Source organism: Microcaecilia unicolor, chromosome 10 (assembly GCF_901765095.1).
Source record: "Microcaecilia unicolor chromosome 10, aMicUni1.1, whole genome shotgun sequence".
NCBI lineage: Eukaryota > Metazoa > Chordata > Amphibia > Gymnophiona > Siphonopidae > Microcaecilia > Microcaecilia unicolor.
Window position 1 is genome coordinate 82,308,470 of NC_044040.1, and position 576,716 is coordinate 82,885,185.

Consider the following 576,716-nt stretch of genomic DNA (forward strand, 5'->3'; position numbering starts at 1 on the left):
AAATGGGTTATTGTCTATATAAATGGTAAGGATGATATACAGCAGATGTAATCCCTGAACATTTCTTTAATTGTCCATTTCAGAGCTAAGAATTCCAGTTTCACATAATGAAGATGGCAGTTTTTCTCATCTAGCATAAATGTTCACAATCCATAACAAATAGCCCATAACTTTCTTTCTGGCTGCTGATGCAGCAGCAACGTTTGAATCCCTTTCTCAGAGAATCAACATAGAATATAAAAGGCATTATAAAATTAAGGTGTGCCATGATAGGAAGGATACATATGAGCATGCACAAGTTGATTTACAATTTTTTGGTGCTAGTCTGTGTAAACTATTGCTTGTTTGAAGAGGTGTCTCTTGTTAGACTGTATGATATAATATGCCTTTATTTCAAAGGGTTGAGTTCTCAAACAAAATATAAAACTACTTCTAAACAGCTAAACCATATTTACAAAGATCAGTATCCAAAATGTCCAACAGTCATCTTCAGAAGAATACCTTAAGAGAGTGATTTTCAAAACATCTGCATTTGAGCAAAGTGTGGGTGCTTCTTTCTACAAACATTACTCCAAATTGTCAAGCCAGAGTGCATACACACTTGCATATTGAATATTGTCATTATTGCATGCACACCTGCTTTTTGAAGGATGTGCATTCATTGGTGCATATGTGCAGCTTGAGTTACTGTGTGCTAGTGTGCTAATGCTGCTAAAGTGCATTATTATTATTATTATTATTACATTTGTATCCCGCGCTTTCCCACACATGGCAGACTCAATGCGGCTTATATAGTAACAATATAAAGAATTACAAATTTGTAAGAAGAATATACAGTTTGTAATGAACACAAAATTAATGGGGTTAATGGATAAGTAAATTAAATGAGGGATTGGGTGCAGAAGGAATTGAGCGTATAGGAGGTAGGTGTAGGAAGATAACAAGGAATGGATATGGGGTAGCAAAAAGGATAATGGGAACATGGTCCATGTAAAAACAAATGTCAATAAGAATCATGTGGGCAAGCTTTGGTTAGGTTGAATCGTTAGGGTAGGCTATCTTGAAGAAATGGGTCTTGATTGTTTCACTACAAGTCCCATATTATGCAAAGGGATCTAGTTATTAATGATGCACGTTAACAATGCTATTGTAGAGTTAGAGCTTTCTAAATTATCTCTATATAGATTCACAGTTTGCCCCCCCCCCCCCCTTTTGGTAAAATGGTAAGAAGAATATAGTATTAATAATGTCTTTCACAGAGAAGACTACTAACTGTTTTGGGAAGCAAGAAAAGTTGTCCTTCAGGGACATATTATTGAATGTATGGATTTTAATGCCTTTGGAAGGGAGATAAGTCACTTACAGAAAAGTGAAATACTAGCCTACATTCCATTGAACAGTGATTATGTATGGTTCTTAAACAGAAAACAGAGATTCTGATGGTTGTTGGTGGTCTTGTTTCACCTTTTCTGATGCTCAGTTTGTGCTGGAGGGCCATGTGTAGTTTCCTCAGAAATCAGACATGGGCAAGTGTCTTGTACTGTCAGTTAGGGTTTCTTTAGACTGAAAATATTACGTAGATTAAGGCTGTTTTTGCAGTGTATTTGTTTTAACTTGTAGTCTAGATGTCTGCTGTTCCAATTTTGTATTGCTGTAATGCTCTGTATCTTGGACTTTCTAGATGATTATTGTCCCATCTCCAGGTGGCCCAGAATGCAGCAGCAAGTCTGATTTTTAAGATTCTTTGATGATATTCTGCTTGCCCTTTAATGGAGAAGCTATCTCGTCTCCCAATGGCATCAAGGGTTCGATTTAAAGTTTTGTGTCTGATATGTCAGATCTCAGGGCCGATGCTAGGGTCTCTGGCGCACTCCTGCGAGCTATCAGTTGGTGCCCCCCCAGTCCAGAAATCTCTTTTCTCTCTTCTCCCTCCCCCCTTTCTCCTACCCTTTTCAGCCCCAACCTCTTTTTCACCACAGTGTCTTAAAAGGTGGAGGACAAAAAGGTTGGGGGTTTCTTTTGTTTGTTTTTTTACTTATTTGACAGCTTTTTAATTTATTTGAAAGCTTCCCACATGTAGATATAAATATCATAAAATAAAATTGAATATCACTAAAACAGCTTAAAACATTATTGTAGCTAGTAAAACCAGCACTAATAAAATCTGTATGTTGTGCTCATTTTTCTACATTGTTCTGTACAATACAGTAATACATGGCCAAGTTTCAGTGAGGATATCCTGTTTACTGATGGGTTCATCTTAAGTGTTGTTGTAATCTGCCTTGGGAAGGAATATACTGAAATTAAATTGAACTAAAATTAAACTCTCCTTTCATTGGGGCACATGGAATCACATCTTCACTCATCTCTTTATTATAAATAGATTATTCTGGTTTTGAGCATGTTTCAGGGGCAAGTGGTTTTCATAATTCAAAATAATAAAAATAAATATTTTATTTCATGCAGATCTCTTATTTGTTTAAATATAACTAAATGGGCTATAAGACCCTAATGCAGTCCATTGGTTTTCTTATATTTTGTCCTTGTGATGACTTATACTGTGCCAAATCTAGAAATACAGTGAGACAATAGAATGTACGGGGATGATGGCTCTGCAGGGGAGGGGAAACAGAGACCAAACTGGCTTAAACTTTTTGCTGTAATGCCGTCTCTTCCTATTCTCAATCTAACCTCCTTGGCCAAAAAAAACCCTGCCTTAACTTCTCCTCCGGTAAATGTCTCACACCCTGACCCCACCGACTCTCAACACAACTCCTTGCTTAACAACACCTCCTCCCTTCACCTTCCTGCAAACGCGTCCCCCTTCAGGGTCCTCGGTAGTATTTAATACAGTGCTTCCAGTCCCAAAGCCTTCTCTCTGCCGAGTTTGTCTCCCCTTCCTTTCTGCTGTCATAATTTCCTGCCATCTCAAGGGCTGAACTTGACAGAGGGAAGGCTTCGGGACTGGTGCCAGTAGCATTATATGAAATGTTACTGCTTGAGGGGAGACGCATTTGTAGGATTCCTGCGGCAGTGAAAAAGATGCTCCTACTCTGCTAAGTATTCCAAAGCACAGGGCAGCTGGAGAGGGCCTAAAGCCAGTGGAGCGCAACCGGTATGCATCAGCAGATCCTGGCACCCCCCTGCTGTGCATACCTTGCTTACCGTGTTCCACTGGCCCTGTCATATCTTATTATATGTCCATCAAGATGGTGTGTTGATGTCCTACTTGTCTCCTCCATTTGTTTTGGCTCTGCTGTGCCTTCCCCCTGCACTTTCGACTCACCGTTTTTGGGTGAGTGGGTCCTGCAATGCTCCTTGGGGTGGCACCTGTCTTCTTCCTGTTGCTGTGTGCTGGTCTCCTAGGGCGCATGTGTGTCAGGCCCAGTTTTAAAGGGCCTACAGCGAGGAGCCCGGGAAGCCTCCCAAAAACATCCTGTTTGGGTTTTTTTTAAGGATGTCTCTGTCTATCGACGCCTTTGCAAGAGGTCTTCTGGAGCTCCACCTTGTCTAGTGTGTCCTTGGCCTTGTCGTGTTCCTGTCCAGCCTTGTCTCCAGTTCCAGTCCTGCCGTGACTCTAGTTCTAGCCCTATCTCGTCTTCACTGTCTGTTCCAGCAGCATAGCTATGGGTGGGCCCAGGCCCACCCAATCTCAGCTTTGTCTGATCCACCAATTGGCGCCGATCTTCTAGGCGCCGGTTAAACTGCATAGCTTTTTAGTTCAGCTGCACAAGCCCCTAGAGCGTTAAGTCCTACCTGTCTAATTTGTTTTCTTGCAGTGCTCGGGTCCGGATCACTGAGGGAGTATTAAGTCGGTAGTGGAGTTAGTCTGCAGGAGCTGGGAGGACCTACTCTGACAGGGCAGTTTAGCAGCTCATCACTGACTGCATCGCGGCTACTAATGCCGCTGCTGCCATAGTGCTTTGTCATAAGTATATAAGTACATAAGCATCGCCATGCTGGGACAGACCAAGGGTCCATCGAGCCCAGCACCCTGGATCCTAGGAAGAGCTCAGTACTGGCAGTGGAACACAGGCACAGTTGGAAGAGACCGGGCCCGATGAGCTGCATTCATGCTGCGGGGGGAGGGGGCGCGTGGGGGACAGGGCAGCAGGCAACGGTGAGAGCAGCTGCAGAGTGCAGACAAAGCACTATGGCAGCAGCAGCATTAGCATCCACGATGCTGTGTCAGTTCAGCCTCAGACGGACCTCAGCAATCCCCCGCTTCCACAAACAGGGCCAGGTGCAGGATCCAGTGCAGTTTGCAGTGCTCTGCTCAACGTGCACACTGACTGCATAGTGTGCATAACTGCAGTCTTTTTTTTTATTCTTAGTATTTTTATTGTTTTAAAACAGTATTACAGTGAACAAGTCAATACAACAGTAAACAAATTTCAAAGAGCGTGACGGAGGGAAAGGGTAAAAAAAAAAAAGGGGGGGGGGGACAGAATGAAAAGCTTCTCAACATGCATCTCTAAAGTAGGTCAGTAACAAAGACCACTTCTCCTTATAATGGATATATTGACATGACTTTTTAGCTAGGAACATTTCATATTTATAAGTCTGAAATACTAAATTCCACCAGTCCTGATGTGTGGCTTGATTCAGAGACTTCCAGTGCCCAAAGACAACTTTCAAAGCTAAACCAAGCAAAGTATTCACAAGCAAGCAGTCATTGTAGCTTAACAGAGAATGAAAACTGGTCTTTTGAGAAACAACAACATTCAAGCCCAGGTAAAAACAAACGTTTTAATTTTTATTATGTGTAATGCTGGACTGCTGGTGGGTTTCAGGGTGGGGATAGGCTCAGTGCCCAGGTTAAAATCAAATTTTTAAAAAGGTTGTAGATTTCATGTTGGTGTGGATGGTCTCTTTTTTAATTTTAACCTGGGCACTGCAGAGCCTATTCCCACCTAGAAACCCACCAACATTAAATACAAAAACATTTTTAAAATTATTTAAACCTGGGCCTGGGTACTGCAGAGCTCAGGATTAAAAAAAAATGTTTTGTATTAATTTAGGTGGGTTTCTGGGTGGAGGTGGGCTCTGCCATGCGCAGGACATTAAAATACAAAATGTTTTATATTTAATTCTAGTGTGCTTTAAGGTGGGGTGGGGGTGAGATTAAGAAGGGCAGGGGAGATGCAAGACGGGGGATGGGTAGGGCTTAGGACAGGGCTGATGTTGGGCTACAGGGAGGGGTGGGGGTAGGGTAGTGTAGGGCTAATGCCTAGCTACAGGATGTATGGTGGAGATCTTGTCATATGTTGAGGTGTTTGCCATTATAGTAGACTGATGTCTGGTCAAGTTTAAGATACAGGATAATGTAACTATATAAAAATATTTTTTTTTCTATTTTGTATCTGGTTTATGTTGATGCAGGGCAGCTGTTGGGCAGACAACTTAGAAATTCATGATCAAATGCATTCTAAGGCATTATTTTGTATTATTCCAAGAAACACTACTCATACTTATACACATAGTGCCCACCCATATTAGCTCTGGGCCCACCCAAAATGTCAGGTCTGGTTACGCCACTGGTCTGTTCAGCCTTGTCTCCAGTTGCAGTCCTGCCTTGACTCCAGTTCAAGCCCAGATTTGTCTTCATCATCTATCCAGCCTTAAGTCCAGTTCCACAGCAGCCTTGTCTCCAACTCCTTGCCCTGCTTTGTCTCTGTGTCCCAGCTGTGTCTTGTCTTTTCTAAGCCTTGTCTTGTGTCCTAGTTCCTATCTGGCTGTGTCTTCTGTCCTTGCTCTGTTTGCCTAGTTGTGTTTGAATCCAGTTTTTGCCCTATTTCCCTTGTCTTGCCTTGTCTGGGTCTAGTTCTAACCCCTCTTGTCCTGCTTTGCCTTGTCTGGATTCAATTCTAGCCTTGTCCTATCTAGCCTTGCCTTTCTTTGTCTGCTTTGCCTTCAGTCAAGTCCTGCCTGCCTTGTCTTCTGCCAAACCTTACCTACTACTTTGCCTAGTGCGGTGCCTAGGCCAAGTGACTCACCTGCTGTATTCGGCTCCTGGCTATGGTCCAAGGGCTCACTTCCCCTGAACCATGACACATTCCAAACAAGGTTCACTGTTAGTAGTCCCATCTTTACAGCATATTAGAAGTACTTGTCTGAGAGATAGAGCCCTCTATGTAGCTGAACATAAGAGTCATCCTACTGAGTCATCCTATTGGGTCAGACCAAGGGTCCATCTAGCCCAGTATCCCTTTTCCAACAGTGGCCGGTCTAGGTTATAAGTGCCTGACAAAAAAGTGTCAAGATTCCATGCTACTTATGCCCAAGAATAAGCAGTGGCTTTCCCCAGGTCTATCTTGATAATGATTTATAGACTTCTCCTCCAGGAATGTCCAAATCTTTTCTAGACCCAGCTACATTAACTGCTTTTACCTCTTGCTGTGGCAAAGAGTTCCAGAGTTTAACTATAAGCTGAGTGAAAAAAATATTTTCTCCTATTTGTTTTAAATGTGTCACTATGTAACTTTATGGAGTGTCCCTTAGTTTTTGTACTTTTTGAAAGCTTAAACAATTGATTCAAGCTTATCTGTTCCACTTAATTCAGGATTTTATAGACCTCGATCATATCTCCCCTCAGCAATCTCTTCTTCAAACTGAGGAGCCCTAACTTTTTAGCCTTTCCTCATGAGAGTCCTTCCATCCCTTTAATCATAATGGTTTCCCTTTTCTGTACCTTTGCCGAGAGATTGCAGAAAAAGGAAGACAGGCAGCAATATCTGGAAAAGTTAAGAGAAGCTGGTTGTTAAGAAAGCAGAGACAAATGAAAGAAACAAATAGGCTGATGCTGTAAAACGAGGGGGGGGGGGGAAAGAGAGAGGGAGACATGACCTTTTTTTAAAGATATATTGGTAATAGGATGAAGTGCAAAAGTGGAATTGTGAGCCTCAAGGGACTGCTACTACTACTTAAAATTTCTAGAGCGTTACTAGGGTTACGCAGCGCTGTACAAATTAATAACTAAGGACGGTCCCTGCTCAGAAGAGCTTACAATCTAAAGGACGAAATGTCAAGTTGGGTAGTCTAGATTTCCTGAGTAGAGGTGTTGTGATTAGGTGCCGAAAGCGACATTGAAGAGGTGGGTTTTGAGCAATGATTTGAAGATGGGTAGGGAGGGGGCCTGGCGTATGGGCTCAGGGAGTTTGTTCCAAGCATGGGGTGAGGCGAGGCAGAAAGGGCGGAGCCTAGAGTTGGCGGTGGTGGAGAAGGGTACTGAAAGGAGGGATTTGTCTTGAGAGCGGAGGTTACGGGTAGGGACGTAAGGGGAGATGAGGGTAGAGAGGTAAGGAGGGGCTGCAGATCGAGTGCATTTGTAGGTTAGTAGGAGAAGCTTGAACTGTATGCGGTATCTAATCGGAAGCCAGTGAAGTGACTTGAGGAGAGGGGTGATATGAGTATATCAGTCAAGGTGGAAGATGAGACATGCGGCAGAGTTCTGGATGGACTGAAGGGGGGATAGGTGGCTAAGTGGGAGGCCGGTGAGGAGTAGGTTGCAGTAGTCAAGGCGAGAGGTAATGAGAGAGTGGATGAGAGTTCAGGTGGTGTGCTCAGAGAGGCAGGGGTGAATTTTGCTAATGTTGTAGAGGAAGAAGCGACAGGTCTTGGCTATCTGCTGGATATGCGCAGAGAAGGAGAGGGAGGAGTCGAAGATGATGCCGAGGTTGTGGGCAGGTGAGACGGGGATGATGAGGGTGTTATCAACTGAGATAGAGAGTGAAGGGAGAGGAGAAGTGGGTTTGGGTGGGAAAACAATAAGTTCAGTCTTGGCCATGTTCAGTTTCAGGTGGCGGTTGGACATCCAGGCAGCAATGTCAGATAAGCAGGCCGATACTTTGGCCTGGGTTTCCGCAGTGATGTCTGGTGTGGAGAGACACAGCTGGGTGTTGTCAGCATAAAGATGATAGTGGAAACCATGAGATGAGATCAGGGAGCCTAAGGAAGAGGTGTAGATTGAGAAAAGGAGGGGCCCAAGGACAGATCCCTGAGGAACTCCAACAGAGAGCGGGATAGGGGAGGAGGACGAACCATGAGAGCGTACTCTGAAGGTACGATGGGAGAGATAAGAGGAGAACCAGGAGAGGACAGAGCCCTGGAACCCAAAGGAGGACAGTGTGTCAAGAAGTAGGTTGTGATTGACAGTGTCAAAAGCGGCGGATAGGTCGAGGAGGATGAGCACTGAATATGTAGATGTTGATAAGGATAACGTGGAACTGCTTAACAAATATTTCTGTTCTGTGTTCACAGGGAAGGGCCATGAGTAAGACTACAGAAAACAAACATAAATAGAAATGGAAGTGTGAAAAATGTTTGCAAGGAGCTAGTTAAACTGAAGGTCCAAAAGGCAATGGGGCTGGATAGGAAACTAACGGAAGGCATGGTTACCAAGCAGCTCAACAACTACCTAAACAAATTCTCAATTCTTCACGACTCTCAATCAGGATTTCGAGCTAACCACAGCACTGAAACAGTACTAGTTACTCTCCTGACTAAATTTAAACAAACAATCGCAACTGGCAACAACATACTTCTCTTACAATTTGACATCTCTAGTGCCTTCGACATGGTCAACCATGAAATACTACTACACATCCTAGAATATTTTGGAGTTGGAGGTAATGTTCTTAATTGGTTTAGAGGCTTCCTGACCACAGGGTCATACCAAGTGATATCTAACGCGATCACATCAGCCCCATGGATACCTGAATGTGGAATCCCTCAAGGATCTCCCCTCTCGCCGACCCTCTTCAACCTAATGATGACACCCTTGGCCAAGATACTATCCAATCAGAACCTCAATCCATACATATATGCAGATGACGTCACGATCTACATCCCATTCAAACATGATCTAAAGGAAATCACCAGTGACATTAACAATAGCTTCCAAATCATGCATTCATGGGCGGATGCATTCCAATTGAAACTTAATGCAGAAAAAACACAATCAGGCATATTTTCAAAGCACTTAGCCTTCCAAAGTTCCATAGAAACCTATGGAACTTTGGAAGGCTAAGTGCTTTGAAAATATGCCTCAAAGTCTCATACTTACTTCACAACATAACACAAATAAATTCACCACTATAACCACACCAAACTTTTCCCTTCCTGTGTCAGACACTCTGAAAATTCTCGGAGTTACCATCGATCGAAATCTTACACTTGAAAGTCACGTGAAGACTACAACTAAGAAGATGTTCCACTCAATGTGGAAACTTAAAAGAGTAAAACCTTTCTTCCCGAGGGTCATCTTTCGGAACCTGGTACAATCAATGGTGCTAAGTCACCTTGACTACTGCAATGCACTCTATGCTGGCTGCAAAGAACAAATCATCAAAAAACTTCAAACAGCCCAGAACACTGCAGCCAGACTCATATTTGGAAAATCAAAATACGAAAGTGCAAAACCCCTAAGAGAAAAGCTACACTGGCTGCCACTTAAGGAACGTATCACTTTCAAGATCTGCACATTAGTTCATAAAATCATTCACGGAGATGCCCCGGCCTACATGCTAGACCTTGTTGACTTACCACCCAGGAATGCTAAACGGTCAGCCCGCACATTCCTTAATCTACACTTCCCAAGCTGTAAAAAACTGAAATACAGACTAACACACGCGTCCAGCTTTTCATGCACGAGCACACAAATGTGGAATGCACTACCACGTAATTTAAAAACAATCTATGAACTAACTAACTTTCATAAATCTCTGAAGACATATCTCTTCAACAAGGCATACCACAACGTTCAATAACAATGACTGCAACACATCACCACTCTACCTTTATTTTGACTGGTTTCTTTCCATGCCTGTCTGCTTATTTTTATCATGTCAACCTATACTCTATATAACACCAACTGTAACTTCTACTCTGAAATGGCGAATGCCATAATGGAACATTGTAAGCCACATTGAGCCTGCAAATAGGTGGGAAAATGTGGGATACAAATGCAACAAATAAATAAATACATCTAAGGGCACTGAAGAAACCTAGGGAAGCTCTGGTGGCTCTGCTGTCTGACCTTTTAAATGCCTCTTTAGAGTCGGGAATGGTCCTGGTGGACCGGAGAAAGGCGAATATGATCCCTTTCCACAAAAACAGAAGTGGGGTGAAGGTTGGGAGCTACAGGCCAGTTAGTCTGTGGTGAGAAAATTAATAAAAATGTTTCTAAAACAGAAGATAGTGAGTTTTTTGGAATCCAATAGTTTGCAGGACCCAAGGCACCATGGTCTTGTCACGCAAACCTGATTGTTTTCTTTGACTGGCTGACTAGACAATTAAATAGGGGGAAGACCCTGGATGTGGTGTACTTAAATTTTAGCAAAGCTTTTGACACAATTCCACATAGGCAACTTATAAATAAACATTGTGTCCTCAATATGGATCCTAAAGTGACTGACTGGGTTAGAAACTGATTGAGTGGAAGGCAACAAAGTGTAGTGGTAAATGGAAGTCACTTAGAGGAAAGGGATGTTACCAGTAGTGTACCACAGGGATCAGTTCTTGGTGTAGTTCTTTTTAACATTTTTATGAGTGATATTGCAGAAGGGCTGTCTGGAAAGGTTTGCCTCTTTACAGATGATATCAAAATCTACAGTAGGATAGACACCCCTGATGGTGTAGATAGTATGAAGAAGGATCTCGCAAAGCATGAAGAGTGGTCTAGGATTTAGCAGCTAAGATTTAATTAGAACTAGAATGGCAAAGAAACCCTTGTCACAATTTTTAAGAGATATAATGTGAATGTGCAAAACATTTTTAAATTTTTTTAAATATGCGAATAGTGCTCAGTGTATTACAATTGACCACAGTCAGTATCTTAGTAATGACACCGTTCAGACATCATGGCACAAGAGTCCCCCTGCCTGTCATTAATACTGCTTAGATTACTCCACATTCAATGCAATTATGTACAAAAAAGCACTTAACTTATTGGGCACCAGCAAGCAAGCAAGCTCCTGTGCTGTCCTCAATATTCGCTGTAGGTATCTGGGTCAATGTAATACCAACATCTTCTGTGAAAACCCCCTTCACCGTGTGTTAAAAACGAAGCTTAATTCAAAAAAGCTATCTTAACTAGTTTGTTCTTTGGGGACAAAGAAGTTAAGATAGCTTTTTTATACCTAATTGCATTGAATGTGGAATAATCTAAGCAGTATTAACGGCAGGCAGGGGGACTCCTGTGCGATGATATCTGAACGGTGTCATTACTAAGATACTGACTATGGTCAACTGTAATACACTGAGCACTACTCGCAGGATGGGAGGGGAGGGTCATTGCAGCAGGGGGGTAGAGGTGAGGGTCAGTGATGTGGGGGATGCAGAAGGGGAGTCTCATGGTCTGACAGGATTCATCCCGAGCAAGGCAGTCAGACTGGTCATCAGGCCTGGCTGGTTTGTCAGCAGCAGTCTCCAGAGCAACAGCAGCAACTCCGGTCTGTGGTTCTTGGCCTGGAGGGTGACCAGGCTTCAGCTCTTGGGCAGAATGGTCCTTCTGGTGAGTTGGCCTCGGGCATTAGGGACTTTTGGGAGCTGTGGGGCATCCAGATGCTGGGGAACAGAGGATAGTGTGGGGTGGGGGGGAGGATAAAGAAGGGGCACTCACTCAGATGGCATTTGAAGGAATGGTTCTGCGGAATCTTAGCGGAGATTGGGTGGCGACGCCGGTAATTGGGAAACAAAATGGGAGCTGGGCAGAATTCTACTGTCTATGCCCTGATTGTGACTGAATAGATAGGGATGGGCTGGAGTGTAAATTTTAAGGGGCTTCGACATTAGCTCCAGAACTTAGTACAAGAACAGTGCTGGGTAGACTTCTATGGTCTGTGCCCTGAGAAAGGCAAGGACAAATCAAACTCGGGTATACATATAAAGTATCACATACCACGTAAATGAGTTTATCTTGTTGGGCAGACTGGATAGACCGTACAGGTCTTTATCTGCCGTCATTTACTATGTTACTATGTTTGCAGGATAAGAAGTTCTTACATCATTTGCAACATATTATGAAGTGGTTGGAGGTGGAAAAGTACAATCAACGTGTAGCTGATGGGAATCCTTTACAGCTTTGGGAGTCCTCAGATTCTTGGAATTCTTCAGGCTTGATGTCCTCATCATCTTCTTCAGATGAGGATGCTGGAGGGGGAGGTGTCCTCTTTGCCTGCGGTAGTGGAGTCTCCGGGTAGTTCCCTTCAAGTCTCTAAAAAGGGGCACATGCTTTGCGAAATTGCCCCGTTGGACTGTCAAGTTGTCCAAGAAATTGTGCCAACAAATTTTGAGAAGGCTTTACGTTGATATTTTTTCTTTGTTGAGTGGGAGTTGAAGGGAGCTGAGCACAAGAGAGGTATGGACTCCAAGGAGGATGGGAAAAAGAAAAAGGGACGTGTATATTATACAATTTTTAATTGGACATTAACGTTTAATGTGTTTGCTAGTGTGTTAGGATCTGCTCAGCCAGCACTTTATCCTGGGCTATGGAGCTACATGGAATTAATTGTGTGGGGATATTGCACATACAGGATTGGGCCTGGCTCAATTATGATGAACAGGTTCGGTGCAGTCTGGCTAAGGATAAAGTTGAGATGTCAGGGTATAGAAATGTGAACTTGTGGTTAGCTAAAATGACAATGTTGTGGTTGTCGTCCTTTCCAGGGGACCCTCCTTGAGGGCGTCCGGGTCTTTGGGAGGGTCAGGCTTGCAGAGTTGGGGAAGACAGGGATTGCAGATCTCTGGAGGTGTGGGACCCAGTGGCATGGGATTTGTGCATGGATCACTTGCCTGTCTCCAATTTAATTCAGTCAGATGTGAGAGAGCCGGTTGTCGATTTCAACATTGTTGTAGCTGATGTGGAGGACCCCATCTGGTGCTGCATTATCTCCTTTGGGGGAGAGGGCGGGGGCTGGCTCTCAATCGGCTTGGACAGGAGAGCCAGGAGTGGTTGGGCATGGCTCCCTCACCCATTAGTGTGTCGGCTATGGTGCCCTGGTTACAGTCCTATCCCCGGTAATAGGCTGCACAATTACTGTGGGAGTGATTTGTGTATGGGTTTTGGATTCTTTCGTATTTGTAATAATGCAGTGTCAGTGACAGTGCGGACAAAATTGCTTAAACAGTTGCAGATGGAGAGCATTGTGGGTCCCTTCATGGCACCGCCTTTGCCAGATTTTGTTATTTCTCCTTAAGAAAGAACAAGGGAAATTTCGTTTGATTCATTACCTCTCCTTTCCAGAAAGTTATAATGTCAATTCATTTATTGATCTGGCATTGTGTTTGGTGCAATATGCTTCCTTTCACACTGCAATGGAGATGTTGAGACAATTAGGGCTGGCAAAAGTAGATGTTGAATCCAACTTTCACTTGCTGCTGGTGCACCCAAGCTCATTTCACCTTCTAGGATTTCAAATTGAGGGCCAGTTTTATTTTGATTGTTGTTTGTCGATGGGTTCTGAGATCTCCTGCTCTTACTTTTAAACTTTTTCTTCATTTGTCCATTGGGTTACCTGTTATTATGCATTACTTAGTTGATTTCCTTTTTGGGTGGGAGAGCGGGGTCAGGGGAGTGTGAACATTTAGTGGCCTCTTTCCTTGCAGAACAAAAGTCGGAGGGTTCATCTATTTTGTTCATTTTTCTGGATACTGAGCTTGACTGTGGCTATGGAGTCTCACCTGCCCGTGGAAATAGTGCATGTGCTCACAACGGCTATTGCTGCGGTGATGCAGCACAAGAACAGAAGAAGCTGACGTTGCAGGAGAAACGGAAATGGTCTAGTAGGTCACTTTAACTTTCCTGCCAGAGTAATTCCTATGGGGTGAATATTTATGTGACGCTTGCACTTGTTGACAAAAGGGGTTAGGAAACCATATTACAGAGTGCACATTCCTCGGGGAGTGCATGAGGACTTGTAGTTGTGGCAATCATTTTTGTGTGGTTTTAATGGGGTGAGAGTTTAACCGTTGCCTCCAGCATCTAGTTTAGATTTGCGACTTTTTAAAGATGCAGTGGGCAGTTTCAGTTTTGGCGTGTACTTCCAGGGGCAGTGGTGTGTGGCTCCTTGGCCTGATTGGTGGAGAAAGATGGGCTGGTGTCAGAATGTGGCCTTTCTGGAACTCTTCCCTGTTTGGGTGGCTCTGGTACTGTGGGGTGCGCACCTTGCTAATTGCAGAGTTGTTGTTTTCAGATAATTGGGTGGTGGTGCAAACAGTGACTAAGTCTACCCATTGCTCGCTTTTGGTAAAGTTGCTTCAGTTAGTAGTGCTCTGTTTGCAGTGAAATATATATTTGCGAGCTAAGCATGTTCCGGGACTGGATAATGGGATCACTGACTCTCTTTCTCAGTTTCAGTGAGCCTATTTCTGGCCATTGGCACCAGGTACAGAAGTGTTGCCAATGGACATGACTGAAGAGATGGGAAATGCATTTCACCAATATTCACAGAGCTATTGAGAAACGCCCTTGCGGTCAACACATGGAAAGCTTATGCTGTGGGATGGCGGCATTTCCAAGCTTTTTGTGGATGCCAGGGTTGGGCTGGTTTGTTTCTGATTCAGGAAGCTTGGGTGATACGGTTTGTGCTGGAGGCTAGAGGACAAGGCTATTCTTGGGGCACAGTGTCGCAAACCATGGCAGCTAACAACTTTTCTATAAAAGCTTGGTTTTTGGGATCCATCTGCGTCCTTCTTGCTGAAGAAGTTATTGGCTGGGTATGCTCGCAGTTGGGACTGCAGTGGTGAAGTCGGTGAATTTGATCATTTCACATGACTTGCTGGTGGAGCTGATAGATGCATTGAGCGGTGTCTGTCTTTTCCCTTTTGAACTAGTGCTCTTCTCAGTAACCTTTACAGTTTCTTTTTATGGAGCATTTCAGGTGGGAGAGCTGGTAGTGCCTTCTAGGACAGTGGGGTCATCGGGAGTATTCTTGCAGAATGTTTTGCTAGGCTCCCAGGTTTTGTTGATATTTTTACAGCACTTTAAATGTGACCAGTTGGGAAGGGGTATGTAGGTAAAGCTACAGCGTGTATGGTGCCTTTTGACTTGCCTGGTGTTTTGGACAACAGAATATATGGGGAGGCGGCCCTCCGGAGTATTATTTTGGCTGATTCATGAAGATGGGTCACTTTTGATAAGATATCAGTTTACAGAAGTGCTGAAAGCGGCTTTGGGGTTTTAGGCTATGACCAGAGACATTTTGGCACTCACTCATTCCACATTGGGACAGCCTTCTTGGTGGCTGCAAGTGGGGGTTTCGTGGGGTTGATTCAGCAGCAGGTGAGGCACTGGTCTTCAAAGTGCAACAAGAATTATGTTTGAGATATTGTGCATTAATTTCTTCTGTTTTTGTTGTATTGTCCTCCCTTTGTGCCCTTCCTGTGGACATCTACATATGGCTGTGTGCACATTCCTTCATTTTTTGGTCTGGAAAGCATGCCTCCGAGTCACGGTGGGGTCTGAATCTGAGCCTGGCTGAAGTAGGAGTGTCCATTCAGTGGTTGGGTTGATGGGAATGCTGTGGGATCAACTGCTATCAACTTTAATGGACACTCTGTGTTTTCCTTATCTGATCTCATAATTATTCATTTGGAAGGGAATGATTTGTGCCGGGAAAAAGGGGTGGATTTAATCCGACAAATTAAGTGAGACTTATTTCAGCTGGTTTGTAATTTTATGTATTAAGAACATAAGAGTAGCCATTCTAGGTCAGACCGATGGTCCATCTAGCCCCCAGTATTCTGTTCTCCAACAGTGGCCAAGCCAGATCACAAGTACCTGGCAGAAACCCAAATTGTGGCAACATTCCATGCTACCAATCCCAGGGCAAGCAGTTGCTTCCCCATGTCGGTCTCAATACTAGGGTTGTGTGGTCTCAAATGGTACTTAGGTGGGTTTGGTGGGATGCTACTAAGGTTTGAGCCATTGAGAGAGGTCATGGAAGTGGATTAATGCAGAGGTGTCCCACTTCCTGGCTACTACTGGGGGGACTAGTGCTCACGCATGAATTGTTAACTTCAGATTGCTCAGAATTGTATCGTCTGGATGGTGTGCATTTCTCAGACATTGGGTTGGACATCTTTTTGAGCACCATTCAAGATTTGTTGCAATCTGTTTGGTTGTTAGGTGGCTGTAACTTTTTTTTTTTTTTTTGGGGGGGGGGGGGCGGTGATAAGCAGAGCTATCACCACTCCCATGGGGTAATTGACTAGCTGGCCTAAAGGAAGGAGGGCTAGGAAAGGGAGAGTGAAATGCAAATGATATGTGAGAATGGGAGAGGAAAAGACTTGAGTGTGATACCACATCGAGCCGAGATGTGGACTTGGCAGCACTGCAAGTCTCGCTTCATTATTTCTGCTGAAGAAATGGGTATTATTAGGGGATGAGGCTAGGTCTTCACCAACTAGCTTTAACAAATATGGAGGGGGAGTGTTAGATAGACTGCTCTGGTGGGGAGGTGGGGTTAAGCAAAGGGATGATTAATGTTGTTAAATGGTTGGGTTTGTCATATTACAGTACAATTAAAGCTGTGGCCAATTTCTGCCAATTAACAATGAGGTGTTGTGTGGATTTATTTATTGCTTGATAATTGCAAAGGTGCTGGATGCGGTATGAGTGCCAAGGTTATACTGATTTTCTCTTCAAAGGACTGGGGATTTGCTTCAAAACCTTCCTTACAGACTATTTAGCTCTCTGTCACAAGTAAAACACAGCTTTACCTATATGGCCATGTCTTGTACATTGCTATCTGCAAGTCAAATCTCCACCAAAATACAAATGGAGAGTAACTTTATAACCATGCCTGCACTGATTGAATGTAAACATATACTTGTTACTCTGCAGCCTTTGCAGAATCTTCAGAGTAAAAGTAGGTGCATACTTTCACTTTGAAAGTTATCCCAAGAAAGTACCTGCCCACATTTTAATTTGTGCAGATACTTTTTTTTTCCTGAGAATTCACGAGTATGCATGTAACTCCAAACCCCTTCCCCAAGAATGCCTCTCCTCCCTACAACCAATAAAATGTGTCCCAAACAACACAACGCAAATATTTTTCCAGCATCCAGGACAGACAATTTTATAAAAGACCATTTCTGTGGGTGAAATAACTGCACGATTGAGGCAGGATTAGAAAGCCCATTTTGCCTATGTTGCCTTGATACATTTAAAATAAGCACCTTGACTTCTCACATAGGGGTACAGTTATAAAATATCACCCCTTCCCATGTCTTGAATTGCTGAAAAACTGAATTTGCTGCACAAATCAGGCTCATTCATTTGGTTAAATCACAGCTTACCAAAAAAGTTGGAATTTGAAAAGGTACAGATTCCAAAGAACTCAAACTTCTGGAGAACATCCAGATTATACACAAACATTCACCCATTCACATCACACCATCTGCAGTTATTTTTAGACAGCTCTTTAAAGTACTACACTTACTGGCTTTACATGACACTGAAAGGCAGGCAGACCACAGGCTTTGCTTTTTTGAAACATTATGACTTTATTAAACAAATATCACTGCCAATTTGATTGAAATACCAAAGCAAGTGCATTTAATTTTTTTTTCATTGGTATGCAGGTAATTATGTTCAGTTTCAAATTACAGTGGACTTATTTTCTTAAAGATTTTATTTTTGGCACATTCCACCGGCTGCCATAGAGGTACCATTATGCAAGAATTTGTGTGCTTGGAAGATGAAATTCTATAAACAACTTGACCATGTAGAACAGCATTTTATGTGCTCAAGTAGGAGCTTATAACATTGTCTGGGGTTATACATGCAAGAAAGCAGGCACTCAGAAAACATAACTCTCCCCCCCCCCCCCCCCTAAGTATTCAAAGCTATGCAACCAGTGTACACTACCAATTACCACTGGGTAAGCGCCACGTGGTAGAAAATTTCTACCGTGTGTTTTGGACACACATCAAAAATGGAATTACCGCTCGGGGCACATGGTAGCCGGGCGGTAGTTCTAATTTGATGCACATTGTACGTGCATAGGCACCCACACGCCTTAGTAAAAGGGCCCCTTAACTGGTTGTTAGCCCTGGACAACCCCCCCCCCCCCCCCCAGCTATTCAATGTCAATCACCAGAAACAGCCCGGCATTAAGTATCTAGGGTCAGCATTGATTGTGGCACTTCTGCAGGCTGCCTCCCACTGGCTGAATATCAGCCCCATAGTGCCTACTTGTTTGCAAAATATGCATAGCATTCCTGTGAGCAGACAATGAGTTGGGCAGGAGTGGGATTGGTACTTTATAAAATTCACACACATGCACACCTTCTTTTAGCATATACATATACAAAGTTGCTCCTACCCTGGAGGAGGTTTAACTGTGTGTGAGCTTTCCGATAGGCACAAATGCACATACATTGTCTTTATAAAATGGGTGCTTATCTCCCGCCTCTGCCTAGGCCCCTGTTATAAAAATTATCTTCTCTGCGTACTCAACTCATAGAAAACAGGCAGCTCACTATGATATTTGGAGGTATATTTTCAAAGCACTTAGACTTATAAAGTTATGTGGAGGCATATGTTCAAAGTAAACTATGGATCTTTGCAAGTCTAAGTGCTTTGAAAATTAGCCCCACAGTAACCCATAGAGCTTTGAAAGTCTAAGTGCTTTGAAAATGAGCCCCTTGGCATGCCAGCCAGATCATAGCAGCCTTTCTTTCAAGCTAAACTAGAAAGAATCCACTTATTCATCTAAACCTACTAACACATCACATACCTTCAAAACTAGAGGTAAAATTGACCCCTCAAAATTTTGGTCAAACGAACAACTTGGTAACTTACTTTCCTCTAATCCATCTACTAATTTCATACAACAATAGAATGACACTTGCAAAACTGTTCTAGACAAATTTGCACCAATTACAAACAAATCCTGACCAAAAAAAAAAGAAGTTATCTCCATGGTTTAACAAAGACCTCCTACTAATGAAAAGTAAATGTAGAAAACAAGAAAGAATTTGGATCAAAAACAAACCCAATGAACAATGGACTAATTGGAAAAAAATCCTAAAATCATACAAAGGCATGATTATCAAAACAAAAACCACTTACTATTCAAAACTTATAGGCGAAGACAGTTAATCCACAAATACTTAACACATTAGTAAATAAGCTATTGAATACTCAACCTGTACCTAGTACAAACGAACCCACTCCAACAGTTGATCAATTGGCATTATATTTTGAGCAGAAAATAACTAAAATCAGACAACAAAATAACTCCCCAACATCAATAGATCATTTTCTTAATATATATTATCCTTCACCACTATGCTCTCAAGCAGACATAATCTGGTTGGCCTTTCACCCACTTACAACTGATCAAGTCAAATGCACTCTTTACAAATATGTTAAATCATAATGTCTACTTGATAACAGCCCTAGTTACCTTCTCAAATCAGCACCTAATTTTCTCATAAGCTATTTGCACTCAAACATAGCTTTATTGCTGTCTTAGGGCCTATTCCCCCCTCAAAATGGCAACATTACTTTGACTCCCATACCGAAGAATATCCAAACCATCCTAAGTGTAGTCTCTAACCACAGACCAGTGGTTTCAGTCCTATTATTGATAAAGGTAATGGAGGGGTTAGTCTCGCACCAACTAATGGACTATTCTCCTACTTGACTCCATTTTACATAGCTCACAATCCGGTTTTGGACCTTCTCACAGTACAGAAACTGTTCTCACTACCCTCCTAGCTAAATTTAGATGAGAAATTAGCTTTAATTAAATATTAATACTCCAATTTGATATATCCAGTGCCTTTGACACTGTTGATCATAATATCCTTCTAAACATCCTTGACCATTACGGGATCTGAGAAGCTGTGTTAAAATGGTTCTCAGGCTTCCTAAGGTCTAGATCAGTGATGGCGAACCTTTTAGAGACCGAGTGTCCAAACAGCAACCCAAAATCGAATTATTTATCGCAAAGTGCCGGTACTCATTATGGGCGGGGTCACCACATATGACTCCACCCCTATGATAGCCACACCCCTTACACCAGCCATGGCGCATATAAACAGACATCATTGAAAAGATATTAGTATAGGAGAAAAAAATAACATGATTTTCTTCCATTATAAATCATTTCTGTAAGCTGTTACAGCTCCAGTATACCCAGTGCAAAATAAGACAGCAGATGTAAATTCTCCAATTCGACATATTCCAAACACTAAAATGAAAATTAAATGATTTTTCCTACCTTTGTTGTCTGGTGATTTTGTTTTTCTATCCATATTGGTTCTAGTCGCTGATTCTGCTGCTCTCTATCTGTTCTCTTAACTCCGTTTCCAGGGCTTCCTTTCCATTGATTTCTTTACATTTCTCCTTTCTTCTTCATTTCTTGCCCTCCATCCATGTCCAGCAACCCTCCTCTCCCCTCCAGCCACAAATGTCCAGCCACCCTCCTCTCCCCCCTGCCCTCCCTCCTAGCACCTGGCAGCACCCAGCACCAGGCCTCCCTCCCACCCAGCACCCACCATCAGGCTTCCCTCTCACCCAGCACCCACCATCAGGCCTCCCTCCCACCCAGCACCCACCATCAGGCTTCCCTCTCACCCAGCACCCACCATCAGGCCTCCCTCCCACCCAGCACCCACCATCAGGCTTCCCTCTCACCCAGCACCCACCATCAGGCCTCCCTCCCACCCAGCACCCACCATCAGGCTTCCCTCCCACCCAGCACTCACCATCAGGCCTCCCTTCCACCCAGCACCCACCATCAGGCAGGCCTCCCTCCCTCCCACCCAGCACCCACCATCAGGCTTCCCTCCCACCCAGCACTCACCATCAGGCCCACCCAGCACCCACCATCAGGCAGGCTTCCCTCCCACCCAGCACTCACCATCAGGCCTCCCTTCCACCCAGCACCCACCATCAGGCAGGGCTCCCTCCCTCCCACCCAGCACCCAACACCAGGCCTCCCTCCCACCCTCCCAGCACCAGGAACCCCCCTCCTCCTAAAATTTAAAAAGCGTACCTCCTCGGAATCGGGGTTAAGGCGGCGTGCGTCCGTAGTGGCAGCAAAGCACGTGTGCTTCACTCGACGCGCCTTCGGCCTTCCCTGTCTCTCAAGCTCTGGTCCCGCGGATCAGAGCTTGAGAGACAGGGAAGGCTGAAGGCGCATCGAGCGAAGCACACGCGCTTCACTGCCGCTATGGATGCACGCCGCCTAAACCCCGACTCCGAGCCGAGGAGGTACGCTTTTTAAATTTTAGGAGGAGGGGGTTCCTGGTGCTGGGAGGGAGGGAGGACGGGCGGGCGGCCTGTTGCTCGTTGGGTTGGAGGGAGGGCGGGAGGAAGGCCGAACTGGGAGGGAGAGTGGGCGGACCAGTGATGTTGAGTGCCATTTTTCCACATGTCTTCCTCTGTTTTGGGGCCTAAAGAAATCTCTGATCACGCCCTTATCTGGATTGAGATAAATGCAGAGCCATATTTTTGTCACAAGTCTGGGTGGCAGTTTCCTTCCTACCTCTTTCTATCGGCAGAGTTTTCTAAATATCTGATAAATCGATGGGAAGTCTTGTTATTTTATAACTAGCAGCATGAAGATGGATACCACCCTTTTTTGACCCACAGTTAAAGCTGTTTTACACAGTGACATTACTGCCTACATTAGTGCCCGCAATAAGCAACTATCCCAAAGCATAGTAGAACTGGAGTGTAATAGACTCTCAGACAGAGATACGCTGCTCAATCTTCTCCTTTGTTTGAGACTTTGACAGCTACCAGGGCAGCACTTAATGGGTTGCTCCATGAGCGAATCTCTAAAATGTTGCTTTATAAGAAACACAAACTCTTTATTCACGGGAATAAGGCGAGCAAACTTTTGGCAGGGCCACCGAGAGGGGGGGCAGGGGGGCAAAATTCCCTGGGCACGGCCTCCAAGGGAGGGCCTGGGCCGGCAAGCTTCTTCCTGCCTGCTTCTGGGACGTCCTTTCCTGCAATCATCCAGCTCCTGCGTGCCACCCAAGACCCGGTTGATTGCATTTAACGCAATTGCATTTAAAGCGATATCACTAATTTATTTGATCTAATACTCTCCACTGAATATCCTATACCATGTGCTTTTTTTTCCATCAAATGAGAAACTAGTGGTTCATTTAATACAATGCCCATGTAGGTTAGTCTATGTAGGACAGAATAGTAGAGCAATTTGTCTTAGACTGAATGAGCATAAATCAAGAATAACAACTGTCAGTATGTAAGCTCCATTAGTTTTTCATTGGGTGGAAAACAGCATACGGTATGGGATATTTGGTGGAGAGTATTAGATCAAATAAATGAAGGGTAGGAGGGTGGCCATTATGAAAGTATACTCAATCATAAAGAACAATATTGGATATTTTTGATACAAATAGTATCCCCTAAAGGACAATGCAGAATTGGAGTGTGCTTCTCTTTTATGACTGGGCCCTGTGATTGGTGGTTGCAATCAGCAGTTGAGTTTAAAAAGGAGCAGGAAATGCCGATGCTATCTTTGCTAAAGAATTGAGGTTGGCAATATGCGTTTGGTTATTGAACAAGTAAGGGCATCTTAGAAGCATATATGGGGGGCTCTTTTTGGCTTAGTAATGCTTTTGAAAGGATTTTAGTAAATAAATTAGTACTTTGGGTTTTTTTTTTGGGTATGTCCTTGAAAAAGCTATTTGCGAAATATGGACCATTTCGGACAACTAAACTTCTGAGCTGACAAAAATAAGTTTCTACTTTTCAATATTGAAATGTTAAAATTTAAAGTTTTGTGAAATTATTGTTAAAGATCAATAGAGAAAGTGGTGCTTAAGACTCAATGAAGGAAAGTATGTTCATTAAGTGGCATGGCTGAGGTCTTTAAAAATCTATAAAGTGGTGACTTTCGAATTCCAGCAATTGCATAGAATATTGTGTAATTTTAATTCTGACATTATAATCTGCTTAATCATTAACTTCAAAGCAGAGAACAATATCACATTATAAACAGGCCCTAGAGGGCCTACTATCTCGAGATTTTTTTGAACCTGAGGAAATGGAGGGTTAAATGACTTGCCCAGGGTCACAAGGAGCTGCAGTGGGAACTGAACCCAGGATTTGCTAGGATCAAAGCCCGCTGCACTAACCATTAAGTCACTCCTCCATTGTAAGTGCTATGCATGCCCCTGACCTACTCATGCCCCTTCTAAGGTCAACAGACCTCAAGCAGTGGCAAGCAATGGATTTTACAAGGGCAATTTACAGAATCCTAAATTACATGCTTCAATGAAAATTGGTGCCAATTATATCCAATAATTAGTCACTAACACCAATTAGCAGCTAATTATCATGTTAAGGTAATCTCATAGAACTGACGGTATTCTATAACTCATGAGCACAACTTTGCAGCCTAAGGCCCGAATTCTATATATAGCGACTAAAGTTGCACACGCAAATTTGGCAGTGCAGCCAAATTGCGCATGCAACGTAAAACCAATCGGCACCGATAATTTGCCAATAACTAGCAATTATTGGCACTAATTGGAATTTACAAGCACAACTTTCTAAGCGTATTCTGTAAAGTGGTGCGTGTAAATTCATAACAACATAAGAGTAGCCATACTGGGTCAGACCAGCGGTCCATCTAGCCCAGTATCCTGTTTCCAACAGTGACCAAGCCAGATCACAAGTACCTGGCAGAAACCCAAATCGTGGCAACATATCATACTACAAATCCCAGGGCAAGCAGTTGCTTCCTCATGTCTGTCTCAATAGCAAACTATGGACTTTTCCTCCAGGAACTTGTCCAAACCTTTTTTAAACCCAGATATGCTAACTGCTGTTACCACATCCTCTGGCAAAGAGTTACAGAGCTTAACTATTCGTTGAGTGAAAAAATATTTCCTCCTTTGTGTTTTAAAAGTATTTCCATGTAACTTCCTTTGTACTTTTGGAATGAGTAAAAAATGATTTACTTCTACTCGTTCTACACCACTCAGGATTTTGTAGACCTCAATCATATCTCCCCTCATTGGTCTCTTTTCCGAGCTGAAGAGCCCTAACCTCTTTTGCATTTCCTCATATGAGAGAAGTTCTATCCCCTTTATCATTTTGGTCGCTCTTCTCTGAACCTTTTCTAATTCCTCTACATTTTGAGATACAGTGAGCAGAACTGAAAGCAATACTCAAGGTGCGGTCACAACATAGAGTGATACAGAGACATTATTTTTTTTTTTTTGTTACATTTGTACCCCACGCTTTCCCACTTATGGCAGGCTCAATGCGGCTTACATATACAGGTACTTCTTTGTACCTGGGGCAATGGAGGGTTAAGTGACTTGCCCAGAGTCACAGGGAGCTGCCTGTGCCTGAAGTGGGAATCAAACTCAGTTCCCCAGGACCAGAGTCCACCACCCTAACCACTAGGCCACTCCTCCACTCCACATTATAGTATTTTTGGTCTTATTTACCATCCCTTTCCTAATAATTCCTAGCATCTTGTTTGCTTTTTTGGCCACCGCCGCACACTGAGCTGAAGATGTCAGTGTATTATCTACAACACCACCTAGATCTTTTTCTTGAGTGCTGACCCCGAAGATGGACTCTAGCATCAGGTAACTATGATTTGGATTATTCTGTCCAATGGACATCACCTTGCATTTATCCACATTAAATTTTATCTGCCATTTGGATGGCCAGTTTTCCAGTTTCCTAAGGTCTTCCTGCAATATTTCACAGGCTGCTCGTGTTTTAACAACCTTGGATAGTTTTGTGTCATATGCAAATAACCACCTCACTTGTTGTTCTGATTTCCAAAAGGGGCATGGCCACGGGAGGGGCATGTGCGGGTTGTTGGCATTCCGAAAAATTACGTGCACTGTGTATGCTCGATCCATGCCTAAGTTAGGCGCAGGTATTTACACCAAGTTTTAGTTGGTGTAAATGGTGGCACCTAAATTTTAGTCATGGGAAAGAACCAGGCACACCCATTAAAGGGGGGCCGACCACAACCGGGCTGAAGGCCAGCGAAGACAGAAGTGTGGGGGAGGGTACAGGGAGGGCCTAACTAGAGAGCAGAGGTAGTAGTGGGAGGGAAACAAGGGGTAGCAAGGGGAGGGGGCAGGAAAGAAGGGGAGGAGCAAGGGAGGAGGAGAGAGGAATTTGAACTGCACAGGAAGTCCTTTTGAATTTGGAAGCAGGAGAAGAGCAACCCTGGGCAGCAGCTCCTGAAATTTTTACAGGCACATGTTTTGTGTCTGCCCTGGGCAGAGCTTGTGCAGAGTACAGCTAAAGAAGCTCTTACAGCAGAGCACGATATTCCAGCAAATTGAGAACAAATTTTACGGTATGTAGACATTTAAAACTTTGTGCAGCTGCAAGGCATTTTAGCTTTCTCCTGCCGACCCCCATTTAGCTTTTCCAGGATGGCCGGCCATCTCGGGTTAGCTGCCTATCTCATGGCATTACGCGCACTAGGCTAGAGTCCCACATACGCTGCCCATGGCGCATGGCAGATGGGTTTGCCACAGCGCGGTTGCCGTTTTTGGCCGGCCATGCAGTGCTCGCAATCTGCAGTGCATAGCACGGCACTGAGGCACGACTCAGAAGACCTTGTGCACAGTACTGAACCGAGGCGCAAACGATCTCAGGGAGACGAAAACACCTTTAATGGTACGTCATTTTTGCTCTTCTCCTGCCTCAGCGGCACACCGCACGTGAAGATGCGGTGATGGCCGGCCACTAATACTTGGCCGACAGTTACGCACTATACGGCAACGGACCTTCGAGCCCCGTTGTGGCCGGCCACGCCGTGTTATCTAATTCGAAAAATTAATGCGTTATAAGCTGTCCATGCCAATACGGCGACGGACCTTAAAACCCGTTATGGCCGTTGATTGTTCTACAGGCACACGTGTCTAGGCCCATTTCGGTTGCTCCGGCAGACCTAGTGCATAGCACGGCACTGAGGCATGACTTGGAAGACCTTGTGCACAGCACTGAACCGAAACGCAAACGATCTCAGGGAGACGAAAACATCTTTAATGGTACGTCATTTTTGCTCTTCTCCTGCCTCAGCGGCACACCGCATGTTAAGATGCGGTGATGGCCGGCCAATAATACTTGGCCGACAGTTACGCGCTATACGGCAATGGACCTTTGAGCCCCGTTGTGGCTGGCCACGCCGTGTTATCTAATTCGGTAAAATTTAGTGCGGTATAAGTCGCCCATGTTGTATAAGTTGCCCATGTCACGCAGCACTACGGCCATGCCATGTTTTCTACTCGGTCGACTACGCTTCATCCTAAACATTACTTACCGGCGCCATGTCTGTATGATTGGCCTGCCATGCGATAACTGAGATGCGGGTTTTTGCAGAAACGTCCAAATTGCGATCCTCGCTAGTCAGGGTCTTCTCTTGCGGGCCACTTAGGGGGAGTCCCAAATTGGCGGGACATGCGCTTCGCTACGCGTTGTAATTGCCCGCCCATACAGTCGGCCATTAACCTACAGAGGCACGTACGGCAGCGGTGAATTTCGATAGGGTGGCCATTTGCATGAGTGCCGATTGTAAAAATGGTGGCCACTTTCAATACACCACCCATTCCGACTAGCAGTAAAATTTGGAAAAGGCAGCCAGTTTTATGGCGCAAAAATTCACTAGAATGGACATTCCAAATACAAATTTAACCGCAGCGGCCACCTTGGATACCGCACACATGTGTCTTTGACACACGGCATAGGCTGGAACAATTGATATCATACCGTTTGGTGCCAGCATAGCGGGACACATTACTTAGGGGCATCAGACAAACATATCGGTTACAGTATGCTACTCTCAGCTGCCGTTAGGACCAGGTCCACGGGGGGAAGGGTTGGTACAACAGTGTTAGTCCTAGAGGGCCATGTGCACTTAGCGGCCATTTTGACTAGAGCGGCCACGTGGACTAAAGCAGCTAATTTGAAAACGGTGGCCATTTTGATAGAAGGACCACCGGTCTTACTGATTTATCTGCCGGATTTACAGGGGCCCGGCCATTTTAATTTTAGCGGCCCATTTTGCATACGGCAGCCGTTTTGACTACCAGGCCAAATTTGAATGTAACAGCCATCGCCCGTGGGGCTTTAGGCCGGCCATTTAAGGAAGGGCGCACTGCGCAGACAGCACGCAGTCGGATATGTAGCTGTGAGCAAGGAGGGTACAGTTTACACAGGCACCATAGGATGCACGCAGCGATTGGGGAAGCCGGCGTCACCACAATCAGTTATTATGAGGTCATTTTGCTTTAAATTGTCTATTCTTTTAGTCTCTCCGTTGCAGTAATGTCATTGTAGTGTGCGAAGGAGACCTATGCACCAGCAAGGCCAGCCAAGCGGCCCACCAAAACTCCGCCAGCTAAGACGCGGAGTGCTGCAGCCCCAGACCTTAGAAGTCACAGTGGACCTACACCACAAGCACAGACGGTGCGGGGGCCTGCAAGGGAGGTAGCAGCACCGCAGACTCCACCTCCATAGTTGCGGGGCTACCGCCAGTACCGGCAAGGGGTAAGTCTAATGACAGCACCACACTCCTTCCAGCGCAGACGCATGACATAACTAGATATGCAGTACGGGACGATAAGAACGGGTAACGGAGCCCAATATGGCAGGACAGAATGCGGTTGTGGCACCGGTCGGTGCACAGGGGACCAGTCAGGATGTGGGAGTACTTAATCACAGGAGCGATGCATTAGGTACCGTTCTCACAATACAGGTGGATTGATATATTCTCCCTCCTTGTGTGGGAGTTGCATGAGGAGGGTACCGTAGGCAGGGATAGCGTAACAGATAAGACCCCAAGATATTCGGGTCCTTCATGGACTGGTCGTAGGCTGTTCACATACTTAGGACACTCAGCTGTTCACATACTCAGGACACTCACTATAGTGAAGGAAACGGAAAGGGGACCGGACTTGGTGTGGGATATGGAATACAATTTTAAAAGCGCATGAGATATTTAGGGGACAGGCATGGCTTAACTAAGATATTAAATTTACAAGAAAGCAGTGCAGACAATCCATTCATATCGGGTCAGCACCAGTGGTAGTCCTGTCAGGCAATGCCGTCAGGACAAAGGCAGGACGGAGGCAGCGGACATTGCACCTAGCACCCGACACGCCCGCGCGGGCAGGCATGCTGCAGGGCAAGGCAGGCTCCCCAGAGACAGGGAACAGCAATCTAGTAACACGGGACAGGGTACTGAGGGAGCTAGCGCTCCCCCCATCAAGCTTATGAGACAGGAGAAAGCAACCTATTAACTCAGGACAGGGTCCGGAAGCCATCAAGCTTCAAGGTTAGCCCGTTACCCTGACAGAACGGGTGCATCACCACAGGTTTCCAATCAGGTTGCATGATTCCATATTAGAGGACAACACCACAGTGACAACACTCCCCCCAACAATGCATCCTCGATTCACATGCATCGACAGATAGCTGCAGGCAAGATTACCAAAGAACTATTGCTAGGCTGCATAGCGGGGCTGTTTGAGGACCCACCCTTCAAGGCAACAACAGTGTCCCCGCTAGGCATAATACCAAGGAAGGAGCTGGGGAAAGGTAGGCCCAGTCGTAATTTGTCCCGCCACATAGGAACATCAGTAAATGACTACATTGACCATAGCAGCTGTACAGTACAATATGCATCTGTAGACAATACCATTCAAATAATTCGGCGGCAAGGCAACTAGGCACATTGGGCTAAGGTGGACGGAGATTCGGCTTTTCGCACCTTACCTTTACACCCACAGCCCTTTCCCTTGTTAGGTGTCAGGTTCCAGGAGAGGTTTTATTGCGATAAATGTGTCCCCATGTGTGGCCACATCTAGTGCGCATACTTCAAAGAGCTTAGCATGATTGTGCATGGGGTAGTGGAGCAACTAGCCCCCGCTAGGTCTCTGGTCCTCATCTGAAGGACTTCCTGTTCAAAGACCGGGAATCACAAGAGTGGACGGATGTGTTACAGGTCTTTATCCACTTGGCACAGAAATTGGGCATCCCATTAGCCGTTGAAAAAACAGTAGGCCCACGGCGAATCCTTACGTTACAGGTATTGAATTGGAACTAGATGTTTCAGACTGCCGGCTGACAAAATTGATAAGCTTGCCAGAGCGGCGAATACGAGGTGGCACTGTAAAAAAGCAAGGCTGAAGCAGGTACAGGAACGCCTGGGTCCAGTAGGCTTCGCAATAAGGGTGATTCCCAATAGCTTTAGTAACATCGGGAACAAACAAAGCGCATTTTCATCTCAGACGTACACAGGACATCAAGCGAGATTTAGCAGGTTCTTGGCCCATGGGATTTCATTTTGGCACAATTCACCCACTCTCACGGAAGCCCTGCAATTTCTTTACAGATGCGGCAGATTTACTTCCAGGGAGCGTGGTGCGCAGCAAGCTCGGGTTTCAGCAGGGACCACGTAGGATATCATGTTTCCTGGGGGGACCTGGCATATCTCACAAGTCAATTGTAATTCCCTCAGACAATATGGCAGTAGTTGTCCGCCATGCACTTCCCACAAGTTATGTGCGCAGACAGATAGTTCCGCAGTGATTACAGCTAAACATATACCAGGCAGGGAGAATGATTATAGTGGATGCTCTTTCTCGTTTTTAGAGCGCAGACCCGGAAATGGGACCCGATGCTGCGATAGTTAACAGATACCTCGCGGACAAGATACACAACCGCACATATAGTCAACACTTAGAAGAGAAGGGTGGTACTGATATATTCCCGGCCCCCAGCATGTATGAAGGGAATTAGCAGAAACCAGGTCTCAATCATGTTCGCAGCCATCAGTTTTCTCGCCAAAGCGGTGGCTGTTCAAAATCCATCTAGGTCATTTGTTGTCACGAGACTGATGAAAGGATGGGGCAGGCCGGGAGTACCCTACCCAGGTAAAAGAAAACCCAGTACCGGCAGGGAAATGGGCTGTGTCTTTGCATCATTAGAGGAGATAAGTGACACTGAGTTTGAGGGCCGTCAAGTCAAATGTGCATTCTCATTAGCTTTGCATGGTGCTCTGCGAGTCAGTGAGTTGGTGGCTACGTACAAGCATGCCCACCATGGCATGTCCCTCTTAATATGTGACGCGGCCATTACAGCCGCGGCAACTGACCTACTTATTCGCAAATCAAAATGGATCGGAACGAACATGCCCTGTCCTGAACCTTCAAGCCGACTTAAAACAAAGACCAAAGACCAGCCTGCTGATTCATACACTATGTACAGTACCCATTCATTTAGGATTAGGGCAGCTACGGCAGTGGCAGCGCTAGGAGTGTCCATAGAGGCCATCAAAAGACTGGGCCGATGGCGACCTAATATATACAAGCGCTACATCAGACCCATCTAGTGTATACAAGCGGTACATTGGACCCATTAAGGCATCCACAGCAAAGTGATAATGGTTGCTTGCACTGTGCTAACATGTCGCTTCCCATTATATTCTATTACAGGTATCCATATCCAGAATGAGCTGCAGCGGATTTGGATATGCGGTCACTCATCACTTGTATGTACATTAGGCACAGGGAAAGGCGGTGGGCGCATAGAAGGGCAGCAGTGAGACCGAACAGTGAGAGCCTGGGTTGTCAGGGCGATAGAGGAGCCAGGGCGATAGAGTAGCCAAAACAGGGTATAGGTAAGGGAGGGATGCTTCAGGCATTCATGTGTGCATTAAAAGTCATACGATCCCACATGACTTGCGAATAGATACAAGCCATAGCGTTAGGGCATGACCGCAGCTAGGAGGGGTGGGGGACCACGGCAAACGAGGTGTCGTTGCCGTGGCCTGTGGCGTTAGACTACAATGTTTACGCACAGCCAGCAATGGGTACACAGCAGCTTGACACATAACAGTTACAAGTTTGGGGTAACTACTGCTGCAGAAAGAGTTGTGTGGAAAATTATCAAGTTGATGCAAATGGTAGGCTTGCATGTGAGCAGCCTTGTTATAAGGAAACAACGTGTATACAGCTTGTCTCCTGGCTTGGGCGGCCGGGAGGCCTAGAACGTCATTTTGTAAATGTGGTAGGTGCCTCCTTCAACAGGAAACAACGTGTATACAGCTTGTCTCCTGGCTTGGGCGGACGGGAGGCCTAGAACGTCATTTTGTAAATGTGGTAGGTGCCTCCTTCAACGGGAGACACCAAGTGACGTCGGGTGCTTGGAAAACAGCACAGGGGGCCACAGGGGCTTGGTACGGCTTGGCCTGTGGCCCAGAATATGAAACTACGTGTAGAAGCTGTGTACCCGGGTAGAAATGCATGCTGGCATAATGATTAGTAGAAGATGTAATGTAATTTGTTTAAGTTGTAACAATTTTGATGTTCCTGGCTGCGGCCAAAATAAATCCAATTCTATCGAAGATACAGCTTGTAGTGTGGTATTGAAGGGGGCGGGGGTTGATACGTCTGAGTGTGTGCCGAATGCCCGAGTTGTGGTCGGCCCCCCTTTAATGGGTGTGCCTGGTTCTTTCCCATGACTAAAATTTATAATGTTTTATAAACTGTGCCTAACTTTAGGTGAGGTTTATAGAATAGCACTGTGTGGGGGGTTTTTTTGGTGCAATAAATAGAGTCTAGTCCTAAGTGTACAATTGTATGCACAAGTTTATAGAATTGGGGGTAAGTGCTTAATGCACTTTAGTAAAAGGGCCCCTTAAAGTTTCAACAATATTTTCTTGTATTTTCATCTCTGGTTGTGAGTGTAACAATCTATTCTAATCCATTCTACTTTATGTTTATCTACCAACTTCTTGCCTGGCATGCAAGTGCAGAAAGTCTTCTGAATGAGAATTTAGAGCAGAAAACATTTTCACCTGTGCATGGTTTTTTCCTTCTGAAAAATTCAGACTGCAAATGATTAGTAGTAGTTGTAATGCTTCAGTCTCAGAAACCTGTACAAGAAAGGAATTATTTCCCTGCTTCACATGCTGTAAATCATCTTGATGGTTTTTCTTATTATTTGGATTTTGCTCACATTTTTCTAGCTGTAGCTCAAGGTGTGTTACATTCAGGTACACTAGGTATTTTCTTATATTTAAAATGTGCCCTTTTACTGAACCACAGTAAGCACTTAACACCCAGTTTATGTCACAGTAACTACTAGTGCAGAGCCACATTAAGAGACCTTGTGATATTTTCACAGTTAGCACACAGCAAACCAGGCATTAAATGTTGTGGCGAGGCATGAGTAGAGAGTGGCCATGAGAGGCATTTGGCAGTTAACACACTGCACTTACCATGTGCTAACACAGAGCTAAGACAGAGCCAACTACCATCCCTTAAAGAGGGAGCGCTGTTTCTGCATTAACTGGGAGCATGTTAATTTGAATGTTTACGCACAATCTGCAATAAAAAATACCTGCTGAAAGTTAACATGTGAGTAGTAATGACCTCCCGCATTAATCCTGTTTTAGCTAGTTAGTACTTACTACATATAACACTCTAGCTGAATAATGCTTCCATTTCCAATCCCCGCCCATATCACGTCACCTCACAGAAAAATTATTTTAAAAAAACAACATGCAATGTAGCACGAGTAAACAAGAAAATCTGTTTTTACATGTAAAATGCCTAATGCACTTCTACAGAAGGGTCCCTAAATTTGTACCTGAGACAATGGAGGGTTGAGTGATGTGCCCAAGGTCACAAATGCTGCCAAAAGAATTTGAATCCTGACTTTTCTTGTTCTTAGCCCATACTCTAACTCCTCCACTCTAATGTTGTAATCTGCTAAAATCAACAATGTACTGGATAATGCAGAATATAAGCACAGATAAATAAAATTAGAAATAAATGTTGATTTAATTCACCAATTTGTATCATCAGTACTTACTAGTATTTGCACTTACTAGTACAAAAATACCATGAGTGAAACTTTGAAACAGACAGGGGCGGACATACCATTCTGGGAACCGAGCATGCCCAACAATTTCCCCTTTCTCCTACACACAACAGTGCAGCACATCTCCTTTTCTCCCTCCCCTCCACTCCCATGCCCAACAATTTTCCCTCTCTCCAACCCCCCCCCCCCCCATACAGTATCAGGACCATTGCAGCACCTTTCAAAGGGTTGCTGGCAGCATGTAAGAATCGCTGCCGCTGCTGCCATCTGATCCAGATGCCTTCCCTCCCAGGAAATGACATCATAGTTGAGGAGAAGGATGCAGGTGTTAATTAAGGTGTAAGGAAGTAGAATATTTGCAAAGGTTACTAAGGGCAACCTGAATACTGGATTTCCAACACTGGCCAATCCAGGTTACAAGTACCTGGCAAGATCCCAAAACAGTACAATACATTTTATGCTGCTTATCGTAGGAATACACAAATCTAAATAGGAAGAGCAAGTTGCCACAACAGTAATATATTGTTAATAAGGGGATGTCTCATACAGTCATGCAGGCACTGTAGGTGTCTAGCTTATATTAAGCCACTGCACTTGTGACACAGTATAATCATTGACTGCCCCCAACCTCCAGTAGTGCACAGAATTTGCTTATTGTGAATTTACTAATACTAAATTTTAAATGTGCATGTCTTTATATAGCATTGTGTCCACATCACTTTTTTTGTAATAGTTTTTTCTGTGCACCCGTAAAGTTCTAGATCTTCAAAGAACTATATCGCTGTTGTAGTAAACTGTATCAAAAATGCAAAAGCATATACAAAACTTATCTTAATCTTCTTAGAAGCTACGAGGCACTTTATAATGCTTTAAATCCATCGATTGGTGTGTCTCTCGTGCTTCATAGACTTCGCTTGTCAAATCTTGATTATGTCCCGGTATCAATGCCAACCCGACAGGAGCCTGTTTCGCAGTCATCTGCTATGTCAAGGGAAATTGGCATACATCTGTTGAAACATGGAGAACATGTACTAAATTCTCAAATCTGCATTGTTTTTGCATACCTTATTCATATATGGCGTCTGGTCTCACTTTAACAGCAACTGATGTAGACAAGGTGCAATGGAAAATGGTGCTGGCGTTCGTCTTTTCAAACTTACAAACTCCACCTCCTGACCATGACGTTTGCATCAGCTGATCGTAATTGCAATTATAGGAAACAATTCCAGTGTAAATATGTGATGAGACTGTGGGGTTCTAATGTATTAAGGTGATAAATCCAACGGGTTTATAACACTCGTGACAATTTGTCGAAAAATGAACGTCAAGCTCTTAGACAATTGAAAAATGACTCTTCTTAAGTCCTCTAGTCACTCTTATTCAATCATTCTCAATCAAATTCTACATACATGCAGATGATATCTTGCTAGTCTCGAGGCATTGCTCCAGATTTAACAGCACTCCAGAACTGTCTAGAAGCAATAGATGAATGACTCTCCACTAACAGGCTTATCCCTTAATCCTTCAAAGACAAATGAGTCACTGGTCAAAGGTCACATCCCAACATTTTTCCCACTCCAAAAAACTCCTCAATTCCTCTGGTCAATTCTATGTGCTACCTTGGGGTCATCCTTGATTCTCAGCTAAATTTCAACTCCCATATTTCCTTGGTGATTCCGTCCTGCTTTTTCTTACTGCGTCTCATATGTTCTCTCTGTAACTATCTCGATGACTCAGCTTGTGCTTCTCTTCTCTACTCTCTAGTTGCAACCTGCATCGATTACTGTAACATTATTTATTATGGCTACCTCTTTGAAATGTCTTCAAACTGTACAAAACATGGCTATAGGGCATCTCACATGTGTGCATCATCAAGATCATGTCACTCCTCTTCTTATGCAGCACCATTGGTTACCAGTTTCATAGTAACATAGTAAATGTCGCCACCCAATCTCTGCTAATATTCCACGGAACCATTCCTTCTAAACTGGATTCCTTTGTATTTATTTATTTATGGTTCATTTTTATATCCCACATTTTCCCACTCATGCAGGCACAATGTGGCTTACAAAAATTAGGCAAATATACAATAAAGCAGAAATACATTGCAGAGGAGACAGAGGATAGACGGTGGGAGAAGTAACTAGCAACGGAAAGCAGAGCAGGGTGGGGAGCGTGAGGGGGATATCAGTCAGTGGAGTAACTAGGGGAGTAGGTTTTGGTAAAGAAGTAGGTGTCACGTCTGTGGCCGTGACCACCCTCATACTTACCCTGTTTCTGGGAGTCAGTGGCTGTGCTGGCTTCTGCTTGTCTCTGTGTCTGTCTCTGTCTTAGTTTCTCTCTGGCTCTGTGTGCTGATTGCCCTACTGAATCTCACCTGTGTGGGCTTTGCCTCTTCCAAGATGGCTGCCGCTTCCTGCTCCTTGCCAGTATCCAAGATGGCTCCCACTGTTCCTTCCTATGGGATGACTGCTTTGTGTGTCAAGCCTCTGTTTGGTTGCAAGGTGATTGCTGCAGCTGTGGCTCTGGTGTTGATGAGCTTTATTAGTGACTTGGAGACTACAGTCCTGGCCTTTGCATTGCCATTTCCTCCGCAGTGCCTTAGGTCCCGAGGTTAGTGTGCTGTTAGCACTGTTTGCTTTCCTTGTCTTGTGCTCTGTGGGTTTTCAGCCCTTCTGTGTTTATTGTTCTGTGGGCTTCCTACCCTTCTGTGTTTATTGCTCTGTGGGTTTCCAGCCCTTCTGTGTTTATTGCTCTGTGGGTTTCCAGCCCTTCTGTGTTTATTGCTCTGTGGGTTTCCAACCCTTCTGTGTTTATTGCTCTGTGGGTTTCCAACCCTTCTGTGTTTATTGCTCTGTGGGTTTCCAGCCCTTCTGTGTTTATTGCTCTGTGGGTTTTCTGCCCTTCTGTGTTTATCGCTTTGTGGGTTTCCAGCCCTTCTGTGTTTATTGCTCTGTGGGTTTCCAGCCCTTCTGTGTTTATTGCTCTGTGGGTTTTCTGCCCATCTGTGTTTATTGCTCTGTGGGTTTTCTGCCCATCTGTGTTTATTGCTCTGTGGGTTTTCTGCCCTTCGGTGTTTATTGCTCTGTGGGTTTTCTGCCCTTCGGTGTTTATTGCTCTGTGGGTTTTCTGCCCTTCTGTGTTTATTGCTTTGTGGGTTTCCAGCCCTTCTGTGTTATTGCTCTGTGGGTTTCCAGCCCTTCTGTGACCATTGCTTTGAACCTGCCTACTGCCAGAACCCGGACATTCCCTGCCTGTCTGCCTTGCCATCGCCTAGGGGCCAGGGGGCACTCCTGGACCTTCATTCCTGCGGTTCCTGTAAGTCCTACCGGCTGCCAGAACCTGAGGGCTCAACCCGAGGGGGAAGGCAGTCAAGTGTAGGTGAAGCCTAGGTCCAGGGTGTTCCAGTTCCGCGGGTTCCGCTCCAGTGTGTTCCAGTCCAGCGGGTTTCACTCCTGTATGTTCCTGTCCAGTGGGGCCACTCCAGGGTGTCCAGTCCAGCGGGCCCCACTCCAGTGCGCACCCGTCCGGTGCGTTCCAGTTCCGAGTGTTCCGGTGTAGAACTCCAGTCCGGAGTTCCGGTCCAGTCTTGTCTCATCTCTACCTTGTAGGTGATCTTGCCTGCCACTGCCGCTCCACGGTAGTGGCCCAAGGACTCACGAAACCAGTGCTCCCGGAGAAGAAGCCTGACAGTGTGCCAAGGTCCTCGCGCACGCGACAGAATGCAAAGGCCATGAGTCCGGCAAGATCATCACTCCCAGTGGGCTGCCTGCCCATGAGTTCGTTCCCTGTGGACAATCCGGGTGCAGTTTCTGATTTTGACTCTGATCCTTATGTCAGCCCAGTTTCTTTTTTGGGTCCTTTTATGACGCTTCGGGAGTACCGAGATAAACTTTTGTCTGATCCAGCCCTGAAGGCTACTCCTGAAGCAGCAGCTGAAAGAGAGCGTCTCTGGTGGCGTCTGGTCCGCCATAGCCCAGTTTCTGACATGAATCCTGCTATCTCGCTCTGTGAGTACCGCCTCAGACTTCTGGAGGAGCCAGCTCTGCGGGATACTCCTGAAGCTGAGGCCGAAAGAAGACGCCGGGGAATTCCTCCGCTCAGATCTCCTCAGCAGAGCAGCCTGCGGTACCATAGCGGGTTAGTTCCTATTCGGGATTCCAGTCCACCGGCGCTGAGTCCAGTCCAAGGAGAGTTTCAAGTGGAGTCTTCAAATCCTGTTCGAGTGAAGCCGCCAGTTAAGCCTCTGAGTTCGTTCCGAGGGACGGTCCTGACCAGGTCTCTGAGGTCAGGCCGAGTGAGGCGTCGGACCAAGCCCCTGACCCCAGTTCAAGTAGCGCGGCCGCTTAAGAGCCTGAGTCCAGTCCAGGGGATGCTTCATACTGAACCTCCAATTCAAGTCCAAGTAACGATGCCACTTAAGGCTCCGAGTCCAGTCCGAGGGAGGCTTTCGATGGAGCCTCGGATTCCTGTTCGAGTGGTGCTCCAGGTCGAGCCTCCAGTCCTCGTTCAGCTGGCACGCCCTCTGAAACCTCTGAGTCCAGTCCGTGGGGTGCTTCTGACGGAGCCTCAGATTCCTATGCAAGTGGCGCTCCAGGTCGAGCCTCCAGTCCTCGTTCAAGTGGCACGCCCTTTGAAGTCTCCGAGTCCAGTCCGAGGGAAGCCTTCGATGGAGCCTCAGATTCCTGTGCAAGTGGCGCTTCGGGTCAAGTCTCCGGTTCTTGTTCAAGTGACCCGTCCAGTCAAGCCACTGAGTCCAGTTCGAGGGGGGCTTCTAACCAAGCCTCCGATGCCAGTCCACAGGGTGGTTCAGGTGGCACCTCCGCTTCCAGTCCAGAGGGCACCTCCTATCAAGCTCCTAAGGCCAGTTCGAGTGGTGCTTCAGACCGAGCCTCAGTTAAAGTCCAGTTCGCGGGGCGCTCCCAGCCAAGCTCCTGAGTCCAGTTTGAGGGGCCCTGCCAGTCAAGCGTCTGATTCCAGTCCGGGTTCCAGTCCCGGTTCAACTCCTGTTCAGAATTCCTGTTCCAGTCAAGACTCTGATTCCAGTCCGGGTCCCAGTCCCGGTTCAACTTCTGTTCCAAGTTCCAGTTCCAGCCAAGATGCTGACCCTGCTCCGAGCTCCAGTTCCAGCCAAGATGCTGAGTCCGTTCCTAGTTCCACTTCCAGCCAAGATGCTGAGCCTGCTCTGAGTTCCAGTTCCAGTCAAGCTCCTGACGCACGCCTGGGTTCCAGTCCCGGTTTGCTTCTTGACTCTAGTCCGGGTCCCAGTCCCGGTTTGCTTCCTGAGTTCAGTCTGGGTTCCCTCAGAGAAGGGTTCCTTTTGAACATGGTTCCTCTTGATGCATCCAAGTTCCTGAGTTGGCCCAGCGGTGATTGGAAGGAGCCTCCTGTTGACAAGTTCCGCTCCTGTCTGCCAGTTTTGAACTTCTTTGTGACTTCCAGTCCAGTGATCCATGTCTGGGGGTTGACACCGATCAGAAGGTTTCACCACAGTTACCCCTGGACACCTGACCTCCTCAGGGAGACCGAGAGGGGGGTCTTGAGGAGGGGGTACTGTCACGTCTGTGGCCGTGACCACCCTCATACTTACCCTGTTTCTGGGAGTCAGTGGCTGTGCTGGCTTCTGCTTGTCTCTGTGTCTGTCTCTGTCTTAGTTTCTCTCTGGCTCTGTGTGCTGATTGCCCTACTGAATCTCACCTGTGTGGGCTTTGCCTCTTCCAAGATGGCTGCCGCTTCCTCCTCCTTGCCAGTATCCAAGATGGCTCCCGCTGTTCCTTCCTATGGGAACACTGCTTTGTGTGTCAAGCCTCTGTTTGGTTGCAAGGTGATTGCTGCAGCTGTGGCTCTGGTGTTGATGAGCTTTATTAGTGACTTGGAGACTACAGTCCTGGCCTTTGCATTGCCATTTCCTCCGCAGTGCCTTAGGTCCCGAGGTTAGTGTGCTGTTAGCACTGTTTGCTTTCCTTGTCTTGTGCTCTGTGGGTTTTCAGCCCTTCTGTGTTTATTGTTCTGTGGGCTTCCTACCCTTCTGTGTTTATTGCTCTGTGGTTTTCCAGCCCTTCTGTGTTTATTGCTCTGTGGGTTTTCTGCCCTTCTGTGTTTATCGCTTTGTGGGTTTCCAGCCCTTCTGTGTTTATTGCTCTGTGGGTTTCCAGCCCTTCTGTGTTTATTGCTCTGTGGGTTTTCTGCCCTTCTGTGTTTATCGCTTTGTGGGTTTCCAGCCCTTCTGTGTTTATTGCTCTGTGGGTTTCCAGCCCTTCTGTGTTTATTGCTCTGTGGGTTTTCTGCCCATCTGTGTTTATTGCTCTGTGGGTTTTCTGCCCTTCTGTGTTTATTGCTCTGTGGGTTTTCTGCCCATCTGTGTTTATTGCTCTGTGGGTTTTCTGCCCTTCTGTGTTTATTGCTCTGTGGGTTTCCAGCCCTTCTGTGACCATTGCTTTGAACCTGCCTACTGCCAGAACCCGGACATTCCCTGCCTGTCTGCCTTGCCATCGCCTAGGGGCCAGGGGGCACTCCTGGACCTTCATTCCTGCGGTTCCTGTAAGTCCTACCGGCTGCCAGAACCTGAGGGCTCAACCCGAGGGGGAAGGCAGTCAAGTGTAGGTGAAGCCTAGGTCCAGGGTGTTCCAGTTCCGCGGGTTCCGCTCCAGTGTGTTCCAGTCCAGCGGGTTTCACTCCTGTATGTTCCTGTCCAGTGGGGCCACTCCAGGGTGTCCAGTCCAGCGGGCCCCACTCCAGTGCGCACCCGTCCGGTGCGTTCCAGTTCCGAGTGTTCCGGTGTAGAACTCCAGTCCGGAGTTCCGGTCCAGTCTTGTCTCATCTCTACCTTGTAGGTGATCTTGCCTGCCACTGCCGCTCCACGGTAGTGGCCCAAGGACTCACGAAACCAGTGCTCCCGGGGAAGAAGCCTGACAGTGTGCCAAGGTCCTCGCGCACGCGACAGAAGGTTTTCAGCAGCTTCTTGAAAAGGCTGTGGTCCATTTGTGCTTAAGGTGCTGCGGGAGAGCGTTCCAAGATTTAGGGCACCAGTAGCGGAAGGAAGAGGTGAAAATCCTTTTGTACTTGACACCCTTACAATTTGGGAAGTGTAGATGGAGATACGTCCGTGCAGCAGGCGTGGCATTCCTGGGTGGAAGGTCGATCAATGGGAGCATGTACTCCGGAGCAAGCCCATAGATGATTTTGTGGGTTAAGGAGCAGAGCTTAAAAGTGATGCGCTCCTTTACAGGTAGCCCACGCATGTTTGAATTCTATTACCGTTTTCATCTCCACCACCTCCCGCATTCCACATATCCACTACCCTCTCCGTGAAAAAATACTTCCTGACATTAGTCCTGAGTCTGCCCCCTTCAACCTCAATTCATGTCCTCTAGTTCTACTGCATTCCCGTATCCAGAAAAGGTTTGTTTGCGGATTAATACCTTTCAAATATTTGACCGTCTCTATCATATCACCCCTGTTTTTCCTTTCCTCCAAGGTATACATGTTCAGGTCAGCCAGTCTCTCCTCGTACAATTTGCAACGCAAATCCCATAGCATTTTCGTAGCTTTTCTTTGCACCGCTTCCAGTCTTTTTACATCTTTAGCAAGATACGACCTCCAAAACTGAACACAATACTCCAAGTGGGGCCTCACCAACGACTTGTAGAGGGGCATCCACACCTCCTTTCTTCTGCTGGTTATGCCCCTCTCTACACAGCCTAGCATCCTTCTGGTCAAGACTGTCGCCTTGTCGCATTGTTTCTTCACCTTCAGATCCTCAGACACCAACACCCCAAGGTCTCTCTCCTGAGTCAAGCTTACTTATCTCTCCCCTCCTATCCGGTATCTCTCTTTTGGGTTTCCGCACCCCAAGTGCATCACTCTACACTTCTTGGCATTAAATTTTAACTGCTAGACCCTCGATCATTCTTCTAACTTTCGGAGATCCCTTCTCATTGTTTCTACTCCCTCCAGGGTATCCACTTTATTGGCTATCTTCGTCTCAACCGCAAAAAGGCAAACCTTTCCTTCCAACCCTTCAGCAATATCTCTTACAAATATAGTAAACAAATTGGGCCCCAGCACCGACCCCTGAGGAACCCCACTGCTCATCATCCTTTCCTCAGAGCGGATTCCATTTACTACCAACCTCTGCCATCTGTTGGTCAACCAGTTTTCTATCCAGTTAACTATCCTTTCTTTCAGCAGCGACATCATTATTTTTCCTACCACCAACATGAGACTCCAAGCTGGAAAGTGAGAGGCCTAGCAGAAGGGCCTAAGAGGGTTTCAGGAACAGAGACTTGTGAGCGGTCAAATGGCAGGAAGCATCCCTCAGAGGTGAACGAATTGGATTGGCTGTTGGACGTGTGAGGACTTCACTTCTCTCTTCAATAGCCATGTCTCATGTTGGTAATGGGGCATGTCTTGTATGGATAAGGGGGGGGTGGGGGTAGGAGTAGGGGGAATTATCAAAGTATCTGGTGGTGGTTGACTAGGTTAAAGTCTCAAGACTGGAAGTTCAAGGAATGTTTAATTGTGTAACATTGAATGTTAAGGGTCTCAATTCGCCAATGAAACGTAAGCGTATGTTTAAAGATATGTTGCGGTTAAAGGCAGATGTCTCCAGTGGTGAATCTTCTTTTAGTCTCTACTTTTGCCTTCTGTGATTCGTCATCGTAGAACACTACTCCTGTTATATATTTTGGCTTATGCTGCAAGAAACTCACCTGAAAAAAAAAAGAAAAGATCAAACAAAGGAGCTGCCAGAACTTTTCTAAGTTCCTCCAGTATCCTTGGATGTATCCCAATCTGCCCCATCGCTTTGTCTACCTTTAGTTTACTGAAGAACAAATAAAACTAAAATAACAAAACAAGCAAAAAGGGATTTAAAAAAGCAAAGAACCACAAAGACATTTTGGCAGGTGTGTTTGCCAAGATCAAAAAGAACCATTACAGAAGAATGAGATTTTCCCTTTTTTTTTTTTAGATCAAATTGCAAGGACAAATGCTTAATGGGTGGATATTTAGCTGGTCTGGCCAGTATATAAAATTAGGCACCGACTCTGGTGCTTCTTGTGCTAACACCTGATGAATCAAGGAAGAATTCACTATGAAGAATGAAAAGGTCCAAAGACGTAGAAAAGGGACGTAGCGTAGGACAACCAAACTATGCAGAATTTCAGTTGTTTGAACGCATTCGATACGCTGACATGATTGCTTGCACAACTTTCAGTCTTATTTTCGAAAGAGAAGGACGCCCATCTTATGACACAAATCACAAGATGGGCGTCCTTCTCACAGGGTCGCCCAAATCGGCATAATCAAAAGCCGATTTTGGGCGTCCTCAACAGCTTTCTGTCACGGGGATGACCAAAGTTCACGAGGGCGTGTCAGAAGCATAGCGAAGGTGGGACTGGGGCATGCCTAACACATGGGCATCCTCAACAGATAATGGAAAAAAGGAGGGCATCCTTGATGAACACTTGGATGACTTTACCTGGTCCTTTTTTTTCTTACAACCAAGCCACAAAAATGTGCCCTAAATGGCCAGATGACCACCGGAGGGAATCGGGGATGACCTCCCCTTACTCCCCCAGTGGTCACTAACCCCCTCCCACCCTCAAAAAATGTTAAAAATATTTTTCCAGTCTCTATGCCAGCTTCAAATATCATACCCAGCTCCTTGACAGCAGTATGCAGAACCTTGGAGCAGTTTTAGTGGGTGCAGTGCACTTCAGGCAGGCAGACCCAGGCCCATCCCCCCCCCTACCTGTTACACTTATGGTGGTAAATGTGAGCCCTTCAAAACCCACCAGAAACCCACTGTACCCACATGTAGGTGCCTCCCTTCACTCCTTAGGGCCATGGTAGTGGTGTACAGTTGTGGGGAGTGGGTTTTGGGTGGGGGGGCTCAGCACACAAGGTAAGGGAGCTATGCACCTAGGAGCAATTTCTGAAGTCCACTGCAGTGCCCTCTAGGGTGCCCGGTTGGTGTCTTGGCATGTCAGGGGGGACCAGTGCACTACGACCATCTCTAAGTTTGACCTAAATTTTGCGATTTGGGTGTCTATGACCATATTATCGAAACAAAAGATGGACTCCCATCTTGTTTCGATAATACAGGTTTCTCCGCCCCTTCGCCGGGACATCCTGCGAGGATGTCCTCAGGAAAACTTGGGCGCCCCTTTCGATTATGCCCCTCTTTGTGTGTTGTCTGGCTTGATTTAAAAACCCATCTCCCTGAAGCGTCGTTCATTACAATTATAAGCATGAGGTTTGGCCGGCCGACCGGCCAGCCAGCCCACACTCCCTCGCAGGACCCTGACTTGCCACAAAGAGAATTTGGGGAGGGGGGGCAGTGATGGAGGCAGGCGTGAGCCCCACATGCTCCTGTCCCAGTGGTTGCCTCTTTCAAAATCAGATTGCTTGATCCCTAGTGGTAGTATCATCCGATTCCCTCTAGAGGTCAAGTGGTGCCATTCTTGTAGAGGTAACCACTGGGACAAGAATGAATAGTGATTACTCCAACCCGCCCCCCCCCCTAATTGCTCCAAACCTCTTGGGGTGAGTCAGGGTCCCTGGGGATGTGGGGGAACTGGGAAGACAGGCAGGTCAACTGACCTTTATGCTTACCAATGTCAGGGGTAAGGTTTAGAGGAGGGGGTATTTAAAACATTTCAGCCCCAGGTTGGGCCTGAATAGGGAGTGTTGGGCCTTTTAGTCATTTGGTTATATCCCTGCGATAGGTGGTCTGCCTTATTATATACAGGTGCTTTCTTAAATGTGAGTGGTACTTCCTCTTTTTCAGGTTAGAATTGCTTGTGCTTTTTTTGTAACTGTAATTTTTCATGGTGCCATTCTTTCCTGCCTTCTGTCCAGTTTTTCTCTTTTGACTTGCAACATTCCCCTTTATTGTTTGAGAGACTCATCTAAACTAAAAATAAAACAAAAAGAAAGAAAAGAAAACCAAAAGGAGAAGCAATCAACAAAAGTCCAAAAGAGAAAATAAAATGAATTGTCTTTCTTCAGTACTGTAATTTTCTATTGACTATAAAACTGTAACCCATATAGATAATTGTTTTTGACTTTATTTTTAATTTGAGTATTTATATTTAAGCAATTATTTGCTGGCTGTATTTCCCTGTTTAAGGCATAGTGCTGAAACATGGGCATGTCAGGTTTCTAATAGTTGTTTTAGAAATTTACTTAAAATATTAGAAAAATTGTCTATGACAGCACTACATAAGTGATAGTGTACTAAAAAGACAAAATCTTACCTGCACAAGCATAAAGTAGAAAGGCGAGAGTACCATAGACATAAATGTTTGGTGCTCATTTTCAAAGCACATATACTTAAAAAGTTCCATAGTAACATATGTAACTTTGTAAGTCTATGTGCTTGGAAAATGAGCCTCACTTTGACTCATAGGGGCCCTTTTACGAAGCCTTGTAGGTGCCTACACGCGCCCAATGGCTGTCAATTTTGAGTTACTGCCTGGCTACCATGTACCCTCATAGGCAATTTCATTTTTGACACGCGTCCGCTACGCGGGCCAGAAAATATTTTTATTTTCTGGCGTGCGGGCGGTAATCGGCATTTTATGCATGTAGACCATTACTGCCCGGTTACCACATGAGACCTTAGCACTAGGTCAATGGCTGGCAGTAAGGTCTCAGACCCAAAATAGATGTGTGGCAAATTTCATTTTGCCACACATCCATTTTTGGCAAAAATTTTAAAAAGGCATTTTTACTGGTGCGCTGAAAAATGATTCTGCGTGCGCCTAAAGCACGTGTCTACACTACCATAGGCCATTTTTCAGCGCACCTTTGTACAAGGGCCCCTTACACACTTAGAAGAGATAAATAGCTTTTTGTTTAATTCAGTTTAACACACATTTACTACATAATGCTTATACTTATCCATTCCTAATAAAGATTCTCGAATAGCAGCCTCTCACTGTGAACCAGGCGATATCTTCTCTGCTCTGCCTCTTCCCTCTATGGCACATCCTTCTGAAACCTCTGCCAGAGGCTGGAGATCTCCTTCTTCAATTGGCTTGTGTCCATAGGCAGTAATGTTTTTTTTTATCTGTCATTGGCTCTAGATAGGTGAAATTAGGTGCAGTGCACCTTGCTGGCACTTTTATGATTGGGTCGGACCTTAGAGAATACCCTGATCTTATCATGGTCTCAGTACCTGCTGCTGTTGTGCATGACATGTACATGGATGTGAAAAGTGCAGCTTTATAGGTTGGGCTGTCATTTGAAAAACATGCTGTCCACAAATGAGCATGCACTATGCGCGCACATAGGGGAGGGATTCTATATATAGCATCTAAACAAATCAGCGTGGAAACCAGTGCTGACTAAGCATATTCTATAAGCGGCACCTAAATTTAGGCGTAGCAGATAAAATACACTTAGTTGATATCTCAGTGCCTAAACTACATGCCTCCATTTACACCAATTATTAAAATGTAGCATAAATCCCAGCACAGATTGAGGCGCACTGGGCCATATTCTATATCTATGTGCGTAAATTTCAGAACACCCATGGAACGCCAATTTCCCCACCCATAACCATACCCATTTTACCTGTGCACATTAGAAGATTGTCGCACTGCATTACAGAATAAGCTTAGTTGAGTTGTGCGCATAAATTCTAATTGCCAATTAGTGCTCATTATTGCTTGTTGAGCTGTTATAGTAACACAGTAACATAGTAAGCGACGGCAGAAAAAGACCTGTACGGTCCATCCAGTCTGCCCAACAAAATAAACTCATATGTGCTACTTTATATGGATACCTGACCCTCCTCTCAGTACCCTTCTCCACCACCACCAACTCCAGGCTCCGCTCATTCTGCCTCACCTCACCCTATGCTTGGAACAACCTTCCTGAACCCTTACGCCAAACCCCCTCCCTGCCCATCTTCAAGTCTTTGCTTAAAGCCCACCTCTTCAATGCTGCGTTCGGCACCTAACCCTTACCATTCGGTGAATCCAGACTGCCCCAATTTGACTGCCCCTATCGGACCGACCGTTCACTTGTCTATTAGATTGTAAGCTCTTTGAGCAGGGACTATCTCTCTTTGTTAAATTGTACAGTGCTGCGTAACCCTAGTAGCGCTCTAGAAATGTTAAGTAGTAGTAGTAGTAGTAGTAGTAAGGCACAGACCGTAGAAGTCTGCCCAGCACTAGCCCCGCCTCCCAACCACTAGCCCCACCTTCTAACCACCGGTGCTGCCACCCAACCTCTGCTAAGCTTCTGAGGATCAATTTCTTCTGAACAGGATTCCTTTATGTTTATCCCACGCTTTTTTGAATTCCATTACCTTTTTCATCTCCACCATCTCCCGCGGGAGGGCATTCCAAGGCAGTTGCTGTTGAGACTTGGAAGGAGGAGGAAGTGCTGCCAGAGGCTCTGCAAGCTTCCAGGGGGAAGGGAGTGAGGCCTAGCTCCTTCCCCAGAAATGAGGAAGGTCCAATGCTAATTAGCTTAAGCCAATTATGTTAAGCCCGCTCTTATAGAATCTGCTTGGATTTTGGCACAGATCTCTAGGCTTGCTATATAGAATCCGGGGGGGGGGGGGGGGGGGGGGGGGGGGGGGGGGGGGGGGGGGGTAGTGCATGCGGTTTTCCACTAAAATACCCTTGGAGGCACATGTGATATTTCACACATCTATCAGAAAAGGATGTGCACTATGTGCAAGTACAGTGCATTCTGTAAGGAGAGCACATGTGCACTTAGGGGTCCTTATACTAAGCTGTGGTGAAAAGTAGCCTTAGTACATGCTTATGCAGGTTTTTCCCATGTGCTAAGGCCATTTTTTACTGCAGTCGTATAAATGGCCTTTTTGTATTAATGGCCATGTGCTAATGTTACAAAAATTTGAAGGAAGTGAGGTATTATATAACCACAAAAACATTTAACTTATACCCTCACAAATATTTACTGACATCAGAACACCTATTGAAATTCACATGGAGGAAAAAGCCTCAGCAAACCTAGACCAAATTTGACAAGGTCTTCATTGGGTTTAGTTGCAATCACAGGCATTAAAAACCTCCAGTGGCCTTTCAATAGAACAACGATAGATCTTTAAATTAGATACTATTGAACCAGTTGGTTTGAATGGTAAAACTGAATGGCATCATTGTTTTTTGACTTGTTATGGTAACCCTGCCTTTTCTTGTGATTGGTTGTTACTCAGTTGGCATCCGTTTGAAATTTTAGGATGCCATCTTTGAGAACTCAGCCCTTGTGAAGCAGTGACATAAAGTAGAGTGGGCAAAGAATGTATGAACAGACATCAGCTTGAGTTCTTTACTCCAGAAGATATGATTTTAATTTTTGTTCTTTTGAAGGTGCTCCATAAAGATTCTCTTAATCCCTGGCGCAGTTTTTTTTGAAACACTGGCTGTCATCACAGGCACTTCTGTAAAAGCTAAGTGTTTAATTTCATTATAAAAAAAGAACATTTTTTAAAATTAGTATTTGGAGATGAAATGTATTGCTGTTGAAAGACCACTGGAGGTTTTTTAAAAATTTATTTAAGATAATTTATGCCCCAATATTACCACATAAAGCAGCCCCTAAGCGGCTTACAATGAACTAATGAAGCAGTTACAATGACAGTTGAGAGGGAGCGGAGGAAGAAGGGAAGGAAATATTTAATACAATATTTAATCAAATAAGTAGGCAAGGAATAGAAAACAAAAAGAAGAGAAAGTAGGAGTCCAAAATCAGATCTTGACTCGCTATGCCTATGATTGCAACTAAACCCAATAAAGACCGTGTCAAATTTGGTCTGGGTTTGCTGAGGCTTTTTCCTCCATGTTCTGATGTCAGTAAAAATTTGTGAGGATATCAGTTAAATGTTCATTTGCTAATGTTGCCAATAATGAGGTGATAAGGGTGCATGTGGCATTCGTATGATAATGTAGCTGTGCTAACTGATATGCAGAGGAATGTCCACACTCCATCACCCAAACACACCCCTTATATATATTTTAGGTCATGCAGATTTGGCAGTCACTGAATGACGTCTGAGCACATCCCATTTTAAGCTGCATTGGACACACTGTAGCGCCTAACACAGATTAGTAAAACGGCCCCATAGTGCACACTCTTAACGTTTCCACACAGTACAAAACCTTTCTGGGTGCCTACCCTTAGCAACTTATCATTTGCCTCATTCTGGCACAAGACTTTAGTTGTAAGTTCACTTAGAGGCCCTTTTACCATGCTAGCGGCAGCGTGTGTTTTTGCTGAATGCCAAGGCCCCTTTTACCAGAGGGTAAAAAGGCTGAAAAAAGAAATGGCCATGTGATAAGTTCGCAGTTGCCGTGTGGCCATTTTGGGGGCAGCACTTACTGCCACCATTGAGGAGGTGGCAAAGCCTGCCGCGCTAACCCAATGGTAAAAATACAGAAATAAATTTCTATAGTGCCAGAAATGGTGTGCGCTGGAGGTGGAATTAATGTGTCCGTAGTTCTGGATTGACACACGGCAAGCCTATTGCCATGTGCCAACCCTTTAGTAAAAGGGTCCCTTAGTATTTCTTCTCAACTCAAAGTCCCTCATACTAACTTTTTGTCCACCCAAGCTGTCATAGTAAAATCTATCAAAAATTTTAAAATAATATTTTAGTTATATGTTATTCATTTTTAGTGGGTTTGTTTTCTGTATTATTGCTAGTATGCCTACCTTTTTTTTGGCCCCCCTGCTCTTTTTTTGTGTGCTACATTATAATTGCTTTGCATCCACATTTTGGACTACAGTAGTTGTTTATAAAATTGCCCACACAATATGTACATAAACTTATATGTATGCAGTCTAAATTTATCCAGAATGAGCATAGGCACTCCTGGAGGGCAGGGTTGGAGAAGGGTTATCATTTATATACATCTTTTATAAAATGCATACATATACACATACAATAATCCTGACAATTTGAGAATACCAAAGAGCAGGTGTAAAAAATCTGCACAAAATTTCCCATGGGTAATTTCAAAGTGTAAGTATATGCATACTTTGTTTTGAAAATTGCTGGTATCACATAGGAAAAAATATGGGATCTACCGGGGTGAGCAAGATGGCGGCACATACCTGAAGTTGAGTAGCAATAGCATTTTCTTGCTTAACAAAAATGCCTTGCAAAAGTAAGGGTTTCCTTCGGGGTCCAGCTGCAGTTTTCTCTCCCATTTTGGGGCCATCTAAGATTGTTCCCTTTCTTCAGCCAAGGCCTTAAGAAGACTTTCAGAGGGCATGTCTTTGACCCCTCTGGAGCAGCGCTGTGACAGGGGGGCCTTTAGGATCTTATGGAATGATGCAAACAGCTGCGTATCTGAGATGGATGCTGAAGCTGGAATGCTCAGAGGATTAGTTCTCGAGTCTGTTGGCATCCGACAGGAGAAAACCTTTAGGGGTTAAATCTTTTACCAAGTGTTAATGTAAGCAATGTAAGGGGAAACTCAGGAGGTTCAGTGACTTTTGGCTTACCAACAGAATATGTGCTTATGCCTGCAGCTCCCCTTCCCCCATGTCGAAGCTCCCTGAAGTAACACTGGAGATTATTTGGTCAGTAGTGGTTAAAATTTATGATTTGATAAATGTTACTAAGGATGCTTCTGCTGTGAAATCAATCTACAGCTGAGAAGTTGGACCACAATCAGAATATCAATTTGGCTGGGATAGAAATTAAGGTACAATCTTTGGAACAATGTTTGAATGAGCAAGTTCAAATTCAGCTTATGAGAGATAAAACTCTGATTCGTCATATGGAACAGCTGGAAATGGACTTTCCCAAGCCCATGGCCCTATCTGTCTAGAAGACTTAAATATTTACTGGAAGTTTTAAAATTGCCAGAAGCTGGGATTCCACCCTATAGTAACATTTACTACTTACCCAGCAGGAGGAGGACTGCTCCTGAGAAAAATAGAACTGAGATGTTACTATGTCCTGACAGTTTGGATGTTTCCTTATTGTTGAAGCATTCACTGAGAACCATAATAGAGCAACTCTTTCCCTCAAGATGTTAATATTTTCATGAAGTTGTGTATTTTTGTTTCTCACAAGTTTTGTTTATGGGTCAGAAAATATGGGTATTCCCTGCTATTACTAGAGACTCAATCGTGTAGGAAATTATTTCATTTTTTTGCGCCAAGAGACTTGTGCTCTTGGTGTTTACTTTGTACCTTATTACCCTTGTTCATGTGTTATTACTTATGGTAATACTAGATATGTTTCTTTGACCCCAAACATTTGAAGACTTTTCTACAAGCTAAAAGACTGGCTAGCAGAATGCAGGTGTGTAGACAGACCTCAGGTTTGGGGGGGGGGGGGGGGGGTGAGCCCGAAGTGAGGGGGCACAAAATTTTGCCCTGCCTCCCTGCTGCTCTCCCACATACCTGGGCTGTTAAGGGTCCGCAAGCCCTGCCAGTGGAAGCCCTCCTTCAGCCGATGTTTGTTTTCCTGAGCCACTGCGCTGCCTGCACTTCTTATCCACCCTCTCCGTGCACACTTTGTTTTAGTGAAATCGAGCATGCGTGAGGGTCTGGCCCCTGCACATGCTCAGTTTTTCTGCATGCATTGGGGGTGGGGTTAGCCTCCCTCACGCATTCTCAATTTCACTAAAACCAAATGTGTGCAGGGGGGCAGGGCAGGCAGCACGACGACTCAGGAAATCACGCATCGGCTGAAGGAGGGTTTCTGTTGGCAGGGCTTGGGGACACCCACCAGCCAAATCAGCACACAGTGCATACATTTTAGGGGGCCTAAACCTAAATTGGGGTGCCTAGGCCCTCAAAGCACCCCCTGGCTATGACCCCTATTATCGATTTTGAACATTAAATTATGAAAGACAAATTGTGTTAATGCATTTTCTTAACATTTTTTTTCTTGTAAAGAAATCTCTCTTTTGTGATCTTATTTCCTATTGTGCCCTCTCCTTTACTGAGGTATAAGAAGGTATGATTAACTTCAATTATTAATTTTGCTGAGATTATTTATCTGTGGATACTTTGGATATTTCTATACTGTATTTCTTGTAAGATAGATCCTTATTTTAAACTAGTAAAAGAGGCCCGTTTCAGAGCAAATGAAACGGGCGCTAGCAAGGTGTTCATCGCCAACACCCCTCCCTCCCTGGCCAACCCCTTTGTTATTCTTCCATTGCTCCGCCCCCAACATCATGACGTTTGATGTGAGGGCGGGGCCCGGAGCGATTCCGCCCCCCCCAGCCTCCCTGCCTCCCTCCCTGCCAACCCCTTCGTTGTTCTGCCATTGCTCCGCCCTCGAGGGCGGGGCCCGGAGCGATTTCCCACCCCCCACGCCTCCCTGCCTCCCTGCCAACCCCTTTGTTGTTCTGCCATTGCTCCGCCCTCAAGGGCGGGGCCCGGAGCAATTTTAGTGGCTTCACCACCACGAACCTTCGAACCTTTTTGAAGGAAGTCAGGGCTTGGCTTCACTGACGTCAGTGTCCTCAGAACGTTGAGGGTGAGTTTTATTATAGTAGATAAGTTAAAAAAGTATGGATCCATGAATTAAGCATGTGCACAGTTTATTTATTTGTTGCATTTGTATCCCACATTTTCCCACCTATTTGCAGGCTCAATGAGGCTTACATTATATCGTAATGGCGATCGCGATTTCCGGAATGAGAAATACAAAGTGGTATTGCATTAAAGTTCATTAAGTGACAGAGTAAATTAAGCAGTCAAGTATACAGAATTCATTTCCGGACTGAGAACTAAAGTGGTATGGTGTTAAAGTTCATTAGTGACAAAGTAAATTAAGCAGTCAAGTATAGAGATTTCAATTATGTCTAGTTCTGGTATAAGTTTCATTCTCTGGTATTTAGGATGGATCATTATGGTATGCCTTCTTGAACAGGTTGGTTTTTAGTGATTTTGGAAGTTTGTTAGGTCGTGCATTGTTTTTATGGCGTTTGGTAGTGCATTCCATAGTTGCGTGCCTATGTAGGAGAAGCTGGATGCATATGTTGATTTATACTTTAGTCCTTTGCAGCTGGGGTAGTGGAGATTCAAGAACGTGCGTGCTGACCTTTTTGTGTTCCTGGTTGGTAAGTCTATGAGGTCTGACATGTAGACCGGGGCTTCACCTTGAATGATTTTATGAATCAGGGTGCAGATTTTGAACGCAATATGTTAAGTGGGAGCCAGTGTAGTTTTTCTCTTAGGGGTTTGGCACTTTTGTATTTCGTTTTTCCAAATATGAGTCTGGCTGCTGTGTTTTGGGCAGTTTGGAGTTTCTTAATGATTTGTAATTTGCATCTAGCATAGATTGCATTGCAGTAATCTAGGTGGCTTAGCGCCATTGATTGTACCAGGCTGCGGAATAGTAACATGGTAACATAGCAGATGATGGCAGAAAAAGACCTGCACGGTCCATCTAGTCTGCCCAACAAGATAAACTCATATGTGCTACTTCTTGTGTATACCTTACCTTGATTTCTATCTGCCATTTTCAAGCCACAGACCGTAGAAGTCTTGCCCAGCACTAGCCCCGCCTCCCAAACACCAGCCCCTCCTCCCAATCTCTGCTAAGCTTCTGAGGATTCTTCCCTTGGGAAGAAAGGTTTTACTCTTTTGAGTTTCCACATTGAATAGAACATTTTCTTTGTTGTATTTTTCGCATGGCTTTCTAGTGTAAGATTTTGGTCAATTGTAACTCCGAGAATTTTCAGGCTATCTGAGACAGGAAGGGTGTAGTCTGGGGTGTTTAAAGTGGTGGGTTTGTTCATGTTATATTGTGATGAGAGGATGAGACATTGAGGGGCATAATCGAACGCGAACACCCATCTCCATGGGCGTCTATGTCTGAAAACGGGTATGTGAAGAGGTGGGACAGACCGTATTATCGAAAAAGATGGGCGTCCATCTTTCGTTTTGAAAATACGGTTTGGATGGACCAAATGCCATGGATTTGGTCCCTTCTGAGATGGGCGGTTTTTTTTTAGCGATAATGGAAACTAAAAATGCCCAGCTCAGAAATGTCCCAATCCAAGCCATTTGGTCGTGGGAGGGACAAATGTACAAGACTACCATAGCTCTTAGGGGTAAAGGGGGCAACTACATGTGGGTACAGTGGGTTTTAGAGGCCTCCCATTTACCACCACAAGTGTTATAGGTGGGTGGGGGGGGGGGGAGGGTGTATAGGCCTGGGTCTGCCTGCCTGCCTGCACTGCAGTTCACACCTGAAGACTAATCTCGCTGAAAACGTCCTTTATTTGAATAAGCACCTTTACTCACAGTTAACTGCAGATCAGAGGTTGTGCCCCACTGGCAACGAGTCTCGCTGGTACTGAGATGAGCAGTAGGTCCGAGCTGGCAGAATGGTGTACAATGGTCTCTTTCAGCAACATTCAAGGTAAGAACTAAGTGCTGTAACATGGCTAACACATGAAAGGGATCTAAAAGAGTCTTACAAAAATGGCTACTACCTCATGGACTACCGGAAACAAAACAGAGCACACTCTGACCCAGTAAGCAGAGGGAAAAGCACCATGGGAGTAGAGCCTACCAACTACCAACATCGTGAGCATTTAACACAAGCTAGTGGAATCACGGAGCCCAATACCCTACACCCACCACAATGCATTGCTGATGTGACTCTGCAGTGCCCTTAACAGAAAAGGTGTCACACTCACCCGAGACCCACATCATGGGTCATGGAGGTGGGTACGGCATTTGAGGCTGGCATACAGGCTGGCAAAAAAGTTTGTAAAGTGGAGTTTTTTTGGTGGAAGGAGGTTAGTGACCACTGGGGGAGTCAGGGGAGGTGATCCCCGATTCCCTACGGTGGTCATCTGGTCAGTTGGGGCACTGTTTTGGGACTTGGACCTGAAAAAAAAGGGTCCAAATAAAGCGGACCAAATTCTCGTCCAAAACGCCCTTCTTGTTTCGATTATCAGCTAAAGACGCCCATCTCTCCTCAGCCGATAACCACGCCCCAGTCCCGCCTTCACCACACCTCTGACACGCCCCCGTGATCTTTCCTAGTTTCTGTGACGGACTGCAGTTGAGGACGCCAAAAATCGGGTTTCGATTATACCGATTTGGGCGCCCACGGGAAACAGATAACCAACTCCCGATTTGGGTCGAAATATGGGCGTCCTTCTCTTTCAAAAATAAGCTGGATAGTGTTTTTTCTGTGTTGAGTTTTAATTGAAATGCATCCGCCCATGAATTCATGATATGGAGGCTTTGTTTGATTTCATTTGTGATTTCTGTTAACTCATGTTTGAACGGAATGTAGATCGTGACATCGTCTACATATAAAACTATCTCCATAGAGTGCTCAAACACTGGCAATATTGGACAACTTATTGCTCCAGATAAGGATGATCCTACAAGTTAAGTATTTTCCACTGTTTGAGTAGGACTTGTATTGTGTGATACGGACTATTTTTACAGAAGGCTGACCATTAGTTTTTGTAATTTATAAATCTATTTAAAATAGCTTTGAAGGAGTCCAATTATAATACATGCACACATCATCAGTTACACGCGTTAACTCCGGGATTCTATATATTGTACCTTAATTTCCATGTTGAAATCAAAGTAATAAAAGAGATGGCTGAGGGGAGATATGATAGAGGCCTATAAAATAATGTGTGGAGTGGAACAGGTAGACGTGAATCACTTGTTTACTCTTTCCAAAAATATTAGGACTAGGGGGCATGCAATGAAGCTAGAAAGTAGTAAATTTAAAGCGAATCGGAAAAAATATTTCTTCACTCAACATGTAATTAAACTCTGGAATTCGTTGCCAGAGAATGTAGTAAAAGGTTTGGATAGCTTCCTAAAAGAAAAGTGCATAGACCATTATTAAAATGGACTTGGGGAAAATCCACTGCTTATTTCTAGAAATTTTCGCCATAATGGCCACACGTATCAGCTTAAGCATCAGACAACCTGCCGCATAACACATATCATATATTACTAGTAAAAAAGGCCCGTTTCAGAGACAAATGAAACGGGCGCTAGCAAGGTTTTCCTCGGAGTGTGTATGTTTGGGAGAGTGTATGTGAGAGTGACTGTTTGAGAGTCAGAGTGAAAGTGTGAGTGTGTGAGAGAGAGTGAGTCTGGGTGTGAGTGTGAGAATGAGAGTGTGTGCAAGTGTGTATGTGAGACACAGTGTGATAGAGAGTGTGTGTGTGTGGCCATCCATGCTCCTCTGTCCCCTGCCCCCTCCATTCATCCCTTTCCAGCATTTCCCCTCTTTGCCTGAGGCCTGCCCTGCAATCCATATCCATCCATGCCCATCTGTCCCCTCCATTCATCCCTATCCAGCAATTCCCCTTTCCCTGAGCCCTGCCGTCCCAATCCATGGCCATCCATGTTACTCTGTCACCTGCCCCCTCCATTCATCCCTATCCAGCATTTGCCCTCTCTGCCTGAGGCCTGCCCTGCAATCCATGCTCCTCTGTCCCCTGCATTCATCCCTTTCCAGCATTTCCCCTCTCTGCCTGAGGCCTGTCCTGCAATCCATATCCATCCATGGCCATCTGTCCCCTTCATTCATCCCTATCCAGCAATTCCCCTTTCCCTGAGCCCTGCCCTCCCAATCCATGGCCATCCATGTTACTCTGTCCCCTGCCCCCTCCATTCATCCCTTTCCAGCATTTCCCCTCTGTGCCTGAGGCCTGCCCTGCAATCCATATCCATCCATGCCCATCTGTCCCCTCCATTCATCCCTATCCAGCAATTCCCCTTTCCCTGAGCCCTGCCGTCCCAATCCATGGCCATCCATGTTACTCTGTCACCTGCCCCCTCCATTCATCCCTATCCAGCATTTCCCCTCTCTGCCTGAGGCCTGCCCTGCAATCCATGCTCCTCTGTCCCCTGCCCCCTCCATTCATCCCTTTCCAGCATTTCCCCTCTCTGCCTGAGGCCTGTCCTGCAATCCATATCCATCCATGCCCATCTGTCCCCTTCATTCATCCCTATCCAGCAATTCCCCTTTCCCTGAGCCCTGCCGTCCCAATCCATGGCCATCCATGTTACTCTGTCACCTGCCCCCTCCATTCATCCCTATCCAGCATTTCCCCTCTCTGCCTGAGGCCTGCCCTGCAATCCATGCTCCTCTGTCCCCTGCCGCCTCCATTCATCCTTTTCCAGCAAGTCCCCTCTCTCCCTTCCATGACCCCCCCCTCGCATCCATGCTCCTCTCTCTCCCATGTCCCAGCCTGGCCCGCCCTCTTCTTCTCCCCTCCTTCGCATCCACGCATCGGTTTTTTTTTTTTCTTCTTTTAAAATGTACCTCCGTGGCGGTTCCGGCAGCGAAGCGTCAGGGAAGGAGGCGGCGCTCCCGACGTCTAGGTTTCCCTTCGCTGTGTTCCCTTCTTTTGACGTCATCCTTGACGTCAGAAGAAGGCGGAACACAGCGAAGGGAAGGCTAGACGTCGAGAGCGCCGCCTCCTTCCCTGACGCTTCGCTGCCGAGCGATGCGATTGGTTGAGTGTCATTGCTCCGCCCTCGACGTCATCACGTTTGACGCGTGGGCGGGGCAGACACAATGCGATCTCACCCCCTTCACTTTTGGCTAAAAGAGGCTTCATAGAACGTTGGAGGTGCGTTTTATATAGAGAGATATTTTATGTCCCTGCAGCAAGGTGTACATTGGCAAATCCAGCAGATCTTTAAACGCCAGAATGGTCAAGCACAGATCTCGAATAGCTGCAAATAGTAGTGGAGCTCCGCTTGTATAACATTGCATTAAAAAACAACATTCAAGCGAGTCCTTAAGATGCATGGTTATCGACTGCACTATTCGAAACGCTCGTGGTGGCAATATTGACAGGTTGTTATTACAAAAAGAAACCCAGTGGATTTATCGCCTTAATACGTTAGAGCCTAATGGTCTTAATACGTATCTCCAATGGAATTGTTTTCTATAATCAGAACAGCTGACTATGATGTAATGTGTAAGAGGCGGGGTTTTTAGGTCTTAAAATAAGAACGCCAATGCCATTTTTTTCGGCTCCTTGCCGGTACCGGTTGCTGTTAAAGTGAGACCAGACGCCATTTATGAATAAGGTATGCAAAAATAAAGAGTATGTAAGAGTTAAGTTTATGTTCTCCGTGTTTTAACAGATACATGCCCTTGATAAAGTAGTAGACCGTGAAACAGGCTCCTGTCAGGCTGGCAAAGATACTGGAGACTTAATCAAAGTTTGACAAGTGGAATCCTGGAAGCGCGAAAGGCTCAAAATTATCAAAATATGGCTTGCAGCTTCCAGTAATATTAAGATAAGTTGATTTTTTGCACCATAATCAAGTTTAGTGCAACAGTGCCACAGCGGCATAACTTTTCTATGTCTTAAAATTTCAGCAGTAGTGCACGAAAAAATTTTTTTTAAAAAATGAACTGATGTGAGCACACTGGTATTTAAATATAGGAATAGATGATTCACCATAAGCAAATAGTGTGCACTACTGGAGGCTGGAGGCAGTCTATGATTATACAGAGTCACAATTGTACAAGCTTGAAATAAGCATGACACAGAGTGCCTATGTGACGGTATGAGACGCCCCCAACAAACAATCTATTACTGTTGAAGTAAATTGCTTTGCTTTTCAATAGTTGTGTATTTCTACAAGATTTATAAGGTAGAGCGTTGCCATTTTTTCTTATTTTTTGAATATTTATAGAATAAGCAGCACAAAATATATTATACTGTTTTGGGATCTTGCCAGGTACTTGTGACCTGGATTGGCCACTGTTGGAAACAGGATGCTGGGCTTGATGGACCTTCGGTTTGTCCCAGTATGGCCATACTTATGTAGTGCACATAACTTAATTGGTTAACTAGCTAATCAGCGCTGTTAATTGGATGTTAATAAGCATCAGCACTAATTGGCATTAATTACGATTTATGCACAGTACTCGCTAAGCAAATTCTTAACATTTTGTGCATAAATTCCAAGCTCTGGCCCCTTTAAGAAGGCTCCTTGAGAGCATGGGCCATGTGTTAACAGCTCCATGAATTTGGGAAGCTGAATAACACAGCTTGCAAGGTTGCTCACAAACTGCATTATTCATTTACCACAGGTTCTGAATTACCACAGGTTAGTGACTCCTACCGTAAACTAAGCTATTATAAAATGTCATTTTACTGCAGCTTAGTAGTCCCCCCTCCCCATTGTGCTTCCATTTTGAGGTGTTTATAAATTCCAATATGGACCTTCATTTTTCAGTGAATTAGGTGTTAAGGGTATTACAGGGTATTCCACCTTATCTGGCGGAATCAAAATACATGTAGGGCCAGATTCTATAAATGGTGCTTAGAATTAAGAACCAGAAAAAACTGGCGCTAACTCCCAGATTCTATATATGGCACGCTGAGTAGGATGCATAAATTTATGCATGCAGCCAATTTATGCACGCTACTAAATTAAGTAATGAGCTAATTAATCTTGAAAATTGGTTGATAATGACCATCAACACTAATTGGGCATAACTGGAATTTACATGCACTTCTTTTTAGGCATAAGTACATACATAAACACTGCCACGCTGGGAAAAGACCAAAGGTCCATCAAGCCCAGCACTCTGTCTCCGACAGCGGCAAATCCAGGCCCCAAGAACCTGGCAAAAACCCAAAATGTAATAATGATCAATGGACTTTTCCTTCAGGAATTTGTCCAGACCCCCTTTAAACTCAGCAAGGCCAGCTGCCGTCACTACATTCTCCTGCAATGAGTTCCAGAGTCTAACTACGCGCTGAGTAAAGAAAATCTCTCTCAGATTTGTTTTAAACCTACCACATTCTAATTTCATCTTGTGTCCCCTGGTTCTATTATTGTTAGAAAGTGTAAACAAACGCTTCACATCTGTCCGCTCTACCCCACTCATTATTTTGTAGACCTCTATCATATCGCCCCTCAGCCGCCTTTTCTCCAGGCTAAAGTCCTAGCTGTCTTAACCTCTCTTCATAGGGTAGTTGTCCCATCCCTTTTATCATTTTTGTCGCCCTTCTCTGCACCTTCACCAATTCCTTTATATCTTTTTTGAGATGAGGCGACCAGAACTGAACACAATACTCCAGGTTCGGTCGCACCATGGAGCGATATAACGGCATTATAACATCCTCATGCTTGTTTTCCATCCCTTATCTAATACTACTCAACATTCTGTTCGCCTTCTTAGCCGCCGCAGCACATTGAGCTGAAGATTTCAATGTCCTATCCACGATGACTCCCAGATCCCTTTCTTGGTCCGTAACTCCTAAAGTGGAACCTTGCATGACATAGCTGTAATTAGGGTTCCTCCTTCCCACATGCATCACTTTGCACTTGTCAACGTTAAACTTCATCTGCCATTTGGACGCCCAATCCCCTAGTCTCATGAGGTCTTCTTGCAATCTTTCACACTCCTCCTGCGACGAGACGACCCTGGATAACTTTGTGTCATCTGCAAATTTAATTACCGCACTAGTTACTCCCATCTCAAGGTCATTTATAAATATGTTAAAAGGCAGCGGTCCCAGCACAGACCCCTGAGGGACCCCATCGAGAATAATTTTCCACATGTGCAGCCAAAAAGGGGGCGCAGTCATGGGAGGAGTGTGGGTGTGTCAGGGCCATCAATCACATTTACGTGTGTGGTTATAGAATTCAGAAGTGTGTCTAGATTTAGGTGCAGGCATTTACACCAGCTTCTCACTGGCATAAATAGCAGTGCCTATATCTAAGCGTGTCCACTTAGCCTATGTGCTATTCTGTAAACCGTGCCTGAATGTAAACACGGTTTATAGAATACTGTTAGGCGAGTGAATCAGACACGTCTAGATTTTAGTCACTATATATAGAATCCAGCCCTAAGTGCTATTTGTAAAGAGAGCGCACCCTTTAAAGAATAGCATTTACGTGCGGATCTCGCACTTAACTTAGGTGCCCTTTTACTAAAGGGTTGGTGTGCAGCAATATGCCAATCCTGAAAACCTGACCTGTTAGAAGTTCCTGAGGACTGTCAGTGAATACCTCCGTGTTATATTCATGTCTTATCGCTATATGGTTATAAACACTAAATATTATGAAACGGGTTATGAGCATTATGAATTAAACTAAACAGGTAAATTAGGAGTTCATTCAAAACAGAGTTAAGAATAGAACAATGAGGCTCACATTCATGGATCAAATTATAATGCTGTGCACTATAGCATATGGGATCATGCAAAGAGTCTTCCATCTGTTTGGGACAATGCAACTCTACACATCCTGGGGAGATGGATGATGAATGCCATTGCTGTAGCATCCCCTATTACACAAGACAGCCTGTGTACTAAAATGCAAACCCTATATACTGACAGTTGGGTTTTCCCAGCATATCTCCATACAGTTACTTTATCGAGTGGCAAAGGTAGTGGATAATAACACCGATGAACTCACCTCTTCTAATTGCACATACTTGCAATGAGCACTCTATGCCTCATAACACTCTATGCAGTTAGCATATATTAACTGTAAAACTAGTGTTATAGTGGCTACTGCACCCATGCACTAAGAAGTGCAAATTCATGTGCTAATGCTTAGAGCCCTTTGGTAAACAAGCCCCAAAAGAGTGGTACCGAAGGTGTACCTACAAGAAGGTGATCCTGCAGACCTTAGAACCGGCAAGGGTCACTGCCGTTGTCTGGGAATGCCATATTGGGGGCATGAGGGTCAGAAGGCTGGAGAAAAGATGGCTAAGGGGAGATATGATAGAGGTCTATAAAATAATGAGTGGAGTGGGACGTGTAGAAGTGAATCGCTTGTTTACTCTTTCCAAAAATACAAGGCTAGGGGGCATGCAATGAAGCTACAAAGTAATAAATTGGAATCAGAGAAAATATTTCTTCACTCAACGTATAATTAAACTCTGGAATTTGTTACCAGAGAATGTGGTAAAAGCAGTTAGCTTAGTGGGGTTTATAAAAGGTTAGTATCAATCTGTTCCTATATGGCTTATTATGGGAACATTGGACACTAAAGGGTTAAGATAGCTTCCTAAAAGAAAAGTCCATAAGCCATTATTAAAATGGACTTGGGGAAAATCCACTGCTTATTTCTAGGATAAGCAGCAAAAAATGTATTGTACTGTTTTGGGATCTTGCGAGGTACTTGTAATTTGGATTGGCTATTGTTGAGGAAACAGGATGCTGGGCTTGATGGACCATCAGTCTGTCCCAGTACGGAAATACTTGTCACGTTCTTAAGGTTGAGGACTGAAGCTGAAAAATGGGAAAAGGAAACAAACGAACGAACAGCACTTAGGATCACAGAGGCTATTATGTTTATTGTGGTGAACAGAATGTGATAATCCATTAAAGGAACATTTTCAACAAGCAAGCAATTCAAAGTACAATCATAGACAGCGACTCTAAATGAAGCACAAGGTAATACAGTTAGAAGACACTCAAAGAACAGGAACAAACTGTAGTTAGGCATCTTGATACTTTTCTCCTGCAGATATTTATATGCTGCAGAAATGGAAGAAAAGTAAAATAATGTCCAGTCGTAGACAGCTGTGACCACTGACAGCAAAGAACAGTCTTATAAAATTTATCTCCCACAAAAATAAACTATATATATATAAAATTTTATGATGTTCTGTCTGTTTTAGTGGCCACCAGCCGTTTTTCAGTCTGAAAAATGAGGTATAGTAGGCCCTAAGAGGTAGCAATGTGTTTTTGATTGTACTACAATACAGAGAAAATACAAGATTAACTTCATCAGAGTTGTAAGTCCCTCAGAGCTTGAAGTCTGACCAACATATAGCAATTACTTCTGTTCCATCATCAATAGTAAGGTTAAAATTTTAAGAAAAAAAAAAAAAGCCAAACTCCTAATGACTTTTGCTGAACTTGACAATGAAACAGAACAAACCAATATGTCTGTCCAACATTTAATGCTAATCCATCCAGTTTTAAAACCCAGATCAACTCTTTCAGTGGTGCACAACCGTGATCACCTTGCAGGCTTCTTAGGAGGTATATTGCTTCTTTTAAAAAAGCATCTCATTAAAGATGACCATAAAAAGTTCTCTTTAGTAGCATTTGACTCAATAGTAAAGCCAAGAGGACACAAGACTTCCTGAGGAACTATCCCTGGCCCAGTTAATAATACAATATTAATAAGTAGACATACTGACTAGGAGCAAGAAGAATAAAAACTCTACACAAGAAGCATTTAAAATAAATCTGGTTGAAACATATTACAAAAAAAAATCACATTTGTGTAAAATACATGAACATACTTATCAAGTATTTTTTTTACAATTTACTAATTTAAAAATATATTTATGATTGCATTATGCAAAAGCTGAGCTTGCTGCTTCCCACCTACAAAACTTCAAGTTTCTTTGAAGGTTTCTTATTAAGAAAAATGAACTCATTTCAAAAGTTCTTTTACAAAAATACTTTGATTAGGGATTAGTTGCAGTCCTAACTATTTCAAACATCTCAAAGCTAATGCTGAGAGTAACAAGTTCATGTCATTGAAAGTCTGGAGGTAGGTCTTTGTCAATTGATTAGTCCATTGTTTTAAACAATTTGCTTGAGGTACAAATTTGGACATTAATATTTAAATGTTACAGTTAAAAAGTTTTCTATGTCATGTAGTGTCATAGAAGATAATTTTCCTTACAAACCTATGAGCGATTCAGTACAAAAATATATTCAAGTTAAAAAGTACATTAAACAGACATCTAGCAAAAAAATGAGATTAAGCACATTTTAAAATGAAAAAAAATTACAGTTAGGTTGACATACTAAGATATTGCTTTAACTGTAATTAAGTGTTGAAATAGATATAAGGGAAAGATATAGATAATCAGTGATCAACCGCCCAATACCAGTTTCCTGCATTGTTTATGAATAGCAGCATGTATTTTTCAGGTTGCAGAGCTAATTGGAAAATCAGAGGTAGTCATGAATAGTGGGGTTATATATATTGCATTTTTTTCATAAAAGTGCTGCTTTGAGTGAAAAGATGAAGGATTGCTGCTTGAGCAGAACCACCCCAAAAGCCATCCCTTGCTCTAAGTACAGTTACTGCTTGATGTAAGATATAAGCTCACTTGGGACTGAGGTACGTTATAGCTTCTTACATCCAAAGTTGCTAAATAATGAAGAAGTTCGTTCCCTTTGGAATTTGCAAAGGCAAAATTATCTGCAGGCACAGAAAATACTTTAATCTTTTCAGGGATTAGAAATGTTCCTAATTTAGTATTAATCAGAGGTACCTTTAAAAAACAAAACAAAAATTAAAATAACTGCCTCCCCTCCCTCTCACAAGAAAACCCACTTTTCCTAGAAAAGGTCTTTTAAGCTTTGATGGTTTTCTTTAGTATTGCTAAACAATGGCCTGGCTCTGCAGAAAGCTAATTCTACCCACATTGCTATCCTTAAGGTGTGTTCCATGAGTTCTGTGCATTATGTCAAATATATTTTAAAAACTATAAACATAGATCTTGTCTTTCTTCCATTTTGCAAAATGAAAAGATTTTTCTGTCATGTTATTCATTATTAGTTGAATTAAATGATAAATCAACCCTATATTCTTCCTGAAATACCAGTCAGTGAAAATTATCAAGTGTAAAAAAAAAAAAAAAAAGTTAAAAGAGAAAGTAGTGTCTATCCCTTATCTTTGGTGTTCTAAATGGAGAGTTTACTAAGTAAGGGAGTGGGTTAGTATCATTGAAGGCCTGGTGTCACACATAAAGGCGCTCCTGGTTGAATGCCCATTATAAATAACCCAATGTATTACAATTTTTCTTGATTTTACTAAATCTGTTTTCAAACTTTTCTGACCCATTCACCCTTCCTTAGCAGCTCAACAGACTATTTAGTGGGTAAAGAAGAAGAAAATATTACAAATTGCATCGTCAATCTGTGCCCCTCTGTGTTACAGCAGTTTTCATGAAACCTGGGACTGTGAAGGGATATCAAGGAAGGTGAATAATAAAAGTCCTTTTTAAGATTATATGATTTCCCCATGCAAGAGTGGAAAGACCATGGTAATAGAAAACAAGTGGTAAAGGCAGTGTCTTCTCCCTTCAAAAGACCCAACTGCTGGATGAGGTAGAAATTTAATGTTGTGGTCTTTTAATCTTCCTCCGCAGATTCTTGTGATGATGTCTTTTCAGTTTTTTCCTGAAAACACAAAGATTTTTATTTTTTTATGCTTATGCTACTTCCCAAAACAAGCCCAAAGTAGTGTATAACATCACAATAAAAAACAACACAACTTATACCAATAAATCAAATATAAATGGGCTGCTTTGGCCTCCAGGTAGCCAATGTACAGTTTCTCAATCTCTAAAATCTCAAACATTATATGGATAGCATCAGGCCATTTAAGGGAGTGATGTGATATATTTCTTGTATACCACTAACTCCCTCTAAATAGAGGTTCAAAGCGGTTTAACAAAAAAAAGAAAAAAAGGAAAATAAAATTAAAAACAAAGATTTATGACAAATATCATTTAAATAAATGTCTGTTTCCTAAAGGTAATTTATAATGGCTTTTATTTATTTATTATCTCATTTATACCCCACATTTTCCCAACTGTGTCAGGCCCAATGTGGCTTACATCACAATGCAAAGGCGGACGCCAATGCAGTGAATTAAGCGAATATATCATGAAACCTACATAAGAAATAAAGGAGAGGATGGGGAAGAAACAAAAGGAACAGGGAAATCAGGGAAGAGAAGGGAAGGGTGGATGTGCCCAAAATTGTCATTATATTGTTATGAATCAAGTAGTGGAGACACATGTTGAGTCCTTGGGGTAAGCTTTTCCAAACAACAAAGTCTTTAGAGATATATATGCCAGTATAAACACAAAGTGCCACTTAAAAATTTATGCCCCCAGCATACAAGTACATGTGGTGACAAGACCTTGTATGAGACTTGGATGGAGGTATATTCAGGGACGGACTTTGGGTGAAGCATGGAGAGAGTTGCGGATTCACATGCATTCTTTGTTTCCACATACTGTTTGCACGTACATTTACACTACCTCTCAAGCTGGTGAAAATGTATACAGCTACATTATAGCCATGTCATCTGCATCTTTGCGAGGCAATTTTAGAGACACACATAGGGGCCCTTTTGATAAGAGCCAGATCTGTGGGTGCAGAGCACTCCCAATATTGAGCAAGCTCCTTTAGTGTGTCCAGGGAGGGGTAATTTCTATTGTGTTTGGCACCCATGGCACTTTTAAAGTGTGGTAACTTTTTGCACGTAGCACACCTTAAAGCGTGGTTAGTACAAAGCTTATATGGCATTGGCGTACCAAGGGGGGGGGCGGTCCGCCCCGGATGCATGCCGCTTGGGGGGGGGGGTGCCGCGCGTCTGTCGGCAACGCTCGTTCCCTGCTTCCTCTGCCCCGGAACGGGTTACTTCCTGTTCCGGGGCAGAGGGAGCAGGGAATGAGCAAAGCCGACAGGCGCGCGGCACCCCCCCCAGCAGGTAACGATGCACCCGGGGGGGGGGGGTGTCGTTTCACTGTGGGGAGGTCGTGTCTCTCGTTTCGCCGCTGGGGGGGGGTGCTGCGCGTCTGTCGGCAATGCTCGTTCCCTGCTCCCTCTGCCCCGGAACAGGAAGTAACCCATTCCGGGGCAGAGGGAGCAGGGAACGAGCGTTGCCGACAGACGCGCGGCACCCCCCCAGCAGGTAAAGATGCACCCGGGGGGGGGTGTCCGTCATTTCACCAGGGGGGGGGGGGGGTCGCGCTGCACCCGGGGGGGCCGTCGTTTCGCCAGGGGAGGGTGCATCGGCGATCCGCCCCGGGTGTCAGCCACCGTAGAAACGCTACTGTTATATGGTGAATGTAGGGGAAGTGCACAGTATCTGCCCTGCATTTAATGCACAGGGTGGACACACAGGGGATAATTCTATAACAGGGTCTGTGATCAGGGGAAGTGAAGGTTGGGGGATGCGCTCCCACAGCTTTCATTCTTTTCAAATGGGGCAATGGCTGCACTACGCAGCTGCTTTTAGGGGTCCTTTTACTAAGCAGCGGTAAGCCCACTGTGCGCCAATCCAGAACTACCACAGAAGTTCAGTGGTACAAAAATATGATCTATTTTTGTAGCCCCGGAACTTAACTGGCAGTTATCGTCTCCGCCCTGAAACAGCTGCACGGTAAGTGTTTCACTTATCGCATGACCATTTCTTCCCCCCCCCCCCCCCAAGAAAAAGACAGCCTTTTACCGGCTGCGGCAAAAAGGGGGTCTCAGCACATTAAATGCAGGAGTGCTACTGGCAGTAGTGACAGCTAAAGCACTACACTGACCTGCCCGCTGTCTCCTCCCCTGTCATGCTGACAGCCTGCCTGTCTGTGTTAACCCCCTAATTCTACAGAAGTTGCTAAAAACAGCACATACAAATTTGGGCACATGCCCAATTTACTTGAACGAGCTAATCAGCGCCAATAATTGTTTTTTTTTTTTTAACAAGCAGTTATAAGCACTAACTAGATTTAATTGGGATATACGCTTGTAAATTTAGGTGTGGGATCCACACTTAATTTTCACACACAAGCTGAAAAAGGGGGAGCAGAAATGGGAAGGTCATGGGCACCCCAGGATACACCCTCCCTGTCTCAGACAGCCTGAAAATTCTCAGAGTGCAATCGACCGTAACCTATCACTAGAGACCCAAGCAAAATCCACCATAAAGAAAATGTTTTTCTCAATGTGGAAACTCAAATGCGTAAAACCATTCTTCCCGAGGGAAATATTTCATAACCTGGTACAGTCCATGGTATTAAGCCACGCAGATTACTGTAATGGAATCTATGCGGGATGCAAGGATCAAATCATAAAGAAACTGCAGACCGCCCAAATACAGCAGCCAGGCTTATATTTGGAAAAACACGTTTTGACAGCGCCAAACCACTCAGAAAAAAATTGTACTGGCTACCAATCAAAGAACGCATCACTTTCAAAATCTGCATGACTGTTCACAAAATTATTTACGGCGAGGCACCGGGATACATGACAGACCTCATCAACCTGCCAACCAGAAACACCACAAAATCTGCATGATCATATCTAAACCTCCACTACCCAAGCGGCAAAGGACTCAAATACAAATCCACCTATACAACCAGCTTTTCCTACCTAAGCGTACAACTATGGAACACATTGCCAAAAGCAGTAAAAACTACGCTCGACCACCTAAATTTTCAGAAAGCACTAAAGACAGAGCTGTTCAGAAGAGCATACCCCACTGACCCACTTGCGACACAACATAACCAAAGACTGCAACGGATATTACCTGACTCTTCTTCCCCCTTTCCCTCTCTAAGTTCCCCCCAACTGTTTTCTACCACACATATACCTCATTATACCACAATATCACTTTGTATTCATTCATACTACGTGTTTGTTCAAACCGTAATCGGCTAACAGCGTTAACGGTTATATGTAAGCCACATTGAGCCTGCAAAAGGTGGGAAAATGTGGGATACAAATGTAACAAATAATAATAATAATAATAATAATAATAATAATTTATGCACATTGTTATAGAATGAGGGGGGATACATGCCTAATGTAGGTGCATACATTTCCAGCACGTTTCAGTCGGTGCGATGGCCGTGCCTAAATGTAGGCACGATTCCTGGGTGTGGCTTACAGAATAGTGCTTTTTTTGTGCCATATATAGAAGTCACCCATAAGCACCTACTGCTGGATTTTTACCATGCTGGATGATTTAATGCATGGTAGCTGGGTCCACACCAACATCTATTGTGCAGTAAATTCTGCGCTAGCTGCTTAACATGGCTTGTTTTGTTTTTGTTACATTTGTACCCCGCACTTTCCAACTCATGGCAGGCTCTATGCGGCGGGCAATGGAGGGTTAAGTGACTTGCCCAGAGTCACAAGGAGCTGCCTGTGCCGGGAATCGAACTCAGTTCCCCAAGACCAAAGTCCACCACCCTAACCACTTGGCCACTCCTCCACTATATACAGCTATGAATCTTTGTATAATAGGCAAACTAACATAACAAGAAAGAACAGAGAGGCAAAGATCTGCAAACAGTTGCAACAGAAAACAGCACAGAGCAGACCAGTGGATGTAGAAAAAGTGCAATTTTATTCAAAACAGAGCACTTGACATGGCCATGTTTCACCTCGACAGGCTGCATCAGGGTAGGGCTAAAAGGGACTTTTGCACAGCTTTCCCCAACAGCCAAAATCAAGCTCAACAAGCTCAGCACTTTCCAGATAGGGAAGCAGCACTTCTCCTTATCAGCAGTAAAGCAGAAGCTTCTTCCCTTTATATGGTATTAATGTAACAGGTAAAATACATGCCTATAATTTAGATGTGTGCACTTATGCCTGCTTGCATTAAATGCCAAAGGTATCTCCATAATTCTATAAAAGTCACTAAAAATTGGGTGCTCCCAATCTGCGCAGGCAATTTAACTGAACAAGCTATCAGTGCGGATAATTGGCTTTTTAATAATTATTGGCACTAATTAGATTTAATTGTTACATCTACTCCATAACTTTAATTAGTAATAATCCTGAAACTCTCCTTTCTAGCCACTTAATCTCTGAATTTCTTCCCTCTTAATTGTGGACTAAAGATGAGAATATAATATAATATGCTTTTTCTTTTTGTGATTTGGAAATTAGAATTGGAAATATTCAGTTTTTCTGTATCAATTTATTCTTGGAATTTAATTTGTAAACTGCCTAAAATAAATAATAATAATAAAAAAAAATTACTGCAAGGCTCTTCAGTGCATCCTGCGGTAAATGTTTTTTGGCATGCTAAATCCACATTAGGGCTTAGCACACCTTAGCAAACTCTTAACTTGATGACTATTGCCAGCCAATAATCTAGTTCACAGATATCTTAATATCCACTAGAATTAAATAGAGTCAAACCCATTTAAATATCACAACGGTTAATATTATGCCCCACATAATATCAAGTGACGATCCATGCTGCAAAACAGCCAATCACAGTGCTCTTCTTTATCACGTGACAGATACTAGTTCAGCTGCAGCTTCATGCAGACTCCGATTAGCAGTGACTTTTCAGTCTACACATGCACATTAAAATGGCGGCTAGTGGAGATTTTCTTGGCGTACCATCTCACACAACAAAAATCCTCCACGATATCTGGCAAAGAAATTGGAGAGGACTCAAGTATGTCTGTGTTCCTACCCTGAATTTCCCTTTATGTTTTCCCATGGAAGTGGAGCACATACGGAGCAGCGGGGGGCATATCCTCCCTGATCAGTAGCCACCTTGTTCTCCGCCCACTCATGTTTAAGACACCAGATTTAAATTCTGGAAATCCAAACAGATGCATAGCTTTTCTTTAAACTTTCTTCCTTATGGATTGAGCTCTACTATGGAAAAATATATTTATTTTCTGTACCCTTTAACAGAGAGCTCAACTTATAAAATTTTAATTCAAAAACCTAACTTAATGCAGTACCAGCTTGAGTTTTCAGAATATCAGTATTTCCACTTCTTGGTTCTTTATATCTTTTCTATAGTATTATTTCTATTTTATTTTCATGCCTTACTACATTTTGGGGCCTATTTACTATGCTGTGTTAGTTGTTTATTACGGCTTTTAACTTAAGCTAACACTGCAGTGCTGCAATAACAGTTAAAAAAGCATAAGTACATAAGTGTTGCCATTCTGGAACAGACAGACCGAAGGTCCATCAAGCCTAGTATCCTGTTTCCAACAGTGACCAATCCAGGTCACAAGTACCTGGCAAGATCCCAAAACAGTTCACTACATTTTATGCTGCTTATCCTAGAAATATGCAGTGGATTCTCCCAAGTCCATTTTAATAATGGCTTATGGATTTTTCTTTTAGGAAGCTACCCAAACATTTTTTAAACCCCGCTAGGGGTAATTAGACTCTGGAATTCGTTGCCGGAGAACGTGGTACGTGCGGTTAGCTTGACGGAGTTCAAAAAGGGGTTAGATAGATTCCTAAAGGACAAGTCCATAGACCGCTATTAAATGGACTTGGAAAAATTCCGCATTTTTAGGTATAACTTGTCTGGAATGTTTTTACGTTTGGGAAGCGTGCCAGGTGCCCTTGACCTGGATTGGCCACTGTCGGTGACAGGATGCTGGGCTAGATGGACCTTTGGTCTTTCCCAGTATGGCACTACTTATGTACTTATGTACTTATGTACTAGGCTAACTGCTTTTACTACACTCTCTGGCAACAAATTCCAGAATTTAATTATATGTTTCGTGAAGAAATATTTTCTCCAATTCATTTTAAATTTACTACTTTGCAACTTCATTGCATGCCCCCTAGTCCTAGTATTTTTGGAAACAGTAAACATGCGATTCATGTCTACCTGTTTCACTCCACTCAGTATTTTATATCTCTATCTCCCCTCAGCCATCTTTTCTCCAAGCTGAAGCGTCCAAGCCGTTTCAGCCTTTCCTCATAGGGAAGTTGTACTATCCCCTTTATCATTTTCGTCGCCCTTCTCTGTACCTTTTCTAATTCCACTATATCTTTTTTGAGATGCGGCGACCAGAACTGCAAACAGTATTCAAGATGTGGTCGCACCATGGAGCGAGACAAAGGCATTATAACATTCTCGTTTTTATTTTCCATTCCTTTCCTAATAATAGCTAACATTCTATTTGCTTTCTTTGCCGCCGAAGCACACTGAGCAGATGGTTTCAAAGTATTGTCAATGATGACTCCTAGATCCTTTTCCTGGTCAGTGACTCCTAACGCAGTACCTTGCATCATGTAACTATAGTTTGGGTTTCTCTTTCCCACATGCATCACTTTGCACTCGCTCACATTAAACATCATCTGTCATTTGGATGCCCAGTCTCCCAGTCTCGTAAGGTCCTCTTGCAATTTAGCAACTTTAAATAACTTTGGGTCGTCAGCAAATTTAATTACCTCACTAGTTATTCCCATATCTAGATCATTTATAAATATGTTTATTTATTTATTTATTTATTGCATTTGTATCCCACATTTTCCCACTCTTTGGTAGGTTCAATGTGGCTTACAAGTAGGGGCGTAGCTACGTGGGGCCATGGGGGCATGGGCCCCCATAGATTATGCCCTGGCCCGCTCTACATTTGACCCCCCCCGCCGTCGTTGTCGTGCATGTAGCCCCTTGCAGGACGTAAGGCGTCAGAAACAGATGATCCCACAACGAAGGCACCGGAGTCGACCGGCGCTGAAGAAGACTCTTTGGCTGGCGGGGATTGGGGCGGCGGGCAGCTAAACAATGCCCCCCCACCTCGGGCTCTGGCCCCCCCTCCTGTTGAGGTCTGGCTACGCCCCTGCTTACAAGAGGGACGATTACAGAATTTCGGTTTGTTGATGTGTATCACTTAATACAAATGATCAGTAGTAGCGTAGACTGTGTTTACATATCATACAGGGGGAAGAGGTGGTATTTGTGGGATTGAGGTATTGTGATAAGTAAGAGGCTGTCCTATCCTGGGCAGGCCCCTAGATGGCGCTGTTCCCCTAAAAATGTCCAGGATGTCCGGGTGAGCCACTAGAGGGAGCCAGTAGGGGCCGGGATAGGTGGAGGTTGCTAGGACCGGGGAGAGTCCTGGGATGGCTACAGGTGCAGACGGTTATGGGCTGGGTCCTGTTTAGCTATTAACCACTTTATACCCCACCTGAGTTGGGAAAGGAAGAAAAGAGAGCTGATAGCTGAAGAAAGAGAATCCCCCTGGAAAGAACTGGCTGAACCCTATGGACTTGTGGTGGACTGTGTGCTCAAGGATGAAAAACAGGCTGGGGTAAGAAGTCCCTAAAGCATTAGTGTTGGACTGGGTACCCTCAGTACTTAGAGGAACTGTGTGTTCAAAGAAAGGACTACGTGTCCATAGAAGGAAGGACTGGGTATCCAGGACTGTGTGTCCAAAGCAGGAAGGACTGTGTGTCCAGGACTGTGGGTCCAAAGAAGGAAGGACTGTGTGTTCAAAGAAGGGGGGAGGGGCTGTGTGTCCCAGTACTGAGAATCAGGCTGCAAAGCCTGGGGTTAGAAGTCCCCAAAGTATTGAAGTTAATACTGAGCCCAGGTATCTGTGTGGGGAGGTTCAGTGTGAAGATATGTGAATGTATAAAGTATTTAAGCTAGAAGAAGTGTGCCCAGGGGCTGGAATAAAGAATTGGCTGAGGAATATGCTGTTGGTGAGACCTGTTTAATTTTTGCCTCTGGAGAACCAGGTCACCCTGAGCCAGAAAGGGTAACATGCTAATCTGCATACAATTTGCATACTGAGAACCAGCTCACCCTGAGTGGAAAAAGGGCGCAGGATCTTGAGGTTGGATTGCTCAGGATGCTGGGAAGAGACCGGTTGGAGTCCTGTTCAGAGGCCACAGGCCAGTGAGGCCTGCTGGAGAGTGGGAGCAGAAGCATCATCTTCACAAGTGGTGGCAGTGGTGGGATCTGCACTGAACTTCCATGTGGGAGCAGTCGGGTTCCAGATCAGACCAGATGAGGGGCCGACGTGAGATGGAGGGTCCTTGGAGGTTCCAGAGCCTGTGTTCCAGAAGCCCGTCGAGGGGGCCAACGCTAGCAAAAGCACTTTGCTCACCTACCCCATGTAAAGGGTACCTAGGGGGGGAGGTGAGGGTGGATTCGTAAGATCTGGAGGCTTGGGAGTGACTGTAGGGGACCACAGGTGCAGCGCAAGTGTGGGGGCCATGAAAGTTTACAGGCCACACTTGGATTTGTTTTTGTGTGATTGCAGGCTGCACCCCATCCAACGGCCAGGAAGGATGGAGGCCTGAGAACCCGGAGAAGCCGGAGAGGAGAAGGCCAGAGCACTTGCCTGAGTCAAGGACCGATGGAGAAGATCTAACAAAGATGGACATTGAGAACCAGGTTTTGGGACTTGCAGGGGATGAGGGTCAGAAGGGACCTACTGCAGGAAGCCAGCCTGGGGGAGCATGGTATCAGCGGGCGCCCTAGTGAGAGGGAAGGGCCCGGGCCATGTGAAGTGCTAAGAGAAGAATCGTCAGGTGACCCCTTTCTCGGAGGAATCGTGGTAAGGTCGGATGCCCCAGGAGGTAGGAGGTGGCTGCAGTTGGAGGGTCAGAGAGGACCTGCTGCGGTTAGGCACCTCAGGTCCCCAGGAGTGGGGGGAAGGGCCAAGCCATGTGAGGTGCTAAGAGAAAGATAAGGGACCTGGGCGCAGGATCTTGAGGTTGGATTGCTCAGGATGCTGGGAAGAGACCGGTTGGAGTCCTGTTCAGAGGCCACAGGCCAGTGAGGCCTGCTAGAGAGTGGGAGCAGAAGCGTCATCTTCACAGTATGCATTGTAGTTTTCCATTTATGAGGTTGCTTTGCATATTTTTAGTGGTTAAGAGGTTATGAAGATGTAGATGGGAGGAACTTTATGAAAAGGTGTGTTTTTAGGTTTTTCCGGAAGTTGTTCGTGAGTTTCAGGTCTTTTGGCAATGAGTTCCAGAGTTGGGTGACTATGAAGGAGAAGCTGGAGGCATATGACGATTTGTATTTCAGGCGTTTGCATCTGGGGTAGTGGAGGGTTAGGTATGATCTTATAGTTTCTATCAAGTTTCTTATTGGTAGATCAATTAGTGCGGTCAAGTAGTCCGGTGCAAGGCCGTAGATAATTCTGTGTATGATTGAGCATAACTTGAAGGTTATTCTTTGCATTAATTGGTAGCCAGTATAGACTTTGTAGTAGGGGTTTGCGCTTTCAAAGCGTGATTTTCCATAGATACATCTGTAAAAAACAGTTGTCCCAACACAGATCCCTGCGGAACCCCACTATCTACCCTTTTCCATTGAGAATACTGACCATTTAACCCTACTCTCTGTTTTCTATCTTTTAACCAGTTCTTAATCCACAATAGAACACTGACTCCTATCCCATGACTCTCCAATTTCCTCTGGAATCTTTCATGAGGTACTTTGTCAAATGCCTTTTAAAAATCCAGATACACAATATTGACCGGCTCACCTTTACCCACATGTTTGTTCACCCCTTCAAAGAAATGCAGTAGATTGGTGAGGCAAGATTTCCTTTCACTAAATCCATTTTGGCTTGTCTCATTAATCTATGCTTTTCAATATGCTTTGCAAATGTTTTTTTTTATAATTGGCTCACCAGTCTGCAATTTCCTGGATCATTTGTGGAACCCTTTTAAAATAAAATCTGTGTTACATTGGCCATCCTCCTATCTTCCAGTTCCATGCCTGATTTTAAAGATAAATTACATATTAGTAACAATAGTTTTGCAAGTTCATTTTTTAGATCTATGAATACTCTGGGATGTATACCATCTGTTCCTGGTGATTTGCTACTCTTCAATTTGTCAGATTGCTCCATTACCTCTTCCAGGTTTCCAGAGATTTGATTCAGCTTCTCTGACTCAGCATTGAAAACCATTTCTGACACCTGTATCTCTCCCACATTTTCCTCAGTGAAGACCGAAGCAAAGAATTCATTTAATCTCTCCACTATGGCCTTGTCTTTCCTGAGTGCCCGTTTTACCCCTTGGTCATCTAGCGGTCCAACTGATTCTTTTGCCGGCTTCTTGCTTTTAATATACTTTTGAAAAGATGATTGTATTGGAGGCAAAATGCATAGTAAAAACTTTCTAAGTCTCTCTTTGCCTTCCTTACCAGTGCTTGGCCTTTGATTTGCCATTCTTTATGTAGTTTCCTATTATTTTCAGTAGGATTCTTCTTCCATGTTCTGAAGGATTTTCTTTTAGCTCAATTTTTAACTGTGCCAGCTATCATTTGGTCTTCCTTCCTCCTTTTTTAATAGGTGGAATATATTTGGCCTGGGCTTCCAGGATGGTATTTTTGAACAGCATCCGTGCCTGATGTAAATTTTTTAACTTCCCAGCTGTCTCCTCTAAGTTTTTTTTTTCACCGTTCTTCTCATTTTATCATATTCTCCTTTTTGAAAGTTAACTGCTAATGTGTTGGATTTCCTGTGTGTACTTACTCCAGAGCTTATATCAAATCTGATCATGTTATCACTGTTATCAAGAGGCCCCAGCACCATTGCCTCCTGCACTAGATAATTTGCTCCACTAAGGACTAGGTCTGGAATTGTTCCTCCTCTTGTTGTCTCCTGAACCAGCTGCTCCATAAAGCAGTACTCGATTCCATCAAGGAATTTCACCTCTCTAGCATGCACTGTTACGTTTATCCAGTCAATATCGGGGTAATTGAAATCAGTCATTATTATCGTGTTCCTCAGTTTGTTAGCCTCCCTAATTTCTGATAAGATTTCTACATCTGTCTCTTTATCCTAACCAGGTGGATGGTAGTACACCCCTATCACCATCCTTTTACACATGGAATTTCAATCCATAGGGATTCCAAGATGTGTTTTGTGTCCTTTAGAATTTTCAGTCTATTCGATTCAAGGTCCTTCTTAACATATAATGCTACCCCCTCCACCAACTCATTCAACCCTATCACTGCGATATAATTTGTATCCTGGTATTACATTGTCCCACTGGTTATGCTCCTTCCACCAGGTCTCAGAAATGCCTATTAGAATATATTGTACTAAATTTAAAAAATAGATATAACACTTCCATTTTATTTCTTAGGCTTCTGGCATTCGCATATAGACTTTTCAGACTATGTTTATTGTTCCTATTTATACCTTGCTCAGCAGTTGACAGTGATAATGTGCAATCTTGAAAAATCTGTCTGCTTTTTATTTAAAGACTCCTGGTCTACTATGCTCTCTATTGCAACCTCGCTATCGGGATGCTCTATCTTCCCTGTTTTGATGATATCTTTGAAAGATAACTTATTCCGAACCGTGCGCTTTTGAGCGACTGTCGGCCTTCCCTCAGTTTCTAGCTTATAAGCTGCTCTATCTCCTTTTTAAATGCCGATGCTATCAGCCTGGTCCCAGATTGTTAACATGCACTAATTGCCACGGTCAAAACCTAAATGCAGAAATTGGAATTTTGTTACTACACATTTACTGCTGGTGTGACAGATAATCAGGTGCAGGTTGCTGCTGCTCCATCTCCAGAGGTGGAACTAAATACATTCTGTTATCAACCACAGTTAATGTGCATTATCAATTATTTCTCACATCAACAGCATGGTTGCCTTTCCAAAAGTGCTGGAAATATCCCCAACAATTAACACAAATGTGTTGCACCTAACATGTCTTTTAACATGTCGTAATTTGGGGTCTTAAACCACATTAGGAGGGCAATTCTATAAAGGGACACCTAGGTTTATGTGTCTAGAGGGGACCAATTGGTGCCTACTTTTCTTTATAAAATACTAGCATAACCAGGTATATACACACATATGTGTTTTGGTGAGGGCAGTTATGCCAGCCTTACAGCTGGTGTAAATGCTTGCACCTAGATGCTGGAGATAAAATACTGTAAGTTACGCATGTAAGTTATGCCTTTGTGAATCGTGCCCACACTCTGCCCATGTGTATACCCACCTGTAAAATACATTCTATGAAACAAGGTAGTTTAATTGATGAGACAGCGTCACATGACGAGGCTGAAGCCATAGCCGCCACCTTGATACACTCAAAGCAAAGCAAACTATTGGTCCACAGCAAGCCACACATAGGCAGTTCTTATTTCTAATAAATGTTTGCTGTTTTGGGTGACTCAATATTGTGGCAAGCTCTACCTACTGGCTTTAAGTCAGATAATTGGTAAAGCACACTCCCGCTGTCTCCTGTCAATTAAACCTCTTTGCAATGAAAGATATGTGTGTATTTATAGAATAGTGCACAATCAGAGTTTTAGAATCTACATGCATATTTACTTATTCATTCATTCATACTTGTATCCCACAATTATCCAAAATCGAGTTCTGGTTCAATGTGACTTACACAGAGGTTTATTTATTTATTGCATTTGTATCCCACATTTTCCCACCTCTTTGCAGGCTCAATGTGGTTTATAATACATCATGAATAATGGAATTATATGAGAAAATAGACATTTAGTATTATAGAAGGATCTTGGTTAATATTATAATGATAAACATGATAGTAGTATAACAAGCAGATATTATAAGACAGTTCTGGATGTATGTGGAGGAGTTCACATTTGTTGATCTTTGTGGTATACCTTGTTAAAGAGATGGGTCTTCAGTAGTTTGCAGAAGTTAGTTAATTCATGTGTTGTGTATTGTTCCAGAATAATTTGTGCATATCTCACTCATAGAATTTCTTTTCTGAACTGGAGGTAGGTAATGATGCTTCTTATGACTATGGGAATTGAGTTCTGTCATTTTGAGCCCAGATACCCTTTGCGAGCCTTAGGAAAGATGTCTCTTTATGTTTTATTCTTAAGGGTGCTCATTTTGAGGTTGATCATCCCCTTGTTTTTCAAACTCTCCTCTCGAAAGTCTACTCTTTAGTGGTAGATGAGGATCAGTATACCAGCAAGTTTAATTAAATTCCTAATGGTAATAATTTACTAACACAAGAATGAAATACAAATGGAAAGAATAATCTGAATGATTCTATTTATTTAAGATGCCAGTAGAATTAAATAACTCTGTCATAACCACTCGTTTTTAAATGTGTGCTAGTGTAGACAATCATGCAAGCAGCTCAGTGTTTGCATGGTGGGATATCCAAGGAATATACTGCTTACATTGCCTTTGGGACTGAAGAGGTCTTAAGTAGGCCTGGATACACTATGCAAGCCTCTTCACATTGCTTACTTAATGAATTCACAGCACCTTTCAGGGCCTGGGTGGCAAACTGGAGACAATAAACATTACTGATGAAAGGACTGTTAGTAAAAAGTTGATTTTTTATAAATCAAACACTGCTCATCATCTCTTAACACAGCATGTGAAAAAATTCTAGGAAGAACAGGTAAACATTTACCTCTGCAGCAAACTGGAACCCTTTAAGAATGACCAGCTTAAGCTCATAACAGTCTTCCTACTTTAATAGATTTGATTTTCCACATGGCTTCATTTTGTCTGGGTGGCTAACTGACACAATTTATAACTCTCTTCCTTTCCCAGGCCACTACAGTACACCATTCAGTAAAGCATGCTTTAAAGCCTGTCTGCATTATATGACCAAAATTCCATTCATTAGTGTTTGAAACACTTCAGCTGTGAAGGGGCTCCTAAATGCTACCATGTGTGACACTACTGCACAAGAGCAGCATGGAGAAAAAAAGCCCCACTAGACTTTAATCATAGACCACTGCTTACTTCAATCCCTTTTCAAAAGGTTTCAAATATTCGAGAAAAGGCTGAAAAAAAAGCTGTAAATCCACGGAATAAACACAAGTACAAATGAATGGATGACAGCTTAAAAAATATAACCATAGCAGCATCAAGCCATGAGATTTCACACTGGTTTTGTTTAGTCTGCTTTGGGTTATGTGGGAAATGTGGAAAGCTGCTAAATCATGGGCCTCAAATATCTAAGCCAGTAGGTTTATACCTCTTGACTAGGCAACAGGCCATGACCCTGGGATACTCTCCAGAGTACTAGCCACAAAGAAAGATGCAGCATGATCAAAGCCATGGACAGATGAGAGAGGGTAAATTCACGTGTCAGCTGCCCTGCAATCCTGTTCTTTCAATTAATGTTTACATCCTGGAACAGAAAGTTATCTTACAAACACACAATATTATCAAAAATAAATTTGCTTCTAATTATGATATTGGGCTTTGATTTGAAACTATATTAGATATTTGATTTAGATATGATTTTTTTTTTATTTTCCTCAGGTAATTTTGTACATTATACTCAGAAAAGTGGCCTCCCTTTTTCTGCATTAGTAATTGTGAATGTAGTCAAGAAAACGATAGCTTGGAGTGACCCAAATGTATGCTCCGACAAGTGGAATTACTGATTCAAATCTCAATCATGCTCCAAGGGAAGACAGACATTTCCTGGCTACTTCCCAATTATAACTACTGTGTGTGAATAAGAAATAAGAAACAGCATAAGGAATGGAAAGTAAAATGCAAAGCGCTGATAAGGAAGTAAAAGGGACTTTGGAAAAAAAGATTGCCTTGGAGACAAAAACACATAGTAAATTTTTTTTAAGGTATATTAAAATCAAGCAGCCAGCAAAAGAATCAGTTGCACTGCTAGATGACTGAGGGGTAAACGGGGCACTCAGGGAAGACAAAGCTATAGCGGAGAGATTAAATGAATTCTTCGGTCTTCACTGAGGCAGATTTGGGAGAGATACTGGTGCCAGAAATGATATTCAAAGCTGATGAGTCAGAGAAACTGAATGAAATCTCTATAAACCTGGAGGATGTAATGACGCAACTTGACAAACTGAAGAGTAGCAAATTGCCTGGACTAGATGGTATTCATTCCAGAACTATTGTTAGTAATATGTAATTTATCTTTAAAATCAAGCATGGTACCGGAAGATCGGAAGGTGGCTAATGTAATGCCGATTTCTAAAAAAGGTTCCAGAGGTGATCCACGAAATTATAGACCGGTGAGCCTGACGTTGGTGCCAGGCAAAATGGTAGAGATTATGAAGAACAAAATTAGAGCATATTTAAATGCATGGATTAATGAGACAAAGTCAACATGGATTTAGTGAAGGGAAATCTTGCCTCACCAATTACATTTCTTTGAAGGGGTGAACAAACATGTGGATAAAATTGAGCCAGTCAATATTGTATACCTGGATTTTCAAAAGGCATTTGTCAAAGTACCTCATGAAAGACTCCAGAGGAAATTGGAGAGTCATGGGATAGGAGGTAGTGTTCTATTGTGGATTAAAAACTGGTTAAAGGATAAAAAACAGCAAGTAGGGTTTAAAGTTCAGTATTCTCAGATAGTGTGGTTCCCCAGGGGTCTGTGCTGGGACCGTTGCTTTTTAACATATTTATAAATGATCTAGAGAAGGAAGAACTAGTGAGGTAATTAAATTTGCTGACCACACAAAGTTATTCAAAGTTCTTAAATTGCAATAGGATTGTGAAAAATTACAAGAGGACCTTACAATATTGGGAGACTGAGCATCCAAATGGCAGATGACATTTAATGTGAGCAAGTGCAAAGTGATACATGTGGGAAAGAGGAACCTGAACTATAGCTACAAAATGCAAGGTTCCACTTTCTACCGCGGGGGCATTCCTGGTGGAAATCTGCAGTTGGCACATGCTGGATGGTTACCGTGCGGGTAACGCGTGAGCCCTTATGGCTGTCAGTGGGTGGCATTAAGGGCTCAAGCCGTAAATAGATGCGCACTGGTTTTAATTTTGCCGCATGTTCATTTCCCAGCCCCTGAAAAAAACCCTTTTTTCCAGACGCAGTGGAGAAATGGCCCAGCGCACGTCCAACACATACAGCTACACTACCACAGGCCACTTTTTGGCGCGCCTTTGTAAAAGGGCCCCCTAAAATTTTGAAACCTGACAGGTTCTCTTGGATCCCTTCATGACTCTCATGCTGAGAACAATAAGATTTCTTTACCTAACACCTCTATATGATATGTATCACAGAGATAACTTTTATAATGCCTCTTTCTGCTAAATTTAAAGTTGTTTCAGTTTTGGTTTCAAATTAGTTAAAAGTACATCAACTCTGAGCCAACAGCGTACTGCCCAAGAAAAACCTGTGGGTTGGTACTACCAAGGTAGGTGCAACTGGCATAAAGTCCTCTAGATGTTCCAATAAACCCCAAAAACGATGCTACAGATGGGAAGTACTAGTATAGCAGGTATGGAGACCTTACCTCAGTGGATGACAGGGTGGAGCACTACACGAAACTGAAGTGGGGGTTAGGGACCAAAGAGGAAGGCAGCAGTAAAGGGGAGAGAGAAGAAAGAATTGGGAGAGCTTGGAGATAGAACACCCACTCTCCGCTGCCCACAACCACCCCCACATAGCCCTTCAGCCCTATCACCCATGCAACTTTGGGTGGGGATGCATTATTGGCTGGGGGCTCCACTATAGCATGCCCTCATTAGTGGGGGGAGGGGGGATGTGAACAAACACTTTTATTTCTCTCTCACCATTTAAAGTTTCCCATTATTCGGTGACTGCCTTTTCTAGTAGGGTTATTATATATGAAATAGTACAAGAGCATTTTGCCAAGTAATATAGCTTGTTTAGACACAAAGTAAGAACAATTAAGTAGTGAGAGAGATATCGAAAAACCAAGAGCTGGGCAAATTTAATTTAGGTCAAGCTATGTGGGAAGGCTAAGCCGAAGCTTCCGGGTCAAGCGTGCTTAGCCAGTGAAAATCAACTTCAGGGAGGCAAGATAAAAGGACCTTTCAAAGTGGAAGTGCACAGTGACATTTTTATTAGCATCAGTCAAGAAGGCTACTAAACACTGAACAGCTCACATCTCCACAGCTCATTCACAAAGGGAAAATTGCTGAATTACACGGGGCAAAACAAGGAGACCCTTGGCTGGTGGGTGGGGTGAACTGAAAGTAAGATTTTTAAAAATATTTAATCACAGTTATACTTTATCTTTTACTAAAATAAAGTGAAAAGTAAAATGTCCACTGTTTCCAAACATTCTCCATTAAAAAAAGGACTCCAACATGCACAAAACCCCAAAAATGTTGTAACTTCATGGCCTGGTTCAGCAAAGTTTGGGTAAGACCTTGCAGCATACCTCAATTACTTTGCTTGCAAAGAAAACAATCACAACATAATCTTCTTAATCCCTATCAGTAGACTATAAGGAACTGCACCCATACCCAATCGCTAAGTCAGGTCATTCCTAACATCACTGAACCATAATACAGGGTTCACACATATTAAACATTAGCATATGTTGCTTAGATTAGTACCTCTTAACTTGCTCATTTGTTTCAATGTATATCACACATACAATTGCTTATTGTTGCTTCCTGCTGTTCAATGTTGTACTGATGGTTACTGTTTATTGTTAACTATAAGCCTATTGTTACAATGTAAGATACATACGTTGATATTGTTATGATGTAAGCCACATTGAATCAAACATGTTTTGGGAAATGTGGGATACAAGAATGAATAAATGAAATGAGAATAGAAGACTTGTGCCTTTTCAAAATGCTGTAGAGTTTAATCATGGATCTGACTACAAAAGACGCCAATGAGGTTGTGGGCGGTAGTAATACAGAGCGCATGCTTGGATTTGAGGCTTAAATTTTATTTTTGAACTAATGACTTTACATTAAGGGGCAGGGCAATATTTTTTACATAATGGTGGAAGCTTTCCCTTCAAATTTTATTGCCCATAACCTACAACAAACTACTTTCTGCAGTCAAAGCAGTAGAAAGTTTTATGTTTTCTTGCCTTCAATAAGTGTTTATTCCTTCTGCAAACCCTTCTAGTTCACTGTACAACACTACAAGCAATATATATTTTAAATTTATGTCATCTTACCAATACATCTACATATACAAAAAAGATTCAAAGAGCAGTTATTGTTTAATGGTATCACCTTCATGTCCTCTAACGTGTTCACTCCTAATGGATGTCGGGTGACGTATTTGAGAATGTTTAATTTTTGACTCTCTCATTGCAGTGTACTGAAAATGGTAATAAAAATGCTGCCCATTTCACTGCAGAAAGTCAACCAATCTTTCTAGTTCCATCTGTCAAGCGATTCATACTACCCCCAAGCTGAACTTTTCAATTTGTTTGGGACAGTTTAATTTAGAATGGATTGAAGTTGTTTAACTTAATGCATTGTGATTATTTCCCTTTACTAGATAGTTTACAGTGCTGTTTTAATGGGACATACATAACCCATATGATCTGACCCAGACAGATGTTTAAACTTTAGAGCAAAATTTTCATTCTGCAGACTAATTTCATCCTTCTCCTACAGTAATTACAATCTTTTTTTTTTGTTTCTCTTTTCCTTCCTATACTCCTTCCTTTAGTCTAGACAAACCATATTAAAAGGAAGTCCACTTCCCAAACACACAAATATAACATTTTAGTCCAGGTATTTCTTTACAATGGTGGTCTGGCAGGGCAGCCTACCAGTACAGTGTACAACAATTACTCATCAGACCCATTTTCCTATCTGAAGGGATACCTTCGAAAGATAATCAAAAGATGTATTAAGTTAGTCCAATAAAAAGGCATCATTTTATTTTATTTTCTCTGTTTTGATTAATTTCTATTTATTACCTTTAAAAGTGGACTAACATGGCTACCGCACCACTTTACTCATCAGACCCAGAAAGTTTGAATTTTACTACTTTCAACTCACTGCGTAACTATTAAAAAAAATCACATCTTCCCTTTAAGCTCTGTCTTTAGCCTCTTCTAGCTTTTATCCACTGCTTAAGCAGGATGCAGCATGCTGGGTCATATATAATTGCTATTTTATTTTTTTATTTTTGTTACATTTGTACCCCGTGCTTTCCCACTCATGGCAGGCTCAATGCGGCTTACATGGGGCAATGGAGGGTTAAGTGACTTGCCCAGAGTCACAAGGAGCTGCCTGTGCCTGAAGTGGGAATCAAACTCAGTTCCTCAGTTCCCCAGGACCAAAGTCCACCACCCTAACCACTAGGCTACTCCTCCAATCCATTTCATTTCTTCTCCAGCAATATCTATCTTCCTGTGGGGAGTAATTTCCTAACAGTGTGTATCTGTGAAATGTAGAAAGACTTGCCTATTTTTATGAATGATAATTCACTGAGTAGTCATGAGCGACATAGAGACTGACATGCTTAAAGAAGTACTTCACCCTGATGCACAGCTTTGCTCAAAACATTATTGTGCTGGTGATTTAATTCAAGGGGACTATTTCATTTACAAGCTAAGTATTGCTCCCTCAAAAAAATATTGCTTCTTTAGAAAATAAATTATTTTTTTTTCTAAAACAATTGTTTATATTTGGAGTGTGATATATTTGAGCACTGAAGTTTTGAACTGTGGAAGGGAAGATAAGATTTGGAAAAGTACTATAATGAACCTATGATTACAACTTGTGTTTGGAGGATTGAGTTTATATCTCCAATAAGATCACTGTATATGACAGTCCTGTAAAGATACATTTGAATTGTTGATCTTTTGATGTTACTGAAATGTTCTGTTGAAGTTTATTGTTATATTAATCTCGATGGGACATTTTTATTATTATTTTTATAAATACAACATAGGCACTTATGTGTGTTTGTGGTGGTAAATGTGAGCAATGGTGGACTACAGTATACAATGTGTTGATATATAATTCTATCTGTATTTCCAAATTTACTTTTTTTTTTTTTCTTCTCATGTTGTTTCACTTTTCTGTACGGGCAGTTTCCTGCTTGGATTTGATTAATTCTAAGAATAAAGATAATAACAATAATTTAAAAATAAAAATATGCTCAAGTGCAAGTACTCTATGTGCCTAAATTTAAGCCTGCTCTCAGGCAGGCGTAATGTCCATGCTTTCAATTAGCACAATTTCTGTACTATTTGCGTTATTTTATAAAGACTTATAGGTGACTGAGGTGTATTTGCCAAAGCAATTAGACTTACAAAGTTACCTGGAGGGGCATAATCGAAAGGGGCGCCTAAGTTTTCCCGAGGACGTCCCGGCGAAGGGGCAGGGAAACCCATATTATCGAAACAAGATGGGCGTCCATCTTTCGTTTCGATAATACGGTCGGGGATGCCCAAATCGTGAAATTTAGGTCGACCTTAGAGATGGTCGTCCCTGATTTTCGGCCGAAATGGAAACCGAGGACGCCCATCTCAGAAACAACCAAATCCAAGCAATTTGGTCGTGGGAGGAGCCAGCCTTCATAGTGCACTGGTACCCTAGGGGGCAGTGCAGTGGACTTCAGAAATTGCTCCCAGGTGCATAGCTCCCTTACCTTGGGTGCTGAGCCCCCCAACCCCCCCAAAATACCCACTCCCCACAACTGTACACCACTACCATAGCCCTAAGGGGTCAAGGTGGGGGGCACCTACATGTGGGTACAGTGGGTTTCTGGTGGGTTTTGAAGGGCTCACATTTACCACCACAAGTGTAACAGGTAGGGAGGGGGATGGGCCTGGGTCTGCCTGCCTGACGTGCACTGCACCCACTAAAACTGCTCCAGGGACCTGCATACTGCTGTGATGGAGCTGGGTATGACATTGAGGCTGGCATAGAGGCTGGAAAAATATATTTAAAGTTTTTTTTTTTTAGGGTGGGAGGTGAATGGTGACCACTGGGGGAGTAAGGGGAGGTCATCCCCGATTCCCTCCGGTGGTTATCTGGTCAGTTCAGGCACATTTTTGAGGCTTGGTCGTAAAACAAAATGGACCAAGTAAAGACGCCCTTCTTTTTTTCCATTATCGGTCGAGGATGTCCATGTGTTAGGCATGCCCCGTCCCACCTTCGCTACGCTTCCGACACGCCCCTGTGAACTTTGGTCGTCCCCGCAACGGAAAGCAGTTGAAGATGCTCAAAATCGGCTTTCGATTATGACGATTTTGGCAACCCTGGGAGAAGGACGCCCATCTCCTGATTTGAGTTGAAAGATGGGCGCCCTTCTCTTTCGAAAATAAGCCTGATAGTAACTATGGAATTTTATAAGTCTAAGTGCTTTGAAAATGAGTCCTATGGTAGTTATTCTATAATGACCCACCTCTATGATAACCTAAGATGTTAGAGCCAGGTCTATTAGAGCAGCATGCAGGTCCCTGGAGTAGTCTAGTGTTGGGTGCAATGCACTGCAGACAGGTGGACCCAGGTTCCTATCTCCCCATACCTGTTACCACTTGTGGAGGAAACTGTGAGCTCTCCAAAACTCACCAGAAACCCACTGTACTCACATATAAGTGCCCCCTTCACCCATAAGGGCTATTGTGTACAGCTGGTGGCAGTGGGTTTTTGGGGGCAAGAATGTGCATAGAAGACGAAATTCAGTAATTTAAGTCCCCTTATAAAATACTGACTAGTTGAAAAGTATGCACCAAGACATGATCTTCTGTACTTGCTGGTGGACATGCACATGTGTGGAGCATGGGTGGACACATGCATAGATTACAAAATACTTTAAACTACATGCATATGAGATAAAATACTTTAATTTACATGCGTATATAATAAATATTGGCATGGACATTTACATCTGCCCTAGAGCTGGTGGAAATATCCGTGCCTGCCACTAATGCTAGCATTTTATAAACAAAGTAAGCACCTTCATACCCTCTTGCCATCTAGTTTTAGGCGGTTTGAAGACCCATAAATGGCAGCATTCTAGACATCTATGCAAATAATTGGTCAGACCTTTTATAGAAAACCAAATAGTAAAAAGAATGTACTATGATTTGATGACATGTACTTTGCTGGTGGATGTATGCATTGGTGGAGTTTGGGCAGCACATGGATGAAGCACATGTGTGCACAAAATTTACAGAATTGTATTATTTACATGAGCATGTAGGGGTACAAGCCCCTGCAACCATATCATAGACTTAGCACACCTGTGGGATACTGAAGGAAGCAGGGGTGTAGCCAAGGGCAGGCCTGGATGGGCCCGGGCCCAGGCCCAGCCACTTTCCCTCCAGGCCCGCCCATCCAACATCCCTCGCTCGCGTCGCTGCTTTTCTCCCGCGGCTCCAGGTACAGCCATCCGGGAGGCAGTGTTCAGCGCTGCCTGTGTGCCTGCCTGCCCTGAATTCTTCTTCACCCCCTAAACTGAATTGTTCCCTCAGGTTTTTGCAGCCCAAATGCATGACCCTGCGGTGTTTAGCATTAAATCTAAGCTGCAAATTCCAGACCATTCCTCTAGCTTCACTAAGTACTTCCTCATGTTATCACCAACAGGGGTGTCTATCCTATTGCAGATTTTGGTATCATCCGTAAGAGGCAATCTTACCAGACAGCCCTTTAGCAACATCGCTTGTGGCACACCACTGGTAACATCCCTGTCCTCAGAATGAGCTCCGCTTATTTACCACTACCCTTTGTCGCCTTCCACTCAACCAGTTCCTAACCCAGTCAGTCACTTTAGGGTCTATATTAGTTGTCAATGTGGAACCATGTCACCACATACACCACATCTAGAACTCTCCCTCTATCCAACTCTCTGGTCACCCAAAGAAATTAATCAGATTTGTCTAACAAGACCTGTCTCTAGTGAAACCATGTTGCCTCGGGTCCTGTAATCCATTGGATTCCAAACACTTTTCTATTCTCTTTTTAAAAAATGTTTCTATTAATTTATTTACCACAGAATTCAGACTTACTGGTCTGTAGTTCCCAACCTCTTCTTTACTTCCACTTTTGTGGAGAGGGACATATCTGCTCTTCTCCAGTCCTCCGGGACCACTTCCGACTCTAGAGCAGATGCATGCCATCCGGCCACATTGCTTTGTCTACCGTTAGTTTAGCCAGCTCCTCATGACCACAGTCCTCTGAAAATCATTCAGGGACTACTACTCCTCCATTCCTATTTATGTTTGTCTTTTGCAGTCCTGCTCCTGGCCCTTCAGCTATAAACACGGATCAGAAATACTTGTTAAGCAATTCCACCTTATCTTTATCAGCTTCTACATATTCCTTCACCTTTGAGTCTCAGAATGCCATATTTGCACTTCCTCCTATCACTAATATATCTAAAAAAATGTCTTTCCCCCCCATTTTACCGTAATGGCTATTTTTTCTTCCATTTGCATCTTTGCTTTCCTACTTTACAGCTTCTCTTAGCTTTTCCAGATATTGTGCTGTCTTCCTCTTTCTGCTCTTTCTCTTGTAGTTTATAACCTCTTTTTTCCTTACCTTTGAGAACCAAAGCAGCCTCTTTTCCCTCTTACTTTTATTTACTTTCCTTACAAAAAGGTTTGTTTCCCTTACAGCTCCTTTCAGCTTTGCCCACTGCTTTCCAACTTCTTCCAGATGTTCCCATCCAGACAGCAATTCCTTGAGGTAAACCCCATCTGAATAAAGGTGGGGGGGGGGGGGGGGTTAAGTCTAGAACCTTCACTTTGAATGAACCCTCTCCACAACTATCTTTATATTAAACCACACCATCTGGTGATCACTGGATACCAGATGATCACCTACTATAAGATCAGAAACACTCTTTCATTAGTACGCGCTAAGTCCAGTATGACCCCCATTCTGTGCAGGTTCCATTATCAACTGCTGGATAGATCCCCTTAAAGAGAATCCAGGATCTCCCCGCTTCTAAAAGATCCCACAATAGGGATACCACAATCAACATCTGTCATTTTAAAATCACCTACATAAGTATTGCCATACTGGGAAAGACCAAAGGTCCATCGAGCCCAGCATCCTGTTTCCAACAGTGGCCAATCCAGGTCACAAATATCCGGCAAGATCCCAAAATGTATTAGTAATACTTCCACTTTCACAGCTATATTTTGAATGTCTTCAATTAAATCTCTGACCATTTCTTTTGTCTGTGAAGGAAGTCTGTATATCACACCAATGTAAATACATTTGCCATTCCCTCTTTCCAGATTGACCAAAGTGCCTCTTCCTTACTCTGTAGGTCCTGCAATTCTGTGGCTTTAATATCATTTTTAACATATAATGGCATTTCCCCTCACTTTTTTCCTACCCTGTCTTTCATGAACACATTATAGCCCAGCGTAACTATATCCCAGTCATGGTTCTCTGTGAACCATGTCTCTGATCGCTACAAATCCAAATCAGCCTCTTCCATCACACCTCAAGACTTAAAACTTATTTCCTATACTTCGGGCATTAGTATATACTGCTTTCTAGACATTGCCCCCTTTTTTCCATTTGTGTAGAGGTAATTAATGCTTCACTTACTTGAGGGCTTGTACTTACCTGGGACGCTTTGATCACCCTTCCCCAATGATTCTAGTTTAAAGCCTCTTCAGTAGGTAGCCAGTCTGCTGCTGAAAACACTTCTTCCCTTTTTTGATAGATGGATACCATCTCTGTTCAGCAGCCCTTGGAAAAGCATCCCATGGCCCAGGAAGCCAAAATGCTCTTGACGACACCATCTTCAGGATACGAGCTTCTCTGCCCCTGGCCTTTACTCTCAACAGGGAGGATTGAAGAGACCACCACCTGTGCTACCTGTCTGCTTCACCCTCTTTCCCTGAGCCATGAAGACATTATTTATTTACAACAGTAAATAGACCACTCTATCCTATATTCTAGGTGGTTTACAAACATGACATCCATAATAAAATTAAATACAAATAGTATTTTTCATACAAAGACCAGTACTAAAACAAAAAAAATACAACAAAATGAACAGCTCTCCAATCAATACTACTCATCAGCAATTAGCCTGAGAGAAAAAATAAGCCTTAAGCTATTTTCTAAATCGCAGATAGTTCTCAACCTTTCTTAATTCAATGGGGTAACTCATTCCACAATGAGATCCTTCAATATAAAAGGTTTTATATCTAATATCCTCTTTTGATATGTTCAGAGAGATACTAGGAGTATTGTTTCTGTCAACATAGATGAGCAGCGCTGGATAATAGTCAACAGGCTTGATGAGTCTCGGCAAGCTCTCTGTAACATCTTGAATTTTGGCACCTGGCAGACAGCACACTTCCTGGGATAACATGTCTGGTCTGCAGATGGACTCCTCTGTACCCCTCAGAAGAGAATTACCGACCATCACCTTTTGCCTCTTAGTGGTCACTGATCCAACAACTGACTATCACCTTTTGCCTCTTAGTGGTCACTGATCCAACAACTGACTTACACATATTTGTCAGCCATTTTGCAAACCTACATGTGTGCCTGCTGCTAATTGCCTAGAGAGTCTGCATTTTTTTTTTTTTAACTATTTGGAGAGGGAAATTAACAATGGGAAATTAAGGAGAATAGCTCCATTAATCCTTCCTGAAAGGAGCACTTTTTAAAAACCTATATGTGATTTTGAGTAGATATAAAACCATCATGCACAACATGCGTACTCACATTCTGAAATACACATTTAACTTTCTTGCAGCAGATTTTGACAGTCCTGAATCTGTTTCTTTTTTGTCAGTTTGTCAGTTGTATTTCATTCGTAATTTTTTGGACACAGAAGCTCTACAGACACTCTACCTCTGGACTACTGTAAGGCTACCTATTCTAGTATCTCCCAAACTAATTTGAAACTAGGGCTGCTCACTGATTCAAAGCTTTAACCACACGATTACTAGCGATTAACATTTTTCAATCTTGCAATTAATCACATTAAAGTGTCCCCCCTCAACATTTTCACCTCTATAGTGTAAATATAGACTGCAGATGTAAATTCTCAAAACTGACATACTGTACTTCAGTTACTAAACTGAAAATAAAATCATTTCTCTTACCTTTGTTGGTCTGGTGATTTTATTTTTCTATTTATCTTATTCCTGTCTCTGGTTCTGTTCCTCTGTCTGTGCTCTGAACTCTATTTTCACGGTAGAAGAGAGCAGCATGACGCGATTAATCACATTAAATTATCAGCGCTAGTTAAAAATTTTAATGCGTTAATTGCATTAAAATGCGTTAACAGACCTATTTGAAACCATTACAGTCCTTACAAAATATGGCTGCATGATTTCTCTGTAAGGCGAAAGGTAGAAATCACATGTTATCCCCCTGCCCCTTATTCTTAAGACTTCATTGGTTTTTGAAACAATTTAGCATCAAATTTAAAAATTCTTACTTTGACCTTCAAGGCGCTACATGATGGTACTCCAGCTTTAATGGTTCCTTATGTTCCATCACGTTTATTGCGCTCTGTCAATGATCACAAGCTGCTTGGGCTTGTTGGGAATCGACAAGGCATAGCGCATTCTTCTTCTTAGCCCCTAGTCTTTGGAACAACTTACTCTCTAATGTAAGGTCCAAGTCATCTTAGAGCCAAATTGAAGACTCGTTTATTTCAGGTGGCATTTGGAGCACTGAGCAAGAGACCATGACAGCATTGATATTTTGTATCCCTCCAATTGTATGAACGTGTTCTGTTTCTGGATTGATTGAATCTTTCCTTTTATTAATGAAATTCAAGTTCTGTTTCCTCTCATGATTTTTAATAATGTACATCACCCTGATTTGGTTGTGGCCCAAGACTGGTGAGCAAGGTTTTAAATAAACAAACAAACATGAAACAGGGAATACACGTGTAAATTTTGGTCTTGCATAAATTATGCCCAAACTACACCCTCTTGAAATATCTATGTACTATGGATTTGCACATGTAAATATGAGCTTGTCTGGACATGGGGTTTTACACATGTATGTGATACACATGAGTAAATGCCTGTTTTCTATGTGGAAATCATAAATAAGCCTTTTTTTATTTATAATTTTTGTGAATTTTCAAAAAACTTAAACAGGTTACATCTGTTAAGTGAAACACAGCCATAAGAAACAGAAAAAAATAAACACTTCTTTCAATACAGGTACAAATTATAAGTAATAACTACAGCTTTCTTAGATCCCACAATAGAGAAGAACAGGGGGGGGGGGGGGGGCAGGAATTAGTGAAGATCTTAAAGCATACATAACAAACACTGATCCACAGTACTTCTCATCATTACTTCTATCTCTCTAACGTTGTTTCGAGTCGAGAAAAGATTTAAGCTGTTCAGGCATATAGAAAACATATTTTGTCTGATTTAACCTTATATACATTTACAAGGATAAGATAAGAGAAAAGACCCTCCTAGCTCTAATGTCCTTGACCTCATAGAAAGAAACGTTTTTCGCCTTAACTGAGTTGTCTTTGTCACATCAGGATAGAGCCAGATTTTTTTCCCCACCAAAATTATAATTAACGGATTTAAAGTCTCATAATTGAGTTCAAATCCTGCTCAAAAACAAAAGAAACAATCATTGTAGCTCATCAGTGACATTGTCAAGTGACTGTTCTAAAATTGCAGTAATATTAGCCAAATCAATGTCCTTATTCACGTTATCTTTTTCTTTCTCCGTCTGCTTTTTTAATTTTGTTCAGAATATAGTATATTTATTTAGGGGTGGTATGGCTTCTTGTGGATACTTTAGATTTTCTTTTAAGAATCTGGTAAATAATTCTAATGAAGCCACCCCCAAAAGTCTAGGAAAATTTAGGAGATGGAGATTTAATCTCCTATTGTAGTTCTCTATTTGTTCTACTTTTCTTCGAATACCATAGTATCCTTCACCACAGTTGCTTTAAACTCGCGTGTTGTTTCCACTTCATTTTATAAATCCGTAATCTTTAAAGAAAAATCTTGTTTAACCGATTCAACTGAATCTTTCAATTCTTGAAATTTTGAGTTCAAAGCCTTTACCTCTCCTGAAGATTGTTGCAAGTTCTTATCCATTTGAGTAATTTCAGCCAGATCATTTTCACGACTAACCTCCGGTTCTCTTCCCACCGACACTGGTGCCATTTGGTCTTTGGGCCTCAGCGACGCCTGTATCAAGCCAGGCTCCCCGCTAGGTCTGCCAACAGACACACTTCCGGAGTCTGTTGGGTTAACCTCTCAGCTCGCTATCATCGCTGGAAACGGAGGGATCAAGGAGATTGGCAGGGGGGAAAGAGATGTTTCACCTTCCAGTGGAGGAGCCTCTTCACCGGGTCCAACCGCAATGGACTCCTCCCCGCTCGTCATTTGAGAAAGGACGGGACAGAAGCGCTCCAGACCTGGTTGGGTCGGCGTGGAAGTCACGGTAGGCGGGGGTACTACTCGTAGTGTGTCCTTTTCGCTTGGAATGAGGCATTGTTTAGTTGAGGAAATCACACTTCCGAACACGACTTGCTGGAGCAAACTTACAATGCGACTGTTCTCGGCGCCATTTTGACACGCCCCCCCCATGAATAAGCCTTTTTAAACAGCCACCACAGTTTAGTCATGGTATAGAAAAAATGTCTCTGACAGTATGGAAACAATATTCTCAGGCACAGAATTCCAAACATAGATTGCCTAAATAGCATAACTATGCTAGTGGCCAAGGAGAAGCCAAATTGCATAAATATGCTGAACTCTGTATGATCAGTTCATTTTCTCAACTACTCCTACATGGAAGGTGCTTGTGGGGTCAGACAGAAACACGGGAGACCTACTATAATGATGGATGTCAAAAGAGGAGGAAAACTGACATAAGTGCGTTTAGAAAGAATTTTCAAAGAAGCAATGTGAGATGACATGATTGGGGACAAACAGTAGCAGGCAAGGGGAGACCCCAGGGAGAATCTGGCTATCTTGACTTAGAAGGCCGCCAGCATCTGACAATTTCTCAATCTCTAACTACCTTATAATGTTGCCACTTCCACCAAATTCAGTGAGTTAGTTGTTTGGAAATCTACAACTTTCACTTTTGAATAAATGTGTCTCTCAATACTGAAATACACCATCAGTGATCACTAGATGCCACTATATCATCAATACTCTCCCCATTTGTACGCACCAGGTCCAGTATGGCCCATTCTGCATCAGCTCCATTACCAACTGCTAGAACAGTTGTCCCTTTAGAGAATCCAAGATCTTCATCCTTCTAGATGACCCCACAATAGGCATATCCCAATCAAAATCCAGCATGCTAAAATCACCTTAGTACTGTATATGAAAAGGTTTTCCCCCTCCTGATTTCCCCTATTATTGCATATGTTATACTGAATGTTTTCTGATCTTTAAACAAAATGTAAATATTAAACAAAGGGAACCTGAGTAAACACACACAGTTTTCAATTATTACTTCATTTATTTAAGGAACACAAGTTATCCAGCACCCATCGGAAAACGTAACTGCTCCATAAACTTAATAACTGGTTGTACCACCTTAAGCAGCAATAATTGCAACCAATACTTGCAGTAATTTGATATCAGTCTTTCACATCACTCTTGAGGTATTTTAGCCTGCTCTTCTTTGCAGAACTGCTTTAATTCAGACACATTTGTTAGTTTTCATAGATGAACTGTTCATTTCAGTCCCTGACACAGCATCTCTGTTAGGTTCAAAGTCAGGACTTTGATTAGGCCAGTCCAAAACATTAATTTTGCTTTTCCTCAGGCATTCAGATGTAGATTTGTTTGTTGCATAACCCAATTATGCTTCAGCTCATGGAAGGGAAGGGAAATGGAACTTGATATACCGCCTTTCTGAGTTTTTTTTGCAACTACATTCAAAATGGTTTACATATATTCAGGTACTTATTTTGTACCAGGGGCAATGGAGGGTTAAGTGACTTGCCCAGAGTCACAAGGAGCTGCAGTGGGAATCGAACTCAGTTCCCCAGGATCAAAGTCCACTGCACTAACCACTAGGCTACTCCTCCACAACAGATGGACAGATGGTATAGTGCAAAATTCACAGTTCCTACATTAATGGCAAGTTTCCATGGTCTGAGGTAGCAAGCTTCCCAACACCATCACAATACCACTATCCATGTCTGACTATTGATATGATGTTCTTACTGTGGAATGCAGCATCTGCTTTACAACAGACATGATAGGATCTGTGTTGTCCAAAGAGTTCCACTTTTGACTCAGCTGTCCATAGAACATTATCCCAGAATCCTGGGATAATGTCCTATGGACATTATCAGGTGTGTTTTTGCAAATGTGAGACAAGCATTAAAGTTACTTTTCGATGGCAGTGGTTTACATCTTTGCTATTCTTCCATCAATCCCATTTTTTGCCCATTCAGTCTCTTATGGTGGAATTATGACTACTAAGCTTAGCTGATCCTAGAGAGACCATGACCTGAGTTATTTGGATGTTCTTCTGGGATGCTTAGTGACTTTGCACATGAGTGGTTGCTGTACCCTTAGAACAATTTTTGCAGGACGGCCACTCCTGGGAAGATTCACCACTGTACCATGTCTTCTGTATTTGGGGATAATGGATCCAACTGTGGTTTGTTGGGGTCCCAGAGCTTTAGAATGTCTTTGCAACTCTTTCCAGACCAATATATATCAACAACATTTTTCCTGATCTCTTCTGGAATTTCCTTGATCGTGGCATAGCATTCTTATAGAAACGCTGTAATGTTACTCTCATTGTAAGGTTCAATATATAGTGAGGTTTAGATTCAACAGCCTGGCTGAAATCAAACCTGTGTTCAATCAGTTGAATCTAATTATCAGTTACATGTTATCAACTGGTTGATTAAACTAAGAGGCAGTTACTTTTTCACATGGGTGATATGGGCGTTGTATAATTTTGTTCCTTAAATAAATGAAGTAATGTTTTTACTCAGGTTCCTTTTGTCTATATATTACATTTTGGTTTAAAGACCAGATACCATTTGGTGTGACATATACAATAATAGGGGAAATTGGGGGGGGGGGGGGGGAGACTTTTATACATAGTTCCCCTTTCATAGCTATTTTGTGAATGTCTTTAATTAAATCTGCCTCTGAAGGAAGCCTGCCCTGTATATCAAAGCAATGTAAAAAGAGAGAATGGACAATGATATGCAGCGTTCCTTCAGAGGCAGAAGAAAGTGGACAGATTTAATTGAAGACATTCACAAAATAGCTACGAAAGGGGAAGTACTACTAATAGGTGATTTCAATATACCAGATGTTGATTGGGGTATTTCTATTGCGAGGTTATCTAGAGGAAGGGAGATCCTGGATTCTCTCCAGGAAAACTGTTCCAGCGGTTGGCAATAGAACTCCTGCGGGATGGGGCCATACTGGATCTGGTGCTTATGAAGGGGGAGTGTGTCTGGTGTTAAAATGGTGATCATCTAGCATCTAGAACACATGTAGAGAGAGAGTTTATTGAAAAGTTAAGGCTCTAGACGTCAAAAGAACCAACTTTGTCAAGATGGAGGAATATCTCAAGGAGTTGTTAAGGAACACCTGGGGGAAGCAGAAAAGCAGTGGTCAAAACTGAAGAACTATTTTAAGAGCAACAAACTTTTTTTTAATTATTATTAGGAAAGTAAATAAACACAAGAGGAAAAGAAGGCCAATCTGGTTCTCAAGAGTGGCAGCTGAAAAGGTACAGAAAAGACATCAGCCTTCATAGACTACAATAGAGGACAAAAAAAAGAAGACAGGCAATAATATCTGAATAAGAGAAGCTGATAAGGATAAAGCAGAATTACTGAACAAATTTCTGTTCTGGTCCTGGCAGTGGGGCTGCTAAAGACAAATGCAAATAGGAATGGAAGCTGAGGCATATTTTCAAAGCACTTAGCCTTCCAAAGTTCCATAGGTTTCTATGGAACTTTGGAAGACTAAGTGCTTTGAAAATATGCCTCTGACTGATTGTCAGAAGACTGTTGGTGAGAAGCTTTCTAATCAAAAGACAGATGGTGGAATACATTCAAGGTTACTCAAGGAACTCTGGTGGCTCCACTGTCTGACCTTTCCAATGCTTCTTTGGAGTCTGGAGTGGACCCGAAGGCCTGGAGAAGGGTGGATGTGGTTCCTCTCTACAAAAGTAGAAGAGGTGGTTGGGAACCATAGGCCAGTTAGTCTGACTTCTGTGGTGAGTAAATTAATGATTTAATGGAAAAACTTCTAAAACAGAACATAGTAAGGATTCTAGAATCCAGTGGGATGGCATACTCAAGGCAACATGGTTTACTAGAAGTAGGTTTGTCAGACAAATCTGGTAACTGGGTGACCAAACACTTGGATCTATGGAGAGCACTAGATGTGGTGTACTTAGATTTTAGCAAAGACTTTGACATGGTTCTGTATAGGCAGCAAATAAGTAAACTGAGTTCCCTTCGAATAGGCCCTGAAGTGACTGAGTTAGATCTGGTTAAATGGAAGGTGAAAGACGGTCATAGTAAATGGAGTTTGCTCTGAGGAAAAGGATTGTGCCAATAGTGTGCTGTAGGAATGATATGGCCTTTGGATATTTTTAACATTTTTGTGAGTGACATTGCAGAAGAGCTGTCTGGTAAGGTTGCCTCTTTGTAAATTATACTAAATTCTGTAATAGGACAGTTATCCCTGACAGTATGGATAATAGAGGAGGGATCTATTAAGCTAGAATAGTCTAGAATTTGGCAGCTAAAATGTATTCAACAACAAAAGAAAGCAGGGACTTGCATTTGGATGCAAAAACCCAAGGGTGCAGTACAGTATAGGGGGTAAAGTACTTGTATGCATGAAAGAAGAACCGGACTTGGGGGTGATCGTATCTAATAAACTTCCAAGTGGCCAAACGGGTAGAAAAGGTGATGGCAAAGGCCAGAAAGAAGTTTGGATAAACAGGGAAGAGGAAATGGAGGTGGCAGGGTGTATTTTTATACATTAAAATTACTGAAACATTTAAGAAATTCCTTCAAAAAGGCGGTAAATAAATCCTAATAAATAAATAAGAAATAATTTCTCTTTGATCACTTGAAATTTCTTACTCAAGCTCTGATCCTATCACTCTTCAGATACTACAACCTTCTATACTTAGGAGGTACAGAGACCTCCCTAACCTGCTTTGCATGTTCTGCAGAACAATGTAGGTAAATTACTTACCATGCACATGTATGGAACAAGCTTCCCCATTTCTAATTAGACCTCCTTTGGCTCCAGTTCATGCTCAATGCTTTTTCATACTTTGCCCCATTGTTTCAGAATTTTATATTTTTATATGCCCAGGCTAGTTCTTTCTTCAAACATTCTTAGAACTGTATGCAGTAATAACTTTCTTCTATTACACTTTCCTGCCATTAAGAACATTCAATACACTAGAGTTTTTTGTTTCTTTCTTTTCATATCAGGCTGTCAAATGTTAGAATGCCTTATCACCTGAGATTAGACAGAAGCCTTCTTAAATTTAGAAAGATTCTGAAAGCTTTTTATTTAAGCAATTTTTATTGTGATAAAAATGATATGAAATGTTTTTTTTAGCTGTATTTGGTTATTTGATATTATATTTTTCCCTTGTTTATATTTTTTGTAATTCACTGCAAATCTATTGGTAAGCAGTGAACAATAAGTACCTGTATTATTATTAGTCTGTGTACATCTCTGATGAGGCCCCATTTATAGTACTAGGTACAATTCTGGAGATTACACATTAAAGACATATACAGGATGGAATTGGTCCAGAGGGCAGCTACAAAAATGGTCAGTGATCTTCATTATAAAGCATCTAGGGATAGACTTAAAGATACTTTATGTATACTTTAGAAATGAAAGCATAGTAGAGGAGATGAAATAGACAGGTCTTTTAACTGAAAGGAAACTCAGAAATGAGGGGGCATAGGATGAAGGTGAAAGTGGATAGACTCAAGATTAATCTAAGGAAATAATTCTTTACCGAAAGGGTAGTGGATGCATCGAATGACCTCCTGGAGGAGGTGGTGGAGACAAAAACTATCTGAATTCAATAAACTGTCGAGCAAGCACATAGAATCTCTAGGAAGAAGAAGAGACACAGTAATAATAGTAAGGATGGATAGACTGGATAGGTCAATTTGACCTTTATCTGCACTCATTTTCTAGGTATCTGTGATACTATGTTTCTAGACAGCAGTCCAGCATCAAGAGGGGTTGCTATCCAGTCTTTTGCATTGAGTATCACATGTATGATAATCCCCAGTTGGTGAGATTTTACATGTGTGTGCTTGATGCAAAGAGCTCCTAGCTCTCAGAGAACAAGTCCATTCTCTTGAGGCTAGAGTAGCAGACTTGGAGGGAGCTGAGGGAGACAGAGAGGTACATAGAGGAGGCTTACATGGACATTGTAGAGAATACCCACTTCCAGTCTGGCAGCCCGTGTGCTGCCCTGGAGGAGGGAGTTTTTTCTAAAATGACAGCATCACCCTGGTGAAGCTGGAAGTAATCCTGTAGCCAGGACAACCCACCAGGGTATGTAATATCCTCTCGCACCAAGGATGTGTCTCCAGAAGCTTCTGCCCAGGAGGGAAGGGTTAGGATGGCTGTTGTAGTTGGTAATTCGATTATTATGCATGTAGATAGCTGGGTAGCTGGCGGATGTGAGGATCGCCTGGTCATTTGCCTGCCTGATGTGAAGGTGGCAGACCTCACATGTCACCTAGATAGGATTTTAGATAGTGCTGGGGAGGAGCCGGCTGTCCTGGTATATGTGGGTACCAATGACATAGGAAAATGTGGGGAGGGAGGTTCTGGAAGCCAAATTTAGGCTCGTAGGTAGAAAGCTCAAATCCAGAACCTCTAGGGTAGCAGAAGTTTTCAGAAGTTCTCCCTGTTCCACGCGCAGGGCCCAAGAGACAGGCAGAGCTCCGGTGTCTCAATGTGTGGATGAGGCAATGGTGCAGGTTTTAGATTTGCAAGGAAATAGGCAACATTCTGGGGAAAGGGGTGCCTATTCTAGAATGATGGGTTCCACATTAACCAGGGTGGGACCAGGCTGCTGGAATCAGCATTTAAAAAGCAGTTCGAGCATCTTTTAAACTAGAAACTGGGGGAAGGCTGACAGTTGTTCAAAAGCACATGGTTCGGAACAAGGTATTTTTCAAAGATATCACCAAAACAGGGAAGATAGGGTATCCCGATACCGAGGCTACAATAGAGACTATAGTAGACCAGGTGTCTTTAAATAAAAAGCAGACAAAAGATCACAAATTATGACTGTCAACTGCTGAGCAAGATGTAAATAGTAACAAATATAGTTTGAAATGTCTGTATGTGAACGCCAGAAGCCTAAGAAATAAGATGGGAGAGTAAGATTATATTGCACTAAATGAAAAATTAGATGTAATAGGCAGCTCTCAGACCTGGTGGAAGGAGTTTAACCAGTGGGACACTGTCATACCAGGGCACAAATTATATTGTACTGATCGGGTGGATCAAATTGGTGGAGGGGTAGCATTGTATGATAAGGAGGGCTTTGAATCAAATAGATTGAAAATTCTGCAGGACACAAAACACATCTTGGAATCCCTATGGAAGGAAATTCCATGTGTAAAGGGGAAAAGGATAGTGATAGGCATGTACTACCATCCACCTGGCCAGGATGAACAGACAGATGTAGAAATGTTATCAGAAATTAGGGAGGCTAAGAAACTGGGGGAACACAATAACAATGGGTGATTTCAATTATCCCAATATTGACTGGGTAAATGTAACATCAGGGCATACTGGGGACAGTGCCGGTCTTAGCAAGTGCGGGGCCCTATGCAGACCAATTTGATGGGGCCCCACCCTAGCCCTGCCCCCACCCTAACTCCACCCCCACCCTAGCTCCAGGGCCCGCCACCCCTCCCTCCGAGCTCCAAGGCCCCCAGCTCCAGGGCTTGTCGATCCTGCATAGTCAATGCCAACTGAAAGCCATGTCTTTTTCACAAACACAGATACACCCTAATCCACTATAGAATAAGTAATCATAAACTTTCTATTTAGACAAAAATAAACTGAACCCCAAGATGCCAGACTCTGCATACAATGCAACACCACAGAAACAGAAAATGTTCCCTAGTACTGTGCAAAATATAGACAGCAGATGTAAATTTGAAAAAAACTAACAAATACCAATCACCACTTTACAAATTAACAAATAGAAATAAAACAAATATAGAAAATAAAATACCATTTTATTGAACTAATACATTTAGCTTTCAGAGGCCAAAACATCCTTCCTCAGGTCAATACAGTATAGTACTGTTACAGTATCCTATCCTGACCTGAGGAAGGGGGTTTTGTTCTCCGAAAGTTAGCCAAAATGTATTAAAATTAGTCCAATAAAAAGATTACCTTGTTTATATGTTCTATTATAAACATTTATTAACACATCTACAATACTACTTTATCCTAAAGCAAAAAAATTAAAATATATATTTTATTTACAGTTTGTTGTCTCTGGTTTCTGCTTTCCTCATCTTCTTTTCACTGTCTTCGGTCTCTCTCTGCCATCCAGTGTCTGCCCTCTCTGCTGTCCCCTCCATCCAATGTCTGCCCTGTCTCCCTGCTCCTTCCATCCACATCTGCCCTCTATCTCTGCCCCTTCTATCCACCATCTGCCCCTGTCTGTCCTCTCTCTCTCCCCCATCCATTCACTGTCTGCCCTTTCTATCCCTTCCATCCACTGTCTGCCCTTTCTCTCTGCCCCTTCTATCCACCATTTGCCCTCCCTCTCCCATCCATCCAGAGTTTGCCCTCCCTCTTGCTCCCCCATCCAGGATCTGCCCCTCTCTCTGCCCCTTTTTTTCAGCCCCCAGTTCCAGCCCCACTATCCCACCAGTCCACCATTTCAGCCCCAGCCCTTTTCTTTCACCAGTCCTGAGCTTCAGCCCCATAGCCACTTCTCCCTGTCCCCTTTTCAGCCCCCAGTCCCAGCCCCTGCCACTTTTCAGCCTCCAGTCCCAGTACTAGCCCCCTTATCCCACCTACCCTCCTTTTCAGCCCCCAGTTCCAGCCCCCTTCATCCACATGCCTTGTATTAGGGGCCCCCTTTTCAGAACCATTCTCCCGCCTGACCCACGCAAGTCCCATTTTCCCACCAGCCCCAGGCATGGCCCCCATTTTCCCATATTGCCCCTTCTCAGACCCAGTCCCCTTCACCCATCCGAGAACCCCCTCCCCAGTCCCCTTTTCCCATCCAAGAACCCCAGTCCCCTCCCCACCTGTCCCCTTCTCCCATCCGAGAACCCCCTCCCCAGTCTCTCCCATCCAAGAACCCCAGTCCCCTCCCCACCCGTCCCCTTCAACTATCCAAGAACCCCCTCCCCACCCCCTTCTCCCATCCTTGAACCCCCTCCCCACCTCAGTCCCCTTCTCCCATTCAAGAACCCCAGTCGCCTCCCCACACATCCCCTTCTCCCATCTGAGAACCCCCTCCCCAGTCTCTCCCATCCAAGAACCCCAGTCCCCTCCCCACCCATCCCCTTCAACTATCCAAGAACCCCCTCCCCATCCCCTTCTGCTTCTCCCATCCGTGAACCCCCTCCCCACCTCAGTCTCCTTCCCATTTGAGAACCCCCTCCCCACCCCACCCTTCCCCCACCTGAGAACCCCACACCCTTCTCCCATCTGAGTCCCTTCCCACCTACCAGCTCCATTCTCCTGCCGCCCACCACCCTCACTGCCTTTTAAAAAAAAACAATTTCGAAGCGCTGGAGTGACAAGCAGCAGCGCCTCGCATCTGCCCTGCTACTAAAAATCTCTTTGACGATGTCGTTGGGCCTTCCCACATTGAGTCCCGCCCGCCCTCGCGGTAATTGGAAGTTACTTCAGAGGAGGGCGGGACTCAATGTGGGAAGGCCCAACGACGTCGTCGAAGAGATTTTTAGTAGCAGGGCAGACGCGAGGCGCTGCTGCCTGTTACTCCAGCGCTTCAAATTGTTTTTTTAAAGGCAGGACAGGGCGAGCAGCGGGAGTGGACTCGGAGCACCCCCCCACCACCCGCTGACATCTGGGGTGGACCGCCCCCACCACGTCGCCATCGCGCGTTGTTGAACTTGGGACGGAGGGAGAGTGGAGCTCGGGCGGGGCGAGTGCAAAGTGATGCATGTGAGAAAGAGGAACCCAAACTATAGTTACGTGATGCAAGTTTCCAATTAGGAGTCACAGACCAGGAAAGGGATCTAGTTGTCATCGTTGATGATACATTGAAACCCTATGCTCAATATGCAGCAGCTAAGAAAGCAAATAGATCGTTAGGTTTTATTAGGAAAGGAATGGATAAAAGAAGGGGATGTTATAATGCCTTTGTATCTTTCTATGATGCGATCGCACCTCAAATACTTTGTGCAATTCTGTCACCCCATCTCAAAAGATACAGTGGAATTAGAAAAGGTACAGAGATGGGCAATGACAATGATAAAGGGAATGAGACGACTTTTCTATGAGGAATAGCTAAAGCGGCTAGGGCTCTTCAGGTTGGAGAAAAGACGGCTGAGGGGAGATATGATAGAGGTCTATAAAATAACGAGTGGAGTGGAACGGTAGATGTGGATCGCTTGTTTACTCTTTCCAAAAATATTAGGACTAGGGGGCATACAATGAAACTACAAAGTAGTGAATTTTAAACAAATTGGAGAAAATATTCCTTTCCTCAACATATAATTAAACTCTGGAATTTGTTGCCAGAGAATGTGGTAAAAGCATTTAGCTTAATAGGGTTTTAAAAAAAGGTGTGGATAGTTTCCTATAAGAAAAGTCCATAAGCCATTATTAAGATGGACTTGGGGAAAATCAACTGCTTATTTCTAGGATAAGCAGCATAAAAGATAATGTACTTGTTTTGGGATTGTGCCAGGTACTTGTAACCTGGATTGGCCAGTGTTAGAAACAGGATGCCCAGTATGGCAATACTTATGTAATTGAGCTCTGAATTCAGTTGGTCAGCTGAAGTTCAGAGAAGCATCTGAGACTCCTACTGCGACAGCTGGTTCTGAAATCCTGCACTGGTTTTACTACAACGACTATGACAAAGCAAAGTATCTTGTTCTTTGATAACCTTCTGTTTGAAAATACATTTGCCTGGTGTAAAAAATGTGGGGCCCCGATATTTAGCCAGCAGCAATCAGCATTTTGCTAATCCTTGCCTGTGTTATCTCTGGCAATTCAATGCGGAGCCATTTCCAGTCTCCGGCATTGAATTTCTGAGTATATGGGAACGGTGAAAACATAGCCAGTTAAGTGCGACATTCAGCACTTAACCGGATATGGTGAACAGCATAAAGACAGGACTGATTTTTATGCTGTCCTATTATGCGGTTACCTTGGCTGGTAAAATGCTGAATATTGGCACTTAACTAACCAAGTGCTGACTCAGTCCCTGAAAAGTCCCCAAAATAGCTGGTTTCAGGTTGGGTGATAACTGGCCATTTACAGAGGCACTATCTGAAGTGCCACTGAATATGCTCGGTTATCCCTGGACCAAGGCCGCCGAGAGGAGGGGGCAGGGGGGACAAAATTCCCCGGGCCTCCAAGGGGGGCACGGTGCCGCCGTCCCCTCCACCCACCCCCCTCCGTCCACCACCGGGCCGGGCTCCCCTGAGTTCAAATCATAGCACCTGACCTCGACCTCGCTCCGTGTGAAAGAAACGCCGCAGCGGCAGTCTGCAGATCGCCTCCCTTTGGGCCTTCCCTCCCTGTGTCCCGCCCTCGCGCAAGTTACGTCAGACGAGGGCGAGACACAGGAAGGGAAGGCCCAAAGGGAGGCAATCTGCAGACTGTCGCTGCTGTGCTCCTTTCACACGGAGCGAGGTCGAGGTGAGGTGCTATGATTAGAATTCATGGGGGCCCGGCCCGGTGGTGAACGGAGGGGGGCAGGTGGGGGGGGGGGCAGGGGCCCCTGGCCCAGTTTCTCGGCTAGGACAGCCTGTCCTAGTGATTTCATTTTAAATATTGGGTCCATGGATTTTATTTTTGAAGTGCTGATGATCTCTCCTCTCATCCTTTCTCTCTTTCAATCTGCTCCTCTTCTCCATGTCTCCCCTTTGAAAATTTTTCACATAAAAGAGGGAATGGGTATTCACTCAAATCTCCACTCATTCAATATTCTTACGGTCAGTCCTTGGCTTCTCAGCCACTTCTTTCCTGATTGCAATTATCTTTATGTCCTTTGGCAGCCTCTGTGAGTTTCAGTTAGTTAGGCCAATGCCACTTTGTCTTGTCAATTATCACATCCTAGGCCGTCTTCTGTCTCCAAGATATTTGAAGAACACGCGAAACCCGCCAAACTCCAGCCCTTTGCAGCTTCCAACTGAGTGGGCACGCGATTGAAAACAAATTTCTTGTTCGCTATTTTCTGACAGTCTTAACAATCTCCACAGTAGCGCACCTGTCCTCTTACTCATTGCTTAGCCGAGATTGGGTGGTTGGGAGGCGGGGATAGTGCTGGGCAGACTTATATGGTCTGTGCCGGGGCTGGTGGTTGGGAGACGGGGATAATGCTGGGCAGACTTATACGGTCTGTGCCAGAGCCGGTGGTGGGAGGCGGGGCTGGTGATTGGGAGGCGGGGATAGTGCTGGGCAGACTTATAAGGTCTGTGCCCTGAAGAGGACAGGTACAAATCAAGGTAGGGTATACACAAAAAGTAGCACATGTGAGTTTATCTTGTTGGGCAGACTGGATGGACCGTAAAGGTCTTTTTCTGCTGTCATCTACTATGTATGTTAAATGGGACTTGATATACCACCTTTCTGTGGTATTTTGCAACTACATTCAAAGTGGTTTACATATATACAGGTACTTATTTTGTACCTGGGGCAATGGAGGGTTAAGTGACTTGCCCACAGTCACAAGGAGCTGCAGTGAGAATCAAACCCAGTTCCCCAGAATCAAAGTCCGCTGCAGTAACCACTAGGCTACTCCTCCACTCGGAGTAGGGATCCTCTGGTTGGTCACTAGTTTCTGGAGGAAACTCCCTGTATTTTGACTAGCTGGGGGGAGGTGTGTTTGGTGTTGCATTCCTCACAAAACAGGCTATTCATGAACCAGTATTTAAATGCCAGCAGTACTCACTGGCTAGTATAACCACAGCAAGGATGGCAATAATCCTGAGAATCATTCCAATGCCTTAAAAGTATTTCAGTTTCCTTACCAGTATGAAACTGAGGTGTGAAGCGATGCTTATAGAGGCTATGTGACATGCAAATGTTTGAGATAACATATTTTCAGCTTGGCTATGGAGATGTATATAAGAATTCTGTCACCATGTATTGGCTGTAGTTTTCTGGGGAAAAGAGAAGTCTGTTCAAATGCATTTATATGGATATAGTTATCCTATGTCAACTCTTCATCCTTCAGGGCCTCTACTTCCAGTTAGAGGAGCCCAGAGTATGATCAAGTTTAGCATGATTATGCTATTTTGCTTCCTCTGGCTGACAGGCCAGTGAATTAGTAGAAGTCTACGGGCCTCTTTTACTAAACCACGCTAGTGATTCTCAAGCGGCAAATGTAACGTAGCCCATTCAAATTGAATGGGCTGCGGCACATTTGCCGTGCCGGGAATCGCTAGCACAGTTTAGTAAAAGAGGCCCTAAGACAGGTATTAAGTAGTGTTCAGTTACTGAGTGCTTTAGCATTTTATTTATTTTTTATTTGATGCATTTGTATCCCACATTTTCCCACCTCTTTGCAGGCTCAATGTGGCTTACAATACATCATGAACAGTGAGAGTACATAAGAAAGTATACATTTAGTTAGAATACCATCCAGCCTATTTTTGAAAGAGAAAGACGCCCATATTTCGACCCAAATTGGGAGATGAGAGTCTTTCTCCCGTGGGCGCCCAAATCAGTATAATCGAAAGCCGATTTTGGGCGTCTTCAACTGCAATCTGTTGCGGAAACGGGCAAAGTTGACGGGGGCGTGTCGGAGGCATGAAGGCGGGACTGGGGCGTGTTTATCGGCAGAGGAGAGATGGGTGCCCTCGGCCGATCATGGAAAAAAGAAAGGCGTTTTTAGCACGAATTTAGGTCACTTTTTTGGACCCTTTTTTTTCACGAACAAGTCCCAAAAAGTGCCCTAAATGACCAGATGACCACTGGAGGGAATCGGGGATGACCACCCCTGACTCCCCCAGTGGTCACTAACCGTTACCCTCCGACCAAAAAAACCAACAACTTTAACAACTTTTTTTCTAGCCTGTATGCCAGCCTCAAATGCCATACCCAGCTTCATCACAGCAGTATGCTGGTCCCTGGAGCAGTTGTTAGTGGGTGCAGTGGACTTCAACCAGGTGGACCCAGGCCCATCCCCCCCCCCCCCCCCACCTGTTACACTTGTGCTGGTAAATGGAAGCGCTCCAAACCACCCACAAAACCCACATCTAGGTGCCCCCCTTCAGCCGTAAGTGCTATGGTAATGGTGTAAAGTTGTGGGCAGTGGGTTTTGGGGGGGATTGGGGGGGCTCAGCACCCAAGGGAAGGGAGCTAAGGACTTGGGAGGTATTTAAAAAAATTTTTTTTAATTGTTACAAGTGCCCCCTAGGGTGCTCGGTTGGTGTCCTGGCATATGAGGGGGACCAGTGCACTATGAATCCTGGCCCCTCCCACGACCAAATGCCTTAGATTTGTTCATTTTTGAGCTGGGCGCCTTCGGTTTCCATTATCACTGAAAAACGATACCGCCCAGCTCAAATCGCATAAATCCGATGCATTTGCCCGGCACAAACCGTATTATCGAAAAAAAAGATGGACACCCATCTTTTTCATAAATACGGTCTGTCCCGCCCCTTCACGTACCCGTTCTCGGAGATAAGACACCCATGGAGATGGGCGTTCGCATTTGATTATGCCCCTCCACGTGATTTATCAAACACAATCTAAACACTACATATGATGTTTTCATTTATATGAGCGGACACACAAATTTTAATGCGCTCTCGCTAACGTTTTCTGGATTCCTTTCATGTGCATTAGTAGAATTTTTATGCACTGCATGTCATTTTTTTGTGGATATGATGGCCCTTATTATGCTTGCTAAAGTTTACTTTATAGGCCCTACTTCCCTAATTACTGCATGGGACAAGGTATTATTGTGTAAAATAGGTGCACTGCAGACTGTTTCTTCTCTTTATATATCCTGCTGCTAAAAGTCTGCAGCAAATTGCTCAAACAACAGCAACACAATGCTGGCTGCAATTCATCAACTTTCTGTTACTCCAAAAACTAAATCTCCCATTTTGCTCCAAACAATGTTTAGGTTGTCTGAAATATAAACATCCTCAAGACTGCCCTTGAAGTCTTTCTAAAAACATTCAACATTTGTTTTAAAGTAGGTGGGGGGGGGGGGGGGGGAGCAAGATATCAAGCTTCTGTGATTCCTTCGAAATTGCCCATAATGCATTCCCCTAGACAATAAAGCTTTCTTCCACTTAACAATCAAAACCTTTCCATCGATAAATAAAGATTAAGCAGACACATCTATAAACGAGGTGAACAACCATACCATCAGAAAATTACAATAAAACAATATGGCTCTTTTAGGTATGCACATATAAATTATATATTTGGAAGGCAACAATTGAGGCATTTCCATGGGTAAAACAGTTAAAATAATCTGCAAAGGTTTGCAGTACCACTGCAAGATGTTTTATTTCCTCGTTGTTTTAAAATATTTTAATAAAATAAATTTTGTAGCCAGGTGTGCAACTAGAAAAATATCCTGGGTACTCTCATGCCAAAGCTTGAGGATCTTGTCTGTGATAACGCTACATTTTTTTCAAGTTCCAAAAAGGGACACTTCCAAAAATAAGCTCACACAATTTGAATACATATATAGTTATGTCTCATACCCAATTTGTATGATAAACAATTAAGGTACATGGGGTGAGCTAGGGGAGAAATTGGGGGTGGGGGGTACCACTAGACAATAGAGATTTAATTTTTTTTTTGGAGGAAAGGGATTGGGTCCGCAGGGAAATCTTTTAATTGTGAGTACGTGATCTGATCAGGGAGGGTGAGAGGCTTCTACAGGTTCAGGAGAGAGATGCCGATACGTTTTGATTTTGTTTAAATGCCACCCTTTCTGTCAGTGCCTGAGCAAATCACTGCTCAGGCACCGACAGGAAAGGTGACTTTAATCAATGCATTCTCATTGATTATAACATGCCACTGTATTTTTTGTGCAGTATTTTGCAGTAGTGCTGCGGCTTTACCGAGAGGCTTACTGCATCTTCCCCCATGTAATTTCAATATGTATAATGTTGGGCTCAAACTCCCTCTACTTGGCCTAACACTGTCTATATAGTGAAGGGGAGAAAGGAGGGCGGAGTGATAACTGAGTGACAAAAGGATCTAGACAGTGGCAATTATCAGTTGCTAATACAGATAAGCTTTATGTTTACGTATTATCCCCTTCTTCCTTTTCATCCATACCAGACCAGTCTGGGTTGTATATCCATCAACCAGCAGAAGGGGGCAAAAAAAAAAAAAAGCTGTTCTAAGTAGATCTGCATTTTAATCGCAGTTAAAGCTGCAATTATACCCAGATGCTCAAAACTCCGGCGCTGTTCCTAACAGCACCAGAGAAATATCGCCCAATCAGTGTGCCTGAATAGCTACCTCATGCTCAATGCTAATGACATGCAAATTTGAGTGCAGTCATAATGTTGAGCATGATGGAGCTTTTGAAGCATTAAAGGAAGAAAATTGCCAGGCACATGTGCTCAAACGTTGTGCATTAAGCACAACTTTTCAGTGCATGTCCAGGACACTGGCTGTCACCGTCAGCCCTGGTGGTCCGGTGGACCGAGGATCCCCCACCCTTCCAAACAGGTAAGGACCTAGTGGCCACTAGGACCCCAACTCCCCCCACAAATGCTAGAAACCCTGGTGGTCCAGTAGGATCCCTCTCAAGGCCCCCCCCTCCCGAAGACATCCTGGTGGCCTAGCAGTGACCCCACAAACCCCTCATACCTGAAAGGGAGGAGGGACACAGTCCTAGTCCCTCCTTCCACTGGGCACATCTCAAAATGGTGGGGCCCTGCCCAGTGCAACCTGGGATGCATTGGGTGGAGCCTGCCATATAATTGAGTAATTAGGCCCCACCCAATGCATCCCAGGATGCATCAGGCAGGGCTCCACCATTTTGAGATGCACCCAGCGGGAAGAGGGACTGGACTGCATACCTCCTCTCTTTCAGGTACGAGGGATCCCACTAAACCACCAGGGTATATATAGCATTTTTGTGTGTGTGGGGGGGGGGGGGGGGGGGGGGAGACGGGGTCCACCAGACCAACAGGGCTATTTGGTTAACCTATTCCACCCCTGCTCAGCAGAATCTCAACATCAGCTCCAAGTTGGCATAGGGTTTACCAAGGAAGGAGCACCCATGTTTGGAGAGCTGTCTGCTCAGCATTGGGAAAGAATGTGGGAGGCCCTCATTAGCATGCATTTGCATGGTCATTTTGCGCCTAGTGTTGGCGAGCTCATTATTTCATGCGCTCGCTGTCTGAGAATACTGTGATAGCAAATGTGGGTGCTAGTACAGTGCTAATGGCCTCTAGTGCCTGCATTTGCTTCTGAGCATCGGGGCATTAATTCATTAAATCATTAATTGTGACCAAAAATAAAAAAACTAATCACACCGCACTGTCTCCTGTTTCCTCTGCTGTCTTTCACTCCCAACCCTGTCCTCACTTTGTGTCACTCCTCATGGGTGTAGAGGAGAGAGAGGGAGAGGTGCTGGACAATGGGAGGGAGGAAGGAGGGAGAGAGATAGATGGATAATGGTCCACAGGAAAGAAAGAAATAATGGACCTGGGGGAAAAGGAGAGGTAGTCAAGGCTGAGAAAGGGAGAGATGTTGGATCTTGGGGTCCTTTAGGGAAGGGAGATAGGATTTGATATACCATCTTTCTGTGGTTACAATCAAAGCGGTTAACATATTACATACAGGCACTTATTTTGTATCCGGGACAATGGAGGGTTATGTGACTTGCCCAGAGTCGCAAGGAGCTGTGGTGGGAACTTCCAGAGAAGATGAGGAAGGGCACAACAACACTTCGGCTGACGGGGGTTTGGGTCCCCCGTCAGCACAGGTAGTACACAACGGCAGCGGGGGGCGGTTTTTGGCGGTCCGGGGGGGGGGGGGGCGACAGGCTTGCCGATGGGGGGGGGGGGGCGAGGGGGCCGTAGTGCAGGGAGGGGGGGGGGGGGAGGAATTGCCTGCCTAGGGCCCGTTTCCTTGCCTTCAGAAACGGGCCTTTTTTACTAGTAACAAATATAATCCTACCACTTTAAATACCCCCAACCTTTCATTGCTAATCTCGGACAGTTTGAAACTTTTAGGGATCACAATTGATAGACATTTAACACTGGAGACTCAAGTAACCAACACCACAAAGAAAATGTTTTATTCAATGTGGAGACTCAAACGAAAAAAACCATTTTTCCCTGTGAAGTCTTCTGTAATTTGATACAATCCATGGTCCTAAACCAGATGGATTACTGCAACGCTATATATGCAGGATGCAAACATCTACTCAAGAAATTACAAACGGCTCAAAATACTGCAGTAAGACTGATATTTGGAAAATCTAAATTTGAATCTGCAAAGCCACTCAGAGAAATTCTGCATTGGCTCCCTATAAAAGAGCGAGTAGCCTTCAAAATATGTACTTTAATTCACAGGATAATCTACGGTGAGGTACCTGAATATATGCTTGAATTGGTTGACTTACCACCCAGAAACAGATCCAGTACATCATGATCTTATTTGAACTTACACTACCCAGACTGTAATGACTTAAAATATAAATCAATTTACACCTCAAATTTCACTTACATTGGCACTCAACTGTGGAATGCCCTACCCAAACTAGTAAAATCTACCCAGAACTACCTAAACTTTAGGAAATTATTGTATTGTTTAAAAAAGTTTATTCCCCAGGTTCAACATAATCAGAATTATACCTTACCATCATATGATCCAATGAACACTAATTACACATTATTATCTTCTTCATTTTATTATTGATAAATTGTTAATTCTATCTTACTTAATAACTATTGCTATTCAATTGTTATTCCTATCCTGCTCTTAATTTGCAAAACTGTACTTATTTGCACTGCAACTTTACTACAGTATTATTGTAAGCCACTTTGAGCCTGCAATCAGTGGGGAAATGTGAGATACAAATGTTGATATATATATATATATATACACTAATGCAACCAAGCCCTATACAGCATTTTGATTAAAATTTTTAATCATGATTAATCGAACAATTAAAGGTATTCATTCTATATATTGTGATAGTCACATCCAGGATAGTTGGGTTAAGGCAGTTTCAGTTTGAAATAGAAGTCCCAGAAGGCATTGCAGGCAAGGAGCCAGGGGGGTGAGATGAAGAACCCGGACTGGACTCCTAGCTGCAATCGGGGAAGACATGGGTGTAAGCTGGCAGGATGTGTAGAGTGGTTGCCACTAGGGGGAAAGAGAGATAGGAAACCCTGTGTGCAGGAGCTCCTCATTAGTCTAATGCTTAACTCAGCTGGTATGGGGGTATGGTGTGAGAGAAGCTAGTGGAAGGAGAAGGATTGGTTGTGAGAGCAGAAGCCAGGGATTGATTAGGCAGGTGGGAAGGAGTCCCAGTGGGAGTTCAGTTCAGGAGAGAAGAAGTGAGAGAGAAGCAGTTGCAGGGAAAATCCCTTGGGTGTGAGAAGTCCCTAAATTATTGAAACCTCCTGAAGGTAAAGGCTAATTTGTGATTTAACTGGGATGATGAACTGAATGAACCGTTTGTCTTGGGAATTGAACTACTGTTTACTGTGCACTGGATAAAGAGCCCAGACTGAAGCTGACTGTGAGTCTGTATTGAATCCTGGTAGGGGCTGGCAGCCTACTGCTTAAAGGGGACTATTCGCCACACACTTTCAGGTGGCTTACATGTGTTTAAGATTGAAGGTGAATGCTGCTGTTGGAACCGTGTATCAGGTCTACTAGAAACCTGCACGGAATAAAAGCCTTAAGATTGAAGTTGCTGGTGGACATTTGTTTCTTGATTGTACCGGGAGGCTCGCCCTGGTGACTATATATATATATATATATATATATATATATATATATATATATATATATGAAACCAAGCCCATTTCATCAAAAATGAAACGGGCCCAAGAAGGCTCTCGTCTAAGCGATTTCTCCTCTCTCCCCTGCCCTCCACTCCATGTCCCGCGATTCTTCCCTCCCATCCCCTCCGTGTCCCGTGATTCTAACCTCCTCTCCATGTGCAGCGATTCTCCTCTGCCCTGCTGTCTCCTCCGTGTGCCGCGATTCTCCCCTCACCTCCCATCCCCTCCATGTCCAGCCATTCTCCTCTGCCCTGCCCTCCCCTCCGTATCCCAGGATTCTGGCCTCCCCTCCATGTCCATCGGTTATCCTCTGCCCTGGCCTCCCTTCCATGTCCCGCGATTCTCTCCTCTCCTCCCATCCATATCCATCGATTCTCCTTTGCCCTGCCCTCCCCTCGATTCTGGCCTCCCCTCCATGTCCAGCGATTATCCTCTGCCCTGGCCTCCCTTCCATGTCCCGCGATTCTCTCCTCTCATCCATGTCCATCGATTCTCCTTTGCCCTGCCCTCCCCTCGATTCTGTCCTCCCCTTCATGTCCAGCGATTATCCTCTGCCCTGGCCTCCCTTCCGTGTCCCGCGATTCTCCCCTCGCCTCCCATCCCTCCATGTCCAGCCCTCCCATCCGTGTCCCGCAATTCTCTCCTCTCATCCATGTCCATCGATTCTCCTTTGCCCTGCCCTCCCCTCGATTCTGTCCTCCCCTTCATGTCCAGCGATTATCCTCTGCCCTGGCCTCCCTTCCGTGTCCCACGATTCTCCCCTCGCCTCCCATCCCTCCATGTCCAGCCCTCCCATCCGTATCCCGCAATTCTCTCCTCTCATCCATGTCCATCGATTCTCCTTTGCCCTGCCCTCCCCTCGATTCTGTCCTCCCCTCCATGTCCAACGATTGTCCTATGCCCTGCCATCCGTTTGTAACATCCTGCTGTCAGCTCGCCTCCAGCGTTCCCTTCCCTCTCACTGTTCCGCCCTCCTCTGACGTCATTTCGTCTTTATGCAAGGGCGGGACAGTGAGAGGGAAGGGAACGCTGGAGGCTTGCTGATGTCAGGATGTTACGAACCCAGCCAGCCGTAGAACGTTGATGGTACAAATTATTATATTAGATATATATGGTACGTCTCCATCATATATGCAACACCTAATCGAATCTCCATCATGCAATGCTTTAGCAACTGTGAGAGATTACCTGACGCTCCATTATCCTTGCTGCAAGAAACTAATCTACAAATCCATTTGCTGCAAGAAACTAATCTACAAATCCATCCATACCATGGGTTTAACCTACCAAAGCACAAAAAATTGGAGCTCCTTACCAAAGCAATTATAACATGTAAGCGACTACATGACTTTTTGTAAATTGTTGAAAACCTTCTTAGTAAGCACATTCCTTCCTAAGAAAGGTAAATGATTTACACAACATAGTGACTTACCACTAATGTTCAATAATTATGCTTAATGCTCTTTCGTAAGTTATATTTTATACTTATTATGAATAATTTCTCATACTGTAGCTTATTTACTGCTCTGAATGTAAGCCACATTGAACTTGAGCGCATTTGGGATAATGTGGGATATAAATGTCATAAATAAAATAAATAAATGGACACGTAACTGAGCACTATTTATAGAATAGCGCTTTTTCAGCACTGATTCTTTGGGCACCATTTATAGAATTTAGTCCTAGGAGGACATAATCAAAAGATCTAGATGCCTATACTAACTTGGGTTTAACTTGATGAATAACGCAGTTTAGGGCCCTTAATTTAGCAGCCTTAAAATTGAGTGTGTCTAGAGGGGAAGTAGTTAGGTGCCTATCATGATTTCCACCTTATTGTGGCCAGCTAAATCTGGAGAAGTCAGAAAAGTATGTTGGTGGACTACAGCCTTTCCTGTAGCACCTTCAATGCTATGGAATTGCACTCAAACTTTGAAAAGAATCATTGACCTTCCAGACATAATTGTAATCTAGCTAGGAGTAAAAGGTGAAGAAGTCAGAGGTCAGTAGTTGCACTTAAATGGTTGCATGTTGAGTGGTGCTTTAGATGGCGACTCTGGCTGTGAAGAACTAAGGCCCCCTTTTATCAAGCTGCCGACAAAGCCCACTAACTCGGCTTGATAAAAGGACGTCCATCTTTTTCGATAATACGGGTTTCCCCACCCCTCCATCAGGACGATTTGCGAGGACGTCCTCAACAAAACTTAGGTGTCCCTTTCGATTATGCCCCTCCACACCATGCACTTAAGTTTGATCACCTGTTCTCTGCATTACAGAAATTTCACTGGCTCCCTATTCAGAAATGAAATTATATTTAAGTTACTCACACTTGCACTTAAAGCCCACAGATTAGGTGCTCCAGATTACTTTGCATCATTAACCATTCATTATTCCCCTGTTCGCCTCCTTTAGTCAATTAACAGTCACTGCCTGGTCCTTCCAAGCCTGAAATCTGCCCAACTAGAATTTACTAGGCACCATGCTTTTTTCTTTGGCACATATAGCAAAAAGAGTTCCGATGGAAAGGAGTGGCAGTCTTTCAAAAATTTGTGAAATCAAGCCTTTAACGCTCCCTGATCCACTATAGGAACATTTGACTCGGACTCACGGCTCTCCCTCCCCCCTCTTTTCCCTATTTTTTTTCTTCTGACCCTCTTAATTCGTTGCTTTTTTTGTTTGTTTGAGCTTGCCTACTGTGTTTGTATAGTAAAATCCTTTCCTATCTTATATTGTAGTTATTTTCTACCTATATATGCGCTTTTAGTTTTGTATACCACCTAGATATGCAAGTTAGTTTAGGCGGTATAGTAAATTATAATAAACTGCAACCCTTTTTTGTGACTCAATGAAATTGATACCCTTAGGCTTTGCACCAATGATCAAAGCAAAATGACATGAGTAGTTTTGCTTTGGTTATTGCGCTGGAAAAAGTAACATAGTAGATGACGGCAGAAAAAGACCTGTACGGTCCATCCAGTCTGCCTAACAAGATAAACTCATATGTGCCACTTTTTGTGCATACCTTACCTTGATTTGTACCTGTCTTTTTCAGGGCACAGACCTTATAAAGTCTGCTTAGCACTATCCCTGCCCCCCAACCACCAGCCCCGCCTCCCACCACCGGTTCTGGCACAGACCGTATAAGTCTGCCCAGCACTATCCTCACCTCCCACCACCGGCTCTGGCACAGACCGTATAAGTCTGCCCAGCACTATCCCCACCTCCCACTACCAGCTCTGCCATCCAATCTCGGCTAAGCTCCTGAGGATCCATTCCTTCTGAACAGGATTCCTTTATGTTTATCCCACGCATGTTTGAATTCCGTTACCGTTTTCATCTCCACCACCTCCCGCGTGTGTGCCTGCCTTTTTATGGGTCCTTTTTCCACATAAAACAATATATATAGTTTTTAAAATCCACACATATACGCACTGTTGTCTTCTCTGACTCAATTATAACCGTGGGAATATCAGAATGCCTCCAAAGTACACATGCAAATAGGTGGGAAAATGTGGGATACAAATGCAATAAATAAATGTAGAAATACACATGTTGTGCAATGCTGGGCAATTTTCTTAAAGCTCATTTTTCTGTGTAAAATGTTTTTATCTACAAATATGGCTTTGTAAATTGTCTTCCTAAAATTGTAAGACAAAAATGTTTTTAAAAAAATACTATTCCTTTCTTCATTGAGTCTAAGCCTGTAATATGTGTGAATTTAGGTCTCTTTCCAATAGCATATGGTAGCAATAAAGGCAATTTTATATGGTGGTGCCTACTTCAAGCTTGAAAGCAGACATTTACTTAGTTGTTATTTTATACAGAAAAGTAGGCAAAAATTGAAATGTTGTAGTTTTTGGTTCGCTGGCCATATAAACTGTGAGAACTTTATGTGATATAACCTTAAAAGTATAGATTTATCTCATTGACCCCTGATACAAGGTGCTTGACGCCGAAACACGGCCTGTGTTGGGTCTACTAACAAAGGATTTGACCATCCCATACTTGACAGCTCTTGGTGCTTTTTTGTATTCCTATAATGGAGGCATGAACATTTATATCAGCCCCAGAGCTAGTATAAATGCCTATGCCCAGATTACAAAAGAACACATGCAAATTATAGGCATTCAAAATCTATGCACATAATTGCTCAAACTCTCTCCATGTTTATGCCTACCTACACTACACGCCATCAATTCTACATACATACATATAAAATTGCATCCTGGGAAGAGCCCATTCACACACGAATTTATTTGCACATTTATATTCTGCCTAAACACTAGGAGGCATATTTTCTACTACTACTACTATTTAGCATTTCTATAGCGCTACAAGGCATACGCAGCGCTGCACAAACATTGAAGAAAGATAGTCCCTGCTCAAAGAACTTACAATCTAATAGACAAAAAATAAAGTAAGCAAATCAAATCAATTAATGTGTACAGGAAGGAGGAGAGGAGGGTAGGTGGAGGTGAGTGGTTACAAGAGGTTACGAGTCAAAAGCAATGTTAAAGAGGTGGGCTTTCAGTCTAGATTTAAAGGTGGCCAAGGATGAGGCAAGACATAGGGGGCTCAGGAAGGTTATTCCAGGCGTAGGGTGCAGTGAGACAGAAGGCACAAAGTCTGGAGTTGGCAGTAGTGGAGAAAGGAACAGATAAGAAGGATTTATCCATGGAGCGGAGTGCACGGGAAGGGGTGTAGGGAAGGACGAGTGTGGAGAGATACTGGGGAGCAGCAGAGTGAGTACATTTATAGGTTAGTAGAAGAAGTTTGAACAGGATGCGAAAACGGATAGGGAGCCAATGAAGCGACTTGAGGAGAGGGGTAGTATGAGTAAAGCGACCCTGGCGGAAGACGAGACGGGCAGCAGAGTTTTGAACCGATTGGAGAGGGGAGAGGTGACTAAGTGGGAGGCCAGCAAGAAGCAGATTGCAGTAGTCTAAACGAGAGGTGACAAGGGTGTGGATGAGGGTTTTGGTAGAGTGCTCGGAAAGAAAGGGGCGGATTTTACGGATGTTGTAAAGAAAGAAACGACAGGTCTTGGTGATCTGCTGGATATGAGCAGAGAAGGAGAGAGAAGAGTCAAAGATGACCCCAAGGTTTTGAGTTGAGGAGACAAGGAGAATGAGAGAGCCATCAACAGAAATAGAAAACGGGGGGAGTGGGGAGGTGGGTTTGGGGGGAAAAATGAGAAGCTTGGTTTTGGTCATGTTTAATTTCAGGTGGCGTTGAGACATCCAGACAACAATGTCAGACAAGCACGCTGAAACTTTGGTTTGGATGCAAGGTAAGATATCAGGGGTAGAAAGGTAGATTTGGGAGTCATCAGCATAGAGATAGTAGGAAAAGCCATGGGATGAGATTAATGAACCAAGAGAAGAAGTGTAGATAGAAAAGAGGAGGGGACCAAGAACAGAACCCTGAGGTACGCCGACAGGCAAAGGGATAGAAGTAGAAGCCGATCCACCAGAGTGAACACTAAAGGTGCGGAGGGAGAGGTAGGAAGAGAACCAGGAAAGGACAGAGCCCTGGAATCCAAGTGAGGACAGGGTATCGAGAAGTATGCTGTGATCGACAGTGTCAAAAGCAGCGGAAAGATCAAGAAGAATGAGGATGGAATACTGACCTCTGGATTTAGCCAGTAATAGGTCATTGGAGACTTTAGTAAGCGCAGTTTCGGTTGAGTGGAGAGGGCGAAAACCAGATTGTAGTGGGTCAAGAATAGCATGTGAGGAGAGAAAATCAAGGCAGCGGTGGTGAACAGCATGCTCAAGTAATTTGGAGAGAAAAGGAAGGAGGGAGATGGGTCGGTAATTAGAGGGACAAGTAGGGTTGAGTGAAGGCTTCTTAAGGAGAGGTGTGACCACAGCATGTTTAAAGGCAGTAGGGACAGTTGCAGTGGAAAGTGAGAGGTTGAGAATGTGACAGATAAAAGGAATAACAGTAGGTGAGATGGCATTAAGAAGGTGGGTGGGAATGGGATCAGAGGAACAGGTGGTACATTTTGAGGAAGAAAGGAGAAGTGTAGTTTCCTCTATAGTAATTTCAGGAAAGGAGGAAAGGGAATGAGGGGAAGGAGAGAGAGGGGAATGGACTAGTGGAGGGAGAGGTGGCGAGGTAGAGAATTCAAGGTTTATCTTTTGAACCTTGTCGTGAAAGAATTCAGCAAGGGTCTGAGGAGATAATGAAGGGGGAGATGGGGGAGGGGGCACCTTGAGGAGAGAGTTCAATGTGGTGAAGAGAAGTCGAGGGTTAGAGCCAAGAGAGTTGGTCAGTTGGATATAATAATCCTGTTTGGCGCGTAAAAGAGTAGATTGGAAGGAGGTCAGCATGAACTTAAAGTGTAAGAAATCAGCAAGGGCCCGAGATTTCCGCCAGAGGCGTTCGGCGGAGCGGGTACAGGAACGTAGGTAGCGGATATTAGAAGTCAGCTAAGGTTGGGGTTTTGTACGCCTTATAGGGCGGGTCATCAAAGGTGCAAGTGTGTCTAAGGCTCAGGATAGAGTATTGTTGTAAGAAGAAACAGCCTCGTTGACAGACGTGGATGGTGCCACAGTAGAGAGGAGGTTTGAAACATGGGAGGATAGAGATGAAGGGTCAATATCGTGAAGATTCTTAGATAAATTAGATAAGATAGGACGGGACTAGGAGGGAGGAGATTTAAGTGTGAAAGTTATAAGATGGTGATCAGAGAGGGGAAGATCAGAGGCAAGGAAACTAGAGGGTGAACAGTTGGAGGAGAAGATGAGATCAAGACAGTGACCATTTTGATGAGTGGGGGAGGTGGAGCATAGTTGGAGATTAAAGGAGGATGTTAAAGTGAGTAACTTGGAAATATAAGAGTTGGAAGGATCATTAGCAGGAATATTAAAGTCAAAGCACTTAGCCTTCCAAAGTTCCATAGGTTTCTATGGAACTTTGGAAGGCTAAGTGCTTTGAAAATATGCCTCTAGGTGGATTACAATTTAACACATATAATCATAAAACATTACTATATAAATTAAAATTCAAAATCAATTATACATAAAGGAAGCAGACAAAACAAACAAATCAAAAAATGTTAAAAAGAGAAGAAAACTCTGTGTACTGATGGAAAATTAAGTATGAGAAGGGTCAAGACTCTGCATAACCAAAACATACTCTGATCCTACCTAAGCCAATTGTCTCACATAACAGACAGGTAATGACAAAACATTTGAAGTCACCCTGACGATCCCCCCCCCCCCCAGGTTCAGGGAGGGCTGGAGATCCGGTGGGTCTTCAGCCCCCCATAAATCCCCCAGCAAAAGGTCCCTGGTGGCCTAGTGGGCGACCAACCAGCCCCCCCTCCCCCCACCAGCGACAGGTCTGACGATCCCCCCCCCCCCAGGTTCAGGGAGGGCTGGAGATCCGGTGGGTCTCCAGCCCTCCCTAGTCCCCCAGCAAGCGGTCCCTGGTGGTCCAGTCCCCCCTACCCCCATACCTTGTGTGATGGAGGAGGAAGGGTAGCCTGGCTTCCTCCTCTACCTGAGATGCCGCAAAATGGCGGCGCCCAGCCCTGCCCAGTGTAGGTGAGGTAAGGTACCTGTAGTACTGGGTTCTCTTGATGTTAGTATTTACATGGATTGTAATATTTCACATTTTATCAAACCACAAAAAGATTTGTACATAGAGGCGCAATTTCAAAATAACCAAGATCCTTAGGCTGTCTTAAGCTTGTGAAATACCAAAGTATTTTCCTTCAAGGATAAAGCGAAGATCCATACCTGTAGCAGGTATTCTCCGAGGACAGCAGGCTGATTGTTCTCACATGTGGGTCGACGTCCGCGTTGGCCCGGGAATCGGACGGCTGTTTTGCAAGCAAAATATTAAAAAACCTTTCCAGAGTCTCCTGGTGCGCGAACAGCGCACACCGCGCATGCGCGTCCGTCTTCCCGCCCGTTGCGTGAGCGTTCCCGCTCAGTTTAATCAAAAAGCAAACAAACAACAACTCCAAAGGGGAGGTGGGCAGGTTTGTGAGAACATCAGCCTACTGTCCTCGGAGAATATCTGCTACAGGTATGTATCTTCGCTTTCTCTGAAGACAAACAGGCTGCTTGTTCTCACATGTGGGGCAACCAGGCTCACTCAAAACAATGAACATTGGTCAACTGGGACTCGCAACGGCGAGGACATAACAGAGACTTACCTGAAACCGTAAACAACTAACAGAGTGCAGCCTGGAACAGAACAAAAATGGGCCTAGGGGGGTGGAGTTGGATTCTAAAACCCGAACAGATTCTGCAGCACCGACTGCCCAAACTGACTGTCGCGTCGGGTATCCTGCTGAAGGCAGTAGCGAGATGTGAATGTGTGGACTGATGACCACGTTGCAGCCTTGCAAATCTCCTCAATGGAGGCTGACTTTAAGTGAGCCACTGACGCAGCCATGGCTCTAACATTATGAGCCATGACATGGCCCTCCAGAGTCAGCCCAGCTTGGGCAGAAGTGAAGGATATGCAATCTGACAGCCAATTGGAAATTGTGCGTTTTCCGATGGCGACTCCCCTCCTGTTGGGATCAAAAGAAACAAACAACTGGGAGGACTGTCTAAAGGGCTTCGTCCGCACCACGTAAAAGGCCAATGCTCTCTTGCAGTCCAAAGTGTGCAAACTGCTTTCGCCAGGGTGGGTATGAGGACAGGGAAAGAATGTTGGCAAGACAATTGACTGGTTCAGATGGAACTCAGACACCACTTTTGGCAGAAAGTTAGGGTGCGTGCGGAGGACTACTCTATTGTGATGAAACTTAATATAAGGTGCATGCATTACCAAGGCCTGAAGCTCACTGACTCTACGAGCTGAAGTAACTGCCACCAAGAAAACGACCTTCCAGGTCAAGTACTTCAGATGGCAGGAATTCAGCGGCTCAAAAGGAGCTTTCATCAGCTGGGTGAGAACGACGTTGAGATCCCAAGACACTGGTGGAGGTTTGACAGGGGGCTTTGACAAAAGCAAACCTCTCATGAAGTGAATAACAAAAGGCTGTCCAGAGATAGGCTTACGTTCTACATGCTGATGATAAGCACTAATCGCACTAAGGTGAACTCTTACGGAGTTGGTCTTGACACCAGACTGACAAGTGTAGAAGGCATTCAAGCAGGGTCTGTGTAGGACAAGAACGAGGATATAGGGCCTTGCTGTCACACCAGACGGCAAACCTCCTCCATTTAAGAGTAACACCTTTTTGTGGAATCTTTCCTGGAAGCAAGCAAGACTCGGGAGACACCCTAAGAAAGACACAAGGAGGCAAATTCCAAGCTCTCAACATCCAGGCCATGAGAGCCAGAGACTGGGGTTTGGGATGTAGAAGCGACCCCTTGTTCTGAGTGATGAGGGTTGGAAAACAGTCCAATCTCCACGGTTCTTCAGAGGACAACTCCAGAAGAAGAGGAAACCAAATCTGATGCGGCCAGAAAGGTACTATTAGGATCATGGTTTCGCAGTCTTGCTTGAGTTTCAGCAAAGTCTTCCCTACTAGAGGTATGGGAGGATACGCATACAGAAGGCATGATCCCCCAATGCAGGAGAAAGGCATCTGACGCTAGTCTGTCGTGGCCCTGAAGTCTGGAACAGAACTGAGGGACCTTGTGATTGATCTGAGTGGCAAAAAGATCCACCGAGGGGGTGGCCCACGCTCGGAAGATCTTGCGGACTATGCTCATGTTTAGAGACCACTCGTGAGGTTGCATTATCCTGCTCAGTCTGGCGGCCAGCCTGTTTACACCTGCCAGATAAGTGGCTTGGAGAAACATGCCGTGGTGGTGTGCCCAAAGCCACATCTGAATGGCTTCCTGTCAGAGGGCGAGATCCGGTGTCCCCCTGCTTGTTGGTGTAGTACAAGGCAACCTGATTGTCTGTCAGAATTAAGATAACTTGGTTGGACAGCCGATCTCTGAAAGCCTTTAGAGCATTCCAGATCGCTCTTAATTCCAGGAGGTTGATTTGCAGACCTTTTCCTTAAAGGACCAAGCTCCCTGATTGTGAAGCCCATCTATATGAGCTCCCCACCCCAGGAGAGATGCATCCGTCGTCAGCACTTTCTGTGGCTGAGGAACTTGGAATGGTCGCCCCATGGTCAAAAAAGGATCGAATAGTCCACCAGTGAAGAGAATTTCGAAAACTGGTGGACAGCTGGACTACATCTTCTAGATCCCCCGAAGCTTGAAACCACTGGGAAGCTAGGGTCCATTGAGCTGATCTCATATGTAGCCGTGCCATGGGAGTTACATGAACTGTAGAGGCCATCTGCCCCAGAAGTCTCAACATCTGCCGAGCCGTGACCTGCTGGGACGCTCGAACCACGGACAACAGGGACAGAAGGTTGTCCGCCCTTGCCTCGGGAAGGTAAGCACAATGTCTTTCAACAGGGCTCCAATGAATTCCAATTTTTGGACTGGGGTGAGATGGGATAATTTATGATGAAGCCCAGCAGCTCTAGCACCCGAATAGTCATTCGCATGGACAACAGAGCACCCTCCTCCGAGGTGCTCTTCACCAGCCAATCGTCAAGATAAGGAAACACATGCACTCCCAGTCTGCGTAGTGACGCTGCGACTACAGCTAGGCACTTGGTAAACACTCTGGGCGCAGACGCCAGGCCAAAAGGCACTACACGGTACTGAAAGTGCTGTGTTCCTAGCTGAAATCGAAGATACTTCCTGTGAGCTGGGAGTATCAAGATGTGGGAGTAAGCATCCTTTAAGTCCAGAGAACATAGCCAATCATTTTCCTGAATCATGGGAAGAAGGGTGCCCAAGAAAACCATCCTGAACTTTTCTTGGACTAGAAATTTGTTCAGGGCCCTTAGGTCTAGGATGGGACGCATCCCCCCGTTTTCTTTTGCACAAGGAAGTACCTGGAATAGAATCCCAGCCCTTCTTCCCCTGGTGGAATGGGTTCGACCGCTTGGGCCTGTGGTCGGGCCCAAGGCACTGGATACACCAAGCGTGGGTATCGGTACCTGAGATAGTCCGGTTGCACCGAGTACAACGTTTGAAGTCGCTGGGTGTCTTCGATGACATGGAAGAAAAAATGGCTTTGGCGAAATCAAAAGACGCGATCGTGCCTGTTAAAATAAAAAAGGGCACGAAAAGAAAGGAGCAACCTAAGCCGGCCGCGTCAAAAAATAAAGGAAACATAAAAAGGGGCAAAAAAAAGTAAAGAAAAACTATGGGAGTTTTTTTTTTAAAAACTGTAAATTCTAATAACACGAAAGAAAAAAAGGGGAAAAGACCACCAGAAAACTCTTTCCTGGGCATCAGAGGAGTGGTGAAAACTGAACCGCACCTCACACAGAGAAAAAAACAACTGAGCGGGAATGCTCACGGACGGGTGGGAAGATGGCCGTGCATGCGCGGTGTTCATGCACCAGAAGAATCTGGAAAGGTTTTTTGATATTTTGCTTGCAAAATAGCCGTCCGATTCCCGGACCAACGCGGACGTCGACCCACATGTGAGAACAAGAAGCCTACTTGTCCTAGGAGAACATGTTTTTACTTTTCAAAAAAAAAAATACCTAAAACAAAACAAATTGAACAACTGTTAAAACAGGTGGCTGGATCTTAGAAGTAAAAAAGTAGCAACGGTTATGTTGTAAACTAATACTAGTCTAGAAATTCAAAACTCAGTGTTCAGTGAAAAGTCTGACTGAAGATTAGGGCTCTCCCTTTAAACTGAGCTGTGATAAAAAGTTCACAGCAGCATAGCAGTTGTTGTACGTAACCTCTTAAAGCTCTGTTGATGAAGAAAGGATACGTTTCTAACTTAATCCAGACTGCCACATGGAAAAGCCATCTGTGAGGATATTTTGAAGGAAACAGATGGAAAAGGAAGTGATTCCTCTGAATGTAGTGTAAGATTTACATTATCCTCCATGAACTTCCATGTAGTCTCCATGTTTATACAATTTATCATTATTTCCTTAGACAGCTCAGATTAGGAAGCCCGCATGAGCTCATGTTCTGGTTGTTGACTTCATTCTGAAAGTCTTTCCTTTAAAAGGGAAATCTAGCAATATTAAGGAAAGAAAAGCTAATGAAAGACAGATCACAGTGGAGACTGACCTTCATATAGACAACAATATACACCTCTAACTTCTTTGAAGTCTGGTAGATCAGATAAAGATATTTTTCTTTTTCACTTGCATAACATTGAAATTTGAAATTCACTGGCATGAGTCACATAAAAACATTTAGTTTAACTTATTCTCTGCAAAAGCGTATCCTAAGAGCTTTGGTGAGGCTAGAAGCCTAAATTAATTGGTTTGATGATAGACTGAGTTAAATCAGTTTTGTAACAATATTTCCATGACATACAAATCATTCAGGAAATACTCCATGGGGAAATCTACACAACTGCAGAATTCCCTACCTGAGCAGAATGCTGTACAAGCAGCAGCCGCAGTAGCAACAGCAGCAATAGCTCTGTGGTGATGCCTTGACTGGCCCGGCCTCTCTCCCTTCTACAACCGAGTAAGAAGTTGCAGCACAAGTCAGAACACTGGGCCACTTCCTCCTCTGCTGTTCTGCCTGCACTTATTCCTTAGACCTGCTCGGGCCTCCTTATAGCCACACAGTCTAACAGAACAGTCAGACCCAGGATGATATACATCTCTAACCAAAGCGCTGTCCTTTACCTCCTTCTCTTGCTTGACATGCACCAGAAGAATCTGGAAAAGGCTTGTCCTGTCTGTCATCAGCTTGCTAGTTTAAAACAGGAGCTCAGTAAGGTAAAACAGGAATTAGATGCACTTAAAGCAGCTTCTAAGACTACACAAAACCATGCAGCACAGAATCAAGCCAATTTCACACCACTGCCTCCAAGGATAAAACCACCTAGGAATAGATGGTTCACAGTAGGCTCAGGAAGACTTCGCTATGTGCACCAGAGGCATCCGCCCTCACAAGTGTTGCCCCTACAGAATTCTTTTGCTCCATTACAGCATGGTGATGATCCTGAAAATAGAACTGAGGCAGAAGAGAAAGAAACGAAGTTGGAAGAAAAGGATATGAAGGTACCCAAAGAGAAAAGACAACCCCAAATCACAAATGTTGAAGCACATACCAGGAAATGTACATGGAAAGCGATGGCCACAAATGCTCGCAGTTTAAGCAATAACGTTCATGACCTTCAAGCCCTGATGTTGGAGGCAGACTTAGACATTGTTGCAATCACGGAGACGTGGCTAAATGGTTCGCATGAATGGGATGCAAACATACCAGGCTATAATCTGTTTAGGAAGGATAGAGAGAGTCGTAAAGGTGGAGGAGTAGCTCTATATGTGAGAAATGATATCATGGCGACCGAAATGACAGGGACCTGGGGAAAGGAAGAAGCGATATGGATCACCTTAAAAAGAGAGGATAGAACCTCTATACACGTGGGTGTTGTCTACAGACCTCCGAAACAATTGGAGGAACTAGATAAAGACCTGATCGCAGATATTCAAAAGTTGGGAAACAAGAGAAAGGTGCTGTTGCTGGGAGATTTCAATCTACCGGATGTAGATTGGAAGGTTCCGTCTGCGGAATCGGAAAGAAGTAGAGAGATCGTGGATGCTTTACAAAGCGGTTTGCTCAGACAAATGGTGACGGAACCCACGAGGGAGGGAGCGACGCTGGATCTGGTGCTCACAAATGGGGATAGCGTGTCAAATATCCGAGTGGGTGCCCACCTGGGCAGCAGTGACCATCAAACGGTTTGGTTTGATATTACAGCTAAAGTGGAGAGCGGCCACTCAAAACTCAAAGTTCTGGATTTCAAGCGTGCTGACTTTAGTAAAATGGGGGAATACCTGAGGAAGGAGATGATGGGCTGGGAGGAAATACGAGAAGTGGAAGGACAGTGGTCCAGGCTGAAAGAAGCTATAAATAAGGCCATGAACCTTTATGTAAGGAAAGTAAATAAAAGCAAGAGAAAAAGGAAACCGATATGGTTCTCCAAGCAAGAGGCTGAGAAAATAAAGGCTAAAGAGTTGGCGTTCCAGAAATACACAAAAACTAAAGAAAAGGAACACGAGGAGGAATACAGGATGAAACTGAAAGAAGCCAAGAGAGAGATACGTCTGGCGAAAGCGCAAGCGGAAGAACAAATGGCTAGAAATGTAAGGAGGGGTGACAAAAATTTCTTCAGGTATATAAGTGAAAGGAGAATGACTAAAAAGGGAATTGTGAGACTAAAAGATACTGCGAACCGCTATGTGGATAATGATGAAGAAAAAGCAAATTTGCTAAATAGATACTTTTGTTCTGTTTTCACAGAAGAAAATCCTGGAGAAGGACTGCGATGGACTGCAAAAAGTATAAATGAGATTGAAGTGGATAGAGCACCGTTCACGGAAGAGAGTGTGTATGAACAGCTTGAAAAGCTAAAGGTGGATAAAGCCATGGGACCGGATGGGATCCACCCCAGGATATTGAGGGAGCTCAGAGAGGTTCTGGCGGGTCCTCTTAAAGATTTGTTTAATAAATCCTTGGAGACGGGAGAGGTTCCGAGGGATTGGAGAATGGCAGAGGTGGTCCCTCTTCACAAAAGTGGTGATAGGGAAGTAGCTGGAAACTACAGGCCGGTAAGCCTCACTTCGATTATTGGAAAAATAATGGAAGCAATGCTGAAGGAAAGGATAGTGAATTTCCTGGAAGCCAATAAGTTGCAAGATCCGAGACAACATGGTTTTACCAAAGGGAAATTGTGCCAAACGAATCTCATTGAGTTCTTTGATTGGGTGACAGGAGAATTGAATCAAGGACGAGCTATGGACGTAATCTACTTAGATTTCAGCAAAGCTTTTGACACGGTTCCCCACAGGAGGCTCTTAAATAAACTGGAAGGGCTGAAGATAGGACCCAAAGTGGTGAACTGGATTAGGAACTGGTTGACGGACAGAAGCCAGAGGATGGTGGTGAATGGAATTCGCTCGGAGGAGGGAAAGGTGAGTAGTGGTGTGCCTCAGGGATCGGTGCTGGGACCGATTCTGTTCAATATATTTGTGAGTGACATTGCCGAAGGGTTAGAAGGTAAAGTTTGCCTATTTGCGGATGATACTAAGATCTGCAACAGAGTGGACACCCGGGAGGGAGTGGAAAACATGAAAAAGGATCTGAGGAAGCTAGAAGAATGGTCTAAGGTTTGGCAATTAAAATTCAATGCGAAGAAATGCAAAGTGATGCACTTAGGGAATAGAAACCCTCGGGAGATGTATGTGTTAGGCGGGGAGAATCTGATAGGTACGGACGGGGAGAGGGATCTTGGGGTGATAGTATCTGAGGATCTGAAGGCGACGAAACAGTGTGACAAGGCGGTGGCCGTAGCTAGAAGGTTGTTAGGCTGTATAGAGAGAGGTGTGACCAGCAGAAGAAAGGAGGTGTTGATGCCCCTGTATAAGTCGTTGGTGAGGCCCCACCTAGAATATTGTGTTCAGTTTTGGAGGCCGTACTTTGCGAAGGATGTAAAAAGAATTGAAGCGGTGCAAAGAAAAGCTACGAGAATGGTAAGGGATTTGCATTACAAGACGTATGAGGAGAGACTTGATGACCTGAACATGTATACTCTGGAAGAAAGGAGAAACAGGGGTGATATGATACAGACGTTCAAATATTTGAAAAGTATTAATCCGCAAATGAACCTTTTCCGGAGGTGCGAAGGCAGTAGAACGAGAGGACATGAAATGAGATTGAAGGGGGGCAGACTCAAGAAAAATGTCAGGAAGTATTTTTTCATGGAGAGAGTAGTAGATGCTTGGAATGCCCTCCCGCGGGAGGTGGTGGAAATGAAAACGGTAACAGAATTCAAACACGCGTGGGATAAACATAAAGGAATCCTATTCAGAAGGAATGGATCCTAAAAAGCTTAGCCGAGATTGGGTGGCAGAGCCAGCCGGTGGTGGGAGGCGAGGATAGTGCTGGGCAGACATATGGTCTGTGCCAGAGCCAGTGGTGGGAGGTGGGGCTGGTGGTTGGGAGGTGGGGATAGTGCTGGACAGACTTATACGGTCTGTGCCCTGAAGAGAACAGGTACAAATCAAAGTAGGGTATACACAAAAAGTAGCACATATGAGTTTGTCTTGTTGGGCAGACTGGATGAACCATGCAGGTCTTTTTCTGCCGTCATTTACTATGTTTTACTATGTTACTATGACAACGGAAGAGGAATACTGTGGGAGAAGGGGGCTTTTCCATTGTAGGGGACAAGGATAGAGAAAGTTGGATGGAGTGCAGTCCATGGAGGGGGTGGGTGGAGAGAGGGTGTGTCATTGGGGAGGGTGTGTGTACCATGGTGAAGTGGGTGGAAAAAGCCGGATGGGGTGTGTACCATAGGGAAGTTGTAGCAAACTGAAGAGGGTATGTACCATGAGGAAGAGGAGTGGGAGAAAAAGTAGTGTGGGGCATGTTATTGGGGAGGAGGGAAAATAAGGATAAGTGGGGGAATGTGCCTGGTGGTGGTGGTGGGGGCTTGGGGACCAACAGAACTAGAGGTCTTGCTTGGAATCAGGGGGAGAGAACAGTAGGGGGGAGGGGGAGGAGGGAGAAGGGCAATGATGGCTGACAGATCTGTTAAATTTGTTGAAGGTACAGAATTCAAATGAGTAAATAGAGATTCCTTATATAAAGCAATGAAAATACTAAAAATGGTGAAAAGGGAAGAAAAAGCCTCAAGGAGCTCCCAGCTGAAAACGCAGGACTTCATTTTTAGTATTTTCATTGCTTATTTGCCATTATGGGAGTGGAGGAGTGGCCTATTGGTTAGAGCACCGGTCTTGAAATCCAGAGGTGGTCGGTTCAAATCCCACTGCTGCTCCTTGTGATCTTGGGCAACTCTCTTAACCCTCCATTGCCTCAGGTACAAATTTAGATTGTGAGCCCTCCTGGGACAGAGAAATATCCAGTGTACCTGAATGTAACTCACCTTGAGCTACTACTGAAAAAGGTGTGAGCAAAATCTAAATAAATAAATAAATTATATAAGGAATCTCTATTTGCTCATTTGTGTTGATAGACATTGAAGGTTCTCTTCCCAAATATAGGGCACTTTTTACAAAGCAGCAGTAAGCCCAATGCCAGCTTACTGCTCGCTAAACAGGAAGTACCACCAGGCTACCGCAGCATCCCGACAGTATTTCCCACTCCCAGCGTGCTGTTATATTTGGGGCTACAAAAATATATTTATTTTTCAAGCACCAGGGCATACCCGGTGGTAATCGGTTACTACTGGGTTAGCGCGAGAGCCCTTACCGCCACCTCAATGGGTTGCAGTAAGGGCTCTCCTTCAAAATGGCCACGTGGCAAGTGCTTTACTTGACGCATGGCCATATCCTGCAAAAAAGAAAGACTACCCTTTTACCAGCTGAAACCAGTGCAGGGCCCTTTTGCTGCAGCTTGGTAAAAAAGGCCCATAGTTTTTTTTTTTGTTTTTTTTTTTAAATAGAAGCTAGAGAGCTGCCAGAGGTACAAAACAGGTGAACAGAGAGGGTGTGAGGCAGGAGAGAAAACTAAGAGGTATCAACTCTGAATAAAGGGCAAAGAAAGTTGATGGGGCTAAACCTACCATGGAAGAGTAAGTTGTTCAAGCTAAGGGAGAGAGAGATGGGGTAATTCTCCACAAAAAATTCAGAATTTTAAAATATTGTGCAAAGAGTTAAAAAAAATTTTTTACATAGGATTTTATTTATTTAGCAGAATTCCCCCAGGAGTATTGGGAGTTACAATCATTCAAAAGCTAGATAATCATTGTTGTCTTGCTAATTTACAATTCAAATATTTTTCTTTCTTGTATGCTTTCTCTGTATAAAGTGATTATGATTCTCCATAGAAGTGGCTGCAGAAATCAAGGCAAAAGAAGACAGAATTCACAAAATACAGATCACAGTTAGAAAAAAAAAAAATACCACAAAGCTCAAAAATAAATAAATCAGAATGGTAAAACCATAGGTAAAGATGTAAAAGCAAGGTGACAAAACTGTTTTCCAGTGTACTGGGGAGAAGAGGAAGGCCAGAGGTGGACTAACAAGACTCAGAGGAGCCGAGGAGTGATGTTCGGAAAGTGACCATGGAAAAGTGGAAGTGTACAACAAATACTTCTGTTTGATGTTCACAAAAGAAAAACCTGAAGGTCTGCAAATAGGGTCGGCCCGACCATTAGTTAAACTATGGGGCTACCTAGGGCAGCAGCTTCTGGGGGACAGCAAAGATCAACTGCTGTCAAAAGCAAAACCACAGATCATGACAGTCACACAAACTCATCCTGCATAGACATCACATGAAGAATGCCGGTGCCAGTCAGGTTCCCACCCCTGTGGGCCAACACTTTACAAGACCGGAACACTGTACTAGTGATTTCATAGTTAAGAATCCTGAAAGGTAACTTTAAAACAATACAGGAACGTAAGACCTTTGAAGTCAGAATGATTGAATATTTTGACACCCAACAGACAAGACTTAACAAGGATCTGGGTTTTCTAGCCCATTATAAACCATAAAGTTGTATTTCTCTGTTTATCACCCTCCTCTCACCTACCCACACCCATCCTGTTAGACTATCAATGAAATGCTTTGATGTCCCCATGCATACCTCCTACCCACCCCCACCCTCCCACCCTGTCAGACTTTCAAAGTAATGCTTGGATGTTTCACTTATATATACTACTAGGAAAAAATGCCCGTTTCTGAGTGCAATGAAACGGGCGCTAGCAAGGGGCCCCCTCCCTCCGTCCCTCGGAGCTACTTGCGTTACTTGTTCGGGGTTTGCGTTCGCCTCGCGTTTTGGCCCTCGAGTGTTATAGCTCCGCCCTCGACGTCATGACGTTTTGACGCGAGGGCGGTGCAGACACTCCAGGGCACACCGGATATCTCGGGCGCCTCAACTTCCGTGGAGGCTTCAGAACGTTGGGGTTGCCTTTTATATAGAGAGATCTGCTACCACATTTGCTTATTTCCGATCTGACGAAGAAGGGCAACCTTCGAAATCTAATCAAGAAATGTATTATGTCCAATAAAAAAAGGTATCATCTTATTTTCTTTCCATGGCTAGCACACCTCTCCATCCTGCAGGACGAAAGAGCATCTTTCAAATATTTTAGCCAGTGGAGTTTTTTCCTTTGACCGATTATTCTGCGCTTGCATTACTGACAGCTGTGGCCTGCATATATTAAGCTCTTTTTGACCGAGGTCTTTTTTTCTCCACTTGCTTAGTGTTTCAGTCTGCATTTCAGTCATTGTTGCACATTGGAAGAGACTGGAAGTGTGAATTTTGATTTTTGATCCACTTCTATCCCTTTGTGGGTTTTCTTGGAATCAATTTTCAAATAGCCCATTTGCCCTTGTAAATGGCTCCTGGACATTGCCGTCATTATGTATATTTATTAGGATTTATTTACCACCTTTTTGAACAAATTCACTCACAGCGATGTACAGCAAGAATAAGTCAAACATAAGCAATAGACAATTACAGCAGTAAAAATATTCAAATAATAGTACAACCTGCTAGGGAGGTAAAATTCCTTGACAAAATCAAGGACTGCTTTATGGAGCAGCTGGTACAGGAGAGTCAACAAGAGCAGGAAAAATTCTAGACCTAGGGCCAGATCCACTAAACCTGATGAGCCAGCAACGTGGTTTTTAAACTAGTTCTAGCCGGTTTAGCGCGCAAGTAGTAAATCGGGATATGCAAAAAAGGGTTCTCCAAGCCATTTTCCTATCACGGTAGAAGCTAACAAAAATGGAATGCAAAGCTATTATAATGAGCATGCAAGGTGATGCACAATCGTTTCCGACCCCCTGCACAAAAGCAGTCCCTACCTTTACCGTGGAAATATTAACGGGAGGTCTGGACCTGTAGTTTCTTCATTATCGCAAGTAGAAGGGGAGAAATAAGGCAGGGAAGATGGAGCACACACACAAAAAAAGTACATCAGCTTACAAACAGCTTCTTTGCGTGTACGAAAGCTGTGCAATGATTCTTTTCTCAAATGACATTTTACTGGCAAGAAATGGGGGGGGGGGGGGGGGCAGTAAATGTAAAGCATAAAAGTAATTGTGACTTACCAAAAATACAAGGAAGACATGGGTCAAATAGCCTCTGCTGGGAAACAGCATCCCCCATGCTAGAAGCACAACAGAGAGGAAATAAACCAATTGGACAGTGTCAGCCTGGGATGTCCTGACCATTCACTACTAGAGAGGGACATCTGGAAGTTCGGATCCAATCAGCTCACAGCTCTAGAGTGATGCCATCAGGGAAGCCCTGCAGGGAGGAATTGGGACAGCAGCCAGCCAATGAGAGTCCATCTTCAGGGAGATGGGCATTCCAGGATGTCAGCCAGCCAATAGAAGGAAGCAGCAGGAACAGCTGGGGGTGGAACCAAGCCTTGATGCTGATTCCTTAGAGCCCACAACCTGAGCAGCAGTGAGCATATTCTAGGCCTTTTCCACTTTTTCCCCAGCAGAGGGGAGGCAGGGAGCTCCAACACAGGTCTGTCCATAAAAAAAAAAAAAACGTGATATTTTTGCTTGCAAAAAAAAAAAAAAAAAAAAAGGGCTACATCTACTGCTTTCATACACGCAGTTTGTCTGCGTGTAGGCTCACCGACTGGCATCCCCCACATCGCATGCAAATGAGCTGGGTCACAAAAGCAACGAGCAGGTCATTTGCATGCAATTCTCTTTGTGAATCCCTCTGTGTTTCTAAATTGGTAAATTTTTTATTGATTTGGAAATGCAGACAGATTCTTAACGGGACCTTTGTGCATCTGGCCCCTAGTCCTTAGTGGAGCATATGATCTGGTGCAGGAGGTAATTGTGCTGGGGCTGCTTGATAACAGTGATCATAACATGATCAGATTTCATGTAGGCTTTGGAGTAAGTACACACAGGAAATCCAAAAAGGAGACTAAGATAAAATGAGAAGAAAAGCTTAAAGGAGCAGCTAGAAAGGTCAAAAATTTACATCAGGTGTGGATGCTGTTCAAAAATGCCATCCTGCAAGCCCAGGCCAAATATATTTCATGTATTAAAAAAGGAGGAAGGAAGACCAAACAACAGCCGGCATGGTTAAAAGGTGAGGTGAAGGAAGCTATTAGCGCTAAAAGAAAATCCTTCAGAAAATGGAAGAAGGATCAGACCAGGGGCGTAGCTACAGGTGGGCCTGGGTGGGCCCAGACCCACCCAATCTTGGCTCAGGCCCACCCAGTCTTTTGTGACCCTGGGTCCTCGCTAATAAACAACCAGGCGCAGGACCGCGGCTCTCTGCCTGCTGCTACTGCTTCCTGTGCCGGCCGGCCGGAAGTTTATCTCAGAAGAGGCAGGACTGCTGGGCTGAACTTTCTACAAAGGTGCACAGCAGCATTACCCTCGGCCTCTGGTAAGAACTGCTGCCCTTCTCACGTTGCTCCAGCCGTTGAACTTTTTGTCCGCTTTTCTTCCCTCTCGCATCCGCTCCTCCCTCCCTCAACCTCGTCCCCCCCCCCCCCCCCCCCCCCCCCCCCCGCAGTCCTCCGGACCGAACCAAACCGTTACCGTCGTACCTGCAGGCAGTGGTTTGGACAGGATGCCGGCGTCGGAGTCCTTCTGCTGCCACATCCTGCCTACTCTGATTCAACTTGTTTCCGCGTAGGCAGGCAGGCAGGATGTGGCAGTCAAAGGACACCGTTGGGACCAAGGAAGTGATCTAGTCCACAGTAAGCAAGGAAACCAATTTGGTTAATCTCTGTTTTCAGTTGGAGAGGCAGAATGCAAGACATGGAATCTAGAAGGTATTAGAATAATCAAAGTCCTGAAAAAAGTAGCACCTGAAGAAAAGTTACAATTGAATAAAATGCATAGAAATTATGAATGCCATAAATGCTGTGAAGCTTGAAGTGTGTGATTCTGACACGGTGAAAGATGGAAAAAGAGCAAACTTGCATGCAGAAATGAAAACAGTAATACAGAAATGTATAGCATTGATAAATTTTTGGATGGTACAATATAGATTGAAGTTAAACAGTGATAAAACTAAGTTTCTATTTGATAATAATAATCTGGATCCATTATTGGATCATATGATCGTTGGTCAGACCTGGTAGTATTCACTCTTCTTTGGTTAAGATTCTACGCTTTGGTTAAAAGTTCTTTTTTTATTTTAAGAAATCTGAGATGTGCTGGGTAATTCTTCAAATTTGAGCAATTTTGGTTGCTGGATTACACTTTCAGGGGGTAGCAACCACTGGGGGACTAAAGAGGTGTCATGCTTTAATCTCTCCAGTGGACAGCTGCTCAATCAGAACACCCTTCTGTAACTTGGACGTTCCTGAAACAGGTCTAAATAAGGCTGTCATTTTTTTTTAGACATGGATGTTTCTTCCCCTTCGGTAATCGCTATTGGACATCCAGATTTCAGGTCCTACCCAGTCCCACCCAAAACTTACCCCATTGCTATTTGGACATAATACCATGTTGGTCGTACCTATTCTGCCTTTACAAAAATCAAGATTTGGACATTTCAAGCATACGTGTGATGAGCTACACTTATATTTGCATGGAGAGCTCTCTCCCTAAAAATTTAAATCTGAGCTGAAGGCATTTTTTTTTCAACAGGTGGGATCATGAGATATGGTGTTACTTCCTGGTGTTGCTATTCTTGTTGTAATTTTTATCCTATATTTTTTATTGAATGATTGGCGTTCTTTTCTTATTTTAGATTTACTCTGTAAACCGCTTTAACTTGCCTGTGAGAAAGAGAAGTATTTATTTATTTGTTACATTTGTATCCCACATTTTCCCACCTATTTGTAGGCGCAATGTGGCTTACATAGTACCGGAGAGGCCTTTGTAGGCTCCGGTGTGAACAAATACAGGGTGATGTTGTGGTAAGATCAATGTGGCACAGCCACATTAGGGAATCGGAGAACGGAAGAGTTATGTTATGTACATTACGTGCTTTAGTTTGGTTGTGTTGCAGAAATTAGGCATTTAAGTTGGATCGGTAGGGTATGCCTTTTTAAACAGGTTGGTTTTTAGTGATTTCCGGAAGTTTAGGTATAGTAAAAATAGTAAAATCTCAAAATAAACAAACATATTCGCCTTAAATTAGATTGTGTACATCGCTCACTGACAACTGAGCCAGGGTCTAACAATCAATTGTGGGCCATCATACTGTACCTATATAATTTTGGAGATATCCCTGGATGCTGCCCCTGCTAAAAGGAAATTTTCTGAGAACCATAAAGTTTATATCTTTCAAGACTTTTCACCAACACTTCAGAAGCAGCACCAGCGTTTTGGTGGTGCTAAATGAATGTTCTGAGAGCGTGGACTGAAATACATAATATTGTATCTTGCTCATCTTTAATTAACGGAGTGAAACCTTAAACTAATTAATGGAGTGAAATCAGCCACTTTCACATTGCCAGAAGAGACCAAGCAATACTTGTTTTCTGTGGCACCACAGTGTGATGGTGAGTGAGGGACCAGTCTTGTAGCTGGACTACATGGTAGAGTCACAGATTTATTTATTATTTAGATTTTGCTCACACCTTTTTCAGTAGCAGCTCAAGGTGAGTTACATTCAGGTACACTGGATATGTCTCTGTCCCAGGAGGGCTCATAATCTAAATTTGTACCTGAGGCAATGGAGGGTTAAGTGAGTTGCCCAAGATCACAAGGAGCAGCAGTGGGATTTGAACCAGCCATGTCTGGACTGCAAGACCAGTGCTGTAACCACTAGGCCACTCCTCCACTCCAGTCTGGGACTGCCCCAGTCTGTGAACTGCTGGTACCAATGGTACACACTGAGCCCGCAAATAGGTGGGAAAATGTGGGGTACAAATACAATAAATAAATACATGATGGAAATCTCTTTTTATCAACCTGAGGGGTTTTTTTTTTTTGTAGTGTTCTTGGTTTTTCTGTTTGATTTGATGGAGGGTTTTTGTTTCACCAGGGGGAGATACTAGCACTCATGAAAGACCACCTCAAACACGACACTCTTTGAGGACAACTTACGGAATTGTATCATTTGGACCACAGAATCCTCTTCTTTCTTTTCTTTTTGTTTAAAATAAAAACCCCATATATTTTTCTCTTGTTTTTACTTTGGTTCTATTTTCTTTAAAATGACTATTATAATGATTGATGTTGGTTCTCTTTTTGTACCCTGCATGTCTTCTTGATCTCTTGGGTGGGAAGGCAGATATTGGATATACAGCATTTGCAGCTCTTGCTGGTTGTACTGGTTGTCTTTGGTTGAGGGGGAAGGGGAGTGAGAGATGGGGAATTAACTTGTAAATGCTGGGTCAGTGATCTGGCTGCCTCGCCATGCAACTGGAATAGGGAATTGTTAGAGGAGCTGGTTAAAAGGTGACAGACAAGCAGAATTCCTCTCTAAAGACTATCAATTCAGTGGACAGTCACCCCAACATAATTTTCCATTGAAAGACCAACAGTCAATTGACACAACTTGAAAACTATCCTTTTACTCAAACTATTTATCTGATGTTCCATAGTTAATTGTGTATCAAGTATAATACCCAATACCCTCGAAGATGTTTCAAAATTAAACATCTCTCCTGAATTTAAAGAAATTGTTTTGGGCATACCCAACAATGTGCCACAAAAATACCCCCCCTACTAAGCCGTGCTAGCGGCTACCATGTGCTAATGCCGACACAGCCCATTCACTTCAAATGGGCTATATCAGTATTGCTGCGCAGCTTAGTAAAACAGGGGGTAAGTAATTTAGTTTAGTTGTATCAAGCTTTAAGCAATTATTAGATGCTCAATTATGTGTCTAATATTAACTTATAACCTTCATAATAGCCAGAAATAATAGGACCTAATAGTGGCCTAGTGGTTAGAGTGGTGGACTTTGGTCCTGGGGAACTGAGGAACTGAGTTCAATTCTCACATCAGGCACAGGCAGCTCCTTGTGACTCTGGGCAAGTCACTTAACCCTCCATTGCCCCATGTAAGCCGCATTGAGCCTGCCATGAGTGGGAAAGCGTGGGGTACAAATGTAACCAAAAAAAAAAAAAAAATATATATATATATATATATATATATATATATATATAAATGCCATCTGCATAGGAAGAGAGTTAACATGAGGAACAACCAATACAACCCCGGTGAACTCAAAAATATTAAATAAAACTGGAGACAAAGGTGATCCCTGTGGAGCTCCAAAATTAGGTGACCAACTGCTTGAAAAAAAACATTGCTGTTTTTAACACTATACCTTCTAGTTTTCAAAACACCTCAAAACCAATCAAAAACCACCCTAGAAGTTCCAAGGTCACAACGTTTTCAACAAAATAGCATGGTCCACAGTATCAAAAGCTCCAGACACATGAATTGAAGAACAACAGATGGTATTGTTTGATTTAATAGCAATTTCACCCTACATACTAAGGTCAACAATTAAGCTTCCATGCTATGCATTGGTCTGAAGCTGTATTGTGTTATCATACAAACTTTGGAATTTATCTAGGTAAACTATGGTTTGAGTGGCAACCAGAGATTCAACAAGCTTAGTCATCTACAGGACGAAAGTTGGAAGGAACTGCTACTCCTTCCAACTTAGGGATAGGTGTTAAGATTATTTCTCCCAACTCAGAGGGGAACCTTCCTTCCCTAAGCAGTAAATTAACAAATATAGACAACCAACCCACAACATCATTAGGAATACTTTTTAACAAAGAAGGGCATTGATCAAGTAAACAGCAAGGAAATTTTGTTTAGCTAACACCTCCCTCTCCTGAATAATTTGAAATGAGAACCAAATTCGATCTACCGGAATACCCCTAAGAGGAACTTTTTCAATTCTATCCATGGTATCAAACACGATATCTAATCCTGACAAGGAAGATCTAATGTCCACAAAACACTTTGCCAAAACCTCAGCTGACAGATGCTATATTTCAGGAATGGCAGTAATCGCTGTTGTATTAATTAGACCATTAAACATCCTAAAAAGCATCTTCAGGTCCAAGTTATTTTCTCCTATTAGCTTTCTATAATATAACCTCTTGGCCTCTATTATCGCTGACTGCTAAGTTTTAATAGAAGACCGCCATAATCTTGTCTTCTGTGAATCACGTGACTTTTTCCAAGCTTTCTCCAATTTCCTACAAATTCTTTTCAACTGTATTAAATGATCTGAATGCCAAGCTGGTTTAATTTTCCTTAAATTTGATTTCCCCCTCTCTTCTGGAAATTGATGCAAAGCATCAGTGTTTTCCTATTCCACTGCTGAAGCATTGCCCCTGATGACACGACTCCATGATCTAAATTGTCTTTAACGTACCTCCAAAATTTACCCTCCTCAATCTTCCTTTGAGGACAAATTCTGAACTGTCTGAGGTCTTACCACTCAAAGAAAAGAAAAATAAAGTGTAAATTTAGAAATATAATGCTCTGACCAAGGAACCTGAGACCAAACAATGTCTCACACAAATCTCCGTATGTTTTGATAATGTGGCAATGACGACCAAAGTATGAACTTTTTCATGTGTTGGAATATTGACCTCAAACATATTAAAAAGACTCTAAAATACTAAAAAACAAGATGTATCAATCCAATATTCATATCATCCAATAATGGTATATATGAGAATTGTGTAGAATAATGTGTAATTAAACCAGAAAACTGATCTTTAACTAAAGATCAGCTACGTGGGGGGGGGGGGGGGGGGGGGGGGGGTCTATATATTAAAATTATCCCCAATGAACCACCTATAAAATCTTTCCCTTCAAAGTGACCCAACATCACTATTCTGCTTGGCTAGAGACCAGTAACCATTTGAACACCCACTGGCAATTCCACTGTTCTCATGGGCTGTATTCACTGAACACAAAATTTTAAGATAAGATGATCCACTGTTTGCATGACGAGGTTTACAATAGCAAAATCCTGTTCCAGGTTTTGCTGTTTCATTTGGTTTACCAAGGAATTGTCATCTATGTCTTGCTTTTCCTTTCACTTTTAAACAGCAAGCACCAGATGTAACCGAGTAACAGTAGTAAAAATTGAAGAAATTATGTAAAAGTAACAAATGTTTCTTGTACTTCTTTACAAGTAAAAGTGACAAGACAAACTTTTACTATAAGTACTGTACCTGGTTACATTTGCTTAGTTACTATACAACACTGCAAATATATAACCCCATTCAACATAACCAAGGCTTTTCCAATGTACATAGAGGCTGCTACCACAGGATAGGGGGTATTCTTCACAATTTGGATGAGTTGACAAAATAACCCAGTATGATCTAATGAAAATTGGCATTTAATCAAACCTAATTGAGGAGGAACCAAATAGTGATCACCCTGTTCAATCACTGAATCACCCTGTCCAATCATTGAGCTAGTATCTTACCACAAATTTTAGGATCACAGTTAATCAATGGTATTGGGGATCCCCTCCCAGGTTTCATCATGATCAAGTCCTCTGAAAAAGTCCTAGCTGCTGTACCCTACTCAAGGAAGTGCTGGTATACTTTACATAATACAGGCTCCACAATTTCGTGAAACTGTAAAACTCAGATCTTTCTGAGGATTTAAATCTGGAATGACCTATCTGATTCCACTTTCTCTGATGCATTAAACTGTTCATCCATCTGAAGAGGTTTAAGTTTCCTCAGATGTGGCCATAGACTAGATTGGTATATGTTGAAGTAATATTTATGAACTGGGGTACAATCTCTTTCTCATCCTATCTTCAGTACATAGGAAGTTTTGTTTGTGGGGGGGGGGGGGGGGGGGGGGGGGTTTATGCTATCTCTATATAGTGAGAATCTTACCTGCTTTATTATTTTTGGAATAATATTTTGCATTAATTATTGTTAAGGCTTCTTGTTTTCTTACTCATGAGTTTATTATATTAGATTTTTGCCTAAATGATCTTGGGAAATTCTCACATGACCCTCTTCATGCCACAATTCTGTGTGCCCCCTAACTTCAAACGAGCAAGGTGATAACAGCTTGGGCCAAAATCCTCATTGAAGGCTCTAGGATCTAAAACCTCCATGCCTCTGCTAGGTCAAAGGTATGGAGGTTATTGCAATGTTTATAATTATTAGCCTCTTGTAGATGCTTCAGCCTCTGATTGTTTTAAAGTGCCAAACTTGGGCCATTACTTCCAGCTCTTTCTGAATCTTTCTTCTGACAGTCATTCCGAGTTGAAAACCCACCAAGTTTTCTTTGATCGTCAAACCCTTGAGTTGAGCTGCTCCTAAAGCTGATTGAGCAGGCCTACAATGACCTTCAAGGCCTCTAGAATTGTGCCACTGAAAGCATCATAGTTTTTTTTTTTCAGTAGGCCTTTTTTTCTGGTGATGGTGAATCTTACTTGTTATAAGGCCATAACAAGAATTAGGTTTCATAGCTTTTGCAGCCTTGTCTACTTCCTCACATCATCTTCTCTACCCTTCTAGAATTAAGTAATCTAGTGGTGTGGATTTGATAATTATATAAGGCTCTCTGGCGGAGCATGTGGGGGGAAGAGGGGTTGGTGGTTGGGAGGCTAGGATAGGGGAGGGCAGACTTATACGGTCTGTACCAGAGCCAATGATGGGAGGCGGGACTGGTGGTTGGGAGGCGGGAAATACTGCTGGGCAGACTTATACGGTCTGTGCCCTGAAAAGGACAGGTACAAATTCAAGGTAAGGTATACACATATGAATTTGTCTTGGGCAGACTGGATGGACCATGCAGGTCTTTTTCTGCCGTCATCTACTATGTTACTATGTTACTATGTAAGTATGGCATAGTTACTACTTACAATGTCAACACAATGTGTAATACAACATTTTAATTGACAGTGTAGGGTATAAGCAAAACGGAACATGTAGATAGGTAAGAGAAGTTAGAAAACGGTAGCGGAATTCAAGCATGCGTGGGGATAAACATAGAGGAATCCTGTGCAGAAGGAATGGATCCTCAGAAACTCAGCCGAGATTGGGAGGCGGGGCTGGTGTTTGGGTGGTGGGGCTAGTTCTGGCAAGACTTCTACGGTCTGTGTCCTGAAAATGGCAGATACAAATCAAGGTAAGGTATACACAAGAAGTAGCACATATGAGTTTATCTTGTTGGGCAGACTAGATGGACCATGCAGGTCTTTTTCTGCCGTCATCTACTATGTTATTATGTATATCTATTCTTCCTCCCCTCCCCACATTTGATGTTTTTAGAACTTGTTTATTTATTTTCTGCATTTGCATCCCACATTTACCTACCTGTTGGTAGGTTCAATGTGGCTTACAAGAGCTCAGAATAAATTATTTACAGGTTAACAGAACAGTGATATCATTTATATAAAATAGTAAGGTTTACAGTTTTCTTATATTTGTCAAGTTGAGAAGGTTTTATATTTGCTATAGCTAAAAACTTGTCGAGTGTTTGGTGTTTGGAGTGATGGAAGCCTAGATTAGTTCTATCCATTGTCCTGTTCATGTTGTTTTTATAGGAGCCCTGTGTGGGTAAGTTGGTTCGTCAGGAAGGAATTTTCTGAATAGATGGGCTTTCAGATGTTTTTGAAAGATTAGGTAGTTGTCCATGAATATCAGGTCTTTTGGTAGCATATTCCAGAGTTTGGTGCAAACAGTCTGTGGTTATCTTGTATGAAGCTGTTTGCCATGTGTACTAGGGGTTAATGCAGTAAATGATGGCAGATAAAGACCTGCATGGTCCATCCAATGTGCCCAACATGGTGGACAGAGCCACACCCACCACTCTGTGTGGGCTCCAGTCACCCATGCTCAAACACCGGTTGTCAAGTCTCCACCATTCCAACCATATAGGCAGCCAAACATGATGAAGTCTTGGCATAGGTGGTCGGTGGCCCAACTGTTTGGGGAGGCTAAAGGGGGCGGGGTTAGGGTGGAGGCCAGGGGTGGAGCTTAAATCCATAACTGTCTGATAACACACAGAAAAAAAATAAATAAAAATGTCACAATTAATACCTTTTATTAAATTTAGATATTATCTATGTATCATATGTCAAAGAATAAAGTGGTTGCTCAAAGCATATACTAACCACAATCACTCAACTGCAAAACACTATGCACAACTTTGCGCAAAAACACGCTCAGAACCTTACTGTACCATAAATATTACACTGGGCAGAACCTAATACACCAATATACCACCCATACGGAAAACACAGACCGTCAACAATATGAAACAAGGGATCATAATATCACAATTCCTCATGTACAGCCACAAAACAACTTGTTAGGGTGGATAGTGTTCACAATGAGCTCCTTTTATTAATGACCAGATAGAGATAAGAGTTTTCAAGTTTGGAACAGTATAAGTCATCACAAGAACAAAATATAAGAAAACCAACGGACTGCATTAGGGGCTTATAGACCATTTAGTTTTGTTTAAACAAAAGAGATCTGCATGAAACAAAATATTTGTTTTTATTTTGACTTATAAAGCTTCTTTCTCTCTGTCTGCCCCATTCCAACATTGCCCCATTATCTTGCCACCAACCACCATCCAACATTGCCCCTATGTCTCCCCATCTCTCTCCTCCCTTCATCATCCAGCATCATCACACCGTCCCCCTCACCAGTCTCCTGTTCAACAAAGCAATTTAGCAATAAAAGACTCAAACCAATGGACTGCATTAGGGGCTTATAGCCCATTTAGTTATTTTTAAACAAAAGAGATCTGCATGAAACAAAATGTTTATTTTTATTTATAAAACCTTTAACCTGCAGCACTGTTCAATATTTGCAGCTGAGCTGAGAACACTTAACCGCTTGCTTGCTGCTCGATCCACTCAGCTCAGTCAGCTGCCTCCTTCCCTGGCTCGGTGACTCATAAGAGCCGCTTAGACCAGCCGCGTGCTGCAGCCTGCAACATTCATGCCACCCACCCCTCAAACACAGCCAAGCAGCTCTCAAGTTTCCTCTGATGTCCGATCCTTCCCTCCCTCAGCTGAGCTTCCGATCGACAGCCCTGAGCCCTCCTCTCTCTCCGTTCACCCCCCACCGGCGCGTGTTTAACTGTTTTAGTTTAGTGGCAGTGAGTGGCGACAGCAGTGATGAAAAAGAAAGCACTGCCGGCTCGCCTCCAGTCCAGCTTCTCCCTTCCCTTCTCTCACACAGTCCCGCCCTCGCGTAAACAGGAAATACGTAATCGCAGCCCTGCGTTTGGGGGGTGGGCAGCAGCAGGTCACGGTTGGGCTGGGGAGGCTTAGGCTCCCCAAGCCTCTTATACGGGGCGCCTATGACTTGGTTATAACCATATATCATCCCCAAATATTGCTGACAGTATTCAACTTACCTCTTCCCCACCCCCCTAAGCTGCACAGCACCCTCAGATTACTTTGTCGCAGTACATGACAAAGTGATCTACAACACTGCCAAACTTCACCTGTCTTTTGAAATTCGTGGGACACAGACTATAGAAGTCTGCCTGGCATTGGCCTTAGTTCTCCCAAACTGGATTGGCTCAAGAATTTGACGCTGCCACTGGTAGGAAGAACTGAATATCAATAGAAAAATGTGGTAATGAACTTCCAATTCTACCAATAACACAAAGGAGTCAAATACAAATGTAATAGCATTACTAATAGGAGTTTGGGCCAGAACATTGAAATGCACAAAGTCCATGTCATATATCCAGATGGCTCTACTGAGAGCTACAAGGACTTTGAAATACTGCCTGGAGGAATCTCCATAATTATAGCCTACTATGAGTGGTATAGCTTCATAGGAGAATGCAAACAATGAGACTGGGCATGTCTCTCAATGTTGTCCACTGTTTCTATGCAATTTTAATAGAAAACCCACAGGAAATGAAACCGGTACTGAGGACTTACTCATGGACTCACGAGTATAAAATAATAGTTATAAAAGTAGCAAACTAATATTTCCAGTATAAATTACTGCTAATAATGTTACTATTTAATTACGGGGAAAATCATGAGAAAGGTTTGCAATATTATCCTTAGAAGTCAGAGTGTTTGTCAGTAAAATTTCTGTTGCTTTTGTGCTGATGTAAAAAAATCAAGGGACCACTAGATGGCAGAATTCTCTTTGTTGGGGGGTTTGAATGTCACTTATGTTGCAATTATTTCTAGCTTTCTGCCATTGGATGGCACAGTGTACAAGTATCTCAGTTTTAATGTATCTAATAAGCATGCTGGATGAAGTTTGAATGTTTATTCTGTGACTTTCTATTCAGATTTCCATCTCATCCTTTATATCTGAGTCCAATATTCAATTATTTTGAATTATTTCCTGAAAAAAATTGAAAATTCTTATTAGGTGGCTTTGTACCATTTTCAATTTTTCCCAGTGGGTGAAAGTGCAACACCTGTCACCAAGAAATTATGGAATGGGCTGTTCCGAGTAATTATAGAGACAGATGACCTAGCAGGGCTATGCCTTGCCTCTGTCAATGGGGCTGGCTAGTGGTCAAAAAGGGGAATAGATTTTATAGCTTGCGTTCTTCATAGGGATGTCGCCAAGGAGAGAGTGATGAGGTCACTGAAGATATATATGTTTTGTATATAAATGATTCTGGAGGGCAGAAGTCTTTTGCTAATGTTCTGCCTCCGAAAAACAGACTAGTTGCTCAAGGCCTTAGGTAATGAGGAGGGTGAACTGTTAAATAAGAGAACAGAGATTAGGGGAAAGGAAGAAAAGAATATTTGAATTTTTTTTTTCTGGCCTGGGAAAGAAAATGGCACCTTATCTTTAGACAACTTCTTACTAGGAGTGAAAGCCACGGGCAAAGAATGTGTCTACTGGAGTGTAGAATTAGATATAGTAACATAGTAAATGACGGCAGATAAAGACCTGAACAGTCCATCCAGTCTTCCCAACAAGATAAACTCATTTTACATGGTATTTGATATATGTATACCAGAGTTTGATATGTCCTTGCCATTCTCAGGGCACAGACCGTAAAAGTCTGCACAGCACTGTTATTGTACTAAAAATTCTTAAGCTAACGTCAAAGCCCCTTAAATTTAAACTCCAGCCCATCCATATCTATTCAGTTATAATCGGGGCATAGACTGTAGAAGTCTGCCCAGCACTGGTTTTGTTTCCCAATTACTGGCGTTGCCACCCAATGTCCGCTAAGATTCCATAGATCCATTCCTTCTAAACAGGATTCCTTTGTGTTTATCCCATGCATGTTTCAATTCCATTACTGTTTTCATCTCCACCACCTCCCACGGGAGGGCATTCCACGTATCTGCCACCCTTTCCGTGAAAAAATAGTTCCTGACATTACTCCTCAGTCTGCCTCCCTTCAACCTCAATTCATGTCCTATAGTTCTACCACCTTCTCATCTCCGGAAAAGGTTTGTTTGCGGATTAATGCTGCCACCACAGGTTATTTATCTTTTGAAAGGAAAAAAACAAAAACAAATCTTGCAGTGTGAGAGCTTATAGGAGTTCCGGGGAGCGTCTTTTCGCGCCCTTGCCATCCGAGGCCATAGCCACGTGGAGACCGTTCGGGGAAACCCCTGCCCGCTAGTAAAAGGTAAGAATTACCTGCTTCTTGCTCCGAGCAGCGACGACTTGTTCCAGTGAGCAGCTGCAAATGGACGTCCTTTTTGAACGTTTAAAAAAAATTTATTTTTTTTTGTTTAACGGAGCCAGCGGGAGGGGGGAGAAAAGGAGGGACCTGGCACCACCAGGTTTGCACTTGCTCACGAAGAGCCCTCAACCCCAGGTACTCAACAAAACCTAAACAATTAGGCTTGGAGACCTAGCCAGAGCTGCTGCTGTGTGACCACACACCTGCTGAGATAGAGAACATACTGGGGAATTTCCGGCAGCACATGACCACATATAGGGAGGCAAAAGATTGCTCTCTATCTCCACCTGCTGGTAGATGGACACAACCCACCAGTCTATGGATTGATCGGCTTGATGATAGGGAAAGGTTTGTTTGCGGATTAATTCTGCCACCACAGGTTATTTATCTTTTGAAAGGGAAAAAAACAAAAACAAATCTTGCAGTGTGAGAGCTTATAGGAGAATTTGTTTAGATAAGTTGGAAGTTCGGGAAGACTGCCATACCAGAATCCCCACATCTTCAGGGAGCCCAAAGAGTGAGAGGGAGCAAGAAGTGCATGGAAATACTTTTTTCTGGGTCACAAAAAGTAGTTTTTCCAGTAACTACCTGTTCAAATATTAACTGGAATAAAAGTACAAGCTATAACAGTGTGTACTTTGCCAGTTGGTGTGCATAGGAGCAGAGTTTTGGCAGAGTTTGGGTGGGGTTAGTATCTACTTGTCTTCATAAAATAACATCTACATATGTACCTTGTTAGAAATTTATCCATGGTGCCCTCTTATAAAATTATCCTCCTTATGTAAAAAATATATTAAAGCAACACAATTGCAGGGCTTACAAGGTATGAAGGAGACATTGAGGCTCATTTTCAATAGAGAAAAACACCCAAAAAATGGTATAATAGGCAGATATATGTTTTTCTCGCAGAAAAGCATCTAAAGCATATAATCAAACCAACCAAAACCCGCCAAAGTCCACTAGCTGCCGAAAAGAAGACATTGCTAGAAGGGACATTTTGTGGGCATGACATGGGTGGTGCTATGTGATGAACATTTATTGCCCATAATGGATAGCAAAACGACTTCCTAGGGGTGGCAAGAAAAACGTCCGGAATTAGACCTGCTTTTAAAAGTGACTAGAGTAAGGCCAAACCTGTCTTTAGGCCCATTTGTGGTTTTGCTGCACTAGAGAGTGGAGAGGTGGAAGTAGTTTGTGAGAAATAGTGGAGAGTTACTGAGTGCTTTGCTACCTTTGTCTGTTTGCCCCAATCTTAACCTTTTGACCTTAACATTTCCTGATTTGCCTTCTCTGTGTCTCACCTCCTCAAGTCCTTGCCCACACTGTCCCCAACCCCCCACACCTTCCATTCTACATCCCTACCTGCTTGTCTTCTGTCTCTCATCGTTCCTCTGTTTTTCCACTCCCAGTTTGTCACTAAGCTGTGTGCTGCTGCTGTTTGTGTGAGGGCTGTATGCTATTCCTGGGAGAGTGGGTGCTATGTGCTGCAGCTGTATGTGTCTGGATTGTTTGTTGGTGGTAGGAGAATGAGTATTTGGGCAAGTGGGGTGTGTCTCATGATTGTGTGCTGGTGCTGGGTTTCATGAGGTGCAGTTGGTGGAGGTGTGCACAATGGTGTTTGTGGGGTCAGCGGGTTGCACCTTTGGTGGTGGGACACCTGCACGCAAATCATGGATGCGCTGAATGCTTTGGTGGCTTATGCCTTGCTGGAGGTGGAGGAGAGTTTGGAGGAAAGGCCCCGGGAGGAGATATCCCTATCAGAGTCTTCAGGCCTTGCACCCACTTCACAGACCTCACTGACCAGAAATGCCTAACTAGGTTCCACTTTGACAGGGCTGCCATATAGCACACCTCTGTGATCAGTTACAACCCCTCCTCCAGCCCAGGGCACACAATCCTGTGCCAGTCCACCAGAAGGTCACTGCCTCCCTTGCCTTTCTTGTCAGTGGCACCTTCCAGTCAGTGCTAGCAGTCAATGCAGTCCTCACCCAACCTGCCATATACAACTACCTTGCCCAGTTCCTCAAAGCCTTCCTCACCCACACCTCTGACTACATTACTTTCCCCACTACCACCCAGGCATCCCAGAACATGGCTCAGCTCTATGACACAGACCACTTCCCCTCTGTCACAGGTGTCATCAACTGTACACACGTTGCACTCAGACCCTTCCAGGCACACAAAGAGACCTATAGAAGTAGAAAATCATTTCACTCTATGAACATGCAGGTCATGTGTGATGCCCATGGGGAGACTGTGGCTGTGTTTTTCCGCAATTCAGGTTCCACCTATGATGCCTATATCCTTCAGCATTCAGTAATCCACCCCTGGTTTGACAGAGGGGAAATCATCGGCAGCTGGCTCCTCGGTAATTCCCAAACTCCATACCCTCTCCCCCCTCCAAACCTTCAACACACTGCTTCCCTCTAGTTGCCTCCACAGCTTCCAAACATTACCCCACCTTCATAAGGTCAACATACCAGCCAATACATACCCTAGTCTGTGATTCTGCTTACCCCCACAGGTGACAGAGGCTACTCTCAGTGAACCTGCCTCATGATCCCATAGTCCACCCCCAAAATGAGGCAGAGAAGGAGTACAACAAGAGGCATAAGAGCACCCACTCCATCATAGAAGGCACCTTGCTCTCCAAAGAAGACAGGCCCTGCCAGAGGAGGGACAGCAACCACAGTAGCAACCGCCAGACCCAGAGGATGGGGAGCCCCTTCCCAATCTGCACAGAGAGAAGGAACATACCAGTTGGAGGTCTGTGCCAGAAAAAGACTCATTCAGATAAATTTTCAGCAAACCAAAGATAAGTGTACAATTTATTTGTGCACAACACCTCTAACATTCCCCACCACTATCATTACCTCCCTCTCCCAAGCTTACACCCCTACTTCCTTCTCCCCGCCCCCCACCCCCAGAATCCACCCTATGCTGTCTTTGAGCTGCTGGTGATGGCCCAAAAGTGTGTCAGAGGCCTCCCCTGTGAGGATCCCACTCACCTCACAGTTATCACTCCATCCTGCTGCATCTGCAGCACAGTGGCGTAGCCAGAAAACCAATTTTGGGTGGGCCTGAGCCCAAAGTGGGTGGCACAAAAGTTTCTCTGCCTCGCCCTACCTTCACCTCAAAATATAAATACTTTAGCTAATGAGGATCCTCAAACTCTGTCAGCTGAAGACTTCCAAGTGGCCAGAACTTCCTTTTATCAAGCTTGGCAGGCAGTAGCAACATCCCTAAGTGACCAAAGCTGGCACCCCTTCCATTCTTAGTTGTCAGTAACTCAAAGATGCTGTTGCCAACTGCAGAGCTTGGTAGAAGGGAGTTCTGACTGCCTTTGGAGGAGGTCCTCAGCTGGGATGCTTGGGGAGCCCCACCAGCTATAAAGCAAGGGTAAGGGCCAGTGTTAGACATGCTCTGGCCCAGGTCAGAAAATAAAGGAGGACACTCTCTCCAATCCCCTCTCTTCCCTGCCTCCCTTCCGATTTCTGTACCTGCCATTACTATCACACTGACAGACCCTCACCAAAAACAGAACAATGGATCACAAGTTAGAAATAAAAATATTTACACAAAAATTGAATTGAGAACCCCAAGAAGTTAAACTTAACATGTACTGCAACCCTGGAGAAATAAAAACAAAAATGCATTTCCTTTCTACTGAACACAATGCAAAGACATTTGCTATGCACTTTTCACAAAGCTAACATATTCCATTTAAACATTCAAAATAAAATGCTTTTTTCTACCTTTGATGTCTGGACATTTTATTTTTCCATTATGTTGCCTCTACTTTCCTGTCTGTCGTCTACTAATTCTCCTTCAAGTGTCTGCTGTCCATTTGTCTTTTCTCCTCTCTACTGTCTACATCTACCTCTGACATACTGATCATTCCATTTTAGCTCTTCCCTCTTTTTTTTTATTTTCTGCCTCTCTGTCAACTCAAATTTTACTCTCTTTCTCGCCTTTCTCCTTCTTTTTTACTTTACAGCTGCCTATCAGATCGTCATCTTCTTCTCTCACCCACTAGCTCTCCCAATACCCAACTCACTCCTTCTCCAGCCATTCCCTTTCATCTTTAATCTACTCCCCATTACTATATTACTATCCTCTGTAATCACTATCCTCTCATCCATTTCCTTGCCACCCTCTTCCCCCCCCCCCCCCCCCCCCCCCCACCCAGCATCTCCCACATGGTTCCACCATTCCCAGCATCTTCCTCCATCCACCCTTCTAGCTCAGTATCTATTCCCTCTTTCTTCCCTCCCTGCTCTCGTAGCCCAACATCTCCCTGTCCCTTCTCTTCTCTCCTCCCCTGTCCCCCATGGTCTAGCATTTCTCCCTTTCTCTTCCCTCACTCCCATTGTCTGGCATCTCTCCATCATTCTCATTTGCTCCTGGATCCAACATCTCCCTCTCTCCCCTCTCCTATGAATCTCCCCTGCCTCTCATCCTACATCTACCCTTCTCTCCCATTGTCCACATCCTTCTTTCCCCCTCCCTTGTACCCCAGATCCAATATCTGTCTTCCCCCTCCCTCTCATGCAGCATTCCCTTCCTTCCTCCACCATGTCCAACATTTCTGCCTCTCTCCCACTGTCCACCATCTCTGTCTCCCCCTCCCTTGTGCCCCAGGTCCAATATCTCTTTCTCCTCCTCCCATACAGCATCTCTCCCTTCCTCCCATCCATTGTCATGCCCAGCATTTCTCCCTCTGTTCTCCGTGCACCATCTCTCCCTCCCCTCCAACCCCATATACAAGATTTCTCCCTTTCTTGCCCCCTCTACCCCTTTGTCTCTCTCTCCCTTCCTCCCCTCCACCCTCATGCACCATCTCTCCGTCCCCTTCACCTCTGTGTCCAACATTTTTCCCTGTGTTCTCCCTCCCCCTCCATGCAACATTTCTTCTTCTCCATCCACTCCACATCTCTTGCCCTATCCCCCTCTCCCTCCAGGCAGCATTTCTCCCTCTCCTCTCACTATATACAAGATTTCTCCCTCTGCTCCGCTGCCTGCCAGGTACCTTGGCTGAGCCCAAAATGTAGCTATGCGCAGCGCACGTCTCCCCAGGCTCCGCTTCGCTGCATGATCGTCACTCCCTGCATTCTTCTTCTCGCCTGTCACACAGCGCTGCCATTCACACAGGCAGCTGCGCTCCCTTTTGCCGTGTCCATCCGGTCCTCTGATGCACTTCCTGTTAGGACCGGATAGACGTGGTAGGGGGGAGCGCAGCTGCCTGTGTGAATGACAGCGCTGCGTGACAGGCGAGAAGAAGAACGCAGAGCGATGCAGCGAAGTGGAGCCTGGGGAGAAGAATTAAGGGCAGGCAGGCAGGCTGCGCTGAACGCTGCCTCCCGGATGGCCATACTCAGCGGAGCCGCGGGAGAAAAGGCAGCGGCAGCGAGGAAGAATGTGGATGGGCAGGCCTGGAGGGAAAGTGGGTTGGCCTGGGCCCATCCAGGCCCACCCATGGCTACGCCCCTGGCATAGGGGGATCCTTCGCATGCTCATCTTCAAATGCGGTATGTATCATTCAACGCAAAAGTGTGAAGAAGGGTGCTATACTGGAGAAACAAGCCAGATGGGAAAATTAGGTTCTTACTTTGGTAATTTTCTTTCCTTTAGTCATAGCAGATGAATCCATTATGAGTGGGTTGTGTCCATCAACCAGCAGGGGGAGATAGAGAGCACTGAAAAACCATAGTGCCTCATGGCCAGCTAGCTCCATCTGCCTCTTCAGTATTTGAAGGTTCCAAAGCAGTGTGACACCGCCACATATAATAACATGAACTTTCCTCACAGCAGATGAACGCCCCAGAACAGGAGCAACAATTCAAAGGAGGGACGAACTCAACCTCCTGTAACAGAACAGAAATCCTGAAGACTGTTTTCCAACTTCTCCCAATGAGGTAACATATCTACAGGAAAAACTGAACATAAAACCAAAATCAATCACATAATGAACCACTGAAGGAGGGCTCATGGATTCATCTGCTATGACTAAAGGAAAGAAAATTACCAAGGTTAGAACCTAATTTTCCCTTCCTTGTCATCAAGCAGATGAATCCATTACGAGTGGGATGTAACAAAGCAATCCCTAGATAGGGTGGGAACAAGCCACACCACGCGCCAGCACTTGTGCTCCAAAATGTGCGTCTCTCCTGGCAGCCACATCCAGCCTGTAATGGAGAGTTTAGAAGCCCAAGTAGCTGCACTACATATCTCTTGAAGAGAGAGTGGTCCAGTTTCAGCCCAGGAAGAGGAAATCGCTCTTGTGGAATGTGCCTTAAAGGCTTCAGGCGGAGGCCAGCCAGACAGCAGATATGCTGAAAAAATAGCTTCCTTCAGCCAACGGGCTATAGTGGCTTTAGACGCTGGAGACCCTCTGCGCGGACCTGATAACAGAACAAAAAAGTGATCAGAGGTCCGAAAGGCATTTGACATGTGCAGATACTGCAACAGAGCCCTTCGCACATCTAGGAGGTGCAATTGCCCAAAGGATTCTGGAAACTCCTCTTTAGAAAAGGAGGGCAGGAAAATAGGCTGGTTTAGGTGAAACGCTGAAACCACCTTAGGCATGAAGGACGGCACAGTACGTACCATAACTCCGGACTCTGAGAATTGCAGAAATGGGTCTCGACAGGACAGCACCTGGAGCTCAGACACCTGTCTCGCTGATGCAATGGCCACCAAAAAGACCGTCTTTAGGGTCACATCCTTCTCCGAAGCTCACCTAAGTGGCTCGAAGGGCGAACACTGAAGGGCCTTTAAAACTAACCCCAGGTTCCAGGCAGGGCACAGAGCCGAAGCACCCCTGTGAGAAACCGTGCCACATCCGGATAAGCAGCCAGAGAGAGGCCAGCGACCTTCCCTCGAAAACATGCTAAGGCTGCCACTTGAACACGCAGGGAATTATAGGCAAGGCCTTTTTGTAAACCATACTGCAAAAAGTCAAGTATCGGTGAGACAGAAGCCAACATGGGTGTGATCGCTTTAGAAGCACACCAAGCCTCAAATGCTGGCATAAGCCACGGAAGTGGTACGCTTGTGGGCCTATTGGAGACTGGAAATGACTTTACTGGAATAACCCTCGTCTCTCAATTGGGCCCTCTCAATAGCCATGCCGTAAGACCAAAGCGGCAGGCGTCCTCCATGGTTACCGGTCCCTGTGACAACAGATTCAGTACCAGAGGTAACAGCAGGGGAGCCTCCACCAGCATCCGCCGGAGGTCCGCATACCACGGCCGCCTGGGCCAATCCGGGGCGATGAGAACCACCTCTCCTTGGTGTATCTGAATCCGCAGGAGTACTCGCCCTATCAAGGGCCACGGAGGGAACACATACAGGAGGCCCTGAGGCCAGGGTTGAGCCAAGGCATCCAACCCTGCTGAGCGAGGATCTCTCCGTCTGCTGTAAAAGCACGGGACTTTGGCATTTGCGCTTGAGGCCATAAGATCCATTATGGGCGTCCCCCATTTGGCACAGATCTGCAGGAATACTTCGTTTGCAAGTTCCCACTCCGCTGGGTCGATTTGATTCCTGCTTAGATAATCGGCTTGCACGTTGCTCTGACCTGCAATGTGAGCTTCTGACAGAAACTGCAGATGTAGCTTGGCCCAGTGGCATATCTGAGCGGCCTCTGCGGCCAGTGCTTGACACTGAGTGCCGCCTTGTCGATTTATGTAGGCCACTGCTGTCGTGTTGTCCAACAGAACTCTGACAGCCAATCCTTCCAGGATCAATTGAAAGGCCAGAAGCACCTGGAAAATCGCTTTCAACTCCAAGCAATTGATGGACCACTTCGACTCCTCGGGTGTCCAGAGAACCTGGGCATGCCTTCCCTGGCAATGTGCACCCCAGCCCTTCAGGCTGGCATCTGTTACCACCAGGCACCAATCGTGGAGCGCTAGCGGCATTCCTCGCAGCAGCATGCTGTCTGAGAGCCACCACTCCATACTGAGTCGGGCCGCAGGGAGCCACGTGCATCTGCATTGATAATCCTGAGATATGGGAGACCATCGTTGAAGCAGGGAACACTGCAGAGGTCTCAGGTGCGTTCTCGCCCATGGCACCACTTCGAAGGTGGCCGTCATCGACCCCAACAGCTGGACTATGTCCCAAGCTTGCGGGCGAGGCATCCTCAGGAGTAGACCGACCTGGTTCTGAAGCTTGCACCGCCTTTGCTCGGGTAGGAACACATACCCGGAGGCTGTGTCGAACCGGACCCCCAAATATTCTAAAGATTGAGAGGGGGTCAGGTGACTTTTGGCCAAATTGACGACCCAGCCCAGAGATTGAAGTATTGAGACCACTCTGGCTGTTATCTGATGACTCTCCACTGCCGAGTCCGCTCTGATGAGCCAGTCGTCTAGGTACGGGTGAACCCGGATACCCTCTTGCCTGAGAAAAGCAGCTACTACCACCATTACCTTGGAAAAGGTTCGGGGAGCTGTGGCTAGGCCAAAAGGCAAGGCCCGAAACTGGAAATGTTTTCCCATCACCGCAAACCGCAGAAACCTCTGGTGCGGGGGCCAAATAGGAATGTGCAAGTAAGCTTCTTTCAGGTCCAGAGACTTGAGAAACTCTCCTGGTTGTACCGCCGCAATGACGGAGCGCAGGGTTTCCATGTGAAAATGCTGCAATCTGGGACTTGTTGACTTCTTTTAAGGCTAGGATGGGCCGAAGAGAGCCTCCTTTTCGCGGCACCACAAAGTAAATGGAGTAATGGCCAGAGCCATGTTCGATGGGAGGCACCGGGGACACCGCCCCTATGTGAATCAAGCCTTGCAAGGACTCCTCTACCGCTGCTCTTTTGGCAGCCGAACCGCATCGGGACTCCACAAACTCGTCTCTCACCGGGGCATTGAATTCTATTCTGTAGCCATCTCTGATCAGGTCCAAAACCCATTGATCTGAGGAAATCTTGGCCCACTCCTCGTGAAAGAGGGAAGTCGTCCTCCAATAAACAGGGAGCGAGGAGAGGGCCGGCGCACCATCATTGAGAGGGCCGCCCATGAACTCTAGGCCTTGAGCCAGCTGCTGCGGAACGTTTGTCCGAGCGCAAGGAGTTCCTCTGCTGAAAACGGGCATGTGAAGTAAACCCAGCAGAACGCCCTGGGCGGTACCATCGAGCTTCATGGAAGCGAGGTCTGTAAGAGGAGGGAACCGCCTGACCCTTGGAGGAAGGCCACGGCTTATCCTCGGGTAAGCGCTGGGGTTTAGCATCCCCCAGGCCTTTAACAATGTTCTACAGCTCCTCACCAAATAGGAGAAGGCCTTGAAAGGGCAACTTCACCAACCTTTGCTTAGATGCCATGTCAGCCACCCAATGCCGTAGCCATAGAAGTCGGCGAGCAGCCACTGCTACAGCCATCTGTTTAGCCGAAGCTCTGACCAGATCATAGAGAGCGTCAGACAAAAATGACAAGGCCGACTCCATCCACGGTGCCACCTCCGTAAGGGGCTCCGCTCCATCTCCAGGTTGTTCCACTGCCTGTTGTAACCAAGCGAGGTAGGCTCGGGCAGCGTAACAGCTGCATGCAGACGCCCGTAAGGATAGGCCTGAAATCTCAAAGGACCACTTTATAGCTGATTCAAGGCGTCGGTCCTACACATCCTTCAGGACAACTCCTCCCTCAACTGGGAGGGTAGTTCTCCTTGTCACAGCCGTGACTTGGGCATCCACTTTAGGCACAGCTAGGCGCACCAAATGCTCCTCACTTAGATGGTATAATTGCCCCATAGCCCTGGCAACTTTCAAAGGCCCCTCGGGATCAGCCCATTGAGCCGAAATAAGCTCTTGGATGGAGTCATTCAAAGGAAAGGCTCGAGCAGGCTTCTTAGTACTTGTCATCCTCGGATTAGCAGAGGAGACTTCAGCACTCGCAGGATCTTCAATAGAGAGGGCCTGCAATGCATTAGAAATAAGCGCTGGCAGCTCATTGCGGTGGAAAATCCTCAACGCGGAAGGATCATCTGGATCCAGTGGCATTCCTGCACCTTCCTCTGGCTCTCCAGACCACAAGGGCCTGCCAGACCCCTCAGACTCCTCACATCCTGACCACAGGGGGTGCGCCACTCTCTAAAGGGGAATCCACCCTTCTGCGCTTGTCCTGCGGCCATCTGTCAGGGGAAAATGGACCAGAAATTCAAGGCCGAGCTCCACTGGAGGGGACACAGACAGCCGGGCCGATTGAGGCCCCTGCGGGAGAGCTCTTTTTAACATAAATGCTTTATGCAGCAGCAAAACAAACTCAGGGGAGAATGCCTCACCCTGGCCTCCCGGTTCCAGTCCGGGGAGTAATGGCTCTCATATTAGCCTCCAAACGAGGCTCCCCTCCAGGCTCCAACCTCTCCGCCTCAGCGAGGGTCGCGCCATGCTGTTCCAAAATGGCGCCTGCTGCCAGCTCCACGGAGCGGGAAGAACCCTCGCTCGCCATGCTTGGGCCGGCTCTGATGTCAGAAGAGCACGATTTACAGAACCCTGCTGCTGATCTGCGCTTGCCACAACAGAAACAGCGCTTAACAACCTCCGCAGCCATCGCCGAAAACGGCGGTAAATTCAAAATGGCGGATTCGCGCCAAAATCGTCCCGAATGCGGGCCCTCCCCGGAGGAGCTACAAAATGCTCTTACCTCCCTGGATCGACTCCACAGAGCTCCGATCCACTGCACAATCAGAAGAAAGCCTCTTTTCTGGGATCGCAGTGGTACAGCGCGAAGCGACTTTTTTTTAACGCTGTGAGGAAAGTTAGAGGCAACAGCGCAAGAGGCAAATTTTTCCACTCCAGAGGATCAGTAGCGTGGGAAAGGCAGTGAAAGGGCGAACCTATGTGCCTGCATCCACAGCGTGGGCAAAGACAGGGACAGGGCTAGCCTATGTGTCTACATCCACATCGGGGGCCGGGTAAGGCAGGGAAAGGGCGTACCTATGTGCCTTTAAAGTGGGCACCACCAGCCATAACACCCCTGCTACAACTGGCAACAGCACAGGAGCCACCCCAGGCAGATTTTCTGAAGGAGCTGAATAAGCTGCGTCCGCCCTGCTGGGGAGATAGAGAATACTTTAGAGGCAGATGGAGCTAGCTGGCCATGAGGCACTATGGTTTTTCACAGTGCTCTCTATCTCTCCCTGCTGGTTGATGGACACAACCCACTCATAATGGATTCATCTGTTTGATGACAAGGAAGCTAAAGATCTTAATTTATATAAACATAATATTAAACATTCCAATGCCAAGGATGTAACCTCTGTGGAACAGCACTTTATAAGAACAGCACTTTATAAAACCAGGACTGCATCAATGATCTTATGATGAGAATATTAAAAGTTCTACCTTACTAAGAAGTTTGAAAATAAACAATTAGTTTGCGGGTGTCCTTCTGTAGCTTGTCAGCTGATAATTTCAACCCTGACAAGCTTCAGAAGGACTTACGGTCCCCTTTATTACAGCAGCAGTTTCCAGCGGGACGGCCTCTGAACTTTCTATTTCCTTTTTTTGCAGCTAAGTACTGTTCAGTTGTTTAGTTATTTAGCTGGTTCCGGGGTTTCTATTTTGGGGCTGCTTTTTGTGTACTAGGGGTTATTCGTATAGTCTGTCATATTTAGACAGGCTGGGTTTAGTCTGTGTTAATTTGGTGGTAGGTGTCTCTGACCAGGTGATTACTAAGGAGGAAAGGAGTTTTTCAATTCAAGCGTTTTTCTCATTTATAATGAGTTTTTTTACGTCTGATGTTTTTTTCTCTTTTCCTCCTTATGGGAACCAGTGATAGTAATGGACTCCTGAAATCACAGGGATTGTTTTAATACATTGTATTTTCCCTGTTAGCAGCTTTGAGGTTCCATTTGGATTAATTATTAAAGATTCTCGTGTTGGAGTCTTTTTTTTCACTTCTGGGAGACACCCGCAAACTAATTGTTTATTTTCAAACTTCTTAGTAAGGTAGAATTTTGATTTATCTAGTTTGATTTTCCCTGTTTTTTGGATAGAGAGAATATTAAAAGGAAATTTTAAGACAATCCAGGAACGTAAGATCTTTGAAGTCAAAATGAAGTCTTATTTTTAAATCTGTCTATTGACGTATCATGTGACATATACATTCATAATATTTCAACAAATAACAATACTAATACAACAGACAACTATCGATCCTTCTTCAAACGTCAAATCATTTTCGTCTTTTATCCCCAAACAACCCACCTCCCCTACCCTCTCTTCAATATTCAAAATGAAGTCTTAAAGATCTGAGTTTTCTATCAAACATATAAACGGCAAGTGACCGACTCACCTGCAAATGTGGAGTAGAGTCGGAACGCCGAGAGTGTAGAAGTCCAAGCCCCGCCTCCACCAGCAATACAGCCCAATAGGGAGGAGGGCTTGGACATGGAAATCGGAGGAGGAGGGAGCAGGGAGGGGAGGAGGGGGCAGAACTGAGGGAAACAGACCCTGGGGGGAGGGCAGGGGAGAGAGTAGGGTTGGTGGGGGGGGGGGGCATAGGAAAACAAAAACTAGCCCATTGTTACGGGCTTAACGGCTAGTCCCACTATAAACCATACAATTATACTGCTTTGTCACCCTCTTATTAGCCATCCATCCCTCCCTCTCATCCACCCAGCTCTCCCCGTTTCTTACCTAACTCACCCCACCCTCTTCCTGTGAGACTGTCATTGGAATGCTTTTATGTTTCACTTACATATTTTGATATTTGTCAACATTAGCTTATTTCTGATCTGAAGAAGGGGGGTTACATTTGAAAGCTAATCAAAAAATGTATTGTTAGTCCAATAAAAAAGGTATCACCTTATTTTCTTTTCTATGTTTTGATTTATTTTTATTTCCTAAAATGCAAATTAGGGATCTCTTCCTTCAAATGTGCAGGAAGCTGGTTCCATATTCTCAGACCTATACAATTTCCTCAAATTATTTAAGGATGGGTTGTTCTGGAGTAGTATTTAAAGCAACAGTACTAACACGATTTTCCATTAGTCTAGATAGTGCATAAAACAAAAAAATCCTTTAATTCTTTATTCAGCTCATAAGGAGAAAATTAAAGCTTAAAGTTATTGAAACATCCTAATTAACTACTTGCACCAATACAATAATGATATTTGTGACCTTATTTTTATCTTTTTCTGTTCAAAATTCTGCTGCACGACTAATATTTCGCCAAAGTCGTTATGCCCATATCAGCCCTCTCCTAAAGTCACTTCACTGGCTCCCTATCTGTTTCCGTACAAAATTCAAGCTCCTCTTATTGACTTATAAGTGCATTCACTCTGCAGCCCCTCACTACCTCTCCACCCTCATCTCTCCCTACACTCCTTCCCAAGAACTCCGTTCACTAGGCAAATCTCTCCTAATTGCACCCTTCTCCTCCATCGCTAACTCCAGACTCCGATCCTTTTATCTCGCTGCACCTTATGCCTGGAATAGGCTTCCTGAGCTGTTATGTCTAGCTCCATCCCTGGCCGCCTTCAAATCCGGGCTAAAGGCCTACCTGTTTGATGCTGTTTTTGACTCCTAACTTGTCACTTGCTCGTAACCTTTATCTTGTCTTCCTCTCTTCAATAGTCCCTTTCCCTATGTGTCCTTCTGTCTGTCCTACCCTTATCCTTATTGGTCCTGTCTGTCTGTCCTGATTTAGATTGTAAGCTCTTTTGAGCAGGGACTGTCTTTTCTTCATGTTCAATTGTGAAGCGCTGCGTACGACTGGTAGCGCTATAGAAATGATTTATGGTAGTAGTAGTATCTTATCCCATTCAGAGTATCTGACAGATGCATGAGTGTAATATGAACTGAAGCATGAACTCAGAGGAGGACATTTTAAAGAGGAAAAGCCATAATAAAAGGTGTCCAACGGCATATTCTTTATTTCAAAAAGTATATAAATATTTTTTAAAAATATGTAATTGCACAAAACAAGGTTTAAGAAAAGCTAAAAGAAGCAATATAGTGAAAAACAATCAGGCCAACATTTTGACATTTTTGAGCAATGCAGTTAGTTTTCCTGCCTTACAGTACTGAAAATTAAATTTGGAGACTGGGGAAAGTGAGCCTGAAATTCAGTGTGCCATCCTTCCTCCCCGAAACAGCTGCAGCTATAATGCACGCCTTGGCAACACAGTGAGGGGATATAGCACTTCCTCTCCACATCAACAGTGCACATTTCCATTGTAACCTTGAACTCCACACAGCTGGTGGGAGGTAAAGAAACCAGTCCACAGCCACAAACACAGTGGTGAATTCCCTCAATGCATCTGAGTGGCACCCACTGAAACTGCTGCCATTCTTGGGGTTGAAGAAAAGTGTGTGTGTGTGTGTGTTGGGGGGGGGGGGGGCAGTAAAAGAGGAATGTGCTAGTTTAAAAGTCAGAGGGAACTTGCAAGAGGGATAAGGAGACCAAGAAAGAAATATGAAGACTGGGAGTGGGGATGGAATAGGAAATCAGTAAGAGGAGATGGAGCCTATGGTAAGGGATGGAAACCAAGAGGAGATGGAGCTGGGTTGAGAAGAAGTAAGGCATAGTGGGGACGATGGAGGGCTGGGAGGCAAATAGAAAAGGTGAGGAATAATGAAATAGGCCAGGAGGGTGGTGAATGATGAAAAGGTGGGAAAGCGGGATGAAAAAGGATACAATAGAGAGGTGAGACAGAAGGTTGAAAGATGAAGGACGGGGGGAGGGTGGAGATGAAGCGAGAGGTGGTGATAGAAGAAAAAGAAAGAACAAGGCAGAGAAAAAGTAAAAAAGTAGAGAAAAGTAATGAAAAAGAGGTAGGAGGCAAAAGAGATGAATAAAAACAGTAAAAGCAGAAAAGAATGTAGTGTATATATAGACTATATAATTCAATCGTTATTGAATGCATAATAAATAAGTGGTAAGTGCCACTGTTCTTTAGTAAACAACAGCTCCAGGTTTCAAGGGCAAAGAGTGTGGGCAGTAGTAGGGCACTGGTCCCTTATTCTCTTATCAGAACCTCCCTACAGTTAATAATTCAGACTTGAACTTTCTGTCAAAGTACATAAAGTTGCAGTCGAGTTTTTGACATATTTCTCCTATATTATGGGGCCTTTTCTGAAATTATGATGCAGTAATTGCAATGCCTTTGCATCAACTGCTGGGGGATTTCCAACATGTGCCCAATATAGTTAGGGCAGGGGTTCTTACCCAGCCAGTCAAGTTTTCAGAACACCCAAAATGAATATGCATGAGATAATTACCATACAATGGGGGCTGTGCAAGCAAATTTATCTCATGCATGTTCATTGAGGAAGCTGTGTGGACTCTAGGCAAAAGCAAAATGCAAGTGGATTGACTAAGAGGTTTGCATCTGATGAACAAAGAGTATGAGAAGGAGTATTGGGGGGGGGGGGGGGGGGGGGAATCAGGAGGCAGTGTTTCTTTGGTGTATATGAGTTAGCCCTTTCCTGTAAATTGGAGTTCCTTTTTAATTTTAGTTTTGTTTTAATTGAATATTTGAATTTGGCTTGTAAAACCGCTCAGATAGTTTATAGCTTACAGTATTTAAAATTTGCTATACCACTAATGCTAATTAGGTTTCAGCAGTTTATAATAATTAAAATCAATATTAAAAAGGCAAAGTACTATAATTTTGATAGGCTAGTTACACATCCAACAGACAAGCAACCTAAAAATAAAGAAAACGAAGGACCCTGTTTACTAAGGAATGCTAGTGTTTTTAGCGCATGACAACGCTAAAGTCACCCATATATTCCTACGGGTGTCTCTAGCATTAGCGCACACTAAGAATGCTAGCAACCTAGAGTGCAGCTTAGTAAACAGGGCCCTATGGATGGGAAGAAATGGATAAGAGGAGGGTAAGGGACTTTTAATTAGGACCTAAAAGCAACAGAGCGAAGTCCCACGTAAACAATCTAGGTTATAGCAGTGCAGCTTTGAATGCCTTAAAAGAAGGCTCTGCATGAAAATGCCGAGGGAGTGAATTCCAAAAAGAAGGGGCAGCAAAATAGAAAGCATGATTTCTAGTAGATTCCAACTGAGCGAGTTTTGGACCTGGTAGAACAAGGTGGTGATCATTTAGAGAATGTAGTTAAATGGACAGGAGAACAGGGAATAGTAAGTGAATTCAAATAAAGAGGAAGACCCATCCTATATGCTTTGAAAGTAAGAATAAGAAGTTTGAAAATTATCCGTTGTTGAATAGGTGGGCGGTACATCACATTTTAAATAAACATAAAGATCAAGTATAGATACTGAAGTAAGCCCAAGTAGAATGTTTTCTGAATTAATATTAGCATCTTGTAAGACACAAGGAGACGTATTCTGAATATTCTGAAGCCTATGAATAGTATATCAGATCCCTTGAGACCTGCTTACGGGAGTAACCAAGAATATTTAAGTTGAATGGATTACCTTCATGTGAATATTGTACTGTCCTATCTTAAAATGGCACTCTTTTTCCTTTTTTCTCACATTTTATAATTTTATTTGGTACATTGCACACCGCTTAGATCCATTTGTTTTGGTATACGTAGTCTAAAAAGTCTTAATAAACATACATTACAGTGGTCAATACAGGAAATCACTAAAGAATGAATTAGCGTATGCGGCACTGCTGGGGTAAAGACATGCCTAACTGGGCGAAGATGCAAGAAAACATTTGGCATTAGCTGAAATCTGGCTCTGCAAACTGAATTGAGAGTCTGTGACAATCCAGAGTTTTAACTCAGTCAGCACCATGCGGAGTCTACTATTAGATTGTAAGCTCTTTGAGCAGGGACTGTCTTTCTCCTATGTTTGTGCAGCGCTGCGTATGCCTTGTAGCGCTATAGAAATGCTAAATAGTAGTAGTAGTAGTAGTACAAGTAAGGGAGCAACCTTGTTCAGTAGAAGTGTCCTACTACAGGAGGCCAAAAGACAAAATCAACTTCTGTTCTTTTCAATCAAGAATTTCAAGACAGTGACAACTGTGATGACTGTCAGTGATTGGTTCACCTGTCATTTGGAAACTTGATTTAAAAAATCATTTTGCACAGACCACCAAAATGATTTCTTAAGGTCTTGACGCTCAATCATTGCCAACCTAAGCAGACCATAAAGTCCAGCATACATGAGTTGATCTACTAAGCCATTCATTCTTCAACTGCAAGAAGTAAAGGCAGCTGTTCAACATAAATTAACAACCCCTCCCTCCCCGAAACTAATAGTCTAGTATGTGGCAGAGTAACAAGAGCCTTCCTTTCCTCATCCGTTCTCTGCCCCATCTGTAGAAGAGATCAATGTGCTATGAACTGCTTTTAGCTTACCTTTTGATGACTCAGAAAACACAAGTAAATGAAAACCAAAAGTGGAATTTTTTTGGTCGATCAGAAATGGTCTAACCTCTCAAAGAAATAAAACATTAAGCTGAACTTCATATTTTAGTTATAATCAAAGGCAATGTTTATAGCATTTACGTAAATTGAATGATCTCATTGAAAACTGCCCTCTTCAAATGCAGCTAAATGCATGTACAGGTTCAGGTTCCACAGAACGCTAAGTCATGTGGAAAAAAAAAAAAGGAAAGAGGCCTATGGCCATGTTTAAGGAAGAAAACAGCATGTGTACATTTGATTTGCAAATACACTGCACTATTTTGATCTTCTGCTATAGACAGAAATAACAGGTAAGAAGTTTGGATAGATGTACTGTTCTCCTTATTTTCAAAGAGAAATAACCCAGGTAGTCTCCCTTTGAAATTTTTCATAAAGAACCATCCCCATAGTTTGCAAATATGGGGCTCCTTTTAAAATGTATTTTGCAAGTAAAACAGGAGTTTTATGTGTATGAACAGCCTTTTTTTTTTAATTGCCTGACCATATGCACTTAAAACTTATGCTAACACAAAGGGGTTCATTTTCAAAGCACTTAGACTTACAAAGTTCTATAGGTTACTATAGGGCTCATTTTCAAAAGAGAAATATGTCTAAAAAGTGGCATAAAGCAGCATTTGGATATTTTTCTCACTAAACTGTCCAAATTGGCATTTTCAAAACTCATTTCCAGACTTTTTTCTATGCAGTTCGTTTGCAATGCATCTAAATCTCAAGGGAGCGTGTTAAGGGCAGGATTTGTGTGTTCCTAAGAGTTGGAATATTTTTCAGCCATAATGGAACAAAACAAAAACTTTCAGTTCAAAAACTAAGATGTTTTGAGTTACACCTGTTTTAATAACGACTAAGCCACAAAAAGTGCCCTAAATGACCACATGACTACCAGAAGGAATAAAGGAATGACCCCCTTAATCTCCCAGTGGTCACTGACCCCCTCCCATCCCCCAAGATGTAAAAGAAACAGTACATACCAGCCTCTATTGACAGCCTAAATACTATAGACAGTCCTAATAGAACAGCAAGAAGGTCCCTGGAGTAGCCTAGTAGTCGGTGCAGTACACTATGCAGAAGGGGACCAGGCCCATAATCCACTCTGTTATACTTGTGGTGATAAGCGTGTGACCTCCAAAATCCACCAGAAACATACTGTACCAACATATAGGTGACACCTGCAGCTATAAGGGCTATTGTAGTGGTCCACAGTTAAATATAGTAGGTTTTTGGAGGGCTCACTATACAATATAAGAGATCAACAGTGAGAATGTGTCCCTAGGAGCTTTTAGGTGAAGTTCACTGCAGTGCTCCCTAGGGTGCGCCACTGCTCTGAGGGAATGCCTATGTGGCCAGTCTACTAAGAAAGCTGATTCCTCCTACATCCCAATGGCTTGATTTTGTGCATTTTTCACTTGGACTTTTTTTTTTTTTCAAAAATAGATCAAAAAGATAAATGCACAGAGCACAACAACATCTAGCAAGTGGCCATTTAAAAAAAAAAAAAAAAAAAGAGATAGCTGTTTTGCTGATTCAAAAATGGCTATATTTGCCATTTGGATTCTGGATGTGAGCAAAACATCCAAACTTGGACTTAGACGTCATATCGAAAATGCCCCTCTATGTAACTTTGTAAATCTAGGGCCCCTTTTACCAAGCTATGGAAAGGGGGGCCTTCGCTGGCGTCAGCGTATATTTTTTGTTGCGTGCTGAGGTCCCCTTTTACTACACCTGGTAAAAGGGTAGTCTTTCTTTTCTGCAGGACATGGTCGTGCAGCAAGAAAAGCGCCTGCCGCCCGGCCATTTCAGTGGGGGAACCCTTACTGTCACTCACTGAAATGGTGGTAGGGCTCCCGTGCTAACCAGGCAGAACGTGGCACTGCCTGATTACCACCAGGTACACCCCAGCGCTATAAAAATAGCGCCAGATATGACAGTGCGCTGGAGGTGGGAAGTACTGCAGGCTACTGTGGTAGTCCAGTGGTACTTCCTGTTTAGCGAGTGGTAAGCCAATTGTCCAGCTTAATTTGCATTCATACCTTAGTATTTTATAAAATATGCATGTACGTTTAAGCTCCTCCCCAGCTTCTCACAGCTTCTCCTCAATGAATACCTCCATCCACTTGGGTTAGACTTGTTACATACAAAGTGTATTTTCAAAGCACAGGGGCCCCAAGTGCTTTGAAAATACACTTTGTATGTAACAAGTCTAACCCAAGTGGATGGAGGTATTCATTGAGGAGAAGCTGTGAGAAGCTGGGGAGGAGCTTAAACGTACTTGCATATTTTATAAAATACTAAGGTATGAATGCAAATTAAGCTGGACAATTGGCATGTGCCAAAGAGAAGTTGCAAATGGGTACATTCTAGTTCCCATGGGGTAATTTTCAAAGAAAAAATACTTTTTTTTTTTTAATTATTGTTTTAACTTATGCACATAAACCACCCCACAAGTTAAGGGACCTCTGCTCTCTCAACTGTGACTCCATGGAAGTTTATGCATTTTACTATATATCAGTTACACCCAAACCAATATATACATAGCTTTTCAGATTTCTGTATTAAGTATTGGGATGCAGCAATATATCATAGTAAAAGTCCCTGTTACCGGCGGTCAGTAAAAGACCCCTAGCTCAGGACTGCACTATAGAATAGAGTCTATTCTATAAAGGATCGTAGGCACACACGTTCCTTTATAGAATACTAGTGTAACAGCAAAAATACATGGCTATAATTTAGGGATATGAATATTTACGCCAACCATAGAGCTAACATAGTATTCTATAAAGGGGGGGGGGGTGTCTTTTACAAAGGCGCACTAGTGTTTTTAGCGTGTGTTAAATGCTAGAGATGCTCATAGGAATATATAGGCGTCTCTAGCATTAGTGACTGCATATTTAATGCACACACTAAACACACTAGTGGGCCTTTGTAAAAGGACTCCTAAGTTAGGGTCGTAAATATGAGTCCTACCCATGCTCTGCCCAGACTCCGTTCATGTGCATGCCTACTTGTTAAATATACACTAAATATATGCACATATTTACAGAACATTCCAATGATTTATGTGCATAATTGGTGTGTAAATGCTAGCATGTACTTTATAGAATTACCCCAATTTGTGGTGATTTTTCACCATATTAGGCCAAGCTGCAAACCTGACTTGCAACCTTATCGATCTTGTTTCCTTTTCCCCATTATAGCTGGAAGGGACTTTGGTGTTAGATTAAATGTTGGCCTCCCAGTGAAGAGAGTAGAGGCCAGTATTTTCAAAGATCTTTGACATACTTGGGATTGATAGGGAGAGTGACAGAATGAAAGGGATTCAAGGCTCAAGTGGAAGATATGAAAAAAAAAGGGACTGGTTACATGATTATTTAAGTTAAGTAAAGGAATCTCAGCTGGTCAGACTCTTTGGCCCAATCTGGTCTTTTTCTGTCTTCATTTACAATGGGGTAAACTCTCAGCTGGCAGTGGTAAGCATTTTGATGACCGCTGATGGCGTTATACCGGCCATTTTGGGGCTTTGGCACTGAATATCTGGTTTATGTGGCTGGTTATGTTAATATCAGAATTTAACCGGCCATGGGCTGTCACATAAAGATAGAACTGTGTTTTATGCAGTCCCATTTATGCACTTAAACAGCCAAGTGCTGACTTCACCTCTGGAATGCCCCCAAATAGCCGGTTTTCAGTTAGGCGCTAACTACTAATTTTCAGCGGTGATAACTAGCTAAGTGTAGCTGAAAATTAACGGATAGCCCGACAAACGATTTAACTGGTCAGCATCTATTTCTGGCCGGTTGAATAGTTTTGAATATCAACCAGCATATTATTATGTAGAAGTCATAGTGGTTTTACTAATAAAGAGATATCCCACAAGTTGCTATCGTTATTTCTCTTCTTGATATCTTTTGACTTTGGAATGGCTTGTCTCCATTCACACAACCTGATATGTTTACCAGGAGAGTCTTCTGGATGAGAATAAAAAGCTGTTCAATATGGGGGAGTTAATGCACTACTGCAACCCCCATTGGGAGTAGATGATGTAATGGCTATTGCTAAACTACTCCTTAAAAAAAAAGCTGTCTTTCATGTGTTTATGCTATTTTTAACCTTGCATTTTTACATTAATATGCATAACTACATGGAGATGTTCTATTCTATTGGAGTCTTATATACTACTATTTATCATTTCTATAGCACTACAAGGCATACGCAGCGAGTATATGATTCCAGCTGTGATTGAACGTGGGAGCAGTCTCCACCCACGACTTGTTGACGAAAGTCATGGCGGGAATATCTGAACTGGGAGCTCTGTGTCCCCGCTAGAAAAGTGTGTCCTGATGTCTGATCGGCTGATAGATCGGTCCATTTCTCTGTTCCAGTTAAGTAGTGGGGAGGCGTGGGAGTAGGCTCCGTTCAATCCTTTACTAGCTGTATTTGAACGAAGGAGTAGGCTACGCCCACTACTTGCTGACGAAAATCATGACGGGTATTTCCCACAGGCAACTAGCGGTGAGCAGCCGAAGGCATGCATCTCAGTGTAGCGGCTTTGGGCAGCTCTTTATTGGTGGGCCTTGGAGTAAAAACTGCAAGTACATATGTCCACTCTTGTTTTTACTATGACACTTCCTGGGTGCAGATATTTTTAGTCAAAATGTGTTCTATATGCTTTTGTTTTTATGTCTAGGACTGAATGGTTTGGAGGGGTCAGTGAACGAAAGTCTAATTACGATCATACAGTCTCAATCCCTATAATTACCAACTGGACATGACAACCTAAACCAACTGAGAAATTTTGGAAATTTAATTGATAGTCTGCATTCATGTTCCAGAACTATTCTGATATGTACCGGAAAAAGAAGAAAGAAATCTAGGCAAGTTTGTGATCAACCTAAATGTAAAACTCTTATCAAGATCCCTTCTAAGAATTCTGAAGATGCCCTTAGAGATTATGATGTGACAGAATGGAGTGGAATGGAGGAGTAGCCTAATGGTTAGTGCAGTGGACTTTGATACTGGGGAACTGAGTTTGAGTCTCACTGCAGCTCCTTGTGACTCTGGGCAAGTCACTTAACCCTCCATTGCCCCTGGTACAAAACAAGTACCTGAATATATGTAAACCGCTTTGAATGTAGTTGCAAAAACCTCAGAAAGGCAGTATATCAAGTCCCATTTTCCCCTTTCCCTTTATTTCAATGCAAGATCTGTCTGCGGAAAGGCTCATATAGTTAAAGATTTTATTGAGGATCAAACACTAGGAGTGTTTTTTTCATTAGAGATATGGATCCCATATCTCAACTCACCTTACATTCTATCCATTTGCCTGGCTGGCTATAAAGCTATAAACTGTCAAAGGCAAACAGTAAAAGAGGGGAAGTTGACATTAGTTTATAGGGATTTTTTAGATATAAAACTTGTTGAAAAATATTGCAACGACTATTTGGAAATTATGATCTGTCAATTCTTGAATGTATGTAATAAGGGCACATTAGGATTAATGTTGATTTAAAGGCCGCCAAAGAATCGGCAGTGTTCCCAACACAAGTCATTTGAAAGAATTGCATACTTTTCCACAAAATTTACTGAACTGATGTTGTCGTTTCCAGTCAAGAAACATCGACTTTTTTTTTTAACACAATTCCTGGACGCTTTACAATTAGTCCTAGATCCTCCTTTGCCTACACACCAAAAGGGCCACAAACTGGATTTTGTAGCCCACTCTAAGCTCACAGGTATTAGGCCACTTAATTTAGGATCCATTGATATGGTCTAATCATTTTTATCTTTCATTATATTTGAAGATTTTTAAATCACCTTCATACTCTGCCAGAGAAGCTACAAGTAAATATAGGTGTAAAATAAATCCATAAATGTTTTGGGGAGAAGTTTTACCTGAGCTGTCTGAAAATTCTCAAAGTTATGAGATAGGTTTATGGGAGAATGTGATTAGTCAAACACTGGACACTCTAGCACCTTTAAGAGAGAAGAAAGTTAGAAAAGAGAAAAAGATGTGGTTTAATGAGGAACTTGCAACTATGAAGCAATCAGGTAGACGTTTGGAGCGGGCTTGCGAGGAAAGATAGAGATGATAAATATTTCAAAGGTTGGCAAAAAAAAAGTTTTTTAGTCACGACATAAGGAAATCTGATAACTACAAAAGCTTTGATTAAAATATTTGAAGGTTTGACACCCGCAATTCCTGAAGTATTACAGCCAAATGCAGAGGCTCTAGCACAGTATTTTCAGTCTAAGGTGGAAAATATTAAGAAATCCTTTAATGAGATTAATCTAGATAATGTAGCAAAGACTGCTCCACATTATTACAAAAATGAAATTCCAGTGGATAAATCTGGGACAGTTTTGAGGAAATGTCTACCAACACTGTCCTAAAGACTAACTAGACTTTCGAAAAAATCATGTCCTCTAGATGTATGTCTATCATATCTCTGAAGCTAAGTTCCTTTACAAATTCTACAATGGTTGACTATATTTGTTAATATGAGTTTGAAATCTGGCTACTTCCCAGAATCTCTGTCTGAAATATTAACTTCATTGCCAAAGACCACAATTGCCGATCTAACCAAAAGTAGAAAATTATCACCCAGTCGCTAGTATACCTTGGATAGGTAAGCTCTTGGAATTTCCTGTAAATGGCAGCTTAAGAATTTTTAAAAATCTTTTGACATACTGCACGACACATGGCTTTAGGCCTCGTCATAGTACAGAGACATTGCTTTTAGTTCTTACCACTACAATAAGACAATTTCTGAGTAAAGGTCAACAAGATATATTATTGTAGTTTGATATTTCAGTTGCAATTGACGCCATAAACCATCCAATTCTACTCTTGCAGCTAAAAAGGTATAACGGGAAAAGTACTGAGCTGGTTTGAACTATTTAGAACTTATCGTATCAAAGAGAAGACTGGTAAATTATCTGGTTGGAACCCTGGGTGCAGGGTGCCTCAGGGCTCACTGCTCTCATCTTCATTATTTAATTTATATTTGAATTCTCTAGGCAATCTTTTTCAGTTAATGACAACTGTGCTATCGTATGCAGATGACTTTTTTTGTTTGTTTTTTTAATTATGCCCAGTGCTGGGTAGTTTTGTTGATACTTTGAGATCTATTAAATACTATATTTCTGCAATAGACAACTGGGCTACTAGGTATTGCTTGAAGTTGTGGAGGAGTGGCCTAGTGGTTAGGGTGGTGGACTTTGGTCCTGGGGAACTGAGGAACTGAGTTTGATTCCCACTTCAGTCACAGGCAGCTCCTTGTGACTCTGGGGAAGTCACTTAACCCTCCATTGCCCCATGTAAGCCGCACTGAGCCTGCCATGAGTGGGAAAGCGCGGGGTACAAATGTAACAAAACAAAAAAAAAGTTAGGCAGAAAACAAAGATACTTTGGTTTGGAGATGTTGATATGCTCTTTATGAAATCATTGACATTGGATACAGGCAAAACTTTGGTAATAGAAGACAATTCCAGAGTACTGGGCATAATCAGAACTGTGGTTTGATTTACAAATAAATGGGCTTAACAGCCGATTATTTTACAAGCTTAGACAATTAAGAGCAATAAATGAAATTTGAATTATGAAGATTGTAGAGCTCTATCACAGGTAGTTCTGTTACCACAGCTGGATTACTGCAATTCATTATATCTGCAGATTACAAATAATTTGCAAAATCATTTACAGTTGATTCAAAATACTGCTGTTAATCTGCAGATTGACCCGTTACGATAGTGTGTCTTCCTTTATGCTCAATCTTTATTGGTTGCTAACACGACAACGTACAAATTTTAAGATAATTTAATTTTTAAGTCTATTTCTGATTTAAATTCAGATGGAGTAAGAGAGCTGTTAGATCTGCTGGCAGGAATATGGGGTTTATAAGTTTGAAATTGGGTTTCCCATCATTGACAAATATTCAATACAAAACAATAACTGAGAAAGTCTTTCTCTTTTGCTGGGACAAGATTGTGGAACCATCAGAAATTGAGACATCTACATTTTTCTCTCTCTTTTAGGAAAAGCCTAAAAACCTATCTGTTTGATTATTAAGGTCTTGATACTGGCTTGAACTGAATAATTTCTTGAAGATGTACTTCGCTTTTAATTGTTAGAATGTTTCTTGATATGTACAATCCCAGGAAAGTATATAAGACTCCAATAGAACAAAACTGAATTAGAACATTTCCATGTTATTATGCATATTAATGCAAAATTGCAAAGGTTTAAAAATAAAATGTTTTACTATAATTATCTCAATGCTTTTTAAGTAGCATTTTAATGATCACATTAGATTTTTACCAACTTGCACAGCCAAATTGTTTAGCACATGTTTTACTGTATATGTCCCTAATATACAAAAATATTGTGTGTGAGCTTTTAAGATCATACAGGTCCTTTCTTCAGAGCTATTTCAAGCAGGGGCAGTGGAACATTTTTTTGGTTGAAGGAGCCTAACTAATCTCCAGCCCTGCCTCTAAGCTCTCTAAATTGTTGATGCTGAATTGGGCAAAATATTGGCGGGGCCCTGGCACTTGTGGCCCACCCCCCATTCTGCTTCCTATGATTCCAAGATCTGTGTAGTCTCCATAAATCATGTGAAATAGTATCTTTGCATAACCCTTTTGGACAACAAGATATCATAATCTGAAAAGAATCCAGTACTGTCCAGGAACAGTACCCCTAATTGAACTCTGCAATTTACTATTTCAAACTATAGTGAGATGCGGGCAGACACACATGTCAAATAAATGAATTGAATATCTTTCTTACCTGAGCTGGCTTCTTCTGAACTACTTGCTGTGGCTGTAGACACACAAAAACAAAACAAAAAAAGTACATTTTATATCTCATGGAAGAAAGGAGCCAAGATTTAAGATAATTTATTCTAATAATAAAATTGCAATCTTATCTACTCAAAAAATTCAGAGCAACCAAAGCAAAAATGTCAACACCCTTACAGTACTACCTGGTCTTATAAAACCAGATATTGCATAGAACGGAATGTCAGCTCTAAATGCCCATTTCAAAACTGAGCAGTGCAGGGGCGATCTGGGTGCAGAGTTGTGGAAAAGCCAACATTTATGTGAGCATGGCCCAATTTCAGACCAATGCATGCAAAGTTCGTGATCCCACAGAACAGCCTTTTGTGTGGTCCTATCTCTGGCTGCGTAGCTAAGCGGGTGCCAGCACTGAAAACTGGTCAACTCCAGATTAACTTCTAGGTGTGGCTGCTGGGTCACCAATCCAAAACTCCCCTTGATCTCTCCGATCCTACCTCCATATCTCCTCCCTCTGTTCTCCCTGGTTCCAATCTGCCCCTATACCCCCCATTCCAATTCCTTTCATCTCCCTGGGCACCACGCCACCACTGCAACTTACACAAGGTGATCCCTGGTAGTCTAGTGGGGTGGAACAGGAGAAGTTCCCTCTTCTGCTCCTGCCCCATCTGGCTCCAAGTTCAAAATATGGCTGTACTGACCCCTAGCAGTAGACTTGCTTCCATATAGTGTAAGTGCAATTTGCATGGAATATCTAGGTCTGGTGTACCCAGTTGCAGTCAGTGCTTAAAAAAAAACTGATGCCAGATGAATTTGATCAGTATATATTCAACAAAGTCTCTATAGTGTATTAAAATAAATTTTCACATAGTTCTATTTTACTATTAAATTCAAAAAGTACATGCTAGAAGCATGATACAAACATGCATTTCTCTCCTTCAGAACAAATGAAAGGTGCATGGGAGGACAGAGTAAAGCTTGTTAAAAAGGCCAGCATAACTATTAGGCTGACTAGGTGATCACTAGTGCAGCTACTGTCAAACGACACAATGAGTCCTGACAGCCTCATAGACTCAAAGGACCACCAGCACAATACATTTTATGCTGCTTATCCTAGTGGATTTTCCCCAAGTCCATCTCAATAATGGTTTATGGACTTTTCTTTTAGGAGCTATCCAAACCTTTTTAAAACCACGCTAACTGCTTTTACCACATTCTCTGGCAATGAATTCCAAAATTTAATTACACATTAAGTGAAGAAATATTTTCTCCAATTTGTTTTAAATTTACTACTTTGTACATGTTGGGTTGTCTTTAGAATTTAGCCAAGCTTCTGTAATCAATGCAAGGCCTAATTATTCATCTTCTATTTGTTCATCTTCATCACAGACAATATTTATATTATTTACGACAGATCTAGAGTTCACGTAACCTATAGGAATAGGTACGTACAATTGATAATGGATTGTGTGAGGTTTTATTTGAATTACTTGAAAGTTGATTTCATGTTTAGTGTATTTGACATTGTTAAGCTGATTTTTGGTGAAATATTGTAATTGGTTATTTCCACATACAGTTCTGGAATGAGAGGTAAAAACATTTTCTCTGGGAGGATGCCATCTTAGCCTTGCCTATTTGATTGAATTGTTGTAGAATTTTGAGGTAGCTTTGTTTAATGGACGTGTAATCCAGTAACATAGCATTAAACAAGTACACAAGTATTGCCATACTGGGACAAACCAAAAGTCCATCAAGCCCAGAATCCTGTTTCCAACAGTGCCCAATCCAGGTCACGAATACCTGGCAAGATCCCAAAAAAGTACAAACATTTTATACTGCTTATCCCAGAAATTGTGGATTTTCCCCAAGTCCAATTTTATAATAGTCTATGGACTTTTCCTTTAGGAAGCCATCCAAACCTTTTTTTAAACTCTGCTAAGCTAACCACCTTTACCACATTCTCTGGCAATGAATTCCAGAGTTTAATTACACATTGAGTGAAGAAATATTTTCTCCGATTTGATTTAAGTTTACTACTTTGTAGCTTCATCGCATGCCCCCTAGTGATCCAGCTCTTAAATGATGCCATTATCTATGTTAAACTTTGGAATCTGAATGAAAGAATTTTGAGAGAAATATAGAGACATTAATTTTCTAAATAATTAATCTAAAGTACATTTGTACTAAGCGATAGGGTAGGCTGTGTGGCTGACTTAAATATACAGTGTACGATTAAGAATTTTTACCTTTTCACTAGTTTGTGTTTTAAGTTGGGTGGCTGTCAGAATGACAGCACCGGTGGGGCTGGGAATCTCTCAGTAGTTCATCCTCCTGGAATAGTGGCTGTAGATCTTTTATGATTCTTCTCAATTTTTCTAGCTCTGGATTGTATGTCACTACTAGGCCAATGATCAGATGCAAACGCAGGTGCTAGAGGCTGTTAGTGCCATACTAGCGCCTGCGTTTGCTACCGCCCCATCATCAGAGCCTCCGAGCGCATGAAACAACATGCTCGTGGGCTCTGAACACAACTAGCATGCAAATGCATGCAAAACATGGCTCTTTGCGCAAGTAGCATGCAAATGAATGCTAAACCTATTCCTCCCCAATGATCAGCAACCAGCGTGCCAAACACTGGCCCGCTGGCTGCGGCAAACCCTACAACAGCTCAGAGCTGATGTTAGTGTTTGCAGACCATTGGGGAGGAATGGTGAGCCCTGTCCAGCATGCATTTGCATGCTAGAAGACCCCCCCCCATTCCCCCAATTCAGCAGCCCGCACCCCTCCACAGGAGCAGGAACTCCAGCTCAACACCCCACCCTCAGCAACACGGGGGCTGGAGGTCCAGCAGAACTCCAGTACCCCCGATTCCCCCAACACAAGTTCGGGGGGGATGGATCCGGTGGGTCTCCAGCCCCCCAAGGCATCCCCTCCCATGAATGGAGCCCTGGTGGCCCAGCAGGCCACGAGTTGATCTCCTCCCAACCCCACCCCTTGTGGTCTTAGCGACCCTTCCCCACCCCCCTACCTTCAGTGGAGGAAGGAGGTGGCCTCCCTCCTCTCCCATCGGCACCTCCTCAAAAATATGGTGTGAAGCCCCTCCCAGCGCATCCCAGGATGCAATGGGCAGGGCGCCGCCATTTTCGAGGCGGTGCCGATGGAAGAGGAAGGAGGTCACCTCCCTCCTCCACTGAAGGTAGGGGGGGTGGGGAAGGGCCGCTAAAACCACCAGAGGTGGGGTGGGGATCGACTCGCGGCCCACTGAGCCACCAGGGCTCCATTTATGTGAGGGGATGCTGGGGGGGGGGAGGGGTTAGGGGGGCTAGAGACCCACTGGATCTCCAGCCCCCCTCCGAACTTGTGTCGGGGGGGTTGAGGGGACTGGAGGTCTGCTGGACCTCCAGCCTTCCATGTCACTTGACTTGGGGGTGGGGGTACTTGGGGGTCTGTTGGTCCCATGGACCGCCAGCCCCTGTGTTTGACAGGTCTGGGCTTTTGACAGCCTAGACCTGTCAATCAAGTGGGGGAGGATTCCTCATGCACTTTTACCCTATGATCAGAGTGAATAACATGTTTAAATTTGCATGCTATTATCTCTGATCATAGGGGCGGTAAAGGCCCGTGCTGTTCCAGCACTATTTTTAGAGCGCTGTTTGGAACAGCGCGGGGCTTTCGATCATCTGTCCATACAAGAGGGATTCTCTCTGTCCCTGGGTATTTTAAGGTAAGAGGCAACATTTCTGGAGATTATTTTGGGGTTGTAGCCTTTTTGTTTGAAGTATTCAGTCAGGAGAGGGGAGAGGGAGGGGGATCAGTGAGCAGAACAAGAGCTGCTCCACTATCAACAACCCCCTTCCTCAACCAGCTGCTGTTGTAAATACTGTAATTTGTGGAGTAGCCAAGTGGTTAGTGCACCGCTTTGATCCTGGTGAAGTGGGTTCAATTCCTACTGCAGCTCCTTGTGTTTCTGGGCAAGTCACTTAACTCTCCATTGTTTCGGGTACATAAGTAGTGCCTGTATAATATGTAAACTGCTTTGATTGTAACCACAAAAAGGCAGTTAGTATATCAAGTCCCATCCCTTTTCCCCTTAATTATGTGCAATAGAGTGTGCAACCTATGGTTCTGCTACTCTGCTTCACTTGAATCAGATTAACTGTATGCTCTGGTCTGGTGCAGGACAGAATTACTATAAATTAAATTAAAGACACTACACTACTTTAACAGGTTTAATCAATAACTGAAAATAATTTGCCAGATTGGATTTTGCAGGTTTTTTAGCTGAGTGAAACCTGCCAAATGGTGAATACGCATGTTAAAGCAGCAGATACTTTTTCTTTTTATATAAGGACCTCTTTAGCCTTTCCTCATATGAGAGAAGTTCCATTCTCCCTATCATTTTGGTTGCTCTTTGAGCCTTTTCTAATTCTGTTATATCTTTTTTGAGACAGACCAGAATTGAATGCAACACTCAAGGTGAGGTCACACCATGCAGTTATACAGAGGCGTTATAATATTCATGGTCTCATTAACCATTCCTTTCCTAATAATTCCTAGCATCCTTTTTGTTGATCTCTTTCAGTTAGATCACTAGTAAAAGGACTGGTACAGTCAGGAATCAAAAGAAGAACAAGATAAAACCTACTACACACCAACTTTTACCCCACAGGAAACCCCTGCAGCCAACAATACTGAGACAAATATATACAAAACCCAGAGAGAAAGCAAGCAAAGGCCCATAGATATCCCTGAAGATACAATCTTCCAGGGTAGGCCCTGGACTGGTCTAGTAAGACTCAAGGAAAGGAAATTAACAGGTATGAATAATCTTCACCTTCCTTTTCACCCTGATACACCAGTTCTGACCGACTAGATCTACAAAAGCAAGACCTTACTTGGAGGGTGAAGTCAAGGCTTCCTGAAGCATTGTTCTTCCAAATTCCACATCACCCCCAGGCTAGAGCATCCATCTTGTGATGCTTCACAAAAGAAATGCAGTGATAACTATATTGCCACCTTGCAAATGTCCTCTGGTGTGACTGCCTGGGCCTCTGCCCAGAAAGTCACTTCAGCTTGAGTGGAACAACTTTCTGATGATGTAGGCCACCTCAATCGCTGTGCAGTGAAAGATTCAGAATATATACATTATTAGACCCAGCTGTTGAATCATTCAGTCTTCTATTTATCACAAACGATAGTACAAGTTCTAAGATGTCCTGCTCATGCTGTTGCAATGTACATCCTGCAACAGTAACTACTATGGATTGTTGGGGGGAGGGGGTCCCCTCCTCATCTGTTTGAACATTGGGACTTGTAATCTGTTGCCCCGGTTGTGCCCTTGCATGCGTCGATTGGACTGAAAACTCCTCTCAGATCTACTCCTTGTTTGCATTCTGTTGTCCTCTCCAGAATCTGAATCCCCCGAGGACTGATCAAAGACTCTTTCTTTCGCCATGTTCACTTGTTGTTCTTTAGTCATCCAGGAGTAAACAGTGTTAGTATGATAATCCTGCTCATCGCATTTGTACTTTTTGATTTTAATCCCCCTCAATTCTTCCTTAAAGGATTTTATCTTTTGCAACAAGTTCTATTATTAGCAACATCAAATCTTTGCTGCATTTATTCAACATAGCATTCCACTTACCAAAAAAAGCTGAATCACTTGTAAACAGTTTTGGTATCATGTGAGTTTTAACATACTGTACCATAGTATCTCAATGCAATTCTGCTCTCACTAATCTCTCCATCTGATGTCCCCAATTAGTCCAAGATTGTGGCACAGTCAAACCCTCATCCTCTCCCCACAATGCAGAGCGCTTCAATAACAACGCCTCCTGATCAGCTGAGTAGCTGAATTCATTGGTGTCATTCTGAGCCGTGGATGGGGCATAATCGAATGGGGACGACCATCTCTAAGGGCGCCCATCTCTAAGGACGTCCCGGCGAAGAGGCGGGGAAATCCGTATTATCGAAACAAGATGGGCGTCCATCTTTCATTTCGATAATACGGTTGTGGATGCCCAAATCTCAACATTTAGGTCGACCTTAGAGAGGGTCGTTCCCGGTTTTCGGCGATAATGGAAACCGAGGACGCCCATCTCAAAAACGACCAAATCCAAGGCATTTGGTCATGGGAGGAGCCAGCATTCATAGTGCATTGGTCCCCCTCACATGCCAGGACACCAACCGGGCACCCTAGGAGGCACTGAGGTGGACTTCAGAAATTGCTCCAGGTGCATAGCTTCCTTACCTTGTGTGTTGACCCCCCCAAACCCCACTCCCCACAACTGCACACCACTACCATAGCCCTAAGGGGTGAAGAGGGGCACCTAGATGTGGGTTTCGGGTGGGTTTTGAAGGGCTCACATTTACCACCACAAGTGTAACAGGTGGGGGGGAGGGGATGGGCCTGGGTCCGCCCGCCTGAAGTGCACTACACCCACTAAAACTGCTCCAGGGACCTGCATACTGCTGTCATGGAACTGGGTATAACATTTGAGGCTGGCAAAAAAAAAAAAATAAGTTTTTTTTTTTAGGGTGGGAGGGGGTTGGTGACCACTGGGAGAGTAAGGGGAGGTCATCCTCGATCCCTTCAGTGGTCATCTGGTCAGTTTGGGCACCTTTTTGAGGCATGGTCGTGAAAAAAGTGGACCAAGTAAAGTCGAGCAAACGCTTGTCAGGGACGCTCTTCTTTTTTCCATTATCGGCCGAGGACGCCCTTCTTTTTTCCAATATCGGTCAAGGACGCCCATCTCTTAAGCACGCCCCAGTCCCGCCTTCGTTACGCCTCCGACATGCCCCCGTGAACTTTGATCGTCCCTGTGACGGACTGCAGTTGAGGATGCCCAAAATCAGCTTTCGATTATGCCGATTTGGGCGACCCTGAGAGGACGCCCATCTCCCAATTTGTGTCGGAAGATGGGCGCCCATCTCTTTCGAAAATGCCCCTGATAGTGTTAGTGCTATTGTAGAAACCAGGACTCAGGCTACTAAAAAAACCTATAGTACAAATACTTTATTGTGTTCACGTTTGCAAGTACACATTTTTTTAAATGTTTTTTTTTTTTGAGTACCCTCAGATATATAACCCACTGTAAGTGCAGACAATGAAGCCGCCAATCAGTGGTATAGCACTTCTTTCATCGGGTCTCGCAGTGCTTCTAAGGACTTCCGTGAAGAAAGAGATTATGGCCTTAACCCTAGTCCCTGAGGAAATTGTTTGAAACCCGTGGAGTCAGGCAGTTTCAGGGGAAGGCGTCCTTTGGAGGAAGAAGAAACTTTTAGTCTGGCTTTACTTCCAGCGAGACATTTTTGAAGCTAAGTACATTGTGTTTCACGTTTTATTGTTTGTATGAAAGGTTTATGTACACTTATAGCACTTGGGTGATGGGATATGAATTGCATATAGAAAAATACCCTTCCAAAAAAAGTTATATGAGTGACCCGATGAAAGAAGTGCTATACCACTGATTGGCGGCTTCATTGTCTGCACTTACAGTGGGTTATATATCTGAGGGTACTCAAAAAAAAAACATTTAAAAAAATGTGTACTTGCAAACGTGAACACAATAAAGTATTTGTACTATAGGTTTTTTTAGTAGCCTGAGTCCTGATTTCTACAATAGCAGTATTGGATATTACCAGTGATAACGATATATATATTTTGATTACGTATTCTCCTGATAGTGTTAGACCAGTACTCAATTAATCTCCTTAATTGGTCTAGAAATCAGCAAAGGTGACTCTGTATATACACAATATTAGACCCAGCTATTGAATCATTCAGTCTATTTATCACAAGCTCCATTTAATATTCCAACCAGACGACACTTTATTCATTTCTTCAATCACATTCTTTAATTTGTAACTCCATGCTTTAAATCATCTTCTTATATCAATTGATACATGAAATACAATAAATGGACACCTGCACCACCTACATGCGGCATGTTTCGCCAGTTGCTGCTTCAGGGTGTGGTCCGAATTCTAACTAAAGAATAAAACATATCGTCATCTACTAGTACATTATTGCTGGTCAGAAAATGTATTAAGTAATCTTTCACCAAACAATTCACATACCTCTATACGTAGAAGTCTCCACTTTACATCGGTGTCTGCCATCTTTACGCTTATACCACCCATGCGTAAATGCTATGTATTTATAACGTTTTCAAGCTCAGAATGGCAACCGACCACAATGGCTTGACTCCACCCAAAAATGGCACTACGTCTTACATTGCAGCTGTCCAATCAATTTCTAAATTTAGGCCCCCGGGGGTCATGGTGCCTAATGTGTAAATCCACCATTGCTCTTTGTAACTAAGCAGGCTATCAACATCACCTCCCTCTTGCCCCAATTGGATGTAATCAATAACATGCCATTTTATATCTAGCCAATCATGTTGCTTGGTCAACCAATGGCTTACAATAGGGGCAGTCACCGTGGCTGTATGTATTCTTGATTTATGTTCATTTAATCTGTTTTTTACCGGTCTCGTAGACTTCCCCACATACATTAGTTTACACAAACAGCATATCATATAAATCACATTCTTACTATTACAATTGGTGTTATGTCATGCAGTGAATCTCCACCTACTCCCAGGTACCTGACAATCAGTGCCTTGAATAGTTAATGTGCACCATTGGCAGTTGCCACATTGAATGTGACCTATGAGTTCCTCCTGATTGTGTAGATATTCTATTATTTTATAGGACAACAATTCTCCTATGGTTTTGCCCCTACGATAGGCAATTAATGGTCTCTCTCATAGTGAAGGATGTACCTGCAAGACAGTCCAGTATTTATGGATCAAAGATGTAACTCTAGAACTTCCTGCCATATAAGGGAGCACAACCTGCCCCTTTGTACAATCCCTGAAACAAGACAAAAAGCCTGTCAGATATTTGAAAGTAGTTGGTATCCATCAAATAACAGAACAGCACCTTGCGGACATTCAACTTATGGAGTTTCCATGTAGATTCTACAAAGGCCGGGAGAACCAACACCTGATTCATATCAAAGGGAGAGACCACTTTTGGCAAAAAGAGGAGACAACATCAGCAAAAAAGGACAAGTAAGAGTCTCTACAAAGCAGAGCCTGCAATTTGGATACTCAACTGGCTGAACAAATAGCTACCAGAAACATAAGATCCTTCAGGGAAGCTTTCTTCAAATGCTCAAACAATGGAGCTTTAAAGACACTGAAGACAAGGCTAAGGTCCCATGGCAGGATTACAGCCCAGAGTAGAGGTCAAATGTGCTTTATACTATTCAAATGCTTGATATCTGCCTGCTTGGTCAGGGACTTTGCCCCAGGGACATGAACAGCCACTATTTGGAATTGAAAGGAGTTTAGAGCCATGCCCTGTTCTACACCCCTTTGGAAGAACCCCACAATATTAGGTAGGCACCTCTGCTTGCTAGGGAGAAACCTCATGTTCAGCCAACCAGTGCTCAAAGACCTGTCAAAGCTTGACACATGCCAAGGATGTAGATAAATTCCGAGACTTGATCAAAGTGGAAATGACCAAAACTGCCTGTTCCTCAGGCAATGCCTCTCAAGGACCAGGCTGTAAGCCTGAAGGAATCTGGATCCTCCATTACAACTGGGCCCTGCCTTAGAGATCCCAGTTCCCAAGAAATGGTAATGGGGACCCACCAGCAGGTGCATGAGATCTGCGTACCAGGCTGTTGGAATTAGTCTGGAGCCACCAGGATCACAAGAAATAGATGCTTCACAGCTCTCTGGAGAATCTTGCTTAATAAGCACCAGGGTAGAAACATACAGAGGCTCCTGATGTGGCCAGAGCTGCACTAAACATTGATTCCTGCCCAGATGAACGCCTTCTTGCAGCTAAAGGATAGAGTACACTTTGCATTCTATCATGATGCCATCAGGTTGAAGCACAGGGGGCCTCAGCGATCCACTAGGAGCTGGAAGGCAGAGTTGCTCAGCTACCATTCCCCTTGGGTCCAGAGCACTCTGGCTGAGAAAATCCATCTGCATATTCTTTGTACCCCACAATGTGCACCACAGAGATTGCTGAAAGATGAAGCTCTGCCAGTCTTTAAAACCAGCCAGCTTCCAGCACCATCACCATACTCCAGAGCATGTAAGGGGGAGCCACAGAAAGTGCCACCAACTGCTGTGTGTTGGGTGTTTCTAGCCACTAGATCCTTGCCAGATTAGGTATTTAAAGATTGCATTGGGGGTTGCCTGGGGTGGGGGTGGAGGGGCACAGAGTAGGGTAGATACGCGCAGTGGGGGAAAATGTTGTGCTCACCCACTTTGGTCTTAGACCCCCCACTAAAACTGAAGGTCTGACTATGCACACTTGTAAAATAAAATTGTAATGCCAAAGACACCTGAACTGCATATATACAATATTCCTGATTGATTTGGGCCTTGAGAAATAAACTGCTACAGAAAGATTATTCCTTTCAAAATAATTATTCAAAAAGAATAAAATAAATTAAGCTTCTAAACAACCCTACTCAATTACATTTCCTTCTGTTGATTACACCTGTACACATTTACTCTCAAACCACATCAAACCCACACACATTCTTGCAGTCTGACCAATTCCTACTGTTCAGAAACCCCCACTTTTTTTGGCTGCTGACCCTGCATTCATGCAAAACCTGCAAACTGCAATTCAATGAAAACCTCTGAAGGAGTTTCCGCCTTACCAAATTTTCCATGAATTAGGTCCTGACACTTCAATGAAGGAAAAACAACGTCTGAAACAAGGCCAGTTCTGGCCCCATGCCTAGTATGCATCCTAGTGATTCTACCAGCTGCCTTTCTAAATACAACTCTCTACTTTTCAGACCACCAAACAGGCCCTGGAATACTCTGTGTAGCTGGGAGGAGGGAGGAAGTTACAGCTGTTGGTATGTTTTTCCAGTCACAGGCCCCCAGTGGCTCCAGACTTCATTCTGAATTTTGTTTTTATGAATGGCTTCAGCAAATCATTCCAAGAGAACCACACTGCAACATTCATTCATAAAAACGCACACACATTTGTTTCTTAGAAAGGCAAACATTATACGAATTTTATTGTCAGGAAACATTTCTTTTTAGCAAATATCACTGATAATAGATTTCAACAGTAACCGGAATCCTAGAGCTCTCTCTTCTAAAAGCATTGATGCAGGACCACAAATACACTACCTCACTTTACACTTACTGGGGGTACTTTATAACAGGGTGCCTATGTAGAAAGTCCAAGAAGGTGCCTATTTTATCAAGTTAACATAAGCGTCTATATGACTTTTTTTTTTTTTTTTTTTTTTATAAACAGGCATTCCTGAGGATGGTGTAAATGTGTGCTTGTATGCTACACACATGCATTTAAAAAATACTTCTGGATATCATAACTCAGCCCCCCACACTGTCTACACTATACCCCTAGAAGGGCATATGCACAGCCCAGGAAAAGTAAGTGTAATCTACTGGAACATATATTTATCCCATGTAGATGCAGTTGTGCCGGATTTATAGATCTGGTTTTATGAAATTACCTCCTTAATGTATTTGATAGAAATAATGGGTAGACGATGCAAGCCTATAGTGAGCATATATTTGACTTTTTGGAAACTTGACATGCCCTAGGTACAGCTCCTCCAGCTAACTGAACATCTTTGCATATTCTAAAACAAAGATTCTCAACCCAGTCCTAGGGAAATACCTAGCCAGTCAGTTTTTCCAGGATACCTACAATGAATATGCATGAAAGAGATTGCATAGAATGGAGGCAGTGCATGCAAATTTATCTCATGTATATTCATTGTGGATATCCTCAAAACCTGACTAGCTAGGTGTGTCCCGAGGACTGGGTTGAGAACCCCTGTTCTGAAAGATGTGAAACCAAACACTTTGACATGCAATAGGTTTAATTCCTAGCTTGCTCAAATGAGAGATATGAAAATCCATGGCTTATTATTATTATTTATTGCATTTGTATCCCACCTTTTCCCACCTATTTGCAGGCTCAAAGTGGCTTACATAGCTTATTTTCAGTGGAAACATTTTTGAAATGTTGATGGTGTTTTATTGATGACATATTTGTGGTTTGGAGTGGCACAGAACAACAACCGTTCAATTTTTTTTATGTGTAAATATTTTTATGGAACCTTTTCCAAAATATAAAAATTCCAGTGCAACTGGAAATGCAAAACAAGATTACAACATGTCTGTAAACAAAACTCAGAACTGTTACCAAGACTGAAATCCAAAACTGTTAGCCCCCTCCCTTTCCCCCCAACCCCTAAGAAGTACAGGACTAACTGAAACAGAGAGAACACATCAATATTTACGAACATTAAGCAACCAAAGTGTTCAATATGGTAGAACGCACTCGAGAGGTAAGAGTGTTCATAAAAGCTGCCCAAGTCTTAAGGAATCTTCTACGACACAATCGACTGCAATGATCAACAGATAAGACACTCCATCCTCAACAAATCATACATAAAATTGTGCCATTGTGTCAAAGCTGGAGCTTGAGTGTATCCATTGGGCCATTACACAACGTTTGGCTATCAGTGAAGCTTTACATAAGAAGAGATTGGCAACATGTGCACCCCCCTGGAATCGTGGAAATGTTGCCCAACAGGCACACTTGAGGGGTCGCTTGCCAATTACATCATAGGAATGGTCAGGTGTTGCACTGTTAGATAATCTATTTCATTGTCCGTTAGGAACCCTGTTGACTCAGATATGGAAATCAGCAATTACATTTTGTCTTTTATTTCATTTGTAGGATTAGAAGGTAGCTTTTAGTAGAAGGCTCTATCACTCAACTATCTATTGATTTCATTCATACAGTCTTTCTTATTCATTATCACCACTGCTCCTCTTTTGTCCACAGGTTTCATTACTATGGTGTCATCCTTCTGAAGCGATTGTAAAGCTAATCTCTCCTTTTTGGTGACATAGAAAACTCTATTCTTTTTCTCTAATTCTGAAATTTCATTCAAAACTACCATCTCATATATATGGATCATGGATTCACTGTTCCTGATGGGTTTCACTTGCTATATTGTTCCCTACAATTGAAAGATCTGAACTACACACGTTTTTTGTAGAGAAGACATCTATTATTTTCAATCTCCTTGTAAATTTAAAAACCTCTACCCTACTCTTAATTGTAATTCGGAGTGGGAATGAAAGAACCTTCTCAAGTACTCTCTGTATCAACCAGAACATGATCAGATATGCATTAAAGTTTTCTTTACATTCTAAAATCTCTGCTGTTGATTGTAAAATGTTTTTGAGTGGTAATCTTTCCAAGCCTGAAATCCCTTTCCTCTCCCTCTGAAATTCATGGCATGCTCTCTCTGAACTGGACTCCTATCGTGAAGTTCTTCCTCCACAGTTTCCCAACTGAAAAACCTATGGAATTTGTGTGTCATTCTGAACTCTTGGTGGTGTTGTATATAGTGAAGTAGAGGGGTCAAATTTGTCATCAGGGTAGCTACATATCTCTTTTATTTCTCTCATTCACTGGGCTAGTAGTATTCCTCTTTTCTCTCACTTTTTTTAGCAGAAGCATTGTACAAACATTTCTTTTATCATAGTAATTGTATCTCCTACTTTTATTATCTTTCTGATGCCAGGGGTATATGCAACCTTGTTTATAATCATTCTCATCTCTCCTAAACTTATCATATTTAACACCATAAAATCCTTACAAAATTGCTCTACATTCTTTTTTATAATCATCAAATAAAACATCAAAACACTTGTCATTTTGCTTTAAAAACTGTAGCTCACTGTCAAGCTCCTCTCTTGCCTTTTCTTCCTTCTTCTTTGCAGTCTTAATCAGAAGAATCATCAGGTCCAGACAATATTTATTCAAAATACTCTCCCACTGCTTCATAAAAGTCCTCATTGAACAATTTTGGTGCCTTATTAATCCCGAGTCCAAAAGGTATCCTTTTATAATGTCAACAGCCCAGCAGTGATGAACTGTGTATTCATTCCTTATCATCCTCTTACTGCATTTAATTGCTTTTTCTCATCAATTCAGGTAATCAGTCCAGTACTTAATTTTCTTTAAAGAAGCGTTCTGAGGGAAGTCAGTCATTTAGTTGGGCTTATGAGAAACTTGCAGGTTACAACTTTGCAGACAGCTAGTGCTATAAAGCATAGTTTGCTTATTCATAAGCGTTTAGATAATATTGTCAATAGAAATCAAACAAAATAAAACATGGAAAAGAAAATAAGATGATACCTTTTTTATTGGACATAACTTAATACATTTCTTGATTAGCTTTCGAAGGTTGCCCTTCTTCCTCAGATCGGAAAGATCTGAGGAAGAAGGGCAACCTTCGAAAGCTAATCAAGAAATGTATTAAGTTATGTCCAATAAAAAAGGTATCATCTTATTTTCTTTTCCATGTTTTATTTTGTTTGATTTCTATTGATAACCTTAAGAGTGGACTAACACGGCTACCACACTCCTCTACTTTAGATAATATTGAAAATTTTCTTAGGAAAGAAACTAACGTTTCTTGATTTTCCCTATCACAGGCTACTAGCTCCTAAAAAAACTTCTGAGGAAGTTCCTCAAGGAAGTTAGTTAATTGAAGAGGTTGATTGAAATTATGGGGTCCTTTTACCAAGTGGCAGTAAAAAGTGGTCCGCAGTGGCATTGGTGCACGGGATTTCCATGTGCCGAAGACACCTTTTACCGTAGTGGGTTAAAGGTGATTTTTTGTTTTGTTTTTAGAGGAGGCAGTAAATGGTCATGTGGTACTTAAAAAATTGCTATGTGGCCATTTACTGCTGGAGCTCTTACTGACTCCTATTTAAGAGGCAGTAAGGGCTCCAGCAGTAATCTGGCAATAACTGGGCAGAACGTGGTGCTGCCCGATTACTGCTGCCTACTCCCCACCCACTGGCACTAGAAAATAAAAAATATTTTCTAGCATCCTACCTCCTCTTCATAAAAGGACTCCTATGGTGTTTAATTGTTACTATGTTTATTTCCAGCAATTTCAGGGAGACTGACAAGGAGATCAGATGCTCAGAATTTGAGAATTCACTCAGAGCAGGAGAAAATCAGGATATTAAAATGTGATTTCAAGAAGCATGTTCCTTTTTGTGGTCAAAATGTCCTGATATTCCCAGTTATGACTAGGGACACAACTGATGAGGAAACAATTTCTTGGTTATAAATGTCATGTTTTGGTCCTGGAAGCCTATTCCTTCCTCCCCCCCCCCCCCCCCCCCCCCCCCAATTTCCCTGTCATTTGGTTTCCTTTAAGGACCTCCTCAATTGGCAACCTTTCTATTAGATAATGAAAAAGTAAGGTGGATGTTGGATGTTTAGCCCTGAAGTTTAAGGTCACTTCTGTGGATTGTTTGATCCTGATTTTTTAAAAATTTGGTTATTTAAAAATCTTTGTATTTCTAGTAACGTGGAACACTGATTTCCTTAATATTGCATTTTGTTGCAAATGAAATAAAAATTATTTGGGAAAAAAAAAGAAACCTCAGCATGCTGTAGCATTGATTAATAAACCATGCCTCTTCTAAAAGCATTACTTCTAGGTGTGTGTAAATTTACACATCTAAATACACTTTTTACATGTGCAAATGATGAATAACTTTTAAAATTGTTTCCTTAATCTTCTTTCATGGTTAATCTTGCCTCCACAGCATGAAGCTTGCAGTAAACATTTCCTGGTTTGGGGGTTGCTTCCAGTTTTTTTTGTTCTTGCTCTCTCCATTTTTGGCTTAGGCAGTCCCAAGAATGCAACCTGGCTGGCATTCTCATTCTTTTGGCTTATGCAGTCACAGATTGTACCCTGTCTTAATCAGCTGCATTTGGTTTCAGCTAGTTCAGTAGTTAGTAGAAGCTCTGTAGTGCTGAGTTTTCCACAGCCATTTTTAAAACACCTGAATAGATTTACAGAAAAGATACTGAACCAGCGTAACAGACTTGTTCCCTCTTACCTACCCTAAGGGCCTAACAACCAGACCTTCTATTCAGAGGTATACAATCCTTCAAAAACAAGTTCTAGCAAATTTCAACAAAACAAAATGTCCATTTGCTATACACTTACTGCCACAGTAAAACTTTATGGGGATATGTTTATATCCTTTAAAGTTATTAAACTATAGCCAGTAAAAGCTAGAAGGCATCATAACATTTAGGAGTGTACTAAATCAAAACAAGGTGCTTTCTATTTAACTTCATTGTCCTTGTTAGAAAGGCCTAGATGCCACACATTTGATAAAATCTGTTTTAAGTCCCATATTTTAGTATTCTTTCTTAAATTAGAAACAGAAATTAAGATGAAGTTTCAACATGACACATAATGCTGGGGACAGAACGGATCTCAGTCAATGTTCACAGACCACAAAACTTTATTAGATTTCTCTTTTCAAATTCTATAGGTCTCCTAAGGTATATGCCTGTATTATTCTTATGCCATGAATATATATTCCCAAAACTATAGTCTAAATCATCTCTTTTAAATTTATCATATTTCACCTGCCTCAATGTTTTTTGAAAACTTTCTATCCGTACTTTACAATCCTCATGAATGGGAAACAATACTTAATGTTCGTTGTATTTAATGATTCTGATTATACAAATGTCTAATAGAAAATTATAAATTACTAAAGAAAAACTTGATAAGGAATTAGCCTTTTTTGAAAGAACATGATGCATGTTTTGATTTATTGTATGGGGATTGTATGTTTACTCAAGGATTTTATTGCAAATCCGAACAATGGCAGCCTCTTGGAATACATTGTACCAGTACTGTCCTGGGCTAAGAAACGGGGTCTTAGCTTCCAAAAGCTAGTCAAAAAATAATCTTTAATTTTACTCCAATAAGAAGTATCACTTTATATTCTTGTTTTGTTTTTATTAACCTTACTCATAGGGCAAGATATGTGGATAGGCAGTCCCTTTTGAAAGAAACCAAGGTCTCTTATAGAAATGAAAAATTAGTATGTGGAATTTGTTTCTTGCATTTGGCCCATCATATTAAGAGGATCATTTGTAAGCATTGGCATAGTGCTGAAAATATAAAGTGCTTCAATCATAAACGTTTATGGTGAGATTCTATATATGGCACAAAAAACAGCACTGAAAAAAAGCACTATTCTATAAGATGCACTTAAAGTTAGCTGCAGTTTATAGAATAGTGCTTAAACCCGGGAATCAAGCCTAACTTTAGGCATAGCCATTTGCACCAACTTAAACAAGGTACAAATGTATGCGCCTATGCATAATCCCCATTATGCTATAACAATGCACGTTAATTTTAGGAAAGCCTAGTTATGCCCATGACCCTCCCATTTCCTCTCCCCCTTTTTCAAATTGCTCATAAAGTAGTCCGCACAGTATATGTAATCAAAAACAGCCCAAATGTCTAATCTTTATTTCCAATAAGTACATAAATAATTGAAGGGTTTATTTGCAAAACCCGATAAGTCCATGTTAGTTGCATTGGACTTAGATGGTTTGGGAAATAAGCTCTTCAATTAAAATCAAATACAGCAGACCAATGTCCAGTCTTCTCATACACCGGTATTCACTCAGCCTGACATGATTCAGTGTCTTACCTGCATCAGGGGCTAACTTTAAAAGAGGTAAGGTAGGTTTATTTATAAAGACAAAGAATTTTAAAAAGCAAACTTTAACTAGTCTCCCTACTTTTTCCCCCATAGTTTCTAAAACTTAGACGACAGAATACAGCATTAATAGATAGCCTCTAGAAGGCACAGCAGGGCATAGTTCAGACTTTATTCTCACCTACCATTCCCAACTCCTGTCCACCCCTAGCAAATCTCTTCCTTTATAGTCTTAACTAATAGTCAATTATTCTAATAAGGATAACAAAAGGGGAATTTTCATTACCATTTTAATTATATTTAATTACTTTCTGAGAAGCAAACACTAAATCAATCACACAATAATATACCTTATAATCTAATAGCCCTAGTACCTTAAGAAGTTTAACCACCAAAATAATACTAAGATGCAGACAGCAGCATAGCAGTAAGAGGGGTGCTATCCAGTCTTTTGCACCGAGTGTCACGTGTATGATTATCTCCCAGTTGGTGAGAGGTTATTTGTATGTGCTTGATGCAAAGACCTCCTAGCTCTCAGAGAACAAGTCCATTCTCTTGAGGCTAGAGTAGCAGACTTGGAGGAGCTGAGGGAGACAGAGAGGTACATAGAGGAGGCCTACAGGGACATGGAAAAGAAGTCCCACTTCCAGTCTGGCAGCCTCTGTGCTGCCTTGGAGGAGAGAAGTCTCCTAGAAGAGCATCACTATGATGAAGTAGGAACTAATCCTGTAGCCAGGCCCTGCCCACAAGGAGATGCAATATCCTCTCACACAAAGGATATGTCTCCAGGAGATTCTGCACAGGTGGAAAGGGTTAGGACAGCTGTTGTAATTGGTGATTTGATCATTAGGCATGTAGATAGCTAGGTGGCTGGTGGGCATGAGGATTACCTGATCACTTGCCTGCCTGGTGCAAAAGTGGCGGACCTCATGCGTCACCTAGGTAAGATTTTAGATAGTGCTGAGGAGGAGGAGCCTGTCATCTTGGTACATGTGGGTACCAATGGTATAAGAAAACGTGGGAGGGAGGTTCTGGAAGTCAAATTTAAGCTCTTAGGTAGAAGACTGAAATCCAGATCCTCCAGGGTAGTATTTTCAGAAATGCTCCCTGTTCCAAGCACAGGACCCATGAGGCAGGCAGAGACGATGGTGCAAAGATGAGGGATTCAGATTTGTTAGGAACTAGACAACATTCTGGGGAAGGGGGAGCCTGTTCCAAAAGGATGGAACCAGGCTGCTGGCACTAACTTTTAAAAAGGAGACAGAGCAGCTTTTAAAGTAAAATGGGGGGGGGGGGGGGAGCTGACAGTCACCCAGGAGCGCATGGTTCAGTGTGGAGTATCCACAAAGGATACTACTGAAGCAGGAACATTAGAGAATCCCAATATAGAGGTTTCAATAACGGCGAAAAAAAGCCAGGAGTGTTTAATGGGAGAACAGAGTAAAGGATGCAAATTATCCCTGTTGACTTCAAGGCAGCTTATAGATGCTACGAAAAGGTAAAATTATGTATAATCATACCTGATAATTTTCTTTCCATTAATCATAGCTGATCAATCCATAGACTGGTGGGTTGTGTCCATCTACCAGCAGGTGGAGATAGAGAGCAAACTTTTGCCTCCCTATATGTGGTCATGTGCTGCCGGAAACTCCTCAGTATGTCGATATCAAAGCTCCATCCGCAGGACTCAGCACTTAGAGAATTACACCCACGAAGGGACACTCTGCCCAGCTCACCACCGCCGAAACGGGGGAGGGGAATTAACCCAGCTCATCCCCACACAAGTGGGGGAGGGGAATCCGTCCAGCTCATCCCCGCAGAGCGGGGGAGGGACACCACACCCGCCGATGCGGGGGGATCTGGCTTATCCTGCAACCGCAACCGCGGGAGGAGCTGACTGACCCTAACACCGCCGAAGCGGGAGGGGTACAAAGCTGCCCTACAGCCGCACGAAGCGGGAGGGAGTGCCGGCAGAATTTATGTCTCAATCCAGCCCCGTAAAACGGAGGGGAGAGGAATGCAGCAGCTCACTGTAACACAAACTCGTCTCAACTCTTGAAGAATCCAAGTGAAAGAACTTGAACACGAAGTCTTTCTGAAATAACTGAAGACTAAACTTGACCCTGAAATGCAACCAGAATAAAAACAGAACAGATATCTGGGAGGGGCTATGGATTGATCAGCTATGATTAATGGAAAGAAAATTATCAGGTATGATTATACATAATTTTACCTTCCATATCATCAAGCTGATCAATCCATAGACTGGTGGGATGTACCGAAGCAGTACTCACCCAGGGCGGGACATTGAAATCCCTGACTTCAACACTGAAGCTCCAAACCGGGCCTCCGCCCGTGCAGCCACAGTCAAACGGTAATGCTTGGAGAATGTATGAGCCGAAGCCCAAGTTGCCGCCTTGCATATCTCTTCCAAGGAGACGGATCCGGCCTCTGCCATCGAGGCCGCCTGAGCTCTTGTGGAGTGAGCCTTCAGCTGGATAGGCGGCACCTTCCCCGCGGCCACATAAGCCGCTGCAATGGCTTCCTTGACCCATCTTGCCACTGTAGGCTTAGCAGCCTGCAGACCCTTACGAGGACCTGCAAACAGGACAAACAGATGATCCGATTTCCGGAAATCATTGGTCACTTCCAAGTATCTGAAGATGACTCGTCTCACATCCAGATATTTAAGAGCAGAGTACTCCTCTGGGTAGTCCTCCCTACGAAAGGAAGGGAGACAGAGCTGCTGATTCACATGGAAGCGAGAAACAATCTTGGGCAGGAAGGAAGGCACTGTGCGAATAGTCACTCCTGCCTCAGTGAACTGCAGAAAAGGCTCTCGACATGAGAGCGCCTGGAGCTCGGAAACTCTTCTGGCTGAAGTGATAGCCACCAAAAAGACTGCTTTCAACGTCAGGTCTTTCAGAGATGCCCTCGACAAGGGTTCAAAAGGCGGCTTCTGCAATGCTCTTAGCACCAGGTTGAGATTCCACGCAGGCACCACTGAGTGCAGAGGAGGGCGCAGGTGATTAACTCCCTTGAGAAAGCGCACCACATCTGGCTGCGAAGCCAGGGAAGCACCCTTCAGGCGGCCCCTGAAGCAAGCCAGAGCCGCTACCTGGACTTTAAGGGAACTGAGCGACAGGCCTTTCTCCAGACCTTCTTGCAGGAACGCCAACACTGAAGAAATTGGAGCAGTGAAGGGAGAAAGTGAGCCTGCTTCACACCATGCTGCAAAGATACGCCAAACCCTGGCGTAAGCAGTAGAAGTAGAGCGTTTCCTCGCTCTCAGCATAGTGGCGATGACCTTGTCTGAGAAGCCCTTCTTCCTCAGACGCTGCCGCTCAATAGCCAGGCCGTAAGACCAAAGGGAGAGGGATCCTCCATCACCACGGGACCCTGATGTAACCGGCCCTGCTCCACTGACAGCCGCAGAGGATCGTCGACTGAGAGCCTGATCAAGTCCGCATACCAGGGACGTCTGGGCCAATCCGGACCCACCAGGATTACCCTGCCGGGATGCTTTGCCACCCGGTCTAGCACCTTGCCCAACATGGGCCAGGGCGGGAACACATAGAGGAACTCTTGTGTCGGCCACTGTTGGAGAAGAGCATCTACTCCCAGGGATCGAGGGTCCCGTCCTCTGCTGAAAAAGCGCGGCACTTGGCAATTGGCCGATGACGCCATCAGATCTAGGCTCGGCTGGCCCCAGCGCTTCGTGATGTCCAAGAACGCCTGAACAGATAGTTGCCACTCTCCAGGCTCCAAGGTATGGCGACTGAGAAAGTCCGCCTTGACATTCATGACTCCGGCAATGTGGGCCGCTGAAAGCTGCTCCAGGTTCGCTTCCGCCCACTGGCAAAGACTCATAGCCTCCTTGGCTAGAGGGGCGCTCTTGGTACCTCCCTGGCGGTTGATATAGGCCACAGCCGTGGCATTGTCCGACAGGACCCGTACAGGCTACAACACCAGTACCGGGATGAACTCCAATAACACCAACCGAATGGCTCTGAGTTCCAGGAGGTTGATAGACCACTTGCCTCTGCAGGAGACTAGAGCCCCTGCGCTGTCCTTCCCAAGCAGTGGGCTCCCCAGCCCATCAAAGAGGCGTCTGTCGTGACGACAATCCACTCCGGGGTCACCAGAGGCAATCCTGCAGACAACTTGTCTGTCTGCGTCCACCAGCTCAGCGCCTTGCGCACTGCTGGGTCCACGGGAAGGCGCACAGCATAATCCTCCGACATCGGAGTCCAGCGCAGCAGCAGAGATAGCTGTAGTGGTCTCATATGAGCCCTGGCCCAGGGCACTACTTCCATCGTGGCCGTCATAGAGCCCAACAGCTGCACGTAGTCCCAAGCCCGAATAGGAGAGGCTACTAGGAACTAGTCCACCTGAGCCTGAAGCTTGACAATCCGATTGTCTGGCAGGAACACTCTGCCCACTTGGGTGTCGAATCGAACTCCCAGATACTCCAGGGACTGAGTCGGGCGCAGCTGGCTCTTCTTCCAGTTGATGATCCATCCCAGGGAGCTCACAAGAGCAACTACCCGGTCCATAGCTTTGCCGCACTCTGCATAAGAGGGGGCTCGGATCAACCAGTCGTCCAGATAAGGATGGACTTGTACTCCTTCCTTTAGCAGGAAGGCCGCTATGACCCCCATTACTTTGGAAAAGGTCCGCGGAGCAGTAGCCAACCCGAAAGGGAGGGCTCTGAACTGGAAGTGTCGTCTCAGGACTGTAAAACGCAGAAAGCGTTGGAGAGGAGGCCAGATGGGAATATGCAGGTACGCTTCCTTGATGTCCAAGGAAGCCAAGAACTCTCCTGCCTTCACTGCCGCTATAACAGAGCGGAGAGTCTCCATGCGAAAGTGCCTCACTTTCCAGGCCCGATTGACCCCTTTGAGGTCGAGGATAGGCCGGACAGAACCTCCTTTCTTTGGAACCACAAAGTAAATGGAGTAACGTCCCTTGCCAATCTGATTTTTTGGCACCGGAACGACCGCACCCAGGCGGATCAGGTTGTCCAAGGTCTGCTGCACTGCCACAGCTTGACCGGAGACTTGCAGGGAGAGAGTACAAACCCGTCTCTTAAGGGTTGGCAGAACTCTAGCTTGTAGCCGTCTCCGATGACTTCCAGCACCCACGCGTCTGAAGTTATAGTGGTCCACTCGCCCAGAAACGAGGACAGCCGTCCTCCAATCTGCACTGGGGCGTGGACCAAGGCCCCGTCATTGGGTACGAGACCCTGGGGGAGGACCGGAGGGAGCACCTCCGGGACGGCGGTCTCTGCGAAAGGAATGCTGCTTGGGGGAGAAATTCCTCTTGAAGGAAGAGGGGGCAGAGGAACCCGACTTGCCCGGGCGGTACCGACGGGCTTCCAGCAACCGTCCTCTGGAGGTACCGGGACGAGTACTAGCCCGAGCCCTGACCTCTGGTAATTTCTTGCCCTTAGACGTGCCGAGATCGGTCACGATTTTGTCCAGCTCGACCCCAAAGAGCAGCTTGCCTTTAAAAGGCAATCTAGCCAGGCGGGATTTAGAGGCGTGGTCAGCAGACCAATGTTTCAGCCAAAGCCACCGCCGCGCAGAGACTGTCTGAGCCATGCCTTTAGCTGAGGCTCTCAAGACATCATACAGCAAGTCTGCCAAATAGGCTAAGCCCGATTCCAGGGCCGGCCAATCAGCCCTCAAGGAAAGATCCGAGGGGAAAGCCCGCTGCACCATAGTCAGGCACGCCCTGGCCACATAGGAGCCGCAAACTGAGGCCTGCAAACTTAAAGCAGCTGCCTCAAAGGACGACCTTAAGGCCGCCTCCAATCTTCTGTCTTGGGCGTCCTTTAGGGCCGTGCCACCTTCCACCGGCAACGCCGTTTTCTTAGTCACCGCAGTGATTAAAGAATCCACGGTAGGCCACAGATAGGCCTCACGTTCACTCACAGCCAAAGGATAGAGGCGGGACATAGCCCTAGCCACTTTAGGGCTCGTTTCCGGGACATCCCATTGAGCCGCAATTAAGGTGTGCATGGCATCATGCACGTGGAAGGATCTAGGCGGGCGCTTCGTCCCCAGCATAATGGCAGAGCCAACAGGGGCTGAGGGAGAGACGTCCTCCGGAGAGGAAATCTTCAAAGTGTCCATGGCCTGTAAAAACAGGTTGGGCAAATCCTCTGGGCTAAAAAGCCGCGCTGCAGAGGGGTCATCCGCTCCATCCGAGCGGGGATCTATCTCCTCCAAGGAATCCGCAAAGGACCGTTGGGAGACCTCAGACACGCTGCCCTCATCTACATCGGAGGAGGCAAAGTCCTCCAAGGCCTGGAAATCAACCCGAGGGCGTTTACCTCTGGGAACCTCAACCTCTTTATCAGAAGAGGGAGCAGGGGCAGCGTTTGCATGAGGAAAGCCTGATGCAGCAGCAAAACAACTCGGGGGAGAAACCCCCCAGACTGTGCACTTCCGCAGCCTGGGCAACAGCCCTAGACGCACTCTCAACCGGCGCTCGCAATAGCGGGGGAGAGACATGCTGCGCATCCAAAATGGCGTCCGGCGCGAAACTCCGCGAAGGAGCTGCGCGGGAAGAACGGCGCTTAACTTTAGCCGCTTGTGCCGTCGCCCAAATTAAGGGCGTTCATGGCATTAATGTCTCCAACCTCAAGGGCGGCCCACGAAGAAGCCGTCCGAGCCGCGTGGCCGGCCAAGATGGCGGAGGCGAGGAGCGGGGGATGGGCGTTTATGGCGGGAAAAAACCGCCACGCCGGAGGAACGACCGGGACATTCATCGGTCACTAAACTGTCACCCATCAAGGGCGAATCAGGTTGTAAAATCCCCCGCATCCCCTCTAGAAGCGCTCCAGCGATCCGGGGAGCGACCCTTTGCGCCCTCGCCCTCCGACGCCATATGCCACGAGGAGAAGAATCGGGGAACCCCCTGCCCGCTATAAAAAGGTAAAATTACCTGCTTGCCGCTCCGAGCTGTAACGAACTGGTGTCCCAGTGAGTAGCTGCAATGAACGTTTAAAGAAACGTCGAATTAAACGCCTTTAAAGACGTTTAAAATTTTTTTTTTTTTTTTTTTTTTTAAACGGAGCCAGCGGGAGGGGGGAGAAAAGGAGGGACCTGGCACCACCAGGTTTGCACTTGCTCAAAAGAGCCCTCAACCCCAGGCCTCAACAAAACCTAAGGATTAGGCTTGGAGGCCTAGCCAGAGCTGCTGCTGTGTGTGACCACCACCTGCTGAGATAGAGAACATACTGAGGAGTTTCCGGCAGCACATGACCACATATAGGGAGGCAAAAGTTTGCTCTCTATCTCCACCTGCTGGTAGATGGACACAACCCACCAGTCTATGGATTGATCAGCTTGATGATATGGAAAAACACAATTTGAAGTGTCTATATAGAAATGCTAGAAGCCTAAAAAATAAAATGGGAAACTTGGAGTATATACCACCAAATGAAGATGTAGGTATAATAGGCATCTCAGAGAACTGGTGGAAGGAGGACAATCAATGGGACACTGTTATCAGGGTACAAATTATATCACAATGATAGAGTGGATAAAATTGGAGGGGGGGGGGGGGTTGCGCTACATGATAAAGAGGAAACTGAGTCAAAATAAATATTCTACATGAAATTTAGGGTTTAAATGAAACTGTGCTGCGGTAAGCTCCTGATTTTGCTCCATATGCTGGGATTCAGCATTTTAAAGTAAGGCTATGGGTTTTCTTAAAACATTTTGGGTGTTTAATAAGAATGGTAAGGTGACTGTGAAAAAGGAATAGGGGTTTGAAAGCGCACTGTATCGCAAACCCACAGACAAAAGCAAACTGGTGCAATTACCAGAGTCATTATCTAAGAAGTTTAAAGGATAATCTGCCTAATAGTCAGTTTCTATGTTTAAAAAGATCATGTACCACACAAGATGGATTTTGCATTTAAAGCAATAAATATGTGTAGAAGGTTCAAGGAGAAGGGTTATCCTTGTAAGAATGTTATGAAGGCTTACTCATAGGGGCAAGATATGTGGAAAGTCAGTCCCTTTTGAAAGAAACCAAGATGTCTTATAGAGATGAAAAATTAGTATGTGGAATTTGTTTATTGCATTTGGCCGATCAGATTAAGAGGATCATTTGTAGGCATTGGCATAGTACTGAAAATATAGGGTGCTTTAATCATAAATGTTTGTTTGCTCATACTAGAGGGCGTAATTTATAAGACACCTTGATTTCCTCTACACTTCCATAAGTGGAGCAGCAACCTTCACTTGTGGGTCATTTCAGATGTGGTGGCTATAATTTTTGCAAACTGCAAATCGAGACACATCTTTTCTCAGTTCCGAGGACTCAGGATAGGTTTTAAGAGGTTTATCAAACTGCAGTTCTGTAAATATGATCTATGCCATTGTTTGTCCCTGCTTGAAGTTGTATGTTAGTAAATGAAAACAAAAACTCAAGTGTTTGCTGGTTAAACACTAAAGTTGTATGAAAAGGAAAGTCACGGTGCAACTTTGGTGAAGCACTGTGTTACCCATGATCACGTGTTTGAAGAATTGAAGGTGAGTATATTAAAATTAGTTTTTTTTTTTAATTCTTTATTATTTTTAACATAGTTTAACAAGAGTAAACTTGTATTCAGAAACACAGCCAAATAGTTATACATCATTATTCTCAATATACACAGTCAAGTAAGATTATTATATATATATAAAAAAAGAGAGAATTCAAACAATTCAATTAGGAAATATGTTATACTTTCTTAGACCTCAAATTAATGAGGGGGAGTTATGAATTAGAGAAGTTATCAATTAAGCAGAAAAAAAAACCAAAAGCAAAAGGCTGACAAAACTCCAAGTATATTATCACATTACTTCAATTGTTTTAACTCTAGAAACGATTTCAGGTGTTCCTGTGAGAAAAAGGTATATTTTGTTTGACCCATTTTGACTATGCATTTACAAGGGTATGCTAAGAAGAAAGAACCACCAATTTCTAATGTCTTCTGTTTCAAAGCAAGGAAAGATTTCCTTTTCAATTGGGTCTGTTTGGTCACATCAGGATATATCCAAATTTTTGACCCACAAAATTGAGTTTTAGAGTTTCTGAAGTAGAGTCTTAAAACTGTATTATAGTCCTGCTCAAAAACAAATGAAACAATCAGTGTAGATCTCTCTATTATTATTTCTGAGGATTGCTCCAATATGGCAGATATATTTTGAAGATCAAGAATCTCATTTTCCACACCTCCCTTTTCTCCTCTGAGTTTAGGAATGTAATATATCTTATTTACTGGGGGAATAGCATCCTGAGGGATTTTTAATACTTCATTCAGGTATCTTCGAAATGTTTCTATTGGGGTCACGCCCGATAGCTTAGGAAAATTCAAGAGTCGAAGGTTTAGGCGTCTATTAAAATTTTCCATCTGCTCAATTTTTCTTCGTATGTCACTATTATCTTTAATAACCGTATTTTTAAATTCTTTAAATGAGTCAACCTCTTTTTGCATGGTTATAACTCACATTGTTAAATCTTGTTTAACGGAGTCTACAGTCAATTTTAGTTCTTCAAACTTATTAAGAATTTCAACATCACCTGACGATTTTTGCATACGTTTTAACATCACCCAAATCGCTTCCAGGGTTACCTCCGAGGTCTTCACCGAAGCAGAGAAAACTCCTTCAGCTTTCGGTGTCTGTTGATGTGGCCCTAGGTCCTCATTGGTTGCCATTTCCAACACACTTCCGGGATTGGTCAGGTTTCCCTCTAGGACTGCCTTCGACGCCGGAAAGGGAGGAACCATTGAAACTGATGGTGGAGAGAGGGAAGTTTCATCTCCCGGCAGGGAATCTGCTTCTCCAGAAATCCCCGCTATGGGATCTTTCCCCTGCTATGACTTGGAGGTCCCGGGGAAGTAATGCTCCAGACTCGACTGGGCAGGAGAGGAAGTTGAGGTAGGCTGAGGAACTAATCTCAACGTTCCCTTTCGTTTGGAATGTGGCATATTGAAGAAACAGATTTTTTTTCCTTTCCCAGGTAGTTGGAGCGTTTCACAAGCCTACCGGTCATGCAGCCGTCTTGACACGCCCCCGTGAGTATATTAAAATTCTTAAAGCAAACATGGCAGGGTGATGACATTAATTTAAAAAATCTGTTAGAAGAACAACAAAGGATGATTTTTGAAATTACCACATTGCAACCCCATGGTCTTAATTAGGGGGCCTTTTTACTAAGCTGTGTTAAGCACTACCATGTGCTTACCACAGCAAAAAATGGCATACCACGGAGTGGTAATTTTGCCATGTAAATGTGAATTGACCACCCAACCTAGGGATTGCAAGAAGCTTACTATTAGGTCCGTGATTTAAACACTCTCCTGATATGACTTTGCTCTGATCAGCCAATCTTACAGGTAAGGATGAACTAGGATTCCCTCTGTTCTGAGAGCAACCGCCACTACCACCATAACTTTGGTAAATGTACAAGGGGCGGTTACCAGTCTGAAGAGTAATGCCCGAAACTGATAATACTTGCCCAACACTGCAAAGCACAGAAAATGTAGGAATGTGCAGATAGGACTCCGTCAGATCTAGTGTAGTCAAAAACTCTCCAGCCCAAACCACCATAATGACCGACCAAAGAGTGTCCATACAAATAGAGGGCACTCAGGGTACAATTGACCGCTTGGAGATCTAACATCGGCCTGAAAGAACCCTCTTTTTTTGGGACAAGGAAATAAATGGAATATTGACCCTGCCTGAGCTCTGAAGAGGAAACTGGAACAGCTGCCTGAAGGTCAAGAAGCCTTTGCAGAGTTTCTCTGACCACCATTGCCTTGAGGTGAGAACGTCAGGGAGACTCCAAGAAGGTTATTCAAAGTTGTTAAATCACGACAGGATTGTGAAAAATTACAAGAGGACCTTACGAGACTGGGAGACTGGGCGGCTAAATGGCAGATGACGTTTAATGTGAGCAAGTGCAAGGTGATGCATGTGGGAAAAAAGAACCCGAATTATAGCTACGTCATGCAAGGTTCCACGTTAGGAGTTACGGACCAAGAAAGGGATCTGGGTGTCGTCGTCAATAATACACTGAAACCTTCTGCTCAGTGTGCTGCTGCGGCTAGGAAAGCGAATAGAATGTTGGGTATTATTAGGAAAGGTATGGAAAACAGGTGTGAGGATGTTATAATGCCGTTGTATCGCTCCATGGTGCGACCGCACCTTGAGTATTGTGTTCAATTCTGGTCGCCGCATCTCAAGAAAGATATAGTAGAATTGGAAAAGGTGCAGAGAAGGGCAACTAAAATGATAGCGGGGATGGGACGACTTCCCTATGAAGAAAGATTAAGGAGGCTAGGGCTATTCAGCTTGGAGAAGAGACGGCTGAGGGGAGACATGATAGAGGTATATAAAATAATGAGTGGAGTGGAACAGGTGGATGTGAAGCGTCTGTTCACGTTTTCCAAAAATACTAGGACTAGGGGGCATGCGATGAAACTGCAGTGTAGTAAATTTAAAACAAATTGGAGAAAATTTTTCTTCACCCAACGTATAATTAAACTCTGGAATTCGTTGCCGGAGAAAGTGGTGAAGGTGGTTAGCTTAGCAGAGTTTAAAAAGGGGTTGGACGGTTTCCTAAAGGATAAGTCCATAAACCGCTACTAAATGGACTTGGGAAAAATCCACAATTCCAGGAATAACATGTATAGAATGTTTGTACATTTGGGAAGCTTGCCAGGTGCCCTTGGCCTGGATTGGCCGCTGTCGTGGACAGGATGCTGGGCTCGATGGACCCTTGGTCTTTTCCCAGTATGGCATTACTTATGTACTTAAGGTGTCTTGTAGAAGACATGCAAATTCTAAGGCGTACCCTTCTCGAATAACCTCTAAAACCCACTGGTCGGAAGTAATCTGGGCCGACCTCCAATAAAAGTGTGCTAAGCGAGCTCCCACAGGAATCAGAGGCTGGGCCCGAAAACCCTCATTGTGTAGGAGTGGAAGATGGTAAGGACATACCTGCTTCTCTACCCCCTCTTCGATTACCTCGAAACGACCGATTTGTCTGGAAAAAAAACCTGGACCGCTAGACCGGAGCCACTCTACCTGGTCCTATAGCAACGAAAATCATGGCTCCTACCATGGCCCAAGAATAAACTATGTCCAGAACCTCTAGGCCGATCATCAGGCAGTCTCAGGACCTTAGTATCTTCCAAATTGTGTACCAACTTGTCCAGCTCATCACCAAACAAAACAAAGAAATCTACTTAGACTTAGAAGCCAAATCCAATGACCAATCTCATAGCCCAAGAGATCTACGTGCTTCCACTGACCAATCTCGTAGCCCAAGAGACCTACGTACTTCCATGCTTAAAGCCATAGACTTAGCGGAGGCTCTCCGCAAATCACACAAAGTGTCCGCCAAAAAGGCCGAACCCATCTCTATCTTAGCCACTTTGGTATCTATAGCCAACAGATCATCCAAAGACCTATCCAGCACCTTCTCAGACCAACAAAAGCAAGCTCTAGCTACCAAGGAACCAGAAATAGCCACCTGTACTGCCAAAGCAGACATCAAAGTTACTCTTTAACAAGGACTCTATACGGCAATCCTGAACATCCTTAAGGGCCGTTCCGCCACCTATGGGAACCGTATTCCTTTTAGTAACAGCAGAAACTACAGCATCCACCATCGGTGGCTTCAGGAGAGATTTGTCCATGTCCAAAACTGGATAAAGACTTAGCGGGACAAAAAGAAGAATCTGGCACATCCCATTGCGCCTGAATAATGTCCCTAATATCCTGGTGCATCAGAAAGGTCCTGTCTGGCCTTCAAATGCTCTTCATGAGGAGGTCCACCTTCCATCTCTCTACAGCAGGGGACTCCTGTTCCTCAAAACGCAAAGTGGTGGAAACCAATGAAATTAGCTCCTGTAAATCCTCCTTGTGAAATATTCTCACCACTGAAGGCCCTCCTCTGGGGAAAGAGCCTCAGCTCCTGAATCAACCTGATCAAAATCTTCAACAAGCTGCCCCTCACTGAAAAATTCTGGCTCCTCAAGAGATGGCATCTCCTGGTCTGGATCAGATACCAAGTCCTCCTCCAGATCCCTGGACTATCTAGGTCTTTTAGCAGAAATCAACTGACCCCCCCCACAGGCCTTTTGGAAGTAGTCTCAGGAGGATTAGATTTTTGAAGAAGAAAAGCCTGATAGATTTGCAGGACGAATTCAGGAGGAAACCCCCCCTTCAGATCCTGCCAGCATAACAGAAAGATTCCCTGCAGTCTGCAATGCTGGAGGAATCGGCAAAGAAACAGGATAGGCTGCCAACATAGATGGAGGGGACAAGATGGCTGCATTTTCCGCCGAAACCAGAGCCAACTGTATGTCTCTCTAGACATACCCGAATGGGAACCCCTCGATGCCAGCACCGATGACTCTGAAGTAACCGCAACTGCCTCTGGCGAGATTTCTACCACAGTGTAATACTTACAGCAACTGCTCGCTCCCAGACCCCACCGCTAACACACAGCACAGTAGCGGAGTTTCTCTGCCATGACGCTGGGAACTGGCGCTGCTTCTTCTTCTTCTTTTTTTTTTAACTGCTGCTGCACTGAAATCAGCAAAAAGAAAAAAGAAGGCAAGCTGCAATCAAGTGAGAAAGGGAGCTGCTTTGCTTGCCTGCACCAAAGGAACAGCTGATCTTTTTTTTTTTTTTGCTTTGTTTTCTTTTTCTTTTAATTTAGCAACTGCCTCTCCCTGCCTACACAGCTCTTACCCAGAAGAGATTTAGACAAATCCAGTCAAGAACGATGCATCACTCCGATGCTAAGGAGGACATGGGGGAGGGACCCAGCCACCCGAGTGTGACACCCCCGAGGCTGCTAGAGACCCCCCATGGGCCTCAGTCTCCAACAACAGGCAAATACCCCGGATGCACAGAAGAAAGGAAGAATTACACTAAACAGCCAACCCTTGCTAATCATAAAGCCTTAGCTAAACAGAAAGAATAAAAAGGAAATAGAGAAAACTAGCAAGGAATGAGACTGAAGAGTTCACCACCTTCCACCTGCTGGAGACTGAGAACACTGGATATGTCTCTAGCTGGCAGGGGCTCTTATTGGCTCTCCCTAGGATCAGAGCTCTTAAGTCTCCACCTACTGGAAGGCTTGCACAACCCATCAGTCACATTCTGGGCTGGTCTGGAGGGATGCTAAGGAATAACATATTAGTTGAAAAATATTGTTATGTATGCAGTCCCTTCTAGGATAGGTGGACTGAACACATTCTTAAGACCTAAACTGCTCTAAGCCTTAAAGAGAGAAAAGAACAATGTTAAATAATTATAGTTGGTGTAGATGATGGGAGAAAAAATGACTTAACTAAAGGGGTCTTTTACTAAGGTGCGCTAGCATTTTTAGCTCACGATGCTCATTATAATCCTATGGGAATTTCAGTGTTTAGCACCAGCTGATTTTTAGCGTATCTTAGTAAAAGACCCCATAAAGTTGCACAAAGTCAGTGGTAAAGAAAATTGGAAGTAGCAATCAAAGGGGAGAGATCTAAGATGGCGACCTGAAGGGAGTAAGACGAAGCAGCTCCTATCCCTGCATTCTCTTTTTTTTCCTAATTTAAAAGAAATGCCTAAACGGAGAGGAAGGCAAAGGCCAGGCCCTGCGGCGTCTCCCTCACCTTTAATCGGGGCTATGGACCACTTCGTTGTACCAGGAATCCAGGGAAGCAGTGATTCTTTGCTGATTGTGGAAGCGGAGAAAGGAGAAACGCTTCCACAACAAGAAGTGGATATCTCATTCAGATCCGAACTAAGGCATCTGCCACCAATGCCTGCGATCGAGCAGGGAGCGTCTGTGCAGGTTCCTATACCTCGCGAAGTGGTGGAAGTAGCTCCTGCAGCTGGGTCAGACCCCTGTAGTCAATTGTAGATCGCCCCAATGGAGAGGGGCAGGGATCAGCATGGCGACGGCATTCCTGAAAAAAAATCTAGTGAGCTGGAGAGGAAAGCTTTCTAAGATTCTGAGAATGTTTCAGCAACGCTAAGTAAGTCTTCTCTTTTGCCTAAACCTTGAACCATTACTCTCGAAACAATATGGGAAGCACTTTTGACTTTGGAATCGTCTTTTCTCAGAAACTGATTTTTTTATCTCAGAAAATACAATCCCAAATGAAGCCATTCTAAAAATTGAGAAACAAATGAAAGTTATAGAGGATAAAACTGAAGAAAATGCTAAGGACATTAAAAAATTCCAGCAGATACAAGTAGAAATTATAAAAGAAAATAAATGGCTACAGACGAAAGTGGAAAATTTAGAAAACCAACAAAGATCAAAGACATTACAAATAATACATTTTCCTAGGCAAGAAATGGTGGCACCTCTACTGACTTTTTAAAAGTATATATTTGATATTCTAAAGATACCAGAAGAAGCTTGTCCACCAATCTACTATAATAAAACTCACCCTCAACGTTCTGAAGACAACGTTCTGAAGTCACTCAGTCACTCCCTGAAGGGTTCATGGATTCATGGTGGTGAAGCCACAACACTGACCATGGGGCTCATTTTCAAAGCAGTTAGCCTTCCAAGGTTCCATAGGTTTCTATGGAACTTTGGAAGGCTAAGTGCTTTGAAAATATGCCTACATGTCTCTCTGCCCCGCCCTCGCATGACGGACCAATCAGAAAAAACACCCTCAACATTCTGAAACACAAAGGACCATCACAACACCATTCCCAGGCAACACTAGGCAACGTAAGACGGACCAATCAGCGGAAACTACGTGACAATAAGGGAGGAGCATTCCCCAGCAGAATGGCTCATTATCTGTGCAGCACGGAGAGCACAGAACCACCGCTGGAAAAAACAAAACAAAACAAAAAAAAGACACACATCAACAACCTGCACACACACCGCACCCTCACACACACACAAAATAACTCTGTGACACATACACACACACACACAAAAAAAAAGCCACATGCTAGCGACCGTTTCATTGGTTTCGGAAACGGGCCTTTTTTTACTAGTATCAAATATTTACTATCTTCAACCATATAAAAGGTCAACTATAGCTGGACAACCTGAATCTGAGGGAATTGAACCAGTATTTGAGACTTTGAATCTTTCACAAATAATAGAGACTGACAATACCGGTTTGGAACTACGAACTCTTATTGTCACATCTGTTTTACAACCAGACAGGGATTGGGTATTAAAACAATTCTTTAGACATAGAAAAGAAATCTTTTTGAATTTCCAAATAAGAATATATCCAGACATTTCCAAAGTAACGCAAAAGAGGTGTCAAAATTTTCTTAAATTACTTTCCACAGTGTTTCAGATGGGAGGATTATTTTGGTTGAATTTCCCCTGTAAATGTGTAGTGAAACTGAATTCAGTCAAATATATTTTCTTTGACCCCCCTACATTTGAATTCTTTCTTAGAATCCAAGAAAGTAATTACCCCACTCCCAAAGTCAGAAATGGTGCCGACATCGACTCCTTAGTTAAAAGTTTAGTAATCCTGTGTATCTCCCTTACAGGTCCTCTAGATAAGAATTTAAATACTGTTACTACTATATATTGTGCCTTGTCTCTCTCCTCTATTTGTGGACTAACATAAGAGGATTGTAAACTGTTATCAGTAATATATTATTGTTTTCTTTATTAACATTGTGAATATAATCTTCTTTTTTCTGTACAAGATATGTTCTTGGATTTGATATATGAAATATAAATAAAGAATTAAAAAATAAAAAAAGAAGTAGCAATCAAAGATGATTTACACTTAAAATGTTCTCACCAATAAACAGACTACACCTCATCCGCTCCCCTGGAAGTAATGATGAATTGAAAAAATAGCTAACTCACACTTTCAAAAAAACAAAACAAAACACAAAATACACCTAAGGGCTCCGTTACAAAGCCGCAGTTATAATTACTGTGCGCCGAATGCGACAAAGCTCATAGGAATTGAATGGGCTTCGTTCCATTTGGAACACTGCTAATCACTAGAATGGCTTTGTAAAAGGAGCCCTTAATAAATAAATGAGAATTCTTTGGAGGAAAAATGAATAAACCTATGATTCACATTAACTTTACTCAATCCTACTTGAGAGTACTTGCAAGAAATAACATTTCTGGGCTACAATGATGACTGGAAGTCATGCACGTTCAAGTTTACCTATAATTACATGAATTCTGTCTGCAGTACAAATGTGACAAGTGAAGGTAGAACTATCTACATGCAGCTAGCAAGAGTAGGCTCAGAAACAAGCAGCAACAAGACGTGAAAATGCTACCTTCCATTTAAAGAAATAAACATTACTTATTGCTTTCTCTGCTATTCACGTCATAGATGGATTTTCTTCCTCAAGCATGTATCTTCCTCAAGCTGATATTGCAGCAGAGATAGAATTCGTTAATCCTGAAAGTGCTCCCAGAACTCGAGGTATATATTCCAGATTTTACCTCCAAACAATATACCAAATCACCAGCAAGAAACAGCATCAAACATAAAAGGGGATTTTGGATTTAGTTCACACCTTTTCAATAGTAGCTCAAGGCAAGTTATATTCACATACATAACATAGTAAATGAAGGCAGATGAAGACCAGCTTGGTCCATCCAGTCTGCCCAACAATTTGGCAGCAGCATAACTTAATAGCACAATACCGTAGGACGTTAACATATAAAACAATGTGCAATTATTTCCACTCCCACACTCTGCCTAATTATCAGAGTTACAGTTGCAATACCTGAAAACTGCTAACATTTGGATTCTTTTCCAGAATTGTCACTGCATGGAATAAGATTTTTACATCAGTGATTTTTTTTTTTTTAAATCTTTGGTACCAATATCTAAGGGTCCGTTTACCAAGCTGCGGCAAAAGGGGGCCGATCCTGGAAACCTACAGACAGATGCAGTTACCTTCACAACTACAGCTCCACCCTTCACGTACAAAAAAAATCCATTATACACAGCCAAGCCACAAGATACCATCTTATCTGCTCTGACCCAAGAGTCAGAGATAAACACCTCAAAATGCTGACTGAATCCTTCAAACAAAAAGGCTACAACCCCAAAATAGATAATCTCCTCCCTTAAAATACCCAGAAATACCCAGGAAAAACCTATTACAATACAAGGAAAGGAAATTAAAGTCACAAAGAGAATCCCACTTGTAGTGACATGCAACTCACAGCTAGAAAAACTGAGTAGAATCATAAAAAATTTACAGCCACTCCACCAGGAGGATGGGCTACTGAAAGAGATATTCCCATCACCACCAGTGCTGGCCTTCTGACAGCCACCCAACTTAAAACACAAACTAGTGAAAAGCAAGTTCCTGACAGAACTAAAAAAAAAAAAAAAAAAGAGCGCGGCACACATCCAGCTGCAAACTGTGCCAACACATCTCACAGGATCCACAGTCATTCACAAAGGAAAAATATCCAACATAAAGGAATCCTTCACATATTCATCATGCTCAAGTGGCAACCAATCTCTGTTCCCCGACCAAAAGTGCTGCCTTACACCACATATAGTCACCTCCCCAGGCCTACCTTACAAGCTTGTCTAGTGGCCTAGTCAGGAGGGTAGGAGCAATCCCCAGTTGCTCATGCCCATGCTGGTTCAGCATTCAAAATGAATCAGGTGAGCAGTACCTTCCACAGTCTCCTCCTCTCCTAGCTTTCTTCAGAAACCAGAACCACATAGGGCCCTGTAGTCTTGCAAGACCCACCAGCTTCATATAATTTCACCTTCAGAAACTAAGCCAACAGAGGAAGAGGCAGCAGAGGGTAATGAGAGCTGCTCACTGGTTCCCGCACTAGAATGCCATGATCTGGGGTCCAGTAGGAGAGACAGGGAGAGATTTGTCTCTGATTTCGGTACTGGGGGTTTGCTTCTTTGCAGATTATACAAAGATAGCCAATAGAGTGAATACCCCAGAAGGAGTAGAAACTATGATACGAGATCTCCAAAAATTAGAAGAATGGCCAAAGGTCTGGCAGTTAAAACTTAATGTGAAGACGTACTTGGGGTGCAGAAATACAAAAGAGATGTACGAAATAGGAGGAGAGAGATTGATAAGGAGAGGGACCTTGGGGTGATGGTATCTGAGGAGCTCAAGGTAATGAAACAATACAACAAGGCGATGATCACAGCCAGAAGGATACTAGCCTGCACAGAGAGGGTATAACCAGCAAAGAAGTGTTGATGCCCCTGTACAAGTCGTTGGTGTGGTCCCACTTGGAGTACTGTGCTCAATTTTGAAGGCCGTATCTTACTAAGGACGTAAAAAGACTTGAAGCAGTTCAGACAAAAGTGACAATTTGTGCCACAAGATGTTTGAGGAGAGACTTGATGACCTGAAGAAGTATAGCCTGGAGGAAAGGAGAGACAAGGGTGATATGATAGAGACATTCAAACACTTGAAAGGTATTAATATACAAACAAACCTTTTCCAGAGATGGGAAGGTGGTAGAACTAAAGGACATGAATTCTGATTGCAGGAGGGCCAACTCAGGAATAATGGCAGGAAGTACTTTTTGTTAGATTCAAACCTAAAGATGTGTATAGAGGTTATCTCCTTGTAAATCAAACTCAAATATAGAAAATAAGGGGATATCAAATAAAGAGCATCTATGCATCCGACTGTAGGAAAAGACTTCAGTATTGTTATTGAGGAAAAGGCCTCGAGAAGCCCCCGTCCTAAATATTAGCTTCGGGGACTGGACTTCCTCATCATCGGCCACAAATCTCTTTTCTTTGTAACTTGTCTTTTATAACTTGGGCGCCCCATTCTATTATGCCCCTCCACGGGGCTCATTTTAAAAGCACTTAAGATTTACAAAATAACATAGGTTCTAACTTTGTAAGTTTTAGTGCTTTGAAAAATACACCTCTATGCAATATGCCTCTATGCTTAACAACAGTTCTTGGTCATTCCATTTATTCCTACATAACATCCTCTGGCCTTAATAAATTCCTGTAAGGAATCAGAGGGTGAAATTTTACTTTATCTTTTTTTTTCTATGAAATTTTAGTGCCCATGAAGAATACTAAATTGACAGCCTCTTCAATAGGCTATTCAGTTTATCCACTTAAAGTGCCAGTTTTCCCATATTAGACTGCCGATATGTTTGAACTCAATTCAGGAAGAATGCTGTGGAAATTAACTGGAATAATTAATGGAATATGGTTTGTGTGAACTATAGGTATAAGTTAGCAATAGTGGAAAAATGTTATATAGACATGAAAGCTAAGATACATTATGTCAAATATTTCATTATTCTAAATACTTTTTATTCTGCATATTCTTAGGACATTTTAGAAGACTTACGTGGTACTTGTAAACAGTGGCTTTATGTGTGTAAATGTTGCAATGAATCTAACTAGGATTTTTAGAAAAGCCACTATTGATGCGGGTATGTCCACAGCATGTGCAGTTTTCAAAGAGGTATGTTTTGAACATAGTTTGAGTGGGCCTGAAAAGTACACAGGTACTTACTTCCTGGTTACAAAAGGGGGAACACATCTACTTCATAAAATCTAGATGTCAGTGTTTACACTTGATTTATTTATTTTATTGATTCTTACTATACTGCCTGCACTAATTGGCAGACCGAGGTGGTGGACAGTTCAAAAAATTACAAATAAGAAACAAGAAAGGAACTCCATTTTTCAATAGGAAAGAGAATTCACACACCAAGAGATTTAAACAATAGAGGGACTAAAGTAGTAGAGATATCTGTGGAGGGGGGGGGGTGAATACCATAGGGAGAGAAGGATACTACCCAGCAGGAATAGGCACTGCACCCCTACCCTGGATTAAAGGCATCTGTAAAGAGCCAGGTCTTTAAAGGTTACTCTAAACTGCTCAAGCGATTACTGCAAGCAGAGGTTAGCAGCAATGAATTCCAAAGATGCGGAGCGGCAAAGAAAAAGGCTTGATGCCTGGTTGATTCTAGAATTGCCTGTTTTGGGTCAGGGAGCATCAGGCGATGATCGTTTAGCGATTGGAGAAAGCGGGCTGAGGAGTAAGGGATTAAAAGGGAGGATAAGTATTCTGGGAGGCCCACCCAGAGAGCTTTAAAGGTGAGAAGCAGTGTTTTAAAGGTAATCCGCTGCTCAACTGGGAGCCAATGATGACTCTGGAGCAGGGGGAAAACGTGTTCAAAGCGATGGGGTATGGCATAAGAGTCTTATGGCTGTATTCTGGAGTGTCTGGAGTTTCTTTAGGCGAAATTGCAATATTGCAGTAAAGAAGTCTGGAAACAAGCAAGGAGAGGATGAGTGAATGGAGTATATAGCGGTCAAAGTAGTGTCTAAGAGTAACTGCCTAAGAATACAAAAACCAAATCTACAAACTGAAAAGATTGGAAGCAGGAAAGTAAGTTGAGAACCAAGTGTTAAGTAGTGGAACGTGTCAGGCTGAATACTAGTATCAAAGAGACTAAGAGCTAGGCTGGGGGCCAACAGATCCCCTGTAAACCAGCAGGCTACTGTTCTTCAGAACAAGTTGATGCATGGCTAGTCAGTGAGATACTGCGGTAAGACAAGTTTGGAGAGAGCAGATGTTGGGTAAGGGTTTGTAGGGAATATTAATAATATATTATCTGTATAAAAATGACAAGAAATGCCAGAGGACTGAAGGAGTGCAGCAAGGGGACTTAGGAATAGATTGAAAAGGAGAGGGGAGAGAATGGACCCCAGGGGACCACACAGGCAAGGGCATGAGAGCAAGAGACTGTAGAGAAGTTTGAACCTTATAAGAGTGACCCATGAGAAAGGAGGAAAACCAAGCCAAAACTGCACCAGAAATCCCTAAGAACAAGAGTTATGAGATCAGAAGCAAGTGATCCATCACATCAAAGGCAGCTGAAAGATCCAGTGCGAGTTAGTATTGTCCAGGTAGGAATAAATTTCACTTAATAGAGCTGTCAAGACTGTTTCTGTGCTAACATGGGGTCCAAACCCTGATTCCCTTGATGAACGGCCAAGGCTTTTTCCACAAAATCAGATACTGGTTGAACATTTTATCCATAATTTTTGATAAGAAACAGATTCGATACAAGGTGATAATGACCTGGTATTGAAGGGTGTAGGGAAGGGTTTCTTAGAATGGGGCATACAATAGCTGACTTCCAGAGGTCAGGCATTTGACCAGAAGTTAAACTTGTGTTAACAAAGGCAAGAATAACTGGCAAGAGACCGAATTCCAGGATCTTTAACCAGAGAGTAGGAAAAGGGTTTAAAAGACAGTAGGTTACCCTTATGATTGCAATTGTTTTTTTGAAGTGAAGTTACAGTCTGACGCTGAAAGGAAGACCACAGGAAGAGCCAGAAATGACAGAAGGGTAGTATGAAGAAGAACTGGGGGATCCATGGGATTGGAGAGAAGCCAGGGAAAGTGGGGCAGAGCCTAGGGAAACATGCATGTCAGTCAAATACTCATTTGGACCTGGGGTTTGGAGGAATGATTGGGGGGGGGGGGGCAATTTTGCTCATCTCTCTGGTATTAAAAACCACCTCAAAACAGCAAAACTGAAGCGAAACTGTTTTTAGGTTGTAGGAGGTCTAACCATGTGACTCTGTATCTAATTCGATTGCACTGGCTAAATCTTAAATTCAGTTCTAGCTTTCAGTGGTAATTTTTGTTTTTAAAATTCTGTATGGTCTCAGTCCTAATTATTTAAAATATTGTGTAATACTTTACACTCCTTCAATTCTCCATTCAGTAAAAGAAATTAAATTGGCAAAATACTCTAAGACCAGCTCTAGATTGCCAACTAAAGATCGTTGCTCCGTAGTTTGCAAAGGAGTGGAATTGTGGAATCTCCTCCCAATTTCAATCAGGAATACTAAGAACTATATGTCATTCCACTGTAATCTAAAAACCGGACTTTTTAGAAAATATCTGACTGGAAATGCTTGACTGTTTAGAATTTTGTTTTTTTTCTGTTATATGATTCAATATGGTATGTTCAAATTTTTATTTTATTTTTGTAATCTGCTCTGAACTGTCTGGCTGTGCAGAACATAAATGTGCTGAATTAAATCAAAACAGAGTTTGCTCCCCTTGGATGGCCAGTTTTATTAAATCCAACATGGTTAGGGTGGTGGACTTTGGTCCTGGGGAACTGAGGAACTGAGTTCAATTCCCACTTCAGGCACAGGCAGCTAGCTCCTTGTGACTCTGGGCAAGTCACTTAACCCTCCATTGCCCCATGTAAGCCGCATTGAGCCTGCCATGAGTGGGAAAGTGCGGGGTACAAATATAACAAAAATAAATAAATAAGCGACAGCAATCACACACATACGCAGCAAAGACACAGTTTATATGTTTCAAGCCCCAAGTGATGCAGCTGTTCCCACTGAGCTTGTGCAAAATACAAATGCTTTTTCTGTAGCTAGAGGTATTTTACAAAAGGTTCTGTAGCCTACCTGGACAACCTATGCAAAATTGGTCTTCACATGTTTGCTTGCACATTTGCTGCTTTTTTTTTTTTTTTAATATACTATATCCCAGCCATTTTATTTCATTATGTTTACCAGTTTGAATCATTCAATATTGTAATCAGAATAATAAACATTGTCTTAACCTCTACCAAACCACTGAGCCACAGAATATAAAATAAGTGAAAAACAAATGATATACTTTTAAAGATGATAAACCATTGCCATTAGAAAACTAGAAGAATGATTCCTTAATTTTGTACACTACCTTTCAATGCAACAAATCTATGGCATGTAATAGATTTAAGTGTTTAAATTGGTATGCAGATATAAGTAGTGCTTTTAGAAAAAGGCTACTTATTCATGTATGCCGTGGCACGCTGAAATTTCACGGCGGTGAGTTCTGACTCTACTGAATAAAGTAGAGCGCTGCCACTGCCACTTTATTTTAGGTTTCATTAATTTAATGTTAGTGGCCTAATGGTTACAGAGGCAGTCTAATAAGCCTGGGAAGCCTAGTTGAAATCCCTCTGCAGCTCCTTGTGATCTTGGGCAAGTCACTTAACCCTTCATTGCCTCAGATACACTCATATTCTAAGGCCAACCCCCTCCTGCCCCAAGACAGGAAAATACATATTCTACCTGAATGTAACTCACCTTGAGCTATATGGTTCGGCACCAATATACAAGAACAACCTCATTGAATTACCCTCACGTAATGCTTCTAAATCATCTAAAGAATATCTTACCCTAAATTTCCCGAATTGTAAGAAAGTAACATACAAAACAATCCATACTGCTAACTTTCCATATCAAGGCACTAACATTTGGAACTCCTTACCTAAAACCATCAAATGCACCAATGATTCTTTGTTATTCCTAAGTCTGTTGAAAACTCACTTCTTCAGTCCAACCTTTAAGGAAATAAGCACTCTTCTCAAATAAACTCATTGCATTAATTTCTACCTCATCCTACCTCCCACTACTCCTGTCTATCCCAACTAATCCTAGCCCTTTACCTTTTGCCTCCAAATTTCAATTATCTAGCTGTTTACTAAGCTGCGCTGTAGGCATGCTAATGTTCTTAGTGCGCACTAACACTAGAGTCACCCATAGGAATATATGGGTGTCTCTAGCGTTAGTGCACACTAATTTTTAGCATGTGCTAGAAACGCTAGCGCACCTTAGTAAACAGGGAGTATTTAATTATATCTGTTCCTAATTCAAGTTTTACTGGTCTAACATTATATAATGTATTTTACTTTCTGTTAATATATTTTGAACATGTTCATGCTTTTCTAATTGTTACATAAGCCATACTGAACCTGAGTTCTAACTCTGGCTAATGCAGGATATAAATGTCATAAATAAATAAATAAAATAAAATAAAATAAATAAATAGCTCTAAAAGACATGAATGAAATACAAAATCTATACCACCCTTCACTACTACATACATTCTATCACAAACAGAAAACTAAGCTGAAGCATTCAAAGAGGAAACAAAGTTAAGACACTAGAAAATGACTCCAGTCATAGCTTCTAAAACACTAAAGTTACTTGGCAAATTCAGAGCACTGGAACAATTTGAACACAGCATCATGTCTTTCTCCTAATAGCTACCCCCCTAACACCCCCAATCTGATTCCCAGTCCTCTATTCCTCTCACTCCCCAACTTGAACTCTAGGAGAGGTTCAGCTCTACAAGAAGTTAAGCTGAATGGAAACAATTTTGGAGGACTTCAAAATGAGTACAGTGGTAGTCTTAAAGGGAGTGCAAGATGCCTACTATGTTAATGATCTCTCCCCCCTCCCCCTTACCGATATAGCCCCTTTTATCTTACTAGGGAAATCTGGTGTGCTTATATGAGGCTATACTGGATTAAATAAACAATTTAAATACCAGGGGCTATTGTTAGGTTCACGAGTGGGTGAAAAGGCTTCCTCTTGGCAAATAAAAAATCTGCATATTTATCATTCATTTCATAAAGTTTGTATGTCTAATACCTGAGCCCACTTCAGCATAAACCTACTCAATGGGGGGGGGGGGGGGGGGGAGGAAAAGAAACAAATTCTGAGCAAACTTGTCAGACACCACATCCTCTTACATACAATCAGCAAGAACAAAGACCTCCCCATAGGCTGTACAGTCATTGTACAGCAGTTAATAGAAACTTCTAAGACCTAACAAAGGCTTTGAATTGACCCAGTGACCTACTGGGGTGAAGAAAGGTCACATCATCTGCTACTTTAAGTGACAATGTGGAACAAAAAGTATATCCACAAAAAGAAAGAATGAGCAAAAGCAAGAAGAGTGAAATGTGGAACAGGAAAGAAGGCAAAGAAAAAGCACTGGCCATTCCTACAGCAGTATTTTGTGATCTCTCTAGTAACATTACTCAGTTTTGTTATCATGAAAAGATCCCATTAATGCCCTTGCCTCATCAAATAGCAGACCAAGTCCATGAATGGCACCTATCAGAGCCTAGGGTAAATCCAGTGATTAAAGGGAATTTTGCCAAAGGGTCTTTGTAACTAAGAAAATGCCTACTCCAGAGAGGAATGCAGCAAATTCCTGGGAGCACAGGACCCTCTTTGTTGGCAGTCTGGTGGGATTTTAGAGCAAATAAAGAGACAAAAAAAATGGGATCTTTGAACAACATTTTCTTCCAATATTTATTGCATCTAAGACTTTCTTAAAACATTCCTTACTTTTAGGAGTACCACCCTGTTTACGATGAACTTCAAGGCTAGAATTTAACCACCAGTTTATAATGTTATATAATCTGAATGATTCCCTAAAGCAGTGACCTAAATATTTCAATATCTTTTCTGTTGCAAGATTCTGTTTATGCAACAATTTGCAGGGCAACTTTATGTTGATATTTGCTTGCCAGGATTCTTTCATTTAAACTGTTTTTATGTGAAATAGCTCTAGGCTAGACTGATTTCCAGAGGAAGTTTTCTACTTGCTCTACGTCTTTCATCTCATTTTTGTAGGCTGAATGATTTAATCTGTTGCTGCCTGTCTGGTATGAAGAACCAGACATTACTTTTATGGTATAAGAGAAGAACCTGGCCATCAAAATCCCAACTTAAAACTTTCTTGGTTGATTAAAGATTGTAAGACATTCGAACTGTTTAAAAAAAAAAAAAAAACTCTTTAGATCTTCAAGGTGTAGACTGTGACCTAGTCTTCAATCGAACAGGGTGGGGAAGGAGTGGCATAATGATGCACTTAGTATTTTTTAAAATCCATATTTAAGAATACATTGCTTTCATTTGCAGTGTCAATATTAAACTATCGCTACAATAGCAAAATAAAAGATCTCTATGCAACCAATGTAGCTGCTTTTAGTATCAGAGCTGAACACTGTTATTGGCACTGTGCATCTGAATCTGGGCTAGAGATAGCAGTATTTAAAATTTTGAAAAGCTAGGATGGCCCAGCAACTTAGAGGAAGCACTTTGCAATGCTAAATGGATAACCCAACTTGACCTCCCAGCAGCTGAGAAGAGCAGGAGTGACATTTACTGTTTGGACTTAGGGGCCCTGTTACTAAAGTGCAGTTAAAATACGATAAGTGCAAAACTTAAGTGTGAAAAGGTCCAGTAAATGCGGGGGGGGGGGGGGGGGGGGGGGTGCCTAGCAGCTGCCCTGCATTTAGCACCCAGGACAAACACGGTAAATTCACCAGCACATAAGCAGGACAGCATCTTTGCTACCTGCTGGTGCATGTAATGCGATTTCCACAGCACCGCCCCAAATGTCGAAAAAACATGAAGCGCTGGCAACATTCCATCTCCTTCTGATCCCCCCCACACATACATAAATAACCCCCCCCCCATACTGATCCTCCCAAACAGACCTTTCCCCTGATCAGAATCCCCCGCTCACCCTCCCACCAGACTCACCCAGAGGTTCCTTGGCAGTCTAATGGGAAGAGATGAAAGTGGTCTCCCGCCACCTCCACTCCTGCTTTATCTGGATGTCAAAATGGTCCCAATGACTCCTAGTCTTGTGCTACTACTACTAGGGGTTCAGCCTTCCATTTAAGGGCAATCATTCCTTATATGGAAAGCTGCCCCCTAGAGGTAGAACTGTGAGACTACCATTTGAGGTAATCAGTGTCATTTTGACACCCAGACAAAGTGGGAGCAGAGGGAAACCACTCCCATCAAACATGTCTATCAGCAAACTTCTGGAAAAGTCCCAAGTGGGTGAAGGAGTAAGGTCTGTAGGGTGTTGAAAAATGGGGGCACTTGTGTTCAGGGGGGATCAGAACAGGGGTTTACCACTACTACAACTTCTTCTTTTTTTTTGAGCTGGGGCAGTGGCCACACTACCAGATTGCTGATGGTACAGCTGCACCTAATCCACCTCTTGAGGTAGCATTAAGTGCAGCTGCTCTATTCACCAGTCATCACAACCAGCACATGGCATTGACAACATAGTGAATACCATGCTAGTTGCTTAATATGTACACATGTACGGGGATTCAGAGGGAGCAAAGGTCTCTGGCCCCCAGCCAAAGACTATCAATGGAAGGGTTGCAGATGATCTAGATATGGTTATAAAATAGAAAAAAAATACCCATCAGATTTATTCATTTAGCACTTTTCTAACTAGAGCACATTATAGGAGATTAATTTTTACATTAGGGGACAATTCTAAAAGTCATTCATATGCATAAAAAGGGGTTTATATGCAGAAAAGGCTTCTTTTAAACTGTTCAATCTATATGTGAGTAACAAAGTTTGGGCACACCACCTTCATGCACACAAATTTAAGTGGACTGAGCAGAGGAGTTCCTAGAGGCAAAACATAGGGGTGCATGTACATAAAGTAAGCTAGGGAATGTGTGAGTGTTAAATAGATGTGACTCTAGGGGTAATTTTCCAGGGAAAGTATGTTCATGTTGAAAATTGGTTTAATTTATATGTATACTTGGTGATAAAGCTAAGCATCCCTTATAAAATTACCTTCCCTGTTTGTCAAATAAACAGGGCCGCTGAGAGACTAAGCCAGGCCCGGGGCAAGGCCGCCCCCGCGCGGCCTGACCCCGGCGCCAAGCCCTGGGAATTTTGTCCCCCCTGCCCCCTCCTCTCAGCCACCCTGCAAATAAATGAAGACATAGTAAGGTGAGCATAAAGACATCACAGAGACACATCACAGGTGCATCGGCAAAGAATTGTAGTTGCATTATTAGTCCAATTAGGTATATGAAAATGAGAGTGAATCAATAAGTTGCAGGCAACAATTATTTTTACTGAACAATATATCTCTGACTAGCTTTCGAAAATAATCCTCTCTTCATCACAGCAGAGAAGAAACTGCAGAGTTGTACTGATTTTTAATAGTACAGAAGAATCTAGGTCTTAGGCTGCCCACCAGGGCCATTGAGAGGGGAGGGGCAGGGGGGACAAAATTCCCCGGGCCTGGTGCTGGGGTCAGGCCGCCGGCGCTGCAGTTCCCGGACTCACCTGCCTGCCCTCTGCTCCGTCCGCCACCAGGCCCCCTGCATTAAAATCGGCAGCGCCTCACCTGAGCTCTGTTTGGAAAGGCAGATCACCTCCCTTCCCTTCGGGCCCTTCCTGTGTCCCGCCCTCGCGGAAACCGGAAGCTACATCAGACGAGGGCGGGGCACAGTGAGGGAAAGCCCGAAGGGAGGCGATCTGCCTTTCCAAATGGAGCTCAGCTGAGGCATTGCCGATTTTAATGTAGGGGGCCCGGTGGTGGACGGAGCCAAGGGCAGGCAGGTGAGACTGGGGACTACAGCAGCGGCGGGGGGTGGCCTTGCCCCGGGCCCGGCTTAGTCTCTCTGCGGCCCTGCTGCCCACATATGCCATTAGAACTCAGTGGAAAGTGCTGGTGAGTGAAGAGAGATGGTAAGACAATAACTGAAAACAACTGTAAAGTGTTAGTGTCTCATCACCTTGGTCTACCCCTCCCCCCCCCCCCCCCCCCCCCCCCATCTGATTAATGACTACTAGATGGTTCTGGGTGTTAGATGGAAATATATGGGCCATACATTAATTTAACACCAATGGTGGCATTTAAACTAATATGTATATTCAGGAAAACAAAGGCTTTACTTATGAACCGTTCAGGGAATCCTTATCCAGAACCACCCATTATTCTGGTTGATGCTCCTGTCATTTTTCAGCCCTCTCTCAAAGTTGTAGGTGTCACATATGATTCAGCCCTCACTTACCACACTCAAATTGCAACTGTAGTACAGGCTGCTATTAGAGTGGAGTGGAGGACTGGCCTAATGGTTAGTGCTGCGGATTGTAGACCTGGGGAACCGGATTCAATTTCCACTGCTGCCTGACGGTCAGCAGTGCGTTGAGATCCTGGGAAACCAGGTTCAGTTCCCTCTGCAGCTCCATGTGACCCTAGGCAAGTCACATAGCCCTCCATTGCCCCAGGTAAAAGGAAAGGGGATGGGACTTGATATACCACCTTTCTGGCTTAAGCAATGTGAATATGATATGCCGCTATCTATTTCAAAGTTAAGAAGAATTTTCCCTGATATAGTTATTGCAAAACATAGCGCTATGTCGAGAACTACCTGCACAACACTATGTTAATGGAGCAATTTGTAGAGCTGTGTGTTGAATGACATCTGATATTTGAAGATAAGTAAAATTTTAAGTTTTGATAGATAAAAAAGACTTTGCTACAAAAGAACTTTTGATTTGAGGAAATATAAATGAGGATTCATGGACATAATATAAAACCAATTTATGTCTTAATTCTCGTTTCTGTTTACGTTCTTTTTTGCTTTTGTCTTCAGTTTGTTAAACCGCTTTGAACCTCTGTCCAGAGGGAATTAGCTGTATACAAGGAACATATCACATCACATCAAATTATCCTCAAGAAGGTGCCCACTTTGGTGCTATCTTATAAATAGACATAGGCACCCATGTGTTTTTATTAAATGCTAGCACAAATTCTGAAGAAACTGTGCTTTAAGATGCAAACACACCTTGGTAGAAAGGGGTTATAAATGCCATTTTTAATTAAAATTAAAATTTGTGAGGTGCAGTTCCTTCATGTAGATACTCATAGTTGACCTTATGACCATAAATGTGGGGAATAGAAAGGAATATATGGGATGTATTAGCAACTGAGTGTATATAGGACTTTTAAGGCCAGAACCAATTTTGAACTGGGCTCTGTAGTATTATTAGGAGCCAGGGAAGATATTGTAAAATAGGAGTGATCCTCTCAAATTTATTTGCATTCTGCATTAGTTGATCTGAAGCATCAAAGCAGAGACATTGCTGAAAAAAATGTGGATTTGGATACTGCCACTTGGATAGTGACTTGGAGTACACCACAAATCCATGTCCAAACTTGATAGCTGAAAGGAAAAGTAGTCCCTATGAGGAATGTCTCATTCCTCAGTGATGTGAATGAATTGGGTGTTTGAGAATCAGTTTGTATGGGGTGTTTTGTTTAGAGTTCATTTGTGTACTGAGTTTTTCATAGTACCTTTGCCCCTAGATAACTTTTAAGTCTCAGTGGTTCAGGGGTAGTTGGGGCATATGTGGCCTGGACTGCAATTATTGAAATAGGACAGGAAGTATGTGGGGGGGCAGGGAGGTTCAGTATAGCCTTGTAGGGACACTCAATGTAATTACATGGAAATACTTTTAAAACAAATAGGAGAAAATATTTTTTCATTCAAAGAACAGTTAAGCTCTGGAACTCATTGCCGGAAGATGTGGTAACAGACGTTAGTATCTGGGTTTAAAAAAAGGTTTGGATAAGTTCCTGGAGGAAAAATCCATAGTATGCTATTGAGATGGACATGGGGGGAGCCACTGCTTGCCCTGGGATTGGTAGCATAGAATGTTGCAACTAATTGGGTTTCTGCCAGGTACTTGTGACCTGGATTGGCCACTGTTGGAAGCAGGATACTGGGCTAGATGGACCATTGGTCTGATCCAGTATGGCTAATTCTTATGTTCTTAAGTTACTGAGTGTGCTGTTCGTGGTATTTCACCATTTCTCCATGTGACCTTTATTTCATCCAGTACTTCACATAGGGGGTAATTCTATAAAGGGGTTCCTATCTGGTGCCTACCTTCCTTTATAGAATATACTAGTAAAAAAAGGCCCGTTAAAAAGGCCCGTTTCTGCCTCTGATGAAACGGGCGCTAGCGAGCACGGGACTCCCTTCCCCTCCCCTTACGCTAGTCTCCCTGGTGGTCTAAAGGTACCTGTTCGGTCGTGGCAGGAAAGAAAGAGCCCTCTCTTTCCTGCCCGTAGTGGTGCTGCTAGCTGCCCTGCTGCATCGTGTGGGAGTCCGGCTCTCGGCGTTTCAAAATGGCAGTCGAGAGTTGAAGTCTCGCGAAGCAGCTTGAACTCTCGGTGGCCATTTTGAAACTCCGAGAGCCGGACTCCCACACAATGCAGCCGGGCAGCTAGCAGCAGCGCTCCGGGCAGGAAAGCGGGGCCTCTTTCGTTCCTGCCCGAGCGAACAGGTACCGCTAGACCACCAGGGATAGTGGCGTAAGGGGAGGGGAGGTGACAGGGGGGAGGGAAGGTGATGAGGGGAAAAGGGGGCGATGGGGGCGGGGCGGTACCTTTAAAGGGGTGGGGTGATGGGGCAAAAGGGGCGGCGTGATGGGCACATCCTCGGCGGCTGCGATTTGTTGGAAGGGGAGGAGTAGAGAAACACGCTCCGCATGTTTCCCTACTGCTCCCCATGCGTTCATTTGCCTTGTTGTGTACGTGTTCCGCCCTCGACGTCATCACGTGTGACGCGAGGGCGGGGCATGAAGACATGATGAGTGTTGTGGCTTCACCACCATGAACTTACAAACCGGTGTGTGAGTGCCTGCAGTGACGTCAGTGTCCTCAGAACATTGAGGGTGCGTTTTATTATAGTAGACTAGTGTAACAGCTAAAATACATGTGTATAAAACAGCCATGAGCACTTCAGCCATAAAGCTGATGTAAATGCTCGTGCCTTGATTGTTTAAAAATAACTGCACTAGCAGGAATTGGAGTACTCAGTCTTTGTCTGGTGTGCTTGCTACTCACTGTTACCTGCTGTGTTTTTCAGGCTTTGGCCCCTGATGAGCACATTTTCCCGGATGTACTGCCTGTGTGCCACCCCTGGCTCTTCCAGTCACGTGACCAAGCTTTGCCAGAGGGGGAAATCTTTTTGCAGAGTTGGATTCTCTTCCCCTTTCCTTTTAGGGGGTTACTTTTCATAGTTACCTCATCTGAAACTCAGCACATTCCTGTGCTTACTTCCTATCACGCTATTGACCATCCTGCACTCCCACGAACATACCAACTTCAGCACTGTTTACTAGACAGCCTCAAAGAAGCCCTTGCTCAGCCATTACTCTGTATCATTTCATTTGGTCTTTTAAACTGTTGTGCTGCGATATCTAAAACTGGGTTGATTCGCAACCTTATGAAGAGCTCTGCTGTGCAAATCTTAGCTCTTACGGAAATATGGCTAAAATCAGGTGAGTATTGTCTCCTCTTCCAGGCTACCCCTAGTGATTTTCAGTTCTTTGATAAGGCCCGCTCCTCCAAAAAGGTGGGCAGCCTTGCCCTTATTTTGCCCGCTTCTTTTACAGCCATCAAAATAGATTCCCTTTTGTTTACCCAGAATTGTTGCTGGTATATGGTTCATCCCTGGTTTCTCTTTATCTTTTACTTATCTATCATCCCCCTCTTCGGACTCTGCCCTTTGGGATCTCTTATTTCAGACTACTGCTGAGGTGTCTCTACGTTTTTCGGATCTTATCTTAGGCAACTTGTATGTAGATAACACATCCCATCCATTATCTAAGGCTTTATTGACTTTTCTTTCAGACCTTAATGCTCACCAGCACATCTCTTTCCCAACACACCAAGGTGGTCATACTCTAGACTTAATTATTTCATCCATCAACACTAACTTTGTTTTGATTTCTTTAGCATGGTCTGATCACCACTACATTTCATTCTACATACAATTCCCCATCATTTACTCCAACCTTGTTTCATAGGAACTAAGACTTTTAATACCCAACTTAAGTTAGCTAAGAAACAGTTTTTCGCCAAGCCATATCTTCTCCGCTTAACCCTGCAAAAACATTATTTCAATTCATTAAGAGCAACACTGCTCAGCTGACCTCTACAACCATACCCAGTGCTCCCAAGTCAGGCACTCTCTTTCTTATCAAAGATCGACTCCCACATTATGACACTCCCGTCTACGCCCCCTATTTCTCAGGGTATGCTTTCCATCTCCCAAGATAAAATCAGACATCAAGCCCCCTCCCCCCATCCTCAGATCCTCTTGGTCCACTCTCTCATTGCTCACAATTACTACACTTGCTACTACTCTTTCCTCAATGCACCTTACAACCTATCCTTTCAATCCTGCCCCCTCAGAATGGCTCAAATCATCACGGCAAGGACTTCTAGTCCTAGCACTAGCCATCATCTCTCATAGTCTCTCTGTAGGCACTGTGCCCATTTGCTGGAAAACTGTCTGGATCATTCCCATCCTAAAAAAAACAATCTCTGGACCCTGCAAAACCACTCATTTACTGCCCCATTTCTAATCTATACTTATCCAAACTAATTGAGAAGGTTGTTTACCATCAGCTCCTAGATTATGTTGAGAAAACTTTAATCTTCCACCCACGTCAGGCTGGTTTTCATTCCAAATATAGTACAGAAACTATTACCACACTCCTTAGCGATCTTCACACTACTCTAGGCAGAGGTCACATTGACAAGATCAAAAGCCGCTGAAAGATCAAACAACCAAAGCAATAACCACTTATTACTATCACGACTCTCTGATATTGGTCTTGTAAGTTCCATTCATGAATGGTTTTCCTCCTCTCTCAACAATTACCTCTTTATTCCCCATATTAACTCAGCCTCATACCCTCTCACTTGCAGTGTCCCACAAGATTCTGTTCTGTCCCCACTGTATCAGTCCCTTGCCACACTAATACAGTCCTTAAATATTAAATGTTTTATTTATGCAGATGATATTCTACTAATGTATCCAGTTTCTCCACTTAACATCAATCTTCATCTTCTCCAAGACTATCTTGCTGCCCTGGCACTTTAACAATAAACTAAAATTGAATCCAGAGAAAACCACAGACTGCTGGATTTCGATTTCAGGACTCTTACCCCTACCTGATACATCCCTCACACTTTTTGATTTACCAATCCACAACCTGTACATTGTTTCTAATATGTTAGGGTATGGTTTGATTCACATCTAACTTTCTCAAAGCAGATTTCTGGAATATCTAGGTGTGAATTCTCTACACTTCGCATACTACGCACGGTTCATTCATTCTTAGATTTCAAGTGCCTTCCATACTGCTCTGAATGCTTTTCTTACCTCCCGTCTTGACTACTGTAATGTTATCTATGCAGGCCTCCCTCTAACCCTAATAAAACAACTTCAAACACTGCAGAATTGAGCAGCCACTGTCTCTGCCATGCAAAACGTTATCTTCACCATTGTTGCTCCATATGCATTGGCTCCCTATGAAATTTCAGGTTTCTTTTAAGATTCTTGCTCTCTCCAGATCACAAGTTAGATGCAGGCCAATTGCTATTTTGAAGGCCAGAGATAGTCTTGCTTCTTTAACTCAAGAAACTAGGAAGAGAAAAATCATTTAATCATCTGTGGGACAGCTAGAGAGAGAGTTAATCTGTAGGTCAGACACAATAACAATGTAACCATCCCTTTTGGATTTTCACAATGTTGGTCTGAATATATCTAAACTAAATAGGGATGGGTATCTCAAAAAATGTCTAGGTACTGTGTCACAGTGCCATACATGCACTTAGAAGCCCATAAAATGGCTTTTAGAGAGGTCCATTGATTTGCTTCAAAAAGTATCTAGTCCACTCCAAAGAAGATGTTGAATAAAGTGAAAAAAAAAATCCTTTGAAATTACAAAACTGCTGAATTATCGCAACCAAAATTTCTGTTTTGTGTGGCAATATATTATGCTGTTCCTAAATTGTCTTAAATTGTATTTCTCATGGAAAATGGCATACTGTTTTCATATAGCTGGGCTGGCAAGACTGAAAACCTGAAAATGAACACAGTCTCGCTATACTGTTTGAAGGTTCTTCTGTACTAACAGCAATTAGAAAGTTCAGCTGTAATTTCACCCCTCATTCATACAAGACCTTGTCTCACCTTAAACAGGAAATAGGGGCTGAGTTAGTGGAGCCTGAATATAATAGAGGCCTGTGGCTGCACAGCAGTGTAGTCATCAATATAAATCTGTCATAGATGCACTGGGCAAGGAAGAGGAACTTCCATACTACCATAACCTCTATATTTTGAATGTAGATACAGATATATGACACTTAAGAAGCAATAAAGCATTCCAGCCAAGAAAGAACTTGCAAAAAAAAAAAAAATTTTGGAAAACTCATTGGTAGATAAATCTACATTTAACTGTACTTGTCAAAAGCTTAAGAAACTACTTTGTCTAGTTAGGGCAAAATTGAAGTTTTTTCTAAAAGTTTCCCAGGTCTAGTCTTAGGTTCCAGCACAGTAAGTTAAACAGGGAACAATTACAATTTTTCTCAATGGCAAACCAAAAGCCCTGTTTATAACATGTGCTAGCGTTTTTAGTGCGCGCTTAAAATTAGCGTTGGCTAAACGCTAGAGACACCCATATATTCCTAAGGGTGTCTTTAGCGTTTAGAACGTGCTAAAAATGCTAGCGCACCCTTAGCACCGTTAAACAGGGCCCCCAAGTACATCAGAATAGAGCTGGAAGAGTTCCAGTGCAATTATATTAGATTTTCATATACAAGGTTTAGTAAGATGAGCATTTCCCCTCCTATAATGTTAAAATATGTACTATTGAATATTGTACAAATTATTGTTTTTATAACAACTATTCTGGATGACCTTCAAGCTAGTACAAAAACAAATTACTGTAAAGTACAAAACACAGCAGCTGAAAACCATTTAACGAGTCACTATTAGTAAAGTAAAATTACTCTTTCAAAGCAAATTAAATAGAAGGCTTCCTGCAAGCAACCAATTACTGATTAAGCGGGTGACTCACAGCAAGATCACAGGCAAGCCTACTTTCTTCAGGCTGCAAAGCCAAGTTCAATATTTTGGATGAGGCATGCCTACGCTATAAAAAGAATGTAATGTTCAAGTGTGAGTATCTCGGCTCCCTTCTGAAGCGGCAAGCCTTCCCTAGTCCTCTTGCCACATTTCAAGAGTACAGTATGAATCACAGTCATGCGGCTCACCTCCCTGCCAAATTCTTTTCTACTGCTACCGCTAGGAGTTCCTCTCTGATCCCTGCCAACAGCATCTGACCTCCAGCCAAGACTATTAGGGGGAGTGACAGTGGGGGATGAACAGATCACTCTTACTCTGTAACAAGGAAACAAGCAGACAGACAGTTTGTTATAGAGCTGTAATGGGTACACTTAGTAGGCAGGAGGGGAAATGTGTAGGCTTTGAGATGGAAAAGGTAAGAAAGACTGGGAAAAATATTAAATGAACACATGTGTGAGTATAGCACAGCTATGCAAACTTAAGATGCAAAGTGAATCTCCTTCCCCGCTACTCCCACCTCAAAGTTATAATCACATTCTCAACACAAGTTAGTTGTGTGCTTCATACATTACTAGACTATGCTGTTTTTAACTACACAAGAGCTTAGTGAGAATGTGTAAAACCTTCTGCAAAACCCCATTCTTTTCTAGTCCAAATTTATAGTGAAAGAGAAAATGGGACAGAGAACATACTTAGCATGGCCTTGGGATAAGGGATCTGTAAACTTGGAGCTAGGTTATTACACTGAAGAGGTAGAAAAGCAACAGTACAAGAAGAGTTGCACCTCCATTCCCTCAGACTAGGGCTAAAAAAAAAAAAAAAGTCACAAAATCATTTGTATGTACTTAAACGAAGCAGCCATAGTTATAAGTAGTCCAATTTACAAATGGGTCAGTTCATTCATTGCATTTTTTTCCCCTTTCAAATTACAAAGCAGTAATTTTATAAGGCATGTTTGCATCAAAACCAGCATTTTATGGGCAGAATTGACCTCTATAAAATACTCCAAGTAATACCCCCATAAATTCTATAAAAATCAGCAAAAATTGTGGACTTCTTTTACAAAGCCACGCTAATGATTCCCATGCAGCAAATGAGAGGAAGCCCATAGGAATTGAATGGGCTTCCTCTCATTTGACACGTGGAAATCGCTAGCTCTGCTTTGTAAAAGAGGCCCTGTGTGCCCAATTTGTACACGCAATTTAATTGAATGAGACAATTACCAACAATTGGCTTTTTAACAAGCAATTACTGATGCCAATTGAAATCAGTTAACATGTATATCTGTAAATTTAGGTACATAATCCGCGCCTGAATCTTACGTGCGTCCCGGAAGACAGGGTGCGAAAATGGGAGGTCATAGGCATTTCGGGTTGGGTGTGAATTACAGTTTCATGCACAATTATATAATAACAGGAATCCATGCATAAATTTAGGCGGGGCATTTGCACCAAAATGAACGTGGCTAAATTTACGTGCGATCACTGCGCTTAAGCACTATTATATAAAAAGCATCTAACTTTAGGCACAACTTATAGAATAGTGTTTAAGAGGGTTTTCTTGGTACTGATTTTTTAGGCATGATTTATAGAACTCATCCCTATGCACCTTATTCTATAAAGGTTATGCTCCTAAATTTATGCTCCTAAAATTGTGAGCATAATTTATGCTCCTAAATTAGGAGCATACTGTATGCTCCAAAATAGATTATGCTCCCAAATTAGGAGCATAACCTTTATAGAACAAGGCCCTATATGTGTAAGATTACATGCTTTCACACTGCTCAGAAGTGTTCACAGGGACGGGGCTGCAACAGAGTTCAGACTTATTTGCACATTTTACAAAATAAATACCTATGCATGTAAAATAAAGAGAAATATTTGTGCACGTCTCAGTAGCTGTAAATGTGTATAAATGCTTCCTATACGTCTTTAGGATTATGCTAGTATATGTATAAATCACAAATTGTGCCCAGCTCTGTCCCATGGAATGCACACTTTATGCATATATAAATAAATACCTAGTGTATCTGAATGTAATTCACATAGAGCTACCACTGAAAAGGTGTGAGCGAAATATAAGTAAGTAATATAAAAGAATATGTTGAATTGTTCATGCTTTCATATATGTATATGATGCAAACTTTGTATAGCCAGCTTTTTGGAGGCAACTCAATATCCTAGCTAATATTTACACATGCATCATGTGCGTAAGTATCTACAATACTAGAATATACGAGCATGTGTGTTATACAGAAAATGTCCAGAAAATGACTGTATGGAAATAAAGTCGGCAACAAGATGGCCTTTGTGCTGAAGGGAGAGAGCATTAAGTAGTCCAATTTTAAGTGCTGGAGGAAGAGTAGGTGAGAATATCTGGGCAGGAGGGAGAGGTAAGGATAGGGACAAGATAATGGTGAGAGGGTCGAGGGTGAAAGGCAGAGACAATGCATGAGTAAGATAGAACCGGAATAGAGGTAGATGGTAGAGGCAAGCCAGAGGGCACCATGTGAGTATGAAGGGGTGAAGGCAGGAAGTTTAAAAAAAAGGAGGCCAGAAAGTAGCCCGGGATGAGCCCCAAGGAGCACACATGGAGTACAACCTGTGCCCTGTTGTGCTCCTTTGGTACGTGTCCATGGCACAAACACTGACAGTGGATGAAAGACGTAGAGATCCGATAGTGAAGTCACCTTAATTGGGCAGAGGTGGTGGAATAGGACTGGAACGTAATGGAGCGGCAAAACCAGCTGTGGGAACCCTGTATGATAGTGGACTTTAAAAAATTCTCTCTCAAACCTCATAATTGACCATGCAAAAAAGATACAGATTTTTAAAAAATCACTACTTGAAAAATTCAACAGTTGCCTAAATTTATAAACCAGATAGGAAACAGTCCCCTAAAATGTATATAAGTGGTCTACTGTTAAATATAAATTCTCAGATTACTCATAGTAAAAATAATCTTCCTGCATATTATGGAAATGTTATAGGTTTACTACCATGATGAACACTTTATGAGTAATCTCTTCTTGAGCTTGTTTTTCAAGAGCAAAGTGTTCAGGCTGTCAAGGCAGAACAGCTCCAGGGTTCAAACAGATCAGTTTTCTGAACTTGAGGGAAATATGTAGTCATAAGTCTTCTCTGCTCCTTTCTGAGATTCTTATCCTTTCCATGTGGATTCCTCCCACAGATCTCATCTAAGCAGTATGTTCTTTGAGTAAATGGATGAATATTCTCTTTTAGTTCACTTTACCTTTGACTATGATGGCTCACTGTAAATTCGAGCCAGTAAAATCCAGTTTCCATAAAAGTCACTTTGGATAGCCTGATGTTCCTGCAATTAGCAATCAGCACTAGCTAAGACCTCATATCCCTGCTGGTCAGATTTGCAGAAAGAATTAAAACAGCATAGCAAAGTCATGACAGGAGGGGGTGAGTCAACACTGTGCTTAGGATGAATCTAGTAAGCAAGGGTTGCACAGGCATGAGCTGCATCCTAATCTTTTAACTACAGACTTTGTAGTCTTGGTCTAATATGTAGAAAAAGATGACAAACAACCCCCCCCCCCCCCCCAAAAAAAAAAAAAAAAAAAGTATAGCAGTGGTTGTGGGGGATTAACCCAATATGTGGAGGAGTGGCCTAGTGGTTAAGGTGGTAGACTTTGGTCCTGGGGAACTGAGGAACTGAGTTCGATTTCCACTTCAGGCACAGGCAGCTCCTTGTGACTCTGAGCAAGTCACTTAACCCTCCATTGCCCCATGTAAGCCGCATTGAGCCTGCCATGAGTGGGAAAGTGCAGGGTACAAATGTAACAAAAAAAAAAAAGAAAGAAAGAAATAAAAATATCAGAGCCACAAAGGAAAAATATCAAGGACAAAAGATTTATGGTACGGGAATTTTATGTTAAAAAGCACAGGCATTTTTCTTAATCTGGTATAAAATTTACTTAGCATACATGACCATTATCTGACTGAAAATATCAGAACATGCAAGAGAGGACTGTAGTTTGCTAGACAACCCATGATCATGTTTACACTGGTTAAACGTTAGAGGTAGTTATTGAATATGGCCCAGTGCGCCTAAATCTACATTCTGGGATTTACACCACATTTTTGTTAGCGTAAATGGAGGGATGTAGTTTTAGGCGCTGCGATATGAACTAAGCGTATTCTATATACCGTGCCTAAATCTAGGCACTGCTTATAGGCGCCATACATAGAATCTCCCCCTTAATGCTTATAATGTTTAGAGACAAGCAAGCTGGGAGCAGCAACTGAGAAAGTTCCTTTGCTTGATTGTAACTAACTGTATTTTGCATTGTGATTAGAGACAAGCCAGGAGCAGTAACTGAACTGTATTTAGGAAAGCTACAGGCTGCATTTGGACCAATGAAGGTTTCTGTTCAATATTATGGTTTAAGAAAAGCACCATGGATAAAAGTTGTGACAGTGGCTAGAAAATGTAGATATGTTAAACATGGAAAATTGTCAAGAAGGCTGTGGAGAAGCTTACCATCTTCTTTATGAATAAGGTATGCTTATAGTGCACCACTGACCTGCTGTTTCATAGTAGAAGCTGTAGTGCTGAGTTCCTGACAAAGGGGTTCTTTTACCAAGTTGCAGGCCATGTGGGGGAGGGGGAGCATTTACCGCTACCCATTGAGGTGGCGGCGGTAAGAGTTCCTGAGCTAACCCGGCAGTAAGTGCCAGACATGCTGCACACTGAACTACTGCCGGAGCCTGCTTTGGGCCGACGGTAGTTCAGATTGGCACGGGGTGGGCTTACCGCTGCTTTGTAAATGAGCCCCAAAGTGAGCTAACCCAGCAGGAACCCTTTTATCACTGAATACTATGGACTATATTCTATACAAGCAAAAAAAGGCCCGTTTCGTAAAAAAAGGAAACGGGCGCTTGCAAGGCTATCATGTAATGGCGATTATGTTTGTAAGTGAACCGCGATTCTCCCGCCTCCCATCCCATCCATATCCACCGATTCTCCTCTGCGCTGCCCTCCCATCCCATCCGTGTCCCGCAATTCTCCCCTCGCCTCCCATCCCATCGATATCCAGCGACTCACTTCTGCCCTGCCATCCCATCCCATCCATGTGCAGCGATTCTCCTGTGCCCTGCCCTCCCATCCCATCCATGTCCAGCGATTGATATAAAGTACATTGGAGTGTCCCGCTGCTTCTCCTCTCTCCCCTGCCCTCCCCTCCATGTCCAGCGATTCTTCCCACCCTTCCCATCCCATCTATGTCCAGCGATTCTCCTCTACTCTGCCCTCCCCTCCCATCCGTGACCCGCGATTCTCCCCTCGCCTCCCATCGATATCCAGCGATTCGCTTCTGCCCTGCCCTCCCATCCATGTGCAGCGATTTTCCTGTGCTCTGCCCTCCCATCCCATCCATGTACAGAGATTGATGTACAGTACGTTGGAGTGTCCCTCGCCTTCTCCTCTCTCCCCTGCCCTCCCCTCCATGTCCAGCAATTCTTCTCTCCCATCTATGACCAGCGATTCTCTTCTGCCCTGCCCTCGCCTCCATGTCCAGCAATTCTTCTCTGTCCTGCCCTCCTCTGCCATCAGTGTCCCACGATTCTCCCCTCGCCTCCCATCGATATTCAGTGATTCGCTTCTGCCCTCCGATCCCATCCATGTCCAGCGATTGATATACAGTACATTGGAGTGTCCCTCTATTTCTCCTCTCTCCCCTGCCCTCCTCTCCATGTCCAGCGATTCTTCCCTCCCCTCCCATTCTATCTATATCCAGCGATTCTCCTCTGCCCTGCCCTGCCCTCCCCTCCGTGTCCCACGTTTTTGGCCTCCCCTCCATGTTCAGCGATTCTCCTCTGCCCTGCCCTCCCTTCCCATCCGTGTCCCACGATTCTCCCCTCGCCTCCCATCGATATCCAGCAATTCGCTTCTGCCCTGCCCTCTCATCCCATCCATGTGCAGCAATTGTCCTGTGCCCTGCCCTCCCATCCATGTCCAGCGATTCTCCCCTCCCCTCCATGGCCAGTGGCTCTGCCCTTCCTGCCTGTAAGTCGTCCATCTTACCTCAGGTCGCAGCAGCGGCAGACAGGCTGGGCTCGCGTCGCCTCCAGCGTTCCCTTGCCTTCCCTCTCAGTGTCCCGCCCTCCTCTGACATCATTTTGTCTTTACGCAAGGGCAGGACACTGAGAGGGAAGGGAATGCTGGAGACGAGCTGACATCAGGATGTTACGAACCCAGACAGCCAGCCATCCAGGGAAGCACAGGTACAAATTATTATATAGATATGGCACTGAAAAAAAAAAGTTGGTGTGGAAAAACATGTGCATAGCGCTATTCTATAATGTTAGGCATGGCTTATAGAATACATATATCACCCAGATCTGTGATTAAATTTAAGCGTGACAATTTCTAGCAATGCCCATTACCCATCCATGTCCATCCCATGGCCATGCCCCCTTTTGAGATCTGTGCATTAGAAGTTACGAACAGCACTTAAGTGCACTAAAGTGCTTAGAAAGTTGCACGCGTAAATTCTAATTAGTGCCAATTAGTACTGATAACTACTTGTTAGTGGCTTATTAGCACTGATTGGCTTGTTAACCAATTAATTTGTGCGCGCAACTTTGGTTGCCATATATAGGATCTGAGGGTAATTAGGTGGAACATTGTACTATAAATGTATAATACTTTTTTTTAAAGATGAAATAAAACTTCTATTCAAATCTTTGGTATTAAACATTATGTTGGCAACTCCTTATAGACGCCCTGATGTTGAATGGGAAACGCCTACATTATAAGGAAGGAGACCGCTGATGTTTGAAGAGCTAAAATGATTTGCCAGAAAGATTGCCGCATTCATATATTATAGCTCGGACTATGGGCGATGGTTTTCATAACTGAATGTCATCTTTCCTTTTCACAACTAGTTTAAATCCCTTGTTTATACATTTGGGAATTGTTTTGCAATTACATATTTCTAAACTTGAAAGTCACACTTAAAGTTAGGTGCGATTTATAGAATAGCACATAGGCCCGGGAATCGCCAACTGAAACGTGGTGCAAATGTATGCGCCTAAATTAGGCGTGTATCCTCCCTTATTCTATAACAACGTGCATAAATGCTAGGAATGCCCACGTTCCGCCCATGTTCCTCCCATTTCCGCACCCCCTTTTACACTGTATGTAAAATTCAATTACATTGAACTAGTGCCAATAATTGCTTGTTAAAAACCAATTACTGGTGCTAATTGGCTTGTTGCTTAATTATATTGGGCACGTGCCCAAATTTGCGTGCACAATTTTTGGCGACTTTTACAGAATTAGGGAGTTATTATAGCTTGGTAAACAAGACTCTAAACTCCAAAAAGGAATGGGATAAGCACAAGAAATTCTTAGTTGCGAACAACTGATGGGAAAGTCAGCTTTCAGCTGTAGTTTATGGAACTGCAGCAGGAAGCACAATCTTATGATCCTTAGTGGCTGTCACTCTCCATTCCAACAAATACCAGGTATTGAACTTTGCTAAATGAATTCAATATTTGTTGCCTAGAGATAGCAGAATGATTAATAAAATGAGAAATAATTCCACAGCCAGTTAAGTTTTCCCCCTTCACTTCCTGAATTTACAGTATTTCAGGGCGCTCTTTCATTCAATTGGCATCGGAACTTCAAAAACCATACCCTTTGTACTCAAGGCCCATAAACAATACGACATAAAAAAATAATGAGAATGATTCATGAACTGAAGCCGATAACACAGACTCTCTTATCAGCAGGTGTCACTTACTGATTAATGTGTGTGGAAGGGCGGCATCACAGCCTGATTTTGATTTTATAAACTGGGCTAAAGTTCACAGGAAAAAAAAAAGGTGGGGGGGGGGGGGCTGAACATCTCAATCTGATTAGATCAAGCTTGTTTGTCTAGTATGGTGATCCCTCTTCATAATAAATACACTGAGAGTGTCAACAAATGTGTATGGTTTGCAACAACAGATTTCAACTGTTACAGCACAGTAGTGTTATTTGTTAATAACGTTTCCATTTGCCATAATTAAGGCTAGTTACATGGGTTTACCATAAAAGGAAGCACCAAGCATATAGATACGAAGGGCCTGATTCTATAATGAGCCTACGTTTTACTGGCAAGAATGTGCATAGATGCTGGGTTTACATACATACAGCATACCAGCATTCATATGCTCTAATGTTATGCAGTTCCTTAAAGAATTAACCTTCTAAATGCCTACCATGATAGCTAATGTGTTATGAGACAAAGAACAGCACATATATATGATTTTGTTATTCAGCAGATTCAATTTACTTTTTAATTTATTCATTTTCGATATAACCAAGGAAACATTGCAGTCATATTAGAAGACTTGCGTTAACATTTACGCATGCAAATTCCCTCCATGCATAAACTGCACCTTTAGAAAGCCACGTGCAGGTCTTTTTCTGCTGTCATCTACTATGTTATGTCACTCTATCTTCAGATCTGTGGCATGCGTAGTTTGGAAGGGGGGGGGGGGTGTTGTGGCCATGGTCTGAGCAGGCTGGCAAAATATGCGCATTTTTCCAATTGCACCACAGCCATAAACATATACTTTAAAAATCTGGGGGTTGGCATTTACCCCCGTTCCCAGGCAGCAGTAAGTTCATAGTTCTTTATTTAATATACCACCTATAAAATTGGTTTATCTCAGGGGCGTAGCCAGACAACAAATTTTGGGTGGGCACCAAGTGTGCTCCCCCCCTCCCAACCACCACCAAAAAAAATATTTCAGCTGGCGGGAAAATGCTTCTTTCCACCTTAGCAGTATGCAGCAGGCATGCCCTGAAAATAGAGTGTGTGCAGGTGCCAGTATCGTGGAGAGTAGCGTTTTTGTTACCATCAGGGGGAAGTCTTCAGCTGGCTGAGCTTCAGATCCTCATCAGCTACCGCTAAATGTGTGCTACTGTTGGGTGGGCCTGAGTACTAAATGGGTGGGCCCCGGCCCACCCAGGCCCACCTGTGGCTACGCCACTGGTTTATCTAGGTGGTTTACAATAAAACTCAATATACTTCTGAAAGAGAAAACCCCCCAAGTTCATGAAAATGAGGCAAAGAAATCCATAAAGTACAAAATATTCCTAGCTCCCCTCCCCAGTATTAAAACCTCACAGTGTCTTTCTACCCCTTTGGGTTAACTAACAGTAAGGAAGGAGGAGATCCTCACATGGTAATAAATAAATTCTACTAAATTCTGAACAGTTCCCTCCCTCCCTTCCCCCCCCCCCCCCCCCATTCCCCACAGCTTCACAAAAGGTAGCAAGAACATGGCAACTGTAAGTGATAAAGAGACCATAGAGACAGCCAACAACACAGCCCATCTGCAATGATCTCGTGCTGTAAGCACAAGTGGGGTGACAAGTCATTTGGACCTGGGTTTGCACCAGCGACTGAGGAAACAATTATGCTTACTTACCTTTTTGGCATTGAAAGTCACTTTGAAATTTCATAAAGGAATGCTTTTATATGATTCCTTAACTGGCTCTTCCTGCACGGCCAGCTTTATAAAATCTGCCAGCACTTGCACGTGCAGAATACAGAGTAATGATGCTCTTCTTTTGACTGTTTCTTTGTGAAATAGCTGCTCCTGCTCTACATGCTGCTAAATTCACGTGTATTTCTTGCACCCTTATAAGTATGTTACAAGAGACCAGTGGCGTAGCCACAGATGGGCCTGGGCCCACCCAAAATTATGAAACACTCTTGCTGTGGCTGGTGGGGATCCACAAACCTTGCCAGCTGAAGATTTTCTCTCCTTGGGCACCAACGCTCTTCCAAATGTCAGCCAGCGGCACTTGCCTGGAGACCGGCCCTTCTGCACATGCTCAGTTTTCACACATGCATAAGCACTGAGCATGCACGACAAGCCGGTAGCAGCATCAGTTTGAGGCAAGTGCTGCCAGCCGCCGTTTGGAAGAGTGCTGGCTGCTCGAGGAGGAGGAGAAAATCTTCAGGAAGCAGGGTTTGGGGATCCCCTCCTGCTCAAGTATTTAATATTTGGTGTCTGTGGGCAGGGAAGGATGGAGAGAGGAGCAAACCAGAGGGGGATTGGAGGGGAGGGGGTGAATTCCATGCCCACTCACCTTGGGCTCAGGTCCACCCAAATTTGACCATCTGGCTACGCCCCTGCAAGAGACTCTGTGTTCAGTGTGCCTTTTTTAAAATACTTTGCTAATTGTAAATGCCCCAACTTAGATGTGCCTTTTTCTACCTAAAACATCCTATACAAAAATCAGGCTGAACATTTGGCACACAATTGTGTTAAAGAAAAAACATGGGATAGCACTTTTTAAAAAAAATGAAAAGATTTAGGGGTATGTTTGCTAAGGTGCATTAGCATTTCTAACGCAACTTTAAATTTAAGGCAAGTTAAAACACTAATGCACCTATACATTTCTATGGGCTTGTTAGCGTTTTAACATGAGTAAACCATTTATGCGCGTTAAAAATGATAACGCACCCATAGGGTACCTTAGTAAACATAGGTGTTAATGATCAACACTACTAATCTATCAGTAAATAGGAAGAAGAGTATATTAATTCCGGGGCGGGGGGGGGGGGGGGGGGGACCCAGATAAAAAGACAAAGAAAAAGACATTTAAAAAGGAAGAGGATCCAGGTGAAAATCTCTCTATATAAAAGGCAACACCAACGTTCTATGAAGCCTCCAGACGGATGTGTGAAGGGGGAGAGATATCCGGTTTCCCCATGAGTGTCTGCCCCGCCCTCTCTGTAACACAAACAGTCAGTGAAGGAAAACAGCAGAGCACGAAATCAAATCGCTGGCTCTGTAACAATGAAGGACTCAGAGGAGGGGAGGGGAGAGAGGGCAGGGACACACACACTCCCACATGTACACAGAAGAAAACCTTGCTAGCCCCCCGTTTCATTTGCATCAGAAACGGGGCTTTTTTACTAGTACTTTTATATAGGTGCTTCAACCAGAAGCAGTGGAGGGTTTAGTAATAGTTATTGGTTCCTGCAGCACTTTATTACTCAAGAAAACCACAAGCAGGGTTGGTTCATAGAATATATATTTTGCAGACAGGTATTTGATAAACAAGCAGATACATTTATTAACTAACAGTTCATTCAGCATTGGTAGGGGAGGGGGGTCTACTACAGACATGAGCAACTGGCAGCTTGGCCAAAAGCAGACAGAAGGCGCTTCCTCTTTCTCCGCAGTGCTCCTGGAGCTTGAATAGAAAAGGTGGAGGGCAGCCAACTGGCAGAAGAAGTGATGCACAGTTCAGATATACGCAGCAAAATGATCAGACACATAGTAACAAGCTTGCTCTCGCTCGCTCTCTCTCTCATTGACTAGTTGCTTTTGGCACACAGTCACACAAAGCTTTTCCATGTTTATCTCCCCCAGTCAGGGCAGAGAACTTTAAATTATATAGCAAGACAAGATAATACGTTGCAATCTTCTGTACCAGTATTATACTAGGGATGGGAAGTTAAAATAGATACTCCCTACCATGACTTCCTAATGAATTTCTGAATATTGTGGAAGGGTGAAAAGGAAACATTTGCCTTTTTCTGCAGACGACTCAAAAAAATGCAATAAAGTGGAAACCCCTGAGGAAGCAGACAAAGAGAAATGGCCTAAGAAAGCTTGAGAAGTGGTTGAATGTTTAGCAGTTAAGTTTCAAAGCAAAATTATAGCCATGCATTTGGGGTGCTGAAATAGTGGGTGGAAATAGAGTGAAAAGCTTATGAACACCGAGAAGAAGAGAGACCTTGGAGTGACAATGTCTGATGATCTTTAAGATAGTGAAACAGTGTGTCAACGCGTTAAAGCAGTGATGGATGTGAGGTGCACATGGTTATCAGCAGAAAGAAATGAGGTAATAATGCCTCTGTACGGGCTGTTCATCGAACCTCACTTAGACTAGACTAGACTAGTGTCCAGTTCTGGAAGCCGCATTTTAAAGAGGACAAAGATAGCCTGGAAGTGGCCAGCAAAAGGCAACTGAATGGTGCAAGGTCTGCATAAAAGCCATATGAGAAATTTTGTACCTAAATATGCATAGCATATAGAAGAAGAAAAAATAGGGGAGTGGGGAGATATTGAAGGGCATTTTTGATAGGTTGTCTAAAAATCTAGTAGCAAACATGGCCATTTTAAAACCGAATAAAGGTCCAATTTTTTGGTTTTGAATAAGGCCGTTTGCTAGACTTTTTTATGCTCAGGGTGTATCTTTTAGGACCATTTAAAAAAAAGCCCAAGGGAAACCCATTGGGATGTATGGGGGGGGGGGGGGGGGGGAAGCCCACACACATCCCAGCAGAGCAGTGGGGTACCCTAGGGAGCACTGCAGTGGACGTCACATATAAGGTCCCTGGTACATTTTCACCGTTACTCCCTTATATTATATGGTGAGCCCTCAAAAACCCACCAACACCTACTGTACTCAACTGTATATACCACTACAACAACCCTTATGCCTGAAGGTGTCACCTATATGTAGGTACAGTTGTTGGTAGGTTTTGGAGGGCTCACACTTTCCACCACAAGTGTAACAAGAGTGGAATATGGGCCTGAGTCCCCTTCTCTACAGTGCACTGCACCGACCACTAGGCTACTCCAGGGACCTGCTTGCTGCTCTTATAGCACTGGCTATAACATATGAGGCTGTCATAGAGGCTGGTATGTACTGTTTCTTCAACATCTTTGGAGGGTGGGAAGGGGGGGGGGTCATGCCTTAATTCTTCCAGTGGTCATCTCATTATTTAGGGCAACCTAACATTTTTGCTTTGTTTCATTATGGCAGAAAAATGTCCAAGTTTTGGGACCACCCAAATCCTGTGCCAAAAACACCCCGTTGTGATTTGGACACACTACAAAGAAAAACGTCTCAAATCTGAGTTTCAAAAATCACGATTTGGATGTTTTTCGGAGAAAAACATCCAAAAGCCACATGCCATTTCTAAGACGTTTTTCTCTTTTTGAAAAGCTCCACAGAGTCATTCAAATAGCTGAAAGGTATTAATAATGTATAAAATTAATACCCTTTTCTGTGGAAAGAAGCTATAAATTAGGGCTCATGATATGAATCTCCAACAGGACAGACCCAGGATCATCATCAGGAAAATTTTTTTATGGAAAGGGTCATATATAGAGAATGTTCTTAAGTTAAATAACAGATTTCAAGAAGGTATTAAATAAACACAGAGGATCTTTAGTTATAAAAAAAGTGAAGAGACCGTGGATACCAACGGCCATTGAGATAGCCAGTCGGTAAGCAAGCTACTACTTCCCAGAGGTTGATCAGGTTGGTGCAACGGACAGATGGTGACAGAGGTACTGTCAAAGTAGAAAGATAAGGTGCAGCAGGACTTGAAAGCCCTGCAGAATATTAGGTGGCCACCCCTATGATTCTGCCTAGCAGCAAGTTACATATGAGATGATAAATGCATTCAGAATTAGATCCAAAAGAGGTACACATGCATTAAGTAGGAGCATACAGAAAAGACAGAATTATCATATAAGCAGAGAAACATACCCCCCTTCATCCTGACTCACATAGGAGGCAAAGCCTTGTGTCCTACAAAAGAGTTAAGTTCATAGTAAGAATTAGGAAAGACTTGGGATAAAAACTTTGTTTCCCCAAGATAGGATTACCTGGTTGGTTATCATCCCAAGGAGAATAAAAAGAAAACTTAGAGGACAATTCTCCAAGCCATTTCTGTGCGTAAAACAGTGTATTATGTATTGAATTGGGCATATATAATAATGGGAGTGTGATGTGCACATAAAGGTGTGCACATAAAAGTATGCACACACAGCTTGCATATGCAACTTTTTACTCAAACTAAGCAGAGGCATTCCCACAATTGGGGATGAGGAACAGTTTGTATTTTTTGCGTACTTTATAAAATAATTGCAAATGCAAATAAATTAACCCTAGAAATTTGCACATGGTTAATATCAGTTAAATACTATAAAGTCAAACCGGACGTATATACACAGGACCAGATTAAGGCAAAGTAGGGTCCAAGTCTTTAAGGGGGGACCTGTCAGATATGCTCAGGACTAGAGTTCCCAACTGTCTGGCTTTTTTTTTTTCAGGACTGTGCACATTTTTGCATTGATGTTTTAAGCCAGAAGGATGGCTAAAGTGTCTAGATATTTTTCAGAGTTTAAACTTACAATCTGAATCTGCAGCTCTCCACTTCTCCCCCTTGCTTGAATGAACCTGCCCTGCCTGGTTTTAGTGTCATTAACAGCAGAGACTATTGGTAGGATCTAACCAATGGAAAGGCACTGAGAGTGTGAGAACTGCAAAACAACCCTAGTCACAAGAAGAGAGGGAGAAAGCAAGAGGAAAGTTTCTGTGCTATGGAAATGAGACCTTTGCATAAGGAGAGAGCCAGTGAGTGTCCTGCAGAGGAGTGTTAAGAAGGGGTAGGAATTGGAAAAGGATGGGGAGAATGTGGGAGTGGGGGACTGCTGCAGGCTAAGGAAAGAACTAGCAGCAATGTCAAGAGCTTTAAGTGATGAATGGAAGAGATGATGATGAGGGGTGGGGCATTCACTGATGGGTCACAAACACCAGAAGTATGTGTCTGAAGAGTAAGAATGTGAATTTGTGGGTTTTCCATGTCTTTCGCTGATGGAGCCAGTTTTATATCAATGGAGTTTCACTCTGAAAACTTGGGTTGGAGAAGTCTACTGATACAAATGTACTCTTGCACATACTTTAGTGGAAGGAAGTTTCCAGCTCAGGTAAAATCAACCCAGGTAAATTATGTAGTTACCTGAACAAACTCCTTTGAAACTTGTCCTAATACTGCCTCCATTCTGTTTACATCCTTTGAGAGGCACCAAAGAATGTGACCTATTTTCTACTGCTTCTTCCATTTATGGAGCCGTTTCTGACATTTAAAAATCCTTCTCCATTTATAAACCTCACTCTTGGAAGTGGTCTAGATTTGGCACCTCTGGTTTGTACCTGAAACAATAGAGGGTGAAAATGACTTATCCAGCTTCCATGCTTCTCAGCAAACTGCTGTAACTACTAGGCCATTCTACTTGAAGCACATGCCTGCACTGTTCCCCTGCCCATTCACAACTTATTACTGTTGCCACACCCAGAGATAAGTCCAGCAGTTTTCCCCATAACATTTCTGGACAGATGAAGTGGGTTTTTTTGTTTGTTTGTTTGTTTTTTTGGGGGGGGGCAGGGGGGAATGAAACAAGATCCCAGGAAGGAATGTTGCTGTGTTACTGGGAAGTGGGGGGGGGGGGGGGGGGGGGGGAGGAAGAGTAAACAAAGGTCCAGGGTAGAAAACCAAAAATGTATGCTTGCTTAGAGCTTTTTGCAGTGTTAAACCATCCCTGTATGTTCATGTCTTCATTTTGAAAATTCTACAGTACCTAGCCCGAGAAAAATAAGCACATACTATATACACTTGCATTTGGTTAATTGAATGTGCATACTGCATAACTAGTTTGCTTCCTCCATTTTTGTGTATTTTTGGTGATATAAAAAAAATTGGCAGTAATGGAGTCAATAGAGTGGATACCCTGGAGGGAGTAAAAACAATGAGAAGGGATCTCCAAACGTTAGAAGAATGGTTGAGGGTCTGGCAGTTAAAATGTAATAATAAATAAATAAATAATAATCAAGTAGGGTAATATTCTATAGTAAGAGTACTAACTCAATAATTGCATTCATTCAATGTACTCCAGACTAGTATTTAAATCTAGTTGCTATTTATTAAACAACATATGTCCACAATCCTTCATACTAACTTCGATATTCACATCCACTCACCAACCATCATTCAAACCATGTATACCTTATGTATGAATACATTTAAATTTGCACATCGTATATAGTACAGATCAAAAAACAAACTTTTTGCTCACGCATAGTCCGTAATAGAAGTTTTATATGTCAAGGTATCGTTAAGCAAAAACTGCTCTTCAAAAAACTTCTGCACAATCCATAATCCGATTTCAGCACCCTCTTGAATATATTAGACCCATCACTCTTTCATGAATAATGTGGGTATACTTCTAAGTGAGAACAATGTTCTGCCTGTGGAAGGCTGTCAAACAGATACTTATGCAATAATTCACTTCAGCTGACTGCCTTTACTCGTTCTGGTCCTCAATGCGAGACCACAGTTCGTACTTCCTTCTTCAGGAGGAGCCGTATGTCAGAATCTAACACATCACAAAACCAGTGAAACAAAAGTGAACACATCGCTCATCCATTGTATTCCATTATCATTTTAACATATAACCACATGTTTTAGCTGCTTACCATTGGGACTCTATTCCAAGCGTGGGCTGCTAAGCACCACCCCCAGACTTCATAATCCACCCCAAAGAGCAGCAGGGTTATATATCGTACTAACCCTGGCCACTGGCCGTGATGTGAACCGCGTCACAGCCACTCAACCTCAAGATTGAGACCCCTAGGAGAGACCGTATTTCACTGATAAATGTAACGTTGTTCAATGTTAAATAGTCGTGTGCTGTCGTTACCACCTCTGGCCAAACTCTCCATCTGAACTAGCACAACACATCTTACATCATCCATATTGTGTCCCTTGGCAATCCAATGGTTAACCAATGGTGTATCTTGTTTACTATTCCTAATGTTGCTGATGTGTTCTGCTAGTCTATTTTTAAGCTTTCTTTTAGTATGTCCAATATAGTAGAGTGAACAGGGGCAGATGATACAGTACACCACCCTTTCACTATTACAGTTGGTATTCATTTTTAGATAGAAAGGTCTACCAGAACTGGGAACGGCAATCCATGTAGTAGCCATAGAATACTTACAATACACACATCTACCGCAGGGGGAGTGACGGCCTTGCAGTCCATGATGCAATGGCCGCTTCAACAAGTCTCCCAAATTTGATTTACACCGGTATGCTATCTTGGGGCGCACACTGAACACTGGGTGTACCAACAACACGTGCCAATATTTATGTATTATTTGTCCAATTTGAGGAGCAGTATGAGAGTATGGTAACACACATGCTAACGGTCTGACCATGGATGTTTGAACAGGAGAAAATAACCAAGGTCTGTGTACGTAACGCGCAAGCGTATACGCCCTTCTTATAATACGCATGGGATACCTCCGTTTTCTGAATCTTTCCATCATATCAAGCGCCTGATACCAACTGTAATAGTGAAAGGGTGGTGTACTGTATCATCTGCCCCTGTTCACTCTACTATATTGGACATATAAAAGCAAGCTTAAAAACAGACTAGCAGAACACATCAGCAACATTAGGAATAGTAAACAAGATACACCATTGGTTACCCATTGGATTGCCAAGGGACACAATATGGATGATGTAAGATGTGTTGTGCTAATTCAGTTGGAGAGTTCGGCCAGAGGTGGTAAAGACAGCACACAACTATTTAACATTGAACCAGGTTACATTTCTCAGTGGACAGTATTTCTAGGATAAACAGCATAAAATGTATTGTACTGTTTTGGGATCTTGCCATGTACTTGTAACCTGAATTGACCACTGTTCCTTTGGTCTGTTCCAGTATGGCAACACTTACATACTTTTGTACAGTAATGACTAGAAGTCATAGGAGAAGCACAGGTGCTCATGTAGCCAGGTCTAACAGAAGATCGATAGTCAGGGAAAAGCTTTGAAAAGGAAGGAGTATTGTGTATGAACTAAATAATCCATTTATGCTCATCTATCAGGGCTGTGGAGGGCTAAGGAGGTAGTCAGAAATGACTGGACAGGAAGTGATAATCTATACCTGGCAACAGATAATTAGATCCTTAACAGAACAAAAAAAAAAGCTGACTGGATTATTATTGGATTTGTATTACTGATTGTTTTTATTTATTATTTTTGTAAAGTTGTACAGTGGTTCCCAAACCTGGCCCTGGAGGCTCCTCCACCCCCAGCCCATAGTCAGCAATGTGAAAAGAGTTAACTTGACCAGAGATAATGTTCCCACTGTCAGTTCCACCTCCTCTGATGCAATTTCCTGTGGGCAAGATGTTGACTGAAGGAACACCCAGGGGCTAGCTGAAGGCTGCTTCTTTTCACATTGCTGGAAGGTTTGCAGGACCACAGACAGGCTGGCAATGGTGGGGGGGGGGGGGGGGGGGAGAGGTGAGAGGGAGTGATAAGAGTGTGGGGGGGATAGATAGAGAGACTGGTGATGCCAAACCCACTGGGAGGGGAGGACCATAAACGCTTAACCATTGCAAGGTGAGGCGCTGGCAGTAACATCAGTGGCTTGGCATTTTGTTGCCCTTTATGGTCAGCGCTCTGAGTTAGTGCCTGGTCCAATGGTTAAGCCAGCCCTGCAGTTTGAGTTAACACTTTAGTAGCAGAATATAAATTCAACTAACTAAATATTTGATCTCTCACCTTTTCATTCATATGGTGAGCAACAATATATAAACAAAATGTTATAACCAACCCTCATTCTATAGTATAGCCATCATCTATTATTTTAATACATTGCCATGGGTCTAACTTTAGGACTTTTCCGAAACAATCCTCAGACCAATTCACATGTAGTGCATGAATGCAAAAAAGGGGGCATGCAGCTATAGAGATGTTATGTGGACAGAAAACTGGCTCAGTAGTTCTTGCACATTTATCAAAAAGTGTGTCATTGCGATTAACATACCTGCATTAACTGGTTTGAATGTGAAATGTGTGTGTGTGTTTTCATGTCAGACTTTGCTTTATCTTGCAGTCACTGACAGCATGTTTATGTGCAAGTATATGAGTCATTGTGATAATGAATATCTTTGTGCCTGTCTGAGTCTTTGTCAAGGTATACAATCGTACATACGTCTGTATACATACTTAGCATACCTGTGTGGGTGTCTCTGCATGTGTCTTACAAAATTTGTCTTTACAGGTCTGTGCATGTCAGAAACTGTGCGTCTGAATGTATCTGTGGCTGTGTGTGTGGCTTGTTTAGTGTTTCCTGCACATACACAGTTCAACTGCTGCCTATGCTATTTCTGCACGATACTGCTAGTACAGGTAAAAACAAATCCCACCATAACAGAATCTTTCCACTACCCAGTAGCAAGCAAAGCCTTTCTGGGGTGGAGAGGTTCTGTTTTATTACTATTAAGTGAAAGATTATTTCATAATCCTTTAAACATTCCTAGTCAGCTAGCCTTTTATGTTCCAACCAGCCAAAGCAGGATTAAACCATGAATTTCCCAGAGGGCAGGTAGCAAAAAGCTCCTTCAAATTGATGAATCCTGTCTTCTGAGTCAAGTAAGTAAGTTATGCGTGGGTGCAGGGTGGGAGGGGGGAGATCTGCATTTAGTAGGTAGCTTCTGATGACTTTGGTTTCTGGCCACTGAGAGCAGGCCCAATTGCCTAGGGCACCAAATGTTGAAAATGCCAAGTACCTAAGCCAGAAAGAATCCTTTTCCAACTTACTTTAGGACTATCCACTGATGCCACTTTTAAGATACCATGTCACTCCCACACCCCTATTTTCCAGTGAGCCCTCTCGGCTCTCTGAGCTCCAGTAGAGGATCCTTGCTCTCACCTTCTAGTCCTGCCTACAGGTGCCAAAATCTTAAATAAAGCACTGGTCATTCAAAAAACATAAACCAACTTGTGTTTCTAAGAAGCTGAAATAGGCCTCACTGAAAAGTGAGAAGTTGATGCCCTGCAGAAATGTTTATAGCTTCTCTAACGAAAATCTTCAAGGGTGGGGGGTCCCCCAAACCAATAGTATTCGCTTTGTCCTTAAAGTCTGCAAACAGGTCAGGTTTACAGGATTTTGCAAATCTCATGCATATTGATTTGAATACAGTAAAGGTGATAACCATGCAAATCTTACTCTTGGGTGAAGTCTGTACAGAAACACTGAAAATTATGCACAGAAATGTTGAAAATTCTGTACTGTATATTTATCCATTTTTTTGTGTAGACTTCCCTCATCATAAACACTTAGAGGCATATTTTCAAAGCACTTAGACTTACAAAGTTCCATAGGTTACTATGGAACTTTGAAAGTCTAAGTGCTTTCAAAATGAGCCCCTTAATTACATAAGTATTGCCACATTGGGACAGACCAAAGGTCCATCAAGCCCAGCATCCTGTTTCCAACAGTGGCCAATCCAGGTCACAAATACCTGGAAAGATCCCGAAAAGTTCAATACATTTTATGCTGCTTATCCCAGAAATAGCAGTGGATTTTCCCCAAGTCAATTTAATAATGGTCTATGGACTTTTCCTTTAGGAAGCAGTCCAGACCTTTTTTAAACCCCGCTACGCTAACCGCCTTTACTACATTCTCTGGCAACGAATTCCAGAGTTTAATTACACGTTGAGTAAAGAAAAATCTTCTCCAATTCGTATTAAATTTACTACTTTGTAGCTTCATTGCATGCTCCCTAGTCCTAGTAATTTTTGGAAAGTGTAAACAAATGATTCATGTCTACCCATTCCACTCCACTCATTATTTTATACACCTCTATCATATCTCCCCTCAGCCGTCTCTTCTCCAAGCTAAAGAGCCCTAGACGCTTCAGCCTTTCCTCATAGGGAAGTCATCCTATCCCCTTTATCAATTTTGTCGCCCTTCTTTGTACCTTTTCTAATTCCACTATATCTTTTTTGAGATGTGGCGACCAGAATTGAACACAATATTTGAGGTGTGGTTGTACCATGGACCAATACAAAGGCATTATAATGTCCTCATTTTTTTTTCCATTCCTTTCCTAATAATACTTAAACACTCTATTTGCTTTCTTAGCTGATGCAGCACTCTGAGCAGAGGGTTTCAATGTATCATCAACAACAACGCCGAGATCCCTTTCTTGGTCGGTGACTCCTAGCATGGAACCTTGCATTACGTACCTATAGTTTGGCAGGTTCCTCTTTCCCACATGCATCACTTTGCACTTGTTCACATTAAACATCATCTGCCATTTAGACGCCCAGTCTCCCAGTCTTGTAAGGTCCTCTTGTAAATTTTCACAATCCTCTCGCAATTTAACAACTTTGAATAACTTTGTGTCATCAGCAAATTTAATTACCTCACTAGTTACTCCCATCTGTAGTTCCAGGTCTAACCCCCCCCCCCCCCCATCTTTCTTCTTGCTCAAGCTAGAACCCTCCCCCCAGCAGTCTTACTCCTGAACTTAGCCAGAAATCCATCCTTGATTTCTCTCCCCCTACAGCAGCGTTTTTCAATCAATGTGCTATGGCTACTCCCCAAATGTGCCACGGGGAGTTTGGAAATCCCCTTCAGATATCCATACAAATCACGCAACGTCTATGATCTCTTCCTCCCCTTTGTGTCTATCTTTGTGCTGTGAGCTTCAAACTTTTTGGTTGTTGTCAGGTATTAGAACAGGCCTTCCTCTGGCCAGCCCCAGGGCCTTACCTTCTGACAAGACTTCCTTTTGCCGCACGGAAGGGGGAAAGCTGCTGGCAACATGAAGTTGAAACTAATCAGAGAAGGAGCAGAGAGGAGATTAGACCCAAGGGAGAGGGGAGACAGGCTGCACACCTGTGTGGGAGGGAAGGGAAGTGGGGAGACAGGCTATACACGTGTGTGAGAAGGGAGGAAAGAGGGGAGACAGGCTGCACATGTGTGGGAAGGAAGGAAAAAGGGAGACAGGCTGCACATATGTAGAAGGGAAGAGAAAAGGTGAGACAGGATGCACATGAAAGGAAGAGAGAAGGAAAACATGACAGATCTGAGAATGAGGCAGAGAAATTGAGGAAAGCTGAATGTGAAAGATCAGAACCAAAACAGACATAGGGCAGGAGATGAGAAAAGAAATTGCAAATGGAAAGGAGGCCTTGGAAACAGAGTTAAGAGCACAGACAGAGGAAAGCAGAGCCAAAGATTGGGAACAAGATAATTGGAATAATAAAGTCACCAGACTACAAAGGTAGGAAAAAATATTTAATTTTCAATGTAGTGATTGAATTATATTGATGTTGAGAATTTACATCTGTCGGCTTTATTTGCACTGTACAGGAGGACATATTCTATTTCTCTAGTGCTGCACGATATGAAGAGTGTGGTATATCTGCTTTCAGTTTTTATCTGCATATTTTTTTGTGGTTCCTTATTTTGTATCAAGGTAAAAGTCTTGCTTTGCATTTGCAACTGGTATCTGGTGTCTTGTATCCATCTTGTCCTAGTTTCCCAGTAGTAGGTATACTGGTGTTCTAATGTATTTCAGTTGTATAATTATTTATTTTAAATGAATTAACTACTTCTGAAGGTTACAGGTATGGGTGAGGATGGAGATTACTTGTGGGGATGGAATGAATCTTAGTGGGGACAGGCGAGTATGGGTTATCCAGTGGTGTACCTTGACAATTTTTGCACCTTGTAAGTGTGCCATGAGGTGAAAAAGGTTGAAAATCACTGCCCCACAGGATCAACCCCAGTTTTCTCTGACCCCTCTAAAGGGTTGAAACACCTCAGTTTTCTTTCTCCTTCTCCCCGTTACCCAGCAAGACTCTCATACTTATCTCTCCATACCTCTATTTCTCTGAACCCCCTTGGCATACACATCCCCAAAGTTCTCAACCCTCTTCTATATACTCGGTCATAGCGCTTCACACCCCTTCAGCATAGACCTGCATAGTGCTCTAAAACTTCCCTCCCACCTCCATCACTGCCCCTAGAGCTCTCTCAACCCCCCCCCCCCCCCCACACACACACACGTAGTGCACTGTTAGCCCAGAAGAACACATCCACGGTTTTCATAACCTTTGAGCCACTCAGTGCACCAGAACTCTCTCTCAAACCCTCACCCGAATAATTTATTCTCCTAAATCTTGCTCTCCCAGCTCTCTCTTTCTCACTGTATATACTCAGAGATTGGGTACCCCCCCCCCCCCCCCACCAGGTCTACACCCATCTACCTCTTGTCCTCCCCAAGCATAGTCCAACCTACCTCTCCCCTCCCTGGAACACAACAACTGAATTCCAAGTTTTCCTTTAACTGAAGAGTAGCAAATCTCCTGGACCAGATGGTATTCATCCTAGAGTACTGATAGAACTGAAAAATGAGCTTGCGGAGCTACTGTTAGTGATATGCAATTTATCCTTAAAATCAAGCGTGGTACCGGAAGATTGGAGGGTGGCCAACGTAACGCCGATTTTTTAAAAAGGTTCCATGGGAGATCCGGGAAATTATAAACCGGTGAGTCTGACGTCGGTGCCAGGGAAAATGGTAAAGGCTACTATCAAAAACAAAATTACAGAGCACATCCAAGGACATGGATTACTGAGACCAAGTCAGCACAGCTTTTGTGTGGGGAAATCTTGCCTGACCAATTTGCTTCAATTCTTTGAAGGAGTAAACAAACATGTGGACAAAGGGGAGCTGGTTGATATTGCATATTTTCAAAGAAACCTATGGAACTTTGGAAGACAATATGCCTCACTGTGTATCTGGATTTTCAAAAGGCGTTTGACAAGGTACCTCATGAAAGGCTACAGAGGAAATTGGAGCATCATGGGATAGGAGGAAACGTCCTATTCTGGATTAAAAACTGGTTGAAGGATAGGAAACAGAGAGTGGGGTTAAATGGGCAGTATTCACAATGGAGAAGGGTAGTTAGTGGGGTTCCTCAGAGGTCTGTGCTAGGACCGCTGCTTTTTAATATATTTATAAAATGATTTAGAGATGGGAGTAACTAGCGAGGTAATTAAATTTGCTGATGACACAAAGTTATTCAAAGTCGTTAACTTGCAACAGGATTGTGAAAAATTACAGAAGGACCTTACGAGACTGGGAGACTGGGCGGCTAAATGGCAGATGACATTTAATGTGAGCAAGGGCAAGGTGATGCATGTGGGAAAAAAGAACCCAAATTATAGCTACGTCATGCAAGGTTCCACATTAGGAGTTACAGACCAAGAAAGGGATCTGGGTGTTGTCGTCGATAATACACTAAAACCTTCTGCTCAGTGTGCTGCTGCGACTAGGAAAGCGAATAGAATGTTGGGTATTATTAGAAAAGGTATGGAAAACAGGTGTGAGGATGTTATAATGCCGTTGTATCGCTCCATGGTGCGACCACACCTTGAGTATCGTGTTCAATTCTGGTCGCCGCATCTCAAGAAAGATATAGTAGAATTGGAAAAGGTGCAGCGAAGGGCGAGTAAAATGATAGCGGGGATGGGACGACTTCCCTATGAAGAAAGACTAAGGAGGCTAGGGCTTTTCAGCTTGGAGAAGAAACGGCTGAGGGGAGACATGATAGAGGTATATAAAATAATGAGTGGAGTGGAACAGGTGGATGTGAAGCGTCTGTTCACGCTTTCCAAAAATACTAGGACTAGGGGGCATGCGATGAAACTACAGTATAGTAAATTTAAAACAAATCGGAGAAAAGTTTTCTTCACCCAACGCATAATTAAACTCTGGAATTCATTGCCGGAGAACGTGGTGAAGGCGGTTAGCTTGGCAGAGTTTTAAAAGGGGTTAAACAGTTTCCTAAAGGACAAGTCCATAAACCACTACTAAATGGACTTGGGAAAAATCCACAATTCCAGGAATAACATATATAGAATGTTTGTACGTTTGGGAAGCTCGCCAGGTGCCCTTGGCCTGGATTGGCCGCTGTCGAGGACAGGATGCTGGGCTCGATGGACCCTTGGTCTTTTCCCAGTGTGGCATTACTTACGTACTTATAACTGATCATTGGAAAACATTCTTCAAATTAAGATACAGAGAATGTTTTGACTTAAGATGTAAAAGCAACTGAATCAGTGCAGGTAGTTTTCCTGTGTAAAAGAAATGTTGGCACAAAGCTGAATGAAAAGAGACTGACCGAGTTTAAAATTATAGATCAGATTCTAAATTAAGCACAAATGTTCAACTACAACTGAATTGATCTCGATGCAGCAGAAATAAAAGCACAAAATTCCTAAAACAAGCACATTCTCTCTTGTAATAGCAATAGGATGAGTGTAGAGAGAGGAGACATGTGGGAGGCAGCTTTCTGAATAGCACATCTACTATCAGTTAACATGCCACCATACCTAAGTGCTTGTCAGTTTCCAGGCAGTATACACTAACACGAAATGCTGTGTCCAGAAGGGATTATTTTTTTTAAATACTACACAGGCATCAATATTATTGGTGGCACTTTATGCAAGTATAACCCTACATTTCTGGCAGTGTTTACAGGATGCTGGATACCACCTCTGGCAGCTGGAATGCATTTCCCCTTATCCTCAGAAATGTCTGGCTGCCAGAGCTTGAACTAGACCTCTGCTAAATAAATCATAATAAAAGGGTACTCTCGAGTTCGCAACTTTGTAGGTAAGACTGGTATTGCTCTACAACGAACAAAATGGGTCCTTTTATTAAGTTGTGGTAAAAAGCAGCCTGAGAGCACCCTTACTCAGGTTTCTCCCATATGCAAAGGCCATTTTTACCACAGCTGTAAAATGGCCAATTTTCTATTTTTTTTTTGTTTTGTTTTAATAGCACTAATGTTGCCATTACCATTTAATAGCACTAATGTTGTCATTTTTGGTTTTAATAGCACTAATGTTGCTATTACCACACGGACATTAAAAAAACAAAAAAATTACCACATGAGTATGTACCGCCATCCATTTTGTAGGCGTTAAGAGCTCACACAGCATTCCTGCGCTAACAAGTTAGCACATGCTAATGTAAATGGCCTAACTGTTCAGCACCCACTCTCTGCCCCCTCCCCCGACATGCCCCCTCCAAAAAATAATGTTTTTAGCATAGTTAGAGCACTACATATTTGGCAGTTACTGCGGGACACTTGAGCGCATGTCCCATTGTATGCCATTTTAAGCTGCATTAGGCGCGCATTAGTATCTAATGCAGCTTAGTAAAACACTCCAAAGACTTGAAAACTGCCATCTCCAGTCCTCATAGGCTTCCAAGCCAGAGCCATTTTTCAAAGTACGCAGAAAATGAAAATGAATCTGTTTCTTGGACCAAATTCATATAAACATTCGCAAAGGATGCATCTTCTCTTCCCCTTCTTTAATCTGTTCCTTTCCAAACTGATCTTGACTTCTACAGCTTCTTTGTTTACTTGGAGGGGCATAATCGAACGAAAACATCTATCTCCATGGGAGTTTATCTCCGAGTTCGGGTCCATGAAGGGGCGGACCGAACCGTATTTTCGCAAAAAAATAGACGTCCATGTTTTATTCGACAATGTGTGAGCTGGGCGTTTTTGTTTTTCAGCGATAATGGAAAATGAAAGCGCCCAGCTCAAAAATGAATAAATCCAAGGCATTTGTTCGTGGGAGGGGCCAGGATTCGTAGTGCACTGGTCCCCCTCACATGCCAGGACACCAACCGGGCACCCTAGGGGGCACTTTTACAAAAACAAAAAAAAAGGTAAAAGAGCTCCCAGGTGCATAGTACCCTTCCCTTGTGTGTTGAGCCCCCCAAATCCCCCTCAAAACCCACTGGCCACAAGTCTACACCATTACTATAGCCCTAAGGCGTGAAGGGGGGCACCTACATGTGGGTACAGTGGGTTTGGGGGGGTTGGACGACTAAGCATTAAGCAGCACAATTGTAACAGGTAGGGGGGGATGGGCCTGGGTCCACCTGCCTGACGTCCACTGCACCCCCTAACAACTGCTCCAGGGACCTGCATACTGCTGCCTGGGAGGAGGGTATGACATTTGAGGGTGAAAATAAAAAGTTGTGAAACATAATTTTTTTGTGGTGGGAGGGGGTTAGTGACCACTGGGGGAGTCAGGGGAGGTCATCCCCGACTCCCTCTGGTGGTAATCTGGTCATTTAGGGCACTTTTTGGGGCCTTATTCGTGAAAAAACAGGGTCCAGGAAAAGTGCCCTAAATTCTACCTACAAACGCATACTTATTTTCCATTATCGGCGAAAGGCGCCCATCTCTGTTCGGGTGATAACCACGCCCCAGTTCCGCCTTCACCACGCCTCCGACACGCCCCCGTCAACTTTGTCCGCATCCGCGACGGAGTGCAGTTGAAAACGTCCAAGTTCGGCTTTCGATTATACCGCTTTATTCGTTTTTGTGAGATAAACGTCCATCTCCCGATTTAGGTCGGAACTTGGGCGTTTTTCTCGTTCGATTATAAGCAGGTTGGTGTCACAAAACCATTCCCCCCTGCTGAGCTGTATGGTGTGTGGTACTCATAGTAGGCTTGTATTTTTACTTGTACATAGCTCAACTTTAGCAAGCAGAGGGGCACTCATTTCATGAAGTCCCATGGCAGCTGGCATGAAGGAAGTGGGAGCAAAGAAGGTAAAAAAAGGAATTCTTGGATAGCAGAAAATACAGAGCCAGCAACTAAGGGATCAGGGCCATTTCCTACAATTACAATGCAAAAAGCACATTCAGTGGCATTTGCCATGGCATCTCAGGTGACTGGAAATCTTGCCTTATCCCATCCTATCATTCCTTCCATTATTCCCTCTTCTCCACTTATGTTCACCAACTCCCACTTTTGTCCTTATCTTCTCTCTATGCCCTTTTTATAGTCATACCCCTTGCTTTCCTTCCCCAGGTGCTGCCTCTTATACCTCCCCCCTCTACTCTCCAAGCCTACAGCTATGGCTAAACTAAACCACATGATGCCATATGAATTTTGTTTGCAGCAAGAAAAGTTACTGTTGAGATTGCTCTGTGAACAGCAATGGTGCTGTAATGGGGAAAAGAGATGAGATGTGCAGGAAACTGGAGAAGAGAGAAGGCAGAGAGAAAGAGGTGCATTTCTCTACTTAGAGGATCATGCTTTTTCAATGCCTGCGTTAAAAAAATCATTAACCACTAAAACCTATTCAAATCTTCCCACGAGGGTGTCAGAGTTGCCAAGTTTCCCAGTTCCAGGAGGGAGACTTTTTGGCCAATCCTGGTTTTAAACTTACAACCCAAAGCAGTGTGGGATTTGGTTAGGGTGGTGGAACTGTGGAACTGAGTTTGATTCCCACTTCAGGCACAGGCAGCTCCTTGTGACTCTGGGCAAGTCACTTAACCCTCCATTGCCCCATGTAAGCCGCATTGAGCCTGCCATGAGTGGGAAAGCGCGGGGTACAAATGTAACAAAAATAAAATAAATTTGTACTCCTAGGAGTCACCAACCAGGAACGGGATCTAGGCGTTATCATTGATGATACGTCAAAACCCTTTGCTCAGGGTGCGGCAACGGCTAAGAAAGCAATGTTAGAGATATTAAGAAAAGAATAGACAACAAAATTGAGTACGTTATGCTCCATAGTGTGATCACACCTCAAATACTGTATGCAATTCTGGTCACTTCATCTCAAAAAAGATAAAGTGGAATTAGAAAAGGTACAGAGAAGGGCGACGAAAATGATAAAGGGGATGGGATGACCTTTCTATGAGGAAAGGCTAAAGTGGCTAGGGCTCTTCAGCTTGGAGAAAAGACGGCTGAGGGAAGATATGAGAGGTCTATAAAATAATGAGTGTAGTGGAACGGGTAGACATGACTCGCTTGTTTACTCTTTCCAAAAATACTAGGCATAGGGGGCACGCAATGAAGCCACAAAGTAGTAAATTTAATACGAATCAGAGAAAATATTCCGTCACTCAACATGTAATTAAACTCTGGAATTTGTTGCCAGCGAATGTGGAAAAGGCGGTTAGCTTAGCGGGGTTTAAAAAAGGTCTGGACTACTTCCTAAAGGAAAAGTCCACAGACCATTATTAAATTGACTTGGGGAAAATCCACTGCTATTTTTGGGATAAGCAGCATAAAATGTATTGAACTTTTCAGGATCTTGCCAGGTATTGGCCACTGTTAGAAACAGGATGCTGGGCATAATGGACCTCGGTCTGTCCCAGTATGGCAATACTTATGTACCCATTGAAATCAGTGCTGCAGGTACTATAATGCAAGTAATTGGAAATTCAGAACTGGCCTAAGATGTCCCTCCTTGAACTGGGTAACTTTGAAACTCTGTTGTGTAAATTCCAGGCTTATTCCATGGGCCTACTGTAAGAAAGGATCCTGAAAGCAGGTTGTGTGCTACCAGAGTACTTAGTCAAAGCTATGTTTTGCATTAACAGCCTGCTGTGTTTCTTCTTTTATCAATTTGATTGTTTTAACATTTGCAGATATATATTAAAAAAGAGTTTTGTAAGAGTGATTGGAACAGCAGCTGTCTGAGGAGAGGAAGGTGAGAAGCACAGCAATGGGAAGTGAAGAGAAGAAATGGAAGATGGGAGGTGTGGCAACTCAGCGAGATGGGAAGCAGAGTTCTGCAGTGGCCTGCAAAGAGCACTTTAGCTGTGCAGGGAAGGCCAAATTGATAGAGTATGCTGGTTTCCTATAATTATATGGATATACCAAGTCCAGTAGGAAGAGCCAGATTTCCAACAATTTCCGCAAACACATGGAAAACCATGATCCCTGTTCAAAGGAATAGAACACACAAAACTCTAATGCCTTCAATTTGTACACTGGCAAGGGGGAAGACAAAAAGGAAGGACCAGTAAAACTACTGGGAGGTCTGCCTATCTCCTCCTTCACCCCAAGTAAAGCCTCCTATTATCAGCTACTGATGTGAAGATAAGCACTGAAGGGTTATGAAGAGATCTGAGAATGTGAAAGTGACACCTCCCATCATTAGCTGTCTTCAATTTTTTTTTTTTTATAACCACTTGCATACTTTTGGTCAACCACTGAAAAATAAACAGTCCTTTCCAAGTGGTTTTCTTTTTCTCTGACAGTGTAGCAATCATTCATTTAGAATGCTGCAGTATATAATAGCACTTTAATGCTGTCTTCATATGGCTGCTGTTAAGCTGTTTCAAGACAAATGACACCAGACCAGAAGCAACATAAAACATCTAAAAACAACATGGAGGGTCATTTTATAACAGGGTGCATAGGCTGTGAAGACACACCAGCACAGATGCTAAATTTATTTTTTTTAAAGGCAACATCTATTCCTAAGTCAGTGTATAAAATATGTGACCATCTTTGGAAAATGGTGACTAAAGTAGCATGTTGAGAAAGGCCAATTTTTTCGTGTCATGGATCCATAAGCTGTCTGAAAAAGTTGCATGTTTGAGCTTCTGTAACTTTCTTTTGTCCCACATAAAAAGATGGGATTTGGGCTGTTGAATTACAAATGGTTTGCTAACATAATTTATTAAAACCTAATTTTTTTTCTGTTGACTTTAGTCACATATCTTTCCTGAAGAACAAGCGCAGATATTTATACCTGCTCTGAGACAGATGCAAATAGACTTCCCCAGTATGTATGGGAATGTGTGATTTTACCACATATGCACATATGTGCATCTCTCTCAACTTATGCCTAATCTCTGCCTACGGAAATGCCTATATGCATTAAAAACACAAGTTGCATCAGTAATGCATACTTTTTGATGTGTGTTAATCTCAGAGCAATATTACAGGCACCTACTTCTGCACCTACTTCTTCATATAACACTGTTTCCATTAAGAAAAAGTATACAGATAGTGCCATTTACTGAATCTGGCATTTACTGTTCTGGGCCGATGAAGGTTTCATCTTCGTCAAAAATAAGCCTCAATCAATATTTCTCTCTAGACACGAGAGGGCCAAATCAACATTCTACAAAGTCTGAGTCTGTTAGACTATGAGAACTATGGGAGCTTTTACATAGCGGCGCTTAGCATGCACTGAATGGGAAGCAGCCCATGGGAATTGAAGGGACTTCTTCACATTCAGCACGCTGCTAATCGGTAGTGCCGCTTTGTAAAAAAGAGTCATATATTTGTTAAGGGTTTTGGAAGTTTGAATTTCATTGTGCAGAAATTTTCTGAGAATTAATCATCTTTGAATGTGTCAGTGATAAAGTATTTAAAGCTGAGGAGGCCTTACTGAGGATATTTTCTTAACCATGAAGAGGTCAATTCAGCTCAGGTCTCCGGGAGATGAATGGCAGCCGAATATCAGGTTTTAAACACACACATCTACTGTCATAAAAGAAGATTATTGTGTACTATTTGGTGTGTTTTCAAAGTCTCAAGGCCCTGCACTACCACTTACAAATGGCTATTCACCCACTTGAGGCTAACATGTCAAATATATTAACTCAAGGAGCAGTAAAGTCTGGGTGGCCTCCATTTTGCCAACATAGCTCTCATAACTTCCTATGGGAAGAAATATGCATTTTTTAAATTTTCCTTCCATGGAAAATCTGGGAAGTCAATCCATGCCAGACTATTTTCTTCAACTCTATCCAACTCTACTGCAATGTATTCATGAACAAAAGTTTTAAGTTCTAAAACAAGACACATTTGAAGTTATTTCTGACTGCTTTTAAAACGATGACTGAAGACACTGCAGTATTGACAGGCCTTATAAATAAATAAATTATCCATACATGGCCCTCCCACTATTCATACCCTTTTCTACTAATCATCCTCAGAACATATTTACCTTATATACTCATGTATACATTGTGAAACGTATGCCTATAAATTCAGCGTAAAAAATTATCATCATTACCTCCCCTGTGTCCAGCATCTTCCCTTCTCTTCCCTTCCTCCCTCCTGTGACAAATTGAAGAATAGCAAATCAACTGGACTGGATGGTATTCATCCCAGAGGACTGATAGAATTGAAAAATAAATTTACTATTGTTAGTAATATGTAATTTATCTTTAAAATAAAGCATAGTACCGGAAGACTGGAGGGTGGCCAATGTAACGCCGATTTTTTTTTAAAGGTTCCAGAGGTGATCCGGGAAATTATAGACAGGTGAGCCTAAAATCGGTGCCAGGCAAAATGGTAGAGTTCATTATAAAGACCAAAATTACAGATCATATTCAAAAACATGGATTAATGAGACAAAGCCAACACCGATTTAGTGAAGGGAAATCTTGCCTCACCAATCTAATACATTTCTTTGAAGGGGTGAACAAACATGTGGATAAAGGTGAGCTGATTGATACTGTGTATCTGGATTTTCAAAGGCATTTGACAAAGTACATCATGAAAGACTCCAGAGGAAATTGGAGAGTCATGGGGTAGGAGGTAGTGTTCTATTGTGGATTAAAAACTGGTTAAAAGATAGAAAACAGAGAGTATGGTTAAATGGTCAATATTCTCAATTGGAGAAGGGTAGATAGTGGGGTTCTGCAAAGGTCTGTGCTGAGACCGCTGCTTTTTAACATATTTATAGATGATCTAGAGATGGGAGTAACTAGTGAGGAAATTAAGTCTGCCAATGACACAAAGTTGTTAAATCGCAAGAGGATTGTGAAAAATTACAAGAGGTTCTTACGAGACTGGGCATTCAAATGGCAGATGAATTTTAATGTGAGCAAGTGCAAAATGATGCATGTGGGAAAAAGGAACCCAAACTATATATAATGCAAGGTTTCCACATTAGGAGTCACCAGCCAGTTCCAAGAGGGAGACTTTTTGGCCAATCTTGGTTTTAAAATTACATCCCAAAGCAGTGTGGGATTTGTACTCCTAAGAGTCACTAACCAGGAAAAGGATCTAGGTGTCATCGTTGATGATATGTTGAAACTTTCTGCTCAGTGTGCAGCGGCGGCTAAGAAAGCAAATAGAATGTTAGATATTATTAGGAAAGGAATGGAAAACAAAAATGAGGATGTTATAATGCCTTTATATTGCTCCATGGTGCGACTGCACCTTGCATACAGTATTCTATGCAATTCCGGTCACCGCATCTCAAAAAAGATATAGTGGAATTAGAAAAGGTACAGAGAAGGGCGATGAAAATGATAAAGGGGATGGGATGACTTCTCTATGAGGAAAGGCTAAAGTGGCTAGGGCTCATCAGCTTGGAGAAAAGACGGCTGAGGGGAGATATGATAGAGGTCTGTAAAATAATGTGGAGTGGAATGGGTAGATGTGAATTGCTTGTTTACTCTTTTCAAAAATACTAGGACTAGGGGACACGCAATGAAGCTACAAAGTAGTCAATTTAAAACAAATCGGATAATGTGGAATACAAATGCAATAAATAAATTTACTGTTTGGGGATCTTGCCAGGTACATGGAACCTGGCCTGGCCACTGTTGGAAATAGGATGCTGGGCTTGATGGACCTTCAGTCTGTCCCAGTATGGCAACGCTTATGTTTTTTTTTGTTCCTCTTCCCTTTTCCCTTGCTCCTCCCCCTTATTCTGGCATTACGTGCGCAACTCAAATCCAAGCCCCGCCTCAAAACCCTAAATTTACACATGTACATATTAAGTGATTTCAATTAGCACCAATAATTGCTTGTTAAAAGGCCAATTATTGGCTTATTCAATTAAATTGTGTGCACCCAGATTTGCACATGCAATTTTTGGCGACTTTTAGTACATAACCACAAGAAGGTTGTATACATGGGTGGCCCATGGGCATGTAGCCAAATGATGAGGGCAACTTATAAAATACTATCAATTGTACATGTTGCATAGCACACTTAGACCTGAAATTTACACCAGCCATTGACCTATCGTAAGAGGACACGCTTATATTTTAGCACACCAACATGGCTTTGTGCTAGTATTCTACAACAGTTTTGTTGTTTGACTGATGTATTCTGGTTTTATATTACTCTTAACTCTGTGAATACAGTAGCACAGTAAATGACAGCAGATGGTCCATCCAGTTTGACCAACAAGGCAGCCAGAGCAACACCCACCACCACTCTGTGTAGACTATAGTCATTCATTATCACACACTGGTTGGCAATTTACCAGCGTAACAACCACATATAGGCAGTTAATATGACACAGTCTTGGTACAATATATGTTTAAAGCAAAAGAATTGCTAAGTGTTTAACTTGCTAATTTCAACACTATGACACCCAAAGCAAGTGATATACAATACGCAGGCTAGATCTTCATATCTTTTGCCACTTGCAGGACACAGACCATAGAAGTAAATCCAGCACTGGCCTTAGTTCCCAACTATTCTTGCACAACATAATACCTCAACAGCCATGTTTTAATTCCATCCTTCTAGTTAGGCATCTCTTATTTATTCCATACATTTTTGCATTCCCTCACCATTTTAGTCTCTACTGGGAGGAAATTCCAGGCATTCACTACCCTCTCTGTGTAAAATTATTTCCTGGTATTACTCCTAAGTCTACTACCCTGCAAGCTCAATTCATTATCATCTAGTTCTACCACTTCCCCATGTCTAGAAGAGATTTGTTTGTATATATATTTATTTATTAGGATTTATTTACCGCCTTTTTGATATTAATACCGTTCAAGTATTTAAAGGTCTGTATCATATCTCCTTTATCTCTCCTTTCCTCCAGGTCTTCCAGTCTCATACATCTTTTGGCACAAACCCTGTACCATTTTTGTCACATTCCTCTGAACTACTTCAAGTCTTTATGTCCTCAGAGAGATATGGCCTCCAGAACCGAACACAATACTCCAAGTGGGGCCTCACCAATGAACACAATACTCCAAGTGGGGTCTCACTGATGATTTGTGCAGGGCATCAACACCTTCTTTCTTCTGCTAGTTATGCCTCTCTCTAAATATACAACCCAGCATCATCCTCAGACACTACCACCCCAAGGTCCCTCTCCCAATCTGTGCACATCAGTCTCTCACCCCCTAGCACAGTGATGGCAAACCTTTCAGAGACCGAGTGCCCAAACAGCAACCCAAAATCGAATTATTTATCGCAAAGTGCCGGTACTCATTATGGGCGGGGTCACCACATATGAATCCACCCCTATGATAGCCACACCCCTTACACCAGCCATTGCGCATATAAACAGACATCATTGAAAATATTATACTAGTATAGGAGAAAAAAATAACATGATTTTCTTTCATTATAAATCATTTCTGTAAGCTGTTACAGCTCCAGTATACCCAGTGCAAAATAAGACAGCAGATGTATATTCCATACACTAAAATGAAAATAAAATGATTTTTTCTACCTTTGTTGTCTGGTGACTTTGTTTTTCTGATCATGCTGGCCCAGTATCCGATTCTGCTGCTATCTGTCCTCTTAACTCCATTTCCAGGGCTTCCTTTCCATTTATTTCTTTACTTTCCTCCTTTCTTCTTCATTTCTTGCCCTCCATCCATGTCCAGCAACCCTCTGCTCCCCTCCAGCCACAAATGTCCAGCCACCCTCCTCTCCCCTCCAGCCACCCATGTCCAGCCACCCATGTCCAGCCACCCTCCTCTACCCCTGCCCTCCCTCCCAGCACCAGGCATCAGTCCTTCCCAGCACCCAACATCAGGGCTCCCTCCCTCCCACTAAGCACCCAACATCAGGGCTTCCTCCCTCCCAGCACCCAGCATCAGGCCTTCCCAGCACCCAACATCAGGCCTCCCTCCCTCCCACCCAGCACCCAACATCAGAGCTCCCTCCCACCCAGCACCACACAGCACCAGGCCTGCCTGCCTCCCTCCCTCCCTCCCAGCACCAGGCCTCCCTCCCGCCCTCCCTCCAACCAAAGAAGCATTAGGCCGCCCACCGGTCCTCCCTCTCAGCACCAGAAACCCCCCTCCTCCTTTAAAATTTAAAAAGCGTACTGTCCTACTCCTCGGGGTTAAGGCAGCATGCGTCGACAGCGAAGCACATGTTCTTTGCTCGGTGCGCCTTCGGTATTCCCTTCTGTCTCTCAAGCTCTGGTCGACCAGAGCTTGAGAGACAGAAAGGAAGGCCGAAGGCGCGCCGCACGAAGAACACGCGTTTTGCTGCCACTGCCGACAAATGCCGCCTTAACCCCGAGGAGTAGGACAGTACGCTTTTTAAATTTCAAAGGAGGAGGGGGGTTCCTGGTGCTGGGAGGGCGGGCGAGCGGCCTGATGCTTCTTTTGTTGGAGGGAGGGCGGGAGGGATGCCGAACTGGTGCTGGGAGGGAGGGAGAGTGGGCGGACCAGCAATGGCGCGCGTGCCATAGGTTCGCCATCATCGCCCTAGCACATACTACTCTTGTGGATTTCTACATCCCAAATGCATCACAAACATTATAGCAGTCATTCCCAAATCTGGTCCTGGAGGCACCCCAGTAAGTCAGGTTTTCAGGATACCTACAATGAATATTCATGAGAGCTGCATACCAATGAGGCACTGCATGCAAATCTCTCTCACGAATATTCATTGTGGGTATCCTGAAAAACTGACTGGCTGGGGTGCCTCCAGGACCAGATTTGGGAACCACTGCATTAGATCATTCTTCTCATTTTTGCAGATCCTTCCATATCTTGTTTATTGCAAATCTTGGTGTCAGCTGCAAAAAGGCACACATTTCATTCTAACCCTTTGGCAATGTCACTCACAAATATATCTAATAGAATCGGCCCCAGTACCAATTCCTGATGCATGCCACTACTTCCTTTCTATCCTCTGAGTAAATTTAATTTACCACCACCCTCTGTCATCTATCAACCAGCTCCAAATCCAATCCACCACTCTGAGTCCTAACTTTAACCCACTGAGTTTATTCAGGAGCCTCCTATGAGAGATCATGTCAAAGGCTTTGCTGAAATCCAAGTAGACTTTATCTAGTGAGTGGTTACAGTAAAAAAAAAAAAAAATTCATTCATTTGGCACAATCTTCCTTTGGTAAAACTATGTTGTCTCAGATCTTGTAACCTATTGGATTCCAGGAAATTCATTCTCTTTTATTTAAAAGATATAGAGGGGCATTTTCGATATGACGTCTAAGTCCGACTTTGGACGTTTTGCAAAAAAAACGTCCAAAATCTAAGTAGGAAAGAAGGTAAATTTAAAAAAAGAAAAACGTCTTTATCTTTTTTTTCCAAAAATACTGTTTTGAACAAGGGTTTTGTGATTTGGACGTTTTGTTTTTTAGTCCATTTTCAACTACAACAAAAAAAAGTCCAAGTGCAAAACACACAAAATCAAGCCATTGGCATATAGAAGCCAGCATTTTTAGTAAACTGGTCCACCTGACATCCCAGGACAGCAATAGGACACCCTACTTCATAAAATGCTCCCAGGTACACATCTCACCATTGCTCCCTTATCTGCTTAGCCCCCCAAAACCCACCCAAAATCTACTACTCCCAACTGTAAACCACTACCATAGCCCTTACGGGTGAAGGGGGCAACTGTATGTAGGTACAGTGGGTTTCTGGTGAGTTTTGGAGAGCTCACAGTTTCCTCCACAAGTTTAACAGGTAGAGGGGAAGGTATGGGCCTGGGTCCACCTATCTGCAGTGAACTGAAACCACCACTACACTACTCCAGTGACCTGCATGCTGCTCTAATCGACCCGAGTATTACATCTGAGGCTGGCCAGTAATGTTTTTCATCACATTTTTGGGGGTGGGAGGGGGTTAGTGACCGCTGGGGGAATAAGGGGAGATCATCCCTGATTTCCTCCGTTGGTCATCTGGTTATTTAGGGCAACTTTTTGTGCCTTATTCATTATAACAACAGGTCTAGCGCAACACGTCTTAGTTTTAGTCCTGGACGGTTTTGTTTTGTTCCATTATGGCTGAAAAACGTCTGTAAGTCTTAGGAATGCCCAAGCCTGAAAATGCCCCTGACACACCCCCTTGAGATTTGGACGCATTTCTGACTGACGTCATAGAAAAACGTGTAAAAATAGGTTTTGAAAATACTGGTTTGGACGTTTTTGTGAGAAAAGCGTCCAAATGCTGCTTTATGCCACTTTTTAGACGTTTTTCTGTTTTGAAAATGAACCCAATAGCGAACATATTGGCTACAGAATTTATATCCTTTGTGACCATTCAGCATTACAGTGGTTTTGATTGATTTTTTTTTTGACACATGAGGATCGATTTCCAGAAGGAAGTGCTGCTCAGTTATGCCTTCTAAATAAGGTGTCAATGATTCCTCTACTTTGTCCAGTATGGTGCTCACTTTCAAAAGAGAAAAACATCTCAAAAGTAGCAAATGAGTGTTTTTCTAAAAAAAAAACCATCTAAGTTATGATTTTCAAAACTCAGAAACACTGCGCGGAAAATAAAAAAAACGTCGGCTGAACTAGGGAGGGATCCTGGATTCATCTGCTGCGTTAAAGGAAAGAAAATTATCAGGTAAGATATAATTTTACCTTCCTTGTCACTTGCAGCAGATGAATCCATGAACTAGTGGGATGTACTAAAGCATTCCTTAAGTAGGGTGGGAAGCCGACGCTCCCCGCACCAACACTCCCGCCCCAAAACTCGCATCCTCCCAAGCAGACACGTCTAGCCTGTAATGCTTTGCAAAAGTATGACAGGATGCCCAAGTAGCCGCCCGACAAATCTCTTCCAGAGATAATGCCGACACTGCCGCCCAAGAAGCCACTTGTGCCCGAGTAGAATGCGCCTTCAGGGCCACAGGAGACGCCCACCCTTGTAGCAGAAACGCTGCTCCAATGGCTTCCCTAATCCAGCGAGCAATGGAAGCCTTAGAAGCTGCCTCACCTCTTTTCGATCCCGACAACAGCACAAAGAGATGATCTGAGTGTCGAAACTCGTTAGAGATCTGCAAGTACCGAAACAAGGCTCTCCGCATGTCCAGGAAACGTAGCGAGGCAAACTCCCCCGGATAAACCTCTCTTTGGAAAGACGGAACATAAACCGCCTGATTGACATGGAAAGCTGAAACCACTTTAAGTAGAAATGATGGCACCATCCGGATCGACACCCCTGCTTCAGAAAACTGCAAAAAAGGATCTCTGGAAGGCAAAGCCTGAATTTCAGAAATCCTCCTAGCCGAAGCAATGGCCACCAAAAACACTGTCTTAAGTGTTAGATCCTTCTCAGAAACTTTATTCAACGGCTCAAACGGTGGGGCCTGGAGGGCTCGCAGTACCACATGCAAATGCCACGCTAGGCACGGCTGCCGCAGAGGAGGCCAAAGCCAAAAAGCCCCGCGTAGGGAACGGACCACAGCAGAGTGAGCTGCTAAAGAGGAACCATCCAGTTTGCCCCTAAAACAAGCTAGCGCAGCCACCTGCACTCGGAAGGAATTATATGCCAATCCCTTTTGAAGACCATCCTGAAGGAAATCCAGAATAACCGGAATGTCCGCCCAAAAAGGCAATTCAGCACGCAAAGCACACCACGCTGAGAAAGCTTTCCACACTCGCGTGTACGCTGCTGAAGTAGACTGCTTCTGTGCCCCCAAAAGAGTGGCAATGATTGGTCCTGAAAATCCCTTCTTCCTCAGCTGCCGCCTCTCAATAGTCAATAGATGGCAGAGCCGGTGGTTGGGAGGCGGGGATAGTGCTGGGCAGACTTATATGGTCTGTGCCAGAGCCGGTGGTGGGAGGTGGGGCTGGTGGTTGGGAGGAGAGGATAGTAAGACCACAGCGGAAGGGATTTTCCATCTGAACTGGCCCTTGATGCAGCAGATTGGGAGTCACCGGAAGTTGCAACGGTGGCTCTGAGAGTGCTCGAACGAGATCCGCATACCACGGCTGTCGGGGCCAGTCTGGGGCCACTAGAACGACCGGCCCCTGATGTCGCCCTATGCGGCAAGGAACTCTCCCTATCAGAGGCCACGGAGGAGAAACAAATAGTAGCTGTTGTTCTGGCCATGGCTGGAGAAAAGAGTCCAATCCTGTGGTTCATGGCTGCCGTTTGCGGCTGAAGGACTGGGGAACTTTGGCATTGCAAGCCATGGCCATGAGATGCATTACTGGTCTTCCCCAATGTTGACAGATCAGTCAAAAAGCCGAGTCCAACAGCGTCCATTCCACTGCGTCCAAAAGAGTCCTGCTGAGAAAATCCGCTTGAACATTGCCTTGACCTGCAATGTGCGCTGCCGACAGACTCTGAACATGCGCTTCCGCCCATATTAGAAGACGAGACGCTTCCACTGCCAAGGGAAGACTGCGAGTGCCCCCCTGCCGATTGATGTAGGCCACCGTCGTGGCGTTGTCCGAGAATACATGAACCACCTGCCCCTGTAGAAGGTCCTAAAAACTCCGCAGCGCATTCACAACTGCTCGCAACTCCAGACGATTTATTGGCCAAGTCGCTTCGAGAGGGGTCCACAATCCCTGGGCTACTCTATGAAGACAATGGGCTCCCCAGCCCGCAAGGCTGGCATCCGTCATGACTACCACCCAATTAGGAGATGCCACAGACACACCCTTCTGCAAACTGGATGACCGGAGCCACCACGCGAGACTGTCCCTGGCCTGGCTCAACCAAGGAAGGCGTCATTGATAATCCAGCGACGTCAGCGACCATCCGCTCAAAAGGAAATTCTGAAGAGGCCGCATGTGAGCCGTTGCCCATTGAATACATAGTAACACAGTAGATGACGGCAGAAAAAGACCTTCACGGTCCATCCAGTCTGCCCAACAAGATAAACTCATATGTGCTACTTTTTGTGTATACCTTACCTTGATTAGTATCTGTCCTTTTCAGGGCACAGACCTTATAAGTCAGCCCAGCACTATCCCCGCCTCCCAACCACCAGCCCCACCTCCCACCACCGGCTCTGGCACAGACCGTATAAAGTCTGCCCAGCACTATCCCCGCCTCCCACCACCGGCTCTGGCGCAGACCGTATAAGTCTGCCCAGCACTATCCCCGCCTCCCACCACCGGCTCTGCCATCTAATCTCAGCTAGGCTCCTGAGGATCCCTTCCTTCTGAACAGGATTCCTTTATGTTTATCCCACGCATGTTTGAATTCAGTTACCGTTTTCATTTCCACCACCTCGAATGACCTCCAAGGTCGCCGTCATGAAACCAAGGAGCTGAACATAGTCCCACACTTAGGGAGCGCGACAACTCAATAAGGTCTGTACCTGAGAAAGCAATTTGGTCCTTCGCCCCTCGGGGAGAAACACCTTCCCCCGCTTCGTACTGAATTGCACTCCAAGATACTCCAGACTCTGAGTTGCAACCAGATGACTCTTGTCCATATTGACCACCCAACCAAAGGATTGCAACACTGCAATCACTCGGTCGGTGACCACTCGACTCTCCTCTGCTGTCGTGGCCAGAATCAGCCAGTCGTCGAGATATGGATGCATTCGAATCCCCTCCTTCCGCAGGAACGCCGCCACCACCACCATGAGCTTGGAAAAAGTGCGTGGGGCAGTGGCCATTCCGAAAGGAAGGGCCCGAAACTGGAAGTGCTGACCCAGCATTGCAAATCTGAGAAATCTCTGATGGGGCTGGCAAATGGGAATGTGCAGGTAAGCATCCCTCAAATCGAGAGCCATCAAAAACTCGCCTGGTTGAACAGTAGCAATAACTGCCCTTAATGTCTCCATGCGGAAGTGACGAACCCGCAAAAACTGGTTTACTTTTCTGAGATCGAGAATAGGCCGAAAAGCCCCTCCCTTCTTTGGAACCACAAAGAAGATGGAATACCGACCTGTGCGCCTTTCGAGAGGAGGAACAGGCACAATAGCCCCTATCCTTAGCTGGTCTCGCAAACACTGCAGAACCGCTGTCCTCTTGGCCCGAGATACACAGCGGGACTCCAGAAAAAAGTCTGTGACGGGAGAGCAGAATTCTAGCTTGTAACCTTCTCACACCACATCGAGGATCCACTGGTCCGAAGTAATTCTGGCCCACTCCGGAAGAAACAGAGAAAGCTGACCACCGACATGCTCTCCTCCTGAATGGACCTGCGCCCCATCATTGGGAGGCCCGAGAAGGAGTCCCCTGATGAGAGGGGGGGTCCAGTCGGACGCTTCTTGTTGCGAAAGGAAGAACGCTGCCCAAAACGAGGACGCTGAAAGGCTGCATTGGACCGCCCCGGGCGATACCGTTGCATCTCTCTGAAACGTGAACTCGAGGCTCCCTGCCTGGAAGTAGACGGGCCTATCCTCCGGAAGACGTTGAGATTTGGAATCCCCCAAATCTTTAACAATCTTTTCTAGGTCTTCCCCAAAAAGCAATTTCCCTCGGAAAGGCAATTTAATGAGCCATTGCTTAGAGGCCATATCTACGGCCCAGTGACGGAGCCACAGAAGACGCTGAGAGGAAACGGTCAAGGCCATGAGTTTGGCCGAAGCACGGACCAAATCATACAAGGCATCCGCCAAGTACGCCAGCCCAATATCCATCAGCGACATCTGAGGAGTTCCCGGCATATCAGACTCCGAAATCGAATCCATGACAGAATGTAGCCAACTGAGACAAGCTCTAGCCGCATAAGAACTACAAACAGAAGCTTCAAGTGTCAAAGCAGCCACCTCAAAAGCACGTTTTAAAGAGGCCTCTAACCATCTGTCTTGCATAGCCTTAAGTGCCACACCACCTTCCACTAGAAGAGTAGTCTTCTTAGTGACTGCCGTCACCAGGGCATCCACCCTAAGTAGAGTAAACTGCTCTAAACGGTCCGCTGAAACTGGATACTGCCTGGGCATAGCCCTGGCTACTTTCAGCCCCCCAACCGGATCCACCCACTGGGCCAAAATCAACTCTTCAATAGCTTCATGTACCGGAAAGGCCTTAAAAGGTCGTCTGGTACTAGCCATCTTGGGGTTGACCGCCTGAGAAGCCGCAACCTCAGGGTCCTCTATATTCAGGGCTTCCAGCGCCAGGGTCGCTTTACTCATACTACCCCTCTCCTCAAGACCCTTCACCGGCTCCCTATCCGTTTTCGCATCCTGTTCAAACTTCTTCTACTAACCTATAAATGTACTCACTCTGCTGCTCCCCAGTATCTCTCCACACTTGTCCATCCCTACACCCCTTCCCGTGCACTCTGCTCCATGGATAAATCCTTCTTATCTGTTCCCTTCTCCACTACTGCCAACTCCAGACTTCGCGCCTTCTGTCTCGCTGCACCCTACGCTTGGAATAAATTTCCTGAGCCCCTACGTCTTGCCCCATCCTTGGCCACCTTTAAATCTAGACTGAAAGCCCACCTCTTTAACATTGCTTTTGACTCGTAACCACTCGCCTCCACCTACCCTCCTCTCTTCCTTCCCGTTCACATTAATTGATTTGATTTGCTTACTTTATTTATTTTTTGTCTATTAGATTGTAAGCTCTTTGAACAGGGACTGTCTTTCTTCTATGTTTGTGCAGCGCTGCGTATGCCTTGTAGCGCTATAGAAATGCTAAATAGTAGTAGTAGTAGTAGTAGTAGTAGTAGTAGAGATAAAGGACAACTCCTCCTTATGGAAAATCCTCACGGCAGAAGAGTCCTCCGGTTGATCAGTGAGGACACTGTCCTCCACGTCCTCTACCCCCGTCTGCTCCGAGAGAGCCACCATGGAGGGAGCTGCAGGCGACTGTATGCAGGACCCCTCCTCAGACCTCAAAGAAGGCCTAGGCTTTTTAAGGGAGGAGAAATCCTCTGGGGGAAACCCTAAAATTTCTTGGTTACCCCCAGACCCCCTGAGAGGATCAAAGGCCGAAGCTGTCGCAGCCGCGTTAGGATGGTGGGAAGGCCCTGTTCAACAAAAACGCCTGATGGAGTAGCAAAATAAACTCTGGCGAAAATCCCTCCCCCGCAATGGAGGAGGTCGCAGCCATGGCACCTGCACCACTGCCCACAGTGCCTGACGCCCCCCCCAACTCCCCTACTAGAGGAGAAGCTTTGCCTAAAACTGCTACCGGAGCCAGCTCCGCGACCGATCGCAAAGTGGCGCGAGAATCGCCAGGCTTCGAGCGGGAAAGCATGCTGTTAAGGGGGAGGCCACAGCTCTGTCGAGTCCCGCCAAATCAGCGCACCCCGTGCTGCAAAGGCCCACCGCCGAACACCGTTTCCCACATCGGGCACAGCGTTTTACCGCCTCCGCTGCCATCGCCCGCCCCCAAAAAGGAACCCAGCAAGACTTACCCCGGACCGGGAGAGCACAGGAACTGACAGCTGAGCCGAAGAAAAAAACCTCTCCGACTCCACTTCGAGGCAGGCTCAGACAAGTAGGCAACAGAAAACAGGACTCGGACAGCAGTAACACAAACCTGTTCTCAGCAAAAACAAACTTCCCTGTGCTTGTCTGTTTCTCTTTTAAATAAATTCTATGGTTTTTGGTTTTGTTTTGTTTTTTGTGAGGAGGCAGAAACAAACAGGGAAAGAAAGGAACAGCAAAAGCCTGTTCAGAAGGAATTTGAGATGCAGCGGGGACCCAGCAACTGCGTATGCTGCCAAAAGGGACACCACCAGTCTGCCACCCCCGGCTCAAACTAGCCACCGGCCCAGGAACACCCTCAGAGGCCTTGGGCCCAGGAACTGGAGAAAAAGCTGTCCACCATCTGCTGAGATAGAGACATACTAACTGAGGAAGGAGCTGGCCATCTGGCATCACTGCCTTTAGTTTATCTCTATCTCCACCTGCTGGTAGGCAGACTTAACCCACTAGTTTCTGGATTCATCTGCTGAAAGTGACAAGGAAGTAGTATATTTTTATCTAGGTCTGTTTCAGTCATGACTAAGTCAGAAACAGGTGCCCTAACTGACCAGATGACCATTAGAGGGACTAAGACATGACCCCCTCCCAGACCCAAAAGACATGACAGTAGATACCAGGCTCCAGATATTTTGGCCATTCCTAAGAAAGCAGCAAGCAGGTGGTCAGTGCAGTGCACAGTGACCCAGGTTCAATTCCCACATTAACTATCATGTCAGTACAAATATGTGAGCCCTCCTGAACATAGAAATACTTCCTGTACCTAAAAATGTGTAACTTGCAAGCCTGGGAACTATTATAGAAGTAGACCTTTAGATACAGTAAGTTTCTCTGTTCCTGGGGAGCTCATCATGCATATGTCTTTTAATACATATGCATTTTAAGTTTGTCACACAATTATACACATATGCAGTATGTCTTAATTTATATGATTGTCTTATTTGTTTTTTTCATTTACATAATATACTTGTTCTATATTTTATGGTTCTTAAGGGGTCCTTTTACTAAGATGTGGTAAAAAGCAGCCTGCGGTACTAACTAACTAACTAACATTTCTAAAGCGCTACTAGGGTTACGCAACGCTGTTCAATATAAACATAGAAGGACAGTCCCTGCTCAAAGAGCTTACAATCTAAAAGACAAGAAAACATCTTTTACTAAGATGTAGTAAAAAGCAGCCTGCGGTAGTGTGAGCGCATGAAATTGCCAAGGCCACTTTTTACTGCAGCCGGAATTTCATTTTAAATAGAAGTCGGAAATACTGCCCGAGCATTTACTGCCACCTATTTAGTAAGTGATAAGGACTAACACGCTAACCCAGTAGTAATCAGATAGCATGCGGTAATGGCCAATTTCGCCTACAGCATGCAGTGATGGCCGGGCAGGCAGGCAGGCCTACACCACACCCCCATGCTAGAAAATAGAAAAATATTTTCTGGCGCAGGAAATGTTATATGGCAGACGCAAAACTACCGCACGCCACCTAGGCACCCTGTGGTAGTGCTGTTTTGCCACACGATAGCCCTACTGCAGCTTAGTAAAAGGGCCCCAAAATGATTTATTTAAGTAATTTATATTTTATGTTTCTTGGCCATTGACTATCTGTTTCTATAGTTCTGACCCGACGCAGCATTCTGGCAAAACGTGGCCACATCGACCATCTATAATTTTATCTCCAGAATTTGCAAAAATAGAACTGCTTGAAGAACTTTGTGTATTCTTTGGATATGATCAGCTGACTCCTATTCCATCGGGAGTGCTGCATATCCTTGCCTCTCTTTTCTGTTTCATGATCTGCTGAGGCCATCATGGAATTATAAATGTTGTGAGAAATTGCTCCAAATGGGATTTTTGGCAACTTTTTCCTGATGGTTTTGTTTTTCAAAACCCACCCTAATGGAATTGGATAGAGTAAAAGACAAAAATAAATAATTTTCCTATCCATATGAAGCAGACGGAGCTATGTGTGCAAATAGAAGCCGGCTTTGAACAGGATTACTTTAAATCAAAAGGACTCCACCACTCAATCAAAGAAATTTTGTTCAATATCTAGCTAGTGGATGTTACTCTGTGATACTCATTCATTAATGATTAATGGAGGAAAGCCTCTGCTTGTCTCCGGTCACTGAATAAATGACATGTGACTCACGAGGCCTGGGTTCTTCATTGGCTCAAAACCTCTATTGTGTTAATTAAATGTTTTGTTTTTTGTATTTTTTAAAGGATTTTTTAATGTTTCCACAAGTTATTCAGCATATAACACTTATCTTTATCTTCCGACTGGGTCCCGTTTCGCTATATCATGTAAAGATCAGCAGCAGAGGTGGTGATAGAGGGAAACATCTTTTACCATTAGAACAACGCTGGATTTACAGGTTGCAGACCATAGAGTGGAGATAGAGGTTTTTGAGCCAGTGATGATCAGGCAGTGCTCCCTAATGTTGTATAACGGGAGGAGCACATGCCAGGATTGAGGCTTTTCCTCTATATTCAACAGAATGTTCTACATCTAGGCGCTACATTCAGGTGTCTTTCCTATTTATGAGCAACTTTTTATGCATTATTAGATTACCTGTAGCTCTAACTTTATTACTATTTTTAGTATTCCTGAATTAATAAGCGTCCGCATAAAAAGGGCGCCATCTTTAAATGTGTTTTCATAACAGCGGAGAGAAGACACGCTGCTTCAGAACGAATAAGTCCCCGCATATGGGGACTGTAAAATTATTTAAGTGGCTTGAACAGTATGTGGTAGTTTTGAATAACTTGAGGTTCTGTGTAGTGAAAATGTACCGCACAGCTTTACAATATACTGAATGAGTAGAAGCTAGCCAGACTGATGTGACCTCATTTATCTTACAGATATAAGTCAAACAATTTAAGAGGGCCTAAGCACGAGGTTCTCCTTGACAAAGCTGATACAGCGAAACGGGACCCCATCGGAAGATAAAGATAAGTGCTATATGCTGAATAATTTGTGGCACCATTAAAAAATCCTTTAAAAATACAAAAAAACAAAATGTTTAACAGAGGTTTTGAGCCAATGAAGAACCCAGTCCTCGTGAGCCACATGACATTTATTCAGTGACCGGGGACAAGCAGAGGCTTTCCTCCATTAATCATTAATGAATGAGTATCACAGAGTAACATCCACTAGCTAGAATTTGAACAGGATTAAACATTCTCAGGATAGAGACCTCAAGGTGGTGAATAAAATAAGTACCTAAAGAGTCATTCATGAGCAGAAGCTGAGCCTGACAATGGGAAAGGATAGGCAAGCACTATCACTCCCAAATATCTTTTTTCCAGGCCCTTCTGTGTAATATTTTCACAGTTTATAAATTTACCAATGAGATTGTCTGAGACAAGTACAGTGGGGGAAATAAGTATTTGATCCCTTGCTGATTTTGTAAGTTTGCCCACTGACAAAGACATGAGCAGCCCATAATTGAAGGGTAGGTTATTGGTAACAGTGAGAGATAGCACATCACAAATTAAATCCGGAAAATCACATTGTGGAAAGTATATGAATTTATTTGCATTCTGCAGAGGGAAATAAGTATTTGATCCCCCACCAACCAGTAAGAGATCTGGCCCCTACAGACCAGGTAGATGCTCCAAATCAACTCGTTACCTGCATGACAGACAGCTGTCGGCAATGGTCACCTGTATGAAAGACACCTGTCCACAGACTCAGTGAATCAGTCAGACTCTAACCTCTACAAAATGGCCAAGAGCAAGGAGCTGTCTAAGGATGTCAGGGACAAGATCATACACCTGCACAAGGCTGGAATGGGCTACAAAACCATCAGTAAGACGCTGGGCGAGAAGGAGACAACTGTTGGTGCCATAGTAAGAAAATGGAAGAAGTACAAAATGACTGTCAATCGACAAAGATCTGGGGCTCCACGCAAAATCTCACCTCGTGGGGTATCCTTGATCATGAGGAAGGTTAGAAATCAGCCTACAACTACAAGGGGGGAACTTGTCAATGATCTCAAGGCAGCTGGGACCACTGTCACCACGAAAACCATTGGTAACACATTACGACATAACGGATTGCAATCTTGCAGTGCCCGCAAGGTCCCCCTGCTCCGGAAGGCACATGTGACGGCCCGTCTGAAGTTTGCCAGTGAACACCTGGATGATGCCGAGAGTGATTGGGAGAAGGTGCTGTGGTCAGATGAGACAAAAATTGAGCTCTTTGGCATGAACTCAACTCGCCGTGTTTGGAGGAAGAGAAATGCTGCCTATGACCCAAAGAACACCGTCCCCACTGTCAAGCATGGAGGTGGAAATGTTATGTTTTGGGGGTGTTTCTCTGCTAAGGGCACAGGACTACTTCACCGCATCAATGGGAGAATGGATGGGGCCATGTACCGTACAATTCTGAGTGACAACCTCCTTCCCTCCGCCAGGGCCTTAAAAATGGGTCGTGGCTGGGTCTTCCAGCACGACAATGACCCAAAACATACAGCCAAGGCAACAAAGGAGTGGCTCAGGAAGAAGCACATTAGGGTCATGGAGTGGCCTAGCCAGTCACCAGACCTTAATCCCATTGAAAACTTATGGAGGGAGCTGAAGCTGCGAGTTGCCAAGCGACAGCCCAGAACTCTTAATGATTTAGAGATGATCTGCAAAGAGGAGTGGACCAAAATTCCTCCTGACATGTGTGCAAACCTCATCATCAACTACAGAAGACGTCTGACCGCTGTGCTTGCCAACAAGGGTTTTGCCACCAAGTATTAGGTCTTGTTTGCCAGAGGGATTAAATACTTATTTCCCTCTGCAGAATGCAAATAAATTCATATACTTTCCACAATGTGATTTTCCGGATTTAATTTGTGATGTGCTATCTCTCACTGTTACCAATAACCTACCCTTCAATTATGGGCTGCTCATGTCTTTGTCAGTGGGCAAACTTACAAAATCAGCAAGGGATCAAATACTTATTTCCCCCACTGTATGTTCTGCGCCAAGCACATCTCACTCACACTGTTCACAGCCAAGCTGAGACTCATCACTGGTGATTTTAGGTCATGTTACTAAAATCCAGGTCATGATGCAGAGTAGAGTTTAAATCTATCATACATTTTGTAAACAATGTATAAATTTGAGCAAACTATGAAGTTATTACACATGTTTATATGAATCACCTGTTGGGAAGTTCAGACTTGTTTAATTATGATATAGTTTAAATGGTCCTGAACCATTTTAAACCTTTGAACTTCCATTACAGGCACTCCTGGGAACACTATAAAATAAATTGCCTTCATAAAGTTTAATGTACTCAAAGACAAATAAAACAGGATTTGGATCCATTTGACCTTAAAAAATGCGATTAGATACTCGACCCATATATTACCATGCCTCTTAGAAGCTAGTTGATGCCCTCAATATCAATTACATGTGCAATCTGTAGAAAGCCTGTGTTGAAGTGCCAGTCTGAACCCACAAGTTTATGTTGTCTGTAGAGCCATAAGGGAAACTTTCAAAAAGTATATGCAAGAAAAAGGTCTTAGGATAAAGCTTTCTCAGGGCAAAAATGCTGCTCTACAAACTCAAGGGAATAGACCCAAATTATCAGTCACTTCAGGCCATTTATTCAAATTAACACATCCAACCCCTGATTAGGAGTTCATTGGGGAACAAATCATATTGTTTTTTCTCAAAAAGTGTCACGATTGTGGCCTTGACCCCTCTTTTGATTCACCTTATTTCTGCTGGTCAGCTCATTAGCTGGCTTCTATCTGCACTGTTGTGTTTGTCCTGTGTGTTCCAAGTCTCACTTTGGTGGTCAGTGTGTAGGGTTTCCACTTCCTATGTGTTTCAAGCCTCACTTTGGTGTTCAGAGTGTAGGGTTCTACTTCCTATGTGTTTCAACCTTCACTTTGGTTTCAGTGTATTTCCTGTCTCTGTCCTGTTTATAAGGAAGTGGTGCACTTTCATTCAGGGCCTTTGCAATGCCAAAGGTCCTCAGGTTAGTCCATGTGCAGTGTGCACTTCTGCCTTGTTCTAGTCTGTGTGCTCGTGGGCACTTCTGTTTAGATTTCTTGCTTTGTTCTTGTCTGAGTGCCTGTGGGCACTTCTGTGTCTTGTTTTCTTATTTTGGTGCCTGCGTGCACTTCTGCCTTTAGCCTTAGTTCTGTTGTTTGTCTGTGTGGGTCAGCTTTGTATCCTGCTTGTCTCTGCCCTGTTTGTCTTCAGCTCCAGTTAGCTTCTGTTCCCCTCATGTTTATATCTGCCCTGTCTGTCTTTTGCTCCAGTCCCCTTCCTGCTTGTCTCTGCCTTGCGAGCCTTCAGCTTTGGTTCTGTCCCTGCTTGTCTGTCTTTACCCTGGTAGTCTTTAGCTCCGGTCCCCTTCCTGTTTGTCTCTGCCCTGTTTGTTGCCAAGCTTGTTTGTAAATCCTGAATCTTGTTTGAGTTCCTGAATACAGTTCCAGTCCAGTCAAGCCCAGCTTGTTCCTGAATCCAGTTCCAGTCTAGTCAAGCCCAGCTTGTTCCTGAATCCAGTTCCAGTCCAGTAAGCCCTGCTTGTTCCAGAATCCGGTTCCAGTCCAGCCAAGCCAAGTCCATTCCAGTTTCCTGTTGTTCCAGTCTGTCTGTTCCAGCCCTGCCTGTCTACAGCTCCAGTCCTGTTAGTCCAGTCTTGGTTGGGGGATTTTGCCTTCTGCTGCCGCTTGTTGACAGTAGGCCAAGGGCTCACGTTGTTCCAGAGTCCGTGACTGTTTGTTCAAAGCCTGGGTTCGTAACAAAAAGGACTACTCAAAACATACAGAGTGGACTATAGTGCAAACAAACCAGGGGCAAAGTTAAGGCAACAATAAAAGTGTACTTCTGCCTTTCTGCAGGGCAAAAGGAATGCATCCAATATAAGTTAGAATATGCCTACTGATACACAAACAATTTAACATTCTAAGGCCCCGATGCTCAAAACTCTGGTGCTGTTCTCAATAACACTGTAAAAATATCATCGGAGCAGCACAGAACAATGCCCTAATGCTCAACGCTAATGAGATGCAAATATAGGTGCGTTCATTGCATTGAGCATTAGGGAGTGTGGCAGGATTGTGCTTGGCGCATGTGCAGAAGAATTCCAAGGTAAGAGTGGCTCCTGTGGGCATGCACCTGGTAAAACCTGAACAAAACACAAATTGGCACCCGTTTTCTACAGCCTAGAGCATTTTTAAATGTTATTGTATTTTATTTATTTTAGCATAGATGCTTTAAATTTAGATGCAGGAAACAGATGCCAATGTTTTCGCTTGGGTCTGCTGTTTCTCACAACCAACAAGGGCTTGCACAGGCTTCCTCTGCTTCCAAAAGCAATCAAAACCGGCAGATTTTGCAGAAAGAATAACGAGAGAAGCATGAGAGTCATGAGAAATCCTCTCTTCCAACACCCTGCTCCGACCTGGTGTTATTTTTTCAGCGCTAAGGCAGTTTTGTTTCAAGCGCTCTTTTCTGAGCATTGGAAAGGAATACAAAATTATCTCATTAACATGAGCTTTACTGTAGTAGCATGCTACGTGCATTATTCGTCTGTGTGCTTGTTTGTTCCTGCACCCCAGACTTCTGAACATTCTGCGCAGTTAAATGCAGGTGCTAGTACAGCGCTAACAGCCTCCAGTGCCCATGTTTAATTTTGAGCATTGGGGCCCCAGGACTCTATTTACTAATGATAAAGCGCTTGAACATATTGATGCAATATAAAAATGCAATTTAACACTTTAATAAATAGGTTCCATTGAAAACAAGGGGGTATGAATTATTTAACTGTATATGAATATGCATTTATGTGTATTAGCACATTACAGCCTGGTAAATAAGAGTCTTAAATAATCAAATACATTATCAAAAAATAATCAGGATGTAAGATGTAGCAGAATACACATTTTTAAAATATATTTTCAAAGCACAGATTTACAAAGTTACATGGAGGCACATTTTCAAAGCATTTAGTAACCTATGGAACTTTGTAAGTCTAAGTGCTTTTGAGCCCTATAGTAACCTACGTGCTTTGAAAACAAGTCTGTGTTTTAATAGTATATTTTCAGGTCATGTGACAGAGGCAGTCAGCCTTAACATTCAGGGGAGAAAAAGGAAATTCTTGCCCTTCCACTTTTGCACACTGGAAACCTATTGGACGTCTTTCTGCTTTAAAATGTTTTCTTTGCAGTTTTGGGATCTGTTTACAGCAAGTGAGAATTTCTTTCAAGCAAATCTCTGTCACATTCCAAAACGGTCCACCCCTTCTGTCTCTGGACAGCAAATAAAGCTGCAACCAGTACACCTAAACTCTGTCCTCCTTTGCTGTTGAAGAATGCAGGCTGAAAAGCTTGGGAAAGTGCAGCCTGCTGTTCCATGTCAACATTCCACCCCCTTTGCCTTTCCCAAGGTCTCAGGCAGAAAATCCTTTTTGTTCTTATCAGTTCAAACAAGAACAATGAATTCCTCAAGCCCACAAGAATGTGACAAGGTGCCAACAAAGCCAACCAGGAAGGTGATGTATGGCCTATAGGCTATAGCTCAAATAAATCACTTCACAATCCAGTGCTGCAAGGAAAGAATTCAAGCAGCTCATAGTCTCTATTTTCAGCTCACTGCTGAAGATTTTCACCTTTGAGTCTGCCAAATAAAATCTGTGGCCCACGTAACTATGTGGCCGATGAAGAAACCTTGAACGGATGGAAGTGTGCGGTTAGTATGATGTCTGTGCACAAGTTTCTGTATGCTCGATATAGACGTGGGTTTTGTGCAGAACCTAACCCTGTGCAAAACTTCGAGTTAGAAAACAGTGCACAGCATATTAAAATGAATGGTAATGAGGCTATTAGCTATTCTACCCCAATGCAGAGAAACATGTAGAACAATTTAAGGCAAACACAACCCAAGATCTTGACCATCAGGTCTGAGGAGGCGTAGGTGGTTAGCTCATTCTTCTACAGTAGCGTCAGTAAAATTTAATGCCAGTTTCTTCTTTTTGCTACGAGTATAATGGTGCTCACTAATTTTTACGGCATATGAGAGATGAATGTTCTGCGCATTGGTCTGAGCAGAAATAAAATTGCATTTGCACACGCAGCGGAATGTTCTGTACATAATCAGCATCACTAAAATTTTAAGCACAAAAAATGTTTGTGATACTCATATTTTATCTGCAGAATAACACTCCAGCATATGTGCCAACACTTTCCTTTTGCTTAGTACTAGCTGCCCTCAGCACAGAAGCTTGTGTACGTGCATTTGGTGTGCTTGCCCTGATTAGCATGTAAGTTCTGCACGCTTTAGATTTGCATATGACTAACTTTACTGCATTGGCAAGGAGTTGGCATTATTTACACATTAGAGCCGTGCATGGCTCTAACACATGGCACTCTGCATTGGCCCCTATGTTCAGTGTGAATGGCACTCAAGTAGAAAGTCAAATGCAGCACAGCTTATTATTTCACCCTCATGTAAAAGCAATATTCAAGATAGGAGGCTAGCCACACAGATGATCGTTAAAGCCTTGCTACCTCACCTAAACTAACTCAGATGATGCTTCGGTTCTAGCCTCACCCCCTTGTATGCATGAAATTGTAGCTTTGATTTCCTTAAGAAAACTAGGGCTCCATCTCCTTACATATAATCAGGCAAACCAGGTAAACCAAAGCCTGGTACAAGCTTTACCAAAGTAGTAACCCCATAGTTAACCTTGTGACTTTTTAATTATTTTTTTCTTTTAATTTTCTTAATTTAAAAAATTTATTTTACGTATTAACCTTGTGACTTACACAGAGCATTACAAGTAACTGCTAACAAGTATTTCTTGACCTATTCCCCAGCATGATTTAACACCTGATATCACACAACATGATACTAACTAAAAAAAAAAAAAAAGTCTTACAGAAAAGCAGCATAGGAATGCTTAGGATAAATGATGTCCACTTATTATGAACATGCCAAAACAAGGACTTGAACTTTGCAATTCTAAGCATAAAACACAACAAAACTCCAAAATATCCTGAGGTCACATCAGTGGCGTCAGATAACAGTTTCCATGGGGATATGTTAAACAATCCATAACTAAATCATGACCTGAAATTCTGTTTTATCTTAAATTTATTTGCATTCAGGCAGTTTGGTATCTTCCGAGGTAGAAATATTAAGCAGCAACTAGCTAAACATTCGGATTCACATGACCATTAAAAGTAAACTAGCCCAAAAGGAAGTAATTGTGGCCTTAGGGGAGGGCAAATTGGGTGACAGCCCTGAGTCTCATAGAGCCCCAAAATTCTGTAGCTGTGGGGAGGGGGGAGGGGAGGGAGTGAAATTTTCCAAGGAAGGCACTTTGGAACTTTTTTTTACTAAGCTGTGATAAAAGGGGCCCTGCACTAGCGGCAGCGGCCATTTTCACCAGGGCCCTTTTTACCGTAGCGAGTAAAAAGGTCAAAAAAAGAAAAGACCGTGCAGTAAGTTTGCACCTACCACGTGGCCATTTCAGGGGCAGTACTTACTGTCACCCACTGAGGTTGTGGTAGGGGCTCCCATGCTAACCTGACAGTAACTGGGCAGCAGGTAAGTAGTAGTAGTAGTAGATTACCGCTGGGTAACCCCCTGTGGAAATATTTAAAAAATTTCTGCTAGCACCAGAAACAGCATGCCCTGGGGATGGAACTACCGCCGGCCATAGTTCCATAAAAGGGACATTTTTATTTGCATTTGTTTCCACCAAAGAATATTTAAAAGAACATACAACCGGTGAGTTGATATTTACCAGCATACATAAACTTTATTTCTCTTTCTGTGGACTTAACAATTGAAGATGCGCAGGCTTTATTAATATTAATATTAATATTAATATTCTTCAGTAAAGTCTCATCATGAAAATACTACCATATAAAGTTAACACACTTTCATTTCTGTTTATATTTATGTCAAAGATAAAGGAAGAAAAAAAAAAAAAAAGATTATCTCCACTTAATTTAAAATGTACAAGAGACAGATACACATATAAATAAAATTATAAGGGTATACAAGGGTATCTAAAGGGAACAGGTATTAGACAAATTTTTAAAACACTGGGGCTCCACTGTGTGCAAATTTAACTCATGCATATTTATTGTGGATATTCTCAAAATCGGTTTATGGGGTCACAAGGGCAAGTTTGGGAAGCTGTATTCTAAGGCCACCACTGGGAGAAGGCTTAATTCTGCGACAAAACAATCCAAGATAAAAGCATTATTCCTGCTGTGAAATTTAAGATGTTTGCTCTGCATGTTTTCCTTGTATTGTTGTATCTCAGAATCAAACCTATCCTAACAGGAGTTCTTTTCTGGCCTCATTACATTCGTGTGCCATTTTCTCAACCCCTCTCATGAATATAAAAGACTCTCATTTTTCCTCAGTCTGGCATTTTATATAGATAGGAAAAGGGATGTCCAGGTCTAGACAATCACAAGTTCCAGAGTATATTACAAAAGGCTCATTTAAAAATGGAGCCTTTTCTAAAATCCTCTCAGGGCACTGGAAAAACATGTATAGCTTGCTGCACATACAGGAGATAAAGGTACACACTAGGATGATCTGCGCTACGATAGTATTTGGTAAACGGTGCTCTGCATGGAACAACCTTTACAGAATATTCATTCATTTCAGAATTTATATAGTGCTTAGACCTAAGCGGTTTACAGTTTCATTTTACAGATACTGGGTCTGTCCCTAGTGGGCTTACAATTTAAGTAGTACATTGTACTACTATTGTACCTGGGGCAATGGAGTGTTAAGTGACTTGCCCAGGATCACACAGAGTTGCAGAGGGAATTGAATTTGATTCCCCAGGCTCTCAACTAGAGAGCTGCACGGCTTCCGTCCCCGCGGGAATCCCGCGGAACCCGCGGGATTCCCGCAGGGACGGAGGCAGTTCCTGCGGGGTTCCCGCGGGGATGGAAGCAGTTCTGCGGGGTTCCCGTGGGGACGGAGGCAGTTCCTGCGGGGTTCCCGCGGGGATGGAACCAGTTCTGTGGGCTTCCCGTGGAAGTGTAAGCTGCACCTGCACCAGCCTCTCATCTACCGAATACCAATTTATTTGAGTGCTGTCTCTTCCTCCTCTTCTTCCTTGCTTTAACAGCATAAATGTGGAAAGTCTTCCATTAAGGAGGTGGTAGAGTCACAAATGATGACGGAATTCAAAAAGGCATGGGATGAACACAGAGGATCTCTAATTAGAAAATGGAAGTTATATAAAAGCTAACCTTAAATGGCTGCATGTGTGTGGATATGTCAAGTGACACTTAGATGGCGACTCTGGCTGTGATGAACTAGAGCTGATACCTGGCAGACTTGTATGGTCTGTGTCTCATACATGGCAATCTGGTGTAGGATGGGCTGGAAAGGGCTTAGACAGCAACTTCAGTGGCTGGAATATAAGGACAGTGCTGGACAGACTTTTACGGTCTGTGTCCCACAAATGAGAACATGAATAGGCTGGAGTGGGCTTCGATGGCAACTCCAGCAGTTGGAACATAAGGATGGGGCCAGATAGACTCCTGTGGTCTTTGTTCCAGAAACACGAAAGAAAGACCATAATCAAGTATATAATATCACACTCGTTGATTTAATGATGAATTGATCATGAGTGTGACTATTGGGCAGAGTGGATGGACCGTTCAGGTCTATTTGCTGTCACTTACTATGTTACTGTTAATCCTCTTTGCTCCCAGGCTGGTGCACAGACCTCAGCTCTGACACAGGCACGAGAATCAGATGTCACCTGACCTACTGGCGCGTGCATGTGGCGGCCTCTCAGCACACACTGCCAGTGAATCAGAGACAAATCTTACATGTGCGCACCAGAGTGTTCCAAGTTCCAACTTCCATTCCTTCCTTGCCTACAGTGCTGTGGCTCAAATCCAGAAAGGGAGCTGACTGGAACTTTCTTTTATGTACTATTAAATTCTTACGGGGATGGGTGGGGATGGGTTAAATTCTTGCGGGGACGGGTGGGGACGGGTTGGGATGGTTTTAATTTTTGCGGGGATGGGTGGGGACGGGTAAAATTCCAGCGGGGATGGGTGGGGATGGGTAAGATTCCAGCAGGGACGGGCGGGGATGGGTAGGATTTCTGTCCCCGTGCAACTCTCTACTCTCAACCCACTGCAGACCATCAGGCAGCAGTGGGAATCAAACCCAGTTCCCCAGGTCTGCAACCTGCTACACTAACCATTAGGCCACTCCTCTTGCAACCTGCTACACTAACCATTAGGCCACTCCTCTACTCCAGAATACTAACAGTGCACATTTCATGCCTCACTTTGGGCGTGAGCATTTATGCCTGCCAAAGGCTGGTATAAATGCTCATGCCCAACTGATAGCAGTTAGGTGTGCAAATGCAGGTGTAGTAAAGGAGTAGCCTAGTGGTTAGTGCAGTGGCTGGAGAACCTGGAGAACTGGGTTCGATTCCCACTGCGGCTCCTTGTCACTCTGGGCAAGTCACTCAACCTTCCATTATCCCAGGTACAAATTAAGTACCTGTATATAACATGCATTGTAAGCACAGAAAGGCCTAATTTCTGGGAACACCCCTGAGTTGCCCACGCTCCTCCCTATGAAGCTGCGTGCTATGAAATATAAGCAGACGTTATAGAATAGGGTGTAAGGTAGATCCGTGTGTAAATTACTGCTACTTAAATGCTTAACTCCAATAATTGATTACGGCCTAATTAGCTAATTAGTTTATGCATAATTGTGATCCACACCCAAAATTGCACACCCAATTTTAGGTGATCTACACAGAATCCGGCAGGCAGTGTAAAAAAATCCATTCTACTGATCTACTGAGGAACATGTTAAAAAAAAAAAATTGGATTGTTAGAAAAATCGGTCATGTGACCAGACAGGTTAAGAATGATACAACACCATGGCCATTTTGACTAAGGGGAGCAGGATGCAAATGCACCTCAGCACAATTTAAGGCAATGGGGACCATCTTAAACCAGCAGAGGCAAAACACATATTGGCACATATCCCCTTTGGAAGAAAATTTGAAGATAAGTACTTTACGTCTGGCGCACAGTTGAAGATTGAAAGAGGATGTTAAAGCAAGAAACTGAGAAGCGTAAGAGTCAGAAGGATCATTAGCATGAATGTTAAAATCCCCAAGAATGAGGGAAGATGAAGGTTCAAGAAAGAAGGAAAGCCAGGCATCAAAGTCAGTGAGAAAGGAAGAAAGGGATTTATCAGGAGGTCGATAAATGGCTGCTACTCGGAGAGGCAGAGGAGTAAATAGACGGATGGAGTGGACTTCGAAGGAAGAAAAACAGCGAGACTGAGGTGGAAGAAGAGGTTGAAATCTACAAGAGGGTGAAAGTAGTAACCCGACACTACCTCCGCGACCAACCGGGCGAGGAGTATAGGAGAAAAGATAACCTCCATGGCATAGGGCCACGACTGAAGCAGAGTCTTCAGGGTAAGCAGAGTCTTCAGGGTAAAGCCAAGTTTCAGTTAGGGCAAGCAGATGGAGAGTACAAGAGATAAAGAGGTCATGGATGTAGGGAAGTTTGTTACAGACAGAGCGGCCATTCCACAGAGCGCAAGAGAAAGGCAGGGATGAAGGGGGAGGAGAGGAATAGAAATTAGATTGGAGATACCATGGTGTGACCTGCACAAATAGGATGAGAGCTGATATAGAGGACAAGGATTGGGATTAATGTCCCCAGCGGAGAGCAGGAGGAGCAAGAGAGTATGGAGAAGAGTAGGAGAGGTATGACGACAGCGACGAAGGCGAGATGTACTCAGATAGAAAGGAGAGCGACGAAGGCGAGATGTACTCAGATAGAAAGGAGATGGATGAATGGAAGGAAATGTTGAAGGTTGAGAGCTGAGAAAAAGGAAGAGGAAAAAAGAGATGATGAGATGATGATTACAGAGGGTGGAAATGTGTTCCTGCAGTGTACAGTGGTTTCAGATGGAGAAACAGATTAGGAAGGGACAGTACCAAGAAGATAAAGTGTACTGGAGCCATAAGTAGTAACTGGGAGAAAAATAAATGTAAAGAGAAAATGCCCCGGCGAGCGGCACCTAGAGCGGAGGCCCTGAGTGGATCAGAGTGGACCTGGGAGTCACCCCGGAGAAGGCTGTAAAGGATATGCAGAGGAGCTGCAAGTCCTCCACAGCACCTGAAAGGCAGCCGGTGGTAGAGCTGGGCACCTCTCAACCAAGGAAAGGCTTACCAGGGGTTAGGCCGAAGTCAGCATTCCTCCCCCTGAGGGTCACCTACACACATAAGTTATAGAATACTATCACTTATATACATAGCTGCCAACGGTTAACTGCGAGTATTTATACCAGCCTTTGATATGGCATACATGCTCACTAAAAACTTAGCTGCGTGAATGCCAACTTAAGCTAGTATTCTAGAACAACAAGTGCATGCATAATTACTGTTACAAAATTGGAGCTCAACACTCAAATATTTGGCACCTAACAGTCAACCTCTCTCGAATTTACCCTATTGTATATACTTCTAAGAAAGTCTTCCAATGGGTGGTATAATCAAATAATAAACTTGAACCTTGAACTAGAAAGAGAAGATATGCAAGGGATCTGCATGAATGGGTTCAAGAGAAGCAAATGAGGGGGGGGAAAAAAAGCATGAAATGGGATGTGTTTAGTGCCCCCTTTATTCAAGCCAGAGGGAATGCTAACTGTACAATTTTAAAAAGTCTTCCACTGCTATCAAGTCGTTTTCGATTCAGACTCTAAAACTGCCTTCATTCACGGATGAGATAAATACATCTACATTCATGCCCTGATGTTATTCAACCTTCAAGCATGAAGATGTGCTTACTTCCTTTTGTGAGCATGCAGACAAGAAAAACCTTGTGTTCTGACCAGAATTTGGAACAGATTGAAATCACTCTTTGTGGTAGTATTGAAAACTATCAATGACTTCTCATATCTGGCTCAAAAGGGCAGTCAGCAGTATATTCTACATTTTCAGCAAACAGTACACATTAGAAACTTGTAAAAACACTTTATAAAAAGATAAACTGCTCATAAATGAGACGCATACATATTGCAATGCTTTGCCACTACTAAATATATTCTACCAAGATTTGCTGTTTTATTAGAGTGAATCATCACCGAAGGTCACAGAACCCAATTTTACATAGAACGTGGAGATCAGAATTGAGAAGTCCAGGCCAGGACAAACTCAGTTCTGGTAATATAGTAAAAGTCCGAAAAGACAGACTGCTCGAGTATCATTAAGTCCAGATTTTTGGATTTTTTTTTTTTTTTTGTTACATTTGTACCCTGTGCTTTCCCCACTCATGGCAGGCTCAATGCGGCTTACATGGGGCAATGGAGGGTTAAGTGACTTGCCCAGAGTCACAAGGAGCTGCCTGTGCCTGAAGTGGGAATCAAACTCAGCTCCTCAGTTCCCCAGGACCAAAGTCCACCACCCTAACCACTAAGCCACTCCTCCACACCATTCTCAAGCACCCCACGCAGTACAGCTTCTCTCCCTCTGTTCCCAGTCCTTCACTCACTCCCCCAGGCTATCCCTCTCCCCCTACCTTCCCCACATGGTTCGGCATCTCTCCCCCCACTCCTGGCCATGCTCTGTCGTCTTTTCTGAAGGGTCCGGATTGTCAGGCGGCCCATTCTGGCATCTGGATTTCTACTGTATTTTACAAAAGACTCTGCATCACATCTGCAGAAATGCAAACATATTTGCTAGAATGTGCAGTGGGAGCAGCTATCTTAAAAACATACATATGGATAAAATGAAGGGTACAATCGCAGCAGCAGCTTCCAAGTGTAAGTGGTGCCACTTTTACATGTATCAGTCCTATTTTTAAAACCCTAAATGCGTGTTACCAATTAACTAATGAGGCCACAATTTTACTTTTGTTTCATTTTGGAGGCATAAACACGGAGACGCCAAGGGTGGCCCATCCCAGTGCTAGAGATTTACCACCACAATGCTGAAAATTGAAGGCCAAATGAGTGAGATTATTTCTCGCGGGCCCCAGCCCTGTCTAAAACTAGTTCTGGCAGATCATGCACATTCCAAAAACTGACATATTCCAATCAATAAACAGAAAATAACTAATTTTTTTTTAATCTTTGTTGTCTGATCATTTAATTTTCCTGATCAAAGTTTCTGTTTCTTTGTCTCTGGTTTCTGCTTTCCTCTATCTTCTCTTAACTCTCTTGTCAGGGCCTCTTGGTCCATTTGGCATTTCTTCTCTCTACATGCCCACTATCCATCTTCCCTCTGTGTCACTATCACTGTTTAGTATTTCCTGAGTCCCTGCTCCTACCCTCCCACCATGTTAAGTATTCCTCTTCCTTTTTTTTCTGTATTCTTGTCCTATCCAGTATCATCCTTCTGTGTCCCCATCCCCCCTCATATATACCTGTGTCCTGCCTAGCCCCCTTAAAATATCTATATGGTGAGAATTTCTGCATGTAAAACAGCAGCTTTCTGAAATCACTATTTATACGTGTGCAATCTATAGGAATAAATGCTGCTATTGCATATGCATGGCCCTTATTGTAGATGGTTCTACAATAAGGGCCATGACAGTGACATAACAATGCTGATAAACAGATATTGAATGATGGTAAACTGAACTAAGGATAAAATGATTGAGCTCTGTGACAGGATAGCATTCATATCCTGTCAGGTTACCAGAAACAGGCACTTAGTGCAATATAATGCTTTTTTTTTGCTTTCATAACATACATTTAGGAAGTGCTAAAAGCAATTTTAAAAAAGAAAAAAAAAGTGTCTTGGCTCGGGATGTTGGATGTAGACAGGTATCTGCTGGCACTTACATGTATAACTAACAGATTTGAGTAAAATTACATGTACAAGAGGAGCTAAATAAGGAGCCAAGTACCACACAGAATTTTTGACCATTTCCAAAGGTTTTTAAGGCCAAAGAGATGAACGTATTGAATGAGCCTGGAACAGGGAACCGGGGTAACTGGGACAGAGCCCACAGGGATGAGGTTGGGACAGAGCCCGCAGGGATGAGGTTGGGACAGAGCCTATGGGGAATGGGACAAACTCTGTCCCCATGTCATTCTCTAGATGAACATTCTCCCCCCTCCCCCTCATTCACAGATCCAAACAAACCCCTAGCTCACACTTATGCATGATTTGGAAGAAGTGTAAATGCTAATTGTGAAATCTTTTTAAAATATATATTTATTAGGATTGATTTACCGCCTTTCCCCTTGTAAAATGGAACGTACTGCGGATATTATACAATGTAAGTAGAGGCTTTTCTAAAATCAATTCTCACATGTGCTATATATGGCATCCACATTTGCATGCACAAATTTATGCAGTGCAAATTAATTGAGTAATGAGCAGTTATCTATTGGGTGCTAACAACCAATTATAGAAGCTAATTGGCACTCATTAAAATTTGCACACATCTGGCTTCTCACTATTCTATAATGCATGGCACCTAACTCTACTAGCGTGTAACTCAGCTTGGAGAAGAGACAGCTGAGGGGAGATATGATAGAGGTCTATAAAATACTGAGTAGAGTGGAATGAGTATATGTGAATCGCTTGTTTACTCTTTCCAAAAATACTATGACTAAGGGGCATGCAATGAAGCTAAGTAGAAAATTTAACACAAACCAGAGAAAATATTTCTTTATTCAATGTGTAATTAAACTCTGGAATTCACTGCCAGAGAATATGGTAAAAGCAGTTAGCATAGCAGGGTTTAAAAAAGGTTTGGATGATTCCTAGGTAGCATCCTGGCCTTTGGATGTCTGTCTTTTGTAGTCTCTCCAGGAGACTAGATTAGTCTCACCTGGCCCATTAAGCTCTATCCCTTTAAGACTACATTAACTAGCAGCCTATTCCATAAAACAGCACTACTTTTTTTCCTTCCTAGAATCATAACTTCATAAAACAGATTCCCAAGTACATCAATGCAGTACACTTTTCTCCCTTGTTTCCCTGTCTCTCCCGCCAGTAGGCTTACTATTACGTATCGCTTCTGATTGTGCAAACAAGTTCATACTGGGGTTTCCTGGATATGAGATTAGCTATCACAGGGATTTCCAAACTTTTCCTGCTGACTCTAGAGTCATTTAGATTTGCAAATATCCACAAAGAATATGCATGAGATAAATTTGGATATACAAGGTCCCCGCTGTAATCTTATGCATATCAATTGTGAATATCTCAAAAAACCTAACTAACAATGGGGTCCTGAGGATAGGTTTAGGATGCTTCCTCTACCCTCACATTTGTGAGTCTTCACCCTTCTGAATAATCCAAAGAATTCTGCATAATACCCACTTCTTATCATTAAGGCCTCTAGTTTCCTGTGGCAGCTAGGGGATAGATTCTGCTGCAAGCATTAGAATTTTCTGTGGCAAAATATTTGAAGTTCTAAGCAATTCTGTGCCACAAAACATGAAAATATTTTCCTGTAAAAAATAAAATGATTTCAAACCTATATGATAGCTTAAGAGTTTTTATGTTTTCACCTAATTAAAAAATATATATGCATTTTACCATTTCGTTCAAGAGCAATTAAATTCAGAAATTAAAGAATATACAAAGTGAAAAGAGAATGTATGTATGCAGAGGGTGCCAATCTGAAAAGGCAATGGAAAAAATTTTCAAATGCCTCTAAGGAACCACAGAGTCTGTGGGTACTTTTCTCTGCAAACTTTGTACCAATTCTCAAAAGGAAAGCACATATGTATTTTCCCTTTGAAAGCTGCCTAAGTAAAGGTACCTACAGAGATTCACTGCACTTTTTCTGCAGGTACCTTTCTCCTTTCTGAACAACCCAGGTAGTATTGAAAATGCTAAACTAACCATGTTATCTCTGTTGACCTAACCCCCATTCCCAAGGAAAAAGTATGAGTGCTGTTGATTCCTGTGTATACTTTTACCACTGGAATGGTTGGGCAAGGCAACCAATTTACTTAGGTAAACAGCCACATACCTGGGTAAGTGACTTTTGCAATTACCCTTCCCACTTTCTATTTACCCCTTAATTAAGGAGGAATCATTTTAAAAAGAAACAAAGCTTAGTGAAAAATCTAATTATTTGCATCTAAATGCACAGACCTTTCATTCCCTGAGTGTAGTGGTAGATATGCTCATTTACTCTTTCCAAAAATACAAGGACTAGGGAGTACACAATAAAGCTACTAAGTAGTAAATTTAAAACAAATCAGAGAAAATATTTCTTCATTCAACATGTAATTAAATTCTGGAATTTGTTGACAGAGAATGTGGTAAAAGCAGTTAGCTTAGCAGGGTTTTAAAAAGGCTTGGCTAATTTCCTAAAAGAAACATTCTTAAGCCATTATTAATATGGACTTGGGGAAAATCCACTGCTTATTTCTAGGATACAATACAACACTTAGTAGAATTTTTCAACAGGAGTGCTTGATATCTTGCAAATAGATATATGTGACACGCTGGTGTAAAAGGGAAAGTCTCATATGGTCACCAGGGTGAGTTTGTAACACCTATAAAGGTGTGCCCCTATTTTATGACAATTGTAATCATTGACTAACCCCCTCCTACCACTATTTTGGGCTTTTCTTTTCTTCAACTTTTTTTGTACAATATAGATATTTTTAAAATGTTTTCTAGGGTTATTATTCATAAATCTTCCTAATTTCTGTGTGGGGGGGAATACACATGGGCTGGCCTCACAGTTATACACATAACTTACAGAATACTGTAAGTTACACAGATCTCTGCTGCAGATAGGCACTTGATGTCACATCTATGGCTGGTGTAACTATGGGTCCCCCTATAGTTGCCACCATACTATTTTTCTTAAGAAGTTTGAATATTTTTTTAATTAAAATTTGTGAATGGTGTTTTAATATGAGCGATTGAAATGATCATATGACCTGTATATATGAATTTTAAAAGAAGTTTAGATTACAGATTTCTTCAAATAAAATGGAGTGACTTCTAGCCAATTATTTCCAGTGTGCACTCAGATTATGAGACCAATTTTGAGCAACCTTAAATTAAAAACTCATTTGGGTCTTTTCCTTTGGAGTTTGATATATTTTGTATTTGACATATATTGTGCACATTGCATGTATTAAATGTGTTATATAATACAACTAGCCGTTAAGCCCGTAAAAACGGGCGGGTATTGGAATGTTTTTTTCCCCAAGGCCCCCCTCCCGTTGCAGCTGCAAAGCCCCTGCCATCCTCCTTCCCTGCCAGCTCCAAGGCCCCCTCTGTCCCTCCCTCCCAGCTCCAAGGCTGCAGTCCTCCCCCCTTCCCAGCTGCAAGGCCCCCTGCCCTCCCTCCCTCCCAGTTCCAAGGCCTCCCCCCCAGCTCCCAAGGCCCCCCTTCCCTCCCTCCCAGTTCCAAGGCCCCCTGCTCTCCCTCACAACTGTAAGGGGCCCCCCTGCCCTCCCTCCCAGCTCCAAGGCTCCAGTCCTCCCCCCTTCCCAGCTGCAAGGCCCCCTGCCTGCCCGCCCTCCCTCCCTCCAGTTCCAAGGCCCCAGGCCCTCCCCCCAGCTCCCAAGGCCCCCGGCCCTCCCTCCCTCCCAGGTTCCAAGGCCCCAGGCCCTCCCCCCCAGCTCCCAAGGCCCCCTTCCCTCTCGCCCTCCCAGTTCCAAGGCCCCCTGCTCTCCTCACAACTGTAAGCCCCCTGCCCTCCAGCTCCAAGGCTCCAGTCCTCCCCCCTTCCCAGCTGCAAGGCCCCCCGCCCTCCCCTCCCTCCCAGTCCAAGGCCCCAGGCCCCCCCAGCTCCCAAGGCCCCCCCAGCTCCCTCCCTCCCAGTTCCAAGGCCCCCTGCTCTCCCTCACAACTGTAAGGGCCCCCCTGCCCTCCCTCCCAGCTCCAAGGCTCCAGTCCTCCCCCCTTCCCAGCTGCAAGTCCCCCCGCCCTCCCTCCCTCCCACCCAGTTCCAAGGCCCCAGGCCCCCCCAGCTCCCAAGGCCCCCTTCCCTCCCTCCCTCCCAGTTCCAAGGCCCCAGGCCCCCCCCAGCTCCCCAGGCCCCCTTCCTTCCCTCCCTCCCTCCCAGCTCCAAGGCCCCCCTCCTTCTGAGACGTCCCATGTCCCCTCCCCCCCCAAGGTAGCCGCTACCCGCCCCCCCCCACGCCGGAGTCGCCACCACCCCCCCCTTCACCCGGCCCTCTCTTCGTTATTCAACTTACAGCAGCGCCGAAACAGCAGCAAGCAGCAGCTCCCGTTTGCCTTCCTTCACTGCCTGTGCCTCGCCCTCGTGTGACGTCACGTCGGCGAGGGCGGGGCACAGGCAGGGAAGGAAGGTCGACGGGAGCTGAAGCTGAGCTGCTTGCTGCTGTTTCGGCGCTGCTGTAAGTTCAATAACGAAGTGAGGGCCCGGGCCGGGTGAAGGGGGGGTGGTGGCGACTCCGGGGGTGGGGGGGGGCGGTAGCGGCTACCTTGGGGGGGGGGGGGGGCGGGGTAGCGACGTCAGCGGTTCCCTCCCTCCCCTTCAGCGCAGTTTCCCTCTCTGTCCCGCCCCCCTTCCCCCCGTCATCACGTCTTGACGCGGGGGCGGGACAGAGAGGGAAGTCTTTACTGCGCATTTGCAGGTGAGTCGGTCACTTGCCATTTATAGGTTTGATACACACAATCTTCATATTGTGATTAGCTGCTTTTTATATTTTTTTTTCAGACCTCAATTTACAGTGGTCAGCTTAATAAATATTTCCCTGGGGCATCCTTTTTCTGTCCCAGCAAAATACTGGTTCCTTGTACTATATAAAAACAACATCTCTCATATTTTATTTATTTATTAGTTATGTTATTTCATCAGGAATGAAACTGGACAGATAGGATATGGTTCATCTGCCATCTTATTTTAAATGTTTCTGAGGCCCAGATGGACTAAACATTAACAACCCTTTAACGAAGAAATTTTCAACCGTAGCATGCATTAAAGGCCATTTTCCGACAACGCTAGCAGCTAACGAAAACGGAATGCAAACGAGTAACTACCATTGAAATGTGGACAATTCGGGATGCACTAACCATACCGACGATTGCAACAAATCATTTACCGTGATAAATTTAACGTGAGGTCAGACCTGTCATCTCCCCTTTTCCCTCTGCAGCATAAAAATCCAAGCTGGCATGTTTAAAAACAAAAGTGAGATAAACAACACAAACACGCTTTCCCCTGCATAAAATTGAAAATCAAAACAAACATCAAAAAAGGATCGGGAGGGGGCAAAGGCGCTCATCAGGAGCGTCCTGTATGGACGGCCTTGCCCCCCGCCCCGCCCGAGGTCGCCGCTGCTCCCTGCTTCTCCCTGTATTAAATAAAATCAAACTTGTGCAGCGCCGGGCCCCCCTCCCTTCCTGTCTCTCTCTTTCTCCTTCTCCCACCACTGCTCCGCCTCCGCCATCCTCCGCCCCCCTGAGGTCATCGCTGCTCCCCCCCTCCGCCTACCGGGCCCGCCGCAGCGCCTCTCACCTCTGTGTGAAGGCGCTGCACGGGCTAAGAACAACAGCTGATCGACACAAGTCTTCAGGATGTCTCTCCTTCCCTGACCTGGGCATGCCCCCGTCTGACGTTAAGCAACCTACCTAGTTACTACGTCAGACGGGGGGCGTGCCCAGGTCAGGAAAGGAGAGACGTCCTGAGACTCGTGTCAACCAGCTGTTGTTCTTCTTGCCCGTGCAGCGCCTTCACACAGATTGTGAGAGGCCGCTGCGCGGGCCCAGTAAGGTGGAGGGGGGGCCCGGTGGAGGGGGGAGCGGCGGCGACGACCTCAGGGGGGCGGGGCAGTGGTGGGAGAAGGAGAAAGAGAGAGACAGGAAGGGAGGGGGGCCCGGCGCTGCAAAAGTTTTGATTTTTACTTTGAGTTTTTATTTAATACAGGGAGAAGCGGGGAGAAGCGGGGAGCAGCGGCGACCTCGGGGGGGGGGGGCAAGGCCGTCCATACAGGACGCTCCTGATGAGCGCCTTTGCCCCCTTCTGATCCTTTTTTGATGTTTGTTTAGATTTTATATTTTATGCAGGGGAAAGCGGGGAGCCACGTGTTTGTGTTGGTTTTTTTTTTGTTTGTTTGTTTTGAAGTTTGTGGCATGCGCAGAGCAGCCAGCATAACGCTTGGCTGCTCTGCGCATGCTTTAGGGGCCGATTACCGACGGGGATTACACCAATTTAACAAATCTTTAATGCATTGTACTTTACAATACCGTACTGAACATTAAAGACTTGTTTTTTTGGTGCATTCTTCGTTTTTTAAAATTCGTTAAGGACTTTTACGTTTTACATTTTTTTACGTTTGGTTGATGCATCTGGGCCTGAGAGTCTTATGGTGAAAATATGTAGTTTGTAAGAAAGGGGCTAATATGAAGAACAGCGTTTTACAAATTACCTCAAAGAGGACACCAAAAGATTATCCCCTATTAAAGCTAATGTTGTAGACTACATCTGTGACCTTCAGAAAATGCAGTCTCTCTTTGATTTGGTGGAGATGGATGGAGAGAAGAAAATTCAGCAAACATCTAGTACAATGGTCATTCTTTATAATAATGAACAGGGGAGCCATGAAAACTACTATGAAGAGAAATCATCATTGTAGCACATGGGCTGACAACTCTGGTTCTAGTCTGCCACAACTAGTTGTGTTTTCAGGATATCCACAATGAAAACGCAAGAGGTACTTTTGCATGCAACAGAGGCAGTGCAAGTAAATGTCTCTCACATTCAGTATGAATGTTTTGAAAACCCAAGTGGTTTGTGGTACTTGAGGACCAGAGTTGCCTACCCAGTTGTAGCATATGGCTATTGTAACCAGAACCATGCTCCTAAACTAAAAAGGTACTCATATAGGTATATTGAGCCACCTGAAAACTGCCCGTCCTATCCAACTAGCAGTATGACAGTGTCATTCATAGCATGATTATGTTGGTTGGGTTAAAAAGAGTCATTCCCAAGAGTGTGATGAGGTAAGACAAGTAAAATGGTGTATGTATACAGAGAATGTTTAAGTATGCATGTTATTTACTTTCCTTTCTTCATCCCCTCTTGCTGTCAGCTGCTCTGTTTCATTTCATTTTAGTATCCACAGTCAGGAAATGGCATGCATGATTGCGTTTCCTTAATACTATTTCACGTATCATGCACTTTTCAGTGCATGCTAAATAAAACAAAGCAAAATGCACATCCCTATTGAATATGGGGTTTGATACCTGCCACCTAATTCCATTGGACACAGAATAATTATACTTCATGTTTTTCCTGTCATAGCTCAGGGCGAGTTACATTCAAGTATGCTAAATATTTCCATGTACCCTGAAGACTTACAAATCAAACTTTGCTCCCAAGACAAAGGAAAATTAAGTGGTTTCCCAATGTAATGACCATTTTCAAAAGTAGGAATAAAACTCCTACTTAAAAGCAAAAGCTGTGTTTGCTATGATACATCCATTCAATAACTAAGAATAACTAAGCTCTGACAAGACAGCAGTCTGGAAGACAAGGGCTTCTTTGATGTCCGAGGCACTCCTGGACTATTTCTTCTTCCTACCTCTGCAGACTCAGCCAGAGTTGGAATACCATCTCAGCTTCCCCCTCTTCCCCCCATTTTCTACATTGGCTACAACCATGACAAAGGTTGACCCTGGCTCCTGCGCTTCAGTGTGCTTATAGAGGGGAGATGCCTTTGTATCGCTTCATGGTGCGTCCGCACCTTGAGTATTGTATTGTGTTCAGTTCTGGTCGCTGTATCTCAAAAAAGATATAGCGGAATTAAAAAAAAGGTTCAAAGAAGAGTGACCAAAATGATAAATGGGATGGAACTCCTCTTGTATGAGGAAAGGCTAAAGAGGTTAGGGCTCTTCAGCTTGGAAAAGAGATGAATGAGGGGAACAGTGGCATAGCTGGGGGGGGGGGGGCCAGGGGGAGCGGTTGCTCCCCTAAACAATCTTTTGAAAAAAAAATGGCGCCTACGCACCAAAGGCTCCTGCCGCCTCGTGCTGTATTAACTTTTCCTCCCAGCTGAGCTGGTGCCTTTTGAGTCTGTGGCAGCCTAGAGGAACCACAAGCATCCCTTCCTTGCCCCCTCACTGACTGGGTCACTCAATCCGCTGCCTCCCCAACTGACTTGTAAATTGGCTGCAACAAAATGAAGCTGTTCGCTGATAGCCCTATGCGCGCTACTTTGCCGCCTCTCTGCTAATTTCCCTCCTCGCTCCCCCCCCCCCCAAGATGTAACTTCCTGTTTGGGAGGAGGGAGCGGAGGAAGGAAACCGGCAGAGGCAAGGCACCAGTGGTACGCATAGGACTATGGCCCCGCACGCGGCTTCATTTTTGTTGCAGCCAAGTTGGGGAGGCACGGCAACGACGCGAACAAGGAGGTCAAACTGAAAACATTGAAAGGCAAGCCACTGCTGTATCCATCTTTTACCTTTTGCTTCTATAGTCTCTCTCCCCATTTCCTCCGCTCCGCGCAGCCGTTACACTCGAAGCAAGCAAATCTAGGAGGAGCTGCTCTATTCACGTTGTTGATTTTAATAGTTGGCAGCATTTTTATTTGATCTTCTTTTCTTATTTATATTTTTAAGCATGCTGGCTTGTTCAGCATAGGGATGTGTATGCAGAGGAAGTATTGGTTTCATGGGTTAGAATGCTTCTTCTTTTTTTCTAAATCATGTCATTTGGAGGGGCTGGTTATAGGGACTCCCTGTATTCATGTAACAGAGGCATATTTTCAAAGCACTTAGCCTTCCAAAGTTCCATAGAAACCTATGGAACTTTGGAAGGCTAAGTGCTTTGAAAATATATAGTAACATAGTAGATGACGGCAGAGAAAGACCTGTACGGTTCATCCAGTCTACCCAACAAGATAAACTCATATGTGCTACTTTATGTGTATACCTGACTTTGATTTCTATCTGCCATTTTCAGGGCACAGACCCTAGAAGTCTACCCAGCACTAGCCCCACCTCCCACCACCGGATCTGCCACCCAATCTCCGCTAAGCTTCTGAGGATCCATTCCTTCTGAACAGGATTCCTTTATGTTTATCCCATGCATTTTTGAATTCCGTTACCGTTTTCATCTCCACCACCTCCCGCGGGCGGGCATTCCAAGTATCCAACACTCTCTCCGTGAAAAAACACTTCCTGACGTTTTTCTTGAGTCTGCCCCCCTTCAATCTCATTTCATGTCCTCTAGTTCTACTGCCTTCCCATCTCCAGAAAAGGTTCGTTTGCAGATTAATACCTTTCAAATATTTGAACGTCTGTATCATATCACCCCTGTTTCTCCTTTCATCCAGGGTATACATGTTCAGGTCATGTTTTCAGGTACTTAACAACGAGACTTACTATTTAAAAGTATAATTTTTTTAAACATTAATTCAGTTGAAACCTGGGAGAATTTAATCTCTTTTTTTTCCTGTGCCTACATCAAAAGATTATGGCATGTGGGAACTTTCTCCTTTTGTTTTGTGGATTGCAGTGGTATATTATAAAAATGCATTTGCCTTTTTTATTACTACTATTTCACAGAGAGGTATTGAATAATGAGGGGGAGTCGTCCTTCATGCAGAAGTTCTGTCCAATCAGTCTAAATGTGCTAACATTGTCCAGATCAGCACACTATTAGGCGTCAAGTTCATACGAAGTTAATTATGTTCAGTGGAACATAATTCTGTTGGCTCAGGCTGGCTGCTTACTACTGAATATTCCATCATTGTTTCATTATTGCTACTAAATATTACATATTAAGGGCATTTGCTTTAAACTTTTGTTTAAATTCATTTGTTTAGTCTTCATATGCACATGGTTTTGCTTTTTAAATCCAAAGGTGAATGAATCCTAAGGGTGGTTGAACAATTAGGTATAACCTGTTGTTTCTGACTTTATTTGTTTTGGACTGCTTTGGGTCCTGCTGATGTGTACATCTGCTGTCTAGAATTTTGGAAGATGGAAATAAGAAAATAAAAAGTTTCGGATGTACTCTGTAGAAGTTGTTTTGCAGTGTATGTATGGATGCCTGTTCTGGTGTGTGGATGTGATATTTGAATAACTGTCTATACTTATGGCTATGATTTCTGAACAAGCGGCATCACTAAAGGACAGACTTTTAAATCACAGTTGGTATATATGCTAATCTCAACTTTGTCAAATGTTTCAGACATGTCTATGTACTTGCTCCCATGATATAACTGAATTCTGTGGTAATGGCACAAGGAAAGTAAGTTTGGTTCAGTGAAGGCTAACCTGTTCCTTAGTTGGGCTCTAGTATTACCATAGTGAAAATGCGACCATACCATGCCTCTGTGGTTATGTCCCACTAATAGGTTAAAAGATTAACTGACTTTCTTGAAAAGACTATATAAACTTTGGATACATGACTAGGGATACAGACATATACTTATTTATTCAATATCACAATTCCTCACGTACAGCAACAAAACAACCTTTTAAGGTTGGTAGTGTTAGCAATGAGCTCCTTTTATTACTGACCAGAGAGAAGAGTTTTCATTTTTGGCACAGTATATGTCATCACAGGAACAAAATATAAGAAAACCAATGGACTGCATTAGTGGCTTATACCCTGTTTAGTTATGTTTAATCAGAAGAAATCTGCATGAAACAAAATATGTATTTTTATTTTGACTTATAAAACCAGTTGTCCCTGAAACATGCCTCAAAACAGAATAATACATTTGTGCATCTACAATGTAAACTTCTACAAAACAGATGAAGTGACGATGTGATTCCATATGCCCCAATGGAGAGTTTAATTTAATTTTACTTCCATTTAAATTCAGTATATCCATCTTTATAACACCAGCTCTGGAACTCTTTGCCGGAGGATGTGGTAACAGCAGTTAGCATATCTAGGTTTAAAAAATGTTTTGGAAAAGTTCCTGCAGGAAAAGTCCATAGTCTGCTATTGAGACAGACATGGGAAGCAACTGCTTGCCCTGGGATTTATAGCATGGAATGTTGCCATGATTTGGGTTTCTGCCAGGTACTTGTGACCTGTCTTGGACACTGTCGGAAACAGGATACTGGGCTAGATAGAGCATTGGTCTGACCCAGTACGACTACTCCTATGTTCTAAGTCAGCTGTTCAGGAAGAAAAATACAGAGGTACACAGCTATTTGATAGTGGGGACATAAAATGAAAGATCAATGCCAGACAGATGTAGAGAAAGAAAGGAAGAAGACAAGAGGAGAGAGAAGTGGAAAGGCCAACATGGAAAAGAATTTAGAAGAGTGACTCATGGAACATGAAAAAAAAAAAAGACTGGGACTAGTCCAATTAGAAAATTAAATTCCCATACAACAAAGGTAGAAAAGGAAAAAATATATTTTTATGTAATACTTTGTAAGGACTGAGATGTACCTGCTTTGTAAAATGTACATTTTTTTCTTTTTTTTTTCTTTTTTTATTTTGCAAAGTACAGGAAAAAATTCATTTTTTCTCTTTTACCAGTATTGCACAGAGTCTGGCTTTCTTGGAGGAGGTCTCTATTTCAACTTTTGTATGTTTTGTTTTTTTGTGGCTCCTTATTCTGTATTAGATGAGATGAGGGTCTGTCCATGTTCTGCATGTGTGACTGAGATGAAAGATTCTGTTAGTATGTAGTATCTATGTAGGAATGTGTAACAGTGCAGCTTGTCAGTACCGGTAGGTATATTAGTGCTCTAGAGTCCAGTGTAATATATACAGCACTGTCTTTACATTGGTGGGTTAGAGCTGTTATGGTGTGGTAAGTTTGGTGTTCTAGGGCAGTGTTTCGTAAGTTGAACCTGGAGTACCCCCTTGCCAGTCAGGTTTTCAGGGTATCCACAATAAATATGCATGAAATTGATTTGCATATACTGCCTCCATTACATGCAGGTTCATTGTGGATAGCCTGAGAACCTGAATGGCAAGGGGGTAATCCAGGACCACCTAGGGAAACACTGCTCTAGGGCCCAGTGTAATATTTGTCGCACCATGTTTTCATAGGTGATTTAGGGCTATTATGGTGTTGTAAGTTTTCAGTACAGGTTTGGGGTGTCATTTTGCCGAGTTTTGTGTTATTTCACAAAGTGTCTGGCCCTATTTGAAAGTACACTGTGGGGCAAGGGCACCTTTGGTGGCCCTTGTCGCACAAAACAAAAATGCTCAAAGGCTAGTGGTCTCCACATCCTGTAGAGCCCATCTGATTTAAACAAAGTGTCCAGCACTGGAAGGAGTGTATGTGCTGTTCCTGAGGTGATGGCGACAATTTTAATATTTTTACTTGTAGTTAAGAAGACAGGCTACCTGCTCTGGTCAGTCTACTACTACTACTACTATTTAGCATTTCTATAGCGCTACAAGGCATACGCAGCGCTGCACAAACATAGAAGAAAGACAGTCCCTGCTCAAAGAGCTTACAATCTAATAGACAAAAAATAAATAAAGTAAGCAAATCAAATCAATTAATGTGAACGGGAAGGAAGAGAGGAGGGTAGGTGGAGGCGAGTGATTACAAGTGGTTACGAGTCAAAAGCAATGTTAAAGAGGTGGGCTTTCAGTCTAGATTTAAAGGTGGCCAAGGATGGGGCAAGACGTAGGGGCTCAGAAAGTTTATTCCAGGCGTAGGGTGCAGCGAGACAGAAGGCGCGAAGTCTGGAGTTGGCAGTAGTGGAGAAGGGAACAGATAAGAAGGATTTATCCATGGAGCGGAGTGCACGGGAAGGGGTGTAGGGATGGACAAGTGTGGAGAGATACTGGGGAGCAGCAGAGTGGTAAAATTATGTATCATACCTGATAATTTTCTTTCCATTAATCATAGCTGATCAATCCATAGACTGGTGGGTTGTGTCCATCTACCAGCAGGTGGAGATAGAGAGCAAACTTTTGCCTCCCTATATGTGGTCATGTGCTGCCGGAAACTCCTCAGTATGTCGATATGAAAGCTCCATCCGCAGGACTCAGCACTTAGAGAATTACACCCACGAAGGGACACTCTGCCCAGCTCACCACCGCCGAAACGGGGGAGGGAATTAACCCAGCTCATCCCACACAATGGAGGAGGGGAATCCGTCCAGCTCATCCCCGCGGAGCGGGGGAGGGACACCACACCCGCCGATGCGGGGGGATCTGGCTTATCCTGCAACCGCAACCGCGGAGGAGCTGACTGACCCTAACACCGCCGAAGCGGGAGGGGTACAAAGCTGCCCTACAGCCGCACGAAGCGGGAGGGAGTGCCGGCAGAATTTAAATCTCAATCCAGCCCCGTAAAACGGAGGGGAGAGGAATGCAGCAGCTCACTGTAACACAAACTCGTCTCAACTCTTAAAGAATCCAAGTGAAAGAAGAACTTGAACACGAAGTCCTCCTGAAGTAACTGAAGGCTAAACTTGAACCTAAAATTCAACCAGAATATAAACAGTACAGATATCTGGGAGGGGCTATGGATTGATCAGCTATGATTAATGGAAAGAAAATTATCAGGTATGATACATAATTTTACCTTCCATATCATCAAGCTGATCAATCCATAGACTGGTGGGATGTACCGAAGCAGTACTCACCCAGGGCGGGACATAGAAATCCCTGACCGCAACACTGAAGCTCCAAACGGGCCTCCGCCCGAGCAGCCACAGTCAAGCGGTAATGCCTGGCAAAGGTATGGGCCTTCCCCGCGGCCACCTAAGCCGCTGCAATGGCTTCCTTGCCCATCTTGCCACTGTAGGCTTAGAAGCCTGCAGACCCTTACGAGGACCTGTAAACAAAACAAACAGATGATCCGATTTCCGGAAATCATTGGTCACTTCCAAGTATCTGATGATGACTCGTCTCACATCCAGAAATTGAGATCAGAGTATTCCTCTGGGTAGACCTCCCTACGAAAGGAAGGGAGACAGAGCTGCTGAATCACATGAAAGCGAAAAACAATCTTGGGCAGGAAGGAAGGCACTGTGCGAATAGTCACTCCTGCCTCAGTGAACTGCAGAAAAAGCTCTCGACATGAGAGTGCCTGGAGCTCGGAAACTCTTCTGGCTGAAGTGATAGCCACCAAAAAGACTGCTTTCAACGTCAGGTCTTTCAGAGATGCCCTCGACAAGGGTTCAAAAGGCGGCTTCTGCAATGCTCTTAGCACCAGGTTAAGATTCCACGCAGGCACCACTGAGTGCAGAGGAGGGCGCAGGTGATTAACTCCCTTGAGAAAGCGCACCACCTCTGGCTGCGAAGCCAGGGAAGCACCCTTCAGGCGGCCCCTGAAGCAAGCCAGAGCCGCTACCTGAACTTTCAGGGAAACTGAGCGACAGGCCTTTGTCCAGACCTTCTTGCAGGAACGCCAACACTGAAGAAATTGGAGCAGTGAAGGGAGAAAGTGAGCCTGCTTCACACCACGCTGCAAAGATACGCCAAACCCTGGCGTAAGCAGTAGAAGTAGAGCGCTTCCTCGCTCTCAACATAGTGGCGATGACCTTGTCTGAGAAGCCCTTCTTTCTCAGACGCTGCCGCTCAATAGCCAGGCCATAAGACCAAAGGGGGAGGGATCCTCCATCACCATGGGACACTGATGTAACAGGCCCTGCTCCACTGGGCAGCCGCAGAGGATCGCCGACTGAGAGCCTGATCAAGTCCGCATACCAGGGACATCTGGGCCAATCCGGACCCACCAGGATTACCCTGCCGGGATGCTTTGCCACCCAGTCTAGCACCCTGCCCAACATGGGCCAGGGCGGGAACACATAGAGAAGCTCTTGTGTCGGCTACTGTTGGAGAAGAGCATCTACTCCCAGGGATCGAGGGTCCCGTCCTCTGCTGAAAAAGCGCGGCACTTGGCAATTGGCCGATGACGCCATCAGATCTAGGCTCGGCTGGCCCCAGCGCTTCGTGATGCCCAAGAACGCCTGAGCAGATAGCTGCCACTCTCCGGGCTCCAAGGTATGGCGACTGAGAAAGTCCGCCTTGACATTCATGACTCCGGCAATGTGGGCCGCTGACAGCTGTTCAGGTTCGCTCCGCCCACTGGCATAGATTCATGGCCTTCTTGGCTAGAGGGGCGCTCTTGGTACCTCCCTGGCGGTGACATAGGCCACAAGCCGGTGGCATTGTCCGACAGGACCCGTACAGGGCTTCAACACCAGTACCGGGCTGAACTCCAACAACACCAACCGAATGGCTCTGAGTTCCAGGAGGTTGATAGACCACTTGCCTCTGCAGGAGACCAGAGCCCCCTGCGCTGTCCTTCCCAAGCAGTGGGCTCCCAGCCCATCAAGAGGCGTCTGTCGTGACGACCAATCCACTCCGGGGTCACCAGAGGCATTCCTGCAGACAACTTGTCTGTCTGCGTCCACCAGCTCAGCGCCTTGCGCACTGCTGGGTCCAAGGGAAGGCGCACAGCATAATCCTCCGACATCGGAGTCCAGCGCAGCAGCAGAGATTGTTGTAGTGGTCTCATATGAGCCCTGGCCCAGGGCACTACTTCCATCGTGGCCGTCATAGAGCCCAACAGCTGCACGTAGTCCCACCCCGAATAGGAGAGAGGTCACTAGGAACTAGTCCACCTGAGCCTGAAACTTGACAATCCGATTGTCTGTCAGGAACACTCTGCCCACTTGGGTGTCGAATCGAACTCCCAGATTACTCCAGGGACTGAGTCGGGCGCAGCTGGCTTTACTCCCAGTTGATGATTCCACCCCAGGGAGCTCAAAAGAGCAACCACCCGGTTCACAGCTTTGCCGCGCTCTGCATAAGAGGGGGCTTGGATCAAACAGTCGTCCAGATAAGGATGGACTTGAACTCCGTCCTTCCTCAGGAAGGCCGCGATGACCACATTACTTTGGAGAAGGTCCGCGGAGCAGTAGCCAACCCGAACGGGAGGGCTCTGAACTGGAAGTGTCGGCCCAGTTACTGCAAAACGCAGAAAGCGTTGATGAGGAGGCCAGATGGGAATATGCAAGTAAGCTTCCTTGATGTCCAAGGATGCCAGGAACTCTCCTGCCTTCACTGCCGCTATAACAGAGCGGAGGGTCTCCATGCGAAAGTGCCGAACTTTTCAAGGCCCAATTGACCCCTTTGAGGTCGAGGATAGGCCCGTACAGAACCTCCTTTCTTTGGTATCACAAAGAAAAAGGAGTAACATCCCTTGCCAAGCTGATTTTTCTGGCCACCGGAACGACGCCCCCCAGGCGGATCAGATTGTTCAAGGTCTGCTTGCAACTACCACAGCTTTGACCGGAGACTTGCAGGGAGAGAGTACAAACCCGTCTTTTAAGGGTCGGCAGAACTCTAGCTTGTAGCCGTCTCTGATGACTTCCAGCACCCAAGCGTCTGAAGTTATTGTGGTCACTCGCCCATAACGAGGACAGCCGTCCTCCAATCTGCACTGGGGCGTGGACCAAGGCCCGTCATTGGGTACGAGACCCTGGGGGAGGACAGAGGGAGCACTCCGGGACGGCAGGTCTCTGTGAAAGGAATGCTGCTTGGGGAGAAGTTCCTCTTGAAGGAAGAGGGGGCAGAGGAGCCCGACCTGCCTGGGCGGTACCGACGGGCTTCCTGAACCCGTCCTCTGGAGGTACCAGGGCGAGTACTAGCCCGAACCCTGACCTCTGGTACACTTCTTGCCCTTAGACGTGCCGAGATCGGTCACGATTTTGTCCAGCTCGACCCCAAAGAGCAGCTTGCCTTTAAAAGGCAATCTAGCCAGGCGGGATTTAGAGGCGTGGTCAGCAGACCAATGTTTCAGCCAAGCCACCGCCGCGCAGAGATTGTCTGAGCCATGCCTTTCGCTGAGGCCCTCAAGACATCATACAGCAAGTCTGCCAAATAGCTAAGCCCGATTCCAGGCCGGCCAATCAGCCTCAAGGAAAGATCCGAGGGGAAAGCCCGCTGCACCATAGTCAGGCATGCCTGGCCACAAGGAGCCGCAAATTGAGGCCTGCAAACTTACAGCACCTGCCTCAAAGGACGACCTTAAGGCGCCTCCAATCTTCTGTCTTGGGAGTCCTTTAGGGCCGTGCCACCTTCCACCGGCAACGCCGTTTTGTCTTAGTCCCCGCAGTGATTAAAGAATCCACGGTAGGGCCCACAGATAGGCCTCACGTTCCCTTTCAGTCAAAGGATAGAGGCGGGACATAGCCCTAGCCACTTTAAGGCTCGCTTCCGGGACATCCCATTGAGCCGCAATTAAGGTGTGCATGGCATCATGCACGTGGAAGGTTCTAGGCGGGCGCTTCGTCCCCAGCATAATGGCAGAGCCAACAGGGGCTGAGGGAGAGACGTCCTCCGGAGAGGAAATCTTCAAAGTGTCCATGGCCTGTACCAACAGGTTGGACAAATCCTCTGAGCTAAAAAGCCGCGCTGCAGAGGGGTCATCCGCTCCATCCGAGCGGGGATCCGTCTCCTCCAAGGAATCCGCAAAGGACCGTTGGGAGACCTCAGATACGCTGCCCTCATCTACATCGGAGGAGACAAAGTCCTCCAAGGCCTGGGAATCAACCCGAGGGCGTTTACCTCTGGGAACCTCAACCTCTTTACCAGACGAGGGAGCAGGGGCAGCGTTTTGCATAAGGAAGGCCTGATGCAGCAGCAAAACAAACTCGGGGGAGAAACCCCCCAGACTGTGCACTTCCGCAGCCTGGGCTACAGCCCTAGACGCACCCTCAACCGGCGCTCGCAAGAGCGGGGGAGAGACATGCTGCGCATCCAAGATGGCGTCCGGCGCGACACTCCACGAAGGAGCCGCGCGGGAAGAACGGCGCTTAACTTTAGCCGCTTTTGTGCCGTCGCCCAAATTAAGGGCGTTCATGGCATTAATGTCTCCAACCTCAAGGGCGGCCCAAGAAGAAGCCGTTCGAGCCGCGTGGCCGGCCAAGATGGCGGAGGCGAGGAGCGGGGGATGGGCGTTTATGGCGGGAAAAATCGCCACGCCGGAGGAAGGACCGGGACATTCATCAGCCACGAAACTGTCACCCAACAAGGGCGAATCAGGCTTTAAGACCCCCGCATCCCCTCTAGAAGCGCCCAAGCGATCCGGGGAGCGACTCTTTACGCCCTCGCCCTCCGACGCCATATGCCACGTGGAGATAAATCGGGGAACCCCCTGCCCGCTATAAAAAGGTAAAAATTACCTGCTGTCCGCTCCGAGCTGTAACGACCTGGTGTCCCAGTGAGTAGCTGCAATAAACGTTTAAATAAACGTCGAAATAAACGCCTTTAAGGACGTTCAAAATTTTTTTTTTTTTTTTTTTTTTTTTTTTTTTAACGGAGCCAGCGGGAGGGGGGAGAAAAGGAGGGACCTGGCACCACCAGGTTTGCACTTGCTCAAAAGAGCCCTCAACCCCAGGCACTCAACAAAACCTAAAAATTAGGCTTGGAGGCCTAGCCAGAGCTGCTGCTGTGTGTGACCACCACCTGCTGAGATAGAGAACATACTGAGGAGTTTCCGGCAGCACATGACCACATATAGGGAGGCAAAAGTTTGCTCTCTATCTCCACCTGCTGGTAGATGGACACAACCCACCAGTCTATGGATTGATCAGCTTGATGATATGGAAGAGTACATTTATAGGTTAGTAGAAGAAGTTTGAACAGGATGCGAAAACGGATAGGGAGCCAGTGAAAGGTCTTGAGGAGAGGGGTAGTATGAGTAAAGCGACCCTGGCGGAAGATGAGACGGGCAGCAGAGTTTTGAACCGACTGGAGAGGGGAGAGGTGACTAAGTGGGAGGCCAGGGATCTCTTCTGCATCCTATCTCCTGATGTAACTTCCTGTTTCCTTGTAGGCAGGACGCAACAGAGACAGCCTGTATTAATCACTACCCGCCACAGCCCCTACACCTGAGAACAACACAGGTACTGCTGTCTAGCTGACACCAACCGGCGCCTATTTTATAAAAGTCTGCTCCCTCTGATGTCAAAATCTGGCTACACCTCTGGAGGGGAAATAAGATTGAGGTCTACAAAATCCTGAGTGGTGTAGAACGAGTAGAAGTCAATCAATTTTTTACTCGTTTCAAAAGTACAAAGACTAGGGGGCACTTGAGGAAGTTACATGGAAATTATTTTAAAACAAATAGGAGGAAATATTTTTTTCACTCAATGAATAGTTAAGCTCTGGAACTAGGATGTGATAACAGCAGTTAGCATATCTGGGTTTAAAAAAAGGTTTAGACAATTTCTGGAGAAAAAGTCCATAGTGTGCTATTGAGGCTGGGATTTGTAGTATGGCCACAATTTGGGTTTCTGCCAGGTACTTGTGACCTGGCTTGGCCACTGTTTGGAAAACAGGATGCTGGGCTAGATGGACCACTGGTCTGACCCAGTATGGCTACTCTTATGTTATGTTCCCTGACATTTGAATAGATTTATTTTCATTTATTCATTCTTATAGCCCACATTATCTAAAAGCTATTACAATGTGGCTTGCAATTACAGTTTGAATTATAATTTACAATAATTGTGGACCATAGTTAGCTGAAAAATTTCCTAAAAAGATATGTTTTAAAACCTTTATGGAACTGCAGCAAATAACTAAAACCTCTTATTTTCTTAGGAATAGAATTCCACCATTTCAACCCGATAGCTAAAATCTGCCACATCATGCACCATGTTTCTTTACACGCTCTTCTGGTTGGATATTGTGTGTCAGGATGTGTGTCCAGCATCCTGTATGAGCGCGCCACAATGCCATTGCTTCCCTGCTCCGATTCACAGTTAACGCAGTAGATAAGTGTTTCCCAAGTCAGTCCTGGAGTACCCCCTTAACAGTCAGGTTTTCAAGATATCCACAATGAATATGCATGAAAGAGATCTTGTATAATAGAGACAGTATATGCAAAACAATTTCATGCATATTCATTGTAGATATCCTGAAAACCTGACTGACAAGGGGGTATTCCAGGATCGACTTGGGAAACACTGCCCAATTATTCCCGTCAATACACCACCACTCACATCCAGCATCTCACCTGTTCATACGCCACCATTCACACACCCAGCATCTCTTCCTCCCATACCTAACTACTGGCATCCTGGTGGTTGCCCAAAATCTGACCTCCTACTTTCCCAAGGCCAAGTGAGTTCTTGTGTTTTCACTGGGACTTTTGTTTTATTGTACTTGCAGCTTGCAAGACAGACCCAGTTACTCTGCTATTGCAACTAAAGATTTCCTATGCTTACTCCATGCCCTCTTGTAGTCTGTTATGGACATCACAAGGACATGGAATAGTTACAGATAGCAGAATTAGCAGCTGTGTCTGATGGGTTGCATTTTTCTCTTCTTTCTCCTCTGTGCCTTTTACCTTTTGGTAGACATCCAAGGGATGTGCTTTTGGTATGGTTTTTCATCTCCTAAATGTAGCTTTTCTTCATTCACTTCCTCTTCTGGTGTCCAGATGCTCTCTTACTTTTGACCTTAGCATAGATGAGCAGCTCCATGTGCCAGGCTTACCTACATACAGTTTTGCAGCAAGGGGGTAGAGAGTTTAGATGAGGAGAACTGAGGATGTTCAGTTTGACTGCCACCACTTAGCTACCTTGAACATGCTATATTTTTCTGTGTTGGTGTGCACACCAAGTGTTACTGAGTAAATGTATTTAAAAACATTTACATCCTGCTCATCACCAACAGTTTTACTATCTACATGCAAAAATGTATTGTATCACCCCTGTGATGCCGTGGATGGTAAATTGAAGAGCACTCCCTCATTGATATTGCAATTAAGCCACCTTATAGCAGGGGGCATTAGCTCACTAATGCTAAGAGTAAGCTACCTTAGGGTAGGTGGAACAACCCTATTGAGTCAAGAGGGCAGGGCTCAGACAGGGAGGCTGAATACATCAAGGAAGCAGGGTGCCTAGGAAGAGCCTGGGGAAGAAGATTGGCTTTAGTAGAGAGAGTGCTACCTTATAAGCGACTGAAGCAGATTTGAAGTAGAATAAGTTTATCTTACAACCTGGTTTGACAGTGTGACTTGGGAAGTCAAGGTAAAGCGGTGCCCAGTGTGGAATATTGAAACTGGAACAGTGGGGATCCCAAAAAGAGACAAGGTGGTTAGGTTGTCTGGTGGAGGGACAACCAAATATGTGCTGTGGGCCTACAGGAGCAGACCACGGGAGAGATTATGAGTATAAGAAGTGACTGTGCGTGTCTAGTATCCCTGACCTGTGCAGAGAACAGTTTACACATTTTTTTCATATAATTTTTTTTCACCTCTAACCCCTGTGTGGCTATGTTTACTAAGAGCCCAGGTAGTGAATGATACATACCTGTAGCAGGTGTTCTCCGAGGACAGCAGGCTGATTGTTCTCACGACTGGGTGACGTCCGCGGCAGCCCCCACCAACCGGAAAAAAGCTTCGCGGGACGGTCGGCACGCAGGGCACGCGCATGCGCGGCCGTCTTCCCGCCCGTGCGCGACCGCTCCCGCCAGTTGAATGACTAGCAAAAGATGAAACACACAACTCCAAAGGGGAGGAGGGAGGGTAGGTGAGAACAATCAGCCTGCTGTCCTCGGAGAACACCTGCTACAGGTATGTATCATTCACTTTCTCCGAGGACAAGCAGGCTGCTTGTTCTCACGACTGGGGTATCCCTAGCTTTCAGGCTCACTCAAAACAAGAACCCAGGTCAATTGAACCTCGCAACGGCGAGGGTACAACAGAAATTGACCTACGAAGAACAACTAACTGAGAGTGCAGCCTGACCAGAATAAATTCGGGTCCTGGAGGGTGGAGTTGGATTTACACCCCAAACAGATTCTGCAGCACCGACTGCCCGAACCGACTGTCGCGTCGGGTATCCTGCTGGAGGCAGTAATGTGATGTGAATGTGTGGACAGATGACCACATCGCAGCCTTGCAAATCTCTTCAATAGTGGCTGACTTCAAGTGGGCCACTGACGCTGCCATGGCTCTAACACTATGAGCCGTGACATGACCCTCAAGAGTCAGCCCAGCCTGGGCGTAAGTGAAGGAAATGCAATCTGCTAGCCAATTGGAGATGGTGCATTTCCCGACAGCGACCCCTAGCCTGTTAGGGTCGAAAGAAACAAACAATTGGGCGGACTGTCTGTGGGGCTGTGTCCGCTCCAAGTAGAAGGCCAATGCTCTCTTGCAGTCCAATGTGTGCAACTGACGTTCAGCAGGGCGGGTATGCGGCCTGGGGAAGAATGTTGGCAAGACAATTGACTGGTTAAGATGGAACTCCGACACCACCTTCGGCAGGAACTTTGGGTGGGTGTGGAGCACTACTCTGTTGTGATGAAATTTGGTATATGGAGCATGAGCTACTAGGGCTTGAAGCTCACTGACCCTACGAGCTGAAGTAACTGCCACCAAGAAAATGACCTTCCAGGTCAAGTACTTCAGATGGCAGGTATTCAGTGGCTCAAAAGGAGGTTTCATCAGCTGGGTGAGGACGACGTTGAGATCCCATGACACTGTAGGAGGCTTGATAGGGGGCTTTGACAAAAGCAAGCCTCTCATGAATCGAACGACTAAAGGCTCTCCAGAGATGGCTTTACCTTCCACACGATAATGGTAAGCACTAATCGCACTAAGGTGATTCCTTACTGAGTTGGTCTTGAGGCCAGACTCTGATAAGTGTAGAAGGTATTCAAGCAGGTTCTGTGCAGGGCAAGAACGAGGTTCTAGGGCCTTGCTCTCACACCAAACGACAAACCTCCTCCACTTGAAAAAGTAACTCTTTTTAGTGGAATCCTTCCTGGAGGCAAGCAGGACCCGGGAGACACCCTCCGACAGACCCAACGCAGCGAAGTCTACGCCCTCAACATCCAGGCCGTGAGAGCCAGAGACTGAAGGTTGGGGTGCAGTAACGCTCCGTCGTTCTGCGAAATGAGAGTCGGAAAACACTCCAATCTCCACGGTTCTTCTGAGGACAACTCCAGAAGAAGAGGGAACCAGATCTGACGGGGCCAAAAGGGCGCTATCAGAATCATGGTGCCGCGGTCGTGCTTGAGCTTCAGTAAGGTCTTCCCCACCAAAGGTATGGGAGGATAAGCATACAGGAGGCCGGTCCCCCAATGGAGGAGAAAGGCGTCCGACGCTAGCCTGCCGTGTGCCTGAAGTCTGGAACAGAACAGAGGCAGCTTGTGGTTGGTCTGAGAGGCGAAAAGGTCCACCGAGGGGGTGCCCCACTCTCGGAAGATCTTGCGTACCACTCTGGAATGGAGCGACCACTCGTGCGGTTGCATGACTCTGCTCAGTCTGTCGGCCAGACTGTTGTTTACGCCTGCCAGGTATGTGGCTTGGAGGAGCATGCCAAACTGGCACGCCCAGCACCACAGCCCGACGGCTTCCTGACACAGGGGGCGAGATCCGGTGCCCCCCTGCTTGTTGACGTAATACATTGCAACCTGATTGTCTGTCCGAATTTGGATAATTTGGCAGGACAGCCGATCTCTGAAAGCCTTCAGCGCGTTCCAGATCGCTCGGAGCTCCAGGAGGTTGATCTGCAGATCCTTTTCCTGGAGGGACCACAGACCCTGGGTGTGAAGCCCATCGACATGAGCTCCCCAACCCAGGCGAGATGCATCCGTCGTCAGCACCTTCGTGGGCTGCGGAATTTGGAATGGACGTCCCAGGGTCAAATTGGTCCGGATGGTCCACCAGAGCAGTGAAGTGCGGCAACTGGTGGAGAGGCGGATGACATCTTCTAGATTTCCGCCAGTTGTTGCACATTAGTCCGCATGTGGATGCTCATATAGAGCAGGTATGACTGGATGCGGGTCACGAGCATGGAGGATTGGTAGGCCTTCCTCCCAAACGAGTCCAGAGTGCGAGACTCCCACCCCGGGGGCGCCGAGGCGGTATCCCTCGAACTCCGTGCCCTCTTGAGAGCAGAATCCACGACCGCCGAGTCATGGGGCAGTTGGGGCCGCATTAACTCTGGGTCAGAGTGGATCCTGTACTGGGACTCTGCTTTCTTGGGAATGGTGGGGTTAGTTAACGGTCGCACCCAGTTCCGAAGCAGTGTCTCCTTGAGGACATTGTGCAGCGGCACCGTGGAGGACTCTCTAGGTGGCGATGGATAGTCGAGGACCTCGAGCATCTCGGCCCTCGGCTCTTCCACAGAGACCACGGGGAAGGGAATGCTGATAGACATATCCCGCACAAAGGAGGCAAAGGAGAGGCTCTCGGGGGGTGAGAACTTCCTCTCCGGTGAAGGCGTGGGGTCCGAGGGAAGGCCCGTAGACTCCTCTGAGGAGAAATATCTAGGGTCCTCCTCTTCCCCCCACGAGTCCTCATCCTCGGTATCGGACATAAGCTCATGTAGCTGAGTCCTGAACCGGGCCCGGCTCGACGTCGAGGCACCGAGGTCTCGGTGTCGTCGAGCGGTGGACTCCCGCGCCGGCGGGGACGGAGCTCCCTCCATCGACGTCAACGGGGACTCCACCTGCGTGGCGGTCGAGACCGGCGCCGCAAGCGGCGGCGGTGTCGATGGCCCCGGCGCCGGGCTAGAGCTCACCGGCGCCACAGACATCGGTGCCGAGGGCGCAAGCACCCCTGGCGCCGGCACAGCCTGGCGCATCAGCCCTTCCAGGATCTCCGGAAGGATGGCTCTGAGGCACTCGTCCAGGCCCGCTGCCGGGAAAGGCGGTGGGGCCGGTAGGGGTGTCGGTGCCAGAAGCTGATGGGGGCCAGGAGACGGCACCGAGGTGCCGGAACCCTGACGCGTCGGTACCTCCACGACCGACGGGGACCTCTCCTCTCGACGATGACGCTTCGGCGCCGCCTCCTCTCCGATGTCCGGATGCACCGAGGGCGACCGGTGACGACGCTTCTTGTCTTTCTTCCGATGCGCGTCACCGGTGCCGGGAGGTATGGAGGAGGAGGAGGACGATCCCCCTCGGTCCCGGGGAGCCGGGTCAGACAGGGTTCGGTCCCGAGGGCCACGGGCTGAGGGAGTGACCGGGGCCGACTGCCCACGCGGCCGCTCACCTCTACCCTCGCCAGCGGACCGGCGGGCCGACGGGACCTGTTCTCCTGGGGTCGATTCCATCGGTGCCGATGTCTCGGGCATCGATACCGGTACCGAAGGACCGGGCGTCGATACCGATGCCGTCGAGGTCGACGTCGAGGGGCCGGCGCAAGTTCCAAAAAGACGGTCCCGCAGAACTTGCCTCGCAACCTGAGTCCGTTTCCGGAGACCGAGACACAGGGAACACGACTTGATATTGTGCTCCGGCCCGAGGCACTGGAGGCACCAAGCGTGGGTGTCGGTCTGCGAGATCGGCCAGCCGCAGCGACCACACTTTTTAAATCCACTCGGGACCCTTGAGGACATCGACGGAAAAATCGCGTCGGCGAAGTCAAAGTCGTCAATGGTGGCTGAAATCACACCACGAAAAGGAAAACGACCGTGCGGCCACTAGGCCGCAACGCGGCGTCCCCGCTGGAAGCGAGGGAAAAAGGGAGCGCGTGCTCCACACGCGCAGGGTTTCTTTTTTTTTTTTTTTTTTTAAAAGAAACCGGACGGTAACTAAACAAAGTTAAACAAAGAAAAAGCACGATCCGCGTAAACGCGATCGAAATCCGGCAGCTGAATCAGAGAGAGCGGCGAGGCACGACTCTCTCCAGACGCGGAAAAAAAGGAACTGGCGGGAGCGGTCGCGCACGGGCGGGAAGACAGCTGCGCATGCGCGGTGGGCGTGCCCTGCGTGCCGACCGTCCCGCGAAGCTTTTTTCCGGTTGGTGGGGGCTGCCGCGGACGTCACCCAGTCGTGAGAACAAGCAGCCTGCTTGTCCTCGGAGAACTATCCGCTAGTTACCACACACCTGCTACATTGCATGTTAATGCACAGGTTAAATATTTATATACTTTAATATATTTTAATGCTAATCCTGTTTGTCCTAATTAGATTGTAAGCTCTGTCGAGCAGGGACTATCTCTTAATGTTCAAGTGTACAGCGCTGCGGACGTTTAGTAGCGCTATAGAAATGATATGTAGTAGTAGTAATAGTAAATGGTTTTAGCATTAGCTTTATTATTTACAAGTGAGCAAGAAAAATTGTTAAACTATAAGAGCATGCATGCTTACATTCAGTGCATATACTGCTATATAGAGAGAACAGAAAAGGACGAAATGTTAAAAATAAATAAATAAATAAATAAATAAATAAATAAATAAAGGGTTAAAACTTGAAGAGGGTCTTCTTTTATTAAAGCCAGTTTATTAAGTCTGGGTGTAAGTCTGAAAGCTGTGTCTAACTTAGGACCCCACATTTTTTTTTATTTGTTACGTTTGTATCCCACATTTTCCCACCTACTTGCAGGCTCAATGTGGCTTACATAGTACCATAGAGGCGTTCGCCATCTCCGGTACATAGAGAGTTACAGGAGTTGTTGTGGTCGATTAAGGTCCATGTGTTATAGACACATTAGGAATCGTAGAGAGGATGAGTTATGCAGAGTCTGTAACAAGCTTTGGTTTCGTTATGTTGCAGGGTTTAGGTATTTAGGTTGGGTCGATAGGGTATGCCTTTTTGAACAGGTTGGTTTTTAGTGATTTCCGGAAGTTTAGGTGGTGGTACATTGTTTTCACGGCTTTTGGTAATGCGTTCCACAGTTGTGTGCTTATGTAGGACAAGCTGGATGCATAAGTTGATTTGTATTTGAGTCCTTTGCAGCTAGGGTAGTGGAGATTTAGGTATGTTCATGTTCCAGTTGTGTTTCTTGTTGGTAGGTCTAGGAGGTCTGTCATGTAGCCCGGGGGCTTCCCCGTAGATAATTTTATGGACCAGGGTGCAGATTTTAAAAGTAATACGTTCTTTGATTGGTAGGCAGTGTAGTTTTTCTCGGAGGGGTTTAGCGATTTCGAATCACGTTTTTCCAAATATAAGCCTGGCTGCTGTGTTTTGAGCGGTCTGAAGTTTCTTTATGAGTTGTTCTTTGCATCCCGCTTAAATTCCATTGCAGTAGTCTGATGGCTTATTGATTGTATCAGGCTGCGAAATGTTTCCCTCAGGAAGAATGGTTTCACGCGTTTGAGTTTCCACATTGAGTGGAATATTTTCTTAGTTGTGCAGTTAACTTGGCTTTCAAGTGTAAGGTTACGGTCGATAATAACGCCGAGGATTTTCAGGCTGTCTGAGATGGGGAGGGTATGGTCTGGGGTTTGTACGTATTGTGTCTGGATGAGATGAAGAGACAGTGTGTTTTATCTGTGTTGAGTTTTAATTGACATGCATTTGCCCATGAGTTCATGGTGTTTAGGCTGAGCTTGATTTCTTTGGTGATTTCTGTCAGATCGTGTTTGTAAGGAATGTATATTGTGATATCGTCTGCATAGATGAAAGGGTTAAGGCCTTGGTTGGATAAGGACTTGGCTAGTGGGGTCATCATTAGGTTGAAAAGGATTGGTGATATGGTGATCCTCGAGGTACTCCGCAGTCGGCTTTCCACTGTGATGATATTTCTGAATTAGATTTCACTTGGTATGTTCTAGTGATTAGGAAACCCTTGATCCAACTAAGTATGTTGCCACCAATGCCGAAGTAATCTAGGAGTCTTAGTGAATCTTTAGGAGTCTTTCAGAAGTGGTAAGGAAAGTTTGGTTTCTACTTAGCTTAGCCTAAATGCTAAAGCCATTTTTAAACACCTCTCAATTAAAAACAGTAGCCTTATCCATTATCTATTGTCACAGCTTTTTTTCTTATTTTTTTTCGGTCTCCCTCTGAAGAGTTTGCATAGACTACAACTTACTTAGGAGGCTGCTAAAGACCTACTCTTAAATTAGCCATTGATTTAGGCATACTGTTTAAGAAAGCAGTGTATATCCAGATGCAACCTAATACAATCAGAACAGCACGTGGAGGTAGTTTTAGTGTGTGGTTTTCCCGCATGCTTTGAAATGCTTATCAACAATAGAACAGAGATTCCGAAATGCTCATCAACAATAGAACAGAGATATTACTAGTCCACTTCCGCAAGTTGTATGTTGGCAAAGGGTAGTTCATTGTCAGATGAATCTAAATCCTTTATAAATCAGGCAAATATGCCTATATAGCCCCTGGAGGCAGTAACGGCCTTAAATTCACCCCTGCAGGTCAAGGAGATGCAAGCAGCGATTAAATCCCTCCATACTTACACAGCACCTGGAGCTGATGAGTATACGAGTGATTTCTATAAAATCCCGCAGCTCAGATTGATAGGGCCTCTCAAGAGGTAGTGCAAGAGGGTTCTTTTTCATTATACGATAATGTAGCCTTAATTACACTAATTCCAAAAATAAACTGCATGAAGTGGCGGAATCATAGACCCACCTCTCTCAAATATTGACGTCAAACTTCTGGCTAAGATGTTGGCTAATTGCTTAGCAGAATATTTACCTACACTAGTACTGGAGGAACAGGTGGGCTTTGTAAGTGTTCGCCAGTCAGTACATAATGTTCAGAAAGTATTGATAGCCATGTCCTTTTGCCGTTCTCAAGGACTGCTGGCTATGGCCATCAACCTTGATGCAGCAAAAGCTTTTGATATGGTTGATTAGGTTCACGTTCGATATCCTTGCAAGAGTTGGCATACATGGGTGATATTCGGAAGCAGTCAAAGCACTCTATACTTCGCCTCAGACGTAGATTGTAGTCAATGGAATTCAAACTCAGCCCTTTCGGCTCTATCGAGGGACACGTCAGGGCTGCCCCCTTTCCCCTTTACTATTTGTTTTAAGTTTGGAACCTCTGTTTCATATGATAAAGAGTGATCCAACTATCTCAGGGGTGAAAGTTAATGGTGTAGCAATAAAGGACCTGGTCTTTGCAGATTTGCTGATTCTCTTAATACACCTCCAAAAAAGTTTGCTTAAGTTAGCATTACTGGATGATTTGGGGACTTTCTCAAGATTTACTCTAAATCTGAATAAACCTAAAGCCATGCCTCTATTGCCGACTAAAGAATTTGTGGGTTGGCCCCTTTCCACTGATTTGGGAGGAGGATGCCCTGCGATATTTGGGCATTAGTCTCCCCGCAAACCTGTTGCACCTTTGTAGGTATAATATACAGCTCTTACTTGCTGACACAGAGCTGAGATTAAGAGTCTAGACATCCTATCCACTGTCCCTTTGGGGGGGCGTATTTAATATGATGCAGACCCCAAGATGGCTGTATGTCTTTCAACTTCTACCTCTGTATCTGTGCCATAGGGATGAAAAGGTCTTGCAGGGTCAATTACGGTATTATCTTTGGAAGGGGAAAAGGCCTCGTCTTTCGTTGGAACTAATGCAGACCCTGCGAGAGCACGGGAATGTGGGGTTACTTAATATGCATTGTATGACTGTGACATGCGGGATGTGACATATTAATGAATGGAAATACTGCCCATTTTTCAATCACTGATCTAGAAACTACTTTGATACCAGGAATACATTTCAGTCACATTCTGCATGCCGCAGTTGGTCTACCCTCGAGGATTTTTCAACATTAAGCGAATGCTACATACCTGTAGAAGGTATTCTCCGAGGACAGCAGACTGATTGTTCTCACTGATGGGTGACGTCCACGGCAGCCCCTCCAATCGGAATCTTCACTAGCAAAGTCCTTTGCTAGTCCTCGCGCGCATGCGCGGCCGTCTTCCCGCCCGAAACCGGCTCGAGCCGGCCAGTCTCATATGTAGCAAAAGAGATACAAGGGAAGACACAACTCCAAAGGGGAGGCTGGGCGGGTTTGTGAGAACAATCAGCCTGCTGTCCTCGGAGAATACTTCTACAGGTATGTAGCATTCGCTTTCTCCGAGGACAAAGCAGGCGCTTTGTCTCACTGATGGGGTATCCCTAGCCCCCAGGCTCACTCAAAACAACAACCATGGTCAATTGGGCCTCGCATACGGCGAGGACATAACTGAGATTGACCTAAAAAATTACCAACTAACTGAGGTGCAGCCTGGAACAGAACAAACAGGGCACTCGGGGGGTGGAGTTGGATCCTAAGCCCAAACAGGTTCTGAAGAATCTGACTGGCCCGAACCGACTGTGCGCTCGGTATCCTGCTGCAGGCAGTAATGAGATGTGATGTGTGGACAATGACCACGTCGCAGCTTTGCAAATCTCTTCAATGGTGGCTGACTTCAAGTGGGCTACCGACGCAGCCATGGCTCTAACATTATGAGCCGTGACATGACTCAAGAGCCAGCCCAGCCTGGGCGTAAGTGAAGGAAATGCAATCTGCTAGCCAATTGGATATGGTGCGTTTCCCCACAGCCACTCCCCTCCTATTGGGATCAAAAGAAACAAACAATTGGGCGGGCTGTCTGTTGGGCTGTGTCCGCTCCAGATAGAAGGCCAATGCTCTCTTGCAGTCCAATGTGTGCAGCTGACGTTCAGCAGGGCAGGAATGAGGACGGGGAAAGAATGTTGGCAAGACAATTGACTTGTTCAGATGGAACTCCGACACAACCTTTGGCAAGAACTTAGGGTGAGTGCGGAGGACTACTCTGTTATGATGAAATTTAGTGTAAGGGGCCTGGGCTACCAGGGCCTGAAGCTCACTGACTCTACGAGCTGAAGTAACTGCCACCAAGAAAATGACCTTCCAGGTCAAGTACTTCAGATGGCAGGAATTCAGTGGCTCAAAAGGAAGTTTCATCAGCTGGGTGAGAACGACATTGAGATCCCATGACACTGTAGGAGGCTTGACAGGGGGCTTTGACAAAAGCAAACCTCTCATGAAGCGAACAACTAAAGGCTGTCCTGAGATCGGCTTACCTTCCACACGGTAATGGTATGCACTGATTGCACTAAGGTGAACCCTTACAGAGTTGGTCTTGAGACCAGACTCAGACAAGTGCAGAAGGTATTCAAGCAGGGTCTGTGTAGGACAAGAGCGAGGATCTAGGGCCTTGCTGTCACACCAGACGGCAAACCTCCTCCACAGAAATAAGTAACTCCTCTTAGTGGAATCTTTCCTGGAAGCAAGCAAGATGCGGGAGACACCCTCTGACAGACCCAAAGAGGCAAAGTCTACGCTCTCAACATCCAGGCCGTGAGAGCCAGGGACCGGAGGCTGGGATGCAGAAGAGCCCCTTCGTCCTGCGTGATGAGGGTCGGAAAACACTCCAATCTCCACGGTTCTTCGGAGGATAACTCCAGAAGAAGAGGGAACCAGATCCGACGCGGCCAAAAAGGAGCAATCAGAATCATGGTGCCTCGGTCTTGCTTGAGTTTCAACAAAGTCTTCCCCACCAGAGGAATGGGAGGATAAGCATACAGCAGACCCTCCCCCCAATCCAGGAGGAAGGCATCCGATGCCAGTCTGCCGTGGGCCTGAAGCCTGGAACAGAACTGAGGGACTTTGTGGTTGGCTCGAGATGCGAAGAGATCCACCAAGGGGGTGCCCCACGCTTGGAAGATCTGGCGCACCACTCGGGAGTTGAGCGACCACTCGTGAGGTTGCATAATCCTGCTCAACCTGTCGGCCAGACTGTTGTTTACGCCTGCCAGATATGTGGCTTGGAGCACCATGCCGTGCCGGCGAGCCCAGAGCCACATGCTGACGGCTTCCTGACACAGGGGGCGAGATCCGGTGCCCCCCTGCTTGTTGACGTAGTACATGGCAACCTGGTTGTCTGTCTGAATTTGGATAATTTGGTGGGACAGCCGATCTCTGAAAGCCTTCAGAGCGTTCCAGATCGCTCGCAACTCCAGAAGATTGATCTGTAGATCGTTCCTGGAGGGACCAGCTTCCTTGGGTGTGAAGCCCATCGACATGAGCTCCCCATCCCAGGAGAGACGCATCCGTGGTCAGCACTTTTTGTGGCTGAGGAATTTGGAAAGGACGTCCCAGAGTCAAATTGGACCAAATCGTCCACCAGTACAGGGATTCGAGAAAACTCGTGGACAGGTGGATCATGTCTTCTAGATCCCCAGCAGCCTGAAACCACTGGGAAGCTAGGGTCCATTGAGCAGATCTCATGTGAAGGCGGGCCATGGGAGTCACATGAACTGTGGAGGCCATGTGGCCGAGCAATCTCAACATCTGCCGAGCTGTGATCTGCTGGGACGCTCGCACCCGCGAGACGAGGGACAACAAGTTGTTGGCTCTCGCCTCCGGGAGATAGGCGCGAGCCGTCCGAGAATCCAGCAGAGCTCCTATGAATTCGAGTCTCTGCACCGGGAGAAGATGGGACTTTGGGTAATTTATCACAAACCCCAGTAGCTCCAGGAGGCGAATAGTCATCTGCATGGACTGCAGGGCTCCTGCCTCGGACGTGTTCTTCACCAGCCAATCGTCGAGATATGGGAACACGTGCACCCCCAGCCTGCGAAGTGCTGCTGCTACTACAGCCAAGCACTTTGTGAACACCCTGGGCGCAGAGGCGAGCCCAAAGGGTAGCACACAGTACTGGAAGTGACGTGTGCCCAGCTGAAATCGCAGATACTGTCTGTGAGCTGGCAGTATCGGGATGTGTGTGTAGGCGTCCTTCAAGTCCAGAGAGCATAGCCAATCTTTTTCCTGAATCATGGGAAGAAGGGTGCCCAGGGAAAGCATCCTGAACTTTTCTTTTACGAGATATTTGTTCAGGGCCCTTAGGTCTAGGATGGGACGCATCCCCCCTGTTTTCTTTTCCACAAGGAAGTACCTGGAATAGAATCCCAGCCCTTCTTGCCCGGATGGCACGAGCTCGACCGCATTGGCGCTGAGAAGGGCGGAGAGTTCCTCTGCAAGTACCTGCTTGTGCTGGAAGCTGTAAGACTGAGCTCCCGGTGGACAATTTGGAGGTTTTGAGGCCAAATTGAGGGTGTATCCTTGCCGGACTATTTGAAGAACCCACTGATCGGAGGTTATGAGAGGCCACCTTTGGTGAAAAGCTTTCAACCTCCCTCCGACTGGCAGGTCGCCCGGCACTGACACTTGGATGTCGGCTATGCTCTGCTGGAGCCAGTCAAAAGCTCGCCCCTTGCTTTTGCTGGGGAGCCGAGGGGCCTTGCTGAGGCGCACGCTGCTGACGAGAGCGAGCGCGCTAGGGCTTAGCCTGGGCCGCAGGCTGTCGAGAAGGAGGATTGTACCTTCGCTTGCCAGAAGAGTAGGGAACAGTCTTCCTTCCCCCGAAAAATCTTCTACCTGTAGAGGTAGATGCTGAAGGCTGCCGGCGGGAGAACTTGTCGAATGCGGTGTCCCGCTGGTGGAGATGCTCTACCACCTGTTCGACTTTCTCTCCAAAAATGTTGTCCGCACGGCAAGGCGAGTCCGCAATCCGCTGCTGGAGTCTATTCTCCAGGTCGGTGGCACGCAGCCATGAGAGCCTGCGCATCACCACACCTTGAGCAGCGGCCCTGGACGCAACATCAAAGGTGTCATACACCCCTCTGGCCAGGAATTTCCTGCACGCCTTCAGCTGCCTGACCACCTCCTGAAAAGGCTTGGCTTGCTCAGGGGGGAGAGCATCAACCAAGCCCGCCAACTGCCGCACATTGTTCCGCATGTGTATGCTCGTGTAGAGCTGGTAAGACTGGATTTTGGCCACGAGCATAGAAGAATGGTAGGCCTTCCTCCCAAAGGAGTCTAAGGTCCTAGGGTCTTTGCCCGGGGGCGCCGAAGCATGCTCCCTAGAACTCTTAGCCTTCTTTAGGGCCAAATCCACAACTCCAGAGTCGTGAGGCAACTGAGTGCGCATCAGCTCTGGGTCCCCATGGATTCGGTACTGGGACTCAATTTTCTTGGGTATGTGGGGATTAGTTAAATGTTTTGTCCAGTTCGCCAGCAATGTCTTTTTGAGGACATGGTGCATGGGTACTGTGGACGCTTCCTTAGGTGGAGAAGGATAGTCCAGGAGCTCAAACATTTCAGCCCAGGGCTCGTCCTCCACAACCACCGGGAAGGGGATGGCCGTAGACATCTCCCGGACAAAGGAAGCGAAAGACAGACTCTCAGGAGGAGAAAGCTGTCTTTCAGGGGAGGGAGTGGGATCAGAAGGAAGACCCTCAGACTCCTCGTCAGAGAAATATCTGGGGTCTTCCTCTTCCTCCCACGAGGCCTCACCCTCGGTGTCAGACACAAGTTCACGAACCTGTGTCTGCAACCTCGCCCGGCTCGACTCCATGGAGCCACGTCCACGATGGGGGCGTCGAGAGGTAGACTCCCTCGCCCGCATCGGCGAAGCTCCCTCCGCCGACGTAGTCGGGGAGCCCTCCTGGGAGGTGGCCGCAGTCGGCACCGCACGCAGTACCGACGTCGGGGACCTCACCCCGGGCGATGGGCCAGCCGGCGCCAAGCTCGACGGTACCGGAGGCGCAAACACCGCCGGTACCGGAGGGGTAGGGCGCAACAGCTCTCCCAGAATCTCTGGGAGAACGGCCCGGAGGCTCTCGTTCAGAGCGGCTGCGGAGAAAGGCAGAGAGGTCGATGCAGGCGTCGACGTCAGAACCTGTTCCGGGCGTGGAGGCTGTTCCGGGCTGTCCAGAGTGGAGCGCATCGACACCTCCTGAACAGAGGGTGAGCGGTCCTCTCGGTGCCGATGCCTGCTGGGTGCCGACTCCCTCGGCGACCCAGAGCTCTCGGTGCCGACCCGGGGAGGAGACCGGTGTCGATGCTTCTTCGACTTCTTCCGAAGCATGTCACCGGAGCTCCCCGGCACCGACGAGGAGGACGTAGAATCCAGCCGTCTCTTCCTCGGGGCCGAGGCCGAAGGAGGTCGGTCTCGGGGGGGCTGTACCGCAGGAGCCCTCAGGGTAGGGGGAGACCCACCCGAAGGCTCACCGCCACCAGCAGGGGAATGGACAGCCCTCACCTGCACTCCCGACGATGCACCACCGTCCGACGACATCAGCAGACGAGGTCCCGGTACCACCGACGTCGATGCAGCTATCCGATGTCTCGGCGCCGATGCAGAGGGCCGATGCCTCGATGCACTGGCGGCCGAGGATGAAGCTCTGGACGCTGAAGACGTCGATGCACTCGATACCCCCGGTGCCGATGCCGACGAAGAGCCCGAGAACAAAACGTTCCACTGGGCCAATCTCGCTACCTGAGTCCGCTTTTGCAAAAGGGAACACAGACTACAGGCCTGAGGGCGGTGCTCGGCCCCCAGACACTGAAGACACGACGCGTGCCTGTCAGTGAGCGAGATAACCCGGGCGCACTGGGTGCACTTCTTGAAGCCGCTGGAAGGCTTCGATGTCATGGGCGGAAAAATCACGCCGGCGAAATCAAAATCCGAAATGACGAAAATGAGCACCAAAACTTTGAGGGAGAAAAATCTCGACCGAGGCCGAAAAGAGGCCTACCCCGACGACGAAAGAAAACTTACCGGGGCAAAGTCTGAAAATACGGGAAGGGGCAAAACGAAACCCGAGGGGGCTTCCGGAGCACTTCCCAACAATTTTGAAAGATTTTCCGAAGAAAAAACAACACATCGAAGACAAAGGACGCGTGAGGTCGACTTTCCGGGGCTCGACACGGCGAAAACACGACCGTACCGAGTGCGGACAAAAGAAGACTGGCCGGCTCGAGCCGGTTTCGGGCGGGAAGACGGCTGCGCATGCGCGATGCGCGCGGGCGCGCGAGGACTAGCAAAGGACTTTGCTAGTGAAGATTCCGATTGGAGGGGCTGCCGTGGACGTCACCCATCAGTGAGAACAAGCAGCCTACTTGTCCTCGGAGAATCCCATATTACATACTAGTCAGAAAGTGTGGTGCTGGTTGTGTAAAAGGCACAATTTTAATCCTGCAGTGACACCATTCTTGTCCAAATGTGCCAACCCTGCATTTCCTCCTAGGAGGGAGAAAGGAATATTTACTAAGTGGAGAAAACAGGGAATCAAATATCTCTTCCAGGTGCTGTCGGAAGAGGGAAGAATGAAAGCTCTGGCAGACTTGAGTCGGGAGTTTGGTTTACCTTCTGGCTCCAGTTTTGCCTATGTTCAATTACATCATTATGTATCCTCATTATCAAGGGCTGACTTGAGTGTCCCAGAAACTACTGGAGAGGCATATACTTTGGGTTCACAACAAAGTACCACTGACCTTTTATCATAGATATCTAAAAGATTCTACACCTGACATTGACTATACTCGCTTGGCATCATTGCTGGTCTGCTGACTTAGCAACTCATCTCACACTCTGTATTGCAAGTCTGTATTACAAATTTACCCAAGCAGTTTAGTAACATAACACACCAGGAAAATTTTTATACATTTATTCTGCGTTTCTACATTCCTCCATATCGAGCACACAGAGCTGGGATTTGGACAGGGGATCACTGCCCTAAGTGTGGTATTCTCTGGGCTACATTGGGCCATATGTTTTGGTACTGTTCAAGAGTTCAGAAATTCTAGCAGTATCTATGCACAACAATTACAACTCTATGGTCCTATAGCATGCGATTGGATTCACAAATGTTTTTTGGTGTCTATGTACTACGTGAGCCAGTGCCTACTGGTTTTAAGACTTTCTTGCATTATGCAACTTTATTTGGGCTGAAAGTAATTTTGTATGCTTGGATTCATACAACTCCCCTCTATATACAATGTTGGAGAATATACATGATTGAACAGACCGTCTGCAGATATTGGACATCGCACAGCCTGGAGGTCGTAGGTTCCAGGAAATCTGGGAACCATTTTGGCTAACATTACCTCATCAGGCACACAGTCAATTGCTAAACGTTTAGTGGGCTACAGTGGTATGAATGGTAGTGCCTTGTTATTGTTACTCTGGAGTTGGGTGGGGGTGGGAAGTTTATTTCTATACTGTTATTTGTAAAACGTCAACTGTGGTTGTCATGTCTCCTACTTTTTGATTCAATAAAGAAGACTAAAACGTAAATTCCCCTCCCAATGTTCTATCTAAACTTGGGCTCTTAAAATCATGTTATTAAGTAACTCTGTCATTACTTTGGCCCTCCCCTCCCCTCCCCTCCCAATTTGCTTCCAGATACAACTTCTTCTATTCATCTACAAATGCATTTACTCTGCAGATCCTTACTACTACAGGGCCGACGTTAAATATACTGGGACCCTGGGCAGAAACTTGGGAGGAAGCCCCCAAAGCCCTCCAGGGGGCTTGATTCTCCTTCAGCAGGCTTAAAGGGGCTCCTGTACTATGGGGGCCCGGGGCGATTACTCTGTTTGCACTCCCCCATCCCTCTGGACACAGTTCTGATTACTTATCTTCTTTTTTTTGTCTTCCAACATCCTTTTCTATGAACTCCATTCATCCAGCATGTTTTGTGCCCCTATACTCCACTCTTTCCACCTTGCTGTGCCATATACCTGAACAGACTTCTGACTTACCATATTCAAAATCTACTCTAAAATCTCATCTTTATAAGGCTACTTTAAAATCTTAACTACCTCTCTTTAATATAAGCTTCTTAAGACTCCATTGTCATATGTTTGTCTTGATTAGAATGTAAGCTGCATGGAGCAAGGATTGTCCCTTATGTGTTATCTATAATGTGCTGTGTATATCATGTAATGCTTTAAAAGTAATAAATTACAGTAATAGTAGTGGGCGAATAGCAAAGCAACCTGGTTTCTTGAATAGTTAACAACTGGGTAAGAATAGCAAAGGCTCTTCATCTGGCATGTTCTCATCCCCATCTCTGCAGAGCAGACATAGCCAGTCAGACAGACAAACAGATTTCAGGGACTGTCTTTCTTCTATGTTTGTGCAGCGCTGCGTATGCCTTGTAGCGCTATAGAAATGCTAAATAGTAGTAGTAGCAGTGCCATTCAAGAAGCCCTGATTTGACCCCAAAATATACCCCTGTTCTTTCAGGGTCCTGGGGTTGGTGATGTAGGGAAGGACTACAAGAAGGGGACTCTCAGACACAGTGAAATGTGTTAGCTGCAAAGAACAGACTAAACAGAAAAAGAAGGTAACATTTATGAGAGGAAAAATATTCACTTAGCTGTGAATGAAAGCTCCTACTAGGAAAGTAGTTAATAGCCTCAAATAGTCACAAGGTGGACATTTGAACTGAATTTGCTGACTTAAACGTTCTATAGTTCATTCTACTGGAAAAGAAAAGGAGGTATTTCTTGTAAGAAAGATACTTATTTGAAGAGGTGGATGTGAAGTAGAGTAGCCCCAAGGGCAATTCTACATTTTTTCAGGATGAAATAAGCTAGGAAGGGTTAGCCCTAGATAGGTTTTATGAGTTGTTTCCAGGGATGAGCAGTCTGCAAGCAGGGTTAGAGGCAGAAGTCATTATGAACTGGCTTTTACTTTGGATCTGTTAGCATGTGGCACATGGAATCAATGTGCATGCTACATTTTATTACACAAGCCCCACAGATTTGGATTTTAAATTAAAATTACTTGCTTTTTGCCTAATCCAAGGTACTTGTCGGGTACACAAAATTTTTCCTGCATAAGCAACTTCTGCAGAAATGTGTGCTAGGCTTTCCACACTGGTTTGCTCACCTTTCACACACAATTTTGTGGGCGCCCTATGCAAAAACTGGTCTTGTGAATGAATGAACCATATACAAAGCCTACTGCACCCACCAGCACACAGCACATTTAAATCCACAGATTCAGCACAGATGCAGAGAAGACCAGAGAAGATCAAAAGGCTGAGCACAGCAGCTCAAAACTTCTGGGTTGCATTAGTGAGGATTCCATACCTGTTTCTTCCCTTTCCTGCAAACATCATCCCCCCCTTTTTTTCCCGAGTAGGTTGGTAGAAAAAGTAAATGCTGGACCATGGGGAGACACTGGTCTGCACACAAAACAAAACATTGTATTGCAACAGAACTGCATCAGTATACATCTGCACATGTGCTGAGATGCTGATCTGCATAAAATATTAGTATCGCAAAACTTTTATGCACAGATTGCATTCTAGCACATGCGCAGATGTGTGCACATGCAACTCCAGCCCAGAGTACTTGAACAGGAGCTCCCCTCTACACTCATCCAAGGTCATTAAGGTCCCCCCCAAAAAGTATCCCTAACCACACCCTCTCCAAAGGGAATCACATGATGATACACACATGACAGCCTTCTCCAGAGTAGCCCCTACACTCTGGAAGGCACTCCCTGAAAAACTTCTCTTAACACAAGATTATCTCTACTTCAGGAATTAGGTGAAAGCTTGGCTCTTCAACCAGGCCTTTAATGGAAGAAGTAACTAACTTGCTAGTCTCATGCAAACACACAAGGAATGACACCAGCTACTGATACTACAGCAGGACATGTTTATCCATTCCTACCCTAGCTAAGGTAATATTCAAACACCTTTCTTTAATTTAGTACAGTGATGTAGTCAGTCAGTCAATTTTGGGTGGGTCTGAGCCCAAAGTGGATGGGCACAAATTTTTTTCTCTACTCCCTCCCCTAGCACTTCCCAAGCCGTGTCAGCTGAAGAATTCCACCAAAGATGGCCAGAACCTCCTTTTCACCAAGTTTGGCAAGCAGCAGCAACTCCTTGAGCCATGGATCTTGGCACACCATCCAGCTTATAATCGAACGAGAAAAACGCCCAAGTTCCGACCTAAATCGGGAGATGGGCGTTTATCTCACAAAAACGAATAACGCGGTATAATCAAAAGCCGAATTTGGGACGCTTTCAACTGCACTCCGTCGCGGATGCGGACAAAGTTGACGGGGGCGTGTCGAAGGCGTGTCGAAGGCGGAACTGGGGCGTGGTTATCGGGCGAACAGAGATGGGCGCCCTTTCGCCGATAATGGAAGAAAAATATGCGATTTTAGCGAGAATTTAGGGCACTTTTCCTGGACCCTGTTTTTCCACGAATAAGGCCCCAAAAAGTGCCCTAAATGACCAGATGACCACTGGAGGGAATCGGGGATGACCTCCCCTGACTTCCCCAGTGGTCACAAACCCCCTCCCAGCACAAAATATGCCGTTTCACAACTTTTTATTTTCACCCTCAAATGTCATACCCACCTCCCTGGCAGCAGTATGCAGGTTACTGGAGCACTTATTAGGGGGTGCAGTGGACTTCAGGCAGGTGGACCCAGGCCCATCCCCCCCCTACCTGTTACAATTGTGCTGCTTAATGCGTTAGTCGTCCAACCCCCCCAAACCCACTGTACCCACATGTAGGTGCCCCCCCTTCACCCCTTAGGGCTATAGTAATGGTGTAGACTTGTGGGCAGTGGGTTTTGAGGGGGATTTGGGAGGCTCAACACACAAGGGAAGGGTGCTATGCACCTGGGAGCTCTTTTACCTTTTTGTTTTGTTTTGTAAAAGTGCCCCCTAGGGTGCCCGGTTGGTGTTCTGGCATGTGAGGGGGACTAGTGCACTACGAATCATGGCCCCTCCCACGAACAAATGCCTTGGATGTATTCGTTTTTGAGCTGGGCGCTTTCATTTTCCATTATCACTGAATAACAAAAACGCCCAGCTCACAAAGTAGCGAATAACATATGGGCGTCTATTTTTTTCGAAAATACGGTTGGCTCCGCCCCTTCACGGACCCGTTCTCGGAGATAAACGCCCATGGAGATAGGCGTTTTCGTTCGATTATGCCCCTCCACGTATGTTAGTTGTCAGTGGCTCAAGGATGCTGCTCCCATCTGCCGATCTCAGTAGAATGGAATCCTGGCCACCTTCAGAGGAGGTCCTCAGCTAGCGGGGCTTGGGAATCCCCACCAGCTACAGAAAGAGTCAGGGCTGCTGTTAGCCATGCTGGGGCTCAGGGCAGAAAAATAAAGAAGCAACCCCTCTCCTTTCTCCCCCCCCCCCCAATTCCCTCTCCTCTCTGCCTACCATCCAATCTCCACATCTGCCATTACAGTTACACTGACAGACCCTCACCAAATACAGAACAAAGATCACAAATTAGAAATAAAAATATGTAGACAAAAATTGAACTGGGAACCTCAGCATGTACTGCAACACTGGAGAAATAACAACAAAAACGTATTTCCTTTTCTACTGAACACAATAAAAAGACATCTGCTATGCACATTTCCCAAAGATAACATTCATTTAAAACATTAAAAATAAAATGCCTTTTCCTACCTTTATTTTCTAGACATTTTATTTTTCTATCATGTTGGTTCCAGTTTCTCTTTCCCATTTTTCTGTGCTAATTCTTCAAGGGGCTGCTGTCCATTTGTCTTTTCTCTCCTCTTATTCCAATACCTCACTACACCTGCCTCTGAAATACTGATCTTTTCATTTTAGCTCTTTCCTTTCTTTTTTTTTTCCTTTTCTGCCTATGCCCACTCAAATTTCATCCTGTTTCCAAACCTTTTCCTTTCTTTTTACTTTTCAGATATCTATCAAATTTCCATCTTCTTTCACCCACTAGCTCGACCATTCCCTTCCATCTTCAATCTACGCACCATTACCATATTTCTACCCCTTGTAATCACTATCCTCTCATTCATTTCCTTGCCATCTCCCCTCCCTGGGCCTCTCCCACATGGTTTCCACCATTCCCAGTGTCTCCCTCCTTCCATCCTTCTAGACCAGCATCTGCTCCCTTTCTCCCCTTCCACTCTCATAGCCTCTCTCTCTGTCCCTTCCATCAACATCTTTCTGTCCCTTCTCTCTCCCCTCCTACCACCTCCCCCATATTCCAGCATTTCTCCCTCCCTCTCTCTCTTCCTTCTCACCCATTGTCCAGCATGTCTCCCTCACTTCCTTCTGTTCCTGGATCCAACATCTCCCTCTTTCTCCCCTCCCCCCTCTTGTGCAGCACATCTCCTTACCTCTCCTCAACCTCCTTGTCCAACATCTCTCCCATTATCCACCCTCTCTCTCTTGAGCCCCTGGTTTAACATCTCTTTCTCTCCACTACCCCTCATGCAGCATCACTCCATCCTTCATTCCCTCCCCTTCATGTTCAACATTTTCCCGCTCATCTCTCTCCCCGTTCCCTCCACTGCCATGTCCAACACTTTTTTCCTCTGTCATCCTTTACCACTCCTGTGCAGCCTCTCCTTCCCTCTCCTCATCCCACCCAGATCCAACAATTCTCCTTCTCTTCCCCCCTGCAGCATCTCTCCCTCCCTCCCACGTCAAACAATTGTTCCTCCACCCCCACCTTGCAATAACCCTGTCTCATTCTCTCACACCAACAGTATTCCTGTCTCTCTCCCCACCCCCACGTCACTCACTGGCATGCTGCAGGTTTTGTTGGCTCCCTGCCTCACTTACCATTGTTGCCAGACCGCGGTATTAATTCTACAGCAAAGCTGCATGGTACCGGGGTTGTCTGCACACTGTTGCAACTATTTCCTTTGGGCCAGTCACAGCTTCTCAGAAATAACCTCCTCTTTTGGAGGTCGTCTGACATGGAGGAAGCAGTCGAAATGTGCAGACAGCCCTGATCCCGCATGGCTTTGTGTAGAAATAGTACTGCTGCCCGATAAAGATGGTAAGGGAAGGAGAGAACAAAACCTGCAGCATGCCAGCAGGTGGCTGGGGAGGGAAGGGGGAGGAAGGAAACAAAACCTGCAGCATGCTGGTGGGTGGCTAGGGGGAAAGTAGCAATACTAGTCAGCAGCAGGCAGTGGGAAGTTGCAGTTTGGACTGCAGTTTATATAGGCTGTCTATGGGGTGCACTGTTGCTGGGTGGACCTAAACCCAAAGTGTGTGGCTACGCCCTGGCTTTAGTACCTTATTTTCTTACTCCTGTTACTCTGTCTATATGTTCCTATGCTGTCTATTAAAATGTTTTATTTAATAGTGTGTTGACATTGTAATGTGGCATACTATGCCATACTTTGTATTCTTATTTGAAAATTTTTTTACTGCTGTAATTGTCTATTGCTTATGTTTGACTTATTTTTGTTGTACACCGCCTTGAGTGAATTCCTTCAAAAAGGCAATAAATAAATCCTAATAAATAAAATTTGGAAAGTCTAATACTATCTAATGCCTTCAGGTTCAGAAGTCACCAGAGCTTTAGCTTCCTTTGCTACAGGAAGATTTCAGACCACTACTGATGACACCAAAAGGGTTAGCCAGGCAGTTATTTCTCAATGTATTTAATATATTAATAATGCTATTCTTGGGAAAAAATAATCCTTCAAGAAACATGGAACCAATAGCAAGCCATGAGTGACTTATGACATTATAAATTTTCTTTTTTCTTGGGCGCAATTGATTGCACTGACATTCCAGTCACACCACTGGCTGCTATCGAGATGATTCATAGAAACAAGAACGCTTTGTATTCCAACATAGAGGCGATAGACACTGCCAAAGATCATTACTGATGTGGTAGTAATGTTTTCAGGCTCATGCTAAGTTTCTTTCATGTTCACAAAGTCCAGACTGAATCCACAGGAAAACAGGAAGAAACCTCTATAGAGAAACAAGACACAACAAGAAGTAGAGGGTGACTGATGACTCTCAAGATGGGAGTAACAGATGAAAAAGTCTTTATTAAGGCATCAAATGTCTTACTTTGGTGCCTCAATAAAAGACATTTTCACCTGCTACTCCTGTCTTGAGAGTCGCAAATCACCCTCTACTCCTTATTGCACAGACTACATCAACTGTTTGAGAGTAGTCAAATTAGAAACGGATGGCTTCTAGGTAAGTAAGTGCTTTTAAATGTATTTATTTGGACTCCTCAGTGCTTTTAACCCATTTATAAGCAAAATCTGCTCATTAACCAGTCACCCATTAAGTGTTTTAGCACAACCAGTTCTTGAGGGGATGAAGTGCTGAAGAAGGAGAGCCACAAGATCACACAAGCAGGGCAGTTGACGCCAATGCCTCATCTTCAAATCCATGGAGAAGTACATTATAATGAAGCTCATAAGTGCATCAGATCTATCAATAAAATGGCTTTTAGTACTTAGAAAAGTCTATAGTTGTAGGTTTTTCTACACTTTCTATGAAACGTTATGGGGCCCATTTACTAACTTATAGTAAAGTTCTGCAGTTACTGTATGTGCAGTAATCACTGTGCAGAACTGCAAAACCTCTTCAGCTGTTAGGAGCATTCCCAGCGTTTTCTCTCAGAGCTGCCGAGAGACTAAGCCAGGCCCAGGGCGAGGCCGCACACCCTTTGACGCCCTCACCACCCGGCCCCTCCTTTGCTGACACTGCAGCCCCCGGTCTCACCTGCCTGCCCTCGGCTCGCGTCTGCCACCGGGCCCTCTGCATTAAAATCGGCAGTGCCTCAGCTCTGTTTGGAAAGGCAGATCGCCTCCCTTCGGGCCTTCCCTGTGTCCCGCCCTCTCGGAAACCGGAAATTACATCAGACGAGGGCGGGACACAGGGAGGGAAGCCCGAAGGGAGGCGATCTGCCTTTCCAAACGGAGCTGTTGCCCCCATTTCATGCTCATTTTATTACATTAAATGCATTCTTTTATTCCACAAATACCGATCAGGTTTAGGCAGATTCCATATCAAGTGATTCATCAATATCTAGAAAATAACAGACGAGAACATTATAAAATGGTGCTAATCAATAAAAATCATAAACCATCAGATAAAAATCGCTTAAAAAGACAAGATTTCAAGGCTTTCCTAAAATGACCGAATTTCTAGCAGAAGTTCATTCCAAATAAGAGGAGCTTGATACATAAAAGAAGCATTATGACTGCTACTACATTTCAATTTATAGGGGCAACACCCAAACAAAAATTTCCAACTACTAGGGAGTCAACACATCAACAGATCAAAATACAAAGTTCCAAGCGCATTGAAAAATGGCTAGCAAAAGTCAATTAACTCTGCAATGAGCATTGTAATGTCATCATCAGTCCAAATAAGAAATGTGTAAACTCAGAACTCTTAAGTGCACACCAAAATTAGAACATTTCATCCTAACCAATTGCCATGAGGATGTCTCTGAGCATAGACAGCAGAATGAGATGAGTCACCAGGGTCAAGGCCCAACTCCATATGAGACAGCAATGAAGTAACTTGGAGTGGCATGAGCAGAAGTTGCTTTGTTTGGCCCCTCCTCTCAATAAGTGTTCCTGTGTCCCTGTGAAGCCCGTGCTCAATCCGCACATCTTGTCTGCATAAACACTTAAGTATATACATGTATATAATTTTATAAGAGCCATTTTCTGCATTACATACAGAAAAGAATTTATGGGGTCAAAATTTAGTCAGCAGTGGTGAGCGTTTCGTTGACCACCACCAGTGTTATTCACGGATATTCAATGCCGGGGCCCTAGCTCTTCATTTTCAAAAAAGGACTTCTTGGTTATTTACTATTGGCACGCACTGCATCATTACCGCTAGTTTTTTTTCGCCAGCTGTTTTTACACATACACCCCTTTTATATGAAAGCTAGAGGTGCTTTCATTCAGATAAGACTTATTTATTTTATCTTAAGTATTTCACTGGTGTTGTGTCTCTCACCACTTTGATTTAGATATATCATGATTGTCTCCACTATATTGTTTTGTGTGTTCTTTTCATACATTACACATGTGCTCAATAAAGGCATTCTCTCATTTCACTTGTGTCATGCCAAGATTTGATCAGATTCAGCTATGTACTCTTTATTTTTAATGGATAAGTATTACACATTGTACAATGGATCTTTTTACCAAATACTTGATTGTTTTTCATGTTAGTCTCACCTGAGGTTTAATAACTTCCATTTTTTCTGTTATGCAGTACATTTTTGTACACTACACATTTTATGTACATTTGTTTAGTATACATTTTGAAGATTATATACATCATATATATTTGTACAGTATACATATATTTGTTCTTCCATAGACCAACCATTTACAATTTACTTGTATGATCAGTTACTGACCATTGGATTATTTCAAACATTTCACATAAAAGTCAGTTTTTGTGTTTATTTATATTTCATATATTAATCACTGTTTTATTGGTTAGGTCTAGGACTTTAGTTTTTACATTTAGGTTTTACTTATTTTTTATATATTTATATTATTTACATTTTAGATACTCATGTTTTTTTCGGTATTTTATTTATATTTCATGTTTATTTAGACTCCTGAAGCAGGCCTGTGACCGAAGCACAGTACATCAATAAACTGATTCAAGTCTCCTCGTTTGTCTCTGGTTTGATTGGTCTGTTTCCCACTATTTGCTTGGTACTATTGATTCCTCCGCCTTGGAGGACCTTCACTGGATATTCCTCAGTGTAGCCATTTCCCATTAGGTGCTAACCAGTCATTTTCAGCGACAATAACTGGTTAAGTGCTGCTGAAAATATTCAGATATCCACAAACAAGTAATTTAACCAGTAAGCAGCCATTCTGGCCGGTTAAATCATTTTTAGTGACATAGTAAATGATGGCAGATAAAGGCCTGAACAGTCCATCTAGTCTGCCTAACAGTCACATTCATCATCAACATATTTACATTGACCAGTATATTTACATCTGAATGAATGAGCACAATCAGATTATTCTGAATCTGAGAAAGATTTGGAGAAGATGGACAACATATACAAAATGCTATCTTAGAAACAGATTGATCCTACAATATTTATAAACACAATACTTACAATATATAACAAAGTAACTCAAGATTTGTCTGCCGATATACCATCACCGAAAGTGCTCCTTTTCCCCTACCCTAGCACTTCTTTACAGCAAAGCCTGCTCTGAAGTGACTCTGCCTTCTGAAAGCTAAACAAAATTGACAGAGGCAGGGGACACCTTATAGACTAACCAATTTATTGAGACATGAGTATCTAAGTGGACTCCGGTTGTTGTCGAAAGTTCATGCCTCAATAAATTAGTCTACATACAGGGTGCCACCTGCTTCTGTCAATTTTATTACACCACACTAGCACGGCTACCCTTTTTAAGGGATAAACAGCATCACAACTACATTCTTGGGATACGGCAGTCCAACCTCACAGCTGTTTCAGTGGCTGGCAGAGGGAGCATGCATTCAGGTTGGTCAGAGATGATCAATGAGGGTTTTAAGAGCATCAGTAATGCATGTTAGCTCCAGACTTATTCCTGTCTGAATTCATTCATGATGTCCAGGCAGAACAGTACATAACTATTCTACCTAATCATCTTTTCCTCCTCTGCAGTCCATATCCTTGGCACTTGGAATCCCTACAAAAGACTCCTCATCTCTGCCTCTCAGCCAGCACCTCCCCCTGCACATCTTTAAACTGCATTACAGGTGAGAATGGCAGCTCGGAGAAGCACTCTAGGATTCTAGGGTGTTCTGGATCACTGCTCTCTCCTGGGGGAAAATATAGCAAGGGGAGTCATCTGATATCTCTACATCACTGTTCTCTTCTGCAGGCAACTTGCTCAAGTTCAATTTTATTTGATATACCGCTATGCGTACATAAGACAGCTAAGCAGTTTACAATTCAAATCAATGATAGTACGGATGAAGGTATATAACAATCAAAGTACTAAACAAGGCAAAAATTAAACTAACGTCGTCACTAGCTCATTTCTCTCTCTCTCTCCAATGTGAAGGCCTTGGATTGGAATCTGTGTAATTTTCCTCTCCTAAAGGCAGGAAAAGGACCATGATATAGTTTTACTTCCCCAATTACCACATTTGTATAGAAAATGCTGTTTGTCATATGTTAGTATCTAAATTTTAAGTGCCCTGGAGGCCAGGGACAGCATAAATATCATCCAATAAGTAGGCTTTTAGTGCAAGTGGAAAAAAGTTGGAGAATAACTGGGCCACATAAGAAGTGCCAAAGAGTTGGTCTCAGAAGTTGCTAGAGAAAAGATTTGTTGTGTTATGTATTTGTGGGGGGGTGGGGGGGAAGAGGGTGATAATGATAAAGGTAAAGGCAATAACAACGTTTATAGAGTGTACAGTATGCCCAGTGGAGACCTATTCAAGCTGTACTGAAGACAATGCTAAAGATCCACTGGGCTCTACAGTGAAGCCTAAGAGATATTAAGGTAAGTTACATAGTGCATGGAACCCCAGTCTATATTGTAATAGACTAGGGCTCCATGCACTATGTTTTGAAAGCTATTACTGGGGGTAATTTTATTATTTTTTTTTATTATTTCCCCATACATAAAACAGCATTTTATACCTAGAGATAGGCACTTCTAAAATGGCCCACTGTTACAGTACTTTTATGAAAGTGCAGACACAGAGCATGTACTTCGATGTGGCATACACATATTCCTGGGCATGAAGGCTGGGCAAAGCAGAGGCAGAGCTGTTAAGATAAGCTTATATTTTTCAACACATCTGTGTATCTGCACAACCTTAGGAGGGCCATCTGCATCTGCCTCAGAGCAGGTGTAAATGTCCACATCTACTTTCTGGTGCAGTAATTTTATGAAGGCACACAGGCTCATAAGTTGCTTTTATAAAACGGGTGCAACTTGTGCACCTATGTGCTTTCACATATAAAAAGTCAATTAGGCAGGTACTTAATTGGCCACTAGACACCTACTTTATGTATGCTACAGCTGAAAATTAAACACAAAAGTGACCATGTTATGACAAAGTAACCACTTAACAATAATCTGTTTAGCTGTGCTAGCAGTGACCTATAGACTCAAGACCTGCTTCTGCAGGTTTCCTCTGATTTCTGGTGGAAGTGCTTTGGTGCCATTACCTAGATTTAGTTTGTACTCTGGTTGTATCCTCTATTGAAGTAACTTTGAGATGGCTTGGATCTTGTGACCACATACCTGTAATATTTCAATTCACAGTTGTTACCAATTCCCAAACATAATTAAGTGTATCCCCTTGCAGTGTAGGCCACCTTGACTTTATATTTCTCCATTTGGGGGAATTTCTTATTATCTATGTACAGTAGATCTAGAATCCCAGAAATGAAACAAGATATTGGTTTTAGCAATATTTTTCTGACACATCTTGCATCTCTAATCTTTTTGTCTCATGAGGTGGAGCTACCAAGGAAGTCTTTTCCAGATAGACGAATTGATCTGTCCTGATTATGCAACCCTGTATCCCACTGTCTTATAGTAACAGGAGTTCCTGCTTCAACTACAGAAGATGCACACTTCAGATACCTGATCACCAAGCAGTGGTCATTCCTCTGGGACTGATTGAAAAGAATCTCTTAGGGCATGAAGGTATAAAAACAGAGTCATGGCAGATAAAGATCATATGACCTATCTAATCTGCCTATCCATATCAACTACTAATATCAACTATGTATTCCTTTCCCTTAGAGATCCTCTATGCTTGTCCCGTGCTTCTGAATTCAGATGCAGTCCTCATCTCCACCACCTCCACTGGAAGGCCATTCCACGCATCACCACCCTTTCCCTTTAGATTAATCCCGAGTCTCTATTCTCTCACCTTCATTTCTTACCATTATTCTACAACCACTCGTTCCAGTGCTCCGTTCTATATCTTTTCATTTCCGAACTTCTTTTCAACTGAAAGAGGTTCCCGTCTCCTGTGCATTTATGTTATGGAGGTATTTAAATCTCTATCATATTTCCCTTCTTCCACCTTTCTTCCAAAATACGTATTTGAAATCTGTCCCATATGCTTTATGACAAAGACCAGTGACCATTTCAATAGTCATCTACTTGAGGTAGGGTGGTCAGCACTTCCATGTTGTCTTCATGAAGTTCTGTGCCTTGCAAAAAGCCAACTCCATTCTGTTTATATCACTTTTTTCTGCTGGTCATTCTTCTCCCTGTGTACTCAAGCTTCCTTCTGGCTTTTTCCACTGCCTTGTCTACCTACTGGACCATCTTAAAATGCAATCATCCCAAGTCCTGCTCTTCTTTTGTGCACAGTAGTACTTCACTCCCTAAACTGTACCAGTCCCTTGGGATTTTGCAACCCAAATAAATAACCCTGCATTTTTTTTTACATTAAATCTTAGTTACCAAATTCTAGACCATTCTTCAAGCTTCTGGAGCATCTAACCTATTACAGATTTTGTTATCATCCTCAGAGAGGCAGCAGACAGCTTTCTGCAATATCGCTTACAAAAATGTTAAAAAGAACTAGACCAAGAACTGATCCCTCCAGCATACCACCAGTAATTGCCCCTTTGCTCACAGTAAACTCCATTTACAACTACCCTTTGCTGCCTTCCACTCTATTAGTTTAGGGTCCATACCAAGGCTGCTCGTCGATTTATAAAGTCATGTATGCAGAACTGTGGCATTGTATGCATAGTAAAGGAGCCACTGCAAATATGGGCACACTTTGGTTGCTATACAAATGACTTGGTCTATAGAAAGTGTCTGTACTTTCAAACATCTGGTATACTAACAGTATTATTGATTTTGACTTATCTAAGCAACAGTTTTTTGTTTGTTTTTTTAGAGGGACAACTTTTATGTACACTTCTGACAAGTTGTTTGGGCTCATGCAGTCTTTGGAGTACTGCACCCTTCTCCCTTCTTCTTTCTGTCCACCTTATTCTTCTCTTCCAATTTTTTTTCACCCAGAAGCATCCAGCGTTCTAGTGTTTCCACTGTGGTTCCAGCCTGTAGCTGCAGTGACAGAGGCACTGCAGTAGCTAGGGACCGCCAAAGTGAAACAAGACATCCCCCCCCCCCCCCCCCCATCACTGTATGACCTGTACTAGTTCTAAAATAACCCAGGCCTAACTTCACTTTTTCTCAAATTATATAGGGAAACATCTTAGTACATCTGGTCCATTATGCCGGAATTAAAAAAAAAAATCACAATGTCACTGCCTGGAGAACTCAATCGTGATATCCTCTGACTCAAGGATACCCAGGTCCTCCGGGTATCCACGAGCTATATTTGTAGACTTTCTGGGGTCAAATCTTACAACTGTACCTGAGGATGGCAACCTAACACTTGTTTCATATCCATCATTTCTGTGTTTGTAAAACTATAATATATCATACCTTGAAATTAGTCTCTCATGCATCTGGGGGAGAAGAGAAAGGGGGGAGGGAGGGGTGTCAGTTTTGATACTGCCTGTTGTGATACATGCCAGCTTTTAGTCTCAATTTCTACCTACTGCCTGTCATGATGCATGCCAGCCCAGTCACAATTTGTACCTAAGGGCCTCCAAGGCAGTTTCCCTTTGAAAATGTGGGTGGTACACATACCACAGATACTTCTGTACCTGCATATTTTGTTCCTGGACTTCATGCAGGTGCAAAATATTAGATTTGAAAAAGCACTCATGCATAGTCTTTGCTGAGGATGAAGGCCTGTTGCTGAAGGTCCTCACTCATGTTTTTATGCAGGCAAAAGTACACATTTTGTAAAACAATGCACATAATTTTACCAGAAGGGGGAGAAGGTAATTTTCAGAATACATTTTATGTGGATAAGTTTACTTGCATAAAAACTTATGAAAACTTGCACATATGTGGATTACCCTTGTTTGTCAATAAATACCATACACAAGAAGTAGCAAAATGAGAAAATTTTATTTTTACAAAACTATTTACAATAATAAAAATTAGGAACATAAAAGGCAATAAAAGGGGAGGCCACAGGAAGACCTATAAAACAAGTCATGACAACCACAGTGTGTTTTGATTGTGCAATTGCCATGCCGGGCTTCCAACTTAATGAGAGAATACAACTTACAGGCAGAATCCTATTAATCATATACATTCACCAAGAGACCACTGTGCCAGCTCACAGATGGTCTTGTCCTTAAGGAGCTGATGTTGCAGATCCTGAGAACCATGCAATCTGTTCCTGAGCAGAGGCTATCCGTTCCAGAATGATATTGCGAGTCCGCATCTGCACACATGCTGAAGGATCTGCTCCAGAACAGACCCACCACATGTATCAGAGCTGGGTTCTCTTAGAGGAATTTCCTCATCACTCACCTGTGGCCAAAAAGAGAGTGACCCTACAGGGGTATGTAAAGAAGAAGGTGGCCGGCGAGAAGTCCTGGGCAGCACATTCTGAGGAGGAGAAGGATTCTGTGTAAGTCGAAGGCAAGGAATCCTCTGCGGTCGATGTCTCCGAGCTAGATGAGTCTGTTAGAAAAGAAAGATCGTCCGTTAAGAACCAAGTTAAAACAACTCTTAGCCAGCACTCTCTAGCTTCTAAAAAGTAGTATAAAAAGCCTTTGTAAACCTTTGTAGGCAACGCCTCTCTATTGTGAAAATCTCTCTAAGGTGTGAATATACACACGGAGAGCAACTCTAGTTTGATTTCACAGTAAGGATAACTAATATTTACAGCACATTTTGTTACTTCCAAAAGTTCTAATACTTAACGTCCTGGAAAAAAAAACCCATCAAAACCCCCTTCTTGCGGTTTATTACCTGTAATTGTGAGATCTGGTCACAGCAGGGTTTGAACCGGGGCAGCTCAATTCAGCAGATGGATACCCTGGCCGTTGGACTAACCTGAGAAGACAGGAACAGACCAAAGCCCCAGGAGAAAGACCGCATCGACAGCATCTACTGATTGGTTGGAGGATCCAGGAATAGGAGTTGTGAGAACATGTTATTGTTCCCAGCAACAAGGTGCTGAATTATACTGCTATGGAACTGCATTGGACTCTGTATGAAATCTTTCTACCTGTGATCTGTATCTACCCTGAACCTGAACCTGATCTGCCTACCTGTGGACTCTCTCAAGATGTCGTTCAGAACTAGAACTACTGATTCCATGTTGCCATAACCAAAGCTCATCTGTATGTACTTGTTACTCAAACTAACCTGAAATTAAACGTCTATCCCTATACCTGACCCTTTTGACTTTTCTTCAGGGACCTGACCATTTTGCTGGAAACCTAATTCCATCCCCAGTGGCTTTTTGCAAGGCGCAGAACTTCATGAAGAAAACATGGAAGTGCTGACCACTCTACCTCAAGTCCATGGGAAGGCAAGTTACTGTGCTGGCTGTGACTCAGTTACAGGTGGAAACTGACACACTCTCTTCGGCCATAATCCTTCTTCCAGAGCATTTCAATAGTAGACTTCGTCATTTCTGGGTTTCAATACCCAGTGCCAATTCTGGTTTCCTTGTAAGAACTTCCTGGTGAAGGAGTGACAGTGAGTCTTGTACTGGGGCTTCTCACCGTTTGGAACTGTACAACCCCTTATTGTCTAACTGAACTCTTTCTAATTGTCAGATATTTAATGATCCTCACTGGGCTTGCACTACAGAGCTGGTGCAACAGAGACTATAGCAAGGAATGGAGTCAGTTATTACATACAGAGCCAAGTTCACTAGCTGATCACAGAACCTGCCTGGAACAAGCCTGCACAGTGGCATCAATTCTACAAAAGAATGGTGGACAAAACCAAATATGAATTGGGTTGAGTAGACCTCTACCATTTCAAAGACAGATGAGTTTATCAATCTATACACTAAAACACACAACAGACACACACCTGAGCAAGCAACACAGAGAGAGAAGACTGAGTCACTTTTGACACCATCTTGTGTTAGTAACCGCACCACAATGGAAGAGACTATCTTCTGCCCTTAACTGAAAGGAGGCAGTGGAGACCTTCATATTTATGTATTGTGGAGAAAGGTCATTATACCCAAAACTGCCCTCATAAATAGCCAGTGGGGAACTTGATGTTTCAGACCTTGGTGGGGTTGACTCCCATACAAGAAAATACTGAATTCTACCCTTGATCTCATATACCAAATCTTTACTGTTGTGCTCTTGATCAGGCTCCACTAATAGATCTGGCTGGCCTTCAACTTCCAACTATTCAGAAAACTACCTGACCCATTACGGACTTTTCAAGAGACCAGCACACTTCAGCTTCCCTGTAGCACTAAGTGGGTTCTCAAAATGGTAGAAACTTAGAATTGGAACTTATAATCCAGGAAAAGTCCCCCGAGTTCTTTCCCAAGATAGGGACACCTGGGAAAGAACAACATTCAGATTTATTCAAGCCTAGATCCAGGATTTTTTTCAAGATTTATCTCCATAGTCCCCCAGGACAGTCTGAAAATGTCCTGACTAAGAAGAGAGAAATAAAGAGTGGCCTTCTTGGGACTCAAATTGATATGGAAAAAAGAGAAACTACTGAATTCTAAGAAAATTGTGGCTTTTGGCGAAAGATTAACCCCTGATGATTGAGAGGCTTGTGGCACAACATGATCCTGATACTCAATGACTGGAATATACTTGTAGTAAGCTTCAGACTCAATGAATATTTTCTTCAAAATGGGATGGGGTTATTCTCATAAGGAAGATTCTTCCACTGAGATGACCACAATTGGAACTGAAGCTAGCTGCTTTTTCACAATGACAAAATTTCAAACTTTCCAGCCCAGAGATGAAAGCACAGAAAGTACAGAGCTTTATGCACATATAAAATAAGAGGAGGATATCTGTGCAGGTTCTGTGCTGAACGAATCCCTGCGCTGAATGCTCTATGGTACAGCTGTATGTGCTACCAATTAATGAGAAAGGGAAAATTAGGATCTTACCTTGATAATTTTCTTTCCTTTAGTCACAGCAGATGAATCCATTAACTGATGGTGCGGGATAAGTTTTGGCATGAAGGCGCCATTTTGTTTTCTGTATTTGATGGCCTAGACCAAGGGGGAGAACAGAGTGAAGAGTCTCCCTCAGACGGGGTATTCACTCGTCTACGCTTAGTGTCAGCCAAAAGCTTGGGGGAAGAAAAAAAGTCTCCAGCAGACGCTGGGCTATCAAGAACTGGAGGCAACCCAGTCCGAAAGGAATTGTCAGGAGCCTCAGGCAGTGCTCTTTTTAACATAAAAGCCTTATGCATCAGCAGCACAAATTCAGGGGTGAAACACTCACCCTGTACATCTGCCCCCACATTGGGGGAAGCAGAGGCAATAGCTCCACTAGAAACCTTGAAACAAGGCATCCCCCTGCACTCAGCCCACTCCGCAACCGCGAGGGTCGAGTCACGCGGCACCTCCAAGATGGCGCCCGCTGTGAGGAAAGTTAGAGGCAGGCAGCCACAGAGGAAATCTGGGAGGAAGGGGAATGGGGTAAGGCAGGGACAGGGAAAACCAAGTATGTCTTTAAAGTGGGCACCACCAGCCACAACACCCCCCGCTCTACTGGCAAAGCACAGGAACCACCCCAGGCAGAAATCCAGGTCATCACATACAGAAAACAAAATGGCACCTTCGCACCAAAACTTACCCCAAACAATCAGTTAATGGAGTCATTTGCTTTTGATAACAAGGAAGATGTAAGTTGGCACACGAGCTTTGTCTGTGCTAAAATCCAAGTAGCTCCTTTTGTGCAGATGATGCATCGAAGTAGTTTCTTGACATCTGCTGCTTTAGGATGGCGCCATGACTAATCTTCTGTACTGAAATAATGAACACTACAAAACTGCTTTTGAATCACATAGTTTGGAAGGTTAGTTCTACTAAGACTTGTGCAATGGTACCAAGCAAATATTCTGAGCAGGATCTGATACCCTAGGCAACTCTTCAGCCGTGCACCCACCCCCATTAGATTTCATAAATTTTTGAAAAATCGATATGAACAAGTCTACAGTCATAAATTTATTATTCATGAAAATAAGACTATGAGTCACACTAACTGCTACCACACCTATAGGAATAACATGGGCATGATAGCATTTCGTGCATGCTAATGTTTTTAGTGCACACTAACATTTCATATGCACAGCTCTATTAATTGATTCTTTTTAGTACATTCTCAGATAGTGTTGTGCCTATTGAAAATGACAAATCATGTATTTTCCAAATTATACTCCAATGAGCTAATACTCTATATTAGTGCAATTCAGTGAGAGAAGGAACCCATGGTTTGATTTACGATTGCTGGAATAATGTTCTATGTTGGCACACAACAATGGGGTTTATGAACTGCAGGTCATGGCCGACTTTGGCCTAGCCCAAGCCTAGTCCCTGATCATGCTCTACCTGTTAAAACTTGAATGAAGCTCCGAAGCAAGCAGCTATGTGGAGTCACTGTCAGGACTCACCTTATAGTGCAGAGGACATTTCTTTGCCCTTCCCTACTGCTGATGTTGCTGCCAAATGTGCAATGCCCCAGAGCTGCTGCTCAGCCAGCCAACAATTCATTCACTATACAGTGTCCTAACCACGTTTTTCATGTGTAATTGTCTGTAGAGGAAGCGTCAAGGAGGAAGGAGGGGTCAAGGATGGAGTTAGAGAGAGACATTTGGCACTGCTAAGGAGGAACGTATGGCTGTGCCACAGGTTGGAGGTCAATCTGGCTACCACAGTCACATGCAGGAGCAGTAAGCAATGCTCAAATCACAATGGAAGGAACAACAGCCAGGAAAGGACTGTTGAGGGAGGCACCACCACCATGGCACTGAATGTAGTAGTTTTCTCTTCTGTTCTGGAACCCCAGTCCTCCTTCACTGATACATGCTGTGAGCTGGTGTCTGTTGTGTGCCAACCTAGGTAATAGCCTATTTTGCCTTGTGCAAGGGACAGTCCTAGCACAAATATTAAAGACTAGTAAAACAGGCCCGTTTCTGACACAAATGAAATGGGCGCTAGCAAGGTTTTCCTCAGAGTGTGTATGTTTGAGAGAGAGAGAGAGAGAGAGAGAGAGTGTGTGAGAGATGGAGTGTGTGTGTGAGTGACAGAATGAGTGAGAGAGACAGTGTGTGTGTGTTTGTGTCAGAGAGTTCTCCTCCCCTCCGAGTTCCAGGCCTCCCTTCCGTCCGAGGTGCAGGTCGCCCTCCCTCCCTCCCTCTCCTCCCCTCCGAGTTCTTGGCCCCCCCTTCCCTCCGAGTTCAATGCCCCCCCCTTTCCTTGGAGTGTGTATGTTTGAGAGATAGTGTGTGGGTGAGAGATGGCGTGTGTATGCGAGAGAGAGACAGATAGAGTGTGTGTATGTGTGTTTGTGTCAGACACAGAGTGTGTGAGAGAGAGTGTATATGAGAGACAGAGAGTGAGTGTGTGTGTGAGAGCGAGTGTGAGAGACAGAGAGTGAGTGAGTGTGAGTGAGTGTGAGTGTGTGTGTGTGAGTGAGAAAGTGAAGCCTTCAAGCCTTGAAGCATTTGTGTGCTCTGTAAGGCTCCATCTCCTCAACTGACGACAGGTAGTTCCGGAACGTTGCAGGAATGCTTCAAGGCTTCACTTTCTCAGCTTCAGAATGTTGGAGGTGTGTTTTATTATATAGGATATCTGTCCTTTTGGTCAAGAAACTGCAGCTGAGACTAGCTCCCTTTACAAAAAGATATGGTGCCTTCCATTCACAAATGGGACTTTCGAAACTACTGAAAGCAACATCAATGGAGGACATACTGGACTGTGCAGTTAGTCAATCTATAACGCTGAAGATTTTTTCTTCATGTTTAGAAGCCTCTCCCGTTTCATGGTGGTCATGGAGCTGGTTGAGATGATTCTTTGAGGACTTCAGGGACATCTGTTCATACTTAGTAACTCTGGTCTCTTGCACAAGTCCTGGGCACTAAGCTCTTGGGTCAGGTACCTGAATCACAGCCACAAACAAAAGTTCTGATATTATGAGCTGGGCGCAGGCCGGCACAAGGCTTGATCCAGTAAGCTGTAGGGTATTAAGCCACGCTCATTATTATTTGTCTGTGAGCAGACTGACTAATACAAATCCTGGTGTGGAGAGTTTCTTTGGAGTGTAAGTAAACACAGTAACTTTACTGGTACACTGCAACAGGCAGATATCCAAACGTTATACTTTCCTCTTAATAAACAGTTCACATTATTGGTAGAGGGTATGGGTTTGTTTGTTTTTTGTAACAGTCCAAAGACTAATCAGTAAAGGTTCTAATAACTGAATTGATAACCTCTTCAAAAATCCTAGGGTATTTAGAAATTTAGAGAGCCATCCAGATCTGATCAGGGTATTCCCTCTTCTCAAGGGTTCTGGCAGGGGTGAAGGCAACCAAAGACCATGTGCTCTCTAATACTACAACTTTTACATAACATTTAACTCCACCCCTAATGACATCCCTCGTCACTTATCTCCCACCTCCCTCTGGGCTGGGTTCTTCACCCTGTCACTATCCTCTCCCCAATAAATCTGGAGAGTTCTACAAACCAATTCTAGTAATCCCCTGGGGAAAATCCACATACCCTCTTTCACGCCCAATTTACTAAGGGATTAGTTATAAACAGACCTTCTGGTGATGCACTGAGCCCAAGCAAATGGCACAAAGCCAGCAGCGACACCTCCATAGCCTATCCTTTCTTCCACAGGTGTGGCAGGGCCTGAAGCCTCATTTTGCCTGCACCATTGTCATGTGGCATCAAAAATCTGAAAGAATAGTGTTCAGAGAAGCAAGTTAAAAACAAAGGAAGAGAGGGTTCAAATCCCTCATATGCTATTTATGACCTTAGGAAAGTCATTTAACTTTTGGCTCAGGTACAAAGCTAGACTGTAGGCCCTCCAAGGACAGGGAACTACCTAGAAACCCTGAATGTAACTCACTGCGATACAACTGAAAAGCATAAACTAAATTCAAACATTTTTCCCCTTTTTGAAGCTTTGGTTTTTATTTCTTTTTAGGCCTGAAAAAATAATTATTGTAATAAAAAGTAAATAATTAAATCAGATTCAGAAAAACAAAACTTCAATGAAAATGTTGCAAAGGTTTTGTTTCATCATCCGTTTAGCTGAGCAGCAGAAACAAAACTGAGGAGACTGATGTACATGGGAAGGGGTGCACATGCTCAAAACTTTATTCTACTTTTGAGCTCTGGGAGAGCAATGCCATCTGAGCACCTCAAGTTGTGTCACCCATTTGTGTGCCTGATCCAATCCTTTCTGTTGACCAAGAACATCTGCTAAAATCAGGGAATATATATAAAACACACACACAAATATACAGAGTTTGAGGCTAATATTCAGAAGGTGTGTGAATAATTCTGGGAATTGCCTGAACTTTTTTTTTTTTATTAATAGCATCTTAACATCAAGTATGTAACCCTGAAAAGAACAAGAAAAAAAAATGAGTCTAAATTAATTAAAAAAAAAAAAAGAATAAATTAATAAATCCCAGGTCCACTAGCATCAGAGGGGTCAAGATTATAAGTACATAAAGTATTGCCATACTGGGAAAGACCAAAGGTCCATCGAGCCCAGCATCCTGTTCCAACAGTGACCAATCCAGGTCACAAATACCTGACAAGATCCCAAAAATGTACAAAACATTTTATACCTCTTATCCCAGAAATAGTGGATTTTCCTCAAGTCCATTTAATAACGGTCTATGGACTTTTCCTTTAGGAAGCCATCCAAACCTTTTTTAAACTCCGCTAAGCTAACCGCCTTTACCACATTCTCTGGCAACGAATTCCAGAGTTTAATTACACGTTGAGTGAAGAAAAATTTTCTCCAATTTGTTTTAAATTTACTACATTGTAGCTTCATCACATGCCCCCTAGTCCTATTATTTTTGGAAAACATGAACAGACGCTTCACATCTACCATTCGACTCCACTCATTATTTTATAGACCTCTATCATATCACCCCTCAGCCGCCTTTTCTCCAAGCTGAAGAGCCCTAACCGCTTTAGCCTTTCCTCATACGGAAGTCGTCCCATCCCCTTTATCATTTTCGTCGCCCTTCTCTGCACCTTTTCTAATTCCACTATATATTTTTTGAGATGCGGTGACCAGAATTGAACACAATATTCGAGGTGCGGTCGCACCATGGAGTGATACAAAGGCATTATAACATCCTCATTTTTGTTTTCCATTCCTTTCCTAATAATACCTAACATTCTATTTGCTTTCTTAGCCGCAGCAGCACACTGAGCAGAAGGTTTCAATGTATCATCAATGACGACACCTAGATCCCTTGCTTGGTCTGTGACTCCTAACGTGGAACCTTGCACGACGTAGCTATAATTCGGGTTCCTCTTTCTCACATGCATCACTTTGCACTTGTTCACATTAAACGTCATCTGCCATTTAGACGCCCAGTCTCCCAGACTCGTAAGGTCCTCTTGTAATTTTTCACAATCCTCCCGCGATTTAATGACTTTGAATAACTTTGTGTCATCAGCAAATTTAATTACCTCACTAGTTACTCCCATCTCTAGGTCATTTATAAATATGTTAAAAAGCAGCGGTCCCAGCACAGAGCCCTGGTGAACCCCACTAACTACCTTTCTCCTTTAGGGGTACATATAAAAAAAGGAAATACAATACTCAAGGCATAGAGTGAGGACAGTGCTACAGTAACCTAATTAAACAAAGTTAGGATCACATAGTATTCCCAAGCCCTATGGCAACTATGAGTATCTAGAAAAGTAACAAGTTGAAAAGAATTTTAAAAAAAAAAATTTTTAAATCATACTGCTTATTCGGATATCTAAACAAACATTTATAGGGAAACTGCAAAAGAAAATAAGCGTCAAAACCTCTGGTTACATTAGTAATTAACTTTCTTCTACTCCTGTGAAACTTTATAGAAGTCAGGAAAAAATCCAAGGGGTATATTTACTAAGGTGCGTTAGCGTTTAAACGCACCTGTAAATTTAAGGAGCGTTAAACGCTAACGTGCCTATACATTTCTATGCTTATTAACAACCCCTGGGAAAAGTCACAATAATTAGAAGTGTTGGAGTCTGGGGAGCTCCGCAAGGTATACCAAACAGAGTTTAGAGTTTGGACATGGTAAGAGAAAGGTTGTTTTTATATTAGTTATGATGGAGGTGGAGATAAAATTGTATTGTTGTGCATTATGTATTATAAAAGGTCTCCTGATAAAGTAATTAAAAGAAACACAGCCTGTGTTGGGACCGAGAAAGTATGGGACAGGAAGATATGTGAGATGCGATGGATAATCAAGTGCCAATCAGTCCAGTGTCTCTCTTCGTTTCACTTTGGACCAATGAGTTCTTTTCAGAAACCAATAAGGATTTGTTAGCGGGGATGGGACGACTTCCCTATGAAGAAAGACTAAGGAGGCTAGGGCTATTCAGCTTGGAGAAGAGACGGCTGAGGGGAGACATGATAGAGGTATATAAAATAATGAGTGGAGTGGAACAGGTGGATGTGAAGCGTCTGTTCACGCTTTCCAAAAATACTAGGACTAGGGGGCATGCGATTAAACTACAGTGTAGTAAATTTAAAACAAATCGGAGAAAGTTTTCTTCACCCAACATGTAATTAAACTCTGGAATTCATTGCCAGAAAATGTGGTGAAGGCGGTTAGCTTAGCAGAGTTTAAAAAGGGGTTGGACGGTTTCCTAAAGGACAAGTCCATAAACCGCTACTAAACGGACTAAAATTCCAGGAATAACATGTATAGAATGTTTGTACGTTTGGGAAGCTTGCCAGGTGCCCTTGGCCTGGATTGGCCGCTGTCGTGGACAAGATGCTGGGCTCGATGGACCCTTGATCTTTTCCCAGTATGGCATTACTTATGTACTTAAAAGCAAGCCGAAGGAAGTATTTATCAAGGTGTGACATTTCCGATTGTGGAGACTGGAACGGAAAATATATTGAGGGTTATTAAAAGAAACATGACCGGTGTTGAAACGGGTCATAGCCTTGGATATCTGGAATACGATGAACTACAGCTGATTTTGTTGAATGGTACTGGGGATGAACGATTTGGGAAATGTATAATAAGGAGAGATCACTGTGAGAGTGTGGGGCAGAGAGTGTTTTATTAGATAAGTGGTGTTTTCATAATAAAATTGAAAAAAATTTATTGCACACATTGATGTGGTTGTAGTATATTTAAATATTTAAAGATAGTGTACTAGTCAAGTAATAGAGACTATACATTTCTATGAGCGCATTAGCGTTTAACGCATGTAAACCATTTACGCACGTTAAAAACGCTAATGCACCCATAGCACCACTTAGTAAACATAGGCGCAAGTTTTCTGAACAAGATATAGTGCATGTCAACAAAAAAACAAAAACAGTCTCAATACAGTACAGGTCTTTACTTGCCGTCATTTACTACGTTACTATATGATCTCTATCCAAAGGGAATACAAAAGTCACAAAAAGAGTATTGCTCTTCTTAACTCTTTGTCCCCTGAGTTTTCTAATAATCCAGAAACATTGAAACTAACTGTGAGGACATCAACTGGAGCAGGAAAATATTCTCAAGTATTTTTCTCCGCCAACAGGCACATAAAACACACTGCTTATAGGTAGGAGTAAATCTTGTCTAATTTCCAAAAATTCCTGAAGATACTTCTTAAAGAAATCAATTGGTTGCTCTAACGGTCTCATGGAAATAGTTTCCAGTGTCTCAAATGTCCTATGAACTGCATACTTATCTTGAACAAGATCTGTTTATACAGTTCATCTCAATTTTTTGCACTCTCAAGATTGTAAGCCAGTATATGTTCCACAGTAAGCTTTCATTAAGGATAAAACAGAGTCTCCAACAATGCCAATACAGTCCAAAGTGAGACCAGCGTTGTTACGAGCCTGATTTACAATAGTGGGATGCCCGCAAACTTTAGCTTGTTCACTAGTTGCCAATGACACTTCTGCAGGACTTGCTCCCACTAAAGGCTCACTTGTGCCCCTAGTTTGTAATTCCAGTGCTGAAGGAGCATATCTTCCCTCCAAAACTTCTGGATCCATCCATGATGATGTCACTACAGATATTGTGGGGTCAACCCAGCTCACCTCCTCCCTTCACTCCCCATATACACTTTCCTCAGAGTGATTCGGTTCAGGAGGAATCTCAAATATTAAGCAATTGTGGTCTGATGAGAGGTGCTCGCAAAAAGGCAAGAAAGAGCCCCTCTAGACTTCCACTTCCTTTTCAGCATCTTTAAACTGGTCGAAGGTATGATTTTACTGAGGTTCAGCAAAATGTGGCACACTTCACACCTCTCATTAGGGCACCATCTTGCCCCTCCCCTTAAAGACATTTTTATGAAAATCTCCCTAATTTCTACCCCACTGATTAGGTAAATTGTGACCAAAAAGTGTATACACTGCCTTCTCAGTCCCATTTGAACAATAAAAATGGAATATAAGCTTATAACACATTACCATTTGGTTAAGGAAAGGTGGGGCATGGGGATTCCAGGGACACTGATTTTGGATTAGCCAGCCACCACTGATATTCAGTGCTGTCCAGTTAAATGTAAGGGGTTTAAATTGAACGCACAAATAGCAGACCTAAAGTTTTCCAGATAGATGGTAAATTACTTGGGTAAACTTATCTTTAGCAGAGGAACTTAAAATTACCAGTTGGATGTGTTTGAAAGGCCTCAAACAAAACCCGGAGAAAACAAATGTTCTTTGGATCGGGGATAAAAGTCCTGCACCTCCCTAACTATACCTGGTGTAGAAATATCTCTGTGTTGGGAGATTAAGTTGTTAGGTATCCTATTTGGATTCTCATTTAATGATGCTCCAGTGAATTTTCTGATAAAAGTATATGGCCAATTACAACAATTAAGGCATATTAGGTCTTATATAGATGCATGACATTTGCAAATATTGGTCCAAGTGGTGATTTTGCCCACACCTGATTTTTCAACAAGCCTGTAGCATGGGTTAGGGTAGCTGCCCCGATTGCTGATCACTTGTCAGTATGGGGGACCTTTTACAAAGCCAAACTAGCATTTTTAGCTCGGGGTAAAAATCAGTTGGCAGTCAATGCCGAGACGCCCATTATGAGCTAAAAATGCTACCCCCTTTTTCTTCTTTTCGTTTTGTATTTTCACAAATATTAAAAAAAAAAATTATTTTCCCCATATTTCTTAGACAAAAACCAGGGTTATCCTTGTCCCCCTCTCTACTTCTCCCTCCTTTAACCCCTGGGTAGCGGTAAACACTAGACGAAGTCTCCTGGGTCAAAAACGAGCACAGCGGGATAGCGTGTCACTCAAGATGCGGATAAAAAAAAGAAGTGAGGAGGGCACGCTCACGTCACGGGCGGGAAGCCATTCACGCATGCGCGGTGTGTTCTACCCATGCGACGGAGCGTTCTGAAGAGTTCTTTGCTTTTGCTATGCAAATTTTGCCGGTCCCCTGGGCCGTCGCGGACGGTGACCCAATCGTGTGAACAAGCAGCCTGCTTATCCTCGGAGAAAATTAAATTACATGCTTATAAAATAACTACATTTTTCAACAGTTTTATGATCTTGAAATAATCCTGTTCAAGTAGTAAGTTCAGGAGAAAAGGAATTTCACACAGGGCCGTGCCTAGGGTCTCTGGCGCCCCCCTGCAGACTATCAGTTGGCGCCCCCCCCCCCCCCCCCCCCCCCCGTGAAAATGATCGCTCACCACTTGCCACACTGACAGGAATTGTCAGCAATATTCTTAGAAACAAATTGCTATACATTGCAAAATAAGATAGCAGATGTAAATTCTCAAAGTGGACATATTCCAAACACAAAAATGAAAATAAAATGATTTTTTTCTACCTTTGTTGTCTGGTGACTTTCTTTTTCTGATCATGCTGGCCCAGTATCTGATTCTGCGGCTATCTGTCCTCTTAACTCCGTTTCCAGGGCTTCTTTTCCATTTATTTCTTTCCTTTCCTCCTTTCTTCTTCATTTCTGGTCCTCAGCTTCTGCCTATTTTCTTCATCCGTGTGCAGTTTTTCTCCTCTCTTCCTTTTCCCTCATTTCATCTCCTTCATCTCTCTTCCCTCCCCTCTATGTCCAGCAATTTCTCCTCTCTCCCTGAGCCCTGCCCTGCAATCCATATCCATCCATGCCCATCTGTTCCCTGCCCCCTCCATTCATCCCTATCCAGCAATTCCCCTCTCTACCTGAGCCCTACCCTCCCAATCCATGCCCATCTGTCCCTTGCCCCCTCCATTCATCCCTGACCCTATCCAGCAATTCCCCTCTCTCCCTGAGCCCTGTCCTGCAATCCATATCCATCCGTGCCCATCTGTCCCCTGCCCCCTCCATTCATCCCTATCCAGCAATTCCCCTCTCTCCCTGACCCTATCCAGTAATGCCCCTCTCTCCCTTCCATGAACCCTACCCTCGCATGCTCCTCTCTCCCCTGCCCTCCCGCTCCTATGTCCCAACTGCCCGCCCTCTTCTCCCCCCCCCCTTCCAACATCCCTTTCCTTTTTTTTTTCTTTTAAATTTACCTCAATCCGGCAGCGCAGGTGCAGCGTCAGTGAAGGAGGCGGCGCTCCCTACGTGTCTAGCCTTCCCTTCGCTCATGTTCCGCCTTCTTCTGACGGCAAGGAAATGACGTCAGAAGAAGGCGGAACATGAGCGAAGGGGAAGGCTAGACAGTAGCCACGTCGGGAGCGCCGCCTCCTTCGCTGCGCTGCCGGACGGAGGTAAAATTAAAAGAAAAAGGAAAGGGATCTTCTTGCTGTGGGAGCGGGAAGGCGAGGTAAGCATGGTGCAGCAGCGCCCCTCAAAGGACGGCGCCCCCCTGCCATGCTTACCCCACTTACCGTATTGGCACGGCCCTGATTTCACAAACCAGGTACCACAACATTAAATAATTTTTTACAGGATAACAGGCAAAGAGAGGAAGCCACTGGGATGTTAAATTTATTACACTAATCTATTATTAAACTTAGATCTCACTTGTAATATAGAAAATAAGTTGACTCATCCCATATATTTTAAATGAAAAACAGAATTTTAAACTCAATACGGGCAGTGATAGGCAACCAGTGCAAAGAAATCAACATAACATTGGGGTATCCCTTTCAAATTTAGATTTACACAGTATAATGGCTGCTGTGTTCTGTATTAACTGGAGGTGAGTTATCAGCCTCGTCGTGATGCCCAAAAATAATGCATCTTCAGCATTTGACACGTCAATATGACTTTGCTCTTGGATAAGTTGTCCTGTCTGGGCATAAAAGGAACTGTGTCTGAATGGTTTAAGTCTTATTTGAGCTATGGGAGTTCGACAGGGTTCTACCCCTATCGGCCTTATTCTTCAATATCTATATGCCATCTTTAGGACAAGTATTTTGTAAGCTGAAAGTTATACAATGTATGCAGACAACATCCAATTTTTTTCCCTGATAAGCCAGAAGATAATGTATCTGGGATAATGAGATGTATGGATTAATTTAGGGGCCCTTTTACAGAGTGGAAGTAAGCCCAATGCGGGCTTACCACTCACTCTTTGGGGACTGCCACCCTCCCCAACCACCGGCAGTAGTCCTACCCTGAGCGTGCACCATTTCCAGGGGGAAAAGTAAACCCCCAGAAATGGCTTATGTGGCGGTAACCTGGCAGTAATCAGGCATCACCATAAGCTGCCCGGTTAACTGCCAGGTTAGAAAGGGAGCCCTTATTGCCACCTCAATGGGTGGCAGTGAGGGCTCTCCATCACATGGCCATGCGGTAAGAGTTCCCTTACCGCATGGCCATGTGTGCTGGGGGCTTTTTTTAACCACTGTGGTAAAAAGGGCCTCGACGCGCAGGAAAAATGGCTCCCGCCACCAGCACAGGGCCCTTTTTCCCACAGCTTGGTAAAAGGGAATAAATTACCACTGAATCTAATGAAAACTGAAATTGTGACGATAGGGAGACAGACAACTGTATGTTGGATGGGAGCTCTGTTTCTGTGGGGATGCAAAAGAAAAGTCTTGGATTCCCAATTATCCTTTAAGAAGCAAGTTGGGCAAGTACAGTAGTCAGATCAGCATTTCATAATCTTTGTATGCTACTGAAGCTGAAGCCCATGTTGGGTGCATACAATTTTCAAACCGTGGTGCAGTCTCCGATTACTGCAGTGCCTTATATTTGGGCATGGCAAAAACACACTATAATCTGCTGTTGAGGTAGCTCCTGTAGTCACCTGTGTAGTACCAGATACAATATAAAGTCTTGACATTGAATTACCAGAGTTTGTACCAGGTTGCCCCATGGTATTTGAGACAAGTGATATAGTTGTATACACTGCTGCACTGATTTAAGATCCTATACCAGCCTTGAATTCAATTCATCATGCAGATACATCTGTATGTGCCTTTTCTGAAGCAGGCCCAATATTATGGAATAAACTGCCATGCCATATTCGATTTTGCTCTACACTGCAACAATGGCATGTTTCCCAACAAATATTGTGGAGCCAATTCAACCCCATATTACACAAATACCCTTTGTTATACTGATCTGCCAAAAGTTATTTAAATCAAAGGGTTGCAAAGCCCCAATTCCTAATGCTTTCACAGGTTATGATGGCTCATTGTGCCAAATGCAGATGAAAAGTTTAAAAGGGACCAAGAATCTCGAGTCTCCATGTCTAAACAAATCCATACATTATCCAGTAAAGCAACCAGCAAGGTCTACGTTCTACAACCAATGCAAAACCTGGACTGTAAAGCACATCGATCCACCTACTGAAGAAAAAAAAAATCTTGCAACTGAGATGCCACAATTCAATTAGCTTAGTCATCATGAGCAGGTTTGAAATTGGGTGCTAACTCTGACACAAGGATATACACAAAATTTAACTGGTTAATATCTAAACAGGGCAAAGACAAACAAAAACCCAGCTGCCACAGCATGCAAAGAATCTTTCAAGTGCCAGTTAATGTCTCCCAATATTAATAAATTGGGGGTCATTACCACCAAGGTAGAAATCACGTCCAACAGTTCTTCTAGACTAGAACTCTGCAATGTCAGTGGTTGAAAAAGATGTTTTTGAAATTATGTAAAAATACTTCATACACAGAATTTAAATACAACGTATTAAAATACAATAAAAATGTCAATATTAAAGAACTGTGCTTTAATATATGTGGCGGGAGTTCCATAAATGGCACTCAAATATGGGCACCACTCTATAAAGAATAATGCTTAGCGGGTGCCAGACTAATGCCTGCTGAAACCTGGTGTAAATACTGGTGCGTCATGCCACTGTTCTCTAACACTGCATGCAACTTTTTGGAATGCCCCTCCCATGACGACGCTCCCTTTTGGATTGCACCCTATGAGATTTAGGCACCCCAACAATATATAATACCGCACAGCCAGATGTGAGTGCAAATCTTAATCAGTGCCAATTAACATCAATTAGAATCCAATTATTGATGGTTATTAGGCAATTACATCTCAGGAGCACACCTAAATCTGGGCACCATGCCCCCAATTCTATATATTGAGCACTTAAATTTAGGCGACAAAATAGGTGAGTATTCTATAACACCACGCGTAACTTAATTGGCTTAACAAGCTCATGAGCATTGATAACAGCACTTAAGCACTAATTGGCAATTATCAGAATTTATATGCAGAAAATCGCTAAGTGTATGCTATAAAGAACTGCGCCTAAATTGAAACGCACAGTTCAAATTAAATGTGCATTGTGAGCGTAGTATAAAAGGAGCGTGTATGAGCGTATTTATGGACATTTCATGAGCGTGCCAAAAGTTGCTCACGTAACTGCAGAATGCAGATCAGTGTGCCTAAATATACGCACATGGATTTACACCGTTTTTATTGGTGTAAATTGGCGCACGTACATTTAGGCGCTACAGTATCAACTAAAAATATTCTATAAAACACGCCTAAACCTTATAGAATACACTTAAATCAGTGCAGATTTTTTAGGCGCCATATATAGAATCTAGCCCCATAAGTAGAACCCTGGGGATGTTGTAGGCCATCCTGGGCAGTCTTCCAGGCCTGACCGGGTAGAATGTTAAGTTTAAATTTAAGTAAATAGCCAGGTGATAAGCCACCAAGTTGCTTTCTTACCGTTAAATTATTTCTTCATTGATGTAAGCATACCAAGGAAAAAAATAACTAACTACAAAGATGCAGCTATTTAAAAACATATCAATCCCCCTGAAAACTAGTCAAATGCAAAGGGAGCTAGGGTCCTATTGGCTAATTATGAGAATGATTATTCACTAAAACGCATGAACATTAAAGCTGGATAAACCAAATGATTAGCAATTATAAGGCCAACTCTAGATGACAGATCCTCACTATTATAAACAAGGAAATTATATTTCATGAATGGCTTCTAACCCAGGCATGTCTGATAAGTAAGTGTTCTGTGAAATCTGAATTGCTTTGAATGGTGAATGACGAAAGACAGCAAAGTAAACACTGGGTTCTCACTAAGAGCTATCTTTAATATCATAAATATATGCTCTGAACATATGGCTTATTCTCTCAGCCTTCCACCTCTCTGGAGTTTTGCTGCTTCCTAATATAACGTGCTCCTTCAAGAATTGGATTATTTGTTCTGCAGGAAACAAAACACATCTTGGAATCACTATGGATTGAAATTCCATGTGTAAAGGGGAAAAGGATAGTGATAGAGGAATTAGAAAAGGTGCACAGATGGGTGACTAAAATTATAAAGGGGATGGGACGACTTCCCTATGAAAGACTAAAGCAGCTAGGGCTCTTCAGCTTGGAGAAAAGACGGCTGAGGGGAGATATGATAGAGGTCTATAAAATAATGAGTGGAGTTGAACGGGTAGACGTAAAGCGTCTGGTTACACTTTCCAAAAATACTAGGACTAGGGGGCATACGATGAAGCTACAAAGTAGTAAATTTAAAACGAATCAGAGAAAGTTTTTCTTCACTCAACGTGTAATTCAACTCTGGAATTCGTTGCTGGAGAATGTGATAAAGGCAGTTAGCTTAGCAAAGCTTAAATTTGGACGGCTTCCTAAAGGAAAAGTCCATAGACCATATTAAAATGATGAAAATCCACTATTTCTGAGATAAGCAGTATAAAATGTTTTGTACTTTTTTGGGATATTTGGCCACTGTTGGAAACAGGATGCTGGGCTTGATGGACCTTTGGTCTGTCTCAACCTCCATCAGCAGAAGAGAGAGACCTACCAAGTGAGGGGAAGAGAAGGAAAGAAAAGGGGGGGGAGAGGATCAGATGAGACAGGTAATGTGTTTTGAGAGGAAGGAGTGGGTAAAAGGTAGGCATAAATAAAAAGAAGGGGAAACGAAGGGGGTAGAGAAAATACGACAAAAGACAACACACATACATAAACTGTCCTGCTCTATTACTTGCTGAGATATTATCATGTTTTATTATTATCACCTTACCCTTAGATCCTTTTGCTATACTAAATGTATTTTTTCAGACAGATTTCCACAACTCATGATGTATTGTAAGCCACATTGAGCCTGCAAAAAGGTGGGAAAATGTGGGATACAAATGCAATAAATACATAAATAAATTCCCCTCTAAAAACATGTCTTCCCATCATCACCATCCCTTCCCCCAATGTACATCACACAAAAGCATGAATTCAGTAAATGGCGTCCAAATGTGTGTGCCGGAAAAAACTGGCGCAAAGCGCTATACAATAAAGAGCAATCTGATTCGAGATTTGGGCACCACTGATATTTACACTAGCTGAAACCTAGTATAAATTCTGGTGTCCAAATCTTGGCACTTGGGTGTGGGAATGATGGTATTCTATAACTGTGTGCAAATTTTTGGAACACCCCTACCATGCCCCCTTCCAAGTTGCATGCTAGGGAATTTAAATGCGTGGGGGTTATATAACAGTGCGCAGAAAGATGCACTCACAAAATCTAATTGATATCGATTATTGCAGCTAATTGGCAACATCAATGTATTGCTAGTTAATGGCTTGTTAGCTAATCTGCATGAACATCTTCAATCTGTAAAAGTTTCAGCACCCAAATTTGGGCGCCATATATAGAATTTGGGATTAAGTGTGCTTTTTCAGTCTGTTTTGATATGCAAATAATATGGGTGGTTAAAATTTATTTTAAAATTTTATTTTAAGTAAGCACATTTAAAGCTGCTGGAAAATTGACTCAGCAATGAGGGAAAACCAAATTTGACCATGTCTTAATTTCAGAAGTATGCTTTTATGTGAACTTTTCTTGAGTGAAGTTTGTTCCACATAGAGAAAGGATTGTGGATTTAGCATACACTTTTTTCCAGCAGTCAATTAGGGCGAGTTACATTCATGTACAGTAGGTATTTCTGTCCCCAAGGGGCTTACAATCTAAGTTTGCACCTGAAACAGTGGAAGATTAAGTTAGTTATTTACCCAAGATCAGAAGGATGGGTAGCAGGATCTGGAGTCCTGGTTTCCCTGACTCTCAGCCCAGTGCTCTATTAGGCTATTTCTCAAATCCCAATCTAGCCTTAGCCTCACAAAAACGTCCTCCAAACAAAACAAACAAAAAAAAGTCAACATAAAAGGCAGGAAAGGGCCTGAGCAAAAGGGAAGAATGAACCTGGTAGGGGTAATTTTATAACCACCCTATGATAGCCATGGTGGGCGCTGGGTGTGTACTGTCCACAGACACAGCTGAACAGCAGTGTCCAGATAAAATACAACTCTATTAAGTTGCTTATCAAACATACACCCAGCCTTTTCCTGGTAAACTTAGGAGTGAACAAAATCCTCTTGGACCCCAGTTCAAATCCAAAGGGTGTGACTCCAGTCAAGCTACTTGTAGTCATGTGTGCATAGAATATTTTATTTTATTTATTTTTGTTACATTTGTACCCCGCGCTTTTCCACTCATGGCAGGCTCAATGCGGCTTACATATTGTATACAGGTACTTATTTGTACCTGGGGCAATGGAGAGTTAAGTGACTTGCCCAGAGTCACAAGGAGCTGCCTGTGCCTGAAGTGGGAATCGAACTCAGTTCCTCAGTTCCCCAGGACCAAAGTCCACCACCCTAACCACTAGGCCACTCCTCCACTCCTATCATCTTAAAGGTCAGTGTTCGTCAGACAAGAAAGGGTCTGGCTTCTATCAATCCATGAGGTTACAGTTCATAATATTCTCCTATCTTGGCCACTCTTCTGGTTACTTGTCCGTAACTCATGGAGACCTACTCTGGGCCTCTGTTCTATGCATGCTCAGGGTTTTTACTTCCCCATCCTGGCTAGGCAGTCTAAAGCTAGAACTTTCTTAAGGTGGTCCTGTGAAGGAATGTACTTAAAGGGAACAGGGTTTATTTTGCATACTGTCACATGCCTATATTAGTGAAACTACAGCCAGGTAAAAAGGGGACTAAGGATGGTTGGTGAACCAGTCATCCAAGTACATAAGTGTTGCCATACTGGAACAGACTGAAGGTCCATCAAGCCCAGCACCCTGTTTCTAACAGTGATCAATCCAGGTTACAAGTACATGGCAAGATCCCAAAACAGTACAATACATTTTATGCTGCTTATCCTAGAAATAAGCAATGGATTTTACCCAAGTCCATCTTAATAATGGATTATGGACTTTTAGGAAGTTATCCAAACCATTTTTAAATCCCGCTAAGCTAACTGCTTTTACCACACTCTCTGGCAACAAATTCCAGAGTTTAATTACAAGTTAAGTGAAGAAATATTTTCTCCGATTTGTTTTAAATGTATTACTTTGTAGCTTCATGCATGCCTCCTAGTCCTACTATTTTTGGAAAAAGCAAGCAAGCGATTCACATCTACCCATTCCACTCCACTCATTTTATAGACCTCTATCATATCTCCCCTCAGCCGTCTCTTCTCCAAGCTGAACAGCCCTAGCCGCTTTAGCCTTTCCTCATAAGGAAGTCATCCCATCTCCTTTATTATTTTTATCGCCCTTCTCTGTACCTTTTGTAATTCCACTATATCTTTTTTAAGATATGGTGACCAGAATTGCACACAGTATTTGAGGTCCAGTTGCACCATGGAGCAATACAAAGGCATTATAAACGTCCTCATTTTTGTTTTTCATTCCTTTCCTAATAATACTTAATATTCTATTTGCTTTCATAACCACCGCCGCACACTGAGCAGAGGGTTTCAACATATCATCAACAACGATACCTAGATCCTTTTCCTGGTCAGTGACTCCTAATGTGGAACCTTGCATCACTTAACTATAGTACGGGTTCCTCTTTCCATAATGCATCACTTTGCTTCCAAAATAAGGCCTATTAGCTCTAAAAAATCAGAACTGCCTAAGTTTCATCCACCCGCATAACCCTACACACTAAAATTCCCCAAATATGAATAATTAATTAGATTTAGCCACCCAGAACTGTAAATTTTCTAAGCCAATATAAAGCTTATGCAGTATTAATATATTTGTTTCTATGTTTTAAACACTTAGGAGTCAATTAATATTATGAGATCAGTTTTTCAAAGAAAGTGAGAGAACTGAGAAAGTATATATGATACATACAACTGGAGGAATTCTGCATGACCACACAAGCCATAATTTGCACATAAATGTTTACACGGAATGAGCTACAGAATAAGAGAACCAGAAAGGTCAGCTCTGTGTCCAAGAGAGGAAGGTTCACATGTTTAAAAGGGAGGGCAAGGTTAGCCCTAAAGATAAAACTCTTGACACCCCCCTCCCCCCCCCCTCACAGCCAAAAGATGAAGGAGGTGCAAGGTTGGCTTTGTACAGGGAAGGAGGAAGAAGTGGTGGGAACCGAGCCTCAGCAGACAAAAGAGATAGCTTGGGAGGTGAACCTTTGTTTTAGGAAGAAAGTGGTGTACGATATATAAATACAGATACATAGAGACAGATGAAAGAAAGGTTTAAGCTTGATGATGGGGTAGAGTCAAGCCCGGTGAGAAAAGGCAAGAGTGAACATAAGATAACAAGTACCTCATAGACCTACCAGCAAGAAACGCAATTGGATCAACATGAACTTACCTAAATCTCCACTATCCAAGCTGCAAAGGTCTCAAATACAAATCAACTTATGGATCCAATTTCTCCTACATAAGCACACAACTGTGGAACGCACTACCAAAAGCCGTGAAAACGTACAACCACCTAAACTTCCGGAAATCACTAAAAATCAACCTGTTCAAAAAGGCATACCCCATCGACCCAACTTCAGTGCCTAAACTCCGCAATACAACGAAACCAAAGCTTGTAAAAGACTCTACATAACTCTTCCTCTCTATAATTCCCCAATGTGTCTATAACACATGAACCTTATGCAACCACATCAACTCCTTGTATTTGTTTCTCTACCGGAGATGGCGAACGCCTCTACGGTACAATGTAAGCCACATTGAGCCTGCAAACAGGTGGGAAAATGTGGGATACAAATGTAACAAATAAAATAAATAAAGAGTGAGCTGCAAACATGTCAAACATGGGATGCGAGAGCCACTTGGGAGACAGCACAAGGAATGGAATGAATTATGGGATCAAACTGAGGGGACAGTGACAGCAAGTACAAGGTGGCAAGGTCAAGCCTAGTGAGAAGGTCTAGGCCTTATCTTTAATTTATTCAAAGATTTTCTTGACCACTTTGCAAACATACAAAGCACATTACAGTAATAAAAATACATATTAAAAAAAAAAAACGCACACACACAACAACAAAGCAGCACAATGGTAGATGAGAGGGAGCAAGCAACTAGTGGGACAGGGATCAGACTTCAGGGGGGAAAAAAAACAGTGCAGTTTCAACAGCCAAGGCACCTAACAGGGCAGTCAACAGAACACCCTATGAAATGCCTGTGAGAAAAAAAAAGGGGGGATTGAGACTTAAAAAATGTTTAAGTCTGAACAGGGAAGGTTTCAGCCTAAGCCCAGAAGGGATGAATTTCCATTTGTCAAGGAAAATACATTCGTATTTCATAACATTGCTCCATCAACTTCCACCCTTCCCAATGATGCTCAAATGTAAGCTAATTGCTCGTTTGGCCCTGGAAACTGACATGTAGATATTGGCTCCTCTTATATTCCTAGAGTCCCATTTTACGCAGAGCCTAAAAAACCAAAAAAACAACCCTGCAGAAGTGCACATATGTTTGCCAGACCTTGCAGTAGAAGCAGTCATTTCACACACATAAATGTTGATAAAAAAAAAATGGCTTAAACACTGCAATTTCCACAAGTATCTGCCCCATTTTACAAACTTATATGTGCAAGTGGTGCCAATTAAACTACTAAGGCTGCAAATTTAACTTTCATTCTTGAGGTGGAAATAAACTACATGGGATCAAGGAAAATGACTCCCTTAATCCCTATGTAAAGCCTTAGCTGAAATAAGCACTTTAAAACCTATGTATGATTTTGAGCTGGTATAAAACCCAACATGGATATTTCTTCCCCATACGTATGTATTCGCTTTGTAAAATGAGGTTCACATATGCAGATTTTCACCCTCCCCTAACTACACCCCCTTGAAATCTCTGTGTTGAGATCTCCATATGTAAATAGCAGCTTCTGAAAACACTATTTGCATCTGTATATACACATAAGAACATAAGAATTGCCATTCTAGGTCAGACCAAAGGTCCATCTAGTCCAGTATCCTGCTTCCAATAGTGGCCAATCCAGGTCATAAGTACCTGACAGAATCCCACATAGCAGCAACATTCTATGTACAGATCCCAGGGCAAGAAGTCTTTCCCCGGGTCTACTTTAATAAGTTTATGGACTTGACCTCCAGGAACTTGTCCAAACCTTTTTTAAAACCCAGCTACCCTGTTTTAACTACATCTTCTAACAAGGAGTCCCTCAGGTTAGTTACGTATTGAGTGAAGAAATATTTTCTCCTAGTCCTTCTAAATGTATTACTATGTAATTCATGGCATGTCCACTAGTCTGACTCTTTGAAAGAATAAGCAAATCGATTTGCATTTTGCCATTCAACTCCACTAAGCATTTTGTTGATTTCTATCATATTCTCACCCTCTCCCCCCCCCCCCCCCCAGCCATCTGTTTATATTGTAAATGCTGCTAATTATACATTGATATACTTCTAAACCAATGGCCATAGTTTTATAAAATGTATTTGGCAGAATTATATATGTAAGCTTCAAAATTGATGCTTATTTTTACAACACTGTAGGGGTTCTGTTTACTAAAGTTCACTAAGCTGTCAAATGGTATTTAGCTTAAGCTGTCTGTAGTCATTAACAGGGACCTGCACTATGTGCTAAAAACATCCAGATTTGGGTGCTTGACCCCTAGCAGTAGGGCCATGGGACTGCCACTAGAGATCAGAGCTACCACTTTAAACCTGGGTGGCAACAAGCTGGAACATATGCCCCACTACTATACCACCAGGGATATCCCTGTAAGTGCAAGAGTCAGAGGTTAAGGAACTGCTGATCAGGGGATGGAAGATGGGTAGGGATGCTGTGCTGGAGCTTTTTCTTTTTTTTTCCTTTGGGGCACAGAACTGCAGTAAATGTATTAGCAGGTAGTGTGGATGCAAAGTGCTATCTCCCAATGCATTTACCTTGTGTTAAGTATCAGCTTGTCCTTATCTGTATTTTAAGAAAGTCAAGTTCAGTTAGCCTTTTGTAAAATACCTGGGAAATTTTGAAAGTTATTTTTCTGACCTAGACATCCTGCATCTTTATTTGTGTTCATTTTCCTATAATGTATTCTCATCAAACGAAGATCAATGCAGTTTACAACCAATTAAAATACATTTAAAACATAGGAAAAAAATAAAACTGTCCCGACAGCCATACACTCCCTCTTGCACCTGAAACAGATGGCTAACTCTCCAAACTTCTCTACCCCAAAACAGGAAACTACCTAATCAACTAAGTAAACCCCAAGGGTCACAAGGAATCAAACCCAGTTCCCCTGGCCCTCAGCCCACTGTGCTAACCTTTAGACTATTTCTCCACTCCTTTAACATTTACTTTACATGCTGCACAGTACGCACAACTATCTGCTTGAAGAAGCAGGTACAAAAGGGTGATGGTACCCCCTCCCTCTGAACCAGGACACTACATCTCTGAGCCCCCACCCCCTATAGAAGGTTGCTGCCTTTTTGAACCACCCAACTAGTCAAGGCTCCCCTGCCCCAGCCCCCTAACAGTCAAAACCTTCCACCTCTGAAACCGATTTAAACCCAGGCACAGGAGAGAGCGAGAAAGGGCAATTGAGGATAACTCTTATTCCCCACTAAATGATCAAGGAAAAGCCCCCAGAAGTTGTCAGTTGTGGGATCAGGAGGTGGAGTAACCTTAACTGATTGGGTGGTTCAAAAAGGCTGAGGGCCAGGGAAACTTGGTTTGATTCCCACTGTGGCTCCTTGTGACCAGGAGCGTAGCCAGCTGGCAAATTTAGGGTGGGCCTGAGCCCAAAGAAGGTGGGCCTGAAAACTCATCTCTTCCCTGCCCTCCCTGCCCCTCCTCAGCCCCTCTCCAGTGTTCTCCCTGCCCTCCTCAGCCCCTCTCCAGTGCTCTCCCTGCCCTCCTCAGCCCCTCTCCAGCTCTCCTCAGCCCCCCTCTGGTTCTCTACTCCTCCCCAACCAAAGGAAATACCTGAGCTGGCATGGGATCCACAAGCCCCCTCAGCAGAAGATCTCCTCCTATCAGAAAGAACACTTACACCAGGGCCAGCCTATGGTTTAAATCTTTTTTTACCTCCGTCGAAGCGGCTGCATCATTGAAAGCCCTGCCCATCAAGCCTTCCTTTTGTGAGTTCATTCCCTCAGAGTCCCATCCTTGCGGAAAGAGGAAATGACATCAGAAGGACATCAGAAGGACTCTGAGGGAACAAACTTACGAAGGGAAGGCTTGATGGGCACAGCTTTCAATGACGCGGCCGCTTCAACGAAGGTAAAAAAGAACTGGGTGGGCGGGCCTGGAGGGAAAGTGGCTGGGCCTGGGCCCATCCAGGTCCGCCCGTGGCTATGCCCCTGCTTCTGACCCTGAGCAAGTAACTCAAACCTTCCATTGCCCTAGGTACAAAACTTTAGACTGTGAAACCTCTAGGGACAGAGAAAATACCTGTATGTAATATATAAACCATTTTGGTTATACTACAGAAAGGCAGGATATCAAGAATCTAATAATCTAATGTTGAAAATATCTAGCCTTGTAAACTGTGGAATACATCACTTTATTGGATTTATTATCAGGTTATTCAATCATTGTAAAGAATATATATGTGTATTTTTGTCCCAAACAAAACCCTCTGTTTTAAACTATTATAAGGACTAGCAATTAGACTTATGGGAGCTTAGGTCCTCAGTCTAAAAAAATATAAGCATGATCATAGTTTTAGCATGCGAACGTGTTATCATTGATTGGCACATTGTATTGGACAAGTTTTCTGGTTTCTGTTATGATGCTCATATATTAATACAGAACTCTATGAATATGTGCTTTCACATTCCAGGAGGCAGACTCTACAGTGATCCTAGCGAATAGGTTTCCAACTTCTAGCCTTTGATACTGTGCCATGTTTCTCGGCGTGCGTAAGTGATAATGACCTGCCTGCTTACACTGGGGTTGATGTAGAAAGCAGTACATTATAGCTGCTGAGTACACAGCTTTTAAAAATATTTACCACAGAGACATAATTAATGAGCATGCGTATTACTATTGCAGTGGCAGAAAAACAGTGTACTTTGTGGCAGTAATCTGCAACTTACTGCTAAAACATCACCCTTCCTATCAGTGAATGAGCAGTAACTGTCTCGAACACTGTTAAGAAGAAAGATTTTTTTTTTAATCCCTTATTTGGCAGACTGACCCCATGTGGGTGCATCCCAGGCACTGCCATTTTCAAAAAAGGCAGTGGAGAAAGTGACAACAAATAAAGACCATAAGACCTATCAAGCCTGCCCATCCATACCATCTACTATCCCTTCATCTCCTTTAGAGATCCTATGGGTCTGTCTCAAGTTTTCTTGAATTCAGATACAAGTTATATAACCTTCATCTCCACCACCTCCACCAGGAAGCTATTCCATGTATCCATATCCCTTTCCATACAGTAGTATTTTCTTAGTTTACTCCGAGTATGAGTATCACCTTTCATCTTCATCCTATGGGCTCCACTAGACAACAGGGCTCTTTTTTCTATTTTGACGAGGGAGAGCTATTAGCTTTTCTGTCCTGATACAGAAGGATGAGCTAACCCTTCTACACCACCCCAGACCTCGCAGTAAATTTTTCATTGTGCTCACCTTAAAATCTTCTCTGTACTTTTCTGCATTGGAGCAGAAATGTCTAATAGACTTATTACCATTCAGTTTTAATATGTTGTGCACTGTCTACTGGGCAAGTTAATCACCACTTCAAACCTCTTTCTCCATTGTATAGCCAGTAACGCACACACAAACTTCTCATTAACTGTGTGCTTCTGTTTATGGTAGCTTTCTGCATTGATCCTTCTATTCCAGAAAGAGAAAAAAAAAATCCCAAACAAACACATATAAACTAAAACAAATCAAGTACACAGACTTCCTTCCTCCATTCACGCTCCATCTCTGAAAGCAAAACACCCATGCCAATTGCTATGCCAAGTCCCTGATTAAGCTTTTTTTTATGGGGGTGCTGAAAATTCAGTTTCATCTAATACCTCATACTTGAGACTTCCTTATCCTTCAATCAGAAAAAGTCAGCAAGGTGTTCATTGTGTGCTGCATGTTAGTGTCTTCCCAGGTCAGAGGAAATAATAGTATGTGGAGGTCGAAGAGACAGATTCAGAGAATGGAGCCAAGGACAAGAAGAATTTGCTAGATGGGAAGAGCACAAGCATTGTGACACGTCTGATGAGAAAATGTTAAGTAGTTCTGGGGTTTTTTTGTTTTTAAAGATGCCTTTCTACTGAAGATGGCCCATGCTACAGCATGGCGTCTGAGCACCTTATTATGCTCCTCTAACTTTTCCAGTGATACTTTCACTTAATTTAAAGCTTGCTGTCAGAGGAGATCTGATCATAGAAAAGTCAATGAGTGCTTCCTTAGAATAGCAGAATAGAGTGCTTAACTGAAGAGGTCATGTTTCTGTAAAAACTGCAGGACATAAAACAACAATAATGATGATGATGCTTTGTATTTTCCAGAGCTATTCATGTGGCTATTGATAGTAAATTTGGTTTAAGTGTCACATTACTTCCTATGGAGCAAATCTAAAAAAGTTGGGACTTAACAAGTCATGCTTATGATTTAACTATTGTGAGGTACTTTGGGTTTGTTCCCCTTTACACTGACATCACAACCCTATCTTTTTCAATAGTGGGCCATCACTGGAGCAACTTTTGCAGTGGTGATTTTCTGCCAAGTCAAGTCAGGTTGCTGACTTGGAGTCTTCTATTAGCAACCTGAAATCTTACTGAAAGCACTTAACTTATTGCAAGGTGGTGGTCGCTGCTGGCTGGAACCTGGCACTTTATTTTAAGAATTCTCATTGAAAGTTTGCAAGTCAGAAAAAGAATTGTGGTACGTCAATGAGGCTGATAAATGCATTCTGTGGCTTGGAGACAATTCAAACACAAATATCCAATTACAAGCTTATTATTAGCCAATTTGATCATTTTCAGGCTTCCAAGCACCCTCTGCTTAAATAGTCATTCCCAGTACTTTTATTCATCCAGCCTTCCAAGGTCCCACAAAAATGATTTGACCAAAAGCCCCCAAAACTTCAGATCTGAGCGTTTTATACTCCAGCAAACCTTTTTAAATTTTCTCACCCAGATTCACCAATTTCTTTGTGCTCATCAAGTCAAAGGGCACCATTTTTCCCCATGTTCTGGACGTTTCCCCAACCACTAGCATTAACAAACTTTGTAGATGTTAATTTTTTTTTTGTTACATTTGTACCCCGCGCTTTCCCACTCATGGCAGGCTCAATGCGGCTTACATATACAGGTAATTATTCAAAATATTATATAATTTCTGCAGTTTTATTTTTTACTAAAAGACAAGTTATCAAAGTCTTAGCAATGATACTGACTGGACAGAGATTCAGGCTGCTATCACTGTTACTACCAGATATACTACACTAAAAACTTGATCAAAACAGCCAGCAGAAATTTAATAAATTTGCCACTTGAATTACCGTCCTAATTTACAATCTGTCCTCAAGCTTAGATAATGATATGGTAAGTTTAACTAGGATAATGTCTTACTGTGAAATCAACATACCCCAAGAGAGTTTACTTTCATAAATTCCATTGGTAGCCCTACTTTCCAAGTACTAAATTTGTATATATAGCTACTATTTCAAACTGAATTTCACTGCAGCACAAATCTTGCTATGGATGAGCTCCCAACGGCTCATAAATCTATAAAAACAGATAAAAGGAACCGTGTCTTCAAAAGTAGCAATACAATTTTTTAAAATAGTTTTTCATTCAAAAAAGATTCACATACAATAGCAAATTCCACTTTGTTATTCAATATAGTAACATATTACAATAAACATAGTAACACTACATGATGAAAATAATAAAATCATTAAATACAAAATTTCAACCCAATACTTCATGGGTTGTAGTTCTTGCAAGTGCAAATACAAGAGGTATCCAACTACAACAGGTACCTTCACATGACAGTAATCTTCACAAATGTTCATGCTCTTGCTCCAAATCTCAATTTGTTATCCAAGGATATTACATAGATTTCAAATTGATAGAACACCAAGACTTCAACCTTCAAAAAACGACTCATTTTCAGAGACTGTTTTTCAAAAGAGTCAGACTTTGATTTATAAATGTTAAATTAAATCCTTAAAATCAAAGAATATGTAATTTGTTGTACTGGGTCAGACCAAGAGTCCATCTAGCCCAGTATCCTGTTTACAACAGTGGTCAGTCCAGGTAGAGTCTAAAAAAGTACCTGACCGAGTCTCAAAAAGTGGCATGACTCCATGTTACATAATCCCAAGGATAAGCAGCTTTAACCAAGTGAACATTAATGGTTATGGACTCTTCTTCCAGGAATTTGTCCAAACTTAGCTATATTAACTCCTCTACCACTTGCTCCAGCAAAGACTTCCAGAGCTTAACTAGACGCGGAGTGAAAAAATATACTCTTCTATTTTTTTTAATGTGCCACTATGTAATTTTATGAAGTGTCCCTAATTTTTGTACGTTTTGAAAGTGTAAAGAAATTACGGTTTACAGATTTCAATCATATCTCCCCTCAGCCATTTCTTCTCCAAGCAAAAGAGCACTCTCTTTAGCATTTCTTCATGACAGTCCTTCCATCCCCCTAATCATTTTGGTTGCCCTTCTCTGGACCTTTTTCAATTCCACTATGGCTCTCATTTTACAAGCTATACCTGTATTTAATACATGCATAAACTGACTTAGACATTTATGCAAGATCAACTTAAAAGGTTATATCAGGGAACTTATTGTTATTCAGCAGTGAAGGTCTGAAATTCTAAAGTCCTGGTTATGTGAGAGTTTCCTGGCAACAAAAGGTGCTAATTACAAGGGAACGTTTAATATAATTTTAGCTATTTTGCTCATATAGGAATTTTGTTATGTATCAGTGTGTATGTGATGTTCTTTTATTGCTATGTAAACTCTTTCTGAACCTGGAATAAGGGATTTAGCAGGATAGGAAACCCTTAGTAGTATACTGTGAAGAAACAGTGTATTCTAAGCCTGTGAAATATTTTGGATATTTTCCTGCCTAAATTAATTCTGAAGAGTATATCTCTAATTTGGCCAGCAGATGGTGCATATTTATGCTTAAAGCTGTTACAGAGGACTGACTTCTCATTTCTTTAGTCAGCACACAGATAATAGCAAGTGCCTGTTGTGATGTAACCAGTTTTTATTTGAAAGTTGACTGTTCTGGGCTCTGATTGGCCTGGAGTTTGAAATTACCCAGCAGATGCTGGACATTACTTTAGTCTTAGCCTGGGAGGAACGAGACAGATCTCTTTGCTGAGACTTTGTGAACAGTTCTACATCCCGACCTTTCCAGGTACTGTTTAGACAGCATATAGATGTTTAGTTAGTGTTATAATTGATCCATATTTCAGTTACCTGATATTGCTTGCTATTTGTACTTTTTTTTGTGAAGTGTTCCAAGTTCTGAGAATAAACACATTTGTTTGTTCATTCTGCCTGTCTGGACTGATAAAGAATCCTGGTGGTTTGTGTGTTGGGTCTGTGAGTGCTTTCTGGGAACTGTGGGACCACTGGGAGTGTGGCTCCACTAACCTAGAAATCACTGGGGATAATTTTTTTTTTTTTGTTACATTTGTACCCCGCGCTTTCCCACTCATGGCAGGCTCAATGCGGCTTACATATTGTATACAGGTACTTATTTATCAATGGAGGGTTAAGTGACTTGCCCAGGAAGACTCGCCCAGAGAGGGATGTGACCCAGTCAGTGGGAGGAGGGTGCTAGTATAGAGCACAAGCAGGAGGTAAAGGTGGACCTGAGCTGTAGAACCTCTAAGTGGCTGTGGGGCAACCCCAGGCAGTGGCTAGTCATTTCGTAACATATTAGTATAAATGTTTAAGTCCTCATTTTACAAAGCCTAGGCTACGCACCTCTTAGACCCAAATGTGTACAAATGGAAAGGGAGTGTGGCCTGAGTGTGCTTTGGGCAGGACAAGTGTGTAGCAAGATCATAGACATATAGGACTCAATTCTATAAATGGCCCAAATTTGAGCACCAATAAAAATTAGAACTAAAAACGCTATTCTATAAATGGTGCTCAGAGTTGGGCGCCATTTATAGAATTGCATTTGGCACCATGATCTGCACACAAATTTTGAGCACGAAGATTTATACTGGTGTAAATTCTCATGCCTAAATTAGGCCCATATCCCCTTTACTCTATAAAACTGTGTGTAAATTCCAGGAACTCCTCTGATCCGCCTGTGCCCCTCTCATGGCCACACCCCTTTTTTAGATCCACACATAAAATTTACACACAGATCCTGGTAAAGATGTGCACGTCAATTTTAATTAATGGCAATTAGCACCAATTATCAGCACCAGTTAGGTTTCGGAGATCGAAAATATAACTGGTTATGTACCAGCTTTCTATATTCTATACCAAGTGGGCAACCTGTAGCTCACAGGCAGAATGCAGTCCACCACTGAATTTTATGCAGCCCATGAGACCATGGGGGCTTATTTTCAAAGTACTTAGACTTACAAAGTTCCATAGGTTACTATGAAACTTTGTAAGTCTAAGTGCTTTGAAAATGCGCCTCTATAGGAAGTATTAGATTGTAAGCTCTTTGAGCAGGGACTGTCTCTCTTTGTTAAATTGTACAGCGCTGCATAACCCTAGTAGCGCTCTAGAAATGTTAAGTAGTAGTAGTAAGTAGAAACAGAAAACGTTTTGGTTATTTTTAAAATGCTACATTTCGCAAATATTTTCAGAATAACCAATCTAGCAATTTGTTTTCATTGTTTTCAGTTAAATTTTCATTTCTGGTTCTGACATTCATGCAGGCCTCTGTATATAAAAGTTGTCCACACTTGTTCTGTATGTCTATTTTTTTGAAATGAATGTTTATGCGCAGAGTATTGGCAGCATAAACCTCCATTTCTATGTATTTTAGAACAGCCTCTATGTCAGCAGATTCTGTTCAAAATAGAATTGAAATTGGAGACATCCTGACCTAGACATGTCAAGTGTGACTTCTACATCCTTTCTAAAATGAGGCTGAGCTGTGGTTTACCGCTACAACCGGAGCCTATATGGATAGAGCTGCATGTTCAGTGCAGTGCTAAATGTACAGCACTATGCAGATAGTACTACATGTTTGGTTTCGTGCCGCTGCTGGAACTCCACTAGATGCACTTCTATACAGTGCTAAAAGGTCAGCTTCCCATGGAGAGGAGGCTTCATGGACACTGATTACAACAAGTGTGGGGGCAGGGCAGAGCATGACAATGTTATGTGTTTTCCCATATGGAATGTTTTCTGTGTCAACTTTACTATGGGCCTGCATGAACAGCCCTGGTATTGTAAATTATGTCACAAGCTCTGCATGTTTTTGCAGAAACATCTGTATTTCCACTTCCACATCTTTCTTGATATGTTGTATCCAGAATTGCATATAATACTCAAGGTGCAGTCTCACTATGGTGTGATAGAGGCATTATGATAGCTCTATTCCTTTCCTAATAATTCCGAACATTGCTTGATTTTTTTGCTGCTACCGCACACTGAGCAGAAGATTTTAATGTATTGTTCATGATGGCCCCTAAATCCTTTTCTTCAGTGGTAACTTAGCATCGTGTACCTGTAATATGGGTAATTCTTCCCACTGTGCATCACTTTATACTTGTCATATTACATTTTATCTGCCACCTGGATGCCCAGTCTTCCAGCTTCCAAAGGTCCTCCCGTAATTTCACAACTTGAATAGTTTCAAGTCATCTATAAATCTGATCACCTCACTCATCGTTCCCATTTACAGACCATTTATAAATATGTTAAAAAGCACTGCCCCAGTACAGATCCTTGCAGCACTTCACTAGTCACCTTCCTCCATTTATGGCAAAGGCTATTTTATACACTTCTGTTTTCTATCTTAACCAGTTCCCAATCCACAACAGAACATTGCCTCCTATCCCATTGGCTTTTTAATTTTCTCAGCTCTCACTTTGTCAAAACTTTTATGAAAATCTAAATATACTACTTTAGCCAGCTCCCCTTTATCCACACATTTATTCATGCCTTCAAAAAATTGTAGCCAATTGGTGAGGCAAACCTTCACTTGACTGAATCCATGTTGACTCTGTCCCATTAAACCATGTTTGTCTATGTGTTCAGTAATTTTGCTCAGCAACAACATCAGGCTTACCAGTGTGTAGTTTCCTGGATCACCCCAGAACCCGTTTTAAAAATTAGGAGACCTGCAATTTCATTTTTGAGCTCCTTCAGGTACCATCCAGTTCAGGAGATTTGTCATTTTAGCTTATTACATCTTCCAGGTTCACCAAGATTTTTCTGTTCTTCTGTATCATCACCCTTAAAACACTATTTCTGACAAAGAAGACTGAAGCAAAGAATTCATTTGGGGGTCTTTTTACTCAGTTGTGGTAAGCACTAATGCATGCTTACCGCAGGTTAAAAAGCACTACTGAGGGGCACAGCATACGTGCTACCCACGCACTAAAAGATTTTTTTTTAATGCTGGGGGCGGAGACTAGGTGTGTCTGCATTAATTGGTTAGTGCAGCCATATTGCTGCACACTAACCGATTAGCACGTGGTTAGTGCGTGAGCCCTTACCGCCTACAAAAGAGGTGTCGGTAGGTGCGCACACGCTAATGGAAAAATTAGCATGTGGCCATTATTGCTGAAATAGAAAAATCATCCATTTCCGAACAGCGCTAAAAATGGCCTTAGAGTGTGAGAAAGACCCGAGCTACGGTTAGCACAGGCCACTTTTTAGTGCTGCTTAGTAAAAGGGCTCCCTTAGCCTCTCCACTGTGGCCTTGTCCTCCCTAAGTGCTCCTTTTTAATTTCAAAAGAAGTCTTTACTGAAAACCAAATGGCCAGAATGGATACAATATAGCCAACAACAAACAACCAGTCGAGTAAGAATCACAGTTACAATAAACCTAAGTGCTCCTTTTCCTCCCCGATAATCTAATGGCAGAATGTACAAGGAAGATTTTAAAGCCATCACTATTCAAAAAAAAAAATAAATTCTCCAGCAGACTGTTTCGTGAACAACAATTCTTAAAAGTTAGCAGATTAAACTAGCATCCTTACCTCTAGCTTGAACAACCAGACCTTACCATCAAAATTGAAAAAAAAAAATCAGTTACAAAATGTACCATAAACATACGTGCAAAGTTATAAACTAAAAACGTATGTATAGCTAAGCACCACAAAGAACAAACTCTTCTTAAATCTTCAGTTGTACCTTGCTAAAAAAAATATAAATTTATGAATGTACAAACATCAATATCACCATGTTAAACGTATGTTTGTACTTCAAACAAATCCCAGAAGACCAAAAGATATGCCATACTTTAGTGTCCTTTCCCAACAAAGTTATATATATATATATATATATATATATATATATATATATATATATATATATATATATATCATTGTTCCAATGACGGAATGACACCAATTTGGTAACAGCGTATAGATGCGTACAGTGTATATAATTTGTGGTCTGTGGGTGAATTTTAGAATGTTAAAAAAAAAAAAAAAAAAAAGATGTTCTCAAATACTTGAATACCTCCAATCCACATCTTGGCTGGCGGTATGTCATGCTTATAAGACAGCCTGGTTTCTTAATCAAGATCTTCTGTTGAAAAAGAAAAATAAATAAATCTAAGCAACCACAAACTCTTTTGTTGTGTGTTGTCCCTTACACTTGATGCATGGAAGGAGTAGTTAACAGAACCAATCTCCTTTCAAATGAACATAATGGAGCCTTTTTACTAAAGAGTGCAAATGCAAAAAACTTCTCCCACCTTAACTACAAAAGCTTAGCTGCGGTAAGTGCAACAGCTCTCATAGTAACTTCAGGGGGCACGCCAAGCCTCTGTCCTGCATTTACTTCACAGGGTAAACCCTTACCACAATAGTATCGGAGGGCATCCGTGCTACCTGCCAGTGCATGTAATGTGATTGCACCAGGACAGCTCTAACTATAAAAAGATGAAACTATGGCAGAAATGGTTCCCCCTTCTTCCCCCTCCTACCCCCAGATCCTCTTCTGATACTCCCTAATCACAAGTATCACACCCTTTGATCTCTACATCATAAGTACACTCCTCCAGAAGACCCTGACCCTCCACCTCCCCTTTTTATGGAAGGATGGCCCATAGTGGTAATATTACAAGACTACCATTAGGACCATCCAGAGCTAGACAGGGTGAAAGCAGGAGGTCGGAGGAAGAACTTTCCTCATCCTACTAGACTACCAGGTAATCTCCAAGTGAGTCCCCAGGAGTGTGGGGGGGGGGGGTGGAGAAAGAGGGAGGGACCACTAACACAGCAGCTTAATCTTTTTGACAGTTGACGTAGTGGCCACTAACAGACTTCTGGTAGTTCAGCTCCACTACTACTATCGCTTTGAGGTGGTAACTTCCACTGTAATAATCAGCAGTCCTAAAAGCTAATGTAGCTCTGACCCATGCACTAGCTGCCACGGTTCATCACACCACCACTCTGCCTCTGTTATACCTGTGACTCATCCCCTACCCATGTTAAAGCAGCTAGCATGAGTTTTTTTTACCATGAAGGATTGGTTTGAACACAGCTATAGAAATGATTTATAGTAGTAGTAGTAGTAATAGTAACCATTAGTTCAGGTCCACACTAATATCTAGTACTTAATAAACTCATGTTAGCTGCTTAATTCAACTTAGTAAAAGGGCCCTTCAGTCTTTTAAACCACCCTCTGATTTCTGCACACAGCAGGCATTAAGTTTATTACTATGATTATCTACAGTAGCTTCTTCACATTTACATCCATGTGGGACCCCCCCACTGCCACCACCACACACAGATGAAAATTTTAGTCACTGTAGCATGTGTTCTCATTTACTGAATCTTACTTGCTTTGTACACCCAGCCACTGGGGAAAAAAGTATAACTAAAATGCTGGGATGCCCTACGATTCTGCTTTGGTGTTTTATGTGATCCTTTACTCTTAACCCTCCTACCTCCCCTTTATGCAGACAAGCGGGGGAGGGGATTAGAATATGATAGTTGTTAGTGGACGTATTTTATTCATTGTTCAAATACAGGTGACTGTCTCAAAAATGACCAGGGAAGATCTCCAGCTGAAGTTGTGTGCATCTTTTTAAATCTAATCTGGCACTTATTAACCACAAAATCCTAAATAAGTCCAAAGTGGTACACAAAAGTTAAAAATACAAAACAAAATTATACACTTTAAAACAGAAGTTACAAGTAAATATTCATTAAATTAAGAAAAAAAAAAGCCTTAAGAGTTTTACGAAGAGAGAGTATTTAAAAAAAAAAAAATCTCAGGAGTTGTTCTGTGGTCAGAAAATATGGGTCTACCCAGATGTGACTAAGATTATGCAAGATAGACTGAAATCTTACCAGAGATGCTATTAAGGCGCTGGGTCAAAAATGTTTTTAATTTTTTAGCACAAAATTACTGTGGTTGCTTAAAAAAATCTGGTCTATCTGGAATTTGTTTGAGGTAAGAATGTATGTATAGGATGTAATGTATAATATGAGGATACTGATATCTGTTAGAAAAAATACAGAAATTTACAGATAATGTTGGGTAATTTGTTGATAAAGATTTAAGGATTTGTATCCCAGCATGCTTAGCTGTGTTTGTGACTTTTTCTTACCATTTTATACATACATTTATGATATATTCTGCAATTTGCTTCACTTTTGGATTTATTTTGGTAGCAAGGTCCGGTTTTTTATGTCAATTTCATACTCCTTCACAATTCTTTCAAAGCCGTCTTTTGCTGGTCCCCCTGAGGAAGCCATTTATTTGGTGAAACCATCTAGGCTGGGAGTCTTCTTTGAATAACAGTCTTTTTGAATAGGGCAGCCCTCTTGAAGAAGATCGGTGTGAGCAGTTTATTGGAAGAATAGTCTTGAAAAAGAAAAGTCTAAACTGTGCGCTAAAAGGCCAAACATTTCATCTGAAAATGAACTGAAAACTGTTTCCCTGCACACATCCCAAGTATTCAGATTTGCAAGAACTACAACTTAAGAATACCAGAATGAATTTCATATGTCAGGCTCCTTTTACTAAGCCGTGGTAGTGATTCCCATGCGACAGATGTGACGACGCACAGGAACTGAATGGTCTACTTCACATTTGCCGCGCTAGGAATCACTACTGCAGCTTTGTAAAAAGGAGCCCTTAATGTTTGATTCTTTATTGCATGAATTCTGTGGTATTCTTGTGCTATAGTGAATTTACTATGCATGAATTTCTTTTAATGAGAGCAATAAAATAATTTATTTTGGAAGACACCACTCTCCTCCAGGGGCGTATCTGGAATCCAGCGGTAGGGGGGGCCAGAGCCAGAGAGGGGGGGCACATTTTTGCCTACCCCCCCCCCCCCCGCCCCGCCGCCGCCTCTCTCCACCCCCTCCCCGCCGTCAACCCTCCCCCGCTGCTTACTTTTGCTGGCGGGGTCCGACCCGCAATCTCCATATTTCGGCTTCCTCCGTGGCCATGTGCTTCCAGGAAGTAACGCTGCAGCGCTGATTCGTTGAATCTAGTTCGGCGTCTGACGTGCTGGGACGTCAGACGCCGAACTGGATTCAACGAATCAGCGCTGCAGCGTTACTTCCTGGAAGCACATGGCCACGGAGGAAGCCGAAATATGGAGATTGCGGGTCGGACCCCGCCAGCAAAAGTAAGCAGCGGGGGAGGGTTGACGGCGGGGAGGGGGGCCAGGGCGAAATCTGCGGGGGCCCAGGCCCCTGTGGCCCCACGCAGATACGCCCCTGCTCTCCTCTATATTTGGTTGATGCACTGAAAACCTGCAGTCACTCTTTGGAAAAGGTATAATATGCAGCAGTTTCAAAACCAATCTGTTTAACTTTCACTAATCAAAATAAAATATTCATTAAATAATCATATCCTTGTTCAACTTTATAGCAACATTTGAAGCTTAATCTGCACAGTGTTAACATATTAACGCTTGCAGAATTCAAAAGTTTGCTAAACTATCTTCAATTAACTATGAAATATCTAATGATAGACAACTATGTTAATCCTTTACTGGCTTAAAGAAAAGGTCTCAAACAACGAAGGATTAAAATAAAAATCTTTACCTTCTCTTTTCAGTCACTTCATAGTTTAATGCCTTCTAGACAAAAAAAAAAAGCTGAATGCAATTTATTAAGTAAAACAGGAGGGGAGCCATCTCAGATCCCATGAACCTCAAACTCCTGTAATATAAAGCAACCGATCTGTCACACAACATAGTGCTAGAGAAAACATACTTAACAACCAAAGCGCAAGATATGGGACTCACCACTAACAGGAAGAGTTTGAAATAATGGACCAGTCTGAAGACAGACTGGCAAAATGCAGGAGACACCATAAAAAGATTTTATAGATTCTAAACAAAGATTCTAAGCATAAAAGTTAAACATTTTGAGAAACCTGTCTTTTGATCATTTAGTAGGAACAGAAAGGAATAAAACTCCTCCGTAAGAATAAAGTAAGCATTCTTAAGTAATATGTTATTTTATAATGCATCTTGTAGTGCCAAAAGTGGAAGACATACCCATTTTCTAGGTCGGCCTCTTGGTCGTTTTTCCCCAGTAGCCTCTGCTTTCTGTAAGTGTCAAAAGAATCATCACTTCAATAACCAGACATATTAAATCTTAACTAAGAGAAGGTTTCCTGTAACATGATATATATAAGATGCATAGTATAAAATCCTTGTCTCACTCTCTTTCCCCACTTCCTGAATGGCTTGAATCAGACTACATTCTTGTTTCTGTCATTTCCCAGTATTCCTTGAAGATACTAAAGCGTTTCTTGTACAGCATAAAGAATATGGTCTTTTCAAAATGGGTTTTTTTTTCCAAGTTTATTAATATTAACTTTTTTCAAGTTTATTAATATTTCCAGACACATTATCAGAATACTCAAAAATAAAAACATATTTCCTTGGAAATATATTTCAAGAACTAATTCAAGGAAAAAGAGAAAAAAACAAAACATTGAGCAAATTCACATCAAAAGAATCAATATAATCCTGAGCATCAAATATTTTGTGTGTATAAGAGAAAATGCCACTAATATTCAGGTGAAAAACCTCCAAACATCAGGGTGTCTAATATTCAGCACTTGGTGCTTTCAAATTAAACCATCAATTGGAAAAGAGACAGACTGGATAGAGGAAGAAATAGAAGTGGAAGAGGGCAAAAGGTTGACTAGAGAAGAAGCAGAGAGAAAACATCAAGCTGGAAGACAGAATAAAGTAATGAGGAGGAAGAAACTAGAGGAAAGGAAAGCACAAAAAAAGGCAACAAAAATAAGGGTAATTGAATCAAAAGAGAAAAAGGAGAATAAAGAGTATGAAAAAGCGTTGCCTACTGCTCAAATTTTCTAAGAGGCTCTTCTACTCAAGTACATTAAACTTTTGTAGATTGTGCACAGGAAGGTGACAATTTTATAAAGGAGCACCTATTTGGAATCTATACATAAAAGGAAAGTAGATGCTTACTTTCCTGTATAGGATACTTAGTGTAACCAGGTGCATATAAACATATGTGTTTAGGTGCGAGTATTTACATAAGTCATAGAGCTGGTCTGCGTGCTCATACCTTTTTATAATACTGTTCCTACATTTCCTTGTTTTTACTGTATTCTTTACCATGTAAGATGCTTTCTTTTACTATGTAAGCCACACTGGACCTGCTGTATGTGGGAAAGAGCGGGGTACAAATGTAATAAATAAATAAATACCTAGATTTGGAAAATATTCATGTACTTTAAAGAATGCTTAGGTTATATGTGCAAGTGTGCACTGTGCCCATGCTCTGACCATATGAATTCCCACCTACAAGGCATGAGCTATCAAAGAAGATGTGTGTACTTACAGACTAGTACTCAAATTATTGTCGTTTACGCACATTGTGTTCACCTACCTTATAAATAAATGACTAGAATGCTGGCATTTATCATTCTGCAAGAAACCTAAATCTATGCGGCTCCTTGCAAAATTATTCTGAAAGACCCAAAATTACCAAGTGGTAACTGCAAAGCCTCTATAATAGCTGTTGAGGGGATGTTTCCAGCATTTACCTAGGCAGTTACCACACAGAAAAAAAACCTTTACTACACGTTCAGTATATTGAAAGCAGGGGTGTGCTTACTGTATTTTATTGCAGAGGCACTGTGCAGAAAGTTTCTGTGCTCAACATTAAAACATAAGAACACTAGTAAAAAAGGCCCGTTTCTGAGACCAATGAAACGGGCGCTAGCAAGGTTTTCATCGTAGTGTGTATGTTTGAGAGTGTGTGTGTGAGAGTGACTGTGTGAGAGAGACAGACAGTGAATGTGCGAGTGTGTGTGTGTGAGAAAGAATGAGAGTGTGCGGCAGGGGCCCCCCCTCTGTCTCCTGCCCCCCTGTCTTCCCTCTCCCCCTTCCTTCCCCTCCCCCTCCCCTCTCCCAGCTTCAGGGTCGTGGCCCCCCTCCCTCCGTCTTTCAGAGTCGTGGCCCTCTCTCCCACTGCCTCGTTCAAGCTGCCTCCCTCCCTCCCACGTTCTGGCTGGCTGGCTCGCTCCCTCCGACGTTCAGGCTGGCTGCCTGCCTTGTGACAGAGTGAGGCTGTCTGTGTGAGAGTGTGTGTGTGAGAATGCATGAGAGTGTGCGGCAGGGGCCCCCCCCCCTCTGTCTCCCGCCCCCTGTCTTCCCCTCCCCTTTTTCCTCCCCTCCCCCCTCCCAGCTTCAGGGTCGTGGCCCCCCTCCCTCCCTCCGCCTTTCAGGGTCGTGGCCCTCTCTCCCACTGCCTTGGTCAAGCTGCCTCCCTCCCTCCCATGTTCTGGCTGGCTGGCTGGCTCCCTCCCTCCGATGTTCAGTCTGGCTGCCTGCCTGCCTCCCTCCCTCCCATGTTCAGGCAGGCAGGCTCGCTCCCTCCCTCCCACGTTCATGCTGCTTTCCTCCCTCGCTTCCTCCCAAGTGTCAGTGTTCCACCCTCGTTATCATCGCATTGTAACGCGAGGGCGGGGCGATGGTAGTCCTCCCTTTCTTGCTGCTCATTCGCGTTTGCGATGCGTCTGATGTCCCTTTTTTCGTGTAGGAACGGGTGGGCGATGCTATTCGTTGAGTGTAAGTGCTCCGCCTTCGACGTCATCACGTTGTGACGCGAGGGCGGGGCATACACTCATGGAGAAGCATCAATCTACACCGCCTCATTTTTAGAACGTTGGGAAAAGTGAGGCTTCAATAGAACGTTGGAGGTGCATTTTATATAGAGAGATAAGAGAAGCCATACTGGGTCCATTTAGCCCAGCATCCTGTTTTCCAAACAGTGGTCAAGCCTGGTCACAAGTACATAGCAGAAACCAAAATCATGTTAATACTCCATACTACAAATCCCTGGGCAAGAAGTTGCTTCCCCATGTCTGTCTCAGTCTCTCCCTAAGATTACCCCCCACCACCACCACCACCATCAAGTCCAGAAGCAGAGAACTTCCATCAGTTCACTATCAGCTGAAAACCCTAGCTGGATAGTTCTCATTCTCATGGGTCTAAGTAGCGCCTGCAGAAAAAGTCCGCCTCCACATTCAAGGACCTAGCGATGTGAGCTGCCGACAAGAGAAGATTTTTCTTCACCCAACTCATGAGGCAGGCCGTCTCCACCATGATAGCTGCAGATCCTGTCTTGCTTATAATATAAACCAACGCTGTCACACTGTCTGAGAAAATTCGGACCAGGCCACCGACAGAAAGGGAGCGAGTCATGTAAGGCATTCCGCACTGCCCTGAGCTACAAGCAATTTATCAACTATTAAGACTCCTGTTCCATCCAGGTGCCCAGTGCCAAATAGGCGTCCATTGTCACCACCTCCCACTGTGTTATCGGAAAGGGTGCGCAGATGGTCAAATTCCTGGGTGACAACCACCACTGCATACTCCATCTGGCAACCAGAGTCCAAGGAAGATGAAGGTCATATTTCTGCGACCAGCGGCTGAGAAGAGATTCCTGAAAAGGCTACATGAGAGCCCTTGCCCACAGCACCACTTCCATCGCTGCCATCATTGACCCCAGAACTTAGACGTAGTCCCAGAACCTGGGCCTGCCTTGACCGAGGACAAGATAAATCTGTTTAACCAGCTTCAACCTCCTGTACTCCATGAGGAAGATGCTCTCCCGTGCTGTGGTGAATAGAATGCCCAGATACTTCCGTGTCTGTGATGGAGTTGGTCTGCTCTTCTTGAAACTGATCACGCAACCCAACTGCAGGACAACTCTGTCCACCCTATTCAAATAGGTCAGCGCATGAACGAGCCATTCATAAAGATACAGGTGAACTCTGATTCCCTGGTGCCAAAGGCCGCCACCACTACCATAACCTTGGTAAGCATTCTTGGAATCATGGCGAGACCGAAGAGCAAAGCCCTGAACTGGAAACGACGATCGAAACCTCTTATACGGCGGCCATATAGGTATATGCAAATACACCTTCTTGAGATCAAGGGTGATGAGAAATTCTCCTGCTTGAGCTGCTTAGTGTAGCCATATGTAGGACACCAAGGCAGCAGTTTAGGTCTCAGAGAACAAAGACCGGACAAAAGGTGCCTTCTTTCTTTGGGACAATGAATAGATGGAGTACCTGCTTTGTTCTTGTTCGGCCTGGGGAACTGGAATAATGGTCTAGAGCACCAGCAAGGAATCTACAGTGGCCTGAACCTCAACTGCCTTGGTTCCCTTTCGACAATGAGACTGCAAGAAGAGAGGAGCGACCGGGCGAAAGAACTCCAACTTGTAACCTCCTGTAAGAATATCCAGAACCCATGGGTCAGACATGATTTTGGGCCACTCCCCCTGAAAACATCCTCCCACCAGAGGAAGAGAAAAGTGGACCAGCCTCACATTATTGCAAAGCTGTGGATGCATTGGGCGCTCTAAGAGGAGGACTGGTGTGCCTAAAAGTTGGACTTCTGATGACCAGGCCGGTACCATCTGCTGTCTTGAAATAGAGATCAAGAACCCTTAAAGACAGATGACCAGAGGCTTTCAGCTTCTCCTCTGGCAACTGCTGTGGCTTAGTCCGTCCCCCCCCCCCCCCTCCCCAGTTCTTTCACCAAGTTACAGAGTTTCACCAAGTAACCAGGGCAGTTTAACTAGACGTGACCGACGCTGCATCTGCTGCCCAAAGCAGCAATCAGTTGCCAATGTGCTGTGACAGCCAAAGACATACTGTGGGATGTAACCCGTAACATGTTATCACCTGCCAAGTAGGCCAACCCCACATCCAGCTAAGTGTTATGAAGCCCGTCTTGCCACAAACGAGCTGCACACTGTCAATTGAAGGCTCAAAAAGGCTCGTTTCAGCAAGCATTCTAGCTTCCTATCCTGTACATCTTTTAGGGCAATGCCCCTTTCACCAGTGCAGTGGTCTTCTTAGTCACCACTGTAACAAGGGAATCTATCCTAGTCAAGATTCTTCCTACTCTCATTCCCCCATCCAGTGAGATCCATTCTGCTATAATCAGGTCCTGAATGTCTGGATGCATCGGGAAGTTCTTAGAAGGACTTCTACACCCCATCATAAATCAACAAAGAAGGAACTCCTGATGCTGAAGCAGAAGGCCCCTCAATGGAAAGCACTGTCAGTACCTCAGAAATAAAAGTACTAAGCTCCTCTTTATGAAACAACTTCAGTACTTTCAGATCTCCCTCCACTAACAGCTCCTTCAATAATGGCTCCTCTGAATAGACTGGGGCCACATCAGCTAAGGAGGAAAAAGCAGAGATAGCCTCATCTGCCCAGTCCTGGAGGTCTAAACAAGGTCTCTTAGAAGCAGGAAGGGCAGAAGGGCAAGACACTGAAGCACCATGCAGCAACTCCAACTGTCCCTGCTTCAGTAAATAGGCCTGGTGTAAAAACAATATAAACTCCAGAGAAAACCGGTCCCAACAAAATGGCACCTGTTCCTCTGCTCTCCTGCATCAAACTGCACACCAGTCCTGCCAGAGACCCTGAAGAACCCAGCGTATTTGGATGCTGTGCTGAATCAGAAGATGTGCTGCCACCAACTGTTTCCTCCGAATCCCATAGGATTCCCAGCTTGCATGCCCTTCAATGCCCTGACACTGGTCAGCAGGCCCCACAGCAGGAACACCGCTTAACTGCATCTGCAGAACTCTCCATTCACCCTGACTGTCACTAGCATAGCTCAATGTGTCCCAAGTAGTGAGTCAAGATCATTCACCTGCACAAAGTAGAACTTGCAGCCCCTCCAAGTGGTACCGAATCAAAATTTAATTGGACTTACGATTTTCAGCTGCACCCCCCAATCTCAGTCTCCACAAGTCTTACCACAGATGAAAAAGACCCAAGACTAATACTCAGTCCCATGCTCTCCAGCAAACCTCTTTTTTTTCTCCCCCCAAGGTTGCTATGCTGGAAAAAGGAGAGCTCCATGGGGAATAGGGGAGAGGTAAAGGGAAGGAAGAAGTAATTCTCAGGGCACAACAGACAGGGATTTGAAGACCTCCAGATAGGACTCTGCATAGACTCAAGCCACCTGCAAAGCTCAACTGGGGACAGTTGACAACTGGACCAGGAGCAAATCACTCAGAACCAAAGGCTGAAAAGTGTATCCATCCAAACACCAGAGACAGAAAAAAAAATACTGAGGACCTGGACTGGATGCCAAGAGATGTGTCCATCAACCAGCAGGTAGAGAAAGGGAACTGAAAACTGAGCTGAGACATAGATATCCCACAAGTTCTCAAATAGTGGGAAGCTACAAAATAGACCCCATTTCTTTTCAAAAACTCTCTTCCCTAAACACTCACATTCATTCTTTCCCTGCCTTCCCTTTCCTTCATACTCCAGATGCTGCATGGGGAAAACTGCATGGCCCAGTTCTGGGTGCAACAGCAGCAGGAAGTTGCGAGTAAACATATGATTTGTATAAGCTCACTGAGTAGAGTGACCTGATGGTTAGAATAGTGGGCTGAGAATCAAAGAACTTGAGCAAATCACTGCATCTGGTACAAATCAAAGATGCCAAAGGTGGATTGCCTCAAATCAGTGTGATTTGCAGGAAGTGTGTCCAACACAAACCTAGAAATATTTAAGTGTGATAAAGGATTTGCAAATGGATGTAGCAACAGAAAATGAGGAAGAATTAGGATAACTTTTAAAGGAATTTAATAGGTAATGAAAGAGTGTTCATAAAACTTAGGTCCCATAAGCCCCTGTCACAAGTTAATATGTGTATCACAGACCTTAATCTGACCAAGCCTGAAGCCATCAACATGGATGCTCTACAGTATGTTGAAAACGTTTACTACATTTCATCAGCCCAGAATAAAGACTGACATCAATTTTGGAACAGAATGTGCAGTGACTCAGTTAATATGCAGACTTGATGACTCAAGACATCTCTGAGGAAGGGGAATTCCACCCTATTTCGGGTTCAAGCTGGCATAGTAGGCTTAGTGCTTACCCACAGTACTATCAGGACATGACTGCTTTAACAAATCGTACAAAAAGCTGTTCAGAAGTCAACCAGGCAGGTTCTCTACTACTGGACCACTTCTACCTTGACTCCAGCTACCATTGTGAACACTACCATCACCTACAGGCTGCAGATTACATTCTATAAATGGTGTTGAAAAATTAGCAATGAAAAATGTAAGTGTTGAGCGCTATCCTATAAAGGATACACATCCTTTATAGAATAACGCCAAGTGTATAAATGACACCTAACTTTAGGTGCCAGCAATTACGCATGCAGAAAGTGTGTGTATATATATATATATATATATATATATATATATATATATATATATATATATATATATATATATATATATATATATATAGGTGCTGATCGAGTCTATTCTGTAATACCCCCAAAACACCCTTGTCCACACCCCCTTGAAATTAGCCACTATAGGAGTTCCACGTACAGTGTTATAGAATATGATGATGTGCGCGTTAACTCCCAATTAACGCCAATCGGTTGTTAGCACCCAATTATTGGAACTGTGGCTCATTAAGTTGTGCTATGCACATTGATTTGTACACACAACTTTTGTCAACATACATAGAATCTGAGGGTGTATGTTTTAAGTTCTGTGATCATGTTTGGTAAAAAGCAACTAACTAACCCAGCTGCAAAGTTGGAGTGTGTGTTATCAAGGGTGCTATGCGTGGTTTGTTAGCTATAGGTATTATTAGGAATCATAAGGAATTTTAGGAATCTTTACTGCTATTTGCTATGTCTCTATGTTGCTCTGTAAATAAACCACTATTTTATATACTTCTGTTGGTCTGTATTTCTTATCAGCAAATAAGTGGATAAAGAGGGTTTTTAGCAGTGATTAGATGTGTTTATTCTCTAGACCTAGCACTGTCATCATCTACCATGTTTTAACATGTTTTGTGTCAACTGTATTTCCCCCTCACAATACCGATTGAAAATTGAAGGAAATAAAAATTCACCAGTCTATTAAAAGCCTGTATACCTTAAATAGAACTGGGAAAGTGATCTTATGGTATTAAGACCCTCCCCCTCCAAAATGCTATGTTTTGCACCAGCTATACATACATAGTAGATGACGGCAGAAAAAGACCTGCACGGTCCAATAGAGTCAAGATATTTCTTTGGAAGCCTGCCTGTTACAATAGCCTAAACTGGAGAGAATAAACATTATTACCATCCTTAAATTGGTCATTCAGAAGAAAGTTTATTCAACCACAGATTGCCATTAGAGGTCATGGCAGCCACTTTGAGAGAGCAGAACCAGCATGGGCAGGAATGACTGGGGATCACTTATGCCCTGACTACACCCCTAGACCACCAGGGATTGTAATAGGCCTGTGGGGAGCATCTACTGGTGGGCAGTGTTGGGGGGTGGGGGGTAGAAGGCAACTCCTATTTGAAGGGAAGAGTTGAGGGAGACAAACAGGACAAAGCACAAATTTTCAGCTTCCACCAAAAACACATGGGTCAGTTTCGGATGAAACTGAAAACATGGTCATAGCTGGGCAGAAAAAGGACTTTGGACCAGTTTTGGCACTGAAACTGAAATTTGGTGGGCCTCTAATTTATTTTATTTATTTACTCTTGTATCCCACTATTATCCAAAACAGGTTTTGGTTCAAAGTGGCTTACAGTTATTGAACAAAGGAAAAATTATAGTGTTTCATTAACAGTTATATTTACATACAGAACTTTCAAAAAGTATACAAATAATGGTGCGCTGCTTACATGCTTAACATGATGCCATTGCTCTGGAAACAGTCAAGTTGGATGCATAAAAATTGGGTTATTTTGTAGATGTTTAATGAACTTTTAACTTAGCAGTTAGGTGCGCCACTGAAATTTTACCCCAGGGTGATTTTGCAAGCTGAACAATTTCTGTGACTAACCATTCTTACTGCCAATCCTGAAAGGCACACACAAGTAAATGAACTAGAATTATATATATTCCTATATCAATGCGTTCCAGTTTAATATCTTTATAGCTAAATGTATCAAATACATGAAAAACAACAGTTTCAAATGTGAAAGAATTTTGAGGATTAAAATGTTAAAATGTCTGACTAATCACATAGACGGTCATACTAAACTTTAAGAATAGTGGCTCTTAAAACAGCTTTTCAAAATGCCTTTTTTCTGACTTGTGCAGCCGATGCATCTATCGCAGGGTAATAATGCAGCCAAATTGGCCAGGCTGTGCAGAAAAATAAAAAGGCAGTATGCTTGAAAATCCGTTAAATTCAGAAAAGTCAATAAAACATGCAGAGGTCTTTTATTTTAATTATTTCTGAAGTTTTCCCACTCACACATAACATAGTAGATGACAGCAGATCAAGACCTGTATGCTCCCATCCACTCTGCCCAACAAGATAAACTCATAGTATAAGGTAAGTTGTGATACAACTACTGCTACTACTAATCATTTCTATAGCGCTACAAGGCATACGCAGCGCTGTACACCATACGCATATGTATACTTGATCTTGATTTGTCGGCCTTTGTGTTTATCCCATGAATTTTTGAATTCTGTTACCGTTTTCATCTCCACCACCTCCCGTGGGAGGGCATACTAGGTATCTACCACCCTTTCCGTGAAGAAGTACTTTCAGATATTATCCCTGAGTCACCCTCCCCTGCAACCTCAATTCATGTCCTCTAGTTCTACCACCTTCCCGTCTCTGGAAAAGGCTTGTTTGTAAATTAATACCTTTCAAATATTTCAATATCTGTATTAAATGGATATTACATTTGAAAATAATTATTTTGACTCAGCAATCTTCTCTTGGTAAGCAGAGTTTTTGTTTTTGTATTTCCTTAATCTATTTTGGTCACTTTTCAGGTGTTTATTTTGTCAAATTTTATCTAGGTTTGTTGATTCGTAAGTCTGAACAGCCACATTCAAATATGTTATTACACCTTATAATGCAGAGCTCCAATTTATTCTATATTGTGTTAAAAGTTTTGCTTTGTTAAAAAGTCACACTGTTGGTGCTAAAAAGCCTTGGTTCCCCATGCCCCAGGATGAGTAGCATTGCTGCATGTGAAAGTAGCTGAACACCTTCTTGTAGTGAAGAGACCAGCTTCAAGCACCTTAGGTCTTAATAAATACAGTTCTCCAAGAACACTGATCTGCAAGGACAGCCGGAAGATTTCCTAGATGAGCACATGTCACAATTTTTAATAATCATGAAGCTAGTGCTCAAACCACAAGCAATTTCAGAATGAGTACAGTATCATTTTAAAGCTTAGATTCTCTCTTTGAAACAAAGCCACAAAAAATGGCTTCAAGAAGCCTTGGTCTTAATCCAAAAAGATTAAAAAAAAAAACAAAAACACCATATATATTTCTATGCCATGCCATATTGTAAATGTCAGAGAGGCAAGGCACAGAGCAAATACCAACTATACTGCTTAAATCTTAAAGACGATAATCAAAGGCACTTATCCAATTAGCAGTGTTGCTAACCAGATAAACGCGCCTTAGTAAACATTCCCCTTAACTTGTTATGAAACCGAATTGAATCCGAGCTTTCTTGGGGAAATGCGGGGTAGAAGTATCATAACAAACATCAGCAAAAGGGATATTCAGAGGTACTAAAACAGACAGTCCTGCCAAACATGTCCTCTGACCACCTCTGCACAGTGCCAGAACAGTCAATGGGCAGAGCTGGAGGCCTGTTAATGGCCATATTTAGACCACTAAGCAGATAATGTAAGGATAGCAAAGTCCTAACTTTGAGGCAGATGCAGCAACCAAACGTAAAAAAATCTAAATCGTTAAAGTCCCTAACGATTTTAAAATAACGAAAAATGCACCAAAAAAAAAAGTCACACATGCTGAGATCGGTATTGAAACGTACAATGTATCAAAGAATCACAATACACATCATTAATCGGCCCCCAAATCATGCGCAGAGCAGCCAAGCGTTATGTTAGCTGCTCTGCGCATGCCACAAACAGTCAAAACACAGTCAAATCACAAGCACATGGCTCCCAAATAAAAATAAAAAAAGGATCGGGAGGGGGCAAGGGCGCTCATCAGGAGCGTCCTGTACGGACGGCCTTGCCCCCCCCCCCGCTGCTCCCCACTTTCCGCCGCTCCCCCCACCCCGAAAAAGCAAAATTCAAGCAGCCCCTGCCCCCCTCCCTTCCTCACTACTCTCACCTCAGCTCCGCCTCCCAACATCCTCCGTCCTGTGCCCCGCCCCCTTTTGGGGTCGTCGCCGCCATTCCCCTCCTCCATCGGGCCCCCCTCCCTCTTACCGGGCCCTTGCAGCGCCTCTCTCCTCTGTCCGAAGGCCTGCACGGGCAAGAAGAAAGCCTGATGCCTGCCTTTGCCCAGCTTCGATGGCGCGTCTTTCTCCTGCTGGTCCCGCCCCTTTCTGACGTCGGTAACCTACGTAGGTTACCGACGTCAGAAAGGGGCGGGACCAGCAGGAGAAAGACGCGCCATCGAAGCTGGGCAAAGGCAGGCATCAGGCTTTCTTCTTGCCCGTGCAGGCCTTCGGACAGAGGAGAGAGGCGCTGCACGGGCCCGGTAAGAGGGAGGTGGGCCCGATGGAGGAGGGGAATGGCGGCGACGACCCCAAAAGGGGGCGGGGCACAGGACGGAGGATGTCGGGAGGCGGAGCTGAGGTGAGAGTAGTGAGGAAGGGAGGGGGGCAGGGGCTGCTTGAATTTTGCTTTTTCGGGGTGAGGGGAGCGGCGGAAAGTGGGGAGCAGCGGGGGGGGGGGGGCAAGGCCGTCCGTACAGGACGCTCCTGATGAGCGCCCTTGCCCCCTCCCGATCCTTTTTTTATTTTTATTTATTTATGTTTTTCTGATGTCCTTTGGACCAATCACAGCGCTTTTAGCTCTGCTAATGCGCTGGGATTGGCTCAAAGTTTGTTTATTTTTTCTCTTAATGATTTTTCCTGGCACAGAGCTGTCCTAACGAGTGGTCCAGACCTCTCGTTAGTTTTCCTGCCTTTTTCCTGCGTAAAGGCAATCGGAAAAGGTTAGTGCATGTCGTTTCAATGGGGTTTTCACACTAATTGCTCATCTCCATTCCGTTTTCGTTAGCTGCTACTGTCGTCGGAAAATAGGCTTAAGTGCATGGAAAGGATAGGAAATTCTTCCCTGAGGGCTCATTTAACGATGAAAAACGTTTAGTGCATCTACCTCTTTATCTGGATAGATTTCAGGTTAGTGGTCTGAATATTGCCAATAGTCACATAGCACTTGTGTCAGCCCTGAATATCTGGTTTTACTTAAATTATTGACCACCGCAGTTAAATATCAGACCCAAAGGAAACTGTCATCCAATCGGTTGGTTATTCTGTTTAATGTATTGTCTACTATCAATTGCGAAATATATGAAATAGTCATAGCAAGACCCTATCAGTCTCAACAATGCTGCAGGATGCAGAGAACTAGTAGGAGCTATCAAGCAACTTTATGCCACACAAAAAAAACATGTTTGGTTATACTATGCGTGAGATGGGTTTCCAGGGGGTTTTATCGTATTGTATTTTTTGGTAACTTAACAAGAGTGTAACACTATCTAGACATTCTCTTTAAAAAGCACACATATCAAAGTTTTTTTTTTTTTTTACTTCCAAACACACAGCCTTCCGCTCACTCACACTCAACTCATACGCCAAGTCTCGTTCCCAATGCTCCATATATAGATATTTATAAAACCCAGAAGCCCGAATAAAGCGATATAAAATTTGAGATAGTCCCCCTAACCTTCCCCAGAGAAGCCCATAACATGATCGCCTTTGAAATTTGCTTTCAAAAAGGTAAACATAGGAAGTCATATCCAGCAGATTGCCAAGACCTGTCGTTTCTTTCTTTACAACATCCGTAAAATCCGCCCCTTTCTTTCCGAGCACTCTACCAAAACCCTCATCCACACCCTTGTCACCTCTCGTTTAGACTACTGCAATCTGCTTCTTGCTGGCCTCCCACTTAGTCACCTCTCCCCTCTCCAGTCGGTTCAAAACTCTGCTGCCCGTCTCGTCTTCCGCCAGGGTCGCTTTACTCATACTACCCCTCTCCTCAAGTCGCTTCACTGGCTCCCTATCTGTTTTCGCAACCTGTTCAAACGTCTTCTACTAACCTATAAATGTACTCACGCTGCTGCTTCCCAGTACCTCTCCACACTTGTCCTTCCCGTGCACTCTGCTCCATGGATAAATCCTTCTTATCTGTTCCCTTCTCCACTACTGCCAACTCCAGACTTCGCGCCTTCTGTCTCACTGCACCCTACGCCTGGAATAAACTTCCTGAGCCCCTATGTCTTGCCCCATCCTTGGCCACCTTTAAATCTAGACTGAAAGCCCACCTCTAACATTGCTTTTGACTCGTAACCACTCGCCTCCACCTACCCTCCTCTCTTCCTTCCCGTACACATTAATTGATTTGATTACTTTATTTTTTGTCTATTAGATTGTAAGCTCTTTGAGCAGGGACTGTCTTTCTTCTATGTTTGTGCAGCGCTGCATACACCTTGTAGCGCTATATAAATGCTAAATAGTAGTAGTAGTAAGTCAAATATGTTAGCGTTTAACTTTAAAGAAGGAAGCTATGATAAAATGAGAAGAATGGTAAAAAAAAACCTTTTAGAGGAGCGACTGAGAGGGTAAGAAACCTTCAACAGGCATGGATGTTGTTCAAAAACACCATCCTGGAGGCCCAGGCTGAACATATTCCACGTATCGGAAAAGGTTGACAGAAAACCAAACGACAGCCAGCATGGTTAAAAAGTGTGGTAAAGGAGGCTATTGGAGCTAAAAAGGAATCCTTCAGAAAATGCAAGAAGGAACCGAATGAGGAAAATAAGAAGTGGCATAAGGAATGTCAAGTCAGATGCAAAGCGCTGATAAGAAAGGCAAAGAGGGATTTTGAAAGAAAGATAGCGTTAGAGGCGAAAACTGATAGTAACATTTTTTTTTACATTCATTAAAAGCAGGAAACAGGCAAAAGAATCGGTTGGCCCGCTGGATGACCGGGGTGTAAAAGGGGCGAGTAGGATTAAAAGGTCAATATTCGCAATGGAGAAGGGTAGTTAGCGAGGTCCCTCAGGGATCGGTGCAGGGACCTCTGCTTTTTAACATATTCATAAATGACCTAGAGATGGGGGTAACTAATGAGGTAATCAAATTTGCCGATGACACAAAGTTATTCAAAGTAGTCAAATCGCGGGAAGATTGTGAAAAACTACAAGAGGACCTTACGAGATTGGGAGACTGGGCGTCTAAATGGCAGATGACGTTTAATGTGAACAAGTGCAAAGTGATGCGTGTGGGAAAGAGGAACCCAAACTATAACTACGTCATGCAAGGTTCAGCGTTGGGAGTCACGGACCGAGAAAGGGATCTAGGTGTCGTCGTTGATGATACGTTGAAAACTTCTGCTCAATGTTCTGCTGTGGCTAGGAAAGCAAATAGAATGTTGGGTATCATTAGGAAAGGGATTGAAAACAAAAATAAGGATATTATTCTACTGTTGTATCGCTCCATGGTGTGACCGCACCTCGAGTATTGTGTTCAATTCTGGTTGCCACACCTCAAAGAAGACATAGTAAAATTGGAAAAGGTGCAGAGAAGGGCGGCAAAGATGATACAGGTGATGGGACAACTTCCCTATCAGGATAGGCTGAAGAGGCTGGGGCTCTTCAGCTTGGAGAAAAGGCGGCTGAGGGGAGATAGGATAGAGGTCTATTGTAAGCTCCTTTGAGCAGGGACTGTCCTTCTTTGTTAATTGTACAGCGCTGCGCAACCCTAGTAGCGCTTTAGAAATGTTAAATAGTAGTAGTAGTACTATAAGATAATGAGTGGAATGGAACGGGTCAATGTGGAGCGTCTGTTTACGCTTTCCAAAAATACTAGGACAAGGGGGCATGCGATGAAGCTGCAGTGTGGTAAATTTAAAACATAGTTAAACTCTGGAATTCGCTGCCGGAAAAGGTGGTTAAGGCGGTTAACTTAGCGGACTTCAAAAAAGGGTTGGACGGCTTCCTGGAGGAAAAAGCCATAGAATGTTATTGAATGGACGAGGGAATAGTACAGTATTCCTAGAATGGGTGGGACAAACTGCTTGTTCTTTTGGTCGCTGTCGGTGACAGGATGCTGGGTTCAATGGACCCTTGGTCTGTCCCAGCATGGCGATACTTATGTACTTTAAATGTTCAATGACATCCAGGTCAGCTCTTAACCATCCCTGTCCGGAAACGTAATTTTTTTTACTTGTAAATAAGGCGAAATATCTGAGTGAGATAGAGCATAAGTATCCTGAAGTTCTACAAAAGACCGCATTTCTCCCACATCTTAAAAAAATTCCCGAAAACTATTAAGATCCCGTTTCACCCATTTCCCAAAAATGGCCCTCCCAAAACCTACTGAGAAACCTGGTTCTACTCGAATATGAGCAAAAGAAGAGTGACTACTAGAGCCCTTAGCTTTTTCTTTAGAGAGCACCACAGTAAAAGTAGATGAGAAAAATAGATTAGGCGAGAGCTGCCTATACATCTGGGAAGAGAGGGGCCCAAAGCACCACCTACAGTATGTAACCCCACACGTTACATTGTTCCATATTGGCAATTACCATATTCCCAACTGTACTCCAAGCCTCTCTCCCCTGCCCCATTTCAACAGCTCCCCACATAACCCTCCTCGCCAAGAGGGAGACACGCCCTCTCCATACAAAACTGGAAATCTCAGCCTGGATCCTCAACAACTCAAACTGTGGAACCGATATAGGGAGGACTTGAAACAAGAACAAATCGAGGCAGCAGATTCATTTTAACCGCAGAAATCCGTCCCCACCATGATAACCAACATCCAGTCCAACTATGCAAGTCCTGGCAGAGCTGTTTAAATAAAGGTGCATAATTAAGTACAAACAATTTAGATAAATCTCTGGGAATCTGTATACACAAGTATCAAAAACTTGTCACCCTAAGGAAAGGAAACGACTGTTCCAACCCCTCCTCCTCCTCTGTCGAGATTGTAATTCACATTAATTCTGATTTATCATAATTCACCTTAAATCCAGACATTCTCCCAAAGAAGTTCAACTCTTGTATTATTATAGGCAAGGTCAACCGAGGCACTCTCAAATAAAACAGAATATCATCAGCAAATAAAGCTATTTTGTGTTCCTCTTCCTCCATCCAGATCTCTTTAATATCTACCAACAAATGAACCCCTTTGGGCCAAAGGTTCAATTAACAAAGCAAACAACAAGGGGGAGAGAGGGAACCCCTGCCGGGTCCCTCTCATTGAAGAGTATCCCCTGTTAAGTTTGATAAGAGCGACTGGCACTTCATAAAAACTCCAACCAATCCAAAAATTTTGGACCAAACCCCATATACTGTAAGACTTCCCACAAATAAGGCCACTTGAATGCCTTCTCAGCATCAGTAGTTAATAGGGTCATAGACTCACCTTGACTTTGTGCCTCCCAAACTATGTTGAGAGAGCATATAATATTGTCCGCTACTTGTCTCCGTGCCACAGAGCCCGACTGGAATGAATAAGCCGTGGGAGAGCCTGACTCAAATGATCTGCCATAACCTTAGCTAAGATTTTAATATCTGTGTTGAGCAGTGATACTGGGCGATAAGACCCACACACCTTGGGGTCCCTACCAGGCTTCAACGAAAGAGATCCCTGCCTCACACATACTAACAGGTAAGGACTAGCCTTGAAAACCAGCATTACCCACTCGCCTCAGGAGAGGTCCCAACTCGGCAACAAAGATCTTATAAAACTTTGCAGTATATGCATCAACCCCTGGTGCCTTACCCCCTTTAAGACCTTTTACTACCCGCATAAGCTATAAGGGTTTCCAGCTGCTCACAATCTGTATCTTGCAGACCCTTTAAACCATGTCTAGCCAAATAATCCCGATTCTCCCAATTCGTGATCTCCTCACCTTTACTATACAGAGTACTATAAAACTTAAGTGCTCAGATCTCCTCATGTTTATAATAGATAATATCTCCAGCCCCCTTAATTTTTACAATTACCAGCATACTTTGACGCTTTTGGAGATGTCGGGCCAGCATCCTTCGTGATTTATTGCTAAATTCATAAAACCTTTCTGAAGGCCTTTTTCCCAGAAGGGGCTGGGGAAGGTTAGACTTCTGCAACATAAAGGCCTTATACATTTGTAAAACTAATTCTGGAGGAAACCCCCCAGCAGACTCAGGAGGGAAGAGAGAGAAACTGACTGTGCTCACTCAGAAGAAACCGTCAGAGAGACAGCCTGTTCAGCTGAACCAGCCGGGAGAGTTAAAATGGCAGCGGTTCCCGCCAAAGACAGGACCGCCGATTTCTCTTTTCCTGGCGTTGCATCCTTCCCTCCCACTGAGGGAACCATCGCGACAGAAGTAGAGGGCCACACCTCCGAGGAGCCCTCAATGGTGGTGCAATATTTACAGCAGCCACAAGTGCCCAAGCCATGGCGCAGACACACAGTGCAGCATCTGAGTTTCTCAGCCATGTTGCTCACAGAAACCGTGGCACAATGGGGGTTTTTTTCATTTTGGAACAGAGAGGACAGCCACTTGCCACAAAGGCTGAAGCACCAGTGCATACAGACACCGAGAAAACTGTGCAAACCGAACAAGTCTTTTCTTGTTAGTTTTTTTTTTTTTTTTTTTTGGGGGGGGGGGGGGGGGGGTTTACAGCTCCCTCTCCCAGCCTAGGTGCTCTTCCCTCAAAGAGTCCAAGGCAGCAGACACACAGCAGTAAGAAAAACTGCAACCAGGGAGGATTTTTTTTTTTGGGGGGGGGGGAAGGGGGGAGGGACCCAGCCACCTGGGTGTAACACCCCCGAGGCTGGAACAGATCCCCACAGACCTCAGCCTCCACTAAGCAGGTTCATCTAAGCCCAGAAGAACAGAAGGGAACCACTTAATACCAACTCAAATACTCCAACACAGGGAAATTAGAGGAAATTAGAATAAAAATAGCACAAAATAGAGTAAAATACAGAGAGACTGAAGGGTTCACCACCTTCCACCTGCTGGAGACTGAGATTACTGGATCTTTCTCAGATTAGCAAGGGCTCTTATTGGCTCTCTCTGAAGAGTCAGAATTCTCAGTCTCCACCTCCTAGAAGGCGTGCACGACCCATCAGTCACAATCTAGGCTGGTCTGAAAGGACGCTAAGAAAGTATGGCGTCTTTCAACTCAATCCAAACTCTTCCGAGCTGCCATCATTTGTACACATCAGGAGGTAAGATTCCATAATTAGAACTTCAGCAAGTATGGGCTTATATCGATTTCTCCCCAGTGCTGACGTCACTTCCTCACAATCTCAGTTCTTAATCCTATTGTCACATCAAACTTATGCCTGCACAAACAACTGCATTTTCAGATTCTTTCTAAATTTAAATTTCAATGACAAAATATGAACATTGCCAGGCAACTTGTTCCACAGAAGAAGTCCAACTACAGACAATGTGCTGCCACAGGTATCAGAATAGTGCATCCTTGCTAGAGAAGATTGCACCAATTGCTGAGTTTCTGCCAATCTCAAGAAGCAAGTCGGACTATAGAGTCTCTAGACTTGTTTAAAATATTCAGGAGCCACTCCAGTCAGTCTTAAAAAATGAGCATCAGTAGTTTGTATTGTACTCTAAACTATACAGGAAGCCAAAGCAAAACCTTCATTCAACAAGAAACACGATCAGTTCTTTGTAATTGATTCAAAACATATTACAACTATCTTTACTACACATTTCATCATGCATAAAAAAAATGGAAATATTAAGTATACAGCACATGGGTTCAAACTTAACAAGGACAAGACTAAGTTACCTTGCCTCACCTTCCCCTTACTCAGCTGCTAGAGTCCTCCGCTCTCTTGTCCTTCCAAGCCCTAAATCTGCTCACCATGAGTTAACCAGGCATAGTGCTTTCTTTTTCTTTTCACATCACATCTGGAATCATCTCTTTTAAAGATTCAGTCGCTATTTTCAGCTGATCAGGCAGTTTCCCCTCACTCAATGACTTATTCACCAGAGATGATACAGCAGGAACAAAGCACCCAAACCCTTCAAAACTGTAGTAGAACAGCAATCATGAATTGTTCCTGAAGGTATCAAAGCTTGAATAACAGCCTCCACTTCAGTCTCTCTCACTTCCTCAAATACACCATACAGATTGACCCATGTCCAAAATCACCCTTTCCTGCATTCAACTGAAAGGAAGCTCTGGAACGAACGGTCACATGATGAAAGGTAACAGACTTGGAAGTAATCTGAGGAAATACATGAATTCACTACCCTTTCTGTTACGAAACTGGTCTCCCGGTGGAAGTGGTGGAGATGAAAACAGTATCTGAATTCAAGACAGCTTGGGACAAGGACATAGGATCTCTAAGGGAGTGACAGAGAGAGTAGATGGCATGGATGGGCAAACTAGATAGGCCATTTACCTGCCTACATTTTTCTGTTTCTATCCTGCAATGACTCTAAATACTGTAAAACAGTGTCCCTTTGACCTAGAACGGGAAGTCAATACTACTCCTTTAAAAGGAGTATCATCTGTTTTCAGTGCACTGGAAAACAAATTTTATTGCTATATAAATTGTCACTATACAAGGCAGTAAATAAAATAAAAATAAAGATTATAAAAACAAGACGTCAAACTGGAAGTAGGAGTCTTAAAGTTCAGCAATTAAAGTAGTCCGATCAATTGCCAGACACATTTCAGCAGCTCTGCTCGCATTAAGAGCTGGTAAGCAATGCAGATGAGTGAACTGTTGGTGTTAAACTATACAAGGAGATCCTGGGTGCAAAGAGCTTTGAGAAGCTAAAATAGGGGAGAAATAAGTTAAAACACAAATTTGACAAGTGATTTATGGACGACCAACAGGGCCTTTAGATTCGAGAAGAAATAAAACAAAAATAAAAAGAATAAAAAAGCTCCCCCTTTTCAGGGTCCTGAATCACATACTAAATATTACCCTAGTTCTTCTTGATGCCACAAACTAACCCCCCTGTTTACTAAGCCGCGCTAGCGGCTGTCGTGCACAAATGCTGACACAGCCCATTCACTTTGAATGGGTTGTGTCGGCATTGCCATGCAGCTTAGTAAACAGGGAGGTAAGTATGGCTCTTCAGTTATCACAGGAATGGTAACTCTAAAAGCTCTAATTGAGAGGCATCATATCAGTAGGACATCAAACCATCCAGCAGGCCACATGAAGAGGGTCTAAATCTAATAAACAAACGCTCACATATAAGGGCTATACAATACTAAACTCTCAAAAAATAAGAGTGCTGAACATCCATACTATACAGTAAATAAAAATATCTCTTCAATATTAAAAAATAAATATTTATCCAGATAACAGTTGGGATATACAGAAGCGCTCCAACTAGCATCTGGGAGTAGCTTAAGTGAAGCCAGGGTGGTCCAGGAACTTATCCAATAGCTTGGTCTGCTATTCCATATAATTTAGGACAGACAGAAGTTATATGGAACAGACTGAATATTCAAACAAAATAATCAAACCCAACTGGATTAGATAATGAAATTCACATCCATAAGTAGTCTGAAAAAGTTTACATTTTTGAAATTTATTTTTTCACATAAAAAGAATGTGGTTTGGACTGCTGTATTACAAATTGCTTGCTCTTTCTTTTTTTTTTTTTTTTGTTTCTGGCAACTTTAGTCACCTTTTCCAAGTGACGATGCAGGAAAAGAGGATTATGCAATGTACTGGAGAGCATAAGAACACCTGCTCCCCTATAACTGGATGTCCCAATCAAAGCTTCATGGTGTGGCCTGCCCTGAAATGCTAGCACTAAAATAGCCAGATTACTGGAATCTATCTTGATCAAAGCATTATAGCTGGTTTGTTAGTCTACTTGAATTAACAGATTTAAACCTTTTAAACTAATGTTTTTACTATCACAACACCTCTCTTTCCAATAAACCTTAAATCACATATGCAAAGACAATCTAAGGCCCAGCTGACTCTACTATTTAAACCCAGTGCAACTGTGCCTTTTTTTTTCATGACTGATAAAAGGAGCATATCTCTTGAAAACTAGTCCCCTATGTATCGTAGTTAGTCCAATAAGAGTTTTAGTATACTTCTTATATACCATTATCAAAAGAATCTCAAAATGGTTCACAAACAAGCACCTGCTAGTTTGTTGACCCTTATTTCTACAAAAAATAAAACCTATTGATCTTTAGAATGACCAGAGGTTGACCTGAATGATACTCCGAGAAAGACTATAAAGCAAATAACCAGGAGAATGTTGGTTCCCATCCTCTTATCTTATTCTTTAATGTCTATATAATGAAACCTTAGAATACATGGTGAAATGTTGGACAACATATGATGGTGTTATGGGTATTCAACAGGAGAGCTATGTTGAGCACTCCTTACTGCTTTCCTTATTTAAGATTTTAAAGACAGTAAGGTCTTTAAAATCTTAAATGAGGAAAGGAAAGCAGTTTTAAGTAGAGGCGATCCAATAAAATGCTTCCTTTGAAGGTACACACGTGCAATTTAAACTTGTTTAAAAGTTGCGTTTTCTTCCTGAATAAAAGGATCCAGCATTATATTGTGAACAGATGAAGAAAGATGAAAATGTGATTGCAGCCTACAACTGGGCAGGACATCTTTGCTAAAGAATAAAAGATGTTTTAATATGCTGCAGTACATGTCAAAGCTCAGCATTATCAGATGCCATGTTAAAGTACTTGCTGTTGTCTTGTAAAAATCTCTCCCAGAAACACAAGAGATGGGCAGGGCTAAAATAATTAGCAAGATATTACCTTCTACTTCATTCATTAGCCTAATAAAAGCATCAGACCTAACGCTAGATTTAGTTAGGATAATTTTTTGACTAAGGCATAGTAAGCAGCTAATGCATGAATTAGTGCACAATAATTCACATACAAACTGCATAGCGTGGAAAGAGGAGGGATGTGAGCAGAGACTTTGGCTTGCAGTTAGCATGCAGAAACTTAATATGTGCTCTCAATGCACTTAAACCCTTTACTGTGTGTTTTCTTTGCAGTAATTGGAAGGAGGGTGCTGGGACCACCACCAAATAGTTATAAGAGGCTTTACAGTTACTGTGTGTTAATCTAGGAACTGTAGTAACTGCAAAACTTCACCATCAGTAGCGTACCCAGACCTCAATTTGTAGGTGGGCATGGCCCACACATTTCCTCTCCACCTGATATCCCCCCCCCCCCCCCCCACATACACACACACACACACATACACACACCTCTTTACTCCTCTCCCTTTGACTGGCATGAATCCCCCATCTGCTGGAGTCCTCTCTGGAGTCCCCTGATCTCTCACAACCCCGTGCATTTCCAGTCACCAATGCTGGCACCCCCTATGCATGCTCATTTCAGCTGCCCCCCCCCCCCCAAGTGTAAAAGGGCCACTGAAAGTTGCTACTGCATTACTGCGTACTAACACACCTTAATGTGCATATATCTTTGCTGCAGGTCCCATTTTATGGACTAAAACCAATTTACCAATAATGTGCATTACTTCCATCCACACAAATGTCATCTACAGACCTCTAGCTCAAAACAGAAATTGAACAAAGATTTGGTGATAGATATCCAAAAATTAGGAGGTGCAGTTACTGGGGATTTCAATCTGCCATATGTGAATTGGAATGCCCCATCTGCACAATTAGTATGTAGAGTGATCATGTATGCCTTTCAATGTACTCTAAAATGGTGATAAAATTCACGAGGGAATGGGGGAGGCTAGATCTAGTACTCACAAATGGCTAAAGTATGCCTAGTGATCACATGGGGGAGACTCTATATACGGAACCTAAAAAAAATCAGCATGGAAATCAGTGCTAAGTGTATTCTACAAGCGGCACTTAGATCTAGGCGTGGTATATAGAATACACTTAGTTAATATCCCAGTGCCTAAAACTATGCACATCCATTTACAGCAACAAAAACATGGCATAAATCCCGGCATGTAGATTTAGGCACACTGGGCCATATTCTATAACTATGAGCATAAATTTTGGAACTTCCATGAAACGCCCATTTCCCCGCCCATAACCACACCCCCTTTTGCCTGAGCACATTAGAAGTTAGGCGCACTGCATTACAGAATGCACTTAGCGAGTTGTGCACGTACATTCTAATTATTGCCAATTAGTGCTGTTATCAACGTGATTGACTTGTTAAGCCAAGTTAAGCGCATTATTACAGAATATGCTTGGATTTCGTCACAGATCTCTAAGCGCACTATATGGAATCCAAGGGTTAGTGTGGTTGTATTTAAGGAGAAGACTTGATTTTGAATCATGGGGCAGAAATCACTCCCCTTTCACAAGCAAAGGAAGTATAAGAAGGCCTGAAACCAGAGTACATGTTTTCCATTACAGCAAGGAGTCCAGGGAGCAGGATACTATATGGCCAGGTGGCTACACTAGCTTTAATCTCCTCTCTTCCTCATCACCACCAAGGCACAAAAGTGTGTATAGCTGAACAGAAACTGAACCTTTACAGTTGAAGGCAATTAACAAGACAAGAGGAGTTTAAATAATTTAAAAGATATAGGTGCTCATTTTCAAAGCACAGACTTACAAAGTTACATGGTAACCTATGGAAATGCTTTGAAAATTAGCCTCAATGTGTTCTTTGGACATCTATTTATTGTCAAGAGGAACCCAAATGCAACAGAATCAACTTTTAACAGTAAATGCAAAGTGATCTGGTAAGATGTCAAAAAATGTGTCAGAGGCATTGGCCAGTAATTCAGAGCTTGCAAAATAAAAAGATTACTTTTGTCAGCCTTTTAGGCTCATTTTCAAAGCACTTAGAGGCTCATTTTCAAAGCACTTAGCCTCCCAAAGTTCCATAGAAACCTATGGAACTTAGCCTCCCAAAGTGCTTTGAAAATATGCCTCTTTGTCAAAAGAACTGTCACATTTGAACTGTATACTGTGAAAAAAAAAATCACTTTGCTAGAAAAAATAAAAATCTATTCCTAAAGAAATCTATATGTGAAATTTGCATGGACTTTTGTTAAATACCAATACTGAAACAATTTTTTCTAAAATCCATTATTATATTTTCCTAAGGATTACTGACTGTTCCCTGCTTTGAATAGACCATTTCATTCATAAAAATAGCCTTGCTTTATATGGTCCACTAGATACATTCATTTTAGACCTCTCCACGTTAGCTATGTTAGATCACAGTACAGTAACTGTGGGTTTGTGACCTGATTATGAGCCACAGAGACGTATATTCCCACAATTTAAATTAAACTAAAACAAGTCATTGGTGTAAAGAAGAGATCCATAACATAGTAAGTACTTCTTTTATGAAGCAATACTGCCGATTAGCAGGCATTGATTGCAAAGAAGCCCATTCAATTCCCATGGGCCTCTTTGCATTCAGCGCATACTAATCAGTAGTGCCGTTTTATAAAAGAAGCTCTAACTCTGATATGTTTCTTCAGAAGGCTCTCTACTGTGATTTTAGTAGTTATTTTCTGCATTAAACAAGAATTTTAAATTATTTACTTCAATTAAGGAGAATAGGGCTCTTAAGAAAAAAAAAAAATCTCCATACTAAAATTAGCATTCACGCTTCTCAGGAGAATTTGATGAATGCTCATATAAGACATGAGAGAAAAAAGCGAGAGTTCACCAATTATTGCTTTTAAAATGTTCGTACAATTATTAATTGTTATCAAATATTATAGATGCTTAATCTCTAAGCATTTATCAGAGGCCCACCTTTTTTATATATATAATTTTATTTTTTAAGTAGCCAAATTTGGTTAAAGAAGGAACATTTGCATCCATTAATCAGGCCTTATCCAAGAATAGGTCAGTTCTAAAAATGGACTACACATTGATAAAGCACATCTTGTGCTTGCATTTCTTCAAAATGTTATATTTAGCATTTTAAGTTAGCTACTATAAGAAAGAAGATTTTTTTTTGCATGAAATATTACACAATGATAAATATAGAGAATCATTTAAAATATATACTAAAGCCATTAATGGGGCTTATTTACCAAAGGACTCAAGAAGTCTTATTTCGGAAGGTCCATTTTATGCTATAATGGTATTAGTGCACTGTCAGTAAATGACCCCTATAATATATTGTCTGAGACACACTAACACACATTAATCATTGGTTATATACCAATTCAAAGTCCTTTTGGACATATAGGGGATTATTTTTACAAAGTCTAAATGCTTTGAAAATATGGCTCCAAGTAACTTTGCAAGCCTAAGGGGCCCTTTTACTAAAGCGTAGTAGGCCTTCCACAGTTAAAGGGCAGTACTGCGGGACGCACTGAAGGGCCCCTTGGTAGTTTGGTAACCAGCACATGCTACTCCCACGGTAAAAAAATTGATATTTTGCTGTGGGTGGTGTGTCTGGGGGTGGAGAGTGGGCATACCTGTATTAATTGGATAACATGGGCACATTACCACATGCTACCTGATTACCACAGATGTAGCACAGGAGCCCTTACCGCCTCCTAAATAGGCAGCAGTAAGGTCACCCGGTGGTAACAGCCAAGCACTAATGGGGAAATTAGTATATAAAGAGGCATATTTTACAAGCACTTCGCCTTCCAAAGTTCCATAGAAACCTATGGAACTTTGGAAGGCTAAGTGCTTGAAAATATGCCTCAAAGACACCCAACTGCAGCCATTTTTCAGCCGTGCTAGAAAGTGACCGGAGCACAGAATCATGCCGCCAGCCATTTTCTAGCGCGGCTTAGTAAAAGGACCCCTAAGTGTTTTGAAAAATACACCTCATAACCTGAAATTAGGACATGTACTATGTTATGAAGCTATTATTAGCTGTCTAACTGGTTTTGTAACATCCAGAATTCATCAAGTTTCCCCACTGCTAATTTGCTAGCAAAGTCATCTTCAGATGCTCCAAAGACAGTTCTAAGTTCAAACATGAGCTGTGAAAGCCAAACATACAAGATTTTTTAAATACACACCTTAGCCATGTCTTGGGGCCTGATTTACTAAGCTTTTGACCACAGACACCAAATAGGAAAGGCCCTTAGGAGGCAATTGTATAAATGGATACCTCCTTTTTGACACCTTGATGCTGTATGGCGAGAGCCTTATATTTTGTTTAACTGTACAAAGAACTTGCCTTTAGATTAGCCACCCATTTATTTACCCCAACTGACTCTTTACCACACATCTTGCCCCCATCTATATATCTGCACTTGGCCCCTCAGCTATATGATAAGCTGTATTGTAGAAAAGAATTATCATAGCAATGTTATTTGAATGTTCTAATTATGTGCTTATTAGATATTCCATCACCATTATGCTTACATTGTATTATATCTCTGTCATTTGAATTTTGGTACTGATAAATGAGTATATTTTTGATCCTGTTTCATAGTAGTCTTATTAGGTTTCAATTTGCTGTTTTCAAGTTTTCCTCTTTCATTGTATTTATGTTTATACTTGTGCATTTTACTATTGTCATGCTGTCAACAATGTTTTAAACTGTACCTAATATACACCGCCTTGGGAGAATAAAGGCGGTTAATAAAGCCCAATAAATAAATAAAATATTCTGAAATGGCATCTGGGCACCCAAATTCTGTTATAGAATAGTACTGTAATCCTGCATTATCACGCCTTACATTTACATCAGCCATAGACCTGACGTAACTTGCAGTATTTTGTAAGTTATGCATATAAGTGGCAGCACCACCCCCATGTGAACACCCCCTTGCATTTACACACTATCCCCTGGATTATATATAGCATGACTTAAATTGCGCATGCAAATCCAGACATATTCTGGATTTGCACATGCAACTTAGTTAACAAGCCAATCAGTGCTGATAGTTACCACTTAACAAGCAACTGACACTAACCGGCAAAAGAACTTACACGCACATGATGCACGTAAATTCTAAGCCGCATAGTTGAAAAGGGGACGTGGCTATGGGATTTTCTAAAGTCTATGCGCATTGTTATAGAATACACCCAGTCCTTGCATAATTTAGGCATCAGCATTTACACCGTTTTACTTGGTGTAGCTGCCTGTGACTAAATTTAGTCGTGCGGACGGGCGCTCGGCGTATTCTATTACAACAGATCTAGGCGTACTTTATAGAATACACCTAGGCATATTTCGTTTCAGCGCCAATTTTTTAGGCATGATATATAGAATCTAGTCCTATGCCACTCACACACGCCTTTACAGAACAGCAATTGCTGCCACATTACTCGTCATAAGTGTACAATTATATGCAAAAGTGCTAATCTCTAAATTTACTCGCGTACGTGTTGCACAGATGTGAGCAACCAGTTATAGAAGTACCCATTTATAGGGTCTTTTACTAAGGCACGCTCAAGTTTTTGGTGCGCGCTAAACGTTAGAGACACCAATGCATTCCTATGGGTGTCTCTAACGTTTAGAGCGCCCACAATTTTAGCGTGCTCTAAAAACGTGAGCACGCCTTAGTAAAAGACACCCTTAGTACATGATGAAAATCAATTTCTTTAAGACTAACTTTTGAGGTATCACAAAACAAATCCCTGATGCTTACAGGAGTATTTTTAGCTCTCTGCCAGCTTGCGTAATACATTTTTAATTGGGATATGTAATGGTTTGCAAGATAACACCAGATCAATTAATCATGAGTGCCTTCTCATGTCTGCTCTGAGGTTTCTAGTGCTGCATATTTCTTATGTGCTGTGAACGCTGCACTATTCCAGCAAACTCACTCTGAAACATACAGGTCACACATCGCTCCTCTGAGATTCCAGCAATTTTCAGCTTCACTAAGTGACAACCAAATACTGATGCATCAAGTTTCAGGGAAGGAACTTCAAGACCAAAAACATTAACACACACTTAAAAGGACAGAATCAAGGTTTTGTTTATTTAAATGTTCATATGTTACATCACTCTAAAATTTATAGCAGAATTATATAAAATAAATACTTATGCAAAGGGAAAAGAATAAGTAAGTGAAATTTCCTATGAAGAGGTAAGAAATTTAGGGCTTCCTCTCATTTGCCGCGATGGAATTGCTAGCGCATTTTAGTAAAACAGGCCCTTGAAGAAACACACTTTTCTTATAAAAACAATGGACAAAACATTTTATGAATATAACTGGGTTTAAAAAGTAATAACTGCAAAAATTAACTTCTCATGTCTTTAAGTTGATACAGCAGCAAACAAGTCTAAGCACTAAAATATAATTCAGTGTATAACCATGATAGCAAAGCTGTACTTAACCACACATCTTCACACTTAAGTTTACTGTTCTTATTAAAAAAAATTCTATAAAGCCTGCCTGCTATAAATGTTGACTAGACTTAGAAACCTGCAGCTATTAAAAGGTCTACTAATGCTACAGGTTGAACAATTAACATTAGAAAGCTAATCTCACCTTTTGAGCTGATTTGGAAGGACTCTTATTTTTGCTTCCTTTGGGTCTCCCTCTGGGTCTTTTAGGGGAAGGCTCTCCAGCTGGTTCCTACAGACAACAAAGTATGCTACTATGGAAATAGTGCTTGATACATGTTTTGTTTTTAACATGTAGCTCAAAATTATTGTATACTATTCTATACTCTACTGAATTAGACACTGAAAACTTTGGTGTGATTCAAATGAAAAGCTACTACTGTAAAGAACTGGGAACATATTTTCAAAGCACTTAAGACTTACAAAGTTCCATAGTAACCTATGAAACTTTGTAAGTTTAAGTGCTTTGAAAATGAGCCCCTAATTAGAAACTAGACTGCATTGCATTTATAACTAAAAATGTCTAAACTATTTGTTTTCTTGCTCCACAAACAGGATTTTACAGACATAACTTTCCTCCTACTCATAAAGGCAACATTTTAGTTCAATACAATATTTAAACCCACAATACCATAAGTAAACAGCAAGTCAAAATAAAATCCAAGACAGCTAGTCTGAATGGGGAAATAGATACTAAACATGTACTTATTGATCTACCATGTTTGTGTACATTTCAAAATAAAATTTAGTCCAAGTTGAAATGGCTGGCTCTTTGAAAAAGTGTATTTAAGCAGTGTAATTCACTAAATGTCTTAGTTTTCATTCAAATAAAATATGAAAAGAACCCTACATAATTAGTACTATAATGTTAAGCACACAGAAATATTATGACACATACTCTTAGCTAGTTTGTCTTTTGATAGTAAATGATTCAGTCTGTAGAAAGAAAAAAAAAAAAGGAAACGAGTGACTAAGCGTTCAGCTTCCAAATATTTATCCAGTGAATCACCAATACTAGAAAACACCCCTAGTTCTAAATATTGAACATTTCATTCAGATACAGGATGTGGTAGAGTTTGTTTTCAGTACAGTTTGTTAACCTTGAACTAGTTTAGCGATCTGGATCCTCTCAGTCTGTAAGCCTTTAAAATAAGTACAGAAACCTGGGGGAAAAGCTAGCTGGACAAACTACATTGATCACTTCGAAATCAGCACAGCTTTCGCACATCGAGAAAAAAATGCATATTTAAATGTAAACGTTTCGGTAGGATAAATCAAGTTAGAAGCCCCAAAACTTTATTCTACTGCAAGCAACAGGTCGTTGCAGAAGGAAGAAGCAAAGGCTTTAGAAGGTTTTGAAAGGATGCAGCATTCTAAAATCGCCTAGTATGATCCTGTGCCCGAGGTCAGAGCGGGAAACTGAACTTTCCCATCGTGGAAAGGCTTCCCACCCCACCCCACCCCCCCCCCCCCCCGGAGGGGGTTCTGTGGCATTTTCTGACAGACCATATGAATTATTTGTCAGCAACCGACTAATGTGTGGTTTAGATCAGCTTCCACATATTTAAATAATTTGAAATATTTATTTTGTTTGAGGATGCAATTGTAGGACCAAGAACCAAATTCTACTTTTATAAATCCCAACTAACTCAAGGTAAACGAGCTTAATGCATCTTCTGATTGTTAATTAATTTAACGGTACGGTGGGAGCACATTTTTAAATAAAATCTGGAGACCATGTTTTGCAGTTTTATGTTTCTAAACTGCATTTGTTATACTAAACAAACAAACAAAAAACGCATCAACATCTCTACCCAGAAATGAACTGTAAAAAAGGTTAGGATTCCTGGGATCTTTGCACAGTCCTACTCTAGGACAGCCATGTATACGTTTAGGTTTGTGCATTTGTGAGATGTGGAGTACTTTCAAAGCACTTTAGACTTACGAAGTTACATAGCAACCTATGGAACTTTGTAAGTGTTTTGAAAATGAGCCCCATAACCCACCCCACGCTTTAAGTCCAATAGGACAAAGAGCTGAAAAGCTTGTGCCTTTCAAAGCCCATAAAAGCGATGCGGTTCCAATATAGAAACTAGTACAAGATTATTAGATTGAATGAAAAAAAGGCCAGTTGAACCAGGCAGAATGTCATCTTTTATGATATATAAAAATATACTTGAAGCAAAAAGCCCCCTTCCCACACCACACACTATTTGGGTTTAAAAGTGCCGTTCAACTATGCCACAGGCTTCCCAGAATAAATCACTATCAGTTCCCACCGTCCCGTCCCGTCCCCTGCGAAGTTAAGCGCTAAACTGGAGCTCAAACCCCCCTCGACGAAGAGCTAGGCAGAAAAGAAGAGTCCGCTCTCATCATCATCTCCCTCACAACTTTAAACTCGACTCGGAATTCCCAAACGAGCGCTGGTTGGTGGAGAGTTGTTCGGTGCTGTGCTGTTCATTCGCAAACATCGAACCTGGTAGTTCTAGCACAATAATGAAAGCGCGTGACGCTCTGGACTTTTAACAAATAAATCTATCCCCTTTATTTAGAATCAGATTTTAGTCATTTTCTCATTCTAAGCCGTGGTATCAGCATATAATCAAAGGATGTGACGGGACGGCACAGCCATGTGCGTCTCTGTGGGAATGTATATGTATGTAGTGCTATGCTCTCTAGACCTGGCTCCGTCCCTCTAGCTAACCTTTCCGCCTGTCTGATATTTCAGTGGGTACTGACTTGTGGTTGCTTCCTGGGTCTGCCTCGTCCCCTCTTCTGAGGTTCTGTTGTTGCAGGTTGTTCCTGGGAAGAGGAAGGCTGGCCGGCTCCTTCACCTCGTGTACTCATCGTGGCTTCTACAACAATCTCCAGCACCTTTGACGGATTCAAAACGAGATCTGCCGCCACACCGGACGTCCTGGTGGTGCTAAGAAGGGGAGGAGAGGAAAAGAGAAGGAGGGGGAAATCTCCCTTCTTTCTGTGAATTAAGGTACTTTCAGACTGCCGCTTCGTAAGCGGTGAGCTCCTTTAAAGGCTGTTGCTGGGGGCTTTGTTTTGTGCGTGTTAACGGGGCCTTTCATATTGCCCTTTTAAGAACCATGCCCCTTTAAAACTTCCCTCCCCTCTCAGCCATGACCCCGTGCTGCTAGGCCGTTGTTATGACGACCGGCTGCCACGTGACCACTAGCCATTTTGTTTGGCTGTTGAACGTGCGCGATTTTATAACTTAAAAAAAATGTGAACGGTCTCAATGGGGCTCAGTTGCGTCAAAATTATAAACAATAAAACTGGGTTAAAAAAAACACTGAAAGACCTTTCAAATGATATATTGCTTGCACGATAAGTTTGCTCCCTCGACATTGGATGTCCCGATATGACCCTGTGTAAAGTTTAAAACAAGAGTGACACTCGTCGTAAAATCTCAGGAAATACTTTGCTCCAGACCTAAGCCATACCTTCCCGAGATACTCTGAACAAACTAGTGGTTTTTGCGTGAGAGGGAGGCGCTTCGTGTGTTTTAAAGTTTGCCCCGCTTGGCAGAACTATTATTTCTAGAGAAAAATTAGCGGTGGTTACTTATACTTACAAAACTAAAACTATATTCCAAACAGTATTTACTTTCTCAACGTTGATCCTGTTGTCATCATTTTTTACAGCTAGCACCAAAAAGATTTGTCTTTGATCATTGCAAATTATAAAATGATTGAGAGGACTAACTAAATTTAGCTTAAAAAAAAAAAAAAGCTTAGCACACATCTTCAAGCCGATAGGCTGTCACAAACTAATCGTAATTTTACACCTCTTGGTTGGTAAAAGCAGAGCAGGATTCAGGCATTTGCAAATAAGGCACATGCCTAGAACCCAAAGATTTTGAATCTGGCGGGGGTTGGGAAGGAATGCCTTTTGTGGGGAAATGGGTGATTTTAAATGTAACTTGCATCTGTTATAGGACAAGAGGTAAAATTATCAGTTTCTTGTGAGGTAAGATGCCACTATGCACTTGTCCTATCCCCAGATCCAAGAAGAGATGGTTTTTAACAGCTGCTGCATTATTAGTCGGGGGATGTATGTACAAGTCAGAATTGGAACGTTTAGCTCATACATTAAAAACAACAATTAAAAGTCCCGCTTAGAACCATTTTCAAACAAGAAAAACGTCTGGGTTTCCCTTTCAAAAATGGTTTAAGGATGGACGTTTTTGCACAGAAGATGTATATAAAAAAAAGCCATTTGCCAAACTGACACATTCAACTTATATATGCCAAAAAAACAGTCACAGGAATGTTTCTCTGGCATCATTTTTTTTTTTTTTTGAGAAATGGCCACACAGATGTCTCGGCAGATCGGAGTGGCAACCTAGTGGTCAGTGCAGTGAACTTTAAACAGTGGTACCTAGGTACAATTCCCATATTTTGTACAAGCAAAAATGCCCGTTTCAGAACAAATGAAACGGGCCCTAGGAAGACTATCATCTAAGCGTTTTCTCATCTCTCTCCCCTCCCCTCCATGTCCAGCAATTCTCCCCTCCCCTCCTCTGCCCTCCCATCCCATCTCATCCATGTCCAGCAATTCTCCCCTCCCATTCATACCTCAGGTCACAACAGCAGCAGGCTCGGCTCGCATAGCCTCCAGCCTTCCCTCTCAGTGTCCCATCCTCCTCTGATGTCATTTCGTCTTTCCGCGAGGGTGGGACACTTGGAGGGAAGTGAATGCTGGAGGCGAACTGACGTAAGCTCATTAGCATACGGTTATGAATCCAGCCATCCAGGGAGGCAGATAGACCAATTATTATATAGAGATTTGTGAGCCCTCCATGAACAGAATAAAACCTACTGTACCTAACTGTACACCATTACAATCACCTTCCATCCTGCAGACGTTTCCTATATTTAGGTACAGTAGGTAATTTGGTGACTTTGGAGGGCTCAGAATTTCCACCACAAATCTACTAGTTATGAGTGAGATTTGGACCTGGATCCCCTTGTTCACAGTCCACTGCATGGACCTGGGAGTTGCATTCTGTTCTGTTGGATATGCCCATAATACCTGATGCTATCATACAGCCTGGTATCCCCTTTCAGTTTCACTTCTTAAAAGGGTAGGAGGGGTCATGTCTTAATCCCTCTAGTGGTCAGCTGGTCGATCAGAGCATCTTTTTGTTACTTGGAGGTGATTGAAACAGGTCTAAATACAAATATCCTTCCTGTTTGACTTGGACTTGTCTTCCTCTTCCATTTTCGCTGAAACATGTCCTAATGTTGGGCTTGCCCTAGTCCCACACAAAACATACCCACAACACCCCCCCCCCCCCCCCCCCCCCGCTATTTGAATGAACTCAGTGGAAATGTCCAAATTCTGTCTTTTTGAAAATCGCAATTTAGACATTTTCAGCAGATGGATGTCTTTTTTGGCCATTTTGAGATGTCTGCCGCCAGCACTAGCCTCTTCATTCTACTGTGTCCCATCTCTGAGGAAACAGCAAGTGCATCAAGAGGTAGGCCACAGTAGGCTGAAGAGGCCGGTGCCAGCGGCAGGACAGCCTATGAGAATCGCTTTTGGAAAAGAAAAGAAGGTAAACGCAAGGAAAAGGATTGAAGAGGAGAGATGACACTCCATGGAGAGTGCCGCCTGAGGCCCCCGCCTCAGTTGGCCTAATGGTAGGGCCGCCACTGGTTAGAGGACTCCTGCTCAGCTTAGAGGGAACAGCACAGGAAATGCTCCTGCCTGGTTAAAAATCATGCTGACTGGCCCAGGAGTGGATATTCAACAATACTTAATTAGACAATGCCACAGAATAGTGATATCTGCTCTGACTGCCACAGCACTCTCCAGTTAGTTGCAGGGGCCATGGGCATAGTTTGGGGGGGCAAGGGGGAGCATTGCCCCCCCCCAATGGCTTTCATGGCGGCATCTCTCTCCTTCCAACTACTTCCTGAAGGCTCTGGTGTCACTCCTGTCCTCCTCTCCTCTCCGCTCTTCTCCCATTGCAGCCTTTCCATCTTCTGGGCTGTCGGCAGCGTTAGCAATGTAAGCATGCTGCCTTTGCATGGCCCAGAAGCCTTCTCTCTATTGCGACTTTCTGTTTTCTCATAGGCAGGTCACTCGCTCCAGAGAGAAGGCTTCCGGGCCAAGCAATGGCAGCGTCCTTACATTGCTAATGCTGTCGGTAGCCCAGAAGATGGAAAGGCTGCAGCGGGAGCAGAGCAGAGAGATGGAAGAGTAACACTGGAGCTTGCAGGGTGGAGGAAGAGTGCGTGACACAGAACCCAGTGGCGGCAGGGGGGAGGGAGAGCGAGTGACACCGGACGTAGGGAGGGAGGGAGGAAGGGCGGGTGACACCGGACCTTGTGGGAAAGGAGGGCGAGAGAATTACACTGGCCCTGTTGGGGGAGGGAGGAAGATTGGGAGAGCGACAACGAACTTGGGAGGGGGAGAGAGGGAAAGTGACACAGGACCTTGTGGGGAGGTGGAAGGGAGTGAAAGCGACATCGGACCTTGTGGGGAGGCGGGGGTAGGGAGGAGGAGGCCATACCTTGGATGGAGAGAGAGGTCATATCTTTGAGAGAGGGAGGGGGCATGACACTGGACCTTGCGGGGGGGAGAGGAAGGAAGGGCATAGAGTATAGGGTAAGAGATATAAGAATGGCCTTGGAAGCAAGGGAATGAAAGAGAGACAGGGATGGAGCTGGGGACTGATATGGTGATGAGAACCAATGGTGGGTAGATGAAGGCTAAGAAGATGGGAATGTGGGCTAAGGAAGTGGGTGAAAGATGGGGAAAGATAGGGGTTTAGGAAACTGAATAAGTGAGAGAGAGACAGCAATGGTAAAAGCTAGTAGGTAGATGAGAAGTGAAACAGAGACTAAGGTGAGAGAAAGGGGGATAAACACAAATAAAATGGGGGGCATGAAATGAAAGGTCACTGCCAGACAGATGTAGAGAAGGAAAGGAAGAAGCCAAGAGGGGAGAGAAGAAATAGAAACGCCAATGTGGAAAAGAATTTAGAGAAGACTGACATGGAAAGTGGAAAAGAGACTGGGACCAGCCCAATTAGAAAAATAATGTACTGACATGTGCCTGCTTTGTGAAATGTGCATCTTTTCTATTTTTGTGTTTTGTAGTGCAGGAGAAAATACATTTCTGTTTCTCTTTTACCAGTGCTTACACTGCTTACAGAGTCTGGCTTTCTTGAGGGAGATCTCTATTTCCGTTTTTCTGTGGTTCCCTGTTTTGTATAGTGATAAAAACCACTGAGGTGGGGGAACAGATGACCACTATGAATAGTCTCAAAGGGAAAAGAGGGAGAGTAGTGGAAGGGTCTTCCAACATAGTACACTAACACACAGATAATTGTTCAAGAGGCTTTATTGGCAATTACCTGCATGATAATGTCCTATGTTGGAAGATCCTTCCACTACTCTCCCTCTTTTCCCTATTTTGTATCATGTGAGGGGTTTGTCCACGTTCTGCATGTGCAACTTAGGTGACGGATTCTGCTAGCATGTAGTTTCTGTGTAGGAATGTGTAAGAGTCCAGATTGTTCCAGTTTCCCAGCAGTGGCATAGCTAGGTGGGGTCACGGGGGCCTGATCATCCCCCAAATTTGTTCTGGGCCCCTGGTTGGTGCCAGCGCTGGATGAAGTCTTCAGCTAGTGGGGGTCAGGGACTTCCGCCAGCCAAGGTATTTGCGGCAGGGGCGTATCTGCGTGGGGCCTCAGGGGCCTGGGCCCCCGCAGATTTCGCCCTGGACCCCCCTACCGCTGCCAACCCTCCCCCTCCGTTGCTCGCCTACCTTCGCTGGCGGGGGACCCCAACCCCCGCCAGCCGAGGTCCGCGTCCTCCTGCCGCTGCCGGCTGCCTTTGGTCCTTTAATTCTTCCATTGAAGCTGGCGCCGACGAAAGTTTCTTTTGAGTCTGACGTCGCTGCACGTTGTACGTGCAGGACGTCAGACTCAGAAATTGTTTCTGAGTCTGACGTCCTGCACGTACAACGTGCAACGTGCAGCGACGTCAGATTCAAAAGAAACTTTTTCGTCGGCGCCAGCTTCAATGGAAGAATGAAAGGACCAAAGGCAGCCGGCAGCGGCAGGAGGACGCGGACCTCGGCTGGCGGGGGTTGGGGTCCCCCGCCAGCGAAGGTAGGCGAGCAACGGAGGGGGAGGGTTAGCAATGGCAGCGGCTGGGGGGAGGGGGATCGGCAATGGCGGCGGCGGGGGGGGGGGGCTATAATGTGCCCCCCCTCTCTGGCCCTGGCCCCCCCTACCGCCGCAGTTCAGATACGCCCCTGATTTGCGGTGGTGATGCTTTAGCTGGCGGGGGTTGGGTACCCCGCCAAAATGCACAGCGGCGGCAGTGGGTGGTGACAGCAGAAGGGAGTGGCAGCAGGGCGGTGACAAAAATGTGCCCTCCCACCTTGGGTTCTGGCCCTCTCCCACCTCGAGGTCTGGCTATGCCCCTGTTTCCCAGTAGCAGGTGTATTGGTGTTGGGAGGGAGGGGGTATTTTTTCTATGTATGTGGCATGGTATAGAGAGTTGCTCATAAGGAAGGAGAAAGAGCTGGGATTTGGAGAAAGCGAACAGAGATGGTGCTGTGTCAGGCCTAGGGAAAGTACACTCTCTCCTTGCTAATTTGTGTGAATGTGAGGGGCATAATGAGAGAAATTTCCCTTGGTGCTGGCATTTTTCAGTTTAAAAAATAAACAAGTTTCATTGCTTTGATATACTGGCTTCATATTCAGTGTTTTAGTCTGGGGTGTGTGTGTGTTATGAAGAACCATAATGAATAGAATATGTATGCATGTAAATGAATATGCTAATAAGCCAAGCCACACCCTCGCCCCCCCCCCCCCCCCCCATGAAATGACCAAACAATGCCCATGGCAGGGGTTATCCAAGGGTGGAGCCAGGAAAGTAAATGGGTATGATGGACCACATCAATAGCAATCCTAACTTTGTCTGTACCCGGCTAGCTTCTAAGTATCCACAAAGACCAAATTTATTACGGATTATAAGCAGTGTAGGATATTTAAATATTGTTATAATGTATCAGCATGATTAATTGGGATTATTTGGATGGATAACAACAGTTTTGACAGGAATTTTATACGTTGTTTAACATAATTCCTGTTTTTATGTTTTTCGGTAACCCACTCTGTATGATTTATTAAACCGAGAGTTGCAGACTATGAAATTATTAGATCTAGCAAATAAAGTCCTTAGGTGGGAATACCAAAGAACTTTTCAGTGTAGTATCTTATATGCTACCTAAGGATAAGAAACACATCTCTACTATGCCTAATTGCAAACAATTTGTTGAAAATTTTGAGAGGAAGATCACTGATATTGTGAATTCATTTGATCCATCAGTCTTACCCTATTTGGTGGCTGATTTTGATGCCTCAAATTCTTGGGTTTGTTTTAATGAGGTGACTGAGGAACAAGTGGTTGAGACTATTCAAACATTAAATAACTCATCTTTTGAACTGAATGTTTAAACGTCCAACAGTTGAGATGACATTTCTTCAGTCTGAAATTGCAAACCCAATTCTTTCTATTCTTTTTTTCACATTAAAAAAAGCTAGTGTTAGACCACTATTAAAGTGTATTTTAGATCCCATTTGTCCTGGTAATTGTAGACCTATTTCATCCTTATCCTTTCTAGGTAAAGGTTTTGAAAAACTGGTGCTGACACAATTGCAAAATGTTATAGAAAGAAATTAATGTGTTAGATCAATGGCAGTTTGGTTTGCACTATAAGCACAATACTCTTCTCTTCTATTCTATCTGAGTCTTGTATATGGACCATTGTTTCTAACAGGATTCACAGTGGTTCACAAAGCAAGAGGTCTCAATAAAAGACAGAGAATAACAAAATCACAAAACTAATATATAATAGCTCACTAATACAAACTAAAAAAAAACTAGTGTTCGTATAGATAGGTCTTTAGCATCTTCCTAAAAAAATAAATAAGAAGGCAAAATTTTCATGTCCACAGATAGCACATTCCAAAAACATGTCCCCTGAAAAGTAAAAGAATTTTGGAGAATTGATTTCAACCTAACATTTTTCATTGTAGGGTAACCCAATTTTGGTTTTGGACATTATCTGTAGTAGTTTTGATCCGGGCACCCTATATTTGATGGTGACCCTTGATATTTATTATTATTTATTTATTTAGATTTTGCTCACACCTTTTTCAGTAACGTAGTAAATGACGGCAGATAAAGACCTGAACGGTCCAGGGCTCACAATCTAAGTTTGTACCTGAGGCAATGGTTGCCCAAGATCACAAGGAGTGGCAGTGGGATTTGAACCGGCCACCAAGACCGGTGCTCTAACCACTAGGCCACTCCTCCACTCCATAGTGCAGCCACATTTGATACTATCAATCATTTTTTGTTATTGAAACAGAATGTTTGGTATAGGGGGCACAGTTTTAAATTCATTTACCACATTTTTAGATCAGGGTAAATTTCAAGTTTGTAATGGTACTGAACAGTCTATGTGGAAGAATCTCTGTTCTGGTGTCCCAGCTTTATTGGCACTTTTATTTAACATATATATGGTGCCATTCTGCAGATTTCTTGGAGGTTTAAGAGTAGGGCACCGTTTATATGCTGATGATATCCAATTTTTCTTTTCATTGGAAATATCTCATTCAGAGAGTCTCGCTTTCCTGACATTATACTCGACTACAATTAAAGCTTGATTTCAGCAAACAAAGGGGTCCTTTTACAAAGCGGCGGTAAGCCCAACGCGGGCTTACTGCTTGCTAAAAAGGAAGTACCACCCGGCAACGGCAGCAGCCTGGTGGTAGTTCTCACCCTCAGTGCACTGGTGTGTACCCGGCAGTAATCAGACAGTGCCGCACGCTGCCCGGTTACCGCCAGGTTAGCGCGGGAGCACTTACCACTGCCTCAGTGGGTGGCGGTCAGGGCTCCCCCCTGAAATGGCCATGTGGCAAGTGCTTCACTTGCCGCACGGCCATTTCCTCAAAAAAAGAAAAACCTACCTTTTACCTGCTGCAGTAAAAGGAGGCCTCGGCGTGCATCAAAAGCATGTGCCAATGCCAGCGCAGGCTCCCTTTTACCGCAGCTTGGTAAAAGGGGCCCAAACTGCGCTTAAATGTAGCTAAAACATAGCTAAAATGCAGATTCTTTTTTTCTATCCAATTTAGGGGTCCTTTTACTAAGCTGCAATAGGTCTACCATGTGGGTAGTACATGCCAAATCAACCCTACTGCCAATCTGATGCGAGAGCCCAGCGGTAGTTCCAAAGTATATAAGTACATAAGTAGTGCCATACTGGGAAAGACCAAAGGTCCCTCAAGCCCAGCATCCTGTTTCCAACAGTGGCCAGTCCAGGTCACAAATACCTGGTAAGATCCCAAAAAAGTACAAAACATTTTATGCTCCTTATCCCAGAAATAAGCAGTGAATTTTCCCCAAGTCCATTTTAATAATGGTCTATGGACCTTTCCTTTAGGAAGCCGTCCAAACCTTTTTTAAACCCTGCTAAGCAAATCGCCTTTACTACATTCTCTGGCAATGAATGCCAGAGTTTAATTACACGCTGTGTGAAGAAACCTTTTCTCCAATTTCTTTTTAATTTACTACTTTGTAGCTTCATTGAATGCTCCCTAGTCCTAGTATTTTTTGAAAAGAGTAAACAGACGCTTCATGTCTACCCGTTCCACTCCACTCATTATTTTATAGACCTCAATCATATCTCCCCTCAGCCATCTTTTCTCCAAACTGAAGAGCCATGGCTGCTTTAGCCTTTCCTCATAAAGAAGTCGTCCCATCCCCTTTATCATTTTCGTCGCCCTTCTCTGCACCTTTCCTAATTCCACTATATCTTTTTTGAGATGCGGTGACCAGAATTGAACACAATATTCGAGGTGCGGTCGCACCATAGAGCGATACAAAGGCATTATAACGTCCTTATTTTTGTTTTCCATTCCTTTCCTAATAATACCTAACATTCTATTTGCTTTCTTAGCCGCTGCAGCACACTGAGCAGAATGTCTCAACATATCATGAACGACGACACCTAGATCCCTTTCTTGGTCAGTGACTCCTAACGTGGAACCTTGCATTATGTAGCTATAATTTGGGTCCTCTTTCCCACATGCATCACTTTGCACTTGCTCACATTAAACGTCATCTGCCATTTAGACGCCCGGTCTCCGAGTCTCGAAAGGTCCTCTTGTAATTTTTCACAGTCCTCTTGTGATTTAAGCGCGCACAGTTTCCCACAGTAGAAAATAATTTTCTGTTTTCTACCACGGGTCATTCCCGGTGTTAATCGGCAGCTCAGCCACATTGCTGCTTGTTGTCCGATCACCACACGAGCACATGAGCGCCTACCGCCTACTAAATAGTTGGTGGTAACAGCTCAGGCAGTAAATAACCATGCACTAATTTTAATATTAGCACACTGTCATTTACTGCTCCATTTTTTTTAAAGGCTTTTTTCCCGCTGTGATAAAAAGTGGTCCAGCATGCGCCAAAACTAGCGCAGGTCACTTTTTACCGCAGCTTAGTAAAAGGACTCCTAAGAGAATACCAGTTTTCCAGCTATTTTTCAATCTGAAGGGTTTTATATCCCAATAGTAAAAGAAATCATATATTTGGGTATTGTTATTGATTCATCCTTTTCTTTTTTAAGTACACCTTAAGAGCCTTATGAGAAAAGTATTTTTTTTTTAAATTGAAGCAATTATGGCCTTTTAAGAGATTTTTTTAAGTGTAACAAATTTGAGAACAGTAGTTCAGGTTTTTGTTTTTCCTATCTTTGATTACTGTAATTCATTTTTTTTGAGGTTGCCATCATCATCTTTACATGCAAGTTGCTCAAAATACTACCGCAAAATTAATTTGCAGTGTTTCTCAATTTGACCCTATTTTGCCATTTGTGATTATACTACATTTATTGCCAATCAAACGGAGAACCCAATTAAAATTTTTGTTATTAGTTTTTAAGGCAGTACATGATGAGAAACCCAATAAAGAGGTTGCTGGACATACTATCATTCAGGCAAATTCAGTTAAATATATATCGATAAACATCATTTATGGTTTCTGGACCAGTTCTTTCGAATGTATTACTGGTATCAATTCATTCCATTTGTTCCCTACTGACCTTCTGGAAACATCTGAAAACACATCTGTTTCAAGTAGCATTTCTCACTTATTAGAGATGGCAGGTAATTTTTTGTTCACATTATAGGCCCTGTTTACTAAGGCGCTGTAGCATTTTTTAGTGCGTGCTAATACTAGACACATCTATATATTCCTATGAGTGTCTCTAGCATTAGTGCATGCTAAAAACGCTACAGCCTACAGCGTCGCATAGTAAACAGGGCCCTATATTTTTAAAATGATTATTGTTTTAAGTGTATGATAATTTAAGAAGTCTGTGTAATTACTGTGTGTGTCTATTGTAAGCCACTTAGATTTGTGGATAGAGCGGCATATAAGAATTTTTAAATAAAAAATTTAGTAAATCATCAATGGAAATAAACTGTAAGCTGTTTTGATGACAACTACTAGTAAAAAGAGTGGCCAGATCACCTGCTGCACCACCCTGTCATTGACTGTTGCCACACCACAGAATCTAGGCAGGGCTGTAGCAAGCTATAATTCCACCCTGTATGACTCACTCACCATGGTGCACCTGCCCCCCAACCCCCCCCCCCCCCCCCCACTCAGAACATCCTTCCCTCCTAAAAGAACCCCTCTGAAAACCCCCAAGTGCATCCATCCCCTCCTGAGGACTCTCTCCTCCCCCTGGGCTGACCTGAAGGATGCTCTTGTGGTCTAGGGTAGGGCAAGCCCCAGCTGCTCTGGGTTTAAAATGGTAGTTGTGATCTCTGGCTGAAGGCTTGGGGGGTGTAGGAGAAAGAAAGAGAAACTGCCTGAAGGCAGGGGGTAGGAGAAAAAGGGGGCCCAGACCATGGTGAGCAGTGAAGCAAAGAGGCAGTTATCGCTTTGCTTTACCTTATTACACAGCATGCTGCACTAAGGGAAATGGGACTTGATATACTGCCTTTCTGAGGTTTTTGCAACTACATTCAAAGCGGTTTACATATATTCAGGTACTTGTTTTGTACCAGGGGCAATGGAGAGTTAAGTGACTTGCCCAGAGTCACAAGGAGCTTCAGTGGGATTTGAACTCAGTTCCCCAGGATCAAAGTCCACTGCTCTAACCACTAGGCTACTCCAGGGAGACTCCTGGCTTGCCAGTGATGTACAGTGGCAGATTAAGGGATTGATTTAGTAAATGCTCTTTGCCCATAGACAGAATAGGAAAATAGCCTTAGTAGATAGTTTCTAAAAGACTGCTGCTCATAGTGTTTGGGGAGGCTAAAGGGGGCGGGGTTAGGAGTGGGGCCAGGGGTGGAGCTTAAATCCATAATTCTCTGATTACACACAGAAAAAATAAATAAAAATAAAAGTCATAATTAATACCTTGTATTACATTTAGATATTAGATATGTATCATATGTCAAAGAATAAAGTGGTTGCTCAAAGCATATACTAACCACAATCACTCAACTGCAAAACACTATGCACAACTTTGTACAAAAACACACTCAGAACCTTACTGTACCATAAATATTACACTGGGCAGAACCTAATACACCAATATACCACCCATACGGAAAATGCAGACCGTCAACAATATGAAACAAGGGATCATATAATCACAATTCTCATGTAGAGCCACAAAACACCCTAATTCATGTTTAATGTGGGATAAAATGCCATAAATAAGTAAATAAATATAAACTTTTAATGTTGAGCACCTGATTCTCAAAGTGGACATATTCCAAACAGTATAATGAAAAGAAAATGATCTTTTCTACCTTTGTTGTCTGGTGACTTTGTTTTTCTGATCATGCTGGCCCAGTATCCAATTCTGCTGCTATCTGTCCTCTTAACTCCGTTTCCAGGGCTTCCTTTCCATTTATTTCTTTACTTTCCGCCTTTCTTCTTCATTTCTTGTCCTATATCCGTAAGTAAAAGCTGGGTCCTCTGCAGACTTGACTGTCCAGTGGATCCAGCTTCTGCCTATTTTCTTCATCCATGTGCAGTTTTTCTCTCTTCCTTTTCCCTCATCTCATCTCCTTCCTCACTCTTCCCTCCCCTCCATCCATGTCCAGCATTTCTTCTCTCTCCCTTCCCTCTCCTCCATCCATGTCCAGCAACTCTCCTCTCCCCTGCCCCCCTCCAGCCATCCATACCCACCCAGCGATTCTCTCCTCTCCCCTGCCCCCCTCCAGCCATCCATACCCACCCTCAACAATTCTCCTCGCTTCCCTGCCTCTGTCGCAGCAGCTGCAGTGAAAGCCCATCTCTAGCCTTGTAAATATCTCCCTGGCAACCCAAGACACCTCCAGCCAACCCCTCCTGCTCTCCCAGCAGTAAAGTAAACAAATTAAACCATAAACCAATTTCTACAACTGGTTACACAAGGCTAGAGATGGGCTTTCACTGCAGCTAGGATGGAGGTAAATCAACAATTTAAACCCCCCCAGGGGACTCCCGGGAGAAACAGCTGATTCATCCTGCTGCAGCAGGGGAGGCTTAGCCTCCCCAAGCCTCTTATACCGGGCGCCTATGCTGCTGCTGATCTCTCAGTGGATGGAGACAATGTTGGGGGTAGGGCTCCTAGATTCAGCTAACGTTGGTCAAGGCCCTGCATACTCTTGCACTAGCTCTGCACGAGACCCAGATTGTGTCCATCTCTGGAATGACTGTACCTCACTGGCAGGCAGCAAAAGGTACACAGCTCACTACTGTAGACAAACTAGATCCAAGCAATGTAACTGGCTTCTATATATATGATACTGATTGAATTTAATTGTACTAATTGAGAGTACTGTGTTTTTTATGGTTGTGAAAAATTTTATATTTTAATATTAATTGCTATATCTATATAGTAATTCATGTAAAATAATTGACAAGATAATAAACACCTAAACAAAAAAATTCACATTAAAGTTAAGAAAGGAGGCAAAGCCTCAGAGCACATGGGTATGTCAGGATACCTCTTTGGCGCATAGCATCCTAGGCATAAAACTTTCTAATAAAGTCCCAAATTGTGAACATCTATATCAAGTGTCAATCAATTCTGAAAATAGTCCAAAAACTTATCTCAAAATTATGTGGCGTCTTTTCACCAATGTAGCATCACTTCTGTGCAATCCAAGTCCAACGATGGCCAGCATTTCGCCACTCTGCTTCAGGGAGCTTGGAACTACACTTAAATTTCCATGTGGTATATAGAATAACCCTGAGTGCCTCTCCACACAACCAAATTTAGTCACATCCATTTAGGCCATGTTTTACTTGGCGTAAATTCTGACACCTAGTTTAGAAATGCCCCTTCCATGCCCATAACAATGCCCCTTTTTCAACTGTGCAACTTGGAATTTACATGTACTACATTATAGAATACACTTAGAGGCCCTTTTACAAAGGCGCATAAAGGCCTGCGTCCAGCACGTGCCAAATCAGCATTACCACCTAGTTATCACATACTCTGTGTGATAATTCTGAATTTGGCGCACACCAAAAACACGTGGTAGAAAATATTTTTTATTTTCTACCACATGGTGCATACCCAGCGGTGAACGGCAGTGGATGTGCACTGCATGCCTACTGCCCAGGTAGCACGTGAGACCTTACTGTAAGTCAATGGGTGGCGATAAGGTCTCAGGCTGTAAATGGACGTGTGCTGGTTTTTATTTTGCCACGTACCCAGTGGTGTGCTGGAGCAGGCTCTCACAGGCTCTCGAGAGCCGTTTGTTAAGTTTTTAAGAATTTTGGGAGCCGGTTCTCCATGGCTACTTTAACAAATGGATCCCAAAATGTGGGCTTGGGCCCCTCCTGAATTCTCTTTTACTTTGCTGGCGTGAGAGAGCCCCCTGTTAACAATTTACCAGCACACCCCTGCACGTACCCCTTTTCTGGCCCCTTAAAAAAATGTCCATTTTTCTAGGACGTGACAAAAACTGGCCTGACGCATGCCTAAAAGATGCGTTTGCACTGCTGCAGGCCACTTTTTACCGCAGCTTAGTAAAAGGGCCCCTTAGTGAGTTGTGCATGTAAACTGTAATTAATTCCAATTAGTACTAATAATTGTTTGTTAACATCCAATTGACAGTGCTGATTAGCTTGTTTACCAATTTAGTTATGCGCATTGTTATAGAATACACTTTGATTTTGGAGTGGAAATTAAGGTGCAATATTTAGAATTGGGGGGTTTGTGCTTAGTGCACCTATCTTTTTGGACCATTTTCGAAAACATATATCCAAGTGAAAAATGCATAAAATCAAGCCATTGGGATGTAGGAGGAGCCAGCAGTAAACTGGCCACAGAGACATCCCAGAAGAGCAGTGGGTCACCCTCGGGGGGCATTGCAGTGGACTTTACATAAAAGGTCTTAGGTATACATCTCACCCTTACCCCTTTATATTGTATGGTGAGTCTTCCAAAACCTACTGTACCCAACTGTACACCACTACAGTAGCCCTAATGGCTGCAGGTATCACCTATATGTGGGTACAGCAGGTTTTTGATGGGTTTTGGGTGGCAGACACTTTCCACCATAAGTGTAACAGTTAGAATGGGTTATTGGCCTGAGTCCCCTTCTCCACGTTTTTCTCTTTCAAAAATGAGCCCCATAATATCTGTATTTTATGGTGTAGTAATTTTAGGTTTTAGACTTTGAAGCAAGTCAAAAATGTGTTAAGTTAGTCCAATAAAAAAGAGGTTAAATGGGTTGGTGAAGGGTCATCTCAATTAGCCAACACAATCCAGGGCAAGGCTGATTCACCAACTAGTGACTTCTATGGTTAGTGTCCCAAATATGGCAAACAGGCCAAATCTGGGTAGGCTAGAGTGGGCTTCAACAGCAACTCCAGTAGTTGGGAATTAAAGCCAGTGCCAGGCAGACTTCTAAGGTTTGTTGTGTTCTACAAATGACAAGGACAGATCACAATCAAGTATTCATATTCATATAATATATCTCGGGGTGGGAGGGAAGACATCTTGAGATTGATAGTGAGTAAAATGTTGTCAGTTTACAATGTTGTAGGATTGTTGGTTTAATCAAGTATTGACAATGAATGTAACTATGCTGCAACCAGAATTATAAAACCACTCATAGTGGCTCTGGCCACTTTGTTAGGCAGACTGGATGGCAGTGTTGTGTAGTAACTGGGGGGGGGGGGGGTCCTTTTACCAAATTGTGGGAAACGGACCCTGCGGTAGCCGTTTTTCCTGCGCACCAGGACCCTTTTTAACTGCAGTGAGTAAAAAGCCCCCCCCCCCAAAAAAAAAATCAGGAGCACTTACTGCCACCCATTGAGGTGATGGTAAGGCCTCCCGCGGTAACCTGGCAGTAACCAGGTAGTGCACATTACCACCGGGTTACCACCACACTAACCATTTCTGGGGTTTTAATTCTTTCCCCAGAAATAGCGCATGCTCAACCTGGAACTACCACCAGTGGCTGCGTTGGGCCGGTGGTAGTCCTGGAATAGCATGCTGTAAGTTTGCGTTGGGCTTACTGCTGCATCATAAAAGGGCCCCTAAGTAAATGTAACTGGTTGCTGTACTTAAGTAAAAGTCTTGTCACTTTTATTTGTAAAGAAGTACAGGAAAAAGTTGTACTTTTACTAGCTTTACCTAGTTATTTCTAATGCTTGCAGTTAAAAGTAAAATATAAAAGTGGAAGAGAGACCTGAACGACCTCAGTAAACCAAATGGAACACAAAGCCTGGAACAGGATTTTGCTATTGCAATCCTCATCACACAAACAGTGGATCATTTCATCTTAGATCTTGGTGTTCAGGGAATACAGCCTATCAGAACAGTAGAGTTGCCTATGCTTGTTCAACTGGTTACTAGTCTCCAGCCAAACAGAACAGTGATGAGTTCGGTCACTTGAAGCGGAGATGAAGCTGAAGCTGCTTGTAATTCTGATGAACAGACATATGTCTCTGCCATAACAGACTGCTGGAAAATTTTACATTGGGGTGACTGTCCACTGGATTGATAGTCTGGTTGCCTGGCCTTAAGACTGAAGGGTTTCCACACACTGAACATTCTTGTTTCAGTTCTTGAAGATATTCAGAGTTTACCATCAGACGAAAAATAAGAACAGCAACACACAATGATTCAACTTTGTGAAAGCCTTCTCTGTAATTAGACAGCATGACAATGATAACAAAGATGAAGAATCACGTGATGAATTAGACAGCATTACTACGAATGCAGATGATAACAACAACGATGACGATAAAGTATTCTTTGATAGTGTTTCAGACAGAGATTCCCTTGATCAATACCTGCAGACCCGGTCAAAAGACATCAGTAATATTGCAGCTTGGCCTGATTTGAAGGAACTTTTTATCAGACTGAACAATCCATTTTCTGATAGTGCAGTTGTTGAACACCTTTTTAGTAGGGTCGCATGTTAATTGCGATTAACGTCACTATTAATGCATTAATCATTAATCGTGATTAATAATTAACAACCCTCCCTCTCTCCCTCCCCCACCTGCCCAGACGCATGCCCAGTCCAGCATCTCTTCCTCCCCTCCCGGTTTACCTTGTTACTTGTTTTGCAGTAAGTCTTTGCCCCGCAGCGGCAGCCTATTGAACCGCTACCTCAGCCTTTACCATTTTATTCCTTCTGACCTGTCCCGCTGCCTTCTGATGCAACTTCCTGTTTTCAGAAGGAGGGCACTGGGTCAGAAGGAAAGGCCCGATGCAGTCCAAGGCAGTGTTTCAATACACTGCTGCTGCAGGGCGAAGATTTACTGCAAGACAAGTAATGAGGTAAACCAGGGGGGGATGGGTAGAGCCACCGGTGGGGTTCTGGGAGAGATGGGCAGGTGGGCGAGAAAGGGAGAATGTGGGAGGGTGGGGAAATTGAGGGAAAACACGGGTAGAGAGGCATATTTTGAGAGAGAGAGAATGGGTGAAGGCACAGGGGGCATGTGGAGGGAGGGAAAGGGTGAAAGCACAGGGAAGCACATTGGAGACAAACAGAATGGATGAAGGCACAGGGGGCAAATGAGAAGGGGAGAGAGAATGAGTGAAGGCACAGGGAGGTACATGGAAGGAGAGAGAGAATGGGTGAAGGCACAGGGGGCACTTGGAGGGAGAGAGAGAGAATGGGTGAAGGCACAGCACAGGGAGGCACATGGAGGGAGAGAGAGAGGGAATGGGTGAAGGCACGGGGGGCATATGAAGGGAGCGAGAGAGAGAATGGGTGAAAGCAAAGGGAGTCAAATGGGAGAGATAGAATGGATGAAAGCACAGGGGGGCACATGAGAGAGGAATGGGTGAAGGCCCCCTCCAGAGCTACAGTATCTGCTCAGTGGTTGGGGGGGTAGCTGAAGACACACCAGCTGAAGAAATCCGCTGCCTGAGTCATCCCCTTCCTCCTCATACTGCCTCAGGAGCAAGGAAGTCAGCAGGGTGCTGCCAGCCACCAGCACACTCCCTAAGCATGCTCAGTTCGTGCATGAACTAAGCATGCTCAGGGGAGTGCTGACTTCGGCGGCTGGAGGCACTCCGCTGACTTTCTCGCTGCTGAGACAGCACAAGGAGGAAGGGGGACGCTTTGGCAGTGGATTTCTTCAACTGGCTTCAGCATCCCCACCAGCAAAGGTATGAGGAGAGGGATAGGAAATGTGTGCCCCCCAAGTTCATACCTATGCCCCCCACCCATGAACAGTTGACTATGGCACAACTTTAATTGCATGATTAATCACAATTAAAAATGTTAATCGAAATGCAGCCATACAGTGGGGGAAATAAGTATTTGATCCCTTGCTGATTTTGTAAGTTTGCCCACTGACAAAGACATGAGCAGCCCATAATTGAAGGGTAGGTTATTGGTAACAGTGAGAGATAGCACATCACAAATTAAATCCGGAAAATCACATTGTGGAAAGTATATGAATTTATTTGCATTCTGCAGAGGGAAATAAGTATTTAATCCCTCTGGCAAACAAGACCTAATACTTGGTGGCAAAACCCTTGTTGGCAAGCACAGCGGTCAGACGTCTTCTGTAGTTGATGATGAGGTTTGCACACATGTCAGGAGGAATTTTGGTCCACTCCTCTTTGCAGATCATCTCTAAATCATTAAGAGTTCTGGGCTGTCGCTTGGCAACTCGCATCTTCAGCTCCCTCCATAAGTTTTCAATGGGATTAAGGTCTGGTGACTGGCTAGGCCACTCCATGACCCTAATGTGCTTCTTCCTGAGCCACTCCTTTGTTGCCTTGGCTGTATGTTTTGGGTCATTGTCGTGCTGGAAGACCCAGCCACGACCCATTTTTAAGGCCCTGGCGGAGGGAAGGAGGTTGTCACTCAGAATTGTACGGTACATGGCCCCATCCATTCTCCCATTGATGCGGTGAAGTAGTCCTGTGCCCTTAGCAGAGAAACACCCCCAAAACATAACATTTCCACCTCCATGCTTGACAGTGGGGACGGTGTTCTTTGGGTCATAGGCAGCATTTCTCTTCCTCCAAACACGGCGAGTTGAGTTCATGCCAAAGAGCTCAATTTTTGTCTCATCTGACCACAGCACCTTCTCCCAATCACTCTCGGCATCATCCAGGTGTTCACTGGCAAACTTCAGACGGGCCGTCACATGTGCCTTCCGGAGCAGGGGGACCTTGCGGGCACTGCAGGATTGCAATCCGTTATGTCATAATGTGTTACCAATGGTTTTCGTGGTGACAGTGGTCCCAGCTGCCTTGAGATCATTGACAAGTTCCCCCCTTGTAGTTGTAGGCTGATTTCTAACCTTCCTCATGATCAAGGATACCCCACGAGGTGAGATTTTGCGTGGAGCCCCAGATCTTTGTCGATTGACAGTCATTTTGTACTTCTTCCATTTTCTTACTATGGCACCAACAGTTGTCTCCTTCTCGCCCAGCGTCTTACTGATGGTTTTGTAGCCCATTCCAGCCTTGTGCAGGTGTATGATCTTGTCCCTGACATCCTTAGACAGCTCCTTGCTCTTGGCCATTTTGTAGAGGTTAGAGTCTGACTGATTCACTGAGTCTGTGGACAGGTGTCTTTCATACAGGTGACCATTGCCGACAGCTGTCTGTCATGCAGGTAACGAGTTGATTTGGAGCATCTACCTGGTCTGTAGGGGCCAGATCTCTTACTGGTTGGTGGGGGATCAAATACTTATTTCCCTCTGCAGAATGCAAATAAATTCATATACTTTCCACAATGTGATTTTCCGGATTTAATTTGTGATGTGCTATCTCTCACTGTTACCAATAACCTACCCTTCAATTATGGGCTGCTCATGTCTTTGTCAGTGGGCAAACTTACAAAATCAGCAAGGGATCAAATACTTATTTCCCCCACTGTACTTTTCAGCTGTGCTGGATTAATGGCTCTCAAGCGCACTCACATGAGTGACAGTCATTTTCAAAATTTAGTTTTACTGAAAGCAACATGGATTGACTTGTAGAGCAATAAAATTGTTGAGATGAAAATGTTAACAGTAGTTGTATTCACTGTAGTTACGGTACTTTTACTTTTTACTCAAAAAGTATTATATTAGGTGTGCCGTTCCGGGTCCTTACCGGTGCTCCCGCGGCGGGGAGCGGGGGTCGCCGGGGGCCGCGGGCTCCAGGGCGGCAGGGACCAGCCGCCGACGGGGCCAGCGCTACCGCGGGTCGCTCCGAGGCCGGCGACCGGCGGGAGCGGACGCCGACCTCGGGGAAGGGGAGATGCCGGCCAAGATGGCGGCGCCGGCGTCGTCGTCTCCCCGGCCCGAGCAGCAGCAGACAAGTTCCGCCCACTCGCGCCGGATTGGCGCGTGGTAGGAGAGTCTCCGCCTGGTAGGCAGGACCGCCAATCCGGGCGCTCCTTGCCTATCAGGGCCGGCAGGATTGGCTCCCTTCCTGGAAGAGGAGAGATGGGCGGGGGATTTAAACCCCGAAGCAAGAAGGGCCCAGCGCTTCCGTTTCGTGTGTCAGAAGCCGACGTCGTAGAGTGCAGAGACTGTGTTCCCTTCAGCTAGCCGTCCTTGCTAGCCACCTCCAGTGACTGTCTTCAGCTAGCCGTCCTTGCTAGCCACCTCCAGTGACTGTCTTCAGCTAGCCGTCCTTGCTAGCCATCTCCAGTGACTGTCTTCAGCTAGCCGCCCTTGCTAGCCACCTCCAGAGACTGTGTTCCCTCCAGCTAGCCGTCCTTGCTAGCCACCTCCAGAGACTGTGTTCCCTTCAGCTAGCCGTCCTTGCTAGCCACCTCCAGAGACTGTGTTCCCTTCAGCTAGCCGTCCTTGCTAGCCACCTCCAGAGACTGTGTTCCCTTCAGCTAGCCGTCCTTGCTAGCCACCTCCAGAGATTGTGTTGCTGGCGTCCAGCCAGGCCGACCGTCACCCCGCGGTTCCAGCAGTCCCGCTGGCCGCCTGCAGCTGGGGGCTCAACCCTCGGTGAACGGCGGTCGCCGCGGGTGAAGATCCGGGGTGCGCGGCAGTCCTCTGAGGTCCTCCGGGCCTCAGGGAACCTAAGGGCTCACCACTACCCAGACCCGACAGGAAACGGAAGCCATGAGCTCGCCGACGCAGCCTGATCTACGGGACCTGGCCAAGGTACTTCAGCAGCAGCAGGAGCAGTTGAACGCCCTGTCAGGGGCGCTTCAGAACGTCTGCTCTCAACTTTCAACGCTTCAGGTACAGAACCAGGCCGCTGCGGTCCCGGGGGCCGCAGCAGCTCCCCGTTCGGGAGGGTTCCGCACGGGACCTCGGTTCCCTGAGCCGGCACGATATGATGGGGCCCCCGGAGGTTGCCGGGGGTTCCTCAATCAGTGCAACCTGGCCTTCCGGATGCAACCGGACACATTTGCTTCAGACCAAAGTAAAGTGGGATATATCATGGGCCTATGTGAAGGGAAGGCCCTGGCCTGGGTGGCCCCACTGAATGAACAACAGGACCCCATCCTGGATGACTATAGTGAATTTCAGCGCCGGTTCCGTATGGTGTTCGACCTTCCTGGGAGACCATCTTCCGTGGCGTCGGAACTATTGCGAATTCATCAGGGGGAGGGGACGGTGGCCGATTATGCCATTCGTTTCCGGACTTTAGCCACGGAGCTCCGTTGGAACCCAGAGTCCTTGATGGCAATTTTTATGGAAGGGTTACAAGAACGAATCAAGGACGACTTGGCAGGATGAGAGGTCCCAGGCCAGTTGGATGCCCTGATTTCGCTCTGTATTCGAATAGATACCCGGTTCCAGGAGCGAGCCAGAGCCCGGGCAGAACGGCAGAAGTGGACGCGGGGAACGTCCCGAACTGCTAAGGGGCTGTCTCCTCGCCGTGGGAACCGGGACTCCAAGGAGAGTGGGGAGGAGCCGATGGTGATGGGCCGGCAACGGCTGGCTCCCTCCGCTAGGAAGAAACGCCTCTATTGTGGTGAGGCTGGACATTTTATTCGAGCCTGTCCCTCGCGGGCGGGAAACGTCTCCCCCAAGGCACCTTGAGGGGAGGGGTCGGGGCATTCCGCTCCCCTACCGGATGCCTTGATCACTCTGCCAGTAACCCTACGATGGCACGAGACCATGATCCAGACCCGGGCCCTGGTGGACTCGGGGTCGGGGGGCAACTTCATCGGGCACGAGCTGCTGCAACAGATGGGCTGGCCCACGCTTCCGCGGCGGCCGGTACTGCAAATAACCTCCATCCAGGGAACGACGTTACCGCAGCCGGTCACAGAGATCACCCCCTATTTGGGGCTACAGGTGGGGGAGGACCACCGGGAGGAGGTCCAATTCCTGATTCTATCCCGGACCATTCATCCAGTGGTCTTAGGACTGCCATGATTACGGAGACATTGCCCTGTTATTGACTGGACCCGGGGAAGCATCCAGGCTTGGGGTAGTGCCTGTCAGGGGAACTGTTGTAAGGGCCGGACCAGCAGCTGCCCGGCCCTGGCGGTGGTGCCCGGGGGGGTACGGGTAGAGCTGGGCTCCCTGCCTATGGACTATAGAGACTTTGCAGATGTGTTTAGTCCCATGGAGGCGGAGGTTCTACCGCCCCATCGGTCGTTTGACTGTGCCATTAACTTGATGGCAGACACCGTGCCGCCGCGGGGTCGCCTATATACCCTGTCCCGAGGAGAGTCCAAGGTAATGCAGGAATACATCCGGGAGAATCTGCGGAAAGGATTCATCCGGCCCTCTACGTCCCCGGCCGGGGCCGGATTCTTTTTTGTCACTAAGAAGGACGGCTCCTTGAGGCCCTGTATTGACTATCGGGGGCTAAATGCCATCACCGTAAAGGATCGTTTTCCTCTACCGCTCATCCCCGAACTCTTCGGCAGGTTACAAGGAGCCCAAATGTTTACCAAGTTGGATTTGCGGGGGGCCTATAACTTAGTTCGAATTCGGCGAGGGGACGAGTGGAAGACGGCCTTTAACACCCACGAGGGACATTTCGAGTATCGGGTGATGCCCTTTGGCCTGTGTAATGCCCCTGCGGTGTTTCAGCGACTTATCAACTTTGTGCTTGAGGATTTTTTGAACTCCACAGTGATTGTGTACCTGGACGATATCTTGGTGTTTTCCCAAAACCCCACAGACCATGTGAGCCATGTTCGCGCAGTGCTGCAACGGTTACGGCAATACCGCCTGTTCGCTAAGCTCAGTAAGTGCGCCTTTCATCAGAGGTCGCTACCATTTTTGGGACACATTCTGTTACCCGGGGGGCTACAGATGGAGCCGGACAAACTCCGGGCAATTCGAGAGTGGCCACAGCCGCTGGGATTGAAGGCACTACAACGTTTTTTGGGATTTGCGAACTACTATCGCCAGTTTATTCCTCAATATTCACAACTGACGGCGCCGCTGACAGCTCTTACAAGAAAAAACGCAAATGTCCGGGACTGGCCGCCCGAGGCGCAAGTGGCCTTTCGCCAGGTGAAAGAGGCCTTCAAATCAGCATCCATTTTGCTAGCCCCGGATCCTGAGAAACCCTTTATTGTGGAGGTGGACGCGTCCGCGTTGGGGGCCGGGGCGGTCCTCTCTCAGGTGAACCTCCAGGGCCGGCGCCAGCCTTGTTCGTTCTTCTCCCGTAGATTCTCCCCGGCTGAGTGTAATTATACCGTGGGGGATAGAGAGCTCTTAGCACTGAAATTAGCCCTGCAGGAATGGAGACACCTGCTGGAGGGAGCGGAACATCGGTTCACGGTGATCACCGACCACAAGAATCTACTGTATCTGCAGGAGGCCCAGCGGCTCAATCCCCGACAAGCCCGGTGGTCATTGTTTTTCGCCAGATTTCATTTTCAACTGGTCTTTCGGGCTGCCGCTCAGAATACCCCTGCGGATTCTCTCTCCAGAGCATTTGAGGTTCCAGAGGAGACAAGGGAGATCCAGTCCATGTTGGACCCGGCATGCCTCAGCGCGGCTATAGGGGAAGTCGCGGCTGTGAAAACACTAGTGCCGGCCGCTGATCGAGCGAAGGTAATGCAATGGGGGCATTCGTCCAGGTGGGCGGGTCATTTTGGGTATCACAAAACCCTGCGTCTCATTGCCAGACAGTATCGATGGCCGCAGATGAGGCGGGACATTCTTCACTTCATCCCCACCTGTCCTGTATGCGCCCGAACTAAACCGACGATCGGGACACCCATGGGCGAGTTGCAACCACTGTCCGTACCGACAGGCCCCTGGACGGAGCTTTCCATGGATTTTATCACCGACCTCCCCAGCTCCCATGGACACACGGTGATCTGGGTGGTGATTGACCGTTTTTCCCGTATGGCCCATTTCGTTCCCCTGCCGGGCCTTCCGTCGGCGGCCGCATTGGCCCGACTCTTCATCCAACACATTTTTCGACTCCATGGGCTGCCGCTTCGGATTATTAGTGACCGAGGTCCCCAATTTACCTCGCGTTTCTGGAGGGCCTTGTGCTCCGCTTTGGGGGTGAAGACCCATTTTTCCTCAGCATACCATCCCCAGACCAATGGCATGGTCGAGAGGGCGAACCAAACCTTAAAAGGGTTCCTACGAGCGTTTGTCAACAAGTGCCAAGATAACTGGGTCTCCCTACTTCCGTGGGCCGAGTTTGCATATAATCACAGTGTCCACTCGGCCTCGGGAGACTCCACATTTTTCTTGGTATATGGACGACATCCTCGACTACCAGCACCTTTCCCGTCTGGATCTACGACCCCCATGGTGAATGTAACGTTGGCGGACCTGCAAAGAGTCTGGGAGATGGCCCGAGAGCAACTGCAGAGGGCAGCTGCCAGATACAAGGTCTTCGCAGATCATCACCGGAGAGCTGCCCCCGTCTTGCAACCAGGGCAGAAGGTATGGTTAAGCACAAAATACCTCCGACTCCGGGTGCCCTCTCGTAGATTGGGACCTCGGTATATTGGACCGTTTGCAATCCAATCTCGACTTGGAGCTGTGACCTATCGATTGCGATTACCTAGGACCCTGCGGGTGCACAACGCCTTCCATATTTCCTTATTGAAGAAGTTCCGAGGGTCGCGATGGCATTCCCAACAGCAGGAGACCGAAGATCTAGAAGCTGACCCCGACCCGGAGTATGAAGTGGACGAGGTTCTGGACTCCAAGAAACGGCGGGGAAAGCTATATTATTTATTGTCCTGGAAGAATTTTGGTCCCGAGGACAACTCCTGGGAGCCCGCGGCGAATGTACACGCTCCGGAGCTGATCAAAGCCTTCCACACCCGGCATCCGTCCAAACCCGGGCCCGGGGAAAAGGGGGCATCCGGGGAGGATACTGTCCCGTTCCGGGTCCTTACCGGTGCTCCCGCGGCGGGGAGCGGGGGTCACCGGGGGCCGCGGGCTCCAGGGTGGCAGGGACCAGCTGCCGACGGGGCCAGCGCTACCGCGGGTCGCTCCGAGGCCGGCGACCGGCGGGAGCGGACGCCGACCTCGGGGAAGGGGAGACGCCGGCCAAGATGGCGGCGCCGGCGTCGTCGTCTCCCCGGCCCGAGCAGCAGCAGACAAGTTCCGCCCACTCGCGCCGGATTGGCGCGTGGTAGGAGAGTCTCCGCCTGGTAGGCAGGACCGCCAATCCGGGCGCTCCTTGCCTATCAGGACCGGCGGGATTGGCTCCCTTCCCGGAAGAGGAGAGATGGGCGGGGGATTTAAACCCCGAAGCAAGAAGGGCCCAGCGCTTCCATTTCGTGTGTCAGAAGCCGACGTCGTGGAGTGCAGAGACTGTGTTCCCTTCAGCTAGCCGTCCTTGCTAGCCACCTCCAGTGACTGTCTTCAGCTAGCCGTCCTTGCTAGCCACCTCCAGTGACTGTCTTCAGCTAGCCGTTCTTGCTAGCCACCTCCAGTGACTGTCTTCAGCTAGCCGTCCTTGCTAGCCATCTCCAGTGCCTGTCTTCAGCTAGCCGCCCTTGCTAGCCACCTCCAGAGACTGTGTTCCCTCCAGCTAGCCGTCCTTGCTAGCCACCTCCAGAGACTGTGTTCCCTTCAGCTAGCCGTCCTTGCTAGCCACCTCCAGTGACTGTCTTCAGCTAGCCGTTCTTGCTAGCCACCTCCAGTGACTGTCTTCAGCTAGCCGTCCTTGCTAGCCATCTCCAGTGCCTGTCTTCAGCTAGCCGCCCTTGCTAGCCACCTCCAGAGACTGTGTTCCCTCCAGCTAGCCGTCCTTGCTAGCCACCTCCAGAGACTGTGTTCCCTTCAGCTAGCCGTCCTTGCTAGCCACCTCCAGTGACTGTCTTCAGCTAGCCGTTCTTGCTAGCCACCTCCAGTGACTGTCTTCAGCTAGCCGCCCTTGCTAGCCACCTCCAGAGACTGTGTTCCCTCCAGCTAGCCGTCCTTGCTAGCCACCTCCAGAGACTGTGTTCCCTTCAGCTAGCCGTCCTTGCTAGCCACCTCCAGAGACTGTGTTCCCTTCAGCTAGCCGTCCTTGCTAGCCACCTCCAGAGATTGTGTTGCTGGCGTCCAGCCAGGCCGACCGTCACCCCGCGGTTCCAGCAGTCCCGCTGGCCGCCTGCAGCTGGGGGCTCAACCCTCGGTGAACGGCGGTCGCCGCGGGTGAAGATCCGGGGTGCGCGGCAGTCCTCTGAGGTCCTCCGGGCCTCAGGGAACCTAAGGGCTCACCACTACCCAGACCCGACATTAGGCAGTAACTTTTTTACTATCACTTAAGTACATTTTTTAATGTGTTCATTGTACTTTTACTTAAGTATTGAAATATACTTTTATTTTTACTTTTACTTAAGTACTTTGACCTAGATTCTATATATGGTGCTTAAAAAATCAGTGCCGAAAAGTACCTGCTAAAATGGTATTCTATAAGCTGAACCTAAAGCTTGGCATGGTTTATAGAATAAACACTTAAGTGGACACTCACACGTAAATTTAGGCATGGCCATTTGCACCAACGAAACTCTTCAGTTGTGCAGGTGTCCTGTAGGGGACATACTTTATATGAAATTGCACCATTAGATTGTCAAATTTGGGGTATGTGCATCTGTCTACCCCTGATGCAGGTGATTAATTTAGTTTTCTGTAGTTTCTTTTGCAGGTTCTCTGGCTTCTGATTCCTGTGTTTGGCTATGCGGGCATTCATATATTTTCTGGGCCCGGAAGAGGGTGGTTGAGTCCTGGTGGGGAGTGAATCTTGGTCTGGTGGAACTAGGAATTCAGATCTGCTGGCTTGGTATTCGCAGTATGTGTTGGGTCCAGCTGCTACCATTGTTTCTTCAGGCCAAGCGTTTCTTGTCACCTGAACTTATTTTGATTTATTTGGGTGGAAATGAGTTATGTCAGGTGAATGGGGTGCAGTTAATTCATCAAATGAAACATGATCTTTGTTTGGTCAAATCTTTGGTCAAATGTTTCTACTGTCCGCCTTGTCTGGTCTAATATAATTCCTCGGTTTGTGTGGTGGGGCACTCGCAAGGTTGAGGCTATTGAGTGCCTGCAGCGAAGGGTGAATTCTGAAATAGCTTGGGTTGTGGTCACCTTAGATGGTATGGTATTGACACATGATTTATTGACTAGTGATTGTCTTGGAATTTATTGGACAGTTGACATTCAACTGTCTGATATTGGGTATGATATGGGTATGATATTTTCTTGAGTTCTGTACAAGACTTATTGGAGGTGTCCTTGGGTGACAGGTGGTTCACAGCTTCTGGTTTTGTGGGGAAGCAGTGACAAGTATTATGCTGTCACCACTTGTGGTGGAACATTGGGGATGTTTGAGAGGGTAAATTGACATGTGAAGTGGGATATGATGCAGTTTGATAATGACATTTGAGCTTGTGTGCGATACCGCCACGAGTAGTTAGAGATCCTGCAGTACTGCGGATCACTATTGGGTGGAGAATTTTGGTTTATATTGTGATGTTGAGGATGAGTCTAGTTCAGCACCAACTAGCTTCAGGTAGAGAATTATAGTTTGTATTGGGGGTACGTTTGTTATATTGGTGTACTGAATGCTATGGATTAATACTGTATGTTAATAGTTAATAAAGCTGCAGCCCTAATTTATGCCACAATAGGACAATTTGGTTGTATTATTTATCTATGTGTGTGTGTGTGTGTGTGTGTGTGTGAGGAGAGTGCAGCGGAAGTGCGAGTGCTAATGTTGGACCATCCTTAAGGGAAACAAGTTAAACTGTAAAACAGACAGGGCAACATACGAGCAAGTCATTTATGTATTTATTTGAAATATTTATAGACCACAACTATCCACAGTTCTAGGCGATGTACTTATGGAATATCTTAAGCATTTAACATAAAACGTACAAATGAAGCAGTACAATATTCAAATTGTTCTTCATCATCAAGAAACTTTCACTTGGCAAATGCCTGATTTTAAAAATAGCCTTTTCAGCAGTTTCCTAAAGGCGCAGTAGTCTTTCAACATTCTGACTTTATCTGGCCCAACTAGGGTAAAAGACTTTTTATTTGTCTCTGCCAATCGATAAGATCTAATCTAATTTAATCTGTATTTTATACACCGCTCTATCCCAGCAGTAGGTTCTACATGGTGTACATAGAAGACGCTGAGCCAAAAAAGTGAGAAATTACAAAGTCATATACTAAAATATAAAAAATTAATCAGCATAATTACCAAATAGAAAAGTTTTCAACCTCTTCCACAAAATCATATGATTTCAATTTAATTTAATTATATCTGGTAAATTATTCCAGATTGCAACAGCTTGATAAGGGAACACAGAACCAAGCTGATGTTTAAACCAAATATCATGAAATATTATAATATACAGGAAATTTCAACTGCAGACTATCCCAAACTTGAGTTGACAAATAAAAACAGTGAGAAAAGAACTGAATTAATAAAATGGACATATTACCAAATAATATCTGAAATATTAAACATGTAACTTTAAAAATAATCCATTCACGTACATGAAGCCAGTGAAGTCCTTTAATATAACCAGATGCACTTTCCCATTTTCTTAACCGAAAAATCATCCCGACAGCCATATTCTGTAATAGTTGCAGTTTGTATAGCAACTTATTACTCAATCCAACATTTACCCCTGTTTACTTTGGATGGGCCGTGTTGGCATTGCTGTGTGGCTTAGTAAACAGGGAGAATAGTGAGTTACAGTGGTCTAAGTTGGATAAGGCTAACATCTGAACCAGAAGGGCAAAGTGAGAACTTTGAAAAAAAGATCTAATCAGCCTCAATTGACGTAAGCAGAAAAAAGACTTCTTCCAGACTTATCTGGGCTTGAAAAGATAACGAATGATCTAAAATGATACCTAAAACCATAGATTCCTTTTCCACATTTAAAGTTATGCCATTTGGTAATGTAAGGTTCAAAAGAATATCTACCTGATAGAAAACCACAATATTTTTGGTTTTTTGCCTGATTCAACTGAAGCATGTGCTCAACAGCCCATTTTTGGATTTTTTTTTTATAGTAACAAAGATTTTGACTGATGTTTCATGCAAAGCAGGACAAACTGGTACGAACATTAAAATATCATCAGCATAGGAAAACCTAAGGTAATACATGAGAGAGAACTTGTAAACAGATTAAAAAACATTGGAGACAAAGGCGAGCCCTGAGGCACTCCACAAGTAGACCTCCAAGGATCTGACATCAACCAAACAGTATATGATCGATTCAACAAGAAATCCCAGAACCAATTCAGCACAGATTCAGTCAGTCCTAAACCACTCAATCTAGTTAGAAGCAATTCACAGTCCACAGAATCAAATGCTGCCAAAATATCGTATTATTGAATCTTCTTATCCCTACATAAATACACCTTAACAATAATAGTAATAATCAGTGGGAGGGCTTCCAAACTGTGTTGGGATCGAAAACCAAATTGGGAAGATTGATAACATGAAAATGTATCTATATAATTAGACAGCTGACGGCTAACCAGAGACTCTAAGAGTTTAGGGGGGTCTTTTACTAAAGTGTGCTATCATTTTTAGTGCATGCTAATAATTAGGATGCACTAAACGCTAGAGACGCCCATATGTTCCTACGGGCATCTATAGAGTTTAGTGTATCCTAATCATTAACACTTGCTAGTGTGCTTTAGTAAAAGACCTCTTAAGTTTGTAATGGAATACATGCTCTTGGTCTAAAACTAGAAGTAAATGATAAATCTAAATTCTGAGCTCTTGGTATGGAAGTAAGAGCTATAAATCCCATCTCATCCGGAAGATTTCCAGATGTCAATAAGGAATTGAAAAAGGACACAAACCACAATATTACAGTACTAGGTGGATTAGTAAACAAATTAGATGTGCAAGCATCCCAAATACAATGATGAGAAGATAATACAATGACGAGATGTAGTAGACATGTAGTAGAAGCTTAGCACCCACATATGTACAGTCCTGTTAAGCAAATAAGGTTTTATAGATGATGTCTTATAAAAAGGTGCTTCACCAAATTACCGCAAGAGCCACACAGTAGTCGGGTGGTAACTTCATTTTGGCGCGTGTTGGGCGCGCATAGATGCTTAAGCGGCTTAGTAAAAGGTCCCCTTTGTCTCTTACATCATTCTAAACCTTATGATCATGTGGCTCAACTTCTCCACCTCGAACACTGGTTGCCCCTTTCTGCCTGTATCTAGTTCAAGCTTTAATTCTTGTGTTCAAGTCTTATCTCCCCTCAGCCCCAGATTATCTATTTTACCTGCTCATTCCCTATACCCCATCCTGCTCACTCCAGTCTACTACTGCTGGCCTTCTACAACTCCATCTCAGAAGCAAAGCCAGGTTTTGATGTAAGGGGAAGCAGAACTTTTGTAAAAATAGGCGCCGGTGCAAGGCTGAAGGGCTGATCGGAATAGGCACCATTTCATTCAAAATCTATTTGGAGAAGTGGCTGCTCCCCTTGCATTCATCCTAGCTACGCCTCTGCTCCCTTCCCCTTCTGTTGTCCACCTGGACTCCACTCGTGCCTCTGCCATCAGCTATGCTGGTCCCAAGCTCTGGGACATGTTGCCTGTTCACCTCCAGTCAGAAGCCTCTTATGTTAAGTTTAAAGCAGCTTTATAAACTCATCTTTTCAACCTTGCCTACCCTGTTCATCTCTAATTCTGTTCCTCTCTTTTCTTTTCCTGGCAGCTTTTATTTTTTGTAAACCACTTTGAAGCCAGTTCTTGGCATAAGCGGTATATCAAGCTTCTGTAAATAAGTAAAAATAAATAAATAAAAGTGGACTTTTCACACTGCAGTACATCCATATAGCAAGGGGGCATGTTGTGGGCGTGTTTTCGGCGGGACTAGGGAAAGCCCAAAAGTAAGACGTCCATCAACGATTTTCAAATGGAAAGAAACATCCTTGACTAAAAGAAGGATGTTTTTATCTAGACCTTTTTCAGTCATGTCCAAGTTAAAAAAAAGTGATCTGATTGAGCAGCTGACCACTAGAGAGATTAAGACATGAACCCTCCTTGTGCCCTTAGTGGTTGCTGTCCCCCTCCTTCTCCCGTGAAGCTGGAAAGGAAAACCAGGCTCTGTCAACTGCAGGTATTATAACCATTCTGAACAAGGCAGCAACAGATCAGTGTAGTAGTCTAATTTTTAGAGCAGTGGACTGTAAACCAAGGGACACAGGTTCAAATCCCATCATAACTCTATTATTATTGTTTTCCTGGAGCTCTCTCCAGGAACAGAAAAATACTGTATAAGACACCTACAAGCCTGAAGGGTATTGAAGCAGTGTAATTCCAAGTACAGTAGTCATTTTTCTGTTCCTGGAGGGATCACATTTACAAAAAAAAAAAAAAAAGTTAAAGTGGGATTTGAACCCCTGTCCTTTGGTTCACAGTCTGTTATACTAACTACTAGGCTATTGTTTCATGTTAAATGGGAGTAGCTGATTTGGTCCTTCAAGAGACCTACTTGGTGGCTAAATATGCTGATAAAACCTGTCTCCTTTCCTATGCATCTACTATTTACCAAAAGGCAGACACAGCTATTCTTTTATTTAGATCACTGCCATGTACTGTTTATCTCAAAAATCTGACCCAGAAGGGCAATGGACATTAATTTACTTACAGGTTCCTGGGAAAATTGTGTGTTGTTTAACCATTTATGCACCAACAGCAAATTCTTCTTCTTTCTTCTCTTTGGCAAAATTATTGTTGGAAGATGGAGATTCACCTAGAATCATGGGACCTGATTTCAACTTGGGCCAGGACCCTGTGCTGGATTGTAAATCTAAAGTGCAGTCACTGTCCCTCCCCGTGTTTAAACTTGTACAGCGCTGCGTAACCCTGGCAGCGCTATAGAAATGCTAAGTAGTAGTAGTAGTAGTAGTGATCATACCTGCCGTCAAGCCTTGCAAACCTTAATTAGAGAAGCAGTTTTAGAGGATCCCTGGAAGCCTCAAAATCCAACTGTAAGGGAGTACATGTTCTATTCCCTCCTGTATGATACTTTTTCCTGCCTTGATTATTTTATGGTATCTAAGGGGGCCTTTTACTAAGGCACGCTGGCGTTTTTAGCATGTGCTAAATGCTAAAGATGCCTATGCATTCCTATGGGTGTCTTTAGCATTTAACATGTGCCTAAATTTAATGCACGCTAAAAACACCAGTGTACCTAAGTAAAAGACCCCCTAAGAGTCTACTAGTAAATGTTGAGCCCAGTGGATTGTGACCGATTACAATTTCAGATCATGGTGCTGTTACATGTGTTTTGGACTGGAGCTCTACAGTTTCCCCCTCCCTGCAAAGGAGATTCAATGTAGGTCTGCTCCAAGAAAAGGAATTCCTGAAACATTTGATCTGTGATACAAGACTACTTTGCAGAAAATGTTGTGGACTTCTCACTTAGTGGGATGCTTTCAAAGTGGTCCTCAGGGGGCAAATCTTAGTGTACTGTATCCAGAATTTACATGAAATGATGCAGTTGCTTGGATTCGGACATTAAAACCATGGAATTAGTCTACAGTGAGCATAATGATTCTACTTTAATATTAGGATTATAAGAATTGTGCTATAGACATAAACCAGCTTTACAGTAATAAGGTGAGATCCTCCCTGTTTTTACATGGTGCTTCTTGCTATGAAGAAGTTAATAGAGTGTGCCATCTATTTAGGTAATAGAAAAGAGCAACAATATATTTCAGCTTTGGTGTTTAATGATAATGCACTTGTAATTTCAGATTCTGAGATCTTAGCCTGATTTCATGGTTATTATTCTTGTCTATATTCTGTTAAGACATTTCCTTCTTCAGAGCGCCTGGATGCTCTCTTGAGAGATGTGCCTTATCTTGTTTTTTTTCTGTGGGACATCTTGGAGGGTCTGATAATGGAAGAAAAATTGTGAAAGCTATTTCACACTTGGCTTTACATAAATCTCCTTGGCTGGATAGCTTCCTTGTGGAATTTTACAGAATATGCATTAAAGAGTTCCTCCTTTACTTGTTAACTCTATTTAATGCCCTGAGGTCATTATCAGAGTTGGAGGGCTCAATGACAGAGGCTCAAATTGTTGTATTAGAAAAACCAGGAAGAAATCATCAAGAAGTTCAGGAGTGGCCTAGTGGTTAGGGTGGTGGACTTTGGTCCTGAGGAACTGAGTTCAATTCCCAGCACAGGCAGCTACTTGTGACTCTGGGCAAGTCACTTAACCCTTCATTGCCCCATGTAAGCCGCATTGAGCCAGCCATGAGTGGGATAGCGCAGCGTACAAATGTAACAAAAAAAAAAAAAAAAACTATAGGCCCATCTTATTGCACAATGTGGATTGTAAAATATATCCAAAGATTTTAGCTATTCGATTGGCTAAAGTGATCTTATAGGTCCTAAACAAACAGGATTTCTATTTTTATTTGTATTGTTGATTTGAGGGGATATTAATAGAAAAACAGAAATGTTTTCAGGTCTGTAAGAATTACTGGGCCAAGCTGGATGACTTTGTACTTCATGTATGATTTTCATTTATAATACTCGATACTGATGCCCATGGTTTTTTTTTTTTGTAATGTTTTGTTCTTTGTTTGGAAATTGTTAATAAAAAGATTTTAATGAAAAAAAAGAACTTTGCAACCAGTTACAAGATGAATAACTGTCTCCAGCTCTTTCTTACAGAGTATACTTATTTACTTTTTTAAATATTTATTTGGATTTATCTCACACCTTTTTCAGTAGTAGGTGAGTTATGTACATTCAGGTACATTAAGTATTTTCCTATCCCCAGAGGGCTTATAATCTAAGAAGCCCTTTTACTAAGCTGCAGTAAAAAGTGGCCTTGGTGCAACCTTACGCAGGTTTTTCCCACGCACCAAGGCCACTTTTACCGCAGCAGTAAAATGGACAATTTTCCATTATTTGATTTGATGACCATGCACTAATGTTACTTTGAAAAGAGGGGAAGAGAGGTAAAGTATACTAATTAGAAAAAAAAAAGTGCTTTACCTCTAATATTTATTTATTTATTGCATTTGTATCCCACATTTTCCCACCTATTTGCAAGCTCAATGTGGCTTACATACTTTTGTTAGCATTGTCAAACCAGGATATCAGATACAGTTAGTATGGTGTAGAGATAAAGTAGGGGAGGAGAGAAGAAAGTAGGGAGTGATTAGGGTAGGTGTAGAAGGTGGGCTTTCATAACCGAGTGGGTTTGTGAGGTGGGTTAGTGAGATTATCGGTAGGGAATGATTAAGGTTACACTAACAAAACCTGAACTGCCGGGGGGCACATTGCTCCTTAACCCCCCAAATGGGCTGCTATCATAGTTTTTTCTAACACCTGTTAAAAAGAAGTGGTAAGAAACAACTCCAAAATGGAGAAAAAATTACCACTCCAAAAACCCCAGTGGTCTTTTAAAGTGCCTACCCAATCATAATTCATTGAACCAAAAATAATATTTCATGCAAAAAGGCATTAAACAGGTTGAAAAATCAAACTTAATCCAATATGAGTTTAAAAAACAAATCAGTAGAACTTAGCTTCCTGTTGTCCTTGAAAGTCTTTAAAGGTCCACGTTGATTTGAAGACCGCCTTTTACATCTCTTCAATAACTTGGAAAAAACAGAAAGCAGAAACACTAGAAGAAATCTTGAGAAGGAATTCTCCGTTTCACTATGCTGCATCAGGAGATCAAACAGAACTCATTCCAAAGAACATATCAAAGTGGACCTTTAAAGACTTTCAAGGACACCAGGAAGCTAAGTCCTATTTATTTGTTTTGGGGTTTTTTTTATGCTGTGCATAGTTTTTTGATGTTTCAACCTGTTTAATGCCTTTTTGCATGAAATATTAGTTTTGGTTCAGTGGGTTATGATTAGGTAGGTCCTTTAAAAGACCTCCGGGTTTTTTGGAGTGGTAATTTTTTCTCCATTTTGGAGTTGTTTCTTACCACTTCTTTTACCAGTTGTTAGAAAAAAACCTATGATAGTAGCCCATTTTGGGGGTTGAGTAGCAATGTAGCAGTTGAGGTTTTATTTTGTTTAAATTAAATCTTAGTGTAACCTTAATTATTCCCTAGTGACATATTAGAGGTAAAACACATTTTCTCTAATTAGCATGCACTAATGTTCTCAGGGGAAGCCAGCTGACGGGCCAAATATAGAGACCTGTGAAGAGTGAAGTTTTGATTTATTTAATGCACAATTAGTATTCACTACATGGGCAATAGCACTTTATATATATAAAAAAATTTTAAGAGTAGCCCGATGAAAGAAGTGCTATACCACTAGGCATAAACCAGTATTGCCTGAAAAAGTGGATATTTGTCTGAGGGCACTCTTTAAAATCTTTAAAATATTAAAACATTAAAGAACATATAGTTAATATTGAATTTCAGAAGACAGTTGGATTGTGCGATTGATGCCTATGTTACAGCTGATCGTCCTGGTTCTAGTATATGAATTTGATTGATTGTTACCAGAGACTGTGGGATTTAATTGATTGGTTGCCATTAGTATGTGGCCATTAAATAAAATTAGTGCATGAGAACTTATTGACAACAATTTTGTAAGCAGTAAGAGCTCATGCACTAATTCTGCGTTAATCAGCACGTGGTAATGTAGATGTGCTGATTAGTGCAGAAACACCCACTTTCCGCCCCCACATATTCCCCCTCTGTGAACAAAATTAAAATATTTTTTAGCATGCAGTTTGCATGCACAGATTGGGATCTTACTACAGGATGCCTGAGTGCATCCCACGATATGCCCTTTTAAGCTATGGCCACGTTAGTGCTTACCATAGCTTATTAAAAGGCCTCCTAAGTTTGTACCTGGAGGGTTAAGGAGCCCTTTTACTAAGCTGTGGCAAAAAGTGGCCCACGGTAGTGTGGGTGCGTGTTTTGGGCGCATGCCATGCCAGTTTTTTTCCATATCTGGTAAAAAGGGCTTTTTTCAATGGGCCAGCAAAAGGGCCTGCGGTAAAACTGAAACCAGCACGCGCCTATTTATGCCTGAGCCCTTAACGCCACCCATTGAACTAGCAGAAAGAGATCATACGCTACATGCACGGTGACTGGTCGGCATGTGCCAACTACTGATTATTGTCAGAAATACCACGCACAGTAGGAAATTAAAAAATGATTTATCCCAGTGGTCTGGGCACACACCAAATCTGAAATTACCGCCAGGGGGCGCACTAGCCTGGCAGTAGTCTCATTTTGGCGTGTGCTGCACGTAGGTAGAGCCTACCCTGCCTTTGTACAAGGGCCACTAAGTGGCTTGTTCAAGATCACAAGGAGCAGCAGCAGGATTTGAATTGGGCTTCCCTGGTTGTCAACCCAGTGCTCTAACACTTGCTACTCCTCTGCTCCATACGACTGTTTATCCAGTTTCTTTATATCCTTGCTCTGAACTACCTCATCTATAATCCATTGTTGAGGGCTGAAACTATAAATCTCTTATCCATAATTTTCTGCTTATCTCCTTTTCATATGTCTGATTTTGATTGTCATATGATTTCTTGAACAGCACTAAGTATTCACCACTGTATTTCTGTATTTGCCGCGTGTTTTTCCCATGTGCTCTTCTCATTCTGTAAAGAGGGTTTCTTGTTTTGCAAATTCTATTCCTTCTGTATGTGTACTGGTAGCTTCTTACTCATTACTTCTGCTTATTGGAATGCTTGTTCAGGTTTAAGGATGGAGCTGGATTCTGAATGCTTGCTTTCATACACATTTTTGCATGTATGGATCTGTTAATTCCTATTAAGTAGGCCTGGTTGCCTATGATAGGAGCTCTGTATGGACAATCTATTTGTATAAGGCCCATTCCTCCTTTGGCTCTAGAAATGTACAATCTCAACATAGACTAATTCTTATAAGTTACCTTGTGGGCATGAAGGAATTTTCTTGTTTGTAAATCCAGTTTTTCAAGATATTTAAGATGTCAGCTTACAGTTCCGAAACTGTACAGGAGTATAAGAATTACAAACTGATTGATGGCTTGTATCTTATTCCATGCTGTTAATGCACTTTTTTTAGTATCAATGTAATCTCCTGTAATATTCTTTGTTGATCTTTTCTCTCAGTCATTTGTGCTAGATTGTTGCTTCTTCCTCTACTCTTAGATATTTATGTATATATTCTTGTTCAGTTTTGTTTACGTCACAGTCATCAGTCAGATAGATGTTTTCAGTTTTGTTCAACTTTTCTCTGAGGAAGGCTACTTTAGCACATTTGTCTAGGCCAAAAGTCACCCTGATGTCATCTGAAAGGCTTTTTACTACACAGAGTTGTTCCTCTAAGTATTGAGCAATGAGACTATATAGCTTCAACCCATCTACAAACAGTAGATCTTTAATATCGCAGGGATTGAGGCCTTCATTCTCTTGGTCGCTGCTTCTGTACATAAGGTTGCAGTGGTTGACACTGAATTTGCAATCTTAAGTAAGGCTGAAAACATCTCCTAGGATAAAATTGTTGGAAATGATATTGTTGGGTTTTTTGTGGGCTGGGCAGAAGCATCCTACTGCTGCAATGAGATCTCTCTAATGGTAGAAGAAAGATCTTTCACTTGGGAAACAGCATCATCAACCTTGTCACAAAATAGACTGTCTCCAAGGGAGCCTAGGGGTGGGTCTGGGAGGAGGGCTTCTTCTATTCAGGGAGAGGGAGGAAATGGGAGGTCGTCTGCAGTCACTCCTACTAGTGCCAGCTCTAATCTCTAAATATCTGCTGCAACCTCCAGCGGCAATCTCGCAAGACTGCTGCTGGACGTCACAGCAACCATTTTGACTATGGAGACAGTACAGGCAGGAGAGACTGGGGATCGCTCATGCCTTGACTTGCCACTGGACCATGAGGGCAGTAAGCTAGGCTTAGGGAGGGGGGGGCTGCTTCTTTTCAGGGGAGGGAGAAAGTGAGAGCTCGTTCTGAGGGGGTGGCAGCGCAGGAGAGAGGGAGTGGGGGGTGTCCTCCTTCAGGGGCTGGGCCCGTTTCAGTTTTAGCGTTAGTTTTAGCTGAAACTGAAAAAAAACATTTTCAATTCCCTTCTGATCTGGATCATTGCACAGAAAATCCAGGTATAGAATATCTGGTGCCAAATATTGGTGATATTCAGTGCCAGTACCTGGATAACTATTTTATTTTGGATATATTATGTGATGACCAGATTTCTTAGAGAAGACTATTATGTTTGGCAACTTTGAAAGCAAAAGAGGAATTGGAAGACCAGCAGCAAGATGGATTGATTCAATCACATTGACTATGAATATGCCATTGAGTAGTCTTCAGAGACAATCAAGATAGAGCACCCTGGAAAAAGTCAATCTATATGGTTACCAGCAGTCATATTTGGCTTGATGTCAGTTGATCATCATCACTTTGATAACTATCTGGTTAAAAAAGGACAGCAAAAAAGGCTGTTCATAAGAACATAAACATTCCCATACTGGGTCAGACCGAAGGTCCATCAAGCCCAGTATCCTGTTTCCAACAGTGGCCAATCCAGGTTACAAGTACCTGGCAAGACCCCAAAAACAGTAAAACAGATTTTATGCTGCTTATCCTAGAAATAAGTAGTGGAATTTCCAAAGTCCTTCGTAATAATGGCTTATAGACTTTTCTTTTAGGAAATTATCAAAATCTTTTTCAAACCCCTTCTAAGCTAACTGCTTTTACTACTTTCTCTGGCAACAAATTCCAGAATTTTATATGTTCTCTGATGTGTTTTGTTTAATTATACGTTGAGTGAAGAAATATTTTCTCTGGTGTGTTTTAAATTTTCTTCTTAGTAGCTTCATTGCATGCCCCTAGTTTTGGAAAGAGTAAACAAGTGATTCACCTCTACCTGTTCCACTCCACTCACTATTTTATGACCTCTATCATATCCTCTCAGCTGTCTGTTCTCCAAGCTGAAGAGCCCTAGCTGCTTTAGTATTTCATCATAGGGAAGTCGTCCCATTCCCTTTATCATTTTCATTCCCCTTCTCTGTACCTTTTCTAATTCTGTTGTATCTTTTATGAAATGCAGTGACCAGAATTACACACAGTATTTGAGGTGCAGTTTTTGCACCATAGAGTGATACAAAGGCATTATAACATTATCATTTTTGTTTTTCATTCCTTTCCTAATAATTTCTAACATTCTATTTGCTTTTTTAGCCGCCGCTGAACACTGAGTAGAGGGTTTCAACATATCATCAATGATGACACTAAATCCTTTTCCTGGAACTTTTCATCACGTAGCTATAGTTTGGGTTCCTCTTTCCCACATGCATCACTTTGCACTCGCTCACATTAAACATCATCTGCCATTTGAATGCCCAGTCTCCCAGTCTCCCAGTCTCATAAGGTCCTCTTACAATTTTTCACAAGCCCTTCAAAACCCACTAGAAACCCACTGTACCCACATGTAGGTGCCCCCCTTCACCCCTTAGGGCTATGGTAGTGGTGTACAGTTGTGGGTAGTGGGTTTTGGAGGGTTTGGGGGGACTCAGCACCCAAGGTAAGGGAGCTATGCAACTGGGAGCAATTTCTGAAGTCCACTGCAGTGCCCCCTAGGGTGTCCGGTTGGTGTCCTGGCATGTGAGGGGGACCAGTGCACTACGAATGCTGGCTCCTCCCATGACCAAATGGCTTGGATTTGGTCATTTCTGAGATGGGTGTCCTCGGTTTCCATTATCGCCAAAAATAGGGGATGACCATCTCTAAGGTCAACCTAAATTTCATGATTTGGGCGTTCCCTACCGTATTATGGAAACAAAAGATGGATGCCCATCTTGTTTCGATAATACGGGTTTCCCCGACGTCTTGCAAGGACGTCCTCAGGAAAACTTGGGTGCCCCTTTTTTTTTTTTAATTATTTATTTATAAACCTTTTGAGATACATAATATTCAAAACAGAATAATATTACATATTTGCAAACTTTCTTTCAATAGTAATTACAAATAAGGAAAATTAACTAATACCCATCGTCCACAATAATTAAGAAATAATCCAAGATTCATAGGAAATCAAACAAAAAAAAAAAAAAAAAAAAAATTTCAAATTAAAGCAAGAGCCGCGCTAGGCCCCATAGATTCACTCCTAAGTGCTATACAGTGTTCATTTGGGTCTAAACTTTCACAATTATACTCTCTTTACTTTTCAAAAAAATATCCAACTGATTAGGTTCAAAAAATTGGTATTGTTTAGTATGGTATAAAATCCTACAAACACAAGGAAATTTCAAAAGAAAATTAACCCCCAGGGCCATTGCCCTTGGGCGCAAGGCTAGAAATAATTTACGACGTTTTTGAGTTTCCCTTGATAAATCCGGGAAAACTCTTATTTTCGAACCTAGAAATAAAGAATTCAAGTGTCTTAAGGATAACCTAAGTACTGCATCTCGATCCAACTCTAGTGCAAAAGTCACTAACAAAGTAGTCCTTTGAGTGACCACCTCCAAAGAAGATTCCAGAAAGTCTGTTAAATTCATTGCATTCTGATGGTTTAAATTTCCTGGGACTTGCCCAGCAATTTGAATATAATATGCCCTTGTGATTGGTGGCAGTGAATTTTCGGTCATTCCCAGAATATCAACAAGATATTTCTTAACCATCTGTACAGGAGAAAGGAAAGGCGATTTTGGAAAGTTAATCATACGTAGGTTAAGTCTTTTGGATTGGTTTTCCAGGTATTCCATGCGTCTAGAAGCAAAGTTCCTTTCTTTTATTAATGTTTGATCCACAAGTTGCATTTTTTCAACTTTTTGAGAAAGAACTTTTACTTCAGTTGCATGAGACTCATTAATTTGAAATTGTTTGAGAGCAGACTGTGCCAAAACTTTAATAGTTTCCAGTGCTTTTTTTGTAGAAAAAAAGGTGCCAGTACTCATTATGGGCGGGGTCACCACATATGGCTCCACCCCTATGATAGCCACACCCACATTAACCACACCCCTATACCAGCCATGGCGCATATAAACAGACATCATTGAAAATATTATAGTACTATAGGAGAAAAAAATAACGTGATTTTTTTCATTATAAATAATCTCTGTAAGCTCTTACAGCTCCAGTATACCCAGTGCAAAATAAGACAGCCAATGTAAATTCTCAAATTGGACATAATTACAAACACTAAAATGAAAATAAAATGATTTTTTTCTACCTTTGTTGTCTGGTGACTGTTTTTCTTTCCATATTGGTCCCAGTCTGTGATTCTGCTTTCTTTTCTTTTCGCTTAACTCTTCTGTGCCATTTGTCATTTTTGTCTCCTTTTTCTTTGCTTTCTTCAATATTTTTCAGGCTCTCTCTCTGTCCAGATTTAATTCATTCTTACTATCCATTTTTTAATGTCCTTCATCTACCTGTGGCTTTTCATCTTTTCCTCACCCTTGTTCTCCCCATGCCCCTTCCTCTTATTCTCCAGTCTTTCTCTATTCCCCTTTTCCATCCAGCAGCTCTGCTTTCTCTCCCCATCCTTCCAGTGTCTCCCCTATTTCTTTCTGCATTCTTCCATCCAGCATCTTCCCTCTCTCTCTCCCCATCCTTCCATCTGTTTTCCCCCTCTCTCTCCCCATCCTTCCATCTGTTTTCCCTCTCTCTTTCCCCAATCCTTCCATCTGTTTTTCCCTCTCTCCCCAATCCTTCCATCTGTTTTTCCCTCTCTCTCCCCATCCTTCCATCTGTTTTCCCTCTCTCTCCCCAATCCTTCCCTGTTGTTTTCCCTTTCTCTCTCTCCCCAATCCTTCCCTCTGTTGTTTTCCCTCTCTCTGCCCAATCCTTCCCTCTGTTGTTTTCCCTCTTTCTCCAATCCTTCCCTCTGTTGGTTTCCCTCTCTCCCCAATCCTTCCCTCTGTTGGTTTCCCTCTTTCTCTCTCTCCCCCAATCCTTCCCTCTGTTGGTTTCCCTCTTTCTCTCTCTCCCCAATCCTTCCCTCTATTGTTTTCCCTCTCTCTCCCCAATCCTTCCCTCTATTGTTTTCCCTCTCTCTCCCCAATCCTTCCCTCTGTTGTTTTCCCTCTTTCTCTCTCTCCCCAATCCTTCCCTCTGTTGTTTTCCCTCTTTCTCTCTCTCCCCAATCCTTCCCTCTGTTGGTTTCCCTCTTTCTCTCTCTCCCCCCAATCCTTCCCTCTGTTGGTTTCCCTCTTTCACCAATCCTTCCCTCTGTTGTTTTCCCTCTTTCTCTCTCTCCCCAATCCTTCCCTCTGTTGTTTTCCCTCTCTCTCCCAAATCCTTCCCTCTGTTGTTTTCCCTCTTTCTCTCTCTCCCCAATCCTTCCCTCTGTTGTTTTCCCTCTCTCTCCCCAATCCTTCCCTCTGTTGTTTTCCCTCTTTCTCCAATCCTTCCCTCTGTTGGTTTCCCTCTCTCCCCAATCCTTCCCTCTGTTGGTTTCCCTCTTTCTCTCTCTCCCCCAATCCTTCCCTCTGTTGGTTTCCCTCTTTCTCTCTCTCCCCCAATCCTTCCCTCTGTTGTTTTCCCTCTCTCTCCCAAATCCTTCCCTCTGTTGGTTTCCCTCTTTCTCTCTCTCCCCAATCCTTCCCTCTGTTGTTTTCCCTCTTTCTCTCTCTCCCCAATCCTTCCCTCTGTTGTTTTCCCTCTCTCTCCCCAATCCTTCCCTCTGTTGTTTTCCCTCTTTCTCCAATCCTTCCCTCTGTTGGTTTCCCTCTCTCCCCAATCCTTCCCTCTGTTGGTTTCCCTCTTTCTCTCTCTCCCCCAATCCTTCCCTCTGTTGGTTTCCCTCTTTCTCTCTCTCCCCCAATCCTTCCCTCTGTTGTTTTCCCTCTCTCTCCCCAATCCTTCCCTCTGTTGTTTTCCCTCTTTCTCTCTCTCCCCAATCCTTCCCTCTGTTGTTTTCCCTCTCTCTCCCAAATCCTTCCCTCTGTTGGTTTCCCTCTTTCTCTCTCTCCCCAATCCTTCCCTCTGTTGTTTTCCCTCTTTCTCTCTCTCCCCAATCCTTCCCTCTATTGTTTTCCCTCTCTCTCCCCAATCCTTCCCTCTGTTGTTTTCCCTCTCTCTCCCCAATCCTTCCCTCTGTTGTTTTCCCTCTTTCTCTCTCTCCCCAATCCTTCCCTCTGTTGGTTTCCCTCTTTCTCTCTCTCCCCCCAATCCTTCCCTCTGTTGTTTTCCTTCTTTCTCTCTCTCCCCAATCCTTCCCTCTGTTGTTTTCCCTCTCTCTCCCAAATCCTTCCCTCTGTTGGTTTCCCTCTTTCTCTCTCTCCCCAATCCTTCCCTCTGTTGGATTCCCTCTCCCTGCCAAGTTTGACGCGAACGGCGCGAAGACGCGACGCACGCGGCACCAGCCCCTATTTCCGGCCGCTGCTGCTTCTCCTGTTGTTGAGCAGCAGCGGCCGCTACACAAAGAACAAGAAGATTGAAAAAAAATTGAAACCTGGATGAAACGCGGCACCCCGGCACTGTAGACAGCCATTAGGCATTGGCTGTTGCCCCGCAACCGCTCCTCCTCTTGCCTTACGTCACTGCCCCTGGAGGAAGACCCCGGAGGAGCGCAGTGACGTAGAGGCAAGAGGAGGAGCGGCTGCGGGGCAACAGCCAATGGCTAATGGCTGTCTACAGTGCCGGGGTGCCGCGTTTCAGCCAGGTTTCAATTTTTAAAAAAATCTTTTTCTTTGTGTAGCGGCCGCTGCTGCTCAAAAGGAGAAGCAGCAGCGGCCGGAAATGGGGGCCGGCACTGCGTGCGGGACATGGACTCACGGGGCGGGGGGAGCAAAAAAAAAAAAGGTGCCGGTACGCCGTACCGTTGCGTACCGGCACAAAAAAAGCACTGATAGTTTCATTATTCTTTGAAATAACCGATTGTAATGTAAAGAGGGTTGTGGAGTTCAGTTCCCAAAGTGACTCTAAGGTCACTACAGCCGGTTTTTCAAACTGACCTGCATTAAATACCAGGGGAGCCGCTTGAACTACTTGTTCCAGGATACTCACTGTTGCAGAATCCACAACAGTCGCTGCTTTCTGCTCTGGAATCACCAGTTGTCCAGGAGATGATCTTTGTGCTGCCGTCGAGTTCCCTCCCTGCTCGCTCCCTTCACCACTTTGGGCAGAGGCTGCAGGACTCGGCTGGAAGCGCTCACTTCCTGGTTGAGGTGGCGCTGCACGAAAGACAGGGCTTAGGGAAGCCTCGTCGACACTGTCGGTTAGCGCCGAGACGCTAGCACCAGCAACAGGGGTTGAAGTCGATGGAGTTCCGGGCGTTATTCCAAAGCGCTCAAGTGTCGGCTGGGAGAGCGGGGGCTTTGCGCCAGGGTCTGAGGGAAAATCCCTGACTTTCCCTCGTCGCTTGCCCATCACAACAGCGGGCAAGGTAACTCCCTCCAGCTCTACTCTAGCGCCACTAGAAACACGTCCGTAGCGCGAGTTCAAACCGTCGCCATCTTGGATCCCATACTATAGAATTACTTCCAGGTCGGGTGCCCCTTTTTATTATGCCCCTCCACGTGTTTTGCCTGAAACACGCTCTTTCATTTCAAAGTCACTCTTGCCTTCCTTATCAGTGCATTGCATTTGACTTGGCATTCCATATGGTGGATCCTTCTTCCATTTTTTGAAGAATTTTCTTTTAGCTCTAATAACTTCCATCACCTCACTTTTTAACCATGCCAGCCGTTGTTTGACCTTCCTTCCTCCTTTTTTTAATGCGTGGAATATATCTGATCTGAGCTTACAGGATGGTATTTTTGACTAGTATCCATGCCTGATGTAAATTTTTGACATTTGCAGCTGTTTCTCTAAGTTTTTTTAAAAATCATTCTCATTTTATCATAGTCTCCTTTTTGAAAGTTAAATACTAATGTATTGGATTTCCTGTGTATACTTGCTCCAGAGATGGTATCAAATCTGATCATGTTATGGTCAGTGTTATCAAGTGGCCCTAGCACCTCCTGCTCCAAATAGTTACCAGTGCTGAATATCACTGATACCTGGATAAAATCCTGCTCCAATCAGTCTCTGACCCCAGACTGCCCTGGTGTTACCCAGATTAGTGCGAAGGCAGTCTGGATTTTCAGTGGCATTATCCAGATACTGCTACAGAAAATCCATTTATGGCTTTAATGAGCAGGACTTATCCTGGCAGGAGTTGCTCAACATGGAAAAGTCCTGTGGAATATCTGATCTTATGTTTTTATTTAGAAGCAGTAACTAAAATTATCATAAATTACACTGGCCCTCCAGATTAGGTTCATATATACCAATTTTTCTAAATGCTCGTTAGTCCATTTTTTAAAGTCTGATTTTGTGTGCTAGTTGGTAATCAATAGAAATCAAACAAAATTAAAACATGGAAAAGAAAATAAGATGATACCTTTTTTATTGGACATAACTTAATACATTTCTTGATTTGCTTTCGAAGGTTGCCCTTGTTCGTCAGATCAGAAATTTTGTTCAGTTGTAGTGTAAAAATATTACTTTCATTTTAAAGGTGTTCTAAATATGAATCTCCAACTCTCAATGAATACCTCCTGTTTTGTTCTGCTAGTGCCCCCTGGCGACTATGCAGTCAGTTACACGCTAGAATTTACCCCACACAGCTTCCTCTGTATAGAGGTTTCAAGTCACAAAGCTCTTAGGGTGCTGCAAACACATTACATTTAGAAAATTGTATCACTCCATTTCTGCAGCTGAAATAATTCTCTTGTAAAATCTGAGAACAAAGGGCAAACCTTCCTGTGACATCCCCAACCCAAAGCAAACGAAAATACTCGTCTCTGTAAGTCATTGGGAACAGTATAACTAACACTGAGGGCTGGCTAGGACATGAAGACAAACTCACTGTACCCTTTGCTCCAAGGTCAGCTTTTGATATTATTCAAACGGCCGGTTGATTAACAAGCCGGTGATGTCTGGGGGGGGGGGGGGGGGGGGGAGGAAGGAGATAAACCACTTCTGGGTTTGGTTTGTATTGTAGGTTACTGAGAATCATAGACCACCAGAGGTGCACTGTGGCTGATGTTTTGGACTGGCTATATCACCTCCTTTCCTCCCCGCCTTCCTTCCCCACAACGTCTGCATTATATTTATTGATTGGGTGTGTTTAAGGGGAAGGGAAGGGGGTGGGGATGAGGAGCGCTTTAGGTATGGAGGAGGGGCGAGTAAAGTGGCTCTATTTGTCAGCTGATTGTGCTGTTTATTCCGACCTCCAACAGTCTGGCTTGCCATTGAAGTTTTCCGCCCCTCGACCTGAAGTGAGATCGATTACAGAGGAACAACGGGACCTAAGAATTCCCTGCTTCACGTGCAGGCACTTTCCCACGATCAGGGTGCAGTTTTTTTCTTTTTCTGCCTTCTCACCAGAGCCAGAGAAAAGAGACTATCTCAGTTTTTATCGCTTTTAAAGCGACAGATTAAGATAACTTTATTGGCATGGTCATCTTATAGAATGATGTCCTAATAACAATAAACATGTAGGATTACAACTTTTATGGGAAAATTAACAAGGTCTGCAAAAGGGGGGGGGGGGGGGGGGGCTGAACTAACTTGTTATACCGTACGCCTCCCCTAGCTCTGCCCCATCCGCAAATCGTCAAAAGGACACCGTGTAAGATTGTGTAAAAACTTGTAACTGGATGTTAGAAAAAACATTTGAACATTTTCTTTCTTAGTGCCCAAACATAGCTATAGCCCAAGACCTCAGCTTTGATGGTTTAGTTAAAAAGAATAATAATAATAAAAACAGATTATGGCATCACCATAATTATTTTCATCACCGCGTGATTTTGTAAAAGGGGGGGGGGGGGTATTTGTGGGTTTATGTTTATTTTTCATGTGCATATGGAAAGACAGACACACATTGTTGCTTTCTCTCCCACTGTCTACCGTGGTAGTCTGTTAAATGTTTAATTAGGGATAGATAAAATTTGCTACTGAAAAGCCCCTTGAATATAAGGAATAGTTTGCGGTTTTAACTTGAAAAAACAAACAAACAAAAAAAAAAACATGGTTAATTTGGCACTGACTTCCAGTTCATTCATAAAAAAACAGGACTGGGACCCCCAAAGGAGGTGGCCATGATGCAAACTTCCTTTTTTTTTTTCCCAAGCCTCTTCAGCCTCCTCCTCCTCCATTTCCTAATCAAGTTTCTCCACACTAGATCTGATGTAGTTGTGGTAGACACAATCAATAGCCATGGCCACAAATTACAGCAGGAAATGTCAGCAAAAGGCCAGCTCCTAAACAAGATGGATTACTGTCCACAGGAGATGTGCATGACAAAAACTTCAGTTTCTGATGGTTTTTGGCTTTATTTTTTCCATGATTCTTATTTATTTATTTATTTGTTAATTTATTTACTTGGTGGTGAAATTATTTTTCAACATTCATGAATTGACTGAGTCAACAAAGACTGCCAAAATCTAGGCACTGAGATGATACATGTTGGGCAAACTGGATGGACTGTACAGGTCTTTATCTGCCGTCATTTACTATGTTATATATGTAACTCCTAGTATTCTCTAACCTGTGCAGTTAGTTCCTAGGCATGCTTCTGACACATCCGTGCTCCCCTAGAAATTGCACGCAATGGAATCGGCACATGAAACTTCTAGAATAGTGGCTAAGGGCAGTTGCTTGCACAAATGCTAATTGTTGGCAATTAACCAATTAACACTAATTGAAGCCAATAATTGGATGTTAATTCCAACTAGCAGCCAATTATTAAATCAAGTTGCACATGCAACTGCCTTTATTCTATACCTTTTCTACGCAATGTTGTCAAATCCAGGGATGTATGCATGTGAATTCACAGGTTGCAGAATATTAAATTGATTTTGCATGCACTTTTTAAAAGGTGATTCAATGAACCAAATGGAAGCTAATACTGGCAGTAGTGCACCAGGATGAGTGTCCTATTCCCAGGCTTTTGCAAGGGTGAAGAGAGCTGATCCATCCCATAAAAAGCAAAGACAGGAACAGAAACATTTTACCTCCTTCCTCTGCTGGAGGTGGAAAATAATTTGGAACTTTATTCATATGGACTTCTATGTTTAGCCACCCCTAAATGTTTAGGTTCCCTATGTGAATTTCAGTAGCATTTTACCTAGCTGTACTTATAGCAATGATATTCGTATAAGAACATAAGAATAGCCATACAGGGTCAGACCAATGGTCCATCTAACCCAGTATCCTGCTTCCAACAGTGGCCAATCCAGGCCACAAGTACCTGGCAGAAACCCAATTAGTAGTAGCATTCCATGTAATCAATCCCAGGGCAATCTATGGCTTCCTCATGTCTATCTCAATAACAGACTATTGACTTTTGCCTCCAGGAACTTGTCCAAACATTTTTTAAACACTGATACGCTAACTTCTGTTACCACATCCTCTGGCAACAAGTTCCAGAGCTTAACTATTCTTTGAGTGAAAAAATATTTCCTCCTATTTATTTCAAAAGTATTTCCATGTAATTTCATTGAGTGTCCCCCGTCTGTACTTTTTGAAAGAGTGAAAAATCTATTCACTTCTATGTGTTGTACACCATTCAGGATTTTATATACCTCAATCATATCCCCCCCTCAGCCATCTCTTTTTCAAACTGAAGAGGCCTAACCTCTTTAGCCTTTCCTCGTATGGGAGGAGTTCCATCCCCTTAATCATTTTGGTTGCTCTTCTTTGAACCTTTTCTAATCCTGCTATATCTTTTTTGAGATACAGCGACCAGAATTGAATGCAGTATTCAAGCTGAAGTCGCACCATGGAGCGATACAGAGGCATTATAATATTCTTGGTCTTATTTTGCTTCCCTTTCCTAATAATTCCTAGCAACTTGTTTGTTTTTTTTGGCCACCGCAGCACACTGGGAAGAAGATTTCAGCGTATTGTCTACAATGACACCTAGATTTTTTTCTTGCGTGCTGACCCCAAGGTGGACCCTTACATCAGGTAACTATTATTCAGATTATTCTAACCAATGTGCATCTCTTGCATTTGTCCACATTAAATTTCATCTGCCATTTGGATGCCCAGTCTTTTAGTTTCCTAAGGTCTTCCTGCAATTTTTCACAATTCACATATGTTTTAACAACTTTGAATCGTTTTGTGTCATCTGCAAATTTAATCTCCTCACTCGTCATTCCGTTTTCCAGATCACTTATAAATATGTTAAATAGCACTGGTCCCAGTACAGATTCCTGCGGCACTCCACTATTCACCCTCTTCCACTGAGCTGCTATCTTTATAGTAGCTAGCTAAGGAATTGTATATATGGCACCTAGCGTTATGCACTATTCCTGCACCAAGTTTTTGGCACAGAAAAATATTATAACGGGAGCAAGGTACTGAAACAGCTAAAAAAAAAAACAGCAGATTGGTGCAGAACTACACTTTTATTTATTTATTTATTTATTTATTTATTGCATTTGTACCCCACATTGTCCCACCTATTTGCAGGCTCAATGTGGCTTACAGAGTGTTGTTATGACATCGTCATGACAGGATCTTAGGTACAATCGGTAGTAAGCAGAAGATGTATAAGGGATTAGAGAAGGAAGTATTAGATAGGGTGGCATAAGAGGTGTATTTTAATACTTGGGTGGGTTGGGTGGTGATTTATGTCATTGAGGGTTCGTTTTGTAGGCTTTGTCGAAGAGATGTGTCTTCAAAGATTTGCGAAAGTTGATTAGATTGTCCATGGTTTTCAAGGCTGTGGGTAGTGCGTTCCATAGCTGTGTACTTCTGTACGAGAAGGTAGTGGCGTGTGCCTGCTTATATTTAAGTCCTTTACAGCTGGGGAAGTTCAGATTGGGGAATTTGCGGGCTGATCTTTTGGCGTTTCTGGGCGGTAGGTCCACTAGGTTTAACATGTAGAGTGGGGCATCTGCGTGAATGATTTTGTGTACGGTCGTGCAGATCTTAAACTCAATGCGTTCCTTGAGAGGGAGCCAGTGTAGTTTCTCTCTTAAAGGTTTTGCACTTTCGTATTTAGTTTTTCCAAATATGAGTCTGGCTGCGGTATTCTGAGCTGTTTGGAGTTTTTTAATAGTCTGCTCTTTGCAGCCAGTGTATAAAGTGTTACAGTAGTCCAGATGACTTATTACCATTGACTGTACCAGGGTAGGGAAAATGTTTCTCGGGAAGAAAGGTTTTACTCTTTTGAGTTTCCACATCGAGTAGAACATCTTTTTCGTCGTGTTCTTTCACACCCACTTATAGAATAGTGCCTAAGTCAGTGGTTCCCAACCTGGCCCTGGAGGCACCCCAGCCAGTCAGGTTTTCAGGATATCCACAATGAATATTCATGAGAGAGATTTGCATGCAATGGAGGCAGTGCATGCAAATCTCTCTCATGAATATTCACTGTGGATATCCTAAAAACTTGACTGACTGGGGTGCTTCCAGGACCAGGTTTGGGAACCACTGGCGCAAGTGTTTCTGTGTGGATCTGAAAAGGGGGTGTAATGATGGGAGGGACATGGGTGAGTCAGGGGTGTTCCCTTAAAATGCACATAGTGTTATAGAATTTGGGGGATCTACGACCAACTTGTTGAGATTTACATCTGGTTTCAGTTGGTGTAAACGCTTGCACCCAAGGTTGGGCGTGGATCCTGGCACTCTGCAGTATTCTATAAAGGGCGCCCATCTTGGAGTGCCTTTTATAGAATACCGTTAAGCACTGATTTTTTTTCAATGCTAATATACTAAATCCAGCCCTATATTCAGCCATAATCCACATAGCTAAGTGGTTTAATTTAGGACTGAAAAATGAATGCCACTACTGTGTCAGTGGCTGTGGAGAGGAGCATTTTCAAGCATCGTTAATTGGACGCTGGTTCAACATTCATTGAAAAGTATTGACTACATCACTGTCGGGTATTTTTACCCAGCAGCATTGAGATAAGTGCTATGTTCATACTCAGCAATTGACAGCTTTAACTGTGGCACATTGGCTACAAATACAATTGCAGATATACCAGTGACGTAGCTACAGGTGGGCCTGGGTGGGCCAGGGCCCACCCACTTAGGGCTCAGGCCCACCCAACAGTAGCACACATTTAGCAGTAGCAGTTGGAGATCCCAAGCTCCGCCAGCTGAAGACTTCCCCCTGATGGTAACGAAAACGCTACTCTCCACGATACTGGCACCTGCGCATGCTCTGTTTTCAGTACATGCCTGCTGCAGACTGCCAAGGTGGAAAGAAGCATTTCCCCACCAGCTGAGGTATATTTTGGGGGAAGGGACGGGGGAAAACACTTGGTGCCCACCCACGTCTTGCCTAGGCCCACCCAAAATCTGTTGCCTGGCTACGCCCCTGAGATATACAATGGCGTGTAACTGGTAGCATATTGGAAGTTGGGAGGGTGGGTGCTAATGTTGAACAAATTTTAAATAAAAAAGAACAATGTTGGATATATGATTTGAATGCTGTGGCCCCGTTGGGACTGAATGAAGAACTGGATTGGTTTTCATTGATGTCATTTGATTGGAGCCGTTGCACCATCTTTGTAGAGAAGAAATCTGCTGAAATCAGAAGTATATGCCTGAAGTAAAACTAAATGAAGTAAGTTTATTTTGATAAGACTATCCAGCTTATTTTCGAAAGAGAAAGACGCCCATATTTTGACTCAAATTGGGAGATGGGCGTCTTTCTCCCGTGTGCGACCAAATCGGTATAATCGAAAGCCAATTTTGGTCGTCTTCAACTGCACTCCGTCGCAGGAACGAACAAAGTTGACGGGGGCATGTCGGAGGCATGGCAAAGGTGGGACTGGGGCGTGGTTATCGGCTGAGGAGAGATGGGCGTCTTTAGCTGATAATCGAAACAAGAAGGGCGTTTTGAACGAGAATTTGGTCCGCTTTATTTGGACCCTTTTTTTTCAGGTCCAAGTCCCCAAAAAGTGCCCCAACTGACCAGATGACCACCGGAGGGAATCGGGGATCACCTCCCCTGACTCCCCCAGTGGTCACTAACCCTCTCCCACCAAAAAAACCCCACTTTAAAAACTTTTTTTTCCAGCCTCTATGCCAGCCTCAAATGCCGTACCCACCTCCATGACAGCAGAATGTGTTTTATCCTGTGACAGCCTTTCCCTGGTTCTGATATGGCTCTCGGGTGAGTGTGACACCTTTTCTGTTATGCGCACTGCAGAGTCACATCAGCAATGCATTGTGGTGGGTGTAGGGTATTGGGCTCCGTGATTCCACTAGCTTGTGGCAAATGCTCACGATGTTGGTAGTTGGTAGGCTCTACTCCCATGGTGCTTTCCCCCCTGCTTACTGGGTCAGAGTGTGCCCTGTTTTGTTTCCAGTAGTCCATGAGGTAGTGGCCATTTTTGTAACACAGTTTTAGATCCCTTTCATGTGTTAGCCACGTTACAGAACTTAGTTCTTCCCTTGAATGTTGCTGAAAGAGGGCATTGTACAGCATTCTGCCAGCTCTGACCTACTGCTAATCTCAGTACTAGGAAGACTCTTTGCCAGTGGGGCACAACCTCTGATCTACAGTTAACTGTGAGTAAACGTGCTTATTCAAATAAAGGACTTTTTCAAAGAGATTAGTCTTCAGGTGTCAACTGGTGTGCCAAGGTTATACAGCAGCAACAAGTCCTAGAGGCCTGCGTGTATGCAGGGCCCTAGAGCACTTTTAGTGGGTACCGCAGTGCACAAGGCAGGCGGGACCCAGGTCCATCCCCCCCCCCCCCCCACCTGTAACACTTGTGCTGGTAAATGGGAGGCCTCCAAAACCCACTATACCCACATGTAGGTGCCTCATTCACCCCTAAGAGCTATGGTTGTACATTTGTGGGTAGTGGGTTTTGGGGGAGGGGGGTTGGGGGCTCAGCACCCGTGGTAAGGGAGCTATGCATGTGGGAGCGTTTTCTGAAGTCCACCGCACTGACCTCTAGGGTGTCCAGTTGGTGTCCTGGCATGTCAGGGGGGCAAGTGTACTACGAATCCTGGCCCCTCCCACGACCAAATGGCTTGGATTAGGACGTTTCTGAGCTGGGCATTTTTATTTTCCATTATTGTTAAAAAAACGACTAAATCCATGGCATTTTGGTCCTTACAAACCATATTTTTGAAACGAAAGATGGATGCCCATTTTTTTCGAAAATACGGTCTGTCCCACTCTTCACGTACCCGTTCTCAGACATAGACGCCCATGGAGATGGGCGTTTGCGTTCGATTATGCCCCTCCACATGTTTTTGGACCATGGGGTGGATTGCTAATATATTTACCTTTTACAGATCCTGAATCCATGATGCAGGTGGGCTATCGAAACGTAACGCTATGTCGGAGTGGGCTACTGCAATCAAATAGCTTGGGTTTCTGTGAACCAGTATGAGAAACGTGGTTTCAAGCACAATATTCTAAGATAAGTGAAATTATAATGGTTCGAGTTAACTATGCAGCAGAAGATATGAAAAAATTTTAATGCAAAATTTAAAAAAAAATGGACTGATGATGATAAGAAGTGTGTAAAAAGAGAATCAAGACACAACTAAGAGTTGGACGCTTTCACCTTCTGATGGTCGTTTAAAAATATTATTGAAATAGTAATTCTAAGGGAACTTTTTAGGATGATTTCTGTATGTAGAATTCCTTTGATGTAGAGAATTTGAGACTACATTTTATGGATTGCATTTTTGAATTAATCATTTCAAGTACTCTGTGTTTGGCATCATATTATATTGTGTGCAATGACTGTTACTCTTTTTAGGAAGAATATTTGTAAGAATGTTTATAACTTACAGTGTGCATAGTAAATGTTTATGTTTACTATTACACTGCTGGTATTGTTTGCAAGGTCACAGATAGGCTATATCACAGTATGAAGACCTAGTGAATGAAAAACTTGTCCACCCTCTATAGCAATAACAACAAACAGTACTCCTGTTCTATATAAATTACAAAATCTTTATTAGTGAAAACAAACTAGTGCATTAAAAGAATTACCATATAGTATCCCTGCAACTCACTCACACTGCCATCCACACCAGACTTATACCCTGATCACATATGTAACTCCCACAAAGAACATTGAACATAAATCCTAAATTGCAGTTTCTTCAGTCTCTGTGTATCATCAGAGCACAATCTCAATAAAGATCAGTCAGTGAGCCCTAAAAAAAGATAAGGAGGCATATTTTCAAAGCACTTTGGGAGGCTAAGTTCCATAGGTTTCTATGGAACTTTGGGAGGCTAAGTGCTTTGAAAATGAGCTTGTTGGGCACACAAAACCCAGTTCTTAATAATTGTAGCAAATATTGAACATTGCTGATCTTTGTATCCAACAAGTTCTCAAGTGAAGAAAGAAAAAAACTCCACTGCAATATAAAGTCACTGTTCTTATCCCTGTGATAAAAAAAAACCCCACAGAGAAACACTGGGAATTGCAGAGTCACACAAATCTTCTGTGATCCTCCTGCACGCAGTCAAACCTTTAAATTAAAGGCAGCCAAAGAATGCTTCAGGTAAGTGGGAGGCTTCCAGGGATAGGTAAATTAAACCCACATAGTTGATATACTCCAAAGTTCACCCTCTATAGCAGTGATGGCGAACCTTTCAGAGACCGAGTGCCCAAACAGCAACCCAAAGTGCCGGTACTCATTATGGGCGGGGCCACCACATATGACTCCACCCCTATGATAGCCACACCCCTTACACTAGCCATGGCGCATATAAACAGACATCATTGAAAATATTATACTAGTATAGGAGAAAAAAATAACATGATTTTTTTTTCCATTATAAACCATTTCTGTAAGCTGTTACAACTCCAGTATACCCAGTGCAAACTAAGACATAGTAACATAGTAAATGACGGCAGAAAAAGACCTGCATGGTCCATCCAGTCTGCCCAACAAGATAAACTCATATGTGCTACTTTTTGTGTATACCTTACCTTGATTTGTACCTGTCCTTTTCAGGGCACAGACCGTATAAGTCTGCCCAGCACTATCTCCGCCTCCCAACCACCAGCCCCGCCTCCCACCACCGGCTCTGGCACAGACCGTATAAGTCTGCCCAGCACTATCCCCGCCTCCCATCACCGGCTCTGCCACTCAATCTCATAGGTAGGTTCTCTATGTTTTGTTTTCATTACTATTGGACTTTTGTATAGTTTTGGTTTCTTCTAATATTGTTGAAACATATTTAAAAAAAATCAAACTTAAAAGAATTTAACATATATATTCCTATATGTAGATTGCAAATCAAAGTGATTCAGCCAGATTCTGAAGAATTAACATACCCAGAAATTTTCCATCAAACTGCAGTGGAAAAAGCAAGAATTTAGCAAGGTTAAGAGAGTTAAAAAATAATGCATGGTGTGCGGATGCAAGGGGCTGGAAAGAAAAATAATGCATAGAGTGTAGGTGTAGGGGGGCTGGAAAAAATAATGGATGGAGTGTGGGTGTGGGGGGCTGGAAAAAAGGTGGATGGAATCTGTATACAGTGTGGGGAATTGTAATATTGTTTAAACTGTGACAAACTTGCAGAATTGCAAATTTTGTGCGCAGAATTTTGAAAGTTTTTGCACAGAATTTTGAGCACAGAATTCTGGCAGGAGTATAAAAATTGTGAACGTTAACATACTATATTACAATAGTTTAACTGGCCCAGTATCAGACTCCACACCACCATGCTAAACGCTGGCTGTTTCAAATATCCTCCAAAACTTTTTCCATTATGAAAAAAGATTTCTTTATTCAAGCATTTATCTATAATTCAGGAGTAAGGAAACTAGATAGGCCTACTCCCAACATTTTCCAAGCTAGGCTCAAATCTAAAATCTGGATTACTCAACTTCAGGATATTATCATTCCACATTCCAAATATCAGAAAACAATTATTAACTAACTAGTAAATAAGGCCCGTTTCTGACACAAATGAAGCGGGCGCTAGCAAGGTTTTTGTCGGAGTTTGTATGTTTGAGAGTGTGTGTGTGAGAGAGAGAGTGAATGTGTTTGTGATAGAGTGAGACTGCTGAGTGCGAGTGTGTGTGCTCTGTCCCCTGACCCTCCTGTAGCCACCCAGGGATGCTCTTCTCTCCCCTGCCCCCCCTCCCGCTACCCAGCGAAGTCTCCTCTGTCCCCTGCCCCCCCTCCAGCCACCCACCAATTGTCCTCTCTCCCCTGCCCCCCTCCAGTCACCCAGTGATTGTAGTTTTTCCTGTGCCCCCCCTCCAGCCACCCAGTGATTCTCCGTTTTCCCTTGCCCCCCACCGATGCTCTTCTCTCCCTGGGCTGTGCCCCCCCTTCCAGGCACCCGGTGAATCTCCTGCCTCCCTTGCCCCATCGATTCACCGCTGTGCAGCCGCCCTCCCACCTGTGGTTGGTCAGCTGTTGCGTGTGACGTGCGTAGGGTGAGCGATGCGATTCGGTGAGTGTCATTGCTCTAAGACAGCAGATGTAAATTCTCAAATTGGACATATTCCAAACATTAAAATGAAAATAAACACTATTACAATATAGAACAGTGTAGAAAAATGAGCGCAAAATTCAGAGTTTACCTGGGCCAACGATTTTCACCCAAAAGGACTGCATGCACTTGGATCCATTACTTATCCCCCCCTGCCCCCCCCCCCCCCATTAAAGGTCTTTCCTCTTGGATCCAGCACTCATCCACCTCCACAATTGCTGCATCTACCTGAATTCAGCACTGTTTTTACTCAGAAGGGCTGCTTCCTCCTGGATCCAGCACAGTTTTCTCCCAGAATGGCCGCGTTCCCCAGGATCCAGCCTCCCCCCCAAAGAGCTGCATCCTCCTGGATCTAGCAGTCATTACCACAAGAGGCCCTAGCACCCTGGATCCAGCACTATGTTCTCCCAGAAGGGCTAAATTCAGAGTTTACCTGGGCCGACGATACCGGTGGCTTGGCAGGGTTGGAGTACAGCAGCTGAAGCACAAGGCGGGAATTGAGGAGCGATGGCTGCATGCTGGCGATCAGAGTGCCGCAGGGGGAGGAAGATGTGACGCCATGACATGGGAGATAGGAGCCTTACAGGAGATGACGCAGGAGCGAGGCAGCGAACGCAGGGGAAGTGGAAGGTACGCGCCGGCGACACCCCCCTTTCAGAGCCGAACAGCCAATGCGGTGCTGCGATTCCTTGTTTTTTGTTTTCTTTTTGTAGCCACAAAGGATGAAGGGAAATTGGCTGGGCGCGCGTGCCAACAGAGAGGGCTCTGCGTGCCCTCTCTGGCATGCGTGCCATAGGTTCGCCATCACTGCTCTATAGCAGCCAGATATGCTGGACCACCGTATGGGAGAGTTGAATTTCTAAGGGTCTACTTTTCTATATGCACATTGTGAGCTTAGGATGTTTTGATAAAATGTATTTGATTTTTTTTTCTCCGCTTGTGATTTGGGTGTTCATTTAGATACCGGTGGATACTGGGATATCTTTGTTATTTTTTGGTTTTACCATAATTCCCTAATGGCAGCCAATTGGCAGGGTATGTTTTGGTATACCGAAAAACATGTGTCTACAGTGTTACAAAGATCTTTTTTGTTGCATCAGTCATTAACTTCTACGGAAGCTACTTTCTCTACATAAAGAATTCTTACGTTCAACATAGACGCAATTTAGTACATTTAGATCTGCATGAACAACAATTTACTGAATATATGAGACAACAGATGATACCTCTGAGATTGAAGATCCACAAGGACTCTAAGATCTTTTTGGACCATAAGAACTTTTTGGAACGTTGGGCAGCCATCCTTAATCAATGCTCCCATGACTTGATGTTACTTATTATAGAAACGGCTCAGGAAGTTGCAGTGGATTTCAGAGGGATCAGCAGGATTACACCACAGGACCGATATATAGTTGGTAATGTGATCAACCAGCACAGAATACGATCAGTTCTGGGCAACCCTTGGTAGCAATATCAGAGAATTTGTCTAGCTCCGATGAAAGTATAGACCGTAGCTCAGTGGGCCAGCCTTTTTTACAGGGAGCTTGTGGAAGCAGACAGAGATACAGAAATTCCAGACAGAGAGGACATCAGTACCAGCTACCATCCGGGTGGTCTGGCCCTGTGATGCAATCTGGACAACAGCAACGCAATCTGCTGCAATTAGTAACATAGAAACATGTTGGCAGATAAGGTCCAAATGGCCCATCCAGTCTGCCCATCCTCAGTAACCACTAACTCCTCCTTTTCCTAAGAGATCCCACGTGCCTGTCCCAGTGACACTTCAGTATCTTCCATGACTTTTAACATCTACTCAAATTTGTGTGTTAAATTATGGACTTTCATTTGTTCCTACTTCATTCCCCAATCAGTTTCAAGCTAAAGTTGAATTAGCGAGGATTTTCTGCAATCTGCAAGTGAGGGTTATATTTTTCCCAACAAGACCATACTTTAGATCTTTCTGTGGTATGTGCAAAATCTAGGCGGATCCCTCAGGCATCCTAAATGCCATTTGAAGAAATTTGTGAATTTCTCTAGCGAGGAACAGACTGCTGTTCAGCAATTAGCTACAAATACTTCTGTAGTGATTCTTCTGGCTAACAAGGGAGGCTCGCTGGTGGTTCAAGATACTGCTTATTATGTTTCTGAAGTTTTACCTTATTATTATTGCCTTTTGGAAGTGGACCCTACATCTGCCTTAGTTCATGAGATAACTTTTGTGATTTCCTCAGCTTCCGCTGAAGGGTTCATTACCAAGGCAGAGGCTAGGTATTTTGGCAGTATCCCATCCTAAAATACTAGTCTTCTACACTATACCTAAGGTTCATAAGAATTTGCAGTGTGCCCCTGGATGCCCCATTGTATCTATGTATGATACTATTTTGGAGCCTCTGTCTCATTTATTGGATCTCCAGCTTCAATTATTTGTTTTGTATGCAAGATCTTATATTAATAACATTTCTCATTTTTTGCATCAATTATCTGCTTTGGTATCTGTTCCTGCTGAGACATTGTTATGTTGGATTTAGAATCTTTGTATTCTAACATACCCCAAATGTCTGCTTTGGATATTGTTCAAAGAATATTACAACAAAGACTATCTAATGCCCGGTTTTCTACTCCATTCTTGATGCAATTATCTGAGCTGGTGTTACTGAAGAATTATTTAATGTTTGACTCCAAATTTTATCTACAAATTCATGGAGTGGCCATGTGTATAGCAGCTGCCCCTAGTATTGCCAGCCTATATGTACATGCTTTTGAAGAGTCTGATTTATATTCTTCAAGTTGGTTTCAGTACATTTCTGTATGCTATCATTTCATTGATAGCATTTTTCATTTGTACATCATCTCATCAGCAATTGGAATTGTTTGTACAGTGGTTCAGTCGTCGGACAGTCATTTGAAATTCACTATGCATTGTGACACTTAGGCTGTCACAACACAGGGAAGATGAGCCCCTTGGGCCACAGCCGAGTTGACACTACCCTAGCAACCTGGAGGTTGGCCAGGCCCTGACTGGCAGCAGACAAGCACCTGGACTAATCAAGGCTGGAAGCTAGGCCAGGCAGGCTGGACTGGAGACCAGCCAGGCAAGCTGGACTGGAGGCAGGCCAGGCAGACTTGAACTGGAGACAGGCAAGGCAGGCTTGGACAGGAGACAGGCAAGGCAAGGCTGGATTGGAGACAAGGCAGGTGAGGCAGGTAAGGCTGGACAAAACAGAAACCAGGAAGCAAAGCTGGGGGTCAGGCAAGACACGAATCCTAAATGGGCCTGGAGGACTGATGTCAGAGAGGAGCACCCAGCCTGTCTCCCACTGCAGGAGCCTCAAAAGGTGCACAGGTGCATGCATGTGCACCTAAAGATGCCATTGGCCAACTGCAGGAGATACTGGGCAGGAGCATCATCCTGGAGCACCAGAAAGTCACCCCAGGCGAATTCATTACCTGTGGGACAATTTCTCCATTTATGCTGTATATGTACTTCTGATGATTCCTTTAAGCAACAAGCTCAGCTTTTGTCTGATAGACTTAAAGAACGGGGTTATCTGGACAAAAGTATTTGGCAAGCTTTTAAGCAGGCCTGGTAAGCTCAGCACCCACTGTTCCTAATGGACCATTATCGGAAAAAAAACCCATCCAAACGAAAACCATAGAAAATCAAGCCATTGGGATGTAGGAGGGGCCAGCAATTTTAGTATGCTGGTCCCCCAGACTTCCCAGGAGAGCAATGGGAAACCCTAGGGGGCACTGCAGTGGACGTCAAATAAATGTTCCCAGGAACACATCTCACCGTTGCTCCCTTATCTTGTCTGCTGAGCCTCCCAAAATCCACTGCCCCCAACTGTATACCACTACAACAGCCCTTATGGGTGAAAGGGGAACCTATGTATGGGTACAATAGGGTTTCTGATGAGGACTCACATTTTTCACCACAAGTGTAACAGGTAGGGGGAGGTATGGGTCTGGGTCCACCTGTCTACAGTGCACTGCACCCACCACTAGACTACTCCAGGGACCTGCATGCTGCTCTAATGGACCTGAGTATAACATCTGAGGCTGGTAAGTAATGTTTTTATTCACATTTTTTGGGGGTAGGGATGGGAGAGGGTCCATGATCACTTGCTTTCTCTACCTCACCACCTCTCCCTCCACTAGTCCGTTCCCCTCTCTCTCCTTCCCCTCATTCCCTTTCCTCCTTTCCTGAAGTTACTATTGAGGAAACTACACTTCTCCTTTCTTCCTCAAAATGTACCACCTGTTCCTCTGATCCCATTCCCACCCACCTTCTTAATGCCATCTCTCCTGCTCTTATTCCTTTTATCTGTCACATTCTCAACCTCTCACTTTCCACTGCGACTGTCCCTGCTGCCTTTAAACATGCTGTGGTCACACCTCTCCTTAAGAAGCCTTCACTCGACCCTACTTGTCCCTCTAATTACCGACCCATCTCCCTCCTTCCTTTTCTCTCCAAATTACTTGAGCATGCTGTTCACCGCCGCTGCCTTGATTTTCTTTCCTCACATGCTATTCTTGACCCACTACAATCTGGTTTTCGCCCTCTCCACTCAACCGAAACTGCGCTTACTAAAGTCTCCAATGACCTATTACTGGCTAAATCCAGAGGTCAATATTCCATCCTCATTCTTCTTGATCTTTCTGCTGCTTTTGACACTGTCGATCACAGCATACTTCTCGATACCCTGTCCTCACTTGGATTCCAGGGCTCTGTCCTTTCCTGGTTCTCTTCCTACCTCTCCCTCCGCACCTTTAGTGTTCACTCTGGTGGATCCTCTTCTACTTCTATCCCTCTGCCTGTCGGCGTACCTCAGGGTTCTGTTCTTGGTCCCCTCCTCTTTTCTACCTACACTTCTTCCCTTGGTTCATTAATCTCATCCCATGGCTTTTCCTACCATCTCTATGCTGATGACTCCCAAATCTCCCTTTCTACCCCTGATATCTCACCTTGCATCCAAACCAAAGTTTCAGCGTGCTTGTCTGACATTGCTGTCTGGATGTCTCAACGCCACCTGAAATTAAATATGACCAAAACCGAGCTTCTCATTTCCCCCCCAAACCCACCTCCCCGCTCCCCCCCCCCCCCCCCCCCCGTTTTCTATTTCTGTTGCTGGCTCTCTCATTCTCCCTGTCTCCTCAGCTCGAAACCTTGGGGTCATCTTTGACTCTTCTCTCTCCTTCTCTGCTCATATCCAGCAGATTGCCAAGACCTGTCGTTTCTTTCTTTACAACATCCGTAAAATCCGCCCCTTTCTTTCCGAGCACTCTACCAAAACCCTCATCCACACCCTTGTCACCTCTCGTTTAGACTACTGCAATCTGCTTCTTGCTGGCCTCCCACTTAGTCACCTCTCCCCTCTCCAGTTGGTTCAAAACTCTGCTGCCCGTCTCATCTTCCGCCAGGGTCGCTTTACTCATACTACCCCTCTCCTCAAGACCCTTCACTGGCTCCCTATCTGTTTTCGCATCCTGTTCAAACTTCTTCTACTAACCTATAAATGTACTCACTCTGCTGCTCTCCAGTATCTCTTCTCACTCGTCCATCCCTACACCCCTTCCCATGCACTCCGCTCCATGGATAAATCCTTCTTATCTGTTCCCTTCTCCACTACTGCCAACTCCAGACTTCGCGCCTTTTGTCTTGCTGCACCCTACGCCTGGAATAAACTTCCTGAGCCCCTACGTCTTGCCCCATCCTTGGCCACCTTTAAATCTAGACTGAAAGCCCACCTCTTTAACATTGCTTTTGACTCGTAACCACTTGTAACCACTCGCCTCCACCTACCCTCTTCTCTTCCTTCCCGTTCACATTAATTGATTTGATTTGCTTACTTTATTTATTTTTTGTCTATTAGATTGTAAGCTCTTTGAGCAGGGACTGTCTTTCTTCTATGTTTGTGCAGCGCTGCGTATGCTTTGTAGCGCTATAGAAATGCTAAATAGTAGTAGTAGTAAGGGAAGGTCATCCCTGATTCCCTCCAGTGGTCATCTGGTCATTTAGGGCACCTTTTTGTGGAGCAGAGGAGTAGCCTAGTGGTTAGTGCAGTGGACTTTGATCCTGGGGAACTGAGTTGATTCCCACTGCAGCTCCTTGTGACTCTGGGCAAGTCACTTAACCCTCCATTGCCCCTGGTACATAAGTACCTGAATATATGTAAACCGCTTTGAATGTAGTTGCAAAAACCTCAGAATGGCAGTATATCAAGTCCCATTTCCCTTTCCCCCTTTTCCTTATTCATTCTAAAAACAGGTCTAGTTCAAAATGTCTTAGTTTTAGTCTTGGACAATTTTGTTTTGTTCCATTATGGCTGAAAAAGTCCAACTCTTAGGAATGCCCAAATCCTCTCCCGAACATGCCCCCTTGAGATTTCGATGCACTGCAGATGAACAGCATAGGAAAACATCTAAAGAATAGGTGTCTAAAATACTGATTTGGATGTTTTTTGTGAGAAAAACGTCCAGATGCTGCTTTATGCCACTTTTAGATGTTTTTCTCTTTCAAAAATGAGCCCCATAGTAACCTATGGAGCTTTGTAAGTCTAAGTGCTTTGAAAATGAGCCCCCAAGGGTCCTAGATTTCAAAATGACTAACTTAAAGAAAATGAGTAATTATGTAAAAGAAACCTTAAGAGGGGTATCTCAAAGTTAGAGGAACTATGGATAACAAGTAAATAAATCCTAATAAATAAATGAAAAGAATCTTTCAAAAGGAAACAATTCAGTATATCAGAGTTTTTAGCAAGGGGATGAGAAGGGACAGACCACCATGGTTTAGCATAGAAGTAGGAGGAAAAGTGAGATCAGAAGAAATAACATTCAAGAAATAAACATATACAGTAGACGGATTGGCAAAACTACCAGAAGAAACAAAATGAGGCAACAAGGGAAATAGCAAAAGAGGAAAATCAACAAGGAAACAAGAAAATGGTATTAGTAAAGAGGAGGATCACAATAAATCAGATTTCTTAAACTATTACATTTCTTCAGTATTCAGACTAGAAGATGATGAGCTACACTGGGCATTTTCAGACTTGGTTTGATTGTAAACTGATGTTACCTGTGTCTTAATATCTTTCTGATAAACTGCTTCTTTTCTATCTTACTTACAACCCCCCCCCCCCCCAAAAAAAAAAAAAAAAAAACCCTTGTCTTTTCACTTGCAGAGGGTCTGACTCTATTGTCCCACTCCCAGGTGAACTCCCTTTATATAGGGCAATCAAGGGACAAGTATCTTCATTACACCATAATTGGTCAATCCTGCTCCTTGTTATCCCCTATCATAGTTCACCTTTTCACACTTGTGAATCACATCAACATGACCTTCATTCAGTGCAATACATGTTCTGCTTTAATCCAAAGGCAAACTATCTGGAACCTTAGAGCTTGTCCTATCTGTCTCCAAATATCAGCTTTGAAAGATGAGATCAACAAACTTAAGAAAGAATTAGCTACAACTAAAATAGCATCCAGGATTGCTCATTTTCCAGCCAATTTACTACCACCACTGCCACAGAGAATGAAACAACAGAGAAATAGATGGGTCACAGTAGGCTCTGGTAGCCTAAGATATGTGACTCACCCTCCCAACCTTTGCCCCTGTCAAATTCTTTGGCTGTGTTGCATCATTATGATGCTGAAAAAAGAAGTACTGTGATGGAACCAGAGACAATGAAAGTAGCACAACCTAAGAAACATCCCCCCAAACAATGACAGATTGGTGAAAAGCAGAAAACTCTTACTGCTCGGAGACTCCATTATCAGAGGGATTAACTTAGGAACACAGTTCAAGGGTTCCAACCTAGTGAAGTGCCTTCCAGGATCTTCAGCTACCAGATGTACTGACCAAATACTGAAAGTGATCCGAGAAGAGAGCAAGGCTTCAAATACTGATGTTGTAATTCTCCTGGGGACAAATGACCTGGCCAACAATAGCAAGTTTACAGCACAGAGAGTGTTCCAGACAGGGCCGGTCTTAGCAACTGCGGGGCCCTGTGCAGACCAGTTCAGTGGGGCCCCTGCCTGCCCTGCCCCCACCCAGCCCCACCCAACCACCACCATAAGCCATAATTTATCAGAGTTTAAAAGTAAGAACGCCACCTCACCCCATACCTTGATTTGTATCTACCACGTTTCAGTAAAGAGTGGCAGCAATTTTCATATCCTGTCAGCTTCCGAGCCCAGAGCTTCCTCGCTGCAGCATCCCACCCTCGCAGAAGCAGGAAGTGACATCAAAAGGGGCGGGATGCAGCAGCGAGGAAGCTCTGGGCTCAGCAGCTGACGGGATATGAAAATCGCTGCTGCTGCCTGATGCTCCTTACTGAAATATGGATGCACATTAAGGTATGGAACAAGGAGGTGTTCCAAGACAGGAGGACAGGCTTGCCAGATATGTGGGAGCCCCTAGGAGCGTGGGGCCCTGTGCGACTGCCCCTGTTGCCCCTGCCTAAGACCGGCCCTGGTTCCAGAAGCTTGGGGAGGGACTGAAATCTTTCGTTTGGCTTTTTCTGAAGTAATTCCCACATGGGGGAAGGGAGAGGAAAGACTATTCAAAATAGTGGATTTCAATAAGTGGTTTGAGTCTTGGTGTAAAGAAGAAGGTTTTAGATACATAGGAGCATGGGGTAATATGTGGAAAAATAACAGGCTGTACTGTAATGATGGGCAAACAAAAAAAGCAGAAATAGGTCAAAAGGTTGATGGGAAAAAGGATCCTTGAGGAGAAATTCAAACGGTATGTTTCTAGACGTTTAAACTAGAAGGCGGGGTGACAAAAGGAAACAAGGGAATGCAGAAAGTCACCCCCAGAACAAACATGATGGCAGAGGGAAAGTTCATTTAAATATAGGAAACCACCTAAACTCACTAAGGACATGGAAAGCAATGAGCATAAATGCTTGTAGTCTAGGTAAAAAGGTTCAAGACTTGCAAGCCCTGATGTTTGAAAAAAACTTGGATATTGTTGCTATTACAGAGACGTGGTTCAATGATTCTCATGAATGGGATGTGACTATACCAGGCTATAATCTTTTTAGGAAGGATAGAGAGGGCCGAAGAGGTGGAGGAGTGGCGCTGTATGTGAGAGACAATATCAGAGCAGCTGAAATGCGGGAACCTGGGGAAAGGAAGAAGCTTTATGGACCGTCCTGGAAAGAGAAGATGGAACCTGTATCCACACAGGGGTTATCTACAGACTCTCAGGCACAAACAGAGAGGCTAAAGGCAGTGGCGTACCAAGGGGGGGGGGTGGTGGTGGGGGCGGTCCGCCCCGGGTGTCAGTGGGTGGGAGGGGTGCTCCGTCGGCACTGCAGGCAGCCCGCGTCTCCTGCCTCCATCCTGCTGTGCCTTAAAGAAAAATCTGAAAAGCAGCATGGCAGGCATGCTTCGTGTCTGCCCTGCCTGCTTGTAAAAGAAAGTGCCGGCAAACCTCCTCGTCGACGTCGCGTCGGGTTTTCCCTCACTGGGTCCCGCCCTCGCGGAGGCGGGACCCAGTGAGGGAAGACCCGACGCAACGTCGACTAGGAGATTTGCCGCTTTCTTTTACAAGCAGGCAGGGCAGACACGAAGCATGCCTGCCATGCTGCTTTTCAGATTTTTCTTTAAGGCACAGCAAGATGGAGGCAGGAGACGAGGGCTGTTGTCTCTCCATGAAGGTGGCAGGTGGGTCGAGTTGGGGGTCTTAGATGGGAGAGGAGGACTGGGGATGGGGTTTTCAAATGGGAGAAGGGAACTGGGGAGGGGGTTTTCAAATGGGAGAAGGGGACTGAGGAGGGGGGCCTCAGATTGGAGAAGGGGACTGGGGTGGGGAGGGGGTCTCAGATGGGAGAAGAGGGGAGAAGGGGACTGGGGTGGGGAGGGGGATCTCAGATGGGAAAAGGGGGGGTGGGGGGTCTCAGATGGCAGAAGAGGGGAGAAGGGGTGGGGAGAAGGGGGGTGGGGGTCTCAGATGGGAGAAGGGGACATGGGGAGGGGAGTCTCAGATGGGAGAAGGGGACTGGGGTGAGGAGGGGGTCTCAGAGGGGAGAAGGGGACTGGTGTGGGGAGGGGGATCTCAGATGGGAGAAGAGGAGAGAAGGGGACGGGTGGGGAGAAGGGGGGGGTGGGGAAGGGGCCATGCGAGAAAATGGGAGCCATGCCTGGGGCTGGTGGGAAAATGGGTCTGGGGCTGAAAAGGAGGGTAGGTGGGATAAGGGGGCTAGTACTGGAACTGGGGGCTGAAAAGGGGACAGGGAGAAGTGGCTGGGGCTGAAGCTCAGGACTGGTGAGAGAAAAGGGCTGGGGCTGAAACTGCGGACTGGTGGAATAGTGGGACTGAAAAGGGGGGGGGCAAGTGGGAGATGTGGGCTGGGGCTAGAACTAGGGGCAGGTGGGATAAGAGGGCTGGAACTGGTGGCTGAAAAAAGGGGCAGAGAGAGGGGACAGACGATGGATGGATGGATGGATGGGGGGGAGAGGGAGGGCAGACCCTGGATGGATGGGGGGGGGGTGAGGGAGGGCAGACCCTGGATGGATGGGGGGGAGAGGGAGGGCAGACAGTGAATGGAAGGGGGAGAGAGAGAGGGCAGACAGTGAATGGAAAGGGCAGGGAGAGAGGGTAGACATTGGATGGCGGGGACAGCAGAGAGGGCAGACACTGGATGGCAGAGAAAGAACGAAGACGGATGCTGGATGGAAGGAAGACAGTGAAAAGAAGATGAGGAAAGCAGAAACCAGAGACAACAAACTGTAAATAAAATATATATATATATATATATATTTTTTTTTTTTTTTTTGCTTTAAGATAAAGTAGTATTGTAGCTGTGTTAATAAATGTTTATAATAGAACATGTAAATAAGGTAATCTTTTTATTGGACTAATTTTAATAAATTTTGACTAACTTTTGGAGAACAAAACCCCCTTCCTCAGGTCAGGTTAGGACACTGTAACACACTATACTGTATTGACCTGAGGAAGAAGGTTTTGGCCTCTGACAGCTAAATGTATTAGTCCAATAAAATGGTATTTTATTTTCTATATTTGTTTTATTTCTATTTGTTAATTTGTAAAGTGGTGATTGGTATTTGTTTTTTTTCAAATTTACATCTGCTGTCTTTATATTTTGCACAGTACTAGGGGACATTTTCTGTTTCTGTGGCGTTGCATTGTATGCAGAGTCTGGCATCTTGGGGGTTCAGTTTAATTTTTGTCTAAATGGAAAGTTTATGATTACTTATTCTATAGTGGATTAGGGTGTATCTGTGTTTGTGAAAAAGACATGGCTTTCAGTTGGCATTGACTGTGCAGGATCGACGATCTGTACTATTCTGTCTGGTTTCGTTTTACAATAGGTGAATTGATGTTCTAGTGCTCACTGTAGTGTTTAAGATGCTTTCCTTTTCCTTGTGTGACTCATAGAAATGACTGCTTATGGTATGGTAGAATTGCTCTATAGGTCCTGAGTGTTTTGTATTCTCGGTATGCCTAGTACTGGATTTTGGAGGGGGGTGTTAAAAAATGACCGGCCCCGGGTGTGAACTACCCTAGGTATGCCACTGGCTAAAGGATCTGATAGAAGATATTCAAAAGGTTGGTATGAAAGGGGAGGTGCATAGGCGGTCGGTGGCCCAACTGTTTGGGGAGGCTAAATGTGGCGGGGTTAGGGGTGGGGCCAGGGACGGGGTTTACATTCATAATCGTCTGACAACACAGAAAAAAAATAAGTAAAAATAAAATAATCACAATTAATACCTTTTATTAAATTTAGATATTAGATATGTATGTCAAAGAATAAAGTGGTTGCTCAAAGCATATACTAACCACAATCGCTCAACTGCAAAACACTATGCACAACTTTTTGCAAAAACACACTCATAACCTTACTGTACCATAAATATTACACTAGGCAGACCTAATACACCAATACACCACCATATGGAAAATGCAGACCGTCAACAATATGAAACAAGGGATCATAATATCACAATTCTCATGTAAAGCCACAAAACACCCTTTTAGGGTGGATAGTGTTCACAATGAGCTCCTTTTATTAATGACCATATATAGATCCTTCAAGAGGTAGTGTGTCATGATTTAGGCTCTACACCCTTTCTGATGTTTTGGTGCCACCTCAGTAAGGCTCATAACCTTACCAAACCATAACAGCACTAATTCCAAGGACAGGACGAGCTACAACCATATGCGTGGAAAGGCAGCACTATAATTACACCTGGCTCTAAAACACCAGTACACAACCTAGTGAAACAAAAAACAAAAAGGGCTGCAAATACTACAGGCTAGCAGAATACTGCATCTTGATCACACATGAAAAACAAATGACACAACAGATATGAAGGCAAAATACCAGTGGCGTTCCTAGGCTGCCTGAAACTCGGGGCGGATTGCCGATGCACCCCCCCCCCCCCCCCCCCACCGGCGAAATTACACCCTCCCCCCGGGTGCATTTTTACCTGCTGGGGGGGGGTGCCGCGCGCCTGTTGGCCGAGTCCGCTCGTTCCCTCCCTGCTGCTCCCTCTGCCCCGGAACAGGAAGTAACCTGTTCCGCGCAGAGAGAGCAGCAGGGAGGGAACGAGCAGACTTGGCCAACAGGCGCGTGGCAACCCCCCAGCGGCATGCACCCAGGGTGGACCACCCCCCCCCCCCCCTTGGTACGCCACTGCAAAATACTGAACTGGAAAGTTACCTCAAGAAGCCAGACTCAGCATGCAGCAATACTAGAAAAATTGTTATCAGGCTAGGGGGGGGTGGGGAGAGACGAAGGAGCAAACATACGAGGCAACTTTTTAAAATGATTATGGGTGCTGAACTCCAATCAAGTTATCCCTCCCCAAGCATAATAATGAAGGGATTTAATTATGAAACAGACCCGAGAACACGGCAAGACCACCGTCCCAGCTGGAGGGAGAAGCCGGGCCCAAGCAAGCCGGATGTGCTCCCGGCAGCCACTTCCGCCCCTCATTTGTCTCCGCTCCGCGGGCGCAATCTCCCTCCCTGCAGTCCCTATAATTAGCATTACATCTCTATCCCTCTCACTCCCTCCAACGTGCTTTACATCGCCCATTGCTGCCGGTAGCGGCACCAACCTTATTACAGTTTGCTTCGGGGCTTCTCGGCCTGACGTCATGACGTGCCCCGCCTCCTCTGACCAGCCTTCCTTATGATACGTCCAGCCCTCGCGCAAGCAGGAAGGCTGGTCAGAGGAGGCGGGGCACGTCATGACGTCAGGCTGAGAAGCCCCGAAGCAAGCTGTAATAAGGTTGGTGCCGCTACCAGCAGTGATGGGCGATGTAAAGCACGTTGGAGGGAGTGAGAGGGATAGAGATGTGATGCTAATTATAGGGACTGCAGGGAGGGAGATTGCGACCGATAAACAGTGCATCGGGGGCGTGGGGCCGGGGGGGATGAGAGACGCGGCTGGGGAGGCTTAGCCTCCCCAAGCCTCTTATACCGGGCGCCTATGATCTGAGACATCAAAGCACTGAAGCTCTTGGTGTTCCAAACTTAGGGATACTATTCTGCATCCTCTGCTGCAAGTCCTTGTGAAGTGCAACACTGCTTCCAGTGATATTTGCCTCTTATGGATAAATCATACAAAAATGAACACCTGGTTATTTTATTTGTTTGTGTTTATTTATTGGAATTTATTAATTGCCTGTATGAAGAGGATCACCTAAGGTGGTGTATAGCTTGATGTAAGACTTACAACAGGGGTGCTCAATGTTGGTCCTCGAGGGTCATGGGTTTTCAGGATTTCCTTTCCACAAAAAATATGTATGAGATTTATTTGTATACAATGGAGGCAGTGCATGCAGTAGATCTCATGTATATTCATCAGGGAATTCCTGAAAACCTGACTGGGTTGTGGCTCTCGAGGACCGACATTGAGCACCCCTGACTTACAATTTTGTTAACAGTATAAACAATAGTAAAATGACTAAATATAAGCATGAATACAATGCATGACATAAACTTAAAGATGGCTAATTGAGTCCTAGTAATAGGACTAACATGAAACAGTATAAGACACATAAACATTTAACAGCACTCTAAAACTATCATATTGCAGAAATATAAATGTCATCAGAATACAAATAATACAATAATAAACAGCATGAAATAACTTTCATAAAACATAGATATGATATTTGCTACGTCACCACACTACAAATTAAAACTTTTTAATAGGCACATGTTAGAGCAGAGGTGGGCAACCTCGGTCCTCAAGGGCCGCAACCCAGTCAGGTTTTCAGGATTTCCCCAATGCACTGCCTTCATTGTATCAAATAAATATCATGCATATTCATGGGGGAAATTCTGAAAACTCAACTGGGTTGCAGCACTCAAGGACTGTTGCCTACCCCACACCTAAGTTAAAGCATTTAAATAACATAGATATCATGTTAACACTGTTCGTCCAATACAATACAATGAAACATATGAATAGGTAGACAAGGGGACAAGTACAGGTGAAATACAGTATATAAGATAGACAAATTAATGGCAAAATTAGATGCAAAGTTAAATAAAATATGAAGAACTAGTCTAAGTTACAGGGTGTGCAGTAAGTTAGCCCAAGGATGGAGTGCATGAAGCTAGAACTTGGAAAGATGTCTTCAGTTTCAAGGTATAGTTAAAATTACCTTTCTCTTCCCATGAATCCATACTAACAAAATGCATTGTATAATACTTGCAAATTTTTTTATTCTTCCCCAAATTAACAAGATTATTAGATTATTACATTTTGATATATACTATTAACAATATATATATATATATATATATATATATATATATATACACACACACACACACACACAGTATGTATTCTTCTGGCAAGCTTTCTTCTATTAACTTATGTGTGACATGACTAATTCAAACCAATCCAATTCCTCTCCCTGGTTTCCAGGAGATTCATATTTAATCTGAACCAGCCTGCACAATAAATGAAATACATGAATTGGGACCGATGTCAGATTAACAGTGAATTTAGTTTTTCTCTTGGTGACTTGCTTAAATAAACCTATTGAGTAGCTTGAAGGTCTAGAAAATGTGTGCACATCTTATATAATAAAACTCACCCTCAACGTTCTGAAGACACTGACATCACTTCCGTCACTTCCTTCAGGGTTCGAAGGGTTCGTGGTGGTAAAGCCACCGAAATCGCCAAGTCTCGGGGCCCCGCCCTCGCGTCAAACGTTATGATGTCGTGGGCGGAGCAACGGCATCACACACTGAGGGCGGAGCAATGGCGTACGGTGCGTTCAGGAGGTGCGGAGCAATGGCGTCAGAATGACGAATGGGTCGGTAGGTAGAGAGGGAGGGAGGGAGAAGGTGGGGGGGGGGTGTTGGGGAGGAAAACCTTGCTAGCGCCTGTTTCATTTGCTCCAGAAACGGGCCTCTTTTACTCGTGTTAATATATATCGCCTTGTCTCAAAGATGTCCGTATCTTATTTTTGAATAAAAAATGCAACTTTTGTTTTTTATGAGACACAAACATTAGTTATATTTGCCTGTTATCTTTTTAACCTGCCAACTTTCCTCCGAGTTCTTCATGCTATGGCTTCCAGCTGAATCGGAACCTCTCTTAACTTTGGGACCTTTTACTAAGATGCACTAAGAAATGGGTTTAGTGTGTTTTAATTCAGAACTTTCCCATGTGCTAAGCTCATTTCTAGCACATCCCTACAATAGTGAATGGAGGAGTTGCCTAATGTTTAGTGCAGTGGCCTGAGAACCCAGGGAATTGGGTTCAATTCCCACTGCAGCTCCTTGGGATTCTTGGCAAGTCACTTAACTCTCTACTGCTCCAGGTACACAATAAATACCTGTATCCAATATATCAAGTCCCATCCCTTTTCCCTTTCCATTTTTGCAGGTCCCACGCTAATTTTTCCATTAGTGTGTGGAAGTTGCAAAAAATATTAATGCATGCTAACTCAGTGTTAGCCAGTTAGCGCATACGAATGTGAATGTGTTAGCTAGTTAACACTTCCACATCGATTCTCCGTCCATGCCACGTCCCCTCTAAAATATTATTTTTGAAAAATAGTATGCTTAGAGCACAAAAACAGACAAAATGAAGCAAAACACTTTAATGTGATTTGTGGTAGCCTGTTTTTGTTTATGTGCTAAGCATACATTAGGGTTTAACAACCTTTAGTAAAAGGGCCCTTTATTTAAAGGTAAAAGGTAAGAGGTCATGGATTTGCCACCATTTATGCACGGAAGTAGAGTAATTATCCAAGATTAAGAGGTAATAGTTTTATTTTGCATTCCTGATTAGTGCACCCTCATAATCCCTGTAATTGTAATGGCAATCCAGAACCAAGGGCCGGGGATCACAGAGGCTTTCAGAATCTTACACGCCCTGATGCCAGTCATTAGGTGATATATTTGCATGATGGCTGGCATTTCTTCAAGGTCTATGATTTAAATGTTTAATTTAAAAAAGTACTTTTATGCACATCATTCAGATCACTCTAGTGGGGTTTGAAGTGTCACCTCTGAACAAATGCAATGTAATCATACTCTGCTAAAGACACATGGAGGATATTATTTCCCATCTGGCTTCCATGACTGCAGGAAGAAATTGGGGCATAGTCACAACTGAAATCCCAATTTGTCTTCACTCTTTCCCTTAAGTGGGAATCTGACTCTGAATGTAGACCTGACCCGTCTTTTATAGTGTTTTCTTTGATCAAAAATAAACCCTTTCATGCTGTCCTGCTTGCTGAGTTCCAGAGCAATACATTGCTTGCCAGAGATCTGAGCTTGATTCCCAAGCACTGCTTCTGTGCTTTGGGATGAACAGGGCTCTAGATATGGTAGAGCCAACAATCACACCCTCAGGTGAGTAAATTGGGGATGGGAAATGACTGGAATAGGGTTTCAACCTTCCTTCATTCAATAAGCATGACATCTCTAGACAGAGGCAAACTGGGAATGGAGAAAGACAAGATAAAATGGACCAACCCTACACATGGCCTCCTGCTTTTCAGATGGCTGTAAAACACTATAAGAAAAACTTCAAGGACCCTCTAGGAAATGAAGAAATTAAATGATAGCATTCAACTAATTCTTCCATATAGGAGGGAAGTTGAGAGTCTATATGGGAAGGGACGAAATCTTAATATAAAACCCTGCACTTACTGTTCTGTAGTTGACAGGAAATAATCATTAAGGCTATATGGTACAGGCTAGGTATGAAACAGGAATCAAAAAGGTAGATTGGAGAGCCAGACAGGAGCCAAAGGAGTAGCAAGGTGATTGGATGAACAAAGGTTCTGTTTGTTTGTGTGTTTATTTATTTATTAGGATTTATTTACTGCCTTGTTGAAGGAATTCACTCAAGGCAGTGTACAGTTAGATGTATCCCAGGAGTGTGTTCTACCATCACTACAGTATCTTTGCTGTTCTCCTTATAAATTGCATCCCATTTTGAACTAGGCCAGTAGGGCCTTCTGGCAGTGGCGTAGCGGGGGCGGCTGCCACCCGGGGCGGATCGCCACTGCACCCCCCCCCCCCCGGGTGCAGACCAACACGACACCCCCCACCGGCGTGGACCCCCCCCCCCACCAGCATAGCGCCACCCCGACATGGTCCCCACCTGTCTACGAGCTCCATCCATCTGCAGCACTGCTGTAAAAATCGCTTCGTCGGCCCTTCCCTCACTCACTGTGTCCCGCCCTCTGACGTAACTTCCTATTTCCTCAAGGGCGGGGCACAGTGAGTGAGGGAAGGGCCGACGAAGCGATTTTTACAGCAGCGCTGCAGATGGATGGAGCTCGTAGACAGGTGGGGACCATGTTGGGGGGGAGGCGCTGCGCCGGGGGGGTGGACGGATGCACCCCCCACCTGTTGACACCCAGGGCGGACCGCCCCCACCGCCCCACCCTTGCTACGCCACTGCCTTCTGGTCTTACTCTCTGGCAACCAGAGGCACAGTAACCCCTGACACTGGTATAAGTTTACATTTTAGGCCCCAAACACAATTTTGCAGCAGACTCCTTACAGCAGCAGGAGATATCTCCCTCTAATCTGGGAGCAGGGGAAGGGGTAACCTAAAAAGATCCAGGAGTGGGGGCAATATAGAAAATTTGCCCTCCCTCTTCTTCTCATTGATATGGTAACACCTTGGAAGTATTAAGGCACTTTGACATATGTGCTGCAGAAGGAAATGGAGGTGGGGCATGGGGGATAGGTGAGGAAATTCAGTGGTTTCCGGGGGGGGGGGGGGGTTCCCTGTGTCTCCCAGGATCACAAGTGTGAAGATTCCAGTTTATTGATACTTTGCCCTTGTGACTGTGGACACTCAAAGGAAGATACATTACACTGTAATCTTATTCTGACCCCTGGAATTTTGGCTTTGCCTGGTTGTTCCATCTGAGGCCTTCTGTAGGTGAAAGAAGAACATTAGAACAGAGCCAGAACTAGGCAGAGGTGAACATTTGCCCTCCTACTGGTCTCCTAACGCTTACAGATTTCTGCCATGGAAATGCAACCATGTTTCTCCCCCTTCCAAAGTGGCTTCACTTTGTGTAATCTGAAAGATCACAATGCTGCAAAAAATGAATGGTAAAAATGAAGATTCACCTCATTCTAGCCTCATGGTCATGCAGTTCATTAAAATGTACTTTACATGAAGTGAAAATGTCCTCATTCATCACATTTTACCATTAGTTTTAAAATAAATACATACCCCAAAAAGCTATTTCCATTTGTAATCTACGTCTGGCAGACCAATACACTGGACTACTGGATTATCGTAATATACTCTACAATGGTCTGACTTTAAAGGGTCCGCACCAGCTCCAATTGATTCAGAATGCTGCATCAAGACTCATAGAAAGTTGCAAGCAGTGTGACCACATCACACCATTTTTGCAAAAACTTCATTGGCTACCAGTACAATACAGGGCTAAATTTGAAACTCTTCTGGTCACCGCATCTGAAAAAAGATATAGTGGGATTAGAAAAGGTACAGAGAAGGGCGACGAAAATGATAACGGGGATGAGACAACTTCCCTATGAGGAAAGGTTAAAGTGGCTAGGGCTCTTCAGCTTGGGGAAAAGACAACTGAAGGGACATATGATAGAGTTCTATAAAGTAATGAGTGGAGTGGAACAAGTAGATGTGAATCGCTTGTTTACTCTCCAAAAATACTAGGACTAGGGGGCATGCAATGAAGCTACAGAGTAGTAAATTTAAAATGAATTGGAGAAAATATTTCTTCACTCAATATGTAATTAAACTCTGGAATTCGTTACCAGAGACAATAGTAAAAGCAGTTATATATTTATTTATTTATTGCATTTGTATCCCATGTTGTCCCACCTCTTTGCAGGCTCAATGTGGCTTACAATACATCATGGATACTGGAAATGAGAAGAAGATATACATTTGGTTTTGCAGAAGGATTTTGGGTTACATGGTCATGAAGTACAAGATAGTGGTATTACAGAAGACATTATTAGACCTTAAAATACAAGATAGAGGTATTAAAGAAGACATTATCAGACAATAGAAATACAAAATAGTGGTGTAGCAGAGACATTGTAAGACATTAGAAGCGTTAAGACGTTACTGGGTGTATTTGGAGATTTTACATGTTTTGATCTTTGTGGTAAATTTTTTCAAAGAGATGAGTCTTTAGTAGTTTGCGGAAGTTGGCCAATTCATAGGTCGCTTTCAAATAGCGTGGTAGCGCGTTCCAGAGTTGCTTGCTCATGTAGGAGAAGGTAGAGGCGTGTATTAATTTGTATTTCAGACCTTTGCAGTTGGGAAAATGAAGATTCAGGAATGTTCGAGAGGATTTTTTTGCATTCCTGGGTGGTAGGTCTATTAGGTCCGATATGTAGGCTGGGGCAGCTCCATGGATAATTTTATAAACGAGGGTGCATATTTTGAACGTGATTCGTTCTTTGAGTTGGAGCCAGTGTAGTTTCTCTCGTAGGGGCTTCGCACTTTCGTATTTTGGTTTTCCGAATATTAGTCTAGCCGCCGTGTTTTGGGCTGTCTGGAGTTTTTTGAGTATTTGTTCTTTGCAACCGACGTAGATTGAGTTGCAATAGTCCAGATGACTGAGTACCAGTGATTGTACCAAATTGCGGAAGACGGTCCTTGGGAAAAATGGTCTTACTCTTTTTAATTTCCACATTGAGTGAAACATCTTTTTGGTAATGTTTTTCGTGTGATTCTCAAGTGTTAGGTGCCGATCAATGGTGACTCCAAGAATTTTTAGGGTATTCGAGATTGGTAGATTTAGTTTTGGTGTGTTGATGGTGGTAAATTTGTCCTTGTTGTGTTGCGAAGTGAGTACTAGGCATTGGGTTTTTTCTGCGTTAAGTTTCAGCTGAAATGCATCTACCCAAGAATGCATGATATGTAGACTTTGGTTAATTTCGTTGGAAATTTCACTTAGGTCTTGTTTGAATGGAATGAAGATCGTTACATCGTCGGCTTATATGTACGGGTTCAAGTTTTGCATCGATAGTATTTTGGCCAGGGGTGTCATCATTAGGTTGAATATGGTTGGTGAGAGGGGATCCCTGTGGAACTCCGCATTGAGGTATCCATGTGGCTGATGTAGTCGAATTTGTTGTCACTTGATATGAGCGTGTAGTTAGGAACCCCTTAAACCAATTGAGAACTTTGCCTCCGATGCTGAAGTATTCGAGAATGTGTAGTAAAATTCCATGATCAACCATGTCAAAGGCGCTTGACATGTCGAATTGTAGAATTAGTATGTTCTTGCCGGTTGCTATCATTTGTTTGAATTTGGTCATGAGCGTAACTAGTACGGTTTCAGTACTGTGGTTGGAGCGAAATCCCGACTGGGAGTCTTGTAGTTAGCTTAGCAGGGTTTAAAAAAGGCTTGGATAGCTTCCTAAAAAAAAAAAAAGTCCATAAACCATTATTAAAATGGACTTAGGGAAAATCCACTGCTTATTTCTAGGATAAGCACAACTCTGTGGTAGATAGGACTATCTGGAGTAAAAAGCTCTTATGCTTTTTTAAGGGGAAAGTCTCATATATAGTCACCGGGTACTTTTGTATCATCTCACTCACCAACAGGCGAGGCCCCTTCTGTGACAATTTGTAATCATTGACAAAACCCCCTTCCTTCCTTCATGTGCTGTCAACCACTGTTTCAAAAATTCTTTTTTTGTCTTTTAAACTTTTTTTTCTTTTTTTGTTTTTAAAGGTGATTTACTACTGTTCTCAGCATTTTATGTTGCTATTCTTACACACGTATCCGCTAACATATCAGTGCTAATAATGAAAGGCTTATAGTGGTTACATATCTGGACCCTTCCGGTGTGTTTTCATGTCTTCACACCCCATGTTTTAAAGTCTTAATGTCCCGAATCTTAACACCCCGACAGGTGCCTGTTTCGCGCTCTAGCTTTGTCAAGGGGAATGCCGGGTCTTCACTGCACCACCTCCTTCCTTGAATTTTCTAGGATAAGCAGCATAAAATGGATTGTGCTGTTTGGGGATTTTGCCAAGTACTTGTAACCTGGATTGGCCACTGTTGGAAACAGGATGCTGGGATTGATGGACCTTTGGTCTGTTTCAGTATGGCAATACTTGTGTTCTTATGTACACCGCCTTGAGTGAATTCTTTCAAAAAGGCAGGAAATAAATCCTAATAAATAAATATGGAAAAGCTTTATAATATTACCAACTGTATGGGGCAATTTTTAATGAAGCACTTACCTTCAATGTATGATATACTTTTTAGCTTCACAAACCAGTCTGATATTCAAATACAAAGTACTTTCATAAGTTGTTTTACATTGTTATAAAGATAAAATGTGTGTGTGTACTTTAATTTAATTCAAATGAAGGTGTGATATATGTGTTCCTGATAGCCATATAACTTTTGAAAATTAATGGGTCAATATTAACTGCCACAGTTATCTTGATTTTGCCCTTAGCCATAGCTATCTAGGGATCTTCAGTATGTGGATAATGCCACTGAATATCCTTACAGATCACCTTGGCCCTAACCAGATAGTTCTAGGGATGTTCATTGGCAGAACTGGGTCAAAGTTCACAGTTATCTGATTAATGGCAATATTAAGTTCAATAACTGGATAAATGATCTGGATAAAGTTAGGACAGCAAAAAGGCTGTTCTAGCTTTATCTGATAGCTCTCCAGAGAGTAGACTGAATAATGCCGCCATCTGGAAAATACCGACAGCCAGCACTGAATTCAGATATTCAGTACCAGATACTCTCTGATACTGACACAGAATGTCCAGATTTCATTCAGCTGTGGTGGCTGAAATTTTAAAAAGAGAGTGCCTATGTGAAAGTTCAAAAAAGTGCTTATTTATGCCTATTTTGTAAAGACAAAATAGAAATCTATGTGTCTCTATAAAATACTCATAGAATGACCCCTGGTAATGAACAATGCTCTTGCACAAATTTAAACCTGCTTCAAAGAGGTATAAATGTGTGCATGTACTCTGTGCATGAACATGTGTGTTTAATAATGCACAAATATCAAAACTGTCAAAGAGTTTTTGTGCAAAACCAAGATAACAAGAGATGCAAACTTATATGATAATAAAATAAATGTGTAAGTGGTGACTCTCAGTTATCTGAGCCATGCTGAACTACACCTACAGCTACCACGGGCTTAAGGACTTTCAAGAACCTGTAAGACTCTCTTCTCATGAGCCCAGATACATCCTTGAGTTTACCACTTGTGAATATGTGCCAAAGAGTATAGTGCAATCAGAATTTCAAAATGCATTCCTTGCTAACTGAATAAAAGATGTTGCCCCTGAAAAGTCCTCAAATAAGGTACAAAACAGGCACTGACAATTACTTCTTATTGAGTATAATAAATATGTCACTAGAAATAGTAAATGTATCTGGTGATGCAATCCAAAGTGAACCCAGAATGACGGTTCTACAGAGCTCCATTTTGGAAACTAATCTTTCATCAGGAACCTCAGTAGCCAAGTGACATAGAAGAAAAGATATCTCAATGGTCTGCTGTCTCTCAAAATGGTGAAGCCAACGGGGAATGACACACTCAGTTTCCTGTGGAAGACAAATATTCATCATTTCATCATCAAAGCAACTTTATTAACCAATCAGGACACAGTATTCCACTCAATACATTCATTCAGCCTGCCCAGTTGGATGGCATGAAGTTCAAAAATCCAGAACTGTTCAAGCAATAACAATTGAAACTCTCTGTCCCCATGGTAAGTTTCAAGTACTTTCTCAATGATAGACCATCTTAATTGAGAAAAGCATTGATTATATGCTAAATAATGAGACACCATAAGAGTGTTAATAGAGCTAGTGTTCAGTCTGCTGTGGTGCTTGATCATTCGAGTGCAAATCATGCGGGTAGTGTGTCCTACATAAATTCACCGAGGTTTCTTTTTGTTATTCTTGAGCTACTATTGAAAAAAGGTGTGAGCAAATCTCACAGGTTCGCCAAGACCCACTGCAAACTGGATACATATCCCAGTCATCTACTCAAGTCTGCCCCAGACCGCTTCATAGCAGACCTTACATCCCATCTAAACTTCATTTTACAACAAGGTCTCTTTCCTGAGGAACATGGCAACATCCTACTCACCCCAATACCAAAAGTCGCCAAGAAAAGCACAAACGATATCACCAATTACCTCCCAGTTGCGTCTATCCCATTAGTAGTAAAAATGATGGAGAGCTTTGTGACTAAACAGCTTACAGAATACCTGGACAAGTTCTCAATACTACATAATTCACAATCAGGATTCCGATCCCATCATAGCACCAAAACTGTCCTAGTCACCCTCCTGGCCAAATTCAAGCAGGAGATTGCCACAGGCAAAAGCATACTCCTCCTCCAGTTCGACATGTTGAGCGCATTCGACATGGTAAACCACAACATACTACTAAGAATACTAGGCCACTGGGATTGAAGGAAACGTACTTAACTGGATCAAAGGCTTTCTAACCACTGGAACTTATCAAGTAAAATCAAAGTCAAACATATCACCACCGTGGAAAGCAGTCTGCGGAGTACCTCAAGGATCACCATTATCACCAATACTCTTCAACATGATGATGATTTTATTTATTTTATTTATTTATTTGTTACTTATATCCCACATTTTCCCACTCATGCAGGCGCAATGTGGCTTACAGAGAATTAAATAAGAGTACAAACTTAAAAGCTTAGGCAAGCATAAAAGAAGCAAGTAGGAGGGGAGAAACTAACAGCATGAACTAGGCAGGGTAAGGGACAAGGGATGCATCAATCAGCATGGTAAGTTGAGGGGTAAGTCTTAGCAAAGAAGAATGTCTTTAACAACTTCTTAAAAAGGGCATGGTCCAATTGAGCTTTAAGGTGACGAGGTAACGTGTTCCAGTGTTTGGGACTCCAATAACGGAAGGACGAGGCGAAGATTTTCTTGTACTTGACACCCTTACAATTCGGAAAATGGAGGTGGAGATAGGACCGAGCAGCAGGGTTGGCATTTCTAGGCGGAAGGTCGATCAAGGGGAGCATGTAATCCGGGGCAGCCCCATAGATGATTTTATGTGTTAGGGAGCAGATCTTAAAAGCAATGCGCTCCTGTACAGGCAGCCAATGAAGTTTAAAGCGCAGGGGTTCGGCGTGTGCAAAACGCCTTTTTCTAAGGATGAGCCTCGCCGCAGTGTTCTGAGCCGTTTGGAACGTTTTCAATAAGGAGGCCTGGCAACCCACATAAATACCACTACAATAATCCAGATGGGATAGGACAAGCCAGTGGACAAGGGTACGAAACAAGTCTCTGGGAAGGAGGTATCTGATGCGCCGAAGCCTCCACATGGCCTGGAACATTTTTTTGGAGACCAAGTGTACATGATCAACCAGCTGGAGATGTGAGTCCAGATGCACTCCTAAAAGTCGCAGGCTGTTGGCAATCGGGAGGGCAGAGCCCAGAACTGGAAACATTGTGTCAGATACATGAGCGTGCGTGGACGAGAGGATGAGACAATGAGTTTTTTCCCTGTTTAGCCTGAAGCGGAACACCCTGGCCCAATGTTCTAAAGTGGAGAAACAGGCATCTATGAGGTTGGCAACTTCTGATACTGTGGAGTGAAAAGGGATGTAGACTGTAATATCATCCGCATAGATGAAAGGGTTGAGGTCCAGGTTTGCAAGTGCTGTGGCTAAAGGCATCATCATAATATTAAATAGGGTAGGTGAAAGGGGAGAGCCCTGAGGGACCCCGCAGGAAGCATTCCACGGTTCAGAAGTGTAGGAGTTCACCATGACCTGGTAGGACCTTGAAGTCAAGAAACCCTTGAACCATTGCAAAACTGGCCCTCCTATACCAAAAGAGTCCAGTAGATGGAGCAGGAGTTCATGATCCACCATGTCAAAAGCGCTAGACATGTCAAATTGCAGCAGAAGAATCTTCCGTCCAACAGATAGTTCTCGTCGAAAGTTAGATAAGAGGGTGACCAGGACAGTCTCCGTGCTGTAATGAACTCGAAAACCTGATTGCGAATGGTGGAGGATATCATAATTAGTCAAAAATTCGTTGAGCTGAACATTGACCAGACTCTCCATCAGCTTGATAACTAGAGGTATCGAAGCCACTGGGCGATAGTTAGAGATGACATCTGGCTTGATCTTTAAATTCTTTGGGATTGGAGTGAGAAGGATGTTTCCATGACCTGGCGGGAAAAATCCAGCGCTTAACATATAGTTGAGGTAACAAGTCAGATCTTCGATGTAACATTTTGGTGCGACTTTTAGGAGATGGGTCGGACAAACATCTAATCTACAGCTTTTATTTGTGAATTTACGTAAAGCAGCAGCCACCTTATCGGGCAACAGGCGATTGAATTTGATCCAAAAGCGGTCAGCAGGGCAAGCACCCGAAGGCACGGCCAAGGATGCCAGGAAGTCATCCACATCAGAGAGGTAGCTGACAGTTGAAGACCGCAGGGTAAGAATTTTCTCCTTGAAGTAAGATCCAAGTTGTGTAGCTGAAGGAGGATCAACACTGGAGCGTTCAAGCTTGCGAGTATCTAGAAAGGTGTTTAGCAGCTGATATATCTGTCGGATGTCCCGGCCAACCGCCTGCATCTTAGATGAAAAGTAGGTGCGCTTTGCGAATCGGATGGCGTATTTATACTTGCGGTGACTACTTTTCCAGGCCTCCCGAGCCAGATCAGATTTGCATTTACGCCAAGTTCTTTCCATACGTCGTACCTCACATTTCAAAGCTCTAAGATCTGTTGAGAACCAGGGTGATAATCTACGAATGTACGAGGATTTGAGACGTAGGGGTGCAATTGTATTCAGCACAGCATTGCAAGTGTGGTCCCAGTCAGAGAGGTAGGTGGGCGAGGATGGTTGCAGATCCAAGCCGTGACTATAGAGAGACCTCCAGAACAAGCTGGGGTCGATGACACCTCTGGTGTAATATTGGTGAGTCTGACGAGGCCGGAGGGGACCTGAGGTTTGCCAACGCAGGGTGAACTGTAGCTTAAAGTGATCCGACCAGGCCGTTTCCAGCCAGCCAATATCATGAACAGAAAAGTTCAGATCATCTAAAAATTTAAATGAGAGGAGGTCAAGTGAATGACCCTTATGGTGAGTTGGACCAGAGTTAGGACATTCAAGGTCACAAAGGTGGAGAAAATCCAGGAACTGGGATACTTCTGGAGAGGTGGGATTATCCAAATGGAGGTTGAGATCACCCAAAAGAAATATGTTCGAGTTGTTCATGCAGGTATTGGAGATGAAATCCAGAAGCGCAGATTGACTGCTTGACCAGGTAACTGGAGGCCTGTAAAACAGCACACAAGCCAGCTGGCCATGAAGGGAGGAGTGATGAACCTTGACAGCAGCAACTTCCAGCGACGAGGAGATCAAAACCGAACTTGCATCTACTATGAGGTAGGAGCGGTAAATGAGCGCCAACCCGCCCCCTCGCTTGTCTATTCTGTCCCAGTGGATGATCTTGTAGCCTGCTGGGCAGAGATCTAGCACAATGGGGTCTTTAGGTGTTCTAATCCAGGTTTCCGTGATGAACAACATGTCGAGAGCGTCAGAGGAGATCCAGTCAGATATCAGTTCGGGATTACTCACTACGGATCTCGCATTTATATAGCCCACATGAAAAGATTGGAATTGCACTTGATTCGCGTGCACAAGGGGAACCAGAGTGTGATGATATTGCATGCGAGGATGGGACTCAAAGGCGACTGAGGCAGATAGTAGATCAACTTGAGACGAGTTGCGAGGTGGCATGCGGGATGAGAGCCTCCTGTGTCCAGAGATTATGGGAATGTGAGCGTAAGAGGGTTCAGTAGCAGTAAGGGCAGAGTGCAACAGGGCTGACAGGTAGAGAATTTGAATTGTGGAGGACGAGAACATGATTATGCAGCTAGTGAAGATGAGAGGAACAGTTGATATATGAGAAGGTTGAAAATAAGTCCACAGGGGAATCCACAGGTAACAGGCTAGCAGGACCGGGGTAAGCAGCGTAAAGCAGGGACAGACAGACGCCTCCCAGCCGCCTCCTAGCAGAGTAAATCGGGCCCAGATCACTCACTCCAGTCCTGCACATATAGCGAACAGAGACGGGGGGAGGATGCCTTGAACAGCTGATTAGTAACAAGAAGAGGCTCCTCCTTCGTCTATTTGACAGCACAGAGATGGGCTCCTCCTTCACCATGCAGGCTAGATGAGCGTCCAGGGCTCCACCTCTTCCGGAGCAGGGAGAGCGGCGCAGGATACAGATGAAGTAGGAGACCGTTAAATGGCGGCCTTAACACCGGAGCACGCCGTCTTCGCCCCTGAAACCACTTGTGTAATCAGCTACAAGGAGGAAGATAGCTGAACGGCGGTAACAGCACGATGTTTAGCTGAGCCCGAACACAGGCCAGTTCCACCTCAGTGTACAGACTAAACGCAACAGCAGCGTAACGTTTAATTGGCGACTGGCAACAACGGTCCCCTGTCAGCCCAAAATCAGCACCACTGAAGTCAGCTGATTGCGCAATGCACTGGATGCGTCAGTATGGCTCAATTTAGGCCCAATGGTAAGTCCGGTAAAGCTAGGACACCCGGAGCTTGCCGTTAGCATGATGTTTAGTCGGCGGCCATCGTACAACGTGCAGCAACGTCAGACTCAGAAGAAACTTTCTGCGCCAGCTTTAGTAGAAGAAATGAAAGGACCTCGGCTTGACTGGCGGGGGTTGGGGGTCCCCCGCCAGCTGACGGAATTCTTTTACAGGCAGCCGGCAGCGGCAGGAGGACGCGGACCTCGGCTGGCGGGGGTTGGGGTCCCCCGCCAGCGAAGGTAGGCGACAGCAACGGCGGGGGGAGATTGGCAATGGCAGCAGCTGGGGGGAGGGGGATTAACAGTGGCGACGGCGGCGGGGGGGGGGGCTATAATGTGCCCCCTCACTCTGGCCCTGGCCCCCCCTACCTCCGCACTTTAGATACGCCCCTGGTGCTATGTAAGCCACATTGAGCCTGCAAATAGGTGGGAAAATGTGGGGTACAAATGCAACAAATAAATAAATAAATAAATACTCTGCATCTTGAATACCATTTCCAGTACAGGTAGATCTCTTACATCTTCTTCCATAAAAGCAGAAGCAAAGAATTCATTCAATCTCTCTGCTATGGCCTTGTTCTCCCTTAGTGGCCTTTTGCTCCTTCACGATCTAACTTCCTTCACAGGCTTTCTGCTTCTGAAGTACCTGAAAAAGGTGTTACTATGAGTTTTTGTCTCCACAATAGTTTTTCTTCATATTCTAAGTACATAAGCATTGCCATGCCGGGACAGACCAAGGGCCCATCGAGCCCAGCACCCTGTCTCCGACAGCGGCCAAAACGCAATTCATGGACTTCATCTCAAACACGTGTTTCTACCTCAAATATCATCATAATAGGAGATATTAACCTACACCTCAAAGATGATACCTCAACAAGCACATAAGAATGCAAAGAGTTCTGAAAACTTGGGATCTTCATGCACCAAATACTCAACCAACACACATAAAAGGGCACACATTAGATATCATCACACACAAATTCGACCCAGACTCAAACTTCCTATTAACAGACACAAGATGGACACCCTCACTATGGTCAGACCACCATAAAACATACGTCTCCCTCCACTGGTGAACGATAAATGTAATCAAAAAACAGGAACGAACAACATACACCACGAGAGGAAAAATAGACCCAACAACATTCTGGCAACAGATTTACCAAAACAAATGGACAACAAGAGCAGACACCATCCAATTCCTCCAAGAATGGGACGATATATGCAGAACAACACTAGACACTATTGCCCCAATCCAAACCAGAACATCACAGAGGAAAAAAACAACTCCATGGTTTATCGAAGAGTTGAAAAAACTCAAAACACAAGTCAGGAAATTAGAACGCGCATGGAACAAAAAGAAAGATGAACTCACACTCAACGCTTGGAAATCACTCTGAAGGAAATACAAATATACCATTAGACAAACTAAAAGACTACACTATTAGACAAACTAAAAGACTACACTACAAAACAGAAATTGGACCAAACTACAAAGACACACACAAACTCTTTTACCTTGTGAACAAATTGCTAGACACCACACCAGTTACAAACAACAGCAAAGATACACCAGGAGCTGACAGCCTTGCGAAATACTTCAAGGAGAAAATCATACAACTACGACTCAAAATACCCACCAGCCCCATTGAATACGCCACACTGCTAGACTGTCTAGACCCAGACCATGGAATATATCCAGCAGACAGGATTTGGACCGAATTCGAAATACTATCAGAAGACCTTATCTCCAAAACACTCAAAAGATTCGCCAAATCCCATTGCAAATTAGATATATGCCCAAATAACCTTATGAAATCGGCTCCTCAACAATTTATAACAGATCTAACGAACCACATGAACATTATGTTACAAAATGGACTCTTCCCAAAGGAAAAAGGAAACATTCTACTCACCCCCATACCCAAAGATGCAAAGAAAAATGCCAGCGAATTAACTAATTATAGACCAGTAGCATCCATACCATTAATAACCAAAATAACCGAAGGGATGGTAACCAAACAACTCACAAACTACCTAAACAAATTCTCAATACTACATGACTCCCAATCAGGATTTCGGCCCAACCACAGCACTGAAACAGTACTAGTTACCCTTATGACAAAATTTAAACAAACAATTGCAACCGGCAACAACATACTACTTCTACAATTCGACAAGTCAAGTGCCTTTGATATGGTCGACCATGGAATTCTATTACACATCCTTGAATACTTCGGCATCGGAGGCAATGTCCTAAACTGGTTCAAGGGATTCCTAACTTTACGCTCATTTATTTATTTTATTTTTTTTATTTTAGTTATATTTGTACCCCACGCTTTCCCACTCATGGCAGGCTCAATGCGGCTATCATATCAAGTAACATCAAATTCGACTACATCTGCCACATGGACACCTGAATGTGGAGTCCCGCAGGGATCCCCCCTTTCACCGACCATATTCAACCTAATGATGATTCCCTTGGCCAAACTACTATCAAACCAAAACCTCAATCCATACATATACGCCGATGACGTAACGATATATATTCCTTTCAAACAAGACATCAGTGAAATCTCCAACGAAATCAACCAAAGTCTACACATCATGAACACCTGGGCAGATGCATTCCGGCTGAAACTGAACGCAGAGAAAACCCAATGCCTAATACTTACCTCCCAATATAATACGAGTAAATTTACCACCATCAATACACCAAAATTAAATCTGCCAATCTCAAATACCTTAAAAATCCTTGGAGTTACTATTGACCGGCACCTAACACTCGAGACCCACGCGAACAACACAACCAAAAAGATGTTCTACTCAATGTGGAAATTGAAAAGAATAAGACCATTTTTCCCAAGGTCCGTCTTCCGCAGCCTGGTGCAATCACTCGTGCTCAGCCATTTAGACTATTGCAACTCACTCTACGCAGGCTGCAAAGAACAAATACTGAAAAAACTCCAAACAGCCCAGAACACAGCAGCCAGACTTACATTCGGAAAACCAAAATACGAAAGGGCAAAACCCCTACGAGAAAAACTGCACTGGCTCCCACTCAAAGAACGTATCACTTTCAAAGTATGCACCTTGGTTCAGAAGATCATTCATGGTGAAGCCCCTGCCTACATGTCAGACTTGATAGACCTACCACCCAGGAATGCTAAAAAATCATCCCGAACTTTCCTTAACCTCCACTTCCCTAACTGCAGAGGCCTAAAATACAAATCAATGCATGCATCAACCTTTTCCTATATGAGTACACAGTTCTGGAAAGCACTACCACGCAACCTGAAAACGATTCACGAATTAACCGACTTCCGCATACTACTGAAGACCCATCTTTTTGACAAAATATATCACAAGGATCAAAACACATAAATTCCTTATATATAGTTAGAAATGTCTCATAATATTTCCTTTTGCACTCTCATCTTACGTACCTTCACCACATATGAAACCCCTCCCTCATAGCTAGAAATGTGTCATGTCACATGAAGTTATCTTCAAGTTGTTATCCTATAGTTCTTATTGCCTCATAATGTTATATTACTTTGTCTTCTTATAATTCCTCACCATGTAACCCATAATCAAATTGTAACAAATTGTATTTCCATCATTCATGATGTATTGTAAGCCACACTGAGCCTGCAAAGAGGTGGGAAAATGTGTGATACAAAATGCAATAAATAAATAAATAAACAAACAAACAAACAAACAATTTGTCCTGCCCATCACAGAAATAGTGGATTATTCCCACGTCCATTCAATAACATTCTATGACCTTTTCCTCCAGGAAGCCGTCCAACCCTTTTTTAAAGTCCGCTCAGTCAATCTCCTTAACCACTTTTTCCAGCAACGAATTCCAGAGTCTAACTACGCGTTGAGTGAAGAAACATTTCCTCTGATTCATTTTAAATTTACTACACTGCAGCTTCATCGCATGCCCCCCTGTCCTAGTATTTTTGGAAAGTGTAAACAGACGTTTCACATCAACCTGTTCAACTCCACTCATTATTTTATAGACCTCTATCATATCTCCCCTCAGCCGCTTTTTCTCCAAGCTGAAGAGCCCCAGCCTCTTTAGCCTTTCCTCATTCCTCATTCTCTTTTAGACTTCTTTATCAATGCTTTGCATCTAGCTTGACAGTGCTTATGTTGCTTCTTATTTTCTTTATTCAGATCCTTTTTCTATTCTTTGAAGGATGCTCTTTTGGCTCTAATAGCCTATTTCACTTCAGCTTTTAACAATCCTGGCTGTCATTTGCTCTTCTTTCCACCTTTGTTAATATGTGGAACACATCTGGTCTGGGCTTCCACAATGGTATTTTTAAACAACATATAACAACCTAAATTGGACCATGCAATCTCAAAATACACTCATTTTTGAATGTGGGGGGAAAGTCTCATTAAACACCAGGTCCTATTATTTTTGCTTCAAAGACCTCTTTGGTGCTAAATTTAATCATTGACAAAAAAACCCCTCCATCTGTTAGTGATACAAAAAAATTCAAGTAATGACGGACATCCATTTCACCGCCATCGGCTTTTTCAAGGGAGCGAGTCAAAGTGTCTGCAAAAATACAACAAAAATTATTTCATTTTCCAGTCATTATTTAAACCTACATGTGAGATTCAGCAGTTTTGGCACCACAGATGAAAACTTCAAAATTCAGTCCAAAAGGTTTTACCAAAATTTAGAGAAGAGAAATTATTCACATGTTATTTTCAGAGAGCCTAAAGAGAATCCACAACAAGTGGAGAACTCAATAGATCCCACGGTGCGTGAAATAGAAAAAATAAAAAAGGTGGGAATATGAGCCAGGCTATCCAAAGAATGGAACCAAATTATGTTTAAGAAAATAAAGTTTAATAATTTCCAAGTAAATGGTAATAAAACAATACATAAAAAATGACCCGACACAACGTTGTGTTTCGGCCAAACAGGCCTACATCAGGAGTCTATAAACATAAACAAACCATAAACAAATTAAACAAAAAAACAATAAGAAATATGATGATAATAATAATATGCAGAAATAAATCTTTAAACATGAATAAATCTTTAAACATGAGCAAACTATAAACCAACTGAGCAAAAAAATATATATTAAAAATAAAGAGTATAATGATAATAATATGCAGCAAAAAATTTTTTGATAACATACAACAAAAATAATTTTTTATATATAATGATATACATATACTAAAAGAGGAACATGTATAAATTATCCAAAAAATGTGAATTCAAAAAATAGATTGCTAATAGCAAAAAAATGAATTCAGGACTGTATATCTATATAAACATATCAAATAACATGTCAAACAAACAAACTGAAAACAGTAGCATCAAAAAAAGAGGGAGAAGGATTTACAAAATAATAAAGCCAGGACACAAATTGAAATATATACATATATATACATGGGAGTTAATGAAAATATGAAAAACTAACCTTGTTGGTCAAGTTGGAATTGAATAAATCTCAACTAGTGGATAAAAGATTCCAAAAATCTTACAGATAACATCTAAAAAATGGTCTGTAGAGAAAAAGGGGAATGCACAAAAAAGACGGTATATTAATGAATATGGCTAACATATATGAAACAATACATAAAGTGTAATCCTGAGGACATGTGAAACAAGTTGAATATCACCCCAATATAGAAAAATGCAAAAGTAAAGAAAAAGAAAAAGAAAAAGAAGAAGATAAAATCGCAAGACTTAACTATTAAGTCTTTTCCAACATGTGCGAGAAATAGGGTTAAGGAAATTGAACACGCACTCCGTATTAAAAGTAAAAGCGTAAGACTGCCTGAGTAACGCTAGGCTAATTAATTTAGGAAAAAGACACATGCAGCCCATGTTAATAATAGAGGAGACCGCCTGTAAGTGAAACAAAAATGCTAAAATTGCTCAACAGCGCGGGCGCTGGAAGCGCGAACTATATGTGCTGAAAGGAAGATGAGAAAAACATACCTAGAAGAAAATCAAATAAAAATGCTAGCAGGCGGGAGCGCTGGGGGCACGCACTACATGTGTAGAAAAAAGAACGTGAAACGCATACCTTGAAAAAGACCGTAGTGCGAGTAAACCGTCTGTCTGTCGCGGCGATCTCAGTAGTAATAATGAAAATGAAAGTGAGCTACAGGGCAATTCAAATAGGCAGAAAGGCGCGAAAAGACGCGAAGAACAACCGACACTAAAGTCAGCTGATTCAAAATCATGAGATATGAATGCGTCATACGCACGTAGAGTGGGCGGAGCCACGTAACTACGTGGCACTGAGGATATGTGAAAACATATAGAGATGAAATGAATTAATTCATGTACTGACGAAATAAATTAATTCATGTGCTGACGTATGATACATAACCACGTGACAAAAGACTATTGATACAAAAAAAGGGGAAGATACACAGTGATGAAATAGTATAGTAAAATCAAAATTGCCAAATTAAATATATATACACATATACGTAAGACATACATACATACATATATATATACATATACAAAAACCTTGCAAATTAGAAATTAGAGAATGATAATAATAATAAAAAGAAAAAATTAAAATATATAAAAGAATATTTAATAAAATAAAAATGAATCCCATGTATATATAATAATACAAATCAGGACAGGAGATATTATGGTATCTAGATAAAATATAAGTTATATCAGAAACAATGTCAGAAATATCAAAAAAATGTATAAATAAATAATTCTATAGTATAAATTGATATAAAGTTTATAGTTGCCAAGTTAATATGAAATCTATAGAATATATATATAAATATATATTAAAAAAAATAAAATCCTTATTTATACTTGTACTAATAATGCAAGGAACAGCTAGATTAAAAGAATATTCAAACTATAAAAACGGGCGAAAGTCTATCTCATTATTCAGGCCATAAGGGCTAATGGTATTTAGATTATAAATAAGCCTTTGTTCTTCCTGAAGTATAAGTTTATCAAGGTTACCTCCTCTCCATCTACTGGTGAATACCTTAAACACCAGATACTTAATATCTGTTATAGTGTGGTTAGCCTCATGCCAGTGCTGAACTAGAGGTGCGGATTGAATATTCCTAGATATACAGCTTCTGTGTTCAATGATGCGTGTTTTGACAGATCTAATAGTCTTGCCAACGTATAGTAAAGAACATGGACATTGAATAATGTAAATTACATGAGTAGTATTGCAATTTGATGAATGTTTTAGCATAAAAGTTTTATTAGTAATTGGATGAATGAAACAAGTGGTCTCCATGCAGAGGTTGCACACACTGCACCGACCACATCTCCTATGGCCTAAATGAAGATTATCTAAAGGGTCTCTTATATCTGGCAAGGTAGAAGGGACTAGGTGTTCTTTTAAATTTCTATTCCTTGAATATGCAATCACTAATTCTTTATTATTGAAGCAGTCAAGACCCTCCAAAATGTGCCAATGTTTGCGTATGGACTTAGCAATGTGTTTGGACAAAAAAGAGTACTTGAGTGTACAAACAATATCTGGTTTTTTCTTTTGTCGGTTGGGTTGAAGAAGTTCTTCACGGTCCTGGGCTAGGGCTTTAGTGTAACCCGCATCAATATGTTTTCGAGGATACCCTCTAGCAGAGAATCTATTGCCCAACGATGTTGCTTGTAGATTAAATTCATCAAAATCTGTACATATCCTTCGAAGGCGGAGAAACTGACATAAAGGAAGATTACTTTTCAATTTGGGGTTATGATAGCTGGAGTAGTGTAGAAATGTATTGCGATCTGTAGGCTTCTTATAAATGGTTGTATTGAATAGATAGTCATCTTTCCGAATTGTGAGATCCAGAAAATTGATCTGGTGATTATTGTAGTCAGATTTAAATTTAAGGTTGGGATCCTGAGCATTGATCCAATCAAAAAAAGAATGTAGAGTGTCTTCATTCCCCTGCCACAAAATAAAGATGTCATCTATATATCGACGGTAAATTTTGATGTGTTCTTTAAATGGATGTGATGTCAAATATTGTTTCTCAAAGTCTCCGACATAAAGATTGGCTATGTCGGGAGCCATACTTGAACCCATGGCTGTGCCTTTTATTTGTTGGTAATATTTTCTTTCAAATCCAAAGTAATTTTGTGTGAGTGCAATGGTTGCACATGTCAAAATCAAATGATTAGGAATGCGTCTGTGTGTGGATCTGTCCTGTAGTGTATTTTCAATAATTCTTAAAGCTTCAATCTGCGGGATGTTAGTGTATAGTGATTCAATGTCCATTGTAACCAGTATAGTATCTATAAGTGATCCCTCATAATCTTGCAGGATATTGATCATGTGAGTAGTGTCTTGAATAAACGATGGTATTAACGGTACAAATGGCCTCAAAAAGAAATCTACAAATATGGATAAAGGTTCTAAAATTGAGCCGTTGCCTGAAATGATCGGTCTCCCTGGAGGATTGGTGAGTGATTTATGTATTTTAGGCAATACATAAATGGTTGGAATGGTCGGATGTAAGACTTGTAAAAAGTCCTTCTCTTTTGGTGTAATGAAACCCATCCTAGATGCAATATCGATAAGTTCTTTAATATCTTTTTGTATGTCCATCGTGGGGTCCTTGTCCAAGGGTACATAGAACTCACGATCATCCAGTTGTCTCTTGATTTCGTTGGTATAATCAGTTCTGTTCATGACCACAATCCCTCCACCTTTGTCGGCAGGCTTGATGACAATATCATAGTTATGGGCTAACTCTCTGATGACCTGATGCTCAGTGGTGCTAATGTTGTAGTGGCGTGGTTTTGTGTTCCTTTCAAATTTCTTAATGTCTTTTTCTACACATGAATTGAAAGCTGTTATCAGAGGATGTGTTTGACCTGGAGGTATCCATGTTGATGTTTTCTTAACCACAGATATGTCCTGGTAAGGGGTAGTTGATTTGGAGAAAGATTGTATAATCTGTAATTGAAATCACCCATTATTATAATGTTGCCCAATGTGCCAGCTTTCCTAATTTCTGTTTACATTTCTTCATCTGTCTGTTCAGTTTAATGGCAGCTGCTAACCATATAATGGGGGAAGTTATCAAGGTGTGGTGAAAGATATGATTTTACTGTACCCTGATTTACCTTGGGAGTCAGCAACCTGCAGTATCTCAGTACTGTAGGTTGCTGACTCCTGTGGTAAATGAATAACACTGTTTGTGACCCACCTTGAAAGCAGTATTATTCAAGCAGCCTAGGAGCATCAGGCTTGAAAGATGTGGCATGATGCTCCCGGACCAGAGCTTAAAAGAGCTGCGGTGCTGTCCAACCCCCCTCCCAATCACACTCCCACCCTCTCAGCAACGCCCTACTCCTTATATGGAAACATGACCCCTTGCGGTATTGTAAGAGACTACCACTTGGGGGGGGGGGGGTTGGAGATGGTGTCAGCAGAGCAGAAGAGACTGGGGATTGCTTCTGCCCTAGGACAACTGCACCACCAGGTACAAGGCCGCTAGGTTCTGTGCTGGAAAGGGGGTATTTGGAGGTGGAGGTGGGGTGCTAATCTGGGAGATGAAAGTGCAATTGAGGGTAGGGGGGTTTGCTAGAGGGGTGAGTGTTATCGGGAGTGGGAATGTGATCGGGGGATGTGGTTTCTGATTGGTGAGGTGAGAGTGTAATCGGGGGTGGAGATTCTGATAGTGAAGGTGGGATTGTGATTGGGTGGGGGGTGGAGAGCACTGTGGCTCCTTTAAGCTCTGGTCCAGGAGCATCAGACCACAGCTTTGAGGCCCAATGCTCCCAGCATAATAAATATACCCCAGGTTTTATGGTCATAATGTGACTTGCAATATGCACCCTGTAAACACAAACATTGTGAAGGTGACTGAGAAAATAGCAAGACGATGTAAATAGTTCAAATGTTTATTAGCATCCAAGACTCAACACGGGCTGTGTTTCGGCCTAATATGTCTGCATCAGGAGTCTCTAAGGGATGTTAAGAATTTCAGTCTGGTGTCTATCATGTCAACAATTGGAAGCATGTTATTAAATCTCTTGCAGCAATGCCAGTTCCCACTAAATGGAGCGTCAATGTCAATCCAACAGCAAGGATGGCAAAATGCTTTCTCAATGAAATGCAGTAGCCACAGGCGCTGAAATCAGAATAAAGATTTATACATGTGTTTTACAAAATATATGCATATATGCTGACTTCTACCACCACATGGAAATTACATCCTTGTTTGTGAAATCCTCATGGATCCAGATAAGTTCAAAGTTTTGTTACATTTGAAATTGAAATGTTGTCATAAAATTCTAATGAATTCAAATAAATGCACTGATTTTCTTTACATTTGAATTTGGGGTATATGATAATGGGTCTCACTTTTGAAACAGAAAGACATCCAAAAAGTGTCACAAAGCAGCATTTGGATGTTTTATTTGCCAACATGTCCAAATCACTATTTTCAAAACACATGTTAAAGAAGTCTTCATATGCAGTTTGTCTGCAGTGCATCCAAATCACAAGAGGGTGTGACTGGGTGATGTTGGGGATGGGATTTGGGAGATATAAAAACTTGGATGTTTTTCTGCCATAGTGGAACAAAATTAAAATGTCCAGGGTTACAATTTAGATATTTTGGTCTAGACCTGTTTTTATCATGAGTAAGTCAGAAGAAGGTGCCTTACCTGACCAGATGATCACTTGAGGGATTAAGGCATGACCCCCTTATTCCCCCAGTGGTCACTGACCCCCTTCCACCCCCCCAAAGATGTGAAAGAAATAGTGCATAGGCTCTATGACGGCATCAGATGTTATGGCCAGTCCTATTAGAACAGCAAGCAGGTCCTTGGAGTAGCCTAGTGGTCAATACAATGCACTGTAGAGAAGGGGACCCAGGCCCATATCCCACTCTGTTAAACTTGTGGTGGAAAGTGTGAGCCCTCCAAAACCTATCAAAAACACACTGTACCCACATATAGGTGACACCTACAGCCATAAGGGCTATTGTAGTGGTGTACAGTAGGTGTTTGGTGGGTTTTGGAGGGCTCCTCTTATAATATAAGGGAGTAATGGTGAGATGGTACCTGGGACCTTTTATGTGAAGTCCACTGCAGTGCCCTCTAGGATGCCCCACTGCTCTGCTAGGATGCCAGTCTACTAAGGGCCCTGTTTACTATGCCATGCTAGAGGTGCGTTAGCCTTTTTAGCGTGCGCTGTGTAGGTGCCCACAATATTCCTATAGGTGCCTACACAGCGCATGCTAATTTTGTGCACATGTTAAAATGCTAGCGCACCTTAGTAAACATGACCCTAAGAAAGTTGGCTCCTCCTACATCCCAGTGGCTTGATTTTGTGCATTTTTCACTTGGATTGTTTTCTGTTTTTGAAAATGGTCCAAAAGGATAGATGCACTGAGCACAAAAATATCTAGCAAATGGCCATTTTGGAGGGAAATATATTGAAAATGGCCATGTTTGCTACTGGATTTTTGGATGTTTTCCGCAAAATTTCCAAATTTGGATTTAGACTTCATATCTAAAATGCCCCTCCCCATCTACCAATTGTTTTACATAGTTACAAATACCATAAAGTTACAAATATGATATCCCTTTATTATATATATATTTTTTATTTTAGATTTTTTTGCTCACACCTTTTTTCAGTAGTAGCTCCAGGTGAGTTACATTCATGTACACTAGATATTTCTCTGTCCCAGGAGGGCTCACAATCTAAGTCTGTACCTGAGGCAATGGAGGGTTAAGTGACTTGCCCAAGATCACAAGGAGCAGCAGCGGGATTTGAACCAGCCACCTCTGGATTGCAAGACCGGTGCTCACTAGAAAAAGAGTTATATTTACGTCAATGCACCTTTATGACATAATGTGCATTGACATGATCATGGACAGATTATTTTCTTCTATCTACCTTTTATTGAAAAAAAACAGGTTTCTTTTCCCCAAGCTCATTTCCTTTTCACTTGGCTGACATGACACTTTCATTGTTATTATTTATTGTTCTGAATATGTTTTTGTAAATATAATTTTAAATATAAATGTGGTACTTACTAACTTTAAGCATTAACACCTCCATGTTGAGGTGACCTCTGCATTCATTTTAACCTTATATTAAAGTACTTATTTTTGTATGATATATTATGATTTTGCTTTTATTAAAGTGTTGTTTTGTATGTTTTGCTATACAGCTGTAGCCTCTGATGCAACCTCTAGAGAGGTGAAACGTGGCCACATTAGGTTTTGTTTTAAAGTGCCAAGAATAAAAGTCTTTTAAACTACTCAAGATGTGTGTTCTACTTTTGTGGACTGCATGACAGTTCCTGGGCCAACCTCCTTCCACCCCAACCCCCAATTTGTCTTTCTTTGCTATTGAGTAGACAAACAATCCTGTTGGCTGTTAGGACTGCTGCTGACAAACCCACTAGATAGTTCTGTCACTTTGGATCTTTTTACTTCCTGTCAAGTTGCATAGGAGATCAGCCAACAGATTCCTTCATTGAGGAAGTCAACAGGCCAGGAGTATAAAAAGGAATAGAAGGAAGCAACTAGTACTGCCCATATAGACCTAGAAAAGCTGTATGGTTCATATCTTGGAAGAAGGAGGGGCTACTACAGAGAGGCAGAAATTCCATAAACTCAAATTTGTTCTGCAGACATGAAGTATTTCTTCTCTCCCACTCTTCTCTGTAGTTCAAAGGACGGAGATTCCACAAGGCTAGTATCAGTCAACTACAAACATGCAGATGCTTGAAAAGGTTTACAGTACTTCATGTTCAAGTGATTTGAGATGTACTGAAAGTGGTTTTGTGACTGCTTCCAGATTCACTCTTGAGTTAGTGCCTGGGCTTAGACTTATGTTTTGGGAGCCTTTCATCTTCATATATAATCAGATGAGCAAAAGTATAATTGCCATATGAGTTCTACCACCCCAAAATAAGAAAATAATGTTAAAGTTGGCTTTATTTTTGTGGTGGTAAGCAAAATGTAGAAGAAAAACTGAAGATGGCAGTTTTCAAAACCATTTATGTGGGTAAATACTAAATTAGTTGGGTAAGTTGGTTTGTCTGAAAATGAGCTTACTTACAGTAGCTAAAAAGGGAGTAGTACCTAATATGCATTAAGGGAATAACACACAATTTTTTTTGCCAAATAATGCATGTTAAATGACAAAATCATGCCTTATTTTACTGTAGCAAAAGCTAAATATTGATATACAAAGCATACAAATACTTGCAAAGCATCTCATTATTAAGCAACTTGAATAATACAGCTTGCATTTAACTTTTCAAGCTGTATTATTCCTGGAAAAATAGCATCAGCTTTGAGCTGGTGTCATTTTAACTCCCCAGAGCATCAGGCTGCCAATGCTTCTCAAAACACAAAAGGGCTGCTGTGTAAAACAATCACCCCTGCAGATCTCCCACCTCTGGTTCCACCCCTTCCTGGCACTTCTGGTGTCAAGTAGGGGAAGGAGGGTGGAGCACAACAGCAATAACTGGAGTAAGATTTGGAGGTTTGGAAGTAAAACCAATGCTGGGCAGATGCATTTCAGCTGAAACTCAATGCAGAAAAAACCCAGTGCCTAATACTCACCTCTCAACACAACAAGAAAGAATTCACCGCCATTAACACACCAACTCTAAACCTTCCTATTTCAGAAACCCTAAAAATTCTTGGAGTCACCATTGATCAACACCTAACACTAGAGAACCACGCGAAAAACACAACCAAGAAGATGTTCCACTCAATGTGGAAATTAAAAAGAATAAGACCTTTCTTCCCAAGGAGTGTTTTCTGCAACCTGGTACAATCAATAGAGCTCAGTCATTTAGACTATTGTAATGTACTATATGCCGGCTGCAAAGAACAAATAATCAAGAAACTTCAAACAGCCCAGAACACTGCAGCTAGACTCATATTTGGCAAAACAAAATTTGAAAGTCCTAAGCCCTTACGAGAAAAACTACACTGGCTCCCACTTAAGGAATGCATCATGTTCAAAATATGCTCACTAGTTCACAAAATTATCCATGGTGACGCACCAGCTTACTTGTCAGACCTGATAGACCTACCACCTAGGAATGACAAAAGATCATCCCGCACATTCCTTGATTTGCACTTCCCCAACTGCAAAGGTTTGAAATACAAACTAATGCATGCGTCAGACTTTACCTACCTGAGCACACAATTATGGAACGCATTGCCGCGCAGCTTGAAATCGATCTACGAAAGAACAAACTTCTGCATACTACTGAAGACCCATCTCTTTAATAAAGCGTACCACAAAGATCAACCAATGTGAATATGCACAACTCGCCCATTTATATTCAGAACTGTTTCATAATATCTGCTTGTATACTATTACTTTGTTTTATTATCATCATGCTGACCAAGATCCTTCTGTAATACTAAATGTTTATTTTCCAGCATTCTTCCACTACTCATGATGTATTGTAAGCCACTTTGAGCCTGCAAAGAGGTGGGAAAATGTGGGATACAAATGCAACAAATAAATAAATAAAAAATAAATAAATGGCAAAAACAGATCAGGATCAAGGATTCAATAGCAACTCCAGTAGTTGGGAAGTAGTAGGGCTGGTGCCAGGCAAACTTATACGGTCTGTGCCCCAAACTTGGAAGGGAAAAACAGAGATTATTGGCTCATTTTCAATTAACTTGGACTTACAAATTTCCATAGGTTACTATAGTGCTGATTTTCGAAAGAGAAAAAGGTCCAAAAAGTGTCATAACGCACCAATTGGGAGGATTTTTTCTCAAAACATCCAAATCAGTATTTTCAAAACCTATTTTGCAGATGTTTATCTATGCTTTTCATCTACAATGCATCCAAATCACAAAGGGGTGTCAGGGGCATTTCAAAGGTGGGTTTAGGGCATACCTAACACTTGGACATTTTACAGCCATAATGGAACAAAACATAAAAAATAGCTAGGATGAAAACTTCAACATTTTCGTCTAGACCTGTTTTTATAACGAATAAGGCACAGAAAGATGCTCTAAATGACCACTGGAGGGAATCAGGGATGACCCCCCCTTACTTCCCCAGTGGTCACTGACCCCTTTCCAGCCCCCCAAAATGTGAAATAAATAGTACTTACTAGCCTCTATTCCAGCCTCAGATGTAATACTCAGGTCCATTAGAGCAATATGCAGGTCCCTGCAGTAGTGTAGTGGTGAATGCAATGCACTGTTGACAGGTGGACCCAGGCTCATACCTCCCCTTACCTGTTTCACTTGTGGTGGATATGGTGAGCCCTCCAAAACTCACCAGAAACCCACTGTATCCACATATAGGTGCTCCCTACACCCATAAGGATTATTATGGTGGTGTACAGTTGGGGGTAGGGAAGGTAAGGGAAATGGGACTTGATATACTGCCTTTCTGAAATCTTTGCAACTACATTCAAAGCGGTTTACATATATTCAGGTACTTATTTTGTACCAGGGGCAATGGAGGTTTAAGTGGCTTACCCAGAGTCACAAGGAGCTGCAGTGGGAATCAAATTCAGCTCCCCAGGATCAAAGTCCTCTGCATTAACCACTAGGCTACGGTAGTGGATTTTGGAGGGCTCAGCAGAGAAGGGAGTAACGGTGAGATGTGTACCTGGGAGCATTTATATGAAGTCCCCAGCAGTGCCCCCTAGAGTACCCCATTGCTTTCCTGGGATGTCTGGAGGGGCCGTCTGCTAAAAATGCTGGCCCCTCCAACATCCCAATGGCTTGATTTTCTATGTTTTTCACTTGTACATTTTTTTGTTTTTGGCAGATGGCCTGAAAAAATAAACACACAGTATCTTAGCCACGGCCCAGTTCCAATTTGTGCATGTCTGCACCCCATTGTCACTGCAAAAGTAATTGAATCCAACCATAAACTGCTACTTAGGGCATATAGAGGGGCATAATCGAAAGGGGCGCCAAGTTTTCCTGAGGACAACCTCGCAGGACGTCCCGGCGAAGGGGTGGGGAAACCTGTATTATCGAAACAAGATGGGCGTCCATCTTTTGTTTCGATAATACGGTCGGGGACGCACAAATCTTAACATTTAGGTCATCCCTAGAGATGGTCATCCTTGGACTTGGTCGTTTCTGATTTTCGGCGATAATGGAAACTAAGGGCGCCCATCTCAGAAACAACCAAATGCAAGCCCTTTGGTCATGGGAGGAGCCAGCATTCATAGTGCACTGGTCCCCCTGACATGCCAGGACACCAACCGGGCACCCTAGGGGGCACTGCAGTGGACTTCAGAAAAAGCTCCCAGGTACATAGCTCCCTTACCTTGTGTGTTGAGCCCCCCAAAACCCACTCCCCACAACTGTACACCACTACCTTAGCCCTTATGGGTGAAGGGGGGCACCTAGATGTGGGTACAGTGGGTTTCTTGTGGGTTTTGAAGGGCTCACATTTACCACCACAAGTGTAACAGGTAGGGGGGGATGGGCCTGGGTCTGCCTGCATGAAGTGCACTGCACCCACTAAAACTGCTCCAGGAACCTGCATACTGCTGTCAAGGAGCTGGGTATGATATTTGAGGCTGGCATAGAGGCTGGCAAAAAATATTTTTTTGATTTTTTTTTTAGGGTTGAAGGGGGTTAGTGACCACTGGAGGAGTAAGGGGAGGTCATCCCTGATTCCCTCCAGTGGTCATCTGGTCAATTTGGGCACCTTTTTGTGGCTTGGTCGTAAGAAAAAAAGGACCAGGTAAAGTCGTCCAAGTGTTCGTCAGGGACGCCCTTTTTTTTTCCATTATGGGTCGAGGATGCCCATGTGTTAGGCACGCCCAAGTCCCGCCTTTGCTACGCCTCTGACACGCCCCCGGGAACTTTGGTCATCCCCGTGACGGAAAGCAGTTGGGGACGCCCAAAATCGGCTTTCCATTATACTGATTTTGGGTGACCCTGTGAAAAGGACGCCCATCTTGCGATTTGTGTCGAAAGATGGGCGTCCTTCTCTTTCGAAAATAAGCCTTATAGTCAATAAATCTCACCAAATTACAGTATATGGCCACTGCCTATCAGCATTCCTCCCAAACAACCTATAGCCAATAGATCTGCTTAAAAAATAACAGGTTCATATAGTTTCCGTTGCATTTGCAGTCATTTCAGCTTTAAACTCCTGCAAGCTCTCTAGGTCTTCAAAGCTCCCTGTGACATTGTGGAGAATTACCTGCATATGGGCCAGATATGCCATGTCAAATCAAGCACCAACCTTTTTCAGCTGCTCTTGCATTGTGAGCAGTATTTTCTTCCACATTACAGAACTCTATATGAAAGTTTATGTTTATTAAAGTGTTTTATATACTGCCCTTCAAAAAATGTCAGAGTGGTTTACAATAATCTACTATAATAAAACTCACCCTCAACGTTCTGAGGACACTGACATCAGTGAAGCCAAGCTCTGACTTCCTTCAAAAAGGTTCAAAGGTTCGTGGTGGTGAAACCACCAAAATCGCTCCGGGCCCCGCCCTCGAGGGCGGAGCAATGGCAGAACAACGAAGGGGTTGGCAGGGAGGGAGGCAGGGAGGCGGGGGGTGGGAAATCGCTCCGGGCCCCGCCCTCACGTCAAACGTCATGACGTTGGGGGCGGAGCAATGGCTAAACAACGAAGGGGTTGGCCAGGGAGGGAGGGAGGGGGTGTTGGCAACAAAAACCTTGCTAGCGCCCGTTTCAGTTGCTCTGAAACGGGCTTCTTTTACTAGTGACTAATAAAAGAAACAATAAGAACAAACAACGCTAGAGCTGTATGAGTCGTGCCTTAAACCTAGGTGTGAAGATATTTAGGCATTGATTTCCAAAATAGTAGAGTCGGTTTAAGGTCAATTGATTGTGAACAATTGATCACCAGTCTATTGATTGGTGGTCAGTTTGTCGCAGTACAATTGATTGCCTGGACTTTTGATCGTACAGTCAATTAATCACATTACAATTAATTGCACATACAATTGATTGTGAACACAAGACTTCAAAGTACACTGGTAGCAACCACAGACTTCAAAGTGACATGAACACAAGACTTCAGAGCATTAACTAGTGAAAGTTTCGCAAAAACATGGCATCAAGATAACAAATATGCATACAATAAGATAGGTGAAAACCGGCCATTAAGTAGCAGAAAAAAAACAAGATAGTGACAACAGAGCATTAAGTAGCAGAAAAAGATTAAAGTGAAACACTTTAGATAGGCTACCCATAAGCAACAAGCACTTGATCCACAGAACTTTTGATCTGGTCGTGGAAACAGGGCATTAATTAGCATAAAAAGTTTAAAGTGAAACACTTTAGCATTATGATAAAAGTTTTGTGCGTTAGTTTTGTTACTAGCATATTTAAAAGTTATAAGTCAGAAAAGGCATTCGAATATAGAAATAGTAAGAAAGGAAAACCTAAGCTTATAGACAATGGTTATACATTTTTTTATGAAAATGAAGCAATAATAATATCTATTGGAAGTGTGACAAGTCAAGAACGTCAAGTTGTAGAGCGTGCTTACATACAGATGGACATAGCATCATTGCAAGAATACGTGAATATAATTACGTGGTTGATGTTGCCCACGTTGAAGCAGCCAAGGTCATACAATGAGCTAAAGAAACAGCTTTACAGCCCAATTGTCCGTGCAGGCTGTTATATCGGGTGACAATTCATATATCTTTCATAGGGCTCCTTCATGCAGAGCAAAATAATTGAAATGCTTAATAGCAAACAAATAACCCTGTGTTTCACCAAAGCAAGTAGTTAGTGCTTATTGGTAAAAATCATACATGTCTCTGTGTCCATACATTGAAAAATAATCTGCTTGTAATGTCTTCAAAGAATCTCAGGGCCATCTATAATGTCTGAAATGTACAAACAGGTATCACACTTGTACAGAAAAACTGGGTAAAAGAAAGGAAAAGAGAACTATTTCTAGTCCCACCTAATAAGGTAACTAACGTAAATCAAATTATATTAACTCTAAATACCCAGTTACAGTCCACAACTTGGGAGGTCCAATACTATTAATTAAGATAAAGAACAAAACAACACTACATATAAAGGAAAATAAAGGTTGCAGAGTGCATAGACCACTTTAAAAACTGCCTATAGCCCCTTCTTGAGTATTCCTAACCAACAGGTCTCTTGTTGCCAAAAATGAAGTCAAGTGAGATGGACTATACACTTATGCACTATACACTTGCAAGGAAACTGTAGGTAAACAGAAGTTCCTAAGGGGGTCTTTTACAAAGATGCTGTAGCTCTTTTAGTGTGTGCTAATGATTAGTATGTGCTAAATTCTAGAGAAATACATAGGAATATACGGGCTTCTCTAGTGTTTAGCACATGCTTACTTTTAGCGTGTGCTAAAAATGCTAGTGTGCCTTTGTAAAAGGCCCACTAAATTAAATACTCCCTGTCTTTTCTGTGTCTAACATGATACATCAGGGATACTAATCTTTTTACCCATAAATCAGGGGCGTAGCCAGACAACAGATTTTGGGTGGGCCTAGGCAAAACTTGGGTGGGCACCAAGTGTTCTACCACCAACCCCCCCCCCCCCCCCCCACCAAAAAATATATCTCAGCTGGTGGGAAAACGCTTCTTTCCACCTTGGCAGCAGGCATGCACTGAAAACTGAGCATGCGCAGGTGCCGGTGTCATGGAGAGTAGCGTTTTCGTTACCATCAGGGGAAAATCTTCAGCTGGCGGAGCTTGGGATTCCCTCCACTTACCACTAAACATGTGCTACTGTTGGGTGGGCCTGAGTCATAAATGGGTGGGCCCTGGCCCACCCAAGCCCACCTGTGGCTACGCCACTGCCATAAATGACTTCTCTTTAGATCTAAAGTAATTTTTAAGAAACAAATCTCTATCAGTACTATGTATATAAGTCACAATCAATGTCCCAACAGAACTTCCAATAGTTTTTATATCTTCTCTAGGTTCCAAGGAATCCAGATTAATTCTGGTCTCCAGAATTCTACACAGTTTTCTAAATGAGGTCTGACCAAAATCTAATACAGAGGAATTATCACCTCCATTTTCCTGCTGGCCATTCCTTTCCCTAGGCTTCCAAGCATCCTTCTAGCGTGGGTGAAGGGTTTTATATTTCATAGTTGGCATTTTGCAATTTATATTATATTCTTGATACTTTTTAGGTCTGTTTATTATTGTTAGATGAACCAGCTATTAAGTATAACACTGTGGGGCTCATTTTCAAAAGAGAAAAACATCCAAAAAGTGGCATAAATCTGCATTTGGATGTTTTTCTCACAAAAACGTCCAAATTGGTATTTTTGAAACCAATTTTTAGACATTTTTCTATGAAGTCAATCAGAAATGCATTCAAATCACAATGGGGGCATGTTAAGGGTAGGATCTCGGTATTCCTAACACTTGGACGTTTTTCAGCCATAATCGAACAAAACAAAACCATCCAGGACTAAAACTAAGACATTCTGAGCTAGACTTGTTTTTATAATGAATAAGGCAAAATAAGGTGTCTTAAATGACCAAATGACCACGAGGGAATCAGGGATGACCTCCCCTTATTCCCCCAGTTGTCACTGACCCCCCTCTCACCCTACAAAAATGTGATTAAAAATATTACTTACCAGCCTCTATGCCAGCCTCAGATGTAATACTCAGGTCCATTAGAGCAGCATGCAGGTCCCTGGAGTAGTCTAGTGGTGGGTGGTGGAAACTGTGAGCCCTCCAAAACTCAGCAGAAACCCACTGTACCCAAATATAGGTATCCCTTCACCTATAAGGGCTATTGTAGTGGTATACAGTTGGGGGTAGTGGGTTTTGGGGGGCTCAGGAGACAAGATAAGGGAGCAACAGTGAGATGTGTACTTAGGAGCATTTATGTCCACTGCAGTGCCCCCTAGGGTGCCCCATTGCTCTCTTGAGATTTCTGTGTGGCCAGTCTACTAAGAATGCTGACTCCTCCTATATCCCAATGGCTTGATATTGTGCGTTTTTCACTTGGATGTTTTTTTTCTTTTTCAAAAAATGGACCAAAAAGATTATTTATTTATTTATTTGTTTGTTTGTTACATTTGTACCCCACATTTTCCCACCTATTTGCAGACTCAACGTGGCTTACATAGTACCGTAAAGGCGTTTGCCAATTCAGTTGATAACAAATACAAGGTTATGTTGTGGTCAAATGAGGTAGGTGTGAATCAGGCGTTATGGGGTCGAAGGGAATGAAGATTGTAATCAGTACGATCATTGGTTATGCTGTGTTGCTGGGTGTGGGGATTTAGGTTGGATCGGTGGGATAGGCCTTTTTGAAGAGGTGAGTTTTTAGTGATTTCCTGAAGTTTAGGTGGTCATGGATTGTTTTCACAGCTTTTGGGAGTCCATTTCATAGTTGTGCACTTATGTAGGAGAAGCTAGATGCGTAAGTTGTTCTGTATTTTAGTCCTTTGCAGTTTGGGTAATGTAGGTTTAGGTATGATCGTGATGATACGATTCTGTTTCTGGTTGGTAGATCTATGAGGTCTATCATGTATCCTGGGACTACGCCGTAGATAATTTTGTGGACCAAAGTGCAGATTTTGAAGATGATCCATTCTTTGATTGGGAGCCAGTGCAACTTCTCTCGCAGGGGTTTAGCACTTTCGAATCATGTTTTACCATATATCAGTCAGGCTGCTGTGTTTTGGGCGGTCTGGAGTTTTTTTTTGTGAGTTGTTCTTTACATCCTGCATAGATTCCGTTGCAGTAATCTGCATGGCTAAGGACCACTGATTGTATTAGGTTTTGAAAAGTATCCCTTGGGAAGAAAAGTTTTATTCATTTGAGTTTCCACATTGAATAGAACATTTTCTTTATTACGGTATTTACTTGGCTCTCAAGAGTAAGGTTGCGGTCGATTGTGACGCCGAGTATTTTTAGGCTGTCTGAAGTAGGGAGTGTGTGTCCTGGGGTGTTTATGGTTGTGGGTTTGTAATTGTTATGTTGAGATGAGAGGATGCGGCAGTGTGGTTTTTCAGTGTTCAGTTTCAATTGGAATAAGTTTGCCCAAGAGTCCATGATATTCAGGCCATCATTGATTTCATTGGTTATTTCTGTCAAGGCATGTCTGAAGGGAATGTAGATTGTAACATCATCTGCATAGATGAATGGGTTGAGGCCTTGATTGCATAAAGTCTTTGCCAGTGGGATCATCATCATGTTGAAGAGTATTGGTGATAAAGGTAATCCTTGAGGTACTCCGCAGGCTGCTTTCCATGGTGATGATATGTTTGAATTTGATTTTACTTAGTATGTTCTGGTGGTTAGAAAGTATATTGTGGTTTACCATGTCGAATGCACTCGACATGTCGAATTGGAGGAGAAGTATGCTTTTACCTATGGCTATTTCCTGCTTGAATTTGGCCAGGAGAGTGACTAGGACAGTTTCAGTGCTATGGTGGGAGCGGAATCCTGATTGTGAGTCATGTAGTATTGAGTACTTGTCCATATATTCCGTAAGCTGTTTGATCACCAAGCTCTACATCAATTTTACTACTAGACGGATGGACGCGACAGGTGTCTTTTGGTATTGGGGTAAGTAGATAAATGCACAGAGCATAAAAACATCTAGCAAATAGTCATAAAAAAAAAGATAGACATTTTTCTGTTTTGAAAATGGCTATATTCTCCACTTGAATTTTGGACATTTTTAGCAAAACATTCAAAGTTGAACTTAGACGTCATATTAAAAATGCCCATCTGTGGCTCTGAAAAATGTTGAATCTGATCATATGTACCTGAATGTAACTCTTCTTGAGCTACAACTGAAAAAAACATGAGCCAAATCCAAATAAATGCATAAAGAAAGAACTCATAAAGCCTTGACCACTTTTATCTATTAATCATTAAGTTTAAACATAGATATAAAAATGATATCTTCATATTGAACTGTTTGCTCTTATTATGTGAGTTTATGTAAACTCACATGGCAACCATTATTTTACCATATTAGAACTATCAGTATATTTTATTATGATCATATATACTGTAACTATTAAATAGTATTGACTAATGGAAACAAAATAATAATGCTGCTTTTTATGTTTTAAATGATCCTGTGTTCTGGTGACTTGCTTTGTTTAAATGAAATATTACAAAATATGCTCTCCTCCTTTCCTCAATTAACTTTTCATTCATTCACAAATTCAGAGGGCTTCACCCTGGAATGGGTCTTAATTCTTCAAAAGAGCAGCAGTGACCTGCTACAGTTTTCAACTAATCAGAGCATCCAAACAGAGCTGAGATTAAACCCTGAGGAATCTATTTTGGAATTTACCGGTGAGACTAAACATTGTTACTATAATAACATGCAGATCTTCAAGTATTTAACAAACCACAGGGTGCCCTTTGCTGCAAAGATTCACAAATTTGAAAGTTCTTTAATCCAGCAGAGTGGTTTTCTAAGACAGCGCTGTTATCTAATCAAGACATTTACTATTTGCTGGACAAATGAAACTTTGAGGGCACTTGTAAGGATTTGGAGAGAGCCCACCAGTTGCTATCTGTTTCAGAAAGGCTGTTTATAAGGAGGAAATGTGGTTAATAAAGATCAGACAGAGGTGGAAACCATGACCTCAGTGTTTGTAGGGTCACAGCCTCTGTGTTCTTAAACATTCGGAAACTACAGATTCTCAAACTTATACCGTAATACTGTGCTTAAAAATTCTAATAACGTTAGAGAACATGTATATATTTTATTTTCCTTAAATTATTGTAAAATCAATATAAGATTTTGGTTTGATATTCTTAGTGGGCCATTCTTTGACTTTTCAAAAACACACATAAAGCAGCAGCAATAGACACATTCCTCAGTTTGTCTGTATCTTGGCTCAATTGCTCCCTCTTTTGGTCTTATACCTTAGTTTTCTTTCTCTTTGGTCTGAAAATATTTCATGTCATATAATTTTACACTTTCTAGAGGAAAAACACTGTCCAATTTTATTTATGGTTGTGCCCCATTTTTAATAATGTATCTTTCTTTATTCACTCTATATTGTGTTGCAATGTGTTATCTGCAAGAGGTAGTGATGATAGTACCCTGATTTACTTAGTCAGAATTGACTAATTAGCAAGAAGAGTAACATTTCACTGTTAACATTGAGTGATAACTTTTCAAACGTTTTCAGGATATAGGTCTCCAGTTTTCAAGCTAAACCTGAGATTAACCCTCTTTCATTTGTTTGGATTTAGCTCACACCTTTCTCAGAAGTTGCTCAAGGTGAGTTACATTTGGGTATACTAGGTGGTCTTTTCCCTGTCTCTGGAGGGCTTACAATATAATTTGGTACCTGAGGCAATGGAAGATTAAGTGATTTGCCTAAGATCACAAGGAGCAGCAGTGGGATTTGAACTGGGCTTCTCTGGTTTTGAGCCTGGTGATCTAACCACTAGGGCACTCCATTTGATAATTAATATTTACATTTCCTGAAGGAAAATCTTTAACTTTTTCTGATCAAAGCACGACATAAATACATGTGAGACACTCTCCACTTTAGATAGAACTAGATCTGTGATCTCCTATAGGCCCCTTGGTCTCACCACTCCTTGAGCTTGCAGAGAGCATGCTTCTCTTTGTACTTAATAACATAAGAATAGCCATACTGGGTCAGACCAATGGTCCATCTAACCCAGTATCCTGTTTCCAACAGTGGCCAATCCAGGTCACAAGTACCTGACAGAAACCCAAATAGTAGCAACATTCCATGCTGCCAATCCCGGGGCAAGCAGTGGCTTCCCCCATGTCCAGCTCAATAACAGACTATGGACTTTTCCTCCAGGAACTTGTCCAAACCTTTTTTAAACCCAGATATGCTAACCGCAGTTATCATATCCTCCAGCAATGAGTTCTAGAGCTTAACTATTCTTTGAGTAAAACAAAATATTTCATCCTATTTGTTTTAAAAGTATTTCCATGTAATTTCATTGAGTGTCCCTTGGTTTTTGTACTTTTTGAAAAAGTGAAAAATCGATTCACTTTCACCCGTTCTACTCTATTCATGATTTTGTAGACCTCAATCATATCCCCCCTCAGCCGTCTCTTTTCCAAGCTGAAGAGCCCTAACCTCTTTAGCCTTTCCTCATATGAGAGGAGTTCCATTCCCTTTATTATTTTGGTTGCTTTGCTTTGAACGTTTCCTAATTCCACTATATGATTTTTGAGATATGGTGACCAGAATTGAGCTCCTTGTGACTCTGGGCAAGTCACTTAATCCTCCATTGCCCCATGTAAGCCGCATTGAGCCTGCCATGAGTGTGAAAGCGCGGGGTACAAATGTAACAAAAATAAAAATAAATACTTAAAGTGAGGTTGTACCATGGAGTGATACAGAGACATTATAATATTATTAGTCTTATTTTGCATCCCTTTCCTAATAATTCCTAGGATCCTGCTTGCTTTTTTGGCCACCGCCACACACTGAGCAGAAGATTTCAGCGTATATGCTCCCTTTGCTCCCAATGACACCTAGATCTTTTTCTTGAGTACTGACTCCTAAGGTGGACCCCAGCATCAGGTAACTATGATTTGGATTATTCTTCTCATTGTGCATCACTTTGAATTTGTACACATTAAATTTCATCTGCCAGTTGGATGCCCAGTCTTCCAGTTTCCTAAGACCTCCTTGGAAGCTGCTTGAGGACACAGTACCACTCCCCACCAACATCTTTGGCATACCTCTGACAGAATAGTTTAAGGCAGACATTCCCCATTGACAGATGGAGAAATTTATCTCCTGACTGTTACCTCCTCCCCTTGTTTTCTGTTCCAGTAGGAAGCTGTTAAAATGACAGTGGGTAGTCTTACATTGATGGCAGCTGTATGGTGGTTTTAAAGGGCCCATTGCAGTTGACAGGATTCACAGTATTAGGACTAGCAAAAATCAGAAAGCAAGACAAAACTCGTCACACACACACCAGGGTTTAGGCAGCTGTCTTCCATGTATGTTAACTACCATTGGTTATGAAAAAGCACTAAACAGTCTTGTCCAGGGTTACCAAGAGCTCTTAACAGAGAGGCTAATGGGTGCTGTTCTGCTCCCATATACTTGGAAAAATAAACAATGGTCAATCCCTGTGTCTGGGATGTATTGGGAATGTATTTCTTTAATGGATATATAAGTAATAAAAATGTTAAAGGTTCAGAAAGCAAGGAATATTGATGATGTATATAGCTTGGTAGTGAGACATTTTCTAGACCCGGATTGTTATTGGACTTTTCTTCGGCCTGCTGCCTGCCTAGACCTGGATTGTTATTGGACTTTTCTTCGGCCTGCTGCCTGCCTAGACCCGGATTATTACTGGACTATTCTTGCTGCCCGCCTAAGAGACCTTGCCTGGATTTGCTGGATCTAATTATTTTTGGCTGTATACCAAGCATTTCCAACATATTGAAGTATAACAGGCTAGTTCCTGGTTAATATCTAAAAATTTGTCTAGAGGAGAGGAGACCCAAGAGGGTTCACCCACACCACTTTTCTCAGAGTGCACGTTTCACATCAGATTACCTGAGAGTATTTCAATTTGCAGAAAGTTGACTGGTTGTTAATTTTATCTACATGTTCTCTTTCTTTATTGGAAGTGAATAGACCCCTGACGCAGGCCTATACGGCCGAAACACGATTCGTGTCGGGTCGTTGTTTTAATTGTTTTGAAATAAAGAACTTGCTTAAGAAGACACCACTTGAGAGAGGACTTTTTTGTATCCACTGTTTTCTTTGCTTTTTTGGGAATAACCATAATGAATATGTATGAGATCTCTCATACATATTCATTATAGTTATTCGCAAAAAAGCCAGCTCTTTCTTCCTTCTTTCCTCCATATTAGCATATTCATTTGCTGTATTTATGCAAATGAATATGCTAATATGCCCCGCCCCATCCTTTGCCCTCCCCCAAATGAAACAGTCAAACTACACCCATGTCTTATCACCTCTTGTTTAGACTATTGCAACTTGCTTCTCACAGGTCTCCCACTTAGCCATCTCTCTCCTCTTCAATCTGTTCAAAATTCTGCTGCATGACTTATATTCCACCAGTGTCACTATGCTCATGTTAGCCCTCTCCTCAAGTCACTTCACTGGCTCCCTATCCGTTTCAGCATACAGTTCAAACTCAATAAGAGGATAAGGGAATTACTAAGGTGGGGATGATAAAATAAGGGTACTGAACAAGTGAGTAAGGGTTAGGAGTTAAAAGCAGCATCAAAAAGGTGGGCTTTTAGCCTAGATTTGAAGACGGCCAGAGATGGAGCTTATCGTACCGGCTCAAGAAGTCTATTCCAGGCATATGGTGCAGCAAGATAAAAGGAACGGCGTCTGGAGTTAGCGGTGGAGGAGAAGGGTGCAGATAAGAGAGATTTACCCAGCCAGGGTTTAGTCAGTGGTGTTCCTTGGTTGGCTGATACCCAGGACAGATCGCCACTGTGCGTCCCCCTCCCCAGCACATTGCCTCGAACCCCCCCCCCCCCCCAGGTGCATTGTTCTTACCTCCTAGGGTGCTGGGAGCAGCCACGTGGCTGTCAGCTCCACCTGCTCCCTCTGCTCTGGAACAGGAAGCAACATCAGAGGGAGCAGGGAACCAGCGGATTCGACAGCCACGTGGCTGCTCTCTGAACCCCCTGCAGCTTGCACCCGGGGCAGACTGCCCCCACCACCCCGCCCTCGGTATGCTGCTGGTCTTAGTAGCTGAGCCAAGAGGGAAACCAAACCAAGAAACACATAGAATTGGAGGGCAATGTGCCCTTTACCCCCTTCCAAACTCCACCCATTTCTCCTGTAATCTCTTCCTGCAACTGCCATAGTATTTTTTGGGGATGATACAGTATAATGAGCTCACTTAGTTCAACACCACAGTCTCCCATAAGATGCAACAGGGGAATGACATTTTATTTTTGTGAAAAATGGGAGTGTTATTCTCTATTCCCCTTTCAATTTGGGACTCAATCAGATCTCTGCATTACAGAGCTGCCAAAGAGGAACAATTTAAAGATTTCTTTCAGACCATGGCATTAAATATTGGCACAATTCCCTCCTGCTTCCTCATGTCCTTTCAGTAAAATAACATTAATTTTGGTGACTACAGAGCTGCAGGAGAAGGGCAAAATACACCTACCCTTGACCCAATCCAGCTGACACAGAAATCTTTACTAATACTAAAAACTTAAACAATTGTCCAACCTTTGGGTCTGTAGTTTAACTTGTGTCCTCTGTCTTTACTTGCTCTTGGTTTCCCCTCTATCTTCACATTCCTTCTTTTAAGGATTCTCTTTCAGTCTTCCTCTCATGTCATCATAATTTCTCTTTCTTCCATGTGTGTTTGTGTCACCTTGGTTTCTCTCTAAAGTTTAGTCTTACTCACTCCTCCACTTCTCACCTTGTTCTCACCTTCATATCTCTTCTTTCTACCATGACCCTCCCTTTTCCTCAGCGGCTTTTTACCCAGTCCCACACAGCTACTCCCCATGTCCTTCAGCAACTCTACTCTCTGCAGCAGGTGTCTCCTTTGCCTGCTCTTCTTCCTCTCTCCCATTTCTAAACTCTGGAATTTGTTGCCAGAGAATGTGGTAAAAGCAGTTAGCGTAGCGGGATTTTAAAAAGGTTTGGATAGCTTCCTAAACGAAAAGTTCATAAGCCATTATTAAAATGGACTTGGGGAAATCCACTGCTTATTTCTGGGATAAGCAGCATAAATTATATTGTACTGTTTTGGGATCTTGCCAGGTACTTGTGATCTGGATTGGCCACTGTTGGAAACAGGATACTGGGCTTGATGGACCTTCAGTCTGTCCCACTAAGGTAATACTTATGTGTCTTTCTGCCAGCAACCTTCCCCACATAGCTCATGCTGTCCCCGAGTTCCTCACCCTCACAGCCTGTGTCTACTCCTCTCCAGTGGAGTAGCCACAGGTGGGCCTGGGTGAGCTGGGGCCCACCCAACAGCAGCACACATTTAGTGGTAGTTGGTGGGGATCCCATGCTCCACCAGCTGAATACCTCCTCCTGAAGGTGCTGAAAACATTGCTTTCTACTTCAGAAGTCTGAGCTTCCTAAGCTGCAGATACTGGCACCTGCGCATGCTCAGTTTTCAGCGCATGCCTGCTGCAGGCTGCCAAGGTAGAGGGCAGTGTTTTCCCACCAGCTGAGATATTTTTTTTTAATTTGGGGGGGGGGGGAACACGGTGCCTAACCACTTCTTGTCTAGGCCCACCCAAAATCTGCTGTATGGCTACACCCCTGCTCCTCTCCCATAGCTCCACTATCAGTCCCTTTCCCCATCACCCAGCCTCTCTTCCTGTTATAGATCCTTTCTGCCTTTTCCAGGACTTCACAGCAGCATTGTCTCTCCTTACCAGTGATACAGAAGCACTTCCTTTCTGTGTTTTCCTGTAGCTCTGCAGCATGGAGCTTGCTGTCCCAGAACTACAGACTCAAAGGAAAAAATATTGGGGGTGCTTAGGCACCCCTAGAACTGGCATCTATGATCTGTGGGATGTGTTTGGGACACCCTGATTGTTAAGCCTTACCAGGAATCCATACTGGAAGGCACCATGGGGGGAGATGGATTTCCAATTGGATGGATTTCTCCAGGGATGTGGGAGCACTTCTTGTGGTTGGCAGAGACCTTCTGGGGTATGCTGACATTATCACTGTGTGGTCCTCCTGTCTGTCCTTTTCCTGTTTCTCTAATCCCACTCACAAGGAGTACAGCAGGGATCCATATAAAGTTATCTGATAGCTGTAGTTGATAGTTCTCCATAAGACTATGAGTGGTGGTGGGGGGAGCGGGCAATGTATCTAGGGGTGGCTTTAAGCCTTGTACAGTGGGGGAAATAAGTATTTGATCCCTTGCTGATTTTGTAAGTTTGCCCACTGACAAAGACATGAGCAGCCCATAATTGAAGGGTAGGTTATTGGTAACAGTGAGAGATAGCACATCACAAATTAAATCCGGAAAATCACATTGTGGAAAGTATATGAATTTATTTGCATTCTGCAGAAGGAAATAAGTATTTGATCCCTCTGGCAAACAAGACCTAATACTTGGTGGCAAAACCCTTGTTGGCAAGCACAGCGGTCAGACGTCTTCTGTAGTTGATGATGAGGTTTGCACACATGTCAGGAGGAATTTTGGTCCACTCCTCTTTGCAGATCATCTCTAAATCATTAAGAGTTCTGGGCTGTCGCTTGGCAACTCGCAGCTTCAGCTCCCTCCATAAGTTTTCAATGGGATTAAGGTCTGGTGACTGGCTAGGCCACTCCATGACCCTAATGTGCTTCTTCCTGAGCCACTCCTTTGTTGCCTTGGCTGTATGTTTTGGGTCATTGTCGTGCTGGAAGACCCAGCCACGACCCATTTTTAAGGCCCTGGCGGAGGGAAGGAGGTTGTCACTCAGAATTGTACGGTACATGGCCCCATCCATTCTCCCATTGATGCGGTGAAGTAGTCCTGTGCCCTTAGCAGAGAAACACCCCCAAAACATAACATTTCCGCCTCCATGCTTGACAGTGGGGACGGTGTTCTTTGGGTCATAGGCAGCATTTCTCTTCCTCCAAACACGGCGAGTTGAGTTCATGCCAAAGAGCTCAATTTTTGTCTCATCTGACCACAGCACCTTCTCCCAATCACTCTCGGCATCATCCAGGTGTTCACTGGCAAACTTCAGACGGGCCGTCACATGTGCCTTCCGGAGCAGGGGGACCTTGCGGGCACTGCAGGATTGCAATCCGTTATGTCGTAATGTGTTACCAATGGTTTTCGTGGTGACAGTGGTCCCAGCTGCCTTGAGATCATTGACAAGTTCCCCCCTTGTAGTTGTAGGCTGATTTCTAACCTTCCTCATGATCAAGGATACCCCACGAGGTGAGATTTTGCGTGGAGCCCCAGATCTTTGTCGATTGACAGTCATTTTGTACTTCTTCCATTTTCTTACTATGGCACCAACAGTTGTCTCCTTCTCGCCCAGCGTCTTACTGATGGTTTTGTAGCCCATTCCAGCCTTCTGCAGGTGTATGATCTTGTCCCTGACATCCTTAGACAGCTCCTTGCTCTTGGCCATTTTGTAGAGGTTAGAGTCTGACTGATTCACTGAGTCTGTGGACAGGTGTCTTTCATACAGGTGACCATTGCCGACAGCTGTCTGTCATGCAGGTAACGAGTTGATTTGGAGCATCTACCTGGTCTGTAGGGGCCAGATCTCTTACTGGTTGGTGGGGGATCAAATACTTATTTCCCTCTGCAGAATGCAAATAAATTCATATACTTTCCACAATGTGATTTTCCGGATTTAATTTGTGATGTGCTATCTCTCACTGTTACCAATAACCTACCCTTCAATTATGGGCTGCTCATGTCTTTGTCAGTGGGCAAACTTACAAAATCAGCAAGGGATCAAATACTTATTTCCCCCACTGTATATAGTATTACTGTGGGGTTGGGTTAATGGATGATGGATAATAGTTATAGGGGAAGGAATACACATCTACATATTGTAAAGGGGGGGGGTCCGCTTCCTCTTCTTGGGTGGAGCCAGCAAGCCTGCGTGGCTCCCAGGGTTCCAGGACAGAATGCTGCTGATACTGGGACTCAGGGTCAAAGTATTTTATTATCAAAGAAATTTCATACCAAAAGTCATAATATATTCTTCAAAACAAAAGGTACAACCCTCTTAATATAGTCTTCAAAAGAAAAAGGTACAGTCCTCATAAGATATCTTCAAAAGAAAAAAAGGTACAGTCCAGGTCCCAAAATCCCTCAGCAAATGCTCAGGTCTTCTAATAGGGCATTAGCTTTCCCTTCCCCCAGGGCCGCTGAGAGGGGGGAGCAGGGGAGGCAAAATTCCCCAGGCCCGGGCCTCCAAGGGGGGCTCGGCACCGGGGTCAGGCCACCAGCGCTGCAGTTCCTGGTCTCACCTACCTGCCTCCTCGGCTCCAGGCCCCCTGCATTCGAAGCGGCCTTCCCTCCCTGTGTCCCGCTCTCGCGGAAACTGGAAGTTACATCAGATGAGGGCGGGACACAGGGAGGGAAGGCCAGAAAAAAGGCGATCTGCGACTGCCGCCTTGAATGCAGGGGGCCCGGAGCCATGAAAGCAAGCAGGTGAGACCACGGACTGCAGCGGCGGGGGGGGGGGGGGGCGACAGCGGCAGGGAGCGGCAGCGGAAGGGGGAGCGACGGGGGGGGGGCGGAGCCGGGGCAGCCTTGCCCCGGACCTGGTCGAGTCTCTCGGCGGCCCTGCCTTCCCCCTCCTTCAGCACACTTCCAATATAGCACAACAGTTCAGGACAAATCTTCATGGACAGTCTTTGCACATCAAACCAATACCACAAATCACCTGCCTTTTCACAGCACAGAGGGAACCTTGTAAGGAGCAGGATTGTCAGTTTCTCCCATCTCTCAGCACCACGCCCGGTGTGACCTCCTCCACTGCCTTCAAGTGTTGGGCAGGGCAACTTTTGAATTCTCCCACTCCATGGTAGCTGGCTCCTCTCCCTTAGGCAGCTCTAGTGGCAGGCTACTTCCTTCCTCCACATACTCCATGGAATCTCTCTCTCCATTTGTCTCCCCTCTCTCCTGGTGACTGAGAGCCTCCAGGAAATCTGCTCTCCCTTCTCACAACTGGGGGGAATTATATACTGACTAGGAAAAAAGGCCCGTTTCTGACACAAATGAAACGTGTGCTAGCAAGGTGTGTGTCCCGTTCCGGGCCCTTACCGGGAAGCCCCCAGCGGGGGGCGAAGACCGACGGAGGCCGCGGGATCCAGAGCGGCGAAGACCAGCCGCCGACGGGGCCGGCGCTGCCGCGGGTCGCTCCGAGACCGGCGATCCGCTGGAGCAAGCGCCGGTCTCGGAGGAGGGGAGGCGCCGGCCAAGATGGCGGCGCCGGCGTCTCCCTCGATGGAGCAGACCAGAGAGCCAGCCCCGCCTCCTCGCGCCGGATTGGCGCTCGAACAAAGAGACCCCGCCCGCCGGGCCAGCGGGCCAATCCCGGCCTCCCTTGCCTGGCTAGGCCGGAGGGATTGGTTCCAGCTGATCCCAGGGGCCGGCGGGCGGGGGATTTAAACAAAGAAACGGAAGGGGACCAATGCTTCCGTTTCGTTCGTCAGAAGCCGACACCGTGGATCCCGGAGTGTGGCCACTTCCAGAGACTGTGTTCCTTCAGCGTGTATCTTCAGCTAGCCGTCCTGCTAGCCTTCCTTCAGCGTGTATCTTCAGCTAGCCGTCCTGCTAGCCTTCCTTCAGTGTGCATCTTCAGCTAGCCGTCCTGCTAGCCTTCCTTCAGCGGGTATCTTCAGCTAGCCGTCCTGCTAGCCTTCCTTCAGTGTGTATCGTCTGCTAGCCGTCCTGCTAGCCTTCCTTCAGTGGTGTATTGTCTGCTAGCCGTCCTGCTAGCCCTCCTGCGGAGACCGTGACTTCTGCTAGCCGTCCTGCTAGCCACCTCCAGAGACAGTGTTGTATCCCCTGCTAGCCGTCCTGCTAGCCCTCCTGCGGAGACAGTGAATTCTGCTAGCCGTCCTGCTAGCCACCGCCAGAGACTGTGTTCCGTTTCAGCTAGCTGCCCTGCTAGCCTTTCCTTCAGTGTTGTGCCTTCAGCTAGCCGTCCTGCTAGCCCTCTTTTCAGAGACTGCGACTTTTGCTAGCCGTCCGGCTAGCTCTCTCCCATAGTCGGTGCTACGGGCTGGCCGCCCTTGCCAGCTATCCTCCAGTGACTGTTCCCTCTCGGAGAGCTAGCCGCCTCTGCTAGTCCTCCCTTAAGGACTGCGTCTGATTACCATCCAGGTCAGCCCTCACCCCGCGGTTCCGGCAGTCCTGCTGGCCGCCTGCAGCTGAGGGCTCAACCCTCGGTGAACGGCGGTCGCCGCGGGTGAAGATTCGGGGTGCTCGGCTGTCCTCTGGGGCCTTGCGGGGCCTTAGGGAACTTGAGAGCTCACCAACAGAGACAGTACAGGACAGGAAACGGAAGCCATGAGCTCGCCGACGCAACCTGACCTACGGGACCTAGCCAAGGTACTTCAGCAGCAGCAGCTGAACGCCCTGTCCGGGGCGCTCCAGAACGTATGCTCTCAACTTTCTACGCTTCAGGTACAGAACCAGGCCGCTGCGGTCCAGGGGGCCGCAGCAGCTCCCCGTTTGGGAGGGTTCCGCACGGGACCTGGGTTCCCTGAACCAGCACGATATGATGGGACCCCCGGAGGGTGTCGGGGGTTCCTCAACCAGTGCAACCTGGCTTTCCGGATGCAACCGGAGGCATTTGCTTCGGACCAAAGTAAAGTGGGCTACATTATGGGCCTTTGTGAAGGGAAAGCCCAGGCATGGGTGGCCCCACTAAACGAACAACAGGACCCCATCTTGGATGACTACAGTGAATTTCAGCGCCGGTTCCGGATGGTGTTCGACCTTCCGGGCAGACCATCCTCCGTGGCGTCGGAACTGCTGCGGATCCATCAGGGAGAAGGGACGGTGGCCGATTATGCCATTCGGTTTCGGACCTTACCCACGGAGCTGCATTGGAATCCGGAGTCCTTGATGGCCATCTTTATGGAGGGCTTACAAGAGCGGATCAAGGACGAATTGGCGGGACGGGAGGTCCCAGGACAGTTGGATGCCCTGATTTCGCTCTGTATACGAGTAGACACCCGGTTCCAGGAGCGGGCTAGAGCCCGGGCGGAGCGGCAGAAATGGGCGCGGGGGACGTCCCGGATGGGCAAAGGGCCGTCCCCCCGCCATGGGAACCGGGACTCCAAGGAGGATGGGGAAGAGCCGATGGTAATGGGCCGTCAACGGCTGGCTCCCTCCGACAGGAAGAAACGCTTGTCGAACGGATTGTGCCTCTACTGTGGTGAGGCTGGACATTTCATCCGGACATGTCCCGCCCGGCCGGGAAACGCTTCCCCCAAGGCACCCTGAGGGGAGGGTTCTTGGGGCACTCCGCTCCCCTACCGGACTCCTTGATAACACTGCCAGTAATGTTACGTTGGCAAGAGGCCACGATCCAGACCCGGGCCCTGGTGGACTCTGGGTCCGGGGGTACCTTCATCGGGCTCGAACTGCTGCAGCAAATGGGCTGGCCTACTCTCCCGCGGAGGCCGGCGCTGCAAATAACCTCCATCCAAGGAACTACACTACCCCAACCGGTCACGGAGATCACCCCCGTGTTGGGATTGCAGGTGGGGGAGGATCACCGGGAGGAAGTCCAATTCCTGGTGCTATCCCGGACCATTCACCCAGTGGTCCTAGGATTGCCGTGGCTACGGTGTCACAGTCCTGTTATCGACTGGACCGGGGGTAGTATCCAGGCTTGGGGTAGCTCCTGTCAGGAGAACTGCTGTAAGGGCCGGACCGGCAGCTGCCCGGCATTAAATATGGTGCCCGGTGGGGGACGGGTAGAGCTGGGCTCTCTGCCTATGGATTATAGAGACTTCGCAGATGTGTTTAATCCCAAGGAAGCGGAGGTGCTACCGCCTCATCGGTCTTTTGACTGTGCCATTAATTTGAAGACGGATACCATGCCACCGCGGGGCCGACTGTATACCCTGTCCCGAGGGGAGTCCAAGGTAATGCAAGAATACATCCGGGAGAACCTGCGGAGAGGGTTCATCCGGCCCTCCACGTCCCCAGCGGGGGCGGGATTCTTTTTTGTCACCAAGAAGGATGGATCCTTGAGGCCCTGTATTGACTATCGAGGGTTAAATGCCATCACAGTGAAGGATCGCTTTCCTCTACCGCTCATTCCCGAGCTCTTTGACAGGCTACAAGGAGCACGGATGTTTACTAAATTGGATTTGCGGGGGGCCTACAATTTAGTCCGAATCCGGTCAGGGGACGAATGGAAGACGGCTTTCAACACTCACGAGGGACATTTCGAGTACCGAGTGATGCCGTTCGGCCTATGTAATGCCCCTGCGGTGTTTCAGCGACTTATCAACTATGTGCTTGAGGATTTGCTGAACTCCACGGTGATCGTATACCTGGATGATATCCTGGTCTATTCCAAAGACCCCGCTGAGCATACGGGCCATGTCCGCGCAGTGCTGCACCGGTTACGACAAGCCCGTCTATTCGCTAAACTCAGTAAGTGCGCCTTCCATCAGCGATCACTCCCCTTTTTAGGACATATTCTGTTACCCGGGGGCCTACAGATGGAGCCGGACAAACTCCGGGCGATTCGAGAGTGGCCACAACCGCTGGGACTGAAGGCACTGCAACGTTTCCTGGGGTTCGCGAATTATTATCGCCAGTTTATCCCTCAGTATTCCCAACTGACAGCGCCGCTGACGGCGCTCACCCAAAAGAACGCGAAGGTCCGGGATTGGCCGCCAGAGGCGCAAGCGGCCTTTCGTCGGGTAAAGGAGGCGTTCAATTCAGCGTCCATCCTGTTGGCTCCAGATCCCGAGAAACCATTTATTGTAGAAGTGGACGCGTCCGCCTTGGGGGCCGGGGCAGTCATCTCGCAAGTCAACCCCGAAGGCCGGCGTCAACCTTGCTCATTCTTCTCGCGTAAGTTCTCCCCGGCAGAACGGAATTATACGGTAGGGGATAGAGAACTCTTGGCCTTGAAATTAGCCCTGCAGGAGTGGAGGCACCTGCTGGAGGGAGCGGAGCACCGATTTACGGTGATCACTGATCACAAGAATCTCCTGTATCTTCAAGAGGCTCAGCGGTTAAATCCCCGACAGGCCCGATGGTCGTTATTCTTTGCCCGGTTTCACTTTCAGTTAGTGTTTCGGGCGGCTTCTCAGAATACCCCGGCGGACTCGCTCTCCCGAGCATTTGAAGTTCCTGAGGAACCCAAGGAGATCCACCCTATGTTAAACCCAGCCTGTCTCAGTGCAGCTACAGGGGAGGTCGCGCTGACTACGGAGTTAGTGCCGGCCGCCGACCGAGGAAGAATAATGCAATGGGGGCACTCATCTAGATGGGCCGGGCATTTCGGATATCAGAAGACCCTCCGGTTCATTGCAAGACAGTATCACTGGCCGCATATGAGGCGGGATATTCTCCAATTTGTTACTTCATGCCCTGTGTGTGCACGGACTAAGCCACTGGTTGGGCCCCCCGTGGGGGACCTGCAACCACTGCCTGTACCGACCGCTCCCTGGACGGAGTTATCCATGGATTTCATCACCGACCTCCCCCGCTCCCGGGGTCACACCGTGATTTGGGTTGTGGTAGACCGTTTCTCTAAAATGGCTCATTTTGTTCCATTACCGAGCCTTCCATCGGCGGCCTCTCTAGCACAGTCCTTCATTCAACACATTTTTCGGTTACATGGGCTGCCCCGTCGGATCGTCAGTGACCGAGGACCCCAATTCACCTCACGCTTCTGGAGAGCCTTGTGCACGGCCTTGGGGGTAGAGACTCACTTTTCATCCGCCTACCACCCCCAAACCAACGGCATGGTCGAGAGGATTAACCAAACATTGAAAGGATTCTTGCGGGCATTTGTCAACAAACGTCAAGATAACTGGGCCTCTCTGCTTCCATGGGCTGAGGTTGCATATAACCAAAGTGACCATTCATCCTCAGGACATTCTCCGTTCTTCTTAGTATACGGACGACATCCTCGGCTTCCAGGACCGTTCCCGTCTCCGGCGTTAAACCCCGTGGGGAACCAAACCATTGCGGATCTGCAGAAGGTCTGGGAGATGGCTCGGGAACAACTCCAGAAAACAGCTGCCAAAGATAAGGTCTTTGCCGATCGCCACCGGCGATCCGCCCCAGTGCTCCAGCCGGGGCAGAAGGTATGGTTAAGCACAAAGTACCTGAGACTCCGGGTGCCCTCCCGGAGGCTGGGACCTCGGTACATTGGACCTTTTGCTATCCAAGAACGAATTGGAACAGTAACGTACCGCTTGCGGTTACCGAGGACCCTACGAGTGCACAACGCCTTCCACATCTCCTTACTGAAGAGATTTCGTGGGTCCAGATGGCACCCTCATCAATCCAGCGATGAAGCTCTCGAGGTTACTCCGGATCCGGAGTATGAAGTAGAGGAGGTGCTAGATTCAAAGAAGTGGCAGGGAAGGCTGTATTACTTGTTATCCTGGAAATATTTTGGTCCCGAAGACAACTCCTGGGAGCCCGCTGCGAATGTACATGCTCCAGAATTGGTCAAAGCCTTCCACGCCCGATATCCTTCCAGACCCGGGCCCAGAGAAAAGGGGGCATCCGGGGAGGATACTGTCCCGTTCCGGGCCCTTACAGGGAAGCCCCCAGCGGGAGGCGAAGACCGACGGAGGCCGCAGGATCCAGAGCGGCGAAGACCAGCCGCCGACGGGGTCGGCGCTGCCGCGGGTCGCTCCGAGACCGGCGATCCGCTGGAGCAAGCGCCGGTCTCGGAGGAGGGGAGGCGCCGGCCAAGATGGCGGCGCCGGCGTCTCCCTCGATGGAGCAGACCAGAGAGCCAGCCCCGCCTCCTCGCGCCGGATTGGCGCTCGAACAAAGAGACCCCGCCCGCCGGGCCAGCGGGCCAATCCCGGCCTCCCTTGCCTGGCTAGGCCGGAGGGATTGGTTCCAGCTGATCCCAGGGGCCGGCGGGCGGGGGATTTAAACAAAGAAACGGAAGGGGACCAATGCTTCCGTTTCGTTCGTCAGAAGCCGACACCGTGGATCCCGGAGTGTGGCCACTTCCAGAGACTGTGTTCCTTCAGCGTGTATCTTCAGCTAGCCGTCCTGCTAGCCTTCCTTCAGCGTGTATCTTCAGCTAGCCGTCCTGCTAGCCTTCCTTCAGTGTGCATCTTCAGCTAGCCGTCCTGCTAGCCTTCCTTCAGTGGGTATCTTCAGCTAGCCGTCCTGCTAGCCTTCCTTCAGTGTGTATCGTCTGCTAGCCGTCCTGCTAGCCTTCCTTCAGTGGTGTATTGTCTGCTAGCCGTCCTGCTAGCCCTCCTGCGGAGACCGTGACTTCTGCTAGCCGTCCTGCTAGCCACCTCCAGAGACAGTGTTGTATCTCCTGCTAGCCGTCCTGCTAGCCCTCCTGCGGAGACCGTGACTTCTGCTAGCCGTCCTGCTAGCCACCTCCAGAGACAGTGTTGTATCCCCTGCTAGCCGTCCTGCTAGCCCTCCTGCGGAGACAGTGAATTCTGCTAGCCGTCCTGCTAGCCACCGCCAGAGACTGTGTTCCGTTTCAGCTAGCTGCCCTGCTAGCCTTTCCTTCAGTGTTGTGCCTTCAGCTAGCCGTCCTGCTAGCCCTCTTTTCAGAGACTGTGACTTTTGCTAGCCGTCCGGCTAGCTCTCTCCCATAGTCGGTGCTACGGGCTGGCCGCCCTTGCCAGCTATCCTCCAGTGACTGTTCCCTCTCGGAGAGCTAGCCGCCTCTGCTAGTCCTCCCTTAAGGACTGCGTCTGATTACCATCCAGGTCAGCCCTCACCCCGCGGTTCCGGCAGTCCTGCTGGCCGCCTGCAGCTGAGGGATCAACCCTCGGTGAACGGCGGTCGCCGCGGGTGAAGATTCAGGGTGCTCGGCTGTCCTCTGGGGCCTTGCGGGGCCTTAGGGAACTTGAGAGCTCACCAACAGAGACAGTACAGGACAGTGTGAGAGAGAGAACGTGAATGTGTGAGTGTGTGTGTGTGTGACAGAGAGAGAGTGAGACTGGGTGCGAGTGTGTCTGTGAGAGAGAGAGTGTGTGTGTGAGAATGAGTGTGTGTCAGGGGCCCCCCCTCCCTCCCAGTTACAGTGTCGCCTCCCCTCCCAGTTCCAGGGTCCCCCCCCCCCCCCCCCCGTCCCTCCCTCTTCCAGGGTTTTTCTCCCCCCTCCCTACCTCCCAGTTCCAGGGCCTCCCTACCTCCCAGTTCCAGGGTTGGCCTCCCCCTCCCTCCCTCAGTCACCTTTACATTGACAGCAGGTAGGCATAGTGATGGAGCCTGGAGTAGTGTAGGAGGTTCAAGCTGAATACAGACGAGGCAGAGCAGGCACTATCAATGCCTGCAGCAAACGGGACAGGTTTTCTTCAGTCAGCAGCTGTGCTGCTGTAGTGACGGCCAGTGTCTTTGCAGCTGGACTCCTTTCAGATCAGTTGGTCCAGGTAGGAGTTCTGCGCGAGGAAGTGAGTGAGGCATCTGTTTGTTCAGGTCAGGATGTAAGTGGGTGGAGGATTTCAGCATGAGGAGGGCTCCGAGGGTGGGAGGGCAGGACACGGCGTGAGGAACTGAGCCAGCTGTCTGTTTCTTCAGATCAGCAGGGCTCTGAGGGTGGAAGGGCTCCGAGGGTGGGAGGGCAGGACACGGCGCGAGGAACTGAGCCAGCTGGCTGTTTCTTCAGATCAGCAGGGCTCTGAGGGCGGGGCTATAAGAGCAAGTGCGATTGTCTGTGGTTGGTCCCTTTTGTTTCTGACATTGCATTAGCATGCAGCCTTCCCTGCCCTCGGAGGGCGGAGCGATTACGAAGCCTGCGAACACTTCAGGGCTTCACGGTTTCACTGCCACGCTGCCACAGAGTCAGCTTCAGAATGTTGGAGGTGAGAATTATTATATTAGATGATTGTGAAGCCAGGGAAACTGAGCTTCATCCTTCCCTCTCCCTCTAGTGGGGAAGGGAGTAACAGGCTCACCCTGCCTCGAGCCATTGCTCCCCCTGCTGGGGTTGGGAATCCATTCCATCTTTTTAGGACTACTGTCTTCTCTCATTCTTGCAAGGACTTCTGGGACCCGTTGTTCTGGGCTCAACTGTTTCACTGGGGAATCTCTGGGACTTGCCTTGTCACAATATGTAGTGCTGCCTGATAAGGGAACACCTGGAGGGGCATAATTGAAAGGGCCGTCCAAGTTTTGTTGAGGACGTCCTTGCAAAACGTCCCGATGGAGGGGCGGGGAAACCTATATTATCGAAACAAAATGGATGTCCATCTTCCGTTTCGATAATACGGTCAGGGACGTCCAAATCTTGAAATTGGTCGTTTCTGATTTTCGGCGATCATGGAAACCAAGGACGTCCATCTCAGAAAAGACCAAATGCAAGCCCTTTGGTCAGGAGCCAGCATTTCTAATGCACTGGTCCCCCTGGCATGCCAGGACACCAACCGGGCACCCTAGGGAGCACTGCAGTAGACTTCATAAAATGCTCCCAGGAACATAGCTCCCTTACCTTGTGTGCTGAGCCCCCCAAATCCCCCTTAAAGCCCACTACCCACAACTGTACACCACTACCATAACCCTTACAGGTGAAGGGGGTACCTAGATGTGGGTACAGTGGGTTTGTGGTGGGTTTTGGAGGGCTCGCTGTTTCCTTCAGAAACGTAACAGGTAGGGGGGGTATGGGCCTGGGTCCGCCTGCCTGAAGTGCACTGCACCCACTAAAACTGCTCCAGGGACCTGCATCCTGCTGTCATGGACCTGAGTATGAAATCTGAGGCTGGCAAAAAATATTTTGAAAGATATTTTTTGAGGGTGGGAGGGGGTTAGTGACCACTGGGGGAGTAAGGGGAGGTCATCCCTTATTCCCGCAGTGGTCATCTGGTCATTTCGTACACCTTTTTGTGCCTTGGTCATGAGAAAAACACCACCAGGTAAAGTCGTCCAAGTGCTCATGAGGGACATCCTTTTTTTTCCATTATGGGTCGAGGTCGTCCTAGTGTTAGGCATGCCCAAGTCCCGCCTTCGCTACGCCTCCAATACGCCCCCTTGAACTTTGGTCATCCCTGCGATGGAAAGCAGTTGGGGACATCCAAAATCGGCTCTCGATTATACCAATTTGGGCGACCATGTGAGCAGGACGTCCATCTTCCAATTTGTGTCGAAAGATGGGCGTCCTTCTCTTTCGAAAATGAGCCCGTATGTGTCATGTGAAATGGCTGATAGGGTTAATCATAGGTACACAGTGGATTCTAATAGGTTCTGGGATACAAATGAAGAGACATTCACAATATGTTATGGAAAACATATCACTACTTGTAGTTGGAAACAAGCACATTGCATGAATCAGTTTTGATATGTACTATAAATTCTATGACACAATAATATATTTACATATATACATTAAATGGCAGTTACAATATGGTACACATGAGTTGTCATTCTCAAGTGTAGCATTTAACTGCATGGTAGCAGCATTAATGAATGGCCTCCTGGCCACTTTGCAACAGATGTAGCTATTGATTTTATGGCTGAGGGTGTGGGGAGATGGGGAGCCAAGATACATGCCTTGGCTCCTCATTGCCTCCTTCAGGGCATGTATCTTGGCCCACATCTCCTCTATTGTGATAATCATGAAGACCATGATCCTGTGGATGTGGGTGAAGGCCAACAGATGGTCCTCCTGCAGGGCAGCAAACTTCTGCCACACTCCACCCATCACCCCTCCGTATTACTCCTCCTCTCCCTACTCCTCCTCGCTGGCCTCTGACATGGGCTTCTGGGGTGGAGGGGAGCCCAGTGTGGATCAGGTGGCTTGCATGGGGTGTGATGCTGCTTCCCAAGGGCATTGGGGTTTTGCAGCACCCTGCCTGTCCTCTTCATCCTCCTCAAACTTCTCCCTCCTCCTTTTCCCTATCCTCTACCTCCTCCTCCTCCTCCTCTTTTTCCTCCTATGGGTCTACATGCATGTGCTCTGTGGGAGGAGGGAACTGTAGTTTGTCTCTGCCAAAGGGTGCCTGGCAACATGTGGGGTGGATGCATCCTTTGTTCACTGACCCATAGCCATCTATCCCCTTGTGCCTTGTCATTTCCACGACCCACTGGGGGTCTGCTCTATGTTTCCCTGGTGCCTGCAGTTTGGTCTTGCCTGTGTATATGGCAGCATGTTATGTTTGGATCTACCAACATAGTTGTAGATATGGAGTGTGGTGCAATTGGTCTCTTAGAGCTCCAGACATGTCAGCAGAAACATCAGTGTGGATTCCCTAGGATCCCCTTGACTACTTGCTGTTGTTTCTTTTGGAGGGGGGAGTGAGGGGGAGCCTGGCCTGCACATCAGAAGGTTGCTCTGTGTTTCCTAATACTGTGCAGCTGTTCTCCACACAGGCCCTAATTGTGCAAATGTGCATCTCTTCATATCCCACCATGGTACTAACTGTCCTGCCCCCCCCCCCTCTTCACCAAGTTATATACCTTAGCCATCATCAACACAGCACTGCCTATTTCTACAGATTGTGGAGGTATACAGGCATGTGTCTGGAACATGGGGAACAATGCCACTCATGTGTCAGTGTATGGCGTTTGACATGGGATGCTTGCATCCCCGATGTGGCTGCTTCTCAAAAACATAGACATAGACATTCACATGCACATGATCAGTTCGTAGGGTAGTTTAGGCTTTGTCTGTGAGTGCAGGCATGGGGAGGTGGCTGACAACATAGCTTTCTTCCTTGTCACAGTGGGGATGTGCATGCAGTGGTAGCATGAAGTGAGTGGTGGTATTGATTGGGGGGGGGATGCAGGGAATATATGTTTTTATGGAGGATTATGCCACTCTATTGTCGAAAGTGGTGCCACAAGCACACCAACCACCAACAGGAAGGGGTTGGTCCTTAGGATAGCCCTGAATCTGGTCATGAATGCCTCCAGGCTTCTGCTACTGAATACTCTGTAAGGTATGAAGGGATGCAAGACACTTTATTCCATTGTAACCATCTCTTCTGCTTGCATGTTTACTGGATCTCCTTGTACAGGGGCTAAGAGCATGTCCTCCCTGAAGACCTTGTGCTGGTTTTGGATGAATAGGAGGGCAAGGTAGTCAGTTTTCTTGTCAGAAATTTTCCTTTCCCTCCTGGCCTCCATTTTCCACTTGCATGTGAGGGTCAGTAGTCGATGCTGAATATATTGGTAGCAAGGCCCACAGGCACAGGGATGGCCAGGCCATTGGCAGAAAGGGCCATGTATATGCTACATGGAGCTAGATGTTTTCTGCTGCAAACTGGAACTTTAGGTATTGCACTATACATTTAGTACTGCATTCTAGCGCTAAATGTTTTGTGCCACTGCCATATATATGGCACTCAACGTTTAGTGGCGCCACTATGCATTAAGTGCTGTATGTTTTGTGCCATCGCTATATGGATAACCCTATATGTTTTGTGCCACCAGCAAAGCCCATGCTAGACATTTTTCTCTACAGATGCTAAACAGACATCTGCCATGCCAATGGAACCTTGTGGACACAATTTACTTGTCTATAGGGGCAGGGCATGGTGGTGTTGGCTCGTATGAGCTATTTTCTACATCATAGGCACCCTTTGTGACACATCTCTATTACTACATTGACCATGCCATTGGGAGATTCTTATATCTCTGTGACTTTTTGTGTCTTTTATATGTCTTGGTGGGAGGGTTGGGATAGGTTGATTTTACAATAGCCTTACACGTACTGCCCTGGTATTGTAAAATATGTCACAGGCCCTGTCCGTTTTGCCAGAAATGTCCATATTCCTACTTCCATGACTTATTTAAAATGGCGCTGTATATCTGTCACTGAAAACACCTTTCTCTTCATCCTATACATACTGGTGGCTGCTAGCATACTAACATTGTACACAAGCTCAGTTCAACCACTATCACAACACTGGCTCCTGAGAGGTACTGGTATGCTATCTTCTGCATGCTATGTCTTTGCATCTCTCAAATACTAAATTAACCAGCGGGATATATACAGAGGATCCCTATCTATCAAGAGGATGGTTTCAAAGGAAAGCAAGCAAGTGTCATAGAGGAGAGTAACCTGCACAGATAATCATAGGAGCCAACTTTTCAAAATTATTGGAGGTGCTAAGCCCAGTGAAAATAACCCCTCCCTGGACACATATAAGGAATTTTCTCAATATTGGGGGTGCTCAAGCACCCACAGCACCCACAGAGTCGGCTTCTATGACCTGCATGTTCTTCACAAAGCAAAAGGTATGACTCTAACCACCTTGCTGAGCAGAGTAGATGGACCAGGCTAATCTTTACCTGCCATCTGTTACTATGTTAATGTGTAAAAGCTAAAATCTTACCTAATGCTGTTAGGCAGCAGGGTTTACTTTGGAAAGGAATTCTTGTTTATATAGAACTTTATATTACATGCATTGATAATCATTTAGCTATTGTATTTTGGTTTAATATTGACTGTTTATTATTAATTTGGTTTTATGTACATCACTCTGAGCCTGTGGGAAAAGCGATCATTTAAATATAAATAAATAAACGTCCAGATTTCTACCCATCACATGAGTAAGGGAAATGACTTACTTTTATATTAATTTGAGAATCTGCCTTGTTCTATGGTAAGGGACAAGGTGAATTACATAAAAAGTGACATGCTTTTCATAAGTATGCAAAACGGATAAACATTTATTTCAGAATTATGCATGAAGGATAAAAGTTTCCTGAACTTCACATAATCTCTCTAAATGGAGTTCTTGTGATAAGATATGCCAGTGTACTGGAGTTGCACATGAAAAAACTCTTCATCAAGACTGGGCCAATTTAGAGTCCTTAACTGAAGGCACACACAGTAGAAAATCATTTCCAGATCGTAAACTATGACCTGGGATATATGCTTTTAGTTTATCTGAAAGATACTAAGGTCCTAAATTATGCAATGATTTAAAGGTCAGACAAATGTGTTTATACTGAGATCTGAAAGACACCGGCAGCCAGTGTAATTCTGCCAGAATAAGCAAGGCATCTTTACAGAGTGAATGATTTTTTTTTTGTTTTGTTACATTTGTACCCCATGCTTTCCCACTCATGGCAGGCTCAATGTGGCTTACATGGGGCAATGGAGGGTTGAGTGACTTGCCCAGAGTCACAAGGAGCTGCCTGTGCCTGAAGTGGGAATCAAACTCAGTTCCTCACTTCCCCAGGACCAAAGTACACCACCCTAACCACTAGGCCACTCCTCCACTCTTTTTCATCCACCCATTAATATACTTAGGTTCAATAGATTAATATATATTATTTGAGTTTGGTGTGATTCTTTAAGCCCCAATTCCCCTTTTTCTCATCTACCCTGAATACTGAGGGGTCCTTTTGCTAAGCTGCTGTAAGTATTAATACGTGGTTAACGCAGGTTAAAAATGCCTACTGGGGAGGGGGGGAGTGCGCTGAGGCATCCCGTGGTAGTTTGAAGGTCAGCGGGCACTTCCCACATGCTAAAAAACTGAAAACATTTTTAACCCTGGGGCATGTTTGGAGGCAGAGAGTAGGCGTGATAATCAGCGCAGCTGCATCGCCACATGTTAACTGATTAGTGCATGGTTAGCCATGAGTGGGAAAGCGCGGGGTACAAATGTAACAAAAAATAAAAAAAATATATATATTATTGAGGATGATGACTTTGTATCCTCTTTCAGTTGGAACCAGGATCACTGCTACCTACTCAAAAAATAATACGCTCCCTTGCTATTGCCATTCACTGTGTTAATTTTTTGTATATTTAAGAGTACCCTCAGATTTACCCACTCTCTTTGGTACTCAGATATACTGCTGCCTGAATAATTCTGGCAGAAGTGCTGCCTGGTGGTATAGCACTTCTTTTATTGGGTTGCTCTTCTTTTTTATAATTATAGAGCCACGTGTGTGCTATTAGTCTGGTATCTTTCATGATACTTTCTTAGTGATACACTGTTTAAACCAGCACCAATTGAAATCATTCACTACTATTTAAAAATGGCATAGAGGGGCATAATCGAACGGAAACGCCTATCTCCATGGGCGTTTATCTCTGAGAACGGGTCCGTGAAGGGACGGGCCGAACCGTATTTTCGAAAAAATGGACGTTTTTGAGCTGGGCGTTTGTTTTTTTTAGCGATAATGGAAACTAAAAACGCCCAGCTCAAAAACGTCCTAATCCGAGCCATTTGGTCGTGGGAGGGGCCAGGATTCGTAGTACACTGGCCTCCCTGATATGCCAGGACACCAACTGGGCACCCTAGGTCAGTGTGGTGGACTTCAGAAAAAGCTCTCACATGCATAGATCCCTTACCACGGGTGCTCAGCTCCCAACCCCCCTCCCCCAAAACCCACTACCCACAAATGTACAACACTACCATAGCTCTTAGGGGTGAAGGGGCACCTACATGTGGGTACAGTGGGTTTTGGAGGCCTCCCATTTACCAGCACAAGTGTTACAGGTGGGGGGGGATGGGCCTGGGTCCTCCTGGCTGAAGTGCACTGCGGTACCCACTAAAAATGCTCCAGGGACCTGCATACATGCAGGCCTCTAGGACTTGTTGCTACTGTATAACATTGGCACACCAGTTGACACCTGAAGACAAATCTCTCTGAAAACGTCCTTTATTGGAATAACCGCGTTTACTCACAGTTAACTGCAGATCAGAGGTTGTGCCCCACTGGCAACGAGTCTCCCTGGTACTGAGATGAGCAGTAGGTCAGAGCTGGCAGAATGCTGTACAATGCCCTCTTTCAGCCACATTCAAGGTAAGGACTAAGTTCTGTAACGTGGCTAACACAGGACCCTTTCCTTAACTAAAACTGGCTTACAAAAATGGTCACTACCGCATGGACTACAACAGGAAACACAACAGGGCACACTCTGACCCAGTAGGCAGGGGGAAAAGCACCATGGGAGAAGAGCCTACCAACTACCAACATCGAGAGACTTTAACACAAGCTAATGAAATCACGGAGCCCAATAGCCTACACCCACCACAATGCAATGCTGATGTGACCCTGTACTGCACCCGAGAGCCACATCTGACCCAGGGAAAGGCTGTGACAGGATTGAACACATTCTGCTGTCATGGAGGTGGGTACGGCATTTGAGGCTGGCATACAGGCTGGAAAAAAAGTTTGTAAAGTGGGGTTTTTTTGGTGGGAGGGGGTTAGTGACCACTGGGGGAGTCCGGGGAGGTCATCCCCGATTCCCTCCAGTGGTCATCTGGGCAGTTGGGGCACTTTTTTGGGACTTGTTCGTGAAAAAAAAGGGTCCAAAAAAAGTGACCCAAAATCGCGGTCAAAATGCCTTTTTTTTTCGATTATCAGCTAAAGACGCCCATCTCTCCTCGGCTGATAACCACGCTCCAGTTCCGCCTCCACCATGCCTCCGACAGGCCCCTGTCAACTTTATTCGTTTCCGCGACGGAGTGCAGTTGGAAACGCCCAAAATCAGCTTTCGATTATACCGATTTGGGCGCCTTTGCGAGATAAACGTCTATCTCCTGAATTAGGTCACACTATAGGCATTTTTCTCTTTCGAAAATAAGCAGGATAGTATTTCAAGCAAACTGCACTTATCTTCATTCGTGCTGCCTCGTTGAATCAAAGGGCAGGAATATGTGAAAACATCCAACCGCCTTCCCTTGGACACACCCGACTCCGCGGGTTTCAATTTTGCTCTATAATGGAAGATAGTGCAGAGGACGGTCTTAACCCTAGTCCCTGAAGAAAGAAATTTGAAACCCACGGAGTTGGATCATACAACAGAAAGATCTACACTTATTGTATCATTTGTATTTGAACAGGATTTAAATTCCATAATGAGACTTTACTTTAAGAACTCAAATGTCCTTTTTGGAGGTGAAAAAGTTTGGATATATCCTGATGTAACAAAACAAACCCAACGAAAGAGGAAATTATTTTTAGCTATGAAGAAAAGGACATAGTAACATAGTAAATGACGGCAGAAAAAGACCTGCATGGTCCATCCAGTCTGCCCAACAAGATAAACTCATATGTGCTACTTTTTGTGTATACCCTACTTTGATTTGTACCTGTCCTCTTCAGGGCACAGACCGTATAAGTCTGCCCAGCACTATCCCCGCCTCCCGCCACCGGCTCTGCCACCCAATCTCGGCTAAGCTCCTTAGGAACCATTCCTTCTGAACAGGATTCCTTTATGTTTATCCCACGCGTGTTTGAATTCTGTTACCGTTTTCATTTCCACCACCTCCCGCGGGAGGGCATTCCAAGCATCCACTACTCTCTCCGTGAAAAAATACTTCCTGACATTTTTCTTGAGTCTGCCCCCCTTCAATCTCATTTCATGTCCTCTCGTTCTACCACCTTCGGAATTGGAAGTGGGGGAATCCTTTTTTCTAGCTTATCCATGTAAATGTATAGTAAAGATGGGAATGACGAAATATGTTTTTTACTCACCAGATCAGCTAAAATCTTTTCTAGATGCTAAACAGCTGAAATAATATCTTTATTAATAATAATTTGGAGGTTTACGCCACTAAGTTTTGATAATTTAAGTTGTGAATTATAATCTTCTCTATTCATTTCGTCCTCCTCTATAATAGTGATCTGAGAAAGCGTAAACATTTTCTGTTTTAAATTTAGATAAGAAATGACTTAATATTTTTCCACGGGAAGATAAGATTTTGCCATTTTTGATGTAACCTATTTTGACTTTGAAGAAAATGTCTCTTATTTCTTCTTAATTATATTTTCTTCTTTTCTTAATTTGTAAGTTTTTGAAGTATTGGCTGTATTTCAAGACAAGTATATTCTTGTTAATAATAATGAAACAAATAAACAAGTAATCTTGTGCTTAGAGAAGATCTAGGGAAGTTGGGTAAAGACCTGAGGGACTCCCAAGTCTCAGAAATTGCCAGAGGATGAGTCTAAAGATTCTTTTAAATCCTCTCAGTTTAGTCATAGGTTTTGTGAGGCCACGTGCTCCAGGCCAGGAAACCCACTTTCAGGGTTTCCACTTCCACTACGACAAGACACGTTGCATGCTGGCAGAATGATCTTGGCTTCAACTCCAGGTCTACCTATGCCTGCTGCATCTCCCAATGCTGGGGGTCTCAGTTCACTCCTTGGGTTTCATAATAGCAGGACTTCTTTACGGATTTCATGAGGAATGGACCAAGATAGCCTCAGACCAATGTGTCTTAGATTTTCTAATGCAGGGTTACAAACTGGAGTTCTCCCATTCCACTGCAGATTTTTCTTGGATTCTCCATGCAAGCTCAAGCCCAAATATCAGGCAGTTCATGCCACCTTGCAAATGTTTCTTCATTTAGGCACGGTTGAATCTATCCCCAGTTGCAATTGGAGGAATGGAAAGTTGTTCCCTTTGCTTTGTAGTTCCAGCCAGGGTGCTTCCTTCCAGCTGAGTTTGGATGTCATAAGAGTCTAGAGTGTTTAAGGTTCAATTTTTCACAATGGAACCTTTGCAGTGTATAATAGTTTCAGTCTAGTGGTGAGAGTTTCTAACATTCCTGGATCTTAACAAAGTGTACTTTCATATTCCCAGTGCACCTTCCCGCAGAAGAACATTATCAATTTATGACCATGTCTTTCAATCTTTCCATATCACCAAGGACATTTTTTCAAGGTCAAAGTGGTAGTGGCAGCTTTGTTTTCGAGGATGGATTGCAGGTTCATCCATACCTCGAGATTGATTTGCGTCTCTATCAAGAGACTGCAAATTTCAACCAAGATAGCTACTCTTTTTCAGTCCTTAGGACTGATAATCGATTTCACCAAGAATCAGTTGTTTCCAACAGAAATCTTGGCATATCTGGGAGTGATATTCCACGTAGGCTTGTTCCTCAGCAACAGATACCAACCTGTCAGGTTCTACTTTCCCTACTAGGTCCAGGGGTCTAGGAATAGGCTCGTTCTTGGACATTCTCCCATGGGCCTGATTCCACATCAGACCACTTCAGGCTCAGCTTTGGTCTCCATCTTTCTTGTTCCCTTTAAGCCAACTTAGCCTTAATGGGCGAATTCAACACAGCCTTTCTCTGACAATTCAGAAGTTCTCTCTCTCTGGAGGCAGAAATCTGCAGCTCGTAGGCTGCTAGGGTGTGCCTTACCTGGCTGCAACAGATTTAGGATCTCTTCCAGAAGACGGGCAGTCGACCTCCTCCTCAATTGCCAGATGTGGAGCTGAGGCTGGCTTATTTGGCAGATTTCTTGTATAAATTGTTTTTGGCATTGACTAATCAGATGTCTTTGGCGGTCACAGCCTGTCGTTTGATATGGTTGAATAAGCTCTCTTTTATGGACAAACTGTTGTTTGAGGACTCAGTGAAGTTGGTGAATGATCTGGGTGACTCATAGACTCAGCATCTTCCTGAGGACATGTCTACACGTTCTTTTCAGTCAGATCAGGCTCGCCCTCGTTTTAAAGAGACCAGGTACTATCGTCTGGGACAGCCTAGTTTTCTTCAGTGTTGGGCTATCAGTTGTCCCAGCAGAGCAAGCGGTAAACTAACGTTGGGCTTACTGCTGCTCTGTAAAAGGGCCCCTAAGTATGCCATCACAGAAGAAAAAACGACCATATATTCTATGATTATTTCACAAATTTTACATAACAGAAACAGGGTAATTTTTATTTATTAATATGTAACTCAGATAAATCAAGTATTATATGGCAAGTATATTTTTCAAACAAAAAAGAGAGAGTATGATTAATTTAAACTAGTCCCAATATTTGTAAATACTTCAAAAATAGGGGCAGTGTAATACAACAGCAAATGCACTCAATAAAAAATAGTGCTTAAATATGAAGATACACTCAAGTGAAAAATGTATCAAATTGTGAAATACGTGCTCAGATGTAAGTGCCAGTGCTCAACAATAAGTATAGGCAACTTCAAGTTCCATCATTGCATTCAAATTCTCAAAAGATGGTTCAAAATCACACAAACAATAAGTGCACTTACCTCAAACTTGTAGACGATGTGAACCATGGTGTTAAATCAGTTGTCTGAACCAAAAGATATTACTGGTGAAAAATCCTGTTTAAAACAATACAGGAACGTAAGACCTTTGAAGTCAGAATGATTAAATATTTTGACACTCACCAGACAGGACTTAACAAAGATCTGGGTTTTCTAGCCCATTATAAACCATAAAATTGTACTGCATTGTCACCCTCCTGTCTCCATGCATAGCTCCCTGTCCCTCATCCACCCGACTCTTCCTGTCTCTCACCTATCCACCCCCATCCTGTTAGACTGTCACTGAAATGCTTTGATGTTTCACTTATATATACTGTCATCTACCAACATTTGCTTATTTCCGATCTGACAAAGAAGGGCAAGCTTCAAAAGCTAATCAAGAAATGTATTAAGTTATGTCCAATAAAAAAGGTATCATCTTATTTTCTTTTCCATGTTTTATTTTGTTTTATTTCTATTGATTACCTGGTGAAAAAACGATAGCAGATCCCTCAACACAAGACTATGTTTCACCAATAAGGCTTCAACAGGAGGAAGCCAACATCAAAATATCTCTGGAACAAAATGTATATTACTCTTCAAAAAATTATTCTAATACAACAAATCAAAATTATATGTTCAAAAAAAGAAACTCAACAAAAGGAAAAAAAGAGAAAGAAAGAAAAAGGAAAAAGAGTCAATAATAGTAAATATCCAGTTACAAACTGGCAAAGAGGTGTGGTAGCCGTGTTAGTCCACTTTTAAAGGTAATTCTGTCTGTGGCTTTTTTTTCTTTGTACTGTAGCAGATTTTCCCTGGGTGTTTTGAGGGAGGAGGCAATATTCTTGGAGGTTATTTTGGGGTTGTAGTCTTTCTGTTCGAAGGATGCAGTCAGGATTTCAAGGTGTCTGTCTCTGTCCCTTGGGTCAGAGCAGATACGGTGGTATCTTGTGGCTTGGCTGTAAATAATGGATCTCTTTCCGACAGCCACCCAACTTAAAGCGCAAGCTAATCAGAAGTAAGCTCCCAACACAGACTCAAAAAGAAGAGAATGGCACACATCCTTGCAATACAGTATATCCAGCTGCAAGCTATGCCAAAACATTTCACAGAACCCCACAGTCATTCACATAGGAAAAATATTCAACATAAAGGAATCCTTTACATGCTCATCTTCCAAACTGGCAAAGAAATTGCATGGGGCTTGCACCAACATTAACTAGTTGGTGATTCGATCATTAGGCATATAAATAGCTGGGTGGCTGGTGGACGTGAGGATCGCCTGGTGACTTGCCTGCCTGGTGCGAAGATGGCGGACCTCACACATCACCTAGATAGGATTTTAGATAGTGCTGGGGAGGAGCCGGCTGTCTTGGTACATCTGGGTACCAATGACATAGGAAAATGTGGGAGAGAGGTTCTGGAAGCCAAATTTAGACTTTTAAGTAGAAAGCTCAAATCCAGAATCTCTAGGGTAGCATTTTCTGAAGTGCTACTCATTCCACTCGCAGGACCCAAGAAACAGGCAGATCGAATTGGTGGAGGGGTAGCATTGTATGTTAAAGAGGGCCTTGAATCAAATAGATTGAAAATTCTGCAGGAAACAAAACACATCTTGGAAACTCTATGGATTGAAAGTCCATGTGTAAAGGGGAAAAGGAGTGTACTACTGCCGCCTGACCAGGATGAACAGACGGATGTAGAAATGTTAAAAGAAATTAGGGATGCTAACAAACTGGGCAATATCCCGATATTGACTGGGTAAATGTAACATCAGGGTACGTTATGGAGGTAAAATTCCTTGACGAAATCAAGGATTCGCAGCTGGTACAGGAGCTGACAAGAAAAGGAAAAATTCTAGACCTAGTCCTTAGTGGAGCGCATGATCTGGTGCAGGAGGTAATGGTGCTGGGGCCGCTTGATAACAGTGATCATAATATGATCAGATTTGATATTAGCTTTGGAGTAAGTATAAGTAGGAAATCCAATATGTTAGCGTTTAACTTTCAAAAAGAAGACTAAGATAAAATGAGAAGAATGGTGAAAAAAAAAACTTAGAGGAGTGTCTGTGAGGGTAAAAATTTACATTAGGCGTGGATGCTGTTCAAAGATACCATCTTGGAAGCACAGGCCAAATATATTCCGTGTACTAAAAAAGGAGGATGGAAGACCAAACGACAGCCGGCATGGTTAAAAAGTGAAGTGAAGGAAGCTATTAGAGCTAAAAGAAAATCCTTCAGAAAATGGAGGAAGGAACCAACTGAAAATAATAAGAAACAGCATAAGGAATGTAAAGTCAAAAGCAAAGCGCAGATAAGGATTTGAGACTGGCTGATAATATGCTGGAATCTGTGGGTCAAAGTTAGGCTTCTTCAGATTCAATTCTGGCCACCTTGTTGGGTAGACTAGATGGACTGTGTAGGTTTTAATCTACCAACATTTACTACGTTACTATGGGGCTCATTTTCAAAAGAGAAAAACGTTCAAAAAGTGGCATAAATCTGCATTTGGACGTTTTTCTCACAAAAACGTCCAAATTGGTATTTTTGAAACCAATTTTTAGATGTTTTTCTATGACGTCCATCAGAAGTGTGTTCAAATCACAAGGGGGCGTGTCAGGGGCATGATAAGGGCAGGATCTGGGTGTCCCTAACACTTGGACGTTTTTCTGCCATAGCGGAAAACAAAAACATCCAGTGCTATAAGCTGGTTTAGACCTGTTTTATTAATGAACTAGTAAAAAAGGCCCATTTCTGAAAGAAACGAAACGGGCGCTAGCAATGTTGTCCTCTAATGGCAATTATGTTTTAAGGGACCTTTTAGGAGAGAGTATGTGTGAGAAAGAGTGTGTGTCAGAGAGAGAGAGAGAGAGAGAGTGAGTGTGTGATTGAGAGACAGTGTGTGATTGAGAGAGAGGCAGAATGTGTGTGTCTGTGTGAGTGAGAGAGTGTAGTGTGTGTCCCATGTGCACCAATTATGCTCCGTCCATATGCAGCAAACGTCCTCTGTGCCCTGCCCCCTCCATCCATTGTGGTGCAGCAATCCTCCTCTTTCCTTTGCCCTCCCTCCTCCACCTCCCTACCTCCCTCCCAGTTCCAGTTCCTCCCAGTTCCAGTTCTTCCCAGTTCCAGGCCCTCCTCCCTCCCTCCCCTCTCTCTCCTTTCCATCCCCCTCCCTCCAAGGTCCAGGGTCCCCCCTCCCTCTGAGTTCCAGAGCTGTCCCTCCCTCCCTCTGAGTTCCAGGGCTGCCCCCCTCCCTCCAAGTTCCTGGGTCATCGTCCCTCCCTTCCTCCCTCTCTCCCTTCCAGTTCCAGGCCCCCTCACTCTGATTTTTAAAACTCATCTTCACTTACCATGTTGGGGTTACGACGGCCGGCAGCAGTGTTAAACAGCATGCAGGTTCGGACCTTCTCTGTCTCTCAGCTCTGGTTCCGCCCTCATTTCCTGTTTCCGCAAGGGCGGGACCAGAGCTGAGAGAAGGGCCAAGCTTGCACGCTGTTTAACGCTGCTGCTGCCGGCCGCCGTAACCCCAACGTGGTAAGTGAAGATGATTTTTAAAAATCGAAGGGAGGGGGCCTGGAACTGGAAGGGATGGAGGAAGAAAGGGAGGGACAACGATCCTGGAACTGGAAGGGAGGAAGGGAGGGAGGGAGGGACGATGACCCTGGAACTCGGAGGGAGGGACGGCCAACATTGGGGTGAGGCCTGTGGTCGGACCCCCTCCCCCGCAATCCCTTATCCACCGGCCTTGTGCTCCTGCTGTCGTGTGATGTGGGGGTGTGTGGCAGCGGTGGCACCTCCTTTGCTAGCCTCCAGCGTTCCCTGCGGGGGGGGGGGGGGGCGGATCAGCTGTGAGGCGTTGTTGGTTTTTTTCCTTTTGCGAGGGATCTGTTGCTGTCGTCATACTGCGTATGATGACGTCAGGCTGGGCTACGGAGCCTAGAAGACCAACTCCGAAGAAGCCACGGACACAGGCAGCAAGACCATTAGAACGTTGGAGGTGAGAATTATTATATAGGATAAGCCACAAAAAAGTGCCCTAAATGACCAGATGACTACTGGAAGGAATCCATGATGACCTCCTCTTACTCCCCCAGTGGTCACTAACCCCTCCCACCCCCAAAAAATGTGATTAAAAATATTACTTACCAGTCTCTATGCCAGCCTCAGATGTTATACTCAGGTCCAATAGAGCAACATGCAGGTCCTTGGAGTAGTCTAGTGGTGGGTGCAGTGCACTGCAGACAGATGGACCTAGGCCCATACCTCTCCCTACTTGCTACACTTGTGGTGGAACTGTGAGCCCTCCAAAATTCACCAGAAACCCACTGTAACCACATATATGTGCCCCATAAGGGCTATTGTTGTGGTGTACAGTTGGGGGTAGTTGGTTTTGGGTGAGTTTTGGGGGGGCTCAGCAGACAAGATAAGGGAGCAACATTGAGATGTGTACCTGGGAGCATTTATTTGAAGTCCACTGCATGCCCCCTAGGGTGCCCCATTGCTCTTCTGAGATATCTGTGTGACCAGTCTACTAAGAATGCTGGCTCCTCCTATATCCCAATGGCTTGATTTTGTGCTTTTTTCACTTGGATGGGGTTTTTTTTTAATGGACCAAAAAGATAAATGTACAGAGCACAAAAACATCTAGCAAAGAGACATTTTTGAAAAAAAAAATAGCCATTTTTCTTTTTTGAAAATGGCTATATTCTCCACTTGAATTTCGGACGTTTTAAGCAAAACATCCAAAGTTGGACTTAGATGTCATATCAAAAATGCCCCTCCACTTTACTTTTCGCAGGATAACAGGGGAGGCCAGTGTAAGGTTTTATGAGCTTAAAAAATAATAATTTTGGACTTGATGCTAAATGGAATGGGTAACCAATGCAATCTAGTGAAGAGAGGTGCAATTTGGTCAAGTGTGCTGCCATATTATGAAGAGCTTGGAGTTTTTTGAGAAGAGGAACATCAGCATATGTCGGGTTCTCGAGGGCCTTTGCATTCTGTCAGGTCCTCGAGGCAGAACCGGAATACGTGAGCCCTTGGACCACCGCCGAGGAGCAGCAGGCAAAACCACCCTGGAACTGGATACACGGAAGGACAGGGCTGGACCTCTGGACTGGAGTCGGGACTGAGGCAGGCAACTGGAACCGGCAGAATAGGAGCAGCTTCACCTGCACTTGACCACCGTTCCTCTAGAGTTGAGCTCCAGCGTGCCGTCAGGACTTGCAGGACGAGGCCGGAACTGGAGATCTAGAGGACCCACCCTGGGTCAGGGAACACGAGGAAGCTAGACTAACTACTAGACTCAGACTGAAAGCTGCTGCTGCGCTGCCACTAGCAAGGAACACAAGACAGACCAGGGAGACAAGACGAATAGAAGCGTAACAGGAGCAAGGACTAGGGCACGCAGCAAGCTAGGTAGAACGGGGTTCAGGGAATACCCACAGGGTAAACCCACTAGCTAGGTAGAGGCAGGATACAGGATAAACACCCAGGAAATACACACTAGCTAGACAGGATTCAGGATGAACACTCAGGATATACAGTACAAGCAGGGTTCATGATATACTCTCAGGATATACAAGCAGGGTTCAGGATATATACACTCAGGGTAAATGCCCTAGCTAGACAGAGGCAGGGTTCAGGATAACCCTCAGGGTAAACGCCCTAGCTAGGCAGAAGCAGGGTTCAGGATATACCCTCAGGATATACAAGCAGGACAGGCAGCAGACAATAGAATACACCAGGAACTAGCAGAGTCAGGCTGAAGCTGCAGACTCCCACCACAAACCGAGGGAGAGTGGCTGAAGGCTTCAGACTCCAAACACAGAGCAAGGGAGTAGAAGATCAAGCAGTCCACAGACACAGAGTAGCAGGGCAGAGCCCCCCACGGAAGGACTAGCAGTCCACAGACACAAACAGAAGGGCAGAGCCTACACAGAAGGACTAGCAGTCCACAGACACAAAGAGAAGCTGGGCCAGAACCCAGAGAAAGGCTAAGCAGTAGTGCAGCAGAACACTAACTAACCTGACCTGGCCTAAAGGCATAACATCATCCAAAGGCCCTGAATGCTAGCACAGCACTTCCTTATGAAGGTCCTCACTGATGATGTCACCTGCGCAGGACAGGAACAGGAAACACTCACACCAAGGGGAGGCTGGGAACACATAGGAAGTGAACACACAGGAAAGACAAGTAGGAGCCATCTTGGAAGCTGGCACAAAGTAGGCGGCAGCCATCTTAGATGCTGGCTCCCCAGAGAGGCATAGCCCACACAGGTGAGGTCTAGTGAGGTAATCAGCACACAGAGCCAGAGACAAAACTAACACAGAGACAGACAGAAGCTGACCCCCAGAAACAAGGTAAGGCTGAGGGTGGTCACAGCCACAGACGTGACAGCATATGCTACATTACATTAGTTTATAATGGTTTATGGACTTTTCTTTTAGGAACTTGTCCAAACCTTTAAAACCCTGCTAGACTATCTGCTTTTACCACATTCTCTGGCAATAAATATCAGAGCTTAACTACACATTGAATGAAGAAATATTTTCTCTGATTTGTTCTAAATACTCTCTTAGTAACTTCATTTTGTGCTCCTAGTCCTTGTGCTTTTGGAAAGAGTAAACAAGTAACTCATGTCCACCCGTTCCACTCCATTTATGATTTTATAGACCTCTATCATATTTCTCCTCAATCTGCTCTTCTCCAGGCTGAAGACCCTAGCCTCTTTAGCCTTTCCTCATAGGGGAGTCATTTCATTCCCTTCTCTGTACCTTTTCTAATACCACTATATCTTTTTTGAAATGTGGTACAAATTTTATTCCCCTTAGAATCTGTACTCTAGCTCAGGGCTGGTGTAAAGATTGTATTGTGCGATCAAAAGCGTCATCCGAAGTAAAAATTAGGACTTCAGCTGGGGCGACTGGTTGGCAAAGATACCTTGTGATTAATGAGTTTGGAAGCTCTCTATTCTTCTTCCCTGAAATGCTTGCTGGTCCAAGTAGGCCCAAAAATTCCCCCTATCTCTTCCTCCATCTTAATTGGGAAGCAGGAAAGATGCCCTCACATTCCTGCGTCTCTAGTGGTGCCAAGATGTCAGTGCCCAACCCGTAGTGATATGTTGGAATGTATCATTAGGGGTCAACTTGTCTACAGGGGAAATTTAAGACCAGAACACTGCACCAATGACTTTATAGTCAGAATATTAAGATGAAATTCCCAAACAATCCAGGAATGTAAAGATAAGATAAAATATTTTGACACCTAACTGAAATGATTTAATTGAGATCTAGGTTCCCTATCACATTATAAACCATAAAATTTTACTACTTCTGATTACCTATCCACCTCTCCTTGTTTCTCACCCCCACACCTCCACCCCTATCTTTCACTTTGAGATTGTAATTGGAATGCTTTGATGTTTCACTTGTATATTTTGAAATTGTCATCTTTTGCTCATATTGTTGTGACCTGATGAAGAAGACTCTGGTCTTCAAAATCTAGTCAAAAATGTATTGTTAGTCAATTAAAATAGATATCATCTTTTCTTTTCATTTTTTAAATTTCTATTTATTTCTTTTAAAGTGGACTAACACACCAGCTTTTTTTTTTCTGTCAGTGCACAGGGTTTTTTTAAATTATTGTGCAACTAGTAAAAACAGAATATCAGCATCAACAGTGCACAGTTTTTAATACCATTTATTTTTCTATCAAGTTATAAGGGAGTAGATGGTATGGTGAAGAGCACTCCCTCACTGATGGTGCAGTTCAACTACCTTACAGCAGATGGCTCTAATCTGCCAATGCTTAGAATGACTCAGAGGGGCAGGCCTTAGACCAGGCTGAAGTTAAATGCCCTGAAGTTGAGAGGCCCTCCCAGGGTGTTCCAGTTGGCTGCAGTACCTGGAGGGAGCCTGGGAAAGAGGAGTGGCTCTCAATAGAGATTGTTACCCTGTAATTGCCAGAAGCAGAGGCTTCAGTGAGGTAGGAGAAATTTCCTTGAAACCTTAGAGTTAAGAGAGTGAGTGTTGTCTAAAGCTTCATGTGATTGTGTGGTTAAAGTGTCTAGCCTGTGGAGAGAACAGACTTAGGAAATCTTTATTTTTGAATTTAAATACGTTTGTTGTTCTACTTGCTGACTGGCTGTATTTATTGAGGGCTCCCTGCCTCCTTGCCAGGTCACATTACCACACAGGTATATACATTTTCAGAAGCTTCAAAGAAAAGCAAATATAATTTTATGCTTATTTTTCCACTTGCAAAGCAGTGCTATGCTTAAATCTTTCTACATTTATACCCTGGATACACCATTTGAAAAATCTCACTCTTTGAGGTGGTAAATCTCATTTACCCACATCCCTGTGTGCCAGTAAACAGTCTACACTTAAGGGTCATGTTCCAACATAAACATTACTGCAAAGTTTGTTCAAAATGGAAAACTTGGCATTTGGTACTATTCTTCCTAATAGCACCCACTGATAGTACCCCAAATATACAGTTGCCATCAGAGCTATATTATAGGTTGTTTTCAAGATGTCAAAAGAAATTGATCATATAGTTTTTATGAAAAGGTTTCTGGTTGGATAAGATCCATATGATATGGGTTGGGTGATTGATTGGGTGATTTCCCAGGGGCTGGGAAAAGTGGGAGCTGAGGCAAGGGGCAGACGCAGGACAAGGTGGAGAGGAATTAGCTGATACTGTGGACTGATGGAAGGCAAGGTGGTGTGGGAAGGCCACCGGGATACATGATGGGGTAAGGAGGAGGAAAAGCAAGGTAAATGAATATGAAAGAAGAAAAAAAGATGGATGGATGCTATAGAAGGGAAGAAAGAAGAATGGGAGATCAACAGGGGCAATGGATGCAGGAGAAGGGGGAGAAAGAGGCAAGAGACAGTGGGGATGCTGGAGAGCGGAACTCAGACTTAGGTGGAGATTCTAGGATTGGGTACAAGATCAGAAGAAAACAGACTCAGATTTGCTGGGTAATGGAAGTGTGAGTGGGGATTTAGGGCATGGTTAGGTTTATAAATGAAAACTAGAGGATTGGGTAGGAGAGTGGAGAATAAAAAATTGAACAGAGATTAGGAGGAACTTTAAGGGTTAGGTGATTTGGTGAGAGACAAAAACAGAGCTGTGAAACTGAATGCAGGAGGGGAGACAGACCTGGAGGGGTTAGGAGGCAAAAGGCTAGGGTGAAGGATAAAGTGGGAGAAGATGATGAAAAGAATTGGATGCTAAAAAAGTTATGTCTCTGGTTTGTGTAGGTCAATGCACTACTGCATTGTCAACCGGAATGAACTAGAAAGAGTGGAGGCAAATAGTAAGCACATTCAAAGCAGAAAGGTACCATCTGCATTTTCAACGTTTCTTTACAGTTACAATATTTGTTTGTTGTCAATCACAACAATATTTTGCCCTCCACTCTCATGTTCTGGATGTTCATGATTCCAGGATGAGACTGTCTTTTGTCGGCTTTGGTAAGTTGAGAAGGCATTCAATGACTTCACTGCCACATAAGGCTGCCACTTCACTCCAGGTCAACTGAACAGGTTAATACAGTCCTGTTTGCTCCATAACAGGGGCAAATTTCAAACTCTCCACCAAGGTTGCAAGTCCATGGGATCAACGTGCAAGTTAATTTCCAAAGATAAACTCCTGCATTGCAAGGCCTCAGGTGCAAAGCACAGTCCAAAAAATACACCAGGTGATTTCAAAACGAAATCAACATGCATGCTTTTCCTCCCTGACTAAACCATACTTCCTTTTCCCTGTGGGTAAAAGTATATGTGTTGTGAAATAGTGTGTGTTCGTTCATCCTCATTAAGGACAGTACTATTGCCATGATGTATTTATTTTGCAAACACATGTACATAAGAAGCAAAGTTTGAAAATTGCCCTCCCCCTGTATGGATTTATAGTTCTTAGGGAATTCACATGTAAAATCAGAACTACAATTCCATATATATAGAGGAATAATTGTATACATGCAAAAAGAGCTTTGATAAAGTTGTACAATCGCATACTTGCATAAAAAAGATGTGGACCAAAAGAATGCACCTACTTTTATGCAGAACATGTATAGGTGTTCTTAGGGGCATAGTTTGGATAGAGAAGAGGCAGAGTTACGATGTATATGCATATTTTATAAACTACATGAATGCATATGTAGAGTACATGAACAATTATACACATCTTTAGAGTAAGTACACATTTTTGAGTGTGAATTTGCATACTGTTGGGATTCCTTCTAGGCACCTTTTATATGAAGGCACAAAGGTGTGGAAGTTATTGGAGACCTTTATAAATTATGCTTAAACTAGACACCTTTTGAGACTTTCCATACAGGAATTCTGTTATAAAATTACCCCCCTCCCCATAATGGAGCAAAATTTGCATAAGTTTGATGGCAACCCTATTGCCAAATATAACCTAGCAGACAATTGGGCTCATTTTCAAAACAGAAAAAGGTCTAAAGAGTGGCATAAAGCAGCATTTGGACATTTTTCTCACAAAAATGTCCAAATCAGTATTTTCAAAACCTATTTATAGACATTTTTCTTTGAAGTCTGTCAGAAGTGTGTCCAAATCTCAAGGGGGCGTATCAGGGGTGTGTTCAAGGAGGGACTTGGGTGTTTCTGAGACTTACACGTTTTTCAGCCATAATGGAAGAAAACAAAAACATCCAGAACTAAAACTAAGACGTTTAGAGCTAGACTTGTTTTTATAATGAATAAAGGCACAAAAAGGTGCCCTAAATAACCAGATGACCACTGGAGGGAATCAGGGATGACCTCCCCTTATTCCCCCAGTGGTCACTAATCTTCTCCCACCCCCACCCCCAAAATGAGATGAAAAACATTACTTGCCAGCCTTTGTGCCAACCTCAGATGTTACTGCTACTACTACAAATCATTTCTATAGCGCTATGCAGTCGTACGCAGTGCTTCACAATTAACATGAAGAAAAGACAGTCCCTGCTCAAAAGAGCTTACAATCTAAATCAGGACAGACAGGACAAATGAGGGATAAGGGTAGGACAGACAGATAGGACACATAGGGAAAGGGATTATTGAAGAGAGGAAGACAAGATAAAGGCTACGAGCAGGTGACAAGTTAGGAGTTAAAAGCAGCATCAAATAGGTAGGCCTTTAGCCCAGATTTGAAGGCGGCCAGGGATGGAGCTTGATGTAATGGCTCAGGAAGTCTATTCCAGGCGTAAGGTGCGGCAAGATAAAAGGAACGGAGTCTGGAGTTAGCTATGGAGGAGAAGAGTACAATTAGGAGAGATTTGCCTAGTGAACGGAGTTCCTGGGAAGGAGTGTAGGGAGAGATGAGGGTGGAGAGGTAGTGAGGGGCAGCAGAGTAAATGCACTTATAGGTTAATAAGAGGAGCTTGAACTGTATACGGAAATGGATAGGGAGCCAGTGAAGTTACTTCAGAAGAGGGCTGATATGGGCATAGCGACTTTGGCGAAATATTAATCTTAATGTTATACTCAGGTCCATTAGAACAGCATGCAGGTCCCTGGCGTATTCTAGTGGTGGGTGAAGTGCACTGCAGACAGGTGGACTCAGGTTTCTACCTCCCCCTACCTGTTACAGTTGTGGAGAAAACTGTGAGCCCTCCAAAACTCACCAGAAACCCACTGTACCCACATATAGGTGCCCCCTTCACCCGTAGGGGCTATGGTAGTGGTGTAAATTGGGGGTAGTGGGTTTTGGGGGGCTCAGCATACAAGGTAAGGGAGCAATGGTCAGATGTGTACCTGGGAGCATTTTATGAAGTCCACTGCAGTGTCCCCTAGGGTGCCCTGTTGCTTTCCTGAGATGTCAGGGGGACCAGTGTACTAAAAATGCTGGCTCCTCCTACATTCCAATGGCTTGATTTTGTACGTTTTACACTTGGATGTTTTTTTTTTTTTTCAAAAAAGGACCAAAAAATAAAACGTCCAAATTAAAAAAAACTTCTATTTTCAAAACAAAAGATAGACGTTTTTCTTTTTTGAAAATGACCTTCTTTGCTGTTCAGATTTTGGACATTTTTTTGCAAAATGTCCAAAGTCAGACTTAGACGTCATATCGAAAATGCCTCTCAATGTAGTATAGCTAATTGTGGGTACAGCTGTGTAGTAGTGACTGGTTTGTTAGAAATATGCAGCATTAGAACAAATCCTACCTTCCTGCTATTGCTGCTGTATTTAATGTATGCAATGAACATCCAGTGTAAAATATGTACTGTTCTATGAAGGTGCCCCTTATATACAGATTAACAGTATAGTGCAGTTAGAGGGCAATTTCCAAAGGTAGTTTAACCACAACACCTTCCACTCTCTCATTCTCTTGCTGCTATTTACCAGAATTGACTATTGAAATATAGCCTATCTTGGATCTTCTTGTTATAATTTGAAACGCCTACAATCGTTATAAAACACAGCAATTAAGTTTCTGTGCCATGCAAAAAAATCTGATCATGTTTCTCTTTTGCTTCAAGAACATCACTGGCTCAGCTGAACAGAGCATTATTTACAAACTCGTGACACTTACATTCAGGGTCTTCAGGATAGGGTCGCCACAATACTTATCAAATCTTATTATTTCCTATTCATCATCATCAAGTCTTCTCTGCTCTATCAATGATTATTGCCTAGTCTTTCCAAATCCCAAACAACATAGTAACATAGTAGATGACGGCAGAAAAAGACCTGCACGGTCCATCCAGTCTGCCCAACAAGATAACTCATATTTGCTGCTTTTTGTGTATACCCTACTTTGATTTGTACCTGTGCTCTTCAGGGCACAGACCATATAAGTCTGCCCCGCACTATCCCCGCCTCCCAACCACCAGCCCCACCTCCCAACCACCGGCTCTGGCACAGGCACAGACCGTATAAGTCTGCCCAGCACTATCCTCACCTCCCCACCACCAGCCCTGCCTCCCAACCACCGGCTCTGGCACAGACCGTACAAGTCTGTCCAGCACTATCCCCGCCTCCCAACCACCAGTCCCGCTTCCCACCACCGGCTCTGGCACAGACCGTATAAGTCTGCCCAGCCCTATCCCCGCCTCCCAACCACCAGCCCCGCCTCCCGATCTTGACTAAGCTCCTGAGGATCCATTCCTTCGGCACAGGATTCCTTTATGCCACGCATGTTTGAATTCCGTTACCGTTTTCATTTCCACCACCTCCCGCGGGAGGGCATTCCAAGCATCCACTACTCTCTCCGTGAAAAAATACTTCCTGACATTTTTCTTGAGTCTGCCCCCCTTCAATTTCATTTCATGTCCTCTCGTTCTACCACCTTCCCATCTCCGGAAAAGGTTCATTTGCGGATTAATACCTTTCAAATATTTGAACGTCTGTATCATATCACCCCTGTTTCTCCTTTCCTCCAGAGTATACATGTTTAGTTCAGCAAGTCTCTCCTCATACATCTTGTAACGCAAATCCCATACCATTCTCGTAGCTTTTCTTTGCACCGCTTCAATTCTTTTTACATCCTTAACAAGATACGGCCTCCAAAACTGAACACAATACTCCAGGTGGGGCCTCACCAACGACTTATACAGGGGCATCAACACCCCCTTTCTTCTGCTGGTCACACCTCTCTTTATACAGCCTAACAACCTTCTAGCTACTGTCACTGCCTTGTCACACTGTTTCGTCGCCTTCAAATCCTCAGATACTATCACCCCAAGACCCCTCTCTCCGCCCGTACCTATCAGACTCTCCCCGCCTAACACATACGTCTCCCGTGGATTTCTACTTCCTAAGTGCATCACTTTGCATTTCTTCGCATTGAATTTTAATTGCCAAACCTTAGACCATTCTTCTAGCTTCCGTAGGTCCTTTTTCATGTTTTCCACTCCCTCCGGGGTGTCCACTCTGTTACAGATCTTAGTATTATCCGCAAATAGGCAAACTTTACCTTCTAACCCTTCGGCAATGTCACTCACAAATATATTGAACAGAATCGGCCCCAGCACCAATCCTTGAGGCACTCCACTACTTACCTTTCACTCCTCCGAGCGAATTCCATTCACCACCACCCTCTGGCGTCCGTCAACCAGTTCCTAATCCAGTTCACCACTTCGGGTCCTATCTTCAGCCCATCCAGTTTATTTAAGAGCCTCCTGTGGGGAACCGTGTCAAAAGCTTTGCTGAAATCTAAGTAGATTACGTCCATAGCTCGTCCCTGATTCAGTTCTCCTGTCACCCAATCAAAGAACTCAATGAGGTTCATTTGGCACGATTTCCCTTTGGTACGTCCATGTTGTCTCGGATCTTGCAACTTATCGGCTTCCAGGAAATTCACTATCCTTTCCTTCAGCATCGCTTCCATTACTTTTCCAATAACCGAAGTGAGGCTTACCGGCCTGTAGTTTCCAGCTTCTTCCCTATCACCACTTTTGTGAAGAGGGACCACATCCGCCGATCTCCAATCCCTCGGAACCTCTCCCGTCTCCAAGGATTTATTAAACAAATCTTTAAGAGGACCCGCCAGAACCTCTCTGAGCTCCCTCAATATCCTAGGGTGGATCCCATCCGGTCCCATGGCTTTGTCCACCTTTAGCTTTTCAAGTTGTTCATACACACTCTCTTCCGTGAATGGTGCTCTATCCACTTCAATCTCATTTGTACTTTTTGCAGTCCATCGCGGTCCTTCTCCAGGATTTTCTTCTGTGAAAACAGAACAGAAGTATCTATTTAGCAAATTTGCTTTTTCTTCATCATTATCCACATAGCGGTTCGCAGTATCTTTTAGTCTCACAATTCCCTTTTTAGTCATTCTCCTTTCACTAATATACCTGAAGAAAATTTTGCCACCCCTCCTTACATTTCTAGCCATTTGTTCTTCCGTTTGCGCTTTCGCCAGTCGTATCTGTCTCTTGGCGTCTTTCAGTTTCATCCGGTATTCCTCCTCGTGTCCCTTTTCATGAGTTTTTTTGTATTTCTGGAACGCCAACTCTTTAGCCTTTATTTTCTCAGCCACTTGCTTGGAGAACCATATCGGTTTCTTTTTTCTCTTGCTTTTATTTACTTTCCTTACATAAAGGTTTGTGGCGCTATTTATAGCTTCTTTCAGTCTGGACCACTGTCCTTCCACTTCTTGTATTTCCTCCCATCCCATCAGCTCCTTCCTCAGGTATTCCCCCATTTTACTAAAGTCAGCATGTTTGAAATCCAGGACTTTGAGTTTTGAGTGGCCACCCTCCTCTTCAGCCGTCATATCAAACCAAACCGTTTGATGGTCACTGCTGCCCAGGTGGGCACCCACTCGGACATTTGACACATTATCCCCATTTGTGAGTACCAGATCTAGCGTCGCTCCCTCCCTCCCTCCCTCGTGGGCTCTGACACCATTTGTCTGAGCAAAGCACTTTGAAAAGCATCCACGATCTCTCTACTTCTTTCCGATTTCGCAGACGGAACCGTCCAATCTACATCCGGCAGATTGAAATCTCCCAACAACAGCACCTCTCTTTTCTTCCCCAACTTTTGAATATCAGCGATCAGATCTTTATCTAGGTCATCCAATTGTGTCGGAGGTCTGTAGACAACACCCACATGGACAGAGGTTTTATCCTTTCTTTTTAAGGTGATCCATATCGCTTCTTCCTTTCCCCAGTTCCCTGTCATTTCAGTCGCTGTGATATCATTTCTCACATACAGAGCTACTCCTCCACCTTTACGCCCCTCTCTATCCTTCCTAAAAGATTATAGCCTGGTATGTTTGCATCCCATTCATGGGAACCATTGAGCCATGTCTCTGTGATTGCAACTATGTCCAAGTCTGCCTCCAAGATTAGGGCATTAAGTCATACTCGAATCTACAAGACATTATGCTTTTTATTTCGCAGCCCCTTTTTTTTATTGGAATTCTCTCCCCTGTGAGATTCGTGCTGAATTGTCTTTCAAAAAATTCAAACTAGCTGTAGAGTCTTGCGGGTCCTTTTACTAAGGTGTGCCGAGAAGTGGTCTGCCCTGGTGTAGATGTGTGTATTGGATGCGCACAGGTTCATTTTTCAGCGCACCAGCAAAAAATGGACATGCAGCCAAATGAAAATTGGCACACGTCCATTTTGGACCTGAGACCTTACCGTCACCCATTGACCTAGTGGTAAAGTCATGTGCCAGAAAATTTCCGGGGCACGTAGTGGGCGCGCGTAGAAAATGAAATTACCACCAGGGCCACATGGTAGCCGGGCAGTAGTTCAAAATTGACGTACGTAGGATGCATGTACGTGCCTACTCGGCTTAGTAAAAGGGCCTCTTGGCTTTTTCACCAAGCTTACAACTTAATTTATGCCTACTTTACTGCTGAGCTTGCTGTATTTTGTGGGTTTTTTTTTTTTTAGTTTTGATCACTTTCCTGCGTTGCCCTTCCCTCCTTTTTTCTAGTTGTTCCAGTTCCCTAGTCCTTTCTATAGTCTCCCCTCAACTGTTTACCTTTGGCTTGGCTGTGGTAAAATATATGGCTATCCTTTCCTGTTTTTATTGTAGTTTCTTTTCTCACTTTTATGTATTGTAATTTTAGACTGTAAACCGCCTAGATTTGCTAGTTAGTTAAAGCGGTTTAACAGATTTTAAATTCTCTGTAAGTAAATGAGGGGGTCTTTTACTAAAGATTAGCTTGAGTTATCTGCGGCAGGGCCTACTTTATTCCCTTAGGGTCCTGCTGTAGGTAACTCAAGCTAATCTTTAGTAAAAGATCCCATGAGTTTTGAAAAATTCTCGTCTCCTTTCTATGGGAAAAAAGATGAAGCTGGACACAAGGCCAGTAGTAGTACGAATGGAGTAAGGATATAAGATGCAGCATAGAAAGACAGAATACCAGAGGGTTAGAAAGCAGCAGTGCTGTAATCTCTACCTCCACTGACCTACGACACAGTTCTCAGGCCTACTAGTTGTGGACCAGCTATAATAATCTGCGGAGTTGCGTGAAATTTACAATTAGAGGTGATGTCCCTAGATGAATGCTGTCTTTCCCTTGGTGGATCACATCACTTTTTTTTTTTTTTACTTGTAGAGGTCTCTATTGTATATCATGTCAAAGAAAGTTACACATTCACAAAATGAAACAATATAACCAGTGAGTAAATACAAGCTTACACAGAAACACTTTGGTATCTCCCACTATACTAAAAACATGTGAAACAGCTTCATCAACACTGAGTAGTGAGAGGCAAATGCAAACCCCTAGATATATCAACATTTTGTAACATTTATTCCCCACGCCACCCCCAATAACCTAAACAGAAACAAAGAATTTTTTTTTAATAAAGCCTAACCCTAAAATCTGAAAACTAGAATCCATTAGTTTCTTTTGAGGGGTTAGACGGTTTCCTAAAGGACAAGTCCATAAACCACTACTAAATGGACTTGGGGAAAATCCACAATTCCAGGAATAACATGTATAGAATGTTTGTACGTTTGGGAAGCTTGCCAGGTGCCCTTGGCCTGGATTGACCGCTGTGGTGGACAGGATGCTGGGCTCGATGGACCCTTGGTCTTTTCCCAGTGTGGCATTACTTATGTACTTATGTCTATCACTACTGATGGACTGAACATTATACAAAGTTCCATTAACTTTTTCAGTATTTCCACCCTAAAGGCATTTGGATGTAAAGGAAGACTATTTTTGGTTTGTTTTTCATCACATTCATTGCAACCTGCTGCAACAGGCGTTTACCACTGCCATCCAGTTTAGCATAAAATAGTCCTTTGTCCAAGATCTTCCATCTTACAATGTCCTACTTCCTTTCTCGCTCCATTTCCTGTATCCTCTCTTCCTCTGCCTGTTCTTCCAACTCACTATCCTCCTCCATCCCCATCTCTTTTGCTTCCTTTTTTCTCACATCCTCTTTTTCACCACCAGTTTCACAGGCTGGGCCTACCCTATAAGCACACATTTAATTCAGATCGCTGTATTTTCTGCCTCATTACTCTAAACATTAGACTGACCCTTGCCATTTCACCTTAACGTTTTACCTGTCAGTTCTTTCCTATCTTTTCTCTAACTCTTCTTCCTGATATAGCCATCCCAATTCAAAATTCTACTGCCAAAATTAATATTTTTTTAAAATTATGTACAGCTTACTTTTTGCTACTCTATTTTCATGATACCACATAAGGATTGTCAGGAAATGTTACCTTCAAAAGAGCTTTATCATCCTGATTGAAAGAGAGAATGAGTATTACAGGACAGAAAAATAAGCTAGTGTTCTGAAGTAAACTTGTTTATTTAGTGAATGGTAAAAAAAAAACTGTTATTGTTCACTGCTTATATCAACAATGAAAGATGGCAAGCATGTAATCTCTTATTGTTTATGGGGAAACTATCAGTGACCAGATATTGAAAACAGAATTTCATCTCACCTTTAGAAGTGATGATGTCATTGTAGATAAGGGTTGAGGTCATTGATTAGGCAGTGTGGGGAATAATACACTGTGGCTGTTTGTACTGCTCCTGTCCAGTCGATAGGCATGTCACTTTGCTTGCCAATGTTTCTAGAACAAATGTTCAACAGGCACAATAAACAAAAACACTCAATAAAACATTTTGCACTTTAAAACAAAAAAAACATTTCCAAGTCCAAATAACTAGTAAAAATATTTCTATAGTTGGGAGAAGCCATCAGGACAAGAATTAAACAAAACTTTCTTGCTAGAAACAGCTTGAACACTCTCTGGGAAATTTTTAAAAAATTCATGGAATAAAAGGTAATGCTCCTGCTGTGTGTTGGTAACTGGATAAGAGAACTGGACTGACTGAATGATTGGCTTTCCAATTTGGGTGAATAGTAGTATGACCCAGGAATCTGTACTGTGCTGTTTATTATTTACATGAATGATCTCGAATGATCTCGAAAAGGCAGCAATGAAGTGAATGAATTATGAATTGAAAAAAATGAAAATGAAACAATTATTTGAAGTTGTTAAAACATGAGTGGATTGTGGGCAATTACAGGAGGACCTTCAGAGATTAGAAGTCTGTGCATCCAGTTGGCCCGCCCATGTCCCTCCCATGTCCACACTCTTTGAGTTATGTGCTATGGGATTTAGGCACCCAGTGTTATAGAAGAGCACATAGCCAGATACTTTTGCAAAGCCTAACTGGTGCCAATTAACATCAATAATTGATTGTTAGCATATCTCAGGATCGTGCCCACATTTTGGCATGCAAATTTGGGTGACCATTATAGAGTCCGAGGGTAAGTAGCAAATTACCATTCAGTAAGTGCAAAACCTGTGCAGTAACTGTGGATGTTCCCATTATCTTTCCATATAGATATCACACAGAAAAAAAAAATTCTCTCTTCCTAATTAGGTGGTGGTAAGTACATTCACACTACCTGTTTTGGTGACAGCACATGGTAAGTTTATCATGTATTAACTGCAAGGCACAGTTTGTACCCGTTCTCCACCCATTTCCTACCATATTCAAGGGCATGCAGTTAGTGCTTACTTTTTAAGATACTTAATTTAGGATTCTAGTGAATCACAAATTAAGGCACTCAACTATAGGCTATTTTCAAAAGGCCCAATTTAGACTTCTGACTCCAAAAACTAGGCTTCTAAACACTTTGAAAGTTGGTGTGTCACAGATCTAGGTGGGTGAAACCTTGGACCGCAACTGTTTTCCCCCAATCTGGCGGTCAGGGGAATCCTAGTTGATGGCAGGCAAGTCACTTCTTCAGAGGCAGCCAATGGTTGGCTCTGAAAAGAACCCTTGGGGGCAGGTCCGGTAGACCTGGGACCTGGAATGGCTCTGAAAAGAGCTCTTGGGGGCAGGCCCAGCAGAACTGGGACCTGGGGAGAAGCAGGGGACAAGATGAGGCAAGACAGGCTGAGGACTGGGTAGGGCTGGAAGCAAGGCAAGATGGAGGTATGGGTAAGGTAGCATGGAGTGGGTTACAAAGGCTGGGCTAGAGGTAAGAAATGATCAAAGACAAGCTAGGCAAGACAAGGCTAACAAAGGCTAGGCACTCACACTCTGAAAGTAATCCATTGCAAAGGCAATCAGGAGGACACTCAGACTTATTTAAATAGGTCTTCCCCTGATGACTTTACCTCTGGGCACCCAGCTCACACTTTGTCTCTGGTCCTTAAAATCCCCAGGACTGCTAGCACTGCACAGAGGAACTCGTGTTCTGGGCTGGAGGAGGCCATGGGACACCATGCAGCCAGACTCCTTTAAATAAGTATTCCCCTCATCCACACCACAGTTAACCTCCAGCCCTTAAAATCTCTAGGACTTGCACATGTGCGTGCTCCCCAGAAAACTGGCCTCTGCCAGTACTGAACAGAGGAAGACATGTTCTGGGCCAGCAGAGGCCATGGAACACTGTGAGTGGCCCACAGATGGGCCGGCACGATGTGGGAAGTTCCAGAGACCGAGCCAGCAGTAGGGTCTGACCCTTGGAGAGACAAGGTGAAATGGGGTGTGGGGACACAGTGCTGACTGTGACATTACCCCCTCCCCAAAGGCCCCCTGCTTCTTGGCCCTGGCTTGGGTTTATGTGGAAACATTCGATAGAATCTTCTGAGGATCAGTGGGACATGGACCTGACTTGCTGGTTCCCAACAATTTTCTTTGGGTCCAGAACCCTTCCAGGTGATGAGGTACTGGAGTTTGCCTTGCACCCTCCTGGAGTCAAGTATCTTCTGGACTTCATATTCTACATCTGGGTCTACGGCCATGGAAGTTGGTGCAGGCAGGGTTTGGCTTTTTCATCTTAGGACAAGTGATTTGAGGATGGAGACAAGTAATGTTTCATGAATATGCAAAGTAGTGGGCAACTTTAGTTGGTATATGACAGGTCCCATCTGGCGAACAACGAGATATGGCCCAATGAATCTAGGGGTGAACTTGGTGGATGGAGTTTTGAGATGCAGTTACAAAAGTGGGCAACCAAACCAGATCTCCATCCCCAATGAGAACAGAAAAATGCATGCTTGGCCCCCTCTTATCAGTTCACGAAAGATACAACATGGCACAGCAAGATAGGAACATTTGGTTCTCACTACACTCTGGACACCTGTTGTAAACATATTTTTCTATATTTCTGCTCGTTTTTGATTGACTAGAGGAACCACCTACCTCTTAGATACAGAGAGTATAACAAAAAACATCCAAATGCAAAACGCACAAAATCAAGCCATTAGGATACAGACCATAAGAAAAGTTTCAGTCACAGGAAAGCATTCATAGAAGATAACAAAGTTCAAACTGGTGGACTGGTCTAGCAATGAACCATAGAATCCATTCAGAAGCTAACAGTTGCATATAGAAAGTGTGGTAAAAGAGTAATTGAGGACAGCTTCACAGTCCACCAGAGAATCCATGTTGCAGTGAAACAATATACATGCCCTGAGTGTGGTAAAGGCTTTAGACAGAAGGCAGACCTCACAATACACAAGAAAAAACACAAGAAAATCCGCAATAGAGTAAAACTATTTACATGTTCTGAGTGTGGTAAAAGCTTTGGTTGGAAAGAAAGCCTCACACAGCTTCAGAGAACCTACACAGGGATGAAACCATTTACATGCACTGAGGAGGTAAAAGCTTCAGTTGCATTGGGACAGGTAATTAGGGAATGTACACTCTTGCTATGAAGTATGGAAAAATAGCACTCTGGTATTTAGATATATGTAATAAGACCTCCTTTTTATCTATAGATCTGAAATCAAAGCCCAAATCTACTGATGAACAATAGACACAAGGCTCAGATGTTATAAAAAATAGAAAGCTTGTCATCAGGTAGAATAAAGGAAAATTGACATCCCAGGAAAGCAATAGGGCACCCTAGGGGGCACTGCAGTGGACTTTGTAAAATGATCCCAGGTACACATCTCATCATTGCTCCCTTACCTTGTCTGTTAAGCCCCCCAAAACCCACTACCCCCAACTATACACCACTATCATAGCCCTTATGGGTGAAGGGGGCACCTATATGTGGGTACAGTGGGTTTCTGGTGAGATTTGGAGGGTTCACAGTTTCCTCCACAAGTGTAACAGGTAGGGGGGTGGTAGGAGCCTGGGTCCACCTGTCTGCAGTGCACTGCACCCACCACTAGACTACTCCAGAGACCTGCATGCTATTCTGATGGACCTGAGTATAACATCTGAATGTGGCACAGAGGCTGGCAAATAATGTTTTTCATCACATTTTTAGGGGTGGGAGGGGGTTAGTGACCACTGGGAAAATAAGGGGAGGTCATCCCTGATTCCCTCCAGTTGTCATCTGGTTATTTATTTATTTATTACATTTGTATCCCGCACTTTCCCACTAAAAGCAGGCTCAATGCGGCTTACATAGTAATAGGTAACACAGAATTTTGTTATGTAAAGTAGGAAATGAAGTATAACATAGTAATAGGATGGATGGGTAGTAATGGGATGGATGGGTAGGTAGAGATAGGTGATAGAGAGGAAGGTAAGGTGGGAGATAGAGTCTGGGTCAATGTCGTTTTCTCTTCGGTATATGTAAGGTAGATGGGTTCATAAGATTAAGGTCCTTTGGGTAGGCTTGCTTGAATAAATTTAGGACACCTTTTTGTGCCTTATTCGTTATAAAAACAGGTCTAGGTCAAAATGTCTAAGTTTTAATCATGGACAGTTTTGTTTTGTTTCATTATGGCTGAAAAACGTCTAAGTCTTAGGAACGCCTAAGTTCCGCCCTCAACACACCCCTGGCACTCCCACTTGAGATTTGGATGCACTTCTGAAGGACTTCAGAGAAAAACGTCTAAAAATAGGTTTTGAAAATGCTGATTTGGACATGTTTGTGAGAAAAATGTCCAAATTCAGACTTAATCCACTGTTTGGACGTTTTTCTCTTTTGAAAATGAGCCCACAAGTCACTTAGGAATTGACAGCTGAAGTTTGGTGAGGACTGAAGCAGTATCTTAAAGCAACTGCTATGTCAAGATTTTGTAAAGTTTGGACAAAAAGAAAATAAATTATTTTAAAAAATCAGTCTTAGAGAACTGTGTGAAGGGAAAGGATAGTGTTAAAGAACTTGGTTCATGTCCGCAGTACTGAAAGTTTTTTTAGAAGGGGTAAACAAATGATCTAATGTGTCTGGTTTGTGAATAAGGAAAGAAAAGTATTGTAGGTGTGCAAGGTATATGGATGAAAGTTTTAATTGTAATTTTGAGCAGAGATTTCTTCCTATCAATTGGTTTATACAGTATGTGTTATGTTTTGATGTGACTGTGAACCACTTTGAGTTTGTGTCGAGGAGGAGGGAGTAATAAATGTAAATTATTAAATTATTATTAATTTACATTTAATTACTTTTAATTTACAGAGCTTCATAACATATCTGGTGAATAATAGAGCACACAGATTTGAAAGCTCGTGGAAGGAGGAGAATAGGTAGCTTTTCTTTTTTAATTTCCTTTGAAGTTCTGGTTCAGAAGATCCCTGGAAGAACCTGAGGACTATAGGATCTACCTTAAAAAAAAAAAAAGTAGCACCTAATGTTCTTTGGCTAGAAGAAAATCTGGACAGTGACACTACACATACCAAGATAATATATCATATATTCTACCTGACAGCATAAATTTCCTTAGCAAAATCCTGCTGGTGAAGTGATCTGAAACAAAGTAGGAAACAAATCATTAGATTAGTAGTGGTAAACCTGTGGCCTTCAGGCTGCATTCAGCCTTTTTTGGCTTCTAGTGCAGCCTGATATAATATAAAATGATTTAATATAGCCAGCACCCGCATAACCACCAGCTCCTCCCTTGTACTGCCCCTGACTTGCTTACTCTGTTTACTATGAATGGGCTATGTTAGCATTGCCGCGCGGCTTAGTTAACAGGAGGGTTAACTGCAAGTTATGCAGGTCAGAGCCTCTCCTGCCTGCTTACATCACTCTGAATAATAGGCACAATGGTTAGAACAACCCCTATAGGCATCCCATGTACAGATAAAATTATTTCCATATCATCATGCTGATCAATCCATAGACTGGTGGGTTGTGTCCATCTACCAGCAGGTGGAGATAGAGAGCAAACTTTTGCCTCCCTATATGTGGTCATGTGCTGCCGGAAACTCCTCAGTATGTTCTCTATCTCAGCAGGTGGTGGTCACACACAGCAGCAGCTCTGGCTAGGCCTCCAAGCCTAATCCTTAGGTTTTGTTGAGGCCTGGGGTTGAGGGCTCTTTTGAGCAAGTGCAAACCTGGTGGCGCCAGGTCCCTCCTTTTCTCCCCCCTCCCGCTGGCTCCGTTAAAAAAAAAAAAAAAAAAAAAAAAATTTTGAACGTCCTTAAGGGCGTTTATTTCGACGTTTATTTAAACGTTTATTGCAGCTACTCCCTGGGACACCAGGTCGTTACAGCTCGGAGCGAGAAGCAGGTAATTTTTACCTTTTTATAGCGGGCAGGGGGTTCCCCAATTGATCTCCACGTGGCCTATGGCGTCGGAGGGCGAGGGCGTGAAGAATCGCTCCCCGGACCGCGTGTGCGCTCCTAGCGGGGATGCGGGGGTTTTAAAGTCTGATTCGCCCTTGTTGGGTGTCAGTTTGGAGGCCGGTCAGTGTCCCGGGTCTTCCTCCGGCGCGGCGGTTTTTCCCGCCATAAACGCCCATCCCCCGCTGCTCACCTCCGCCATCTTGGCTGGCCACTCTGCTCGGACGGCTTCTTCTTGGGCCGCCCTTGAGCTGGGAGACGTTCATGCTATGGCCGCCCTTGATTTGGGCGACGGCAAAAAAGCGGCTAAAGTTAAGCGCCGTTCTTCCCGCGCGGCTCCTTCGCGGAGTGTTGCGCCGGATGCCATCTTGGATGCGCAGCATGGTTCTCCCCCGCTCTTGCGAGCGCCGGTTGAGGGTGCGTCTAGGGCTGTGGCCCAGGCTGCTGAATTGCACAGTTTGGGGTGTTTCTCCCCCGAGTTTATTTTGCTGCTGCATCAGGCCTTCCTTATGCAGAACGCTGCCCCTTTTCCCTTGTCCGATAAAGGGGTTGAGGCCCCCGGAAGTAAACGCCCTCGGGTGGATGCCCAGGCCTTAGAGGACGCTGTTTCCTCTGATGTAGATGAGGGCAGCGTATCTGAGTTCTCCCAACGGTCCTTTGGGGATTCCTTGGAGGAGACGGATTCCCACTCGGATGGAGCGGATGACCCCTCTGCAGCACGGATCTTTCGCTCAGAGGATTTGCCCAACCTGTTAATGCAGGCCATGAGCATTTTGAAGATTTCCTCTCCGGAGGACGTCTCTCCCTCAGCCCCTGTTGGCTCCGCCATTATGCTGGGGACGAAGCGCCCGCCTAGAACCTTCCACGTGCATGATGCCATGCACACCTTAATTTCGGCTCAATGGGATGTCCCGGAAGCGAGCCTCAAAGTGGCTAGGGCTATGTCCCGCCTCTATCCTTTGCCTGAAAGTGAGCGTGAGGCCTTTGTTTGGCCTACCGTGGATTCTTTAATCACTGCGGTGACTAAGAAAACGGCGTTGCCGGTGGAAGGTGGCAAGGCACTAAAGGACGCCCGACAGAAGATTGGAAGCGGCTTTAAGGTCGTCCTTCGAGGCGGCTGCCTTAAGTTTGCAGGCCTCAGTTTGCGGCTCCTATGTGGCCAGGGCGTGCCTGACGTTGGTGCAGCGGGCTTCCCCCTCGGATCCTTCCTTGAGGGCTGACTGGCCGGCCCTGGAATCGGGCTTGGCTTATTTGGCAGACTTACTGTATGATGTCTTGAGAGCCTCGGCTAAAGGCATGGCTCAGACAGTCTGTGCGCGGCGCTGGCTTTGGCTGAAACATTGGTCTGCGGACCATGCCTCTAAGTCCCGCCTGGCTAAGTTGCCTTTTAAAGGCAAGCTGCTCTTTGGGGTCAAGCTGGACAAAATCGTGACCGATCTCGGCACGTCTAAGGGCAAGAGGTTACCAGAGGTCAGGGCTCGGGCCAGTGCTCGCCCCGGTATCTCCAGAGGACGGTTTCAGGAAGCCCGTCGGTACCGCCTGGGCAAGTCGGGCTCCTCTGCCCCCTCTTCCTTCAAAAGGAACTTCTCCCCCAAGCAGCATTCCTTTCGCAGAGACCGCCGTCCCGGAGGTACGCCCTCCGGTCCTCCCCCAGGGTCTCGTACCCAATGACGGGGTCCTGGTCCATGGCCCAGTGCAGATTGGAGGATGCCTGTCCTCGTTTCTGGGCGAGTGGACCAGAGTAACTTCAGACGCTTGGGTGCTGGAAGTCATCAGAGACGGCTACAAGTTAGAGTTCTGCCGACCCTTAAGAGACGGGTTTGTACTCTCTCCCTGCTAGTCTCCGGTCAAAGCTGTGGCAGTGCAGCAGACCTTGGACAACCTGATCCGCCTGGGTGCGGTCGTTCCGGTGCCAGAAAATCAGATTGGCAAGGGACGTTACTCCATTTACTTTGTGGTACCAAAGAAAGGAGGTTCTGTCCGGCCTATCCTCGACCTCAAAGGGGTCAATCGGGCCTTGAAAGTGCGGCACTTTCGCATGGAGACTCTCTGCTCTGTTATAGCGGCAGTGAAGGCAGGAGAGTTCTTGGCTTCCTTGGACATCAAGGAAGCATACCTGCATATTCCCATCTGGCCTCCTCATCAATGCTTTCTGCGTTTTGCAGTCCTGGGACGACACTTCCAGTTCAGAGCCCTCCCTTTCGGGTTGGCTACTGCTCCGCGGACCTTCTCCAAAGTAATGGTGGTCATCGCGGCCTTCCTGCGAAAGGAAGGAGTACAAGTCCATCCTTATCTGGACGACTGGTTGATCCGAGCCCCCTCTTATGCAGAGTGCGGCAAAGCTGTGGACCGGGTAGTTGCTCTTTTGAGCTCCCTGGGGTGGATCATCAACTGGGAGAAGAGCCAGCTGCGCCCGACTCAGTCCCTGGAGTATCTGGGAGTTCGATTCGACACCCAAGTGGGCAGAGTGTTCCTGCCAGACAATCGGATTGTCAAACTTCAGGCTCAGGTGGACCAGTTCCTAGTAGCCTCTCCTCTTCGGGCTTGGGACTATGTGCAGCTGTTGGGCTCTATGACGGCCATGATGGAAGTAGTGCCCTGGGCCAGGGCTCATATGAGACCACTACAACTCTCTCTGCTGCAGCGCTGGACTCCGATGTCGGAGGATTATGCTGTGCGCCTTCCCTTGGTCCCGGCAGTGCGCAAGGCGCTGAGCTGGTGGATGCAGACAGACAAGTTGTCTGCAGGAATGCCTCTGGTGACCCCGGAGTGGATTGTCGTCACGACGGACGCCTCTTTGTCGGGCTTGGGAGCCCACTGCTTGGGAAGGACAGCGCAGGGGCTCTGGTCTCCTGCAGAGGCAAAGTGGTCTATCAACCTCCTGGAACTCAGAGCCATTCGGTTGGCACTTTTGGAGTTCATCCCGGTACTGGCGTTGAAGCCAGTACGGGTCCTGTCGGACAATGCCACGGCTGTGGCCTATGTCAACCGCCAGGGAGGTACCAAGAGCGCCCCTCTAGCCAAGGAGGCCATGAATCTATGCCAGTGGGCGGAAGCGAACCTGGAACAGCTGTCAGCGGCCCACATTGCCGGAGTCATGAATGTCAAGGCGGACTTTCTCAGTCGCCATACCTTGGAGCCCGGAGAGTGGCAGCTATCTGCTCAGGCGTTCTTGGATATCACGAAGCGCTGGGGCCAGCCGAGCCTAGATCTGATGGCGTCATCGGCCAATTGCCAAGTGCCGCGCTTTTTCAGCAGAGGACGGGACCCTCAATCCCTGGGGGTAGATGCTCTTCTCCAACAGTGGCCGACACAGGAGCTTCTCTATGTGTTCCCGCCCTGGCCCATGTTGGGCAGGGTGCTAGACCGGGTGGCAAAGCATCCGGGCCGGATAATCCTGGTGGGTCCGGACTGGCCCAGACGTCCCTGGTATGCGGACTTGATCAGGCTCTCAGTTGACGATCCTCTGCGGCTGCCAGTGGAGCAGGGCCTGTTACATCAGGGTCCCGTGGTGATGGAGGATCCCTCCCCCTTTGGTCTTACGGCCTGGCTATTGAGCGGCAGCGTCTGAGAAAGAAGGGCTTCTCAGACAAGGTCATCGCCACTATGCTGAGAGCGAGGAAGCGCTCTACTTCTACTGCTTACGCCAGGGTTTGGCGTACCTTTGCAGTGTGGTGTGAAGCAGGCTCACTTTCTCCCTTCACTGCTCCAATTTCTTCAGTGTTGGCGTTCCTGCAAGAAGGTCTGGAGAAAGGCCTGTCGCTCAGTTCCCTTAAAGTCCAGGTAGCGGCTCTGGCTTGCTTCAGGGGCCGCCTGAAGGGTGCTTCCCTGGCTTCGCAGCCAGATGTGGTGCGCTTTCTCAAGGGAGTTAATCACCTGCACCCTCCTCTGCACTCAGTGGTGCCTGCGTGGAATCTCAACCTGGTGCTAAGAGCCTTGCAGAAGCCGCCTTTTGAACCCTTGTCTAGGGCATCTCTGAAAGACCTGACGTTGAAAGCAGTCTTTTTGGTGGCTATCACTTCAGCCAGAAGAGTTTCCGAGCTCCAGGCACTCTCATGTCGAGAGCCTTTCCTGCAGTTCTCTGAGGCAGGAGTGTCTATTCGCACAGTGCCTTCCTTCCTGCCCAAGATTGTTTCTCGCTTCCATGTGAATCAGCAGCTCTGTCTCCCTTCCTTTCGTAGGGAGGACTACCCAGAGGAATACTCTGTTCTCAAATATCTGGATGTGAGACGAGTCATCATCAGATACTTGGAAGTGACCAATGATTTCCGGAAATCGTATCATCTGTTTGTCCTGTTTGCAGGTCCTCGTAAGGGTCTGCAGGCTTCTAAGCCTACAGTGGCAAGATGGGTCAAGGAAGCCATTGCAGCGGCTTATGTGGCCGCGGGGAAGGTGCCGCCTATCCAGCTGAAAGCTCACTCCACTAGAGCTCAGGCGGCCTCGATGGCAGAGGCCGGGTCCGTCTCCTTGGAAGAGATTTGCAAGGCGGCAACTTGGGCATCGGCCCATACCTTCTCCAGGCATTACCGCTTGGCTGTGGCTGCTCGGGCGGAGGCCCGGTTTGGAGCTTCAGTGTTGCGGTCAGGGATTTCAATGTCCCGCCCTGGGTGAGTACTGCTTCGGTACATCCCACCAGTCTATGGATTGATCAGCATGATGATATGGAAGGTAAAATTATGTATCATACCTGATAATTTTCTTTCCATTAATCATAGCTGATCAATCCATAGTCCCTCCCAGATATCTGTATTGGTTATATTCTGGTTGCATTTCAGGTTCAAGTTTAGTCTTCAGTTCCTGTTCAGGAGGACTTCGTGTTCAAGTTTTTCAATGGATTTTTCAAGAGTTGAGACGAATTTGTGTTACAGTGAGCTGCTGCATTCCTCTCCCCTCCGTTTTACGGGGCTGGATTGAGACTTAAATTCTGCCGGCGCTCCCGCTTCGGCGGTGTTAGGGTCAGTCAGCTCCTCCCGCGGTTGCGGTTGCAGGATAAGCCAGATCCCCCCGCATCGGCGGGTGTGGTGTCCCTCCCCCGCTCCGCGGGGATGAGCTGGACGGATTCCCCTCCCCCACTTGTGTGGGGATGAGCTGGGTTAATTCCCCTCCCCCGTTTCGGCGGTGGTGAGCTGGGCAGAGTGTCCCTTTGTGGGTGTAATTCTCTAAGTGCTGAGTCCTGCGGATGGAGCTTGGATATCGACATACTGAGGAGTTTCCGGCAGCACATGACCACATATAGGGAGGCAAAAGGATTGCTCTCTATCTCCACCTGCTGGTAGATGGACACAACCCACCAGTCTATGGATTGATCAGCTATGATTAATGGAAAGAAAATTATCAGGTATGATACATAATTTTACCATACAATTGGTGTGGGGTGTCATGCACTTGACACCATTTCCATGCATTCCTAAAATTATGTGGGAGGGAGATGAGGGTGTGGGCTGATAGTGTCATCTCACAGGGAGAAGTGCTACCATGAGCCAACTGAGTTACAGGCCGTGTCCTCACACCAACACCCATTGTGAAAGGCATTTCTCCTGGGAAGGCCAGGACCAGTGCAACTCCTTATAGGCCCCAGTTTATCAGTAATGTGCAAGTAATAATGCCAGCCCACTGCCCTTATTAACAGTCATGCAGTTGCCATGCTCTGGCCTGCCATACTCGGAGCAGTTGTAATACTCATGGAGGACAAGGCAAGGAGTGGTGCTATGCATGACAGATGGATAGACAGGTTCTAGGGAAGGACCACATGCACAGTGTGTTGGGGAAACACTATATAAAGTGCATATGATGCCCTGTGGTGACTATGGCCCAAGGAACCCTACATGTGCCTAATAGTGCCTTTTCTGCGCCTACCAATAGTTGGAGGCCAGGACACAGTTGGAGGCTGGTGACAATGGGAGATGAAAACGCCCAGAAAGATGTGGTGGAGTGTGTGGAGTACCCAGACATGTGGGACATGTAGTGCATGGAGCCGCTTGTTGCCAAGGATGAGTAGCTGTAGGACATTACATTGGTGATGCCATCCCCTGAAATGGCCACACAGTAAGTGCAAACTTACTACATGGTCATTTCTTTTTTGGGGCTTTTTACCCACTGCAGTAAAAAAGGGTGTCAGTGCATGGTAAAAATGGCTGCTGCCGCTAATGCAAGGCCCCTTTTACCACAGCTTAGTAAAAAAGCCCCGTAGTGCAAAAACTCGTGAAAAGCAAACAGTGTCTAGACCAATGGCTTCTCTAATTATTTAATAACTTTGTTTAAAATAAATAGTACTTGCCAGCACTGCTCACGCTATCCTTCTTAGCATCACCGGGTTCCCTAAACATGGCTGTGGGTTGCATCCTTTTATGTAAGGAAATCTCTATTGCCTCATTTCCTGTCTGTGTATGCCAATCAAAAGAAACTCTTCCATTCTAATTTCTGATTCAGCCCACTTGGTTCCTCTGTATTCAAGCGGAAAATCCATTCTTTCTCTTTCTGTGATAGATATTTCATTTGATTGTTATGATCATCCAAAACCCGATCCAACACACAACAGCGTAAATCAGAAAATGTGTGTTCATTATTAATGCAGTGCTCTACTATTGGAGCCTGCCTCTTTTCATGTTTTAAACAGCTTTTTTGCTCCCTCATTCGTTTTCTGAAAGGGCGAGTCGTCTGCCCTACATACAATCTGGGACAGGGGCAGATAATCACATGGACCATGACGTCTATATCACACATGGTGGAGTGCC

General features: G+C 43.9%; 1 protein-coding gene across 2 annotated transcripts; it reads right to left on the minus strand.

Annotated features, from left to right (window-relative positions):
• Positions 1–63,512: 63,512 nt before the first annotated feature.
• HMGA2 (high mobility group AT-hook 2) lies at positions 63,513–409,680 on the minus strand. Of its 2 annotated transcripts, XM_030216334.1 has the most exons (5): positions 409,369–409,680; positions 406,775–406,861; positions 378,404–378,454; positions 171,877–171,909; positions 63,513–64,011 (listed from the first exon to the last, which is right to left on the minus strand). In XM_030216334.1, the coding sequence occupies exons 1-5, from the start codon at positions 409,474–409,476 to the stop codon at positions 63,964–63,966; spliced, it is 327 nt and encodes a 108-aa protein (XP_030072194.1). In that variant the 5' UTR covers positions 409,477–409,680; the 3' UTR covers positions 63,513–63,963. The 2 variants fall into 2 exon arrangements, with proteins under 2 accessions (XP_030072194.1, XP_030072193.1); XM_030216333.1 differs by lacking the exons at positions 63,513–64,011; positions 171,877–171,909 and adding an exon at positions 339,153–339,614.
• Between the last annotated feature and the right edge of the window lie 167,036 nt (positions 409,681–576,716).

Excerpts from the sequence above, each read along its gene's own strand:
- HMGA2 (XM_030216333.1), bottom strand. The coding sequence starts at position 409,476 with ATGAGTACACGAGGTGAAGGAGCCGGCCAGCCTTCCTCTTCCCAGGAA. Across the intron at positions 406,862-409,368 it reads GACCCAGGAAGCAACCACAA|GAACCAGCTGGAGAGCCTTC; the intron begins GTCAGTACCCAC and ends TGTTGTCTGTAG. Across the intron at positions 339,615-378,403 it reads GAGGCCGACCTAGAAAATGG|ACTCATCTAGCTCGGAGACA; the intron begins GTATGTCTTCCA and ends CTTTTCTAACAG.